This window comes from Episyrphus balteatus, chromosome 4 (genome assembly GCF_945859705.1).
Source record: "Episyrphus balteatus chromosome 4, idEpiBalt1.1, whole genome shotgun sequence".
Lineage (NCBI taxonomy): Eukaryota > Metazoa > Arthropoda > Insecta > Diptera > Syrphidae > Episyrphus > Episyrphus balteatus.
Window position 1 is genome coordinate 49809035 of NC_079137.1, and position 576716 is coordinate 50385750.

Sequence of the window (576716 nt, forward strand, 5' to 3'; positions counted from 1 at the left end):
TGTTGCATTGATTTTTTTTGAAGTGAAAACTTCTTTAGTATCGTAGTGATTTGAAACAAAATGAAACGAAAACGCGACACGACTTCAACTTGTTATAACTTTTTTGTTTTAATAGATTGATGAATGAAATTTGTACTGTGGATAGGTAATTAAATAAATTATAATTGTACAAAGTTTCAATTAATTTCATATTCAAAATTCGGAGATAACGGTAAAAAAATGTTCTTTTCCAACACACGTTATATCTTTTGATCTAGTGCACATACAAATTTGGTTTCACTTTAATACGCATGCTGATAACATACCTTTTATTTGATATATCACACATAACGTTACGTGCTCTACAAGTTACACAATCTTAAATTGAAAAAAATTTAAAAATACCTCAAAACACCTGCTGAGATCTGTTGGCGATTACCAGCTACCAGTGTATTAAGTACCGTAATCTCAGTCTGGAAATTCGACATGGTTGACTTTAAAAAATTCTAACTTCTCTTATAAACATCTTTGAAATAAGATTTATACATCATTATACAAGGTGAAACACTAAGCTTTCACATGGTATAACATTTTTCAGATGGTGTAAAAATTTGTATAGGTTGTTAATGAAAAAAAATTTATTTAATAGTGTGAGAAGATAAAAATACGAGCTAAGACAATAAGCTTTCAGATGATATAAAATTTATCTAGGTTGTCATATAAAAAACATGGATTTGAAGGTGATAGAATAAAAATAGGTAGATTTTTTCTATTTTTTTTTTTTTTTTTTTTTTTTTTGAAAGAAAAATGAATTTTTAAGGTTTCACTTCTACCACGTGTGAATTGCACACATGATTTTTTTTTTATCATTTAAGTACTCTATTTGAAAAATGTTGGCAACTTCAGTTTTCTAGTAATGCGTGTCTTTTTCACAAATAGTTTTTCCATGAAAACATGAGATTGGTTGGGGAAATGGAACTACTTTGATTTTCATACTAAGCTTAATTACTTTGAGTTTTTGTTTAAAAGTTCCCTACTTAAATGAGAATTTTTGCAAATTTGATGTTCTGATGTACTTTTTGGCGACTTAATTGCACAAAATAAGTAGGTACTTATGTTTTTTTTTTTTTTTTAATTTGGTTAAAACTGCTAACTGTATAAGTTTAACTGCCAAAACTAGAAAAAATCTTACTAAATGGTCTGAGTGAGAAATGAGAAAATACTTACCTACTTTATTTTGAATCCACACTAAGTCTATATAAATATGGAAATTTTATTTCTTCCTAATGCTATAGTGCCACTTAAAATAGCATTTTTTTTTCTTTTTGAAATAAAGCTAAATAATTACACTGTGCTTGAAAATGCAACTTTTTTTTACCGACATAAGGCGCTCCTATCTACTAAAGATAACACTGGTCGACCTTAACTTTTTTTGTCCAAAAGAACCAAAATATAATTTTTCTAGTAGTTTTTGGGGTCCTGAATCTGAATCTGAAGTCAGAAAAATTTAATTGGCCTCCGTTTTTGAAATATTACCGTTAGAAATTGTCAAAAACGTCATTTTGGCTGTTTTCGAGGTTCTGTTTTTATGTGGGGTACATTAAAAACAAATTTGTAACGGTGATTATAAGAACAGATATTTTTCTTTCAAAAACTGTTTAAATTTTCCCGATATCTCTTTTATTGCTCGAGATATCTTAAGTTTCAGTTAATAAGCCAAAGAGAAACTAAACTTAATATAAAGTTTAAGTCACTGGTCACAGAATTTATGCCACATGAACCAAAATATACTTTTCTGAAGGTTTTTGGGTTGCTGAGCTCGAACCCGCAATCAGAAAAATTCTATTAGCCTCCGTTCTTGAATTATTACCGTTATAAAAAAACCTTTTTCTGCATTTTATAACGGTAATATTTCAAGAACGAAGGCTAAAAGAATTTTTCTGATGGCGAATTCGAGTTCAGCAGCCCAAAAACCTTAGGAAAAGTATATTTTGGTTCTTGTGGCAAAAAAAGTTTAATTTGGTCGGCATGTGTTGTTTCTGATTCAAAGACCGCTACTTAAATTTTAAATATCTCTGGCTGTAAAAGAGATATCGGAAATATTTAAACATTTTTTAAAAGAATAAAACCAGTTCTTATAGGCACTGTTACAAATTAATTCATAATGAACTACCCCACATAAAAACATAGCCTCGAAAACAGCCAAAATGACGTTTTTTTGACATTTTCTAACGGTAATATTTCAAAAACGGAGGCCAATAACAATTTTTTGACTTCAGATTCGAGTTCAGCACATCAAAAACTACTAGAAAAGAATATTTTGGTTGTTGTGGCAAAAACCTTGTTGACCAGTGTAATTCGAGTATGCTGAACACGATGGCGTCCTTTTCAAAGTTGGCTCAGTTAAGAAAGATTTTGGCCTTTAAAATTTTCTGTTTTAATGTTATTTCCTACAAAAAATCATTAAAATTTCATATAATCTACATACATAGCTATATCATACTCGAATTATCTTTAGTAGATAGGAGCGCCATCTGTCGTATTTTGAACTAGCACAGTGTTATTATTATAATACTTAGCATGATTTATTTCAATTTCCAAAATATTTAAAATTTTTTATTTCTTTCTTGTATTGAAAAAATATTATGGAATAAAGTTTTAAAAATGTTTTTTTTTTTTTTTTTAATTTTATTTTATTTTCTACATAAATTACGATTTTTTTTAAAATTTGACATAATACTACAAAATATTTGATTGAAACCTAATTAAGTTATGTTTTTTATTCAATTTTATCTTGCATAATTTTATTGAGCTTTGCCAGTAGTTATCCATCTTAAAGATCAAAGTATTGTGTTTAAATTCTTCCAAAATTGAACCTTAAAATAAACAAAAAATTAAACGTAAGAATTATATTATGTGGTTATGATAATATTTTTAAGATTAAAACAAATCAAAAGCTTTGTACCTATAGTTTACTTACCATCAAAAAAATGTTTACGTAATAAAATGTTGGAAGGTATTCTACATGACACTTACCTCAGTTTTGAATTAAATTGCAATTTTTAAATTTAAACATAAAATATAAAAAAAAAATAGTGAACTAATTCTGATTAATTGTTGAGATTTCTATATTGTTAAAGTAACTGAATTTTTTCTGAATATTTTCTTTACCTAATTCAAAAATTTGTAATTTCTTTCAATATTTAACTGTTGCTTACAAGTCCCAAAATACAAGTTGATGCCTAAAAGTTTTTTTTGTTTTCAATTTAGTGGAACAATTTTAGTGAGTTATAAATAAAACACTATTTACGTATGCGACAAATAGAAAAGAGCCCAATTTTTGTTTGTTTCTAAGCAACGTTGTGGTCTGTTAATTTAAATGAATTAAAAACTTTCTCTGAGCTATTGTGGTTAGGAAAAGAACAAATAGATAAAGCTCAGAAAAAGTTTTAGTTCATTTAAATTAACTTTGTTTTTAAAAATTATTTATTTTTTAATTCACTCAGTTTGTTTATTTTTTTTAAATTACTTTCAGTAGCCTTTTTTATGAAATAAAACTTATTTTTTTTTTATGAAAATAAACGGGGCTTTAATAAAAAGCACAAAAAATTAATACTCGTTAACGTGTTTTTTTGACTTATATGATATGAAAGTGTAAAAAACAACTTAAAAAACGAAGAAAATTGTGTTTGATGCAAAATTGTGGAGAAACGGTTGTCCGCAGGAAAAAAAGTTTTGAGACAAACTAAAACTGTAATAAATTCTTGATTGGTCGTAAAAAAAATCTTTCAAATCAAACGTAGTTTGGCAAAGATAAGGCCAGTTAAAGAAAAAGAGAGCAAAAATCACAAAAACCTTGCTAACTCGAAAACGGGACGAAAACGAGAAAATTACCTCTTAAGTTTTTCGACTTAAAATGACCTCAGGAATCCATGGTTTTTATTTGGGGCGGTGACTGTGAGACACCCTGTATTTACTTAATGAAAGTACAAATACTTATGTGTACTTAGTTTCTGATTATACTTCTGCGTTACTTTTTGTCAAGAGTTATTTTTTTAAGTTTTTATAGCGTTTCTGATATTTGAGCTTGTGATTACTTAAAATTGTCTAAGCTTCATACGACTCAATTTATGAACATAAGTTGAAGCTTCTAAGCGTTATCATTCCCTTTTGTTTGGTTGTCTTTTTTTTTCGTAAAATTTTGAAAATTAATGTTGGCTAACGCAGTTATAATTACTGCTAAGAATACTTAATTGACGTTAATGTATCTATAGTTGAAATTTATGGGATTGTCACTTTAGTTAAAAATTACATTATGAGAAAGCTAAGTTATATGATTTTATAAATAAAATTGAAATTTCTAGTAAGATGACGCAGTTGTTTAGTTTTTTTGATTGCTTTGTGTAACATCCATTAATATTGAAATATCATTAAAAATATCACTGCAAATGTTATTATTTTATAGATAATAATTAGTTTCAGATGAAATAATTTTTAAGCTATTGCATAGATTTTAACGCAGGCCTAACATGGGGAGCGAAACAAGAAATTTCGTAACGAAAAATTATTACACCACATACTTAGGTAATTCGCTAAACGTGTATGGTATGTGTGTATATGTATATGATACGATTGTACGAAGCTTGCATGGGAGCAAGCAGCTGTTTCTGTGAATGGTTTTGGTTCAGACAGAGAGGGTTATATAAATTGTAAAAGACAACAAAGAGAGGAGTAAAGAAGAAGACCATAAATGCAGAATAAATCAGGAGCAAAAAAAAAAAATCTGTATTTTCTTTTCTTTTGTTTTCTCTTCCCATTCTTCTGTTTCTTGTTTAACTTTTTGTGATTTGTGAACGATAAAGTGTTGCGTTGCGATTGCGATATTAAATCAGAAGAGAAAAATTATTCTTTTGTTTTCTTATTTTTTGATCTGGAGAAGTTTATGACATGAAATTGTGTGTATGCATGTGTTCAAATGTGACCTTGTTGTTGTATATGAATTGATAGGTAGATACAAAACATAATCATTGGTTTTGTGCAGTGTAGGTAAACAAATTATAATTGCATAAGTTGATAAAAAATGCAATGCAATAGCTTTACCGTGGCAGTCCTCGTGTGCCACAAGTCTTTTTTTTCTAAATTACTGCCCTAATTGTTAGTATTTGTTTACTATTTTTGACAAATTAAATATAACACTATGTGAATCTTGGGATTATTAACTATAGTAATATTGATTTGCATTACTGGTTTTTTGTATGGCTTTGAAAATTACGTTACCTGCAAATCATCTTCGCTTTGCATCAGATAAGTGATACATTTGTCGTCAATTACCTACTGGAATCAATAAAAATGTGTTTATTTCCTGGGGGGGATATTCTTTAAAACAAATTTTTTTTGAAATAAAATTGTTTAAATTAATTTTGCTCATTTCAGTTTGGTATTACATTTTTTTTTTAATTTACAACTGTTTGACTTTTATCTCGAGATTCTATTTTTGAGAACTATTTGGAGAATTGGAAAAATGTGAAAATGAGGGTTAAATTAACATAAATGTTTGCAATATGGGTGAACTTACCTTTAAACACTGCTCTCTCTCAGTCAAGTTTCTCATAAGTAGTGCATCTTACAACAATCATCAAAAGTAAAGTGTTCATTATTTATATTTATTCATTTTCAAACGTATTCTTAAATAAATGTATATTTACAAATATTTATTATATTATATTATAATATTTTAAAGAATAACTATTTTTTCTTATTTTGTAAGTGCTTTTTTATCAATGATCTGAGCTTAGTTAATATGTCTTTAAAGCCAATGCATTTTTGTTTTTCTTACACTTGTTTCCTTTCAGTTCATATTCAATTTTTATTGTTGTTGTTGAAAAATAGATTTATTTTGATGTGTATCAATGCTTATCACATCGAGTATCTAAACTCTATTGTCTAGAAGGTAATGTTCGGAAATCATCGGCATTTTTCGATTTGTTCATTACTTGAGGTATATTATAAATAAAAAAAAAGGTTTGAATAATTCAAATTAAACAAAAAATTATCAAGTAATTAAAGACTGCAAGAAAACTGTACAGAAAAACAACTTTTTTGTTGTTGAAATCTGACGTTATTTCTATGTTTTATAGTCATGTTAAAAAAAATTGTTTTTCTGCTTTGGATTTTTGGGCTTTTTATTCAATCTACTCTGATCGTGAAGCTTACTTACAGAATAATGGCTTCCCACGAACCTGAAGACTCACCACCAACCAGCTAAATTTATAAAATGTCACAATATTTCGCTAACATTCACTCAGTTCGTACTAAAATAAAAAAAAAAACTAAAAACAAAAAGAATAGGTGATTGTTAAAACAACATAAGTGAAATTTGAATTTTTTGTAGGAGAGAAAAAAACCGCTATAATTTCCATGACGCGACCGAATTTACAATGTTTTGACAATTTTAATATACCTCAATTGACATTCTTAGACTTCAAATTGACTATTTTAACAAAAAAATTGGCTTTCTTTTCAAAGTTATAGCAGTTTTGGTCTCGCCTTATAAAAAAATTTAAAAAAAATCACTTATGTTGTTTTAACAATCATCGAATCAAAAGTAAAACTAATATAAAGTTCGTTGCTCAGCTCTTTTGTTTAAAGGAATGCAGTTACAGTGGGCTGCAAAAATAAATTTTTTTTGTCCTACAAATTTTTTTCAAATTGTTAAAAATTAAACATTTCTAAATCTAAACCTGGTTTCAGAAAAATCTTATTATGGGGCAGTTTTTTTTATAAATTGACTTGGAAAAAAAAAATATTTTAATAATATTCGGTTTAAGTAGGTAGTAAAATAAATTGCACGACTGGGGTCGCACGTACTTGCTCTTATGCTTAAAGTAACTATAATGTTAAAGCTTTTTATTCAAGAAATTTAAAATTTGATATTTTGAAGAAATTTCATAAGTAGTATAAAAAAATTAAATCTGTTTTTATAATTAATTAAACTCCGTTTTAAATTATCTTAAAAAAAAAAAAACAAATATGCCATTTTATTTCTTGTATAAAAAGGTATTTTTAGAAAAAAATTTTCGAAAATTGTAGGAGCCGTTTTTTAAAAAAATAATTTTTTATGTATAAAAATTTTTAACATTTTTCAAAAAAAAAGTTGGTATGCCATTTTGAAGAAATAATTAATTTACACATAAAAACTAAATTTCAAAATTTTTCATTGATCCGTTTTCAAAAAATTGATTTTTCAAAAAAAAATTTTGAAATATTTTTTAAAAATCCAAAATTGCGTTTTTTGAAAATTTTCTAAATTTTTAATATTATCTTTACTTACACACGTTTGTATAAAAATTTGCATTTAAATCGGGTTAAAGTTGTACGAGATATTCAGAAACGAAAAAAACCGTTCTATGACAGGTACCGTTAATAACGGTACAAAAAATATTTTTTTCATTTAAAAAGTTGGCTCTTATGTGTAGTACTACACACAAAAATTTTAATCAAAATCGTTAGAGCCGTTTTTGAAAAAAATTAACTTTTCTATTTCCGTTATATGGCAGGTACCGTTAGTTTTGGTCATAAAAAAAAATTTCAATTTCCCCTCTAGGGAATCACCAAAAACTGCTAACTACCAAGTTTGAAGAAAATCACTTCACTCGTGTAGGCTGCAGCTCCAGATAGAGACAGACACACAGACAGACAGACAGACAGACAGACAGACAGACAGACAGACAGACAGACAGACAGACAGACAGACAGACAGACAGACAGACAGACAGACAGACAGACAGACAGACAGACAGACAGACAGACAGACAGACAGACAGACAGACAGACAGACAGAATTGCCGGACCCACTTTTTTGGCATTCTCCATCATCGTAATGTCATGTAAAATTGTTATCTCGAGTTCGATTTTTTTTACGAATCCTAAACTTGCCCTATAGTACCTATATCGCAAGTAAAAAGAATCTGGCACGCTGAACAGACTCTAATTTGGAAGGCTTATTTCATGATATAATTTTTATTATCAGATATTAGGTAAATGTGTCTTTATTCATTTACTTTCATTAAGATTTTAAGCCTTTGTTTTACAAATAAAAGCAGAAATTTCAAAGTGTCTTAGTTTTCAAGTAAAAAAATATTTTTGTCATAATATAATTTGTATGCTCTCGAGATTTTTAAAGTCAAGAATGTACAGAAATACCCCTTTTGAAAAGAAAACTAGTCATGTAGAAGCCAAATAGCATGCTTAATCAAAACCGAGATTCTCAAAAAATACCATTTTACAAAAAAAAAAAATAACGCAAAAAAAATAAATCGTTATTTCCCCTCAGTCACTTCGCCGTTTTACTGTTTCGTATTTTTGTTCTTCTATATTTCGCAAAATAAATCAATTGTTTTTTTATTTTTTACTTCGTTTTCATATTATTTCGGTCTGGAATTAACTTGTCTTTATTTTAATCGCTTTTGTTCACTTCGATTTAAATTGTTTCACAATCATTTGTTTCGTTCTCTTTTGTGATTATTAATAACCTGAAGGTATTTAAAATTCATGCGAATAAGTGTAGTGTGTGGTGTTATTTGTCCTTCCTAATTTTCAAAGTAATTTGACTCCCCTTCTGAAAAATTTAATTTACAAAAACCAATAAGTGACCTATCATAAACAGAATACATAGAAGCATAAACATCAACTAAAATCACTCCATCACTTGAAATATTACCTTCCGGACCAAACCATCACTCTTTTCGATACATCCCCACTTCACAAAAAAATTTATCAAGAAACTCACTTAATCTTTTCAAATACACGTACGTAAACAATATTGAAAATATATCCGTTACCCTATCACCAGCAGAGAGAAAATATTTGTGAGTGTGTGTGTGTGCATAAATGATGGTATTTTTGAAGATGAATTTGACAAATTGATGCAATTTGACAACAAAAGCATAAGCAAGAAATAGATGCATTCATGCATAAACAAATATTACAATTTCCAAGGACATCTTATCTCTCTCTCAAAACATTTCTTCTTCTTTTAGGATACTATGAAAATAAGAAAATTGGAATAGAGAGTTCCTTAGAAAAAATATATGTATATTTACCGTGCTTTTGAAAATGATGGTAATTTTTATTTTGAGTACAGATTCAAGAATAGTTCTAACTTTGTTTGTTTGTTTTTTTTTTTTCTAAGAAAAGAACTGAACTATAAAAAATAAATTTGTATCTTTGTCAGGATACATACATAAAACGAAATGTTTATTTGACGTTTTAACTTGTTTGCTTGAGGGACATGAAAATGCGCATTTCTTTGTAATTTCGATGCGTTTTTGATTTTTTCTAGGGAAAAATGGTTGAAAATATAATTTTAATTTTGCTTTGATACATTTTGAGAGGGGTAGAGATATATGAAGTAGATTTCAAAATCAGTCCAAACATCATAATGAAATTGTGCCAATACAAAATGTATACCTTTCGAAGAAATGAAAAGCAGATTTATATTTTAATACTTCAAAACAAAAAATTTTCCAAGTGACTTTTGTCGTTCATAAGCTTAAAGGTTTAAATTCGAGATTATTGTTTTTTTTTTTTATTATTAAAAAATGTATTTTCGTATTTATTAAAATAGTTCTTATAATGTCGATACATGAATATTTTAATTTTCTTTAAATGATTTTAATAAAGAAAAAATAACTCTTTACAAAAAAGTCCAGGAATGATAGGAGAAAAGGGAAATAGAAGTATTTGAATATACAGGGTGTCCCAAAAGTAATGGATCAAACGAAATATGCTGATAGGCCAACTTAAGGGCTCTCAGAATTTGGTAACTTGTTCATCCCAAATCTTTACGGTTTTCGATTTAATGCAGTTTTTGTGAAATTTCGAAAAATCCCGACTTTGCATCAGTATTTTGCTTCCTCCGCTCATAATTGATTTTTGTTTTTTACAATTCTTCCACTAAAACATTGCCTAATAATAGGAAATAATTAATTAATCAAAATATTTTTTATTTCATACGCCATTTTGCTGCAAATTAATTAACAGTGTCATGTTTTATAAAAACTCAATTTCTTACTTTTATTTCAGAGCAGCATCCCGAAAAAAATTTGTATGGTGTGATACTGGTTTATTATGTTAAAAACTTGCCGTGTTATTGCAGTTTTCAAAAATGTATAAAAATTTCCAAAGTTGAAATTAGAACGAAAGATATTACAATTTAAATGCAACAAAACAGGGCTTTTCAGAGAAAAATAACAAACAAAAATAAACACATTTTCTCGACTGTTGTTTGTTTATTTCTTTTTGAATAAAAGTCTCGATTTTTGTTTGTTATTTTTCTCTGAAAAGCCCTGTTTTGTTGCATTTAAATTGTAATATCTTTCGTTCTAATTTCAACTTTGGAAATTTTTATACATTTTTGAAAACTGCAATAACACGGCAAGTTTTTAACATAATAAACCAGTATCACACCATACAAATTTTTTTCGGGATGCTGCTCTGAAATAAAAGTAAGAAATTGAGTTTTTATAAAACATGACACTGTTAATTAATTTGCAGCAAAATGGCGTATGAAATAAAAAATATTTTGATTAATTAATTATTTCCTATTATTAGGCAATGTTTTAGTGGAAGAATTGTAAAAAACAAAAATCAATTATGAGCGGAGGAAGCAAAATACTGATGCAAAGTCGGGATTTTTCGAAATTTCACAAAAACTGCATTAAATCGAAAACCGTAAAGATTTGGGATGAACAAGTTACCAAATTCTGAGAGCCCTTAAGTTGGCCTATCAGCATATTTCGTTTGATCCATTACTTTTGGGACACCCTGTATAGTGCCAAAACACCCTGAAAAATTGGAGTTGTAAAATCTAGTTTTTCATTTCCCTCGAAAAAAAAACCTTTTAACGCGTGAACATGGATACAACTAGATCATCCCAGATTTTTCAAATTTGATAGAAAAACTTCAAAAATGGTATACAGGGTGTCCCAAAAGTTAACGTCGAAACGAAAACGGTAGATAGGGTAGGTGGTGACAGTTATCAGAAAAAATAATAAAAAAAAATCGCAGCCATATATTTTGTGAGTTATGGGCATTTGAATAAAAGTCGAAAAAATAGTCACCCTGTGAGGGTTTTTTATGTACCGTGACTACAAATCTTAATTTTTCTCATTTTTTTCTTTTGTTACGGAACCTTGAATAACCCTGCTACCAAATGCATTCAAAAATTTTTTACTCCGCTGCATCAGTTTTAAAGAAAATTTCACTTTTTTGCCCACCTAAGTACTAAAAAATTTTGCATGACTCTAATTCAATGAACCGTAGTGTAAAAAAAATACACTACTATGTTTCGGCAAGTTACCTTAAAAGCTGGTGTGTTCAATTCTCTTTTCAAAATGGTATAACATTGTTGAGAATAATCCATAAATAACCGAGATAAAATTTATTTTCTTAAGAAAACCGACTTTTTTATTTGGTATTTTTTCCATATCTTGAAAAGAGAATTGAACACACCAGCTTTTAAGGTAACTTGCCGAAACATCGTAGTGTATTTTTTTTACACTAAGGTTCATTGAATTAGAGTCATGTAAAAATTTTTAGTACTTAGGTGGGCAAAAAAGTGAAATTTTCTTTAAAACTGATGCAGCTGAGTAAAAATTTTTGAATGCATTTGGTAGCAGGGTTATTCAAGGTTCCGTAACAAAAGAAAAAAATGAGAAAAATTAAGATTTGTAGTCACGGCACATAAAAAACCCTCACAGGGTGACTATTTGTTCGACTTTTATTCAAATGCCCATAACTCACAAAATATATGGCTGCGATTTTTTTTATTATTTTTCTGATAACTGTCACCACCTACCCTATCTAAAGTTTTCGTTTCGACGTTAACTTTTGGGACACATAAAAAAATAACACTGGTTTACAAGGGTTTTGTGGCCGAAACAAAAATATACTTTTCTGAAGGTTTTTGGTGTGCTGAACTCGAATCCGAAGTCAGAAACAAGTTATCAACTCCCGTTTATAAGATATTACAGTTAGAAAACGCAAAAAATACCGATACCTGTTTAAATCTTTTCAATATTGTTTGTATTGTCCGAGATATCTTAAAATGAAGTAAGTGGGTTTGGCTTTATATATCATAAAGGAGATAATGACGCTATAAAATTTATAAAATATGCCAAACAACTGAGGATATCTCGGGCAGTAAAAAAGATATCGGAAAGATTTAAACAGATTTAAAAAGGTGGAAAACAGTTCTTACTAAAACCGTTACTAAATACGCTCTAACAATTTTCCTTATATAAAAGAATAAGGCCAGAAGTACCGCATATTTCAAAAACGGGAGCTGATTAATTTTTTCTGATTTCAGATTCGGGTTCAGCACACCGAAAACCTTCAGAAAAGTATATTTTTGTTTCGACAACAAAAAAAGAAGTTTAATTTTGTTAACCAGTGTAATTTTTATCATGTCCTTATAGAACTGAAGTTCAAGCCAGTTTTAATTTGTTTCTAACATTTTTTATAGTTTTTAAAAATTTTTAAGTAAAATATATATGTAATTTAAAAGTTATTTGTAGTTATCGATATTTTGTATGGAAACATTGAAAATTAATTCGCCAAGGGTAAATATATCGAGAATTGGGAGAATTTTTTCAGCCCCTTTGCGTATCATGTCGATAAAAATTACAAATTGCTAACACTGGTTTACAACCAAAATGGACACTCATTACGAATCGAGACTTGGAAATCACATTAAAAATAATTAGTATGAATACGTGGTAATTTTTTAAGAGGTACCACCAGACGGTTATACATTTTGCAAAAAATTATATTCTGACTTTTGTATGAAAACCGCTATTTCGGGACTCTTCAAGGACGTCTGGTGGGGGTAATGCCGTGATTTAAAAGTCTGGCACTAATTTTTTTTTATCAATGGGTAGTGGTAATTTTTTAAGATGTACCACCAGACGGTTATATATCTTGCAAAAAATAATATTCTGACTTTTGAATGAAAATTGCTATTTCGCGAATCTTCAAGGCGAATCTGGCAAGGGTAATGCCGAGAATAAAACATCTGGGACCGAACTTTTTGCAGTCAAGGTATCGCCCTTTATCGGCTCTATATGAAATTAAGTGGTTATATCCTCGAGACAATAATCGGAATAAATGCATTTTTCAACTCCCCATAGAATGCCGTGAAATAAACCTGCCAGACTTTCGAATTCTTCATCAGGACGCTATTACCTACATATACATATGACCCATTTTCGGTTATCCAAAAACTCCCAAAATCTGCTCTGGGCTCTTAGACTATATGATTTAGAAAAGTTTTTTTTTGTCGATGTTTTTCCAATCATACTCATGAAGAGGTAGGAACTGTAACCTTAAAACTGAATAAATAAGCATGAAAAATTAGATTAACTTTTCTGGATCAGCTCGGATGTTAAAGTCTAACAAATCAAAAAATTTATGAAAAATTGATTTTTTAAAGAAAATTTTCGACAACAAAAATTTCTTACAGCTTTAACACCACGGAAAAAATGACCAACTAAAAACAAGGGAACTTCGCATTAAATAAAGCGGATTTCTTCATGGTTTTTTGCCAAGATGATTTCTGTCTTAAATTAAGAGAATAAATCTTCTTAATTTCTTGATACGCAAATTTAAAAGAATTCGACTTAATTTAAGCGGGAAAATATTTTAATGTGGAAATATTTTATTAAAAAAAAAAAAAATAAAAACTGACAACCACTGGGGGTCACTAGGTCTTACTATCATCCTATCTCGCTGTTAATTTTTCAATTTTTATTTTTTGTCGGTTTTTTAAGATGAAAATTCACAGTAAGATGAAATGAAGTTCACCTTAAATTGAACAGAATTTAAGCTTAACAAAACAGACATCTTATTGTTTCAAGGTGGCGGGATTTAAGGTGGACATCATTTTATTTTAAGGTGCCCTTTTTTTCTCTATTTATTTTATCACCATAAGCAACATTTCGAAATCTGGTAACCCTGTTTAGTAAACAAAAATCCAAAAGAAGGTAAAATTTTGCCTGAAATTTTAGATAAAATTCTCGTTTTTAACACCCATATTCTAACGCTACGAGATTATATACATATCGCTCATTTACTTGAAAATTATCATAACTCAAAAAAACTGTTTGTTTTTAGAAAACGAGTTTTAAATTTATTATCGATCTATTTTTTTATGTAAAAAGTTACTTTCTAAAACAAAACTAGTGGTTCTTCTCCGTCAGTTTTTAAAGTTCAAAAATAACTTACTGCAGGATTAAATATTACTTCATTCCAATAACTCCTGCATTAAAAACTCAAAAGTGAGCGATATGTATAAACTGACAATAGCCTCATACCTATTTTTTTTAGTTAAGTTAAAAACTGTGACTATTGAGTTAAAATTGATCTGATGGAAAAATTGATCTGTAGGAAAAGAAAATTCAAAAAATATATATTACAACATTATTGTGCCGATGTAATTTTTACGGTAGTTTTTTTTTTGCTATTTTATTTTAAGATACAATAAATTCGCTATACAATCTAAAAGTGCTCCACAATACCTTTTTTTTTTTTAAAGTATACAATTACATATTTACATTTTACACAGACAAATTACTAAAATATTTTATACACAATTTCTTAAGCTTTAATAATATCACTTAAATATTTTTGTTTTTTTTTTAAATATAATTTAATAATAATTTCTTAAGGTATTTTTTTTTATTAATATTTACAATTTTAAATTTCAATTAAATTAGTTTTCTAAACATCAACCTTCTTGGTGCCATAACAATTCAAAGCTTTTTCCATTTTGGGGGGGTATTATAGATATTTATTATTATTATTATTATTATTATTTTTTTTTTCTTAAAGGAAATCACTTTGAAGCATCATGGCAACTGTTCCTCACCTTTTGTCACTTAAAATAATGCTTTGCGTTGGTGACGAGCCACCATTGCTATTTATGACGCTATGTTGCATTTGCAACGACTGCTGCCGCTGGAAATTATTGTGGTTGTGATAGTTGAGATGTCCTCCGGAATTATTGTTCATGTGCAACGAGGAGCGAGTATAGTTGGTTGAACGACGTGTTGACATGATACTGGTATCTAGGGCACCAGTTGTGGAATGCTGTCGGTTACGTGGAGCTGGCTTACAGCACCAGCAACATAGATAACGATTGAAATGCTGACGGAATACCCCTGAGACGCAATACAATGCTACCGGATTGGCACAGGAGTTCAGGAAACTGTAATGCAAAATAAGGAGAAATGATTAAATTGAAATGTGATTGTGTTGAATTGGTTTGTGATGGTTGAATTGGTATTTGAATGAGAGAGTCAATAAGGGATTTGTATTATTTTTTTTTTTTCATTTTAATTTAACAAAAAGTCAGATATTTTTTTGTTGTTTGTGGATTATTTAGAGCTTACTTAGCTGGTTTCTTTTGTTTATTTAAATTGGATTGATGGATTTTTAACCCTTTTCATATTTTTTTTCTGTATTTGCATTGAAAGGATTTATGATTTTTCTCTCACCTGATGTTCAAATCATGAATAAAAGTCTGTCCCCCCCTTTTTTTTGACCCAAGTCTTGTGTAAGACCCTTTTTCTCTCTTTTAGTTTACGTAAATACTTATTCGTAAATCCAAGGATTTTCTGGTTTTATTGAAAATTATGTAATTGTATTTTAACAAGGATGCCAAAAATAAAAGGTTCCGTCCGTCCGTTCGTAACTTAGACGATTGGTATATGATGGGTGTACCTACCAATTCAATTAGAATTTCAAGTGTGCCTTTGTGTAGGTATAAATATAAAGTGGTCCTACAATGAGGTAGATATTTCTCAGTTTTTGTCGGTTTTTAAGGTTGTAGCTAAGCTACCTCTAGGATACACTGATGTTTTATAGAGAGAAAAAGTAATTTTTTTCACAAAGAATTCATGAGATTTTCTATTTTCATTTTAACTTTGAGTTCAAAGAGAAAATTTAATTAAGTACCAATGGGTCTCTTGATGGTTTTTAAAATAAAGAATTTACAGTCATTTTTTGTTTTTTTTTTGGTTTTGTTTACTGTGGTCAAATATTATGTGGATTTTCTTTGGGATTTTGGAAGAATTTAGGAGGAATAACTTTGATTGAGTCAAAGGTAATTTATCATTTATTTTTTTTTTTGTATATTTGTTTTCTATGGAAACCAAAAAAGGTTTCTGGTACTATTTGTAATGAATAAGTTGGATGACATGTATTTACTTATTTGTATGTCTGAATTTATTTGATTGCTAGTTTTCAAATCTATAAGCTAAGCCAATATTAGAAAAGAAGAAGATAGATATTACTTAGATTGTAAATTAAAAAAAAAACTGTACACATAGAATTTGAACAAATGTGGTTAATATATGGGAAGGAGCTGAACTTGAGAACAGTTTTTTTATTTTGTTAGGTATTTGCATTTTTATTGCGATTGCTTTGAATAGCAGTTTTCCAAAAATTGCAATAACTTGAAAATTTTGTATGGGAGTTAGGTACACATAAGTGAGATATAAAAACACAAAAAAAGAAACAAGTTTTAAAATTTTATAAAAATCATCTCGAAAAAAAAATTTGAATTTCAATCCCTTTTTCGGCAAAGAAAATTAAAAGTATGATATTTGACTAACTTTTTGTACTAATCTAGTAACTAGACATTATTATCTTTCAATTAAGCCATCGAAACCTAAAAAAATATTAAATTTAATATTTTTTATGAATTTTTAAATACACCGAAAAAAAAATTGATAATAACAGCTATCAAAATAACATTTTTGAGTGTTCTTCAACAATTAAAATATCAATTTTGATATTTTATCATATCATTTTGACATTTTTTAATTTAATTGAAATATCATTTTGACATTTTTTTAATTTTAAGTGGATAGTGAAAATTTCCCTTTGACAATTAAAATATCAATGTTTACTAGTTTTTACGTTTTAGTTTATTATAATGAAACCTATTTCTTTCTTTTTCTTTTTTATTATTTTTACTATTTTTATTATTTTAAGTATTTTTTTTTTCTTTTTTCAAAACATTACTGAAAGTGAATATTCTTTACAAAATAGTGGTGATATTATTTTTTCTATTATAGGTGATATAATTGTTTTGTTATTTTCTCCCCAACTATGTGAAGTAAAATCTTATTGCCGATCAAATTTTCTCAGTAAATCATACATTTAACTTCAAAAAAACACAAATCGCCTTTAAATTAGTACAAATTAAGAATTTGTTATTTAATATTTTTCAATAATTTGGAATGAGAAATTGATATGACAAAATGATAATGAAAAATAAAAAAAAAAAAAATCCAAAATGTGACATTTAAATATCATCCTCATAATAAAAAAATATTGTTTTAACATTTTAAATATCATAAAACACATTTTATTGAGCATTTTTGGCTGATATTTAAAAAATGTTAATTTGATAGTTAAAAAATGTTTAATTGATATTTTTCCATTTTGACAACATTTCATATTATTTGAGATTTAATTCCAACAAAAAAAAAAAATATTAGCTTTCAAGATGTATTGTAGGTACTTATGTCATTGTATTTTACTGTAGCACTTGTATGAATTTTAAATTTGTTATACCTAAGCAGCGCTGCCACCCCAAAGATAATTGAGCGCAGTATATTTCAAGAAAAAGCGCAGTAGATTGCAATATACCGCAGTAGATTTTTAAATATACAAACAACATTCAAATCACAGAAATATATTTTACTTCAACACAAATTAAACAATTAGCTCAACAGTAAAAAAAAAAAACACAAAACAGCTCTATTTTCGGTTCCACGTCTTTTCACATAATTTTGTTCCCCCGAAATCTTAACAGGTATTGCGAGTTTCACTTTTAACCAGTAGCCAAAATAAAACTGAGCTAAAAGATGTCGGTAACTTCTCGAATTACCTGAAAAAGAGTTAAAAATACGGCTAGTTTCCCGAACATGAACAACTTTTCGTCCGCAACTCAGAAGTAACAAGTGAAATTGAATTTTTCGTTTGCAATTTTGTTCACGTAAAAGTCACGATAGGGCTGCATTTCAATTTTTCAGTGAATACATTTAGAGTGAGTTAACGTGGCTCAGTATTTAAAATTTTGAAATGGACAATAGGTACTATTAAAATGTTTAAAAGGGGAGTAGATTCGTTTTGCTGCGCAGTACATTTTCATTTGGGCTAAAACGCAGTAGATCTACTACTAAAGGAGTAAGGTGGCAGCCCTGACCTAAGATATAACCATAATGAAATACAACATTTGAATAATTGATTTAAGATGATTTAGATGAGATTTATTTTAAATATAAAACAAAAAATTGTATGACAAATTTAATGTTTTAGAAAAGACTATAAGCGTCAGTTACTTTATATTTATTATTAAAATAAGTAAAATAATATAAGTAAAAAAAGTATTAAAAAAAAGTTTTTCTCAAGTTCATCATTTCCGTCAAAATCGATTAAACGATTCTATGTCAGAGACCGTTTAATTTTTATCCAAAAAAACATTAAATAAATTACGACACCGAAACATAAGTATAAAAACAAGTTTATAATATTAAAGATTTTTAACAATTTGTAGTAAAATATTGTACATATGTGATATGTACATTTTTTTTTAAATAAATACACCACAAATCCTTAAAAATATAAGCTTTTAATAATTTATTCCATGTTATTTATTCTTTTCGATTGAAATTCAACCTTTTTAATAAATAAGATTATAAAACTTTCTTGAGAGACTCGCTTAAAATACAAACTTGTAGTTCAATTGAAAGTTTTATAATCTGACTGTTGCTACCCTCATATTTTAAAGTATTGTATGTATTTCAATGCATATTTAATATTTCTATTATTTTTTCTTATTTCATAGTTTGACTTAATAAAAAATTGAAATTCTTAATCGAGAAATTTATATTCTACGTGATGTTGTAAAATAGAAAACTACCCACACATTAATAAATACGTGCTACCAGAATGTTCAATTATTTTCTTATCGTGACACTTATCAAAACCATAATATATCCTCTATGGAAATTTCTTCATTAAATATTAACCATCATCTTTATTTGTGTGTGGAGAATAATTTCCTGCTTTGATATGTTATTTAACACGTAAAACGATTAAAGATACCTGGCTTTCTGAATACATATCATTCAATCTTCCAACCACAGTGAAAGTAAAATAAAATTGAAAAAAAAAAAATAAATACATGTCCACTGGTTGCTATTTTTATATCCTTTTTACAGTCCGCATAGTGTTCAATCATTTTCAGGCATTTTACGACATTTTCATAAAATTGTGAATAATCGAATTCAAGAGACACTTCCATAAGATTACGTTGACAGGCAATCGACTATGAGGATGGATCACTCAACTGATCCATCCTTATGGTATATCCTGAATTTTTTATTTTCATAAAGGAAAAGTTTTCGCTGTATTTTCTTTTTGTAGAACATGACCAAGTATAATTAACTTTACACAGGAAATTATTCGTCATTGCCATGAGACACACGTATTTTTCTCTTAAGCAAGAAAATTTGCCAGAATTTCTTTCGGTACATGCTGATGGTTTTTAAAGTATCCCTTTCAAAAGGATATCGGTTGAAATCGAGTCAAGGCAACGTTGAAGCTTCCTTAAATGTGGACGAAAATAGCTCACTTAGTTATATTTATTTTACCCGTTAATTATGTAAACACTGTGTTGCTCCTTAAAAGTGTTTGTTTGTATTTTTTTTTTTTTTTCAATTAATTTCAAGCCATTAAATGTCATCAAGTCCTCTTACTTTTCAACTATACAAAATCTTTGAAATCCCTTTCCTGCATTAAAACAAAAAAAAAAGTTCAAAAGATTTTATTTGAAATGAAATTTAAACTTCTAGTCATATAGCACCATCAAAAAGTTTTAAGTTTAAAACATTTTGTCATATCACTTTGCCACAACTTTTCCATTAGACGACACCATTAGATATATAAAAGTTAAAAGTGACAGTCTATGTGACATGAGTCCTTGTTGTAAAAATTGAACGATTAGCCATTAGTTTTTGTTCTAAGATAAATTAATTTCTGTTGGCATACATTTTTAAAATAAAATGCTACGTGACATAAAGACAGTTTGATGGTTTACTTTTTAACATGGTTTATTGCTTTGAAGAAGGAAAGCTATATAAGAAAAAAACAAAAGGATATTCTTGTTGACACTAGACTGATGGTCACCAATTCAACCTTTGATCTTTGTCATTGTTAATGTATGTTTGAGAGCTTTAATAGAATTAGTTCATTTAACATTTTATATTGTTACTTTAAGTATCATGATAATGGAACATGTATTTAAAATAAAATCTTTTCGTCATTATAGCATCTCATATCGACTCATTCCCAGCAATTTATTATTTAACTGCCAAGAAAAGGCTGATCAAAATTTAATTAAAAAATATTGTCAGCCGATGTGATATGTACAACATGATTTTTTAATTAAAAAAAAAAATAATGAACAAAAAAAAAAAAAAAATAGTACGCATACGCCATAGTGACCCACATTTAAATATAAGAGTATATAATAACGTCGTGATTTTACTTCTCCGGCGTTTAATTATTTTTTTTTTCAGTTTTAAGTAAATTTTTGCGAATGAAAAATAGCTTAATTTTTCAAAAAAACTTTAATTATTATTTTGACTAAAATTTGTTTGTGCGATAGTAAAATATACAGCAGGGTGGGTCAAAAAAATCGAATTCTTTTTTTTATTTGGTACTCCGAAAAATCGATTGCTAGACACCTCTAGAATATACACACCAAATATGAGCTCTTTATATTAATGGGAAGGTCCTCCGCTTTTAAATTTTCCATTTTTGCATCAAGCTTCTACAAAAAAAAATTATTTTTTTTATAAATCGACTTTTTTGCAAATTTCTTTGCTTATTCTTGTAGGAAATTGAACGCTCTACAAAAAAGACATTGTACTCTTTTTTCGTTTATCTAACCGTTTAATAGATATTTGAGGTCCAAAAATCGAGAAAATCTTTAAAAATTCGTTTTTTGTTCTTAATTTTGTAACAAATTGAAAAATTATAATAAACAAACGCGCAAGACTTATTCTTGTAGGAAACAGATTGGTCCACAAAAAAGGTCTTAATAATTTTTTTCAATATTCTAACCATTCTAAAGATATTCGAGGTCAAAGTTAAAAAAAAATATGAAAACATTTTTTACTTTTCAAAATTTTCTAATTCACCGAAAATTCAATATTTTCAAATTAGCAAGATGTTTTCTTGTAGGGGCTTAGACGTTCTATAAAAATTTCCTTAGCAGCAAATTAATTGCTTTAACCGTTTAGAAGATAATCGTATTCAAATCGCAATGCATACTTGTATCAAGAAAACTATTGAAATCAGTAGGCATTAGTTTGGATACGAATATCTTCTCAACTGTTAAAGCAATTAATTTGCTGCAAAGGAACTTTTTATAGAACGTTTAAGCCCCTACAAGAAAACATCTTGCTAATTTATAGTATTTTTTTTTTGTAATTTGGGTGCTCAAAAATTTCACCTTGAATTTTTCTATACTTTGATTTTTTTTTCGATAAAAAAAAGAATTTAAAAAAAGCACAAAATCCAAAAATTAAACAAGCTTTATAGTCCAGACAAAATAAACATAAAAAAGAGCAAAAACCCAGAAATAATTCGCACAGGGCTGAAAATTGGTACAGAGCATTTAAGTGCAGATTAAAGAAAAATGTCAAAAGTCCCCCAAAGGTCCCATGGGTGCATAAAAAGTTATTCATGTTTTAATGTCAAAAATGTAGGTTTTTCATATATAACTTTGAAACGGGAGAAGCTATCAAAAAAAAGTATATGGATTATTGTAGGTTTTTAAATTCCCTAAAAATATAATGCAACGCTTTTTTTCTACGAGATATCGTTTAGAAGATATCGTGGTTTTAAAACGTGTCAAATGTCGAAAATATCGGTTTTTTGCCTACTATTACTCTTCTAAAACGATGAGTTCTATCGAAAAGTTGTCTTTGAAAACTTGTAGATAATGTTCTACTAAATTTTTTGTTTTTTTGTTTTGTTGTAGTCTTTCAAAAAGAAAAAAAAAAATGTTTGATTTCTTCAAAATTCAAAAATTGCTAATTTGTCTACATAGCTTCTAAAATATGAGTTTTTGACATATATTTTTAACTCGTATCATATACTATAACGCTTTCCCCAAAAAAGCTGAAGATATGCTTTAGTAACAGTTATCGTTTTAAATGTAGTGCGTTCAAAAGAGTGGTATATATAGAAATATCGTTTTTTTTGTCTATTTTCGTCAAATGGTCAGTTTATCTAAACAAATTTTCAAATCATGTGTATACAGGGTGTCCCAAAAGTTAACGTCGAAACGAAAACGGTAGATAGGGTAGGTGGTGACAGTTATCAGAAAAATAATAAAAAAAATCGCAGCCATATATTTTGTGAGTTATGGGCACTTGAAAAAAAGTCGAAAAAATGGTCACCCTGTGACGGTTTTTCATGTGCCGTGACTACAAATCTTAATTTTTCTCATTTTTTTCTTTTGTTACGGAACCTTGAATAACCCTGCTACCAAATGCATTCAAAAATTTTAACTCAGCTGCATCAGTTTTAAAGCAAATATTACTTTTTTGCCCAACTAAGTAATACAAAATTTTACATGACTCTAATTCAATGAACTGTAGTGTAAAAGAAATGCACTACGATGTTTCGGCAAGTTACCTTAAAAGTTGATGTGTTCAATTCTCTTTTCAAAATGGTATAACATTGTTGAGAATATTCCATAAATAACCAAAATAAAATTTTTTTCTTAAGAAATCCGATTTTTTATTAGGTAATTTTTCCATATTATTTAAGTTTTTGTATTCTGAAAGGTTCTGAAAGAGTTCAAAACTTAAAAAATATGGAAAAACTACCTAATAATAATACCTAATAATAATACCTAATATATATGGCTGCGATTTTTTTTACTATTTTTCTGATATCTGTCACCACCTACCCTATCTACCGTTTTCGTTTCGTCGTTAACTTTTGGGACACCCTGTACTATGTGTTTTTTTTTTATATATTTCAATTAAGTTTTTAGCTCTCCAGAGCTGTAATTAAAATTTTTTTTTTTTATTTGAACAAAAATCAAAAATATCAATTTTTTATACTTAACTCTTGTAAAATGCAGTTTTTGAAAAATATTTTAAATTTTTAATAGTCCATGATGTTGTCCATAAAAAAGATTAAGATGTGCTTTTTAATAGCTACCATCGCACTGTGGGCTAGAACGCTTTTTTAGCTGGAATTAATTAATTAATTCTCGAAATAATCTAAATTTGCAGTTAAAGCCATTAAGATGATGTCGAATGATATAATAATGATAATTTTATGGTACAACAGACACTAAAGATAAGACCAACAACAAAAATAAACGAAATATTATGTTAAATAAGGTTTTCCAATTTACAACAGATATTATTGGTATAAAAAACAAAAAAATGAGTTTTTTGAAGTTTGAACGCATCAAACTCGAAAATGGTGTCATTGAACGCTTACAAAAGTTGTTTTTACTAAATAGGGAAGGTAAAATGTTAACGCAAATAAAAAAAAACCGTTATTTGAAAACATTCAACACGTTTAAGTGGTTTTTTTGAACATTTTTCTCACAATACTTTCAGAGTTACAGCGAAAAAAGTTTGTGCTTGTAGGACATAGTTTTATAAAAAGCATAATGCCATATAGGCTAGCTACTTTTTAAAATTATTTCTAGAGTGTGCCTACGCGTGCCTTTTTTTTAAAGCTTAGGAACATTCGTTTTATATGAAATCGGTGCTAGTAACATACTTTACCTTAAAATTTATAAACAAAAGTTCAATAAAATTACAATTTAATAGCAAATACTATATTAGGATATATCACTAATTGTTAAAACTAGCAAAATTTTCACAATCGATCCGTTAAAACAAACTCAGTAAACGAATATCTGGATAGAGGAAAAAGTGGACTTTTTTGCTTTTTTTTCGAAAACTTGCTTTTCGATTGTGTTTTTATGTATCCAATGAATGCTTTGACCTCAATTTTGAATGAACAATTATAGCTAGTCCATTTATCTATCGAATAAGACTAAAATGAGCAATATTTGAAGAAGTTGACTTTTTAATTAATTTCTGCTAAAATAGCGTTCTAGCCCACAGTGCATCGTTTAGAAGATATTATCTTTCAGAGAGGACTATACGAAAAAATCACGTATTTTATATTATATTCTTTAACACTTAAATCTATCGTAAAACCTGGAAGAAATTCGCATAGAGCTAAAAACTCTAAATTAAAATGTCAAAAATCCCAAAAAATCCCATATGTGCATAAAAAGTTATTCTCGGTTAAATGTCGAAAATAAAAGACAAAACGCATACGATTTTTTCGATTTCGACGCTTTTTGATCGAACCATTTCCTAAGTCAATTAAATTATATTAAAGTTTTTAGTGCGTGATAAAAGCGTATTTTTTGTATTTTAAACTATGTATTTTTTTGAATATTTTTTTTTTTATGAGAAGGCACATTAATTTTTTCTTTTTATTTCGTATTTATTAAAAACAATTTTTTCGTAAACGGTTTCAATTTTTCAAATTATATTTTAATTCCTTGCATATTTCGTTTTAGGTCAATGAGTTTGAAAGAATTGTTTTTATATTTTTTATGTTTTTATGAACGAGAGGGATAATGTTTTATGCCAATTAATTTAATGTGAAAACCGAGACCCTTTGACTTTGTTTAGGTACATATATTTTCCATAGTTTCTCCTTAAATTTGAAACTATAGAAACTCTTCAATATTTTTATACTCCAACAACATTTTTAAACTGATTCTGATTTCTATATAATTTAACCAGAAAAGCCATATAAAGAATTTCTAATAAAAAACAAATAGAAAAAATGTTTATATAAAATTAGAAATTCTTTATACTCGGAGCTAATGGAAATTTATTTTCACACGAAATCCTTCCCCATTTTCAACCAATTTCAATTTATTTTGAATACATAGGGGTAGTTATTACTCAAAAAAAGAGGGAAAAAAATTCAACTTACCTTGTGCAAAATCCAATTATTCTCGTAACATGCCAAAAGTCATTAAATTCTTCTTGCGATTGTGGATTCAATTGAAACCACAATGAAAATAAATGTGATGGAAAAAAGCACGCGAAAAACACTGAAGAGAGAAAGATAATTATATATAAAATTGTAGAACAAAAAAAAAAAAAAAATCAACCATAAATCAAAAGATATTAAATCAAGTGTTAAACGGATAACCTATTATAGATTAATTTTTTTTTTGTTTTATATATTTATTTATGTATGTAACTTACCAACCACAAATGCAACCACCATGCGTGCAACATGACGCCTAGCACGAGCTTGTGCCCTACTTTGCATACCTAATGCCTCGCCAGGCATCTCTCTGGCGCTAATGTGCAATCGGTTTGCCATCAGTATGTAAAGGGCTCCAATTATGGAAAGTGGAAGCAAATAATAGACGAACGCTTTTGCCACAACCGTGTATCTGATAAAAAAAAAGGGATAGATTGGAAGGGAGATTATGTTAAACAACAAAACTGGATCATTTGTGTCATTGTTTTATAAATCAAAAATCAATTTAAAGGGACAACAATTTATTTATATAAATCCTAAAGCATTTTTTTTTGTACAGATTAAAACTATCGGTAGAAAAATGTGTAGATATGATGTTTTTTAAAATTCTTTTGGGTAATTTGCATACAATACCACAAAAAAGTTTATGACAGGATAAGAAAAAAAAAAATATCTAAAAAACAATGCAATCGTTGTGACTGTGACCAAAAAAACACTCCTATTGGATTTTTTTAAACCGTTTTTAAAATTGGGAAATGATGATTTATCAAGCTGTTAAACTCAAAATAGCCCTGTTTTATTTTCGCCGTTTTATTTGCGATGCAACAAAAATAGTATTTCCCTTTGTTAAACACGGCTAATGATACAATCGGGCCCTTTGACACGCACATGCTTTAAGGATATTTTTATTTTTACCTTTATAAAATGTATATTTTTATAGGGAACCAAAAAAGGATTAACTTTTAATCTCAATGGAATATGTGGAATGTTTTTATTTAGTCCAATTCAATGATTGAATTCAGTTTAAGCTGGAGAAATAATCTGTCTGGTTATTTTTTATTTATTGGAAAACAAACAAATGTAGGTATGGAACATCTATTAGTTAATACGCTCTTTGAGCGTATTAAGGGGTACTTTTTGGCAATTTAATTTTATAATTTAAATTTTTTAATTAAAAAAAAATGTCAAGCATTTCTTATATGAAAAATATGAACAAAATTTATATCGTAGGTACATGATTTAAGGATATAATTTCTTAGGTAAGTACCTATCATATGCCAATTTTAAAATCCAGATAATTTTCTCTAAAATGGTTCCAATGATTTTGTTAATAGTTCAGTTAGCGTTAGTTTTTAGACAAGGTTTAAAGAAAAATGTTTTTTTTTTGCGAAAATCATTATTAACAGTATGAAATTCAATAAAATTCATACAAAAGCATTTATACAGTTTTAATACAAATCAAAAATAAAATTTTAAAAAAATCATTTTTTGAATTCCTGCAAAATAAATGTGAAATTTTTTATTTAAAAAATTGATTTCAAAAAATTATACTGTAATTTGCACCTATGAAAAAATTGACTTTAGTGACCTCTCCTGTCTCACCAATGCAAGTTACTTTACGTCGCACAAGACAATTTTTATAGATTGTTGAATCCTGAGTAATTTGGTTTTTGTTTATTGATAAAGCATAAAATGCAGCTGAGTTATACAAATTTTCACGTGTACTTTATGGAAATATTCACAAATGTATTTTAGGGTATAATATTTTGAGGGAATTTTTTTTTTGAAATTTTATAATTTTGAGAATATTCTTACACTATTTAAAATGTTGGCGTAGTTTCTACTAAAATTTGGGTTAAAACACCAAAATTATATTTAAATTCAATACATTTCTAAGTCTAATGCAATACCTATTTGTCGAAATTTGGGCTAATTAAATACTTTTGTATTTAAAAATAAACGACGATTTCCCAAATTTAAAGTTTCAGTTTATTATAAAGATATAAAATTGAATCGTTATATTTGAAAGTGGTATAAGTCCATGTAAAAAAATAAACGGCTAAATTGATTATCAAACAATTTTCTTAATAAAAAATTGCATCCATTAGATTTGTGATTTACTCCAATTTATATTTTCACAAAAAATCCGTTAAATTTTTGTGTTTGATTAAAAAAAAAAAATGACATTTTTGAAAAGCATGGAAAATGTGATTTACCTAAACAATTTTCAAGTATAACGACTCAATTATTTCTCTTTCTTTTTTATTATTTTAAGTATTTTCGTTCTTTTTTCTTAAAACTGTGTAATAAAATCGAAATATTAAGAACTTTTTTTTAGTTGTCTTAAAAACTACGACAGAATTTTTAACCTTGTAATAGTTATACAAGAGTATAAGTAAGGCTTATATCATGTAAGGCTTATATTAAAAACTTTTAAAGGTTTAATGATTTTCGAAAATATTTATCCTTTTCTTAATATTTTTAAAATTAAAAAATTGCTAAAAAGCTCGCATTTTTGAAGATTTTCCAAAGCCTTTTTTATTTTTTTGCAGAATCTTGCTAAACAGAATTATAAAAAGCAGAATTGTGTTCGTACAGTGATGAAATTTGACATGAATATTTATTGGTCGTATGTAAAATACAGAAAAATAGGATGACAGCGAGAGCTGCCCCACACCAAGAATGCAGGTTTTCCACATTTATTTATTCTAAGGAAAGTCATAAGTCTACCTCCATTGTTCATGTTCATGTTCATGTTCATGTTCATGTTCATGTTCATGTTCATGTTCATGTTCATGTTCATGTTCATGTTCATGTTCATGTTCATGTTCATGTTCATGTTCATGTTCATGTTCATGTTCATGTTCATGTTCATGTTCATGTTCATGTTCATGTTCATGTTCATGTTCATGTTCATGTTCATGTTCATGTTCATGTTCATGTTCATGTTCATGTTCATGTTCATGTTCATGTTCATGTTCATGTTCATGTTCATGTTCATGTTCATGTTCATGTTCATGTTCATGTTCATGTTCATGTTCATGTTCATGTTCATGTTCATGTTCATGTTCATGTTCATGTTCATGTTCATGTTCATGTTCATGTTCATGTTCATGTTCATGTTCATGTTCATGTTCATGTTCATGTTCATGTTCATGTTCATGTTCATGTCACTTCTCTTGCAATCAAATTCTTACGAAGAAAAGTTCTTTTCATGTCCCTTTTGGCTCATATTTTCATTATATGAAATACCCAATAGATTTATTTATTTCGAAATTTTTGTCATAGAATTTGCATTTAAAATATTTTTGATTACAAAAATAAAACACCTTACAAAATCTTACCAACTTAAATTTCTTATAAGAGTTAGACAATGTTGTTCACTTTACTTACGATTGCAAAAGTTATTTTATTGTAAATCAGAATAGAAATTTTTAAGGTTGAAACTTTCTTAACATTTCGAAAACAAAACACGTGAATACTCAGGAGAGACAAGTTTATTTGTCAGGAGAAATTTCTTATTGACAGTACAAAATCTAACAAACTTTATCTTCTTCTTATTATAAAGTTTTTTTTTTAAATAAACTTTAAATAACTCTGTATTCCCTTTTGTTCATTTTTGGAAACCTAATCCTTTTTTGATTAATATCAAAGCATAATGTGGGAAAATAAAGATATTATTGTTTAAATAAGAACCCACAGCAAAGTTTTGGTAGTACGCAGTATTATAATACCTAATTGTATGCATCCTGAAATATTATATCAAAAGTCTGACAACTTATTCCTCTACTCTACCAAAATGACTGTAGGCTCTTGGTTTATTAGAAAAAGCAAAAAGCACTAATTCCAAGATTGTAAAAGGATGTTTTTTAGTGCATATCCCAAAATTTCCCCTTTTCTCAAAAAATACCAATTTTTCATAGATACGAATGTTTTTTTCATTGCATTGTTTTGATTCTTAATGATAATAATTATGAAAACCTTCAATCGCGACTTGCGGACATGATATTTTTCTAGACTTTTGAGGTATATTATCTATAGAATGTCAAAACGAAGATATTGAGCAAAAAAAATTTCTATTAGCATTCATTCCTTTTTTCACCTTATTTGACTGTATTAACAATAAAATTCCTAAAACTTCATTAATCAATTTCCAAAAAAAATATTTATTTTTAGCATAAACGTTTAAAGAGAAAATTAATCAACTCGGTGATTAAAAAAAAAATTAAAGTTTTACTTCAAATGAAATTTACAGTGTGCCTTCACATAAATTCGACACTCGATGTAATTTAAATTAAAAATCAAAATGTTTCAATCTCTCTCTCTCTCTTTTGTAATTTGATGGCGTAACGCTGTGATAGCGTAACGTTGCAATGGCTTGCTGATGCTCATTCAACAATAGTCTATAATTTGAAGTCGAAGTTTCTGTCCTTTAGAAAGTATTCAGTTTCACACTAAAAATTAAATGAAAAATTCTCGCTATTACATTTTTGCGATGCGACGACGTGAAGAATAAAATTTATAGGAATTGAGAATTAAAAATAAATGAACTTTAACGAACACACTGCAGCTGGTGCAGGACATTGTCGTTTTAGTGTGTATGAAAGTGTGACATTTTATATAAAAGCGAAAGATATTAACATTTTAATTTTTCAAACACTTCAGTTTTCTTTTTTTTTTATTGAACTTTCATTAAATTGGATTTTTCTTCATTTTTTTTTGTCTAATATTTTGAACTTATACCTAAAGCTTTAAACTTTATTCGGAGAACCAATCTCTTGATTTTTTGCTGAGGAGGTTTCAATTTCGTAGAAATAGTTAATAGTTAAAAAATTGTAGAGGCAAGAGAAAATACATAAGCTTCTGTGTCTTAATAGCTCTTAAAAGGAATTATTTTTCTTAAGAACGGCTTTTATATTTAAATCTTAAAAACATGTTTTCGTTTCAAGTTTTTACACTGAGGGAAAAGCCACCATAAAACAACGTAAAATCAATGAAAACCACATTGACTTAACTATTATTTGGAAAGATTTTGCGTTGAAGATGAACATTTTAAAATCAACGTGGAAAAAAGGTTCATTTTTGATGGTTTCGTAAAAAGAAAAACAAACTTTGAAATTACGTAAAATACATGCAAAATAGAAAAATGTTTTTTTTTTTGTTTTTATTTGGCTTGAAAGATACTTTTATATCTTTGGAACATATGTAAAAAATTTGTTATTTTTAACGTTTCTGCAACGACTATTTTATTGTATTGTAATCTTTGCATTTATTTTACAGGGTGATTTAGGCCATTCGTTTAGCGGAGAAGGGCAATTAAAAAAAAATTGATTTAATTTGAAGAAAAATTATGAAATATCAACGGTTACACCCGCAATAACGTGCTGTACCTTTTTGTAAAGCCAAAAACATTGTCTTTTACAAAAAGCCATTTTATGGCATACACCGAAAAAAAAAACAATATCAATTTAACATTTTTTAAATATCAGCCAAAAATGCTCTATAAAATGTGTTTTATAATATTTAAAATGTTAAAACAACATTTTTATTATCAGGATGATATTTAAATGTCACATTTTGTAAATTTTTTTTTGATATTTTATTATCATTTTTTCATATCAATTTCTCATTCCAAATTATTGAAAAATATTGAATACAAAATTCTTAATGTGTACTAATTTAAAAGCGCTTTATGTTTTTTCGAAGTAAAATGTATGATTTACTGAGAAAATTTGATTGGCACTAAGATTTTACTTCACATAATTTGGGAGAAAATAACAAAACAATTATATCACCTATAATAGAAAAAATAATATCACCACTATTTTGTAAAGAATATTCACTTTCAGTAATGTTTTGAAAAAAGAAAGAAAATACTTAAAATAATAAAAATAATAAAAATAATAAAAAAGAAAAAGAATGAAATAGGTTTCATTATAATAAACTAAAACGTAAAATCTAGTCAACATTGATATTTCAATTGTCAAAGTGAAATTTTCACTATCCCATCTGAAATATAAAAATGTCAAAATGATATGATAAAATATCAAAATTGATATTTTAATTGTTGGACGACTTTTGTCACTGAAAAATGTTAATTTGATAGCTGTTATTATCAAATTTTTTTTTTCGTTGTAGTTTTTAAAAAGTTTATTTAAAAAAATTTTCAAACTAAGTTTTTTCAAAATTTTATATAATTAAGTACTAATTTAGTTTTTAAAACTCTTTGCTCTTATTTGTTTTTAAAATTAAACAGAAAATCGGATCCAAAAATATCTTATCGTTTTTGAGAAATTAACAAAAACCCAAAACTTATTTAATTCGTAAAAAAAAATTGATAAAATTCGTAAGGGTACCATTTATATAATAGATTTTTTGGGACTTATCACCTTAAATATTAGTATAGACAATAGACAGCTTGATTTCTTGTTTTCTGTCGTAATTGAAACATTTTTACCAATTTTCAATGGGGCATAATTTTTGTCATATTTTTTTTTCTGTAGGTACTAATTCTGAATTTAATCTTTTCTTTTAGATAAAACACCATTTTACTCAAGATAATTTTGCAAAGTCCTTAAATTCTTAGTTCTTATGATAATGAAACTTTTTCACAAAGTTAAAAAAAAAATAAACAAAATATCTGTTCGTTTGTTATGAAACCATTTAAAAAAAAACACCCTTTGACAAAAAATACTTTTAAAGACTTTATGAATTCTTTGTCACTAAATCTTTGTCGTGATTCTCCATTCCGAATTTTAATGAGGGTAATAATTTTGTTTAATGCCTATTTTACTATTTGGAGTAAATTCATTCCAAATAATGTGTGATGAATTTTCTTGCTCTTGGTTTAATGTTAAGTTAATCGTTGATTGAATCATTCCAACACTGAATTCGATCAAAATAAACTAAGAGACTGCTTTAAGTTTAATATTATGCAAAGGGTTTGACCTTTTAAAAATATTAGAAGGTTATAAAAATTGGTTTGAAATAGGCCTGTAAACTTGTAAAAGACCTTCAATTGATGAGAAGCTAGAATATGTGTAAATTGTTAACACATTTTCCCATTTTAAACTTTCGTTACATTACCATAACAACTTACGTGGGCTTTCCTGTTCAATTTCCTCCAATATTTTAAACATGGTAGGTATGAGTGTTGCCTCACGCCAGACACTATGAAGAGTTTTTTTTCACATACATTCATCATATCACGCCAATTATTCTAATCTCATATTCATGGAACCTAAAAAAAAAAACCAGACGAGACTAAGGTACGTAATCATAAGCTTGCTTTGCAAAAAAATTATAATTGGGTTAAATTTTACTTCGAAATATTTAGGAATTTTATTTGAAAAGAAACTTGAAAATTTAAAAGATGGAATTTCTTGACTAAATTTTCTAAGAAATATCCTCTTTATATAAGATAGCATCAAGCATTCCTTAAAAAATTCTTTCCTAGGTCAAAAACACGAAATTCCCAACTTAAGCTAGTTAGATACAAAAAAGAGATACCTACTTTCTTTCAAATGAAATTCTAAAATCCCAAATATGTTTGTATTGTTCTTTTTTTAAAAAAAACGTTATCTTCAATATCAAAGTGTAAGTTACATCATTTGGCCCACCTTAAGGAGAAACAAAACAATTTTCTACTTCAATAAATCCTTGTTTAGAGGTGTCCTGGGAAAGGGGTTATTCCTTAAACAATGTTCATCGATTGATTTTGAATCCTTTTTCCAGGATGTATAAAACAGGTTTTACTTTTCCTTTTTTTGTTTTTGTTTGTTCTTTATTTAACGATGCGATGGTGTTTAGATGTAGATAAATGTCATGTACTTTTATTTGATGTGAAAATCAGTGTGTTTCCATCAGAAGGTAGCAGATGTTTAAAAGCTGCATACTGTTCATGTTCTCAATATATTTATTAGAATTAGGTATAAGGGAGGCATATTTGACAACGATGTCTAATAAAAAAAAAAATATGAATAACTGTCATTCATAAAATTATAACCACAGTTGGGTTGCATGAACTTGTTTTTATTTTTCTACTACATTTAGTGACAGGACCTTTGAAATACCAGGAAGCTTATTTTTCGCAGTTTTATAATATATGCTTTTTCTATTTCCTCAAAAAAAAAAAAAAATTCTTTGTACGTGTCTTGTATGAATGTGAGTTTTTTTCCCCATGCAATTAACGACAAATCATTCAGCTTTTTGGAGATTTTCTCTATGGAGTTTGGACTATGATGGACTATAATTTGAGTTCCAGAAAAAAAATCATTACTCTAATATTGAATGTATATTTTTTAATTTATAATTTTTTTCGCACTCTTATTGAATTAATTTTCGCCACATAATCATTTAATTGGAACCAATAACACGGTGTTACAAAAATGAGGTTTCAAAATATACGCGGGCGGAGACCTATCAGGTTTTGTAGAGCTAGTCGCACTGATTACGAAACGGTATTTGAAAATCCCCTAACACCCCCAAAATCTGGAGTAACGGGCAAAAAACGGTTTTTTGGACGTTCACCCATTGAAAAAATTCTAGCTTCGTCAATAATTTTTATAATCTTTCCCTAAAAATATTGGAAAAGGAATAAATTGTTTATTAAAACTATTCATCGAAAAAAGTTCACATTTTAACTCTTGCTAGTTTTTTTTTAGTTCAGTTTGATTTTTGAATAAGGTTACATAATTGTAATGCCAACAACGACCAACAAAGAATCAGTACCAGGACAGTGCCTTAAAAACCTGAGTTTTATTAATTTATTTTTTCAACGTTGAAAAATACTAGCTAATTCTGAAAAAAAGATGAATTGAAAAATGTATCCTTAATCCCAGCAAAGTTATCAAAAATAGTTGTTAATAAATTCGAAACTTTGAGTTTGCATGAATAAAAAAAAATAAATTAAAAAATAGTGAGTATACGCCACAGTGAACCAATTTTAAAAATATTAACACACAGATTGACTTCAATCAATCTAATTTAACGGTTGTTTTTTTTCGTCATTCAAAATAGCTATCCCTTGCATTCAATGAATTTTAGTGACAGGATAAATATTAATTGAAATAAATTTGAAGCATGAATAAACAAAAATATTCCCTTTAAAAATTGAAACATGTACAACAAAAAAAATCTTTTAAAAAAGATTGTGTAGGTAGTGTATTATATTATTGAAACTTGAAATTTATATCATTTCTAATTGATTAACATTTTTCCATTTAAATCAGGTTCTTCATAAAAATTTAAATTGTCAAATTGATTCGTATTAATTTACTGATTTTTTAAATACATAACATCAAAAGGTCATTTCAGTAAAATAAAATATTGAATAATATACGTAATTTATATATTATTGAAATGAAAAAAAAAGTCATGTGTGCAATTCACACGTGGTAGAAGTGAAACCTTAAAAAAAAATTTTTCTTGCAAAAAAAAGAAAAAATCTACCAATTTTTTGTTCTATCTCCTTTAAATACACTAGCCCAAAAAATTAAGGGAACAAAAAAAAATCGTGATTTTTTTTTAGTGATATTCGATACGCTGTATCTCAGTAAAAAATGATCGCATCATGACAAAATAAAAAGCGTGTAAAAGCTCTATTCTTCTAGTTTTAGGATTAAATGTTAAAATATTTTCTTTCTCACGGTAAAATACCTAAATCGTTGAAATTGTTAAAAAACAAAAATTTTCCAATTTTTGTTTGTTTTTACTTTTCTCTTAAGAAAGTGGGAAAATTTTTTCTGAAAAAATGATTATTATTTTTAGAAAGGCTATTTATTTGGCTTTAAGATTCATTTTGTTTCAAACTTCTACGATTTTTTTTAGACTGCAATATAAGTCATCAAACCAAAAACCATACTTTTGACTTTGACTATCAATATCTCAACAACGGATCACTGTACAGAATATTCAAGGACACATTTAAAAACTTCATTCAATTTTCTACAAAGAAATTAAGTTTGCTTTGTTAAACAAATTGTTTTCTTATTTTTTTAGATTAATTTAGAAAAGCTATCAAAATAGGCATTTTTACGGTTTTTTAGAAAAAAATTTACCGCTATTTAATTTCTATGGGTGATAAGATTGAACTTAATATACCTGAAATTAATATGCAAAGTTTCAGACTTATTCATCAAGCAGTTTTTCTTTTGTGAGGGTTTGAATTTTTGAGATGAAGTAAAAAACCATATTTCTGCAGGTCTAAATGACTTACTTCTTTGAACTTTTTTATGAGCAAAATCAAATTCTTTTGAGTTTATTTGAACATTTTATTGATAAATATCGTTTAAATTTCTACCATGCCTAGAAAAAAAATTAGGATTTTTTAAAGCCAACTACTATGTCGAAATTTCAAGCTGAGATTACGCTACTTCCTACACTGGTCATCGTCAACAAATATCCACATGTGTTTTGAGGTATTTTTCAAGGTTTTCAATTTAAGATTGTGTAACTGCGTATTAAAGTTAAATCAAATTTTTATGTGCACTAGATCAAAAGATATAACGTGTGTAGAAAAAGAACATTTTTTTACCGTTATCTCAGAATTTTGAATATGAAATTAATTGAAATTTTGTACATTTATAGTTTATTTAATTACCTATCTACAGTACAAATTTCATTCATCTTTCTATTAAAACAAAAAAGTTATAACAAGTTGAATGTTCGTGTCGCGTTTTCGTTTCATTTTGTTTCAAATCACTACTATACTAAAGAAGTTTTCACTTAAAAAAAATAGTTTTTCTGGGTTATCGATTGTTTTTATCGAAACCAATACCTGGCTTTATAAAATGCTCCCAAAAAATATTAAAGAAACATTTTTGCTTAGCAATCATAAATTTCTTTTATATCCTTGAAAGGGTTTTATTGTGACTCTTATTGAGTACTAATAAATATTATGGATTATCCTTAATGGGAAATAAATTGGCGTAAGCAATTAAGCCGCAAAAGAAGAGAGTAAAAAATAATCCCTAATAAAGTGGGATAAAAATTTATTTTTTTTCGAAAAAGGATTCTTTTTTGTACCTAAGATTAATGTTAGTATTTACCAAGAAGAAGAAAATTGGTTTTAAAATAAAAATTCTATATACTACTGAAATCAGTAAAGTTAGTTAGTATTTACCTTCATGAGGACAAAAAGAATACTAATTTAAAACTTTATTAAAATTTCAAATAAAGTAGGTATTTTTTTCTAATCAAAAATGGAGAGTGGACTTATTTTAAAAAAAATTATTTTATTCATTTGCGAAACATTTTTAGGCACGACGACAAAGAAAACATAAAGGAAGAAATCGAAAAAATGCAAGCTTGTGAAAAATGTATCACTCCAAATTTTAAATCTTCCAAAAAAAGGCATCTTGTTTTGAGTACAATTTCCAAATTTAGAGTCGATTGCCCCAATTTTTCTTTGTTAATTATTCTGTTCTACTTTATTGCAAAGAAGGTAGGCAGAAGCTACCTACCATTTTAATGAAATTACTTTGGTTAACCTTTTTGTATACACAAATATACCTTATACCTATGAGTATGTACCTATCTTTGAAAAATTTAATATAATTTGATTACTTTATACTTTCTTCTTCCTCAAGAATACACCTAACCATAATTTTTAAAGTTAAATCATTTATATACACAAGCATATTGCTTGCTTGAAATACTCCAGAAAAGAAACAGCTGGCTTGTGTTAAGCAATCACTTTGTAACCTCAAGTCTAAGTACTTCTGCCACACAACAAATTCCATTCAAGTCCTCGAGGGATTAAATAAAGGTTCACATTGCCACAGCTGGAGGCTTATCCACTTGTGTCTCTCTTAACTGAATTGAATGACAATTTACTTTTTTAAGCATCTGCGCGACACTGGATGTATATTTTAAAACGTAATTAATAGTCCTTTCAAATAAATCGATTTCGTTAAACCATAAGAACAAAAGGACTCTTTTTGGGTTTTAAATTAAAAACTGAAATTTAAAGTTTTTAAAAGTATTCAAAGTCGAATCTGTTTAGCGGCGGCGCCGTCATGCCATTGGAATACAAATAAGACTTGTTTAACTTGTTTATTTTGTGAATGAAATTCAAAGAATTATATTGTGTTTATAAATTAAATAAAAAAAAGTTAGACGTATTATTTTGCTTTCAAAACAAAATGTTCATTGTTAGTATAGAATAAAGGATTTAACTTGTTTATTTTTTTTTTCTATTTACCTTTGATGGTAGAAGGGCTTTCTCTGCCATAAACAGATTAAAATTAAATGCAAGATTGGGTAGCACGTGAGATGTATAAAATATTAAAGCTTTTTGTCAACAAAAGAAACTGGACAGGTAGATGATATTTTGCTTCTGCATTTTCTAGCAGGGTTTAGGAAATGTGTGAAGCATTTAAATCGATAGTTATTTATGTAATTTACGAGAAAAACTAATAACAGGTGTATTTAAATTGTGGAAAAATGAAATCCAATTTCGGCTAACGTTTTTAGTTGCGATATAGGTAAAGTTATGCATCCGTAAAGTTGAGATAACAATCAAACATGACTTTACGATGATAGAGAATGCGAAAAAAGTGGGGCTGATCCACTTCAAACTTGGTATGTAGCAGAATCTTGAATATTATACAGAGGGGTTTTTGGAATCATTTTTTTTTTACCAAAAATAACGGTATCTGTCATGTATGGTCTAATTTTGGAAAAGTTTAATTTTCTCAAAAACAGCTTCTACGTTTTTGATCAAAAAATTCAAGTATTAGGTATGTACATTAGAGTGGAGTGAAAAAACATGTTTTTCGACTTTCGTGTGTCCTGTTTTATATATTGTTGATCCTTGATCCACTAGACTTGACTTGAAAAAGAGGCTTATTTCAAAAAACGTAAAAACAACACTGATTTTAGTTTTTATTTAAATACATAAATAGACATAGAAGCATTAAATCAAATTAGCTAAAATTATAAATGCTTCTATAAGCAGTCTTTGGGTCCTATTTTTGGCTAAAAAATTCAGATTCGGTTTCAAAAGCAGAATTTTGAAAAACAGAATAGAAAAAAAGCAGAATTTTGAAAAACAGAATTTTGCCTGAAAAAGCAGAATTTTGAAGCCAGAATTTTGACCCGATCCCTATATTGCCTTCTGAAGATTTATATTTTTTTTCATTCAAGTCTAGTGCGCCACCTCAAGATGTTGACATAATTGACTAAAATTTTGGTTTTGTACATTTTAGATCATGGACTAACGATTGATAATACAGGACACGCAAAAATCGAAAAAAGGTTTTTTCACTCCACCCTAATGTACTTGTATCTTTTAATGAAAAATTTTGTTTATGTGCCATAGAACCGTTTTTTTAAATCTGATTTTCTCCCAAACGATTTGCTTAATTTCACTTATGTACATATATTATAAAGGAAATGTCAATATGTATTACGGTTTATGAAAAAAAAAAAAAAAACTAAAAAGTATTTCATTTTCGAAGAACTTTTTTTAATAGAAGTTTTGAAAAAAATTTAACTCATTTTTTTTTAAAGATCAACATTTAAATATAAAGTTATTTTTAAATTTAAAATTTAAAATTTTTTAATAACGTTTTTTTTTTCAAAAATTTTGAGTTGAGGACTATTCTTTCAAAAACTCTTGATTAAATTTAGTGGATTTAAATTTTATAGATAGAAATGAGATTCTGGATTTTTAAAAACGTATGTGTAAATATTGTAGGTGTTGCTGTTGTGTTCAAAATTTTTTTTTTGTGTTTGAAGTCAGTTTGTGAGAAAATTGCATTTATCGCTTAAACGATGAAAGATTGTCTTTAACTCCCATATATTTTTTTCTTGAATTACCTAGAGAATCTTTTGCTATCATTTGTTTTATGAATTTTAAGCAACAAAAATGGTTTTGTTCAAAAAAAAAAATTTTAATTTTAAAAAACAATACGGCAACATCGACAATTTTTTATCTATAGACTTTAAAGTATTTTTAATTACCTACGTTTCAAAAAAAAAAATTGAAAATCACAGCTGTTCGGCCGGATTCCCTTATAATTTGCTTTAGTTACTCCACTATATAACTTTTATATAAATGAAAAATAAAATTTTGATCCTAAATAATTTTTGAATTCTGTAAACAAAATTTGAAATTTTTGTTTTGAAAAATCGTATTTTAAAAAACGGGACATTCAAATTTTTGAAAGTTTTATTTTAGAAGTTGATTAATAAAATTTTTACATGATGGCATACCAATCTTTTTTCAAACTTTTTTTTCCAAAAAATTAATTATAAAAAAATAGTTTTTTAAAACAAGGTTCTAATGATTTTGAATTTTTTTTTTCAAAAAAATTCATGCAATCTTATGGGAACTCGTTCTACGGAAATTGATATTTTAGGCTTTAAGGCAACAGATGGATGATTGGGGTCGAAGCAGTGGATAGATGAACCGATAACAAGTTAAATGACGCATTAAAGTGAAAATGTCCAAAAATGCCTATTCGCGGTTTTGGCTTTGTGCCGACGATATTGTTATAATATTTTTTTCAGTTAAATGGGGTTGGTTTAAGTGCAAAACCCGATTAAGTGAAAAAGGGACTGTGCCGTTTCTCTTAAGCAGTTTACTGTTATTTGAATTCGTGCGACCCAGTGTTGCATTTTTTTTTTGTGAAATTGGTAGCAAAAGTCAAAGAATAATTATTTAATACCAATAAAAACTATAATTTAATGCATTTAGGAAGTGTATTGGTGTTTTGAACTTGGTTTTAGAACTTGCACCCTTGAGCAAGATTTTACGCAACGCCCTATTCAAAATAATTATTATTTTCGACCTTCTACCCTTTTCTAGCAAGGTGATATAAGAAGCATTCTTTTTTATTATATTTTATAAAGTTTTCATAAACGTGTCCTCCCTTTCCGTAATTTTGACTCTCCTGTTTATCAATTTTTTTATAAATGTAAAATATCCATCATTGTGCTGCCCACTGGCGGAACAAGCAACGTTAACTAAAGAAGACTGTAGGTTGCACAGCAAGCACATATCATACAACACCTACATCTTATTTGTTATCCTTAGAAAAAGGACATACAACTCAATCAATTTGCTATTTCAAGCATCAGAACTAACCAACTATACGTGCTCTTGTATCAATAATTTCCAAAGATAAATAAATTCTATAAAAATCATCACACAATAAATGTCTAGTTCTTATGTTAGAAATGTTGATGCATTTTCAGTTTATTTTTCAGTGAAATTAGAAATTTTTATTTAACATTTCGTGCATTTTGACGCTGCTATATCGTTCCGTGACAAATGACTGATGAACATCTCTAAAGGGTGTTTTGAAATTGATTTTCGGAATTTTGAAGTTTTAAACAAATCATTAAATAAAGAACAGCTGTGAGTAAATTAAAATATTTCGTTCAAAATATTATTCAGGAAATGAACACATCCATTTAATTACATAGTAAAAAATATTTTCTGAGAAGCTATATCAATAGGTATTAGATAAAGGTTTTATTGCAATAAAAAATGTACCAAAAACAATACATTTTTAGATAAAATTGAATTTAAAGAAACCTTAAAGAAGTAACAAAATACTAAGTTTCTAAATATTAACAATACAGCATCGAAAAATGGTGAATTCAATCATATTAAAAAAAAAAAAACACCCTATGAAAATCCAATATATTTTGAATGAATGCACATTCCATAATAGTGCACATGGTGCAATGCTATTCTCTTGAATAAAATCATTAATCATTTTGTCGTGGTCATGAAAAATATTCTTCAATTCAAAGAATATAACATTTTAATTTTTTATTTTTTTTGTATCAAAAAAATGCAAAATTGATTTCTGAAATTGGTTCGAGCATTTGGTTTGGAATTTTTAAACAAAAATATGCAAATCAGCAATGAAATTTGTCAAGAAAAAAAAAAAAAAACAATTTTTATGTTTTTTTCTGATGCATGGGAATCATAAAAATGAATGAATGACTGAATGATTTATTTTTTCCCAACGCTATTTTCCTGTAAATGTGAATTTATTGTTCGGAATTTTCATGGAAAAGGATTTTTCTAGCTAGACTGTCGCACGAATGATTAATTAAGTTACAGGTGAATTCATTGCAATTTACTTATAACTAGATTCAATGAAAAAGAATTTGTATGCATGGAAATGTTAATAGATAAATTTAGTGCATTTTTTAAGTATCAAATAGTCAAGTTTTCATATTTAAACTACTGTGTAGTAGATTCTAATAATTAATAATAAAAAACACTGGTCGTGTTCTACCAAATTCTTTGAAGTTGTTTTTTTTTTTTTTTTTTTTTGACGTGATAACGTCTTATAAATCGTTGAACCATGGCAGCAACCACAAAAAAGTGACACCATTTTTCCCGTTCCACTCTCGCACTTTTGCAGTGCGGCGAAAATTCAAATAAAAATTAAAAATAAAAAATTAGAGATACAAAAATCTTCTTTAGCTTATTTTAAAGACAATAACCTAAAGCTTAATTCAAATAAAGGATTTTTAAAAATTCCTGCGTTTCGAAATATGAATTTAAAAAAAACACCTTGTTTTTTAGCTGTATTTTTGGGTAGTTTTTGATTTTTAGCTTTTTTTGCAGCGTTCAAAAAATCTCAAACTTATAGGACATGTAGGTTTTGCCTTATGCATACATGTGCATACAAGTTAAAAAAAAAACACGTTTTTTTACCGTTTTTAACCGATTTTCATCGTTTTTTATTTGTATCCTTTTTTTCTTTAATAGATGCAGGAATAAAGTATATGGAGTAATGATAGACCATGACTACGACTAATTGTGTGCGAAGTTTCAATCATTTTCGTAAACACAATTTTGAGATAACGGTAAAATAAAATTTTAGAATTCAACAGGTTATAACATTTGACCAAGAGCAGATAGAAATTTTATTAAACTTTTATGAGCATTCTGATACATTTACCTTTCATTTGGTATATCACACATAGCGGTAGACTAACTACAAGCTACACAATGTTAAATCAAGAAACTTGCGAAAAACCTCAAAACACCAGTGGAGATCTGTAACCCCCCGAAGCCCGAACAGCCACCAGTTTGGGAAGTATAATCTCAGTCTGGAAATTCGACATGGTTGACTTTAAAAAATTCTAACTTCTCTTGTAGGCATCTTTGAAATGAGATTGATAAGTCATATGAATGGTGAAATAATAAGCTTTCACATGGTGCATATTTTTTATAGGTTGTCAAACAAAAAAAATTGATTCCATAGCTTGATTACATTAATGTTTTTTTGCTTTTTTTAATGAAATTTGATCGAGTTCAAAAAATTCTATCTCTTTTTGTAGATGTCTCATAGACCTGATCGATATAAAAATGAGCTAAGACAATAAGCTTTCAGATGGTATACATTTTTTTATAGGTTGTTAGGGGAAAAAATGGAATTAATGACGTGATAAGATAAAAATTTATGTTTTTTTTTCTTTTTTTGATGAAAATGATTGTTTTCAATAAATTATTTTTATACTTTTTGCGCATTGTAAAAATTTAAAAATGGTTTTATTCTTAAGAAGAAATACTTGGCTTTTAAACTGCATAATTTTTTTTGTAAGCTTTTAAAATAAAAAATTAATATAATGAGAAAATAAAAAAAATATTTTTATTAGCTTTTTCTTGTAAATTAACAAAAGCACACAACCTGTTTTCTGACGACGTTATCACGTAAAATCATCGTCTGTTAACCGGCTTTACAGACAACCTCTTTTTTTCGAAAACAAAAATTGAATAACGTCTTAAAAATATTTATTTATAAAGTGAACCTTTATTGGTCGAATAGAAAGAAATCAAACGCAAAAAAAATTTTTGTTTTATGCAAAATAATTTTATTTCCAATTAATATATTTTTAATGCAAATTAGTGTCAGTCAGTTGCAATACAATTATTTTTTAATGCAAATTTTTTCCAGTTGCAATAAATATTTTTTTTTAATGCAATTTTTGTTTAGCAATAAATATTTTGTTATTGTTGTTATTATTTCTATAAAATTCTGAATTTTCAATGTTATTTTATTAACATATTTGAAATATCTATTTCTTTTTTGTAAACAAAAAATTTAGTCATTTTTAAGAGAATAAAAATCCATGACTCGATCGCAAGTGCTTAAAACATTTAAGCTTTTTAAAAATATACAAAAGACTTTTTTAAATTTAATTTTACAAGAAGTTTTATAAAATATTGATAAATAAGAGTAAAGGAGACTGGGTATTTTTGCCCATTAGTGTAACACATTTAAACATACATGGGCACAAGCCGTGCATGGAAAGGGCAGTGATTTATTTTATGTTTAAAAATTTATGTAATAAAATTCAGAAAAGTATACATTTTGACTAGATGCTCGATTAAATTGTTTCAAAAAAATTACATAACTGCGTGTTGGAAGTTCAATTGGGCTATACAATCAACCAGTTTTCACCCATAACGCAATGCATTTTTGAGTTTTTAGAACACTTTTTTATGGGACGTGGCCCATTGGTGTAACACATTGAGACATACATCAAATAAAAGTTCTCGATGAGAGTATAATTTTTTTTAATAAGGGTTAAAATACGGGTTCTTAAAAAATAAATTACAAACTGATGTCATTCTCAGACCACACTCACCAACTCAATTTAAAATTTCAATTTTATGCTTGAATTAGGATTACCTACCTAAAATTAATTTCAATTTTGAATTATGTATTCATAAAAAGCATTGTATCAGAAGAATTTACTCTATTATCCTGTTATGCATTTCTTCCATATGGCTCATTGAATTCAAATAATGTTCACACTATGATTGAGTAGAATTTATTCTAAGGTAATTTTGACAAAACATTTTCATAGGGATCAAAATTGCCATTCAATTTTAATGCAATTTTCAAATTTTGCAAAATTCAAAATGCATTCATAAATATGTCAGATAAAGCCGAAAAAGGAACAAATCCAAAAAACTCTCGAACATAAGGTCCTTAAATACAAGTACTAGGTACTTGTTTCTATTGTTTTACCTTTCCAAAAACACTCTGTCGTTCAACTCAAAATCCAATATTTATTCGACAACACATCTTTACTCTGCAATCGGTTCTTTACAAGAATGTGCTGCCATTGTGTAGGCATTCCTTATGCATTTTCCATCAATAAAGTGCATTCAAAATACCTAATACCAATGCAACAACATGCATTTGGCTTTGTCTATAAACTCTGTGTGTTTTACATCGAACCAGGATAATCTATGAGTACATAGTACATAACAAACTATACACGAGTAGGTAGGTCCTTCTATCGTGGTGGAACATTTTCTTGTGCAATATTATGTATATATTTATGAAGAGGAATCTCTTCTATGCCTTATCGGATTTACTTTCTTGGAATTGAAAAACATTCTGAAGGCAGAATAAGACAGAAATCAAGATGTCAATATATTTTCAATTTGTCATCAAGTGGAAAACAATGGATTTAGTGATTCAATTCTAACAATAATTGTGACAATCTGTTCAAATTAAATTAGATATTTTGATGAGCAAATTGATTCTGTGTTTTATTGATTTGGTAGAGATCTTAGTTACGGCCCTTAATTGCATTTTGCCTATAAGGAAAGAGATTGTTTAATATTTCAACAATGTAACTGTACCATGGTGATTTGGTAACTATTTCTATTTGATTTGATATACATTCTTTATAAGCTTATGGCTAATATAATAATCAAAAATTGAAGTTAGAAATAAATTAAGCATAAATTGTTGTATACATGTCTAATTGTTAGATACACTATGAATAGATTTCAATATATAACATTTTATCACTTTTTTCGAAAAATTCCTTTCCTAGAGATTGAAAGAGAAATAAATTTTGAGATCGGGTAGATAAACTCAACTTCACTGTTGAAATTCCGGGACTTAGCATACTGTACCACAAACTCATTAAATATTTTAGACTTAAATTTTGAGTCTATCTAAAAAGAAGTACATAAAGGCCATATAGGCCCTTCTTTTGCCCTAAAGACAAAGAGCACTGATGAACTTGGCCATCGATTTTTTTTTTTAATTTAACTGGAAACATTCCAAAATAATTTCAGGTTCTTTCATTTTTCAGATTCATCTTTTATTTTACGTTTTTCATTTTACCTATATTTTTTCGTTTTTCATTTTTCACTTTTTATTTTTCTTTTTCATTTTTATTTTCCATTTTTTCACTGCGCATTATTCATTTTTTATTTTGAATTTTTCATTTTTCATTTTCATATTTCATTTTTCGTTTTACATTTTTCATTTTTTATTTTACATTTTTCATTTTGCATTTTTATTTTCAATTTTTATCATCTTTCATTTAAAACACTGGCCAACAATTTTCAACATTTTAAAATTTTCCAGAGAGATTTATGTATATCAAATTTTATAGATTTAGGTTCAGTAAGTTCAAAAATAATATTGGTTTCTTTCTAGCAGCTCTAGTTTTTGAAATATTTAATTTTTTACATTTGGGGAAATATTCATACTAATTTTTAAGTTTTTCTTATTTTGAGGAAAATTTTCCAGAAAGAATTATATTAAACTCAATGTATTTATTTGGGGTCAGTAAACCTAAAAATCATATACATTTTTTTCTAGGAGCTCTATTTTTTGAAATATTTTAGTTTTCCTCATTTTGGGGGTATATTCGTACTTATTTTAAAGTTATGCTTATTTTAACTGTGTGTTAACATTTTCCAGAAATTTTCTTATCGAACCTAATGCATTTGGGTTCACTAAGCCTAAAAATCACACTGGTTGCTTTCTAGGAGCTCTATTTTTTTTTTTTAGATATTATAATTTTTCACATTTTTGGGGTAATTTCATATAATACTATTTTTTTCAGATTTCATTATTACAAGCGTTTTAAAAGTTTTGTTGGAAAAATTTGTTTCGAATGTAATGTATTTCGGTTCAGTAAGTAAAATAAAAATTGTATAAATTTGTATGTATGAATAATTTCAAAACTAAAGCTGCTAGAAAAAAAACTAATATCATTTTTTGGAATCAGCACCCTAAACTTTGTAAGAAATTATAAACAACGGTCTGGAAAATTTTTGTGTGTTTAGCAGTGTAATTTATAATCTTCATTTCATCATTCACTTTTCATTTTTCACTTTTTATTTTTCATCTTTCGTCATTCATCTTTCATTTTTTATCTTTCCTCTTCATTTTTCATCATTCATTTTTCTTTTTTCATACTTCAATTTTCATCTTTAATTTTTCGGTCCTCCGCATTTTTAACCTATCATCCTTTCATCCTTAAATGATCTTATCTTTTATTTCTCAAGGTTTTTTTTGCATCGTTTTTGAATTTTTATTATAATTCATCATTTCATTATTTCATTACATATTTCATTATTTCATCATTTCATCAATTTATTAATTCATCAATTCATCAATTCAACAATTCACCATTTCATTATTTCACCATTTCATCCCTATCTAATCTTTCATTTTTCATTTTTCAATATTCATTTTTCATCCTTCATCTTTAGTCGTTATCTTTCATGTTTCAATATCATCTTTCATCCTTTCGTTCTTTAGTTTTTTCATCTATCATCCTTTGCGATTTCATCACTTATCACATCGGTCATTTTTAATTCTCATTTTTTGATCTTTCATCCTTACATCCTTTAATTTTGTCAAACTTTCATCGTTTTATCTTTTCATCCATAGAGCTTGTTCATTCAGTTGTTTGAATGCTTGATAAAAGGTTTCATCTGTTCCATCATAGCTTCGAAACTACTTATTGTAATTCGAAAAACGAGATATTGTTAAAAGCGTCCCGCTTATATGCCGGATATAAGCTATGAGAGGTTAAAAAAAAGTTGAATATGGTGCCCTCTAGAGCTCAAACTCATGTACCTACTATTTTTATCTTTTTTATTTACTTTTTTATTTATTTTTAATGACACATTTAATATTTTTTTAAATCTTCCATTGAAAATTATTAATAAATGGAATAGGGATTCAGCAGATCAAAAATAATTTAAATTTCTTAAAATAATGTAACATTTTTATCCATATAAATTGTAATTTTTTTTTAGTACTTACTTTGCATATGGCGAATGATTTGGATAATCCCCAAATGGTGAGCAATAAGTTATTGTCAAATTCTTTGGCAATTGTACATCCTGTGTATCCGAGATGAGTGCCGCTGGTGTAGCAAATAAAATCGCCAACATCCATATCAATGTGGCAGTTAAAACTGTCAAAGGACGAGTCTGGATGTTTATTTTTCCGATTAAAAAAAAAAAAAAAAAAACAAATAAAATTTCAATTTTTGAAAAAAAAAAAGATCCTTTGAATATGGGCAAATTCCATCATCAACATCAAACAACAAACAATCAACACGAACATAAAGCTCTTACCTGCAATTTTCTCAATGGATTCACAATGGCACAATATCTTTCACCAGAAAGAGCTGTTAACGTAAACACAGAAACTCCAATTGAAATGTCCTTAGCACATTCGGTGACACGGCACAGCGTTGCACCCCATGGCCATGAATCCAGCACATATGGCACAGAGGCCAAAGGTACACAAATAATAATCACCAAAAGGTCCGCTAGTGCCAGTGATAAAATGTATCTGCAATAAGGAAAATCACATATTCAACAACAACAAAAAAATACTACTAAAGGACATAAGCTTTATAGTTCTTAATAGTGACCCTGCCTGCGTATATAATTATTTTTCGTTCTCTACTAATAGCATAATGTAGTTTCTACTGCGTAAGGAATCAAAATAATAAACCTCTGGTATGTAAGGTAGTTAAGTTTTTGAGCTTATTTTTACTTCACGAAAACACGTCTATCTAGTTGTCGTTGACTGCTGTCATCGCATAGTTGTCCTTTATTTTGAAATGTTGCAATAATAAAGCTTTTAATTTCCGTCAACGGACGTTGAGTCGTTAAAAGAGGTTTTGGTTTAAAAAAAAATAATACATTTTCACCTGAGAGACTTTGGTTTCCTGTATGATGAAGTACCCTGATGTCTGCAAATGGGGCAGATATAATCGGTACTTCGTTTGCGGAATAAAGACATTTCTGGCCGGAAGTAACAAAATGTGAACAGGGTTGTTATATTGGAATTTTTTCTTTCTTTTTAATAAAAAAAAGCCTTAAGAATGTTTTTTTCTAATTTTGAATTTTTTTTTGGAAAAAAAAAAGAAAATAAAAATATTAAATAAAATTCCAGGAAATTCTTTCAAATTTAAGAAAAAAGTGTTTTATTATTTTTATTAAAAATAAAACTATTTTTTTAAAGGTTTTAAATAATTAATTATTCAATATATTTTTAAGCATAAAAAAAATTGTCTTCGTTTTTGTTTTTTATTTTGCATTTTCTAAAAACTTGCGTATAACATCCCTGTGCATGAAACACACATACGACATAAAAAGAAAACTTATGAAACTTTCATGACATTTATTTTTAGGCGTTCTTTAGAGTTGTATTGTTTATTTTTTTGTAAAGCTCTTTTCCTGATGATACATTGTTGATGTTATTAAACTGACTTAAGCAGAGATTTTCCGATGAAGGTATAGTTGTTGTTGGTTTATAAAATTCATGCGTAAGGTAGAATTATTAATACAAGCTCTCTTAGCTGGAACTACCTTTATGGTATTTTTTTTATTACTTATGTGTATAAAATAAATCATGTCAGATTTAATGCATATTTCCTTGAATAGTTACACTCTACGAGGGAAAACCATATGTATATTAGGGCGTTCGTTATTTTTGAATCAAGTTCCTAAGTGGAAAAACAGTTTCTAAATAATACAAAAAAAATCCCCTAATTTTTTTCAGATTTTTATTGACTATTTGACTCTAGATGGCGCCACAAAAGGGTTAAAGTTTTTTCTCGTTTGAAATAGGTATATGTTGACTTATAAGGTCATTTTTTTAGATATAGTCTTATGGTACAAATTTTTGATGAGGTTCTTTTCTATATTAAACACCCTTTTCAAAAAGGTATACCTAAACCATTTTTCTAGAACCAGAGGTTTAGTCAGGACATTCATGTCTTTTTTATGTTTATTAAACCAAGCAAAAAAGCATATGAGGTACATGAAAAATTAAATTAAACCCAAAAAAAGACATGCATGTGCTGACTAAACCCCTTATCCTAGAAAAATGGTTTATACATTTTCGAAATATTTTATATTTATTTATTTTTCTGGCAAGGCTTAAATTTGTTTTCTAAAATTAAGGATGCCATCAGATAGAACAGTAAATACTGCTAGACCTCATCATTATTTTATTTTTTTTTTTTACTAAAAGTGGGCATGTGCCGTTTTTCCCCTGGACCCTTCAAATGTATTAAAAGTGAAAAAACTGTCAACACTGCTTTCGGAATCAAGAAAAATGCACCAAACAATAAAAAGTAAGTGACAAATGAATTAAAATTCTCCAACGTAATGTAATTTGTTGGAATAAGCATGGTTAATTGAGAAACAATGTAAAAGGTACAATTTTTTACTCTGAAAAAAAAAAAAACACATATTGATTTTTTAAGAAGTTGGTAATTTGAAAAAAGTTTTTTTTTTGTTATAACTTTTGAACTAAGGGGGGCTAACGAAAAAAAGTGGTATAATTTGTTAGAATTAGCATGGTTAATTGAGAAAAAGTTGAAATAGTATAATTTTTACACTAAAAAATGTTATTTTTAAGAGGTTGGTAATTTGAAAAAAAAAGTTATTTTTGTTATAACTTTTGAAAGAAAGTGATGTAATTTGTAATAATTACCAAAGATAGTTCAGAAAGGTCTTAAAAGTTCTATTCATGTATTGAAAAAGAAATCACTTCACACCATTTTATATTTGTTGTTACTTTTTAAAAATGTTTGGATAGATTTTACTTACTTTGTTTATACGGCAAACCAAACAAATCAACTTTAACTTTTTAACAGGCATGTTAAGTGTACTACATTCAATAAAAATAAAAATTTTAAGTCAAATAAATAACATTTGAGACGGAATGCCCAGACCCACACCAGTGATTTTAATTTTTTTACATTATAAATTTAAAAGGGTCACTGTGGTGTATGCGTACTTTTTTTTTTTTTGGCATTTAGAGGTGCCAACTTTACATAGCCCCCAAAAGTGGTAGCAGACAAAATTTAACTAAACTAAAAACGACAATTTCATGGAACACACAGTGATAAATGAACACAAGAAAATTGTACTTTTCTGTGCCGAAATTGATTCATTAAACAGAAAAAAGAAGATTCAATTTTATTACCATTTCTGGCCGTCATTTTTGTATTAAAAATAAAATTGGCACTATTTTTTGATCCAGGTCATTTAAGCTCTAACGTTCAATAATTTTTGTCAAGAAATTCGCACATAATTATAAAAGGTTTAACTAACTTTAATTTTTTTTATATAAAAAAAAAATTCAATTGACAGTAAAAATTTGCTCACGGTAACCCTGCAAGACTTAAGTTTTTTAACTTTATTAGTCCCATCAAATTTATTGCTCACAAAATTTTTAACTTATAAGTTGAGTTTAAGTGGCTGCTAGCTCTTCTACTTTGGCATTCTAGATAGAAATCTTAACTGTCTTTATTTAGGGTTGCCATTTAATATTTTTTTTTTTTTTTTAGAATTTTGGTATGTACCTATAAACTTTCTTAAAGTTTAACAATACTAAACAATCAATTATTAAATTTTGTAACACTGGGAGTCAGAATGTCACATAAATACGAACCCTGCCAATGTTTGATATCAGTCTATCTGAAATATTCCATAATGAAAAGAATTTCCCTGTCAAAAGTAATTATATGTCACAAGAAAAATGGTATTGTTTTCGGTGAATGAGAATTCAAACTCCTGGTGTCTTTTACTTTACACAAAAGTAACAAATCCAATTTTTATGTCAAATAATATTTATAAAAATACAAATAGCTATTTTTTGTCAGGTCCTTCTTGCTATATTTCATTTATAATTTATTAATCTCAAACAAATAAACACAAGAACCCCAAAAATGATGGTTGGAATATTAATTATACAAAAATTAAATCAATTTGCGGTTTTTGATAAATCTATTTCTGAGTTTATTCTTTGTTTTAATTATAATTGATGTGGTTTTTTTGTGAAGCCACAAGATATACAAGAATAAGAATGTCCATTTTAATAATTCTCTCCTTCATTTTTAGTCCGGTCAAATTAGACTAAAATAAGGGGTTGAGGTTACATTAATTCCCAGCAAGCTGAAAATTGGTAGGATTGTTGAAAACACCATCATAAATTAAATCTAAAAAGTCCTCATCGATCCGAGGTGTGGAAAAAAATTTACGGGGGGTCAAAGGTCACAAAAACTGGTTTTTCACGATTTTCAGCAAAACGGTAAGTCTTATCAAAAAATTTTCAATGCAAGAATTGTAGACCAGGTCATTATATATAAAAAGTGTCATGACACTTTTTTTCCTAAGACCCACCGTTTCTTAGGTATAACGATTCAAAAAGTTGAAGTTGAGTTGTAATCCTCATAATCAGGCCTATTCTGAAAAAAACTCCCAACTGAAAAGATCTTGAAATTTCTTTATGTTTTTTAGCTTAAATTCCGTTCTTCAATGGTTAAGAATATGGGAAAGCAAAAAAAAATGGAGATTTTCACCATTTGTCCGATTGGGGCCCATCTCCCGAAACCAATTTCCGTGGGAATTTTTGTTTAGAATAGGTCTGAACATATACAGGGTGTCCGATAGAGAATGAACAACCCTAAGACGGCTGATAGCCACTCTTATGACTGTTCTAAAAACAGATAGAAAAAAGTTCTATCACAACCAGTTCATAAAATATTGGCTTTTTTTCGTTCAGTGTATTTTAAATTTTATCATTTTATGTTTTCGTTCACTACAACCACGAATGAATGAATTTTATTTATTTCTTTTTTTTATAATTTTCTAAAATAATTGGATGAGTACATAAACGCTTTAAAATCTGCAAAGCTATTGCACATTTTCGTAAAAAAAATTTTGAAATCTGTTTTTTGATGCAAAATGTGAAAAAAGTATTTTATGAAAAATTTTAAACACCTGTGGTATAAAATAAACCTATGGAAACCTAAGTGGCCAACTTTCTTAAAAATATTCTCGTCTAAGGGGAATATTTTTAAGAAAGTTGGCCACTTAGGTTTCCATAGGTTTATTTTATACCACAGGTGTTTAAAATTTTTCATAAAATACTTTTTTCACATTTTCCATCAAAAAACAGATTTCAAAATTTTTTTTACGAAAATGTGCAATAGCTTTGCAGATTTTAAAGCGTTTATGTACTCATCCAATTATTTTAGAAAATTATAAAAAAAAAGAAATAAATAAAATTCATTCATTCGTGGTTGTAGTGAACGAAAACATAAAATGATAAAATTTAAAATACACTGAACGAAAAAAAGCCAATATTTAATGAACTGGTTGTGATAGAACTTTTTTCTATCTGTTTTTAGAACAGTCATAAGAGTGGCTATCAGCCGTCTTAGGGTTGTTCATTCTCTATCGGACACCCTGTATATGTTCAGACCTATTCTAAACAAAAATTCCCACGGAAATTGGTTTCGGGAGATGGGCCCTAATCGGACAAATGGTGAAAATCTCCATTTTTTTTTTGCTTTCCCATATTCTTAACCATTGAAGAACGGAATTTAAGCTAAAAAACATAAAGAAATTTCAAGATCTTTTCAGTTGGGAGTTTTTTTCAGAATAGGCCTGATTATGAGGATTACAACTCAACTTCAACTTTTTGAATCGTTATACCTAAGAAACGGTGGGTCTTAGGAAAAAAAGTGTCATGACACTTTTTATATATAATGACCTGGTCTACAATTCTTGCATTGAAAATTTTTTGATAAGACTTACCGTTTTGCTGAAAATCGTGAAAAACCAGTTTTTGTGACCTTTGACCCCCCGTAAATTTTTTTCCACACCTCGGATCGATGAGGACTTTTTAGATTTAATTTATGATGGTGTTTTCAACAATCCTACCAATTTTCAGCTTGCTGGGAATTAATGTAACCTCGGATGTCTAAATTGACCGGACTATTTATTCTTGTTTATATTGATATAGCCACCTTTAAGATGAGAGGGAAATGAAAATGTGCCAGTTATAAATGACTTAACACCCGTTGGCGTTGTTGGTTGTAGGCAGGCACGATTCTATTAGCTTATTATTTAATTGCCTGGAAATAGAAGCTTATTTATTCGAAGAAGCATCAAACTGAGATTTTTATCTCCAAAAAGAGGAACAGCAGCCGTGTGGCAGATATATGTACAACACTCAGTAAAACGTGTCAAGAATGTATCGTAATACTGTTCTCTTACGATTTACGTTCGCATTTAATCCTCTTGAACAATATTCCCTCAACCTAACCTTAGCTTTTGATAGAATTAATGGCCAACTTTTCCGTTCTGAATTTTCGATAGAATACAATTTCAATGAAAATAAACTGATTAATTGTTGTGATTTCCGGTAAAGGTGCAATCGACCATTTTTTGTTTTTCCATTTGACCTAAATCCAGTCGGTTGCTTACCACCTCCAAAGGTATAGGATTTTTGCTAGAAGCATGGGAGGGACCAAATGTACATTAATTCTACAGAAAGCCAGTTAAAATATTGAAAATTTTATTCAGGCTTTAGGTGAGGGAGGATTGGCCGGAAGCAGTAAGGCTTATTGCAATTTCATTTATTTAGTGTTAAGAGGTTTGAATTCGACCTAATTCAGACCGATATTTGTACTCTTAAATGGAAAATTCTGAAATTTAGTACTTTAAGGACTAACAATATTGATTTGCAGGTGTTTTCAAACTTAAGTTTTCAACTTCCACTAAATCTTTCTTCTGTTTTTATTTTACCTTGAAATAGAAAACAGACAGGTATAAAGAAAGTATTTTAAAGTTCCTCGAATTTTTAACTATAAAAAAATGTTAAACGTCTAAGTTCTTATCTGGAAAAGCAATAAAAAACTTTAATTAATAGTTAAATGACACGGTATGCGATTCAAGATATATTATACATCTGTTTAATTGGTTTCCTATTGTTCTTCTTGTCTTCCGTTGGTAGTGCACCAAGAAGAAGTAGGAATTCTACGTAATTTAAGGAAATTCCTCTTATTTAATCAGTTCCGTTTGAGTGTTTGCGTGATTGAATTCCCTGTGTGCATATGGATGGTGTTTAGTGAAGCGTATATAATATCTTTCGTTTTTCAACAGAATCACGTACTTATTCACCTGGTTATGTTAAGTGAGTGAATGCAAATACGATTACATTAAACCTTTGGAGAAATTGCATCTTTTCAAATGATTTTATTGGAGAAAAAAGAAATTGAGATCAATGAAATGTTTGCAAGTTTGAAGAAAATAACTAAAATACTATACACTCTTTATAATGTCTTTAAACAGAAAATTGCTATTTATAAAATGTATACAACGTTGAATAGAGGATGTATAAGCTACACGCGTTTTTAGGTTGTTTAGAGCCTGAATAAGAATATTTTTTACTCAAATGTCATTTGAACATCACATAAAAAAAAAGAAAACAGCAATCATTTGAAATTTTTTTTTAACTTGAAGAACTCATTTCTGGCATTTGATTTATTTGTAATGAATAATTTGCAATGAACAAAAACAAGAAATTGTGTTTTTTTGAGATTTTTTATTAACTAATTTTTTGCCCGCAGTTAATTTATGTGCATTCTCTATTCTTTTTCTTTTTGAGTCTTTTGTTGTTTTTTTTACATAGAAATTGATTCATGTACCTAATATCTTTTTTATTGGTATAATTTTTTTGGATTATGAATATTTCCATGTGAACAATTTGTTATCAAATGAAGAAATGTGTTGTTTTTTTAAGAGATTTTATTCGAGAACTTTCGCTCACGTTTTTATTTTTTTGTTTTGTTTTAATTTTTTGTTTATTTTCGGAGCAATTGGAGTTATTTTATAGTCAGATGGAATTGTTTGTCGTGATTAAAAGTACTAATTTTCCAGTTTTACTTATTTGGACACAAACCTAGCATAACTATAATGGATAGGAAAATGTTTCATAAATGAAAATTTATGTGTTGTTGCATAAAGGCTACATAAAACTTTATGCATTACATAACTATGAAGCCGTTTAGAGCTGTTTAGTGAAATCTAATAAATAATACTGTAAATATTTATGCAACGTCATTTCCTGAACGGAAATTTGATTAAATTGACTAAATTAGTTTAGATACGCCATTATTCTCAAATTTCGAAATTTTCTTGAAAATTTTACAAATCGCATTTTACAAATTTCACTTTACTTTAATAAGTAAATATTATTAATTCTAATCGATAATGCACTTTTTATTTGTTTTTCACACAAATAGATTTAATTCTGTTGACAAAAAAAAACTTTCCTAAATTTTTAGAGAAAATTTTCTTGCCTATCTTTCCAGTCAACGTTCCAATAAAATTACCTAAATTGGAAGGATTTTTTTTTGACAGTTGACCAATCAGAGGCCGAGAAATTACCTAAATATTTAGTCCCTAACGTTTCTGAACCTGCCTATTATTACCCAGGGAGAGTATTGGAAATTAAAATTTAATTTGTAATGAAAAATGTTAAGTATCTAAAGAATTCATTCATTCATTCATTATTTAATTGTTGTTTACCAACGTAGTTTTAATCTGAAAATATTTATTTTAATTTCTAAAAAATTTCACACAATTTTTTTCGTGAAACGGACTCATACCAAGTTATTTGATGCACCTTTATAATCCAAGTATTGTTTCGAGTTGTTTTTGTCAAAAATTTCAGAGCTCAAAGAGAGACTGAATAATTCAAGCAATATTTAATTTTTTTTTAATTTTTGACCACAAACTATACATAACTGTGCCAATAATTAGAAATACTCGATTTAATTCACGGTTTACCTCCACAGAATCAAAAAAGTTACTAGGTCCGGTTTTCGGTCAGTTTATTTAGGTATGTACCAATTTTTGGAACAACTTAATTTTATCAAGAACGAGTCCTATGATTCTTATAAAAATATTCAAGGGTTATTTCTTAAATAGGGAAACATTTTTTATATAAGCCTAAAAATAATCGGAAATAGAATTTCAAAAAAAAATAATTTTTTTTTGGTAAAAAATGAATTTTTCGAAAATATATATTGTAGTTTTTATCATAATTTCTCTTGCAAACTTAATTATTGATTTCAACAAATTTTTATACAAACACCTTTTTGCTTGAGTTAAAAAAAAAAAAAACAAATTTGTAGATTTTTCAAAATGTTTAGAATATTGCGGTTTATTTTTCTTAAGTCAGAAATCTAATATTTAATTTGAACTTTAAACAACGTTGTTTTAGCAACTAGTTTTTGAAAATTAAGTTTTCAAACGCAGAATTTTGAATATATTGATGTCACTCAGAAAAAGATTCAGATATAACCGGCAGATGGCTCCAGCCATGCCTGTCAGTGGCGTAGTTAGGGGGGGGATCAGGGGGATATATCCCCCCATTGGGATCTCTAATTGTACAACATAACCAGCCATGAACAAATAAGTTAAATAAACGCACTCTGAAAAAAAAACGCTACGGATTTCGAGTTCTTAAAATTAGCTTAAAGGTTATAAATATGGTTTACCAGCTCTTGTTGCCATTAAGTCCGAGTTTCAAAGAGTGAATTTAGACTTGGTCGTGTTACTGTTTTCAATCTTTTTCTCAATTTCTATGTAATGGGCCTTGGAGAAAAATATATACAAACCATGAAAACATACTAGAAGGGTTTTCGGTTCTTTCCAAGGATTGCCTGTAAATCTTTTAATTAATTTTAAGTTTTTATCTTTTATGAGGAAGAAAAAAAAAACAGAATAATAATACAGAAATTAGGAATTATATAAAAACTAACATTTTATTAAAAGAATTACTCTAACCAGAAGTGTACTCTTAAAGATACGATTAGAAGTTTAATCTTATATTCACTGGACTAAGAATTATTCTTTTAAACCTTTGATGTACTTTGTAGTTTCTTTTGTAAGAAGGTATAAAAGTACCAGAGTTTCTATAGGCGAATTACAAAGTAAGAATTTGAAAAGAATTATATAAATTCTTCAGAAAATAAAATGGCAGATGAACTGAGTAAGATATGTTTCATTAGTTGAATGAAATAATAGGTACTCACATTACTAACAACAAAATTATATACAAAATCTCACAAAAATTTGAATACTAAATGGCTAGCAAACCATTTTTTATGTTTTTAAAGGATTTTTGTTTATATATGTTAAAAAAAGAATCCTTAGCAAGGAATGTGAAGAAAATTTGTTCTACTGTTTCGGCTATGATTTATTGTGCCCTAATCGACAGACCGAATTTTGATATCTAAAAATAACGTACCTACTTGGTCTTGACTGAACTTCAAAGATAACAAAAAAAATCTAATAAATCACTGAAATTCAATAAAAGTTATTATCAACAAATTTTGTGCTCTGATTTTGAATTCATCTAAGGACCTGTTAGGTATTATTATTTTTTATTTTACGATGAAATGAACAAATTATAAAGCCTCATTGAAACCAACAACAACAACAACAACAAAAACACAACAAAGATAAATGGAAAAATTATTCAAATTTTCCACTTTTCATTTGCGTTTCACTAATTTTTTCCAAACAAATTTTTATTTTGCATCAAATTCAATTTAAATTTCCTTAAAAATGAAAAAATACTCAAGGCAATTTATTTTATGAGTGCTTCTTCGTTTTTATAAAGCTTTGATGAAATAAAAAAAAAAAAAAAGAAAACAAAGAAGATGAGTATTTCCCTTAGATTTTCATAAGTAACTCAATTTGTCTCCTTCAGATGTATACAATTCTCTTCAAAAACACACATAAAACACATTCAATTTATTCTAAGGTAGAAATAGCCTCAAGAAATTATTCATATTTACCCACATTAACACTAACTATTCCCGGTGAGAGAATATAATTAATGGGTTTTTGAGGTTGATTCATTACAAAAGATTCAGTTCAACTTTAACATGTTTGGAGGGCTTGGTAATGTGAGAGTAGATTGCAAGGAGCGTCTTCTCTTGCCTGTTGTTGATAAATAGACGCATGTATTTTAGGGATCTTCGTCAATTCGTCTTAATGAAATCCTTTTGTCTTTGGTCAAAATGCGAAACTTAATTACACATGTCTTCGGTATTCGTCATTGGAATTAGAAGGATGTACTGAGGCATTATAGTTGAATGAATGAAAAGACTTTATATCGCCTCTGTCTGTCTCAAGAGTGTGTAACTTAGTTTCAATGAATATGAAACACATACGAATGATGCTTAAAGGAGAAAACGAATCCAATTAATCAGTAACTAGATGAGTTGCTAAAATGCCAATGTTCTTGAACTGAAAACTGATTCGGTGGAAACAAAAGACCTATACAGAATTTCAGTATGAATAATTGGATGCTCAATAAAGCTTCAATGTAAAGAAAAAAAAAAAAAAAGTAAAATCGTTTCGATGAAAAAAATATAAAATCCAAAAAATCTCTTCTTTAAATTAAGAACCATACATAAGAGATTAAAAGTCAATACATTGCAAACAACAACAACGACTTGAACTGATTTTTGGATTATATTTGCAGAGTGTGTAGGTTTATAAGCCTTTGCCAAATGCTTCTGGCATTTTACCTGCAGTCGGAAATAAAGTGTTTGCATCAGATTACATCGTCTCTTGTTGGCATTTTCCTTATATATGAAATTGAAGTTCTTTTTGAGTGCACTCTTTTTCTCGCACTTATCCCAATTCCCAACCAGCACACACATACACACAATTTCAATCGAAAAGTCATCCTTTGATTAAGTTTTTATTGTATTTTTATTGGAGAATATTTGCAAAGATAAAAAAAAGTTTTCAATTTTTTATTGTTTTAAAATTATTATTTTCAAGATAACCTTAACGATTAACTCTTAAACCTTATTGATGCAGTTATAAGGATCAATTAAATTCAATAGTGGATTTATGCAATAATACCCTATATTGAACAACAAAAAATTATTAATACAGAAAATAAATTTTATATTAATACAAACATGAAATGTTTTAAATTTTTAAGCTGATAATGCTTTAACATTGACACCATAATTCTCTGACCAATAAAAATTATAATAATTTCAAATAGTGTTAAATGAGTTAAAATAGGTAAACAACATTGAATTTAAGGTTTTAGTCTCTCACTTTTTCCCAATCATTCAAAGGAATTGAATAACTATGAGACCAAACGATGTAAATCATCTCAAAATTCCATAACTTTTTTGTTTCTCAATATTTTTTTTTGAAATTTGGCACAAATATACTACAATGTATATGCTTCAACATGCAATTAAAATCAGAACTAAAAAAAATTATGTATGTATTTATTATAATATTTTCAAAAACAGAAATTATGAAAAATAGCTCAAATTCGTCAATTAATGGCTTAATTCATATACAAAATTATATTTTAAGTCGTTGTTATTTGTGTTAAATATAAGTGAAGTTATCATATGTATAATATATTGATAAGAAAGCAAAAATTAAAAGATTATAAATTTAAAAAAAGCATACGAATGAAAGATAATATAAATTTCATTGTAGGTAGAATTTATTTTATAAGTAAGAAAAGGAAGAACAAATGTGAAAGGGATAAGTATCCAAAAACGTAGAGACTAAATTAACCACTTTCGTAATAAATTCAAAATTATTGTGTATTTTATAAAACTCAAACAACAAAAAAGGGTTAAAGAGGAAAATGTATTAAAACGAAATGGAATATGAAAATAATTTATATTTTATAGAGAAGACTTTTTAAATAAAACAAAAGCTTGAGATAAGAATTAAAACAGCGTAAAAAAATAAAAGTTTGAAAAAATGGGATGAAATAAAATAAAATCAAATCTGCAGATTTTGATTTGCGGCATAAAATGGGACTTGAAATCCGTTCAGAATGTCAAGCTTGTTGGGAATTCCCTTTATAGGGGATCCCAAAAGTAATAATTTAAAAAAAATACATATCTCAAATTCTTACCATTTTCGATTAAATGCACTTCTTGTGAAATTTCGAAAAATTCCTACTTTGAAACAGTATTTTGTAGGGAACTATTTTTTTTCACCAAACAAAAATCTAAAGTTTGTTTCTTTTCGAATAAGTTAAAAGAAATAAACATCTCTCTTTACCATAAAAAAAAAACCCACATCCCTTAACACTGGGACTGACCTATAACTCGTTAGAAAAACATAGATTTTTTTTTGATATGCATGTTTGTATTGCAAAGAATAAAACAAATTATAAAAACGACGATACCGCAGTGGAATGGAAAGAAATGGACCTCTGCAGTGCAGTGATCTGTCTTACCGTACATACATATAGTACATAGGGGATTAACTTTTTTTTTGCTATTTTAAGAGTTTAAGTAAGCTAATGACAAAAACTTTCGCTCGATAAGAATTAGTTGACGCAGATCTCGTAAGCGAAAAGGACTTAAACTTAACCGTCCAACAAAAATATTAAGTTAAAACCGTGGTTTTGTAGTGAAGCAAAAAAAAGTACAGTCTACCTTCTTATTAGATTACTATAGTTTTTTTTTATAACTTTCCTTTTTTTTAGAAATTAAAGAAAAAAAAGTTTACTCGCCTCTTACTTAACTTAAATAAAAAGAAAAGCGATTAGCCAAAAGTTACAAAAGCCGCTCCATCGAGTTTCATAAAATTCTAACTAATTATAAATTATTAGAAGCTAAAACGTGTATAAATACATAGTTATACTATTCTCCTAATATCTGTGGGATAATATAAATCAACCCTTAAAAAAAAGGGGAAACAACTAAACCAAATAACAAGACAAGTTGAAAAACTTTAATAAAGAAAAAAAAAACAATAAATACAAAAAAGAGAGTCTCTTCGAATCATAAAAAAGGGTGAAATTCCACTTAAGGTAAGAATCTGATTCTTTATTTTTTTATCTTGTTTTTTTTTATTCATCTCGATGTATTCGCTCTGCTTATCGTTATCAGATAATAGCGAGAGAAAGAGCGAGAGATTCGGACACACAAAGCGTCAACGTCCAAGGCCACGCAGGTGGAGTCGGCTTACTTTAAGCTAAATTCAAGGCTAACCTCAATCACAAAAAATCTTCAAACGACAAGTACACACGAAACACACTTGAGAAAAAAACCACAGACAAATTAAATCAACAACAAGTAGAAAAAAAAAGATCAATCTAGACATACACGATCGGTCAAACCAATCGACAACATCACCCAACAATTCCGAAGAAAACTCTCCTCTCCACAACCAATTTTGTCCTCTCCTGAAATTTGCTCCCATCCAACCTTTCCTCACTCAGACATCCAATTTTGCGATAAATCAAAAAGAAAGAAATTAACAAACAAAAGCTAAGTAAATTTCCTAAATATAATACTATGATGTACAAATATATAAAAATATAATTTTTAAAAACCCTACAGACTAATTAAAAGGCCAGCGAATCCAGTCAAAACAGTGCACCGTTTTCACCAGGAGTCGCAGTAAGCTCAATGAAGTAGTAAGTACCTACCTTGATAATTTTGAAGAGATTATATTCTTATATTGAACATCAGTGAATTATATATGGTTATAAAAAGTTGTAACCATACAAAACAACAAAACCAAAGAAAAGAAACAAAATTTAAAATTTTTAGACGAAAGAGTTCATACCAAAGAGGTGTAAAAGCGAAATTAATTTCTTTTTTTTTCTAAAACTGATTCTACTCTAATCCTTATCCATATCCAGTCCTTTAAAATTATCTTTTTTGTTAATAATAAGTGGATTAAAAAAATTTGAATTGTTGTACGCTACTATCTACGAATAATTAAAAATATAAATTATCAACACAAAAAAAAATTAATTTTTTTTTATGGAAATCGTCGTAAACCTAAACTTGAGTGTAAACGTTCTCGAATTGATGAAATTCAAGCCATTGTTTGTGTTTGATATAGTAGGTTTCAAATGAATTTATTTTACTAAGTTAAAGATGAACATTTCTTTTTATAAAGCGGCATTCAACTTTATATGCAATTAAAATGATGAGTTATTAAGAAATTTAAATTGGGATGTGAGATAAGAAGCTTGGTTGAGTAAGACCTTCAACAGGATGTTTTAAAACTATAAAATATTTGTTTCGTCATAGGGGTCATGGCGGTATAATGAGCGTTCGCAATGACCAAGGTGCATCGAGATAAGAAATTTCCTTTTCTTTAGATGCAAGGGGAGGGTATAGCTAAGAGAACACGATCACCTATGTTCTCCACAAGTATGACAAGCTATTCTCAGGGCAAATTAACATTCGGGTTCCACATCTCTATAATATTTAATTTTTTTCGAATTCCATCTTCGAATTTTACAGGCCTGAAATAAAAACGTAACACCGTCCATTTTTCAGTAACAAGATCCCACCCCTCCGGCGAGCTAGGATGTGCGTGGACTAGCAGGCCTACCCGTTACTAAGAAAGTGGACAACTCTTTTATAGCTCAACTTTAATGGTCTAAACGACCTGTAGCCGTTCGATTCAAAGAAGATTGAGATTGAAAGAGATTTTATGCTAGGGTAGAATTGTCGATTAAACTATGCGTGTGGTGATCCCATTATTATTTATTTCATTTTCTTTTAAGATTTTGCGATTTAAATTTATATGAGGGTTTGAATAAGGGATTTTACAGGCAGTTCACTCTGGTGTATACTTGTTATTCAAACAAAAACTATAGCATGAATTATTGATTTAATTTAAATAAGAAATTTCGTTACAATTTTACTTCCCCTGTTCATAAGTGTTTTTTGTTTTTACAAACGTTCACTAAAACATTGGTAAATAAAAATCAATTATTTAATCAAAACATTATTTATTTTGTTCGCCATATCGCTACAAATTAGTTAGCAGTTTTAATGAAACTCAATTTCTTACATTTATTTTAGAGCAACACCCTAAAAAATAAATTGTACATTTTGTAACTGGTTTATCATTTTTATAACTTGCCTAGTTATCACAGTTTTCAAAAAAAGTATAAAAAATTCGGAAATTGAAGTTAAGATGAAAGATACTATAATTTGAATTCAACAAAACAAGGTTTTTCAGAGTAAAACAAAAAAAAACAATAAAAAACATAGGCTTTTGTTTAAACTAATTTGTAGCGAAATAATTTTTTTTTTTTATTTGTCAATTGTTCCTAATTGTCAATTATTGTTTTAGGGACAGATTTGTAAAAAAACAAAAATAAATTATGAACAGGGGAGTCAAAATACTGTTTTAAAGTAGGAATTTTTCGAAATTTCACAAGAAGTGCATTTAATCGAAAACCGTAAATATTTGGGATAGACAAGTTACCAAATTTTAAGAGCCCTTTAAATAGCCTATCAGAATATTTCATTTGAATCATTAATTTTGAGACACCCTGTAGATGACAGAAAAAAAAAAGATTTTCAAACATTTTTGGAAAATTTTTATTTTATACATTTTTGACCGTAAATTAAAATGGCGCAAATATGCGCAAAATTTTATATTTATTCCTTAATTTTGAGTTAAATGAGATTCTAAATTCATTCATAACTCGACATCGGCAGTCGTCGGCAAAGGAGAAATCTACTATTGAAAATTAAAATTGGCCAAATTACTTCCCATTAATTGTTATTTTTTTTACACAATCAATTTAAAGTACATTCAAAAACAAATAACGGATTTATAAAGTAGAGATTCTGACCTTTTTATTGATATATGTATAACACTTATAAGGTTTCTTCACAAACTTCTGAGAAAACTAAGTTTAAACTGTTAAATAAAATAGGACGAAAAACAATAAAAATTGAAATGTAAGGTTCGAGACTCATTTTAAGTACTTTTATCCAAAATATATTAAAAACAATGTATGCTATCATAATTGCTCACATTTCTATTATGCTAAACAATCATTACTTTTCTGAAATGATCACATTTGTTAAAACCAATTTTGAGATGGTTTTGGTCGTTTGGTCCCATTGTGGGGCGGGACAAGCCGGGCGGTGCACAATGGGCCCAAAGGACCATTTGCGTCTCAAAAATGTTTTTTATGAAATTTTAATTTTTGGTAATTTCTTTACGGAAATGAATCAAGGGAAAGTCAATCTATATGTTTTCATTGAAATTTGATTTTTAAAATGAGTTTCTCTATTATATTACAAAATTGTATCTGAAGTCTCCACTTGAAAATACTTTGTTTGAGTAACAAAATAAAGCAAATCTTCACGATACGTTTTCAAAACTATATTTGAATAAATTATATAAGTGTTGTATGTCGTTGGAAAGCTTATTTTAACTGCTATTTATATTGCTGAAAATAAAATTTTTTAAAAATATATTTTTAATTAATATTATTTTTTTCACACAATAAGCTTTTATTTGCAGTTTTTTAATTTCGAATTGAGTTTTAAATGTTTCCGCTGTCTACTTTTTTCACAATGTTGTTCTTTGGTTTATTTACTAAAAGATACAAAAAGAATTGGCTGCTTTTATCTGCTTTTCTTTGATATAGAACGATATATCTGTCGAAAGACATAGTACAAAAAAAACGTATTTTGGTGAATTTTGACCTGTTTCAATACATATCTTGAGTTCTATTGATCGCACTGTCAAGATTGATGTCTTCAGGCTTTGGGGGAATGACAGAGCATCAGTCCTTATATTCAGAATGTGATTTTTTGTTAATTTAGCCTACTCACATTAATTGGAAAACTCGCGATTTTTAACCCCTCGGAAACCATATAAAGCCGCGATTTAAAGCTGCTAGAATTTTGTATTCGTTATTAAAACGCATAAGGCTATAAAACTGCATACTCACATTTTGGTTATACCTCCACTCCCAAAATTTGCTGTGGGCTCTTAGACTTAGTATATGCACCCGAAATTGAAGATATTTGTAGGGTAGAAGGGGGAGGATTTGCCAGGATTTAGGAAAATTGACTTAACGCAAAGTTTTGACGTTTGTTTTAATTTTTTTATATCTGATATTATTATTGACCTTATTATCTTCACTTAAATATTTTTTTCATTCTGATATATTAATTGTTTCTATTTTTAATAATTTATTCAAAAAAACAAAAAGTGATGTGGCAAAGCCTCCCCAGGCGGGAGGCTTTGCCACGGGGGTGGGGAGGGATTGCCAGTTACCTAAATATAAAAGTTAATACAAATAAAACCAATAATCATAAACAAAACTTCTTTTTAGCTGAAAATACGAAGAACTGATTGATTTTGTAGGATCCTGCCATCCTCTTTTGAAAAAGCTCCTTTCTGGCAAATGTACCCCATGGGGTGCATTTGCCAGAGCAAAACCTACCCAAAAACAAATGGCAAATGTACCCCACAAGCTAATCTTTCGAAAATTTACTTATAACTTTTTTATAAGTTAAGCAGTAAAAAAATCACTTCTACACAGCATAGTACACATAATTTTCAAAAGATATTTGTATGACAAAGTAATTTAACAAGACAAATATTAAAAATTTACGACGCTTATGTACCCTCATATTTTGGTTCTCAACATTAAAAAACTAACACAAGCGTCTAATTTATTTCGTGTCCAGCCAATAGCTGTCAAACTTTGTGGAAAGTTTGCAATCATAAATGTGCAACAGAAAATTATTTTTCGGTATTTAATATTCTTTTGGTTTGGAAAAAAACCTGGGCTGGCAAAGGCACCCCATTGGCAAATGCTCCCCCTTCTACCCTACTATTAGAAAAAGTCTAAGGTAGCAGAAAAACGTTAGAATTTAATATTGTAATTGTTGAAAAAAATTTCATCTATGGAAAAAGTTACATAGAGATTTAATTTACTGATTTTGATTTTACTCCAAGATTTTCAAAAGAGCCGTTTAAAGTATTTAATTAAGAAGGATTTTCGTGAAAATTGACAACAAGTTTTTTTTTTTGTGATTTCTTTTTTTGCTCTTTTCTCAAAAGCGTAGTTTTTCGACAATTTCACTTTGCCCTACAAACGACTTTATTTAAAATGAGTATAATCAATATTTTTCTTATAATTTTTCAATAAAATAGCTTTATTTTCAAATAACGTAACACAAACAAACTACATTGAAATGTATTTTTTCTTTATTTTATACTCATAAAAATAATTAAGTAATTTTAAGACACGAAAGGAAGGCCTTTATAAAATTAAGAAACCAGTTTTATCTTATTTTGCAAAATTTGAGAAAATAATCTTTTAAGGTACAAAAGATACAGATTTTTGAGGCGTTCTAGCCTAGTCAAAATCTTATTTTTTTAGCTTTGAATAATAGACCAGTGCCAATAATTTTTGAAAATAAAAAAATTATTAGCAGCATATGGGTGGTGGCAAAATTTAGGATAAATGGTATATGAAAGGGGAAAAATAAATTGCCCACAAAAAAATTGGGGGAAAGGGGGTGGGTGGGCGAAAAAGTGGGGTGGGTGTCAAAAATCATGGTTTTTTACGATTTCTGTCAAAACTAGACGTCTAATCGAAAAAAGTCAAATGCAAAAGTTGTAGGTAGTATAAATGTCTACAACTTTTACTCAAACAATTTTTTTCTATAACCTCCAAAATATTGGAAAAAATGCAAAAATACGATTTTTTGATTTTTTATTTTTATCTTTTACAAAAATGGTTGGATTTTAACAAAACTTGGTTAAAAACTACTTTGTTATGTTTTCTATCTATTAAAAATGTTTTTTGAGCAAAAAGTGAATTTTTGGATTTTTAACGAATTTAATTTGAAAAAATAGCCTTTTTTTCAATCAAAAAAGTTACCGAAAAAATTTTTGATTTTTGAAAAGTTTGAACTGAAATTATTTAGATTAAAACCTATTATTTAAGTTTGTGTGGAAAAACTATACTTTTGTTTTAGAAAATATTGAGAAAAATTGAAAAAAAAACAAAAAACGATTTTTAAGATCGATTTTTCCGTAAATGACAGTAATATTGGCGAGAAATTATTTTCCATAGAAACTAAATTATACTTTTCTAATGGCCTTTGACCTTCTTAATTTGAATCTAGCATTAGAATAGCTCTAACGTGAAAAGTTTTTGAGATATTGAATTTTGAACTTCCAAAACACTATTTTTGAAATGTTTTGCATGGTAATATCTCAAAAACGTGATGTGATAGAATTTTTCTGACTTCGGATTCGAGCTCAGCGCACAAAAAACCATTAGAAAAATATACTTTGATTTCTATAAAAAAAACTTTTTGACTAATGAATTCGAACAAGGCATTCGATTTTTTCTTCCCTGTTCGAATTCACTAGTCAAAAAGTTTTTTTTATAGAAATCAAAGTATATTTTTCTAATGGTTTTTTGTGCGCTGAGATCGAATCCGAAGTCAGAAAAATTCTATCACATCACGTTTTTGAGATATTACCATGCAAAACATTTCAAAAATAGTGTTTTGGACGTTCAAAATTCAATATCTCAAAAACTTTTCACGTTAAAGCTATTCTAATGCTAGATTCAAATTAAGAAGGTCAAAGGCCATTAGAAAAGTATAATTTAGTTTCTATGGAAAATTATTTCTCGCCAATATTACTGTCATTTACGAAAAAATCGATCTTAAAAATCGTTTTTTTGTTTTTTTCAATTTTTCTCAATATTTTCTAAAACAAAAGTATAGTTTTTCCACACAAGCTTAAATAATAGGTTTTAATCTAAATAATTTCAGTTCAAACTTTTCAAAAATCAAAAATTTTTTCGGTAACTTTTTTGATTGAAAAAAAGGCTATTTTTTCAAATTAAATTCGTTAAAAATCCAAAAATTCACTTTTTGCTCAAAAAACATTTTTAATAGATAGAAAACATAACAAAGTAGTTTTTAACCAAGTTTTGTTAAAATCCAACCATTTTTGTAAAAGATAAAAATAAAAAATCAAAAAATCGTATTTTTGCATTTTTTCCAATATTTTGGAGGTTATAGAAAAAAATTGTTTGAGTAAAAGTTGTAGACATTTATACTACCTACAACTTTTGCATTTGACTTTTTTCGATTAGACGTCTAGTTTTGACAGAAATCGTAAAAAACCATGATTTTTGACACCCACCCCACTTTTTCGCCCACCCACCCCCTTTCCCCCAATTTTTTGGTGGGCAATTTATTTTTCCCCTTTCATATACCATTTATCCTAAATTTTTCCACCACCCTAATGCTGCTAATAATTTGTTCAACTTTTGCCCTCTGAAAACCGGATTGGCACTGGTCTATAAACGTTTAATACTTAAATAAAAATATTAGCTAAAAAAACAGTGTGTCAAATAATTTATTAAACATTTCAGGTAATATGTTCCTAATTTGAGTTAATTATTTTCAGACTCAAAGAAATGACAGATTTTTGGAACGCCATAGTCGAGCAAAAATTGTACTTTTTGAACTTTGTCTAACTTTTCAAAGCATAAAAATAATTTGCATTTAAAAAAAACTACGCTCAATGATTTCTGATACATTAAAGATTATATGTTCCAAATTTGGTTTAATTATTTCAGGAGACAAAAAAGATACAGATATTTTTAAATATCCAAATCAAGCGAAAATCGTACACGGGTCGTTTGAACGCGACACTACTCGAAGTGTCTTGCACTCCATATGTTTTGATGCAGAAATGTTCCTTGGGATCTAAATAGTAAGAAAAAAGCTCTTTTAAAATTTTCTATTGAGCTATTCGTTTTTTATGAGCTAAATAAGTTATGAAAAAACGTACTTTTACGTACTTTTTCACACGTTTTTGTTAATAATTCTGTTAATAATAATGGTAGGAACTCAAATAATGGCTCTATTTTTAGAAGAAATATGAATCTTTTTAACGGCATTTCAATCAAATTAGTGGCATTTTTAGATCTTCAGATATTCGAATCTAAGTCCGTTCATTTTTTCTGCCCAATTCGATTTCACTAATCAAAAACTTTTTTTTTATAGAAGTCAGGGTATATTTTTCTAATGGTTTTTCGTATGTTGAACTCGAATCCGAAGTCAAAAAAATTCCATCACATCAAGTTTTTGAGATATTACCGTTAGAAAATCAAAAATACCCTTTTTCAACAGTTTTTGAGGCTATGTCATCTTGCGAGATAATTTTTTATAATTACATTTGTAGCGGTTTCTTAAAGAACTAAGTTTCTTCTTTTAAAATCCGTTTAAATCATTTCGATATCGCTTTTCTTCTCCGAGAAATCCTAAAATCAATTCAACATGTTTGGTGAATATTCTCTATGAAAAAAATCTTATGTTCGTTTGGTTTTCATGGCAAAACGCAAAAAATTTTTGCATTCCTTTAAGTTTTTTGGTAAGTTTATGGGTAAGAAAATTTTTGAATAACCAAAAAACTTAAAGATATGTAAACATTTTTTGCAATTTGCCATGAAACCCAAACGAACATAAGATTTTTTTTCATAGAGAATATTCACCAAACATGTTGAATTGATTTTAGGATTTCTCGGAGAAGAAAAGCGATATCGAAATGATTTAAACGGATTTTAAAAGAAGAAACTTAGTTCTTTAAGAAACCGCTATAAATGTAATTATAAAAAATTATCTCGCAAGATGACATAACCTCAAAAACTGTTAAAAAAGGGTATTTTTGATTTTCTAACGGTAATATCTTAAAAACTTGATGTGATGGAATTTTTTTGACTTCGGATTCGAGTTCAACATACGAAAAATCATTAGAAAAATATACCCTGACTTCTATAAAAAAAAAGTTTTTGATTAGTGAAATCGAATTGGGCAGAAAAAATGAACGGACTTAGATTCGAATATCTGAAGATCTAAAAATGCCACTAATTTGATTGAAATGCCGTTAAAAAGAGTCATATTTCTTCTAAAAATAGAGCCATTATTTGAGTTTCTACCATTATTATTAACAGAATTATTAACAAAAACGTGTGAAAAAGTACGTAAAAGTACGTTTTTTCATAACTTATTAAGCTCATAAAAAACGAATAGCTCGATAGAAAATTTTAAAAGAGCTTTTTTCTTACTAGTTAGATCCCAAGGAACATTTCTGCATCAAAACATATGGAGTGCAAGACACTTCGAGTAGTGTCGCGTTCAAACGACCCGTGCGTACTTTTTGAACTTTGACTAATTTTTAAAAGCTTAAAATCAATTTTAATTTCAAAAAAAAAAAAGTAAGTTGAATGATTCGTTATATATCAAAGGCATTATATTCCAAATTTGAAGCAATTATCACAAAAGACAACAAAGTTACAGATTTTTGAGACGCCTAAGTCCATATGGGCCCACTGTGCGGTGCCCCCGACACATCAGGGGCACGACTGGATACAATGCAAAAAATTCAACTTATAAAAGTTACGAAGCAAAAAGATAAGATATTTGACATGAATCACTTTGGTCACAAGAGAGAAAAATTATATTCTTTAGTGTATAATGCATAATGAATTGTTAGACAGCTACATAATATTTCATCTTAAAACAAAAAATATTACCTCAGAGGCCTCAAAAATAAAAATAAATCGGTTTTTCGAAAGAAAAATAATATATTTACTTAGGGTCTCAAAAAATGTTACTTGAATAATCTTAGCGACCAAATAATACCTCAGGGGCCCCAATATAAAAAAAAGGTAGGGCGTATACGTAGTCTTTTATTTGTTCTTATTTTCTATATCAAAAGGGCCCCAAATATCAAAGGAGTCCCAAAATTTAGTTTTTACCCGGGGCCCCGGCAACTCATCGTACGCCTCTGCCTCGGATACCTATATAATTATTTACTGAATACTTTTTAAGCTCGATTACATATGAATACGAAAGCCAAATAATTTGTGTTTTAAAGACAATTTAAATGCAAATTTCAAAAAAGAGAAAAAACAAAGCCTGTGAAAATTCTAATCATACTTTTTATATCAAAATAGAAGCCTCATCAATTTGAATTTCACACTGAACATAGGCAAACACAAATAGGAAAGAATAATTTCTAAATAATGTTCTGGTTCAATAACAGTACACTTAGTTACTTTTTTGAAGAAAATTACATAAACTAAAAATAAGATATAAGACTCACAGAAACAAGACTTGAATAAGTGATTTTTAAAACAAAAAACAAAATAAAATTCTTAAACCTTTTAGAGGACTCAATAATTTCTTTACTTTTAGTAGCTTTGCTTAATTTAATGTTAAAATTGTCTATTTTAATTCTTAAAATGTAAATTGACATTAATGACCAAATTACCAAATTACATATACTCCAGTCAAAGCGTAATTTGACCTTGCGCACAGAGGCACTGTCAGTTTTTATTCCATGTATCGATAGGGGTATATTTAAAAGGCTTAAACCCAATTTCTCACCACCTTATCATTCTTTTTAGAGGAGTTATTCACAAAAATGCATTTTTTGGGATATTTTACTTTTAAGCTAATATCTTTGCTCCAGTTTGTCATAGACCAAAAAATAAACATACATTCTTTTCCTTATAATATTTTCTATCGTTGTATGTAATTTCGTTGTATTAAAGTGAGTTACTACAAAATGGCAGCCAGTTAAAGTTCATTCAAAATTTTAAAAACTTTGTACGAAAAACAAGATAAACAGTGGTTGCAAATTAAAAGTTTTTCTAATTTTTTCGTATAAAAGCGTCAAGCCTAGTTTGCTGCCAAAGCAAAACGAAAATTTTTCTGAGTCTTCCAAAGTCAAAAAACTCTTTTGGAGCAAGAAAAATTAGCTGCACCGTTAAGTATGAGTGACAGCTAAATTTGAAAAATTTTAAGGACATGTTAGAAGGTTATTAAAAGATTATACAATTTTAAAATCATTTTAAATAAAACTGAAATGTTAAAAAAAGCTCTCACGATTTTGATTGAAAAAATATTTTTTAGAAGTGATTAACAGTGCTTATTAAGTATAAAAACGCTTTCTTTATTTTGTATACGGCTCAAATGATTTCAGCGAAAATGCTTCCATAAAATCGTTTAAAAAATCTTTATATCAAAATGAAGAAAAATTATGAAAACCCATTTTGAAAAATTTCAATTTTTATTTTTTGAAGAATCAATATTTTCAAAACGAAAAATTTTGTATGTGTCCCGTGTTTTGCTTCTGGAAATATGGTCACCGTATCTATAGTATATCCATGTCTGATTTTGAACCATGCCGTTTCTACATAAAGTCTTAAAACTTCATGTTCATTTGTGACTTTTTAAAAGGGAACGGGTCGTTATTCTGTATTCCAAAATTCTGTATGACCAAAATTCTGTATCTGAAGAAAAAATTCTGTATGAACATAATTCTGTATTCCATTATTCTGCTTTTCTATTATTTTGTATTTCAAAATTCTGTAAATCCAAAATTCTGTTTTTCAAAATTTTGCAAATCCATTATTCTGCTTTTAAGAATTCTGTAATTCTAAATCTCTAAAATCTCCAAAATTATATCAAGTGCTCCCCTACTTTTGGAAAAACTTAATGTTCTTCTAACTCGATTTAAAGTTAGCAGAGCAATTACCAGAAAATGCCTTAAACTGTTAGTAAAAAATTCGGGTTTGGATTAATATTTAGGTACCAAACAAAAATTCAAAAAAAAATTTTTTTACAAAAATTATTTTTTTTCTGTGATTTTGGAAAAAAAATTTTTTTTAATTATCTTGAATAATTAAGTGCTTTGAGTTAAATACCCAATTTTCGAAAAAAAATTCCGAGATTTTTCATTAAAAAAATATTTCATTTTCCGTGTTTTTTTTTTTTTTGTAAGTTGTTCTTTCTTCGTTATTAAACATAAAACCATCGACACACAATTTATCCTTTCCTTTATTAGGTTTTAATAATTTAATATTTTCCATTTTTCTGAATTCATTTTATATCACGATTAACTCATAACACTTAACTTAAACTGTCGAACGCAAACTGCTTCAAGGTTCTGCATAGAAAATATCAAAAATCTGTACTCCAAAATTCTGTAAATGATAAAAGAAAAATTGTTTTGATAATGAAAAAAGTGCGCAATTTTTTCATTATCAAAAAAAATTTTCTTTTATCATTTACAGAATTTTGGAGTACAGAATCTTGGAATACAGAATATTGAAATCCAGAATTTTGTGCTTACAGAATTTTAGAAAACAAAATTTTGAATTTACAGACTTTTAAAATACAGAATTTTGAATTTACAGAATTTTGGAATACAGAATTTTGGAATCCGAATTTTGGCCCATACAGAATTTCGACCCCAACCCATTTGTGATGGACTTTTTATGACGATTAAAACAATTCAGTTGTAACCAATATCAAATTTTTACAACATTTTGACGACATATTTTTTGAACAATGTACCTATTAACATTTTAGTGTGCTAATTTAAAGCAGTTTTGTAGGAATTCTTTTTTCAAATTTTGTATGACCAAAAATTACCATAAATCGATTTTATTGAAATATTACGATTTTTTCCTAACAAAGGTATCGATAAAACATTAAAGTACAATTTTTAAGACATTCCCAGTGTTTTAAAGTAGATACATTTTCATTTTTGTGAAATGTGCTCGTTTTGAACTTAAAATCTCTATTAAACTAGTCTCAGTATACGTCACTATGAAAATAAATATATGAATTTTTGATTTATTATGCATCACAAGAAATCAATCAAAAAATATTTTTTTTTTTGTAATCAAGTAGAAACTTACGTATTCGGAATGTTACGCATTGCCCGATGTCGAAAAAATATCACAACCAAAGTTCCATTTCCAATCACACCGACAATAAATATTATCGCAAAAACAGCTGGCACCAAATAAGTTTCCACCCTTTCGCTATACGGCACATATTCACTTTCTGGATCAATAACTGGGGGATGCATGAATGTCTTGTTGACATTTGCAGAATTATTCCATTTCATTGATAATAAATCCTCCATGATGATTGATGTAATTTTAGTTCCCGAGATGAACAAACCAAATGAAAAAAAAACTACTTAATATTTGAATTTAATTAAAAGAAGCTATTTCATGTGTCTTTTAAGTTCATTTATCTTTTTGTTAATTTTAGAAAAATCATTTTGCTGCTGCTTTCGACTTTGTTGATAAATCTTAATGACTTTGGAATGTATTAAGTTGATATCTGAAAAAAAAAAGAAAAACAATATATTGAAATGGAAACTGTATTTTTTTTTGATTAAAAATTATATCGATTGAAATCTAAATACACTTTAACTAAATTAAATTTCATTTACCTTGAAAATCTTTTGTCGTGTCTTTTTTCAAAAAGCAATGAAATCAAAATTGTCAAATATACCAACTTAACAAACAAGTAAATAGCAAAAGTACCTATTTACAAACTTTTTCTGTAAACTTTTAAAAATAAATCCAATACAATAACAACAAGTTGGTGTACGGAAAAATCTTTAAATTAATTTTTATTTTTGATTTTTTTCCTGAGGCAAGCACAGGTCCACCTCCACAACATGTGTAGGTTAAACGACAAACTCATTGAGGTAAGTGTGCTTCTTTGAGTTTAAAATTTCTATCTACAAAATTCAATTTTTGAGTGAAATCAAATAATATGAGAATTTTCAAAAAAAAAAAAAAAATATCTAATTATTGTTTTTTTGTCTTTATTTTTTTTTTCATGTATTTTTCAAGTTATTAATGATCCCATCTAAATGAATGTGATGGATGGCGGGAAAAATATTTATGATAGTTTTTAAGTATTTTTGTCTGTCAAAATATGAAAATATGTTCCACTTAACAAGTAATTTTAATAATCGTGGAAAATATTGTCTTACATTTATGTCCATTGACAGAATTGAGCTCATTATTTTCATTTGTAATTTTCAAATGAGTTTTAAACGGAAGTGACATAAATAAATGTTAAATTATAAATTAGTGAATTAAAGGGTGTTTTTTTGTATCCTAACCTAGTAAAATATGATAAAAAGATCTCATTCAACACATTAATTACAAGACATTAGTTGTTGAAATACCTCCCCGTATTCCCATATTCTATGAAATTATTGCAAAAATTAGATACAAATATGGTACCCTAATGAAATTTAGGGGAATGTTATTCTTTTGAACAGAACCCGGGCTCAGAAAAGATACAAAAATTAATAAAGGTTTTTCTAAGATTCGTATTGACGCTGGTTTTTATGCTTTTTGGCAGATCCCCAATTCATAAAAATCCGTCTATTAACTTGGAGATATATGAATGATAAAAATAGCTCTCAAATTTAAGCAACTTATAGTTTTATTTTTAAAAGTATTAAATAAGAAATGTAAACAAAAAATATTTTTTATTACTTAAACATCGAATTAAAGAACGAATAATACTATTGATTTCATTTATAAAAGGGATTTTTAGGAAAAAAATCGAAAATCATTAAAGCCATTTTTTTTCAAATATTTTTTGCAGTGGGGCACTTTTGAACACGGGGCACATTTGATTACTGTATAGAAAATTTTAGTTTATCAATCTTTTTTAGAAGTATTTCGATATTTGAACCCGTGAACACCATATCCATAAAAGTTAATGACTTTCCTTGGTTATCTCAGCTGGCTTTCAGATTTATAGGTGGAAGGTGATTTTTATAGTGCTTTTTCATTATTTCAGTTTTTTAGTTGTAAGAGTTAAAAAAAAAAATTGGTGAGTGATTTCAAAACGCAATACAATTTTTGTTAATAGTTAATAAGTTTAAAACTAAATCACGGTGAATTTTTGAATGAATATATTAATGTTAAATATTTATTCAACATTTTATGTTGTTGACACAGTTGGGGCAGTTTTGAAAAAGTATGTTGGGTCACTTTTGAACATGTTCGACTAGCTAACCAAATGTTATTTGAAATCGAAGTTCAATGTTACTGTTCAATGTTAGTAAACTTTACAGATCAAGAAAACGAACATATTTCGTTCAAGCAGATGCGAAAGCAAAAAGTGTTCAAATGTGCCCCACTCTCCCCTATGCCATTTTTAAGAAAATATTCATCAACATTCAAGAAAAGTTAAAAGAAAAAATCATCTACCCGTTTAAAAAAAAAAAAGAAAATATTTTGGAAAAGTTTTTCGAAAACGGCTCCAACTATGTATAAGCATTGAATAATTACAAATAGAAGTGGACACCCAGGGAAACTTCCGCTGTAAAATATTCGGCGCTAGTATCGTGCGTTGAATTAAAAAAGCAAATCCAGCAACCCAAAATCAAATCCTAAACCGCTTATACATACATATATGTAGATAAAAGTTTACCTATTTCTAAAAGTGGAGATAGCCTAGAGGATAAGGTGAATGTCTGGTAAGTTTACTTGCCTAGGTTTGAATCTGACTTGAAATTGAGATTGTTTTTTTTTTTACATTACTAGAATAAAAATTAATCAATTTTTACCGGTATTTGAACCTAGACCAGTAGGAGTAAAAGGCGTCGTCCTTGTTCTCTAGACTAATATGACTTTTCAGTATATGAAAACTTATATCAATATAAGCTCTTTGAAATGTATAATAATAATTATTAATTTTTGTATGAAGGTTTAAAAAAAATTATTAGTTAAGACCAGTGGTACCACTTTACTTCAATTGAAGTAGATCTACTTCTTTTTTTCAAAAAAAAAAAAAAATAAATCTACTTCCTACTTCGCACCATTAGGAAAATAACGAATTCTACTTCCTTTTAAAATCTCTGTTACTATCTACTTCAAATTATCAAAATATAAGCCAATTCTACTTGTTTTTGCAGAAAACCAAATATTTGACTAAAAATTGTTATAAAATAATGTATTGAAATAATATTTATACCGAAAATATAGAGTTTGAAGGAAATCTATTTTTCGGTTTTAGTTGTTTTTACTAATTAAATTATTTAACTTAAATAAATTTAAGAAAATAATTTTTTTTTAAGATGGATTTTTATTAAAAAATGATATTTTGAAATCTACTTCGATTTTTCTCAATCTACTTCCATTTTTTCTTCAAATCTACTTCGACTTTTTTTCTGCAAGTGGTAACGCTGGTTAAGACTCAACTCGAAAATACATGATAGTTGAGGCGCAAACATGTAGTTCATCTATCTTCCGGTACGTTGCACAGTGGGGAAAAGGCGGAAAAAACCCAACTTTCGGAAGTACGATTTATTTTGATACTGCACGTGTTTCTAACAGTAAATTAGTTGAAGAATCAGAAAATGAAAACTGTTTTTCAAAAAAAAAATTGTGGTCCTGGAGATTATCGCTCAAAGTTGAAAAACAGTGAAAACTGATAAAAATACAAGTAGTTTCAAAATGATCTATTTTCCTTAAAATTTAAAGGTTTGAACCAATTTTTTTTGTAAATAGGCTTAAAATAAATTGACAAACAATATGGTACATTAGTTTAGCGAAAAAGAATTGAATAAAATTTTTTTGACAAAAAAACATTCAATTTTAGTGACTTTTTAGGTTCAAATTAGGTTTTAACTACTGCCTCCGTCTGCCTCTGTTGGCGAATAGGTTTCGTTAGATAGTGTTAAATCTCAGCAATAGTTTTCAAAAAAAATCTCACCCGAAGACGTCCGTATTCGGTTTTTATAACAATTTCAATCTGAAAAAGTCATTAAAAAAAAAAAAAAAAAACAAAAAATAATGCAAAATAAATAAGCAGCTATTTTCGCCAGACAAATCTTTCTAAATGTATTTTGGTATGCTGAATCTGAATGTGAAGTCCGTTTTGCGAAACAACCCAAAATTTTTGATAAGATTGCAAAAAAAATTTTAAACTCACATTTTTAAAGTTTTTCCCAATTTAGTCGCTGTTGGGATCAGGAGTTTGTGTTAATGAAACCTGCATTGCACATTTACCTATTAAAACAAATGTTTTTTCACTAAGCCACTTTTTTGACTTTATTTATAACTATCGGAATCGGAATACAGTAAAACTGGTTATTTGAAGCCTCTCTTATCTTTAGTTCCACTTGTCTCCAAAAAAAGATAGAATGATTTGATAGAATGTTCCGCTAATTGAAGGAAAAGTTTAGGCTTGGTAGCCGTTTAAATTTTAGAACTAACCAAAGAAAAAAAAGTTTCCAAAAAAGTTAAATTTTGAAAAAAATGTCATACCTACCTACCGTTTTTGGATGTTTTTCCTTTTTTGAAAATTTTTGATTTTTTTTTTTGATTTATGTAAAATTTAAACGGTATTTATTAATAAAATGTTCAAATAAACTCAAAAAAATTTGATTTTTTCTAAAAAAGCGATTGGAAGTAAGTCATTTAGAGCTGCAAAAACTTGATTTCTGATTTTTTAATATAATTTTTTTCTGAGTGGGCGTGGCAATGGGCGGTCATTGGTGTAGATTTGTCTTGCTATTAGCTACCTTTCCTGCAAATTTCATGAAAATTGGTTCAGTAGTTTAGTTTTAATTGAGTTTTTTCCGGTCTCCCATACAAGTTGCCCCACAGTGCGTTGTGGTCGCATGAGTAATCTGCGGTGTCACTTCTATTTGGAATTATTCAATGCTATAAGTCAATCTTTCGTGTATTTTTTTTTTTTTTTTGTGATGAAACAATACATAGGTATTATTAGTTTTTCAAAAAATCTTAATTTCTCCCAAACGATTGATCCAATTTCAACCAAAACCAAAATTTGGAAAAAAATTTTAATTTAATTTTTTTAGTTGTGAACAATTAAATATTTGAAAACGGGATTAGTTTGCTACGAAATGGCATAACTTCTTCAACTGTTTTTTTTTTATAATTAATTATTATTTAAATTAGTTGTAAGATCATGGCTCTAACAATCCGAACTTTTTTCTTAAAATGCATCATAACAAAAGAAATTAAATTCCATACTTGTTTTAGATCTTAATTTCATTCAAGATATTGTTTTTCCTTTGAAGATCTAATTTACCAAATTTGTATCATAAAAAGTCTTAAAAATTTTAGCAACTTCAATTCCAAAAGCAAGTACGTAAAACTACGAATGTTTAAATGGCCTAGGCCTAGTTTTTTTTTATGATTTTTATTAGTTTTGTTTCTGATTCCTATTTTTATTGTTTGAAAATGACTTTACTTGGTACCTGTAAATCAGAGTGTAGTTCCAAAACTGCTTGAGTAATTTGAGCGGGCACTATCGCGCGTCTAAATATTTAAAATAAACTGATATTCTCGAAGAAACTTTTGACAACTTTTTAGAACATCTTTTCTTTTAAAATAAATTTTCTCATATAAAAGCCATAATATGGGTTTTGTGTTTTTAAAAACATAATTTTAAGAAAAGCAATTTTTAAAACAACTTCTCGTTCATAGAAAAACACAATTTAATGATCCAACTTGTGTAAATGAAGTCCATTAAATTATAATTTTTTAAACATCAATAATGTACAGAAAATTATTGATTTTATTTGAAACTGAATTGATTTTATTACCAAAAATGTTCTTTAATGTATAACAAAACAAAAAATATTTAAATGTTAATGCGCAATTTATAACACAGTCTAAAGAACTGAGTCAAAACAAATCTCTTTTGGGAATTCCTCAAGAAATAAATTAATATTTATTATAAGAAAGAGTAAATGTGTCATAAAATTATATAAAAATTATTTAAAAAATAACCCTTGAGACCTTTTTTTATTGGAATTTGTTAACTTTCCAACTTAAACACAGTAAATTGAACCTTTTCTTTTCTTTTATTTTTTTCAGTAGGGATTACATCGTATTTGCCTTTTTATTTGCCGTGCAATAAGTTTAATTCAAAAGATTTGCTAAAGAATGTTTGAACAAGAAAACATAGAAATATTTGTATGAAGAAGGAGAAGAAAATGAAGAAGGATTCTTTCCCTTGGCAAAGAAAAAGGTTACTTGACTTAACATTCTGATGGTTATGGGAAATAATTGATTTGATTGGTTTATGGATGATAAAAGTAACCCATAAGGACAGTTAAGGATAGCTGGGGATAGGGTTTGGTTTTGAGACTTTGACCTTTTTTTTTACTCCATATTAAATGGGTTATATTCTACATGTTTTGAAATTATAACTTAAAAGGGAGTCAGATTTTTTTTTATTGATGATTTAAATACATTTTATGGTGTTGGTAAGGATGTCCAAACCAGACTATAGGAAGTGCTTTGTTTTTATTGATAACAGGTTATTATGTTTTACTGCTTCTTCATTATGTTAAGGTAGGTGATGTTTGGTCATTCACAAGTCTATAAAAAAATCGAATGAATATGATTTATAGTAACTGTCTTAAGATCTTTAGTAATCCACTTTGAGTGGTATGCTTTAAATACTTTAAAAACTTATTTTTTAATATAATGTATGTAATTAAATTGTGATAATGTTAAAAATAAATTAGCTATTTATATAAATTTAAGATTGCTTGCTAGTAGTATCAATTATACAACCTGAGAATAATAACCTGGTGTTACAAAAATGAGGTTTTAAAATATACGCGGGCGGAGACCTATCACGTTTTGTAGAGCTAGTCGCACTGATTACGAAACGGTATTTAAAAAGTCCCTAACACCCCCAAAATCTGGAGTTAGGGGCAAAAAACCCATTTTCAACAATGTATAAAACATGTACCTCCTAGAATTTATAAGCTGTCAAAGTTCAAAAATTCCATTTTTTTCGTCATTTACCCAACTTCGACATCAAATTAAAGTATATATTTTCATAACAAAATGCTGTTTTAAAAATATATTCTAAAATAATATTTATTTCCAAATCAAACAAGGTATTTTTTATGAAAATCAGTTTAAAATTGGCTTAGAAAAAAAATTTTAACATTTGTAACTTTTAGGTATAAAACAAAAATGTTGTTTTGGCACGTAGTAGGATAACTTGGGCGCCAGGATTTGATAACGGGTTTTTGTAGAGGAGTTCAATGCAAACATTTTTTTTTGAGAGGGGGGTCTATCTCCCCCCGTTTAGGTGGGAGGGGCAGTTTTCTAAAACAAAATTATCAAAATAAAAAAAAATATTAAAAAACAACGGCAACACTAACAGTAATAAATGATACCATTGTACATTTAATTCTTATTTTTAAATCAATATATTATAACTAATAGTTTTTGAAATAATCGATTTCAAAGTTAAAAATAGGCGACAAAAATTTTTTTTTAAAAACTCATTTTATACTATTTTTGTCCAGACTGTTAATTTTAATAAAAAAAATTACACACACACAAAACTGCCTCAATTGATTCCTTATCGAACAGTGAAAACTATATGTTTCTATGTCTTCTAGTTTCTGAGAGAATTGAAAAATTAGTTTATCAGATTTTTCTTTTTTCAAAGTATTTTTTGTTTTTATTTTTCAATTTTCTCAAAAACTAGAAGACATAGAAACATAATATACATAATTATTATTAATAAAGATCCAAATATAATAAAAGTATAAATTCTTAAAAGCCTTAAATTTAGATACTTAAATCCAAACTTACCCATAAGAAAAAAAAACCTGGTACACAAGAAAAATCCTTACATTTCGTATGAAAAAATATAAGAGTTAATTTTTGACACCCATCATTTCCTGGTTATACATAGCCTCTCAGAATAAATTAAACAAAAAATACGGTTATCAAATGACCTTTAATCTAATATAATCCAGTATCGATGTCAATTTAATGGACATTACCATAACATTGTATTTACAAACATTTTCTTCTTTTTTTTTACACCATCAAAAATACTCAATCAATACTTCAATGTGATAAGAAGTAGGTACCCATGGACATTAGTCGCCTCTAGCAACACAAAATTCAATCATCCCCCTAAAAGCCTCCCAACCATAAACCATCCTTTATGCTTAAGAATAGATTTATCTTCGATATTACTTAGTAATAAGACCAAAAAATATTCTCTTCAATGGGCCATAATACCCCTATATTATAGCTGAAATCCAAGCCATCTATTTTTATAGGTACCTACTTACAATGCCAGCGAGTACAAAAGAAGTAAAAATATGGGGAGGTAGGAGATATTCCCAGCCTAAGGATATTTTTCTCTGACGAAGTAAATAATTTAAATAAATTTTTACGCCTAGTGGTACCTTAAAGAACAAAAAAAAAAACATCTAAAGTAGCTACCCTTTTGTGATAATTTATGACAATTTATTTATCCGTTTTTTTTTTTTGTCTGCTGTTATTTTTATTCATCGTTTTTCCTTTCTTATGTTGAATCTTTAATTTACAAAAACTTCCAGGAAATGAAATGCAAATTTTATGTCCTGAAGCATATTTCATTTTTTTGGCACGAAGCAAGAACGAAAACAGGTCAAAATTGACTTCTCAAATAGAAATAAGAAGAAATATGAAATGTTTCTTTTTTTGTTTTGTGTACAAAAAAACAAAGTTTGAAATTTTTTATATAAACGAAAATCCCCAAAAGACTATTTAAGTCGATTGGATTAACATGAAAAAGAAACAGCTTTGATGGAGATGCTTCTGAATGTTTAACTTGTACTTCTCAAAGAACTATCAATTTGGTCCTTTTAATAGTCCAAGGATACTTGAGGCATTTTTGCAAACGGTATAATTTTAGCTTTGAGCCAATCCAAAAACAATTCATCAAACTGTACAAAAGTTAAGATAACAGTCACGTACCGGAAATAGAAAGCCCATTTCTATTATTGAAATTGATGTTTATTTCTGTGTTTTTGTTACGTCATGTAAACTCCATGATTCAATTTTTCAAACTTTTATACTTTATTGAAAAAACACAAAGATATAATAATAATAATCATATCTCTTGCGATTTCCACACCTAACTGTTCAAACCCTTTAAGCATCAGTAAGCCATAAAAAGTTCTATAATTCTTTGCTGATTTATGGGTTTAATAAAAAAATATGTGTCTGTCAGTTACAAAAAAAAAAGAAAAAAAAAGGGAGGGCACGTTTTTACAAAATCCCTTTCCGATGTGTGTCTAAATGAAATCCTTAAAAGCAAATAAATGAATGAGTTTTCGTGCCTGATGGCGGATTGTTTAAATTATGGTTTGTGTTTGGTTTATTTATATGTTTGATCAATGTGTGTTGTTTGACTAAAGTGCTGCTTTTCATTTTAAGGTGTTGTTCTATGTGATATCTGATAGCTTTGTTCCACGCATTTTATATATTGTGGTTTACAGATTTTAAGCAACATGCGAACGGAAATAAGTAACGGAAAAAGTTATAATGGTCGGAAATAGAAGTATTTTAAGCATACAAATAAACACGTGTTTCCTTTTAGCTATAAGAGAATAGGGAGGAAGGATGAAATGAACCCACAGATAGAATATCCTCGTACACCATAATTTCTCTTTGATGTAATTCCAACGGGTAAACGAGAAAAATCATCAATCATAATGAAAATAAGTTGATACTTAACAATTCGTTTTGGCATGTGGCTTTCATTTCTAATTGTTCAACATTCATTCGGAGAAATTTGTTTGCCTCATTTCAAAATGTAATTTGAACAGTAATAATGTTTTTTTTGCAATTTAAAGTTAGATTCGTTGATAGTTTTGAATTGTGTCGTCCGAAAACTTATCTGAAGACTGTTTAGAGTGAAACGTTTGTAAAAAAAGGTACGAACCTAGAAGATTGCCTTATAGTATCGCAGCCACTCTTTTTTTTTGACGTGATAACGTCTTATAAATCGATGAAGCATGGCAGCCACCACAAAAAAGTGACGCCATTTTCTCCCGTTCCACTCTCGCACTTTCGCAGTGCGGCAAAAATTTAAATTAAAAATTAAAAAAAAACTATTAGAGATACAAACATCTTCTATAGCTTATTTGAAAGATAATTACATAAAGCTTAATCCAAATGAAAGATTTTTAAAAATTCCGTCATTTAATAGGGTAAACAGGGGTAAAACGGAAAGATGAAATTTGGGCTAAAATCTAAACGCGAAGTCGTAGAGAATTGATTTTTTTTTGCTATAGATAGATGAGATTAATTTAAAAATAACTGCTTTAAGAAAAAATTCTAAAAAAATTTGAAACTTTACTATAACGTTTGTTTGAACGTCGTACACGTGTTGGGGCTATGACAAAATGATGATTCTTTTTTGACAATTCTAAAGATGCCAGGTGAAAGATGAGGGAAAAAAATTAGGCGTCTGATACGGATTTTTTTCCAACACTCTGCGTTTCGAATATGAATTTTAAAAAAACACCTTGTTTTTTAGGGGTATTTTTGGGTAATTTTTGATTTTTAGCTTTTTTTGGAGCGTTCAAAAAGTCTCAAACTTATAGGACATGTAGGTTTTGGCGTTATGCATACATGTGCAAAAACTTGGAATCGTTTAGGGAGTTTCTGAATAACGGAAGAAACAAGTTTTAAAAAAACACGTTTATTGACCGTTTTTAACCGATTTTCATCGTTTTTTATTTTTATCTTTTTTTCTTTAATACATACAGGAATAAAGTATATGGAGTAATGATAAACCATGACTACAACTATATGTGTGCTAAGTTTCAATCATTTTAGAATTCAACAGGTTTGACCAAGAGCAGATAGAAATTTTATTAAACTCTTATGAGCATCCTGATACAATTATCTTTCATTTGGTATATCACACATAACGGTAGACTAACTACATGCTACACAATGTTAAATCAAGAAACTTGCGAAAAACCCTCAAAACACCAGTGGAGATCTGTTGCCCCCCGAACAGCCACCAGTGTGGGAAGTACCGTAATCTCAGTCTGGAAATTCGACATGGTTGACTTTAAAAAATTCTAACTTCTCTTGTAGGTATCTTTGAAATGAGATTGATACGTCATATGAAAGGTGAAATAATAAGCTTTCACATGGTATAAAATTTTAATAATAGGTTGTCAAACAAAAAAATTAATTATATAGCGTGAGAACATAAAAATAAATGCTTTTTTTGCTTTTTTTAATGAAATTTGATCGAGTTCAAAAAATTCTAGCTCTTTTTGTAGATGTCTCATAGACCTGATCGATATACATATTTTGAGCTAAGACAATAAGCTTTCAGATAGTATAAAATTTTTTATAGGTTGTTATTGAAAAATGGAATTACTGACGTGAGAAGATAAAAATTCATGTTTTTTTTTTTTGCTTTTTTTGATGAAAATGATTGTTTTCAGTAAATTATTTTTATACTTTTTGCGCATTGCAAAAATTTAATTTTTTTTGTAAGCTTTTAAAATAAAAAAATTAATATAATGAGAAAATAAAAAAAGGTATTTTTTTAGCTTTTTCTTGTAAATTATGATTGTTTGAAATAAGTAAACGCTTCAATTGACTCATTTTAAACAAAATACCACAACCTATTTTCTGACGACGTAAAATCATCGTCCGTAAAATCATCGTCCGTAAACCGGCTTTACAGACAACCTCTTTTTTTGTATCTGAAAATTAGTTTCTTTGTTTCACGCGCAAACTTTTCTTCTCTAGTTATTCTCTTTGGTAACCAATAATCAAATTAAAAGCTCACTCAAATATTTAACTGATCTCTACAAATTTGACTATATCAAAAACCTAATTTAGTATTAGGCTAACTGAATAATAAATTAACTGAATATAATACATTTTTGACCGTTTTCAACATTTTTTATTAAAAAGTTCTTTATTTTGATAGATAGACGAATGAAATATATACAGTAGATAAATTAATAGGCAGGACAATATTTGTACCAAATTTCAATCATTTTCATATTCTGAATTCGGAGATAAAGGTAAAGAGATGATGTGTTTTTGACACTTCATATCTTTTAATTTAATTAAACTTTATTTCGTATTCTTATAATTTAAATTAGGTATTTTTTTGTTTTGTTTTTAATCAATTCAAATTCAAATAGTCCAAAATTTGCCACGACCAACCACCAGTGAAGCAAGAACCGTAATTTCAATTTTAATTTCGACATGGTTGGCTTTAAAAAAATGTAACTGTTTTTGTAGGCGTTGTACATATATGTTTGAGGCATATAATTAAAGCTCAAATGATATGGTTTCCGATGATATAAAAAATGTTACAAGTTTCTTATATAAAAACGGACGGAAGTTGTTTTTTTTTTGCATTCAAAAAATGTCAACTCATTTTGTAGATATCGATGGACATGATTAAGGTAAGTATTTTTAGTGAAACATTAAGCTTTCAGATAATATAAAGTTTGTAGTGGGTTGTCAACTAAAAATATAAACCAAATGATGTGCGAAGAAAACATTTTTTTATTTCTTTGCTTTATCCATGAAAAATTAGTGATTAAAAAAAAATCTTTATTTTACTTTTTACAAAACTTAAAAATGTTTTATTCTTTAGAAAAAATATTAGGCTTTAAGATGAAACAATTTTGCAATCTTTTCTACCTATAAAAAAATTCACACAATAATGGTAATTTTTTTAGTATGACTGGAATGATAACAGTCTTTTAAAGGGATATCATATTTGTTTGAAGCTGAGTTTTGTTGGTCAATTAAACTCCCAAACCAAAGTATCCTCGGTTTGATAACAGCGTTGTTTTCTGTTTATAGCGCAGCATAGGTAAACAAAGTCTTTTCTTATCTCAAAGTTATGACTGTCCATAGTGAGGGCTTTCCTAATTCATCGATGCCTAACGGTCCTATTTTAAGAACAGGAACAGCGATAACTTGTTTTTTCTAATCTAATTGACGCTTCAGTAATCACAGTGGCGGAGTTTCGTCATCGTAAAGATTGCAGAAGTGATTTCTCTAAATTTCTCCAAAGCATCTTTTGCGACTCTAATACCATGCTTCATTGTTCGTCTAAGCAGGTTTCAGTACCAGGTTTATATCCTTGAGATGTTCTTTATACTTTCTGACAAAAAGGTTGTTCCTTACAATATTTTCTTGTATTGGCGATGGTACGTTGGCTACTGCCAGGTCAGAATCAGAGATCAGAAATAAATCTCAACCTTTTGAAAGGTTCCTTAATAACTCTTATTTGTCGCCATTTTCAATAAAGGTCATTAAATAACCTTTATTTAAAAAAAAAGAAAAATTTCGGTCAAGGTCTGCGAGAAACCTTTATTTGTATTTTTTTAAGTTTCGGTCAACCAGTGCGATTTATCGCTGAGAGAAAAAAATAAACCTCATCTGCAAATGTATCAATTCCTAGAGACATGGGAGTGGTGCCATATGAAAGCTTAGATTCTCAGCTACCCGATAGTGGTATAATCCGGTTTCTCGTTTTTTTTTCAAAATTCCGAGAAAATCGCGTTTGAAAGTTGGGGTAACATTTTTTTTCGAAAAATCCCCGAATCTTTGAACGCTCCTGGAAGCTAAACCGATTCAGACCAATTTTTGGGAGTGATGCCAAATGAAAGCTTGTGTCATGGGCCTACGCTTTGCACATTGTCGGATTTTTAAAAAATCATCTTCCATGTTAAACCGCCACATCATGCCTATTTTTTTCAGAATCGGGCTTAATTTTTTTTTGACCTTAAAGTTCTACAGGGATGGGAGTTGTACCCAAATGTAGGTTAGAGTCCCCGCTACCTTTTGGCATCAAACTTTTTTTTCATTTTTTCAAAATTCCGAGATATAGCCCTTTGAAGTTGGGCGGGCGAAAACGAAAAGAGATATAATCTTGGGTCTAAAGAACTTTGAGAGTCTATTTATTTCATACATTATTTAAAACATAACGTAGAAAAAACATCCTTTTCATATTTATTTTTGCAATATAAAGACATTCTTGACATATTCGACATTTTCCTTTGAATTGCCAATTTTTTATTAATGTTCAGCGAAAATGGTTAAAGGTTGACCTTTTTCATTTATTTTTTGGTAAAAATCTCAACTATTGAGAGATATTTTAAATCTCAACCGATAACCTTTATTTTTGATTTTTAAAAATAAATCTCAAACCTTAACCGAAACTATTTAAAGTAATGAGGTAACTCTCAGAGAGAAACCGATTGAAAATAAAGGTTGACTGTTATTTCTGGTCTCTGGTCAGAATCAATATTGGCTCCCCGAAACATTTGGACGTCCATAATACAGCAGGAATATCTAAAAATTTTTGGAAAGTTTTTTAGAAATAATTTATATAAATCTTGTTTACCTATAACATTGAGTGCTCAGTAATGAAACATTTATTCAACGTTAAAGTTGACTTTAAAACAAAAACATCAAAAAATCTATATAATGCAACCATAATTCTTGATTTTCACCTACGTCCAAAACCCACTTTTTTCTTTTAGAAAAATATTAATTTACTAATTGACAAAATACAGAATCTTCACTGAAAAAAAAAAACATTTAAAATGCGAACTCCTTTCATTTCCTCAAGTTTGAAATTTACGAAATTATGTCGATTCATCCTTCACAATGTATACCCATTAGTTGACTCTAATGGACCAACAAGATCTTATAGTTTCCAAGCCATTTCAATTTATAATCTATAACCACCTTATGTTTCAGTTATTAACTTTAATCTCCCATAAAACCACATCCACCGAAAACTTCCACGCCAAAACATCAACAAACTAGCATTACAACTTTTTGTTTTTTAAGAATCAACAAAGTTTTACTGAAATCCTCTCTGCCAACCGACATATTTTTGATTCATGTATACTTACTACGTTGAATATAAATACAAATTAAAACTTTGACCTTTATAACCATGACTCGCACTGGTTCTCTGCATGAATTCGAAAATTTTAGTTTTTGAATAACATTTGCCATCATGGAAAACTTTCTAAAATCCAAACAAATGCCAGAGCATATTTACTATAAATTTTCAAGATGTTGATTTCATTAATACAAATTGCTCCAAGCTTCAAGTATTTTCCCTCAAAAAACCACATTGGCAAAAAATAGAAAGTACTTGTATACTTGTTGTAAAGCCGGAAATCCACTAATAAATTGGTGTTTTGTCCTTGTTTTTTAGAGAATCGTTGCAACGTTGTGAAAATCAACTCATTTCTCAACTGATTCCAAGAAAGCAAAGGACAAAAGGAAGAAGGAACGAAAAAAAAACTTTGTCAACTAAAAGTATTTTATGTCTGCATATCTTAAAAATTGAATAATTTTAAAACCCATGGCTCCAATTTTTAAAACAAAGCCAAGAAAAAAGGAATCCTTAAATGACTTAAGAAAAAGTGCTAATGCGACTTGAGCAAATGGCATTTGTTTTAAATTTCGATTAAATCGATTCAATCTCTGACGATGATTAATTCTCATCTCGTACCTGTTAAAATAAAGGAGTCCTATTTTCAACCAATGACAAATAATTAAATATTTTTCTTTAACACAGATAAAAGATAAAAATGTGGAATGAAGTTTATTTTTCAATCCCACGGTTACTTAATATTTTTCATTTTAATGAATTCTCTTATCTACCTTTCGTTTTGTTTTTTTTCCGATTACACTTTAAGCCCTGTTTCAAAAGAAGGATCAAACTGTTTGAATGGTTACTGATAAAATATATTTTTCCTTGTTTTTTTTTTTTGGGTTTAATGGAATGAATCCTTTGAGTTCGAATTCGTAGCAATGGCAGCAAAAGCTTTCAAGTATATCAAATTGCTAAGCTTTAGTAAAAACATATTGAAATTCTTTTTTTGACAGATGGCCATCGGATATGAGTGAAGAATTCTTCTAGCGAAACAAAAGAGAAAGAAAAAAGATCAATATTAAGGATAAGAAAAATAAATTACTGCTGACTGCTGTAATAAGTTGGGAATATGGGTGAAAACTATTCATCATTTTGTTGGAATGATTTTTCCTTTGAGTTCATTTTATTTTATTCACAGATTTTATGATCGTCTCATAACCGCTTTCGTAGAAAGCCATTACTTATGACTTTAATAAAATTGTAAAGCTTCAACCATTAAAATGGCTTTGTTGGATGGGGTTGGTAATAATATAAACAGTTAAGGTTATGGTAAAATATTTATGACTATTACTTAAAAACTCTACAAGGATACGAGATGATATTATGACGAATTGAGTCAATGGAAGGCTATAACCATTCATCATGGTTCTTGGAATAGCTCATTAAAGAGATTAAGATAATTAGTCAATCATAGAGATGTTAAAAATGTTTTTTTTTATGGGTAATGGGAATAAATTTGTAAGCATCATTTGGTAATTTATTGTTGTTGCTTTTAAAGTTCAAGACTATGGCGCATTTATTTATCTTAGATTTTCAATTTGCCTTATTAAGAAGAGTTTAAAAGTAAAAACTAAGAACTCAAAAAGGGAAAAAAGGCCAAATAATTTCCATAGTTAGCCAACGATAAGAAATATTCTACTGATAAAAAAAAAAAAAAAAAACAATAGAAAAAAAATATTACACATACGCCACAGTGACCCAATTTAATAATAGTTGATGTAATAATCTCTATCAAAAATAATTCTACAACAGTCGGAAAAAGTATTTTGACAAAATGAACATTTTTCTAACTGATGAGAATAATCTGTAACGGTTAAACATAAAATAAGGAAGTTGACGGTTATTTATTTAGTATATTATGGTGAATCTCACGATGGTCAATGTCAGTCATATAGTTGGTATTATGCTTCGAGGCTGCATTTTTTGTATAAAAAGTATTAATTTTTGAGGGAAAAAAGTATTTTGACAAACGTTCTTTTTCAACGTTGGTAAGGTAAGGTAATGCATTTTACGTGTTTCAAGCACGTATACAACTGACAGACTTGTTAAGGCCCCTATTTGTAAAAAATTGGGCAAAACGGCGGAACCTAACATTGAAAATAGTGCATCTTCTGTTGCAAGTCATAACTTCTATGTGTCTGTTAAAAAATCTGTGGAGAACTGAATTTATCGCGGGAAACTAAAAATTATCAAATATACAAACACAAAAATATAATTATACTATTCAAAATTTACCACAAATGGACAAAAAATGAAAAAAATGCACTAAAAAAAATTGAAGCATTTTGAAGAATTTACTTTATCGCGGATTGACTCCAAAAAGTCTGAATTTGGAAATGCCATTCTTTCATCAAAAACTTTGTTAGCAAAAGTACCCTTTGCATTTAGCTCAAAGAAGACAATTTTACCATGTTTATGGGAAGATAATACAGTATTTATCTCATAAAACAAAAATCGAAAAATAATTTAATTCTCAAAGGGACATGTTGTTGTGCTTTTCGCTGCTGGAATAAACTTGACCAAATTTTTACGGAGCTTCAACAGTTCCTTTTCGTTTCCCGGATCATTGAGATAGAAATTTGTGAGATTGTGGTCTTTAAAACTTTGTTTTTGGATGAAAGAAGCATACCAATATGTTCCTTTGAGAATTCAGTTTTTTTCAATTTTTGTTTTATGAGATAAATACTGTATTATCTTCCCATAAACATGGTAAAATTGTCTTCTTCGAGCTCAATGCAAAGGGTACTTTTGCCAACAAGGTTTTTGATGAAAGAATGGCATTTCCAAATTCAGACTTTTTGGAGTCAATCCGCGATAAAGTGAATTCTTCAAAATGCTTCAATTTTTTTAAGTGCATTTTTTTCATTTTTTGTCCATTTGTGGTAAATTTTGAATAGTATAATTATATTTTTGTGTTTGTATATTTGATAATTTTTAGTTTCCCGCGATAAATTCAGTTCTCGACAGATTTTTTAACAGACACACAGAAGTTATGACTTGCAACAGAAGATGCACTAATTTCAATGTTAGGTTCCGCCGTTTTGCCCAATTTTTTACAAATAGGGGCCTTAACAAGTCTGTCAGTTGTATACGTGCTTGAAACACGTAAAATGCATTACCTTACCTTACCAACGTTGAAAAAGAACGTTTGTCAAAATACTTTTTTCCCTCAAAAATTAATACTTTTTATACAAAAAATGCAGCCTCGAAGCATAATACCAACTATATGACTGACATTGACCATCGTGAGATTCACCATAATATACTTAATAAATAACCGTCAACTTCCTTATTTTATGTTTAACCGTTACAGATTATTCTCATCAGTTAGAAAAATGTTCATTTTGTCAAAATACTTTTTCCGACCATTGTATATTTTTCGAGGACACAGAATATAATTTCAAAATGCATGCATTTCTTGATTCATTGAGTGTGTATAATTCAATGATCCTGAACTTTGCAGACATTTTGTCTGGTGAGGTTTGGACAGCCACCAAAGTCGCAAAACTCGTCTGATTTTATAAAAATTAAACGACAATCGCTTCGTTAAATCAAAATCTTTGAGCGATATTTTTTGATTTTTTTCTATTTATCTATTATACAAAATTAATTTTACTGAATGAAAACCTTTTCTGAACTTTATCTATTTGTTCTTTTCTTAATCACGATAGCTCAGAAAAAGTTTTTAATTCATTTAAATTATTTTTTTATTTAAAAATTATCAAAGTGGCCATAACTTTTTTTAAAGACAAATAAAAAAAACTCAAGAATATCGCCCCCAGATTTTAATAAAACGAAGTGATTGCCATTTATTTTTTAAAAATCGATCCATTATTACAATTTGACGAAAGTAAAAATTTTTTTTAAATTATTTTTTTTTTTAATGTTTTTTGCCTTTCTGGGCCATAACTTTTTTGTTAAGACAAATAAAAAAAAAAATAAAAAAATATCACCCGTAGATTTTGATAAAACAAAGCGATTGCTGTTTATTTTATGAAAATCAGTAAATTATTACAGTTGTGACGAAAGTCCAAAATTTTTTTAATACATTTTTGGTGTTTTTTTTTTGCTTTTTTTGGCCATAACTTTTTTGTTAAGACAAATAAAAAAAAAAAACTAAAAAATATCGCCCTTAGATTTTGATTAATCGAAGCAATTACCATTTATTTTTTGAAAATGGGCCCATTATTACAGTTTTGACAAAAGTCCAAAAAATTTCAAATAAATAAAATTCATCAACCCGTTTAAAAAAAATGATTTTGCAGAAAAAATTTTGAAGTATTTTTTAAAAATCCAAAAAATGTGTTGTTTTCAAAATCTTGTAAAATTTTTATGCAACCATTATTACGAAAAATTAATAAAGCAAAAACCTGTTATGGCAGATATTTTTTTGTTTATTTCAAATGTGGGCTCATATAAATGTTAAAAAAAAAGTAAAAATAGAAATTCAAAAGCGTTTTTGCTATGAAATTGATGTGTATAAATCAAAGCAAGGATTTGAAAATACTTATGATGAAAAAAAAATCAAGGAAATTTTTTGAAAAATTAGATGCAACCGCTCTATAACTGGTGTCAATGGAGAAGTTGAGGCTCAAAATAATACTGAAGGTTTTGAATTGCAGGGAAGTAGTGAATGCACTTTAATTTGGATTGAATGCGAAGAAAACAGCAGAGCTTTTAAAAAAATTTATCCTAACAAACTACTCAGACTCCCTCTTCTCATAGTCAAAATATCATCGAATATCAAAAGAAGCCCAGGAGTAAAAAACTAAATACAACAAGAAATTAAGAGTAGGCCATATAAGATGATAACTGGAACTGTAGACGCCATAGTTGGCCTCATCCCACTTTAAGCCTACTCTGTTAATTTATTATTTAAAGTTTTTCTTGTAGCTACCTTCTAATACAATCGTCTTAGTTTTTCATTTAACACCATTTGTTATTTAATACCTTCTTAACATACGTATAATGTTGTTATTTTCAAAATATCGTAAAAACCTTTTAACAAGTTTAAGGTCACAAGTTATGCTATCCAGTACCCTCTTCAAGAAATCAACCAGTATTAAGAATTTTAAATTTAGGTAGTTTAAAGTTTTGAAACAAAATATTCTGCAACGAAAAACCTTTTGAGGGTATTAAAAATAGTCTTTTATCTACATCACCCTTTAAATTTATTGCTAAAAGTTATGACACAAGTTATTTGAAGCAAAATAATTGGAAACATGTCTTATGGGCAATGTTTCAATTTAACCCTTTTTCTTACGAAGTCATGTTGTTTAAAAGTCCTTTGTATTTTTTTTTTTTGTGTTTTTATTTCTTTATAAACGTTAATGGTGGTCTAATGGAAAATGTGGTAGCTGGTAAGTGTTGCGACGATGATTCTTCTTAAATTTTTAAAAGAAAAGTTTAATGTTCCTCGGGACATTTAGACAAAAAAAAAATACAAATTTATTTATAGATAATGGACAAGGAAGTAGTTGCCGTAGAACTTCCTTTTTTGGAAAGTTAATATAATGGCCATTAAAGCATTAAAGATTTAATCTTTTAAGAATTCTAAAAATACATAAAGGTAATTAAAATTTATAGAAGGTCTGTGGTCTTTAAATGAAAACTTAAAATTTTAAATTACGGTTCATTGGCTATGAACTCCTTGAACAAAACGAAAACTTAAATTTCAATTAACCTTGAAAAAACTCTTGCGTTTAAATTTCCCTTTGGGTAGGTTATAAACTACGAATCTATAAAAAAAAAGAAAATCATAAAATAAGTCACATTACTAACTATACCTTCTTTCCAATATCTTGAGAAAATTCCTTATCTCTTTCGCAGCCGAAACGGATGTAAAACGATTTTGTAATTTTTTTTTTGTGTGTGTCAAATTTAGTGTTTGTCTCTTGATTCTAATCAAAATGTCTTTTGAATTCGATTTCTCAAGGTTGTTTTTTTTTGTCTATGAAAGTATTACAACCAGAACAAATTGCGTGGGCATCTACTGAGGTTTATTTTATATAGCAAAGGAAGTTGTAAAAAGTGCACAAGGATGATAAAAGATTGAAAACAATTTTTACGAGTAACTGAAATTCAATAGCGATGGGATGAAGGTGGAGATAAAAAGTATTTGTTCACTTTTTTAAGATTTTTCTTCATTTATAGGTTAGTTTTTTTTATAGGTGCTAATCTGGGTAAAAGTTTTGAAAGTTTTAAAGGTTATTGCAAAGTGAATTACAATTTTTTTTTCAAACAGAGAAATGTTGTAAATGATGGGGAAGATAGGTATTCAATCCATGCAACTTAAAGAAAAATATTATATTATATCCCCACTAAATACAGAATTCCAAGCAAACTACAGATAAAAATGCAATCCTGAAATAAATCCAGATAAAGATAAGAAATTTGTCATTTTTCATCCGTTTCGAGGCATTTTTTTTATTATGTCAATAGATGATCGATTAATTCAAAATAATGATGCAATTTCGGGCAGATACAAACTAAAAGAATACCTAACACGATATAGAAATTGCATTTCGTTTGAGCTCTGAACAAAACTAGCTATTAGGCATTTCTTTTTAGTATGTCACGTACAGACAAAATCCAGTCAAAAGAAACATTGGATGTAAATGTATCAATTTTCAAAGGCCACTGTGGCGTATGCGTAACTGTAATTTTAATTCATCGAGAAAGAAGGAAAAAATTGTTTGAATACAAATTACATTTCAGTTATGAAGAGAGCTTTAAGAGACCTTTCTTTTGATGTCTCATTGGAAGAGGTTGGAGGATACTTTTTAAAATGCATTTTTTTTACAACTAGGGTTTAGTTAACCTTAATTTTTTCGAAAATCAAAGAAAAAAAAATGCACTGGCCTGTACTATTTGAACTCATATTTAAGATTTGGTTTGCAGATATCTGCCTTTGAATGCAAGAAAAAAATATATTTGGATGCAAATAACTCATGAGTCAGAGCACCAAGAAACTTTTTCAGTTATGAATGGAGCTTAAAAAGACTTATTTTTTAGGAACACAGTTTTGTTCATTTATGATGAGGACAACTGTCTATCAAAGTCCGTTAAAAAACCGTTAAAAAAAAAATACTTTTTTTTGCTTAAAAATCTACATAAATTTTTCAAAAAATAAAAATTGGTAAGCTGTTGTGAAGAAAATTACTAACCCATATATTAAAACAAAGCATCAAGAAAATTCAGTAGGTACCTAATCCATTTAAAAACAATATTTAAAAAAAAAATTAAAAAGCCAGAAATTAAGCAAACAGTTCTATGGCAGGTACCGTTAATAACCGTTCAAAAATAATATTTTTTTTTTCATTTCAAAAATAGGTTGCGCGTATTTTTTTCAAATCAAAATCGTTAAAAAAAAAATTTCATTTTGGTCAATACCTATTATCAATTTCAATTTATTTTCACTTAAATACCATGTTTTTCAATATTGAAAAACTTTCATGAGAAGTCGCGTGATATTTGCTCACAATGAACATCAATAAGATTGGTTTATCTGCGCATTAGGGTGTGTCAAAATGCAAAAGTATGGAATTTTTAAATGTATAATAGCTTTTAAAAGTTGCATTGCTTATCAAAATTAAATCATGCGTTAACAATTTTCATTTTAATTAATATCTTTGGCTTGCTCAAAATATAGGAAGAAATCGAAGAAATTTGGATTTTTAGAGGTTTTTGAAACATGTTTTTTTTTTTTAAATTGCGGCGTTTGGATACAAAAAAAATATATTAAAAATTTTTAGGCTTTCACGTGAAAGAATATTCCAAGAAAAAACAACCTTTTTTTCTTAACAACTTCAACCGATTTGAGCGAGCCAAAGACGAACGATATTATAATTTTTTTTTTACATATTATTAAATCTCAGACCCTAATACAACTTTTGACAACTATTACATTTGAAAATTAGAGTACTTTTTTCCCATACAAAAGTGACACACCCTACTGTGCATGACGGTTGAATGCCCCTATAAAAAAATGCTTTAAGTATTTAATAGGAAACATTAAAAAACTAAATGCCTGCTGGTAACTACAGACTTTCATTCTATTTTTACTTGCGATATAGGTACTATAGGGCAAGTTTAGGATTCGTAAAAAAAATCGAACTCGAGATAACAATTTTACATGACATTACGATGATGGAGAATGCCAAAAAAGTGGGTCCGGCAATTCTGTCTGTCTGTCTGTCTGTCTGTCTCTATCTGGAGCTGCAGCCTAAACGAGTGAAGTGATTTTCTTCAAACTTGGTAGTTAGCAGTTTTTGGTGATTCCCTAGAGGGGAAATTGAAAATTTTTTTTTATGACCAAAACTAACGGTACCTGCCATATAACGGAAATAGAAAAGTTAATTTTTTTCAAAAACGGCTCTAACGATTTTGATTAAAATTTTTTTGTGTAGTACTACACATAAGAGCCAACTTTTTAAATAAAAAAAATATTTTTTGTACCGTTATTAACGGTACCTGTCATAGAACGGTTTTTTTCGTTTCTGAATATCTCGTACAAAATTAACCCGATTTAAATGAAAATTTTTATACAAACGTATGTAAGTAAAGATAATATTAAAAATTTAGAAAATTTTCAAAAAACGCATTTTTGGATTTTTAAAAAATATTTCAAAATTTTTTTTTGAAAAATCAATTTTTTGAAAACGGATCAATGAACAATTTTGAAATTTAGTTTTTATGTGTAAATTAATTATTTCTTCAAAATGGCATACCAACTTTTTTTTTGAAAAATGTTACAAAAATTTTATATATAAAAAATTATTTTTTTAAAAAACGGCTCCTACAATTTTCAAAATTTTTTTTTCTAAAAATACCTTTTTATACGAGAAATAAAATGGCATATTTATTTTTTTTTTTAAGATATTTTAAAACGGAGTTTAATTAATTATAAAAACAGATTCAATTTTTACTTGCTCTATATAGGGCAAGTATTGGTTTCGTGTCGAAAAAAAAAATTGAGGTTTTAATCAAAACCAACATTACGATGATGGAGAATTCCAAAAAAGTGGGTCTCGCAATTCCGTCCGTGCGTCTGTACGTCTGTGCGTCTGTGCGTCTGTGCGTCTGAGCGGTTGTGCGTCCATCTGTACACATTTCCACAGCCTAAACGGGTGGATGGATTTTCTTCAAATTTGGTATAGATGATTTTTATGGAATTCTAAAAGTTGGTTTTTTTTTGTTTTTTTATATCTCGTTTAGAACGTATACCTCCCATACAAAAAAATACGATATTACGAATTTCTCGAAAATGGCTCTAACGATTTTGATTAAACTTTGTATACGGAATATTTAAAGCAGTGGCAATAAAACTGCATTTTTATTTTTTCTCAAAAAAGTCAAATAACAAAAAAAAAATTTTTTCATTCAACATAATTTTGCCCTAAATGTCGGCTCTTCCCCAATATCAATTTTTTTTTTAAATTTAGATCCAGCTTTTAAAATCTACAAGTAGACTAACATAAAAGTGCTTTGAGCTGCAAGAGCAAGTACGTGCGACCCCAGTCGTGCAATTTATTTTTTAAATCTCCTCCTGCCTTTTTTAACACAAAATATAAGAGATTTTCATCAAATAGCCCCAGACAAAAAACACCTACTACATTTTTTTGTCTATAATGTTCTATTCCGAGTCTCACACCTGTTTAATGTTTATTTTCGTACTTTTTTCTGAGGAAATAAACATCGTGTGCGATCTCAATTGACTTATTTGTAAGTAAAAACTTATACAAATATAATCTTTTTTAGAGAATGAGATGCGTTTAAGAATTATTTTTTTTCCTGAGGACATTCTTGTCTTGACATATAATTTCCCATTTTCTACAAGTGTTTTCTCTACGCAAAAAAAAATTATCAATTCATGAACAAAATAAAAGAAAATAATTTCTCACACCTCAAACAATCTAATTCTGTTTATTTTTTTTTTTCATCACCCGAAAACATTTATTTTCCCATTTTCCTTTTTCAGTGCCCTCCGGATATGGTAAATAAACATTTATGCAATATGTGCGCTACCAAAAGTCTGTTCATTGTGAATTGAGTTTTAGCTTGTAGATACTTCTTCTTGTTAACAAACAAAAAAAAATCAGCTTTTTTCCTAACGATGATGAAATAATTTCATCTTCATTCATGAACCAAAAAAAAAAAAAAGTAAAAAAATAAAATCACGTGTATGAAAATTTTTGAACCAGAAAATGTGAATCAACACACAACTTCAACCTCAACGATTTTCAAAAAAATAAAATAAAATAATTTCATTTTATTTCGCCGGGGGAATTCTTCTTTTGGTTCCGCCGCCAAACAAAGGAACTCAACCATTATCGTTACCTGCAAAAAAATCAACCAACAAAAAGTATCTTTTTTCCCATAGGTTCAAAATTTAAACTCATTGTAGCTTGTAACACACACGAAGGCCCATGGTTCAAAAACACACATCACGTCAGTTTTGAATGGATAATCTTTTAAACTTTGAGGCTTGATTTTTGCATAAAAAGAAGAAAGATATTGAAATTGTTTATAATTTTTTAATAAAAAAATGTAAAGAATTTAAAATGGCTCTCACAAGTTGCCATAAAAAAAAAAAAACGTTTAATCCAAAAAGATATTACTTTTAACTGCAAAATTTTATTTAAATCAAAATATTTCCAAAAGAACAAACACATAGTGGGTTGGAAAACTTTCAATAGATTTTCGAGAGGGTGGCTGCGCCGGGCGGGCGCCAACCTTATTCAGTGTGATTAATTCAATTTTAATTTATTCGTAAACACATCTTAGCGTTTGTTTTTGAATTGATCACACGCGAAGCAAAAGGGTATAAGAAATTTAATCGATTTAGATAAATGCGAGTGCGTTAAAGTACACACAAAAACATACAATATGGTTTGTATCTCGAGTTCATAGCTTAAACAATAAATAAACTTAAAGTGTTTTCAGCAACAATGCGGGAAGCTTAATGGGGTGTTTTAGTTTTTTTTTTGTTGCGTTGTTTTATGTTTGGAAGAGAAAAAAAAATATATATTAAAACAGCAGTCACTTAGAGAAAAAATCAAATAAATAAAACGAATTAAGTTGCCATCATCGGATGCTGGTCAATTTATTGGGTTGAAATGTGAGATTTATTAGTTTTTTGGATTTGAGAATTAGATCAAGTGGTTTTAGAATTGGAGGGTGATGATGAAAAAAAATCGATGAAAAAAAAATAACCTACATAGGAAATAATAAAAAGCGTTAAAGCTTTTAACGTAAAATATATTTTAATTTAATGTTATGAGAATTGTTTATAAAAATATACATAAAATTTGTTTTTTAAAAATAAAAAAAAAAAATACTCTTACATGGTTTTAATCTGTTTGCCAATTAATTTCTTGTACAACAAAGGATTAAAAATTGTTGGAGTCGTTTCCTTAACATATTTTTGTATATAAGTTAAGTTCTTATACATTTTTCAACAAAAGAACTCATATGCTATTGAAAAGTAATAATTAATTAATACTAAAACAAAGATTAAAAAAAATTCATCTACCCGTTTTCCAAAAAAAAGTTTATTTTAAAATAACCAAAAATGTGATTTTTAGACAATTTTATCTTTATTTAACCTTACGCTTACTTAAAAAAAATTGCTGTGACTGTGATTAAAGTTGGCAAAACAAGTGTGAGTTTTAAGGTTTTCGCGGTTGTTAAGACAAGTGGTTCTATCGCAAGTCATAAGTGTCATTAATAACTGTTCAAAAATATTTTTACTTATACATATTTCAGAAGTTAACAGCGTTAAAAAAATGTATTATTTTTCAAAAGTTCAAGTTCTTAACGATTTCTGGAAAAAACTACCCCTCTTTTCGAAAAAAGTTAATTGTAAGAAATTTACTGATCTACAACTTATATTTAGTCTAAAAAATAGGTAAAGGTATACTTTGGTAAAATATTACACAAATGTTTCATGTAAAAAAAAAAAATAAATTGCAATTAACTTAATTTTTTTTTGGCAGTAGGTAATAACCAGATTTTTGATTATTAAAAAAAAAATTATCTGTGCAATTTAACACGTGGTAGAAGTGAAACCATATAAAATCAATTTTCTTGAAAAAAAAAGAAAAAAATCTACCTTTTCTTTATTCTATCACCTTTAAATCCATGTTTTTTATATGTGTTGAATTATCTCGTTAAGATTATTCATATGCGCAGGTATCTTTCATTGAGTAGGGATAAATAGACTATGTGTGCCGTGCTGATCCTTTGTATACCACAATAAAAGAATGCTAGATTGGGTTTATGACTCACATCTGGAAGCAGTATGTTGGGTCTACAAGGGATGCGGCGCGTCATACATTAGATATCCCTATTCAAATAGAGATAAGATAGGTTAAGAAATATTTGTATTAGATATAAGAAATAGCTGTAATGTAGTTTAGTTTTACTTAAATAAAAGAGTTCAGTTTTAGACACGACACAGAGCAGTCGTTTTCATTGTATTGAATTGGTGTTGGTTTCTTCATGGTGACCCCAAAGTGATTAATTTGAATACGTGTATCGTGCTAAAGTAAATTCTTTTTAGTTGCTGTACTGTGGAATTTATATGGGAGGATATTCATAAGGAATATTCAATTGGTAAGTTCCAGACAGTTAAAAATTTAAAATTATTTACTTACCCTTCATTTGAAATCCAACTGAGGCAGAGATGGATGAAATTAGAAGTTTACAATCAAGACTTCAGTCATTCAAAGCTGCCTTAGAGGACTTCAAAGCTGGAGTCAAGACACCCGACTCACTCAAGGTGTCTAAAACCTTGGCCCAACAATCGTTTGTAGCTTACTACAAAAATTTTGGCGATGAGGGCGAACTCACAAAAGTCTATGTATCTTTATGTATAGAACATAGCAATTTAATGAACAACACTTCAAATGGAGACTGTTCATTTAAAAATTTTAGAATTGGAAGAATTGATGAGAAATTTTCATTATTTGAAAAACCTTCCGTCACTTCTCCGCCTAAATTTTGTTTTGGTACACCAGAGGTGAACCTTTCGAATGTTCGAGAGGAAGGCTCCTCTTGGAACCGGACTGAAAAACGTTTCACTCAAAGTTCATATGCTTCTGACTATGACTTTGGGAATCGTAAATTTAAATTTGAAAAGGAAAAGACTCCTTTAATAAAAAACTCTTCCATTGACATTAGTTCTACTAAAGATTCGTGGTATGTAAACTTTACGTTTGGTAATCCAAAAGTAAGCCTATCGGAAGAAGTTCGAGAGGAATCTACCATAACGAATTCTATTAGTGATAATGACTTTAACCTGAGAAGATGTAATAAGCTTCAAAATGAAGCAGAAAACAGGAGAGTTTCATTCGAAACTCCATGTGCTAATAATCTACATATTGTAGAAGAGCACACAAAACGGATTCCCTTAGAGGAAACTCCAATTAAAAGGCCAGTTATAACAGGTCATAATTTCAAGAAGCCTATTATAAAGGCATCTGTAAATTCAATTTTGAATTGCGTAATGGAATGTGATTCCTTTCATTTCACTCATCAATGTGCCAAATTTATTAAATTGAGCTACAAGAAAAGGTTGAAGAAATTAATAGCAAATAAGCATTGTTTTAAATGTTTGAAAGGCAAACACTTTAGCAAAAGTTGTGGCGAGCGTTGTTGTGATATTTGCAATGGCAATCACCATACTCTGCTTCATGTAGGAAAAAAAGTTCCTAGTACCGAAACTGAGATGATCCTTAGTGATCAGTCGGTCAAAGCAGAGCACTTATTTTCGAGTGAAGCATGTTCTTACGAAGAACAATTTGACGTGAATCTTTCAACTAACGAAAAACTTGTATCTTCCAAAGTGGAGGAACATGATGTGACCCTTGATGGTCCCTTGGTGGATGAAAATCCAATTCTCAGCAATGAAGTAAACAAGATACTTAGTGATCCAATGAAAATTAATGTTCTACCAGTTTCAAACTATGAAGATTCTGATAAAGAAGTTGAAAAAATCGAAAAGCTAGATTTTCCGTTGATTTGGTCTAAAATAGAACAAATTATGATCTGTAGCAATCCAAGTGAGATTCAAGATCTAAAAATTTCAGAGTTAAATCCGAGTTATTATGAAAAGGAACTTGATGTGATTCCTCATCCATCAGCAGTAGAAATAGGTTTTAACTGCTTAAGTTTCCATGAACAGGATCTTATATTCGATGTTCAAAAATTAATGGCAACATTTCTTAATCCCCTTTATTATTCGAAAATTAATGAAGATTTTTCTGAGTATTTTGTCAAGATTTTTAAACAATATTTTGGTATGTCCAAGGAAATCATAATGGAATGGAAATTATTGCTGTACGATAGTCCTTATTTGCTTGTTGTGATTTTAAAAAAGAAATCTTTCCTATCTAAAATTATAAAATGGCTTATTATAAATGGAAAATATTATACTTATAAATCGAACAACACAGTAGGATTACGAATATGTCCTCAAAATAATTTTAATAATTTTCTTAAAGGTGCTTTTCTAATTTTCAAAATATGTATTGTGATTTCAGGCTTCCGTAAAATGCTTATTGGTTATTGCAAATCATGTATTAATAGAATTTTCTACTTTTCAGGATCCCAAGCGCAGTGTAGAAGCATTGAATTTGAAACAGGAACGTTCATAGTTACCTTGCATCCCCAAGGCAATTATTTGAATATGAACCATAACAAATCAGTATGGTTAGATCCGATTCCAAAATTTTTAAAAGGAATCTTCAATTTTTATAAAATTAATGACACTTTGTCGTTTTATTTAAATGAAACAAATTCATTTCAAAAAATTATTTATACCTATGCCCTGGGAAAGTGGCAGGATATCAAAGAAAATCTTTGGCAAAATTGGCCTTTATCGCGCACTAGACGCAAGGACAAGCAATGGGATTACGACAAATTCGTTATGTACATTGTTCGTCCTTTTCCTAGTTTCTTGTTTTATTAGATACAAATAGAGTATAAGTTTGAACAAAAAATGTAGGTTCTAATTTTATAGTTGTATACCTATCAATAACTAAGGTTAATTATAATCTATACAGTAAGATAAACCTCTTGTTTAAATAATATTTTATCTCTTTGTAGTGGTTACTTAAGTTCATTATAAAATGCCTTTTATAAAATCTATGTATTTTGTCTATATAAATTGACTTATCTATATTAATTCTTATAAAAAAATTGTTATTATTATCTACACTGACCAAGTAATACCTACAATTGATTCAGTTTTTTTTGGTTTAAAAATCAAAATTGTACAACATGAAATTTGTTCTCATGTTTAAATAACACAAAATGTATTATTAAAAATAAAAACATATTAATTGTACAGTTCTATAAATACTAAATATTTAATATAAATAATTTTAAGCCACTGCTGATCAAATCTGGAATTAACTGGAAGGAGAAAAGAGTTGGTAGATTTCACAAAATATGTTTGCTTATGGTAACGGCAAACTTTATAAATGAACAATATTGACACATGTTATGACGATGACGATCTCTGTACGGAACCTGTGCTCTGATGGAAGTAATTCACATATAAAGATGATGTTTCAATGAAGATTAAAATTGGAACCAATACAAGATTAAGTTGATGAGCTGTATACTTAACGACAAAATTGTCCTGAAGCCTACAATAATACAACTTACTCTAGTACTACATATCTTGTGAGTAGAAACCAATGCATTCAACATGAACCGATCGCAAATACGTGGAAATCATACGATCATATTACGACGTTGACTGCAAAATTTCCTGCAACCTGAACTTGATGCTGCTCTATGATTTTTGGGCTGCTGACTCAATGATAAATTATGAACGTTAGAAAAGGCAAGGCTAAGATGTTGGTTATGGTGCCTAGTTGTCATGTTGAATTTACAAATTGCAAATCCAGATATTAAATATGAAGCATAGACAGGGATATTGATGTCGCTTTTAAAATGGTTTTAATGATTCCACAACATTATTGCAGCACCTTAATAAATTGATCTATCTACGTTCGTTCACAAAAACCCAATCAACTTATTGATGAAACAAATAAGGAATCTGCTAACTCTTCGTCATAAAAGCGAATCCTACCAAAACACCACTGCCGAGTTCCCACAACGATATTGCTACAGGCCTGCACTCATCACTTAAATCGACACATTTGCAATGATGTCAATGGCGGGAGTATGTTGAATTATCTCGTTAAGATTATTCATATGCGCAGGTATCTTTCATTGAGTAGGGATAAATAGACTATGTGTGCCGTGCTGATCCTTTGTATACCACAATAAAAGAATGCTAGATTGGGTTTATGACTCACATCTGGAAGCAGTATGTTGGGTCTACAAGGGATGCGGCGCGTCATACATTAGATATCCCTATTCAAATAGAGATAAGATAGGTTAAGAAATATTTGTATTAGATATAAGAAATAGCTGTAATGTAGTTTAGTTTTACTTAAATAAAAGAGTTCAGTTTTAGACACGACACAGAGCAGTCGTTTTCATTGTATTGAATTGGTGTTGGTTTCTTCAATATGACAACCCATATAAATTTTATATCATCTGAAAGCTTATTGTTTCAGCTTAAAATATTTATATCGACCATGTCTATACCTACAACATCTACAAAAAGAGCTAGATTTTTTTGAACCAAATCACTTTTCATCAAAAAAGCAAAAAAATGAAAAATGAAAACGAAAAATTAGAATTTTGCTTTAGTTAAAATCTAAGTTTACTTAAAAAATAATAACGTTAATTTTCACAAAATTTTACCAAAACCCACCTATTTTGGATTTAAGATAAAAATTTAGAAAAAAAAAAAATAGTTTTTGACATTTTTTTTATATTTTTTGTTATGTACAAAAATAATCCAAATAAAAGTTTCAGATCCTTTAACTCTTAAACATTTTTTTTTTTTAGTAAAAGGGGATAAAAAGGATTAAAAACCAAATTTTTTTCCAATATTTGGATTCCTTATTTTTTATATTGAATGAAGAAAAATTAGTGTTTAAAATGAAAAAAAAAAAAATTTTTTTTTGTATTAACATTAATTTAGATAAGGCCAATTGATAAAAGCAAACTTTTTTCTTAAGGGCCTGAGATATTTAAAATTTACTCCTATCCTGTTTGTTTTTTGTTTTTTATTTCAAAACAGGCAGATTTTTTGCAAAAAGAAATTTCTTAAAAAATGTTTGCACTTGCTTGAATATTTAATTACTTTTCAACAATGGCAATAAGAAGGTCTCTACTTTCTAGGCAGTTGAAATCATTATTAAGGTAACAACAATGCTGACATCATAACAATATAAAACATTTACTTTAATTTTATTTTAAATTTTCATCCCTTTAGTGTATTAAGAGATTTGAAACCAAATCTTTTTTGATGAACTTTGTTGCGACTTTGACAAAATGCTTTTGGTTTTTCTTTTATAATTTTTTTTTTTTATAATATTTTAGATTGAATTTCAAAAATTGTTTGTATAAAACAAAAAGTTAAATCTTTCAGATAAAGGAATATGTGTAACTTCGTTTGGATGAAGATTTAACAATTTGTATTATTAATGCAGTGTTAAACGTATCAAAGACTTTTTCCATCTTTTTCCATAATTCACACTTGATTTTAAGCACCCTAATCTTGTTTATAATTCATAGCCATCAGTCACACCCGAAACACCGCGAATATCTGACAAACAGAATTTTTTCTTTATTTAAGTTCTCACGTTTAAAAGAAAAATAATAAAACTACTCAAATCCACGCTAGATTAATTTATTCTGTTAATGAATATGGTTTGATTATTCTCAAGTATAAGTTTGCCACTAACAGGAAAATCTGTTCTCTATAGCTTTAGTAATCAGAATAAATAAATAAAGTCCTTAATTTTTTTTTCCCAAACTCACATAATTTTGCACCCAAAAAAAAGTACTTCCGCCTTAGAAAACTATCTGCTCTGCCTCTAAGGTAGATCCGCTGATGGTTTCACTTAGTTTTAAGTAGTTTTTCAAACTTATTTTTTGTGCAGAGATTTTGCAGCAAAAAAAAAGAAAAACAGATATACTTTGTGAAGTGGAAACCTGAAACTGCAAGTCGTTGTCGTTGTCCTGCGTCGTCGTCGTCCTCATTGCCAAATTATATCTCTAACATAGAAAAAAGAATTTTAAATATGTCTGTTTGTATTTCAACCTGAAAAACGCAGCAATTTCCGTACTTTATTAGACTTGGTATTCTTGGTACTCGAATGAAATTAGAGAAGACAATTAAATAAATTTCATCGCTTATACCAAAAACAACAGCAACAACGACGATAAGGATGCGACGGACGTGAAGATGTCCTTGAATCAGTGTGAAAACAATGCTGATAGAAGAGAACGTAAAATTCTGCAGTTTTCAATATTCTATGTATATTTTCTTTTCAAAAAAAAAAAAAAAAAAAAAAACACAAATATAACGAAAAAAAAAATATTGTGTGAAAATTTTCAAAGGAATGTTTACCGTAAGAACGTAAGATGAGTTTGGAAATTTGAGGAATTCACTTTTGCGTCACATCATCGAAAAAAGGTAAAGTTTCTTTGAAGTTTTAGTCAAACGATTGCAAAACTTCAAACCAAGCGTCTGGATAATTTTTTGAAGGATGCACGTTTTTTTTTTGTTGTTCTCAATTTGAAAAGTTTTTGAAAATTGATCTTGAGTATTAAGTGATGCTTGTGATATTTTCTCAAAAGTTTAAACTTTGAGAGTTAAACATTGATGTTAAGTGTGAGAGCGTTGAAGAGACCTTTCGTTAAAAAAAAATAAAAAAACTTTAATACTCGTACTAGCACCTGAAGAAGCGAGGTTAAAAAATGTGGAGAAAATGTTTGAACTTCTGTAAAAAAAAATCATGCATTGTCACAGTTCCTTTAGAAACACTATAATAAATTCGATAGATAAAGAAACGAAGGAAATACGATATTATGTAGCAAATTGATATCAAAACAAAATAAAATGAAACCACATTAAAAGCTTGCTATAATATGTATACAAATTGTCATTAAAAATCCCCCCAACTTAAGTCAATTATGTGAATGTATGTAATTTAAAGCTTTCAAATGATATCTTTTTGGTGTAATTAAATATTGTGTATTCCCAATTTTTGTTAGGGAATCGTTTCCTGAAAAAAAAAACAAAAACCATTAATCGTTAAGTTTTACCCTAAAAAAAAAACAATATACACATTATTGAAATAAAATTCAGTCGTTTTGTTTTAGTATGTTTCGTTTAAATTGATTACTATGGCATATAATAAAATATTACGGTCGTTAATTTTATCGTTGAATCACTAAAGTTTAGTTTTTATATTTTTTTTCTGACAATAAACAATTAACATTTCATTAATTATAATGTTGTTTTTACTTCACGCTCAACTAAGTACAAACTTTCCTTCTTTTAAGAAATTCATATATATTTTTTCCCATAAGAATGTATCTATTGTTTATTTTAAAGGCATGGAAATTTCCGAAAATGCCCTTTATCGCTGAGTCAATTTCAAAGAGTTTTTTTTTCTAATTCTTATCAAACTGCGCTAAGAACCATTTAAAACAAATTTTTTAAGGAATGAAATTATTTAAAGTTCTTTAAATTTAAAGAGATTAAAGTTTTCTTTTTGTCTTTTTAATACCTAATAATTTAAACAAACACAAACATGTCACTTATTTCCTTAAACCAATCCATAACAGATAAAAAACTGCGGCAATGTTAATAACACAATTTATTGTTTAAAAAACTCATCCAAAAGTAGAGGGCATTATTTTCTTTTTCTTTAGCATTAAAGGCTATTGGATTAACGTAATTTGAATGCTGAGGAAAAGATTAAGAAGTGTGTTTCGGTGGTGGTTAAAAATCAAAAACGATGTTAGAGAAGGAAAGGGCCATCTTTACCATCATTGGGGTAGTTTGGTAAATGCTTTTTATTTGTTTTCCATTTTTTTTGGCTGACATCGTTTTGAATTTTGACAAAATACACTAGCCCAAAAAATTAAGGGAACACAATAAATCGTTTTTTTTTTTAAGTTTAAAAAAAAAAATTAAATTTTGAAAAAAAGCTTACATTACATTACATATTAATCTAATCCGAAGATAAATCTACGGACTAGACACACACTACAGCTTCGGAAACTTAGTCCATTTTGCTGATACAGCACAAGACATTAATACAACAGAGAGAAAGACAAAGAAAGAAAGAACAACAGAAACACATATAACACATAACTACGTGGCACAGAGGGGGAGACATCGTTGACAATTGTCTCATGTTATCGCACAGGTGGCTTCAGTTAAGCTGGCGATTTAGAAAAAACTTCTGAGCCGACTGTTGGGTTCGAACCCACGATGTCTGACTCTGAAGTCATCTACTCAATCCTCTGTGCCATGGCCACCTGCAGAAAAAAAAAAAAAAAAAAAAAAAAAAAAAAAAAAAAAAAAAAAGCTTTTTATACCGTTTTTGGTTACTTTTTCTAATTTTGAAAATTTTTTGTTTTTCCTTGGCTTATCTTAAATTAAGACGATATTTTTTAATAAAATTATCAAATAAACTCAAAAGAATTTGATTTTGCCCATAAAAAAGTTACAAGAAGTAAGTCATTTAGACCTGCAGAAATATGGTGTTTTATTTCATCTCAAAAGTTCAAACCCTCACAACAGAAAAACTGCTTAATGAATAAGTCTGAAACTTTGCATACTAATTATCACCCATAGAAATAAAATAGCGGTAAATTTTCTAAAAAAAAACCATAAAAATGCCTATTTTGATAGCTTTTCTAAATAAATCTCAAGAATAAGAAAACATTTTGTTTAACAAAGAAAACTTAATTCCTTTGTAGAGAATTGAATGAAGTTTTTAAATGTGTCCTTGAATATTCTGTACAGTGATCCGTTGTTGAGATATTGATAGTCAAAGTCAAAAGTATGGTTTTTGGTTTGATGACTTATATTGCAGTTTAAAAAAAATCGTAGAAGTTTGAAACAAAATGAATCTTAAAGCCAAATAAATAGCCTTTCTAAAAATAATAATCATTTTATCAGAAAAAATTTTCCCACTTTCTTAGGGGAACAGTAAAAACGAAAAAAAATTGGAAAATTTTAGTTTTTGAACAGTTCCAACAATTTAGCTATTTTACCGTTAGAAAGAAAATATTTTAACATTTAATCCTGAAACTAGAAGAATAGAGCTTTCACATGCTTTTTATTTTGTCATGGTGCGATCATTTTTTACTGAGATACAGCCTATCAAAAATCACTAAAAAAATCACGATTTTTTTTTGTTCCCTTAATTTTTTGGGCTAGTGTAGTTGAAGATCGCACCCTATCAAGGCATGCTGCAAAAGTTAAAAAAAGAGGCTATCAATTAAAAAAAATAAAAAGTCCTACAGCACCACACGTTTTTACTGTTCTGTTAAGACTTGCTTGGAATATTAAGAGTTTTTAGAAATTCATATAAGAATTATTTTAAGAAATAAAAACAAATTTTAAGTAATATAAAATTTAAAAATGTTAATTTAAAAAAAATAAAAGGAATAAAAAAAAGGAAATCGATAAACGAAAATAAAGTTTCAATAAAATTCATTGCTCCATTAAAAAATTTTTTTTTTTAATTTCAATACGACCTTATTTGGCAAAATAGTTAGAGCCATTTTTGAAACAAACAAATGAGAAACTGAAAAATAACTTCTGCCTATTTTTCTACGGTTTTAATAGACTTTTTGGCCAACGCCAATGAAGACAGTTAAATTTCCTCCTCCCTTCTGTCTTCCGAGAACTTTTGAAGTTTTACTTCTTTTCCGGCGGTGGACTGTGAAAATTTACTTTTTGACAAGAACTGTCAAAAGGATTAGCAAGTAGCGCCACCTAGCTCTATTACAAGTACCAATCTTAAATAACTTAGCAGCTACATGGGCATAATTATTGCGCACATTATAATAATTAATGTTCACACGGTAGAAAGTGAATTTCTGGCCAAAAGTCCAGTATACAAATCGCGCTTTACTAAATTTTATCTCTACAATTGTAAATCGGAAATGCAAACAATTTAAAGATGATAATTTCGTTCAATTTTCTCAATTATATTTAACAATTAGATATTTCTTTATTTTTTAAATGAATTCAAAATTTGTTTAAGTTTGTGCTATTTGATGTGCTTTTTTGTTTTTCTATATAGAGTTTTGCTCAAAAAAACGAAATCGAGACATTTGAAATCAAGACAATTTACGCATTAAAAACAACAACAACAACAACAACTTTAATTGTATAAATATTTGAAAAATCCAGATCATTATCCAGATTTTACTATTATCTCGATGAAAACAGTAGTGCCAAGATACTTTATTTTTTGTTACACAATACCCAACTAAAATTTCAGCTTCGGTTAAGATATTACAAAAGCTACATTTCAGCTTCTTTTAAACTTTAGTAAGGTTGTTGGGCATGGAAAAAGGAGAACGTTATACAAGTTTGAAACTCTTTAAGAAGTTTAAATGAAGCTTTACCGAAGCTGTGAGATTTGACAGATAGCTTCGGAAGAACTTGTATAGCTCTTTAATACATGTCTTATCGAAATTAAAAAAAAAAAAAACAACTACAAAAACAAAAAAGAATTCTTTTTTACTTTCGGCCATCCTAGTATATTCATTAATGAAATCAAAAACTTAATCAGTTCAAATATCAGAAATGTCAAAAAAAATATCTGAGCTAAGTTATTCAATGTCAAAACCAAAAAGTGTCCGAGCTAGATTATTCAATATCAAAACCAAAAATCAATTACTAAACTTGGTAATTTCTGTAAAGCTTGTATAAATTCATTAAGCAGGCTTTTCCGACAACAATTTTTTTTTTCGTTTAAGTTTCTTTAACAGTATTTAAACAACTTATTAGAAGTTGTTAAACAAGTTCGAACTTCTATAAGAAATTAAATTCTGAAGCAAGCTCAATACAAGCTGTATAAAAAGTAGTATTAGTAGTAGAGATCTCAATTTATAGAAGCTGTTGTGCTAGTTGGGCCTAGCTCCTCAGATAAACTTTATAAAAATAAATTAATACTTAAATAAAAATCAACATAAATGCAACACAATTTAATTTCTTTTTATTTCTCCTCGTCTTATTTCCACTCCTTTTATATCCTCACTCACCTTTTATTTCTCCTCCACTTGCGTTTGTTGATGACAAACTTTACAGAGGTCTTACAGTGTACTTCTTCCCACACTTATAGGATCGAATACCACTTTCGGCTACTGATGAGAAACTTTACAGGAGTATTTCATTACACTTCTCATAAGTTTAATAGGAGTGAAAAAGGGGGCCTTTTTGATGATAAACAGGGTTATATGAGTCTTTTAGGTGTCAAATTAGTCATGACGAAAAGCTTCTCACCATCGTTATAACATCGAAATAGTTAGTTGGGTGGCCGTCGGATGTGTGTTCCCATTATCAAAATACTATCCGATCAGACCAAATGGCAGCTAGTCTGTCCGGTAAGTTGGTCGATGTGAACCCCCCTATTATGACATTTTTTTCATAAGTTGTCAAAAAAGAAAATGAGTGCGTTCAGCACATCAAAATCTGTGTGTTTGGGTATGTTTGATTTTCTCATTTTCGATTTCGATTATAAGGCCGTGTGTGAATTGGGTTAAATATTTAACCTCTGTTAAATTTTTGACACTATTGAGGTGAATAAAAAAATTTTCAGTTGTATAGCTTATTGTTTAATATTTTTCTCTGCCTCTTTCTACCATGATACTACTCCTTTTCAATAAAAAAAAAAAACATCTGCCAACAAAATTTAACCTGGTCCCAGAGCCCATTAAATTTTTAACAACTTAACATTTTTATTCACCACAATAGTGTCAAAAATTTAACAGAGGTTAAGTATTTAACCCAATTCAAAAACGGCCTAAATCTTGTTTTGGGGAGATTTAAAGGCTTGGCCACACCGGAGGGTATGCGGTATAGCGGTAACGATATTTGTACTAAAAAAATTCCACACCTGAACGTTGATGTGTCAGTTTGGAAATTTTTTCATACAAGTACCCTCACCGCTACCCGTACCGCTACCGCATACCCTCCAGTGTGGCCAACGTTGATGTGTCAGTTTGGAATTTTGTTCATACAAATACCCGTACCGCTACCGCATGTACCCTCCGGTGTGGCCAAGCCTTTATATTTGTATGGTAAATCAAGTGATTTACCCCCCTATTCTGGCAAACCTCACAAGTCACAAAAACCTCACAAGGTGATCATAACTCGATTTTGTAAGAATTTATTTCTCACAAACTTCTTACTAGCAAAAATCCAACTTGTGAGTTGTGACCTCCTTCAGAGCAGATCACAAATTCGAAAGTTTTTGTGACGCGAAAACCTCACAAAATCAAAATCAGCTCACCTTGTGAGGTCCTCATAACTTGTGAGGTTTGCCAGAATAGGGCCATTAGAGGCCGTAGGCAAATTACCCAATTTTTTAAGATTTTTTCGGAAAAATAAATTTTTTAACTCACCACAGCTGTAAACCAAAATCGAAAAAGTGAATACGGTGGCACTACGGTAGGGAAAAATTCCAAGCCGGAACAGTTCCACACGGGAAATTGTATGAAAAAAAATTCCAAACCGGTGATTTACGTCAACGTTCACGTGTGGAAAAATTCCAAGCTGGAACGGCGACGACCGACGTTTACATGAGAAACTTTTCCACACGTGAACTTTGACTTTCTGGTTTGGAATTTTTTCATACAACTACCCGTTCCCGTAGGTACGCATCTCTTTCTGGTGTCGTCATTCCATTACTACTATTTGCCAAAATAGAAAAGTGCAAATTTACAAAGTCATTTTGTGACAAAATTTTAAACAAAGATGCAAAAAACATAAATTTGGTTTCAAAACCATTTTTATATTTTTCTTTAAACATAAAATGAAAAACAAAATACGCAGAAGTAATTCTTCACGTATGATAACCCTAGACGTTCTTCACGTGTGAACAGGCACAATAATGCACACAAAAATAATGCACATGTAGCTGCTGAGTTATCTACGCTATAGGAAAATGTCATTTTGACTTTTCCAGTAGTGTTTTTTTTTTATTTGAATTTTGACATAAGATTCTTGTTTCTTGTAGTTTATTTGAAAGTACACACAAGTTGTTGTTGTTCACTCAAAACCTTCAATATAAATTGATTACATAGGCAGCTTCCCTGCAAGAATGAAAAGCCATACGGGTAATTCCATGAAAAAGTGGACACGAATTTTGAACAAATTATGCAGTCATTTTTACTTTTTTTATTAGAAAATTACTATTTATAAATAGCAACATAAAAATTCAGGGAGTTTAATAATCTTAAAGCATTTTTATAGCATAAGCTTGCCAGCAACAGAAGAATTTCACATGAAAATGACGAAAAACAAGCAAACTGAAAATATGATGAGTCTAATAGTGACGATGACAATATCCCCTGGTGAGTGCTAAAATAAGTTAACATTTAAGCAAGCTTCGTTACACACTATTCGATTAAAACAAAACTTGAGTGAAAATGCATCTTTTTTTTTACTTTTGGAACCACAAATCGCAGGTAACATGAGTTACCAAAATAATGTAACGTGAGTTACCTAAATATTTAAAAATTTTTCCTTGAAATATTGAAAAAATGTTTGGTTTTGTCACTCATATTAAAAGCTTGTAATTTTGTATGTATGGAATCTTCATTGAAAACAAATTAAGATACTTAATTTCACATAAAAACTTCATACTGTCGGACCCTTAAAATTCGTGTCCGATTTTTGTAACGTGAGTTACCATCAAACTTTTATTTTTCCCAAGTAAATGTTAAAAATAAAGACAATTTTTTTAGTGAATTATGAAAGTAATAGTTATGCTCCATTCATGGATAGTAATTTCGTATCAATTTACATTAAAATTGAAAAAAAATTATTTATGTGTTGGAAATTTTTGTGAATGTAACGTGAGTTACCATGGAATTGCCCATACACAAACTTCTTCTAAAATCGAATTAAAATCGATCTCATTGCGTTTTACTTGTCGTAAATAATTCGCGAAGTCTGTTGTACTGAACAAAAAATCGATTCTTTTTTAATCTACATAATTATGTGAAATAAGATGTGAAATTTTTGAAGAGCCTAGTCGGCTTTCTTTAATCAGAATGGTATTGTTTTCTATTGCAATATCATTAGTCCTGAACTTATTAGGTAGGGTAGAGTTGCCTATTTTCGGCCGTCTCCAGTTTCCGGCCACCTTTTGGAAAATCGTTATAGCTAGGGATTTCATAGGGTTTATTCCAAAATTTTGTTCTTATGCTGTTTTCTTATTTGTTAGAACAGCATACGAGGGAAAATTTGGAATAAACGCCTTCGAAATCACTAGTTATAACGATTTTTCGAAAGGTGGCCGGAAACTGGAGACGGCAGAAAATAGGCAACTCTACCCTATGTTATTAGAAATTAATGAATGTTATTAGAAATAAAATTTGTAGTTTTGCAAAAAAAAAAGTGAGAAGTAAAACTTCAGTCGCGTGTACATGTGTACACACACGTTTTTTTTTAACCTCCTTTGGAATTTTTTTTTGCAATCTCGAGTCATCATAATGTCAAGTTTGATATTTATTGTTTATTTAATGGTAATGTGATTGAATAAACCTTTTAAAACTTTTACTCTCAAACTTTTGTGTGTCCTGATATTTCAGATTGAATTTTTCTGAAAAATGGTCCACAAGATAGCCATAGGCTTGAAATATATTTTCTTTTTCTAAAGAATCAACGTTGAATTTCCTATCATTTTAGCTGGAGTTTTCTGTTGCAATGTCACTTTCCTTTTTATTAAATTTTTCAAATTATTTCACAAAAAATTCAATGTAAAACAATAAACTTTGTCAAAATCCAAAAATTGGATTTCACAGAAGTAAGTCCACTCCTGCGATTCTCTGGAGTCTAGAGTTTTTTTTTCAAACTATCTAATGCACTCTACTGGATTTAATACAAAAATAAAATGAAAACAAAAAAAAGAAAAACAAAAAAACAAAACAGATTAAGTTTAAAGTTTTTGCGAATTTCAAACACAAATGCACCACCATTTGGGGACTATACCAGATTGCACAATCCAATCCCGCACAACAATGTGATGTGGCAACACAAACAAAAAATAAAAGGAAAAAAAGAGTAGAAACAAAATAATAAAAATAAAATAAATAAAATTCTTCTTCAATGTTAGAAATTGTAAACAAAAACATCGAAAGAAGAGAGAATATTTTTAGGCGCATTCATGTGTGTACAAAGCAATTAATTTCAATTGACATTCTCCTTAAGGGATTCGGGTAGCTATATCGGGTAGATAAACTGAAACCATCAATGTGGTTCAATCTATATACATAAATATCCTTCCTATTCTATCTTAATCTATCTCCATTTTTTTCGTACCATTACCGACAATATTCTGTGTGTTTTTCCTGTGGTAAAACAAATACCATCAACCTCGAATAAAGTAAAAAAAAAATAAAACAAAATTAAGGAAAGGTGCGTAAAGCTTGTTGTGAATACTTCAATTGGGATTATCAAAGTGACAGTTAAGCTATATTTTATGCCATAAAGCTTAATTCATGGCTTACATTTATTCAAGTCTATTTTTAAAAGAATCGCCAAATAGACGGTGAAAGGTGTTTTGTAGGCGTGGCAGACAGTCTGTTATATCTTTAGACGCGCAAAAATTTGTTATTTTAATTTTTTTGAGAATTTTATTTAGATTCTCATTATATTCAGCAGGCTAACCACCCCAAACCCCAGGCTAAAATTAGAACCAAGACATAGTAATTTTTATTGTTTGTTGTTTACAACGTCAATTTACAATCAAAAAATTTTGTGAATTGAAGCAGAAGTTGCAAACAAAAATTAGTGAAAAATAACATAGAAAATAAAAATACACCCACTTGCATATTTGTATTTTGATGATGTGTTAAGCTTTACTATGTATTAGTAATGGTTTCATTTTAAGAAAGGAGTAGCCAGAAGTCCTTTTGTTAATCCACAATATTTATTTTTTTACAAACTTGATTTATGACATTTCTTAGGAAGTTTTTTTTTTTTTTATTTGAAAAAGGCAAAAAAACTTTTTTGAAGGTTCAAAAGTTATGTTGTCATCGAAACATCTATTTGATAAGTGCTTCCTTTTCATATTTATGAAACTAGGATATCCTTTTTTTAATCTTATTTCAATTTTTTTTTTTTTTGTTTCTTTTAGAACCCAAAATAAATTATGCATAAATAAGAACCCAAATAACAAACATTCTTGTTAAGAGATTCAATAAATTCTTTGACTTTTTGTATAGGTAGTTGTGGTTGAATAAACATTAGTTTGTTAAAACCTACTTTAAATTCTATGATATCCTAACCACAAAGGGGTTAAAAAGCTTTTATCTATTTATTTTGTGTGAAAAAGGTTTTGTTTAGGGATCAACAACAATATTTTTTTGTGGGTTAAAAAAGGATGATTGTTTTTTTTTTTTTTTTTTTTTTTGTTTATGATTGATGAAAGTTAAGAACTATCCTTTATTTGAAAACTGGCAATACTAACGCAATTGGTTTTGGTTTTGCTTTTCTATTGTGTGGAAAATAAGTTTTAGTCATCACAGTTGTCATTTGGTGTTGATTGTATAATATGAGTGATGAATGGAAATAGAAATTTTTGTTCAGATGTAGGATGTACTATCTATAGAAAATTATGTATGAATATAACAAATACAAAGCAATAAGTCTTTTTGTTTACTTTAATAGTTATAGTAAAAATATTTTTTTTTTAATGAAAAAAAAAAATCTTTTATTCACATTTTGATTAATAGAAAAGGGTCGATAATTTTTGAAACCAAAAAAAATCATAGTAGGATGAAACCCATTGGAAAAATAGGTGAATATGATAAAAATGAAAGGAAAAATAAATTACGGGCGAACCAAGTTAGGGAAGAGGGTATGTTGAGTTTTTAATGGTAAAAAATGGTATATCTCGATTTCCGGCAAAACTACAAATCCTATAGAAAAAAGTTGTATGGCACAGTTGTAGGTAATAAAAAGATCTACAACTTTTGTATCAACAATTTTTTCACATAACCTCAAAATTTATGTGAAAAATTCAAAAAATCGAGTTTTTGGTTTTTTATTTTTATCTTTTTCAAAAACAAAAAATTTTCTACGAAATTTGGTGGAAACCTACCTTATTATATCTTAAATACACTGTAATTTATTTGATTTAAAATAATAATTTGTTCACCTTATTTTGACTTAATACCAAAAAAACACCCTAATTTTCAATCGAAAATTCACGTGTCAAAATATCAGCTTTTTTCAAAAAGTCGGTGGGCATTTCGTTCGTTAAAATGTCTTTTTTCTGATGGTGTAAAAAAAATTCACATTGGTATACTATAGAACATGTTCTAGTAAAATTCAAAAAATGAAAAAAGCTTGAATTCGAAAAAAAATTTTTATCATTGTTTACAATTTTGGCCTATTTATTCAAATTTACACTATAATTATTCAAAAAACGTAAGATTAATTAATGTTACATGAAATCTTACGTTTTTTGAGTAATTAAAGTGTAAATTTGAATAAATAGGCCAAAATTGTAAACAATGATAAAAATTTTTTTTCGAGTTCAAGTTTTTTTCATTTTTTGAATTTTACGAGAACATGTTCTATAGTATACTAATGTAAATTTTTTTACACCATCAGAAAATAGACATTTTAACGAACGAAATGCCAACCGACTTTTTAAAAAAAGCTGATATTTTGACACGTGAATTTCCGATTGAAAATTAGGGTGTTTTTTTGGTATTAAGTCAAAATAAGGTGAACAAATTAATATTTTAAATCAAATAAATTACAGTGTATTTGGGACATAATAAGGTAAGTTTTCACCAAATTTCGTAGAAAAATTTTTGTTTTTGAAAAAGATAAAAATAAAAAACCAAAAACTCGGTTTTTTGAATTTTTCACATAAATTTTGAGGTTATGTGAAAAAATTGTTGATACAAAAGTTGTAGATCTTTTTATTACCTAGAACTTTGCCATACAACTTTTTTCTATAGGATTTGTAGTTTTGCCGGAAATCGAGATATACAATTTTTTACCATAAAAAACTCAACCCTCCCACTTCCCGAACTCGGCTCGCCCGTAATTTATTTTTCCTTTCATTCTTATCATATTCCCCTCCTTTTCCAATGGGTTTCATCCTGCTATGATTTTTTTTGTACTTTTTAATGTTTTTGAAGGCATCGGCACTGGTCTATAATGAATTCAGTATGACAAAAAAAATCATATAGAAAAATTAGATTATGAAGTGCTCAAACCCAAACTTGAAGCGGGTAAAGATAATATTAAGGAAAGACCTTTTTTTCCATCACATCTGTTTTTTTTTTTTTTTTTTTTAATATTTCTTCAATTATTTTTAAAGCCATATAAAGAAGAAAAAAGTCGGAAATAAAAAAATAAGATATTGTACTATCTTTAAGATTTAAAATGCCCCTAAATTGCTGTACTCAACTTTGTTCAGTAAAAAAATAGTTACGCATACACCCCAGTGACCCGCTGAGATTAATATTAAAATTAATAAAAGTATCACTGGAACAGGTTGACTATTTTAACAATTCACTATTTGTCAAGTATTATACATTTGTGTTCCCATTTTAAAGGACAATAATGGCTTAACAGTGACATCAAATTTAAAAGTATAAATTGTACCCAAATTAATTAAATTTATATATTTTAATGGAGACATCTTATCCAAAAATTGTTTTGATTTGTGATCATTAGGCCTTTGGAAGGCCCACCAAAAAGGCAATGTTTCCGAAGTAAAACTTGGCTGTAATTGTATCACAGAAATGGTTCCATTTCATGGCAAGAAATGTGACTAGATTTTCATAAATTATTGACAGATAACTGAAATGTAATAGATCCACATATAGTCAATCCACAAATAAATGTAAATTTAATGTAAATTTAATATATGTACTTACCGCACGGATACAAATACATATATATCGAAAAATTCTTAGTAACAAATTTTGATATTCACAAGGATGCTATAAAACTTTTTTGATAATTGAATGATTATTCAGCTTACTCTAATGTAATAAGTTGTAAAAAAAATGTAAAAAAAACATTTTTTTTTTAATAAATCATACAAAATTATATAAAATTTTATTTTAAAATTAGAAAAACATTTTAAAGTGAAAACTTCTTTAGTATCGTAGTGATTTGAAACAAGGTGAAACGAAAACGCGACACGAACATTCAACTTGTTATAACTTTTTTGTTTTAATAGATAGATGAATAAAATTTTTACTGTAGATAGGTAATTAAATAAACTATTATTGTTCAAAACTTCATTTAATTTAATATTCAAAATCCTGAGATAACGGTAGGTAAGATGTTCTTTTTTTAAACACGTTATATCTTTTGATCTAAGGCACATGACAATTTTATTTATTACGCATGCTAATAATATTATCTTTCATTTGGTATATCACTCATAACGGTACGTGATCTACAAGTTACAAAATCTTTAATTTAAATACGTGAAAATACATCAAAACACGTGTGGAGATCTATTGCCATTAGTCAGTGCAGGAAGTACCGCAATCTCAATTTTAAATTTCGAGATAGTTGGCTTTAAAAAATTCTTACTTTTTTTGTAGGCATGGTAGAAACATGATAAAAGGTGAAATAAAAAGCTTTCAGATGATATAAAATTTATTTTAATTTAAGTTATTAGGTTGTCATATAAAAGATATAGATTTAAAGATGATGGACAAAAAATAAGGTAAATTTTTTCGATTTTTATTTTTTGCAAGAAAAATAATTTTTAAGGTTTCACTTCTACCACGTGTAGACCTCAAAACAAAGTATAAATAATTTTATAACAAATAATTTCCAGAAAAAGGAAATTAAAAATCTATATGGTGGTTTTTTTAAATATTTTTTTGTCAAAATTGTTAAAAAAATATGCCTTAAAATGGATATACATATGTATTAACAAACAAATAAAACAAAGTTTCAATACAAATTTGTTTTGTTTTTAATTTTTAAATTCTATTTTTGTTTTGTTTTAATCCTTGGTCAAAAAGGCAGAATCTGTATTCCATTATTTTATTCATTATTCTGTACTTCCAAATTTTGAAAGACCTGTATTTTCATTCCATAAATCTGCCTTTTTATTATTCTGCATTTCAAAATTATATAAATTTAAACTTCTGAACTTCAAATTTCTGTTAAGACTAGGTACTGGATTTCAAAAATCAGTATTTCTAATCTATGTTAAAGAAGAAGTTGACAGCACTGGTTCATTTATTGTAGCTGTGTGTTATAATAGTCCCGTGATTTTTGTCGTTTTAATTTGTAAATTTTTAAAATTAATTTCAAATTTTTGTTTTAGTGCACTGAAAAAAGTGTACTATTTTGTGTTTACCTATAATAATTCCCTAAATTGTGTTAAAAGTGTTTAAAATTAAATGTTTTAATTTATAGATAATAGTCTCCGGTAATTATTAAAATAAAAAAAAAGTTTCCCTCAGTTTGAGTGTTTTTTTTTTTTCTTTATTTACATGTGTCAGTGTATTTTCCTTATACATTAGCACTTCCCCTTATTTATTAATTCCGTTTATTAGTTTATAGCTCACTTTTTTTTTGTTTGTTTTAATATTTTAAACCCATTTTTTTAGTTTCTTATTAGAATTTGTTTTTAAAATATTTAAAGCGTCCGCGGTTCAAGTGGTAAAAGCGCGCTTCTTTTTGTTTAACTTTTTTTAATCTTAGGGGTCCAGGTTCAATTCCCACTGTCTGACGAAAAATCAATTTCTTTTTTTTTAATTGATTTTCATACAATTTTATTTTTTTTATTTTTTTTATCTATTTTTTTTTTCTTATTTAATTTGTTTTTCAATATTATTATTTTTTATTATTTTTTTTATTTTTTATATTTTTAATTATCATTTTTACATATTTATTTTTTAATTGTATTTCAAATAAATACCATGGTTTGCTCGACTAAAAATTGTTCTGATGGGTCGATTTCTACTCCCTTATATGCTTGTTTCGGACCGTGTGGTAATCTCTACCATGCAAAATGCATTGGTTCCACTAATGGTTTTATTGAAAAGATTTCTAACTCTAAGTTTGCCTATTGGTATTGCCCTGATTGCCGCGAATTATCTATATCTACATTAGCTTTCAAAATGTCTTCTTTTAAAGCAGACATTTTAAAACTCTCAAAAGGTTTCGAAGAACTTCTCAATGTTTTTAATACTGCGGTCTCAAATTTAAATTCTTTTTCCATAACTAACAGTATGGTAAATAACTCCACTTCAACTGATGATTTAGTTCCTGACCTTCCTCAAAATTTAATTTCTTCTCACGATGATGATATTCTTGCTCAGTCTGGTTCCGGTATAAACAAAGCTCATGTACGTACCCAAAAAATTAACAAAAAAAGAAGGAGAGACAATTCATCGAATGTGAAAAATTCTGGTCCATCTCCAAAACGCACAAATCTCAACACAAATCCTCATCCTATTGCCGTATTACCTAATCCTACTCAACCAGTAGCCTCGACAACCACCGTTGCTAGTACTAATATAATTAAGGCTGTTTCGAAACCAAGATCGATTTTCGTTTCACGGTTAGACCCTAATACATCTCCTGATGATATAATTTCCCATTTAGTTTCTTGTAAAACCATTCCTTCAACAACATCTATTAAGTGCACAAAAATAAGTAAGCCCAATAGTTTTATTTCATCATTTAAAATTGTAACAAACCCAACTTATTTTGATTCCATTTGCAACACTCATAATTGGCCCCTAGAAACCTTAGTTAAAGAGTTCTCTATCACAAAAAAACACCCTGTATCTAAAATACCTTCGACAAAAAACTCAGCAGGATTGCCCTCTTTTACCAAAACGTAAGGGGGTTACGAAGCAAAGCCGCTGACATTTTCATGAATTCACAAACATTTCCACATGATATATTTATTTTAACAGAAACTTGGTTAAATGCTAGCTTTTTAGACACGGAACTATTTTGTCAAGAGTTCTTAGTTTACAGAAAAGATCGCCACGCCGGAAATGCAAAGGAACTCGGAGGTGGTGTCTTAGTAGCGGTTCGAAATAAATTTGTTTCTTCTTCCATATCATTCCCGTTTAAGCTCTCAATTGACTTAATCTGCGTTAAAATTTCTTCAATGACTAAATCAATTTATATTCTAAATGTATATATTCCTCCAAAAAGTACATCATGCTCTTATACAGAGCTTTCGATGGCTTTAGATTACGTACTTGACTTGTCTTGCTCCAATAGCAACATATTACTTTTAGGAGACTTCAATTTACCTCACATTGATTGGGTCCCTTCCGATGATGAAACATATCAAGAAGCTTCACTAACATCTTCACAAAATGAGCTTGCTTTATTAGACAAAATTTTGTATACTGACTTACAGCAGATAAGCTGTATTAAAAACTATAAAAATCGAATTCTCGATTTAGTATTTTCCTCTGACGCTATTAGTACTCTTGTTCTAGAGTCTAGAACTGGTATCACTAATATAGACGGTTACCATCCACCTTTGGATATCTTCTTTGAATGGAGCAATCATATTACTGAAAACAGTAACGATTTTGATTGCTCTTATACTCTTGATTTTAAAAAAGCAAATTTTGAGTTGCTTTCTGAAAACATATCTAGTTCAGGGATAGAAAATATACTTACATTATCTAATATTGATGAAGCAATTACAAATTTTTATAATATCCTTAACAGCTGCCTTGTAAATTCCATTTCCATGAAAAAATCAAATAATAATAATAATAATTTTAGTCACCCTTGGTACACAAAAGACCTAAAAATACTAAGAAATAAACGAAATAAAGCATGGAAACTTTTTTTAAGAACCCTTTCCCCAGTTGATCACGCTTCTTACGTTGAACTATTTGAAGAATTCAAAACTCATTCAAAAAATTTGTACACCGACTACATGATTGAGAAAGGAAATTCCCTAAGAAAAGATCCAAAGTCATTTTGGAACCTTGTTAACTCAAAGAAAAACTCAGATGGATATCCGGCAAACTTCATTCATGACGATATTACATTACATCAAACATTTGACATTTGCAATGCTTTCGCCAATAACTTTCGTAATTCATTTGTTAATGAGACTGTTGATGTTGACGAAATCTATTTCAAAAATTTACTTTCATATTCCGAAACGAGTTGTACGAACATCCCTGTACTGCAAAGTACTGTGTTAGACCTTCTTTCATCCTTAAATGATGATTGTTCTGCTGGCCCAGATGGTGTGCCACCAATAGTATTAAAAAACTGTAGAAACTCCCTAGTTCAGCCTCTAACATTTTTATTCAAACTTTCCATCAAGTCAGGAAAATTTCCCTCCATCTGGAAAAAGTCATTCCTCACTCCTGTTTTCAAGAAGGGTGATAAGACAGATATAAAGAATTATAGGCCTATCTCGAAACTATCCTGCATTCCAAAGGTTTTTGAGCAAGTTGTTTGTGATAGTCTAGCATTTTATAGTAAAAATCTGATAAGTGAAAAGCAGCATGGCTTTGTAAGAAAAAGATCTACTACAACTAATCTTCTTAGCTTCTTAAATAAATGTTCAAATGCATTAGAAAAAGGTAATGAAGTTGACTGCGTTTACACTGACTTTTCAAAGGCATTTGATCAACTTAGTCATAAAATAATAATCTTCAAATTAAAAGCTTTTGGTTTTCCACGTATTTTTATTGCCTGGGTAGAATCCTATCTTAACCAAAGATCCTATCAGGTCAAATTTAGAAACTGTCTTTCAGATCTTTTTATAGCCAACTCTGGCGTCCCTCAGGGAAGTCACCTAGGCCCATTTTTATTCATTTTAGCTATAAACGACGTAATCTCGTGCATAACTTCAAGTGATATTCTCATATTTGCTGATGATATGAAGATTTTTAAAGAAATTAAGTCTGACAATGACCGTATCCTTCTACAAAGCGATATTAACAGTTTTAATGTTTGGTGTGGTAAAAATGGCCTTTCACTTAACCCAGCTAAATGCCAAACAATTACATTCTCGAGAAAACGAGTCATTAATATTTTTGATTACTACATCTTGCAACATAAGCTATGTAGAGTATTTAGCTTCAAAGACTTGGGTGTCCAATTTAGTTCAAATTTAGGATTTACTGAACACATCAATTTTATAGTAAATAAAGCGAGCTCAATGCTTGGTTTTATTAAACGTTGGGCAAAGGAATTTGATGATCCATTTGTTACTCTATCTTTGTACAACTGCTACGTTCGACCCCATCTTGAGTACGCTTCTCAAGTATGGAGTCCTTTTTATGAAGTTCATAAAAACCGAATCGAATCTATTCAACACAATTTTGTACGCTTCGCTCTAAAAGGTCTTCCTTGGACCGACCCTTTCAACTTGCCACCTTATGAACATCGCATTCAACTTCTTCAGATACAAACTTTAGCACAGAGACGTGTAAATAATGATTTAATCTTTCTTCATCAGCTTATTAATTCCCAAATTGACGCCCCTGATCTATTAGCTTGTATTGGTATAAATTATCCGGGTGGATCTCACCTCCTACGAAGATTTGAACCTTTGCATATCGACTTTCATAGAACAAACTATGGTATTAATGAGCCTCTTAGTCGCATGAGTAAACTTTTTAACTTGAACCATTCATCCTTAGACTTTAATTTGACGAAAATGGGTTTAAAAACATTGTTTCGAACCAGTGCTCCACAATCGTGACTGTTAATCAATGTTTTAAATAAATGTTGGATTTTTTGTACTTATAATTTTATAACTTGTAAATTTGTTTGTAATTATTTTGTTTTTATATTGTGCATGTGGGAGGTTGTATTTTTTGTCTACTAACCACTAACATGCACTTATGATGAGCCTCTGATTGTAGTTAAAAGCTTGTTCTAAGCTTACTACATCAAAGAATCTGAAGTGAAAAAAAAAAAAAAAAAAAAGAAGACTAATTATTTTGTTATTGCACTGTCAAAACAATTTTCTTTTTCCACTTGCAGGAATTTTAACTCCAGTGTTTTTAAATACAGAATCATGTAAAATACATAATTTGGGATGATTTACAAAATCTAGATATAATACCTATTCAGAATTTTGGAAACCGTATTTTTGCACTTAAAAGTAGGGCTTAATTCATGAAAGGATATTTTTCTTAACATCTTGGACATGAACTTTGACAAAAGTGGATTAATAAATTTAAGGCAGTAATAATTTAAGGATATATCCACTTTTTTTCATTCTATATTATATTATTAAAAAAGTAAAAAATGTGTAATCCATAGGGCGTTTTTTTTTTAAACTATCTTAAATTAAAATACAATAAAAAAAATATTTTAATAAACTTTTTGAAGCATTTTAAAAGTCGTAAAATGGTGGTTCAAATTTAACTTTTTTTTTTAAATTTTTTTTTTTTGCGTTGAAGCTCAACTTCTGTTATGAGCTTATATTGACAAAATACGCTGATATTCTGACTTTCCTGCTATATATGTATTAAAAAAAAATTGTCATAATAAACTTATCTTCATGTATACTTAATACATTTGTCTGTGTTATTTTTCAGTTTGCAATTTTCTGTCTCTAAAAAAAAAACACCCTTTATGCATAAAACATGTCATATCAGGCAATACTAGTTCCACGTATTTTTTAACTAACGAAATACACAATTTTGTAAGCGTGTCTCCGTCTAGTCTATATAATGTTTCCATTATGCATCGTATGTAATGTCAAATATTGAATTAAATTTCTGCAAAACAGATAATAATTATCATAAAATTAATTTCTCGAATCAGGTATTGTAAATGAAGAATTAACTTTTGGCTACATATTGAGTTTTTTTTTCAAAAATTTCCTTTAAACACATTTTCAACATTTTCCAATGAATAATTCAAAAAAAAAAAAAAAAACAGATTCTATATTAAAATTCGTTGAAACATTAAACAGATTTTAAATTGTGATTAAAATCTGTCTGTCATATCTGTGATATTTAAAAAAAAAAAATTTAATTTTAAACAAAAATTACATAGAAATTGTATTCAAAGTTTAAAAAAGGTGGGCACGCTATTTTAATGACAAAAGCAACGAGTAACAGTGAACGAGGACAGTGAATTTTTTTTTTCAAATATTTGGTTTTTTGATTTCACAGAAAATCAAGACAAGAGCCAGGTTTTTTTTTTTTTTCTCAGAAAATCCTTGTTTTTTATATTTGAAAAATTGAAAACAGTTGACCTTATTTTTCGAGATTCAAAAATAGTAAGTACGAGTACTATTTTTAGTGTACTTCGAATCCTAGAAAAATTGAAATCAAGTCGACATTTCGGCGAAATGGATTAACGAGTCATAGTGGAAATGCGTTAACAAGAATCTATTAGCCCAGCGTAAAAATTGAAGTTTACAAAATATAAAAGGTTTCGAGGAAAATGTAGCAAATTTATACTCAAAATGTCCAAAAATACTTTTATTATTTAAAATTATTTCAACCTTAAATTACTCAAAAGCCATAAATCTACTGAAAAGTGTGAAAGAACAGACTAACCCTTAAATGTTGTTCACTATTTTGCAGCAAGGAATAATAAGGTTTTATTTCTTAAAATAGTACCGAACATTGATTTAAATTTAATATTATTAAAATTAACCCCCAGTTAAAAAAAAAACCCTTGATTGCATATTTTCCACAAAAAAATAAAATAAAAATAAAACCAACAATTTTTGCTGTCCTTGACAGCAAATGCGATAATGACTGTCACTTAATTATGTCTCATCTAGTTAACATTATCCTTTTGTTATGCAATTGACACATTCTTTCTATTGGTAAGGAAAGGTAATTAAATTTTTTTTTCGCCACAAAAAGTTTGCCTTCGCTCTTTGAATATCAAAACCAAAGACCGATTTATGTAGATGAATGATGATGTTGCAGAAAAAAATAAAATAAACCTAAAAGAAAAATGTAGGTGCTAGGTTGAGATAAAGAAAAAATAAAATGCACGACTGGGTCGCACGAACTTGCTCTTAGAGTTAAAGTTGCTTAAATTTTTAAGACTTTTTATATAGAAATTTGGAAAAAAAAATAAAATTCGTTTAAAAAAAAAATTAAAATAAAATCTGAAATTGAATTGCCTGCCAAAACAAGTATGCAGTTTTGATTGATATATTAACATGCATTTTTAGAAAAAAAATTTTCAAAATCGTTAGAGCCGTTTTTTAAAAAACTAATTTTTTATAAATATTTTTTTGGAAAAAAAGTTTTAAAATAAAATTGGTATGCCATTTTGTAGAAATCACTAATCAACATCTAAAAACAAAATTTCAAAAAAATTCAATGTCCCGTTTTCGAAAATTTGATTTTTCAAAAAAAAATTTTCAAAATTTTTTTAAAAATCCAAAAATTATTTTTTTGAAAATTTTATTTTTGGTTTATATTTAAATTGTATAAATGATTCTTCACAAAAAGTTTCGTTGAAATCGAATATGCAGTTTCGGAGATAAGAGGATTTGAAAAAAACGGTTCTATGGCAGGTACCGTTAATAATGATTTTCAAAAAACAAAATTTCCATAAAACGATAGACCTTAGCTTAAAACTAACATTTAAATTTTTTAAACAAAATCGTTGAAGCCGTTTTCAAGATATTTCAATTTTACTAAAATCGGTATATGACAAGTACCGTTATTTTTGGTCCAAAAAAATTAATTCCAAAAATCCCTCTGGAGAGTCGCCAAAAAACGCTACATACCAAGTTTGGCATCAATCGGCCCATCCGTTTAGGCTGTAGCTTCGTTTACAGACAGACAGACTGACAGACTGACAGACAGACAGACAGACAGACGGACTTCCGGGACCCACTTTTTTGGCATTGTCTACCATCGTAATGTCATGGAAAAATGTTATCTCAACTTTTTTTTTTTGTACGAATGCATAACTTGATATATAGTACCTATATCGCAAGTAAAAATACTGATTATAGTTCTGAAAGATATATCCCTGAGAGTAGCGACAATGACAATTTAATGACAACAAAGAATCTATTTTTTCTCGAGACGCACAAAAAAAAGTAATGACATTTCTATTCAATTTTCCGCCGTCAAATTATTATGGAAAGAGAGAGAGACTTTAATATTATGCCAGATAACACTGAGATATGAGTACCATTGGGAAAGCACGTAGACGTCGACACTCTGACGATGACATAGTTAGACAGACACCACGAGTCTTCTTCGTTCATTTCATTAGAAATTCCTTCAGTTGATTTCCAAAGCCAAATAGGATTCTCATATCTACCCCGCCATCCAAACAAAACAGCTTCTATGATGGAAGGGTATAATTAATGTCGTATGCGTTTATCTCTTTTAGTTTTTTTTTTTTTTAACTTTTTTGTAAATGAGTTTGTGATGACAGATGAATCTCGCTCAAGATTCTGGGAGATATGCAATAAATTTTGTAAATAAGCAAAAATGTTTGTCAAAATTTTTTGACAGTGTGATATAACATCACATCATAATAATAATTTCAATGTTAATTGTTTTCAATTTATGCAAAAATAATTGAAAATAATAATTATTTTGGGGCATGAAGGCTAATAGTTTGCTTTGTTAAATATTTAAAGAGAATTTTATTAAGGAAATGTTTGGAGTTTTATGAAAAGGACATTTGCAATATGAAACGAAATTAGTTAGCTTTAGAAATATTTTAACATCTTTGTCAACATTAAGGATGAGAGGATAGGAGATGATATCCAGTTGGTATTACAAAAAGAAAGATTTATATATGGGCATAATAAGCCCTACAAAACGTTTTTAACCCAGAAAAGTAGTTAATTGTATTGTATGTTTTTGTTTTATTTTTTGCTACGTTGTGTTTTTTTTTTTATATGTATTTGGTTGAGATACTAAAATTGAACCACTATATTTTGAAAATAAGTGAATTGTTTAAAATAGTCAACTTGTTTCATTATTAAGGGGGGAAATCCCTCTGGAATACAGATTTTTCAATAATTTTTTTTTTTTTGAAAACCAAAAGCATTTATTGAAATTTGGAAAAGTATATGACATTATTGAAATTATGAAGTATTGATACAATTTTTTTGAAGTAAAATAAAAACAAAATGGCGGCTCTACAGCTTTTTAAAGTATGACGTCTACAGTTTGCGCCGTGCAATGCCCAAGTCCACAAAATTATTTATAATCAAAAAAGAAATTTTTTTCTAATAAAATATATTTATACGCATTGAATGAACCTAAAATTTAGTAAAAAAAAAAGTGTAAAATAAAAATTAGAGACGAAAAAAACGAAAAAACACAAAGTTTTTTTTATAAATAAATTGCTAAAAAAAATATTTATTATAAAAATTATATTAAACTTTTAGGTTCATGCAATGGCCAATAATTTGCATTTTATTTCAAGTCGATAGCTTCATTAGTTTTTTTCGTACTGTGGAAGGTTCGGAACGCGTAGGTTTTGGAACTACAGTGGTGGAAAAATAATTAGAAACACGCTCTTTCTTTTCAAAATGTTTGTATGTTCTTAATATGAATAAAAAATATTAGAAATATTTTTTAACAGAGGTATTTGAAGAGCTTGATGTTTTACTAAGGATCTCCTCTTTATTGCACCTTCTTTTTCTAAAAAAATAAGGGGTTGGTGTGTCAGGAATATTATTAAGGACGTTTTATTATTTTTTTGGAACATGTGGCATTTTTCGAGGACTGCAACCACATTAACCAACTAATAGAAATTAGTTGGTGATAGTCCTTCTTATTATTTGTACGTTTAATTAATTGACCAAGTTTGGCAAGTGTAAATGCTAAAAATCAAAAACAGGATATTTCTTAGTAATTTTTCCTCAGTGTTTCTAATTATATTTCCACACAAAATTGGACTATATTTTAGATTTTTTGCAATATTTTTCTTTTGTTGGATAAATTCTAAAATTTTTTTCTTAAAATGTTACAAGCATTATATCATCACTTGTGTTTGCTAAAAATTTGTTAAATATTTTGTATTTATAGTAAGAAAAAAATAACATTTTGTAAACAAAGCAGGATGTTTCTAATTATTTTGCCACCACTGTATCTAGGGACTTTTGAGGCTTCATTTAAGGCTAACACCACTGACAATAGTTTCTTCGGTTGATAAATAAATTTACTATGCAAAAAAAAATTATGCAAACATAAAAAATTAAACAGGGATTTCCCTCCTTAAGTGGGCATTACACTAACATTTTAATATTTACCTCAGGGAGTCACTGAGACGTATGCGTTACTTTTTTATTGAACAAAAATAATATTGGTCATGCAAAGTTATACAATTAGGATACAATACTTAAGAGCCAGTTTGCTTTAAATTTTCGTTTCACTTACTTTTTATGGCTAAATGGATGCTCACTTGTTCTGTGTTTTAAGAATGTTTTCCATGTCTTAGAAATAATCGTATATTGAAGAATTTTTATATTTCAAAGATGTGATTTGAGTCTATATTTTTGAGCTTAAATTTTTTTTTAAGCTATTTAGAATCCAATTTTTTTAAGATCTTTCTTTTTAATAGCGGAATGTAGGCTTCCAAGTGTTTAGCTTTTCTTTTAACATTTAACATACTATATTCTATTAAGGTTCAATTGCACGAACGAAGTGGTTAGTTTATTCCATGAAATTAATCCTTCGTCAAATGTTCTTCACAGAAAATTAATCCCAATTAGAACCGTACAAGTCAGCAACATCAAGTAAAGCATTCCAATTAAGAGGATATATGCGTTATCATCCCCGCCATTATAGTGACAGTTGACTTGAACAACTTGACTACTCATAAATTTTTAAGAAAATCTTTTGGAAATATTTTCTCTAGTTGAGGAAAATATTTTTAACATTTCGAAAAATATAGAGAAAAGGAGCTTTTTAAATGTATAAATAGATTAATTTCAAATTTTCTATCTAAGTAGCATTTTATGGAGATTCTCCTGATATCTCTAAAGAATTTATTTACAAGACAGAAAATGAAAAAAAAAAAAAATACGTACTTTATTTGTTAAAGTTAAAAAATAACGTCTTATTATACTCGCGATATATGTAGGGAAGAGGTCTTGTTTAAGATTCGTTAAATAAATTGAACCTAAATTTTAAATGTTAAATTACACCAAATAAATACCTCTCAAATTATGCTGCTTTTTTTTTGTAATTATTTAAGAAAATAAAATAATCCGTTTAAAATTCATTCCTTTTCTTTAATTAAGATAATTATCCAAAAGAAAATCAACAATAAAATGAACCTAATGAGGACGGGTAAATATGCTTTAGGTAAGTATTTATAATAGAGTGATTTTGAATTTGGTTTCAAAGAAAATAATGAAATGGAAAAAATGCTTCGAAAAACAATTTGGGAATCACATATAAACTGGGATTACACTACATTTTGGGAGTGCACTGTACATAGCAAGTTTTGAGATTAAATTTTAGGATGAAAATTTTTTTTTAAATATTTTTTCAGAACCTGAAATGTAATTCTTTACAGTTTTTATATTTTTTCAAAATAGACCCTTCGAAATAGACCCTTAATATTTGAAAAGTGACCGTAGAGCTACTTGCATCAAGTTAATATCTACAATTCTACACGATTAAAAATTTTGTCGTAGTTTTAAAGATAACCTTTGGAATAAGGCATTTTCAATACAAAAGAAATATTTTAGCCACAGTTTTTACATAAATTTTGAATTCGTATCAAATATTTTTGTATTAAAGGCATTGTCTCATATACAGGTTGTCCCACAGTCACCACCCCAAATGAAAACTATGGACTCCTGAGGTCATTTTAAGTCGAAAAACTTAAGAGGTAATTTTCTCGTTTTGGTCCCGTTTTCGAGTTACCACGGTTTTTATGATTTTTTCTCTTTTGTCCTTTAGCTGGCCTTATCTTTGCCAAACTACGTTTGATTTGAAAGATTTTTTTTACAACCAATCAAGAATTTATTACAGTTTAAGTTTTTCTCAAAACTTTTTATTTCTGCGGACAACCGTTTCTCCACAATTTTGAATCAAACACAATTTTCTTTGTTTTTTAAGTTGTTTTTTTTACACTTTCATATCATTTTAGTCAAAAAAAACACGTTAATGAGTATTAATTTTTTGTGCTTTTTATTAAAGCCCAGTTTATTTTCATAAAAAAAATAAGTTTTATTTCATAAAAAAGGCTACTGAAAGTAATTAGAAAAAATAAACAAACTGAGTAAATTAAAAAAAAAGAATTTTTTAAATACAAAATTAATTTAAATGAATTAAAACTTTTTCTGAGCTTTATCTATTTGTTCTTTTCTTAACCACAATAGCTCAGAAAAAGTTTTTAATTCATTTCAATTAATTTTTTATTTAAAAATTATTTTTTGCTCAAACTACAAAAAACATACAGAAAATCTTCACCATATTTAATATTTTCTACTAAAATTATTCTACTCTTTTTTTAAGTTAGAAATGAGTGTCACCTTAAACCCTAATATTATTGAAACCTTGAACTATATCAAGCTTAAGATTTTTGGGCTTAAAAAAGTGTTGTTTTTGTTTTATTTTTTTCACTTGATAGTGGAGTAACTAAAGCTCAAAAATTGGCAATATTAGGGAACCCGGCCGAACAGCTTAGATTTTGAAGATCTTTTTTTTCAAACGTCGGTAATTAAAAATACTTTAAAGTCTATAGATTAAAAATTGCCGGTGTTGCCGTTTTGATTTTTTAAATTTAATTGAAAATTTTTGTGAACAAAAACAAATTTTTTTCAAAAATTTTTCTTAAATTTCATAAATTAATTGATGCCAAAAGATTGTCTAGGAAATTCAAGGAAAAAAAATATATGGGAGTGAGGGACAATCTTCCATCGTTCAATCGTTCAAAGATGTAATTTTCTTATTAATTGACTTCAAATACAAAAAATAATATTTGAACACAACGGCAACACCTACAATATTCAAATATACATTTTTTAAAAGCTAAAAGCTTAGTCATACATGTAAAATTAAAATTAAGTTAATTGAATGAACGGCTTTTGAAAGAATTACCATTCTTTCAAAAGCCGTTCATTGAACTCAGATTTTTGAAAAAAAAAATTATTGAAAAAATTTTAACATTTCTTTTTTTAAACTTGGTCGTAATATAAAATGCATTTATTTTTAAATTTTTTTGGCCGCATTTATTATGATTTCAAATTATAAAAGGAAATGTCAATATGTATTACGGTTTATGAAAAAAATTAAAAAGTATTTCATTTTCGAAGAACTTTTTTTAATAAAAGTTTTGAAAAAAAATGTAACTTATTTTTTTTTTTTTAAGTTCAACATCTAAACATAAAATTATTTTTTATTCATTTAATAACCCTTACTGTTGAAAGTTAAATAGCAAAAATTTAAAGTTCCTATTTACCACAGTCTTTGAGAAAATTAATTATTTCAATGCAAAAATTCAGTTTTAATAAAAAAAAACCATTGAAATTGAAGTAATTTTTCATTTTTTTTTCAAAAGTGTGATATATTTTACCTTTATTGCTTCGAAATTCAACTGATAATATTTATGGCCAAAAATTTTTTTTAAATAAATTCATATTTTATTAGAAAAAGTTTGGAAAAAAGTCATTTTAAATTTTTCTAATAACATTTTTTTTTTTAATTCTGAGTTTGTTGAGGACCATTTTTTCAAAAAGTCTTGATTAAATTTAGTGGATTTAAATTTAAGAGATGAGAATGAGCTTCTGGCTTTTTAAAAATGTATTTTAAAATATTGTAGGTGTTGCCGTTGTTTTCTAAATATATTTTTTGTGTTTGAGGTCAGAATGTTAGAAAATTGCATTTATCGCTTAAACGATGGAAGATTGTCCCTTACTGCCTTTTATATATTTTCCTTAAATTACCTAGAGAATCTATTGCTATCATTTGTTTTATGAAATTAAAGCAAAAAAATGGTTTTGTTAAAAAAAAATTAATTTTAATTTAAAAAAAACAATACGGCAACACCGGCTATTTTTAATCTATAGACTTTAAAGTATTTTTAATTACCTACGTTTAAAAAAAAAATCGTCAAAATCAGAGCTGTTCGGCCGGGTTCCCTAATAATTTGCTTTAGTTACTCTACTATGAGTAAGGTTGCCGAGTTTAGAGTAGATCTTAGCTTTTTAGTATTTAAAAAAATATTTTTTTTTTTTTTAAAGTTGTTTTTTTTATTTAAATACTTAAATTCATATTTTACTTACATTATTTTATTAATTGTTGTCACAGTGTATGGCCTAAACTTTAGGCCTCTTTGACTTTGTTAACATTTTTTGAATTAACAAAAAATTGATAAAAGATATGAAAAATTTACTCCTGTAACAATGTTTCCCTTAAAATAAGGGTTGCCAAAAATATTCATATTTTAAAAGTTTCAACCCTATTTTTTGTTTTTTTCATTTTCAGTATCAACTTATTTTTCATTTAATTTTAAGTTAAAACACTCACAACAAACCATAAAATAAGTTAATGTATTTATCAAAAAAATAAAAATCCACACCAAAAATCATCGGTCTGGCTATACAAAATCCATTATTAATTTCTCAATTAATCACAATTAACATCAAGGATACGGACGTGGTGGGAAAAATTAATGAAAATCACAGGAAACCAGAATCCATCAGTCAACAAACAACATTATAAAGAATTAAATCAAACATTATACGTATATAACAGCCGTTTTCAGTTTCATCCTGTTAAAAGAGGAAGCTCATCTCACTCTCAAGCATACAATTAATTCCTCATGAACACGAAGAGGCATAGAGTCTGTATAAGGTGTTATTTGCCATGCCACAGACAACGAAAAGAGAACGAACGAAGAAACTTAATTTTTGAACTATCATGTGGCCTATTAATTTATCTTCATCATGTTTCTATGGATGCTATAACACAAGAAACCAACACACACGTCTCATCGAGCAGGGTATGCCTTCGCCTTGTGTCGAGCGGACGTGTTTTATGCAGATTAGAGACCATTTACCTACCCAAGTGATGTCAGATGAATTTCAATACAAAATCCTTGTTGTCCTTTTACTGTAGGTCTATGTTTATGATGGTGGAGAATCAAAGTGGAATAGTCATTTAAGCTGGCCATTTAAGTTCACTTTATGGGTGTTTTTTTTTTTCAGAAATTTAAACGGCAAAAAAAAACCTTTAAGCATCACCTGCTTTATTAAAAAAAAAAAATAAATAAATCAAGACAAACATCATCATGCGGAATGGAATTTTTAATCAGAATAGATACCTGTGCAGAACTGTTATAGAAAGGATCATTAGTTTTGTAACCGCATCCGTGATGGAGTTTTGTGTCGTTCTATGTTTTTTAGTCATTAAGGCCTACTCTAAAGACAGGAAATTTTCTAAAAATAACGACGTAGCTATTGGCTAGCATCATTGCGTCAATCAATATATTTGCTGTGGTCATCATCGTCATCATAATTATAAATTTTGCAAAAGCCTTTAGTACCTATCGCATGTTTGCATGTTGGGCAAAATATTGACAACGACTCTAAAACTAATAATTACATTGGCGATGTAATTTAACTATCAAACAGTAGTGTTGCGCAATTTTTGGGGTTTAACCTTTTCGAATTTCGAATTTTTGGAAATCAATAAACTAATTTTTTTACATATATTTAAACACATAGTAATTAAAAAATTTTCTAGGTTATAAATAATGATCGATTTTTAATTCAAAATTCGTTGCATATTTTTTGGCTCAATTTGAAACCTATGATAGATATTGTTTCTTTAAAGGTTCCTTTTGTAGCATTTTTTTTAAACGTTTAGAAAACAAACATCCTTTCTTCTTTTGAATATATTTTTTTTTTTATTCCTTAAAATGTGTTTATATTTCAAAGAAATGTATCGAAGCATTGAAAAGGCTTCAATGGGAGTGACCCTGAAAAATTGAATTAAAATACCTTTATCCAGCATAAATGCTATCGTGAAACAAATAAATAAAAATATATATTTGTGGTACGACGACAACAGTCTCAAGGAGAACCATGTCCTAGACATTTAATTATACTGTCTTACATTTCTGTTGGCTTTAAATTAGTACCACAAATTTGCTGTTTAATCCAAACGTTTAAAAGAAGATGAACCTATGTATGTTCTTTTTGCAATTGAGAGTCTAGGATTTTTCACAATTTTTTTGCAAGAAGCAGTTGTACCCTTGAGGAAAAAAAATGAAAACAATTTAAACTCAGACATCTGGGTGTATTCAATTGCCAATCGTGCCTATCGCATTAACAATTATACCCTGGGATACGTAAAGTACTTTTAATTCAATGAACTGCGTTCATGGGGGTATCTACTTGACGACTGTTAAAAATAAAAATGATTGAGAAAAATGAGGGTGATGGCACAAAATATATATACTGGGATGGGTACCTAATTTTTCTTACCTCCTTTTTTTATGTGGGACTCAGGATTATTTTTGTGTGATTTTTTTCGTAGTCTCCAAGAGTAATGCCTACAACATATCACTCATTTAATAGAAAACGTGAGCTTATTATCTCACTTGCCTTCTTCTACGGTTTAATTATGACCTTAAATGAGTTTTTTTTTCAGTCTGGTAACTGAAAAAAAAACTCATTTAAGGTCATAATTAAATAATTTTTGGAATAGTTTTAATCTCAAAAACGTAAGATTTATAGAGTAGCTCGAACTTTTTTTCGGATTGTATTTATTTTGAGGAATCATTGAATTTCTTAGAACCAAAATTAACGGTACTTTCCATACGACTAAAATGGATAAGGTCATTTTAAAAACGGTTCTAACGATTTTGATTAACAAAAACTATATTTTGATAAAAAAAAAGAATAACAATTTTTGGACCGCTATAAATGGTACCTGCCATAGAACCGTTTTACTGCAGTCTGACTTTCTCGTAACGATAAATTAAAAAAAAAATTATTTTTTTAATTAAAAAAATTATATTTGTTTTTAATCAATTTTTTCTTTTGAAAAACAAAACTATTTAAAATAAATTGCACGACTGGGGTCGCACGTACTTGCTCTTAAAGTAACTATAATGTTAAAGCTATTTATTCAAGAAATTTAAAATTTGATATTTTGAAGAAATTTCATAAGTAGTATAAAAAAATTATATCTGTTTTTATAATTAATTAAACTCCGTTTTAAATTATCTTAAAAAAAAAAAAAATATACCATTTTATTTCTTGTATAAAAAGGTATTTTTAAAAAAAAATTTCGAAAATTGTAGGAGACGTTTTTTAAAAAAATAAATTTTTATATATAAAAATTTTTTAACATTTTTCAAAAAAAAAGTTGGTATGCCATTTTGAAGAAATAATTAATTTACACATAAAAACTAAATTTCAAAATTTTTTATTAATCCGTTTTCAAAAAATTGATTTTTCAAAAAAAACTTTGAAATATTTTTTAAAAATCCAAAAATGCGTTTTTTGAAAATTTTCTAAAATTTTAATATTATTTTTACTTACACACTTTTGTATAAAAATTTTCATTTAAATCGGGTTAATGTTGTACGAGATATTCAGAAACGAAAAAAACCGTTCTATGACAGGTACCGTTAATAACGGTACAAAAAATATTTTTTTTATTTAAAAAGTTGGCTCTTATGTGTAGTACTAAACACAAAAATTTTAATCAAAATCGTTAGAGCCGTTTTTGAAAAAAATTAACTTTTCTATTTCCGTTATATGGCAGGTACCGTTAGTTTTGGTCATAAAAAAAAAATTTCAATTTTCCCTCTAGGGAATCACCAAAAACTGCTAACTACCAAGTTTGAAGAAAATCACTTCACTCGTTTAGGGTGCAGCTCCAGATAGAGACAGACACACAGACAGACAGACAGACAGACAGACAGAATTGCCGGACCCACTTTTTTGGCATTCTCCATCATCGTAATGTCATGTAAAATTGTTATCTCAAGTTCGATTTTTTTTACGAATCCTAAACTTGCCCTATAGTACCTATATCGCAAGTAAAAAGGGGCTTTAGCGATCTTCAATTTGTTTTTAATATCCTTTGTTATACAAGAAATTAAATGACATACGTACTGCCGTGCTAAGCAAAAAGGGCGCATATTAGAGCTGTAGGAAACCGTATGTATTCGTTACTTAAATGCGGGTATTCACTTCAGTAACGAGTAACGAAACGTTACTGTCCAATTAGTATCGTTACTCGTATGTTTCGTTACTGGTACGGAACAAGTAACGAAACATACGAAACATGCGAAACATACGAAACATAAGAAAAATACTAAACGTACTAGTAACTACATTCCAATTCCAATACCAATTTGGATATACGAAATGCGAAACAAAAACAAAATGGTACACTGCCTCTGTTGGGGCGTAGCCGTACTTGTATTCTGTTTTCTCCTTTTTTCTTTTTGTAATTAATAAAAAGAATTTTTCTTTTCCTTTGTTTGATTTGTTTAATTTATTTTATTCTTTATATGATTCAAAAAAATAATTACAATTTTGGTTTTATTCGTAGTTTTAAGTTTTTGTTTTTTTTTTGTTTTTCTTTTGATTTCAGGTAGGTACTACTTTCATGCTTGTGTGTGGTGCGGTGGTGTCTGACATGAGTGACAACTTTGAATGAGAATATGGAATGAATGTGACTGAATGAAATGATTGAATGGTTTTTTATTTTAGGTTGGCTGCAATGACCATTTTTAAGTTTGGACCGGGAGGAAACGAAACATGGGCGTGTTCGCGAATAGGGATAATTTGCGTTCCGCAATTTTCCCTAAAACTGAGTACGCTTTTTACGTAGTCGTTTGTGGTTACCCCCGGCAGAACATTCTGAATTGAACAGCATCTATCGCATCTCCTATCGGTTCGATGTCGGTATCATCACTTCATCAGTAATGTAGGTATTATTCAACGACATTTGCTCAAAGAAATGTATGTATATCTTAATAGTTTCATTTTTGCTCTGTTTTTGTGTATGTATATGAAAAGGGGTAAATAATTACCTATTCTGTTTTTTTCTCTTTCGTACCGGTTTTTATGGGCGTGTGTGTGTGGGGTGAGATATGTGAAAGCGTGTGTTTAATCGTTGAACAATGGACATAAATTAAGAAATATTTTTGTATTTACCTATCTATATACATATGCACATATGTATGTTAAACTAAGAGAAGAAGAGAAAAATTACTTCGATTTTTTGTGTTTCAATTTGGACTTTTTATTTTTATTTACGATCGCCATTTTTAATTTCACAGAATTATCTTCCTGTATTCTTATTTGAATCTTGAATTGTTTGGTTTCTCAATTATGTCAGTTATGATTCTATTTAACTATTTCTGGTAAAAACTATATTCAGCATCGGCACATTCATATCTTAAAAAAAAAAAAACTTGTAGGTACATCGAAAATCTGATATTGAAATCAGATTCTTGAAAACTTAACTCTTTGCCAAGCTACTTGAGCTAGAGAATATTTGTATACCATTTTGAAAACGATATCTTGTCATTAAAAATCTTGCATTTGTATGTCGTTTTTACTTTTAATATACCTATATTTAAAAAATCGGAATGCCTTTTCTGTTTCCGTTCTCATTCCAATTCCAGGGAAAACTAACCAAAACAACCAAAATAAAAAGTTCTTAACGTAAATCGTGAGAAATAACAAATATACCAAATGTAGGAAATATACGAAACATACGAAATATACGAAATATACGAAACATACGAAGCATACGAAACATACGAAACATACGAAACATACAAAACATGCGAAACATGCGAAACATACGAAATATACCTAAAGTAACGAAAGTAACGAGTAACGATATCGTTGATGCGGGTACTAGCACCAAAAGTAACGTATACATGCGGGTACTCATTTTGTCGTTACTTTTAGAGCCCTAGCGCATATCCATTTTTGTAGTTTTGAGATAAATGCATTTTACTGACAAGGGAAAAGGTTTAGAATGGTAAATGTGCTCAATTTCAAAAATGATTTTAAGAAACTTGTAGTAGGAAAATTTTAATTTTTAGTTTACACAATAATTCAAGGTTCCCAAATTTTTTTTTTAATTTTTAGAGTTAGTAGGTAATAAATGCATTTTTCTTTTGAGGAATACAGCGGAGTAATTTCGTTGTGCTCATTTTTATTGACTATTTTAAGCCACTTGGAATTGAAAATGTGCTGTTTTTAGTTAACATATAAATGAGGTATTGTTTCAGGATGTCAAATATGCCTTTAACTCAATTTTGGATTTTTGGCTCATGCGCCCTTTTTGATTAGTACGGCAGCATAGTTTGGAGATCAAAACAATTTAAAAAGATGTTTTTGATAAAACCAAATCTTATATTATTTTTAACGTCTTAAAGGAGAATGCCCAAAAATACATACATATCTATAGAAAAACCCAGCATGATTGATATTTTTGCTTTTTTTGGCATTTGGCATTTTCCTCAAAAAAAAACATCCTTATAAATTTGTAAGAAACTTTAATCAACTTTTAACGTAAGAGCAAGGACGTGCTAACCAGTCATGTGATTTATTTCATGGTGCTTGGCAGTTTTTATTCTGATTCTAAACTAATAGTTTTCAAAATTTGTATTATTATTTTAATTTAATTTGACTAAAAATTGATGAGAGTTTTGAATATTATAATATAATAAAACATAATATTTTGAACAAAATTCAGTTAGAAAAAATTTGTTTTTCAAAAATTTTTCTCAAAATTTTAAATTTAAGTAAATAAATACAATTATTCACTCTCAATTATATTAATTTAAAGCCCCCATTAAAAATGAGAAATTTGTCAAATCGCTGACAAAATTTTAATATTCCTTTTTAAAAGGCGACTTAAAATTTAATGGAGCATTGGATTATAAGAGTTATTGTAGAAGTTTTAATTTAATTGCCCTTGAATTAATATGAAATTTTATAATTGAATTTCGGGCTTTTTGAAAAAGATATAGCATCATATTATTATCGATTCGGTGAGACTTTGAAGCCTTGTCACAAAGTCATTTAACAAAAACTTACTGCTAATTACTTTACTTTTCTTCTTTCAGTAAAAATGAGTTGGGAAAACTGAGTTGAAACAATTTGATATTATGAGATTGGGACATACACACAATACACAAGATTAGATTTGGAGCATTTCCATGAAAAAAATTGCTATACCTACTTTGCAAAATTGCCAAAAAAAAAAACACGGGTGTTATAAAGGTTGCCGTTGATTTTGAGCAACGTTTGTTCTTGTTTCAAGTCCAATAACGTGATTTGATTTTTGTAGCATCATATGAAAACAGAATGTTTAAGAGATTGAGCATGGCAGTAGGTGGTTTTTTTAGGGCCACTTCCAAAATATCTATATTTTTAAATGCTTTTATTTAAAAAATTTATTGATACAAATACGATTTTGAATATAAAAATAAGTTTTGGTTAAAAAACTAAAAAAAAATTAACAATGTATTAACAATGCATTAAATTTAAAGTCGTCATTTAAAATAGAAAATTTTTAAAATTTGTATGAAATTTGATAGATAACTCTGCATTGGGTAAAATGTACGTTGTATTGATACGTCATTCATATGAAATTGAGTTTTTAGCCACAGGAAATAATAACAAAATGAATTTTAATGTTGAGGAAATCTTTTTCACAGTATAGTGTATCCTGTTAATTAAGTGTATTGTAACCTATAAAACTATTATCAAAGAGGTTACGGTCTCACTGAACGACTCTTTTCAATAGCTATAATAACATTTTATTCACCTCGTTATGAAAATTTTCTATTGTCATTATGTACATAATGATATTGGCTATTACCATTGATCTATCTATATAGTAGTTAAAATATACTCAATAGTTTAGTAAATGTAATTTGAATCGAACAAAAACTATTAATGATTTCCCTTGTCAACGGTTTTTGATGTTTTCTATGCTTCATTATTGTATTATGGCTATTTATCTGATTTTATCTAAATTGATTTTGGTTATGATATTTTTTGTGACATGGGATGTTATAGAAATCAATGGTCAATTTGTTGGATTAAATGATACACATACATAAATACCATTGTTGTGATATTATCTGAAGTTGACAATATAATTATTTTAATTGTAGTTCTAACATTATCTAAAAACATGAATTTTTGGAACTAATTAAAGATATTTGTTTGTCCCTGGGGAAAGCAGTTTCGGTTCTAATAAATTTGAAAAAAAAAATCCTTAAATGATTTATCATTTGAATATATAGAAGACAAAAAGTTACGTATACACCTCAGTGACCGAACATCTGTTCTGTTTGTCACATGAATATGAATTATAACCCTGAACAATGGTTTTAAGATACATCGATTCTCGATACATCACTGAGTGCTGTTTTGAACCATCAGACCAATAGCGTGCTTTAAGAAAAAATTTAATTGAATTAAATATACCTAATTGGATTTGAAGCATCTTTAAAGCATTTTATGTTTAAGTAATTGAACTGATAAAACACACAGTTAGTAAAATTAAGTACCTATGAAATTAGGTAAAAGTGTTGTAGTTAATATAGTTACCAATAACTAAAAGAATTTATTCAAATATATAGGGCAATAAGGTGAATTTTTGAGAGAAATGAAAAGTATGATAGAATAATTCATTTTTACTTCGCAGGAAAATATTTATTTTATATTACCAAAATTCAGATTTCTTTCGTTCATTTTGTGAAACTTGATTAAACATTACGTACAATAATAATTCCATTTCTCTGAAATAAAATTTAAGCTTTAAAACCTAACATTTTATTGTTCTTGAAAAAAAAACCTTTCGCCTTGTATATTTGAATTCACTCTTTCGATTATTGGTTAACACACCAACTGCAGCACTTGCTTCATCAAGCTTCTTCATAAGCTCCCTACTCTTGAACGTTAAATGACGTTAAAAAAAAACACCTTTATAGGAACGTAGGTGACCAACTTTTTTTAAAAATATGAGCGTTCAAAGTTGATTGCAGAATGGTAATAGTTTTTATAAAATCTAGAGTAACTTGGAAGTTATTGGTACCAAAGTGCAAAAAAAACCTATTAATTTAATAACTGTATAGAATCTTAAGTTTTTTCTCATTGCCGCCACAAATGCATGGATTCCATCAGTTTTTTTGGGGTTGGGGTCGAAATTCTGTATGTTGCAAAATTCTGTATTCAAAATAGGTACTGCATGCCAAAATACTGTATGTCAAAATTTTGTATGTGCAAAATGCTGTAGGAACAAAATTCTGAAAGTCAAAATTCTGTATAGCAAAATTCTGGTTGGTCAAAATACTGTATTTCAAAATTCTGTAAAAATGCTGTAAAAAAAATAGCGTTTTGATAATGTAAAAAAGTGCGCGCGCACTTTTTTACATTATCAAAACGATATTTTTTTACAGAATTTTGATATACAGTATTTTGCCGTACAGAATTTTACAAAACAGAATTTTGCATGTCAGTATTTTGTTCATACAGTATTTTGACGTACAGAATTTTGTATTTACAGTATAATGACGTACAGAATCATGGTATTACAGTATTTTGACCCCACAGAATTTTGTCGTACAGAATTTTGACAAGCAGAATTATGACCCGCTCCCGTTTTTTTGATCAGTCATATTTTGCAATAATTTTTCTGATACATTACCATTAAAAAAATGTTATAACCGTTGAATAGTGGCTATAAAAAAGTAATTTAACTTTTTTTTTTAAATGCAAAGTAAAAAAAAAAAAAACAATTGTTTCCTAAGTTTAAGCATGGGCATACAATAATATTGTGCCCTTAATTATGAAAGTGTACTAAGTCACTCCTAAAAATGCCATCAAATCTAGCCTAAAAATAATTATTATTTAAGGGGTAAAGTTTATTTGAATGCGAAATTGTAGCTTATAAACTTCTTTACTGCTATTCTAGTGATTTCATAAAAGAAATATAATTAAATCGTTATAAGAAAATTATTATGTAAGTTTTTCTTTAAACAATGCAAAAAGTGACTTAGTCCACTTTCATAATCATGTGCAAAATTGTTCCGATGCACAATTTGTTCTGAATTTTGACTTATTAATGATATCGTTTTAAAGAAATATTGAGATTTTCGGTCCCGTTGGCCCAATGCAACCTTATCAAAAATGTTGGTACGTTTTCGAATTTATGTTGAGTTCCCAATCTTATGGGGCTACGAAAAATTTGCAATATATGTTAAATGCAATTTTATTAAGAGTTAAAATGTAATCCCATCTTTATCTTATCTTTTAAAACTGATATTTGGCAAATTTGAAAACAAATATTTTTTTTTCTATTTTGCAGTAAAAAAAAAAGTTACACTACTTTCTTATAGCCACTATTCAACGGTTATAACATTTTTTTTAATGGTAATGTGTTTGAAAAATTATTGCAAAATATTTATTTAAAATCTATTTTTTTTTTGTGGATGCATCAGTTTTTTTTTTTATTTTTGACTCCCGAAAAATTTTAACTTAAGTGGTTTTCGAAATTGCCGAATCAATTGTTATTTCCAATTCGATTCTTTTAATATCCTGAATATTAGGGTGGGTCAAAAAAATCGAAATTTATTTTTTTGGTTTGGTACTCCAAAAATTCGATTGCTAGACACCTCTAGAATATACACACCAAATATGAACTCTTTATATTAATGGAAAGGTCCTCCGCTTCGCAATTTTCCATTTTTACATCAAGCTTCTACTAAAAAAAAAATCATTTTTTTATTAATTGACTTTTTAGCAAATTTCTTTGCATATTCTTGCAGGAAATTGAACGCTCTACAAAAAAGGCCTCATACACTTTTTTCGTTTATCTTACCGTTTAATAGATATTTGAGGTCCAAAAATCGAAAAAATCTTTAAAAATTCGTTTTTTGTTCTTAATTTCGTAACAAATTGAAAAATTAAAATCATCAAACGCGCAAGACATATTCTTGTAGGAAATTGATTACTTCACAAAAAAGGTCTTAATAATTTTTTTCATTAATCTTACCATTCTAAAGATATTCGAGGTCAAAGTTAAAAAAAATTATAAAAACATTTTTTACTTTTAAAAATTTTCCAGTTCACTGAAAAATTATTATTTTCAAATTAGCATGATATATTCTTGTAGAGGTTTAAACGTTCTACAAATAATTCCTTGACATCAAATTGATTGCTTTAACCGTTTAGAAGATATTCGTATCCAAATCACAATGCATGCGGGTCATAAGAAAACTATTGAAATCAATGGGCATTGGTTTGGATTCCTACAAGAATTTGCAAAGAAATTTGCTAAAAAGTCAATTAATAAAAAATTGATTTTTTTTTAGTAGAAGCTTGATGTAAAAATGGAAAATTTCGAAGCGGAGGACCTTCCCATTAATATAAAGAGTTCATATTTGGTGTGTATATTCTAGAGGTGTCTAGAAATCGATTTTTCGGAGTACCAAATCAAAAAAATGAATTTCGATTTTTTTGACCCACCCTACTGAATATAGTATATACAAATACATACAGTATGAAAACCAAATAATCTGAATAAATGAGACATTTTTTTTTTAAATTTTATTACTATTATTATTTTTTTTTTTTTCAAAAAGTGGTAAGATAAGTTTAGCCTTAAGCTAATGCAAAACAGTGATCAAGATATATTAAATTTTCAAAAGATTTTTTAAAGTTTTTTTTTGTAATGTATGCAAGTCTACAAATTTTAAGCCATTTTCTTTTAGTTCAGGAAAAATAAGGTCAGAAAAATTTTAGCTGGAAAATTTATGTTGATGTAATCTGGTATATGACACATTATTTCAAAGTATTTTCTTAGTGCTGAATTGAATGACACTAAATGCTCTAAAAAAAAACATTCTAGCTACATCTCTCCCCAAAAAAAAAAAAAAACTATGTCATGAGATAATTGAACTACCTGCCTCTTTTGGATAATAGTTATCACACCAACTGCATTGGGGGATTTTGGGGAACTTATGATTTGCCATTTAGTGTCATTATCAATCATAAAAAATCATGAATTAGTTCTTTTGACACTATAGATACTAAATTTCCTGGTCTATTTGAAGAAATAATTTTCTTCTGCAAAAACGATGGAAACAATTTTTACACGGAAAAAAGACCACCTAAAAGTATACCATCTGGTATGATTGGTATGATAGCTGGAATTTCATAAAAATTTAAAACTTTGCTTTAGTTGTTTCAGCTGTCAAAAATTAAGACGATTTCTATCGTCTGAAATGATTTCATTATTTTTTTTTAATCTTTTAACATTAATATAAGACGTATCCACATGGAATCTTTTCATTTTTAGTCGTTTTTTTTAAGTTGAAAATTCTTAATAAAATGAAATGAGGTTTGCCTCAATTTAAACAGAATTTAAGCGGATTCCATTTATTTTAAATAGAAATCACATTGTTAGAGGGTAGAATTTAAAGAAAACCACTTAAGTCCCACCGTTAAAGTTTTTCAGGATTCAATAAAAACTGTTTCATTCACAAATAAAATGAGATTTAAGTTTTTTTTCTTAAAATGAATACTATAATCAAGATTATAATGCATAATTCAGTTCAAAAAAAATTATATAAATCCATTTTGTTTGTGCCTTTTGTATATAGTATGTATAGGTACCTCAAGCTAGACCCAAGCCGCTGAAGCAATTTCCTTCAAATTCGGTAGTAGTTAACAGTTTTGGGTATTTGACGTTTAATAGTAAAGCTTATTTTTTTTTTTCAAAAACGACTCTTGCGATTTTGATTGAAAAAAATGTATGTAGCAATTTTGAAATAGAAAAAATATTTTCGGAACAAAAATATTTTTTGGAACAAAAATATTTTTGGTGAAAAATCTTTGAAATGTTTTATTAAAAAAAAACGGAGCCAACAGATTTTAATTATTTTTTACAAAAATTCGTTAATATAAAAAATATTAAGTGATATTCTTTGTTTTAAAAGATGTTTTTGTTATTTTGAATTATTTTTTTTAATTAATTTGAAAAGTATAGATAAATATTTTTAAAAAAATCATTAGTATTTTTTTTTAGAACCAGTTTAAAAAAAAAATCTTCTAATATTTTTGCTCTTTAAAAACTTTCTACGACATTTCTTGTGTATTTTTTCAAAAATTAAAGAACAAACAACTTTTTGTGAAAAGTGGAAAAAAAAACTCTCCCCAAAAACCTGGACTAAATATCAAATTTGTTCATAATAGTCGTTATTTGGCTTAATTTCTATGAGTTTCTAAATAAATTTCAAAAGGAATTGAAGCCAAACAAAAATTTACAGTATAAAGTGTACTCTATATGTACTAGTACATAAATGCATACTAACATTTGAACACGATTTCAGCTTCCATAAACCCCCTATACGTGTTAAAAGTTTTTGCTCCATTTTAAAATATTCATATGATTTTTCAAATAAAATTACAACACGTTCCTTCACTTACCGAAAAAAAGAACCTGGCAAATGCAAGCTTATCCAAAGATTTTTAAATGATGTTCTTTTTAAATTGTTCACTCTTTCTAATTGTTTTGATATCTTTTTTATTTTAAAAATACTTAAACCAATTTAAACTAACTAAACTTTTTTAACATTTATTCAATATTTTTTTTTTATATTTTATATATATATAAAACCACTTTAACTCCTACAACAAATTTTCTTTAACATTCGCACACGGCTAATTTTTATTTTTATGTACAATTTAATCAAATTAACAAGAGTATTAAAAATTTACACCTCCAACACAAAATTTTACTATTAAATTTTTAGTATGATTTTTTTTTTTTTTTTGTATTTTACCTGACCGTTTTAATGGAAAATGAATAATTAGATAAATATTTATCCTCATTTATAAGAATTTCCCATAAAATATTGATAATTTACGATCTCGTAAATTTCACAAAACACTTAACTTTTTGTGTAAAATTTACACAAAAACACAGATGTGTTGAATGTGAAACAAAAGAAAATTTTTAAAATTAAAAATAAAATCACATTTTACTGTGCCACTGCTGGGGGGTGAATTCAATTAAATTTCATAATAAATGAAGTTTATATTCGAAAAAAAAAACTTCAACGATAACCACGACGAAAAGACTATTTCGACCACGGTTTAACGGAATATTGAGTATTGAGAGAAATTTTCATAAAGTAGTTAGGACGGCAGGAACACGACTAGATTGGTCACATCCTTTGAACTAACTAAATTTAAAAATCATAAACCCTGTTCTGATACTTGTGCCATTTCGACTGGCAACACACAATTTTCATTCATAAAATTCTGCGGGTATTGACGAGCAAAAACCGGCGCCAAAAAAATAAGAATTGAGATGAATTTTTGTTACAAAATGAATTGTGGAAAAGGAAATTTTTAGCAAAGGAGAAAAAACACATTATTGCGCATGATTTTTGAAAAAGCTCGTATTTTGTTTGCTGGGGAATTCATCTGGTGTTCATTTTGGGTGCAGGACACTTGTTGATTTTAAATGGGCGAATTTTTGGGGGAGTGGGAGATTTTAATTGAAAAGTTTATCATCGTGATGAGAAGATAGAACTTTAAACAAAATTTTTAGGCATGTGTGTTAATTAAAAAAATATGTTTATTTAATTAACAATAAATTTTTTAACGGATCTATATTTGTATATTTAAATAGGAGATGTTTATACAAAAAAAAAAGCAGGATTACTGAAAATCTTTTTCAAACAAATATCTTAATTGCGGTTAAATTGGTCTTTAAAAATGTGATCAAACTCTTTTTAAGGAGGCCAATAGAGAGAGAAAGTTCAGCCTCATAGACTTTTGTCTATCTGGTTAAGTAATTATTTTTTTACTTGAGACTAATTTATTTTTAAATTAATTGATGACATGTGTAGACGAAGCCATAATAGAAAGATGTCTAGATTTTTATAAGCAGAATAAATTTCGTTATTTTGTGTATGTTTTTTACTTTGTTTCTTCTTTGCTCTCGATTGATCAGGAATTTATTTGGTTTTTGGGTAAAAATTTATTCGATTCCTCTTAAGTTAAGATGCTTGTTTGTATAAATTTTTTTTTTGCATTCATGGTAGACGATTAAATTGTTTTCAAAGATTTATTTTAAGATACTCGCATTAATCGTTTTGAAGTATTTGAAATCCAAAATAAAAGAGCAGCTAGATTCGTGCTGTTTTTTTTTTTTTTTTTTAATATTTCTTGATAATATGTGAATTTCAACTTTGTACTTATTCTGGTCTTATTAACAATTTTTTTTTTTTAAATATCTGTTATCTGACATGGGTTATTTAAAATTCAAAATTATACTTGAATACTTAATACTTTAAAAAATAAAACCAAAAAAAAAAAAAAAAAAAAAAGAGGTTGTCTGTAAAGCCGGTTTACGGACGATGATTTTACGTGATAACGTCGTATGAAAACAGTTTGTGCGCTTTTAAAATGAGTCAAATGAAGCGTTTATTTATTTCAAACAATCATAATATACAAGAAAAAGCTAAAAAAAAAAATTACCTTTTTTTCTTTTCTCATTATATTAATTTTTTTATTTGAAAAGCTTACTTGTTTTTCCCGTTATTCGGTCAAAAATCATTTTAAAGTACGAATTTTTTGCACATGTATGCACACGGTCATAGACTACATGTTCTATAAATATTTTTTTTTTCGAACGCTACGAAAAATTAAAAAAAATAAAAACTCACCCAAAAATACCCCAAAATAAGTAGGTTTTTTTCCAAAATTCATATTTCGAAACGCAGAGACTTAAAAAAATCCGTATTAGACCCCTAACTTTTTTTTATTATCTTTCGAATGACGTTTTTTAAATTGTTCAAAAAAAATTCCCGTACCTATAATCACTACTTCGTCAAAGGTCTACTTCATGTTTTAGTTTTAGAAAACCATTTCTTACTTGGTTTTGAAATTTTTTATAATTTTTTTCAATACCGTTGTCAGTTTTGTAATAAATTTATCTATCGATTAAAAAAAAATCAACTTTCTACAACGTTGCGTTTAGAAAATAGCCAATTTTGTTTTACCCCTATTTACCCTATTAAAAGATGGAATTTTTTAAAATCCTTTAAATTAACTTTAGGTTATTATCTTTCAAATGAGCTATAGAAGATTTTTGTATCTCTAACAGTTTATTTTTAATTTTTAATTGAAATTTTTGCTCCACTGCGAAAGTGCGAGAGTTGAACGGGAGAAAATGGCGTCACTTTTTTGTGGTGGTTGCCATGGTTCATCGATTTATAAGTCAAAAAATAAAAAAACATACATATTATATAAATATATATAATTAATGAATAGGTTCATAAAACCAAATTTTCAAAAAATTCAATGCTCTGTTAGTGAAAAAAGTAGGTAATAATCTGAAAATAAGGATAAACAAAAATTAAATGCACAAATGAGTCGCACGCTCTTCCTTTTTTGGTTAAGATTGGAATAGTTCAAATAATTAAGAATAATTTAAAGTTTTGTATGTAAAATTTCATAAAAGAATATCTTTAGTTTAATTTTATAAGAATTATAATAAAAACTGAAAAAATAATATATATTTTTTTTAAATATAAAAACATTGTTTATTAGGGTCATTGAATTTTTTGTAAAACATAGAATTTTTACAAAAAAATAATTTATTTTAAAATCTTACGAGCCGTTTTTAAAAAATATATATTTTTGTCTTGTTGTATGTGTTTGACCAATTCTTTGTAAACTCTTATTGATTTGATTTTGATTTTTATTAGGTTCTTTTGGTCTTTTTGGTTTTTGAAAAAAAAATCATATTTTTTAATACGAGAGAATGAATTTTTAAAAATTATTTTTCGTTTAAGCATTGGAGTCACTCAATCATTTTCTGGCAAAAAAAAGGCATGAAACCGGATAAGCCGTTTAAGTGAAAATTAGAAATGAAGACAACGGTTCTATGGCAGGAATCGTTAATAAAATAGTCGTTTTTGAGAAAAACAATCTTTTCAATTTTGGTAAGTAAGTACAGTTGATATTGGTCTTAAAAAAAATTTAAATTTTCCTCTTAGAATACTCGAGATATAAAGGCAAACAGACACAAAATCTCGAGATACACTTTTTTCGGAATGATTATATTATTATTGGAGAAAAGAATTTTAAGATCAAAGAATTATAACTTTAATAATAAAGTGATCGTTTAGTTAAAGTTTTTTTTTTAACTTTGAAAAATCACAAAAAAAACATGGATTCTACTGGGAAACGACCGTACCTACTACATAATAAATATCGGTCTGTAAATTTTTAGTAAAATTTATGCTGCATTTTTTTGCTACAAAAATTTAAAACACACAGTTTAGTTAGAATAGTATGAAAGAGCATTGAAAGTAACAAAATAATTATCTGTACAAAATTCGAACCGTTTTGGTTATTGAAACTTCGATTTTTTATACGCACACGAAATCAATATTTACCCTATAGGTTAGGCATAATTAATATAAGATATGTAAACCGATAAGAAAGTGCTGAACATAAACTATTACAAAAAAAAAAATGTTACTCATACACCACAGTAGCCCATAATATTAATATGTTACAGCTTTAAAAGATCTCTTTTGTCGTTACTATTTTAAGTTTCAAATAAAATGGCAGATAACAGAAGGAATTGAAAAGTTTAGAAGAAAGACTTTGCTCAGTTAAAAAAAAAAATCAAAATTAAAAAAAAGAGGGTATCAACAACTTTTTTCCTCCAACTGCTTCAATTCTACAAATTTTATTCTCTTGATTCATTTGTATTTAATTTTACATATAAATTATTAATAAAATTTTATATATTTCATCCTAATTATACATACATACGTTTATATTGTTAATTCACAGCAAACATGAACTTTGACTGCAATTTTAATTATAATGCGCCCTTGACCTGAATGAAAACCCCTAAATTTCATCATAACTCAATTTGAATGTATAAAAGTTTTCTAGTTAGAAACTAATTTCGTGTGAAATGTACTTCTGCAGCTCAAATTTTGCATGTCTGAATAAGTTAAATTTATTCATAGAAAATTCCATACTCATTAAATGGCACATAATAAACTCATTTCATAAACTTTTAATAATTTCTTCACTCGTATTTTTCAGAAAACTTTTTTTGAAATTGCAATAATATATTTTTTAATTATATTTACTAAAATTGGTTAAATTTATCAACTTTTATGTCAAGCTCATGCAAGCTTAAATAAAACAAGAGCCAATAACATATGTTTTTTACTTCCTTTAAGAGGTTGTACCAACATTGTTTTCCTTTTTATCGCAATATCCTTTTTTTTTTAATTCTTCTGTGAACTTCATTTAATTTTACGCATAGGTAATATGAGACCCCTCTCTCTTCCATCATTCTTAAGAACTGCATAATGCCCAATCATTATTATTTATTCTTAATTTTAACCTTAAAATCTCACGATGATGCCAGGATGCAGGATGCAGATAAATAAATTTTAACAAACACCCTGAATGCATATTTTTATATAAAATTACACAACAATACTGCGTCATACACTCAAGGCTGGGATGCAATAAATTTGTATATCTGATCCACAATCGTTAAAAAGGGTTCGTTTGTGCGAGTTGGCAATAAATTTTAAGTAATGAAAGGTACTTTAGTTAAAAGGCAACAAAGGGAATAATATTTAAAATAAATATGCATTATAAGAAAAAATAAAAACAACTTCAGGAACACTAGTGGAAATTTATACATGCAAGAAGAAAAAATCCTACAGATTGGACCAGATACAGGACAATAGTTTTCCAAACTTCGACTTCATCTATGCAAATTTTATGATGTAGAATCGCAGTGCGTATGGGAACAATTAAAGAAAATATTTTTGTATTTCCAACTTATGCAAGAGGTCACCTTTATTATATGACCTGACCAAGTCCAGATTACAAAACCAAAATATAATATTTGTCATAATAAATCGGCTCTCAATAACGTACCCTGAGTTTATGTATTCATAACATATTGCAAACAAACTAACTATGTGCAATAATTAATGAGGTTGATAAATCTACTCGTATGCAAATGCAAATGCCAAACAAAAGTATCTCAAATTGTGAGCATTCAGCAAATTTGAATAAATATTTGCTATAGTCCTTGTTACAATACATATATGTATATCTACTAATCATATTCACACATCACACAAAAGCGTCCTTCAAAACCATGACCATTAAAACCATGTAAAGCACTTGAGTTAATACTTGCCTTTGTGTTTGACATTAATTTTTTAAATTGAAGGATATTTGGCTCAATATAGATAGTCCTTTCTTGTGATGTCTCATTCGATGGATTTGGAGAAAATTTTTGAAAAGTCCGAATTTTTAGACAAGGGGTACCCCTTGGATAATTTTCGAAAATCTTAAAAAAATAAATTGTTGATATTTTTAGCTGAATGCATAGGCCTCTGGACTGCAATCTCATATCTCTAAACCAAAACTTGTTTCGTAACTTTGGTTCGAAAATATCTGCTTCCGAATGAAAAAAATATTTCGATTGGAAGTAATTCAACAACTCGAACTCCTAAAAACTTTTGGTTTTCAGTTATGAATAGAGTCTAACTACTCCTTTCTTGTGATGACTCATTCGATGGATTTGGAGAAAATTTTTGAAAAGTCCGAATTTTTAGACTTGGATTTTTAGACCTTGGATAATTTTCGAAAATCTTTAAAAAATAAATTTGTGAGTTTTTTAGCTGAATGCATAGGCCTCCTCACTGTGATATCATATCTGTAAACCAAAACTTGTTTCGGGACTTTGATCCGGAAATATCTGCTTCCGAATGAAAAAAATATTTCGATTGCAAGTAATTCAACAACCCCAACTCCTAGAAACTTTTGTCTCATTCGATGGATTTTGAGAAAATTTTTGAAAAGTCAGAATTTTTAGACAAGGGGTACCCATTGGATAATTTTCGAAAATCTTTAAAAAATAAATTTGTGAGTTTTTTAGCTGAATGCATAGGCCTCCTCACTGTGATATTATATCTGTAAACCAAAACTTGTTTCGGGACTTTGATCCGAAAATATCTGCTTCCGAATGAAAAAAATATTTCGATTGCAAGTAATTCAACAACCCGAACTCCTAAAAACTTTTGGTTTTCAGTTATGAATAGAGTCTAACTACTATTTTCTTTTGATGTCTCATTCGATGGATTTTGAGAAAATTTTTGAAAAGTCAGAATTTTTAGACAAGGGGTACCCATTGGATAATTTTCGAAAATCTTTAAAAAATAAATTTGTGAGTTTTTTAGCTGAATGCATAGGCCTCCTCACTGTGATATTATATCTGTAAACCAAAACTTGTTTCGGGACTTTGATCCGAAAATATCTGCTTCCGAATGAAAAAAATATTTCGATTGCAAGTAATTCAACAACCCGAACTCCTAAAAACTTTTGGTTTTCAGTTATGAATAGAGTCTAACTACTATTTTCTTTTGATGTCTCATTCGATGGATTTGGAGAAAATTTTCGAAAATCTTTAAAAAATAAATTTGTGAGTTTTTTGGCTGAATGCCTAGGCCTCTTCACTGTGATATCAGATCTGTAAACCAAAACTTGTTTCGGGACTTTGATCCGAAAATATCTGCTTCCGAATGAAAAAAATATTTCGATTGCAAGTAATTCAACAACCCGAACTCCTAAAAACTTTTGGTTTTCAGTTATGAATAGAGTCTAACTATTACTTTCTGTTGATGTCTCATTCGATGGATTTTGAGAAAATTTTTGAAAAGTCCGAATTTTTAGACAAGGGATAATTTTCGAAAATCTTTAAAAAATAAATTTGTGAGTTTTTTAGCTGAATGCATAGGCCTCCTCACTGTGATATCATATCTGTAAACCAAAACTTGTTTCGGGACTTTGATCCGAAAATATCTGCTTCCGAATGAAAAAAATATTTCGATTGCAAGTAATTCAACAACCCGAACTCCTAAAAACTTTTGGTTTTCAGTTATGAATAGAGTCTAAGGACTCCTTTCTTTTGATGTCTCATTCGATGGATTCGGAGAAAATTTTTGAAAAGTCCCAATTTTTACCCCTTAGATAATTTTCGAAAATCTTTAAAAAATAAATTGTTGACTTTTTTAGCTGAATGCATAGGCCTCTTGACTGTGATATCATATCTGTAAACCAAAACTTGTTTCGGGACTTTGATCCGAAAATATCTGCCTCCGAGTACTAGAAAAAAAGGCATTATTTCCCCTTATTATAAACAAAATATTCCCAATCTTTCTTGGGCCAAATTGCCATTTCAGTCCCAAAAACCACACCTTTCATATCGATGTCTTTCTGCAGTGCTTAATAAATGTTTCTTACAGTGTAAAAAACTTCGATCCAAAACCTTCATGATTCCTCAAAATAAAACTCAATTGTTTTTATTTTTATTTTTGAAAATTTATTTACCTCTATATTTATATATTTATATAAACGTTATTATATTCACTTATTGGCCATAATAACTAAGAAACTATTAAAAATAATAAAAAATAAAATATTTTTTTAAAAATACAATATAATCTAAAAAAATATTTTATATAATCACATGGAAAAGATAGAGAGATTGAAAAATATAAATGAAAAATTAAAAACACACACTTAAGAAAGTGATAATTATTATAAAAAAAAATAAAATAATAAAACAGAAAAATAAAAACACAATATATAAATCAATATAATAATTTTATAATCATTTAAGCAACTAATTTTTGTAATATGTTGCTTTTTTTCAAAAACAAAATAAAAATAAACTTAAAAGAAAATAACTAAAAACAAAAACATTGCATTCTAAGAAAATATTTGTCGTTTCCTATTCTTCATTTTTATTGATAGTCTACATTTTTTTTTTTTTTTTTTTTATGAAGGAAAACAGTGTTTTTTTTATGTGTGTATTCAAACGGAGACTTAAAAAAGAAACATAAAAAGTTTTTATTTTAGTTTTCTTCTGTTATTATTTTTTTTATCTTGTTTTCGACATTGAATTATTACAATAGAATAATAATTATAATTATTGTTTCGCATCTTAACAATAATTATCTTTCAATTTCATTTTCAGAGATGATTAGTTTTGTTTTATGTTTATTTCATAAAAATGTTTAAATATACGAAGGGAGTACAATAATATATCAATAATTATAAATTGCAACCAATTAAAACAAAATTAAATTAATTTATTTTCATTTTTATATTCATTTTAAAATTGAAATACAAAAGTGAATTATAATTTTGCAGCAACCACTTTAATTTTTTTTAAGTTGGTTAATTGTGCAGGTTAATTATACATAATTTGTTTAAGATATTTTCGAAATAAGAAACATATCTACTAATTTAATAGCAATTCTTAAAATCATTACCGAATTTATTAATTAATTATTATTTTTTTTTTTCATTTATATTTTGTAGTTAAATTTTATTGTGTTTTTAATTCATCAATTGTAAAAAAATTTTATAAGATTGCTTGTTTTTTTTTCTTTAATTTTATTATTAATTTAATTATTATTACGTTTCTTTTTGTTTTAATTTTTATTAAATGCCTAGCAAGAGATAAAAACTAAAGTAATTTAACTAAAATAAAAAAGTTTTTGAAACAAAATTAATTAATTAATTAATTATTGTGTGTGGTCTGGGATTCTACAGCTAGAAAATTGTCCGAATTTCATTTTTATTTATTTTTTAAATTTTTCAATATTAAAGTGTTTTGTTTTTTTTTTTTGTTTTATTTTCGGGTTATAATTAATGTGTATCTAAAAACTTTCGTATATTAATTATCCATATACGTTGTATCAATATTAATTAATTTTTTCTTGTTTAGTTTTTAATGAAATTTTTTTTTGAGGCTTTTTTTAATTATTGTAATTGGTTTCTTTCTTTCATTTTTTTTCGAATCTTTTCTTTTTCTCAATTTTTTTTTTCTTAGCTTTGAATTTTTTTGTCCGTTTGAATTTTTTTTAATTTTTTTTTTGGGATTATCAAAAAATACATATTTACGTATATGTATATATGTGTGTGTGTTATATGTAATAGATTTGTTTTTTTATCTTTAATAATTAATTATTATTATTTGACAAATTATTTATGCGAAAAAGTTTTTTTTTTGTTAAGACGAATGGAAAATTTTGACGATTCCATTTCAATATTTGTTATCTTTTTTGTTGTTGTTGTGGTTTGACATTTTTTTCTTCCTTTGTTTTTTGTTTATATTTACATATTATATGCAACATAAATGGGATCCAATTGATCTGCTAGGAAACCATCTCGTAAGTGCATACGTTGTTTTTCACCACGACTATTGATTGGGACCACACCTGTAAGAGATGAAGAAAATTTAGAAAAAAATAGAAAATAATTCGGTGTATTAAATTGTTATTAATTTTTTTTTTTGTATTTTTTAAAGAAATATGCACACTTTTTTTTTTATTTTTATAATGATGATTTGAATGTTTATTAAAACCATAAAACGTTTTAAGAAATTTCAGACAAAATTATCATGCCATTATATTTTAGAGGCAATGAGGGAATTTGAATAGTCTTGGTTCATACAAAAATTTTGTCGTTTCTGATTTTCTATAAATGCATTTTTAAATTTTTACATAAATTAAGTTTAAACTTAAAAACGAAACCAATTTTGTATGGTTTGTTATAGCTACTTTCCTTCAAGATTTTTCAAAATCTGCAATAAACATAACTATTATGTACCTATTACATAATAAATAAATTATAAATAATAAATAATATTAATAAATTATGTACCTATTACATAATTTTGTTTAAGATTTTATATTCTAAAATTTTTATTCGCCAAACAAATGAATGTAACCCATTTAATTTTTTTTTAAGTTCGAATTTTACAAGTAATATTTTTATAAATTTTTCTTACAAATGTTTTAAACGTTACCGTATCATATTGGAATCAAATACTACATAATAATAATTGTAATTGGTACAGTAACATTTGCTGTGCACCGTGCACCAACACTTCAACAGTCTGTTACAAGTCCTTGCAGAATGTTTGTCACCAAGAAATACCAAGCAGAGTGGCGCAGTGGAAGCGTGCTGGGCCCATAACCCAGAGGTCCGTGGATCGAAACCATGTTCTGCTAAGGAGTTTTTTTTTATTCGCTAACCGACATCGATTTGCATCAGGGATGTCGAAAATTGAATAAGTTATTACTTGATGTTTAAGATATTTTGAAATTGTGTGGTTATGTCTTTCACTTTATTTTTAAAAATTAAATAAGAAAACCAACTTAAAGTTGCAGTTCAATATTGACTTGATTAAGGTTTCAAATCTTAATAATAAATTAATTAAATTTCACTTTATTTTTAAAAATAAATGAGAAATACAACGAACAAAATTCAAGTTACATTTTTTCACTAATTTCAAAAAACGGTAAAATTCACTTTTCTGATTTCATTTGAATAATTTTGCCTTTTTTGCTATGGATTTCGAGCATAAGCTTACAAATTTCATAATTTGTATGGTGAAATCGACTTGAATTTGTAAACTTTTTGCTTGAAGTAGAATTTTTAATTAGAAAAACATATGCATACACATAACTATTCATTTTGGAGGTTTGCGAAAAATACAAATAGGTACAAAAAACATAGGTTCATTTATTTTTGGTTCCGTTTATTTTTGCTTTTTACCCCAAATATAGAGTTATAACCAAATTCCAAAATGTAAAATCAACATGCTTTTTTGTACCTAGACATAAAATTCGTCAGTTCAAACTTTCGCTTAGGCTTTCGCTCTAATTAAACAAGTTTTCTTTTTTTTCAATTACGACAATTTTATTGAAAAGTTGGTTTTTCTAAACGGTTTAAAACCTGACGTTGACAAAAAATTAAGTCATACATTTTTCCTGATTAGATTATTTTATTTTAACGGCTAATTTCTTCACATGAGTACTAAACGAGCCTAGTGCCGGGTCTAGCTAGAACAGGTTCTAGCATTTACGATATCACCTAAAAAGAATGGAATTCATTACTCTTATACAAATTAAAATGCCGCTAGACTATCGATTTTTAGGTCCTAACTAATTCCGAGTATTAACTAATACTCGGTACTAATTTGACAATACTACGGCTTAGTAGTTGTCTGAAGAAATCACTTGGTATCGACTTGAGTACTAACGATTGGCATAACAACCAGGTCCTATCTGATTTTGAGGAGTTAGCTAGCTAGTACCGAATCTTAACTAGTACTCGTTCTAGGGCTTAGTACTTGAGTGAAAAAATGAGTTGATACTGATTTGAGTAATAACTTTTGGACTAGGATCGGTATTAGAGCTAGGACTCTGTGAAGAAATCGGCCGTAAGTTTTTTTTTAAAGAGTTATGAGAAATTCTTCATATCTGAGTCGCAATCCTGATTTCTTCACTTAAATTTCATCAATACAAAGAAAAACTGATTTTATACCACTACACTGCTCGGTTTTTACCAAAAAATTGTTATAATGAGTGGAGATAAGAAACTTTGTATAAATACAATACCCTGCTTTTCTATTCAAAAAATTCAGTTAACCAAGATAATTTAGAAGTGCCAAGAATTCACAAAAATCGGTTTTGATTTATTACGTTGAGAATATTAAAAAAATAGCTACATCTAAAAGTGTACTAAGAATTCCTCTTCCACAATAAATAACGGTGTTATAAAAACATATTCAAAAACTAACCTGGATCCACAACAACAACCACACCAACAATCAATTGATGTTCTTCCAAAACTGTGTTCGTAACCAATGGTACCAAGTCCAGAGCTTCTGATTCGTTGCCATCTAATTCAACAACTACGACTAGTAGATTTGTCCATGTAAATACAGCACTGTAAAAAAAAATCAAAATTTTATCAAAATTCCCAACTCCAAACAAATTCAATTACCATTCGGCAATCTTCTTATGACACCGTAACACAGAATTTTCAATATCAATCGGATGATAATTCATGCCTCGCAATGTTATAACTTCATCTAATGCTCCAACCACATAAACAGCATCGTGTAGCTCTTGATCTTGATTATTTGTCCCACTACCCGATTGGTTACCAATCGAAATCGATGATAAATTATGTTGTAATTGGCTCATCGAGTGTAACGATTCTGTGTCACTATCTCGACTGGCAATACTGGGAGTTGTTTCGTCCAAAATCGATACGGCTTGAGAGCATTCGGTGCGTCTCAAGAATCCTAAATAACCAGTGCGGGCGTATACTTCAGTCGTTGCACCGGTAACTAATTTGGCATTGAAATGATCATTGTAGTCGGTTTCGTCACCATAAATGGTGAAGTATCCATTAGCGCTATGAGGTGATTGCACCTAAAAACACACAAAAACAAGTTTAAAATTGAAATCTTGAAAGGAGTTGAATATGACCTACCCATATTTCACCCAAATGTGAATCTCCACAGTGACCTTTTGTCTCTGGGTTAGCAATTATAACCTTCACACCTGGTAACAGTTTGCCCGATTCAATTAGACACAATGAATTGGGCGCACCTCGTTCCACCAGAGCCACCCGATTGTTGCGCAACGCTCTAAGGTCCACATAAACTTGCGCACTCTCCGCTGAACTGGCACCTTGAACGCAAATCGCTGGATTAACTCGACAACCAAACGATGTCGAAACACATCGTGTATTCAGTCCAAGAGCTTGGAATAGCTTGCAGAACTGTTGGGTTAGCTGGACACGAGGACGTTCCTCAGCCACTACCACACATGTTCGTACGCAGCGCAGATCAACGTTTCTCTGTTTAAGTGCTGGTATTGAATTGCTAAGTGCCTTCGTGCAGAGCTCGATGACTCCATACGAGCAGAAGGTATCACGAACTCTGTACTGAGATAGGGTAGACAACCAGAGACTAGGATTTGCTTCGACTTCATAGGGTGCGATTAGAATCGAATGATGACCACTGTAGACACTGATCAGAGTCCACATCGCGAAACCAAGACCGCAGTAAGGGTCTAGGCAGAGTGCCACATGGCGTGATGGATATAATTCACAGGCGAGCTTCAAACTGGCACACACACTCGAAAGGGATCTAAAATTTGAAAGAAGTGTGAGTTTATATATAATGGAACATGGAATCTATATTCAAACCTATTGGTAATAATGACTCCACTCAATCGACCACATGTTGATACACTAAAGTCCAAATACGCCGTCGAGTCGAGAGTTGAATTGGCTACAGCAGCTAATTTACGTTTTGGATTATCATCAATGTCCAAGATGGGCGGCCAACTTTTGGGATCTATTGAAGCGGCAGCTTCACGAGACTTCAGCAATTTGATGATGGATTGAATCGACAGGACAATACCGCTCTTTGATACATCGACAATCATTCGCACCGTTGGCAATGTTGTAATGAGATTTTGTGGGTGTGGTGGGCGTATAGTGATTGGCACAGCACCCAAATATAAACAGCCATAGAATGCACAAATTAAATCCAAACCAGGTGGAAAGATTAGAGCTAAAAAAAAAGAAGGCAGATTGTTTTAGTAAAACGGTAAAAAAAGGGAAGCATGATTTACTTACCAACATGATCACCAGGTTCAATCTTTCCTCTTTCTTGTAGAAGAGCAGCAATTTTTTCAGCACGTTTATGCAGCTCAGAGCAGGTAAGTGTTTTAGCAACAGCACCTTTATAAAAATAAGAAAACAGTGTTTAAATAACATAATAAGCAAAATCAAGATAATAAATAAAAGTAAAGTTAATGAATTTCGAGTCTTATCAAATTCAAAGTCAGCAGAAAAAATATCAGAAGTTTTATAAGTGAGATAGGAAAAGAGGATTTTTTAAACAAGTTTTACTGAAGAACTCGTAGGTTTGTTGTTTGTGACTGGCATAGCTATCTGTATCCACAGTATGAGTTTAAAAGTATTACAAACAAAAAAAGCAGCTGTTGAATAAAAGTTAAATCCAACTTCGGAAGGAATTTTGAAAAAAAAATTTTAGTTTCTTGATCTTGTTGTGCTGATTTATTTATTGAATGCTGATGATTGAAAAATCCTGCTGCAGATGATAATAAATAATATTTTGTTACACGAAATCAAATTATGGAGCAAAGCCTAGTGATTAACAACTCTCAATCTCAGTTCTTGTGTGCGTGTTATTAGCTTGCAAGAATGGAAGGGAACCTCAATTTTAAACCAAGTTCGAACAGCGATTTAATTTTTCACGACAAAGATACTCTTGGGGTATTACTGCGTATAGCTTTATTTAAAAAACACACCCGTTGTGTGTTTAAAGATTGTTTATATATTTAAGCTGTTTCTGTGCTTTATAAAAGTAGACAAATTAAGGTTGGTTTTCGAACTAAACACAAATAAAAATCAGTTTCATACAAAACAAAGATGTCGCAGGAAATATTCTTTTTTCAGAAAGCCAATAGGTGTTTTAAAGTTACTGGCGTAGGGCACCAATATTTTTTCTGGATCGGTTTAAGTACATTTTTCATATTTAAGGTGTGACGGGTATATTTGTTCAAAATTTGGTTCAAAATAGGCACTTGGAACAAGATGACTGCTCTGAGGAATACCTGAAGTGGCAAAAATGGGATCAGATTTTCTAATTCTGAAGTTCACTCTGTAATGGTGGTTTTCCAAGAAGAATCTAACTCAAGAGATAGAAAAAGCAAAGTCTTTAATTCATAGTTGGAGATTTGGTAGATTTATCAATTGGTGTACTGTAATCAGGAGCGCTACTATCAACTGTCAAGGAACTAAACTCCAATTTATTCCATCTCCATTATATATAAAGTCACCATTAAAAATGAGAAATCTTTCAAATGGCATACAAATTTAATAAATTCTCCTTTTATTTAAGTTCACCCACAAAATACACTAGGTAGCAGAACTTATTGATTTACAATAAATACTTATACAGAAACGTAGGCATTGCTTTCGAAAATGTTTCGAGAAAAAAAGGAAGGTCTACAAATACAAAGTTTTTCTGATATTTCATTTTTTTTACTTCATGGATAGAAAAGATAAAAGATTCTTTCCAAATAAAAAGAAAAGTGGGCTCAGAAATGTTATCAGAAATGGTTTGAAACAATTCTTAAGAGAAGTGAGTGGAGTTTCGAGAAGAGAAATCAACTCTAAGGAGATACGTATATCATTTCTTTTTAAGTTGAAGACACTCTAAAACCAAGGAAACAAAGGAAATTTTGTGGAAAATTTTAACATTACATATATCTGTCAGTCAGGGTCAGATTCTAGTTGCCAATAGGTCTGTTTAATGAATCTGATCCGCACAGAAAAGATTCGAAAAGTACAGGTTTGTGTGTTTCATGAAGAAAAACCTTGCCCTAAACTGTTCTACAAACTGTCATTTTGTGTTCCATGAAGTTTTCCAGAACAGATTAGTTCAAGTTTTTCTGCTCCTACTTTTGAGGTAGAGCAAACGAGTGAGAAGTGTCAAACAGCAACTGATTTGTTTTATTCTTACAAAAATATATTTAAATAAATTCAAAATAATGAAAATTTGTTAAGAATCTTCTTAATATGAAGAAAAATTCAAAATGTGAACAAATATTCTGATTAATTATAATTTATTTGAATGAAAAGTCATAACAAAAAAAATTTGTTTTAATTTTAAGTTTCAAAACTGATAGGCACAAGTCAACCCTATTAAATAGGAAGGTGTACTTTTCTGATCTTTTTTGTTCTGACAGTTTTCAAGAACTTGTGCTGTTCTGATATTTTCTGTTCCAGTTTTTCTTCATTAAACAGACCTCATAATTGATCAAAGTCTAAAAATTATAATTTTTTTTGACATTTCATGAATTTTTGGCAATTTTGCCAAATTAACGCACGGTTTTCAGTGAAGTGTAAAAAAACTACCAAAAAGTTGTTTTTTATAAGTGGTATTTTGCATTTTAATCAAAACCAGGGGCCCAATTCCGTAAGAGTGTAAATTTGTAAATTGCATTGGGAACAAGGCGCAGAAAACTCATACAGAAAAATACAATCTTGCGTATTTGGGGTTCAGGACCTTTCGGACCTTAAATTCGGATTCAGCACATCAAAATACATAACTGTAGTTGAGTCTATTTCGTTACGTGCAAGTATTATCAAATGGGTTATCAAAAAATGGGCTTAATGTTTTTTTTTTTACAAAAAACATATACGAATTGTAAAGGGAATAATTGAATAGTTGTTATAAACGTTTTCGGGTCAAAAAATTTATTAAATTAATGAATTAAATTAAATTCTGATGACGATAATTTTTCATCAGTAGTACAAAGGAAAAAAAAATAGTTTCAGCGAGGGCAAAAATATCAAAGGTTAGATGTTAAAAAGTGAATAGAATTTGATAGAAGAAGTGCATATTTCTATATTTTATGTTAACATATACATATTTAAATAAAATTACGATGGTACATAATAAAATTAAACTTTTTAGGTGCCCTACGAATTTTAAGACCTTTAAGTATGATAGTTATAATAAAGTAAGGATATCGATATAAGTTACAAGGATAAATGTTTACATGCTCCTTTCTAAGTTTCTAATTTTCTAATTTACCTTTTGAATTAAGCAGGGTGTACAATACATGATCAGGTGCAGAGTTTGCACGCCATCTTAAAACTCCTGTTATAAGTTGATGCTGCAATACAAAAAAAAAGAAGAATTTACAAAAATGAATTTAATGAGTACATCAAGTATACATACCTTCCTCTCGCTATCCTCTGACAAACCAATATCACGTCCTTGAGCCATTGCCAATCGATTGCCTTGCACCAGATTGCCAACCATTACTGAGGCCGGTCCAACTGATGTGTCTGTAATACCACATCCAGATAAGCTACTACTAGTTGTTGTTGGTTGCACTGCTGTTTATTTTTTGTTTTAAATATTTTCACAATTTTTTTTTTTGCGTATGTAATGTTTTTTTTTTTATGATTCGATTGATTGGTATTTTTTTGTTTTTAGAAATAAAAAAATATTTACAAATTTGAAAGTTTTGTTTGAATCGAATTGTAATTTTGGCAATGCAACCGTGTTTAATTGTTTTTTTTTTTTTTTTTTTAATTAAATTTTAATTATTTTATGTTCGAATATATTTTGAAAAATTTTAATGCAAAATATTTAAGAAAAAAATATATATAAATTTAACAATAACAGATACAAATATTTAATTTTTTTATATATAAATTTATGTATATTATATATAAAAGAAAATAGAGAGACAGTATATGGGAGGGTGTGGGAGTTTATTATTATAGTAGCAAGTGACCAATGTCCCAAGAAACAAAACGCGTTATTGTTATTTTTGATTGTTAACCATAATATCACAATTTTGTTAGTAATAGCGCAAATTAAATTAGACAATAACGGTGAGATATTAATTTATTGTTATACAAAAAAAAAAAATTAAATAAATTTTGGTTGATGGTGAAATCCAGTGCCAATATGCCAATTAAAATAGATGTAGTAGTAGTTGTTATTGTTGTTTTTTGTATTTTACACAAAAATTGAGTGTTATTTTTAATTTTATAAACATTAAAACGCGATGAATAAAATTATGAATTTTGTTGGTCATAAACAATTTTGTAACAAAATGCGGATGTGTAACATAAATTAATTAAATTTACAAAATTATTTGTAAAGGAAAAAAAAAAACAATTATGTTTTTATTGAGTGTGTATTATTTTTTGTTGTGTTTTTGGATGAAGTATGAATTGTGTATTGTTGTAGTTGTTTTTATGTATTTTTTTTTAAATTAATTAAAAATGATTATAAGTTTGATATATTTTTTTTTCGTATTTTTTTTTTTTGATTAATTATTCGTATTTATTTGTCAGTTAAGAACAACAAGAGCAGCATTCGAATGGAAAAAAGAAAAAAAGAAAAAAACATCGAAATAAAATAGTGTGTGGTTTAAAACATAGATTAAATTTGTTTTTTTTTTTTTTTTATGAATAAAATCATTATTTTTTTTTTTTGTTAAGTACATTAATTGATAAAACTGGATAAATGGGTTCCATATTGATTTAGTAAGAGTTTTTTTTTGTAGTTGTTTTTTTGTTTTTGAATGAGATTGATTTGGATGATTTTTTTAGTGCAAAATGTTGATTGAATAAAAATTTTTAAAATTTTTGCTGAATAGTGTTAATATACGCACGTCTTACTAAAGCAATTGTGGAGAGATAATAGAGAGCTCTTATATTCTACTTATAAATTTTTATTATTATTTTGCATGCCATATATACCAAGCAAATTCTATAAAGCAAATGCTGTTGATTTTATAATCTTCTTAAAAAGCAGTTCCTACATATTATTCTATTGCAGAGTGGTGAATTTTAACACTTTGCATCCCTTAATTATTCCTGTCAAAACTTATAACTCATACTTTTCCGAAAATGACATACAATTAAAAAAAAAACGTACACAAACTTGAGTTATGAAAAGCTCAAGGTACGAATGCTTCAAGAATAAACTGTTTTCAAAAAATACATTTTGAAAAAAAAATTACAATTTGCTGAAGTAATTTAAAACTTTCTGTTAAAAGACTTAGTAAAAGTCGGTTAAATCGTTCAATAGAAAAAAAAAACATTGTTACTGAAAATTACTAAACCATTTATTTTTTTAAATATTTTTAAACTGCAATTGAAGTAAACAACATGTTTGTCTTTTTCAATAAACATAAAATATAGAAAAATTAAACTGGTCAACAAAATTTTTACAACAGAAATAAAATTTTAGTTCTCTAATGATGGCACCAAATGCCATCAGAATTTTTCCTACGGCCCAAGTTTTTTTTTGTAAATTTTGCTTCAAGGAATGCAATTCTAGTTGTTAAGCTTTTCAATAATGTGTTGAATTTCAGCAAAAGTGAGGTGAGATTTGAGTTCAACGTAAAGGGAAACTTACCAAGAGTATATTTTAATTTACAAAAACAGGACTTTATTACACAAAAATTGACAAAAAAAAAAAAAAACAGTTTTCGAAATTTCAAAACTGTATAGATCATATTTCAAAACATCAAAACCCTTTCCGAACGTAAATTTTCTGGCAAAACAAATTTATGACAAAAATTTAAGTGCTCTTCAAGTTCTTATTAATTAAGGTATTTTGAGTAAAGTATTATTTGTCGCATGAACATGACAATTTTTGTCGACAGCTCAGTGTTTAATAAGTTTGATGCAAAATTATTAATATTGTTTATTTTTGTTTGAGTTTCGATTAATAAAATTGCGATGTGGAGGATGTTCCTCTTTGTATGCAGGGTTGTAAAAATATCCATAAAAACAAAAAATGCATTCGAAATTATAAAAAAAACTAGAAACAAATATTTAATACTCATATTTTGCTTTGATTTTTGTTTGTTAATAAAAATTTTTGTTTGCAATAACATTTGTTTTTAAAGCAAAATATTTATGTGTTCAGGAATTTTTTTAAAAATTTGCTATGGAAGGCAAACAAAAAAATAATTTTATACAACCCTGACTGGCTTTTGACTGTTGTTTGTTTTTTTTAATAAACTGTAAAAAGTAAAAAGTGCGAAAATTTTATATATGTACCTACAAATGATGAAAATTTGTATGACTTATTTCAAACTGTTGGAAACTTAAAAATTTGCTACTGATTCAAAATATTTTGCAAACTTTATCTAGCAGATTTTTTTTCGTTATTATTCGATTGCGAAAAAACTTTCCTAGTTTGTTTTAATTTGTTTTTAAGTTCATTTAATTTTATCTTCTACCATTTGAACTAGTAATCTATCACTGATGCAGGAAAATTACATAATTATTTTAAAAATTGCTCATATTTTCGTTCAAATATAATCTTTGAAACATTCTAAAAGAGTAATTTTGAAATTGGGGTAATTCCACGCAAATTGCCCATTAATAGAAAAAAAAAACTATAGTGAAAGTTTGATAAATTAAATACTTCAACTTTTTTACATTAATAAATAATTTCATATGAGTTTATTTTTTTATATACACCTCAATGTAAAAAATTTAAAAAGTTTTTAAATAAACATAGCGAAATTAAAATCGAAATATTTTTGTATTAAAATAAGTTGCAGTTGAGTGAAAAAATAAATATGTGGTAAAAGTTGTGGATCTTTTAATTATACAGAACTTTTTGATATTTTATTTTTTAATACTTCTTTTACCAGAAATCTTTAATAACTCTCTTTTTTTTGTTGCGATTTAATGGATCTCTTTATTATGATATCTAATATTTAGAAATTTGGCCCGTGCATTTCTAGAAACTATGATGTTTTCAAAATATTGATAAAAAATATAAACTTTTGCTCTAAAATTAATATGATTTGTATTGAAATTGTATTGAAAGACGCAATAATGCGTTGCTATTGAGGTTCTAGTCCGATATACGCGTATATATTCAGACAAATTTTTGTTTCGATTTTTTTAGTTTGTAAACTTTTGTTTCAGACACCAAAGTGGCTCTCAAAAGGAAAGTGTCCTAAGAAAAAGTTTATAATCCTTACATTGTCACACCTATTATTACAATCAAAATTTGTCACAAGTTGGCGAAAATGGCCCAGGAAAAAAATTGGCCGATCGTCTTGAAGAAAAATTATATGTGGTCATATAAATTACATGATGTACCAAAAAGATTGCTGCAGGAATATTTTTTTTTTTTTACTTGTTAATTCTCTAGAACAAGTATATGCTACTTTTTAATCACATTAATGGCTGTTGATAATAATAAAAGAACACGTTTATTTTTCATTTCATTAAAGATGTAGCTTTGCGAGGTTCTGTTTTAGAAATTAGAGTTGTTAAAAAAAATACTGCTCAAATTATAAAAACTTAGTCAAATCAAAGTATCGAATTAGACATACATGGACTTGATCAATTATTATTTTCAACCCCTTATACTTATATGTACATTATGTACATCCATATCCATATTTTTTAAATATTCCTTCTTAAACTAAACCAAATTCACCACTCCTTAATTTTATATATATTAAATTAGCTCCAGCATCAAAAACTACTCTAAAACAATGATTAGCAAATTCCGGCAAACACACAACTGATTATTATTTTTTTTTTTGTTTTCTTTTCTGCAAAAGCATCTAACACCATTTTCTAATATTATTGAACTCATTATTTTATATATAACTCAACAAACTATATAAAAATGCATTTTAAATATAAAATTATATAAAAAATTAAATCAAAAATCATAAGTCTCTGCCACGTACCTTGATGTATTTCCCTTGGTTTAGGCAAATTTGTTACACAAGTATGTGGGCACATCAAAACATTAGCCGGATGCAAAGAACCCTCAAGGAAACGACGTCTAGCCTCACACAAATGTATACCACCGAGTGGTGTTTTGGGCAAATGATTTGGTGGCACCAAAGCCAAACAATAAATTCCAACTTGATGAATTGAATCGACAGCTTGCAATACTCTCGACATCCATTGGAAGCTCTCCTCTTCCGAACAATCAGGACGTTGTTCAGCAATCACACAAACACGTTCATCTCGTAAAACTTTGATACTAAAAACTGCAATACGACCACGATAGATAAATCGCATAGGTTCAACAGCCAATACAGTGGCAATGATATCATCGGCATTGTGCTTGCGTCCGGTTACAGTCATCAGTCCATCTCGAGAACCACATACAAATACCAAACCTCCAGGCCCTAGGAAACCAAGAAGACCCGATCGTACAAAGAATTCATCGCATATAGGTTTGCCAGTGTTGGGATCTTTTGGATCTGGATCGTCTACAAGCGGTTGGACCTTAAACGTAGTATTTGTCAGTCCTTCGAGACCATAATAGGCTGTACCAGTGGCACCACTAGTCACACAAATCTCTCCAACTTGATCTGTCTTGCATAAAACTGGAGTGCCTTCAGAACGCACAACAACCATTTGGGCTGCAGGCATCACTTGACCACAGTCTTGTAGGGTTAGCGATGTAAGTGAATCTTCGCTATCAACACGAACCACTCCATGAGACAGAGCAGCCATCGAGAGAACACCTCGCCCGGTAGCCGATTGAGTAAATCCACTCGAGGAACGTCCGGGACGTCGTAGAGATACCGTAAATACCTCAGAGCTACTAGCGCACGGGCAAATTGCATCAGATCGTAGACCTTTCGACTGGAAAACGCTAAGAAATTGATCACACGATGAGAGTGACCAAGGATTTGCACCATCTGCCACCAGAAGCATACGAAGTGATGACAATGAGATGTCTTTGTGATCTTTAGTGGCCAATAGACCCCAATGCAAATCACGACTTTTCACCAAACAGCACGAAGCTCGGTGTTTTGTGATCAATTGCATCCAAGAGGATGGTCTTTGCTTCATAAGAGCATACGGAATGAATAGCACATGCATGCCATTCAGTACTGAAGTCAGAACTGCATGCCACAAGCCAACTTCTCGCTTGAAATCGAGCACACAGACACTTGTCTCTCCTTCGGTATAGTGGCATGCCATGGTTAAAGCACGGCAGTGATTCATCATAGCTTGACGAGTCACTGTTACTCCTGAAAAAAAGAAGATACAAACGATATCAATCTGTTTGGGAACTGATAAGTACAAAGCTTACCCATGACACTGCCTTCCTTGTCACTGGTATATTCCACATAAGCACTGGCATTCTCTTCTATCCGAACATTGCCAACATTAAAGTCTTTCGGAGGTTTTGGCAAATGTTCAGTCACAAACCAGTGAAGTCTAGGCCAACCTTTGAGTTTGGCTATTTCACCGGTCGACGATTTGGGAAGACCTTTCAAACAAGCTTCCGATGTTAGGGCGACACTAATGCCGCATGAACTCAACAGGAATCCGACTTGTTGTGGTGGTGTATCTGAACTGGACAGAGGCAGTTCAATTGGCAGTGGTACCAAGCCACGGAACATGCAACCATACCAAGCTGTTATAAAACTGCAAAGAAAAGACATTGTATTAGAGTACTATGAGATTGAATCATTATGAGTTTACCTCAGCGGATCACTATTTGGATAAACCAATGCAACACGATCACCTGGTTTAAGTGTTATCTGCTCAGGTCCCTTACTAAAGACCTTTGTCGTCAAAGCGTAGGCAATTTTTTGTGCACGCGACAGCAGCTTGCCATATGTTAGAGTTGTTGTCATTTTGCCATTCGGATCCAAGACCGTTGCCATTGGTGATTTAAATGAATTTGTACCGAAACGTTGTAGTGCTGCTTCTAATGAACGTGGCAGCTGAGCTGCAACAGCTAGCTGTTCACCCTGAACCGATGACATTGTGCTACCTTCGGGTTTAGGTGCATTTGGGTCTTTTGGATTTGCTGCAATTTCCAGCTCGATGTCATTGTCTTCGTAGAATTCGGGTAAGGGGCGACGTTTGGGTCGTTTCAGGGTATTCAGCAGCTGTTGAATTTTAGCTGATACTTTCCATCTGCCTGCTGTGCCGGTATCGCCAGCATCGGTTTGCGATATATTGACATAGCGGGTGACGCGATCAGCACCACGGCGAGTATTATTAAATTGGGTTATATCGGGAGCCACATCTATAATATAAAGAGTATGATTAGGGTTAAGAGTAAAAATAAGAGTAAGAGTAAGAGTAAGAGTAAGAGTAAGAGTAAGAGTAAGAGTAAGAGTAAGAGTAAGAGTAAGAGTAAGAGTAAGAGTAAGAGTAAGAGTAAGAGTAAGAGTAAGAGTAAGAGTAAGAGTAAGAGTAAGAGTAAGAGTAAGAGTAAGAGTAAGAGTAAGAGTAAGAGTAAGAGTAAGAGTAAGAGTAAGAGTAAGAGTAAGAGTAAGAGTAAGAGTAAGAGTAAGAGTAAGAGTAAGAGTAAGAGTAAGAGTAAGAGTAAGAGTAAGAGTAAGAGTAAGAGTAAGAGTAAGAGTAAGAGTAAGAGTAAGAGTAAGAGTAAGAGTAAGAGTAAGAGTAAGAGTAAGAGTAAGAGTAAGAGTAAGAGTAAGAGTAAGAGTAAGAGTAAGAGTAAGAGTAAGAGTAAGAGTAAGAGTAAGAGTAAGAGTAAGAGTAAGAGTAAGAGTAAGAGTAAGAGTAAGAGTAAGAGTAAGAGTAAGAGTAAGAGTAAGAGTAAGAGTAAGAGTAAGAGTAAGAGTAAGAGTAAGAGTAAGAGTAAGAGTAAGAGTAAGAGTAAGAGTAAGAGTAAGAGTAAGAGTAAGAGTAAGAGTAAGAGTAAGAGTAAGAGTAAGAGTAAGAGTAAGAGTAAGAGTAAGAGTAAGAGTAAGAGTAAGAGTAAGAGTAAGAGTAAGAGTAAGAGTAAGAGTAAGAGTAAGAGTAAGAGTAAGAGTAAGAGTAAGAGTAAGAGTAAGAGTAAGAGTAAGAGTAAGAGTAAGAGTAAGAGTAAGAGTAAGAGTAAGAGTAAGAGTAAGAGTAAGAGTAAGAGTAAGAGTAAGAGTAAGAGTAAGAGTAAGAGTAAGAGTAAGAGTAAGAGTAAGAGTAAGAGTAAGAGTAAGAGTAAGAGTAAGAGTAAGAGTAAGAGTAAGAGTAAGAGTAAGAGTAAGAGTAAGAGTAAGAGTAAGAGTAAGAGTAAGAGTAAGAGTAAGAGTAAGAGTAAGAGTAAGAGTAAGAGTAAGAGTAAGAGTAAGAGTAAGAGTAAGAGTAAGAGTAAGAGTAAGAGTAAGAGTAAGAGTAAGAGTAAGAGTAAGAGTAAGAGTAAGAGTAAGAGTAAGAGTAAGAGTAAGAGTAAGAGTAAGAGTAAGAGTAAGAGTAAGAGTAAGAGTAAGAGTAAGAGTAAGAGTAAGAGTAAGAGTAAGAGTAAGAGTAAGAGTAAGAGTAAGAGTAAGAGTAAGAGTAAGAGTAAGAGTAAGAGTAAGAGTAAGAGTAAGAGTAAGAGTAAGAGTAAGAGTAAGAGTAAGAGTAAGAGTAAGAGTAAGAGTAAGAGTAATTTCATACAATAATAAACTCACATGGTCTTTGGAAGTCAGATATATCAGTAAAATCATAATTGTTTTTTCTATGAACAGCTGGCGGTGATCCTGCACTCGATGTGTCGGAATGTGGCTGCAAATACAAAAAGAAAAATTATTTAAAATTTAAATGAAAATTAGCAAAAATTAAAACCCATACCGGTGGAGGTAAATTTTGTTGTGGTCTTCGATCTGAAAAATTCTTATGACCGCCACCAACTGAAGAATCACGTATTGGTGGTTTTATAATTTGTTCTCTGGAATTATTTATATGATCACGTGGATAATTGTATTCCCTGTCTGGCGTTGAAATTCTTTCTTCTGGTATTGATTCGTCATCGGTTGTTGTATCTTTATATTTTTAATAAAAAAAAAAACGAAAAATTAATTTAAAAAAAAAAAACCTATGAACCTATATAGATAAAAATTTTAAAAAAGATTTTTTTTTTAATATTTCGTTTTTTTTTTTTTTAGTTTTGTTTCTTAAAAAAAAATTAAATAAATTCAAAATATTACAAAATCAATTAAACAGCAAGACATTAATTTAAAAAATAATATAAACAAATCATAAAAAAAAAACGTCACAAGGACATAGCAGCCATTTTGATAGTTATTATTATTTTGTTATTTGTTATAATACTTATTGAGTTTACATTTATTAAAAATATTTAAAGAAAAAATAAACAAAATAATGTAAAATTAATTAAAAAAAAAAAAAATTAATAAAAAAATATTTTTTAAATAAAAAGTACATAGTTGCACACTCTCTATTTTATTTATTATGCTGTTGCTGCTGTTTTGTTCTTTTTTTTTTTGGTGAAAGTGGTGAATTAATATTATTTTTTTATTTTGTTTTCAATCATTAATCACGGCATTCTCCAGCTTTGTGTTAACAAAAAAATATTATTTAAAACAAAAAATTTATATAAAAAAATTAAAATAAAACAAACGTTAATTTTGATTTTAATATTTTTTTTTTTTAGTTTAATGTTTGATATTATGTAATCAATCAACAATTTTTTTCAAAAGGCAAACAATTTTAATACCTACTATAAAACGCTTAATATGAAGAATGACTTGGCTGAAATGAATGTGCGATCTATTTTTTTGTTGTCACTAAATGCAACACATACCTGAGTTTCTAGGTTGGGTTTTTTTCGAGCTTAGGGTGCAGAGTGTTACAAGAGTTGTATTTGTGGATGCTTTATGTTGTAGGGGCTTTAAAACGCCGAAACGATTTGTTAAAAAAAAAACTCATATGTGAGTTTTTAGGCAAAGTCCATCTTTTGTTGAATTTTTTTTTTCAAAAATCATTACCTGCCGTTTTTTAATCTCTAAATTTGTCCCAAACGAATAATTTAATTTAGGGCCAATTTTTCAAAAGTCAGATAAACCTCAGATAGAGCTTATTCCTAGGAATAAAAGTTTTTTTATATTGACATTTATTCTTCTGATAGTCTAACTGACGATTGAAAAATCAGGGCTTAAACGAATTTTGTATACAATAATATTTTGAAAAAATAATTTTCGAATTTTCTCAAAAAATTGAATTTTTTGTTTTGAAAAATAAAATTTTTGAACAACTACATAATTGGTACAAAATGACATACCTACCATTTAATTTAATTTTTTTTTTTTTTCAAAACTTATTTATAAATAAAAAACGGCTTCAACGATTTTGAAAATTTGTTTGTAAAAATGCATTATAAAAGAAATCTAATTGCAGACTGTTATGGAGATCAATATCATTTGAGATGTTGTTTTTTTTTTTTTGCTTTTTTGAATTTTTTGTTTTTTGGTAATTTGGTATGCCAAAAAGCTTTTCCTGCAATTTTATAGTCAGGGGTTTGGCATTGGAATTAAAAGATATGTATGAACGATATGCAGTGTCTCAAACAATCACTCTTCATGGGACAGAAGTGTACCTAATGCATATAAAGTGCTTCGTTTTTAAAGAGTGACTTTTAGATTTGGAGTGTTCAAACATAAACATAGCAACAATTTTGAGAAAGAAATCTTAATCTTAATTTTAAGAAATCTTAATACAAAATTGGTCCTTTTTTTATTGAAGGGTTTTCCAGTCGTTTGGAAACAAAAACTATCATGGGCTTAAGGCGTTTTAAACGAGCTTTAATTGACGATTGGAGAATCAGACTGAGATTTAAAATCTTAGAATTTTTATTTCTATTTCCATACCTGCACAGTTTCGATATACTATATTATTTAAGAACTTGTACTATTCACAGAGTATTATAGCTTTTAGAAGTATACTTTTTGTAAAGGACAAATTTGGCATCGAGTGCTAGTAAGTATTTGTATAAAGAACATGAAGGGAAATAATAAGGTACCCTTGTAACACTTTGCTCTCTTAAACATATATTTATATAAAAAAAACTGTTTTTTTTTTTCTTTACACAAATTATAGTCCTTCAAAATAATTTTGAATTTTAAATTTTTTCATTGTTGTAGTTTTTGGTTTCTTATTTTTGTTTTGTTTTATTTCCTCACCTGTATCATCATGATCCCGATCAGGACTACGATTTAAAACCGAACTACGTTTCGATGGCATCGGTAAACTTGGCTTTGGCCGATTCTTAAGAGCGGCCAGAGCTTGTTGCACCGCTTCCTGTCTAACTTCTGTCGGATTTTTACAAAAAAAAAGTTTTTTTTTTTGTTTTCGTTTTTAATTTTGATAATTTCATTTGTTTTGTGTTCAAATTAATTTCAATAGATTTTTTTTTTGTTGTGATGTGGATAAGAGATGACATTTTAGCGAGATGCACGAATAATGTTGCGTAAAAGAGGAGATTAAAAATGAGAAAAAAAAACGAAAAAAAAAATTCATTATAAAACAAATTTTAATGAATTGAGTTTAGTTTTTTTGTAAATACGAATTTTTAAATATGTTTTGCAATTTGAAAGGTTTATGAATTAATTTATGATGGAGGAAATCAAAGAAGAAAAATGGCGTATAAGAGTGATTGAAAATGAACAAATGCAATGATGTGAAACAGAAAATATATTTTGATGAAGAAAATAAAAAGTTAAAGGAATTAAAAATATAAAAAAATTAATAGATTAAATAAAAAAAAAAAAAAACTAAAAATAATTAATATGAGGTTATGATGAAGACATGCAGCAATATGCAACCAAATTTTAATATATAGAATTAGCAACAACTACGTGTGGAAAATGTGCAAACTATTTTATGCAAGTAAAAGAAAAATGTGGTTACTTTATTAACATATAACTAAATAGTATTAAAAAGAAAGTGCGCATTACAAAAATATAACTTTTACATAATAATTATTAATAAATATAATAATAACATTATAAAAGATTTTTAAAAATTTTAAAGTTCTTACAGTAACTTATTTAATTTTAATTATTGTTTTGTTGAAAAATTTACAATTGAAAAATATAAAAAAAAAAATTTAAAAAAATTGTCTATGTAAGTAAATAAATTTGTTACTTATATTATTTAATGATGCACTATTTGTTCAAATTTTTTTTTGGAGTTTGTCATTTGCACAAAATTCTATGGCAAGTTTTATGTAAGAGAGTTTTTATTTTTATTTTATCACCTCAAAATATTATTTTGCATTTTTTATCTCATTGAAATTATCTTCCATTATGTCCATTATTTTTACTTCAGCTTTTGGTTGAGTTTTGTTTTTTTTTTTTTCTAGCAAAATATTAAAATTCAAGAACAAAATTTTTGTTTTCAATTTATTGCTTCTTCATTTAAATTGAAAACTCTAAAAAAAAATATCTTGAGTTATATCCATCAAATCGCTAAAATATTGGGGTTAAAAAGCTTAGGGGAAGGGACTAATCAATTATTTGGAAAACTTGCAATTATTTGGAAAACTTGTCAGACTTTCGAACTTGATATCAGGACATGTAATGTCGTGAAAAAAACTCAAAAATTTGTTGTGAGACTCTCGGTATATGTTTTTCGTAACTTATTTTCAAGAGCTATTGTTAGGCTTAAATAACAATTAAAAATTATTTTGTTTACCTATCAGAAAGTTTTAGTGCTTAATATTGCTAAGGAGCGACCATTTTAATGGTATAAAACTTGTGTCTGTTTTTTTAGTTCTGCCTTGGGTTGGCGAGTTACAACGTCAGAAGAAGCAAAGAAAATACGCCCCACGTGAAAATAAAAAAGTAAAATGCGAACCATTTTAAAAGGTATAAACATTCAAAGTTATGATACAAATGGGCACATATTCTGTATCTAAAAAACGATTTTTATTTTGCAAGAAGAGAATAAACGCTTTTTTGAGTGTTTTTTTTTTTTTTTTTTTTGAAAATCACATCGAAAGTTTTATGAGCTCGTTTGTTAAGTTAATTTTGTCTATGAAAAAATATTATAAAGCAAATTTTAAGAATTTATTCAATCTTATACGGTCGAAAAATTCCTCTCATATTTTTAAGACAATAAATAAGCCAGAAAGAATTATTCTTGATTCTCTGGAAAAGTTAAGAGGTCTGAGTATATTGAATCAAAAACTCAAATATATACTCAATTACTTTTAGAAAAAAAAAAAAATTTTAAACAAAATTGGTTAAAATTGCTGTTAAATAAAATATAAGCTATACAGGGTGTCCCAAAAGTAATGGATCAAAAGAAATATGCTGATAGGCCAACTTGAGGGCTCTCAGAATTTGGTAACTTGTTTATCCCAAATCCTTACGGTTTTCGATTTAATGCAGTTTTTGTGAAATTTCGAAAAATCCCGACTTCGCAACAGTATTTTGCTTCCTCCGCTCATAATTGATTTTTGTTTTTTACAATTCTTTCACTAAAACATTGCCAAATAATAAGAAATAGTAAATTAATCAAAATATTTTTTATTCCATACGCCATTTTGCTGCAAATTAATTAACAGTTAATTATTTTATAAAAACTCAATTTCTTACTTTTATTTCAGAGCAACACCCTGAAAAAAATTTGTATAGTGTGACTCTGGTTTATTATTTTGAAAACTTGCCGTGTTATTGCAGTTTTCAAAAATGTACAAAACTTTCCAAAGTTAAAGTTAGAACTAAAGATATTACAATTTAAAAGCACCAAAACAGGGCTTTTCAGAGAAAAATAACAAAGAAAAATAAACACATTTTCTGGACTGTTGTTTGCTTATTTCTTTTTGAATAAAAGCCTCGATTTTTGTTTGTTATTTTGCTCTGAAAATCTCTGTTTTTTTGCATTCAAATTGTAATATCTTTCGTTCTAATTTCAACTTTGGAAAGTTTTGTACATTTTTGAAAACTGCAATAACACGGCAAGTTTTCAAAATAATAAACCAGAGTCACACTATACAAATTTTTTTCAGGGTGTTGCTCTGAAATAAAAGTAAGAAATTGAGTTTTTATAAAATAATTAACTGTTAATTAATTTGCAGCAAAATGGCGTATGGAATAAAAAATATTTTGATTAATTTACTATTTCTTATTATTTGGCAATGTTTTAGTGAAAGAATTGTAAAAAACAAAAATCAATTATGAGCGGAGGAAGCAAAATACTGTTGCGAAGTCGGGATTTTTCGAAATTTCACAAAAACTGCATTAAATCGAAAACCGTAAGGATTTGGGATAAACAAGTTACCAAATTCTGAGAGCCCTCAAGTTGGCCTATCAGCATATTTCTTTTGATCCATTACTTTTGGGACACCCTGTAGTTAGTAGAAATTAAAAAAAATTGGATTATCATTTTTAGTATAGAAATTTGTGCGACTCAAAACTATTTCAGACAAAAAAAAAAAAAAAATACTTTCATAGTCACAATATTTCTCATAATCGGACCAATCCAACATATTACAGCTTATCTCACGAAAGTACATCTCATCATGAGAAAAGTATTCCCAATTGCAACAAAATTATTTTGAGTTAAAAAGCGACATTTTTAGGAGGTTGTTGTCTTTTCATGATGACTTGCTCTATGATTAGCTGTGCAGGGATTATATGAGCTGTGCATTTATACATGGTTTCCGAGTACTTATGGCGGAACAGTAATGGAAGAAAATAACTATTGTCATACACCGTGGCGCGATGTTTAGTGCAAGTGACTATGAAGCCAGAGGTCTGAGTTCGTTTCCCAGCCTCCACCACCAAAAAAGAGTTTTTCTTAGCCTCTAAGAGTATTATTATTATTATTAAAAAGGACAGACAGAAAATTTAAGTTTAAGTATGCGATTAATTTGTCCTACAAGACATATTGATTCGTTTCCCAACTTTTGAAATATCTTGAAGGAAAATTTCGTAGAGTAAAAAAAAAAACAACAATATTTTCTTTTTTTACTTAGCTTTCTTAAAAAAATTTAAATTAAATTACATTAGTATTATAAAAAATATTCAATTAAATTATTCGGGAGGTATTTCTTTTTTTCATTTAGCGTAACTTTTATTTAAAAAATACTAAATTGTTGTTTTGTCGAAAATTATACCTATATGAAATTTAGCACAGCTTCGAAAAATCTTTAACATATTAGCATACCAGCGGAGGCTTAGAATATAATGTATTATTGTTTTATAATGAAAGAATGACACAACAGTGCGATGTTAGGATTAAATGTAGTTATTATTATTAGTTTTTTGAAGGTTAGGTTAAGCATTAATACAATTATTTATGTAGGTAATTGCTTTTATAATAATTAGCATAATACCTTTTATGCCTATGTAATGTTAAGATTTCAACAACATTTTTAGGTTGTTGATTATAATTGGGATTCTCAAGCGAGACCATCATACCAAGCGATACACGCAAGTTAATAAATTTGTACTATTTTGGAAAATGGTTTAAACACATTGACATATAGGTATTTTTTTTATATGAACTGCTAGACATTATTTTAAACGAATTAACATCAGTGCGGAAACTTATATATTAACAATGAAAAAAAAAGCTCAGTAAAATTCAAAGCTAAATACCAGAAACAAGTGAAATAGACATCCACCTAAAATAACAGCTTCTGTAAATGGAAATTTCGTAGGTACTAGCTTTTATAAAGCTTGTATAAAGCTGGCTTCAGAATTTAATTGCTTATAGAAGTTCGAACTTGTTCAATAACTTCTAATAAGTAGGTAGTTTAAATACTACAAAATAAACTTAGCCGAAGAAAGCTTGATTTTCGATAAAGCTTCGGTTATTGAATTTATAGAAGCTTTACAGAAATTACCATGTTTTGAATTTGTTTTTTTTTGTTGTTTTTTTTTTTTTTTTGGTTTTGATGTTTAGTAATCTATTCGTTTTTAACTGACGTTTTAGCTTCTATAAGGTCTTAAATAAACTAAAGTAGTTCCTTTAAAACTTCAAAGAAGCAAAAATAATAATTTGGTTGTAAATTTGTTTAAAATCATATGAACTTAATCCCCGAACCAAGTTGAAGACTAATCTTTAGACTTTTAAACCTTAGCTTGTGAGTTACAGCCAAGTCCAAGGTCAAAAATTCAAACAACCATGATAAAAAGTGTCAGATTTAGTCCGACTGGCGCTCTTTTAATATTTTTTCTATCATATCAGAATGACAGGGAAATTTGAAAAGCAGTCCTTCGTAGAACATGTCAATGTGTTATTTGGGGTTAATACACAAAATAATAAAGAGACAATATGGCTTACAGATTATAAGAGCGGAGGAATAGGAATGAAAGGAAAGACATAGTTTTGCATAAAAAACTTTGAATATTATAAAAAAAAAAAAAATATATATAAAATAAATGAGTGAGGACAAAAAAGGACGCAAGAAAAAGGATGAAGGTGTTGTAGATTATTAATTTGGTGTTGACGGGAAGACAAAATTATATCAAATTGCGTTTACCACTTGTGTAGCGACTTTCGTGCCTTCCCAAGCGTCGACTGGGTCGATTATTTTGTGCGCACTGTGCATTGGCATTGGCATTGACATTTTGGGCATTCTTACTTTGATCAGATTTGACAGTTATTCTTTCAGCGCTATTACCTACTACACATCCGGTTGTTCGTCCACCACCAGGTGGACCTCCTCCTGTATGTCCACCAACTCCTCCTAGAACTGTACCACTTGGTGATTCTGACTTGCTACGGCTATTACCATTATTATTGATGTTGTTATTGTTGCTGGTAGTCGTCGTTGTTTTTATATTGCCACTTGCTGATTTTGATACTTTATTTCCTTGCATCGATTTGACAGCTGCCAAAATTGCACTTGGTGCCAGCAAATTGGCAGATGTTTGTAAAATCGAATGTGAAGGAGATGTTACACCTGTCGTTGCAGTCGCCGCCGCTGAAGATGTTCTCGAATTTAATGGCACTTGTTGTTGTTTTTGTTTTTCCATACTGGATGAAGCACTGCTATTGCCAGCACTACCACCGCTACCTGAATATTTGCGCGTTTGCAATAATGGCGATTGTGGTAGTATTGAGCTTTGCTCATTTTTATTATAAGGACGACATCCTTTGAAATTTGATTTGGCGGCTATTTCAGCTGACAGGGCTGCCAACTGACTGCTTAGGTCAACACCTGAACGTTTTACATTTGATGCAAGTGGTCCAGCTGGATTTTTTTGTTTTTTTTTTTTATTTTTTTTTTGTATTTAAATATTTTTGTTGAATTATTATATTTTTGTGTGTGTTTTTTTTTTAAGTAAGAATCATCAGTACAACAGAAAATATGAAACAAAAGAAGAAACAAAAAGAAAATAATAAAAATAAATAAGAATAAATTAAAAAAGTGTAAAATTTGTGTAAAAATAAAATTCGAAGTGCAACATTCGTGACATAAAATATTTTTGTGTGAGTTTTGATATAATGATTATAATACCATGCATCCTTTTTGTATAGAAATTGTCAAAAGATTGAAAAAAAAATAACTTTATACTTACATTTATTTTTAGAAAATAAATAAATATTTAAAAGAACTTTTTTTTCGAAAAGTTTCGTTTTTCTTTTCAAAATTAAGAAATATGCTAAAAAAATAACGAAAAAAAATAAGAAAAATAATAAAAAATTATTAAAATTATTTTTATTTTAAGTGGGCGAAACGCTTTATAAATTTTTGGAGTTGAGACCTTTTGTTATTAATTTAATTCAGAGTACCAATATTTTTTAATAAAACTTTTATTAATTTTTTAATTGATTATTTAAAATTCAACACATTTCAAAGGCTTTTTGTAGAGTGTTTCGTCTCTTTTTTTAGTAATTTTGTTTTTTTTTTTATTTTGAAAAAAAAAAAAATTCGGTTATAAAGCGTAGAAACTAGAAAATGTAACTGGTCACTGTGGCGTATGTGTAACCTTTTTTTATTGACAGATTTTAATTAATACACAATAAATCAGAAAGGAAATGCTAACCTCTTCGCAAATCACCGTGAGATTTTTTCATTTCTAAAAAAGAAATTGAAGGCAACGGAACGGGCATTTCATCGTCACGGGTGGGACTTAATTTCAAATCTCATCTCTTATATTGTTTTTAAATAAAGATGTTTTATGAAACAGTTTTTAAAAAAAATAGTTTTCAATATCAAAATTTTGGAAAAAAAAATCAAACTAATTTTAAAACTTTATGTATTTAAGTACTTAATTAGTTTTAAAAATAAAAAAAGGTGTGTCTTTTTCGTTTTCGAGTAATAAAAAAAAAAAAACTCTTTTCTAAGAAATCCTTTATTTTTTGTGTTTATGCGGCTAGACTTGTTGATAATTTATTTGTAAAAATAATTAAATTATAAATTAGAATTGCAAATTTGTTTGAGCCAATGAAATTTAACTATTCGCACTTCTAAGTTTTTAAGAAAATTTTAATAGTTTTTTACAATCCAATTTTAATGTAAATTATCTAAGGTTTTTAACTTTTATAACCAAGAATGGAATCTGATTCTATTTGAGAAGCACCAATAATGTGAAATTTTGTAAAGACCATGTTTTTCTTTTTGCATTTTGACATTATTAGTAAAGAACAATTTCAATAACCAGTTTTTTTTCGAAATTTTGAATAGTTCAAATTGGCAAAGAAGTTTTGATAAAATTAAAAAATTACAATCCGGTCTAGGTATTTAAAACATCAAAATAAAAAAAAAAGAATACAAAATTTAAAATCTCAACATCATTAATAAAATCGATTTTATGCTAAAAATAAAACACAACCCAAGAGAGAAAAAAAGAAAAATTCGTACTCTATGAAACTACATTTTTTTAAATCCACAAACAAAGTGTATAGTAAATATCTTTTCTGCATAAAACTACTACTGTGCCAGCAAAAAGAAATTGTATTGTTCATATTTTTTTCATTCTTTATTTTTTTTTTTGTTTTACTCATTTATCAACCGCCCTAAGGATATTGTGAGATAAACAAGTGCATTGACATCAAAAAAAAAAAAAAACATAAAACAATGCAAAATAGTGCAAGGCATTATATATCTACTAAATACCATAAAGGCTCACTCACTGAAATAGATTTAATGTTTACAAAAAAAAAAAAAAAAACTAAAACAATAAGAAATTTTTATGTAAAGTAAGTAAAGTTCTTTCTTTGTAGGGTTTTGTGTCATATTGTTTTTTTTGGTTTCGGAAGTACCTACTCTTTGTTTGAATTTAAATCAATTGAATAAAATTTTGTGTTTTAATTGAAAATTTAGAAAAATGTCATTCAGCTCCAAAAATTATAGAGGAAGGATTTATGTTTTTAATTTAAATTGACGCTGATATAAAAGGAAGCTTTCATTTGTTGACCTTTGTTTATGTCAAAAAGATTAACAAGGATAACATATTATCTAATAATGAGAATGAAATGTTAAGAACAAGGATTTTCAATTAGGAACTTTATAGATAAACCTACAATAATTGTTTTAGAAATGATAACAATACCTTCATTATAATGGCATAAAAAAGTACATTAATATAATCTTCAATGAAATTATGTTCAGCACTTGAGAACAAGAGAACAAAAGGGAAATATAACCCCTAAAAAGGGATGCTTGCTTTTATGTTAACAAAAAAAAATACATATTTGTTGGAAAACATTTGATATTGGTTTTGAATGTTTTAACTGATATTGTAATTGAAAAAGAAAAAAAAATATTATTAACACGTGAATAAATTATAATTAGAATTTTCGTTGATTTAGGTTTATGGTTTATAAAGAAATCAAGGCTTTTAAAATTAAAACTTTTTTTGAATAAAATTGAATTATTTTAATCAAACACACCTCAATATAATTTAGATACTTTACAAATTTATTTGCAGGAATTCACAACAAAATTAAACAATCAAGTGACTGTAATGTAATGTAATGTAATGTAATGTAATGTAATGTAATGTAATGTAATGTAATGTAATGTAATGTAATGTAATGTAATGTAATGTAATGTAATGTAATGTAATGTAATGTAATGTAATGTAATGTAATGTAATGTAATGTAATGTAATGTAATGTAATGTAATGTAATGTAATGTAATGTAATGTAATGTAATGTAATGTAATGTAATGTAATGTAATGTAATGTAATGTAATGTAATGTAATGTAATGTAATGTAATGTAATGTAATGTAATGTAATGTAATGTAATGTAATGTAATGTAATGTAATGTAATGTAATGTAATGTAATGTAATGTAATGTAATGTAATGTAATGTAATGTAATGTAATGTAATGTAATGTAATGTAATGTAATGTAATGTAATGTAATGTAATGTAATGTAATGTAATGTAATGTAATGTAATGTAATGTAATGTAATGTAATGTAATGTAATGTAATGTAATGTAATGTAATGTAATGTAATGTAATGTAATGTAATGTAATGTAATGTAATGTAATGTAATGTAATGTAATGTAATGTAATGTAATGTAATGTAATGTAATGTAATGTAATGTAATGTAATGTAATGTAATGTAATGTAATGTAATGTAATGTAATGTAATGTAATGTAATGTAATGTAATGTAATGTAATGTAATGTAATGTAATGTAATGTAATGTAATGTAATGTAATGTAATGTAATGTAATGTAATGTAATGTAATGTAATGTAATGTAATGTAATGTAATGTAATGTAATGTAATGTAATGTAATGTAATGTAATGTAATGTAATGTAATGTAATGTAATGTAATGTAATGTAATGTAATGTAATGTAATGTAATGTAATGTAATGTAATGTAATGTAATGTAATGTAATGTAATGTAATGTAATGTAATGTAATGTAATGTAATGTAATGTAATGTAATGTAATGTAATGTAATGTAATGTAATGTAATGTAATGTAATGTAATGTAATGTAATGTAATGTAATGTTATGTAATGTTATGTAATGTAATGTACTGCAATTTGATGTAATATAATGAAGTGTGCTGCAATGTACTGGAGAAATGTCCTACAAACGGTTTATACAGCCTTATTGTGATTTACAACTATCAATAGTTGATAAATATTGATATTTGGGATTTTTAAACCTAATTTATAGGAAAACTGGTCAACCTTTTAAAGGAATTTTGTAATTAGATTTCATTTAATAACGGTGAATACCATTACCGCTTTCAAAACTTTTCTTAATTAAGTAAGTTATAAGATATCGAAATTTAATTTTTATCAACTATCGATTGATAGTTGCAAATCGCAATAAGATTGAGAGTCAGGTTTGACAACAGCCAATAAATATTTCAATAGAAAGATGGGATCTCTATTTTTTTCATTTGAATTAAAAAAAAATTCTATATAGCTTTAACTTTTACAATCTTTTTTAAGTCAAATTGCTGTAATGTGTGTCCAATAAAATATAAAAGAACAAAAAATAATCTTATTTAAGCAACAGCAACTTTTGAAATATAATCTCCTTTTTCACATAGAATGCAGAGCAAGAAGTCCTTAAAGTCACATGTATCTATTACACAAGAAAAAGGAGCAAAAAAAATTTTTAAAATGAACCCTTAAGGCGATACTGTCATTAAAGCAGTCGGATTAAAAATTTACAAAAAAAAAAAAAATAGAAAAAAAAAAACACAGAAAAAAAGAACTAGAGAACACCACCTTGCAACTTGCAACATAATCATCTTTCTAAAGTAACGACCTAGAAAAATTGCTCCACAAGAAAAAGTGTATATACAAAGGACTCTCATGGAAAGACAATCTCACACGTAATACATAAACAAGAGTAAAAATGTTAGAAAAAAAAAATTAAAAACGACAAAAAAAAAACACAAATTTTTTCTAAAGAGTTGAAATGCAAAATAAGAAAAAGTAGAAAAAAAAAAACATACAACCAAAAGCTGTCATCATTCAGTTTGCATTTCAGAATAAGGACGAGAACGCTGCTGACTACGATGATGATGACGACGAGGATGTGAATGAGCTGAAACACTATATATCTACTATATGCAAGTTCATTCACACTGTAAAAGAAAAGACAAAACGAAAAAAAAAAAACAATAGTAGGATCTAGGATATAAAGCACGAGGCTCTGTGTATTATCCCTTCTCTCTGCTCTGTATCCCACCAAAAAGAAGGTTGGTTTTGCTGTGCGGTGCGCTGCTGTTTCTTCTGCTTCTGTTTTTTTTCCTGATGATGGTGATGATGGTTGAAGTGTCCAAAAGTATTCATATTTTACATTTAAATGAGGCTTTAAGAGCATCAACAAATTCACATTAAATTACTGAATATCTCAGTAGCTTGGTCCTTCTTCCAAAAGAAATAAGCTCTCCAAGAAAAAAATATAATAGAAATTACAACAAAAAAAAAAAGGAATTAAAACAGGAACACGCAACTAATGAGTGTTGAAAGTGTATCCTTGATGTAAAAAGATATTCATATATTTTACTTGCAACCTCTGAATGATTGGCTTTTGTTTACTTTGTATCCTGAGAGTAACACTCTGAAACTATATACAAATTTTTATATTATTCTTTTAAAGGGTGTTAACGGGGTTAACCTTAAAACTTTTGAAGGGCCTGATCCATGAGCACACAGTTGGATATTGTTTGGCAAGTTCTTCAAGGTTTAATTTTTCAAGAATTCGGACTAGGAGAAAGTTGAGATGAAAAAATTTTGGAAGGAATGTAAATGTTTTGACAAAAAAATGTAGTTTTTTGTCATTCGATCGAATTTAAGATTTTTCTTATTTCTTATAATTCGTGGACGTTTTTAAGTCTTAATAGCTCCAGCATTTTATAAAACTCAAAGGGTTTAAAGTTCTTTGTTTTTTTTTTAAACATAAATCCCTTTTGTAAAAGAGATATTTTCAAGTCATGAACGTGACGAACAATAACCTCCAAAAAAGCAGATTTGAGGTAAAGTCAACAACACTCTGTGTATTTTCTTGGACATTCTCCATATAAATTACATGGCAAGGGATTACAATTGTGATGTCTCAGGATCAAAATAATTAAAATGAAAAGAATATACACACAAAATAGATGTGTCTGAGTTGTGTAAACAAAATAAAGAAAAAAAAATTAAAAACAAACGAGACAGAAAAATTCGTATAAAAACATGTCTGCCACTAAGACTTGAAGAAGATTTTTTTGGGGAAAATTAATGTTTAATTTTGTTTGAGAAAAAAAAAAAAAATAAAAAAATCATAGAATAAAGAAGAACATGATTTCGTGCCAAGTTAGCAGGTGCTTAGGAAATTTGATATTCGTTGAAAAGATTTATTGTTCTGGAAAGCATAATGCGTTATAATTTGTATAGGAAGTAATTTCTTTAGAAATTATGTAGGAATAAAAAAAACTCGTCTAAAAATGACTTTGCGGAGAAGATAAAGGAATTAAAAAAAAAAATATTAGGTGCCATAAATTTTGCCTTCGATTGGTATCTTTAACTAAATTGTATTTTTTTTTATTTTTACGACTAAGTTAAAAACTGAAAAAAAAAACATGAAATTAAAATAAAATTGCATACTTTTGGGATACTGGAGATTTTGAAGCGTTATAATTTATAAACGGTAAGTGATATAAAAAAATATCTTTATAGAGCGTTTTTTTAGTAAATTCTAAAACCTGCTGTTTTTCTGATATAGGTTTTTTAGACGTTTGACTCCTTTAAAGGGGCCAGTGGACAAAAGATACTTCATTTGTGGCACCATAAAAATGAGATATCGTTGGAAGTGTTTAGCTTATTTACTGTTTATGAAAATATGGACATATTACGGCGTCTAGAATGAAAAGTCAGAAACTACAGAACGTTTTTTTTCCTCCAGTGGCTCCTTTATCACGAAATTATAACTTAAAAAATAAGTTCAAAAACTAAAACCCAACCACTATAAAATAACCAAAAGTTGCTTTTTGACACTCCTCATTAGGTTTTTAAGTACTTGACACGGAGAAAAAAAGGAACCTTAAAATAAGATGATGGCCACTTTAAAACAATACAAAGTCCGCTTAAAATAATTGGATTACCCACAAACTCTCTTAAATTTAAGGTTAATTAATTTAAAAAAAAACCGACAAAAAATTAAAATTTTCGAAATTATAGTCAGACTTTAGATTTACTTTCAGTTTATCATAGGTACTTATTTAAAAAAGTGAGATAGCACGATATTAAGGCCTTCGCCTAACAACACTCAAAAGTTGTAGGTTCGATCCCCAGTGGCTGCCAGTTCTTTGTTTTAATTAAAATATTTCCACATAAAAATAAGCTGATCTCCTGGTTAAATTAAGTGGTTTTCATTTAAATTTGCGCATTAAAAAAATTAAGGCTTAATTTAAGACGGAAGTTATTTTAACAAAAACCATGCAGAAATCCGCTTAATTTAATGTGGAATCCGCTTGTTTGTAGGTGGTCTTTTTTCTCCGTGCAGAAATAAAGTAATCCCTGTTTTGTTTTCTATCTGCGTGCGTACCCAACCTAACAAAACCTAATATCCCTCTTATCTGAATACTTCGAGAAAATTCATATACATATACGTACCAACAAAACTGAAATTAGTGGAATTGATTTGTTGTGAGAGCGACAACCAGTAGTCTTCAGCATCATATCTGCTAAAAAATGTTATTCTAAACCGTTTAAAGCAAATAACTTTTATCCTCAGGCCTTTTTGAGTTGGTCAAATTAATTTCTCTAAAATTTTTCAACCAATCACATTAAAGTCGTTTACTTCAAAAAAATCTTTTCAAAACAAATCCAATATTCAAAATTAATAAATCAAAATTTCTCCCATTTTTGTATTTGAACTTTGTTTCTATAAATTTTTGATTGAATAAAACCGCACCAATTTCTAATTCTATCCATAAATTAAATTTGATTTGAATTTTTGGTAAAACAAACCTTATCCCTTTTCGAAGCAACCACCACATCATTACACAATATTTCAGAAAACACAAAAACAAAACTATGTTACATAATATATCCATCCATTTGGCCTAACCTAACATTGAATTAATTTCCAATCAATATTTCCAAGTGCGGTTTTCAGAGAAAAAAAAAGTTAAACCCTATAAAAGTCTGCTTTTTATATTATAGTTGGCCGACAAATTTTCTTGAGTTAGCAGAAAACTACTACAATTTGTGTGGAAGAAAGAGGAAAGAATATTGCAAAGTTATATAATATTTCTCTTGTAAAACTTTTGATCCTAACTAATATGTGTAAGTGCTTTTATATATCACACAAGTGATTTTCTCTCTTCAGTGATTTTTATGGATTAATTTATGATGAATTCGATGTTAGAAATCAATTTCCTATAGAAACAAAAGCTAAAATCAAATAACGTTAATATTTACATTTTTACTAAATTATCCAGAACAAAACACTCTGGGTCATTTGATTAAGGTCAGAAGGATTTTTTTACCATCATATCTTCTTTTTTAATAAAAAAAAAAAAAATGAATATGTAAAAAGCTCTGATAAAATAATAAATGTCAAGAAAAAAAAACACTACTTCCAAAAATTTTCAATTTCGTCCTTTTTCAAACTTTCAAATTCAAAATAAAAAATCTGTATACTAAATCAATCGACACAGAGTGTATGTCCTTGAAGATATTCTGTAAGTTAGTTTAGCCAATGTGGATATTTATAAGACCTCGTTACACTTGATTCACCCCAGAGAAAATACGAAAAAAAAAAACTAAAAACGGATAGGAAAGATTAACTTTAGGTCTATCGGCAGAAATCTTTAAGATTTGTGCTAACCAAACAAGATTCCCTTAAAATGGGTCAAACCACATCAGATTGAGTAGGGGTCTTTTACCCCTGGAGCGGCCTTAGATGAATATGTCATTTGTGTGCTAACAGCAATATCAGGGCGGAATGGTGTTTTTTTTTTCTTCTATTTTTAAAACCCGAAGGTTAAGTTTTCTTTTCTATATGAAAACTATGTATGAACTGCATTGAAATACTCTCGAAGGATATGATTCTATTCATTTTGTTCCGTTTTCTTTTTTTTTTTTTTTGAAAAAAAAAAAAAAAAAATGTCAAACTTATCATTTTAGTGTGTGAAAAGAAGAAGACAAAAAAAAAAAAAACCAAAGGAAAGTAGGTACTATATTGCTATGAACTGGAGGCAGTTCTTTTGATATCAGATAAGAGACTGGACTTTGTGACACCATTTTTTGTTTTTTGTTTTAAAAATAGCTTATGTATATGGGGACAGAGACATAGTTTTGTAGGGCAATTATTGAAAAGATTTGTATGTGTACTTTAGGAATAATATTTATATGAGTGAATAATGTTTTTTCGAAAACATTTTCCCAGAAGAAATGTAAGTTCAGAAAATGCTCTCAAGCAACGTACAGTGCCGTATTTTGACCTAAAACGTGGACATAAATTAATTTTCTCAACTTAAACTTATGTCCCACAATAGGTAAATAACCAGGCTACTCTTAAGGGAAGTCTATATTGGTTATCCTGGTTCGCGACACTATCAGTCGAAACTAGCACTAGTTGAATAAGCACGAATTTTTTTTGCGATTTTTTTGAAAAAAAAAACTGAATTTTCTTAAAGTTTTTTTTTAACTTAAAAGTGATTTGGGTGACAATTTTGCTATGGATATCGAACATTATGGTTTGTATAGTATTTTAAGCTAAAATTTATTTGTACCTATGTGCGACTTTATTTTTTTATACGGAGGAATTGAATTACACACTTAAAAAAATTTACACTTTTTTCGTTGTAACATTAGTGTTCTTAAATATAATATAGTCTAAGGTATATATTATTAAACAACTGGATATGTAGAACAATATTGCATTTCAAGAGTTTACTCGAGTTTGCGAAGTCCCCCCCCTCCCCCCTTCCAAAAAAACCCTTGAAAAAACTCCTCAAGAACGACCCTTACTAATATATTTTTATATTATTCCGTTGAATGTGTTATATTGTTGACAAAATTTCTCCAGGGATACCTTTAAAAAAATTAACAAAAATAGTGTTCCAAATTTCAAAAGAATCTGTGCAGTAGTTTTGAAGTTATAAGGGTCACCGGCTTTGAAAACTTGTTGTGGAGAGAACGATTTAAAGGTGGAATAAAACGTTCGTAAGCGAAGTATTAAAATACTCATAACTTTGTCAATTTGGATCCAATCGCAAAAATGCAAATACAAAATTTTAATGCGAATAAATAAAAAAAAACAGTGTTTCCCGGGAAAAAAGTATGTTTCAGTTTTTTTCTCACTTCTTAAGAACTTTGATATTTATTAGAATGAAGTCTTTAGTATATGACTAAAAACTATCAGGTCATTGTATAATGATAAAAAAATGTCGATAATATTGCAAAAAAAAAAAACAATATAAAGAATAAATTACTAGCTTTAAAAAAAGTTATATCACATGATTGTACGTGAATTTTTTGATTTTTAATAATTTTTTTTTCCCCGGCTAGTCGGGAGAGGTAAGCGGGTAAGCACTAAAGTGGGCTTCAATGTACCGCGAAAATGAAAATTTTTTATTCCAAATAACTTTTTATACATTTGATACCTATTTGATGTGAAAAATGTGCCCAAATATTTTTGGTCAGGTTTTAGATCAAAATACCACACTGTGCATCGACTAAAAGAACTTTTCCCAAACAAGCACTTCGTACAAATCAATTCTTTACATGAGTTCGAGTTGAAAACAGCTTTAACAAAAATTGGTTATAATTATTCGAAATAGGAGCAGCATAGGTGTGGAGTGTGCACTACATCTATTACTTTTTATATTCTTCTAAAAATGCTGCAACTTAAGTGTAAGCTTAATTATCGACTTTTATGAGCGACAATTAAATACCACCTAACAAATTCCATCTACGCAAATAAGACAAAACAAAAAGAGGCAATAAAAGAAGACTTAAGTTTTTTGCGTTAGAAAAACCAAAGTAGGCAAAAAGAGTGATGTAATAATGGAATTCGCATTTCCACAATATTCAAGACCTACATATATGGTTGAGAGCAAGGTTTCTATCGAGCTGGCTGCCGGACGTCGTCGTCATTGTCGGTTGCGAGCGACGCACCAAAATAAGAGATGAAAAAGTATCTAAAACCAAAGATTGCATTTCCTTCAAGTTTATTTCCAATTTTTACGATTTTTTTTTTTGTTTTTGTTCAGTTCCAACTAATTTTTTAATGTTATTTTCCTAACATCTAGAGAAGTGATTTTTTTTTCGTTACAAGTTTTATCGTAGTAAAATGGTATAAAGTTTGCATTTCAAAGATAGCGCGATGCTATCACTTGCATATTGCATAATGGAATGCATAGCATATACACTTTATATTTCGAGAGAGCTGTTTAAGTGAATTGCAGACTTACTTCAATTCTATTTTTTTTTTTGTTTTGTTACATTTTAGTGTGTTGGCGTAGTGATTGCAGGCGTTAGAGAATACTCTAACTTGCATTTATTCATAATATTTTTTTTTCTTCTTATTTTCGTTTACATTTTGTGAAATGTAAAAAGGGTTGCAAGTTTTTTTTTGGTTTGTAATGTGTTACTTGAGACGTTTCACTTACTGCATGCAAAATAAGCTCCATTATACTTATTGTTTGTTAACCTTATGTTTTTTATGTGGGAAAGAGAGAGAGAGAAAAGTGGATGATGAGTGTTAAAGTTTTTAAAGAAGCCAGCACTGATATACCTACTTTGTAACACATCATGATGATGTGTAAGTTGTAAAGGTTATAAAATAATATGTAACCTAAGTTAAATCCTTTTAACTTGGAGGTTTCCTTTTTTAAGCTTATTTCAAATATGAGAAATTGCTGGCAGGAGTCAAGGTTTTGGTAAACACTTCGTCATGTATATGTACTAGAGTGACCGCAACTCCCATAGAAAAAATTTTTTGTCGAATTTTTTTCGGGGGAACCCCATAAAATGTTCCGCCTTTGCAGATTTTTAGATAGCCAAAATTTCAGCTCGATTGGATAACTCTAAATGGTGCCGACACTCGCTCAAAGTATCAAAAATCTCTGTTTTTTCACTGTTTTTCGAAGAAAATTAGCTCTAGCTCCCAAACAGATCGGGTTATTTTCACTTTTTATATATTTAATTAAAGGTAGTGTTGTTACACATAATTCAGATGCTTAATTTGTTTAGTTTTACTAAAAAAGAAAAATATTGTCATCAATTTAAATTTTCAGTACTTACTACAAAAAGAGCTGAAGTGCAAACTCGATTTAAAATTAAACTTTTTTTTAACTGTTTTATTCTGCGGATTGGGATAGAATGGATGTTTCTCTATCTCTGGGCCCTCGGGTAGCAAAAGTATGAGGTATAGTCGTGGGGTGAAAGAGCTATTCACAATGAAACTTTCTTTGTTATTGGATCGATGTAAGGCATCTGATAGAAATGCTTCTCGCATAATTATAGCTACAATAGAAGCACTAGGGCAAAATCCAATTGACTTTGTAGTTTCAAAATCAAACTTACATTCAACAAGAAAAAACTTTTGCTTGGTTTAATGCCCCAAGAGCTTATCTGTCTCCTAAACAAGATCTTGATCTTTTGCGTAATTGCATTGAATACCGCAATATAGACAAAGATATTTCAGAGAAGGCTCTTGCTAAATTCTCAAACCATTTATGGTATTTGAGTTCAGAGCAGGCAGGTCTGGCGTTCTTTGACCTAACTTTACCAGATGGCGAACAAAATTAGAAACGGCCAACATAATTTTGAAAACCAGTGAAACGGAAACCAACAGAATAGTAAATCCAAAGCTACAGACACATGAAGATGAACAATTTGTCACAGCAGGGTTAAAAAATATTGTGAACAAAGAAACATTGAACTTTTTCAGCCGATTGAAAATAGACACAAGTTTTCTCAAAGAACCTCCAAATCTTTGGCCCGAAAACCCGCATTTTAAAGAAGGCTTTAAAAAAGTGCAATCACTTAAAGTCGTAAATGACATGACAGAAAGAGGAGTCAAATTAATAACGGATTTTAATAACCTTTTAACTAAAGATGAGGAACAAAAACAATATGTACTTCAAGTAGTCAGTGAGTGCCGAAAATTGTATCCTGATGCTTCCAAAACTACTTTGTAAATCTGTTGATTAAATTTTTTTAGTATTAACTTCATTAATTATGTATAAGAAATGTAACACGATGTTATTTTTTTTGTTTTTTAGGCCGTGTGTGAATTGCGTAAAATAGTTCACATAGTGTAAAATATTTGACACTGTTGAGGTGAATAAAAAATTTTCAGCTGTTAAAAATTTATTGGGCTCTGGGACCTGGTTAAATTTGAGTTAAATTTTTTTGCAGATGGTTTTGTTTTGTTTTTTTTTTTTTTGTATTAAAAAGAATTTCATAGCAGAAAAGAGGCAGAGAAAAATATTAAACAATAAGCCATACAGCTGAAATTTTTTTGTTCACCTCAATAGTGTCAAAAATTTTACACAGTGTTAACTATTTAACGCAATTCACACACAGCCTTAGAATTCTGTTAAATGTTTCGTTTTTTTTAAATAAAACAGTTTAAAAAAAAAGTTTCATTTTAAATCGAGTTTGCACTTCAGCTCTTTTTGAGGTAAGTACTGAAAATTTAAATTGATGACAAAATTTTTCTTTTTTAGTAAAACTAAACAAATTAAGCATCTGAATTATGTGTAGCAACACTACCTTTAATTAAATATATAAAAAGTGAAAATAACCCGATCTGTTTGGGAGCTAGAGCTAATTTTCTTCGAAAAACAGTGAAAAAACAGAGATTTTTGATACTTTGAGCGAGTGTCGGCACCATTTAGAGTTATCCAATCGAGCTGAAATTTTGGATATCTAAAAATCTGCAAAGGCGGAACATTTTATGGGGTTCCCCCGACCAAATTTCGAAAATCGATTTCTTGCGGTCACTCTAATATGTACATTGTACATGTTTAAGGATATAATAGACTTAAATATGAAGGCTTATGAGTGTACTGAAAATTATTGTGAATTTGAAAACACACATTTATTTTTAGATGTTTTTTTAGAAAGAGGCCTCAAATTCCAGATTTCTTAAAACTTTCGCAATTTTTGTCTATTTTTCTCAATATTAAATTCTTTTCACTATAAAATTTGATTTTTTTTTCTTCGAAACTGAATCCTTAGAATGGTAAGTATGGTTAATCTATTGTACTGACTGGCAGATCAAAAGTGGATAACATTGGATAAAATTTAATTTATTAGTACCAGAATAGTAAGCAGAGGGTTAATTCTGTCGACACACGGGTGCGAATTTGGCAGGACAAAAATGAAAAGTGGTCACAAAAAAGTGTCTTTATAAGGGTGAAAATACATTTTTTTGGAATTATGAAAACAATATTCGAATTCCTTGGAAAATTCTACATCAATTTCATATATGATTCTCTATAAAATAGTGAGACCGAAAAAAGTTCTAGCGGCATGAAAAAGTATAAACCAAATTCGAGGTGTGCCTACAGAGGGTTAATAAAAGAGCTTATTTTCCGGCCCGTTGGGTTTTTAATGTACTATCTACGAAATCACAATTCTATGAATATACTGCATTAAAATAAAATTAAATTCAAAACACAAAAAAGTAATAAGTATACACCACAGTGAACGTGTTAACAACTCTAAACTGAACATTTTTTGTAAACTAAACTGAACAACATTTATGTTTATCAAAATGGAGAAGTACATACTAGGAGTGGGATACGTCAAATAACTTTTATTTGTATGTTATGAATTTCAAGGAACAAAGAAAATTGCAAGGAAAACCCTTTTAATCATTTTTGTGATGCAGCACTGATTTTTTTGTCTAATTTGATCTAGGGTGGACAGAAAAGGTAAATGAGAACATTCATAAAGGCAATACGACATGTTTTCAATGAGAAGATTTTCTTTTCCTAGCTAAAACAGATTGTTGTTAAATCGCATTTTGTATGTTTGTGTTTTTTTTTTATAATGAAAATGCATTTTTACTATGAAATATCATCTCAAAAATTACTAATAAAATGTAATTATTTATTCTCTTTTGGCGCCGATTCAAGAAATTTTTTTCTACTGACAACTCAATAATAACATTAGTATTTAGATAATGGTATACGAACACCAACTAGTTCAAATATATGCTTAGCAAAAGAAAAAAAATGTTACACATACGCCACAGTGAACGTTCAATTTTAAACTTCGACATTTAAAAATATTTGTTTGTTCTATTGACTTCTCACTATTCTTTGAAAACATAAAATTGATGTGTCGACAAGGTATAACAATAAACTAATAAATGCAATTTAAATTTTATAATAAAAAAGACTCGTAGGTAGAATTTATTTTCAGTACTAATTAATCGTTAAAAAAAGCTTCAGGTACAATTTTTGAAAACTAAACTTTTTTTTTACTTTTTTTGTATCTATTTCATCAAGCAGAGTTGTAGATCTCTTATAAAGTACAGAATATGGTGGCAATTATATATAAATAAATTATAACCACCAGAGAATAAAAAATATATAATATTTTTCTTAAAAAAATCTCTGCTTAAAAACATATTAAAATCGATAACGTTGCAAACTGAGTTAGCCTGTCTTAAACAACGGGTGTGATCATAATTCACGTTGTGAAAAGGGATCTTAAATAGAAGATTAAGCTCTGGAGTACCTATACCAAAAAACTTAAGACAGCAAGAAAAGGCATTCTCAAATATGCCATATTGCAAAGGCATGTAATCGAGGAAAAAATTGTTTCATTTTCACAACAATAGTTTGACATGAATAAAAATAAATAAGTTTTTTTTTTAATAGTTCAAAAATGTTTCATGGCACTTTAAGACAAAATCTATCAAAGCCATGGTTTTCTAGTTTCATAAATAAATTGCAAAAAAGTTTATGCAACATGTTTTGTTTTTTTCAGCTGATACCACAAATTTATTAAAAAAAGTCATTCGTGACAGTTGGCTGGTAAAAAACTGCATCTTTTTTTCATCGGTTAATTCAGTTGACCTAAAAAAATATTTTCTTGTAAGTGTTCCACCCGTGACAAAAGAAGTCCAAATAATAATTTTAAGTCATTTTGTATTGGGAACAGAAATAATTTAAAATTTTAAATAAAATCGCAGAGTTTCTGTAAGACCTTATCATACTGGAAAATCATATATTTTTCATTCCCAACCGTGACAGTACAAAAAATCTTGTCTTTTTCAGAAAAATTGCGTAATAAAATGTATTAAAAAGTATTAAAATTAACAAAGTATATGCTAATTTTATTAAATTTTCTATAAAATTTGAAGTGAAAATAATAAATACACTATACAAATGTCACACCCGTGAAAATAAAATTTGCCGAAGCTAAAAACATAAAATTATATATTTTTTTTTTCTTTGAAGTTATTAATGTTTCTTATATATTTTACTTACCTTAAATGCTTAATTATAATGAAAATAAAATTAAAAAATAAATTTTTCAATCTTTTGACAATTTCTATACGTTTTTGATATTTTTTAAATAAAGTGTTGCTAAAAAAATTTGTTGCAAAAATACGATCATGCACACTACAAAACTTCAGAAACATAAAATTTTTAAAAATTCATGCAATACATTTTTTTATTTTACAAAATATACATGCTTCACACACCTTTCATTCATAAAGCACAAAAAAAAATCAATACCATTTCAATAAACACATTTAGAAAAAAAAATTAGAAGAGAAAAAACAAAATTTAAAACGTGATTTGGAGAAAAAATTAAATTGAAAAAAGGTGGAGGGGGTGTTTTTTTTCATATATATTACAAAAAAAAATCATCAAACCAAAAAAAAAGTGTAATCTCTAAAAAAATAAATTTTAGAGAGGAATTATTGTTAGAAAACAAAGACGGCCCCGACCTGAATGATATCGCTTCTCGTTGTGGGTAACTCTTCGTTGTGTCCTTCGTGTTCGATTCTGATGATGACCACCACCACCGCCTCCACTACTGCCACCTCCTCCGCCGCCGCCACCACTTTCTCGGCTACCACCATTATTACCACCGCCACCACCACCTCCACTTCCGGAATGATGATGGGACGATGAGGATTTGTGGTGTGAACTCGAATGTCGATGGTGGGACGATGGCAGGGATGGAACTTCAGTCACATAACTGTATCCTTCGCTAGAAATTTGCACTCCGCCATTGCCACTGCCACCATTTCCGGTCTGTTGTTGCAGATGTTGATCCTTTAGATTGTAGTAGGGTGGCATGTTAACTACTCCACCACCGCCACCACCACCGCCACCAACGCCGCCATTATTACTGCTTCCATTACCGGCATTATTAGCACCACCACCGCCACCTTTATTATGAGTTTTTTTTTTGTTTTTTGTTGGATACAAAATGTTAGTTTTACAGTTAATGAATAAGGACATATACAAATTTCATGCAAACACACACAGATCCAATCCACCCACACATTTATATGAGTTTTTGTCAATTTGACAGAATTCCCAAAATAGCAACACACACACAGAAAGAGTCGACATCTATTTTTACCTGGGCAAAAGTTGTGTTTTGGGATGTCTCCAAGTATTTCCGGTTCCCGGAACAGAAACACAAAACAAAATGGAGGAGATCATTTTAAGGCTCCAACCTAGCTTATGCTAATGAATAAGGACACACGGCTGAGAGGATGTCCTTTTTTTGTTTTTGTTTTTAGGTGAATGTGTGTTTAGAGTCAAAAGTAATTTCAATCATCCTCAACGAGAGTATATAGCTTAACTTGATGTGTCACTCAAAAATGACGTAACAAGTACAGAGGTATACTTTTTTTTTTTGAAGGGGAAGCCGCTTTAGAGTACACAAATCAGGGCGAGTTATCCTTTTTAGGTAGAAAGATGATGATGATGGAATAGGAAAGAAGATTTTCGTTTTTTTTTTTTATAGCAAGTATAAATGAGGAAAGACAGAAACTTAATGGGTGTGAACAATAATTCTTGAGAGTTTATTTTAAGCAACACATGCGGGTTTAATGACATTTCGTGTGTGTCGTGTACTTAACTTTTGTACAAAAGAAGGACTCTTCAGTTTTGTACTTATTTCCCCATATGATGATGATGGTGTGACCTGTATGTGAATTATACTTTTTTATTTTTTTTTAATATCAATTGACATGTCAGTAAGTTGGAAACCAGAACAAGGACATTTGTGTCCTAGGTAGGTGGTATACCGTACCTACAAGTTGTTTAATTGTATGAAGAAAAAAAAGTGAATGAACGTGTGGGTTTATAATATGGTTTTATGGTCATTTGTATGCTTCTCATAGTGAAAGTGTGTATGGAAAGTTTTTCTGTAATTAAATTTTTGTTTTTGTGTGTGTGTGTATTTTTTTAAAGAACTAAATTAGGTACTTGCTGACACGTTAAAAAAATAAAAAGTCACCTTGAAAATTATTCTTTGACACGAAAAAGTGGTTTTTGCAAATTATAATTACTCAACTTAATTTAGATTAAGGTCGTTGGGTTTTTTTTGTTAAGATGGTTTTAGGGTATACTACGTTAACATAAATGTTGAAATTAGGGAGATTTTTGTAGACTTCAAAATTGTCAAACTAGTTATTTATTTAAGATATAAAACGTTATTGTAGGTTTATTAAAACTCTAGAACAATTGGAAAAAGCGAAACAGATCACTTTTTTAAATACTTTTTTTTACACTGATGGTAGCTTTTTACAAATTTAAAAATTTGTTAAAAATAATAAATAAATAAAATGCACGACTGGGTCGCACGTACTTGCTCTTGTAGTTCACAGTATCTTCATCTTAAATGTCTATAGGAAATTTAAGATTTTATTTAGTGTCTAGAAAAAAAAAAATCAAAAAAAAATCGAAAGTTTAAAAATTAAATTACAAATTTTTTTTTTCAAAAATGTTTTTAAAAATATATTTTTTTTTTTAAATTTTATACTTCAAAATGATGTCTGTAAATATTTAATAAAATTGACTTATGCTCTGATGAAATATATGAACTTAAAAAACATGTCAATTTTTGAAAAACCGCAACGCCATATTTCCGTTCTCCGCATTTTTTGAGAAAAACTAAAAACGCAGTTTTGTTAGAATCAATAAGTCTATTACGTATACCAAATTTAATCAAAATCGTTAGAGCCGTTTTCGAGAAAGTTGCAATACCTCGAAAACGTTATATGGGAGATATGTGTTAAAAACGAGATATTAAAAAAATAAAAAAAACGGTCCTAGGGAATAATCTAAAAAGCATCTGTACCAAGTTTCAAGCAATTCCATCCATCCGTTTAGGCCCTAGCTTGATGTACAGATGGACGCACAGACGCACGGACGCACAGACGCACACACGCACAGACCGACGGACGGCATGACGAAAACCACTTTTTTCGTCTTCTCCATTATCGTAATGTTGGTTTTGATTAAAACCTCGAATTTTTTTTTCTACACGAAACCAATACTTGCCCTATAGAACAAGTAAAAAAAACTGGTGTACTATTTTGAATTAATTTTAAATCAATTACAAACAAATCAACAACTTGTATTCGATATATTGATTAAAAATGAAAATCTGAAAATTTGATCTTGGAATACTTAATTGTTTTTTGGCCGCTAATGGATCTTTCACAATTGGTCAGAACGTGAAGAACCTTGAAGAGCAAATTGTATGTCCCTTTTACCTCTATCTTTTAATCCAATTGTAAAAATATCATTTAAAAAATGATGCATTTGAAATAAAAATAAAATTTATTTATTGCAAATAAAAAAAAATGCATTAACAAAAATGTTATTGCAAGTAAAAATTTGTTGAAATTTTTTCTTCTTAAAGTTTTTGCTATTTGACCATATTTAAGCTAAAATATTGAATCAAATTTAAGACCACTCATTTTGCATTTAATTTTTTTTTCAACGCAGAAAATTTTGCATATCAATAGCATTTTTTTTGAATGCTAAATATTTTCAGTTGCAATAAAATTTTATTTTTTAAATGCAAAATAATTTTAGTTGCAATAAGCATTTTTGTATTAAATTTTAAATAGAATCCAAATGCAAACCTAGGCTCTATGAAAAAAATAAATAAATATAATACAATTAGTTGAATGTGTCCAAATTTTTAAAATTCTTTGAAAATCTGATTTGGCTTTTTGGGTAAGTTAATATTTCAAAATTTAATGATTGAAGAAAGTGATATACATAATCTTGTTGGTAAAGAAGTTTAGGAACAAGGCAAAGGAATAGGTACAGTTATTTTAAAGAAGAAAAATAAATAAATAAAATAAATAAAAATAAAATAATAAAAATAAATAAATAAAAGCCGTTTTTTAGCAATTATTATTAATCAACACCTTAAAGCAAAATTAAAAAAAAAAATAAAATAGAATTTCCCGAATTTCCGGTTTTTGAAAATTAGATTTTTTAATTCAAAAACTTTTTTTCTCAAAATGTTGTTTTTTTTTTTTATTATTAAAACTTTGTATAACAAATTTTGCTGAAACCGAATTAGTCTTTTAAATGACATTTGTATTAGAAAAAAAACTTTTTCTCACTAAGAGATAAGCATTGTCTAAAAAACTAAATTTGAAGTTTTTTTTTAACGAAATCGCTAGAACCGCTTTCTAGAAAGTTAAACAGTAATCAATATTTTGAAATTTATAGTAAAATTGTGTTTTTGGTTTTCGTGGTCAACTTTGAGTTTTTAGGGTGCTGACTGCTGAGCACAAATCTGCAGCTGTCCCACACATTGAGAAAATTTTGAAAAAATGCTTTTTATCATGTTTTTGGCTTTTTGAAAAACAAAAGTATTTTTTTTTTTTTTTCAAAAAGTGCTACTATAAGTTTTTTCGATTTTCCAACAGTTTTTAGAGCGAAGTTGATGATTGTCTCTTCTTTCATTCTACACCAATTGTTTATGTAAAAAAATTAAATTTTCAAAATATGAGCAAACAAAAAAAAAAAGATATATAAGATTTTTTTGGGCTTTGACGGAAATTTTTCATGGTTACCGTGAATTTTTACTTGCTCTATAGGGCAAGTATTGGTTTCGTGTCGAAAAAAAAAATTGAGGTTTTAATCAAAACCAACATTACGATGATGGAGAATTCCAAAAAAGTGGGTCTCGCAATTCCGTCCGTGCGTCTGTGCGTCAATCTGTACACATTTCCACAGCCTAAACGGCTGGACGGATTTTATTCAAATTTGGTACAGATGATTTTTATGGAATTCTGAAAGTTGGTTTTTTTTTGTTTTTTTTTTATATCTCGTTTAGAACGTATACCTCCCATACAAAAAAAATACGATATTACGAATTTCTCGAAAACGGCTCTAACGATTTTGATTAAACTTTGTATACGTAATATTTAAAGCAGTGGCAATAAAACTGCATTTTTATTTTTTCTCAAAAAAGTCAAATAACAAAAAAATTTTTTTTTCATTTAACATAATTTTGGCCTAAATGTCGGCTCTTCCCCAATATCAATTTTTTTTTAAATTTAGATCCAGCTTTTAAAATCTACAAGTAGACTAACATAAAAGTGCTTTGAGCTGCAAGAGCAAGTACGTGCGACCCCAGTTGTGCATTTTATTTTTCGTGTTCAGAAACCCAGAAACCATTAAAACATTATTTTCTTTCGAAAATAAACAAAAAACAATTTATAATATGTGCCTTTTTTGATTAAATCTGTATTTTAACATATTTTAAATTCAACCATTTTTATTCATTTTACGTTTCTGAGTAATACTACCGCGAGCTTGAAACGCAAAGAAAAAATCCTTTCCCGCATAAACTTTACACCAAACTGCAAAGCTTGCTTCCGGCATATATGTTGGAAATTTCTCAGGATCTATTCGAAGATTTTTAAATTCCAAATGGCGATCCTTTAAATATATATAAATATGTACGTATAAGAAAAAAAATATGTAAAGGTATAAACTTAACTTACTTTAGCAATTGGACATTTAGGTAGCTCTCCAGCTTCTGCCAATATATCTCTATAGATATTAACAATATTAATTGCATGTTTCCCTTCAAGAAAGACACATCCATCTCCATTTTTTAAATCAAGTAACGGTATACGTTCATTATTTGATCGAATTATTTCAATTTTTAATGAATAAGTCAATATTTTTGCTTCTTGGATCAATTGTATAGTAAAAAATCCTCGAGCTTGTATAAGAGAACAATTAATATGACTCACAATTTTGGGATTGGATGTGCAATTGAAAGCCTCCAAAACAATATCAAAACTACGCTAGAACACAAAAAATAAGACAGAATTATTTGTACTTAAAAAAAAAATTAACTAAACTTTTTGAATAATGTTCATGTTCTTACTTTTCCATGTACACTTTTAGTCAGGAAACACAAAAACAATAGAAAACTTAACAATGCTTTCATTTCGATTCCATTCGAATGAATAAAGAATTGTATGAAATTTTGCAAATAATATATAACTTTTTGTTTTAATTTATATTTAATTGCTTAATTAAATGAAAAATGTAAACAAATAAATATAATTAAAACGTTTAATTAATATTCTTTTAATTGCATGCCGACGTTTAAGTTGATCATTGATCTGCAAATAATTGGGCTTTTGGATAGCAATTTTGATGGAGGTATAAGATCGACAATGATGGCAAAATGCCATCATATTTATATGGCGACCAGGGAACTCGTATTTCTATTGGCAAAAAAACTGCGCTGAGTCTTCTCGGTTGGAAATTTTTTCAGCGCATGTTTCGTCCCAAATTTGTCATATAGAATATAAAAAAATTGTTTTCATATTTTTTGTTTGTTTTCGGTCTAAAAGGGAAATGGAAAGTCGTGGTTTTTTTTTTGTCCGCAAACATCGTGTTAGGTGAAAATGAAATTGCGAGAAAAGAATTGAATCTGAAAAAAGATGATTGAATTCACTAAACTTTCGAAGTGGCTCATTAACATTGTTTTCAAATTGAAGAACAAGTAAAGAATTTTTTTTTTTTGGTTTATAGTTCGAATTTTTAATAAAACTTATTTCATAAATTTTAATAACAAATTTTACAATTTAAAAAAAAATGTTTTTTCTTCAATTACAGATTATATGAAATTCCTAAATTATTAAGCTTGCCTGGATTTTTACTAAAAATTATGATACGATCAAAGTCGTGCGGCCACTCACCTCTATGAATCGTCCAGACAGGGGTGAGATTAAGATCGGAATTTTTTGTTTATTTTTTTTTTGTCATTGACACACTCGAAAGCGCATAAAATAAATTAAATTGGTTTTCAAAAAGTAATTTTTTTTTATTTATTATTTAAGTAATTAGTTTCGTGTTTTAAAATTATTTATTCTAAAATTTATGGCACGGTAGAGTCGCATACACATGCTTTTAAAATTTAATTTTCTTCGAATGTAAAACATTTATTTAAAAAAAAAAATATTTCAACAAAAAAAAATGTTACGCATACACCACGGTGACCACTTAAGATTATAATGTATGCATTATTAGTAACAGCTGTAAACAATGTTAAAATAATTTGTTTATGTATTGATAAACGAAATTGGTCGATTAGGTAAATACTGTACAAATGATTCCTGTTTAAACTCTGTCAAATACGTGACGAAATTTGTATGCACGTGACAGACTAATACAAAATTCCTTAAACTTCAAGGAAGCTTACGAATTGTTATTATAAATAGATTTGCAGAAAAGGACTGCCAACATCATTGTTAAGAAAATATGAGACCTTAAGTTTTTTTTGTATAAGGTTGCTGAAAACCAGGGATTTATATGATTCCGACAAAAGTAGACCTCTCATCGAAAATAGTTATAAATGAAAGTTGTTCACAAATAGATCAAAGATCTACAGTCTTTAATTAACTTCTTTTTTTACATTTCTCCTAAAATATTTATAAAATGTGAGAAACTTGTTTTTGTTTTCATTTATATCTACCGAAAAGGATAGATTTTGGTTAAATTTTTTTAAAGTTAACATTTTTTGTTTTGAGCAAGCTTCAAATTTAGCTTATAGCTTTTGGATTTTTTTTCTCTTGAAAAACTGCCTCAACTATCAATTTCTTTTAAATTTTATACTAATTATTTACTAATTAATTTTTTTTTCATTTTCAAAAAATGGTTTCGAAGAATTGGTACAGAAAGAAATAAATAGTAAAAAAAAACCTTTAAAAATTGGATTTTTTTTTTAATTCAAAATATGTATTAAAACATTTTTAAAAATTAAAAAATAATTAAAAAAATGAAAAAAATTAAAAAAAAAATGGAAAATTATTTTTATAAATATTTTGAAAATTATTAAAAATGTTTACATAGTTTTAAAAAAATTAAAAAAAAACCTCTTTGATGGTGAAATAATTTAAAAAATATTTTAAGGTAAAGCTTATTTTTTAAAACTTATTTGCCGAAAAATCTCAAAAAAGTTTTTTGTTTTGATTTTTTTTTTCACAGCATGTTTCAGAGTAACACTATGGTTTTTCTGTTGCGTCTTAAAGAAGTGATTTATCATTTTAAAAACTGAAACCAACTATTTAGATTGAAAATTGGACAGGTTAAAAAAAAATCGGAAAGAATACAATAGTCGTATTTAGTTTTAAACAAAGTTATAGCTTTAGATAATATCTTATTATTAAGTTTTAATTTATTACAAAATCGACTTTTTTCGTTAGAGATTATAATCAAAAAACCTATTTCTCAATCCTTATTGTCGTAATGCCATTTTTAATATTTATTATGAATTTCATAATTTTATGGATAACGAATTCCCTTTAATTTTGTCCTTTAACAATAAGTCAGTTTTTTGGGCTATGTACGCGTAGGTATTTTTTTTTTCAGTGTAAGCGTTTGATTGATTTTTTTTTGTTTTATTTCTAAAACATTCACTTAACGAAAAAAACAAACATTTTTTTCTCATTCATTTCATGACCAATGATCCACTTAAAAATTATTTCTGCAATAACATCAACAACATTTCATTGTCCTTCAAACGATGCCATTTCTGATGCACAAACGACATGATACCCCATCGTCATCATCATCATCATCGTTGTCGTCGTCATCCATCCTATTGCCAAGACACAAGACACATTATTAAATGCACTCCCTGCAGATATATAAAAAAAAAGAAAAAACTTAAAACCAAACGATTCATCTATTTTCGTCGATTAAAACTGTTTCACCTTGCACAACAAACGCAAGAAAAGGACTATAATTTCTATAAATAGAATTCAATCCTTCTTATAAAAGAATCCTGTTTTTTTTGTATTCTCTTTTTTTTATTTTTATTCTGTTGTTTTTGTCTTTGATTTGTGTTTTCGTATAAAAGACGTTCTCGTGTTTTTTCCCAGAGTAATTTCTTAACGTCAACAACTTGTCAGTTAAATCGCCGATATTTCATTCTCTCTTTAAAGTACAAGACACACACCATTTCTAGGGACCACATTGTATACCATAATTACAAAATAATACAATTTATAATACCTCTAAGGTACACTCAGAAAAAAATGTATATCCAATTATATAGGAACGTAGATTTAAAGAAAAATTGAGCTTGGTTTAAAAAGGAATACATTTTAAGCCAAAATCAAATTTTGCGTACCACAAAAGTTTGTTTGTTCGCCAATATCTCAGCGAATACATGTCCGATATTATTAAAATATGTTTTGAAATCTTCGTAACAATTGGAAGAATTGAATAGAAAAAAAACATTTTAAATATTTTTTTTTCTTCTAGCTGCTTCAAAACTTGATTCAGTAAAAATTCAGGGAAACTTGGTTTAATACTGACTTTAAAATTTGATATTTACAAATTTTGATATTTTCTCCCAGTGTACAAACATCTTATCCCACAAATGTAACACAACACTTAAGAAAAAGAAAAAAAAATTATCTCAGATAATATCAAAGCAACAATTTTGTTCGAATTTTTTTGTTAACAGCAGCAAACAAGCTGTACACATTTTGTGCTACTGCAATTCCCATCGCCATCATCATTATCATCATCAGCATCATAATAATAATCATCATTGAAAAGAAAATTCATTTTTAATTGAAAATTCCACAACGGTTTCGCAAAGATGGCATCCCAACAAACGATTTTAGCAACCTTGAAGCCATCTTTCGCAAAACGAATGACTCCCGCAAGCCACACAAAAAATTTATAAGATTATGGAAACACACACAAGACACTATAGTGTTTGTCTGGTTGCCTGCAAGAATCGTCCAAGTCTAAGCTATTGACAGATGAATATACTCTTTGAATGGCGAGTTAACGAGTGCGTGGCAAAAAGTATGGATACCTACGTTATTCTTTGTTGTTTTTGTACAACCAAAACCAACCATTATCCTAGAATGTGTTGTAGACGCTTAAAATAACAACACATCCTATAAAAGGAGTCTAAATAGCCCCCAGGAATACGGCGAGTACATTCCAACAACAACAACAACAAAAAAAAAAAAAACAAAGAACAAAGTGTACGCGGATTTTACGATTGTGGAAACTAGCAATAAAAATTAAATAAATTGACAAGATGGTGCGCTTGTTTGAAGCCCGCAAGCATTTTATTTTTTGTAAAGAACAGACTTTAACTTAAAAAGAATAGAGAAGGTCTGTTGGGAGATTTTTACTTTGTCTAGGAGGACTAGTTGAATCTAAGTCGATTAATATTTTAACAGTGACCGAGTTAACTTTGATTTATGAGTAAAAAAAGAAGAAGAAGTTGGAGCCCTAAGTCAGATTGCAAAGTCGCTTAATTTATTAAAATACATCAAGCTCATGCATTTCATGTTAAATTGAACAAAGGATATTAAGTCTTTCAATTAACTTTGGACTGAAGATTGATGTGAAAATTATTTATATGAAGTCGAAAGGGTTTTTTTCTACTCCTTGAGGCTGTAAAGTAAAAAAGAAAAGGAATAACACATTTTGTAGTCAGTAAGAGAGGTTTAACCCAACGAGCATAATTGGTCTTTCATATTCAAAGTGTTTCTTTCTTTGATGATTTAGATATGATACCAAATTTTTAAATTTGTCTTTGAATAAAATTAATTCTTTAGTTTAGACAATATAATAAATTTTTGAAAAAAAAAAATATTTTTTAAACAACAAAATTTCATAACTCATGCATAAAGCGTCAAGGCACCTTTTGAAGAGGTGTTTATGAGAGGTCTTTTTAGAAGTCTTGTATAGAAACGATAAATCTGTGAGATTTAAAATTTTATATTTTAAGCAAAATCGGATTTGCAATGATGAGTTTAGTTTTAGTTGATTGTTGATTCACAGTGGGCATGATTTTTATTTTTGCTAACATAAAACATAATGTATTTATCATGTTTTTTTTGTTTATTTTATAAAGATACAAAATTTCATGAGTTTTGTAAAATGAACATTTCAATATTACTAATAGTGAACAAAAACTAAATAATTTTTTTCCCAGCCATTACAAAAAAGTATTATTTTTCAACTCAAATTTTTAGATTTAGATGCAGTAACTCAAAAATTTCCATAAAAAAAAAAAAACATTTTTCTTTGATTTTATAAATAAGGCAACTGTGGCAGCTTGTATCTGTCAAGCCATTTGTACGATTTTAAAAATTTCTTTCAGTTAATGAAGCTTCCAAAAATGACTGATCGATTAAATAAATAAGTATTCGATTTTGAGCACACTAAAAAATGGCTTTTGTGACGGATTCCGAAGAATTGACATACATTTCGGCATTATTATGTCCCCCATGTTAACAGATTGCATCTTTTAGAGCTAATTAAGTTCTTATTAAGTACCTCAAAATTAAATTAAGAGCTCCAATTCTTTTGAAAAAAAAAAAAAATGTTCTGTTAACTTGATTAAAAGTAAACAGGCCAATAACCAGAAAATTTCGAAGACTAGTATAAAAAAAATCAGGTTTGGTTTAATATTTAGGTGTTAATTAAGTGCTCTACAAAAAAAGTTCAAAAATGTTTTTTTTTTTTCAAAAAAAAAATTTTGTCATCTTCAAAAAAAAAATATTTTTTTTTCGAGATTATCTTGGATAATTTATCCTTGACAAATATAAATTAAGTACCATATTTTCCATAGAATTTTTCAAAAAAAAAAGAATATATGTAACTATTTTTTAAAATTTGTTTTATATTGGGAAAATTTCTAAAAATTCTTGGGAAAATCGAGCACTTAATTCAAATAAGTCGAGCACTTACTAAATAACACTGGTCAGCAAGGTTTTTGCCACAAGAACCAAAATATACTTTTCTATAGGTTTTTGATGTGATGAACTCGAATCCGAAGTCAGAATTAATTAACAAAGAAAATAACATTTCTATCTAGGCAATCACTTTAGGTCAAAGACATGCAATTAATATTTACGGAACCAATATTTTTTCTAATGAAATATGTATTTCTATGTATGTATAGCTATGTAACGATAGCTCATTTAAAAAATCGTGTCTTAAGATTTTCCGGAGAAAACAAACTAAAAACTAATTTGAAAATATTTTACGAAAACTTCATTTTGTGGAGTAAAATTAAAAAAAAACTGGAATTTTTGACTTTTTGATAAATGATACAATACTTTTTTGTAGAAAAATTCTATATTAGCTACTTTCTGATAGCTTCTTTGGAATAATTTATTAAATTATGTCTACCATTTGTGTGGGAATATACTTTATGGTTTTCAAAAATCTACACGCAGTATTTCCATCATTTGAAATCCCCTCACCTTGTTTCGGCATCTCAACTATCAGTCCAAGTTTCTTACTATTTCCTATGCGCCATATTTTTAGCTGGTATGCTAAATGAATAAAGAATTTGAAAAATCTAATCCAAAAAAAAAAAACATCATTAGAATTCAATTTTTTTTTTTTTTTCATTACTGAAACAATATTATAATTTTGAAAAGTAGTTTGTTTAAGCTGAATTGAAATTCAGGAATGTCTTCATTTTATTAAGAAACAGATGTGTTCAATCAAGTTGAACAACAAATGCACCATTACCGCCTTTTGTAATAATCTTCTAATCAATCAAATAATCTTTAATTAAAATTTACATAGAAAAAACAAAACCACTTAATTTATTAATATTCCCAACCCCTTCATCTCCCACCTTGACATTGACCAATCTTCTCTTTCCCTTAATCATAGATCATTGATTATGTTTCTATATCCAAAGAAATCCATTTTCATCTTAACAATTTTCTTCACATCACAGAACTTAATCTCCACCAAACCAAAAAAAAAAAAAAAAATAAACTAAAATTAACCTAAACTAAACCACATCCCTTGAAATGAAAATTGAAAATGTGGTCACGTTTACCTTCAGCGACAGAGTCACATGAACCACAGGCAGGCAGGCACATGAGAGGGACACAAAGTCCAAAAAAATATCTATGTTTTTGATTCTCTTAGAAAGACACACAAAGAAAAATAATTACTCGTGCAACTTTTTTGGGCTAAGTTAATTGGTTTGTTGGTAATGGTAACCATGAAAAAGGCCAGAATATACAACCGAACTTGTTTTAGATAGAAGGTATACCTACGTTAGGTATAATAGGTAAAGGCTTTTTTTAAAGGATAGGTTAACTCTAAAAATACAATTTTCTAAAAATAACCACAAACCCTCATCCTCGTTGAAGGAACTATAGGAGTATGTTTGGCGCTGCTGAGCCCTGTTACGACCACGCACATCAGGATAACCACACCACACACATAATAAAACAACCAAAACCAATGGTCATCGAGCGATAGTGGAACAAGAATCTAAAAAGCAAAAATTCATTAGATTGAAAGAAATCCTATAACGAAAGACCGACCGAACGGCGACACGGTAACGCGAAGGACGTAGCAGCGTATGTTGTCCTATTTTTAGAAAATTTTCTATTTTTTTTTTTGTTATTTTTTGTTGGAAACATGGTGAATGCGCACAGCAGGAAGCGCTGTGACAACACCAAGCTGCTTGTAGGATATTCACTTCTAACTCTTTTTTTTAGGCTTTTATTGTATTTTTATTTATTTTTTTCCTCTTTTTTGCTTAAACCAGCTTTTTCCTCTTAAAGGAGGAAAATGCCAATTAATCACGACCATGTTCCATCGTATAGATCGCATAACTGATCTAAGGTAACATATTTCACCGAAGCTGTAGGATGTCTTGAGAATGAGAGAGGATATGGTATTGAGTTGAGTCGTGTTTTGCTTTAGGCAAAGTTAGATAAGAAAATACGTTAAATAACGAGAAAATGAAAAAAAAACTGCATTTTGTGGATATACCCTATTTGATTTCGTTGTTTATTTAGGACAAATTCAACGTAAAACTTAGATTTTATGGTTTATACCAGTTGTATACTAGTCAGGGCTTTGTAGCGAGGATATAACCACTTCAATTTAAAAAATTGCTCTGTTTTAAATTCAAAACATCTAAACGGTTTAAAATTGAACGTATTGTTATTTTAATTGGATCTTTGCATGCATACATACATGATTGCAATATTATACCAATCGATTGGTATAAAATTTAATTGCATGATTGGTATGGAAAACTCGGACTACATGGAATCTTGAGTACATAATGAATGGTATAAACTGGTATAAAATGTTTTTTGCTTTATAATTTTTTTTTTATTTGTTGTTGTTACTATTTTTAATAACTTTTAGACCATTTGGCCTTCCATTTTTTTTTAATAAGAGTCAGTTTTTTTTATCCGTTGATTGGTATAAACTAGTAAATGTTTTTTCTCAATTTTGTATTAGGTGGAATAATGGTGTATATTTTTTTCAATATTTTTATTTCACTTTTTTTTAAATAAAAATTATACCTTTTGATATAGTTTTACCATTTTGTAGGTTCTTAGTTAATACAGGTACAATTTACCCTATTTTTTCGTTTTTAAGAATTGATTCCATTGGACCTAAAGTAGCATGGCAATCAAATGCATGTTGGTGGTCAAGAAGACTGTCTGTGATAGATTGGACTTGATGTTAAGGTCTAAGTTTTGGTTATATAAACTATCTTCATTTCGAATTCTAAAGTTTAATGATATAAAGTTATGCAGCTCTTTGGGTGTGTGTGCGCTTTGGGATAGTAAATGTTTTGTTAGTTGTTAGTTAAATTATTTATCCTAAAAAAATATTTTTACTAAGCTTTATTATTCAGTTAGTATTATAAATATAAACACACATTAAACATTCACACGAATAGATTCACTTCTTTAAAATTGTTTATTATATAAGAATTTCAATGCATACCTTGGTTGCCTTTTGTCATGTATGGCTGTAACAGTCTTGATCGTTTCTTTTCATATCCTTTTTGTGTGATATCACCTGAAAAGAAAAAGGAAATTGTTAAAAAACATTGTAAGGTCTTTGGCTCTTAAAGTTTTAAATATTTAAATTAAATAATATTTATTGCGAATTATTTTCTAGACTTTAGAGGATCATTTCCATATTTTTAAACTTTTTTGAACTTCAATAAGCTTTAAAGTCTTATATTCTTAAAACTTAAATTCAATTTTCTCTGGGATCATTGATTGCTAACATATAGATGATCAAAGAGAAAACAATTATTTTTCATTTGAAATTCGATTAATCAACAGGAAGTGGTAGGATAAAGTTTTGGAGCTTTATAGCAATCAAATTACAAAATTTGTTTTCAAGTCAAAAAGGAACCAGAAAATTTTTTGTTTGTAACAAGGTTACAGCATAGCAGTTTGAAAAATCCATGAAAATTCTTTTTTAAATGCTTTGATTTCTTTTTTACTTGCTCTATAGGGCAAGTATTGGTTTCGTGTCGAAAAAAAAATTTGAGGTTTTAATCAAAACCAACATTACGATGATGGAGAATTCCAAAAAAGTGGGTCCCGCAATTCCATCCGTGCGTCTGTGCGTCTGTGCGTCTGTGCGGTTGTGCGTCCATCTGTACACATTTCCACTGCCTAAACGGGTGGACGGATTTTCTTCAAATTTGGTATAGATGATTTTTATGAAATTTTGAAAGTTGGTTTTTTTTTTGTTTTTTTATATCTCGCTTAGAAAGTGTACCTCCCATACAAATTTTTCAATTCAAACCAAATAACTCAAAAACGGCTCTAACGATTTTGATTAAACTTTGCAGACGTAATATTCGAAGCAATTGCAACAAAACTGCATTTTTAGTTTTTCTCAAAAAAGTAAAAAAAGTGTACCTCCCATACAAATTTTTCAAATTATACCAAATAACCATAAAATGGCTCTAACGATTTTGATTAAACTTTACAAACGTAATCTTCAAAGCAATTACAATAAAACTGCATTCTTATTTTTTTCAAAAAAAGTCAAATAAAAAAACATTTTTTTCTTTTCATTTAACAAAATTTTGCCCTAAATGTCGGCTCTTCCCCAACATACACAAAATTTCTTTAATTGATTTATACAGAGGCAGCTCTTAAAATCTACAAGTAAACTAACATAAAAGTGTTTTAAACTGCAAGAGCAATGGTATTCGAAAATGGTATCAATCAATTTTTGGAATTTTGTTTTACAAAATGGCATATGCTAACTTAAACTTAAAAAAAAGGCACTTTCATTTTTCTTTCAAAAAAATGTACTTTTTTTTTTTTTGGTTGAACTTATTTTAAGAATTGTTTTTTTCCTTTGAAGATGGATTTTCATGCTTTTTTTAAAATTTAATTACCAAATTTAAATTTTTAACTTTGAATTAAAATCTGAAAAAAAAAAATCATGAATTTATTTCGTTTTTTTAGTTCAAAACAAAATTTTGAAATAATTTTTAAAAAATCCACAAACGATTTCTTCGAACATTTTATACTGAATCAGTAAAATGTTCCAAAACAAAAAAAAAACAAAACACAACAATTTTTTTGAGGCATTATTATTAAAATTCTTAAAGTGACAATGGATTATTGAAAAATTTATAGGAAATACTCATTAAGAACAAATTCCTTTTTAAATTAGCTGGTTTTAGTTGTCGTTTTATGTATTCCCCTTTAAAGTTCCAACATTTATAAAAAAAAATACATGCACATTGCACATACGGCTTTTCCTTCATTTCGGAGTTATATTGGAACTGTGACACTTGCGAGATGTCCAATCAGAAGTCACTTTTTCCCTTGAAAATTGGTTGTTACCTTGCTAAAAAAAATATGTAACGTTTGTTTTTTAGGGTGCATTTGACGCTGGCTTATCAGCGGTGTAAACAAATTCAGATATTTTCAAAAATACCAATCGTTGTATGCTATCACTCACACCCAAAAATTGCTGTAGATCTTATCATTTATTATACGTATTCCGAATAATTTAAAATATATAATTCATGAAGTTTTCTACAATCTGTCTTCATTCAGTATAATAAAATTGCAATTTTTCAATTATGAGTGTAGACCATTGCAGTTGTACTTTTTATAAATTCTAGAGGGGATTCCTTTAGGTGGATAAAGAAAACCTCAATAACGCACATTGTTTCTTTGTTTATCTTCTGCTGATTCATTTCATGTGTGCAAAAATTAAAACGGGGATTTTTTTATAAATTTATCAGCACCGATTCAAAAATTGGTATAAAAAGCACACCAAAGCATATTTCCACATCAGTTAGTTTTTGAATTCTGAAAATTAAAGAACTATATATTCATCACAAATAAAAATGGCAGACGTAAGTTAAAAAACATTTATTTTATAAATTTGGTATTTTTTTTTTCATGTTTCATATTTTTAAAATTCTTTTCTTTTTTTTAGCAAGACAAAAGGCAAGAACCAAAGCGCCAAATTGAAGTTCGCGCCGAACACCAAGGACGTCAGGGGGCAAATGCAAGTGTAACTTATACCCATCCAGTTGGAAAAAATGTTGATGTTTATGCTCAAGCTTCAAGAAACTTCAAACATAACGACAATAGTGGACATGTTGGTGTTCAATATAAATTCTAAGAAACAATAATGTTTACAAAAGAATTTTTTTCAAAAAGTGTACTCAAATGAATGTACTCAAATGAACTAATAAAGTTTTAAAACTTTGTACACCGAAAAAAAAAACCAATATCAATTTAACATTTTTTAAATATCAAATTAACATTTCTTAAATATCAGCCAAAAATGCTCTATAAAATGTGTTTAATGATATTTAAAATGTTAAAACAACATTTTTATTATCAGGATGATATTTAAATGTCACATTTTGGAATTTTTTTTTGATATTTTATTATCATTTTTTCATATCAATTTCTCATTCCAAATTATTGAAAAATATTAAATACAAAATTTTTAATGTGTACTAATTTAAAGGCGCGTTGTGTTTTTTCGAAGTAAAATGTATGATTTACTGATAAAATTTGATCGGCACTAAGATTTTACTTCACATAGTTTGGGAGAAAATAACAAAACAATTATATCACCTATAATAGAAAAAATAATATGATCATTATTTTGTAAAGAATATTCCCTTTCAGTAATGTTTTGAAAAAAGAAAGAAAATTCTTTTAATAATAAAAATAATAAAAAAGAAAAAGAAAGAAATAGGTTTCATTATAATAAACTAAAACGTAAAATCTAGTCAACATTGATATTTTAATTGTCAAAGTGAAATTTTCACTGTCCACTTAAACGTAAAAAAATGTCAAAATGATATTTTAATTGTCAAAGTGAAATTTTCACCATCCCATCTGAAATTAAAAAATGTGAAAATGATATGATAAAATATCAAAATTGATATTTTAATTGTTGGACGACTTTTATCACTGAAAAATGTTAATTTGATAGCTGTTATTATCAATTTTTTTTTTCGGTGTATTTTAAATGTCCTATTGTTTTAAGTTTTTGTTTTAGTTTTGTAACTTTCTGTTTTAACTTAACTTCTTCTCAAAAGCCAAGAAGAATTGTTGGTGTAACATCTTTTCGAATACAGTACACAAAGTACGGTACACGTACGGTACAAAACAAACAAAAAAATCTATCAAGTATGTGTAGTTGTGATAACCTTTTAATGCAAACAAACTATAAATAAGACAAAAAAGTCATTAATTTTCTGAACCATGGGCTTAATTTTAGAACTAACTGACCACAAGTCCCAACTTAACTTCTTTACAACAGCAAACAGAGCAAATTCTCAAAAATACATATGCGATGAATAAAACATATAAACAAAGATCAATGGACCGATATTGAACCATGTCCTTGATCAATAAATTCATACAAAAATAAGTTACGAAATCCAACCCTACCTACAAGTTATTTGTTTTTCATAAAGTAGGTAGGTTTTTCGGCATCAAAATCCAGCTGTAACAAATTTACGTTGAACACGAATTTCTATTGAAAAGTCAGTCAAAACACACACAAACAAACAAACACACACAAACAAACAAACACACACAAACATAGATAAAATATGTCGCTCAGTTTGACAGCTCAAAAACTTTACTGCACTACATTTACTTATATGGGTTATATCTTGGACTTTGTTGGTTTGGCACGAGTAGCAACTAACAGCAGCCAGCAGCACACAAAAGGTTCATATTCCTTACCTATAACCTATCCAACATCAACATCATGGAGATCTAATAAATCTTGACACATACCTCCAATGTGTCTATAAAGCTGTAACAGTAAATTGAATTGAAAACAATAGAGCGACACAAAGGTGGTTCGTTCTTTTTGAAGGAGGACGTATGTATGCATGCTTCCAAGATATGCATGCATATTGTATATTATAAAGTGATGGAGAGAATTAAGGATTGGCGCCAGGTGTCACCGGCATTGCGCAAACAAAAAACCCCCCCTCTTTATATCTGACTGCCCTAGTGTACAGTTATCGTCGTTACCGTTAACGTATATGTATATAAAGTTGAAGTTTTTCGCATTATAGAGCAAAATAGTGCGACACCACCCATTCAAAATTTCCATGTCAAATGTCTCAGGTGTGTTTATTTTACTTGTTTTTGTTTGTGTGTGTTTTTTGTGTGTTTCTGGTGCACTATTCTCGAACATTATAAAGATATACAAAAATATTGTATCAGCAAAAGTTTGCTAAAATGTCTGTTAGCTCTGCAACGGGAACTAGTTTTGAATTTAATTTTTGCGAATTTTGTTTAACTACACTGCATGGCCCAAATGCACTTTGAGTAATTTTTAAATCCATACATACAGTGGGGCAGAATTATTTTGAAATTGACCAAAAATATGTGAAAAGATACATTGGAGTACTCATAATATTTTGATGAGTTTTAAGTACAAAATAAAAAAGGTTTAAAAAGAAAACAAAAATTTGGATATTATAAATTTTGGTCTGTTCGAAATTTTTAATTCACTGAACTACTGTGTAGTTAGTCATTGGTCTCGTTACAGAGATATACAATTCGCAGTGTTATTCGTTCTACAGTAGTTTTGGCACTGCAATAATTTTAGTTATGCAGTATTTTTGATAATGCAGCCCAAAATTAATGGTAGAATATATTTTTTATTGCAGTATGTTCGGTACTGCAGTAGTTTTAGTACTGCAGAGCTTTTGGTCCTATAGTCATTTTTGTAATGAAGTACCTACTTTGGTAGTTGAACAGTTTTAAAACGCCTTATTTTTGGTACTGCAATATTTTTAGTAGTAGTATCTATTTTTGGTACAGCATAATTTTTATAAGAGCATAAGTGATTGTTGCTGGCTGTAGCAGTTTTGGTTTAGTATTAGTACTCCAAAAGATTTAGCTATTCAGGAGTTTTAGTATTGTAGGATTTTTAGTATTCCAAAAGTACCTACTCGTATTTTTAGTACAGAAGCCTTCTTGGTATTCGAGTAAATTTGGTGGTTCTTATTTTTAGTACTGCTGTAGTTTCGTTACCACAGTATTTTTAGCACTGCAATATCTTTGAGTCGAATAATCCTCAAGTCCTTTTTTTTATTTTGGTATTTCAATATTTTGGTATTGAAATATTTTATATAATGCAGTATTTTTGTATAGCAGAATATTTGGTACCTATATCATAAATTTTTTGTTACTGCAGTATATTTTTTTGGTACTACAGTGTTTTTAGTACTGCAGTTTTTTTTTTGGTAAATTCGGTATTTTTGCAGTATTTTTGGTAGTCGATCAAAGTAGTTGGAGATTACTTATTTTAAGTATAGCAGTAGTTTTGGTACTTTGGTATTTTTAGCACTGTAATATTTGTGGTAGTCGAGTATTTTTGAAATTATCTTTTTGGCACTGCAATATTTTAGATAGTGCACTTTCAATTCTGCAAACGTCTCTCAACAGTTTTGGTACTGCAATATTTTGGGTACTAAAGTAGTTAGTTATTTTTGATAATACAATCATTTTAAGAGTTCAAAATTTATGGTCAAACATATTTAGTTTAGTTTTGGTATTGCAGATTATTTGGTCAATTTTGTACTGCATTATTTTTGATCGTCGAGTAATATTGAAATTTCATTTTTTGGTACTGCAATTTTTTTGGGTAATGCAGTATTTTTGTATAGCAGAATTGGTAGAGCTTAAATTTTTGTTATTGCAGTATATTTGGTACTACAGAATTTGGTTATTGTTGAATTTCTAGTACTACGGTACTTATAATCCTCCAGTGTTTTTTTACTGCAGTTTTTTGGAACTGCAACATTTTTGGTATTTTTGCATATTTTTTGGTGCTGCAATAAATTGTTTAGGTATTGCAGTAATTTTTGTTTGCTCTCCCGTACAATAGGACATTAAATGTTATACTGTAGGTAATTGACATTAAGAACTTATATATATGTACATAATCTGACTGAAAAGTAACTGCATGTAAAAATTAAGGTTAATTGACTGCAGTACTTTTAAAATAGTTCTTGTTTCTGAGTGAATTTAAAGTTTTTTGTTTAAGGACTTAAAGCTATCAAAAAGTGCTATAGTAAATTTACTTTGAATCAATTAAAAGCTGACTATTTACTGCGTATTTTAGAACAACTTAAGTGAATGGTTTATTTTACGGCACTGCTCCACTGTCGGTGACATCAAATTGCACCCAAGTGTCACTATGCACGAACTGCAAAAAAAGCTACTATACCTCGACGACTGCTGTCGTCTCTGCCCACGTGATTATTGAATTGTGTGATTGAGTAACTAGTTGCGAGTTGGGATTTTCAGGACAAGGGGAACAACATAAATACTTTTATACCTATAGCGCAGCCAAACCACAAACGCATGTCACACCCTTTCAGGTGTCGAACTCTTGGAGCGAGATGAATAAATTTTTGGCGGCTGAAACTGATGGCAAATTGTGGCTTAAGGGAGGCAGCAGTACAGAAACGCATGTTGATGGAATTTGTCCACATTTTTCTTCAGTTTTTATTGTTTTTGTATTTCATTGGCAAAACCGGGCAAAACCATAACCAACCAACGCAATGCCACGAAAGCCTGTTAATTAGGAATTCGGTTGATTGGAAACGAATTGAAAATATGTGGTCCTTAAGTGAACGTGCCAAGTGGATGTAGTTCGTAATTTTTGTTGAGGGTGGTTGCAATTCGGAGATTGGCAATAGCAAAAGTAAAGCCATCGCATTATAGGAGAGTTTTTTTAGAAAAAGAATTAAAATTGAGATTAACTTGACAAAAAAAAAAATGTGTGTCACCAAAAAGTCGAGGTGTGTTCATTTTGTATTTCCCACAGTCAATTGTTTAATGCTGCTGCATGTTAATTAGAAAACACGCCTTTCATTAGACTAAATTGCAATCTACGGCAGTAGTTGGTAGGTTTTCTGTGTTTTTTTTTTCTATTTTAGTTCAAAGTGGGTGTTTTTTTAGGTGTTGTCGTCAAATAACAGAACGCCTATATACTTTATGCAAGTTGTTTAATTAGAGTTCTACATCAAAGAGTTTAGAAGTGTCTATATACCGTTTCAGTGTAATGCAAATGAACTGGAAATTTGTTTGTGAAGAGACAGATATCTATTATATAGTGGAATGACAAACCCGTCATTATCACCTTCAACTGAATTGGGAGCCTTTAAAAGTTTGAAATTTAATCGTTTTTGGACAACATTTATGGATATAGATAGGTACGTTCAAGGCAATAGTTTTTAATTTTCAGTACGTACCTAAATCAGTTACAAATAATTTTGAGATTGGGGAACATGTTTTAGTTTTCTTGTTAAAATGACTTTAATTTTGTAATAATATACCGTTGTAAGGTACTTATAAAAGAAATTGAGATTTTTTATTACCTAACCCCAATTTTTCGGTGCAGGCAGAGTTAAGTTTTTATAATTTTGAATTCCTTAGTTCTGCGGAAGAAATTGCACTGAATTTACTTTGGGAATATACCTAAGTGATTGAAATTGAAAGACAACAATGATCTCGCACTAAGAAACTAAGATTACGAAATTTGGTATGAAATTGGAAAATGTAGGCAATAGTGTTTCATATTAATCTGAAGAAATTGACTCCAAGCATTGATTAAAAATTGATTTAAAAAAACGCTTTTTATATTTTTTTCAGTCGAAACTGTTTGACAAGAAAGTTTTGTCTCAAAAACGTTGAAGTGGAATGAAAAAAGGGTTTTTCTGTGTTGATGAGTCAGAAGTTACTAAAAATGTCTACACTGCATCAACGGTTTCTGCATCCACTCTATTTTTATAACTTTTTCTGCGGTTTGCAATGATATTTGAACTAGAGAAATATATTGCTCTGATATATCGTGGCACAACGCCAAAACCACGAATCTGCAAAATTGTAGTTTTGAGAAAAACGGCTTCAAAGTTTTGGAAATTCATGCAAGCTTATGGGAACTCGTGCTACGGAAATTGAAATTTTAGGCTTTTAGGCAACAGAAGGATGATTGGGGTCGAAGTAGTGGAAAGAGGGACCGATAACAAGTTAAATGACGCATTAAAGTGAAAATGTCCGAAAATGCAGATTCGCGGTTTTGGCTTTGTACCGACGATATGTAGCTATGTAAGTGTCAGTCAATTTTCCATTTTGTATTATTTGGATATTAGATTTACTTGAACACCCACGTTTTTTTTTTTATGCAGCCACTTAACAAATATAAAATTTATGACTGGGTCGAATGAACTTTCTCTATAATTCATGATATTTAGATTTAAAAAACTAATTTTTAAAAAATTATGTAACTATTACCGGATAAATGATAAAAACTTAAAAAAATTAAAACAACATAACCTCAAGACTATTGCCCGCTCAGAAAAATAGTGTATTACAAAGAAAAAGATAATTAAATTTCCAAGAACCATTATTCTAGGACAAATAGTTTTGGAGATATAGAGCAATTTACGTTTTCCAAAATGGCGGATTTCGCCAGGGGGTGGCATGGCGTCCTGAAAACCAGGACTTAAGCTTTTCTAATACCCCTCTTTCAGATTTGAAAAATTCAGCCGTAATATATTTCGTTCCACGAAAAAGTCTATCTTTCCTGTACAATCAAACAAATTTTAAATTTTTGAATAGCATTTAATGCTCTAAATTGAGCTCGGGTTATTTTTAAAAATCTCAAAAATGTAAAATAAATTCGAATTTAAGCTGTACTTCATTTTTTGTTTTTTGTTTAAAAAAATTGAAATATTAAAGTTTTGAATCGAAGTCAAGAATTGTAAAAAAAAACTGCACCAACCATAACTCAATCATTTTTGTACATTTTCACTTGAAATTTGGTGCTTTAGGTGCTTTTCACATTAGATTTTTCTCAAAGAATCGATGTAATTTAAGCTTAACATAAAACCAAATTTTCGCATTTACATTTAAAATACATAATTTATTTAGAAATGGTGTAAAAATTTTGTTTTTAAACGTGGTAGAAGTGAAACCTTAAAAAAAACATGTCTAAGATTACGGTACTTCCTACACTGGTCATCGTCAACAAGATCTCCACAGGTGTTTTGAGGTATTTTTCAAGTTTTTCAATTTAAGATTGTGTAACTTGTAGAGCTCGTACAGTTAATTGTGATATATCAAATGAAAAGATATGTTATCAGCACGCGTATTAAAGTTAAATCAAATTTGTATGTGCATTAGATCAAAAGATATAATGATGTAGAAAAAGAACATCTTTTTACCGTTATCTCAGAATTTTTAATGTGAAATTAATTGATATTTTGTACATTTATAGTTTATTTAATTACCTATCTACAGTACAAATTTCATTCATCTATCTATTAAAACAAAAAAGTTATAACAAGTTGAATGTTCGTGTGTCGCGTTGAAGTTTTCACTTCAAAAAATATCGATTTTCATCGTATCCTTCGAGTCATTTTTGTAATTATTTCTCTTTAATATGTCGTTCATAATGTTTCTAGAAGTCCTTCTTCATATTATTAGTTTAATTTTAGAATTTAATTTATGTAAACTTTATTTGATTTGATATTGAACTATACGCAAAACACACTGAATCTCAAAACCAGCTATAAAATATTTAGTAAATATCTCGTAAGGAACAAAAAAATAAGTATCTCTAAAAATGCCATAACTAAGTCACGACAAACCACTCTCATCTCCTCTTATTGTCATTAATTTTGCATCAACAAAATTCTTTAAAACTTTCAATTGTATTACAACCCCTTAAATGCACCAATATCGTATTTATGAGTCGTCGTTACTTCCAAAGCACCCACACACTTTCAAACGACGAACGATATTTTTTTTTAAATTTATATTAAAAGTCATTTAAATTTCCTTGAAACTTACCAGTCTACATCTATCTATTCCTATACATACACTTTCGAACTTCAAAGATTTTTCAAAGCACGAAAAAAAAAACAAAAAAAAACTTTCGCGTTCTACTTAAAAATTTTCTTTCATTTAACCACTATCCACGAACTAAAACAAACAAAAAAATAATAAAACAAAAAAAAAATCAACTGTTATTGACTTAAGGAAATGACGAAAGTATCCTCCCCCCCTTCCTACTTTTCTTCTAAACTCTCAATTATTCTTCTTCTCTTAGTCGTCCCTAAGATTGTTACCTCTTCCTTCTTGCTCATTCTTGAAGAAATAAATTTTCAAAAATGTTGTAAGAATTCATAGCAAAAATTTATGAAAAGGACTTCTTCAGCATCCTAGACAAAATAAAAAAAAAAAAAAAATAAAGAGAATAGAAAATGAAGAGACAAAAATAAAAAATAAAGTAATTGTTTGCTACTAGTTTTTCCAACTCCACTCTTGTTCATTGAAAATTCACTTGGAAATGTGCAAAACTTTGTCCACATTCTGCCATCATCGAAGAGAAAAATGAAGAAGAAACTCCTAACAGAAGAGCTCGATGGAGGTGTCACTTTTCTAAGCATTTGCAAGTGCATCCACTTTATCCAGAAATCTATCCAAAAGTTTTACTTCCTAATTCACCACCCTTCCACCCTTTTTCCCTCTTTTTCACCCTTAAAGAATATATAATTAAATTTTTGCGAAACTTACTTCCTGTGCAGCGTCGTCTCAATGTTGAATGATTCTTGCCAACTTTTCGCTTCGATTTTTTCCGTCGAATTTTCTTCCGACCACACGGACTTTCCGAATTCGCCGCCGCCAACAAAGCATGCCGACAGGAACAGTAATCAGTACTCGGAGTCGGTGCACAAATACAATCTGCCAAATGGTTATCACAATTCCAGCAAACATCACAATTCGATAGAAACTCCTGCTCGCTAAACTCATCGCTCGCAATTGACGAACACCGCCGCGATGCATCTCGCATTCTCTTGAAGCAATACGAACACGTTCCATCGGGATTTGTCGGTGGGACTTGCTTTGACTGTCTTCTACTCCGTCCACCATGATGGACAGACGAAGCTATGGCATCTGAATCGTACACAGACGGGAACACACTGGCCAAAGAGATTTCCTTCCTGGATTTATAAGCATCGGATTTCTTATACCGCCGACCAGTATTTCGACCTCGCCCTAAAGTCCGTTTTCGCGGCGAAGTCATTCGCCAATGTTTCGGATAGTGAAACAAATCTTCAGTATCTCGATGATTTCCTATACTAGCATAGGCATCTTCTTCATGATGATGATCTTCATCGTTAAAAGTTCGAACCTCTTGAAACAGACATTTCGACTTTTTCTTATTGTTCGTCACTCTCTTGTCGGGATGAGGGAATTCAAAAGTTTGCTCGGTGGGTGACATATCGGCATAGATTTCACTAAGAGTGGCATCATTGATCTTCTTCCGTTGAAGATAGTATTCTTTAAGACGTTTCAAATGTTCCTCAAAAAATGCCTCGAGATCATTGATTTCCTGATTGAACGTATCATCAGCGTACTCTTTTCGAGCTTTCATCCGTCTTCGACGAGCCATGCAGAATTCTTCAAACTCTTTGACAAAATGATCTTGAGTTGGATTCAGCTCGAGGGGAGAAGCTATTGGAGCTAGATGTCTTCGGGACTTTCGTTTTCTCGATGAATTCCGCTGAAATCGAAAGTCTTTATTCCCCTCGGGAGCATGTCGCCTACGGAAGATATTCTTCGGTTTTGTCAAAGTCAAACTGAAGCCAGAATCTCGTGAAGACATTGACTTGAAAGATTCATTCTTCTTTTTGAAATTTCCCCGCATATCAAGATCATCTCCCTGACCTAGATTCAACTGTTTCCAAATCCGTCCTAAGTTTACCGCATAGAGTTCTTTCTGTCTGGTAAATGGATTGATCTTCACTCTTAACGGATAGGGTATTGAACTGTCCGGAGAGATCATATCAGCATCGTCGTACATTTCGACTTCAGGATCGAAAGAAAACGATTGATATTTGTTGTATTCCGGAGACTGATCAGGATCTTCACAGATCGTACTGATCCCGTAGTGAACTTCAGAAAATGAAGAACTTCTTGAAATAGTTTTTTTAACAGGACTTGTTGGTTCGTTCTTGGACATTTGTAGTTCTTTGAAGATTTCATAAGTACACTTGGCATTTCCTAAAGGTTCTTTCTGATAATGATCAATGATTTCTTCAGCTGCTTCAACTCTTACTGAGGGCTCTTGTTTCGGTGGGTAACCAACTGATCGATCAGAAATGTTAGAATTATCAGTTCCTGAGATGTGAATAACAATACTCTCGCCGGAGAAATTCTTTGTTTGTTTTCGGTGGATATGATCGAAGGGATCTTCATAGATCAGTGTGGTCTTCGAAATGTTCTGCTGACTGGAAAAATCGCTGGATTTTTTCGACGAACTAGCGGTGGGAAAATCATCGAGCAGTTCCTCCTGAGAAGTATCGAAATTTGTTTCGAGATAATTCTTTGCAGGTGTAAATGTCTTGAAAGTGATTCCCTTCGATTCTGATTGATCTAATCGAACTGAATCGGCTTTTTCGTAGATATTCTCTTCAGATATCACAGAACGATCGTCGTCTTGTAAGCTTCCGACGGAAACATTTGATACATTAGCACCAGCACAGCCAGTATAGTCGCCCTCTTCCAAGACATCATTGTAGATTGTTTCGGAACTATTGGAATTTTGAAAATCTACCGAAACCACTTGGATTTCAGTTTCTTGCTTCGACGAAGACGATGAAGATAATGGCTTTCTGCTGGGATCTAGCCAACTTTGTGAATGTGAATTAGCACCATTATAAACATCTTCATCATCGTCTTCTTCGTCATTGTATTCATCTTCATTTTCAGCGACGGAATTTCTTCGTAACGATCCAATGAATATGCCATTCTTCACTTCGGGCACAGTCATCATGGCCGCTGGTAGATTATTGGCTTTAGCTTGTGCTATCGATGATGTAGTTGCTGGCCGATGATTATGATGATGACGATTATGATGATGATGATGATAATAGTCATCATTTTTTCGATCTAATTTGAAAATTGGATTTGCTTCAAGCTCTTCAACAATTGTTCCACTACTTGTTGTTGGCGAACAATGTTGATGATGATGATGATGATTGCTACTACTACTACCACCACTGCCACTTAAACTACTGCCTGTATTAGCGCCAATTGCTTTGGCGCGTAACGCAGCTCTTTTTCGACCCCGATCTAAATAACTCTTTCGGATGCTGATGCGCTTGAATGAATCGCTACGCTTGAAACTTGCATCCATAATTCCGCCACCGATGCCATCTTTATCCTTGCCTTTCTTTTTTGTACGAAGAAAGTTTCGTATTGACTCGAATGTCAGTGGTTTCATTATAATTTTTTTTTTTTATGTGAAAAATAAACTAATCACTGTTATTATTATTAATTTTTGTTTGTTTTGCTTAAACACTTTTTTTTTTTATCTTAAATCACTTTTATGTAAAATTGTTATTTTAATTAAATTTTTTACATTGTATAGTTTAAGTCTTTTTTTGTTCGACATTTTTAATGTTTTTTTCTGTAAATTGATTTATTATTAAATTAGATTTTATATTTTATTTATTTATTTTATTTTTTTTTTGTACTGCAAAAAGGAAAACATAAGAAATATAAAAATGGGGTAATACAAAAAAAGAATCAACAAAATTGTTTGGCCTCTACTATCAATTTTTTTTTTTTAATTTCAAAAATGTAAGTATATTGGGGCTTAATATTTTTGAGGAAGTTAGATCAAAGTTACTCATTTAAAATATATTTGGCTTTAAAATCTCGGAATATAATTTTTTATCTATAGTTTCAATAACCAATTTCAAAACACTGGGTGGATAAAAAAAAAATTAAACTATAAACACGGGTGGAGATCTATTACGTTTTGTAGACTTTGTTGCACTGATTACACAACGGTATGTAAAAATTCGTATCATCCCTAAAATTTGGACTAGCTTAAAAAAATAAGACTTCATCAAATTTAGATAAATTTTTTGAAATGTTTAGTGTTTTGGAAAGATTCTGAATAATTTAAAAAAAATCCATATTTTTCGTCATTTACTCATAGTCCGGTCAATTTAGACATCCGAGGTTACATTAATTCCCAGCAAGCTGAAAATTGGTAGGATTGTTGGAAACACCATCATAAATTAAATTTAAAAAGTCCTCATCGATCCGAGGTGTGGAAAAAAATTTACGGGGGGTCAAAGGTCACAAAAACTGGTTTTTCACGATTTTCAGCAAAACGGTAAGTCTCATCAAAAAATTTGCAATGCAAGAATTGTAGACCAGATTATTATATATAAAAAGTGTCATGACACTTTTTTTCCTAAGACCCACCGTTTCTTAGGTATAACGATTCAAAAAGTTGAAGTTGAGTTATAATCGTCATAATCAGGCCTATTTTGAAAAAAAAACTTTTAACTGAAAAGTACCTGAAATTTCATTATTTTTTAAGCTTGAATTTCGTTCTTCAACGGTTAAGAATATGGGAAAGCAAAAAAAAAATGGAATTTTTCGCCATTTTTCCGATTGGGGCCCTTCTCCCGAAACCATTTCCCTGTGAATTTTTGTTTATAATTTGTCTGAATATATACAGGGTATGCAATAGAGAATGGACAACCCTAAAACGGCTGATAGCTACACTTATGACTGTTCTAAAAACAGATAGAAAAAAGTTCTATCGCAACCAGTTCATAAAATATTGGCTTTTTTTCGTTCAGTGTATTTTAAATTTTATCATCTTATATTTTCGTTCACTACAACCACGAATGAATGAATTTTATTTATTTCTTTTTTTTTATAATTTTCTACAATAATTGTATGAGTACATAAATGCTTAAAAAACTGCATTGCTATTGCACATTTTTGTAAAAAAAATTTTGAAATCTGTTTTTTGATGCAAAATGTAAAAAAAGTATTTTATGAAAAATTTTAAACACCTGTGGTATAAAATAAATATATAGAAACCTGGGTGGCCAACTTTCTTAAAAATATTCCCCTTAAACGAGAATATTTTTAAGAAAGTTGGCCACCCAGGTTTCTATATATTTATTTTATACCACAGGTGTTTAAAATTTTTCATAAAATACTTTTTTTACATTTTGCATCAAAAAACAGATTTCAAAATTTTTTTTACAAAAATGTGCAATAGCAATGCAGTTTTTTAAGCATTTATGTACTCATACAATTATTGTAGAAAATTATAAAAAAAAAGAAATAAATAAAATTCATTCATTCGTGGTTGTAGTGAACGAAAATATAAGATGATAAAATTTAAAATACACTGAACGAAAAAAAGCCAATATTTTATGAACTGGTTGCGATAGAACTTTTTTCTATCTGTTTTTAGAACAGTCATAAGTGTAGCTATCAGCCGTTTTAGGGTTGTCCATTCTCTATTGCATACCCTGTATATATTCAGACAAATTATAAACAAAAATTCACAGGGAAATGGTTTCGGGAGAAGGGCCCCAATCGGAAAAATGGCGAAAAATTCCATTTTTTTTTTGCTTTCCCATATTCTTAACCGTTGAAGAACGAAATTCAAGCTTAAAAAATAATGAAATTTCAGGTACTTTTCAGTTAAAAGTTTTTTTTTTCAAAATAGGCCTGATTATGACGATTATAACTCAACTTCAACTTTTTGAATCGTTATACCTAAGAAACGGTGGGTCTTAGGAAAAAAAGTGTCATGACACTTTTTATATATAATAATCTGGTCTACAATTCTTGCATTGAAAATTTTTTGATGAGACTTACCGTTTTGCTAAAAATCGTGAAAAACCAGTTTTTGTGACCTTTGACCCCCCGTAAATTTTTTTCCACACCTCGGATCGATGAGGACTTTTTAAATTTAATTTATGATGGTGTTTCCAACAATCCTACCAATTTTCAGCTTGCTGGGAATTAATGTAACCTCACCCCCTTATTTTAGTCTAATTTGACCGGACTATCAACTTCGAAATCGATTTAAAGCATATCGATCACTAATAATAATCTAGTTTACAAAAAAAACTTTATTAAATTGAAATCGCTTAGAGCCCCCGCACACTACAAACTTTCTATCGGCCGACAGTTAAGTCGGTCTCTTAATCAGTATCAAAATGTATGAAAGTGCGCACACTACAACGATTAAGTATCGGCCGATCAAAAAGTTTGTTTGATCGAAAAAAAAGTTTGGTTTGCTACACAATTGCCTTCAAACTAAAATGTTTCCTAGCGACCCGACTGTTTAGTCGGTTGCCTGTGCGCACACTAGGAGCCCAACCCGACTAAACTATCGGCCGATAGAAAGTCTGTAGTGTGCGGGGGCTCTTAAAGTTTTTTCGCCATTTTCTTCCATTCCACTTGAAATTTTTCGCAGTGTGGCAAAAATTTCAATTAAAAATAAACTATTTGAGAAAAAATATCTTTTATAGCTTATTTGAAAGATAATAACTTAAAGCTTAATACAATTTTTAAAAATTCCATCATTTAATAGGGTAAATAGGGGTAAAACAAAATTGGAAAAAATTGGCTTTTTTCTAAACTTGACAATGTAAAGAGTTTTTTTAAATCGATAGATAAATTTATTGCAAGACTGAAAATGGTATTGAAAAAAATTCTAAAAAACTTCAAAACCAAGTAATAAATAGTTTTCTAAAAACTAAAACATGAGGTAGACTTTTGACAAAATAGTGATTATAGGTAGGGGAAATTTTTTTTTTGACAAATTTAAAAACGTCATTCAAAAGATAATAAAAAAAAAAGTTAGGGGTCTCATACGGATTTTTTTAAGTCTCTGCGTTTCGAAATATGAATTTTTGTTGTATTTTTATTTTTTTAAATTTTTCGTAACGTTCAAAAAATTTCAAACTTATAGAACAAGTAGGTAGTCTATAATTGTGCGCTTTGTGGTCTTTTAAAATGATTTTTGACCGAATAACGGGAAAAACAAGTTTTTTGTCCCAAGTTTTTTCACCGTTTTTAAGCGTTTTTTATTTGTGGTTATAATATTACCTTTCATTTAATATATTTTACATAACGGTACGTTAACTAGAAGCTACACAATGTTAAATTAAAAAACTTCAGAAATACCTCAAAACACCTGTGGAGATTGTAAAAATTTAAAAATGCTTTAATCTTTTAGAAGAAATACATATTTGGTTTTTTAATGGTATAATATTTTTTATAAGCTTTTTAAATAAAAAATTCATATAGTGAGAAAAGAAAAAAAAGAGGTAATTTTGTTTAGCTTTTTCTTGTAAATTATGATTGTTTGAAATAAATAAACGCTTCAATTGACTCATTTTAAACAAAAGTACACAACCTGTTTTTTTTACGACATTATCACTTAAAATCATCATCCGTAAACCGGCTTTACAGACAACCACTTTTTCCGTTAAGTCTCTTGGTTCAACTTTAAAATCGATTCAATCATTTTACGAAAAATTTTTCATATATTTTTTTTTAAATGAAGTCAAATTTTCAAAAATAACAATTACCATTTTTTTATTTTAATAAATATAAATAAAGAAAAATAAATATTTTTAGAACGGATCAATGAATTTTTTTGAAATTTTGAATTAATGTGTTTTTGCTTTTCACGCCATATTTTTACTTGCGATATAGGTACTATAGGGCAAGTTTAGGATTCGTAAAAAAAATCGAACTCGAGATAACAATTTTACATGACATTACGATGATGGAGAATGCCAAAAAAGTGGGTCCGGCAATTCTGTCTGTCTGTCTGTTTGTCTGTCTGTCTGTCTGTCTGTCTGTGTGTCTGTCTCTATCTGAAGCTGCAGCCTAAACGAGTGAAGTGATTTTCTTCAAACTTGGTAGTTAGCAGTTTTTGGTGATTCCCTAGAGGGGAAATTGAATTTTTTTTTTTATGACCAAAACTAACGGTACCTGCCATATAACGGAAATAGAAAAGTTAATTTTTTTCAAAAACGGCTCTAACGATTTTGATTAAAATGTTTGTGTGTAGTACTACATATAAGAGCCAACTTTTTAAATAAAAAAAATATTTTTTGTACCGTTATTAACGGTACCTGTCATAGAACGGTTTTTTTTCGTTTCTGAATATCTCGTACAACATTAACCCGATTTAAATGAAATTTTTTATACAAAAGTGTGTAAGTAAAGATAATATTAAAGTTTTAGAAAATTTTCAAAAAACTCATTTTTGGTTTTTTAAAAAATATTTCAAAATTTTTTTTTGAAAAATCAATTTTTTGAAAACGGATCCATGAAAAATTTTGAAATCTAGTTTTTGTGTGTAAATTAATTATTTCTTCAAAATGGCATACCAACTTTTTTTTTGAAAAATGCTAAAACATTTTTATATATAAAAAATTATTTTTTTAAAAAACGGCTCCTACAATTTTCGAAATTTTTTTTCTAAAAATACCTTTTTATACAAGAAATAAAATGGCATATTTGTTTTTTTTTTTAAGATAATTTAAAACGGAGTTTAATTAATTATAAAAACAGATTTAATTTTTTTATACTACTTATGAAATTTCTTCAAAATATCAAATTTTAAATTTCTTGGATAAAAAGCTTTAACATTATAGTTACTTTAAGCATAAGGGCAAGTACGTGCGACCCCAGTCGTGCAATTTATTTTTTTTCTTTTGAAGAATTTGAAAGTTTTGAATGAAAACATTTTTTTTTTATAAAAACTGCTCCAACAACTTAAAAAAAATTTAACAAAATTTTGATTTAAAAAATGAAATTGCATTCTTCGTTTGGAAAAAAAAATATTAATATTAAACAAATATTAATACTTTTTGTGCATTAAAAACAAAATTGATGATAAAACAAAATTAAAATTATTCTTTTATGAACGATTAAAAGTTTTAACATTAAACTTTTATCATAATAGCAAGTACGTGCGACTCAATCCTGGATTTTATTTAAGGTAGGTATTGCTTTTGAATTCTAAATGCTAAACAAATATAAAAAGGGACATTCCATCGTAACGGGTGGGACACTTCTGTTCTTTTTTATAATTTCTCATAATTATACAAAATATATTTGTATTTTTAAATAAATTGTGGGAAGAAAAGTATGAAAATTAAATTATTTTTAAATTATACCATTTTTTTTTACTGTCACGGGTGAAATTTTAAAATGAAAATATATTAAGGTAGCAATATTTATTATTCGCATTGAAAACAAAATTTGTATTGCAAATAAAAATATTTTGCATTAAAAAAAAATGTCTGCATTAAATAATTTTATTTTAATATTCGTCGAATTTCTTACAATTATTTTGACTAATTTATTATAGTTCAAATAGCTAATGTATGGTAAAATAGCCATAAATAGTGAGAAACATTTTTGCATTGAATTTTTTATTCAAATGCAGAAAATTTACCTAAAATTTTATTTTAATGCAAATTTTTTTCAGTCGCAATAAATATTTTTTTTAATGCAAAAACTTTGTGTTTGCAGTAAATATTTTTTTTTTTTTAGTTTTTAATGGAAAACAAATGCATTAAAAAAATTTATTTTTAACAACCCTGCTTTGAATATACTTGAAGGATTTTGAATTTTCTAAGGTTAACATTTTTGGAATTATCGTATTTCAAATTTAACAATTGTTATGTATTATGATATCAAAAAGTTGCTTAACAAATTTGAGCGAGATTGAAGATTTAAAGAACTTTAAATAAATTATTACTATGTTGTTCATTTTTCTCATTTTCAACATTACATTCAAGCCTGTAATGTACAAATTTATTTACTTGTGAAAAAATTTCACTTAAACTAAAATATGTTTATCTGTAAATCAATTTCGTCATGGTAAAAGCTTACTTAAAAAAAAATTTATTGTCTTATGGGACAGGCAAAGTCAGATGTTTTTCTTCATTTTTTTCCATCATCATCTATCTATCTTACACGTTTTAAAATAGATTGAGTCGTAAGTTAATTACTATTTGTCGGCTACTGGTATGTTGCTTTGAGATACTTGATGCAGATACTTATGACATGAGCTTGCGAATTTATGAATAAGCTGCCATATGCAGTCAATGTAGGTACTATAAAATTGCATGAAGCATGATACAAATAACGAAAGACATAAAACATAACTCAAACTATTTTATGTGTTGAACCAGATTTTATTAGAGAGAGATGGTAATGAACTCTATTTTCTGATAAATCAAAGTAAAACTGAAAAAAAAAAAAAATATATATAATTAAAGCAATTAATGATTTAGCCTCCGGGTATAACGTTATATTGATTGGTATACACAGACTTACAAGGCCGTAGATAGGAAAATGTTTTTTTTGAGAGAGAATGGGAATGTAGTAGGTAAATGGAATTTTATTCGATCTTTTTTACAATTTTTTTTTGTAATTATGCAAATGTCTAGACAATGATTAAGTTATCATTTAAGAAAAGTGTCTTTAATTTTTGTTTAAATTCTAACAAAATATCATAATTTTATGAAGTGCCTTCACAAATAATTTTTTTTTCAGAAACGGGCCTGAAACCAAGGTTATTCTTCATCACTATAGTTTTATTTATTGATAAAAGGAAGTAGAGTGTATACCAACTTGATGATGCCTAATTAAAATTCTATATGTTTTGAGTAAATTGAACTTTAAATAAAGTGAATGCTCAAAGTTTTGTGGAAAAGTTAATTTTGTACGAACAATTGTTTTAATGAGTTCATAAGAGAAACAAGAGGCCATACAATAAGAGAATATAAGAGAATTGAGATTTAATTAACCAATAAATTTTTGTTAATTGGATTATTTCGCAGAAGTAAAATGTTTTCATTTTCAAGCTCTTGTGTTCATCAGCAAACGTTGTTTTCTTTTTAAAATTTATGTACTTGTATATTTTAATGTAGGATTGAATAGGAATATTTTTTTTTTTTTTTCATTGGAAGCCAATTTTTGTTGAATTTGATTTGTTGATTTGTTCATTTATTTTATAATTTTTCTGTAACGTAGGGTAGACAAACGACGATTTTTTGGTATACCTACGTAAAAAACTTAAGGTGAACAAATGACAGAAATTTGAATTTTTGAAAAATGTGATTTTTAGGGATTTTATGGGACTTTGAATTTTTCGGTATAAATTTTGTTTTTTTCAAAGATCTCCTGTAACGTAGGGTGGACAAACGATGAATTTTTGTTTTTATTCATTACTTGAGGTGGACAAACGATTTTCCTTTGATTTTTTGAAAAAAAAGTAATTTTTTGGGGATTTTAAAATTTACAGTAGGTACACGGTGGTGTATGCTTAACTTTTGTTGCGAGTTTTTTGTTTTTTAACCATTTCTCGAGGTGGACAAACGATGGCCGTTTGAGTTTTTGAAAAAAAAAAGTAATTTTTGGGCATTCTAGAAAAAAAAAATGATTTTTATATGAGAGCTGCTTTAAAAAAAATTCTTTTTTGAATATCTCCTAAACGGAGGGTGGACAAACGATGATTTTTGGTTTACATAAAGAACTCGAGGTGGACAAACGACAGCAATTTGAATTTTAAAACAAATTGATTGTTGGGGATTTAAGGGGAATTTCAATTTTTCAGTGTAAAATTTGTTTTTTTTTTCTGTTTTCAATATCTCTTAAACGGAGCGTGGAAAAACGATAATATTTGGTATGTATATAAAAGTCGATGTGAACAAACGATTGCAGTTAGTTTTATACGTTTATCTCAAAATTTGAGCGTTTTAGACGATTTTCAGACTTCTTATAAAAAAAAAACAATGTGCTCTAAAATTTTTTTGAAGGGTGAACAAAGGAAAATTTTGCTTGGACAAACATGGACAAACGAATTAGACAAGTTTGGTTCAATTTTGAGGTCGCAGTTCTGCCTTCACGAAGCTCTAAAATGGCCTGAGTTGTTTTCTGTGGGTTGGGGTCAAAATTCTGCCGGGGTCAAAATTCTTTTATCAAAATTCTGCTTTCAAAATTCTGCTTTTCAAAATTCTGTTTTTCAAAATTCTGTTTTTCAAAATTCTGCTTTTCATAATTCTGCTTTTCAAAATTCTGCAATAAATTAAAAAAGGGTTTGAAAAATGTTGAAAAGCGCGCATTTTCCAAACCCTTTTTTAATTTATTGCAGAATTCTGTAAAATCATCTTTTTGAAAATTTGTCATTTTTTAAATGCGTATTAGCTAATTTTTGTTTTATGAATGATTAAATTTGAAAATTTTAAGAAAAGGTTTAATATAAAACATTTCCGAAAATAGTAAAAAATTTATTAATTTATCAAATAAAGATGAATGTTCAAAAATTTGAATAAGAAAAGGAATATTTTGTATCAAACAACATCTATTCCAATTAGTTTACATATATATTATTTGAAAGAAAGTCAGTATATGGAATTCAAAAAATATTTGCGACACTTAAATAAAAAAAAAATTAGGAAAGTACCAATGTTGAATTACATTAATGAGGTGTATTTTTCTTTAGCCAGTGCATATGCTATAAAAAAAAAACAGAACTGGTAGAATTTTTTTGTTCAAATATAATGCTGGCAGAATTTTGAAAAGCAGAATTTTAAAAAGCAGAATTTTGATAAACAGAGTAGAAAAAAAGCAGAATTTTGAAAAGGCAGAATTTTGAAAAGCAGAATTGAATCATTTATTTGCAAAACATGATAAGTCCACTTTTTTTCAAAATTCGTTTTTTTGACTAAATTTGTACTCCAGGGTTAACCACGTCTGTCTTTAAAATATGAAGTATCTACTCCATCTATATCCGATTTTACAGCTACGCGAAATATTTTTTTAGTATCAAAAACAGAATAAGTCCCGGACTTATCATCTTTTGAAAATAAACAACAGCTTCTTTTTGTGTAAATGGTATATTAGATTAATGGCTGAAAATCTTAAGTTTAAAGCTACTTTAAAGTTAAATAAGCAGTCCGGACATTGTATTTTATTCTCAAATACAATTGTTTGATAGACTGGGGCTAAAAGCAAAATTGCATATCCATTTAAAAACTAATTTCACATCCGTTTATTTTCAAAGTATGATAAGTCCAAAAGCGTTTTTATTTTTTATCTTTTGAGCTATCGCTCCAAAAATTAAAAACGAAAAGGTATTTTGTAGCTAGGCAAGAGTTCTACAGAATATATTTTGTATAAATTTTTCTACGCATATCAAAAGAAAATAGAACGTTTTTTTCTTCTCCTGAAAAATTTAAAATCATGGACTTATCATGTTTTGCAAATAAATGATTCAATTTTGAAGCCAGAATTTTGACCCGATCCCGTTTTCTGTAAATAAGGGTGTAGTGGAAAAGTAACTAGAGCACTTGGCTGGGTAGGGGTACTACCGTGTCCCTTGATAAAAATTTTACTAACTTAAAAATTAAGAAGTAGATACTAAAATATTATCAAGTATTTTCAAATAAAATAAAATAAAATGCACTTCTAATTAAAGTCTTCAAGAAATAAAAAAAAAGTATAAAATTGGTTTTTAATATCACAAACATCTCGCCGTTCTTTTTACAATACAAAACCGCAATTTAGTTTCCATAAAGTTCAAAGTACATATTTTAATTACCAACTCTACTACTCGGTTCCAAGATAATACCATTTTTTTTAATTTAAGTTACTCTACTATTACTATTGAAAACTGTGACTTCCATATTATGTTTTAAATTGTTTCGTGAGAAAAGAAATACCTTGACAATAGTTTTAACTTTTTTTTTTTTGATCTGATCAAAAAATTGTTGTAAAACAAGTGAATGTCCGGAAAACATTTTTCTGTTCAGAAAAGTTAGTACTATCTTCTTTAATTGCCTTAGGCATTTACTTCCTTTGCATAATTAATATTCATAATTGCCATTTGTCTTACATATTTTATTTTAACAACTCAATTAAAAAAAATTCTTTTTTTTTTTTTGTAAGAAATTTAATATCAATTAATTCAAGGCGCCATAAACAGCTACTATTATAATTAATTTAAATGAAGCAGATGACATTTCAAAAGTCAAAATAAACACAAAAAAAAAAAATAAAAACAAAAATTAACACATTCTCATTCTCACATCAAAATCATTTTGAAACGAAACGCCCGCTTTCATTTAACCTCGAATCAACTTAAACAATAATAAAATCGACAAAAATAAAAAAAATTTATATCTATTTAACCGCACTGATTAATTAAGATTCAATTTAAATTTAAATGGCTGGTTTGCGGATATAAGTGGATAAATATATATCGCCTGTCCCAATTCACAAGCCAACAACAATTAAAGTTCCCAATCATAGTTTATCTGACAGAAAGAAAAACAAACTCTCCTCAAATACCTACAACCACCATCTAGAGACTCATAGAGCCACCAATTTCACACCGTAATTTGCAATTTCCCAGAATTGTGAATCGACAGCACAAGCTATGAGTTTGAGCAGCGGGCATCCCCATCCCAATTCAATTCATGTCATTATCAATGCCAAACTGAATGTTTTTGTGTCTGCGCGAATCCAAATAGATAATCAACATAAATTACAGTCGTCGTTGTAGTTCGTCTGTCTGTCCGTTGCGTCCGTTCAAACATTTGTTCGTTTGTTCATTTGGTCAAAAAGAAAACTCCAAGAGAAAACAACAACAACAAAAATTATATAATTAACCGGTGAATGTCAGCGAAACGCTTCATCGCGTTTCAACTGTATCTATAACTAGGTATTATATTCAACTTCGAGAACAACAACTGACCACCATCACCAACAGATGCACACTTTAAGATACACATTCGACATGCCAAAGCTGAACCATCATCAATCGAGGGGGCAATCTATTCCAAAGTAGGTGAAATTCAAACATACAATGTTTTATCGCATTGTAATTCTCTTTACCTATATGCGGAAAGGATTTTTGTTTTGATGGAATTTTCATAGAATTTTCTTTACTTCTCTGAAAGTCAATAGTAATAAATACACTGAGAAAAACAATTGTGTAAGATCAAAAATTATTTCTTTTGTTTCTATTTGAAGAAATTGACTTCATTTGAAATCATCGAAATCGTTTTCATTGGAACTAATCGAAGCTTTTTGAAGTTAATGGCTTCAATTTGAGTCATTGACTTCAATTGAAGTCATTTTCTTATTTCAAGTGGTTGACTTAAATTGTTTTTTTTTTACCCATTTGAGTCTTTGATTCCAGGGAAATTTTTTACTTAAGTATTAACTTCATTTTAAATCATTGGCATCATTTACCTCAATTGAAATCATAGAATTTGTAGAAGTATTTACTTTGTTTGAAGTCATAGAACATTTTTTGAAGTCATTTTCTTTTTTTGAAGTTGTTGACTTAAATTAATTTTTTTTAATCCATTTAAAGCCATTGTCTCTATCAAATAGCAATTGAATCACTTAGGTATTTAAATTTTCATTTTAAATCATTGGCTTCTATTGAAGTCATTTGAAGTCGTTGACACCAATTGAAATCATCTGACTTCATTTGAAGTCATTGAATTCTTTTAAAAAAATTGAACTATTTAGAAATTTGTTGACTTCATTAGAAGTCATTGCTTCATTTGAAGTCATTGGTCTTTATTAGCAGTCTTCAATTTCTTTGTTTTCTATGAAGCCATCGAATTTTTTGAAGTCATTTTCTTTATTTGAAGTAATTAACTTAATTTAAATTCCTTGAAGTCATTCTTTCATTTGATCTCACCGAAGTCATTTACTTAAGCATTGACTTAATTTGAAGTCATTGGCATGATACGTAGTTAATTGAATTCATTTAACTTTATTTGAAATCATTGCATTTTTGTTGGCTTCATTTGAAGCCCTTAAATCAATTTGATTTAATTTGAAGTCATGGAAATATTTTTTTATGATTTGAGGACTTTGAATTAATTTACTTGTTTCGAAGTCATTAACTTCATTCATCTTCAACTTCAATTTTGTTGGCTACATTTTAAGCTTTTGAATCAATTTGACTTCATTTGAAGTCATTTAAATTCATTTGACTAGATTTGAAGTTTCTTCATTTAAAGCCATTGACTTCATTAAAAGACTTAATTTGAAGTCATTGAATTTAATGGAAATGCTGACTTCTATTAAAATTATTAAGTTAATTAGAATTATTGATTTTAAATCTTTGAAGCTCTTGTGCTTCTTACTTCTTTTGAAGTTTGGAATGTTATTTGAAGTCATTTTCTTTTCTTGACGCCACTGAGTAGAAATATTTTAGCAGAAAATATTTCTCTAAGTGCATCAAGAATACTAGAAATTAAAGATACAAAAAACTTGCCATAACGGCGCGTGTTCGTTATGACCATCAATTCCACTTGAGTTTCGTGTTCGTGAGGTAAAAGTGGTGAGTCAAGTTCGAATATATTCTATCTATCTATCTTGCTATATATACATCACTTCCCAAGCAAAGATGATGGACATAATTATTCTGGTTTCAGCGTCTGATAGAATATCTAACTTTACTTGTCTGTAGTCTGTACCAACTATGTAGCCAATTCGAATATTATCATAACACACAATTCACTTGTTGTGTAGAGCGTGCTTGATTCTTTTAAATTTAATTATATTTTGCAGTTGTATGGAATTGCTTTTGTTTTTAAATATTGATCGAGCTGAAGTTTTTTTTAAAGCTTTTTTTAATGTTGATGAGACTTGAAGTTCTATTTGAATGTTTATAAGGAAAAAAAGGCCAAGTTCTATATCATTGGATTAGTTAAAAAAAAATCTATTTATAATTATTACTATAAGCGACTTTCTGAATGGTATAAAATATGGTATAAATGTACAAACTGTTATAAACATCTTGCGTTAGAAGAGCATTTTGAAGTAATTTTTTGTTTTACTCTGAAAATAATTGGTCGAATTTTTAATATTCAATTTTTTAAGTCTATGAACCTTCTTTTTATGTCAGAAATTGTACACTTTTTATCTATACTTAAACTGAAAAAAAAATCATTTTTAAAGATAAATAGTTACTTGTATCTTTTTTGGTATAAAATTGGTATAAAAAGCAAAACCTTACTTTATGATAGAAAGAAAATCTTTTGCAATTGATACTTTCTTCATTATTGTCAAGCACTTCTTCGAGAATACATTTTCATACAATTTTAATTAGTATAAAACGTAAAAATGTTTTGAATAATTTTTTAAGTATTCCATAGAAGATATTCCATGATAACAGATGACTGATAATGATTTATCTTTTTAAAGATAAAAAATACTTTTTTGCTATAAAAATTGAACAATAGACAAACTAATTTCTATTCTGCTTAACTGGTATAAACTAAAAAGTCTAAGTCTAGGTTTTTAATACCATAAAAAAAGGAAAGAAAAATTTTTCTCTCGATTGGTATAGGCAGATCTTAAGCTTTGAAAAAAAAAATATTGGTATGAAGAATTTTAATTTTGAATATTTTTTTTTGTATTCAATTTTTTTTAGAGAAAATGCAAATATGTAGGTACATTTTAGGAAGGAGTTCTAAAGTACTAAAACAATAGGCATGTATTTAAGTGTAAATAAGTAATCACATTTTTTTAGCACTGTTTAATGTTAATTACATCTTAATTTACTGCTCAATCAAACAAGGAATATGATGCTCAAAAAAGTAGGTACCTAACTATCACCGTCTTCATTAAGAGTCCCTTCATTTGTCACGTCTTAATCCTTGGTGAGAAAATTTTGTGTTGTTAAAGTTGACGTGCAATGGTCAACTTTGTCCAAAACGTGCTTAACAAACTTCTCAAACAAAGAAGAAAAAAAATAAAGTCACTTTTCTTGTAGACAGGCAGACCATTACAATGACATGACTACGATACGAAAAGAATATTCACTTTATTGCCTTCCAAAAAAGAAAAAAAAAAAAAACAGAAAAATAAAGAAAAAAACAAAACATTGTTTGAAAAGCTTCAACTTCACTCATCCGATAAAATAGACAAAAAAAAACCAAGAATTCAGGAAAAAAAATCCTTTAAAATAATGGATCAGAATTTCATCGTCTTAAGAATGTTTTTTTTTTTGTATTCTTATATTTTTTTTGTTGAAAATCGATTAGTTACGTGCTAGGTTAACTCTTTTAAAGATTATATAAGAAATCAATGCAAGGTATGTTATGAAAGTGCATTTACGATATCAATAGGGTAAGATGTTAAAACTGCACTATATGGAAGCTATTGCCTGCTTCCAATTCAAAGGATCTATTATAAAAGTCAGTTGAAAATGAAAAAAAAAAAAAAAAAAAAAATAGAAAAATAGAAAAGTCTGACAGGACAAGGGTTGAAAAAATATCAATTAAAAAAAAAAAAATTAATTTGAAATAAAAAAAAATATTTATTGCAAATGAAAAAAAGTTTTATTGCAACTGAAAAATAATTTGCATGAAAAAAAAAATGTTGTTACAAATAAAAAATTGTCTGCATTGGAAAAAAAAAAACAAATCAATGCTAAATATGTGCGTTATATATCGTGGGTACAAAGCCAAAACCACGAATCTGCAAAATCGTAGTTTTGAGAAAAACGGCTTCAAAGTTTTGGAAACTCATGCATTCTTATGGAAACTCGTGCAACGGAAATTAATATTTAGGCTCTTATGCAACAGATGAAGGATTGGAAACGAGGCAGTGAATAGAGGGACCGATAACAAGTAAAATGACGCATTAAAGTGAAAATGTCCAAAAATGCAGATTCGCGGTTTTGGCGTTTTGCCGACGATATATGTTTTTGAAGTTATACTTCTTATGGGACGGTGGGTATGAAAAATTATTTTTTGACAGGAATGTCAAACGGATTATGACGCGATCGCCATCTCCGAGACAATTAAGCAGCAGGGCTGTCGTTTCACATTTAGAGTTGGTAGTAGGTACAAGTTGCATGCGACAAGTTGCATGCTACAAGTTGCATGTGGCAAGTTGCATGAGGCAAGTTGCATGTTGTAAGTTGCATGTGGCAAGTTGCATGTGGCAAATTGCATGTGGCAAGCTGCATGTGGCAAATTGCATGTGGCAAGTTGCATGTGGCAAGTTGCATGTGGCAATTTGCATGTGGCAAGTTGCCACAAAAAACAAAAACAAAAACGTAAATACTCATAAATAAAAGGAAAAGAAAACAACATAGATTTAAACTAAACTTGTATTGATATAAAGGCAATCGTAGATAAAATTTTTTCTCAAAAATTTAGCCCCGGAAATTGGTATGAAGATTCTTAATTTCCAATTACATATAAAAATTTTTTCATGCATAACTATATTCAGGGAAGTCAGATTGTCTTGGGTTAAGGTATGGAGATAGCATCAAAAAACTTCCTAAGAATACCCTTACCTGAGATTGTTAAAATTTTAATAATAATATAAAACAAAAATAATAAAAATAAAAAAAATGAAATTCATTTAATATATTGAGTGAGAAGTATAACTTCAATCGCATTGTACACACACTATTTTTTTTATATTCGTCGAATTGCTTCCAATTTTGACTATTTGGTCTTAAGGTTCAATATTATAGTTGAAATAGCTAGTTTAGGCCAAACAGTCAAAATTGTAAGAATATTAAAAAAAAAAAAAAATTTAATGCACTTTAGTATTGAATTTCTTTTAATGCAAAAATTTTTTTATTTTTAAGCAAAATATTTTTATTTGCAATAAAAATTTTATTTTCAAAGCAAATAGTTTTTTATTTGCAATAACATTTTTTAATGGAAAATATTTGTACTTGCTATTAATTTTTTATTTTTTTTTTTCAAAGCAAATATTTTTTAGTTGCAATACAAATTATTGGCAACATAATAAAATGATACGTATACGGCACATTGTCTTCATTGGTAGGAAACCATATCCCTATATAGCCAAACAATGATAGCAAAATGACATTTGTTGTATATTCCGTGAATTTAATTTATAAGTTTAAAGTCCAAAAAGAAATGTTGAACAAGAGGAATTGGTAAATCCATCCATTTCAGAAACGATACAGAAACAAAACAAAAAACAAAATAAAATGCATAACAAAAACCTCCAAGTTTCTTAGAAAGCACTACCACAACTGACCTAATTAAACAATTAATTTTGGAATAACAACTTTTACTGCACAAGGAAGTTAAATAAAAACATTTGCAATTTTTCACTTAACATAGGTAAACAAAAAATTAAACATTCTAAAAAAGTGGAAATTGAAAAATACCACTTGTCTGTATTTCAACCGAAAACCATATTAATTTGTTTGTAAATAAATTTGTATGATGCTCATGCGCATTTATCTTTCCGTCTTGAAAATACCTCTTAAACGATTTAGCATTTAGTTTTGTCTATTTTTAATGACTTTGCAACTATTTATCAAAAAAAGTGAACCGAAAAAACCTGAAATCCCGCTCACCGCAATGAAAAAAGATCATCAAACCTCTAACGCATATGTAGCTTAAAGATACTGAGATGCGGTGGTGTTGGAAGCGGCAAAATACTCTAAGGCTTGTGAAACGCAAAAATGCCGCTGCCTTTCTGGTTTCGAACCACTTGGGATTTTTTTTTTATTTTTGTATCTCTTCTTAATGCCAGGTGATGATTTGTTGTGATTGAGCCGCGTCTGGAGAGTCTCGCTAACTCGATTCGACTTGTGTTCGTATAGTTTTTCTTGCGGTTTCCCAGATAATTATCTGTGCGATCCGGGAGAAGAGCAAACCTAACCAACCACCTGTCGATCGGTCGGTTGTATATGTGTCTTCACAGATCGGGTTTCCTCCATTTTTGTATCTATTGACAGTGAGCGAGTGAATCTTGCCTTATATTGGAAAATTAATTGATTAAAGAAGCTGATGTCATCGTTATCACTGTTATGCAATTAAACGGAGTGTTCGATGTTTTGTATGTGAGAGAGTGGACGACACTCTCTTCTTCATACAAGATTCTTTTTTTTTCAATAGCACCGTTAAACGGAAGCTAAATTACAGTTTAGAATTGATCATTCTTTGTATAAGAATTGGTACTTATAAGAAAATTGTACTAGAGGGCAAAAGAAATTGTTCAAGTTTTGAAAAGCTATATGACAAACGGATGCGAGTTATAATAATTATAACTTGTTTAAAGACCTGGAGGCATCAAGTCGGTTTGTAATAGACTATAACAACTGTATACAAGACCACAACATAACTTAATTACTTTCTTTTCTATACTTTTTTTTTTCAGAGTATATCTTTGAAGATGGGCGGTGTTGGTGCCAAGTCAATGTTAATCTTGAGATACATTTGATTATTCTTTCACTTTTTTATTCATTTGTTTACAGTGAGGGGTAGAAATAAGTGAACACAGGAGATCAAAATCTGTGTTTAGTACAATTTTTTTTATAGATTTTATAACAGTTTGCAGTTTTAAGATAAAGAAAGTTTTTTCATCAGGTTACTCAGTTTTTACCTTTTTTTTTAACTTTGTAGTAGTTCAAATAAGAGTGTTCACTTATTTCTGACCACTACTGTTATCAACTGGGAACTATGTAGTGTTGTACTATATGCCACTGCTGTTGTTACTTTGACAGCTGCATTTTATTTCCACAGTTTTTTACTTGCAGTTGTTTTTTTTTTTTTTTGTTATTGTTATGATTGTCAGAGAGCAAGATACAAATGAAAGAGATTAGTGCATTATGTAAGATGCGGGCATTTGCTTTTATAGAGTGTTGTAATTAAAAAGGCATTAAACTGGGAGAAAATCATAAATAACAAAAAAAAAATGTGTGTTTCAAATCCCACCATTTCTAATGTGTACCATACCATCATGAGGTTTAAAAGTTTTAACTTTCAACTTACTTTATTATTTGAAGTGGCTTAGTAAATTCTTTCTTTTGGTATCATAAAGGTGTTGTAATGTCTTAATTAAGAAATAAAGCGGACTATGGATGCTGCAGTGAGTATATTTTGGTACTGTTTTTTTATTTCTAGCTGTACACTTTAATAGAGTATACGTTTATATTTTAATTTAGTTTTATATTAATTTCAGTGATGTGCTTAAAGTGGAGCTTAGTAGACAAAGTCCTTTAGAACCATATATAAATAGCTATCAGTTTGATGTTCCTTGGTTTTTTTTTCAAAATCTACCATAACGTGTACTATTTCATATCCTGATAAGAAAGTGCTTGAAATATTTTATCCTGGGACTCAACAAATAAGAACTTAAAATATGTTCAACTCTAAATAAATTGTATAAGACTACTTTGTGATATGCTATGAGTACATAGAACATAACGAAACAACCTTTTCATTGCCAAGTTGTGTACTCATTTGTTATTAATATACAGCACAGCATTATGTACCAAATGTACAGTTTAATATTAAAGTACAGTGCGAAATTTTTGTGCAAGCTATAGATTTAAATGTACTCAATACTTATTATTATATACTGAGTACACACTTTTAAAGTTACAGAGTAGAGATTTCTATGTATTGCAGAATTTTTTGTACTCTATGTGTATAGCTAACGTGTACTGATTAAATTTTAATTAAGAAAACAAAACAAATGAAGAGTGCTACATGTATAACTAAGTACAGTAAAGTATTAATCACACCAAATAATTCAATAAATACAAGAAATGTACATAATCTATTCAATATATTAGGTACTGAATATTTGTTCTTAGTACATTAAAACCTGAAGTTACTACATAAAAAAGCCTACCTATACCCTTCTAAGAACAGAGGGCGTATATCAATTTTTGAAGATAAATGCATTTTACTGACAAGGGAAAGAGTTGATATTTGTATATGGATTCAATTTCAAAAGTAATTTTAAGCAACTTGAAACAGGAAACTTATAGTTTAAAAAAAAAAAAAAATATTTTTTTAAAATATTTGTCGAATTTCTTACAATTGTGGCATATGAATTTTTTTTAATGCAGAAAATTTTTTATTTGCAATAATTCTTTTTTAATGCAATAAATTTTACAGTCAAAAAAAAAAAATTTTTGAATGCAAAATATTTTAATTTGAAGTATTGGGGACAAAATCCCGAAAACCGAAATCCCGAAAACCCAAAATCCCGAAAACCCAAAATCCCGAAAACCCAAAATCCCGAAAACCCAAAATTACGAAAACCCAGAATCCCGAAAACCCAAAATCCCGAAAACCCAAAATCCCGAAAACCCAGAATCCTGAAAACCCAAAATCCCGAATGGGATCCCGAAATCCCGAAAAATTATATAAAATGAAAAATTTGCGCAAATTTTTCATTTTATATAATTTTTCGGGATTTCGGTTTCGAAAACAATCCTAAATGTGAAATTGAGTTGTTAATACGTAAAAAACAATATAAGTGTATGATTCCGTTAGTATGTATCTCTTTTTTACATGATTTCATATTCTTATTGTTCTCTCAGCAGTGTTTTGTTATGATTGAGTAAAGTTGGAAAAATCGTTGAACTAAAATCAAAAGAATTATGAGTTTTAATATTTAACTTATAATAATTGTATGGTTAAAATGCTTTATAATTGGTTTTCATTTTATGTTTCAGTTAAAATTTCAGTGAAACACAAGTTTTTTTATTTTTACTGTTTCGGGATTTTGGCCTTTCTGGATTTTGGGTTTTCGGGATTTTGGTTTTTCGGGATTCTGGGTTTTCGAGATTTTGGGTTTTCGGGATTCTAGGTTTTCGGGATTTTGGATTTTCGGGATTTTGGGTTTTCGGGATTCTGGGTTTTCGGGATTTTAGGTTTTCGGGATTGAGGGTTTTCTAAATTTTGGTCTTTCTGGATTTTGGATTTCGGGATTCTGTCCGTCTCCATAATTTGAAATTAATATTTTTTTCAGTTTCAATAAATACGTTTTTTTTTTAAATACAATAGTTTTATTTTTGCAAAAAAAGGTTTTATTTTTTTAATTTATTAATGGAAAACAAATGCATTTTTACAACATTGGTTCTGACTAGAGCAAATGAGTTAATTTTTCGTATAAATTTTCAATTTGAAATGTAATAATTTTTACCACATTTGCACTTTTGCACTGGTTTATTTTTGAAAACATAAATAAAACAAAATCAAGAATGTTAATCATAAAATACAGTTTCAGTTGCAAAAATATAAGCAACTCTATTATCATAATAATAAAACCGCGAAAAATTAATATAAGTACATGTGCACCAATCATCACATTTTTCTAAAATCCCACACTCGCAAGTTAATTTTTTACAACAACTTTTCTTGTTTGACATAATTCATCTACAAAGTGTTTTAATTAATTCCAAAATAATGATACTAATAAAATATGTAATTTGTATTTTTTTTTTTTCTAATATCGACTGATGTGACGATTGGCTGCTGCTGCAAAAAATCAAAACAGCTTAAAGTAGGCGTCGAAAGGGCATTAAATTCATATTTATAAGTTTAATTTACGTATCTATTCCGGTTTGAATCATCAGTCTTTCCAATGGCGTTTTGAGTCTTATTTATCTTTTTTTTTTTAAATAAATTCAATATGATAATTAAATCTTTTTTTTTTTTTTTTTTGCTCTCACTCTTTAAATATTAATGAAGGTTAAGTTAAGAAAAAAAAAAATAATAAAACTCGAACAGTTTATCTTTAGAAATGTCATTCAATATGTTTGAGACTTTGTTGTGATCTTTATTTTCAAAGTTGATGATAGATTTACTTTTTTTTTTTTATTTTTTTGCAAATAGAAATTTGATCTGATTTTAGTTTTATATTTTCATTTAAATAAAATACATATCTACCAAAATTTATTTAAAGCCAAATATTTGTTTAATAAGCCTCAAAACGGACCTTGCTCTGTTTTTGTTTCAAAGCAAAAAAAAATAATGTTTAAAATTTCCTCAAATTAATTCGAAACTTAAAGACAATTCCCGCTAAGCCAAAAAAAAAAAAAAAAACTAATATCCTGTAAAAAAAGACAAATGAAATAAAAAATCACTATTAAATACATTATAACAGTCTGTTGCTCAAATTACAATTTTCTTTTTTTCGTTTATAAAGACAAACTTTTTTCCAACAAAACATGAAGGATAAACAGACACCTTGTTAGGTTTATGGTTTTAAGGTTTTACACTCGTTTGATATGATCCAATACACCAACAAAAAAAAAATCATTCTCATGTCAGAAGTAGCATGACAGACACATATGGTGGCAGCATATAACTGAAGATATAAACTTGGAGCTGAGAAATTCAATTTCCCGCATCCTTACCATGCAACTTTAGAAAATATGGTTTTATGGTGTTAAGGATGCTTCTGCTGCTACTGCTTCTGCTGCACACCTTCAGATTTAATCTTTTTCATTCTTTTTTACTTTTTTGTTTCAACCTGAGACAAGGTGAAATGGATGAATCGTATTAAGATGATGTCTGTCTATGTCTACGACTTTTTTTTTTAAGGATTTTTGAGTTAGATTGAGAGACTTTGTGGCAGCGTATATTTGTAAAAATGTATCTTGTTTTTCATTTAAATTGTATTTTTAGAGATATTTATGATTTTGTTCGACATACAAATTTATTGTAAATTAATTTTGAACATGCATGAGTTCAAAAAAGTTCACACACAAAGCTAGACATCCTCAAACGACGAAAAAAAAAAATTATAATTGATTCAAAACTTTTCTTACGTAAAAAAGTTTATTGGCTAGACACGAAACCAAAATAACGATAGAAAAAAAAGTAGAAAAAAAAACCATCTCAACAAATTTAAAACATCTTTTAAGAAAATACCATCAACTTATTCCAGTAAACTTAACAAAAAAAAAATAAAAATATATTCATGAAAAGAAGAAGAAGCTATAGCTGATGGCTATACATAGTAAGTTGGAAAAAAAAATATATATATAATAAACCGCATCGACTAACATGAATAGCTAAATGCCACATTTGAAAGTAAAAACCTACTGCAAAGACCGGTTAAGGTTAGTTGAAGTTTTATGTTTTGTACATCTATTTTTTTTTTTTTTATTTTTGGTTTTGTTGCAAGTCTCTCTCTCTAAAAAGTTATCTTCTGTACCATTATCCACTAATCCAATTGGAACGTAACCGAAAAATATTCACTCGTACATGCAGCAAAGAAGCATGCAAATAGTTTTATATTCTTCTCTGGGTATTGCGCTTAAATGTTTACAGTGGGGTAGTTTTAACAAAAAAAAAAAATTATAAAATTCTGACAGACAACAAAAATTAAGTTAGTTCTCAACAACATAGAAATAATGATATACCAGACTTGTGTATCATTTTCCATGAAGTCACTTAGTGACTTAGAAAATGGGATAATCTTTACCAAGCGATAACAGCCTTTCATTTAAACATAATTGGCAAATGAATTTGGTAAAAATATGATGACTTGTCAAGTTTGAGCTTCGTTAAAGTTTCAGATGGATAATTTTATAGCAGTTGTCACTTATTTTAAAGAAGTTGTCAGTTAATTTTTAAAAACATTTTTTTAACGAAATTTAGTTTTTGAGAAAAATTTCTGGAATATTACACCAGAAATGTAAATGTAAATGTTTTTCAACATTGAATCAATGTTGAATGCATTCAATTTTACTATGCGTTTTCTAGATATGGTAGAAAAATTGTAAAAAATGAGTTATCAAAGTAGAAAATTTAGGCTTCGGAGCGGTAATCCAGTTACCGAAACATTTTCTACGCACGTCAATTATGCTTATTTTACTTCCTGTCCGCGCACTGGGTTCATCAAATCGAACTGAGATTCCTGAACTTATAAGTGGCAGTTTTGAAAGAAGCAAAAGAAGAACACTACAATCATTTTCCGCCAGATTGAAGTTTGCACCGGACGTCGAGTTGGTGCGAGCAACTTCGAAAAAAGCATCTGGATTCACCCGACTTGCAACTGAATTCAGAAATAAGACTTCTGGACTTCCATCTCAAGAAGATTGAAAAGCCACTGGTTAATTGTTTGGGTGTTCAAAGGAATTTCTCTCAACAAATCATTCTACAGCTAATCATAGGATAAGTCATCATGGACAACCCATCACAAAGAACATTTCAACAAGAGAAACAAAATTTTTTCCCGAAAGGAATCAATAATGATTATATGTGCTGTGATATGTTGGTGAATTTATTAAATAAGTATTCAAGGCGAACTTCTATAAGCAGCTTGAAATTATTTGGAGAAGGAGATAGGGCTAGAAAAGAAACCAACTTCGAAGAGGTTAAGGAGGCTAAAGTAAAGCTGAAGGTTGAAAAAAAGCCACCGCTTCCAATGATCAAGCACCTGTGTGATAGTCTTGTAGAGTAAATTCACCAAATAATAAACAAACTATGAATGAATGTTATCATATTCGGTGAACCAAAAATTTCCTAAACACAGAAAGCACTATTTTCACCAAATCAATATAAAACTTTTTGGCTTTCGGATAAAATTCACAATTGAATTATTTTACGAAACAGCTATAAAGACTTCTAACATATCAACTGAAATGTCAGTATAGTAACATGTTCAAATTCTATTTTTTTGTACTTAATTTTTGTCCGGAAAATGCCAATAATTTTTCAATTTGGAATATTGCTAGCTATATTTATTTAGCCTCATCATGGTAAACGCTAGAAAACTTAAAAAATAAGAACAGACAGAGGGACAAGTTGAAAAAAAAATACAAAAATGGAAAATTAACTGATTCAAAAGAATGGAAAAAAAATCAGTTTTAGTACAGTGACTTAAACTTTCAACTTGATGATTTTGTTAAACATTAAATATATTTTTTTAAATGACAACCTATAGTAAATTTTATATCATCTGAAAGGTTATTTCACCTTTTATATGACGTATGAATACGGTGACCATATTTCTAGGAGCGAAACCCGGGACCATTAAAAATTCGTTGGATTGTTTTGAAAATCTCGATTTTTCAACAAAAAAAAATTTTTTTAAAATGACTTTTCATAATTTTTCCTTTTTTGAGGTCTAGATTTCTTTAACGATTTTTTATAAAAAAATTTCGTTGAAATCATTTAAACTTTTACAAGGAAGTCAGAAATGAAGAAAACGGTTTTATAATAGGTTCTGTTAATAACTTCTAAAAAATATTTTTAATGCTTTTATAATAAGAAAAACATTTATTTTCCAACCACTGTTTTCTTGTACAAAGTAATTAAAATTTTTGAATAAAAAAATCAGGCAATTTGCAAATACGAATCAATCACAGGACAAATTTCAAAATACGGGACACTTATACGTCCCGGGTTTCTTAAATACAAAACCCGGGACAAGCTATAGAAATACGGGACAGTCCCGGGTAAACCGGGACGGATAGTCACCGTACGTATGAATCATATTTCTACCATGCCTTGAAAAAACATAAGAGTTTTTTAAAGCCAACTATGTCGAAATTTCAAACTGAGATTACGGTACTTCCTACACTGGTCATCGTCAACAGATATCCACAGCTGGTTTTAGGTATTTTTCAAGTTTTTCAATTTAAGATTGTGTAACTTGTAGAGCTCGCACTGTTGATTGTGGTATATCAAATGAAAGGTTATGTTATCAGCATGCGTATTAAAGTTAAATCAAATTTGTATGTGCACTAGATCAAAAGATATAACGTGTGTAGAAAAAGAACATCTTTTTACCGTTATCTCAGAATTTTGAATATGAAATTAATTGAAATTTATCATTTATCTATCTATTAAAACAAAAAAGTTATAACAAGTTGAATGTTCGTGTCGCGTTTTCATTTCATCTTGTTTCAAATCACTACGATACTAAAGATGTTTTCACTTCAAAAATAGACATGGTAATGTAATTTTATTTTTGTTTTTTTTTCTATGACTCCTGTTTTCAATATTAAAAATTTTAATAATACATTCAAGATTTCAGTAAAGTTTTCTGCCCAACTATTATCCTACTGTATGTTGATTGCATCCGTAAAAGATATTCGAACTTAAACATTTAGATAAAATTCTTCTGCTGTTGTTGTTTTTGTTTTTTTTTTTTTTCTTCTCATTTTTTTGTGTAAAATGTAAAAATGCTTTATTAGGCGAAAATACCATCGGTTTCAACAGCACAACTTCAAACCATAACTAACTATGTCTTCTCTCTCTCTCTCTGGTCTCTATGAGACGATACGATAAATATAATACCAAGTCGGCAATAAGCTTCAAGCTTCTTTTGCTCGAAAAAAGTAGGAATTTTTTCTTGTTCATGCGAAAAGCAAAAAAAAAAAAATAAAGTGACCGAGAAGTAGTCGTTTACACGGATACTATGCTGGGGAACTAATACTTTGCTGGAGCACCTCCGAGCTATATGAAATAAATTCTGCATATTCATTGAGCTGATAGGTTATTGTTTTAAACATTTTTTTTTTTTTTTTCGTTTTTGTTGTTGTAACTGTTTTAGAGTTACCTACTTCCTCATTTCTGATTTGATGATGATTATGGCAATAAGAGAGATGGTTGCTGCTTGTGCTCGCAGGTTGAATGTAGTTTAGTTTATTATAACATTTTTTTTTTCGTTTGGTCTTATTGTTGCATTTCTTTGCAACTAATCGGGTAATGGTCGAGTGGAGATGATGCTTTGTCGGTTTTTTTTTTAGAATTATTATTGGCAATGATTTCAACAAGACGAGACTTTTTTTATTTTTTTTTTTGTGCGGAAAGAAGGAAAAAGATTAGAATCTAGAATGATGAAGAAGTTATATTTCTTTAGAGCGTGATAGTTCCTTGTTTCCTTATTAACTTCCGGATAAGAAGATCTAAATGTTTGGAAAAAAAAAATAAGAAACCGTTAACTCTGATTATATTGTTCAAACATTTCTTTCGTTTTGTTTAAGACAGAATAAGTCTAAAGCTGTTTTGCATGGCTTATAACTTAGTTTTCAAACTTGTGTTTAGTAAAAGTGTGCTAAGCCTAAATTGAAATATGGTTTCATATTTGTTTAATCTGTTTTTAATTGTTTCTAAAACTATTCCTCCACACAAACGAATTATTCAATATAATTGAAAACAGTTGTCGAATTTCAATGCCTATCTCAAAAACATCCTCAATCATATTGGCTACGCTAATTTGTTGCAGCACACACTGTTTTCAATTGATTAAATGAAAACCACAGCCCCGTCTTTACCACACCTTAATTCTAATTTTATTCAATATAAGTACCTTTATAAATGTGTTTTCATGTTCATGCTTCATAATACACATTCATATGCACACAATATTCAAAGGCATGGCAAAATGAGTCAGTCAGTAAATTAAATTCTCTCCTTTATAAGCACATTTGAATTTGATTCATTTTACTTAAACCAATCGATCAATATGCGAGACTGCTTGCTGGTTGCTGCAGAAAGAGAGAAGATTTGATTAGGAGAACACTCTTGTATAGAAGATAATTATTGTTAGCCAATTTATTGTGTATATTGCGGATTTGAATTGCAGATTTCGAAGATATTCAATGATGATGATGATTGTATATCAGTAAAAAGAGAGAAGCTGTTTTTGTTGTGCTTGAACAATTTTAGTGCTTTAAATAAAATTTTTTAGCACACATCAAAATTATTTAAATAGAGTTTTTTTCATTAGAGTTTTTGTATTCACAATTTAATTGCAATTGTAATTTTTACTTGCGATATAGGTACTATAGGGCACGTTTAGGATTCGTAAAAAAAATCGAACTCGAGATAATAATTTTACATGATATTACGATGATGGAAAATGCCAAAAAAGTGGGTCCGGTAAAGTGGGTAAATTTTTTCAAAAACGACTCTAACGATTTTGTTTAAAATTTTTGTGTATAGTATTACACATAAGAGCCAACTTCTGAATGGAAAAAAATATTGTTTGTACCGTTATAAACGGTACCTGCCATAGAACGGTTTTTTTGATTTTTAAATATCTCGTATAAGACTAACCCAATTTCAACGAAAAGTTTTATACAAGTAAAAGTAATATTAAAATTTTAGAAAATTTTCAAAAAACACATTTTTGGATTTTTAAAAAATATTTCAAATTTTTTTTTTTTTAAATCAATTCTTTGAAAACGGGTTTATGAAAAATTTTTAAATTTCGTATTTATGTGTAAATTAATTATTCCTTCAAAATGGCATACCAAAATTTAAAAAAAAAAAATAAAAGAAAATTTGTATATATAAAAAATTATTTTTTTAAAAAACGGCTGTAACGATTTCGGAATTTTTTTTTCTAAATATTCCTTGTAATACAAGAAATAAAATGGCATACTTGGTTTTTTGTAAAAGATCATTTAAAACGGTGTTTATTTAATTATAAAAACAGATTTTATTTTTTTTTTTAATTTTCCCTAATTTTCTTGAATGAAAAGCTGTAACATTGAAGTGACTTTAAGCATAAGAGCAAGTACGTGCGACCCCAGTCGTGCATTTTATTTAATTAAGCTTTTTTATTGGGGGAGTTATATCGGTTTAGAGGTTAATCTATAGTTAACTCTTACATTTTGTTTTATCGGTGACTTTTGATCCCGGTGTTAATGCGGATTCAAAATTAACTGCAGATTAGAAGTTTTGCTTGTAAGGAATTTTAACCAAAAAAATTGAAAAAGTGTAGGTACTTGAGCTAAATCTCAAAAAGTGCTTAGAAGATACAGCTCCTAAAAGAATGCAAATGTTTTTTTGTTTTTAATAATGTAAATATGTTATCATAAAACGTGTTGAAAACTGGGATGATATCAACTCTTGCTTTTCTGTAGCAGCGATAAGAATCAAAACATTTACGAAAGTTAGTTAAAATTTTAATAATTTTTTTTTTGGGGGGCGGGTGAACTAATGGCCGTTTTTATTGCAAATGATTAATTAAATTCCATGTCCTTTAGTCTCTTAAATTGAAATAAACAGTCAAAGAATCAAAGGTGACCATCATAAATTTTGTAAGTACCTACTCGTTCCAATTCCAATAAGCGTGGAATATTATAGCATTCTTATATCTTATATGATAATGGTAATAAAGTAGCATTTTTTTTAATTGCATACTTTTGGGATACTTTTAAAATTGAGTTTAAATTCACAACATCCACTAAAAAATATAAACGGAAAATAATGTAAATTATTCTTTGCTTTATTTAAATTGTAAAAATGGTGAAAAATATTCGTAAATCGTCAAGGCCTATGAAATAAAAAATGGTTTACAGAAAACTTTTTGGTCCAAAATTCTTGGTTTTTAGTTTGAAATTAAATTTTAACCATAAAGCGGACCTAGTGGGAAATAAAAAAATGGGGACTTTGTTCAGATTATAAATCACCTTAAATTCAAGGGACAGGCAAACTCTCTAGTAACTTTGCTACTACATCATTTTTTTACACGATTCATTTTCTTGAAATTTTGTTAAATGGTTAAACTGGTTTGAACATTTTAAATTTAAGATTTTTGCAAGTTGCAAAAAAGAACTGAAATCTCAAGAAAAAAAATTGTTAAAAAAGTAGCCTCGTTCTCCGATGTTAGAATTAGGTGTAGCTACAATTTAGTATATATCTCGGAATTTTTTTTTAAGCGAGCCTTAATTCCAACAAAGAAGTACTTGGTTCCTTTTTTTTACAAACATTTCAAAATTTCAGTAGTATCTCAGATTTTGAACATTTTTTATTGCTAAAAACTGCTCAACCAATAAAGAGAATGTATAAAAAGTAAAAAAAAAATTAAAAATAGGTTGCGTATACACCACAGTGAACTTTTTTTAACACGAATTAAGAAACTTAATTAACAATCGAATATGACACTTCTATTTTTCAAAACTTTTAAACTTTTGCTAGTTGATAAAAATTAAAAATCACAAATCAATTAGTTTAAAAACGTTGGACTAAAGTGAACAAATTATTTTGAACAGTTTAAAAACTATTTTTTTTTTCTAAAAATTTAACATTTATTCAATTCAATTTGTGGTTTTATTGAAAACCACAAGTGTCATATAAAAAAAAAAACTCGAAGCCTGGACCAAAATTCTAAATCTCCGACTCAAAAAACCTTCAAATATTTTTTTTATGCAAGTGATAGTTTGTCATAAATTTGTAGGTGTATAAAGAAAAAGATTGTGATCACAAGCAGCTTGTTCCTTGAGTTTTATTATACAACTGTAATCCAAATTTTAATTTGTTAAACAAAAAAAGATACATTTTGTTTTATCTTAATTCAATCAGTTGATAAACAATAAATTTTATTTTGGTCTCACGAAGTTGTAAATGTTTATCTAACCAAGGTAGCACATTTGTTTAATCAAAAGTTTTTGTAACACTTACAGCTTACTTCTTGAAGGTTATCTTAGCAAGATCACACACCCAATTTTGTTTAGTTAATGTCAATATAATCACGAAATACGTTAATAAATTTAATTGACACAATGTCAAATCGTTGATTTATCTGATTTTAAATAGAATTGTATACCTATACGCAAACAAAAAAATGGTAAGCAAATGAGCTGCTATTGACAAACAAAAGAGTTCAAAAGTCAGACAATTTTATTTTAAGACAGTTTGACTTGTTATTGCTGATGCTTGTCTATGATTACAATGTACTTGTAGAAGATCATTACCTTAAAGCAGTAACAGACCTTCACTCGTATTACATACAATTGCAGTCAAATTTTGTTTCTTCCATAATCTTAATGGGCACCTTACAGTTTTACTTTTTTTTTTGTTTAAAATTATCTAACCACTATGAGGAGATGTACTTAATGCATAATTTGGGTATAAATTTTCAAATTAGTTAAAGTTATATATTACAACAATTTTTGTTGCACAATATGGAAATTGTTGTTAAAGAAGAAAAGGTTAATGTGAATGTAACAGCTTTGGAATGAGTTAAGTGAATTTTCCAACAAAGCATAAATGATTGATGAGTGAAATTTGGTAAGCTACCTAATGTGTTGCAACTTTTATTTGACGTATTGACAGTGTGAGTTGTTATATTTATATTCTAGAAAATGGTGAATGAATATTGGAATTGTTTTTAGTCAAAATAGCGTTAAAGGGTTGTCTAGAATTATTTTATTTGTTTTTATGGCCTTGCAAGGCCTTGGTTAAAAAACTTCTGAAAAATTAATTAAACCCTAAATTCGAAATTTGAAGTAATTTTTTTTTGCAGATTTGCCAAATCTTCCTACTAAATCTTCCTTAAACTCTTGAAAAAAAAATCCTTTCACATACCAAGTCTCCTAATTTTTGTTTTCGTTTATTTGTGTTATAATTTTAAAAAACACAACTTCCCTGACTATCATATTTATTTTTACATTTTTAAGAAGTTGTTTTTTTTTTCAGGTCAACAGTTTTTTATTGGATCGCATTTTGTTATGAAATTGATGCTAATTTTTTCTAGAGGGTGTTATTTTATTTGTCAGATTATCATGGTCCATCAATTCAATATTTTTTTTTTTTCTGACTAATAAATGGAACTTTTTTTAAACAGGTTAGGGACTATGAATTCTTAATGAAGACACAAAAAAAAAAAAAATAAGAAAATTAGTAAACATAAATACAACAAGAATATGTTTGGACTTCTGTATCATGGGGGCTTTTTAATGGTCCATGAAGAGACAGATTTCTCAGAATATAATTCATTCTTTTGCCATTATGGTGATGAACTTGATTTGTATTTCAATTTTTAAGACCAGAGAATGAGGTGAAGATCGATCAAAATAAACTTGTAATTTTACTTTTGATTGTTTTTAAATAAATCATTCACAGTTTGTATCTTGTAACAAAAATATTATTTAAATGGTTTCGGAGATGTATCTCAGAACCAAGTAAAAGTGTGATTTGCAAAATATGAGACCTAAGTTTTTACTACACTCAGAGGAAAAATAAATAGTTAATATCGGGATAACTGTTTTAAATAGTCAAAAATCGTTATTTGTGACTATTTCAATAATCAAGTAAAATATTCTCAAAATAAGCTATTTTAACAAAAATAACTATTTTAATAGTTAAAATTGACTACTACATAGTCAATTTAACTATTAAATAGTCAATTTTAACAAAATAATAATTAAAATTTACTATTTAATAGTTAACTTTGACAATAATTACAAATAATCTTTTAACTATTTAAAATAGGTACCTAGTTATCCTGATTTTAATTATTTTTTTCTCTGAGTGAATAACGCAAATCAATAAATTCTCAAACGATTAAGCTTCTTAAAGATCTCTTTAAAGATTTCCTCAAAATAAATTTTGTTATTAGACTAATAACTTCTTTATAAAATTTGCTTACACTTTTGTAAGACTTCAGTTAGCTACCTTATAAAAGAGCTTCGAAAAGACCTTAAGAAGCTTCGTAGCTGCTTTATAGTATATGGCCTGATAGTATATTTCATAGAAGCTTTACCAATATCAATTTTTTAATGTTGTAATATTGAAATAGTTTATGAGTGATTTTAAAAAGGATTTAGAGCTGAGTTTTTACTAAAACAACAGACAGTTATCGCATGCTTCTATAAAGTTTCTCTTAAGGTTTCCCTCAGAAGCATATTTCTTATAAAAGTTATAACTTCGTTTACAACTTCTTTAAAAGTACCTACTCTACATCAAAATTAAGTGCCCTTTTGCAAGTGAGTTTATAAAACCTAGATAGAACTACGAAAATACTTTTGAAGATGCTCCGTAGAAGCTTTATACAGGAAATTGGTATAGTTTGATAGTAATTGTTAACGAAACTTTATAGATTTTCAATTTTTCTATGTATGAACAAAATGAGCAGGTCAGGTCATGTGCTAAAAGTCATAGCTTCCGTTAAGCTTCTTTTAAGTTGCTTTACACCATATAACGTGATTTTATAAAGAACTTTTAGATACTTGTAAAACGTTCTCATTTTTTACTGCCAAAAACGCTAACAAAATTAAAGCTTCTATAATGCTTTACAGAAACTAAAAAAATTATTAAGAAGTTATAAACTTCTCAAGCATAATTGTCCACTGAGGTTCCCTTTTACTTTCAATACAAATCTTATTCTATAAAGTATTTAAATAATATAATTGTAATTGTTTAAATAATTTTATGTTTTTAACACAGGTCACTAGGTCATAAAATTCGTTGAATATAATTTTGTCCTATTACCTGATTCAATGACCGCAAAACTTATTGATTCAAATTTATATTTCCCCAGAGCTTTTGCAAAATTGCACACTGCATTTCCCCCAAGAGAGAGAAATTTAAAACCACTTGATATCGGAGCAATTTCTCAATTTCGCTTTCCATTTCAATGCCAATTCAAAAAATCAGTGAACAATAAAGGAACAAAAAATAAAAAAAAAAAATAAATAAGAAAAACAAGTTGACATCGATATTGAAATTTGTGAAATCCCTCAGCTCTCAATGACATACTTTTCTTTCCCATTGGCATTGTCGTCATTACTGGCAAGAATAACTTTAGTACAAAAAAAAAAAATACAATAAAAACATCTGTAAATAGAGCGATAACAATTGAGATATAAATAAAAAAAAAAATGATTGTTGGTTAAGAATAAATCGCATCAATCTTCAAACCCAACCATCATCATCATCATCATAATTATCATCATCAACGTCATCATCAATCTCTTCTTCGTTTAACCTACTTGAACTTTTTTTCTTTAAGCGTGTCATTTGAGAGCGAATTCACATTCCTCAATTACCAATAACTCGATAAAAAATTGTTCGCCTCATTTTAATGTTTAAACAATTACATAAAATAAATAAATACAAAAAAAAAACTAAATACAAACAAACGAGTTCTTACGAAAAACAACTCAAATGGCCATTGAACCAATCTTTAAGAGATACCAGTTTGAATTCAACGACGATGCTGGGGGTTTGAGAGTCTGTCTTGACTTGGCTTTAACTGCTTCTGATTATGCTGCTGCTGCGGCTGCTATTTCTTTGGACCGATTCAACGACGACAATGACGACGGACAAACGGACAGATCGCCGAACAAAACCAAACCACCACCAACGGTGCCGGCTGCGACTTCTCATAGAAGGCGTATAGGTAACCGCATTCATTGATTTGATTTTCCGGTTTTATAGATCCACAAGATATACAACAAACCGCAATAACCGCGCGCACACCAAAAAAACCGCATCTCATAGAATTATTGTAATAATTTTTATTAATCCAAAAATATGTTCATACATAATAATGTAATGTTTTTTATATTTTTTATTTATTTTTTTTTTTTTTGTCGGTTTATTTTAAATCAATTCCTCTCCATTTTATATGGACTTGTAATAATTTTTATTCAGCAAAAAAAAAAAAAAAAATCAAAGAAAATTCAAATATGACGATGAAACGTTGCAATGCATATGAATGAGAAGAATTCATGTCTGTAGGCGATCCATGTCCAACGATGTGCGTGGCATCGCGTTCCGTTTCAGCCGCATAGATTGAAAATTTGAAATATAAATTTTATGTAGGTTTTTCTTAGTAGTCTGAGATTTTGAGTTGACTTGTTTTAAATTTTTGTTCTACGTAGCTTAAAACCAATTTGAAACTAATTTGCAACTGATATAAAACTCAAATAAATCTAAAAAAAAAATGTAACTATTCACAAACATAATTTATTTTCCATCATTAATTCCTTTGTAATCTTAATTTGTTTCCAAGAAACTATAAAATAACTTGCAACTGATTTGAAACCAATTTGCAATCGTTTAAAAACTTTTTGCTACCGATTTTAAACGCGAAATTAAGCAATTTTTTTGACATAATTTTTAGTTATAAGGATTTTTAATAACTAAGTTGTTAATTTTTTATCATTTATCAACTGATGATTGATAATCGTGATAATTGACCTTCTTGTTAAAAAAGAAAGCTCGTTTGTCTATTAATTTTACATTATTTCTAATTTGAGTTAATGATTTTATCACGTACAACATCACCTCTCGAACCATTGTAAAGGTATTGTATATAGCGCAAGAGGTCTTACATTTGTCGAAATCCGATATGACAAACGCCCCCGGAAAACTTTATGTTATGTTAACGTTAAGAGTTTTGTCTACAAACATACAAATAAAATCCACTCTGAAGGACGTTTGATATCACGAAGGAGGAAAAAAAAACAAGTTCGAATGTACCAAAACAAAAAATACAACAAAATTGAAGATTAATAAAAATAATTGTTTCGAAATGGTCATTTTTGAGTTTGACATAATCCTGTAATAATTGGCAGATTATTATCAAAAACTTAACAAAATTCGAATTCAAAAATAAAAAAAAAAGCAAATAAAATGTCACATTTTTTATAAACGAAAACGAATAAAGAAAAATTATGTAGGTAATGGAGGTCTCTTTGAAAAGGTGGGTTTTAAGAGGCAAGTCAAAATGGACAGACACTTGTTTAAGTTAGCAATAAATACGATTACGATAGCTTTAGGCTATTAAAATGGTTTGCCAGCAGCACTGTCGACGACGACGTTCGATTTAGTTTGTTTACGGAAATCAAGTTTGGTGACTTTTTTTCTCTTGTTGTTATTGTTAAGAAAAAAAATATTTATATTGAAAGTTTAAACAGTTTTATTGGGGTTGGGCTTTGCATCAAATTGTAGTTAAATCTGTTAAATTTAATGTAATTGATATTTGATTGCTTAATTTTAAGTGGGTTTAACTATGAGATAGAGTGGAATGGAACGTGTTACCAACTTTTTTTGATGCATTTGCTTTTTTCATTTTTTAAAAAAGTTTATAGTTTTATTGTTTTTGATTTTAGTTTGAATTTTTGACATTTTTACAGATTTTTTCGATGAATAGAAATTTAAAACAAGTTGGGGTCATACCTAATTATAAAAATAAAATTGTTTTATCTCCGAACTGAGCGTGTCATTAATTTATTGTACAACAAAGAATTTTTGGATTTGTTTTTTTCGAAAATTGTGGGAACCGTATCTTTAACCTAAATAAGAAATTTCAAAAACAAATTTATAAGATAGATTTTCGAAAGAAATTATTGTTCGATATATAAAAACAAAATTTGAAAAGTTTTTTAACCCTCGGTCGGCACACGGTTGCGAATTTGGCGGGACAAAAATTAAAAGTGGTCAAGTGAATTGTGAATATTTGAATTCTTCGGAATATTCTACATCAAATTCATATATGATTCTCTATAAAATACTGAGACCGAAAAAAGTTAAAATAAAAATAATTTTAATAATTTTTTATTATTTTTGTTATTTTTTTCTTCGTTATTATGAAAAAGTATAAACCAAATTCGCAAAAAAGAGGGTTAAAAATCCAAAACTGAGGATTATGAAATTTCTTGGACAATATTTAGACTACTCAGACACTTATGTTTCGTTGTAATCGGCTGTGTGGTTTATGAGAATGTCAGAAATCAAGAAAACGGTTCCATGGCTGGTGCCGTTAATTACGGTAAGTTTTGGACCAAATTCTTCATAAATTAAGCAAATGTTCATTCATTCACTAAATTTGTTCTTGAAGTTCTTTTAACTCTTCAATAAAGCATGAAAAATTCTAAAAAGTATATAATTCATAGTCTATCGGGAGACACCAGAAAAAAACATCGCTTGTTCGCTTTGACAAAATGAAGTTGAGAAATTAAGTAACTCCATCCTGAAAAACCTTACACAATGCATGAAGGAATTTTTCTAAATTTATACCATAACGATGATAAAAAATCAAAACATATTTTACAAAATTTATCTTATTAACATGTCCAGACATATCATTTAATAGCTGTCTCTTCTAGTCACCGACTTTCTGACACATCAAATCAAAATTTCTATGCTATGATTCATCAGTGCATAGACCACTCACTGTTAATAGTAATAACTCCGAAGTACACCAAACAACATCCAACAAATCAATTCGATTTCTCACATGATTCCCCTTCAAAAACCTATTAGCTCTTTTAGACAATGAAAGAACAACAAACAAAAAACCCAAACACATTTTGAACCTCCTATTTTGTACGCACAACCCTCCAAGGCATTTACCCTTACCACAAATCTTTATATTCAATCTTCTCTTTCAGCATATTTTAGTACCAGAACGTTCAACAGCACCAAAACAAAGAACATCAAAACAATAACAAAAAACGACTACAAGATAAAAAATAAAATAACAACCAACAAGGTGAAATTCTTAAAATCCATTGACCCTCAGATGCGTGTATCTTTTCATCTCTTTACTCTTCGTCGACACAGTATATAATAGAAAATTATTATTATTAGCTATCGATTGCTTAAAATCTTTTTGAGTACCAATTTTTTTTACCAGGTGACTAAACGTGTGTATAAATAAACAAAAAAAAAAAACAAAAAATAAAGAAAGAACACAAAATTGTTTTTTTTTTTTATTTTCTGAAAACATTTCTATCTCTACTCGACAAAAGAGATTCCATTTTTGGAGAAGAAAGAAACCTTGAATTGAATGAAATGACATTTACACATTGAATGCATAATTGATTTTTCAATTTTGTATTTGGATCTTAGAGCAAAGGTTTCTAGATACAGTAGATACTCTGTATTAATTAGTTTTCCAGGACCAAATCAACAAAATGAAAAAAGTGGAAATAAGGCTTTTAAGGATTAATTCAACTTCTCTTTGAAGTTCTGTCATGTTCTGCTGACAAATATTTTGACGTAAAAATAAAACAAAGACTCCTTTATGTCACGATAAAACCTAAGTAATTCATGATTCATTTGGGATAGAAAGCAAAAATAAAGAGTTTTCTTAAAATTATTTTGATTAAAAGGGTGTTTTTTTTCGAAGAGATAGTAAATTCTGCAATTGGTCCAAAAAACCTAACGACTCTTGTATAACGTCTAAGTACTTAAGTACAAACGTTTAATTTGTTATCGGACACAAACGAATGAATAGCTTCATAGGACCAATTGCAGAATTTACAGTCTCTTTGGAAAAAACACCCCTTCACACAAAATTATTTCATGAAAACTCTTCATTCTTGCTTTCTTTTTCAAATGCAAAGTTTTAACCAAATTTCATTAAGGTGACACATAATTTTTTTTTTTTTTTTTTTCAATAAAAAAAAAAACACCCTTTTAACCATTATATTTTCAGAGATATTTAAGATTCTTGATTTCACTCTCAAAAGTAACGTAATTGCTGAATTTCAACAGGGTAATATTATATTAACTTAGTTTTTTTTAAATAGTCCAATATTTTCAATGCACCTAAAAAAACACCCTTTTGCATGAAATTATGTATTTACTTATTTTATTCGTATTTCTCATGGCAAAGACTACATTTTTAATAAAGTTCGTAAGGGTACCATATACCTATACCACTGAATTTATTGGACTTGTCGGTAAGTTTCCTTTCTTCCAATAAAAAAAAACACCCTTTCACCTAAAATATTTGTATAGACTGCTTAGATTCTTGGTTTCTGTTATAAATGAATAGTTTCTAACAATTTTCTTATGGGTACCATTTCTGTCTAAGTTTTTGTGGTGCTTATTTTGAATTTTAACATTTCTAAAGAAACACCCTTTTATTCCAGATAATTTTTAAGACTCTTTAAATTCTTAGTTTTTATAGCAAACGAAACTTTTTCACCAATTTTAGAAAATAAACAAATTTTATTTCAGCTGTTGTTATCTTTCTCACACATAACTTAACCCCTCAAAAAAACACCCTTTCACTATTTTGATCCTTGGTTCTTCTCCCAAAAGCAATTCAGTTTTAGGAGAGTACTGATTTTTTTTTTTTTTTAATTTTTTGTACTATTTTATCAATACTATAAATTGAGGAATGAGGTTATCGAAATACCGAGATTGTACTGTGGTCTTAAATAATTTTATGACTTGTCAACAGGAAATGATCTCAGCACTCAACACACTTCTCAGCCTATATAGTACTTAAAGTTCAATTTGAATACAAAATTGGCATACAAAAAAAACTATATCTACAAAAGGAATGTAAGAGTATCTTTAAGTATAAAATACTTCAATTTTAGCCCAAATTTGGTTCGATGAATTGGGAAATTATTTACCTTTTTACAACACTAATCAGCATATTTTATTGATAAAATTATATTAAGACTGTTGGTTATTATATCAAGGTTTAAAAGTTTGTTTTCATGTCCATGTGTGGGAATAGGTTGTTATACTCATCACACTTATCAATCTTGAACTATAAATATTGGTTTAGATTTGTTTTTTTTTTTTTATTGGAGTGAATGAAAGTGAATTTTTATTTACTTTTTTGTCTGTTTGTTACACATACTCTAACTTAAAAGGCCAAAAGTCAACAATTATTGAACTTCTATTGAGACTGATCTAGTAAAAAAAGTTGAAGTTCTTAAGAGACGGTCTTGTTCAGGCGCTAAAGCGTAGGTACAATAAAAACACTCTAGTAAAAAGTTTTTCTTTTTTTTTAATTTTTCCAGTTGTAACAATTGTTTTTTTTTTAATATTCACATGGAAAGTACTCTCAATGCCATAAAACTCATTAATTTTATCTCACGAATTTCAATAAAAACAACGATAATATTTAACAATAATTACTCATTGTCTCGATGCTGTGATCACCTTGTTCAGTTCAGGTTGTTGCTATTATTATTCGATATTATTATTATTATTTTTTTGCACTTTCAAACACGAAAGCAATTTTTTGTTTTTTGAAATTGATACTATTATTTGTTATTATTTCAATATTCATAAAGCACTGATATTATATTCAATTATGTATTTGCAAATAGTACTAACATTCATTAAAAAGAGATGGGTTATTATTATTAGCCATATACAAAAATTGCAAAGAATACGAAGAATTATTTAGATTGCTTTCTTTAGATATAGCATTTCCCACACTAAAATACCTTTTTTTATGAAGAAGAAAAAAGAAAAATAAAGAAAGTGTGACACTTAATCTAATTTGTTTCTTGCAAATTGTCACAAATTAAAGTAAAATTTAAGGAAAAAAAAAAAAAAGATGAATAATAAATGATAGCGGCACACAAAATTGTTGTGCAACTAAAAAAGGTAGGTTTAATAACAAGGCCGAAACATTTAATGGTACATTTAATGTAAATTTAAATAGCTGCTAGATGGTAAAAAAAAAAACAACAACAAAAAATGTGCAAAACTGTTTTGGCATAATGAGCTCTCTATTATATTATGAGGCATCAAATTTCGACTTTTTTATTTTTGCAAAGAAAAAAAAAAGTATGTAAAGAAATCATTTGGGGAAATTTGGCTTAAAAGTTGTGGAGCAGGAACTGTATTTTTTAATTTTTAAGGGCGTGAAAAGGAATGAAAGTGCATATTGCACTTGAAGTTTATTTAACTGAGACTATGTGGATTTTTTTAAATTTTAAAATACATGAAGTTTTTTCTATTTTCACATTTTGAGCTTTCATGGTTTACACATAATAACACTGGTCTGCAAGGAAATCCTCCTTCTAAATAGAAAAATAGTATGTACCTATATAAAATTACAAAACATGTAAAAATTTTGTTTAATGTATTTTATTTTGGTTTTCTTTACATATTTGGCTTTTTAAATATAATGGGCATTGATATTTTACATTTTCCTTAATAAAGGTGTTTTTGTTCATGAAGGATTTACTAAAAAGTGAAGGATTTCGATATTTCTGCTTTTTTTGTAAATCAGTATTTTAAAATATGAGAAAAAATTAATGTAAAAGGACATATTTGGTGTCAATCGATAGGCCATATTATGAGAAATAAGTCCTCCAAATTTGAGCTTAATGCTACAAATAGTTTTAATTTTGCAAGAGTTCAAATGAATCTTAAAGGTTGATTTTTTAGAAACTACAAACATTTTTCAAAAATCATTTTTACAAAAATGGTACCTGATAGAATTTTTCTGAAACCAGATTTAGATTCAGGAAAGTCTAATCTTTCATAATATCAAAAAATTGTTTTAAGGAGAAAAAAAAAGTTAAATTTTGCAGACCAGTGTAATCAGACTTTTATGAATTTTTTTTTTGCAAGGAAATCATTTAAAAAACTATTTGCTTTAAGATTATATTATAATAAAATGTACACAAAACTGCTTCTAAGTTTTGTTAGTCAATTCAAATTACTGGAGACCGCGTTCACAATTCTTTAAAAAAAATTGATTTTAAAAATGCTGATTTTGAAAATTCTGTTTCCGCAATTTTATTTCACAAATATTAATTGGTCGCAAAAAGCTAAATATTCAAAAAATTGCAAAAAAAAAAGAACAGAAAAGTAATATGAAGACTTAAGGGAAATAATGGGTGGGCCACAAAAAGTAGTCTTCTAGGTCCAATTTTATACCCTTTGTTTACATGCAATAGGTACACCTCAAGCCAGAAAACACGATTGTAGCTACTTTTACTGACGAACCAGCAGTAGACAAAACGATTAACGAATCGAAGAGAAATTTGTAAAATGCTCTTAATACCTAATATCAATAAAAAAAATAAAAACATGGTGAATAGCGCTTAACTAATTTAAGTCAGTTAAAAATAAATACGACCAATTAAATATTAAGTAAATTAAAAGAAATTTACTGGTTACTCGGACAACATTCTTAGCTTGGTGTCGAAAACTAATAAATTAGTTTACAAGCAGGTACTTAACCCGGTCTGGACACATAGTATTCAACTCTCGAGTTATACACGCCATAGAAATTTAAATATTTTACAAGCTTTTGAAAATAAATTATTAAGAAAATTTTAACATCGTTACATACATATTAATGACTTCTCGGTGAAATAGAAAATTTTGAAAAAGTAGAAAATAATCTTATAATTTTTTTTTTACTTTGACTTCGGATATCTTTCAAACGGTTGGATTAATGAAAAAAGTTTTCTTCGTTTTTTTTTGTGGGGCAATTTGTTTCAAAGAAGATTATGTCTTGCCCGTTTAATAACTATAATTTTTTTCAATTTTTTTAGAAAATTAAAAATTAAAAACGAATTTTTAATGATTTTCTCAAACTTTAGATATCGAATATCTTTTAAACGATTAGATACACGAAAAAGGCCTACAACAAGAATATGTAAAGAAATTTGCTAAAAAGTCGATTGATAAAAAAAATGGTTACTTTTTAATGAGATTGATGTAAAAATGGAAAACTGCGAATCGGAGGATCTTCCCATTGATATTAAAACTCATGTTTGGTGATTGATAAATGATAATGTTCTAGGTGTCTAGCAATCGATTTTTCGGAGTATAAAATCGAAAAAAAAAAATATATTCGATTTTTTGACCCACCCTATTATAAATATTTTTATTTGTCACTAAAAGTGCCAATTTATTAATATTCAAAGCAGTTAAAAAAAAAACTCTGATTTGATAAAAAATATATCAGGAACATAGTTTAAAGTACATATGTTGTTTTGAAACAAAAATATTAAATTTTGTATAATAATAATACATAATATGTATCATATTATGATAAATAATTTTGGCTTCCACTCAAAAAACCGTTGAAAAATTCATACTTTTTCATGCTTTTTGAAGAACAAAAGAAAATATTTTTTTCCAGTTTTTTTTTTTCATTCAAAAACTATGAACTTAACTCCAATACTTTTAAAAGCCCTAATTGACAATGACCGGATTCTAGGTCAGAACAAACATTTTTTAGATTCCACTGTCCCTAAAATCGGATCCAAAAATTGTTGTTAAATAACAATAAAAGTCCTAACGGTCTTGAAATAGTTTTTTTTTTATAGATATTTTAATAGTTTACCAATTTCTATATTTTTTGTCTCCTACTTGTTTACCTCTTTTGCAGTACAAAAAAAATTAATAATACAAAATAAATAAATAAAAAAAAATAATTTTAGTTACGCTATCTGGCAATGAATAATATTAATAAATCCAATAAAATGTGCCGCCAATTAAAAGAAGCATACATAATCCGAGTGTGTATACTTCTTCTTCGTCTTCAAGTCCTCTCCTCGTTCTTAATGTTGATTCGTGGCTTTGTCATAGTTTTCAATCAAAATTATTTCTATTTTTTCTTTCGATTCTTTCTAATTTCCATCTCTTCGACGGATTAAAGACACATAGATATTTTATTAGCACTCAAGATACAAGACAAAAAAAAATAAATAAACCCAAACAACACACGATAGATGTAAACGGATTTCTTGGCTTTAACCAAAGTGGTAGAACCACTTTGTCAGTTATATCAAAAAAATGAAGAAAAAATATACACCATTTGGTCCAGAATAGACCAAACAAACTAAACGAACAACTATTCAACTAGCCGCACTTTTTTTTCTTATTTATAAACTATGCACACTGGCAAACTAACTTCAAGTTAACACCAACGCATTAATTTAAACTTCAAAGATACTTTTTTATTGTAATTAGAATTACAGGTTTCTTTGTATCTTTTTTTTTCAAAGATTCAACACATATTTTGCATCTTCAATAAGTTTCTAAAACCTTTTTAAAGATCTGGCAAACTTTAAAGAAGAAGAAAAAAGTAGTAAAAAATCTTCATCCAAATCGCCCGACTAACCGTAACCGAAATGTTTTCAAAACGGCCTTGCGCACGAATGCGTATTTGGGAAGCAAGTTGTTGTATGAGCATCCGTCGAGTCGAGTCGAAGGCTTGCACATCGAGAGTATAACTTTTGCAAAAGCAACAAACTAGCGCAATAAGATTGAACCACGCACAACCCAACACCGGGGAATTATCTCATCGTCAAGAAGTATCTTTTTTTCAAGAAAAATACTTTTTTCTTTGCTTTCGTCTATGTTTTGTTGAAGAAGAAAGATACTTCTACGAGCTATTAGTTTGGATGCACCCAAGTCAACAACAACAACAACAACAACTTTTGTTGTTGTGATAAAAATTCATGATAGAAAAACGAGTTATTTGCCGATTTGATGCGACGTTGTTGGTGCGGTAAGAAAGGCAGCATCAACAAACAAACGACGACGATCGACGAGGCAACTGGACGCGGTTTTATGTGCGCACGGCTTGAAAGATTCAATTCAACTGAAAAGTCATGAGATACTATTGGCAATGTGGAGCCATCGAGCTCTAAGCTTTGAATTTGAGGTTGTTGTAGGTATATTATAAACAACATATAAAACAACTTAAATAAATCGCATGAGAGTTGTATATTTTATTTCTTTTTGTTTTGTTTCAACTTCGGATTGGAATCACTGTTTGAGACTGGCGAGAGAGACTCTTTTGGAGTGGTGAAAAACTATAAGATCAATCCTGGGATGGAAAGATATTGAAAGAATGTTTAAGTTCAAAAGAGGTGAATTTGAGAGAGGTTTTTTTTTTTTTTTAAGGGGTTTTATATTAACTTTGGTTAAGTGGAGCTATTTTTGGACTCATTGAAGTGCATTTTAAATGATTTTTTTTTATGATGTTTTGGTGTTTTATTTTTGGAAGAATTTTATTGGTTATCGAATGAGAATGAAAAAAAAAACTTATTGGTAATAGAGAGCATCAGATTTCTTGATTAAAAAAAAAAAAAAAACAAGTTTGAAGGGAAATATATTAGATTTATTCGTGCAGACTTAAAGATTTAAGAGCTTATAGACGATGGTAATTTAAATTGATCACGATATTTCTAACGGTGAACCGGTCTTGTTTCAAATATCGGGAATTGAAGTTTTCAAGTGGCCTTGAAGAAAGGTTCTATTTTTTTTTATTTAGAAAAAATAATTGAGATATACCAGAATGGAGCCAAAACGATAGCAAAGGGCGATATTTTACGATTTTTTTTTTTTGTTTGAAGACAGTTGCTAACATGAACAAATGTCATCAAAATCATAATAAGCAAAATTATGAATGTTGATTGGTGAAAGGTAAGAAAAATCGGCCATTAGTTGTGGTCCAAACTTCCTTTATTGATAAATTGTTTCTTCTAGGTTAACTCGTAGAATTGCCTTACTTAGAGTTAACAAAGCGATGTACTTGCGAATTTAAATATATTTCGGCTTAGATTTAACAAATTCCAATTAATTTTGGCTGAATTCTATGACAGTTATTCTAAAAAAAATCGGAGAAGATTTACCAGTTCCGGCTGAAATTCTTCGATACTTAGGTCTGACAATTCTGCTTAGAAATCAACAGAACTTTAAAAGTTTCTACCAAAATTTGATTAAAATAAAACAGTTCTGACTAAAAATTGATCAGTTTCAGTTGAAATTTAAAAGTTTTAGCAAACATTTCGCAAAGTTTCGACTGAAGTTCGTCCGAAATTTTCCAATTCTGACTAAAATCTGAATGGGATGTACCAGTAAATACTATAATTTGGGTGAAATTAAACATTTCTGACTAAAAAACCGGCGGAGATTGAACTGGTCAACTGGAATTCGACTTAAATTTACCATTTCTTACTTAAATCTGTGTTAGATTAAAAAAATATCAGCAAAAATCTAAAAGTTTTGACTAAAATTTGATTAAAATAATGACATTTCTGACTTATAATTGGTAGTTTCTACAGAAATTAAACAGTTCTGACTAAAAAACCGGCGAAGATTTACCATTTCAACTAGAATTCGACTTAAATTTATTATTTCTTACTTAAATAAATATCAGCAAAAATCTAAAAGTTTCGACTAAAATTTGATTAAAATAATGACATTTCTGAATTATATTTGGTAGTTTCTACAGAAATTAAACATTTCTGACTAAAAAACCGGCGGAGATTTACCAGTTCAACTGGAATTCGATTTTAATTTACCATCTCTTACTTAAATCTGTGTTAGATTTGATTAAATATCAGCAAAAATCTAAAAAATTCGACTAAAATTCGATTTAAATAATGACATTTCTGACTTATAATTGGTAGTTTCTACACAGATTAAGCAAAGAATAGGTCCCTTACAGTTGAAATGTACTAGTTTCAATTTGCCAAATATTTACCAGTCTCGACTAAAATTCATCCGAAATCTACCAGTTCTGACTAAAATCTGTCTAAGAAAATTCAGCTGATACTAACCAGTTAACCTGACAATTAGAAGAAATTTATCACTTTTGATTAAATTTTTGGCTGAGATTTGCCAGTAGCCAAAATTTCACAATTCTGACCGAAAATTGAAGGAAATTTATAAATTTGGACTTAAATTTGGCTAAAATGTATAAGGTTTCATTGAAATTAAACTCTAAGGGAAGCTTGATGCTAAACTATAGTAAAAAATCATCGGAATGATAAATACATGGAAATTAAATTTAAGGAAAAAAACATGAAAATTGTTTAAATGGAAGAAGTTATTAAGCAAGGAGAAAAATTTAGACTACGCAAAAAAAAAATGGATACAAAAAAAAACTAGCAGTTAACCACAGAATTTAGCTCACTAACAAGCATCAACTCTGCAACGAAACTATCCAGCAATTAAACAGCCACTAACCAGCTAACGCCAACGACTCATCGACACAAATCCTGGAAGTAGTTTAGCCCAAACGTGAGCAGGAGCATCCCATAAGAATAAGTCAAAATTTTCGGCTACTCCAAGCTAAAGAAATCGTATGTACCGAAAGGTACCTAGGTACTATGAACTTGATCTCTAACATTTTCTTCAAATTTCTCTTCTCAAAAAGCCAAGTAAGTTTGTGGAACATCTAATGCATCAGGAAGCTCAGGAAGTTTAGCAGCATAAAATAACATCACTCGAACCACGCAGCTCGGATTTCGTAAAAAAATCATTCCATACCTACTTTCAACAAGTATCAAAGTCACCGTGCCCCAAGCTTGCCGAGAAACCATTCGGCAAGTCAATGAAAAGCTGTTGTAAAGGCAAATCTTGAGGATTCACACAGATCGACCCGAACCTCAATTTCAATCTAAATTAAGACCATAAATAAAAATTGCTTTGGCAGTATTTTGACATTGTTTCAGTTTAAAATTTTAAAGAAAATATATCTGCATTATTTCTTCTTTCTATCACATCATCAAGAGAAATGGTTGAAGAAAATATATATATGTAATTCCTCCGAAAACCATAACTCATATATTGTTGTCGAACATAATAGTAGCAACAATTCTTTAACCTCCTTCGCCAAAAAAAAAAATCAAAACCAACTATTAATTCGGTTTACCCTCTCATACGAATAAAATATCTTCATATTCATATGTTCATTAATTTAATTTATTCTTTCACGACAACGACAACAACAACGAATGAGAGACATAATTTCAAAACCAAACAAACGAACAAACTAAAACAGTAGCAACATATGCATATTGTTAATTTACTGCAGTTTTCACTTTCTTGTCGTAGTTATTAACTTTCCTCATTTATAACTTGCATGTGACATGTAGCACATGAATCAGAATTCATAATCTGTCACAAACACAATGTTCTCTCATTTGTTACCCAGTACACCAGCACAGTACAAACGCTTCCAAGAACTAGAAAAAGTCTGCTAACTCAAATTTCACGAATTATACTTCTATTTCGTTTCAAGGAATAAAGTTAATTTTTTTAACGATGACTCCTTCAAAATTGTGTATGTAAATATAAATAATAATAATAACAACGCAACAAGATTCTAATCCTGTCGAAGGGAAATTCCACTCAAATTGTATCCCGAATTAAGGTTTTATGCCACTTAAAGGAATCTCCCTTGAGGCTTAGAGTAGAGGCCATTTGGTGTTTTCCTTGGGTTTTTTTCTTCTCATTTCTTCACTTACTTCTAAGTGCATATTGTTCGCGCAAAAAAAAAAAACAGATACTAAAAAAACCACGGCATACCTTAGGTACATACAAAAGCACACGAATAGTTCGTTCCATGATGATGATGGCCATAACATTTGCCTCCTTCGACTTTTCTGCACCCATTCTTGGAGATCGTTCTTTTGGTATTAACCAAAAAAGAATAACAACGAAAAAAAAAATGGAAGAATCAAATACAAAAATCCTCTAACCTGACCGCCTAACTTGAGTGTGTCTACAGCAAAGGTACCTACCATAGAACCTGTTCCTTTACCACTTCGATATACATAGATATAAAGTATAGCTCTCAAGTCCGCACCACAAGGGATCCACTCTATACCTACCTACCAAAATAAAAATCTTTAAAAAAATATAAAAAGAATAACCAGGCCTAACACAACGAACGTGCATTCAAGCATCCGTACAATGTGAACCAATGAACCTAGACTAATAGTAGAGTTTCCAGGTTAGGTTTTTTTTTTTTCTTCATTTATTATGTGTTTAAAAAACCGTTTTGAAGGAAAAATTTTATGAGATAAGAAATAAGTCAGGAATAATGTTGATGTCGAACTTTTTATTTAGCTACTAGAATTGGAAACTGGGGATCAAGAATATCCGTTGGCGATTGACTAGGCATTTATTTGACCGAGTTCATCATTAATGGAAATAAAGAGAGTTCCTGCCTTTACAGATAATGTTATAGACCGTTAGCATATAAATTTAAAAGAGTATTGGTTCGAGAATGGATCCCTGTGGGACTCCTAGCAGGTTTTGAAACTCTATTCTCACCTAAAGATTTAGACTTTATATCCATCACATTTTTATGGCATTATTTTCATTGACTACTTCAATGTTACGGAACTTGATGAATATTAATATCTTCAAAATGACCAACAGATATAGAGTCAACACGAAAAAAATAAATATTAACCCCATCAAAAAAACCGTTGAGAAAGGTTGGATTTGAAAATTTCTTAGAAATTTAATTTAAAATACTTCCAAAAACTTTTATATTGTTAAAAGGTAATGAACCCTGAATGAACTTAGCGAAGCACTTTTCGCAAATCAAATTGGGAGTTTATTTTTTTTTTTTTTTTGATAAATTAATTACAACCATATTGACTTTCTTGCTCCGGTTTTGGTTTTTTGGGTGTTTCGCTCAGTTTACATGAACTTAGCGAATCCAAAATGTGTTTTTATTTTGCTGCTGGATAGTAAAATCAATTTTGATTTGGTTGCTGTAGTAAATTTTTGAATTTTTGGGTTTTTCGCTAAGTCCATATGAACTTAGCGAAGCACTGCCCACAAATCGAATTCAAACTAGGTTTATATTTTGTTGCTTTAAAGATACGGTAGTTTTGATTCTGTTGCTCAGGCTTTGTTTTTTGGAGGTTTTCGCTAAGTTTATATGAACTAAGCGAATCAAAAATATGTTTATATTTTGTTGCAATTTTATTGCTAATTAGGTGCCGCAACATTGATTTTGTTGCTCGTCTTTTTTTCGATTTGGCTGGTTTCGCTAAGTTGTTATGAACTTAGCGAATCGAAAATATTTTCAAAAATTAAATGAAACAAATCTTCAGTGCCTCTTTCAAATATAAATTATCTTTAAAAAAATGTTTCTGTTTCGTTATAGTCTGTGAGATTATTTAGAGTTATTTTATGCTGTATGCATGTTTTGCCGATTTCTGAAATTTTACTTTTTTTCTTATAATATTCTTCGTATAAAGTCATAATAACGGTGTCTTGCATATAAATAAATTTGCGTTTTCTCAAGAAACTCAATGGACAATTTTTTTAACAATTTTCGAAGTGGTTTTGATTAAAAAAAAAAAAACTACGCCTTGGGTTTTTATTTGAAAATTCATCAACTCTTTTTTTTTTTATTTGTGCAAAGTAAAATAAGGTCAAGGTCGATATTTAAGGAAAAATAATTTCACGAATATATGTATACGTTCACTCATTTTTAACGACGATTTCGCATTCGAGAGATTTCAAAACATGTATTAGTTCGAAACTTTCTATTCCATCGGATGTTAATTAACAAATTTTTTGTTTCACATCTTCATTTTAACACAGTTCAAAATTCTATTGTAGTTTTTAAAGACGAATTTTGAAATTAAAACCTTTTCAATACAAAAAAAAATTGCTTTTAATATTGCGATCTACATAAATACAAAGTTTTTAAAAATTTTAAATATTTATGAAATATTTTTTTTTATTTTAAAATATAAATAAATAAAATTTAATTTGTATGGTTCCGGGAATATCGTTATTTAAAAAGTAAAGCACGATATTTTAATTCGTTTTCCATTGCGACCAATGAAAAGTAGGGACTTTTCTAAGAAATAGAAAGTATTTTTGAAAAGGAAATGTTAGTTTTTTTTAAGAAAATAAGCCTTTGGTAACATTTTTTTGTGATAACAAAAATTTTAAAAAATAATCTTATCTAAAAATGTGGACACTCCAAAACAACAAATGGAGAAAATAGCTCATTTTTGGTGGATTTAAAAAATGGTTTAAAAAAATTGATTGAATTTTCATTTTTCACAAAGTTGTGAAGAATAAAAATACCCAACGAAATTCTACATAAGTAGGTAATGAACTTAAAATTACCAAGCTTTTGATTTTTACATTTGGGTAATTTTTACACATCTGGCAATCTTGCTAGACTATGAGTATCGCATAGCCAGCAGCAGACACAAAATACCAAAGCAAAAATCGCACACAAAAATCGGAGAAAAACGAAAAAAGAAGAAGGCGAAGAAGATGCTAGGATGGTGATGCAGTAGTTGGTAGTTAAACGGCAGACAATCTTGCAGAGGATGAGAATGAGGATGATGATGGAGAGATGAAGCTAAAACCTGGATATCTTTGAGGTTTGGTTGTAAGGTTTTTATTTTTGTTTTTTGTTAATGCGCCCAATATGCCCCCACGAAAAAAACTGGTATTTTGATTTTGGTCGCAAAGGGGCAGTAGATATCATTTTTCTTATTTCTTAGTTTTTTTTTTGGTAATATTTTTTTGTTGTTGTAAGAATATTTTTTTAGATAAAAATGTATCTTCAGTTTGTGTTTTGGTGTATTTTATGGATAGTATAAAGAATTTGATGTGCATTTACGTAGGTAATAAAGTGAGGTGAATTTTAAGTATAGAGTTATACGAACTCTATAAAAATTTTGTATTTCAGAAAAAAACGATTTTATGTTTAGTAAAATGAATTGGTTTGTTTTTCAAACAGAGTGTTTTACTTGAATGTTAACTGGAAGAACAACCTGTGTTCTTTTTTATGTTTCTCACAGAATTATGGATTTTTTGCATTTTAATTATTATTTTTTTTATTAAAATTCTGGAATTTTCTTACGACTGCGAACAAATGTTTTAAATACAAAATACCTAATGGGTTTTTAATGACTAATATTGTTTTGTTTTACAAACATATTTCAATATTTAAATTTTTTTAAGAGAGCATTTACCTTTTATTTTTCTGTTAATTAATTAATTTCATACAAAAAACACAAACATGGAAAACATTTATGGAAAAATTATAATTAATGATAAAATTAACCCTGAAAAGCTTTACATTGCTTTAGGTTTTCTTTCACTTACAGATTAAAATAAATGAAATAGGAGTCGTTAGTTTTTTTCTTTGTTGTATTTTTTGTTTTTGTTTTTTTTTTTTTTATTTTTAAGACTCTAACACGATATGTGTACTATTTTTCAAAGTCACGCAACTAGTAACCAATTATAATAGGTAAACTTGTGTGCTTAACTCATTTAACATCATGAAATACATTTTTGTTTGTGAATTGATAACACACGCAAGATTATAAACGATATGAATAAAAAGATAAAGAACTTTTTTCGTTATATTTATGAGCATCTTTTTTTTATACAAAACAATCACTAGGTAAGATTCTATTACCATACATTTTCTTCAATTTGAACGAATTCCTTTTTTTAAATCTTACCTTCCTTAAAAGTTTTGAAATGCAAATAATAGGATACATACCTGAAATATAAGAAAAAAAAAATAATAAATTAATAATCAATTCATTAAATTAAATAAATTTATTTTTAAAAAATGCAGAAATGTAATTTTCGAAACAGAATGTAAAAATATTTTTTTGTTTCAACAGGTAGGTAATATTAAACAAGAAGAGATTTTTTTTTTGGATGAACAAAATGAAGAAAAGTGTTCTAGCGTAAAATCATCACAAATAGAGCCTAAAAGTTTGAATATCCTACATTTTGTTTGCTTACAAAAAGCTTATTAAAATGAAACCAATGTGACTTAGTTTATCCAGATTATTATTAACGTTAATATAAAGTTTTAAGCAACTTTTTGTGAATTAGGGTATTTATATTTCTTTTAAAATTTTGGGCAAAAAGGGAATTACTGAAAATTGAAAACAATATTGGACCGAATACAGAACCTTGTGGAACTCCTACATTTGTACGTGTCACATCCACAATGACCATTTAAGTATTTATTCTTCAATTTTAAATTGCAATTTCCGGACAAAAACAGACTCATGCGGTCTTTTCTATTATAATTTTAAAGCTTTTTTCTTAAACTTTTAACCTTTTTTGGTTTATAATAAAAGTCTTTAAGAAACACTTGCTTTTAGACTGAGGGAAAAGCCACCATGAAAACGACATTGACTTATCTATTATTCGGAATGGTTTTGCGTTGAAGATGAACATTTTTAAATCAACGTGGGAAAAGGGTTAATTTTTGATGGTTTCGTATCTTTCTTTTAAACAAAGACGTTTCAACTTCAATTTATTTTTTCCCTCAGTGTACCTACTGGTAAGACCAACAATGTTCTAAAAGGAATTGAACTTTTTTTTAGTCTCGTTAAATTGTTTAGTAAGAAAAATCATTTCTAATAATTTTTTTTTTAATTTTTCTAATTCAATATGGTGTTTCTTATTGTTGCTGAACAATTTTTTGAGTAACTTTATACATTTTTTTTTTTTTTGAAATTTTATATAATAATGGAAAACCACAATTTTATGTTATTACAAATAAATTTAGGTTAACTTCATCTGCCTGAAGTATCTAATTCGCATTTATACTAAATTATATAGAACCGGACCTTAAACACTCCTTTGTGGTACCCCAGCCAATCAATTTACTCTTATTTCGTGTCTTCAAAACTTATGTATGTCTTTGAGACAAGACTTGTTTCAATTTGGATTTTAGGCCTTTTTTATTCAAAAACTTGCAACACATCCAAAATGACAACTAAACAAAATTTTCTTTACTTTTGAGGTTGAATATACCTAATAAAGCTATGATTACACGGTCAACGAAATCGGTCAACGCGTTGACTCTCTGACGTAAAAATGACGTCACAATCTGTCCCAATAGTGTCACGTCGTGTGATCGTCAACGAATCTCCTGTCATTGCGTTGACGGGTACGATGACTCTCGCGTTGACACACATTTTTGGGTCATCGCATTGACTATTTTCGATGACCGTGTAATCTCTCTGTCAATGCTATTGGGACGCGTTGACAGGATTTTAGGACTGGGTGTCATCGCAATGACCCTGTCCGAGCGTTGACGGGGCAGAATTTAATACCGTGTCATCGTTTCAGAATGACATTGTTTTTTTTTGTATAGAAATGTGATGAAAGTTGGATTGGGAACATTTTTTGAATGATGTACCGTTTTAGAGGGAGGGGGTTCTCATGTCATCATTTCATCATTTCACCTTTTTGTTTTTTTTTTTTTTACAAGAAAACTTTTCGGTATGGCCATGGCATCCATGCATCCATGTTGGATGCAAAAAATTTTTTTTTTACAAAAAACCAAAAACCATTTGTATATTCTAAGCTACATTTTAAGACCATTAACATTGGGTGCCGCGTTCCTTGCTATAAGCGTTTGAAGGTGGCCATATTGATTTTTTTTCGATTTTTTTAAAATCAAATGTCGAAACTTTTTTATTTTTTTTTCTAATTTTTAGACAAAACTTTAATAATTTTACATTTATATTTGTTCAACAATCTTATTAGAACTCATTTAAGACTTTTATCTTAAAAATGCATTGCGTATATCACGAAATATTTCAATTTCAATGCGACCATGTCAAACAAATTTTCGTTTAATTTTTCTATGAGAGCTTTTTTCAAATCTCATTTTCTCCGCTTTTTTTGTTTACAAAATATTTTTAGAAAATTTAAATTTTTGCTTTGTGTCAAACCGTGTGATCAAACACCATATTTCTGCAGGTCTAAATGACTTACTTCTTGTAACTTTTTTATGAGCAAAATCAAATTCTTTTGAGTTTATTTGATAATTTTATTGAAAAATATCGTTTAAATTTAAGATAAGCCAAGGAAAAACAAAAAAATTTTCAAAATTAGGAAAAGTATCCACAAATGGTATAAAAAGCTTTTTTTTTCAAAATTTAAATTTTTTTTAACATTTAATTTTTTCTTGGTTTTTGAACATTTCCAACAGTTTAGCTATTTTACCGTTGGAAAGAAAATATTTTAACATTTAATCCTAAAACTAGAAGAATAGAGCTTTCACATGCTTTTTATTGTGTCATGATGCGATCATTTTTTACTGAGATACAGCCTATCGAAAATCACTAAAAAAATGACGATTTTTTTTTTGTTCCCTTAATTTTTTGGGCTAGTGTATTTGGAAATTCTTAAATAAAGCCTTTAACTTTAGCCTTAATTCACTATGTTAGCATCCATTATATCATGCCAAAGACGACTGCTCTACATACTGCCCTTATTAAACTTGCCGATATACATACTTGTCAATAAAGCCAGCTGTCTCCATAAAACTTAATGTTTATGTTTACATTATATCAATCTGCATATTATTGACCGCAACTTCGAGTGAACAATGAACTATCTCGACCTATTTATTTTTTTTTTTTATTTTGCAAGTGCAGAGACGCAAGCTTACAAAAACTAAAAAAACCTAGAAAGACCATCATCATCATCATCATCATAAGAATCTCGTGAGTGGACCATGAAAAAAGAAATGGATTTCAATTCTTCATTCTGTCTGCTTTTTTTACATTTTCATGTGCAAATTCCTCTTTAAACTCTTTAAAGATTTTTATATTCAACGACCTTTTGCTAGATTTGTTAATTCTGCAACGCGACCTTAGAACGAAAAATGTTTTTAGTGTTTCGGTATGGTGTATAGCTGATGGGCTTCTTAAAAAACCTATTGGTATTTATTTTTTTGTGCCCAACAGCAGCTCAGCAGCAGCGTGTCTGTATATAAAGTTCTTACACGAAAAGCTATAAATCAAAATTCCAATTGAAATTAAAATGGAAGCGAACGGTTATACAGCTGCAGCAGCAGTCAGTAGCAGCCAGCGGCAACCATCAACATTGCGCTGTTGCATATAGGCTGTTTTTGCAAAAATAAAAAAATAAAAAGCAGAAAATTACTGGTAGTAGCCATAGCCGCCGCCACGATTTGAACCAGTTAAAGAACTAAGACTTCTTGGAGGTACCTTACCTACCACCATACAGCAGTGAGACGTGTTGGCTTGATGGCGCAGTTAGCCATGATTTTATGCAACAAATGGAAATATGAAAATCTTTTGTACTCGCTGCTCGTTCGCGTTGGAAAGTGTGTTGAGTTCTTTTGACCGTATTGTCAGTCTTTTTTTGCATATAAAATTCCCTCTTTCCTCTACCAACAAACCTATTTGCAATTGGTTCTCCTAATGAGAGTTGACACGAACCAGCAGCTTACCGTTTTTATATGTTCCCGCTGGATGATTAGCGCTCTACAAAAAAGTTAACCAGTCCACAGTCCTTGGCTTTCATATCGAATAATAACGATCTATGAGGAATTTATGTTTATTTAAATTTTTGGATTTAGTTTTTTTTTTTTTTTTTTAATTCAGATTGACACGTGTGGGTACATTATGGTTCTGGAATCTGACGACGAACGGTATTGAATTGAATTTAACGGTGCTTTGCATTGATTGTGGTAGGTATTAGGTAAATTAGAAAGTACACAAGTCGACAAAAATTAAAACCAGGTCATATTAGTTGTGGTTTAGCCTGTAGCATTGCTGGACAAACAGGAATTTTCAGGTGAATAGTTTTGGAATTTAGCAAGTTTTAAACCTTGTGCGAGCTTATTTGCACCTACAACTTGCCTTAATCAGGTTTTCTACTTCTCAAAGTTAAATTTTCAAATCTGATATTTTCTTTAAAGTTCATTTTTGGCAGCATTAAAAGTCAATTATTATGTATTTTATTAGTTTTTAGGCATATGTGCATGTATATTCCCTCATAACTTCTAAATAAATGATCACAATTTGACAAATGAGATATCGTTGAAAGCTTTTTGCTCATTCACTGGTTATAGGCTATGTAACGTTTTCTAATATAGCGGCCTATAGATGCAAAAGCCATGAACTCACAGGGCAATATTTTTTAACTTTTTTACTTGTATTCAAATGAAACTATGATATATTAAACTTTATGCAAAGCCACAACAAAAAAAAAACTTTAAGCTCATAACTTTTGCCTCTAGGGGGCGCTATATTAGTGAACTTTTTATATCCTATAATCAGAGGACAAGCAAGACTCTTTCAATGATAGCTCTTTTTTCAAATTATTACAAGTATTTCTTAAGTTATGAGAGAACATACAAACAAATTTACATGCTTACATGCCTGCAAACTGGCTAAAGCTAGTTTTTTTTCTTCTATATATACGCGATTGATGATGATTGTATTGGAAAAGTCCAACAGCTGTTAGCAAGAAATTTGATATAGAAAAAAATTGAAAAAGGGTTAACTAAGGGAAATCAATAGTAATAAATCTCGTATCTTTTTCCCCAAACTCAACTCAGTCATACATAATAAAATGTTATCAGATACAAGTTTTGCCACTTGTCTTACAACAACTTTACAATAGGTCAAACAAAGTTCTTCCTAATTTGATGTTCGTCTTGGTGGAGAAATGTATGTAGGTATCGTTCAACTTAAAAACATTGCATGTCCTTATTCAACACTCACTTGACTCTTGCAGAGAATAAATTATCTGTCGTAATAAATCTTAGAAAAAAAAGTTCTATGCAACAGTTCCAGATACACCATCTCAGAGGAACACACACAAGTTTTCTTCGCAGCAAAACACACACGCACACACAAACTCGTAGAAGAAAAAAGTGTTAGTTCTGAATTTATCAAGTTAAATTCTATCTGTGAATAAAATTTTTCGTCTGGTATTTTCTATAAGATTTATTGCCAACGGAAGAAAGAAAAATGATTAAAATAAAAAAAAATAACAAGGAAGTAAAGAAGTTCATTCGTATTTTTATATTCGTATCGTATATTTATTTCTTAGCACTTTGCGCAAATGCGCGCATTGGAATCACTACTCCTTTCAGTATTAGAAGAAAATGTTAAAGCTCTTGGAGATACATTTGTATAGCGAAAGCAGAAAACCTAAGTTTAATTAATTGAATCGTAAAATGTTAATAAATCAGCAAGTAATTTGTTCTCTGGCTAGCTTTGCTATAGTAATATATATTGACAGAGGGCAGATGTGTATTTAGTTAAAAGTTTAATAAATATTCAGGGAAAATATTGCAGCAAAGTCGAAATTTATCGGTCAATTTGTTAGATGCTAAATTTAAGCATTGAATTTTATTATGTAAAACTTCATGTACCTACTCTGCTGTATTTGGATTGATGGATTACTTTTTAATTGATTGTTTTGGTGATCTCAAATAACTTATAATTTAAAGGTCAGAAATATATTAAATAAGTAAGTTTTAGGGTTAAAACTGAATTGGTTTTATTTTAAGAAAAATGACTTAAACGATTTTATCAAGTCTTATTAAGATAAAACGATTTTGAATTTGATTTGGCCAAGTACTGAAAATAGATTCCAGTTTTATAATCTTTTTGTTTTTATTTTATTTTTTTGGTGATAACGTCTTATAAATCAATGAACTCCGGTTGCATCCACGAAAAAAGGTGACCATTTTCTCCCGATCCGCAACTTAATGTTAAAATTAATCTATTGGAAATAAAAAAAATTTCAAAAGCTTCTTTGAAAGGTTATACTCTAAACGTGAGCACGAAGGAGTTTTAAAAATTCCAACATTAAATAGGGTAAATAGGGGTAAAATGAGATGGTAAGAAAAATTTGTTTTCTAAACGAAAAGTCATTGAGAGTTGATTTTTTTTTATACATAGATAAATTTGTTTCATAAATGGCATAGGTGTTGAAAAAATTCTTAAAAATTTAAAAACTGAGTTATGAACGGTTTAAAAGGAATGCATGAGGTAGGTACATAATGTAGGTACCTAAGCTTTCGAAAAAGTGGTTACTATGCATAGAGGATATTGTTTACAACAATTTCAGTTACACCAATGGAAAGTTAATAAAAACAAATATTAGACGTCTAATACGCATTTTTTTTTAAGGCACGAGATTTCGAAATATGAATTTTTGAGTATTTTTTAGAGTATTTTGGAGCGGTTTATAGTTTTTAAGAATTTTTGAAAGACTTACAGGTCTTTAAATGCATACGTTGCGTGTGCAAAAAATTGATATTTGAGCGAATAAATGTAAAAATAATTTTGTTTGTTCCAAATGTTTTTACCGTTCGCAACTGGTTTTTATTAAAATCCTTTTAGCTCCGTGAAGCCAGAACTGCGACCTCAAAATTTTTGAACCAAATTTGTCTAATTCGTTTGTCCACCGTTTGTCCATGTTTGTCCACCCAACATTTTCGTTTGTCCACCCTTCAAAAAAATTTTAGAGCAAATTCTTTTTTTTATAGGAAGTCTGAAAAATGAAAAATTGTCTAAAACGCTCAAATTTTGAGATAGAAAAATAAAACCAACTGCTGTCGTTTGTCCACCTTGAGTTCTTTACGTATACCAAAAATCATCGTTTGCCCACCCTCTGTTTAGGAGATATTTTAAAAAGAATTTTTTTATAGCAACTCTCAAAAAAGTACGCATACACCACAGTGTACCTCTATTGAAAATTAAAAAATCCTCAAAAATTATTATTTTTCAAAAATTCAAACGGCAATCGTTTGTCCACCTCGAGAAATTTTTGGAGATTTTATGGGAGTTTGAAATTTTCAGTAAAAGTTTTGTTTTTTGAATATCTCTTAAACGTATGGTAGACAAACGACGATTTTTGGCATACGTGAAAAACTCGAGTTGGACAAACGACAGCAGTTTGAATTTTTGATAAAAATTGATTTTTGGGGATTTTAGGGGAATTTCAATTTTTTAGTGCAAAATTTGTTTTTGGAATTGCTCCTAAACGGGGGGTGGAAAAACGATAATATTTGGTATGTATATAGAACTCGAGGTGGACAAACGATTGCAGTTGTTTTCATTCTTCTATCTCAAAATTTGACAACATTTTAGACAATTTTTCATTTTCAGACTTCCTATAAAAAAAAAGAATTTGCTCTAAAATTTTTTTGAAGGGTGGACAAACGAAAATTTTGGGTGGACAAACATGGACAAACGGTGGACAAACGAATTAGACAAATTTGGTTCAAAAATTTTGAGGTCGCAGTTCTGGCTTCACGGAGCTCTTTTTAATTTGATAAATAGATAAAATAATTTAAAGTTTTTGCTTTTTTTTATGAAAAATTAGTGATTTTCAGTATACAGAACATTTATTTCGATTTTAAGATGGTATAATTTTTTGTAAACTTTTCATATAACATACCTATTTGGCAAAATAATAAAGAAAAAAAAGTAATTTTTTTTTACTTTTTTTGTAAATTATGATTCGCTTCAAAAAATAATCCTTTTTTTTTACAAAACATAAAGATATAAATAATATCTTAATATTTAGCACAAATATTATATTCTTATACCTAATTTTTTTTAACAGCGAATTGGCAAAAAAAAATAGTTTTTAAATCATTTTTTTTTTATTTATGATGTTACATTATATAATATATAATGCGAATATCTTCTAAACGGTAAAAGCAACCGATTTGATGCCAAGGACTTTTTTGTAAAACATTTAAGCCCTTACAATAATCCATCTAACTAATTTAATAATAATGACTTTTCAGTGAAGTAGAAAATTTTGAAAAGTAAAAAAAGTTTTTATATTTTTGTTTAACTTTGACCTCGAATATCTTTCAAATGGTTAGATTAATAAAAAAAGTTAATAAAACCTTTTTCGTGGAGCAATCTGTTTCCTACAAGAATATGTCATGCGCGTTTGATTATTATAATTTTTCAATTTGTTACAAAATTAAGAACAAAAAACGAATTTTTAAAGATTTTCTCGATTTTTGGACCTCAAATATCTACTAAACGGTTAGATAATTCAAAAAAGTGTATTTAACCTTTTTTGTAGAGCGTTCAATTTTCTACAAGAATATGTAAAAAAATTGGCTAAAAATTCAATTAATAAAAAAATTTTTTTTTTAGTAGAAGCTTGGTGTAAAAATGGAAAATTGAAAAGCGGAGGACCTTATCATTAAGATAAAGAGCTCATATTTGGTGAGTATATTCTAGAGGTGTCTAGCAATCGAGTTTTCGAGGTACCAAATCAAAAAAACGAATTTCGATTTTTTTTACCCACCCTAATACATATACCTACATATTATATTAACTTATTATTTCAAAAAGATAAATTTAAAAAGAGCATTATCCTATCTTATTTTTCTCAATGCATTTTATTATATTTCAGAACACAAACAAATAACAATTTAAAAAAAATTAAATTCAACGGTCACTGTGGCGTATGAGGTACAAATTTTTGTTGAGATATTTTCTTTTGCTCTGTAAATAATTAAATCAAATAACCATTTCCAACCCTTTTCTGACTATTCAAATTTTTAATTTTATTTTTCTTAAGAATCTAAGAATTTAACAGAAATGCTTCAATTAAAGATGAGAAAACTGGAATGAAAAAAAAAATATTTTCAGATATGCTCTAATTTAGAAAGCATTAACATAAATGATATGACATTAAATCTTAATTTTACAGTAAGTTAAGCTGGCACTGGTAATCAAGTCAAAGTCATAATCAATAAAAAATACATTGACACCGATTAAAATATCATAACCAATTCCCGTTCATCTCATTTGAATCACCTGCATCAGTGGTAATACAAAAGCCAGTTTATTTTTTCCATTTTTTTTTGTGAAGTTGAAGATCTTTAGTGGGTAAACTTGAACTTGATCATCTCTCATCATCAACCTGATGGCCGTTGCGTTACCGACTGTAGTATGCGTCGCGTGTATTTAAGAAGAAGAAGATGTTTTAACTGCAACTGTTTATGCAACATATTAATATGACCGTGATGATGAGATGGGCAACTTGAATATTGTAAGGCCGGTTCTTGAGAATACGTATATTTAAAAAAAAAAATAATTACGTGACGTTTCATTTATGCACCGTGCACCGTGCAAACGAAAAACACATTCATTCATTTATGATGCGCTCACATCACATTATACAGTGACGACTATGACGACGATGAAGACAGTGTACTCCACCCATTAACATGCGCCGGGTGAACAACAACAACAAACAATACCAATAACATCAACATTGTGAAGCTAAATTTAAACTTACGACCAACGATTAAGTAGGCACGTCAGGTGCGGTATTTTAATTCCGTCTTCGTGTGTTAAAAGTGCAATTGAAAATGAAACTATTTGCTATTAGAAGTGATTATCAGGTATCTATAAGACTTAGAAGTGAAAAAAAAGTATTGAAAAAACACACTTAGACAACAATAAAATAATTGCAATTGCAACTGTTACCGGTGTCTCTGCAATTATTTGTGGCTAAGTGGCTGGGTCGATGACAAGCTGGATATAACTTGACTTTGTTTTTTATTTTGTATTTGTTATTTGTTTGTTTATTTCTGTTTTATTTAGATGCAATTACATGGAATTATAATCAAGTAGACGCCTATAAATATTTGTGAGAAAGTAATGATATAATGACGAACAAAACGTTTCACATTAACAAGCTTTACGTTCCTTTTTGATAATTTGATAATTTTATTTACCTTTTACTACGGGAAGTTATTTTACAAAATTTCTTTCAAATTGGTTCTTTTTTTTTACTGAGGAAGCATTTTATAATATGAAGGGTGTTTATTATTTGTGTTTGCGCCTAAAAGTATGCTGTTTAAAATAAGAAAACAAAAGTATTTTTTTACTCTCATTGGGCTGATTGAAAAAAATATTAGAATTTATTTGTTTTCGGTTGAATTTGGTTGGGGTTTACAAAATATTCTTGTTTTGAAGTATTTGAATTTCTAAATGGCGCCCAATGCATGTCTATTTTTAAAGACGCTGAATTCCAAGGCTTAAAAAAAAGACTTGAACTAAAAAAAAAACAAAATAGGAATAATGAAGTGAGTAATGTCAACATGTTTATAAAATAACAACAATTAGCTAACCGGAATAATGAAAAACTGATTAACAACAACAAAAAAACACTTCGTTGGACGCCATTTAAAAATCTTGAGTACAAAAATAAGTAATTTTAATTTGAAAACTTGAAGATTACATGGCCAATATTTTTTGATACTAAGCTTTTATCCGACTACCTGCATCAAGAAACAGAAAAAATAGGAAATTGACATTGGAAAGACATATAAAAAGATAATATCTTGCATTGGGCGCCAAATAAATGTATTATTAAAAAACGACATTTAATGAATCAACATTAAAACCAAAAAGGCATATCAACTTATTCACATGTTTATACATTTAAACAAAAACAAAAAAAAAAAAAAAACTTGCATTGAGCGCCAGTCAAAAATTTTTTGGAAATTTACCTTATGTACAGAGATTTTATGCCTAAAGTTTATTACATATTAAAGGTCAAGAAAACGTTTTCTTGAAGATAAAATGAGTTTTTTTTTTTCAAAAAGTACCTAATCTTTTAACTGCGTTTTCCAGAATTGAGATAAGTCGCCTCGTGCTTTTTTTTATTTTTTATAAGTTTGTCTACACTTACTTTTTAGTATGATGTCTGTCTGAGTTTTATAAAAAAAAAAAATCTTTTAATTACGTTTTTGAGAATTGGGATGAGTTGTCTAATTTTTTTTTCCTTTTTTCATGTAAGTTTTTCCACGATTACTTTTTGGTAGGGTCTCTGTTTGTTTACATGTTGTAAAAGAAAACATCAGCAATATTTTTGTCTATACAAAAGGAGTTTTGTAAAGTAAATAATAAAATAAGCTCACGTTGGGCGCCAGTTAAAAATAGTACTTAACCAAAAATATTCTTTGAAGTTATTAAAGTTAAGGAACAAATTAAAAAAAATAAAAAGCTAAACATTTTTTATCTTTAAGATATAGGTAAATAAATGTTCAAAAGACAGTTGTAGTGATGTATTAAGCCAACACAAATTGCCTTATACCTTCAGAAAACACAAGACAAAATAGTAAAGATTGAAGTCTTAATGTGTGTTTTGCCCTAAGTAATAAATTAACTTCAAAGATAAAAATTACTCTGCATTATTTAATTTACCCAACTTCTACAGCATCTCATCGAGAGTTACATACACACAACCGACATCAAAAATAGACTTTTGCTTTTTTTATACCATTAACCTTTTAATTGACCTCGTAAATCGAATATTTTTCTGCACACGCATTTGCACGGTTCATAGATCTACTTATGTTGCCGCTGGCATACTCTTCTTCTGTGCCACACTAACAAACTATACAAGTTTATCTTGTAGATGAGGACCAAAGAGACCTATCCCTTAAAAAAAAAAAAAGAAACTCACAAACACACACACATCGCTTGACTTCATTACTTTTATAGAAGTCCTGTAATACCAAATCGCAAAATATAATATACAATCGAATTAATTTATTACCACCATTGGATTTTATTTATATATTTTGAAGCTATAGCAGAGAGAGATACTTTATGGTGAATAACTTTCCACTATGTGTCGTCGAAATTGTATAATCGTAGTTCAGATGTCGTGATGATATTTCAAAAAAAAAAGTACCACAGAGGAGTGCTCTTCTCCAATATAGAAAGAGATATGAAGAGATAGATAGATACGAGAGTAGAAACACTGTTGTACGGGTCTGTCATGTTGTCTGTCGTCCGTCCTCTTCCCAGTGTAAATGAATTTCGTAGTAATAATGCTAGATGAAGGTATTAGTTGTGGTGCAAAAGTTAAGTAAAGGGTGTTTTTTTTTGGAACTGCAAACCACCATTTTTTGTCCTCAAAGCTCTTTAGAAAATTTTGTAAGGTGTAAGTCTTTAACCTTGATATAAATCATTTCAAAAAGAGACAAAAATAGTAATCATGTTTGTGTGATAAAAAACACCCTGTTGTAGTAACATTTTGCAGTTTTGCTAAAGTTATATCTGTAAGCTACAAAATATCACCTAAGAGAGAGATACCAAGCAAAAGGTTTATATTTTTGATTTTTTTTTTTTTTTTTTGTATTTTGTCTCAGAAACTATTAATATTGGTTTGACTTGCCCTCAAGGAGGATATAAACTATCTGGTGGGTGTCTGTCAGACGATGTTTTCATAGCGTAAGGTAATGACAGTCAAAAGCTTCTTGCATTTTTGGTTACATCGGTCTGCACAGCACATCATAGTCATTTTCTGGTAGATTTGTGCAAGAGAATTTACAGTCGAATAATGCAAACATTTTAAGATTAATGTGACGTATAAAATTGGGTAATTATTTGATATTAATTTCAATAAAATGACTTGGTGTTGCTATTATGTGTGGAGGAAAACTGTATTTCATTTAGATTGGGTACTTTATTTCAAAAGAAACTAATTAAAACCAATATGATTTAGTTTGTACAGCAGCCACAATGTTACACAATGTACAATTATTATGTCAACTTGATTAAGTTTTTGTTTGGGGGTTTACAAGAAACCTCATATTTGAGGATACAATTTTCTTTTTTAATCTGCTCAAGGGACTCTTAACTAAAAAACATGTTTTGGAACATATTTTGTGTGTTTTTTCAGTAGTCTAAGTCGGCTGGCACTGCTCGATAAATCCTCGATATTGTTCGATAAACGACTGTGATAGTGTGATGATCATCGAGCGACAGATTAGCCATAACTAACGATAGTTCAGCGATAATCGTCAAATAAACGCAATTTAAATAGAGCTATACACAAATGATAAAAATTCGATAATCGAGGAATAAACTAATTAATTTATTTTCGATAGTTGAGCGATAATCGAATAGTAAAAGCGTTGTTATAGCTCAAGTATCGCCATGTAATAGAGCGATACACTGGTTGTGGAGAATCGAGCGATAAGCAAAGCATGCGATAATCAATCGATAACCGAGCGATAAATTTTCGATTAACTAGCGATAAAACCACATTAAAAGCGCGATTATATTTTATGAAACGTGCTGAAATAGAGCAACACACTGGTTGTACAGACGCGATAATCGATAAATACACAGACGATAATCAATAATCGAGTGATAAAATGTCGACATCACTAAGGATAGTTGGCCGATAGTCGCGCAACTGTCAATTAACAAGTGATAGCTTAGCGATAATCAAACATTAAAAACAAATATTAAAATTAACGCTCTTAAATAGAGTAAAACATTGGTTTAACAAGGACGATAATCGAGAGGTAAATTTACGAAAATCAATCGAAACGATTTTTCATAAATCGCTTTGCAATAAAGCAGTTTTTTCGTCATAGTCTTTTGTCCCACATGGTTATGACATAACATTATGTAACTGTCTAACTGAAACTTGAGATAACAAAAATGAATTGTTGATTTATGTCCCACTTGATGAGTGATCCAATGGCGATAATAAGTAATAGTTCATCGATAATCGGGCAATAAATACGTGGTAAGCGTTCAATAAACGCGCAATAAATAAACGAGCGGTTTATTTAAAGAAGCAATAATTAATCGATAATCGAGTGATAAAAAAGCGATAAACTATCGATAATCGAGCTATAATAGTACAACAACACAAAACATAAACATGGAATAATCAATCGATAATCGAGCTATAAAATGTGGATTAACTCTGTCGATAGTTGAGCGATAATCTTACAATTAATGCGCGCTTATAGATTAATTATCGCGCTGTAATAGACCTATACACTGTTGTGCATTATCGTAAACTGAAAGATCGATGGATCAATCGATGTTCGAGCGATAAACTGATAACTAGCAACAGTTAAACGATTAAAGCGTTATGCAATAAGCATATAGTACTTTAAACAAAATATGCGTAAAATTATGATGATCATAGCAACACGGAACATAACATCAAAGTGACATAACTCCACATTTCAATTATGGGCGTATAACTCCTTAACTGAAAACACAATTCAAAGCCTTGAAGTACTAAAAAAAATCGAAGTCTGTCGTAAGAAACAATATCGTACATTAATTGTAGAATAATTTCCACCATAGATGGTCAAAAGTTCATTGTGGACTTATGTTCTGCTTTTTTCAATGAAATTTAGCTTTTTCTTTTCTTTTTTACAGACTTCAATCGGAAAAGTTGAACGTTTTAATTAATCAAGGCTTTTGATACAGTTTCTGATGTAAATTTAATTTTGTTAGAGTCAAGGTCACGACCTTTAAGTAACTCACAGTTCAGCAGAAAGTAAGACAAGGAAGGAGTAAAATACTAAAAGGAAGTTAAAGCCTTTAAATCAATCTTCTCATATAATCCTAAGGAAGCTTTAAAGAAGCTGAGACTTTTGGCAAATGATTTTACTTTTCAATTCTGTTTAAATGCTTTCATTTCATTTAACCAGCTGAAATCATATAAGCAGTTTCGAGTAAATGTGTTTTTAAACATTTTATTACCCCTCTAAGATTCGAAATCAGTATTTTGCTGAGAAAGTAAGAAGGTCGTAAGAAGGTCGATTTATATATTTTTTAGTATATTGCCTGTTAACAAACATAGTAGTGCAGATCCAGTTTACCGAATTTCTTTATAAAAACGTTATGAAGATTTTATAGAAGTCTTTCCGAAGTCCTTGCTTCATCTAACTTTCATAAGCTCACCTACCGAAGTGTTGCTGAAGTTCGTTTAGATTTTTTGAAAAACTTCTCAAGGATTATAAAGAAGTTATTCATGAAGTTATAACTTCTATAAGAAAACTGCTTCTGAGGAATGTTTTATCGGAGCTTTATAGAAGTCGTTTTAATTTTTTGATTATTGCAATATCTTTACAAATCAATTGCAATAAGAGAATTTAAACAGTGATTTATCGAACCTAAGACTCCACATTCATAACCCAATTTTGACTGTCACGTTTACTTCAATCAAAGCTCAAATTATTTTCTATGTTTGTAGGTCTTCGATTAATACAAATAAATATTTTTTCCCATATTCCAATTTAAAAATCAGTAAAATATTTGTCACGTATCGGCCCATATCTGTATGTTTTTCAGCATATCAGAGGCCTACCACAGCATCTCACTCGTACTCCAAAAAATATTTCAAACATGTTTTTTTTTTTCTCTCTGATAGTCCAGAGTTGCAACCAAACAACGATGCATTTCCTATCTTTTATGTAATCGTGTATTTTTTTTTTCATTCACTTTTTTTTTATATGCCGATAGGTATGTACTATATCGTTGAGAATATGTGTAGCAGAATCACACACAATGTGAACGAGCTAAATCACGTATTTTAATAATCAAACTGCGGATACAAATGATGCTTCGGCAGCAGCCAGCAACAGCGGTAGCTGCATATCGGTAGCGCGACAGCGACAAGAACATTTTGGAATAGAATCGATATCGATAGACAACAGCGGAAAAACTTTGCAATATACTGATATATACGTTCAATACAATTCCCATTCATATCGATACAAAAACATAGCCAGGAGCAGCAAGCAGAGCATATTCTATATCTGTGCGCTTTGGATTCAGTTGAATACACTTCTTCTTGGTTTTTTTTTTTTATTTTTTTTATTTTTTATCAAAATGTCATTCGTTGCCCGTCAGAGTTTGTTTACAGTGGGCAACTTCTATTAAAACTGTGAAGAAATTATAATTTTTTACAAAATTATTTTTAAATTTTGAACCAAAAATATAGACTTAATAAAATTAAAACAATCTTCTTTTTTTTAAGTAGGTACCTACAAATTTTTTATTATTTTAATTGAGTTGTCATATAACACCTTTTCTAAAGAGATATTTTTTTAAGTAAACATTTTTATCCAATTTAAAAGGTTTCCTGCTCCACTGTTTGGTTTCTGTGGAATAGCAATATCTGCAGTATCATCGATGATGGCATATGAATCGATATATACAATTTTTTTCTTCTTCTATTTTTCGAAAAAAAAAATAAACATTGTTATAATCGAAGAGGGAAAAAAAGTTAAGCCTGCATTACTGGCAAAGTATCTAAACGATTAAAGTTTTGTTGCACCAAATCGATGGTGTGTTTTTTTTTTCTATTTGATAATACTACCAACTATTTAGTTGGTTGAACTTTTTTTTTTTTTTTGTAAAGCTTGGTTGGCCGATAATGTCATGATTGTATTGAGAGAGTTTTTATAATTTTATTTCATTTCATATTTCAATAAGGAAAATTAAATTGAAATAGAAAAATTGAAATATCATTTCAATAAAAAAAAAGAGATTAATTTAAAATTCTATTTGGAGAGTTTTATTCTGTCAGAGTTTGCTACAAAAAAAAGAAAACAAAATATGTTTATTTAAATTTAATCCTATCAGTAATTTCAGTAATTAATTTTTATTTAAATATTCATAAACTAAATAATGCGTTAAAAATAAAAATAAAATAAATAATTAATTAGTAGGAATTGTTTTTTTTTTTTCTATTATTATGCCTATTACAAAAAAAAAAAAAATCAAAACAAAAATAATTTGGAAAATAAATCTAAATTTAGTTGTCCCTAAGCCTGAAATCTTCAATATTAAATACTTGAATATTTAATGTTAAATGCCTAAAAGCTGCAATTAAGTCTTTTTTACTTTCAGTTACCAACAAAAAATACATGCGAATTGCATACATATCTTCTATTGCACACACATAACATATTCTTAAGGTTAATCCTAAAATGCATCCAAATAATTGATTTGAAATCCCCCATAAAGTGCATTATAATAAAATATTCATACACACCCGGTATAACTAATGAGTTGTGAGGAAGGAAAATGAAATGTATATCTGATGGTAGTTTATTTTTAAACTAACACACATCTTAAGTGAGAGTTGCAATTAATTTTGAGAGAATCTTCTTTTTTATATGTTTGATGTTTTTTCGTATTTTACTTTCGTTTCTCACTTCAATTCAACTTAATTTCTAAGTTAAAAGGGTTTAATTGGACATTTATCAAGAGATTATCCATGTAATTTGTTGATATTTGTAAGTAACAGCTATAAGAGCTATAAAAAGCAATTAGACATCGCAACTACTTAGATATTTAATTAACTACTCTTTTGCTACTATAATATCGTATTGGTCAATACGCGATACAAATAGTACACTCAAAAAAAGTCACATGCCACACATGCATATTTTGCCTGCATAGATTTTTTTGAGACAGGAATATAGAAGTTTTTTAAAAATATTTTTGGTGAATTGATTGTTTTTTTTTTTTTTTTCAAGGAAGAAGTCAAATCTGAGAATGATCCAACAAAGCTAATAATAAGAAAAACTTTAGTATTAAAGTTCTATTTTGTATGGGAACCAAGGACTAAATGAGTTAATAATTTTATTTTGGGTTAAAGGGTGTTTTATTTATAGGTAATCCAAGATATGTACGAACAAGGGTCATAAACGACCCTAGAACTTCACTCTCTATAACAGGTTCAAAAAACTAAAATTAAAGTGCTAGGTGAGGAGGGGATAATTCATCAAACTAGAAATGTTAATGATGTTCCACTGATTACAAAAAGGTATGAAAGAATTCTATAACACAGCCAAAATCTTGATTTGGGGCCAAATAAAACTGTGTTTTTTTGAAGAAAACAAAAAAAAACGGTAATTTGATTTTTTTCGATGCTTTTTTCATTTGAAGCAGGGTATTTTCATGGCAAAGTGTAAATAAGAATATGATATAACGAATTTGCATTTTTTAATTTTTTTTCCAATGGTGGTATTTTAATTTTTGTTGAAGAAAAAATCATTCATTAATTAAACACATTTTGTAAACTTTTTTCACAGCATAGATGTTAATAAAGTGCTCTATGAATAAAACAATTTTTTTTTTATTGTTTCCAAAAAACTTTTTTGGCATTTTCAAAAAAAAAGAAAAAAAAAATTAAATTATCTTGAATAAAATTAAGTTCTCGGCTAATGCAAGGTACGACCTCATTTTCAGAAGATTTTTCCGAGATTTTCAATAAAAAAAAATATAAAACACATACCTACTCATTAGGGTGCTTCTTATATGGTCGAAATAATCTTTTTTTCGATTTTTTAATGGGACACCCCTGCATTATGTTCTACCATATAAGCATAGTATATGGTATTTTTTTCCGATTTTAATATTAAAATTTAGGGGTCGCTACCATTCACTAAAGATTTAAGTAAAAAAAAAAAGATCAATTTCAACTAATTTTTTTTGTTACAATACAAAGTACGCTTAAGACAGTCAGTTAACTGTCCGTCGAATAAAGATATTAGGCTCATAAACAATCAGATAAAATCATTGAATTTTTCAATTAAGAAAGATCACTCAGTTAGCTATTCTACAGAAAAAACAATGTCAAAATCTAAAATAATCAAAATTAAACTTCATTTTTATTCCGCTGTATTTTTATCAAAATTTCTTTCAAAACAGTTAAAGATTTAATTTAAAGTACTTAGGCCCAATTTATTCACTCTCCATTATTTTTAAAGGCTCCATTAAAAATTATAAAACTGTCAAATCGCATACAAATTTTAAAATTTCCCTTTTTTAATGGCGACTTTAAATTAAATGGAGTGTGAATAAATTGGACCTTAATTCTGATTACAAATTTAAAAAGTTTCTGAGAAAAAAAAACAACATTTGGTGTATTTTTCAAAACGTTGAATTGTGGTAGCGATCCCTAGAACGTGTTTAAACTGGACCAAATTTTACCCAATTTATATTTAAGGCAGGAAGAACAAAATGAATGGGTGTCCCATTAAAATTTCGAAAATTGATTTTTAAGAAGCACCCTACTACTCATTTTCCATACAAATCCATTTTCTGAACTTAAATTTAATTTTTCTTAAAAACTAATTCGAACTTATAGCAGATATCTCATTTTCCGAGATTTTTTGGAAAATGGGGCACTTAACTCAAAATAGTTGAGTACTTAATTATTAAAAAAAAAAATATTTTTTTTCGACGATGATAAAACAAAAAATCTTTAAAAAATTTTTTTTTGAAGTGAAAACTTCTTTAGTATCGTAGTGATTTGAAACAAGATGAAACGAAAACGCGACACGACTTCAACTTGTTATAACTTTTTTGTTTTAATAGATAGATAAATGAAATTTGTACTATAGATAGGTAATTAAATAAATTATAATTGTACAAAATTTCAATAAATTTCATATTCAAAATTCGGAGATAACGGTAAAAAGATGTTCTTTTCCAACACACGTTATATCTTTTGATCTAGTGCACATACAAATTTGATTTAACTTTAATACGCATGCTGATAACCTAACCTTTTATTTGATATATCACACATAACGATACGTGCTCTACAAGTTACACAATCTTAAATTGAAAAAAATTTGAATATACCTCAAAACACCTGTGGAGACCTGTTGACCAGCTACCAGTGTAGGAAGTACCGTAAACTCAGTCTGGAAATTCGACATGGTTAAAAAAATTTTAACTTCTCTTGTAGACATCTTTGAAATAAGATTTATGCATTATTATACAAGGTGAAACAATAAGCTTTCACATGGTATACAATTTTTTATAGGTTGTCAAACAAAAAATTGATTTAATAGCATGGGAACATAAAAATAAATGTTTTTTTTTTGCTTTTTGGATGCAATTTCATCGAGTTTAAAAAATTCTAGCTCTTTTTGTAGATGTCTCATAGACTTGATCGATATATATATTTTTACCTAAGACAATAAGCTTACAGATGGTGTAAAAATTTTTATAGGTTGTTAGGTAAAAAATGCATTTAATAGCGTGAGAAGATAAAAATACATGTTTTTTCGCTTTTTTTTTATGGAAATTGATCGAGTTCAAAAAATTCTAAATCTTTTTGTAGATGTCTCATAGACCTGATCGATATATATATTTTGAGCTAAGACAACAAGCTTTCAGATGATATAAAATTTATATAGGTTGTCATATAAAAAACATGGATTTGAAGGTGATAGAATAAAAATAGGTAGATTTTTTCTATTTTATTTTTTTTTTGCAAGAAAAATGATTTTTAAGGTTTCACTTCTACCACGTGTTAATTGCACACATGATTTTTTTTTTTTTTGTTTTTTGATTTTTTAGAATCCTAATATTAAAGGCTTGGCCACACCGGAGGGTATGAGGTATAGCGGTAACGATATTTGTACTAAAAAAATTCCACACCTGAACGTTGATGTGTCAGTTTGGAATTTTTTTCATACAAGTACCCTCACCGCTACCCGTACCGCTACCGCATACCCTCCAGTGTGGCCAAGCCTTAAAGCGATGAAAATTTACGTTTCGATGTAGGATTTTCAATAACGAAAAGGTACGTAGCTTAAATTTTCAGCAATTTTCTTCTAAAATACTTTACAGAAGTAAGTGTAGCAGGCTTACTGTAAATGTTTATAGAAGTAAAACTGTTAGTCAAACAACTCTTGTACATATGTTATCAAATTCAGCTAATTTTTGAAATTTTGTAAACATAATTTTTTTATTTTCCAAATAGTATTTCCTTCAGTTTAACGCTTAAATTCATGGGTAAGAATTTTAAATCTATTATTTAAAATTGACAAGATTTTGAATTAATCAAGTCAAATTGATAAAAAGTCCGTATGCATTTTTTTTATAATAATTCAGCATCTTGTTCGTAAGCTCTAATAGAATTCTTTTATTTAATTCACCGCAAAAAATATATTTTTTTGCAATCGTTGACAAATTTCTCTCAGTGTACTGAGAAAGAACGTTATAGAAGAAGTTATATCCCACAAATGAAACCTGATAATTGCACACAATGATTAATGTTATTTTCAGACCGCAGCTTAAGCATTTAATTCATGCTTACACGATTGTTGTTGTTTAAATTTTTTTTTGTTTAGTTCTGACGGAAAAGTGTAAGGGATTTTATTTTTACTTTTCTTCTAAAAAACATGGAATTTGTAAGTTTTTTTATCGTTAAAGAGACAAGGTAAACAAAAATGTCGACTGTGCCAGGTAACAAGACAATGCAAAAAAAAAGTGTTAAATGTAATTAAGTTTTAAAGTGTGCTCTGATCTCTTTTGTTGGATATATTTGTAATTAAATAATTCCACATATTTTGTTGGTTAAGTTTGTACCTTTTTATGACGTGAAGCAATGCAAAAATATTTTTTTAGAAGTTCAGAAAAAAATATGATTGCGTACTTCCTGAAGAAATTAGAACAATAAAAGCTTTAAATATCTATATACTTTGGTTTTCTATAAAACTCATTAGTTAATACACTATCCTTTCAAATAATCACACACAAAATATTTATCCTTATTATAGTTTGGCCCAAAAATGTCATGTCATGTTCAACAAAAAAAAGACAAAAAGAAATGAAAAAAAAAGCTTGTTAACAAAACTTTTGTGTTTTATGAGCCTGATTATCGAATCGAATACAACAAAACTCCACCCGAAATAGCTCTCCAACCAATATGGAATGAATGAAGAATGCTTCCTATTGTCTTGCAGAGAAACAATGCAGCTAGACACGCAATCATTGTGATTTTCATAGAAATATCCCAAAAACTTCTCTCCATCACACATATACAAATCTTTATCTAACTGTTACTACTGCATAACCGTTTTCAGACTCTAGACTAGACCAAACCAAACCCATCTCAGGTAGCCTCAAACTTCTCCTAACCCTCTTCCCATTTAACACTATATAAATTCCCAAAATGACGTTGAATTTTGTGTCCCTGGTTCATCTTTGTTGTTGTTGTTTGTATCTTTTTGTGCCAAAATCTATTTGGCATTTCCAAATCCCCAAAGCACAAACACACGAAGAGGCCAAAGTTTGTGAATATTCCTAAACTGCAAAATGTTTCCTGTTAGATACAACTATTCATCGGAATTTATCTCGCCCCATACAATCTGACTATCTGACCTTTGGGGCACACTGATCCCTGCCGTTGGACGTGCCGGTCGCGCCGTATCGTGCCGTAAGTCGTCGTCGGTCGTCGACAAAAAAAACCCGAAAGTGTTTTAAGAGTTCTGAACTGAAGAGCAGTTTGATGAATGTATTTTGTATATACAACTTGTCTATAGGTTGTATATACGAGAGTATTAGTTTTGTATTTGTTTTTGTATTTGTTACTGATGCTTGCTTGCAAAAGTTGTTAGCTGTTGCAACTGTGACTGCAACTTTGGGGAATTCTATTGAAAACATATAAAATCTACTTCGCAGAAATGCCGGATATTGAAAAGTCCTCCGCACACAAGTCGCAAAGATGAATAGATTTATAGTTGGCCTACTCTGATGCAATCCAAGCAGACGATACGTTAGAAATACAGCCAATGACCATTCTATATTGAGAATGTTTAGCAAAAGTAATTGGCAATAGAAAAAAAAATCTAAAACTAAAAATAGAAGAATATTCGGCCTAATTTTTGTATGGTATCAAAAGAGGGGGAGGTAGAAGGATTTTTGATTTGCAGATAGGAACGATTGTTTGATAAAGACAATTTCATGTGGTTTGTGTGATGCATGAAAACGGATTTTGAAGGCCTAATCAGTGATTTAAGATATTTTACGCCTTCTGACAAAACATAAAATTTTTGAAGTGAAAACTTCTTCAGTTTGAAACAAGATGAAACGAAAAAGTGACAGGAAAAATCAATTGATTACAAGTAACACAATCTTAAATTGAAAAAAATTGAAAAATACCTCAAAACACCTGTGGAGATCTGTTACCGATGACCATGCCACCAGTGTAGGAAATACCGTAATCTCGGTTTGAAATTTCGACATGGTTGACTTTAAAAGATTCTTACTTTTTTTGTAGGCATGGTAAAAATATGATTGAAGCATCAAATAAAAGGTGAAACAATAAGCTTTCAGATGATATAAAATTTGTTATAGATTGTCATATAAAAAATATGGATTTAAAGGTGATGGAATAAAAAACTGTAGATTTTTCCGATTTTTTTTTTTTGCAAGAAAAATTATTTTTTATGGTTTCACTTCTATTAAGTGTAAGTTGCACACATGATTTTTTTTTGGCAGTTTTGATATTTAATGCATTATATCGATTCTAAAGTTTTAGAAGAATGATGAATGTTAAAAATGTGCCTAAATTCGGGTTTCTTGAAATTTTGTATAAAAACTGTTCTTTAACATAGTTCTTAATAATAGATTTACAGTAAAAAGGAATTGCTTATAATACTTTTTCAAGCTATTTAGAACGATCGATTTGTAAACAATATACTAAATTTTATTAATGGGTGAAAAATTGTACAGTACTCCAGTTGTCACTTAACAAATTTACACCTTTTCTACCTACTTGTTAGCCTTTAAAAAATGCTGCAGAAACATGCAGTCTAATTTTTTTAAAGTATGTATTTAATTTATTTAAAATGAAATGCATAAACTCTACAAGTCAAATAGTATTTCCATTCATTTATGCAAGTTAAGTTGTAATTATTTCAACAAATTCAATTTAGTACAAGATTAAAACACATAAATCTTTATAATAAAATGCAGAAAAGTTAAAAATATTTGCAATTTTAATTTTTACTTTACAAAAAAAAAAAGGAATTAACGTTGCATGTTTAAATAAAATAAACATGAAAAATGGAAAGCATTCAGTAATTAGCAAATAAATAAACTAACCTATTTATATGCACACTGATTAGCCGCATAAGATACAAAAAAAGAGTGTGTGTACACATGTACACGCGACTGAAGTTATACTTCTCATTCAGTATATGTAAATGAATTTCATTTGATATTTTTAATTTCTATTATTAAATTAATTAATCCACACATCGTTTTTTTACATTTTTATCAAGTGAACAATAAATTAATTCTTTCATCCTCCTTGCGTCCATGTAGTTTTCAATTTATTCTGTGAAATTTACACATGTTGTGCGGTTCAGAACGTACGGTATACGCTTAACGAAACTAAATGAATTGAGCATAAAATGTGCGATATGGTTATTTTATGAGAATTGTGTGTGCTTCAGCACTAGTAGTAGCAATATGGAACTTGCAGAGTTGCTACAAAGCTCAAAAGTGAGCTGAGCTCAGCTCACAGCTCAGCTCAAATTTTGAGCTAGCTGACTTTTGAGCTATGTACCATAGCTCAGCTCATTTGAGCTGAGCTGAAAGTCAGCTGAGCTGATGGTTGAGCTGAGCTGTTGGGTGAGCTAAAGTAAAGTGAGCTGAGCTGAGCTGTGATGGGTGAGAGGATACATTGATTTTTATTTGGAAAGTATAATGAAATATGAAGATATTTTAAACTTTTATAAAACACCATAGCTCAAGATGTTTGGTTCTAGTTATTAATGGAATTATTTTAACACATGGATATTTTTATAAATAAAACAGATAATTTTTCGTGATCTTTCTCTTGGTTTTTTTAACCCTAGAAAGATAATCATAATATACGTCTCAGAGACGTATGATTCTAAAAAAGATTTTTGGTCTTATGTTAACACTTTTTGTCATATTTATTTAACTCATTACTTAGATTATTTTAAAGAAGTGATATAATAAATGAAATCAATTTAACAAAAACCCAGAAATTTGAATTGAATTAGATAAAACAGTTCTTTACACGCCATACGTCTTACAGACGTAGATTATCTTTCTAGGGTTAATAGTAAATATATTTCTATTTTTTTAGTAAAATATTTCTTTTTTAGTCATAAAAAAAATCAGGTACAATCCGGTTTTACGACTTTTTTCAAAATTCCGAGAAAATCGCGTTTGAAAGTTGGGGTAAATTTTTTTTTCGAAAAATCCCCGAATCTTTGAACGCTCCTGGAAGCTAAACCGCTTGAGAGCAATTTTTGGGAGTGGTGCCAAATGATAGCTTGTGTCATGGGCCTACGCTTTGCACATTATCAGATTTTTAAAAAATCGCCTTCCATGTTAAACCGCCACATCATGCCTTTTTTTTCAGAATCGGGCTTAACTTTTTTTTTACCTTTAAGTTCTCCTGGTTTGAGAACGCGTGTACCTACAGGGATGGAAGTTGTACCCAAATGTAGGTTAGAGTCCCCGCTACCTTTTGGCATCAAAAAAATTTTTTTCATTTTTTTCAAAATTCCGAGATATAGGCGTTGGAAGGCTTTGATCTAGAGACAGGGGAGTGGTGCCATATGAAAGCTTATATTCTCAGCTACCCGAAAGTGGTATAATCCGGTTTTTCGATTTTTTTCAAAATTCCGAGAAAATCGTGTTTGAAAGTTGGGGTAAATTTTTTTTTTCGAAAAATCCCCGAATCTTTGAACGCTCCTGGAAGCTAAGCCGCTTGAGAGCAATTTTTGGGAGTGATGCCAAATGATAGCTTGTGTCATGGGCCTACGCTTTGCACATTGTCAGATTTTTAAAAAATCGCTTTGCATGTTAAACCGCCACATCATGCCTATTTTTTCAGAATCGGGCTTAACTTTTTTTTTACCTTTAAGTTCTCCTGGTTTGAGAACGCGTGTACCTACAGGGATGGAAGTTGTACCCAAATGTAGGTTAGAGTCCCCGCTACCTTTTGGCATCAAAAATTTTTTTTTAATTTTTTTTCAAAATTCCGAGATATAGGCGTTGGAAGTTGGGGCGCTCACTTTCAGCTCAGCTCACTTTCAGCTCAGCTCAAATGAGCTAAGCTATGGTACCTAGCTCAAATTTGAGCTGAGCTGTGAGCTGAGCTGAAATGTTAGCTTTTTGCAACCCTGGCAACTTGCCACACGCAACTTGCCACATGCAACTTGCCACATACAACTTGCCACATGCAACTTGCCACATGAAACATGTAACTTGCTACGTGTTGTGTGTTTTATGTTTGCCGTACTGTGGCGTACTGCATTTTTAAATACTAAAGTACTGCGTACTCTAAAGGTGAAACGACAGCCCTGCTACCCAGGGTGATCGCGTCATAATCCCTTTGACATTCTTGTCAAAAAGTAAATTTTCATACCCACCCTCCCATAAGAAGTATAACTTCAAAAAAAGCATGCAGGTGCTGGGATGACTGGAAAATATAAAAATCAGGTGGAAGCTTTGCTCTAGTGTTTTTGAAAACACCTCCAAAATTGTAAAATATTAGGCAAGAAATAAGAAAATTAAGACCATATCGTATAAGCACAAGACCCCGAGGTCAAACTGATTAAGAATCTGTTGAAAATTTTTAACAATTGCTAGTGCATGATGAAAACCACAAAATTGACAGTGACGAACTTTGGGATTATATTAAGTTGTAATACGACCGAAATTACAAATTATTCTTTCACAATTTAATAAATAGATTTGAAAAAAAAAAATGAATTTTAGTGAATTCAATTAAAGAAGAAAACAAAAGCTATGTTCCGAAACGGCCAGAATTGGTCAAGTACAAACACCAATTTGACACTGTTTATTTTTTTAATATAGTCCCAAAGTCAGAATTTAGCGACGAAAAATTATTTTTTAAATGTCCGTCAGTCATTTCAAATATTTTAGTTTTATCAGTTTTCCATGTTTTAATTTTTTTTTTGAACCTGTTTTTAAAAGAAAATATTTGCCATGTTATATAAAATATGTAGTTTATTGAACACTTTCTCCACTTGAACATCGATTTTAAGCATGCTTTTGAACTAGAAGATGTTTGTTTATTAACTTTACTCAAACTATGTTTATTTATAATAGAACAATTTTTATTACAATTACTCGGAAATTGACGACGCATCGTTAGGTATTAATAATCATTTTGTTTTTACTTATATTGTAGATAAATTTCAACGCACATAGCCTGTTTAAAATTTTGGAAAAAACTATAACTAATTTAAAGATCAAAAAAGTTAAAAAAAAAAAAAATACTCTACTATGTATTATGGAAAAAAAATTTCAATACAACACAATTCATTCTACTGTTTATCTATATTTCTGCTAGAACACACATTGCAATATTTTGTTCCAAATACATCGTAAAGAACGCGCTGTTTAACAGAATTGTAGCCGAATTCTTTAAGGAACACCTGCTTAATCCTTTCTTACTAAAGAGAGCAGACAAAAATGAGTCGAATTCTCTTCTAATGTGCTCGCCTTCTTCATTTCTTTCATTAAATTTCTTCTTTTTCTTCAGGGTGCAGTTGTTGTTGTCGTCCATCATTATCGCAGTTACGTTCTCCTTCCTTTTCTCTTTCATTATTGTTTCCTCCATTGTTTTTGTGTTCGTAATCTGATGATGGAGCAGATGCTCGGAATCGCTGCCGGATCCTGCCGATTCGGAAACTTGGATTGACAATCTTCTTCGTTTTCCGATGATATTACCTATGTGAAGTAACAAATATAAGATACCGGTAAAATTTACTACACATTTTTTATACCTGCAGTCTGCAGAGAATTCTCGTTTGTATTCTCCAATGGAACTGGATCACGATGTTACTATCTTCGTTATCGGTGCCATTATTACTATTATTACTGTTATTTGAATAATTAAAACAAACACTAGAACTTGAATCTGTGTCACTGTTTGAAAACATTTGAACATTACATTCAAATAAATTACTCCTTATATACTAATTGTAAATTAAAAATAGTACAACATTTTGCCAAATTTAATTACGGCACGGTAAAAATAGTAAAACATTTTGCCAACAACGCACGACGACCGACGACCAGAGTCGCACAGTGCGGTATTTTGGTCTAAAACCTGGCCAAAAATATTTGGCACATTTTTCACATCAAATAAGTACCAAATGACTAAAAAGTTATTTGGAAGGAGAATTTTTCATTTTCTTGGTACAGTGAAACCCACTTAAGTGCTTACCTCTCGATTAGCAGTGAAAAAAATGATTAAAAATCAAAAAATGCATGATTTTTTTGAAATTTGAATCACTTTCTTTGTACATACATACTTTTAAAGATATCCCTTTAGTAATTTTTTCAATAACCCCTCCGTATGAGCTGCATATACAATTATATTATTTTTTTTTAATTCCATAAATACCTTGATTGTCAATATACATACCAAATTTTTTCACCAAAATCACTTTTAAGTTAAAAAAAAAACACTTAAAAAGTTAACTTTTTTACAAAAATCGCAAAACAATCGTGTTTAACCAAATAGTGCAAGTTGCAACTTATAGTGTGGCGAACTGGGTTGACAAATTTATAGATAGACTTCACTTAAAAGTAGCCTGTTTATCTACCTGCTATGGGACATAAGCTTAATCCTGGGGGCAAAATTGAGAAATTTGATTTATGACCACGTTTTTGGTCAAAATACCGCACTGTGCGTCGCCAACAATGGAGCCAAGAAGTTCCGGTCATGGCATAGCTAATCCTCGGGTTATTTTTACAATGTAAAGAAAAAAAAAATATATATCTAAGAATAAGCAGTTAGAATCAAATACATATTTTAAATGTTTAGTTTTTCAAACACCAAAATGGTTTGTGTCTCGACTAGAAATAAGTTTATTTGCAGTGACATCTACTCTCAACTAGACAATATTTTTTCTCTTCCAAGCAAAGACAACAATCTTATGTTAAAGTAACGAATAAATTTTCACGATCATTCGTTACTTTCTCGGTAGCTTTTCAATTATTTACTTTTCTTCCACTCAAAAGCTCAACTTGAGTTAAAATCTCACTCTTCATCTTCATAAGTCATACTCACTCTTCATCACTCACTCATTCACTCTTAAAATTAATCGACTCACTTTAAGTCGTCAGCGTCACAAGTGCATTTCACTTTGATATACAAAAAAAAAAAACAAAAAAAAACATAGCAGCTTCAGCAGCAGCTGGCTGACATCACTGAGTTAGAGCTGGGCAAATCGTTCATTTCAAAAGATCGAATCGTTCAAAGATTGATTTCACCAAAGATTCGGTCTTTTCTATCAATCGTTCTTTCGTTCCTTTATTCGAAACCATTTCTTTTTCACTCATTTCGTTCTGAAAAATGAGAGAAGAAACAAGAAATGGCATATAACCTTACATATTAACATTTCAATGCAACCATATAAAACAATTTTTCGTTTATATTTTCTATGAGAGTTTTTTAAAAATTTAATTATCTCCGCTTTTTTTTGAAAATATATTTTTGGAAAATTTTAATGGTAACTTTGATTATCAGTAAGGCATTATGTCTCCGCCAAGTTCAAAACGTCGAAATAGATACATCAAAAATAAAAAGAAGTCAAGGTCAGATATTCGATAGAAATTCCCAATCGAATCCGATTCAATTCAAACTCTGAACCTGCTTATATAAACTTGTATCAGTTGTATGCATGGAATCGAAATGATGATTGAGAATGAATGGAAAATGGAATGAACGAAATCCGAGTTCTGAGAGATTTTTTAGATGATTTTTGATTGTGAACGATTTGGATGAGCAAAACGTTCTTTTCCACTTCGTGGTTTTTGATTGTAAACGATTTGGATGAACGAAACGTTCTTTTCCACTTCGTGGTTTTTGATTGTGAACGATTTGGATGAACGAAACGTTCTTTTCCACTTCGTGGTTTTTGATTGTAAACGATTTGGATGAACGAAACGCACTTTTCTACTTCGTACTTTCTTATTTTATGAACGAGATTGATATAACGATTGATTGATTTGGTTTATAGTGATTGCAATCACTCAGAATTTTCGGTGAACGGGTCAAAAAGACCGAATCAATCACGATTGACACAGCTCTACACTGAGTATCTCAGAGAGACGTCAAGACAGCAACAGCACTCAGTTTAGTATTCTAAAGAAAAATAGCTTAAGACAGGCACACAACAAAAAAAAAAACAAAAAAGAATAAGAAAAGAAAGCACATCAACAAGACAAACGAAAAATAAATATGCGAAATCGTGCAGGTAATTGCTTTGAGTGCCCTCTTGCGGTGTTCTTAACGAATTTATTATAATTAAACACCGCAATCTAATTGCACACTAAAACCATCAGAAAAAATAAAAAAAAAAAGAACTTCGAGAACCACAACTTTTCTTCCATATGTTTGTAATTGTTTGTGTTTGTATCTGTGTAATGTTTGTTTCAAAGTTTGTTTGAGGAAGTATGTCCAATATCGTCCGCAATTTTGTATCTTTTTTTTTTATTTTCTAGTGCATTACAAAATGATTCACGGACTTTTTTTTGCACGGTGCTGGTCAGTTGGGCCGACCACAGACTCATTTGATTACATTTATTTATAATTTTACTACTTAATCATTTATGTTTAGATCTTTAAGAGGGACTTTTAAAGTGAGATAAGGTGGAACTTTGTCGAATGAATTGTTGCTGCACACCAGGGCATCATTATCTCGAGAAGTTTAATGCGCACGAGATCATTGGCATTGTCTGTCTTTATAGTCTTGGTAAAAAGAAGTTAAACTATATAATATTGTAACGATGAATTACCGAACTACTTTTAAGATAAAAGTCTGAACACACTACCTGCTACAGTAAAGGTAGAAATGTGAACGGACCTTTAGTAATTAAGAAACTACCCTCTGAACGCATCCAAAGAAATTCCCTCGACTGCTGAATATCCCAAAATATCCCACTGGACTGGAAGTATGAAGCGCCCCCTCTTGGAAAGGAAGCTTCGAGAAGCAAAGACGAGAACCTTCGAAGACATTCTCGAATTCCGAATTTCAGGTATAAAAGGGCAGCGTGGACACCGACCGGATACAGTTTAATCTTGAATGTGAAAGAGTACAGTACAAAGTGAAATAAAGTGTTGGAAATTGTTAGTAGTAAATAAAGTGATTGAAAAGTGTGTTTGTTTGAGCGAATAATAAAAGTAAATTGATTTGAAATAAAGTGTGTTCTTATTTGAACGGAAAGATAAGTGGAAGTTAAAATAAACGAAATAAGTTTTATTGTGAACCCGGAATAAAACGTTACAATATAGAGAATGACATCAGTAGTGTGTGTCCTATGGGAATATTTTATGGCCTGCATTTTTTTATTTTTTAAAAATATAAAACTGGTTTTAACATACATATTACCATATTGTATAAAGATGGAACTGATGCGAAGTGAATCATCATCAGAAGCATGACGAAGGAGAAAAAGAAGTCAAAGTTATAAATATTTTGCAACATTCTGGATTGGCTGGACAACATTTTTTATTACTTTTGGAGTAAGGCTTATCGTGAAGGAAATATGCTCTAATTTAAATTTCTTTTGAAAATTGACTTATTGTTAGATTTTATAGGTATACTCAAGTGGCAAGTATATTACACGAACTCATGTGTCATCATATTTTTCTTTTTGACGTAAAACTAGCAAAGTGTCATTATAATTCTAATAACAAATGAGTAATTCTGGATGGAAAAATATTATGACTTTATAAAATAGATACATAATTTTTGTTGTTCTGCAATAGCGAGTCAATTTAAGAAAGGGAAAAAAATTGCTAGAATTTTTTTAGTGTTCCAAAAATGTCAAATGTTGAATATTTCTTATTGCAAAGAATTGACGATGATATTTTAGCATTAAACTGATTTTTTTATGATATGGATTGAAAACAATAAAAAATAAAGTAAGCTACATATTTCTTGTTTTGGGATTACCCTGGTTCGAGATAAACCTTATAATTTTTGGACTTTTTTCAGCTAAAAACTTCTTAGAAATTAAATGTAGGCAAAAGTTACCAGTCAAATTCGATGTTATTTTCATTGTTTATTGTTATGCGGGGATTTGTCACTTGTTATTCTTTATTCATTTGGAAGTTTCGTTAAAAAAATAATTACTCAACATCGTAGAGAGATAATTTTTTCAATTGTTGGAAATTTAAAAGATTACAATGTTTGCTTGACAAAAAAAAAAAAACTAACATTGACTAAATATTGAGGAAAATATCACAAGAAATTATTAATGTTTTTGTTTTTGAGAAATATGCAAAATAAGATTTTTTCGCTCGCACCGATCCTGGTGTTTATAAATTTGCTTCTTTTGGTCATACTGGTGGTAAGGAGTTCTTTAAAATTCAGGAAATTAAGATAGTTAGAATCAGACTTAACTGACTGCCATTTCGTGATGAAAGCGTATTTTTAGTTTGTATTACTATTTATTTTTTAAGCATAACTCTGCTAAAAAGAATGGACAGGTTGTAAAAACATGATTTTAAGTTTTTTGAATAAAAATATTTTCGAGTCATGAAATAAAAAAATAGACAGTGATGGCTTTGCTCGCAAGGTTAAATGACGCTTTGACTGGAGTATTTTCAAACCCGTTTGAACGGTTTTATTTTAAATAATTTTATACAGGGTGTCTCAAAAATAATGGTCTAAGTTGATTATGTGAAATAGCGGCTTATTGCCTCGTAGAATTTGATAACTTATTCATTCCGAATATTCATGAATTTCAATGAAATACAGTTCTTGTGAATTTTGAAAATACCTTATTTAACAACTTGTTGATCCTCCTGAAACTGAGGTTTGTTTATTTTTGTTTTTTACTTGCTCTATAGTGCAAGTATTGGTTTCGTGTAGAAAAAAAATTGAGGTTTTAATCAAAATCAACATTACGATGATGGAGAAGATCAAAAAAGTAGTTTTCGTTTTGCCGTCCGTCGGTCTGTGTGTATGTGCGTCTGTGCGTCCATCTGTGCATCGAGCTAGGGCCTAAACGGATGGATGAATTTTGGTACAGCCGATTTTTACGTAATTCCCTAGACCCGATTTTTTAAAAATTTTTTTAATATCTCTTAACGCATATCTCTCATATACCGTTTTAAATTTGGTGTACTAGTCTTATTGATTCTAAAAAAACTGCATTTTTAGTTTTTCTCAAAAAATTCAAAGAATGTAAATATAGCGTTGCCGATTTTGCAAAAATTGACATCGTATATTTCATCAGAGCATAAGCCAATTTTAATAAAATTTTACAGACAGGTATTTCTTATCATTTTGAATTGTAAAATGTAAAACAAAACTCAATTCAATATAAGTTCAAGTGACCTCAACTCCAAAAATTTATAAAGCGTTTCGCCCAGGTACGACAGTGGGCTCAACAGTGTCTGAATTTAAACAAATTCCCTTAGAATATTAAAATTCACAGTATATTCATGCTGTGAGTTTTATATAGTGTCGGTAAACATCGACCAAAATAAAGCGTCTTAGTAAGGGTACGGCAGATCTAACTGATGAGCCCACTGTCGTACCTGGGCGAAACGCTTTATAAATTTTTGGAGTTGAGGTCACTTGAACTTATTATTGAATTATATTCAAACACTCCACTCAAAATAAAAATAATTTTAATAATTTTTTATTATTTTGTTATTTTTTCTTCGTTATTGTAAAACAAAACTTTAAAAAAAGTTTTTGAAAAAAAAATTAAAAATTTAATTTTTTAACTTTATACTTTTTTTTTTATTTTTTTTTTCACGGAACTTAACAAAATCTTAAATTTCCAATAAATATTTAAGATAAAAATACTTTGAACTACAAGAGCAAGTTTGTGCGACCGACCCAGTCGTGCATTTTATTTTTAATTCTTTCGCTTTATTTTTTTTTTTTTAATGGTTGAAAAATATTCAAGCATCAAAACTTTTCTTATTCTTTTCCACTATTTTGCAACAAAATAATTAACAATTTCAAAATCAATTTCATACTTTAATTTTGGATCAGCATTTTGAAAAGTAATTTTTTTTAATAATTCAACACTGATTTATTGTTTTAAAAACTTGTCCTTTTATATTAGTTTCTAAAAATGTTTCCTCTAGGGATTCGATGAAAACTTAAAACTACAAAGTTTTATTAAAATCGTTTCAGTAGTTTAGTGTCATTTTTTTAAATTATTGTTTGAAATGGTTTTATTATGCACCAAAAATGAATGCAAATAAAATTAGACTTCAGATTCTTCGCTTCTTTCCTTTTGTAGCATTATTACAATATCAACATTGTACCATTTTTGAAACTGATTTTTGACACAATAACTACCCTTTCACCTAAAGACTCATATTATTTTTGATGACAAATAGAACCTTTATAGTTAAGTTTTAAACATACTACACGAATCATTGGCGTTTTTTGATTTATTTTAGAAATTAATCTATCTAAAAACACACACTTTCAGCCAAAATAATTTTATGAATTCTCTAAATTCTTTGGTTGCTATCCCAAATGTTAAATCATTGCTAAATATTACAATAGAGTAGGTACAAATAGTTTTTGCACTAGGTTAAACCATTTTCTTCTTCTTAAAAAAAAACATTTTGTATACAATAAATGGCAAACAAAATTTTTAATAAGGTTTGTATTTGTAAAAGTACCATTTATACCATTAATTTTGTATCTTTTTTACCTAAAATATTTTTAAGTCTGTTTAATTTTTTGGTTTATGTGGTAAATGAAACATTTCTACCAACTTTCATATTCGTCATATTGTTGATGCCACTTAATCTGAATTCCATTTTTTTTTGCATTGCGTGATTTAAATGAAGATGTCTTCATTTACAAAAATCTATTAAAAACTAAAAAAAAAATAATTACCTGAAATTATTCAATAAAAACTTATCGTCTGGAAAAGTTCACACAATTACCTATTTTTAAATGGGGACAACTTTATTAATTCATTTAAAAAAAGTTTAAATGACCAAGCATAGAACAAAAGACATAGATAAATGCAAAATTCTAATTAAAACACAACTCAGTGAGAACTTATAGAAGCTTCTATCCCTTTGTCTCTCTGAGACAAGACGATACGACGCGACGTGTGGTCTAAATAAAGAAATTTAATTAGAAATTTACAACACGACTTAATAATTCCTATAGGTAGGCCTAACTACAGCTAGACAACACTTCATCAGTACCTACACCTTTAAGTTAAAGTATCCATGTGAGACAGCTTTCCCCCTTTTGAACGAACATTCAAGACTTTAAACTCACATCTCAATTACAAACCTACGCACATCGTATTCGTCGTACATCTTTTAAGTTTCCACCCATCGCATCGCATCAGTGCGAGGCGATAAGTCGGCTCGACGAAGCTACGGCTGACTTGAGTGACAAAGTGACATCATAACAGCACTCACGTATAACTAACTAACAACCGCTCGGTGTAACAATAACATTATTTCCAAATGACCTTCGCGTTTCAAATGAAAATAATTTCTATTTAACATGAATCTTCTCGCTTAAGAGGAGGCAACGAAACGAACACTGCGAGTGCAAACACATCAGAGCCATCCAGAGTTTGTGTTATCTTTTGTGGGTCTTTATAGAGGTCTCTAACACTTAATATTCATATAAGCGTGCTAAATGCGTCGTCGCTTGTGCGCACACACGTAAACTGTTCGCCGCTGCAATGCGCTGTTGCTTTAGCTGTTGTTCATGTCAATGTTGTATAGCTTTCCAGGAACAAAAAGGTACAAAAAGTTTTTTTTTTTTTAATGTTTTATAATGCCTATTCATTTGCATATGGTAAAGTAGTTGTTGTTGTTGTTGTTCTTTGTAAAGAATTGACAAAACAACTGTCAAGCGTTCTTCTTCTAAATAAAAAAGCAAATAAAAAAAGTTGAATCCCCTAACTCGAAATGGTAAAGAGACTCTCATGAACAAAGAGTCACCATAAGGTTACCGATGATGGACATTTAACTTAACGAAATGGCACGGGTGTAATTTTTTTTTTTTTTTTAATTAATTCATAAGAAGTCAAACAAGACGTGTAGATCCGCACAAAAGAGGCCACAAAGGTCGCCACCTATGAAGACTTTATTACTTATACGCAGTGTCTTTTTGTCTTGCGTTTTCTTTTAACAAAAAAAAAAAAAATACTTATACACCATGGGTGTAGAAACTCAAAACTGATTGCACTTTTTAGCTAGATTCTGATAACAGGCTGACAAAGTCTGAATTCTCGTTGTATTGCTTTCTTAAAGCTTGGATTCTTGCGATTGGAGAGCTTTTGCGTAGAAGTGTCCTCAATTTTCGATAGGTTTGAGCGGGGTAGAGTATCGCTTCTAATAACCCTTTAAAAAAAATTAGTGTTTCTATCAAGACACACGCAGAAGGTACTGATATGCACATACATTTTTGAGTTGAAAATCGGGAGGAACCCTAATTTTTGAACACAAAATCGGGAAATCGGAATAGCTCCAAAAATCGAGAGAAATACAAAAAATCGGGGAATCTGGCAAAAATTAATTTTGAAAACAAAAATGTTTATTGGGGCATAACTCCATAAAATTTTTTGTATGGACTTATGTCCCAGTCAGTTAAGTTCAAAATCAAATTATGTAGATAATTTAATAATTTTATTATTTTTAGTTTCATTGTTAGTGGGACATAACGCCTACTATTTATTTGTGGACTTGTGTCTCACTTGAGAGAGACCTAAGGCCCACATTCAATTTGAATTTTTTTCTCCTACTCAAATGGAAAAAAAAACTTACAAATAAAAAGTGGGCTTTATGTCCCTGCATCTATTTCATCAGTCTATGAAAATATCAAAGACGAAATGAACTTCGCTAAAAACCCTAGAAACTTAAACCATTTCGTTGCAGCTATTAAGGAGGTAAATATTGAATAGCGGATAAGAAACTTCACAATTGCTTTGAAAATATGATTTTTCTGTTTAGTGTGCGTCGGAAGAGAGCATTATGAGCATTACAGTGATAGCACTCTAGTCAGCAAGTTGAAAATATAGCTACGAAGTCGAGTCTTAATATCAAGCAATGTGACAAAAGAAGACTTCATCTATGTAAAAGCCGGGCTAGCTGCTTAGACAAAAATTGTTCATTCAAAACCTTCAAAAATCACTTTATTTTAAAAATATGAATGTTTTAAAAATATTTTAACGCTTTGATGAATAAAATCTTCTTTTTTTTTTAATTAAAAAAACCAAGTTATTGGAAATTGGTGTACAACTTTTACTATTTGAAAAATTATGTTACTAAAACCGGAAATGATAAAATCTTTAAAAAACATAACCTCAAAACTATTGCCCGCTCATAAAAATAATGTATTACAAAAAAAAAAAAGATAATTAGAATTCCAAGAACTTTGGTCTGATAACTAATAAGGACCCATAGTTTTGGAGATATAGAGCTATTCGCGTTTTCCAAAATGGCTGATTTCGCCAGGGGGATGGCGCACAGTGCGGCGATTGTATGGAGATGGTGGACAAAAATCAATTTTCCAAAAAGGAATTGATTTTGCAAAGAAAAACTGTTGTAGATGTAATAAAGAGAAATTCTAAAAAAATTGACGAAATTTTCACGCGCCCTGCCACGCCCACTTTTGTAAATGATTATTTATATCTAAAAAACGGCGTGCACCATTTGATTAAAATTTAGGAAATTTGATTATCTAGATGAGTGTAAAAATAAAAAAATAGTTTCGACCCTTTCCGCCCCTTGCCACGCCTACTTTTGTATATGATTGTTTATACCTTAAAAACGGTTTGCACCATTTGCACCAAATTTAGAAAATTTGATTACCTAGATGAGTTAAAAAAATATAAAATAGTTTTGACCCTCTCCGCCATCTGCCACGCCCACTTTAGTGGCTAAACGCTTGCAAATTTTCCTTTTTCGTCTTTGACAACGCTTCTAAATGTAGTGTTTGTGTCTTCCACGACTAGTTAACCTTCATCAAGAGGGGATACATTTTGCAGATATGTTTGTTCCCATCCTCGAAATTTGAGTCAAAAAAATTAATTTGTATTTTAGATCATTTTTAAATTGTATGGAGCATTTTTTATCTTCAATTGATACAGAATAATTATTTACATATTCAATTCGTGATTTTTTTATAAAAAAATCCATTTTTATAAATTTTTAAATTTTTTAAGGATTTGACCTTGTCCTAGAAATGTTGAAAATTTTTCAGGTTAGCAAAAATTAGCATGAAAACTTTACATTTCCGCAAAGTAAAATATTAATACAGTGTAACGACACTAAAAATGTTACTATACTTTGCTAAAATTAATTTATTAACATAACCAAAATGGAAAAGAGCGTTAAAAAGCTGTTTTTTATGCATTGCTTCTCCCTCGGATCAAGATTTATGTCGAAATTTATCAATTTTTTTCTTAAAACACTTTATGTGGCAGTTGCTAGTACTCAACTAATTCAAAATAAACTCAATATCTTCATCTTCTCCCCTGTTTTTGGCAAAACAAATCCACCTTTCAAAAAGTCGTTCATTTTGTCTGGTCCGACTTTGGCCTACAAAAAGTCAATGAAACTAAACGTGTTCTCAAAGAACAATAACAACACAAGATAATTCCATAAATCATTGTGCTACAATTTGCTACTACAACTTTGTAGGCTTAATTTAGATGAAATTTTATGCCTTAAAAAAGAACTTTTTTCGATAATTCACCAAAATTCTAATTTAATTAAAAAAATTAAATATAACTACTCATACAAGTTCTCAATGTATCCATGATTATTATTCACAAATAAAAAAAAATAAAACTTTGGTACTTTTCTTACACGAACCAAATGAAAATGCACAAAAATAAAATCTCGAGCTATCACAATGACTAAAATTTTTTTTAGTGCTTTTGAAAGTCCCGCTAATCCCCCAAAATGAGCAAAACAAAATTAAAAACAGTAATTTAACATAATGCTTGACCAGCTCCATAGTTTAGAAGATCAATATTGCATTTTTGTTTTTTTTATTTTTGTCCACTAGTCAACGCTCTGTGTGGCGTCCCGAAAACCAGGACTTAAGCTTTTCTAATACCCTTCTTTCAGATTTGAAAAATTCATCCGTCCTGTATTTCGGTCCACAAAAAAGCCTGTTTTTTTTTACTAACTTTCCTGTACTATCAGTCCTAAATCACGCAATTCCAATAATAAATACACAATACACAATAATTAATATACTCGTACATTCAAAAGATTCAAGGTTTCGTGCTTAATAATGCATAACGTAGTACTTTTAGATCTGATGATTTTAATGAGTTGTTTTGTTGATATTTTGATGGAATTGTGAAGTCATCAAAATATAATCATAAAACTTATATCAATTCGTCAAACTACTTATAAAGTTATGAATGGCTCTCCTGTAAACAAAAATTCTATTCTTTTAAATTAAAAAAAAAAATAAATAATGATAGAAAATAACTGTTTCTTCGTCTAGTTTTTATTTTAAAAGTTATGAAATTAGTGCTTTTGAGTCTATCAAATTATATCCGCTCAATTTCAAGTCAGTGGCACGAAAGTTAATGGCCTTTCGAAGATGCTGATGTAGATGATTCAGAAGTCATAAAAGTTGATAAAATGAATGTGTTTGTTACAAAGATAGTTAACACTTATATTCTGATGTGTTTATAAAAAAATAAAAAAAAAAATTGCTAAAAAACCAACAAAATATAGTGGTTAAAAAAAAAACCAGCATTTTATATATCAATTAGATAGGGTATATACCTACTTAAATTAGCTATGTTTCGCTTATTTTTTGTTCCTTCAGGTAAGTCACGTTAAACTTACGGAAGCTTATAGGGTAATAATTTTCTTTGGCATAACCATCATTTATAGCAAAAACAAGTCTCTCTCTCCGTAAGATACCTTTATTTTACTTACATTCCAACTTAACTTTACCGCCGTCGTTTATAATTATTTTTTTTTTAATATTTAATTTTTTTTTATTCATCGCACGCGACTGAGACAACGACGATGGCGGTAACCAAAATGGCAGGTGAACGCTCGTGTTGAATAATTACAGCCCGCAAGATCGTTGTCGTAGACTTTAATTTTTTTTTTATTTTCATTTTTTTTGGTTTTCAGAAGAAGAGGTCGTGTCAGACGATGTTACTATGTACAATGTGTGCAGATGAAAACCACAAGATCAACAAATAACTCACTGTGTAGGTACATGAAGATGAGACAAGAATGTAATGCATTTTTTGTTAAGGCGGAGCTGCACCTTTTTAATGGGCATGCATAATAAAAATTCAATGACGTCATACCAAAAACATAAACACAGTCTGCATTCAACTAAACCACAGCCGCGAGTATTAAAATGAAAGTTTTACAGTTTGTTCTTAATTTATTTTTATTTTATATATTTTAAATCCCACGTTCGATTTAATTTTAATTTATTGCAGATGAAAGGAATTTAAAGCAATAAAACTTGTGGTTTTATCAAAAATGTTTATCGAAGGTCAAGAAAAAGACAACTATAAGTTTTTTTTATTTTGGTTGATAGGTTGTGGTTTTAATTTTTTTGTTTTTTGGTAAAAAAGTGATTTTTAAAAGTTCTTGCATTTTAAACAAAAGAAATACATGTGTGTTCTGTATTGAATACTAGAAAAATAAATTTTAAAACTTTCAAGCAAATACTAAGCTCGATGAAAAAATAAAGGATTTACTGGTAATGTTTTTTTTCAAAAGTAAAAGGTTTTGTTAAATTCTTAGAATAAGGTTAAAAAAATATTTTTGTAAAGGAGACTGGGCACTTTGTATGGGACGTGGCCCATCGGTGTAACACATTGTGACATACATCAAATAAAAGGTACTGATGAGCGCATTATTCCTTTGAATGGACACAAAACTCTTTCTCGTGGAAGGTGGAGTGTTGCATTTTATGTTCAAAAATGTATTACAGCTTATTTTACATGTTTGTGTTTTTAGAACAAAAAAAGGTATGGTTTGGAGTTTAAATTCACTCCAACATTTTATTAGTAATATAACTTAAAGTTTGATTTGCATTTTTGAAAAATTAGTCACAACCATCGTATATTTAAATTAGTTTTAAACCAAGAAGGTAGTTTCGCACACGACTTCAAAGTATAGAAAATCATATACTAACTCAAACATTTTTTGGTATTGCATTTCATAAATCCATATAAACCGATAAATGCATTTTTTTTTTGAAAATTAGAGCAGTTGATGGATTAGTCCAACAAAACAAAGTTATTATAATGTTTTTGAATCAAGTCAATCGAGCATCTAGTCAAAATGTATGCTTTTCTTAGTTTTATTACATACATTTTTAAACATAAAATGCATCACTGCACTTTCCCTGCACGAGACACAGACTTTTGGCCATATAAAAAAAATAACAAACTAATCGAGACCTTTCATTTGAAGTATGTATCAATGTTTTACACAAATGAGCCACGTCCCATACAAAAGTGTTTTAAAAACCGAAAAATGCATTGCGTCATGGGTGAAAACTGGTGATGGAATAGCCCAATTGATCTCCCAACACAGTTATGTAATTTTTTTTGAACCAAGTTAATCGAGCGTCTAGTCAAAATGTATACTTTTCTGAATTTTATTACATAAATTTTTAGACATAAAATGCATCACTGCACTTTCCCTGCACGAGATACAGACTTGTGCCCATACAAAAAAATAGTACACTCATCGAGACCTTTCATTTGATGTATGTCTCAATGTGTTACACCAAAGAGCCAAAATGCCCACTCTCCTTTCTCCCTGATTTTTCAATCGTCAGTTAGACTATCAGAAGAATAAATTGCAATTAAATTGCCTTAACTGGGTTTTATCTGGCTAAAATTGGTTCTAAATTTAAAATATTTTTTTTTTTGTAGTATTATTATTAATTTCTTATAGTATTTATACTAATTTTTTCTTTTGCATAAATACTAACAAAACATAATTTTGTTTTTTGAAAACCCTCTTAATATAAACAGTGAATAAAGATTTAAAAAAATAAAATCGTTTAAAAAAAAAATCACTATGGCGTATACGTACTTTTTTTTATTTTTTATTAAAATTCATTTCATCTATGAAAAGTTACTTTCAAATGCATTTGGACACCAAGTGTCATGAAGTCAAACTCTTTCCTAATTTCCAGTGCAAAACAGAGCTAACACAAAATGCTCACCTTTTTTCTTCAGTAATTTCAATGAAAGAAAGAGATAATCCAAAATAGTACCATAAATCACACTGATTTTCTCATTTTGAAAAAAAAAAAATGTGTGCAAAACAGAGACATTTCAAAATAATCCAGTTCAAACAAAAATATTTCATTATTCTGAGTGCTAAAGAGCGATAAACTAAAATAGTTCTTCTTTTCTATCTGAATGTTTCAATTCAAAAGAGCGACAATAGAAAAAAAATTTTGATTTTCTAATTATATTTATACATTATGTATTATTTAAACAAATTTAAAAAATAAATTAATTAAAAATACAAAATAAACAAAACAAACAATGGTTCTTGTAATAGAGCCTTGACATTATGGAAATTGCTGTCGCATGGAAAGTTATAGGAGAAAGTTTAGAGTCAGTATTTTGTAGAAGCGTTTTCTCGAAATTAACTTTTTTGACTTCTCGCTCTTTTGCACTGAGAATGCAATATAAACAGAAGAATTGGCACCTGAATGCTCAATAAATAAGAAAGATAAATTAGAAAAAAAAAACGGAACCTTAAAATAAGATGATGTCCATTATAAACATCACCTTCTCAAAACCATAAGATTTCCGCTTAAAATAAGTGGAAATAATCGTCAGACTTCAAATTAAGTTGCAGTTTATCCTACTTATTTCCAATAGTGAGATAGGCTGATAGTAAAGCAGTAGTGACAAAATAGTTGCAGGATCCATCCCAAGTGGCTGCCAGTTTTTTGTTATTATTAAAATGTTTCCGCACAAAAATAAGATGATTTCCCGCTTGTCCACTTAATTTAAGACGGAAATCATCTTGGCAAAAAACCATGCAGAAATACGCTAAAATCAATATGGAATCTGCTTGTTCTTTTTTCACAGTGTAAAGTGTTTTTTTTTTTTTTGTCAATTTTCGTAAGACAAGTCAGCCAAGTTTTTAAGCCAAACTGAAGAGTATGACATTTTACCCGAGGCGTCATTTTAGTTTTATCAGTCTTCAACAGTCCTCTCTTTTTTTTTTATTTTCTTATATTTAATGAAATTAGGCCAAAACTTCATATTCGATTTAGAAGACACGAAAAATATTTTTTTTCAATTTTAAATTAAATATGTGCAATGAATTTTTTTAGAATTCAATTTGAGCATTTTACATTGCGTTATCCTAGAATGATTCAGCAGATTTTATATTATTTGCAAAATTTCCATCCTAAAGAAAGCCATGTCGTTCTCAAAACATGAAACTCGGTTTTTAAAAAACATAATAACATAGATACTATAAATCATACAATTAAATTTCTTTCTTTAAGCTCCTTATCCAACCATTAAATAAATAGGGGAAGGTGGCGGACAGTGAGACACCTTTTTTTCAAATAGGTCTATCTCTGAATTCTCTCGGGCCATCGTAACGAAACTTTGAATATATGTTAGGGCATATTTTATCTTAATCTTGTAGAAGAAATTTTGATGAAATAATTCATGAGTGCATCACACCAAACTGAAATGTAAAAAAAGTCAAACTGTCTCACTGTTTGCGAGGGGTGCGATCAGTGAGACAGTGTAAGGCGAACAGTGAGACGAAGAAAAAAAACCCAAAAGAAACAGATTAAAATTGGTTAATAAGTAGTTATTTGTATTTTATTAAATAAATAAATAAACATAAATATATTTCTTCAAAAAAATAACACAAAATAACGAAACAAAAAAGAGTAAAAACTAAATATAAGATCACATTTGAGATCAATTTTAAATTCATAGATTTGTTATCGAATAAAATAAAAATCACTTAAGGCTGCTTTCCTTAGATCTGGAAGTCAACATCAAAGGCTACGGATCCCTTTTGGCAGCTTGTGTGGCCACATGGAGTCGGCGTTGGCAGCACCAGCTCTATATTCTCATGTGCTACCGTTGCTATGTCTCACTGTTTACTTTTTGTGTTTTCATAAAAAAAAAATTAAAAATAAAAAAACCACTAAGAATTCTTACAGTTTTTTGTTTTATTATGGAAGCACATGTATAAAAGGCTAATATAAAAAAAATCTGAGTACTTACCTTATTTATTTAATGTTGCTTTTCAAAATTGAAAATCACTCCGAAAACTACTTCGCGGTATTTTTTTGGTGTTTATCCCCGACGGAGGTCAAAGCGCAACTGAAATTTGTGCGCAACAGAATAAGAATACGTGCGAGGATAAATATACGTTATAACAAGAAGCGACATGTCTGTGCAAGCTTTGAGAAAAGAGAAAAATGATTTGTCTCACTGTTTGCACCGTCTCACTGTCCGCCACCTTCCCCTACATTGTAAGTATAAATAAAGCTTTGGCTTTAAAAGATAACAATCTTTCATTTCCAACATGCAACATTTATTAAATCAACCATCATCAGCTCTCTATCTTTGTCTGTTTCTCATATTTAATACAAAATTTTTTCATGTCAGAAAGTATTATACAGATAAGTTTAAACAAGTCTGTCATGTCGAATTAGTAAATGCAATCCACTTAATACTACGTCACCTATTTTTAAATAATCATAAAGTGTGTTTAAATTATGCACAGCAACACAGCGTGTGTGTCGGTTTTGTTTTCATTAAACCATGAATAATTTACAATGTTAGTTTGAAACTTTGAATAATCTCTGTTGAGTCTGATAGGTACTTTGAATTTTTTGAAATTGTTGTTGAACATGGCCATAGACGCTCTTATAACACTAAATAAAAAAACGGAAACTTTAAAAATAAATAACACTGATTTTTTTTGACAGATGATAAACTTCTTTAAGGATTTTTAAATACTGTGGAACATATTTTACAAATGTGGATCGTATTCAATCAATTTTTTCTATTACTTAAATAATAAAGGACTTAGCGTTCTATGTTTTTTTTTTTAAGTCAAGCTATTTAACATTTTCTTTGTGGAACGTATTCAAATGCATTCCACATCAATTCCAATCAACAAGTAGTACTCGAGTCTTCGTATATTAATCAACACCCACAAGTATTTCTAATTCTTGCCTCTTTTTGCTTTTATCTTACATATTTCTCAACTCAATTAATTCACCCAGGTAATAAAGTGGAAGGGGGAATTATTTCAAACACCGGTCAAGAATAAACCAGCACCAAAAATGAATTTTTGTGAACACAAAATAACAAAAACATTTTTCAAATGCCTTAATTTTGTTATCTGTCTAATTTGACTTATAATAAAACAAAACCTAAACAAGTCATTCTCTATAAAATAAATAGCTTGTCAGAGGTTACGAATATTGCGCATACGACGACGACTGGCGGCGGCGGTGGTGGCGGCGGCATACGCCCCATTGTGCCGGGTAGGGCACCACCACACAGTGCACACTGTTAATGGTTTCCTCAATTTGTTATGGCATCCAAATAGATAGAAGAATAAAGTAGTAGAAGTAGGTGAGAGTACCACACTAACTTAGCAATTCCAAAAGGCGACCAAACTACTATTAGGTCAGATAGTTTTATACTGCCACTGCAACAACAGACACAAGGAGCATCAGCATCACAGCAATATGTTGGTACTTTTTTTTTGTTGTTGCATTGTTTGTAATTGAAAGTGAAATCTGGCACAGATTTCCTCATTTTCTTTATATTTATAGTTCTTTCGATTGTTAATTAGACATTTTTTATTAGACGGACACTCTTACTTTATTTATTACTTGTTTTGATAAGGCTAATTATAGATTGGATGCATTAAATTTTTTTTTGTATTTGTGTTATTATTGTATTGCTGCATTGGCACTCTACTGTTTATGTTCCATTTTAAGTCCATTGAATTTTGTTTTGTATATGGTTAATGAATTTATACATACATATATGGTGGATTGGAATTGGGATGCTTACCTAGAATGAAAAAGAAAAGAAAAAAAGTTTATTAGATTTAAAATAGAATTTATTACTTTTTAATGAATTATTATTTATTAATTAATAATTTCAAGACGAAAAAACCTTAGAATTGAAAAAAATTTGCATTAATAAAATTTTTATTGCAAATAAAAATATTTTGCATTAAAAATAAAATTTTATTGCAAATAAAAAATTTGGTGCATTGAAAAAAAAAATTCAATGCAGTGTGTATACTATTTTTTTTTTTTTATATTCGTCGAATTCCTTACAATTTTGACAATTTGGCCTTACATAAGCTATTTCAACCGAATGTAAGGCCAAATTGTCGAAATTGCAAGAAATTCGAGGAATATTAAAAAAAAATTAATGCACACATTTTGCATTGAATTTTTTTTTTTTTTTTTTGAATTCACAAATTTTTTATTTGCAATACATTTTTTTTTTTGTATGCAAAATATTTTTATTTGCACTAAAAATTATATGTTCAATGCAAATATTTGTTAGTAACAATAACTTTTTTTTAAATAAATTTTTTTTATTTGCAATACATAATTTTTTTTTAATGCAAATATTTTTCAAATTTTTTTATTAATGAAAATTTTTTTCAGTTGCAATCAATACTTTTTTAATTTCAAATGCATTGTTTTTCAATTGATATTTTTACAACACTGATTTGAATGTATCAACTATATAATTAAGTTATGCATTCTTAAAGTTGAGGTAACAATAAAACATGACTAAGATATAGAATGTGAAAAAAGTGGGTCTGGAAAGTCCGATTTTAATTTTTAATAAAATGCATCTTGAAAAAAAAAATCAGAATTTTTGTTTTAATATAAAAAATTTAGTATAAAAAGTTAATGTTAAATTTTAAGCAACTTGATAGCAAAATATAAATTTCTTGAAAATGAACTAATTAATAACGTTTCAAGTAATGAACAACTTTGGAAATGTTTAATTTTCTAAAAATAATTTAAAAAAAAAATCAATTGAAAAATTTGAAAATTTTTTTTTAAAGCCTCGTAAGATTTTTATTTTTTTTTCTGAGAATTAATTAAATACATACATATTTATACTTTTAAATAGAAAAACTTTCAATATACAATTTAAAGAAAAATTGCCTTTGTGTTGCCGCCAGCAGCAACAAATTGAGCTATATTTTTACTTGTTTCATTGTTTTTAGTGAAATGTTATTATTTAGATTTTATATTGGTGTAAATAATTTATTATTAAATAATCCTTGGAATAAGAAACATTATTTTAATATGTTATTTAAAAAGTAAAAATACAGTCCACAATATTAATTCTATTTACGCACAAATTTGATCAATGGAAACATGATTCGTTGATAAAATCCGGCTCGAAGGACCTTACAAATGAATTTATAATTTCTGGCGTTTTACGTTAGAAGTAAGAAGGAGGTTCAAAATGGCCTAAGTTAGATCGTGTAAATAGTGGTAGAGAACTTGATTATTGATTTTTCTCTATTTATTTGGAATTTTTAAATTGTCTCATATGAAAAATAACATTCTTGCATGTTTTTTATACTATTTAAAAAAAGTAAAACTATGAATTTTATAACGTATTCTCAAGTAGCACACTTGTGCATAAACTGGTGTAAATTCATTAATTTTGGTGTATAATTGAAAAAAACTTAAGATTTTGGTGTATTTGTCAAAAATATCGGTATAAAAAATACACCATTGTATTTTCTGTGCATTTTTTCAACATTTATTTTGAAATTTGGTGCAAAAAATTAACCGGTGCTCAGTTGTTTTTAAAATATACCATTAATGGTATATAAAATAAATCGTTTCTGCAACCAAAAAATATAGCATATTTTTTTCACTGTATATTGTAGATAAAATACACCATTTTTATTTGCCAAATATGTTTTGGTGAAGCTTTAACACCATATGGAAATAAAATGCTCTTAAATACATAAAAATAAATAACAAAATGTAATTGAAATTATTCAGTCGCGAATAAATTCTTAAAGAGCACACAGCATTTTTTAATTAACAAAAATGAGTTCTTCGAATTTAAATTAATATAATGTTGTGTTGATATGTTGTACAAAATGTAATGTTGTTGCAAAATTTGATCGATCAGGAAATCATATGAGCTTTCCTAGATTTGATTCCAAGCTAAGCAATGTTATATCCCTATTTATCAGTGGTGTAAACGCAAACGTTGACCACAAATATTTTAGAGATTTATTGAAGACGAAGGAGGAAGTTGAGCCGAAAGTACCAAAAAGATAAAGTTAGATGCAAATTTGGACAAAAAGGATGGAGAAGAGGATCCGGAGGCACAAAAAGTCGATAAATATGAAGAAGATGTTGTTGCCGAGCCACAAGAACAGAATTAAAAAATGTAAAAAATGTATGAGTTTATAATAAATTTGTTTTTATTGTTTATAAAACTTTTTTTTTTTGTCAAGGGTTTGCACATTTCTCATACCATAACAGCAAATAAAATATACCGAAAAAAATATTTTTTGACATATTTTTAACAATTGTGCATTTTTCTCATTGCTCCTTTAGTTTCCGTGCGTTTTTTGTATAATTTATCAATATAATATAAATCAGTGAATATTTTATACAGTTGTCAGCATAATAAATGCACTGAAAAGAGCATATTGCATATAACTTTTACAATTGTGTATTTTGTTTCTTTTTCTTTCAAATTGGCTCATTTTTTATTCCAAATTCAGGAATTGGTGTATATTTTGGACAACGGCCATATTTTTACTTGCTCTATAGGGCAAGTATTGGTTTCGTGTCAAAAAAAAAATTCGAGGTTTTAATTGAAACTAACATTACGATGATGGAGAGGTACGAAAAAGTGGTTTTCGTCATGACGTCCGTCGGTCTGTGCGTCGGTGCGTCTGTGCGTCTGTGCGTCTGTGCGTCGTCAAAAAAAGGTGTACATGAAGCTGCAGCCTAAACGGGTGAACGGTTTTTCTTGAAATTTGGTACAGTTGATTTTTTCGTAATTTCCAAGGTTGGTTTTTTTTGTTTTGTAATATCTTGCTTAGAACATATACCTCCCATACAAAATGTTCGAGGTATTGCAATTTTCTCGAAAACGGCTCTAACGATTTTGATTAAATTTGACCCACGTAATACTGTACGTAAATCTAACAAAACTGCGTTTTTAGTTTTTCTCAAAAAATACGTATAGTGAAAATATGATATTAAAATTTTTTTTAAATCACCGATGTCGGCTCTTCCCGTGCATCGTTAATGAGTTATTCCAATTTTCTCGAAAACGACTCAAACGATTTTGATTAAATTTAACACACGTAATGTAGTACGTAAATCTAACATAATTGCGTTTTTAGTGTTTCTCAAAAAATACGGATAACGGAAATATGGCTTAAGAAATTATAAAAAAAATTACATATTTTTGCATTTCTTATGAAATTCCTTAAAAAATCAAATTATAACCAATTCAAAATATTTTTACAAAAAAGCTTTGACATAAAAGGTATGATAACATAAGAGCAAGTACGTGCGGCCCCAGTCGTGCATTTTATTTAAGGAATAATAGGAAAAATTGAAATTCATGTGGCCGCCATATTTAAATAAAAACAATGATTAGTTATTATAATATATATACTGTCTTAATTATGCCACGTTTTTTGTGTCTTTGACTTGTTTTTAACAAAAAGTCTTTGAAAAAGTCTTAAAACAACCAAAAACTATAATTAAAAAAAAAAAAATTTTACGAATCGAATAAAAAATCTTTGAATTATTAAAATTTTCGAGGCGCTCGAATTTTAGACGGGGTAGGGCCAAAAATCTATCGACAGAATGTGCTTTGTTTTAAAATAAGGCACTCAGAATCATATTTATTCATGATTTTATTACGTCTATAATTATTATGTAGGTGAATACTTGGATTCATATAATGAGTTAAAAATTCTTCTTCTAACCCGAGTTAAGAAGCTGCCAACAGAATTAATATTTAAAACAAACACAATGACAATTAACTGTAAATTTAGCTTAAAAAAAAAACAATGTAAAAACGTTAGGCCCCTTTTGTGCCAACATATTACTAATATAATCAATGTACATTTTTAGATTACTAGCTTTAAGCAAATTGTATATATAATAACTGTTCAATAAAAATATCGTTAAATCGTTAAGTTAAAAATTCTTAGAGACACTTTCTTTCATATAATAAGTAACGGTGTAAATTATAATTCATTAATTTATTTCGAATTGAAAAAATAAACTTCGGTTTAAATTTTAAATAGAAAAAATTTAAGTTTCGGATTTTAATACACCTATGGAGATATAATCCCAGTAACCAGAACAATTTGTATACCACTGGCACAACTTATATACCGAAAACCGGGTACAAGTTTTATGCAAGCGGTGTTTATTATATACGAGAACATGGGTATTATTTACACTGAAACAGAATTAAATGTCTAAAAACTGCACTAAAAAGTAGTGTATTTTTTATATTCAAAATGCATATCACGAAAGTGTAAAATATACACTAAATATTTTGGTGTATTTTTGACTTTTGTGCTACTTGAGTTTTTATCTTGTTAAGGCATCCGAGCCGAGAGAACAGAAAAAGTGATTTCCGTCAGATTTTAAGCTGATTTAAAAGAAATCAGGAAAATGAATGGTCGTGTAAAACGCTCGATCTACTTGATACACACCAAAAATATCATTTCAATGTTCAAGCTCAAATAATATAAACATAACGTTCCACTAAGTATTTCAATCTATTTATTAAGATTATATGGTTTGAAATATTTTATTTAAGAATATTCAAGGTTTCTGCACAAAAAGTTCACTACCTGGGTTGAAAAAAACTTAACAAAAGGGAACGAAAATACAACATAAATAAAGATAAAACCACAGAAGAGCCCACAGTACAAAAAGAAAAATTCTATGAAATATTTGAAAAACCTCATAGGGCTAAGCTACCTTTGCAGCTTGAGGTTTTCTATCTCGAAGTTCGATTTCTAGTTTCCTTCAATACAGGCATACGATGGTATAAATGTTGCTATAGAATGAAAACCTTTTGGTCAGTTCGGTCACATTGTCATCATCATCATCATCATCAACAGCAGCAGCAACACAACATTCGAACTGGACCCACTATAAACAATGAACAGGAACTCAAAGATCATCGGAACGTTCCAAATTGTAGGTAAACCTAAAACCAAAACGGGTGTGTTGTTTTGTTTGCATGGGTGCTATGATGGGGATGTCTGTGTGCATATTGCCCACTACTATCAGCACCCAGACAAGCGGGGGACAGCATAAAGTGTATATTCACCTATGTATAATAAAACCAACGGCAAAAGATTGTTGCGGTCTTGAGCACAAAAAATACCGCAAACTCAGTCGAACGTTACATGAATGTAATTGAGTATGAATGCAAACGGGCCAGCAGAGGCAAGCCAAAGAGGAGGCAACCTACCTACCTACAAAGTTTTCCAAAGCAGATGCAAAAATATTTAAATCGCTATCGTTTTGAATCAGCTTGCATTCAATTAAGAAAAATGATTTGAGTTGGAAAGCTCAGAGATTATCCAATTTAATTGAAGATATTTCAAACAAAACACAAAGAAAAAAACGAAAAAAACGAAAAAAATGAGAAAAATGTATTTGCGTTGGTTTTGTTTTATTACAAATTTAATGCGCTTTTGTGGGTCTTTTGTGTTACAAAAGCCAGACCAGACATCAGGTAACAAATAAAGAAAAATGTTAAACATGAGAAAAACTTAATCAACAATAGTCAGGTGGTGTTTTTTTTTTTTTTGTTTTTGTTTAGTTTTTCTACCTGACCACTTTTATTTTTTTGTTTTTATTCTCATCTACAACCGGTGAACTTATGAGTGTGATGTTAAGTTTATTCCAAGAAGATTAAATTTCAACCCGTTTACAAGGTCGTTTAGTGGAAGATCAGAATGAAAACACAGAAATTTATGCAGGAAAGAGTAGGTAGAAATTTGAAGCTCTGGAATTAATATTTTATTTGTTTGTTTATCTTCACTGTGAATTAGTCAAAGAGGTTTTTTAAAACAAAAAAAATCAAACTCATTAAAATACGCCTAACAAAGACTTTACATATTTCTAATTGGGGGTTATTAAGCCGCAAAATTAATGGCCAAATTAATTCGTTGTGGCATAAGTCGATTTTTTGAATAGGGTGTCGAATTGATGTTAATTAAGAATGTACCTATAGTTTTGGGCTCTATCAAAACAAATTATGAAAATGCCAAACTTTATTATTGTTTTTTTTTTTCTTTTTATTGTTCGAAAGTTTAATTAAAGGTTTTTTTTTAGTTAATAGTTATAGAGACTTTTTGCACTAGTTTTTGGTTATTTTTCTTGTGGAATTATTCTTAAAACTTTTCAAAAAATATTTTTGAAATCCGTTTGAGAAAAACTAGATTTGATTTTGGCATATAAAAATGAAACTCGACCTTGTTTCCCCTTAATTCTCTGTTCGAAATAAATTCAAAACTTTCAATTTCCACAAAAAATTGATTGCAGAAGCGTATTTTTTTCACCTGCTATACAGATATCAGTTCAGGAAAAACTTACTTATGTATTTCAAAAATTAAAAATTAAGGATTATATTTTTAAAATTCTACCTTTTATGAAAGCTATTTTTTTAATGTTTCGGTTACCCTTTTGAAAAACGTTTATAAAGTTTCTTGCAAATGACTGAATCAATTTCAATAATTTTGTTTATAAAAGAAAACTTACATTTCTTAAAAATGAAAATTTTGAAAAAAAAATTAAATTTTTAAATTTAAACAAAGATTTTGCGACTAAATGTTTTTCCAAAAAAAATGTAATGCAAATTTCGTAAATTAAATGAAACCTAAAGAAGAACTGGGATTTTTTAACAAAAAAAAATTGTGCAACACTATTGTACAATTAGGTGGCAATTTTCTCAAAAAATTACTTTGAAGGGAAAATAAAAGCATTTGAACACAACTGCAATAAAACCAAGATATGTACCTACTTTTTATATACAAATTTGAGTAAATGAAAAAAAAAAATAATTTAAAGAACATAAAATTCGTTCCACAAAGGAAAACAAAAACAACTTAGATGAAATTGATCTCCAAAACAAATAGGCAGTTTGATTTTCTTATTAAGATGCATTTTTTTACAAAAAAAAAATACAAGATCGTAAGAGCCATTTGAAGAAAATAATTTTTTGAAAAAATTAATTAAATAAGATTGGCAGGTTAACCATTTTGTAGCAATTAATAAACACCTTAATAAAAAATTTTAAATTATCCAATATTCCGTTTTTTAAAATTTGATTTTTCAAAAATAAAAAAAAACTTTTTTAAGAATCCAAAAATTAATTTTTTTTTTCAAAATTTTATTCTTGAACTATATTAATATTATATAAATGCTTTGGTAAAATTGAATAAGCCGTTTGGAAGAAAATCGTATTTAAAAAAAAAACTACTATGACAGGCACTGTTAATAATGATATTTTCAAACAAATATTTCTTTAGATTAGAAAATAGATACACTGCGGTTCACTTGAATAAAGGCACTAATATTACAAAAGATAAAAGCGATTGGTGATGTGGTTTGGTAACTTAACAGATTTTCAGTTTTGGGTTTTCAAAGAGTAACTTATTACAAACAATATTGTAAAAACAAAAAACCAAAAACAGAAACCGTTTGGCTACTAGTTGCGTTTTTTCGCATTTCCTGACAAAACACTGTGTTTTGTTTGGTTCACTAGAATAAAGGCAGGCTCTTAAATCTTGTAAAAACGATGGAAAAGAGTGGATAAAATTAGTTTTAGTATAGAAAAGTGCAACTTTGTAATAATTTGTGTATTTTAACAAAATCTGGGCTAAAAGCTACCATTAGGTACCACAGAATATGCAAAAATAGAAGCTAACATTAAAAATGCACTTCTATTATGCACAGTCGTGAATGTTGTTGGTAAATACGCTAAATTTGTATGAGAATATTTTGAAATTAACGTAAACTAGTGATTTAATGTAAAAGTAAATCATGAGGCACCTAGACAAAGAGCCAAGAGAATTATAATTCAAAAACTAGCTGCACGTTCCGTAAACGTTGGCTCTAAAATCAAACGAAAAGTGGTGTTTATTTGATGTTAGTGTGATGGTTTGTACCTTCACTGAAGTTAAATATTTACAATACAATATTTAAAAGCCTCAAAATGCAGAATTAGACCACTATTATGGTCAAATAAGGCAAAATAAAAAGTTCAATATTTACGGTTGCATTTGAAGAAAACAAAAATGTGGTGGTGAGTGGTTTTTGGATGGAAAAGAAAGCATCTAAAATGTTCCAGAACGATATTAGTCCTATTTCTTAGATTTAGAAAGGAGGTACATTTTTTGCATCACCAACAAAGGTCGCTAAAAAGTGTAATAGGAAACAATACTTTTTTATAATATGCAACAATTAACTTTTAGTTACATGGTTCGAAAATAATTGCAAATTTTGACAAACAGATAACAGTGGAAGCTTTCGTTGTGGTTAACACTATCGGTAAACAAACGTCATGAGCATTCCATAAGGTAAATGCCCGAAATCACATCGCAATAAAAATAAAACTGATGCATATTCGATCAAGATGAAGGTTCCCTGGACTAGCCTTCATATTAATCGAATGTAAATGTTATGGAAAACTATAATTTCTTACTTTTTAAGATGTTACCAAGCATTTTTTGTAATTTCTCCACTTTAGTTCGTGATTGTGCACTGTGAAAATGCATTTCCAGTGCAAACTTCGATTTTCTTCTTTTTCGTGGTTAATAATAAAAGCTCTTGGTCCATATTTGGTTAAAATGCACAAATAATATCAACGCTTCACTTTTCTATACTAAAACCAGTTTGATCCACCGTTTTTCATTACTTTACTCGATTTTATAGCCTGCCTTTATTCTAGTGAACCACTGTGTTTTGTGAAAAGTTGCGAAAAAACGCAACTTGTTTGTTATAAATTGCTTTTTAAAATACCAAAACCTAGAATTTGGTAAGTTACCTTTTTTCTTTTCTTAAATAAGTGCCTTTATTCAAGTGAATCGCAGTGTATATTCTAAATATTAATTAAATTAAACTTCTCTTAAAATTTTTTAACAAAATCGTTAAATTAAACTTCTCTTAAATTGTTCTATGACAGTTCCCGTTATTCTTGGATCTTCTTATGCTACGTTTTATAGATGTTTTAATATACTATCGACATTTATTCAAAACTAAATTAATAAATACTTAGGTTTTTTGAAATTTGGTTAATATTTCAAACTCATAAATATTGTGCCCTTGCATCGTTTAATTGAAAATATTGCGTCCTCTTGAGTTACTTTTCTTAAAAGACAAGAAAGTATGTATCCTCTTGCGCTCATCAAAGGTACTTTTTATTATGTTAAACACCATTTCTTTCTTGTGCTTTTTCAACTAATTTATCATTTTTGCATTTGCCAATGCATGCATCATCATTCACAACATTTAATGAAACATTACATTCTTATGTTATGTTTAAAATTACACTCTAGGGTTTTCAACAAATTTGGCAAACTTTTCGATTTTTTTTTTTATTCTATGTTGTTTTTTGGTTTCACGAATCTGTTTATTTAACTGTCAAACTCCTAATATACTATCGTATTAGATTCAATATAAGTTCAAGTGACCTGAACTCCAAAAATTTTATAAAGCGTTTCGCCCAGGAGTTGAGGTCACTTGAACTTATATTGAATTATATTCAATCACTCCACTTAAAATAAAAATTATTTTAATAATTTTTTATTATTTTGTTATTTTTTTCTTCGCTATCGTATTAGAATTCGAGTTATTTATTTTTTCAACTTTATAAAAGTAACTTTTCTTTATTAATTTTATGAAAGCTTTTTTGTTCCATTTTATTTTATCAAGAAAACGATTAAATCTAGCATTTTTGATAAGACATTCAATAGTTATAAAAGTCCAAACTCAAAACCGCAATCCTTCCCATGTAAATCATATAAGGACTGTAACTTTTACAGTACTTTTTTTTGTCAATTCCAACAATATTTTCGGTATGACTATGAACAAAAAAAATAAATTTTTTTTTAAATCAGTCTAATGTATTTGAAACTTAAACTTATGTTTGGCTTATGTGGCTTATCTTGCCACAGTTATGAAGCTGTTACAAATAAATAAATTCAACATCAAAAAATCAAAAGATTTACAATGCAGACATTTTTAATAATTTTATCTTTAAAATCAGAACAAAAAATAACCTCAATATCTGTGTCCACTATCAATTGAAAAAAAAGTAATCATATTTCAACAAGAAAACAATCAGTATACCTGATTTTTAACCCAAACGATTGTAATTCAATGGAATTCAGTGTAAGATAAAGTTAGTACATTTGCACACGAACATCATCTATGAAAAATAGAGATGAATTCTTTTGATTGCGAATAGTATGGGGAAAAAAGTTGAACTTGATGAGTCAAATTTACCATTTGTATAGACTGTTTCTTTACTTAAACCATTTATATTTTTAAATGAAAACAGGAAAGGTTTTATTTTAATATAATGACAATACATACTTTTGTAAGAAATGGAAATTGCGCAGATATAAATTTAAAAGGAATCGTTTTTTTTTATGAAAAAAGTTTCCCAAACAAATTCAAACTGTAACTCTACCTCTTCAACTATTACAATGAAAGGTTGTGCTAATGATAGAGCCTCTCTAAGTGGACTGACTTGTGGATTGAAGAACAACAACAACAAGAAGTATATCAAGTGCGTTTGTTTTGGTACACATTGTCATCTGGTTTTATTGTGTAATCCTCTGTCATTGTTTTGTGCAGAATCCAGATTCCAGAGTTTGAATTGGTAAAGAAAATCAAAGCAACAATCCAAAAGAATATAGAAGAGGGTTTGGTTTGATGTAAGTTAAAGTTTATCTTTATTCTTTTTTTTTTTTTTTTGTTCTGGGCGGAGAGAAAAAGAAGAAGAGCAATCAACAGGAGGATATTTGTTTCGGAACTGGTTTTTGGATTTATCGCATCTAGTTTCGATTGGGAAGATTAATTACTAAGGAAAGGGGTAATTGGCTTAGAATGTTGTTTTTCGTTTTTTTTTATTTTTTTAGCCGGAGGAAACATTTATAACGCACAATGACCTGAAGTTGTTCTTATCTTTAAATTCTTTTTATTGTTTTGCCTTTCTTTAACGAGTTTTTTTTTTCGTTTTGAAGGTTAATTTGATTTTATTTGTTTTGTTTATCGTTCTAAATCATAAAGAAATTTTAGATAACATTTTGATGTAATTTTGTGTGACAATTAAAATTCATCAGCCTTTTAAAAGTTTCAATTCAAAAGTCTTTCCTTTTCGCAAAATTCATTTTAATATTGAAATTAAGTAGGTATCTCTGCATAACAAAATTGAATTTATTCCTTCATTAATGTACTTTACTTTTGACCTGTTAAAACCTATTAAAAGCAACTTTAATGTCAAAGTTCTCAAGCATTTTATATACCCTTTATATTATTCCATTTAATATAAATCAAGTGAAAAATAGCCAACACTAATTTAATGAACATCCCCGATGCCGTTGCAAAGGCTTTTATGACAAAATAATCCAAATAAACGTGTCCTAGTTATGCATAACATGCATCGTTCGTTCGTTCGTTCCATATAAATTGTATCTACCAAAACGGAGATAACCCGTTGTTGAATGGAAACGTTATTAGGACGTATTTTTGCGATCGGATTATGGATGAAATTTACGTTTATCGTTTTTCGCTTTCTGTTTTCATTTTACTTGGCAATCTATGGAAATAAAGAGAATAAAAGAGAACAGTCACGTAGGCAGCGGGAGGTGTGAAAAATTATTTAAAAGGCTTGATGCTAAAGTTGTGTCAGTCAAATCTAGTGCAAAATGTTTAATTAATCTTAATTAGTAAATGTTTATAAATTCAGAACTTGCACGTACTCACTGAACTTAAAACGTAGCAAAAACTCTATTAAAACCTTGCATGAAATTAGTGAAATAAATGACTGTGGCGTACCTACAAACTTTTATTGTTAAGGAGGCTTTAAAACTTTTTTATATTTATTTTTATGCGATGTAGTGTACTCAAAATCTAATGGCTGACCACTATGCAGTTATCCAATAAATTTTATCACGCCAATAATAAGAAATTACCGAAAAAGTCCGAAATAATGTTTTCTTCGCATTGTTAGTAGCGTATTACTTACTTACTTGAAAAATATTTTTTCTTAAAAAAAGGATTTGCGGTAAAAGAAGAAAAAATTGTAAGCTATGTAATTTAATTTACAACAATTATTGATTTTGGTGTCCAAAAACAATTTCAACAGAACATTCCATTTTTAAAATGCATACAATGCTATGGGGGTTCTGAGCAAGAATTTGAAGACAAGCATTTGAAGAAAAACATATGAAAATGCTAAAATAAGCGAAGGAAATGTAATAAAAGCCAAACAACGATTTAGCTACAATCTAAGGTAATGATACCTACCTACTATATAGGCACAATATATTGTTTCAAGTCACCTATGCATTATTTTTTGAAAACTCAAATTTTCAAAAATTAGAGATAGATTTTTTTTGAAATTTTTGTTTTAGGTTCATAAATAATTACAATACAATATGACACACCAAATTTATTTTATTTTATTTTTATAATTTATTTACAAAAACTTATTTTTTATTTTAAAAAATCCTCTAAAAATGTTCATTCTTTTAAGCTAAAGTTCACTCAAGATTAGGGTGGGTCAAAAAAATCGAAATTCGTTTTTTTCGATTTTGTACTCCGAAAAATTGATTGCTAGACACCTCTAGAATATACACACCAAATATGAGCTTTTTATATTAATGAGAAGGTCCTCCGCTTCGCAATTTTCCATTTTTACATCAAGCTTCTACAAAAAAAATAATTTTTTTTTTAATAATTGACTTTTAAGCAAATTTTTTTTACATATTCTTGTAGAAAATTGAACGCTCTACAAAAAAGGCCTTATACACTTTTTTCAATTATCCGTTTAGTAGATATTTGAGGTACAAAAATCGATAAAATCTTTAAAAACTCGTTTTTTGTTCTTAATTTTGCAACAAATTGAAAAATTATAATAATCAAACGCGCATGACATATTCTTGTAGGAAACAGATTGCTCCACAAAAAAAGTCTTGTTAACTTTTTTCATTAATCTAACCATTCTAAAGATATGCGAGGTCAAAGTTAAAAAAAATTATATAAACTATTTTTACTTTTAAAAAATTTCCAATTCATTGAAACTTCATTATTTTCAAATTAATTGACCCACCCTACTCAAGATGTTGTTGTTTTTTTTGTATTTTTTTTTTCATCAACATTTACCAAATTTGTATATAAATACATTTATAAAAAGTTGTAAAAATTTAATTTTCTTGAACTCTAAGAGTATGTTATTTTGAAAAATAAAGATATATTTTTTTTTTTTTTTGAAAAATCAAAATTTTTATAACGGGACTTAAAATTAAGTTTTACACATTGACTAATAAGTGCTATAAAAATCATAATTTTGTATTCTTGAAAAAAAAAGTCATTTTTGCAAAAAAAAATATTTTATTTTTTACAACAATCATTCTTTTTTTTGTTGTCATTCAAAAATTAAAATTAAATTTAAATTTAAATTTAAATTAATAAAAAGATTAAAATGGGTACCTTAATGCAGTGGAATGATTTTTTTTTTTAACATTTTCTTCTTCAGATTTATAATTTTTATAATTTTTTCGTTTGAAAAAAAAAAATAATATCAATATTTGACATTTGAAATTTCACAAACACAAAATAAAAAAAACAGGATTGAGTGGAAGCGACTTGACTTGTTCCATTCGATTTCAGAATGAGTGAATTCTTGAGTGAAACCAATCGAAAACGACATAAGTCTATTTAGAGTTTTCGGAATGACCCCAAATTTTCTGGGTTGCTCCGCTGACATATTTTCTAAAGAATGGCATTCAAAAGTAATTTTTGAAAAAAAGTGGAGTTACGAGGTTTTCTTATGAGACCGACGAAATTTAAAAAAAAATATTTTTTACAAAATGTAACAGAGAAAAATTATTTAATAATACAGAATTTTGAAATCTTTAAATTTTAAATGGTTAAAGGATAACATTAAGTCCATTTTGCATACTTTAATTAAACTGTGCCTGAAGCCTTATAACACATTTGTGCTAAAAAAAAACTTTTTATTGATTAAATTGAAGAAGTGAAAACTGAAATCCTAACTACGGCCCTGAGGCAGGTATGCATAAATCGTATCGTAACTTCATTGCACTTTGCGTCCAATCAGTGTCGGTGGCAGTGGCAGTTGCAACAACAACAACAACAGTTTGCAGTGCTCTGCACCATACCACTCACCGAAATTTCCAAAAAGTAGGTCATTCCGGATTCCGGACTTTTGTTGTTTTTTTTTTTTTTTTTTATTTTAATTGCTTCGTTTCCTTGTTTCCTGCGTTCGTCTCAATCTCCTTTTCTGTTTGTTAGCTTTGGACTGGTGTTTTGTTGTTTTATACTTTTTTTTGTTGTTGTTTTATTTTGTTGTTGTTTATTTTAAGTACCTTCCAAATCCAAACTTTTATTTGCTGCATCGCAGAAATGGAAATTCAGAAGGAAGAGTGAGCGGGAACCAAAGATGACTGCAACAACGTTGAACTAGCAATACGACATTGCTTCTTCTTAGCCGGCCGACCGACAGTCGACCTTATAAAGCTGGGTATAGTGCCGGCCAGGCACAACGTCCATTAGCTCAATTTTTCACTATTAACTGGAAAATGCCATTAAAATGAGTTTGTATCATTTTGACTGGAAACTTTTTTTTTTTTCGTTGTTCTGTTTTTTTTTTCTGTAGGATATTTACTTGCTCCAGCTGTTTTCTTCAGCTTTGTGTATAAATTCTTCGTGACAGGGGGATGGAGTAGTAGGAGTTGGGTTTGGAGGAGTGAGTATTGTTGATGTGAAAGAGAAAAGTGGTTTCAGTTTGATGGAAGTTAATTGAAAATACGCTGCTGTGTCTTTTGGCTGCAGGTAACAAAAAAACAACTGCAGAGAAGTTAACAAAAAAAAAGAAGTTAATTTGAAAATTGCAGGTATTTATTAAGTAAAACTATTTAATTCAGGTTCAATTGGTCTGAAAAGTTTGTTTTTCTCTGTTGTTACTTTTTATTTTTCTATTTTTTGTTCTTCAAGTTATTCTTTTGTCGACTTGTTTTTTAATGGATAGCTATGTTTATAACCGCCACTCATTTTGAGTGATTTAACACCTTTGTTGTTATTTTTAGTTTGTTGTATATATATTTTTTTTTTATAAACTTGTCCTTTGATATAGAAGAAAACTTGAATGCATCTACATATAATTTTGTGCATTGAAAAGCAGTTCAGGTGATGTGGCTTCTCCCCTTTTTATTATTATAAGTTTGTAAGGTACGTAGTACCTTTATTGAAAAGTTATAATATTCATGACGTTGTTGTGTGGAGTGTTGAGCTGAGGTGAATATATAAACAAGTTGCTCTGTGGTGTGGCTGATGATAATAAATAAATTGATATTCACAATGAATTTAAATTTTTTTTTTTTAGGTTGACGTTTCAAAAGAGAGCATCGATACCTATAGCTTCGAAAGTAGGCAGTCTGTCTGTCTGCAGTTAGATTTAGAGTTATAATGGCATAAATTTAAAATATTTATTTATTTTATTCAATTTGCTTTGGAAGAAATTTTGAAATTTCTTTTCAAAATTATTTATCGGTCAAGGTTTTGCATTAAAAGTGAACGAACTTAACAAGGTGCTAAATTGAGTTTGATTGAGATTAAACAATGAAAAGTTTAAAACACGGCGTAGAACATACAATGTTTAAACTATAGGAATTTTAAGGACAGATAATAAAACCTCTGTTTAATAAGAATTCAAATACAGTAACCACCAACCTAAGAAATATTAAAATAAATAAGGCTCTTTTATATGATACAGAATTGGAAATAAATCGTCGCGTTATTTTACATATGTACTTAATAAAGAAACATAAAATCAAGAATTTCAAAAAAAATAATTTCTCACCTTTTTTCACTTTGACGTCGATTTGAGGCACATACCTAGATACTTGTACTAGAACATTTTATGCTTGTTAATTTATTTACGGTCTTATTCTGGTGTTCGATTCACGTGAATGTCAAAAATAAGAAGCCTTTGAGTGTGGGTAAAAAATAAATTTAAACAAATTTTTTTTTCTTTAGAATTGCTAAGACAGACGGACACAACGCTTTGATTTCGTAAGTTACATATTTTTCAAAGCCAGTTTGACGTAATAAAGCAATGAAATCTTTCGATTCACGTGAATCGGGCTGTTAAACAATATTTATTTCTAAATCCAAAGATGTAGGTATTTTTTATCAAAATCGGTCAAAAGTTGGTTTTCTAATTTCTCAAATTTTTGAACACCCTGATGAAAATCACTAAATATTGAAAGCCCATTAATGAATTTAATGTCAACTTCTATGTTCAAAATGAGTTTTTCTTCATACATAATTGGAAATTTGAACTTTCGGACTTTCTGTCTGATGTACATTACAAAAATATTTCCAAAATGTTATACAACAGCAACTTCAATAGCAACAAAGCAAAGCAACAGCGACAACAAAAAACCTGTAAATATTTTAAATTAGCTTGAACAAGGACAAAAACCCACACGCTCCTGTATATTTCAATTTTATGGAAAAAAAATCCCATCAGTCGTTGTCGGCTCCGTCTTTAATTACGAAAATACTCTGGTATGCACAAGTACCTACCGACGACATGAGTTTAGAATTTTTTTTTCTTTACTTCTCCGGGTAATAATTAAGGATTTGTATGGAATCATGCAAAATTTGATACGTTAAAAATTATTACTATAAAATGCTGAGACGTTTTAGCTATAAATTGTTCAAAGTAAGTGGGTGGAACAATGTGGACCGTATTCATTTTGTTTTTTGTAAATTTCGAAAGGCTTATGTTTCATAGCCAGTAATGAGTTTTACTTCACTTTTATTGAGATATAAGTAATGTGGAACGTTGTGGATCGTATTATTTGGTTTTTCTACAAACAGAAAATTAATGTATCTCTAACGTTGTTTTGATATGTTGCTTTTTCTTCAACGAAATGTAGTTTGGAAGGATGTGGATCGTATTCCATTTTGTATTTTTTTTTTTTGTATATAACTTCCTTTAAACTATTCTGTGCTCATAAAAACTTCGTCTTGTTAAGTATCAGTTAATTTCTTATTATTGACTAAAAACCAACAAGAACCTGCGACTCAGCTTTAAGTTTTAAGCTCAAATTAAGCAAAAATTTAAGGACCAAAAAGACACACAAAAAAAAATGTCACATTCATAGAAGGGTGGTTCCGACAACACTGCTGCTACCGCTGGTGTTGATGCCATCACCGCACCACACACATATGCTGTCCCCAACTATATCCGCAGGGTTGCCATACGATTCGTTTAATCGCATTTTTTGTTTTAGTTTTTAACGAATATAAAATTTCAAAAAATTCAAAAAAGAAGATCGTGAAAAATGTTTGCCTTAAGTTTCTTAATTCTTTTGAAAATGATTTTAAATTTTAGAAACTAAATGAGCGTCAAATAATATTCATATTCATATAAAGATTACACAAAATGAGACACAAAGGAAGGAAAGGATACAAATATGTGGCAACACCGAAAACACGAATGGCTTGCGTCGCCATCATCGCCTATGGTATTGGACACAGGACAGGAATATGGCACAGGAAATTGTTCTACTGTTTAAGGGATATTAGGTTGCACTCAATTTCAAGTACTCTTGGTCTGTTTTGTTTCTATTTTTTTTCCTTTCATTCCTTTTTTTTTGCTTTTTTGATTTTATGTGGAGATTTAAGCCAGGAATTTCGGCTTATTAGACAAAATAAGCTCAGGAAAAAAAAAAGAAACAGGAGAGATGAAAGCAGAAAGCACAATGTCCCAGGACTAACAAAAGGGTAGTCACGAGGCTATGTATATAATACCAAACAATATACGTATACTGTTGTACATGCACAGCATAAATATATATATTTTTAACAAAAGACGACAAAAACCCACACACGAATTTAAAAAAAAGTACCTACACACAAGAAAGCAAAGGATACGAATACGAATATATACAGAGATTTACATATGTCATTGTGTTTGCGGGACACAGTCTATAGCGGTAATGGACGGTTCATTGGCTTAAGTCGGTTGGTTTCACTTTCAACGACATGTTTGTTCATTTATGATGGAGTGATTATTATTTGTGTACATTTTTTTTTCAACTGCCTCTGCGCATTCACAATAATATTTTGAGTCGACAAAAATAAATTTCAACTGAATAAATTTTGACAAAAGCTTAAAAGTTCAAGTACATTTAAGTATAATAACGTTTTTGTATGTAAATACTAGAGTTTTTCCATATTGCACATGTTTTGATGGATTTTAAAATACAAGTAGGTACATACCTATACCTACCTTACTAATAAACGTCCGTACTCATTTGAAACATGATTTTAAACTTTTTCGATCATCGATTTTATGTAAAAAGATTTTTAATTGTGTTTAAAACATAATGACTTAAATAAAATTGTCAAAGTTGGGCAAATGACGAAAAAATTGTTTTAGGCCTCCTAGATTTGGGCTTTAAGTTTAGATTTTGGATGTGCTACGGAATTCTTATATATCGTTTCGTAACACTGGTCGGCAAAAAAGCAAAAAAAGTCGAGACCAAGAACTTTGTTAGGTGATTTTCATTGACTTTAGTGTGCTAAATTCAAAACTGTTCAAAGATTTATTCTATCACGTCTAGTTTTTGAGCTTTACCTACTCATCACAAAAACAATGAGGATTTTTAGATACTTACCTACATTATGTGCCTATCATATTTGAGAAAAAAATTAATTTTGAAAATTTAAGTAGTTTTACATAAAAAAAAAATTAGCGGTGATGTAATTTGACGTCAAATTTACACAAAAAATGCGTTTTTGACCTGTTTATATTCAAGTTTTTCAAAAACGTGACGTGAAAGGGAAATTTTGGTTTGGTTTCGTTCAAAATCTATTCTTGTTGCCGATTAGTGTAAACACTACACGAAGTTCTAGAAAACTTGATAGATCTCCAACAGCGTGTAATTTTTTTTATTTTTTGGTTTGCCAAAAAACTGTTTTTTTTTTTTGTATTTTAATTTTTTCGTTTTCTTTTTTTGGTATACAAATTTGTAGAAATGTTTTTTTTTTAACTTTGTTTAAAATATTTTTTAATTTTTTTTTAAATTTTCTTAATTTTTTTTTAATTTTATTAAAATTTGTTTTAAATTTAATTAATTCTCTTAATTTTTGTTGTTAGTTTTTTATTTTTTTTTTTTATTTTTTTTTTAAATCTAAAAAACATAAACGGTTCTTTAAGATGAACGTTGAAGTAGGAATACTCAAGAAGATGAAATCTTATATCCAATTCCATTTTAAATGTGTGTTTATGTTTCAATCTTGGTGTTACAATTAACTTTCCATCATATTTTTAACACTTAACATAAATTCCTCACGGTAGGGCATTGTAAAAAAAAAAAATACGAATTTACTATATAAAAAAGTCTTAAATCATTCAATAAAGCAATAATTCTGGTTTTAGATGGTTTAGAAGTAACTAGGAAATTAACTATAAGCATCAATTTATAATTGCGTACACTTTAAATTTTGAGCATTCTGATATTATAAAGCAACTTTCTTCTGGGCAACTTCTTTGTTTGTTTTTATACCTTTCCATTTATTTCGATCATATTGTTTTTTTTTTTTTAATAAAATCTTTTAAACATTTTTTAATACTTGTTAAGATGAACAAATTAAAAAGATGAACGAGTCCTGTTTTATATCTTTTCATTTTGCCTTAGATTTTACTCTATTTTACTCTCTTTTTGCTTTTTGCTTTTTTTATTTAATTTTTTTATATTTAAATTTTTTTTATTTAATTTTTTTTTATTTATTTTTGTTTTCTTTTATTTTTTAAATTTTTTGTATTTTTCAAATTTTGTATTGTTTTTTTTTTTTTATTTTTTTGTATCTTTCTTCGAATCTATGTATATTTTCTCTGATAAAGACATTAAATTTCTATCAATTATTTCACAACTTAATAAGTTTTCCAGACAAACGAGTAAGTTATGTAGATATTCCAAGGTCGTTGGCAAAAATTACACTATTTTTTCTCCACATCTCAGTTTTCATCATCTGGTTCTTCAGAACAATAGCAATTGTATTTTTATAATCAATTTTATTGCAAAATAATCATCAAAACCCCAATCAGACTAAGCAGAAGCACGCATGTAAAGAAAAGATCAAGGAATACTGGTCGTATTGTAAAATAATATTGCAAAAGAAAAAAAATCTATTATTCAACATCAGTTTTTGTTTTATGTTTCTTATTTACATGAGTTTGAAGTTCGAATCATATAGTCTGGTCGATTCTGTTACTGCTTTTTAGTAAGCCACATATGTACAAGTACATTTCTGGATTAAAAAAGTTCTTGAAAAGCAAATCTTGTGCCAACTGGAAGTAGATTTTGAACACTTCTATACAAACATTTTCAGAACACAAATTCATTTTTGTGTCTTCTAGGTTGTTTTGTATTATTTGGCTATTTTAAGTAGGGTTCGGATTTACCTACTAAAATAAAAGTCTCAAAATGTAACACTATCTTCTTGACTATAATTTTCCAGACATGTTGTTCATCACGCTCTTCTCGCATATACGCAGATTAATGGCAGACATTCTGATCAAAATTAAAGAAAAACTAGTTCACCGCATAGTTTTTGTTTTATATGCAAAAAGGCAAAATAAAAAGTTCTTTTTTCTCTGTAGTCAAAGTTAGTCAAATTTTGATTTTAATTTACAAAAGTTTTGTTTTCTGTTTTTTGTTTGTCAACAAACAAACAAACAAACACCGTCATAGTCATCGTTCGTTAAGTATAAATTTTTAGTTCTACCTACGACGAGAATACGGAAATTTTTGTTGAAACAAAAATCAATATGACTCATCCTTTTATTCGATGGAAATATAAAACAAAGTGAGTGTGTGAGTTTTTTTTTCTGTGTGCAAGGAAATTTGTATGTTTTTGCTTTTAACTTTGTTCAGAAAAAAAAAAAAGTATTCTCTTGATTTAATTTAATTTTTATTCAGTTTTACCTTCGAGTTGAGTATACATGCAGATGATCAACAACATCATCATCATCAAAAGTATCAACATCCGAGCTGTATGTTTAGTGAACTGAAATCAATTCGTTAGAGTGTCCGTTCGTTTACTTTTAGGTTCTAAGGGAAACTTCAATTTTCATATCAAAAACAAGGCAAAACTTTGAGTATCTACAAAAACACATTTTGGGGTACAACATTCTCGTCTATCGGAACTGAGATCAATTTGAAGTTTGATGACTCCATCATATTAACCTTTTCTCTCTATGAAGTACGGGGAACAAAAAAAAAATATTTTGCCTGATAGATACTCGTGAACTTTAATGATGACAGAGGGTATTTGTGTTGTTGACGTAGGAAGCAGGAACCGACACTACCATTTTGCGCGATTGATGTTTTCTTGTTTTCCTTTTTTTTTCGTCTTTTTTGTGAATTTATGTATGTTATTTGGAGGAAGTATGTTTTTACTGCTGAGATTGATTGCAAAGTAAAAACTTTTTATTTGATGTTTTTTTATTTTTAGTTTCTAGTTATAAACGAAGAGAGGTTAGTGTAATTTTTTTTTTTTGTTGATAAAAATCGAATGAAAAATATAAGGGAAACTTGTCAGCGTCACTTATCTTTCCAAATCTCAAACTATGGTGCTTTAAAAAAAAAAACTTTTATTTACATTAATAAACTTTTTTTTTATTGGTATCAAGCACTTGGAGATTTAATTTTAGTTTTTTTTTTTTTTAACTTTAGTTGTAAAATATTTGGAAGACTTTCGCGCTTGTAATAATTGTTGAAAAATATTTTTATACACATTTTAATTAAGTATTTTTTAGGACTTATCGCGGTAAGTCCGAAAAATACTGAATTAAAATGTTAAAAAATATGTTTGTGCTAAAATTTTTGTTTTTGAAACAGTTTTTTTTGCTGTTTTTTATGCATGGATAAGTTTTTGAGTTTATTTGGCAGAGTTTTTAACCAACAAAAACCATCATAAATATTTTACAAGGACCGAAAAATTTTAGCAAATGACAGTATTTTTTCTATACGAAATCAAAAAGATCATTTTCAACACCTCCGGAATAATCTGAATAGAGTTCTTTTAACTCAAAAACGTGACGTCATAGATTTTTTTTTTCACTTTGGTTTCGAATGAAGAAAATTAAAATCTATTAGAAAAGTATATTTTCGTTTAACGAAAAATTAAAATATTCAGTTTTGTTAAGCATTGTATTTTTTTATTATTATTAACCCTCTGTCGGCACACGGGTGCGAATTTGGCAGGACAAAAATAAAAAAAATTACGATTTTTCAAAAAAGTGGTCACAAAAAAGTCTCTTTATAAAGGTGAAAATATTTTTTTTCGGAATTGTGAATACAATATTCGAATTCCTCGGAATATTCTACATCAATTTCATACGTGATTGTCTATAAAATATTGTGACCGAAAAAAGTTCCAGCGACATGAAAATGTGTAAACCAAATTCGCACCCGTGTGCCTATAACGTCACAAAAAAGAGGTGTGCCTACAGAGGGTTAAATGTCTTTTAATCTTTACTTTTTAATAAATAGAAAATGATTCAAAACTGTTGCTAACTGGTTGAAATAGCAAAGCAAAAATGGTTAAATGTATTATTTACTAATTTGGTAATTTTTGGACTTTTCAGACCCACATTTTCAATTTTTTGTATTCGCCATGCTAAAATCCTTCAGTGTATCTACCAATTTTCATGAGTTCGTCCGAAAATGGCAGTGCAAAAGATTTTTGACGCCAAAGAAAAAGGGACTGTTCTGGGTTTGTTCCTAATAGCACTAAGTTCAGGCTTGAAACATAAGCTTGAAGTGTAAAAAAGGTATATTTTATGACGTTTATAAAATTGGTACTTAACATAGAACTTGTTTCATATGAAAACAGTTTGACCTTAACTGAAAAAACTATAAAACGTAATTAAGATTTTAATCAAACAACAATGTTTATTTTTACTTGTTCATTGAACTTCAACACGCTGAAAATTTTTTTTTTTTTTGTTTAAATTATTTAATAAGGTTTAATTGACTTGACTCCTTAGACACGAAAACCATTTATATCAATTAAAAACTGTGCTCATGCTCACACAAAAGCTATGAAAACAATGTCTCGTTAAAATTGTCTTTAAACATAAATCGATGTTTTGGAACTCATAAACATGGGATTTCAAAAACAAATGCCAATTTGAATAAAAGGTTGAAATTGTTTGTCTTTCATGAGGGCAAGAAAAACTAAGTTGTAAAACATTTCATTCGGAATAAAAAAAAAATAAATTAAAACCACATGTTGCATTGCAAAAATACCTTAGGTATTCTTCTGCCAAAGACACGCATATTTGTTGTTTTTGCTTTGTAAGATTGTCTTTATTTCATTTTAAATATAACAAAGTAATTCGTGCGAATAAAAATGAAGTATGTTTGTAATGTATCTTGTACCTATAAAGCACTTTGTGTACCCGACTCTCGCAAGCACAAACACACTTTGTATCATCTCTATGTACTCTATAGCTTCTGGCAATTTCTGGCGCATTTCTCATTGCGCTCAATTAATCAGTTTCACAAAGGAATGCTCCCAAGTAATGCACAGCACAGACTTCCTGTGCGAGAGATGATGATGGTCTTGTCGCACGACTTGGTTTGGTTCAGTGAACTTGTACTTGAAGAAAGCAGATGGGTAACGTTCATAGTTAGTCTCTATCTCTCTCTCAGAGATTTATATGAAAATTTTACGAAATTAAGATAAAAAAGAAAAAAATGTTATTATTACTCACTAATATGCTTTAAACCTCGATGATTATGTGTATAAATTAAATCTTAACATAAATCATAAAAGTTGTAAATTGCGATGACAGGTGTGCAACGGAGTTTATATGTTCGTGTATAATATTTTAAAGTTTACAATTTAGTAGGTAATATGCAACTTATCACTTATGCATGGTTTAACAAGAAGTGTTATTTTTTTGGCTTCAGGTTAGATTGAAAAAATAAAAATAGTTTTCAGAAATTGTTGAAATCCAAATTAGGGGAAAAATCTTTTTTAAAGGATGCTCATAAACTTTTATTGTTTAAAAAAGCCAAAGCCATTTAGCGTATTTTGAAGATTAAAGATGGAATAAGATTTGTATATAAGGGCGTTCGATATTTAACGGTTTTTCGAGAAACAAGTTCCTAAGTGAAGAAACTATTTTAATATAATATGTAATAAAAAAAATGTCCTTAATGTTTGCAGATTTTTATTTTGGCACTTCTAGATGGCTGCCCACGAGGTTTAAGTTTTTTCTCATTTGAAATAGGTATATATTTACGTATGAGGCCATTGAACATTAAACACCGTTTTCGAAAAGGTATAAATCATTTTTCTAGGACCAGCGTTTTAGTCAGTACATGCATGTTTTTTTTTTGGGGGTTTTTTTTATATCAAGCATGTTTTACTAAAATAGCATGAAAAATAAAATAAATCCCAAAAACATTTTTTCTATGAAACACCATAAGAAATATTGCACATATTGTGACATTTATGTTACAAACCAACAGAGTTCCCACAAAAGCTTTAGAAACTATTTTTTTTTTTCTTTTGAAGCTTATAACATAATTTTTAAATACTGATTTATGGAAATAATACACCATATTTCCAATAATTTACAATATTGAAAATAAGCAAAATTGTGTAAAAACTACGAAATTCAGCAAAAATAGTTTTTCTGGATTAAATAACGGGGTAATTTTTAGATTTTTGGAAAGTGCCTAAAATAAAATATATGATAGTTTTTTGTTTGAATTTTCGTATTTATACACAAAAAAATATTACATAAAATTTGTTTAACTCCGTAAATTTCAATACATAAGTTAATAATGAAAATATTAGATTTTTATTATAGTTAAAGGCAAGTCGTTTAACATTATTAATTTTAAAATTTACGATCTTGGGTTACAAGGGGTTTAGGATTATCAAATATAACGGTTTAACATTTTATTTTTCAAAGGAGATATTGGCCAACATTAAGTTTCTCGAAACAAAAGTGTAGGACATTGTTGTACTAATTTTCAATAGCAAAACTTTTTGATTGCAAAAATTTACTGACATTTTTTTTACGTGTAGTTTAACTAAAATAAATAGCACACACATAATATCAATTCAAAAAAATACAAAGGATTTATTGGAAACAAAACAAATTTTCATTAAAATAATTTGATTTTAAATTTTCTATTTAAAAAAAATATTATTGCAAATAAAAAAAAAATTTTTTTAACAAAATTTTATTTTATTTAAAATAAAAAAATTTTCGCATTGAAAGACAAAATAAATGCAGAATGCAAATTGATTTTTTGTTTTTTGTTTTATTCGTTCAATTTCAATTTTTTTTTATTTTTTGGCCTAACATTAGCTTCACTATTATAGTTGAAATAGCTATTAAGAGCCCCCGCACACATACAAACTTTCTATCGGCCGACAGTTTAGTCGGTCTCTTAATCAGTATGAAAATGTATGAAAGTGCGCACACTACAACGACTAAGTATCGGCCGATCAAAAAGTTTGTTTGATCGAAAAAATAGTTTATTTTGCTACACAGTTGCCTTCAAACTAAAATATTTCTTACCCAGCCGACTTATATTTATTTATTATTTAGTCGCCTCGCCTGCCTGTGCGCACACTATGAGCCCAACCCGACTAAACTATCGGCCAATAAATTGTAAGAAATTTGACGAATATTTAAAACAAAATTTGATGCACACATTTTTTAATCTAATTGATTTTCTTTTTTTATTCAAAGCAGAAAATTTTGTATTTGCAATACAACATTTTTAAATGCAAATATATTTTTTTTTTTTTGCGATAAAAAAATTTAATGGAATTTTGTTTTTATTTGCTTTTAATATTTTGTTTTAATTTGTATTGGAAACCCGGGTTCAATTTAGAAAAAGTCGTACCGATTACTAATCGGCGATAATTTTTCCAAACTTTTAGGCAGTAGGTACCAACAATTTTTTTTCAGCTGCAGCTAATTATTATAATTTTTTTTTTGTACGATCTTTTAACAGGGAGCGATATTTTATTTTATGTGTCTTAACTCCATGCCCCTTTCAACTTCCATACACATTGACATTTGAGATTTTATGAGATTCGAGTTTTATGTATTTAAAAAAAAAGATTGGTCAACCTTAAGAAATTTCTCAGTAATTCAAAATCTTTAACACAAATTTGACAAAATATGCACTTCATCATGCCTTAAAAATCTCCTATTCTCCTATCAAGATCTTAAAAATACAACGATAATTTAATAATTAATTCAAATACGTACCTCATAAAAAATCCACCTACTTGAAAAATAAAAACGTAACATTCCGACCTATTTTGATTATAATCATCAAGAGATGAAATATAATTAATTTATCATATTCTCGCTTAACTCAACCTAGTGCACTCTATTTATAAGAGAAGAAAAAGAAATAGCGAAAAAAACACTATTATTTTTGTTATTAATAAAAAGAAATACGCGAGAATGAAAAAGTTCAAACGAGGTTAATAAGACTAATTGCCAATTTGCCTCGTTCCATAGAAATGAACATGAAAACACCTCTCTGTCAGTAAATAATAATAATAAAATTAAAACGAAAAGAATGAGAGAAAAAGAAGATTTTAAAATTTTTAAAAAAATAAAAAATGTCAATATTTTTTTTAACTAGACTAAAAAGAAATTGAAAAGAAGTGTCTTTTGCTAACTCTTACGCAATAGCAACTCCTTAGCATCATGATGCAGCAGCGGCATCCAAGCAACATTATCAACACTTAATAATAAATATCGACAGCAACGAGCGCTATTAACTCTCTGAACAAATAGAGAGAACAGCAAAAAATTTATTTTTTTAAATTGCAACAACTCCAAGGACTCTTCAATTCAGCAAGTTGTCAATTGACAAACAAACAAAATAAAAGTTATGACCAAATGCGCGCGGGTTCTGTGATATTGTGAACGGCCTCGATAATACTTCACACCCATTCTCTCCATATCATTTCACTTTATAGCCAGCACAAAGGAGAAGCATCATCTTCATCATCATCATTTCATATTCATCATCATCATCCTCGCCAGAAAGAGTTCCATCATCGACGCGTCAGGCGTGTGTAATTGAGATCGCTTTTGGTGCGATCAAGACCAAGAAGAATGTCTCTCCAGATGCGATTCTTTTTTTCCAGAATTGCCGAGTGTGCAGAGATTCGCTACAACAAAACAACATAAAAACCAACTGCGACAATAACAACGAAGAAAAAACGTCGATGAAGACGCTACAAAGACGCGACGTAACGTCGTCATCGTTATCGTTGTATCGTCGTCGTCGACACATAAATAACAATAAACGCATAAATGTGTAACAAATATGGATCTTCGCCGCCTCTTCCTCGCCCGCCGATACCGCTATTGTAATGCAAAATGGCTGTGCATTATTAACTGTTGTTATTATTTTAAAGTGGATGTTGCACTGTAAGTTTAAGTACACTCTTCATGTGCCCCCTCGTTTGCTCAACTCACGGGGGGGGGGGGGGGGGTTAATGGCTGGAAGAATATATATTTTTCGAATTGAAATGGATGGCAGCGATGCTTGATGATCACCACGATGATGATGATGATGATTAAATTGAATTTTTAAATTCTGATTATGATACATAGGGTAAATGATGCAATGTTCGGTGCTGTTACAATGATGTGGTTTTTGTTTGTTCACTATTGGTTGAAAGATGACTTCACATGAGTAGAAAAATGCCAACATTATCACTATTTACCCTATTATTTTTGTAATTCGTTTGTTTTATAGCATTTTCCGTTTGTTAATCTCTAGTTTATTCATAATAGAGAAGGCTGAAGCTTTTATTTATTTTTTTTTGTATGCGATAGATTGCGTGTTGGAGGGAGCAATACTTATAGTTGTGATTTAACTATGAGTGCGTTTTGGTGACATGGTTTTTTAGAGGCTCGCAAATTGTTGAAATATGTTAATTTTTTTCATCCCACATGAATCCATTTAGTTATACGAGTAAGGTACGACGGTAATGACAATATAATTATTGCAATCGTTGCAGTTGCTGATATAGCAAACAAATAATTTAGCTTTTACAGAAAAGACGTTTAATGGTTGTTTGTACATCATTACATCGAAAAAACAAAAAACATTGAAAACGAAAAAAAAAAAAACAAAAACAAAATTGCTTTATTGTTAAAGACGTTTTTCCCACATAATTGAATGCAATGGAAGGGTATATTAGATATCAATGGTATAAATGGAACCCTTACGAACTTTATTTAAAATGTTGTCTTTGCCATGAGAATTACGAATAAAATAAATCTATATAATTTTTTCAATGTGGTTTTATTGCTAAAACTAATTATAATAATTGTACCCTATTGTAATTCAACAAGTTAGGTACATTTAAATTGGAGCCAAGAATCTAAAGTGTCTACTAGAATATTTAAGTTGAAAGGGTGTTTTTTTTTTTGTTTGGAAAAAAAAGTGACTTTAACGAAATTTCCGTATAACATTACATTTGGGCTAGAAACCAAGAAGAAAGAGTTAAAAAAAAAAAAACAATTTTGAATAACTTTTGGGTGAAAAGGTGTTTTGTTCAAACATGGAATAAATTCTGTAATAAATCTCAAACATATTAACTATTTTTTGTTATATCCGAAAAATCGCAAAGTTTTTCAAAATTACTATACGAGTTTGAATATCCTTCGTTTTGAGGAAAAGATGAAACTTTTTTTGTATTCTAATGAGGTTCACCCAGAATTGTTTTGGAAACTTGTTTTTGTTATTTTCTTAATAAGATTCTAAAAGCTTACACGTTGTAAAAATTTTATATAAATCAATTCTTTGGGAATGGATAGAGCAAAAAATAAATCATCAATTTCAGCAGAATCTTTTCACTTCACACAGTCAAAGCTGCTCAATTTTGAAATTATGTATAAAAATAATAAGAAATTATTTAAAAAAAAACGTAGTCAGTTTTTTTTCTCAAAATAACATTTTTTATCATTTCAACTTTTTAATTATGTATACTTTAAAATAAAATAATTTAATTATTTTTTTTTTTTTTTTTTTTGAAGTTTTAACTTTTTTCAATTTAGTTTATTTTATTTTTAATTGTGTAAAAGAAGTATTACTTAAAAAAAAAAAATGCACACTGTCTTACCAACTGAATTCGAAGTTAAACAAATAAAGCAACATGGATCATACCTGAAAGAAGAAAAAAATAAAAAAAAAAAAAAAAATAGTTAGATAAAAATGTTTAAATGTTAAAATGTTTAAGACCCAATTTATTTACTCTCCATTAGATTTAAAGTCTTCATTAAAAATGAAAAATCTATCAAATCAAATACGAATTTTAAAATTTCCTTTTTTAAATTTCCGACTTTAAATTTAATGAAGTGTAAATAAATGTTAGCACTAAAAATTTCAGTTTTTATCAAAACTTTATGAAGAATAAATATTCTATAAAAAAAATTTCTTAGGCACAATTTATTCAATTTCCATTATATTCAAAGTACCAATTAAAAATTAAAAATCTGTTAAAATGCATAAACAAATTTGAATTTCCCTTTTTAAATGGCGACTTTAAGGTTCAATTTATTCACTCTCCATTATATTTAAAATCTCCATTAAAAATTATAAATCTGTCAAATCGCATACAAATTTTAAAATTTCCCTTTTTTAATGGCGATTTTAAATTTAATGTAGTGTGAATAAATTGAGCCTAAATCAATCAATTTATTCGCTCTCCATTATAGTTAAAGTCGTTATAAAAATAAAAAATCAAATTACATAAACATTTCAAAATTTCCTTTTTTAAACGCAGACTGTAAATTTAACGGAGAGTTACCGTAAAATTTTATAAAATATTCAAAATACACATTTTCGGGTTTTTTAAAAATGTTCCCTTTTTATAAAATCAATATTTAAAAAACGGGTTGATGAATTTTCCTACATAACATTTTTAAGTGTTGATTAATAATCTTAAGTCCAATATAGTTAATTAGAGATTGTTTCAGAAAGTGACTAGTTCATTACACGGCACCTTCGCACCACATTTCTTAGGATCAACAACACTTAACTATTGCAGAAAAAAGTTGCATGTTAAAATTTAAACTACCTACTTAAATGATCAAATTTAAAATCCACCGTTTTAAAAATACTGATTTACATATTCAAGTACTCAATGTACTTCAACTTAGATCCTGACATAAGCATAAAATATTTAAATTTATTAATGGCCGCTTCAAAGTCGCCAGCTCTATTACCATTTTCTACTGTCAATAGTTTTATTCAACTTTCATAGTTTTTTTTTTATGTCTTCAAAGTTTTCTTCGAAATGACTTTTCACATTGACAAAAAATATAAAACCTCCTCTATATAAAGTTATTTTCACACCACATTAACCGTTTATTTAGAATACCTACATATTTCTCCTCTCGTAAAAGTGTAATAATGACGTCCATCTATATACTTCAATAAAACAAATAAACACAATTTTCAAAAAATTGCTTTTCGATCTTAGAAAGAATAGTGAAAAAAATTGAATTTCGCCACCTTACAGTCAGACATTAAATGCAAAAAAAAGTATCTTCATGCTGACGTCTACAGACAACGGCAATATAAAGAGCAAGGACGAAATGCAAATAAGGGATACTTTTTTCATGGCTAAAATAGAAAAATAAAAATAAGAAAAAATAAAATACGAACAAAAAAAATCAACCCTCTCCTCCCTCGCAAGTTTAGTGAACCGTGCGAATAATACTTCTACATTTTATCCTTTTTTTTTTTCTTCAGAAAAATTCTACAAGTATATACAAAATACAAAGCAAAAATAAAAGCAACAAGAACATACAAGTGTCCAAAAATATATGCAACATAAAAAGGGAGCGCCCGACCCCCTTTTTTGTGTGGAAGGCAACAAGGACTTATTTTTTCACTTCACCCGATTCTATTACAACACAGCCCCACAAATATGTCATAGAAATCATGAATTCGGCTCACAATGGCAAATGGTATAGGTGGATACAGGGTACACACCCGTGTCGTATCGTCGTCATAGTCGTAGTCGTCGTTGTTGCCCCGAGAAACTTACTTATACTTATTTGAAGTTCCTTGCACTATAACACAGTTGTTGTGATTTTTTCGTACTGCAAAAAATAGGGTGGTGGTGGATGGGATACACAGCCCACCCAAATGGGTGTAGAGTGTAGACAAAGCATCTTTTCTGGCATTTCTTTGGAGAGTCCTGTTTTTTTATTTTTTTTTTTTCCCTGATTTTGTATTATGTTATCCTTTTTTTTTGCATTTGTTGATGGTATTTTTTTTTCTGCTGTCGACTAAAGAAATTGAAGTCGTCTCGGTTATTCACCGAGATTTATGTCTATAACTACGAGTATATAATAATACTCCACTCCACCTACTAAATAACCCAGACGAAAAAGAAAATACGTTTTGTTTTTTTTTCTTCGTCTTGTTGTATTTGAATTGCTGGATTAGCGGTAATCCAAAAAAAATAAAGGGGGTTCGCCATCCTTTTTTTTTTATTTTTTCGAGCGATAAACTTTAAAGAAGGATTTTCTCTATAATATAGTTAATCTACTTATTAAATTTTATTTTTATTTTTTAAGACTTTTGATTTGATTTTGAAGTGTGTCAGAAACAAAAGATGTCAGCATGTTAAACAGACATGGGATTGAAACGAACAAAGCCGCTTCTCAAATCGATTTTAGTTTCACAAAAAAAAAAAAAACACATCAAATCCATGAGCTAGATGATTTTTTTTTTTCTTTTTTTTTTTTGTAACTGATTGAATAATAAATCGATTTGGTATAAAATTTACATTTCGCTCTACTATGTTAGGTATAGTAGGTCCCTCGTCAAATAAAGCCAAAACGATGTCTTCAAATCAAATATACACAAAACTTTCGACTTGAACTTCAAAAATTGAAAAAGACGACCTTGTAGAGTCATTGTAGTACAAAACAAGGTGGTTGGTCTTGAATATGTAATTTGTTTTAGAGATTTGCATATTTGGAGACGGATAGCGAAATCAACACAATTTGTAGGTGTGTTCACACGAATGTTATGATTGTAAGGTGACTGTTTAAAAAATTGGATTTTGCAATTGGATTTTTAGAAACTCTAAGGGCCAGTTTTTTTCAATCTTAAACTAACTCAACTTTAGTTAAAAATAGTTGAACTATCTCGAATCTAAATTTAATTTTAAAAGTAAAAGCATACAAAAAATACATACAGGATGTCCCAAAAGTCAACGTCGAAACGAAAACGGTAGATAGGGTAGGTGGTGACAGTTATCTGAACGGTTCTGAAAGGGTACAAAACTTAAATAATATGGAAAAATTACCTAATAAAAAAGTCGGATTTCTTAAGAAAAAAAATTTTATCTCGGTTATTTATGCAATATTCTCAACAATGTTATACCATTTTGAAAAAAGAATTGAACACACCAACTTTTAAGGTTACTTGCCGAAACATCGTAGTGCATTTTTTTTACACTACGGTTCATTGAATTAGAGTTATGTAAAAATTTTTAGTACTTAGTTGGTCAAAAAGGTAATATTTTCTTTAAAACTGATGCAGCTGAGTTAAAAATTTGAATGCATTTGGTAGCAGGGTTATTCAAGGTTCCGTAACAAAAGAAAAAATGAGAAAAATTAAGATTTGTAGTCACGGCACATGATAAACCGTCACAGGGTTTTTCGATCTTTTTTCGAATGCATATAACTCACAAAATATAGGGCTCCGATTTTGTTTTTATTATTTTTCTGATAACTTTGACCACCTACCCTCTCTACCGTTTTCGTTTCGACGTTGACTTTTGGGACACCCTGTATATGGAAAAATACATATTATTGTGTTTTCGAGTCCTTTAGTCCTTTTAATGTAAGCTAAGCCTGCCTAAATTTGCAAATTAAATTGGGTGCTTTCATAATTGCATGGTTGCTTTGTTTGTTTGGTTTGCCTCATTTGTCAAAATTTTTAAGTTGCAATTCAGGCTCTTCTCCAAAATAAACAATATATTATCTTAAGTCCATCCTTTAAGAAAAAAAAACTTTTTTTAAACATTTCTGTCAATATTAATTTACAAATTTATTTTTGTTATTTTGACTTGAACTTTGAATTTCCAATTAATATTTTGACAGAATTGAGAAACAAAGAAAAGCTGTATCATCTTTTACGTCATGTTCCTTCTTTCTTTAAGTTTAAATTCATTGCGCATGAGAATTTTTTCATTTGCACATTTGCGTTTTACATTTATGAACACCTGACATTTGTCATTTGCATTAATGAAAGCTTTGCATTCGTCAGACTTGCACAACCATGCATTTATGAAAGCGCCCATAGTTTGATTCTTATCATAATTTTTTTGGTACTAATCTTTGGTGCTATTTTGCATGGAAAATCATTTGCATTAGAAGAAGATGAAGATATACACAGAGAAAAAATAACGCAGGGATAATTTTACATCTGGTATATTCAACCATATTTCTGGTATATTTAACTAGTTTCTGGTAAATTTAACTACATATATTATGGTTTAAAATACCAGAAGTTAAGTTATTCCTGACGATTTTTTTTCGTGTATATTAGAAAAAATAGATGGGTATTTCATTTTTTTTTTATATATATGTTTATACATGTAGATGGCAACAATATACAAAATTGTCAATTTTTTTGAGAAAATAGACAGCAAAACTGTTCAAATTATTGCTAAATAAAAGATCTAATGCAAAATAAGAAGTCTAAAAGTATGCTTTACTAATTTGGTAACTACTTTTTGTTTTGTTTTTCATTAAATGTGCACAGTTTATTCTTAAATTTAAGATTGAACACCTTACCCTACTCAAATTGTATTCAATTACGAAAAAAATTTATTAAATTTTAGTGCCGAAATTATTTCGAGTTCATTGAACTAAAATATTAACATGTCACAACACTTCGTCAAATCTCATCAAATCATCTATTAATTACATGTAACTAAGTTCTTGTTACCTGCAGTTAATTTATCAAAAAATTCACCTGTCAAACCAAAAAAAGAAAACTTTTTCAACAATTTGTTTACCCATCAATTAGTTAACAATACCCAACTAATATTATATTCTTCTTCCAACAGGAACAAAATATCTATTAAATCATCAATCATTTGTCAAAACAAAACCAAAAAAAGCCCAAGTTTTTCTTTTCATTTTCTACAAGTATTTAGTAGCTAATGGTAAAATAATTAATCAATTTTCCTTTTCTCCTTGGAAATGAAAACAGAAGTCCTAAACATATCATCATCTTGTTTCCCAAAAAAAAAAATATATATATCAAAAAGACTTGTTTCGATATAATTGAGAAGAAAAATCTTCATCAATATTTGTCTAATTTTCATCGTCTAGCCGCACCCAGATGTTTGTCTACTGACCTAGTTGCATTCCTCAAAAAAAAATATATAAAATAAAAACTAAAATAAGGAAAATCAAGATTGCTTTGGTTATTTTTTGCTCCAATAATAATAATTGCATAAACATTTTGATGGCTGGGTGGGCAATGTATATACAAGGGACGAAAGAAACACCAACGACGACGACACGATGCCAAAAGGCCTAAAAGCCAATTCAATTTCACAGAATTTACACTGAGAAAAAAATTCAATTTGTGTTGCATTTTGTCGGTCATTTGTTACGGCAACTAAAATACATAGTGACAAATAATTAGCGACTAATTAACTACTTATAATACAAGAGTTGAACAATTACAGTTATAAATATTTCAAAACAATTTTTCGTTTGGTTTTTTTCCTTCATTACAAAAATGTAATCAATTTTAAATGGATTCAATAAAACTTTTGTTAAGAAGGAATAAAAACTCTTCTAAAGTAACATCTCTAAGATTTGTTTCCTTTCACATTCTTCTTCGATCGATTTTGTGACTTTGCTTCGTGTTTTATTAAACAAACAACTTTTTTTTAAGATGAATCTAATTTTTTCTCTCAGTGTAGCATTTTCTTTATTGAAAAAAATGATATAAAGATGACTTGAGGATAGTGGATATTATTTGAACATCGCCCACCTAACCCTACCACATGTTGCTAATTCATTTTATTTTAGGAGAATTTTTTTTTTTTTGTTCAGTGGGAAGATGATGCAATAAATTAGAACCACAAGTTCAAAACACCATTTAAATTTTGTTAATTTAGAAATTGTTTTGTTTTTTTTTTTTTATTATTATAATTGGCATTTTATTGAGAAATCGCAACGAGTGGGAACTAAATGGTGAGAATTTGTTGTGGTAAACAAAAATGGTCACTTGGTCACCTTTCATTATGCTAACTTAATATGTCTAATTTGCATGAATATGTGATCAAAATATTCACAGATCTCGGTCATTGACTTTCAAAAAATAATACACGATTTGCAAGTTTATTATTAAATTAATACAGAGTTGATAGATATTTATATGTTCAGGTTCACTTAAGGAAACATATGTTTCGCAAAATTACTGTGCGGTTTTGTTTTGGTTGAACTAAATTTTCATTGAGGATTTGGAAAATGAGCAAGTTACCAAATTCTGAGAGCATATTTCGTTTATTTTTTCTGAATTTCGATTTCGGAACAATAACACTGGTTTACAAGGGTTTTGTTGCCGAAACAAAAATATACTTTTCTGAAGGTTTTTGGTGTGCTGAGCTCGAATCCGAAGTCAGAAACAACTAATCAGCTCCCGTTTTTGAGATATTACCATTAGAAAATGCAAAAATACGTTTTTTTTAAATCTTCGGACCTTATTCTTTTGTATAAAGAAAATTGTTTGAGCATATTTAGTAACGGTTTCTATAAGAACTGTTTTCCATCTTTCGACACCTGTTTAAATCTTTTTAATATCTTTTATATTGCCCGAGATATCTCAAACTGAAGTAAGTGGGTTTGGCTTCATATATCATAAAGAAGATAATGACGTTATAAAATTTATAAAAATATCAAACAACTTAGGATATCTCGGGCAGTAAAAAAGATATCGGAAAGATTTAAACAGATTTAAAAAGGTGGTAAATAGTACTTATGAAAACCGTTACTAAATATGCTCACAAATTTTCCTTATATAAAAGAATAAGGTCCGAAGTACTGCATTTTCTAACGGTAATATTTCAAAAACGGGAGCTGATTAATTTTTTTTTTTTGACTTCAGATTCGAGTTCAGCACACCGAAAACCTTCAGAAAAGTATATTTTTGTTTCGGCAACAAAAAAAAAGTTTAATTTTGTTAACCAGTGTAATACTATGTTTAAAATTTTTGAATTAATTTTGAATTACTGTTGAATTTTGTGTGTTTGACTATGTACATATGTTTTGTTTCAAAAAAAAATTCAGAGCGTAGACATTTTAAAAGAGCGCTTTTTTTTAACTTTTTACTTGCTCTATAGGGCAAGTATTGGTTTCGTGTCGAAAAAAAAATGAGGTTTTAATCAAAACCAACATTACGATGATGGAGAATTCCGAAAAAGTGGGTCCCGCAATTCCGTCCGTGCGTCTGTGCGTTCATCTGTACACATTTCCACAGCCTAAACGGGTGGATGGATTTTCTTCAAATTTGGTACAGATGATTTTTATGGAATTCTGAAAGTTGGTTTTTTTTTGTTTTTTTTATATCTCGTTTAGAACGTATACCTCCCATACAAAAGAAATACGATATTACGAATTTCTCGAAAACGGCTCCAACGATTTTGTTTAAACTTTGTATACGTAATATTTAAAGCAGTGGCAATAAAACTGCATTTTTATTTTTTCTCAAAAAAGTCAAATGACAAAAAAAAAATTTGTTCATTTAACAAAATTTTGCCCTAAATGTCGGCTCTTCCCCAATATCAATTTTTTTTTTAATTTAGATCCAGCTTTTAAAATCTACAAGTAGACTAACATAAAAGTGCTTTGAACTGCAAGAGCAAGTACGTGCGACCCCAGTCGTGCATTTTATTTTGTTTTATATTCGTTATTTGACTTTTATGGATTTTGAGTTGAGAATTTTGAATTTTCATGATTTTTGTTTTTTGGGGATTTTGTATTTTCCGTTCCTTGGGGTTTTCTTGATTCAAAATTTCGGGAATCACAATATAGCAATATACAAACTCTACCTGTAGCATTTTGGTTAATTCAGTACAGATAAAAATTTCATTACAAACTTATTCTTTCTGCAGAAAGTTATAAGCAATTAAGTAAAAAAAAAAGTGATTTTTATTAAGAAATTTTTTTTTGTTAGCATTTTGGCTTTATTTATGTTTTTTTTTAGTAACAGTCCACATTACTTTTCCACAAAACTTTACTAAATTAAGGTTAATTTTCAAATTACAACTGGTGGTTGGTAATTTCTTGATTTTCTTGGTTATGTATTTCATGATTTCTTGATTTTATATTTCTTGAATTTATGTTCTGCTTTTTTATATTGAAAGACCTGAAAAGGGAAAGAAACTGATTTAACAAAGAATATTTGCATCAGGAAGAAAAGTTTGAAGATTTTTTTTTTTTTATTAAATTAGGTAATTAATGGCTTTAGTTTTAAGAGAATATAAGAATAATTAGCTAATCTCAAACTTTGGTCAAAGAATATAGTGTTTCTGACAGAATAGCATATCTTTAAAACAATAATAAGATCGTGTTTAATAATAATATATATAAATTTGCAGCTCTAAAGAAATAAACTACAAATTCATTAGATTAAAATAATTTAATTTTTAAAATCCCACACTTAGGTAATTAAAACAAAACAAAAGAGCAATTTTTAAAAATATGTTTTTTAAGAAATGGATGCAAAATTGCCTCATTTCAACATTGACAAATAATTTTAACTCTTTCAAATAATTTTCGAAAACTACTTATACAACCTACAGTATTTTATCTATAAATTGATATATTCCCACATTTAGTTTAAAGAGCTCTATTTACAAGGATAGACCGAGACTAATGTTGGGTATCATTCTCTGAAACCTTCAATCTTCTTATTGAATTCCTTAAAATCAATCACTTCTTCGTTCTTCAAAACTAAAAATAATGATCTTTTATTTCAAAATGTTTAAAGAATTTTTTTTCCATTATCCACCCTCTATTACAGACTCCATCTCTCTAAATGATTCTGTCATCATTTTTAATAAATTGAATCAATTTGAATAATACTCACTTTTTAACTAAATAAAAAAAAGCAATTCTATACTATATGGCATAGTTCCAACAAATTTAACGTCGATCGACGAATGACGCCACGGAAAAAACGTGACTTCAGTTTTAGTTCGTTGTCATTAGTTTATTTGTTTAGAAAGACAGTATAGTGGTGTTAATAACTCGCTACTTATTATTACATTTCTCACTTATGTAACAAAATTTCACAAACATATACAGCATATAGACAAAGGCTATCAGCTTTCATTTGACATTGTCTATTTGCCTAATCAGATATATTACATTTTCATTACATTTATATGTATTTTACCTCTAATTTTCAATTGGAGAGAATTGTTGTTATTCATCATGGCAATGCCTCTGTTCAGTAATAATTTTTAGTGCTTCAAGTAGATATTAAAGTAGGTATAGAACTAGCTTTATACTGTGCGTGCGTATTGTGCACTTATTAAGGTTAATAACAAACAAAAAAAAAATGGCTTACTTCATGTCCATCTCTGGGTTTCGGAACTACTCCCTTCTCGATGTGGGCAGCTGTCTTCAAGACCTCAACTCGGAGAGTGCATAATTGGAAGCTTCCATTAACAGATCAAGTGCACGACGACACAACAAACGTTCGTTTTGTCCGATTGTCTGTCTTTCTGTCTGTCTTTCTTTATCTATCTGTATGTCCATTTAGAGTCTTTGTCGTCCGGGTTGTTGTTTATGGCCCATTAAAGGCATATACGTGGTAGCCTGGGGACCGTTTATTTGACATATAATTTTTTTTTCTTCATCGTCTTTTATATCAAAGAAGAACGAAAAGAAAAAATGATTATCTATTATGGTGATGGAAACATTACCAATACTTGATAGTGAGGCTTTGCTAACATTATCAACACTTCACAGCTAGATTCAGATCGTCCGTCGTCGTGTCGCAGTAGCAGCACGCATGAACTTTTTGACTTTTGTAGGCACGAAAAAAAAAACTTTACGATCTTTTTTTTTCGTTGATTCTAATAGTTTATTCACAATTCGTTGGTTTTTGTTTTTTTTTTTTCAGTCAGAAATTTATTTATTCTGACACAAATGAGGAAAAAAATAAAAAAACCAAACAAAAAATAAGGCAAAAAGAAACGTGAATTATATTGAAGTGTGTATGAGTAGAGTATTTGTGGCTGACAACGTGACCTCAATAATCATTTCTGATGTTTTTCAAAATAGAGCAGGAAAGTTTTATTTTCTTTCGTTAATTTTTTTCTGCGGCATAGTTTTTGAAGAGAGTTATATGGCGATAAGAAATTAATAAATAGAAAAAAAAATGCTTATTTTTACTTTTTATCAGGAGAAAAAAAAAATATAATAATAAATAATTTATATCATTTATTTATTGCGCGTTTTGGTTGTTTGTGTAGTGAGTTGCATGGTTAAAAAGAGAGAACTTTATCGGTAAATAAATATACATAAGTGCGCCTTGAAAAATTTGTGTTTCTTTAAAAAAACAAAAAAAATGCATAAATGAAGTTTTATCAGCATAATAAACAAGACTTGGGGTTGACGATAATTTTAACAATGTCGGCGACGATGATGCGACATTTCATTCAAATTTTTTTTTTTTGTGATAAACAATGTGAAATTGAGTATGTGACAGAAATGTAAACATTGATGACATTACAAAAAAAAAAAAAAATAGAAAAAGGGTAGGTTTTTGGGATATTTACACGTGTGTCGCGCATAGATATTCAAATTAACTTTTTGGGGTGATAAGCCCTTTTTGAAGATTTATTAGATAGGGGTTTGTAATGTTATAGATCCGAAAGTACTTATGTACGTAAGTAGGCACTGAATGAAACTTGATAAATAGAGTTTCCCTCAGAATATAGTTAATTAACACTTGAATTGTAGGTCATGCAAACGAAAAATACAGTGGAGAAGTTTTATTAAATAAACAAACGTGGTGATACTTTTTTCCTAAGAAAGTCACCCGAGTGAAGGGTGCCCCAAGATCAGTGAACTATGAGTGCAGTTGTAAAATTGAGTAAAATTGAGCACTTTGTAACATTTCTTGTATAACAAGGTTATTTTAGAAATTTTTTATTTGAACATTCTTAAGAAAACTAGCTTTTTTTATAAATAAAAAAAATCATACATTTTTCAAAAAAAAAAAAAAAAAAAAATGGTAGGTATGCCAAGACAAAAACAAATGTTTTTCCTTAAAAAATGGATTTTGTGTTAGTCCAGAAACTCAACGATTTTCGTTGAAATTGTTTTATTTGTTATCGAGAAATTTTGAAATAAAATGCACGACTGGATAGCACGAACTTATTCTTGGAGTTCAAGTTGCTTAAATTTTTAAGACTTTTTATATAGAAATTTGGGAAATGTATATATACCTACCTATATAAAAAAAAAACATTAAACATAAAATTCGCTTTTCGAAGCAATAAAACAACATCTGAGATCATACAGTATACAGTTTTATTTGATTTAGGGCCAATTTTTCAATAGTCAGTTAAACAGTCAGTTAGGACTTATACCCCAAATAGAGAAAAAATCAGTTTTTCAATAGGCAGATATAGCTTATTCCTAGGAATAAAACTATCTGGTTCTTTCAGAGACGAATAAAAATTATTCTAAGGAATAATCTCAAAAAAATATTGTGTCAATTGTCAAAGCTGTTTTGAAAGAATTTTTATAAAAAACACAGTGGATCACAAAAAAACAAAAACAATTATGAATAAATATGACGTTTAATTTTGAATATCTTTGAATTTGACAATTTTTTTTTGTTATTCTGTAGAATAAATTATTCTTGATTGAAAAATTCAATGTTGTTATCTGATTGTTTAGGAGCCAAATAACTTTATTTGTCGAACAGTTAACTGACTGTTTATTAGAAGATTGAAAAATCGGCTCTTAATATATCATTTTTAGAAAAAAAATTTTCAAAATCGTTAGAGCCGTTTTTTAAAAAACTAATTTTGTTATACCTAAATAATTTTTTGGAAAAACAGTATTCAAATTAAATTGGTATGCCATTTTGAAGAAATCCTTTATACATACATATGTAGTGGAGTCAAATTAGCTTTATACCTCGGAATCCAGGGAAAGTCGATGCATCTGAAAAACGAGTATAGGACTGCATTATAAAAGGGTCAAATAAGAAAGTTAAAAAAAAAAATTTCACCGCTCTCGATTACAACAGTTTTTATGGACCGTTAACTGTCATTCCGTATGCAAGCGTTAATCGGAATTGCTGTCTCATTTTAGATTTTGATCAAACTTTGTAGGGATGTTCTCTAGGACTGTAAGGAAGCAAATCCATGATGATTTAATTTTAAGTTTCGTGGTTTCCCCGCTACCCGCATGCGAACTTTTTCAGAAGGTCATTTTTATGTTATTATAACTTTGCGTCTACTAAAGATATCTTTTTGTTTGAAACGCCATTTTAAAGCTTAAGAATAGTAATTTTTGAATATATATTAAAAAATTACGTAATAATTATCCCTGAATTAAAAATAATTTTTGAAAAACTGGTAATTTTGCTGATTTCTCATGGTTTTTGACTGGCTCCAGAACCTTGGCTATTATATGTAGGAAGCTTATACTTACCAAATATTAAATGTAGATATTTTTCAACAAATTACATCTAAAATGAACTCGATGGCTGTACTCCTTATGCAAAAATTTTAAGTTCAAAGTTTTGAGTTTTTTGAAAAAATATTTTTTTTTATACTATGATTTTTTACTAAAGATAGAAACATGAAACTAACAGTGTGTTAAGTTGAAACTTTTAACTTTAAGTCCTCTAAATAAAATTGTGTTATTTTCATATCTTCTTAGTGTACCGCTTGTTTAAAAATTCGCAAAAATGCTAGAAAGCCAAAAAAACCCTACTTAAGGCTATGATTGCACTATGTTTGACATAAGATAGAAGCATGAAATTAATAGTATATTTAGTTCGTACTCTTAGCTTAACACACTGTAAGTTTCACATTTCTTCGTTTAGTCAAATCGTAGAAAATAACAGTATAAAAATTAGCTTTTTTAAAATACTCTATACATTGAACTTAAAATTTTTACATAAGGAGTACAGCCATCGAGTTCATTTTAGATGTAATTTGTTGAAAAATATCTACATTTAATATTTGGTAAGTATAAGCTTCCTACATATAATAGCCAAGGTTCTGGAGCCAGTCAAAAACCATGAGAAATCAGCAAAATTACCAGTTTTTCAAAAATTATTTTTAATTCAGGGATAATTATTACGTAATTTTTTAATATATATTCAAAAATTACTATTCTTAAGCTTTAAAATGGCGTTTCAAACAAAAAGATATCTTTAGTAGACGCAAAGTTATAATAACATAAAAATGACCTTCTGAAAAAGTTCGCATGCGGGTAGCGGGGAAACCACGAAACTTAAAATTAAATCATCATGGATTTGCTTCCTTACAGTCCTAGAGAACATCCCTACAAAGTTTGATCAAAATCTAAAATGAGACAGCAATTCCGATTAACGCTTGCATACGGAATGACAGTTAACGGTCCATAAAAACTGTTGTAATCGAGAGCGGTGAAATTTTTTTTTTTTAACTTTCTTATTTGACCCTTTATAATGCAGTCCTATACTCGTTTTTCAGATGCATCGACTTTCCCTGGATTCCGAGGTATAAAGCTAATTTGACTCCACTACATATGTATGTATAAAGATTATATAAATGCTTCTGTATAAAAAATTTCACAGTTTGGCAGAAAATCAGATTTGAAAAAACGGTTCTATGGCAAATACCGTTAATAATGATTTTGCGAAAAAAAAATTTTGATCAAGAGATAGACCTTGTTTAAAATCTAACATTTGAATTTTTTAAACAAAATCGTTGCAGCCGATTTTGAGATTAAACATTTCCCAAATTAGTACATGGCAGGTACCTTCAAAAAATGCTACATACCTACCAAGTTTGAAGTCAATCGGTCCATCCGTTTAGACTGTACCTTCAGACAGACAGACGGACTTCCGGGACCCACTTTTTTTCAAAAACTTGACACATAAAATGACCATAGCAAAAGTAAAAATGAATTTTGTCACAATACCGTCCCTAAGATAAGATTATTTTGTCAAAAACGTTATCGCAATTTGACAATTCGGTTTTACTGCAATCGCAAATAAATTTTTCGAAAATTTTGGTGAAGAAGGAAGGAACACTGAAGTTACTGTTTTGTTGCTGTTATGTTACTGTTACGTTACTGTTACGTTGCTGTTACGTTACTTAACTCAGAAATACAAAATTTTTCACGGTGGTCGTAATATTTTACTACCCACTGGCCACTGTATATTAAAGGGTCCGATTTTTATATGACAAAACTATTTTAGTGAAATGTTTATTTAACTTAGATAACAATGTTCTTCAAAATAACAGACAAAACAAAAAAAAATGTGCCTGGGTCACGAATGTTAACGTACATGACAAAAGCTTTCTGAAATGTGAATGACCCAACTCTAAGTTCCATGCATTTAATATTAGTTCTCTTAGCAGTGATTGAAAAGATTGAAACTTGCTTGAATTTGAATTAAAAAAAAAAAAACAAGCAGTTTAAAAAAGTAAGAATTAATTTCGTATTATTTATAAATCAAATAATCGGATGAAATAGTTTGAACATTTTATTAACTAATTTTACCGCTTAAGAGTAGTTTTCATTCTTCCAAGAAAATTCATTTGTTGAAATATTTAATACGAATTCTTGATACATAATTGAAAATCACAAAACAAACACAGCTGAAATTCTACAAAAAAAAAATTGTTTACACTCAAATTTTAAAATTGCGTGTGAAATTAATAGCCATTTCCTCGAAGAGAAAAATCTAATCACCTCCATGAAATACAAATAAATGTGAAAAATATATTTGTTTTCAAGGTGTTAATTGTCTATTTTCAAGAGAATCTATTCCGAATCGGTAATATTGTTTGTGTATGAAGTGAACTTGATTCAAAAAATATAAATCAGAAATTTTAGTTGATTTTTTTTGCGAACTAAATTTTCATTTTTTTAAGCACCTGCGCATGTAAGGTATCAATTTACAAAAAAACTTGTTCAATTCATAAATCATTTTCCGACACAAAAAGGAAATATCGAAAGCAACCCTTAATAAATCAAAACCACATAACCTCACAAAACATGTAGTAAGTATCCAACCCTTCCACAAACTCATAAACTAAAAGCCACACAAATTTTTATGTTATTTTCATTTTAAAATGAAACCAAAAAACAAATTGTAAGTTTTTCTTTTTGTTGTTTCCTTTGATAACACACTGCAGATGATGGGTTTACATTTTTCCATTTATTTACTTGTTTCCATATATCATGTGGTTAAATTTTATTGATTTTAAAGAGGAAGTTTTTTGTTTTTTTTTTTTTTTTCTGAGCTGTCAGTAAACGAGAAGCTTGTAACATTTCCTCTATTGGCACTCCTATTATGGGCAAACCGTAATGATTGTATATTTTGTTTTACCAATTTAAATGAACAAAAAAAAATGAAATACAAATAAAATCATAAACACTGAGCTTTGAATTTTAATTTAAAAATTTTCTTATAAAATTGAGTTATTGTCTTCAATTGACTTTTGTTTGACATACATGGACTTTTGGATTCAGAAAGAAATAAAACAAATTGGAAAGAAAAATATTGTTAACGGATTTTTAAGTTTATTGACTAGCTTCCGTTTTTGGAGGAGGGTGACGAGACGATGTGAATTTTGATGAAGTGTTTTATGATAGACGGTAGTTTTTTTTTATTGAGGAAAAAATATTTTTTATTATTTGTAGATAGAAAAATAAACATGCATGACATTGTAACCAATTTGAGAAAAAAGTGGAGACTTTATTGTCAAATGATTTTGCAATTGTATGTTTAGGCTTAAAATGAAAGACCAAATAACTTTATTTTTATTTCAATAAAAAAAATGTAAAAATGTTTTGTTTATAACAAATTATTCTTTTTTTTTATTTATTGAGATAGGAAACAAAATTGTATGGCAAAGTTGTAAGAAGCTTTAGCCTGGTGCAAACATAAGTCTTTTAATGCGCGTATCCGCAGCAATTCTATTCTTACATTACTCACAGTAAAAAAAACAGTATGCATACACTGTACGGCGACACACGCTTCGATGACGCTGCGGGAAAAGACTCGTAGATTCCCAAAACACCGCATCGTCACCGCATGCATCACCGCATTTGTCTATGATTCTTAAAGACCCAAAAGGGGTAGAAAAAATGCAGTAAGTGTTAACCGGGCCTTAAACTTAGCAAAAGTTGTATACATACATTAATTTTAAATTTCGATTAATAAATTTAAAAAAAATTAATAATTTCCAACTTTTTTGATCTATAATTTTCTTAATATCGATAATATCGAAGAATTTGTCATAACATAAAATATAGGAAATTTTATTTACTGCACTTATTGGCTTAAAATTTTTGTTTACTAAGAATAGAAACAGTGGTCTAATCAAGGTCTTCAAAAAAAAGATATTGAAGCAGCATAAACATATCCTCGTCAACAAAACAAAAAATATATAAAAACAAAATTGAAAATGTTTTTTTTTTTTTAAGTTTTTTATTAGGATTGCCATGCCTAAAGCACATTATTTTGAAAAATGTTTTGTTTTTAGGTCCTTGTTGCCAATCCCGACTATTTATCGCCAAATAGATTCCTTTAATATTTCACTCGCTCTACAGAGTCCAATATCAAAAACTTAACTTCACTTTTATTTTTCCAATAAAAATGAGTTCGGAATAGTTTGAAACTATGGAACATTCTTTCATATCAGTTTGGCTTTGGAGCGTTTTCGTTAACAAATTTTGCTTTGACTTAAATCATTCCGAAAAATAACTGAAGCAACTTTTTTTCTTATTTTTTGCAGAAGTAGGTACCGCTCATTTGAATGGTACACCTTTTTACTTGCGATATAGGTACTATAGGGCAAGTTTAGGATTCGTAAAAAAAATCGAACTCGAGATAACAATTTTACATGACATTACGATGATGGAGAATGCCAAAAAAGTGGGTCCGACAATTCTGTCTGTCTGTCTGTCTGTCTGTCTGTCTGTCTGTCCGTCTGTCTCTATCTGGAGCTGCAGCCTAAACGAGTGAAGTGATTTTCTTCAAACTTGGTAGTTAGCAGTTTTTGGTGATTCCCTAGAGGGGAAATTGAAATTTTTTTTTTATGACCAAAACTAACGGTACCTGCCATATAACGGAAATAGAAAAGTTAATTTTTTTCAAAAACGGCTCTAACGATTTTGATTAAAATTTTTGTGTGTAGTACTACACATAAGAGCCAACTTTTTAAATAAAAAAAATATTTTTTGTACCGTTATTAACGGTACCTGTCATAGAAAGGATTTTTTCGTTTCTGAATATCTCGTACAAAATTAACCCTATTTAAATGAAAATTTTTATACAAAAGTGTGTAAGTAAAGATAATATTAAGATTTTAGAAAATTTTCAAAAAACGCATTTTTGGTTTTTTAAAAAATATTTCAAAATTTTTTTTTGAAAAATCAATTTTTTGAAAACGGATCAATGAAAAATTTTAAAATTTAGTTTTTATGTGTAAATTAATTATTTCTTCAAAATGGCATACCAACTTTTTTTTTGGAAAATGTTAAAAAATTTTTATATATAAAAAATTATTTTTTTAAAAAACGGCTCCTACAATTTTCAAAATTTTTTTTCTAAAAATACCATTTTATACAAGAAATAAAATGGCATATTTGTTTTTTTTTTTTAAGATAATTTAAAACGGAGTTTAATTAATTATAAAAACAGATTTCATTTTTTTATACTACTTATGAAATTTCTTCAAAATATCAAATTTTAAATTTCTTGAATAAAAAGCTTTAACATTATAGTAACTTTAAGCATAAGAGCAAGTACGTGCGACCCCAGTCGTGCAATTTATTTTTTTAATATAAGTGGACATATTTCCAGTCTCTTGATAGGTAACTGTTCAATATTTTATTATTTTGTATGTCCTTTTATGCACTCTCTCTGTGAGGAAGATCTCATTTTTAATGTCCCGATAGGAAATCAATCGCTTAACTAGGGAAACACTTGCTTTTACACCACTTTTTTCCTTTGTTTAAGCGGCAGTCATGTGAATTTGACTCCAATTGTAGAAACGCTCTTCTGTCAGCTGCACTAACAGCACTAACTGTTCACCCTTTTATATTTTTTTCACAGTTGAACTCGTTCCGTAAAAATATTGCAAACATTTTCCGGGTTTGTTGCGTTTTTTAACCTTTTAGGTGAAAACGTTTAAAATGAAAGTAGGTAAAAAGTACTAAAAGACATCGGATAACATTTTTGCATTTAAACGGCTAAACACTTGAAGCCAATAAAGCTTAAGAAAAAACAATCGGTCAACCCCTCCCGTAAAGAGCAACGCCTTAGTTTCTGTCGATCTTATGACATTAAATAAAAAGCATCTTTTGTCCAATGAGAACAAAATTAGTTAACAGGGTCCCGTTTTTTGAAATTCGCATCCTTGTTTTTAAAATATTTTGAAAAAAATGTTTTAGATCAAAAAATAAAAGGTTTAAGATTTCCAATTAATTTTTCAAACATTTAGATACAACCATTCAAGATACGGGTTATTTGAAAAATTCAGATTTATAACATTTGTTTTTTTCCTTTAATTTTTTCTTCAAGAGTATTTATTTTACTTAAGTTATAAGGAAACGATGCAATACAAATACTTTTAATCAAAAATGCATTGAGAACATACATTTTTGGCAGAATGATTGAAGCAAATCATGTTTTTTTGACTCAATCAATTGATGTAAAACACTTTTGTACTTAATTCTGTATTACTTTTCAACAATCCTAAAATTTGCGAGATGACCATTCTCGTAATTAAACTACGCTTCTTAAATCTTTTAATTTTTTTTTTTTTTTTTTGTCTTCATTGTTTTCTTTTGTTTTTAGTTTTTCTACGAGTTGAAATACAAAAGATCTCCACAAGAACAACAAAATAATATCTTTATTTATTTTTATTCAGAACTAAAGTATGTATGCATACATTTTATTTTTCCAAAATAACCACAAACAAAACAAATTTCAGGTGCAAATAATTTATTATAACACACAACATAACGCCTCCGCACAAAACAAGTTCCACACTTGTTTCAATATGAAATAAAACTCAAATTATTCAATTTTATTTATAGCAACAAAAAAAATAAAACAAACATTTATCAGATACACAAAAAAAAGTGGGTATCTTTTGCTTTTACATATAAATTATACATACATTTCTAAACAACACGCAGAACAGCAGAAAATTAAATACAAATCTGCGATATTATGGTTCGATGACCAACCAAACTATATCGATAACAACCATAAAGTTGAAATCTATTGATTCAAAAGATATATTGCTATAGAAGTGAGTGCCTACACGTATTCGTTGCTAATCACTCATGACCTAGTTTTACTTTTTTTTCTCTGACAAGTGTAAATGAATGTGAAGAATATAAGAACTCGCTAAAATAATATTTTCACCAATCACACTTGGTTCAATTAGCAATTGGATGTGAAAAAAGTTTTGTTTTTACAAAACTGAATCAGGTTTTGTTTTATGAAGAATAAAAAGATATTTAAACTTCGGAGAATTCATAAGTTTTAAAAGTCTGCATTGTTTCACTAAATTCGCACCAACTCTTTTATGAGTAACGCATAGGTAACGCTTTTATTTAGTGTGACTGTTATTGATTTTTTGCTTTAAAATATTTTAGTTCTGCTGAACTGATCCACTATTCTGCCTGTCACCAACAAATCGTGCACTCTCTTGAAACCAAATAATGTATAGTTAATGTTTTAGAAGATTTCAATCTCTGTCCAAATGCTTCAATGCATCTGTGCTCATGAATAAAGTTAAGCATTTTCATAGAAATCAATGTTAACACCGCATCAATTCATTCATGCATCTTCTTTAAAATGTCTCCGCCATCCACACAAAATCTCAAGAGAAAGTGATGGATGGTTTGCAGACATATGTATATAGAAAATATTCAATACCCAAAGTGCAACTACAGCAACATTCACTTAACTTGAAATGATGATGATTTCTATAAAGTGCACACCCTCTTGACCAACGACGACACGTACAATCGACGAAGCCGAAGGCGTCAAGTATGTCTTCTTTCCTCGCACGATATCATTGGGATATGGTATGGAAATATGGGGAAGACATCAGCTTCAGCAAAACCATTTTCATTGACAAGAAAAAAATACAAAAATGATGCAGGTACATCAGGTTAACATGCCCATACGAATAAGTGCATATGCATCAACGAGCTGTTCCAATATCAACTCGCAACTCAATTCAACTCAACATATGTAATCTTCTTATTTTTGATTCTCGTTTGCGCTCAATTGCCGGCCAAGTCAGTCAGTCAACTGTTCCCATTTAGACTCTCACCTTTGTCGTGGTTTGGTCGGAGGTATTAAAGCTCCAACACCGACCGACACCGGCCGCGGACAACGATTCTCTTTCTCGCTGAAAAGACACCAAAGACCGGCCACAACAACAAAATCTAAGAGCATTTCACTTGCAATAAAAATGAACCGAATTAAGTGACTAATGCACTTATCGGCTTAGTAAGAGGAGGCATACTTTCTTGTCGGTCGGTCGGTCGGCTTCCCGAGATTCAATTCAAGTTGTGTGTTTGTTATACATATTTGTGAGGAATCACTTGTTGTTGGTGTTTGCATATAGCACGAACCAAACTTGGACAGGAAAATGACTCATCACACCTTCAAAGCTTCAATCCAACCACATACGACATCCAGAATAGAAAGGTGATGGTAATGATGTGTGGGAGAGTGATGGGGGGATGTTATAAATATTCATTGAAAACGGGAAATGGTTTTGGAATAGTGTCATTCACTGAGAAGGTTACTCGTTTACAACACGATGTCATGTTTTGTGTCCATCATTCGAAAAGGTTACGAGATGTTGACATGAAACTTTTCATGTAATCATAATCTCTCTTTTAGAGTTATGTCATATCTACATTTTATGTTTTGAGAAGGGTTCTTAAACATTTGAACTTGAACAAAAAAAAAAAAAAAAAAACTTCAATAAGCAAATAATTATGTAGGAAGAAGGTTCAACACCACGGGAAAAAAACCAACAGAAATCCCGATTAACATTCAAACGAGAAAACTTTCTGTCCAAAACGTATCGAATTACAGTTTCCGCATTCATTAGTTTTTTTTTTTAAGTATTTTGGGTGAAATACGACCAAATCGAGCTGTCAAATTCCAAAGAAATAATTTCCTGACCCTAATTCAGATGTGTCACAATTTTTAGATTGCATCATAAGATTGTGAACTCGTGGTTAATCAGAATGAATGAAGAAAGAATTTAAAGGAAACAAACATAGAATTATTTTTATCTTCCACAACATAAAGGTGAGCCATACTTACTTTGATCTTCATTTCGCTCTTTTGCTAAATGGAACATGTTCTATCTGACTAAGCATCATTTTTAACATTCACGAAAACGGTAATTATCAATTGGATGTAGCAGAAGTGTACCAAATTAAAAATAAATTCAAATATCGTGCCTTACTGTGCTTAAGACTAAACTTTATTGATAGCCCAGTCGAATTAAACATTTCAAATGGAAAAAATTAGATCGTACAATTTTTTTTTCATAGGACGGTAGAGGGGTTCACTGAGAGCTTCGGGAAAATGGACCTTGAGCCAAAGCTGCCATCTTGGATTAAAGATAAAACACGTTATAGTGAATAACTCGGCCATTTTTGATTTTTGACAAAAATTATTTGGGTAAAACTTGTAGAAAATTTAATTTTCTATAACTTTTATCTTAATAAATTTTTCTATATGACTCATATTTTTCGAGTTAATTTGAAAAAAAAACTATACCCCTACTCAGCTTAAACCTTATACCCGCTTTGAGTATAGATTTTAAGATCAACGCAATATGGGAGTGTTTTTATATGTTTTTGGGGATGAGAAATCTAGCTGCAATGTTAGTTTTGAAAATGAGTAAATATTATAATTGATGTCTAGCGAGACAATTAAATCTTTGAATTTTTCAAATCGGTTCATTAGGTAATGCCTGAGATATGACCAATTGTTTATAATAAAAGATTAAAAGAGAGAGTGAATTATAAACAATTGGTCATATCTCAGGCATTCACTATAACGTGTTTTACCTTTAATCCAAGATGGCGGCTTTGGCTCAAGGTCCATTTTCTAAAAAACTGGTTTTAAGCTCTCAGTGATCCCCTCTACCGTCCTATTAAAAAAATTTTTTGTACATCCCGACTGGGCTATAAGGTCTACGAAGAACTGTGTCAAAAACATGGACATATACACAAGCTTATAACAGATCAAAATTTTAGAATCGGTTTAGTCTCATTCCTCTGTTAATTTTTGTTTACCAAAAATAATCGTTTGTCCACCCGCCATTAAAAAAATTTTCATAAATAAAATTGTTGTATTTTGAAAAATTTAGAAAAAATTTAACAAATAAAACGCTTTTGCTTAGGTTTCACACGGGATACCTATTTTAAAACAGTTTCAGTTATAAAAATTTTTTTTTTGTAAATTGATGTACTTTTTCTTCGTAAACTATTCAAATACCATATTTGCAGGAAAAATATTTTTTGTTTTTGTCAATTTTAATAAAATGGCGGATTTTCTAATCACTTTTAAAATCGCACAGCTTTAGTCACAACATTAAGTCACCATGAATGAGTACCTGAACTTTTAATTTAATCTGAATTCTTAAGAAAGTCATTTCGGGAACGCGTTTCCTCGAATAGGTAACAATTCTGTGCCGTTTGTCGAAAAGGTTTAAAATCACAAAATTGAATTTTGGGGTTTTGATTGGCAATTCCTATTGTGATTTTCTTTCACGAAAGCACTACTTTCGTTTTTAAGAAAGAAGTATTCCACATTTTAATTCTTTTTTTAATTCTTGCGAATTGTGGTGTTCTAAAAATCTATAACTTTATTTTTTTACGTCTTAATTTTTTTTTTTCGATTTTGGTACACCATTTTTTAATCTGCATGAAAATCAATTTCGGTAACGAATTCAATTCGGATCGAAAATCAGAACAGGGGTGATTAATTTTATTTAGTATAAGAAACATCATTATTTTAGGCAATTGTTTCATAAGGAATTAAGCTGGTCAATATTCGAAAAGTTATCGATTTGCATTTCATGACTCAAGCTTCAATCTTACTACAATTTCTGACTCAATATCTTTTTTGAAAGGTAACTTGTCGAAAATAATTCATTTAAAAACAATTATACATGAATTTGATGGGACGAGAATTTATTTATTTTTTTTTTAATGAAATAATGACTCTTCTATTAAAAAAAAATCTTCTGCCAGCAATAACAGTTCTTTGGTCAGATTTTCACTACACGAATTGTTTTCGAAGAATTGTCTTTCGAATTTTTATTCGAGGAACTTTTATTCGAAAATTGTTTTCCACAAATCCAAAACCAACATAGTTTCTAAAAGCCAAATAAACTCAACTAGATTCTATGGAGCTGTATTTTATGTTAGTTGTTTCTCTTGCTTGGTCTAAATGCATATGTATTTTCTTTTTGTGAATGATTCATGGAAAAAGCCGACATGTAACGCATTCATTACACTACTGTGACAGATTTTCAAATAAGAATAATGAATAGCGACCTCTAAAAAGTAATATTTAAAAAAAAAAAGGAAGAACTTGACCTACAGACACACAAATTAAATATTTATCTTTCTAAAAAACTTTTATAAATGTCAGTGTCAAACAAATTGATATTTCTACCAGAATGTGTTGCTATTGTCTTTTACAAATTTTCCCCTCAAAATTTTTACTTTCCTAAATGATAAATCGTTATCATTTTACTTTCGGTTTTTCTTGGGTTACATTTTTTTATCGTTTTAACTAGCTAGATCAAATATGTATTCTATCTGTTTTTTCATCAAATAACAAACATAAATATTGTATGTGGCTTAAGAGAAAAACAAAAAAACAAAAACAAGACCAAGAACAAGAATCTCTTCTATATCGCATGATGCCACCTGTTTTGTCTTTACAAAAAAAAAATCTTTAATCCCAACTCGCAGGTAAAATAAAGTAAACATTGAATGCAAAGTGTGTAAATAATGAAAAATACCCAAAGAGAGACCTCCTCAGATTACGGAATGCCGCTGAATTTTTATTTTTTATTTATTTCTTGTTGGTTTTTTTTTTTTTTTCTGTATTTTCATTTAAAATACTTAACTTGGTGATGAAGTCCCAAGATGACATCTCTCATGTTGGCAGAAGGTATTTTTCTTTTTTGTTTGTCTTGTTTTGGTTAAAGAAGATATAGTGACATTCTAATTGGGTTTGTCATCTCTTCGTCTATTTTTAATTGATCAGCTGCTAGTGTTACTTACTGCAGAAGTTGGTAGATAGTTTTTGATGAAAAATCGAAAATGCTTTTTTGTTGGTTTTGATGGGATTTGATTTAGGTACAGCTGTTTTCAGGATTTTAAAAATATTTTAACATTATATTTTACAAAAACATTTCCAAAAATTTCTTCGATTTTTAAGTCAATTTATCTCCATGCAAAGAAAAAAGACCACCTAAATATAATCAGATTTCACATTAAATTAAGCGGATTTCGGTATGGTTTTTTGAGAAAATGATTTTCGTCTTAAATTAAGTAGACAAATCTTCTTAATTTTTTGAATGCGCAAATTTAAAAGAAATATACTCAATTTTAGTCGGAAAACCATCTTATTTTTATGTAGAAGCATTTAAACAAAAAAAAATACCTAGTGAAGTTCGGCTTAAAATTAACAAAATTTAAGCGGTTTCCGCTTAATTTAAGCGGTTTCCGCTTAATTTAAGCGGAAATCGAATTGTTTTAAAAAGGAGAGATTTAAGGTAGGCCATCATCTTATTTTAATGTGCCTTTTTTCTCCGTGTGGTTCATTGAATTGACGTCTTTTTAAGATGTCTGCCGGCTCAATTGCAATAAAAAGAAATAACCGATTACAACCTTTTCTATCCTTTGTTATTCAAAACAATACGAATGACCTTGAAAATAAATGCTAAAAATTTCTAAAAAGAAAAAAGTAACAACTACAACCTTATTTGGTATTATTTTCTAATTACTGAAATAGAATCCCTATATTCTGAATAAATAAAAGAATGAAAAACAAATCAAAAACATTCAATGGAACTGTTCATATTTATAGTACCTATACAAAATAAATAATTCTCAGTTATTGCTATCAATCACAAAAAGCTGTTTGTCTCCAAAAATAACAAAACATTATTCCCAGAACTATTTATCGATGCCTAATTATAGAGCAATGCACTTGATTACAATATAAATTCACATATATTTGTATGTGGCATCTACATTTTCCACAATTTGTCTGTTGTTGGGACGCTTTGCTGTCATTATATTTGTAAGTAGACTGAACAATTTCATGGAAAAATGGAAGAAGAAGAAAAAAAAAAAAACTAAAAAATTATTCCTAGCACGCTCATTTATAATTTGAGTTGACAGCAGCAGATGCAATGACCAAACATGAATGTCACAAATAATAATATGTGTGATGTGTACCTATAAGTACACATATAGGAGGTACTATAGATATAATGTGTCTAGATAGCATATTGTTGAACTTGCACTTGACATTTTATTATAATAATACAACCAGAATGGGTGTTTTACTCTGGAGCACCATCACACTCTCTCGAAAGAGGCTGCCAATGGCTTCAAGTGTACCTATAATTTTCTATCTATTTTTGGAATTTAAATTTTCTTTGTGCTTATAAGTTGTAAACTGCTAATTAATAATAATATAGGAAAAAGAAAACAAAAATTAACAAAACTTATTATTAATTAATTTCTATGACAAGGTATAATCGGTTTTACAAGTTTTATATTTGGAAGCTGCTTTTTGTAGAAGCTTTGTTTCAAATAAAATTTCAATGGAAAACTTGTACCAGACCAAAAATAACCAATAATGGCGAAGTTAACTTAATAAAAGAAAGTATCAATAGTCAAATTTCAATACTCAAAAAAAAATATATAAAGGTCACTTTATAGAGGTTTTATTATGTATTAATGTAAAATGGTACTATAGAGTGAAATATAGTACACTGCATAAATTTTAAGATTAAAAAAAAAAACAGTATTGTATATTCAACCTACTCTGATTTTTTGACAGCTCATCACGACTTTCTCTATTAATATGCCACTGTCCCAATGCATCGTTCGGGCATTCAAAGTGTTCAAATCAATTAGAAACAAAAATAACCCAGTTTCACAAAAATGCATTACGAACCTATACTTTTCTACAAATTTGACGTTTTGTAGGTCTTGTTGAACATAGTAGAATTTGGATTTAGCCCAAATTAATTTAATTTTAATTTAAGCCATGGCAAATATTATATGTATATATAAATAAATAGCTTCGTCAATTTCCAAACATTTTTGAATTAAAATTGTAGCAACTCTGATATCAGACTCAAGCTTCAGTTGCACTTTGTCAAAGTTATTTTCAACATTGAGTTGGCTTAAAAGAAAAGCATAAGGCTATTAATCCAAAGAAAGCAGGATAAATCCCAGCGCTAAATCTGAAAAATAAATAATTAGATCCGAGTGATCTTCGTTGATTTGAAGTTCATTTTTTCCTCAGTGTACTTTTAGTTTAAAATTGTTTTAAAGCGACATTTTTTATTGCTCCACCATCATTATAAAGGTTATTCTTTTCTGTTTTGTTTTTGACCTTTAGTCCAAAATAATGCGTTTCGCCCAGGCACAACAGTTGGGCTCATCAGTAAGATGCTGTTGTACCCTTCTTATACGCAAAATTTTTTTTCACTGTAAACTTTATTATTTTAGGGGAATTTGATTAAATTTGATTAAATGTTGGTAATCATCAACTAAAAATTTTGCGTATAAGAAGGGTACAACAGCATCTTACTGATGAGCCCAACTGTTGAATTTATTTCAAAGTCCATAAAACAAAAACAAATTCTTGTTTACGTTTTCTTCTTCTTCTGGTTATTCTTTTCTTTTGAATAAACCATACAAATTTGTCTCATTATCATTAGTACCTAAATACATACTATTTTTTAGTATTTTTAAAAGCTAAAAACTCAAAATTCTACAAAGAATAATTACTATACAAAAAAGCACTTTCCTAATATAACAAGTGAACTTAGAACAAAATATGGGAATTAGAACAATCAAGAGTACTGGGTCTCATTTTGAGAAAGCTACTATACTAAGGAAATTGTTTTTATTTTAAACTTAAATATACCTAATTTTTTATTTTCAACAAAAACAAAAAAGAATATACATAGGTACATATCGCACCCTCAGTGCAAAAGAGCGAAAACTCTAAAAAGTTCATTTCGAGAAAACGCTTCTGCAAAATACATAATTACTCTAAACTTTCACCTATATCTTTCCATGGGACAGCAATTTCCATAATGTCAAAGCTCTATTACAAGAACCATTATGTTTATTTTGTAGTTTTAATAAATTTATTTTTTAAAATTGTTTAAATTAGGAAAGAGTTTGACTTTTAATATAGTAGGAATTGGATAAAAACAGTCATAATCTTTCGAATTTTTCGTTTACGTTAACAACAAGCCCTTCAAAAAAAAGGTAATTTAAAAAGCAACATTTCCTCATCATTATCTCAAAAATGTAATTTTTTGAGTTATCGCTCTTTTCCACTGAGGGTGCGATATGTACATAGGTACCTATTGTTCGTTATTTCATCGGATCATTTAATATTCCCATGATTAAAGGAGAGACCATGAGAACCCTGTCAAAAAAGCAATCTCATACAACGTTCCAATACGAAGTTAGAAAAAAGGTTAAGTTTTTAAATTTTTTCTAGAATGTAATTCTTAAGGCTCTCGCTGTTTCTTAAAGACATAATTTAAACATATTTTAAGGAATCCGAAAAATATCTTAAAATTATGTCGTTTTCTAGAAGTTTTATTGTTATTCCAATTTTTTTTTTTTTTTTTTTTTTTTTCTGAACAAGAAACTTCAGCTTTTTCGTATTCAGGAACTAACCTTTTACATTATTGAAATAAATTGCACATGTAGTTATGTATAATAAATGGAATCCATTCGCCAACAAAAAAAATGACAGTCCAATAATTTCGCAACAAAGATTGCATAAAAAACCCCTCAATAGTAGGTATCATCTTTCCCTAAGTCTACAGGATGTCAAGAGTCGAATTCTGTACAAATTTAGAAGTAATTTTTCAATTTTCAATTTTTCTAAGGCGTTAGTTGCAAATTGCAAATATTTGATAAATAGATTGACATAGTAAGTTAAATAACCTTTCAACTATTTAAGTGAGTTAAATTAACTAAATTGAACATGGGAAAATATTCAAATCGAAGATTTATAACGCTTTGATAAGCTAGATCAATAAATTTTAACTTAAAAATTGTGCAGTAAACTCCTATCCTAAAGTTATCTCTTCAACACATTTTCAACTTTACTCAAACATCAATCTACCCTCTTATCAATAAAAAGTAAATGTAACATTATAACACATCCAACAAAGAATTTATATTGTTAAATAATAAAAGTAAATAAATACATTTTGTTTAACCCCTAAATGCTAATCTCTCTATCATCTCCATTTATTACTATCAAATCAGCTAAAGAAAGAGAAAAACAGAACAAAAGAATGAAAAAAAAAATCCAATCCAACAACGAAACAAAAAAAAAATCGTCTGCGGTTCTATCCGGCAATGACAACAACAACAACAACCATCATCACAAAAAAAAAACATCTGTGTATATATTTATCCGCAAAATGGACACACCGTTCTCTCACTCAACTAAAATTTCCATTTATAAAAACAACAACAATAAAAAAAACTGACATTTCGAAAAGAATGAAACAACTATATATATAATAGAAAAACACTACCCGGCTGAGATGAGAAATCCCATGTAAACAAAAGAGACAACATGATGTTGCTTTTATTCGCAAACTGACACAACGAAAGCAAAAATCGAATAAAATTTTATCGACCCGTTCGTGGTCTTCTCTTTTCGAGATGGATGGATGATGATAAATTCGAATTCGAACAAGAATTTCGATAAAATTTATTAAAAATAAGTAAAAAAAAATCCAATTTTATAATAAATTCTTCATTTTTATTTTAATTAAAGAACAATTTTATTCATTTTTATTATAAAATCCAACCCATCCTAAAACTCACCTTCAGAAAGTTCCAAATCCAATTCGGCCAATTTCTCCCGGATGTCATCGGGCAGGGCCGATACATCCAAATTCATGTCGGCAGTGGAAGACATTTTCTAGTTAGTTGTTGGGTCTTCCTACTCCTCTCGTTCTCGTCGTCCTCTTCTATTTCGTTGGGGATCTAATCGTTTCTCTTTGGGGTCGTTGGTTGTTTGATGATGGAAATTGAGATGAGATGTTGCCCCTAGCGGCGGTACTAGGTACTAACTTAACTACACCCCCCAAATTCGGTTCCACAACAACAACAAAATAACAACTAAACAAATTACTACTTGAAGAAGATCAAATAAATCAAAGAGAAATTAAGAAAAAACAAAAGGAAAAAAAAAAACAGGGCTTTTGTTTGGGTTGGAACACCGGAAAAAAGCTCCGCTCCAGAAAAATTTGAAAATTCCACACCGAGACTGAGTGTGATTGATTTTTGAACTCACTCCACCGAAAATAAAAAAAACTCACTGCACACAGCAGAAAACAGAGATTTGGGATGTTTCACTTGAAAATTTTGCACATTTTCAATTTCGAATTGGAAAAAAGATTCTTATCTTTTTTTTTTTGGATTGAAAAAAGATTGATTTGTGTTTTCAATCAGAGATTTTTTGTGTTGGGTTGATTTTTATTTGTGCCTAGGCGGCACACGGCACAGCAGACAGACACTTGCACTTTTTTTGTGTGTGCTTCTCTTCGAATTTTTCCTTTTTTTTTGGTTACAGGATTCACTCAATTTTTTTCTTCACCACAAAAAAAAATGATAGAGGTTTTGATGTATTTTTGTGAATAAAATACACTGGTTCTAGGGGAGCATTTTAAAATTCCATTGAATTTTAAGAATATTAAAAAAAGATTATGTTTAAATTTTCTTTTTTTTTTCTATATTTATTTGACGCGGCGACGAAACGTTGTTTCTACGGACGCAGAAACAACGAATTTATCTCGACGATTTCAACTCAACTAAAATAATGCTGTTCGAAGTTGGACACGATGAGATTTTTTTTTCCTTCTGATATTCTTGTTGGGTGTTTCAAGTGGATCTTTTCTAATTTTGTATGGTGTATATGGGAAATAGTAAGGGTAGAGAGAGAAGAATATATTTTTGTGTGGTGAGTAGGATAAAAGAAAAAAAAAAAACAAAAAATTCGAATATGCGATGTTATGTGGGGAGTATATTTCGCAGTCGATGTTTTGACATTTCGAATTTTGTAGACATCTATTGGGTAATAGGAGAAATAAGATTAGAATTGAAACTACGGTTATTTTTTGAATTTTACAAAATTCCTTTTGGTTTTGCTGGAAAAGTCATTTGCCTTTTCCGGTTTTTTTATAAGATTTTTCAAAAGTTATGGAAATATAAACTTTCCATTATATTTAAAGGCTCCATTAGAAATTACAAAACTGTCAAATCGCATACAAATTTTAAAATTTCCCTTTTTTAATGGCAACTTTAAATTAAATGGAGTGTGAATAAATTGGGCTAATGGAGTACAGAAAAACAAAAAAATACCTACTCTATTTTTGATTTTTTAGTTTTTTAGATATTTCCTGGATAAATAGTTTTTATTTTTTTTTTTTTGTCAAAGGAGAATGGGACATTCGATGGCCATTAATGAAATTGGTATTAAATGAAAGAACTATAACTTAGGAATAACTTTTACTATGGACGTTTTGCTGCAAGGCATTAAAAATGTAAGATATTGCAATATTTCGTAGTATAAATGTATTGTGCAATGTGAAAAGGACAAAGTGAATAATATATTGATTTTGAATGTAAAATATGATGCTCTGTCATTTTCCTTGAGCCTGCGAAGACACTAATCTTGAATATCCGATCAATAGAACTCTTACGGCCATATTATTCACTAATTTAAAAAATACATCTGGATGTAAAATTGTCAAATGTCAAAAATAAATCCAAATCCAAAATAGTTTAAAAAAAATAGTTAAAAGTTACTATTTTTTTCTCTGTGTGATAGTGAATATCAAAGATTTGGATTTATTTTTGACATTTCAATTTCTTTACATCCCGATGTATTTTTTAAACTAGTGAATAATATGGCCGTTAATATAAGCTTTCTAAACCAATACTAACTATCGAGACTTTTTTTTTTGAGAGTTTTTATGTGATTCAAGCTAACAAAATATTAAACAAAAAACTCTAAAAATAATTATGTGTGCAATTCACACGTGGTAGAAGTGAAACCTTAAAAAATCATTTTTCTTGCAAACAAAAAATCGACAAAGAACTACTTTTTTTTATTCAATCACCTTTAAATCCATTTTTTTATATGACAACCTACAATAAATTTTATATCATCTGAAAGCTTATTATTTCACCTTTTATATGACGTTTCAATCATATTTCTACCATGCCTACAAAAAAGTAAGACATTTTTAAAGCCCACCATGTTGAAATTTCAGACTGAGATTAATGTAGTTCCTAAACTCGGTGGGTAGGCTTCAGCAACAGATCTCCACAGGTGTTTTCAGGTATTTTTCAAGTTTTTCAATTTAAGATCGCGTAACTTATAGAGAACTAACCATTATGTAACGTGTTTAGAAGACAATACATATTTTCACCTTTATCTCAGGATTTTGGATATGAAATAAATTGAAATTTTGCACAATTATAGTTTATTTGATTACCTATCAATGCTATCTACAGTATAAATTTCATTCATCTATCTATAAAAACAAAAAAGTTATAATCAATTGATTTTACCTGTCGCTTTTTCGTTTCATCTTGTCACAGGGAAAAAAGTTTTTGCAAAATGCTTTTATGACTTAACTACATCAATAAAATGACAAAATCATTTTTGGCCATATAAATTTGCCCATTCTCCTTTTAAGTTTAATTTGCATTTTAATTAACATAGGTATTTCTTTTTTGTTTTTCAATTTAATGAACTGAACAATCAAACTAGAGTTCAAACGACAATAGATTGTAGGTAATTTCAAATTCATCTACACAAAATGTGAAAGAAATTTCTACGAACACACCCAATTTGTTATTGTGAATAGATGTTGTTGTTTCCGTTTTATTTTTTAAATAAAGTCTTGTACGCTACTGATGCCAAACAAATCCAAAACTATAATTTATTTTAAAACATATTGGTTATCATATAACACCAAAATATTAAATTTTGTAACCAAACAAAAATAGAAGAAAAATGTCAAAATTGTGTACCAAATTTTATGAAATTTCGTCAAGTAAATGGCCGTGTAAATGGATTTTGACGCCAAAAAGCACCAAAGGCACCAGTCAGGTTTCGAATCTTGCTCTTCGAGATTTACTCCACACACACACAGAAAAATTGTTTACCTAAACCAAACTAACTATAACCAGATTGGAATGTTTGAAATTGAAATTGTATTTATTTTAGAATTGCAAACAAATTTTTGAACCACCACTTGCATTAATGAGGTAAATTGGTACAAGGTGAATTTATCAAAAAATATAGTTCGTTTCTATGAATTGAATTTACTTTAATTTAAGACTTAGTTATTTTTTGTTATAAAAAGTAACGATTTTTTTTCTACTCCTGAAATTTTGCGTTTGCTTCACTTTTTTTCACATTTCCTCAAAAATGTAGTGAAAACCCTGGACACCACTGCTCGGTGATGTTAGTAGTTGATCATAAAAACCGTTTAGAAATTTTTAAATTTTTCAATAATAGTCTATTGAATAGACCCTTTTGGATGGAACAAATTCGTTCAAGAGTTTTTATTGGCGATTATGATTCTTTGGCATACAAGAATACTTTAGCCAAAAGTGCTACTAAATCCATTGGTGCATTTCTGAGAAAACGGCAACACTGGTCGGTTTTCAGTTTTTTTGATTTAACTCGAAAATCAAGCCTGACTTTGAAATGGTTCAAAGACACTTTTTATAGCAAATTAAATTTTCTGTCAAGTTAAGATGGTTAAAAAATTTTAAAAATTATTTTTGACTAATATTCTAACCTAAAATCAAAGAAAAAAAAGTTAAAAAATTGACAATTTTATTTTTTTTTACTAAATCAAGGGGCATTTTGTGTATGTAGCCGGGACGTCCAAACTTTGTACTAATGAAATAAAGTAGAGGTAAAATCCTTTGATAATATGCAATTTTTAATTTTTTTTGTCAAGAAACAACTTAAATGTACCTATTCAAAAATTAGCACTTTTTCTAAATTTTTGACTTTTTTAATTAAAAGCAAGTTTTTAAAACTCGATAAAATCGTATTAATTGGTAACTTTTAGACTTTTAAAGTAAACATACTTCGAGGGAGTGATTTAATATAAACTAAATATGACAAACAAAAAAATTTATTTGCATCCTTATGGCTTTTTGTGCAATTTTGTGTATGTGCATTTTTATAAATTCGGGTCGAATGGATGGACGGAGAGCCATTAGCTTTGGTCTATTGCATAGAAGAACATTTAATACCAACTCTTTTACTGTTTTCAATGGCCTGAAAAACAATTCTTGTAAAATCCGCGACCAACGAAAAGTTTCTCTTGAAAAACAAAAAAAAATACTCCAATGAGTTTGAAACAAAATAGCTCAGGCAAATTAGCAAATCAAATTGCACTTTTCGCGGGACAAATTTTTTTCATGGAACGTGTTTAGGTGAATGTCCTTATCGTAAAAGTGAATTTTTTGGGATGATAAGATATCGGGAACAGCCGCCATCTTGGAAAAGAGGTCGGTGCCGTTTTTATTTTATAACTCCATTTTTACTCATTTAAACCAAAAATGTCCGAGGATAGACTTATATCAATTAAATTATCTAAAAAATGATATACAAATGAATTCCGTGAGTTAGTTAAATTCAATTTTATAGTCGGTCAAAGTCCGGGTTCTTCTCTCAAGGTTAAGATAATATGACATTTTTTAAAATATCTGAAGAACTTTTGATTTGTTTGGGATTTTCTAAAAGAATGAAATATAGCACTTTTAATTATCTATGAAATGAGCCCTTTATCGTTACTGTAACCAACATAATGTATACTTATCTAACGTCGAAGTTCACATTCTACCAGTCAAAAGTGAGAAAATATCAAGTTTTCTTCTATTAGACCGAGCAAATTTTTGAAGTGGAGGTATAACCAAAATATAAGTAAACAGTTTTTTAACTATATTCGTCTAAATATTGAATTCAAAGTTTGAAATCTTTAATGTTAACCTTTATATGGTTTTCGAGGTTTTAAATGAAGTGAATTTTCCAATTAATGTGAATAAGCTAAAGTGACACTATTTAAAATTCTAAATATAAGAACTGATGCCCTGTCATTTTTCCTAAACATGAACACCTCAATCTCAGCATTACGATAAGTATAACTCAAGATATGAGGTGTGTAAGCCGTTATGTTTTCGAGACTATTGTGTTTAATTTTTGATTGTTTATTTGAACTATTGAAATCCCAAATATGTTCAGTTTAAAAATCGTATATCATGACTTCGACGTTTGTTGCTTCTACAATGTGATGGTTACAAAAACAATAAAGGGTTCATATTTCATAGATAATTAAAAATGCTATAATTCATTCTTTAAGAAAATCCCAAACAAATCGAAAATTCTTCAGATATTTGAAAAAATGTCATATTGTCTTAACCTTGCGAGAAGAACCCGGACTTTGACCGACTATAAAATTGAATTTAACTAACTCACGGAATTCATTTGTATACCATTTTTTAGATAATTTAATTGATAATAAGTTTATCCCCGGACATTTTTGGTTTAAATGAGTAAAAATGGAGTTATAAAATAAAAACGGCACCGACCTCTTTTCCAAGATGGCGGCTGTTCCCGATATCTTATCATCCCAAAAAATTCACTTTTACGATAAGGACATTCACCTAAACACGTTCCATGAAAAAAATTTGTCCCGCGAAAAGTGCAATTTGATTTACTAATTTGCCTGAGCTATTTTGTTTCAAACTCATTAGAGTATTTTTTTCGTTTTTCAAGAGAAACTTTTCGTTGGTCGCGGATTTTACAAGAATTGTTTTTCAGGCCATTGAAAATAGTAAAAGAGTTGGTATTAAATGTTCTTCTATGCAATAGACCAAAGCTAATGGCTCTCCGTCCATCCATTCGACCCGAATTTATAAAAATGCACATACACAAAATTGCACAAAAGGCCATAAGGATGCAAATAAATTTTTTTGTTTGTCATATTTAGTTTATATTAAATCAATCCCTCGAAGTATGTTTACTTTAAAAGTCTAAAAGTTACCAATTAATACGATTTTATCGAGTTTTAAAAACTTGCTTTTAATTAAAAAAGTCAAAAATTTAGAAAAAGTGCTAATTTTTGAATAGGTACATTTAAGTTGTTTCTTGACAAAAAAAATTAAAAATTGCATATTATCAAAGGATTTTACCTCTACTTTATTTCATTAGTACAAAGTTTGGACGTCCCGGCTACATACACAAAATGCCCCTTGATTTAGTAAAAAAAAATAAAATTGTCAATTTTTTAACTTTTTTTTCTTTGATTTTAGGTTAGAATATTAGTCAAAAATAATTTTTAAAATTTTTTAACCATCTTAACTTGACAGAAAATTTAATTTGCTATAAAAAGTGTCTTTGAACCATTTCAAAGTCAGGCTTGATTTTCGAGTTAAATCAAAAAAACTGAAAACCGACCAGTGTTGCCGTTTTCTCAGAAATGCACCAATGGATTTAGTAGCACTTTTGGCTGGAGTATTCTTGTATGCCAAGGAATCATAATCGCTAATAAAAAGTCTTGAACGAATTTGTTCTATTTTTGTTCTGGAGCTCGGGTCTATTAAATAGACTATAAAAGACTTTGGGGATTAAAAAAAAATAAATTTTTTGTTTTTAGTCAATTTATATTTTTATGTGTCGATTAATACCTTGTTATTTTTTAAATGTTATTATTTATGTACATATAATTTTTTTCGCAGGTATATCTAATAAGCGCGCATATGATATTCAAAAATCAAATAGCCGTGTTGTGTTGTTTTTTGTAACTTTAAACCAAATTTTATATTAGGTATTTTTTAATTTTTTGCTATTTTTCAAAAAAAAAAATTTTTTTTGAATCTTTTAATAGCTTTAATATTCCAAGAAACTTTTGTTTTAACATAAGAGCGTGCCACCCAGCCCGGCAGTATATTTTTGTCTTTTTTTTTCTATCCGTATGGTAAATTGCGACGGAGCACAGTGTGGCCAATCACGAATCTAGCTGGACAAAATATTAATAACTCGCGTTAAATCGACTTTTTTTCTAAACAGTTTTAAACAAATGAATGTGAATAGATAAAATTCTATAAAAAAGAAATATTTTTTAAAAAGAAATCTATAATTTCTGCAAAAAGTGGGTCAAAATAGTGATGAAGAAAATGCATTTTTATAGTATTTGAATTTATGTTTCCGTAAACGTATTCTATGATTGGATATACTTAATTATTTTAAAAAACGCTTGAAAAATCTCAATAAATAAAAGCTCTATTGCTATTCACGAAAAAAGAGAGGCGGAATAATTAGTTTTTATTAAGAAATAGAACTTTTACACACGTTTTTGACAGGTGACATATATGATTTATTTTCTCATTATCATGCTTTAAATTAAAATTTTAGCAATGATTTTAATTAAATATGCTTCACAATCATAAAAAAAAAAAATCATGTGTGCAATTCACACGTGGTAGAAGTGAAACCTTAAAAAATCATTTTTCTTGCAAAAAAAAAATAGAAAAAATCTACCTATTTTTATTCTATCACCTTCAAATCCATGTTTTTTATATGACAACCTATATAAATTTTATATCATCTGAAAGCTTATTGTCCAAGCTCAAAATATATATATCGATCAGGTCTATGAGACATCTACAAAAAGAGCTAGAATTTTTTAAACTCGATGAAATTTCATCAAAAAAAGCAAAAAAAAACATTTATTTTTTTGTTCTCATGCTATTAATTCAATTTTTTTGTTTGACAACCTATACAAAATTTTATTCCATGTGAAAGCTTATTGTTTCACCTTGTTTAATGGTGCATAAATCTTATTTCAAAGATGTCTACAAGAGAAGTTAGAATTTTTTAAAGTCAACCATGTCGAATTTCCAGACTGAGATTACGGTACTTCCTACACTGGAAGCTGGTCATCGCCAAAAGATCTACACATGTGTTTTGTGGTATGTTTCAAATTTTTCAATTTATGATTGTGTAACTTGTAGAGCACGTACCGTTATGTGTGATATATCAAATAAAAGGTTATGTTATCAGCATGCGTATTAAAGTTAAATCAAATTTGTATGTGCACTAGATCAAAAGATATAACGTGTGTTGGAAAAGAACATCTTTTTACCGTTATCTCCGAATTTTGAATATGAAATTTATTGAAATTTTGTACAATTATAAGTTATTTAATTACCTATCTACAGTACAAATTTCATTCATCTATCTATTAAAACAAAAAAGTTATAACAAGTTGAAGTCGTGTCGCGTTTTCGTTTCATCTTGTTTCAAATCACTACGATACTAAAGAAGTTTTCACTTCAAAAATGGCATCACCTTTAAAAATATCTGCAGATAATTTAAAAAAGTAACTCCTTTTTGTGCGATGCAAACTTGAAACAGAAGGGCCTATTAAAAACAGCTGTGTTTATATTACCTTCGATGTTTTTCAAGCTAATAATTCTCTAAATTTCTTCGTGACCCTATTTCTGGACTTTTACACTTGCTTGCTTTTTGCATTGAACTTGTTTAAGATGTTCCGACAGAAAAGCATCATTCATCAATGATAATGCCTCATTAGTTGAAAATTCCAGTAGTTTAGTGGTTCCAGAGGATCAGAATTTAATTTTTTATACATTTTGATCCTTCACTCAAAGAAAATTTCAATAAATCCTTTTCGGTATTATTGGAATATGCTTTTTCAATTTTGCGGAGAGCGATTCTGCTGATTTTAACTATTTTCTAATGGATAGGTGCACTTAGGAGACTTTTAACCTTCCGTTTGTTATATTTTTCCCGTTTTTTTAGTTTTTAAAAATTCTTTTCTACTTTTGTTTCACTATCTACTGTTTTTGTTTATTTAGTTATCACATAATATTGGTCAAGCAAAATGAAATTCATGTTTAAAGAGCGGTCCAATGTGTCTTCCACCTTTTTTGTCTTTTTTTTTCGCTTAACTTGAAGCACAAAACTTTTATATATGTTTTTAATTTTTCTTTATTGTCAAAAATGTTCCAAAGATGATACCTGCTCATTAAAAGATCAAAAAAACTGTCTTTTCGATCTTATTTGGCAGTTTTGACACATTTTTCGAAAATTTGTTTTTTTTTTGAAAATCTTGACTTCATTTTGAAAAGTGAAAAAAGTTGTATGGCGGTCGAGAAAACGCGAGACATGTAAATAGCTAATCTTAATGACAACACTCCACAATACATTAATTAATTAATTTCAGACCGGAAAAATGCGGAAAAATTAACTTTACCTCTAATTGAAAAACAAAGATATTTTTTTTTGCACTTCCTAGCCTTCTTATAGAATTTATTTTTTTTTAAATAGTTGCAATGGTTATTAATAAATAAAAATTAAAATACTTTCCTCCAAATGTAGATTAACAATTAAAAAAAAACAATTAGAACCAAAAAACTACCACAGCGTTTTTAATCGTCAACCAAACTCAAGCGAAAAATAGAATACTTTGTATTATCTCCATCCAACTGTTAACAAGAACCAACTTTCAAGCTTAGCTTACGCTAATCCGAGATGAAAACAAAATTACAGTTACCCATTTTATTGAGAAGCTCAACTCATGATTTAAAATCATGTGGCTAAACTTTTTTTTTTCTATTTTGTCCAGTCAGATTGGCGAATTACCACACTGTGCGGAGGTGTGAAATGTACAGTAAGAAACGAAAAGCTGGAGCTCCAAAATCTTTTCGCAATCCTGAAGTGCGAGCTAAAGTCGACTTTTTCCGTACAGAACTAGAACTTTTTATGCATTCTCTAACTCCTCACAGTGAGCCTGAACAAGTTTAAGGTTGACCTAAAATGACGACAAAAACTAAAGATGAGGCTTTGTTCCTGAAGGCCTCAGCAATAATAATCCGTTTTTACCAAAATCGGATTAGCTTCCTTTTTCGAGATACCCCCCTTACGTGTTTTTTTCGAGAAAAATTTATATCAACGCAAGGCTCGAGTACGATAACTTAGGCGCCGAGAATTGAAAACGGTTTTTAGTTGAGGTATTCAATACAATCATTTTTGGTCTTGGGAGGGAGGGTCTATGCCCCCCCTTTAGGCGGGAGGGGCAGTTTTCTAAAAACTCAAACAAAAAATTATTAAAAAACAATGGCAACACTTACAGTTAGGAATGATACCTTTTTCAAAAGCTAGAATTGTACACTTAATTATAGTTTTTAAAACAAGTTATTTTAAACAGTTGTTTTCGAAATAATCGATTCCAAAGTCAACAATTGTGAAAAAGAAGTTTAAAAAAAATACATTGAATACTATTTTGTCAAGACTTTGGGTTTCATTACGGGATAAATTGATAAAGTAAACTACCTCAATAAATTCTTTATCAAATACTGAAAACCATATGTTTCTATGCCTTCTAGTTTTTGAGAAAATTGAAAAATACGAAAACTACTTTCTTTATCTTATTTTTATTTTCTTGGCTATTTTGCTTTGCCATTATCAAAAATTAAAAAGTACTGTGCTTAATCTACTTCGATTCCATGAATTTGTTTTATTTCCATTTAAAATTGGACCTTAAAAATAAAATTTCTTAGTACCAGTGTGGTACCAGAACGGTCATTAGTGAGCCTGATAAAGAAAGTAGTTTTCCTATTTTTCAATTTTCTCAAAAACTAGAAGGCATAGAAACATATGGTTTTCAGTATTTGATAAAGAATTTATTGAGGTAGTTTACTTTATCAATTTATCCCGTAATGAAACCCAAAGTCTTGAGAAAATAGTATTCAATGTATTTTTTTTTAAACTTCTTTTTCACAATTGTTAACTTTGGAATCGATTATTTCGAAAACAATTGTTTAAAATAACTTGGTTTAAAAACTTTAATTAAGTGTACAATTCTAGCTTTTAAAAAAGGTATCATTCATAACTGTTAATGTTGCCATTGTTTTTTAATAATTTTTTGCTTGATTTTTTAGAAAACTGCCCCTCCCGCCTAGAGGGGGGGACATAGACCCTCCCTCCCAAGACCAAAAATGATTGTATTGAATACCTCTACTAAAAACCGTTTTCAATTCTCGGCGCCTAAGTTATCGTAGTCGAGCCTTGCGTTGATATAAATTTTTCTCGAAAAAAAACACGTTTAAGGGGGGTATCTCGAAAGAGGAAGCTAATCCGATTTTGGTAAAAACGGATTATTATTGCTGAGGCCTTCAGGAACAAAGCCTCATCTTTAGTTTTTGTCGTCATTTTAGGTCAACCTTAAACTTGTTCAGGCTCACTGTGTCCTGTTTCCAAATACTTCTCGACCACTTTTCTCGATGTTAGAATAATTGTTGAATGTAGATATTGTCATATTCAAAAAATAAAAATTAATTTCATATTCCGCTTTATATTTTTATACTTCATACATAATACAAAAAAAAATCTTATAAAATATTTAATTTCATTTCCTATTCATATTCGAATTTTAAGTCAGTTCCTTTCAATTCTTCCTCAGTCCATCGATCAAATCTTTCAGACATTTGTGATGAAAATAAATTTTTCCAATCACCAATTTTTCCCTTACGAATGAATTTAGCATTTGAATTATTTTCCTTATCCAAACCTTCAATATTCATGTATTCCAAGTTTACAGCTGGATTTGATTGCATTTTATCAAATTTCAAATGTTCACAGATCTTTTCCAAATCCTCATCGGACATCTTGAAATCAACTTCTAAGAACTCTGCACAATTCTTTATAATGGCATTGATATCGTGATTCATATCTTCGTATTTGAGGAATAAAACATTTGACTCGTTACGTCTTTGCCAAAATGGAATAACATGACTCAAATACGGTCCAATGGGAGTAGAACCTCTGAGGAAAAGTTCACAAAAATCATCAAAAGTTCCTTTCAAACCATGAACTAGCTTGCAGTAGTAAAAGAAGGAAACACAAAGATCCTTTGGATTCCGAGCTGTGTAAATTATCTAGGATTTAAAAAAATATTTATGAAATTTTTGAAAAAGTAAAGAAAAACCTATTTACTTTTGGGCAGACTTTTTCTAGATCTTTGGGAAGCAGATCCCATGGTAAATGTGATCGTACCAATCTTGGACGAGGCATTTTTTCAACCAATTCTACTGTATTTCCAATTGCGGAGCTTTAAGAAAGGAATTATTAAAATTTTGAACCAAAGTTTGAACAATCTTTTGAACTCACTTAACCCAAACATTGTGATCTTCGTCATATAAGGCTGTAAGTTCAATTAACGGACATCTTGTTTGCAGCATCTCTTTAGCTCCTTTGAAATCAAGTTTATTAGCCAATAGCCATATCATTTCCTGAGCCCATGTTGAACCTGAAAATAGATGTTTCTTTTAACAAAATGTTTAGGTCCATTTAGAAAAATAAAACCATTACCAGTTCTTGGATAAGACACCAACCAAATATCATCCTCATAGACTGTTAAATTTCTTATAGATTCAGCAATTTTTTCATATTTCCTTGGCAGCATCACATTTCCCGGACTAACTTTGATAAAACAATCGGATATTGGAAAGAGGCTATTAATTCTCTTGGAGATCTCTTCATCAGGCTTGGTGAATGTTATTTTCATTTCTTTAAATTTACTTGCAAAAAAATCTTTGAGAAGAAAATGAAACTGATCACTTCGACGTCAGACAACGAATTAAAGTTGAAACTGTGGATGCAATTGTATCTTTGGTGGAGGAAATAAGATGCAAACTTAAGTGAAAGTTTGATATTTTTGTTGTTAGGAAAAACTGGATAGAGTACATATTATTTTTGCACTTAAATTTAATACCCCTTCCATGGTTTGATAAGAGGTTCATTGGCGATGTTGATGCAATAATTTTCATAGACTATAGGAAATTGTTTTTCTTAGTGGCGATACTATATATATATATATATTTTTTTTTCATTTTGTGGAAGAAAAACTGGGCATAGGTATTTTTGGATCACCAACCGGATTGCTATTTGATATTCTTGTAAAATTTAATATAAAATAAGAATTTGCGTGATTGTTTTATAATAAAGAAGTCAATAAAAGAATTTTATGGTTGGATTGGACCCTAATAATAAAGTTTTGGTGTAAGAATTTTTGTATTCAAAAATACAATACAATTTCCAATTCTGTATTCGATGTACCAGTGACAAAGCTATTCTTTTGCTACTTCTATTTGTGTGTAAAATTATGAATTCCTAAGAGGATTTAAAATTCAGATAACAATCAAACATTACATTTAGATGATAGAGTGTGCAGTAAAATTTCGAAAATCAAATATTGAAAATTTTTTTAATAAGTTTCGAAAAAAATTTGTAAATTTGATTTTTATAACAATTACATAATAATGTATGTATAAACTTTAAGGAGCAAAAAAATTATGTGTGCAATTAACACGCGAAACCTTAAAAAATCATTTTTCTTGCAAAAAAAAAAAATAAAATAGAAAAAATCTACCTATTTTAATTCTATCACCTTCAAATCCATGTTTTTTATATGACAACCTATATAAATTTTATATCATCTGATCATCTTGTTGTCTTAGCTCAAAATATATATATCGATCAGGTCTATGAGACATCTACAAAAAGAGCTAGAATTTTTTGAACTCGATCAATTTCCATCAAAAAAAAAGCGAAAAAACACGTATTTTATCTTCTAACGCTATTAAATGCATTTTTGCCTAGCAACCTATAAAAATTTTTACACCATCTGAAAGTTTATTGTCTTAGCTCAAATTATCCAAAAAGCAAAAAAAACATTTATTTTTATGTTCTCATGCTATTAAATCAATTTTTTTGTTTGACAACCTATAAAAAAATTTATACCATGTGAAAGCTTATTGTTTCACCTTGTATAATGACGTATAATTCTTATTTCAAAGATGTCTACAAGAGAAGTTAGAATTTTTTAAAGTCAACCATGTCGAATTTCCAGACTGAGATTACGGTACTTCCTACACTGGTAGCTGGTCATCGCCAACAGTTCTCCACAGGTGTTTTGAAGTATTTTTCAATTTTTTCAATTTAAGATTTTGTAACTTATAGAGCACGTAACGTTATGTGTGATATATCAAATAAAAGGTTATGTTATCAACATGCGTATTAAAGTTAAATCAAATTTGTATGTGCACTAGATCAAAAGATATAACGTGTGTTGGAAAAGAACATCTTTTTACCGTTATCTCCGAATTTTGAATATGAAATTAATTGAAATTTTGTACAATTATAATTTATTTAATTACCTATCTACAGTACAAATTTCATTCATCTATCTATCAAAACAAATTTATAACAAGTTGAAGTCGTGTCGCGTTTTCGTTTCATCTTGTTTCAAATCACTACGATACTAAAGAAGTTTTCACTTCAAAAAATGGAATCAAACTTTGCGTTATGTAAAAACGATAATTGACCAGGATGTAACTGACATATGTACAATTATTGAAAAGCTTGAAATCTTTAAGTCAATGCTAAGAAATTAAAAATCCGTTCTCTCTATAAAGATCCAATCAACGTACATGTAAATGAAGTATGTGAAGAAAAAAAGACTGAAATTGAAACAGATAGTAGCAGGAAAATTTAAAGTTTAAAAAAATAGAGGGCAATTTTTTGTAAGATATAACACTAATACTATCTTATGCATTTTTATGTTTTTACCAACAATTGAATGTTAAAAAATTCAAGCTTTAAAATAAGACCATGAGACTTTGAAGAAAAAATATTTTATCAATCGTAAATTTTATTTAAAACAGGGCTATAATGTCAAAATTTATAACTTTAACATTGTGGTATTATTTTTGTCTATCAGCTAAATAAATAAAAAAAAAATACCAATTTCCACAACTTTATAGATCCCAGAACCAACAGTTAATATGGTGAGCTTAAATTCTACTCAATTTATTGTTTTAATGTCATTTTATTGCGATTTAATTGAGAGGGTCCCTTTGGCGTATGAGTAACTTTTTGCAAATTATTCTATTCTTGAGTAATACATCACACAGATTGAAATTTGTTGGACATTGTTGAAACTTTCAAATACTTAAATTCGTCATGAGATTACAGAATAAATTTTGTTCTTAAGGACTTAAGCGAAACGAAAAGTTTTCTTAACCTCGAATAAGTAGGAACTTTATAGCTTTGAAATCATTGCAAGTAAAAATATTTAAGTAATCCAAAGCTTTGATAATTAGTAAACAATATTAAGACTGAGAACAAATTGAGAATATTTTTGTTTTTACTCGACCTTCGAAAAATAATTAATTTAATTTTTCGATATATTAAGAAGTTATTGCCTAATCAATTAAATTAAGTAAAGAATTAACAAAAAAAAAAAAAATATAACGTTCTAATTTAATGAGATAATGAGATCAGTTGAGAAAGAAATAGTAAATTAATTTGTCTCGAACCTGTCGCAGTACAATACCTCTTTATAAAAATTAAAAAAAAATCCAATCTGGTTCTAAATTACGTTCCAATTTTCGTTGAAAATTAAAAAGTTCAATAACATTTATTGAACCCAAAAAAAACAACAACAACAAAACCGATCACCAATCAAAACTTGAAAATATATAAATTTCCTGTCACATCTTCATCAGAATACGATATAATTCTCTTCCTCTTCATACAACTAATTTAATTTCTGTTCTCATAAACCTAATAATATTGCTCTTAATAATACCTTTATAGCTTTGATTCAATTAAACCTGTATTTTCAATGCACAATTCTCTAAAAAAAAATCTAAAAACGCAAAAAAAAAAAAAAAACTTGTCTCTTCAACACAAACAACGTCACAGTAGTACCTAATACAAAATTAAAACTTTCATCAAATATTGTTTAAAACAAAAAAACAATTTTGCATTTTAATTTTAAAATAATTACCAAAAAAAAAAACTGGTTATACAAATATAAAATTTATTTTGCTATCTTTCTTAACTAAAAATGATTAAATTATTTACAAAAAAATGACTTAAAAATACAAATGCTCCAAAAATGACGATGAATATGAATCATCCTTATCTCTCTTACCAAACAGTACACTTTTCTTCAATATTTAATTGACTACCTAATGGGCAACTGAAGGCCTTACTGGCTTCTTCCAAGTTCAACAATATCCTAAAGGGAATATTCTTTCCACTGTCCACTCTGGCACATTCCCTCTGGGCTAGATTCAAAAAGAAAGCTTGGTCATTTGTAAGATGAACCTCCTTGAAAATGTTGTCTAGCTTGTGAGCTGAGTCATACTCCTGATCCCAATAACGCTTGTAGTCCAAATAAGTCTGTTTCATTGCTGCAAAGTCATCCACATACTCAAAGTAATCCAAATCGTTGAACTCAAACAACCTGTATTTATCTTGTTGGGTATCAAGACAATCCCTCAGATCATCATAGGAGTACTTGGGGCGACTTTCACGGAAGAACAATTGCCACAGATAGAGTCCTTGAGATGCAAAATGATAGAATACTGGCTTATTCCGATTAACAGGATTTAGGATATTCATCAAGTATTCCTCAGCTTGATCGTTCTTCGAATTTGATTTTGACAAATACTTTTGGATTTTGTATCTAGCTAGGTGCAAATAGTTTTGGTAGAAGTTATCCTTTTCGATCATGACATCCTTGTACTCAGCGTCAATTTTATTACCATCCAAAATCTGATTCATGCTCTCAAGGATCTTTCGTTTTTCTTGCACTCGCGAGAGACCTCCCCCACTTACATTTTCTAGTTTTGATTTGATAGTACTATGTGACTTTTCAAACTCCTTCAAAACATCCAGATTGAAAGCCTGATCGGTTTGTGTGAAATACATTCTATAGAATTCAGCAAAGAGAGGCATCCTGAAATAGTCCACTACCATATCACACCCAGTGTCAATAACTTCACCCATAAGTTCGAGAGCTGTTACCAAACGCAGGGTCTGAGGATCAGTACCGTGAGCAAGATCAATGATCTTTTGCAAATTAACAACATCTTCAAGGACGAATTCCAAAGAAGCTTGACTTAGCTTGGGAAGTTTCTTAAGCTCTGTCAAGTATTCATCCCAATCAAAGTTCTTCAAAGCTTTTAGATCATTTCCAACGACAGCATTCTCCCGCGAACTGGTCAAAATAGATTTTCCCTTTTGAATGAAAGCAATGATATTTTTCTCGGCTTCAACACGTTCAGCTGGTTTGATTTCCATAAGCTCCAAGTTACGTTTGATGATTCTTTCATTAAAAGCATTTGTCAGGAAGAGATTTTGATCGATAGAGAAGATAATTCTGACTTTTTTCTCATCTAACGGACTAATATTGGCTCTGAGAATTGCATTTATTCCAGATGTCTTGAGAATTCCTAGAGTTTTAGCAAGTCTGAACTGTGATGGATTTTTAAAGACATCGACTTTTTGGAGAATATTCTTTGGACTTTGATACTTCATACAGGATTCTAGGAAATCCTTTGCCTTGTGTGCAGATTGTAGTTTGATGTCCTTTAATCGATTGAGATCGTCAGCAATTTCGGATAAGTAAACTCGATCGTTGGGATAGTTCTCTCCACCGGAAGCATTGTGAAAATTGCCACAGGCATATTTTGGGAAGTTGGCGCATGGATTGTGAGCTTCGTCGGTAATGGCACGAATTTCGGCTAAATGTTTGCGAAGATTTTCGATATCTTTATCGGATGACTTGACTGCTGACGTCAGTCCAATAACTAAGACCAATATGGTGATAAGATGAGTGAATTTTAACAGCGGCATTCTGATGCTGCTGGTTGTGTTGGAAGTCGTAGTCGTTCTTGAATACTATTTAGTTGAACGTCACTGTGGGTTGTATTTATATTGATTGGACCAGGGTAAACAAGAAAGATGCAACAAGCAAAAGTATATCACAATATCGTCAGAGCCAAGGAACTCTGAATTCTTTTCTTGAAGATGTTCCACCAAAAAAAACCTGAATGACAAGTTGGTTTGCAAGCTTTTTTATTCATATTAAATGATATTGAACTTGACTTACAATCAATTCGGAGTTCAGGGGTGAATGTATAGTAATCCAAAATGCAATAATAAAACTAAAAAAAAAAAAATATTGGGCCAGGTAATATAAAAGTTCTGAAGATGCATTCGTAAAGATTACACGTTTTGTATTTTTTTAATTGTTTGATTGTATACATTTTTTAAGTACCTACATTTTGTTTTTTTAAAAAGGTTTTTTGTATTGGGAGCGCATTTAAAATTTTGTGTGTCAAATTAATTCGGTGATGTGGTGCTAATAAATATTTGGAACCACAGGGATTCTCGCTGTCGGATGGTTAATAAATTATGTTTATTTGAAGTTCCGATTTTTTTTAAAGATGCATATTGTTTTTATTACCTACGTCCTCTTTTTAAGAGGGTGTAAATGGATAGCTTTTGTTTCATTGGGTTATTAAACTTTTTATGGTTTTGAGTTTATATATAAATGGATTCCGTAACATAATGCAATACATTTACTATAGGAAATTGAATATATTATTTATTTTAAGGTTTTATATACAAAAACTGTTAGAACACATAATCAATTTTTGATCACATTTTCATGAAGACAAATTATTTTAATTAGTAAAAAAAAAATAATGCACTTTTTTTTGGAAATATGTATGTTAAGATTAATCTTGGAACTTATTGCAATATGCATGCAATTAGTATATTTATAATATATATTATTTTAACCTAGACCGCTTCTTTTCTATTAAAAAGGTTTAAAAAGTTTTTTAGCTAAAAATACAAAATGTACTAATGCGTCTTAAGAAACATCCCAATATTACGTGATGATTCATTTATTATTTAAACTAATTCCATCTGACTAACTTTGTTTATTGTTTTTACTTGGATTCGATTCTCAAAACCTGAATTGAATTGTTAGAACAAATAAAACAAAATTTTGGTTTGAACTATTTAAATGACTAATGTCGTTTTAATCGGATCAGATTATTCAGAAAATACCTGCATCTGAAATTAGCGCTACCTGAGAAATAACTTGTCAGAATTTAAAAAAAAAAAACGAATTTTTTATAAATAATTTTTTGAACAAAAAAAAAAAAAAAAAAAAAATTAATAAAATTGGTAGGCCACTTTATAGTAATTATTATTAATCAACACAATAAACCAAAATTAAAACCACCATTCTTTTTTAAATACCTACAATAAAAAGCTATTTTTTTTTCATCCCTATAAAATATAAAAAATTTAACTAGGCCTAATATTTTCAAAAATCACAAATAGTGAAGTGCCTTAAGATCTATACTTTGAAATCCAGGGACACTCGATGAATCTGTAAAACGAGTATTGGGCTGCATTATTAAAAGGTCAAAGAAGAAAGTTAAAAAAAAATTTACCACTCTCGATTACATAAATTTTTAAGAACCGTTTACTGAAAAATATGTCATTCCGTATGAAATCGTTTATTCGGAATTGCTGCCTAATTTTAGATTTTGCTCAATATTTGTCAGGATGTTCTCTAGGACTGTAAAGAAGCAAATCCATGATGATTTAATTTTAAGTTGCGTGGTTTCCCCGCATTCGAACTTTTTTAAAACGTCATTTTTATGTTAATATAGTTTTGCTTCTAAAAACTTTTCTATTAAAGATATCTTTTTGTTTGAAACCTAATTTGTGATTTTCCACGATTTGACTAAAGATAAAAATATGAAACTTTTAACTTTCTTCATTGACCGTTTAATAATGCAGCCCAATACTCGTTTTACAGATTCATCGACTTTCCTTGGGTTCCGAGATTTGACAAATTTTATGCTTAATTTTACTCGACTAAAAATTAAATTAAAATACTAAAAAACAAAAGTTTTTTTTGTATTATATTTTAAAGATATATTTATATACACATTAAGTAATTTTTTTCTCCACAGTCCAAAGCTCAATTTGAATGAAAACAAAAAATTAAGTCTGAAAACGGATGTCTCATAAAAAGTTACAAAAGTCCCTCCTCATATAATCAGCTGTTCTTTAAACGGTTACATAAAAAGAAAATAGATTTCCTTACCTTTTGTGTTAAACAAGCATTTTGGAAAGAATTTGGGGAACTTCAAAGAGGGAGAGGAGGTTTGGTAAGATCATTGTTAAATCAAAAGGGCCTTAATCAGCCCTATTGTGAGTTTCACGTGAACAAGATTCCATCCGGAAAAATTGAATTTCACTTTTCCCCTATTGTGAGTTATGGGCGAAAAGTTGTTCACGTTCGGACATCTCTTTATATTTTCAACTTTTTTTCAGGTAATTTGTGAGGTATCCGACAGCTCTTCTCTCACTAAAATTTTGGAGCCAAACAAGACACTCGTTTAGCGGAAAATGTAAATTCCCTTCGGGTAAAACTCATGAGAGCATTTTGAATTCCGGGCGGAAAACATTCCACTTAAAACTCACAATAGGGCTGAATAACATTTAATTTGCAACGTTTTTCAAAAATAGTTTTTTTTTTAAGATTTAATAATTTGAATAAACTTTATCTCCAAACCAAATTTCTGGACTCCAGCCATCCAATTTAAGTGTTCATCCTGAAAACACCAATATCTCGATTTTCAAAATAAAACAGTGTGCAAATGTTCTTTTCATTTCATTTAAATTAATATTATTAATTTAATTGAATTTATTTTAACCGCTTTGTGTAGTTATGTATTTGAGAATAAATTTTATCACACAATAACCTAACAACGCCAACGGCACCGATACATTCTTTGATAACTTCTGAAACTGATATTCTGTTTATTATTTAAAGTATGTAAGAAATTATTATTAAAAAAAAATAATATCAAATTTTATTTTTTATGAAGAAATAGTTTACTATTTTTTAATTGGATGGTTATACGAGTATATACGCGTAAGGCATATACAAGGTTTTGTATTCTTTGTTCTTTAAAGCAAAATTTATTTTATTTTGTTCTATTTTTGTTTGTTTAAAACTAAGTTTTCTTGTTTATTTCAGAGGTCTGAAGTGTTGGCTGTATTGAACACAATATTACCATTATATCACGAGCAATAATTATAAGTAAAATATGTTGTTATTTATGTTTTGTTTAACCTGCAAAATTACAATTATTAATTTATATCTTTTTGTTTTCAATTTGTCGTTTATCGAATGATATTATACAAGTTATTTTTGTTTTTAAATAAAAAAATAAATAATAAATTCAAGCTAGAAAATGTGGATCAACCATACAAAATTAAGCAAAATTTCTCTTTCTTTGATGCTCTGAAGCACTTTTGACACATTTTTCATTATACAATTTTTGTTTGAGGGATTTTACAAGTTAAAAAGTGCTCCGAAATAAATTTTTAAATTCTATATTTATTATATTTGGATTAACCTAATTGATAATACAGTTTAATTAGGAAGATTTTCCATTCTTCTTGGAACCATTTGTTCGAGATGTTTGGATTTTCTTTCGACGTTTATCAGATGACCAGTCTGCATCGTCTTCGTCATCGCTAACATTCGATGAGAAATAACTGGAGCTGCCTTCTTTGGCATTGGCAAGCCTTCGGCTTGCTGTGCGAGATGTTTGTCTTCCCATTCCTGAAAATTAAAAAAAAAATACATAAGAATTAATCGTCTAATTAATAGTTATTTTTTTCTGAAAATAAACCAGTGCTAGATGGGTGCAGATTTTAAAATAAAATAATTTGGAGTTGAGCCACATGCCTCTTTTAAGAAAATTGGGAAATCGAAACTAATCTTTTTGAACGTGTCCAATGCCCCTTAAGCGGTTCACAATGTCGGATATTGTAGAGTTTAGAAAGCATGAGAATAAGTTGATGTTTGGTATGAAAGCAGGCGTAACAAAGTTTGATCAAATTAGAAGTATGAAGGTCAACCCAGTAGAGTTAAGAATCGCTTGATATCGAGATCATAACAGGGCAAAACAAGAACAGGGCAAAAATACTACAGAACGAACGACTCTACGAGGATGCAAATATAATGACTAAGGGCAAACATCAACTTCAATAGGCGGAGATACTTGTAGGAAGCATCGCCAACCACCCCATCAATTGATGAGAAGGATGACATCCAAGTTGATATCCAAGTTGAACACATTTTTGTCTTTTAGTCATTGTATAAGGTTCGGCTCTCTATGTGGCATCAAATTTTATATTTAAAAACAGCCCCGTTCCTTTGGATAGTTTACTCATGAGTAGATCTAGTAGGTACTACAATTAACACATTAACTTCTATTAGAGGAGATAGGAACGTGTAGTTGTTGTACTAGATTTCTACTTACGAGAAGATTTCTACTGCGAAAGGAAAGAATGAACGAATCTAAAATATAAACACGTATGTAGGTGCCAGTTGATTGGAAACACATTTTGAAAAGGCAACAATCGCTAACTGAAGAAGTCGAATCAGTCTAAGGACAAGCTCATCAGGTAGAATCTTAGAAGAAGTCAGAGCAACTTGGGAAGAGCCGGATTGAGCTAAATTTCAAACATCTCCGGGAACTGTACAGTGTACACGACTGTGCGCAGTTATAGTTTGCCGACCTATGACTTCCTAGAGATTAATTAATAGGTTCGCAGTCCTAGGTAAGTATGTATCAGAGCGTGAATCGATATAGCCAAAGACAACAACTTAGAACAGGAGAAGAAAATGGACAATATTGTAAAAAAAATCTTTACCAAACAATCAAACGGGATGGTTCTCGTTAAATTGGGTCCCATTCAACATAAACATTAATAGTTCAAATAATTGGTCAAATTATCATTAATTCGAATGGTTTTTGATTTACAAAAATTTAAGTCAGTGAAATCCAAACTTAGGTCGTATAAATTTTATGAGAAAGATACTACACAATATACCAAACGATTTGTACTTTAAGTCTTGTCAATTTTCCCTATATTGTATGATGCCATGAAACTTTTTCCTTAAATTGACTTATTTTGAGGTGTTTGATTTAATGGGAGAACAATTTTGGGAAGAAATACATGAATTTTAAAACGATATATGTACACTATTTGCTTATTAAAAGTAAAGCTTACTTTGTTGGTATTAATACGGGAACTCAAAAGCACTATGGCAAACCATATTTAAAAGCTACATTTCAATTGAAATTTGTTCTACAAAATTACTCGCAACACAGAAGTCAGCACCAGAGCATAATTGTGCCCTTAATTATGAAAGTGGACTAAGTCACTCCTAAAAATGGCCTCAAATCTAGCCTTAAAATAATTATTATTTAAGGGGTAAAGTTTATTTGAAAGCGAAATTGCAGTAAATTAACTTACTTATTGCTCCTCTAGTGATTTCATAAAAGAAACATAATTAAATCGTTATAAGAAAATTATTATGAAAGTTTTTCTTTAAACAATGCAAAAAGTGACTTAGTCCACTTTCATAATCATGGGCACAATTTTTCAAAACCATGTCCAACTTCTTTCATATTCTTATCCTATTGATTTTGTTGAGATCACATAGCAAGAGATGTTTCAGGTATATAAGAGGAGTCGGCAGGGGGGTCATTCCGTAATTTTGAAAATGATAATCGAATAGAGACGATAATCGTTTCACAGTTTGAGAATCTTCAAAGCAATTTTAAATCATGTCTAATTCAATATTTCCAAAACAGTTTATATAAAAAAAAGTTTTCATATTCCTAGAAGTCGTATTAGTCTAGGAGACCTAGTAGTTGCCTCTTAATCAGGTGACCGAGGTTCGCCTCCCGAAAATGAAATTGTTTTTTTTTTTGCAAGTCAATAATCGTCAATAAATAAACGATAGCTAAATAGGTCTCGTTTTAGGGAGAATTTATTCGTTTTTAAATGGAGAGGCGAACATTTTGAACAAATCTGTGATAATTATAAAATAATTTATAATAGGTTTGTTCCAGACTTTTTGTGCACTAAATTCGGCAGTCTGTCAAATTAATGAGAGTTGGGAGAGAATTCTCTCAGAAGGAAATAAAACTACGAAAGACTGCCAAAAAGTCTGGAACAAGTTGAACACCATTATACAACACAATTTCATATTTTATGCTTAATTCGATAAACATTAACACTTTTTTAATGCAAAAAACACGTAAACGCGATTCAATTTAAAAATCACTACAATTTGATTTGTTTTCTTTTTATTTATTTGTTTGACATACGTCAACTTTTCATTTGACAGAACTCATATTTCTGCCGGAAGAAATTCTTTGGGCTAAATTTGTCAGGGTGGGGAAATTTTTTACTCTCTCGTGAGCGCTCTCTTCTGCACAATTTTTGAAGTTGGGAACAGACTCTGACCAAAAATAACCAAATATTACTAAATTCGGCAGTTGCAAACTGAGTGTGGAACGGACCTAATAATATTCATAAAAGATAATATGAGATCAAAATGTGCACTTATGTACATATGCGTTGGAAGAGACAAAGAATTTGATTTGTCTCTAAGTTGCCTTCTTATTAGGGCTGTAAAAGTAACGACAAAATGAGTACCCGCATGTATACGTTACTTTTGATACTAGTACCCGCATCAATAATGTCGTTACTCGTTACTTTCGTATGTTTCGCATTTTTCGCATATTTCGTATGTTTCGTGTGTTTCGCATGTTTCGCACGTTTCGTTACTTTCGTTACTTTCGCATGCTTCGTGGGTTTCGTACATTTCGTATATTTCATGTATTTGATACGTTTCGTATGTTTGGTATTTTAAGTATGTTTCTTACATTGGTATAAGGGTGTACAAATTTTTTTTTTGAAAAAAAAAAAAAAACAAAAACAATTTCTATAATCTAAGCTACATTTTAAGGTCATAAACATTAAAATTAGTTGTGGCATTCTCATGTAATAAGAGTTTAAAGGTAGCTATATTGAATTTTGTTCGTTTTTTTTTTTAATCAAACGTGGAAACTTTTTTGATTTTGTTCCAAATTTTTCGACAAAACTTTGGTAATTTTTTGTTTATATTCGTTCAGTTATCTTATCACAATTCTTTAGAGACCTTTATTTCAAAAGTACAACGCGCAGATCTCGAAATATTAATACTTCAATACAACCATGTCGAACAATTTTTCATTTATTTTTTCTATAGAGAGTGATTTTCAAACCTCGTTTTCTCTGCTTTTTTTGTGTTGAAAATTTTGCATCGAAAATAAACTAATTTTTTGAAAAACCAAAAAACTTTTGTACATTCTTAAGCTAAATATCAATAGCATTAACACCATGGCCATAAACAGATTGGTTGCGTCGTGGATATACATATTTCGGCCAAATAGAGAAAATACAAAAACGTCTCTTTTGATATTTCTGTATAAATTATCGACAACACAATGATTATTGAACCTTGGCACTACTGTTTTAATCGAGACAAAAGTAAACCCCAGATAATTATCTACAATTAGCATTCTGACTATGGTTACGACACCGACACGAGATGCGAAATGCGACAAATTGAGTGTATCACTTCATTTCGTATCTCTTACATCGGATTTAGTATTGAAACTAGAATCTCGTCGTTACTCGTATGTTTCGTATCTCGTACGTTTCGTTTGTTTCGTTACTTCATTACCCAGTAACGAAACATACGAGTAACGATACTGTTTAGAAAGTAACGTTTCGTTACTCGTTACTGAAGTGAATACCCGCATTTTAGTAACGAATACATACGATTTGCTACAGCTCTACTTCTTATGCGTATCTTAAGTAATTTTTGAAACTTTTTAATTTTCCAAAATAAGTGCGTTGAAACATTTTCTATAGCTGAATGGATATGAATTTTTTTTAAATACTTAAAAGCCAAAACTTACATTGCATACAATTTTGGAAAATGCGTATAGTGGTAGTTAAACATTTTTAAATAATTTAAAATGGTTTTTTGTAAAAATTAGTTATTACTTTTTTTTTGTTTGCGGAGTTTTGCAATTTGATCGGTGATTGGAATAAATTTCCAACACTTTTATAAAATTAAATATTGCACTCAAAAATGAATAAATTCTACTAAAACGAGACCTTTTTAGCTATCGTTTATTTATTGACGCTTATTGACTAATCCACCCGATTAGGAGGCAACTACTAGCTCTCCTTGACTAAAACGATTTCAAGGGATATGAAAACTTTTATTTATATCAACCATTTTGGAAATATTGAATTAGGCATAATTCTAAATAGCTTTGAACATTCTCAAACTGTGAAACGATTATCGTCTATTCGATTATCATTTTCAAAATAACGGAATGACCCCCCAGGTAATTTTGTAGCTATTTTTGTAGTAAGAAGGCATTTTAACGATAAAGCCTTTTTTCAAGACAGGAAGGAATTGTGTAAACCCTAAATTTTGTTGGTCTTTAAATTTTTCCAATTCTGTTTGAAAATCGGGCAGGTAAAGTCCCATACTCTTAACCACACCCAACCATTATAATTCAACCCGTAACCTTAAAAAAAAAACCCTTTACAAATATCCATGACGCAATTTTTCTTAAAAAAAAAATTAATAAAAACTTTAAACATTTTATCACGTCTTAACTCACCCATGCATTTTTGAAGATGCGGTGCAAACCGACTCACCGCAACCAATCGATCACAATTCGGGCAATTGCAATAAATTGGTTTGCGAGCCTTGCTCATTCCAAAAACATCATAATTCGGTGTGTCAACTATTTTAAAAGCTGTATCATCTTCCGACTGTCCTTCAATCGCTTCCAGCGAACCACTCTTAATCGAATGATGCACTTCCAAATAAATGCCCATGACAGCGTCTTCCAGCAACGATTCGTAAAGATAATCGGCAGCTTTGTCCAAACATTCGGGATCTTTCATATAATTGAGAAATGCTTTCCGAATTGCCGACGCTGTTGGATATTGAGTTCGTGGTGGCCGGCTAACGGGTGCCGGCGGTGGCAGATGTTTGAGCGAAGGTGGTGGCAATGGTGGCAGCGGAGGCGGTGGCTTACTTGGAAGTTTTGTTGTCGTGCTGCTGACACTGCTGCTGCCGAAGGATGTTGAACTGCTGCTGGAGCTAGATCTTGGTGTGTGTGAAGAGGAGCTGCTGCTGGTGGTTGAGCTACTGCTGCTACTTACCTTGCTTGTTGTGGCTGTTGTTGAATATGACGAAGACGATGAAGAAGCAGTAGAACTTGTGGTCGTCGTTGTGGTCGTTGATGTGCTTGGCGATTCTTTGGGTTTGGATCTTTCAGTCTCACTCATTGCAAATGTATAAGTTGGATGTTTGTTTTGTACTGAATGGGGAGTGGATTTGATAGAGACGATTTTGGAGAAGGAAATGCGTGGAAAATGATGAGAAAATTATTGACTTTAATTTGTGATTATAGAAAAGTGATACACGTTCGACACACGACGAAAGTGATTTTTTTTTTTTTGCTGGCATTTGACAGCAAAAACCGGTAGAGAGAGAAGTAAAATGTGAAGATTTTTGTTTGTGTTGGTGGAGAATTTGTAAACAAATGTTGTCAAAAAGTGACAAGTGTTGTCAGCTGTTTCGTTCAGTGAGTGTGTTCAGTTGGGTTGGGAAATTTAAAAATGGAAACTTGACGAAACAAGTGGAATTTGTGGAATGCACTCGATTTTTAAAGAAACGGTTAAATTTGAAAATAAAATCAAGAAAAAAATAAAAATAATGAAAAAGAAATAATTTGTATAATTTTATATTTTTTTCAGTTTTTGATTTTTAAACCTACTAGCGCCGTAGTTTCAACTTTTGAACTTATTTTAACAGGACGGATGTCTACATTTTGTATTTCTAAAAATGGCGTTAATGTCAAAAGTCTTAACAAAAAAAAAGTAAAATGTCATATAGCTCCTTCCGTCCTGTTAATTTTAGTTTTTGTTTTGACCACCGCACACTGGGGATTTTGCGGAAAAAAGTCAAAAATTTTAAGTACCTCGGAGAACATTTTCAATACTATTCCTAATTTCTAGAATAAAATCTGAATCAAAATCAGAAAGAATTACTAAAATCGGACTTGTAGTTTACTTTTTAGAGCTTTGTAAAGGGACAAGTTGTTGAAAGTATAAAAAACGAAGTGAAAATACCCTGAAATTAAAGTTGTGTAATTTTTTTTTGCTTGAGCTGACTCATAAACTTTTGTTTTTCCGTAAAGATGCCATAATTTGTCTATTGTAAATCGAATAAATTATTAATTTTAAAGATGTTTATTATTTTATATAATTATTTAAAGAAAAGAGAAAAAAATGGCTTGATTTTTTCATATTTTTGTATGTATAATTTTAACTTGCCTACAGTTAGAGACTATTAAAAACATTTTCCTTATGAAATTACCTTTCGATAGAGGCCAAATTTGGGTGCCACCACGTGCCGCTGCGTTTTTTACTGGCAATTGAAAACTTCATTTGGTCGCAAAAATGATTTTCTTAAAAATTACTTAAAATAAAAAAAAAAGTATTTAAAATCAATAGTAACACTTACAGTTATAAATGATACCTTTTTTAAAAGCCAGAACATTACGCTTAGTTCTAGCTTTTAAATTAAGTTCTTTAAGGGCCAATTTTTCAACAGTCAGATAAACCTCAGTTAGATCTTATTCCTAGGAATAAAAGTTTTTTTTATATCGACATTTGTTCTTCTGATAGTCTAACTGACGATTGAAAAATCAGGGCTAAGTTAATTGTTTTTGAAATAATCGATTTCAATGTCAAAATTTTGAAAAAAAAAAAATAAAAAAAACAGTACTATTTTTGTCAAGACTGGGGATTTGAATACAAAATTGAATGATAAAGAAAACTGCCTTAATTAATTCCTTACCAAACACTGAAAACCATATGTTTCTATGTCTTCTAGTTTTCGAGAAAATTGAAAAGTAGAAAATCACCTTTTTGTCAGATTTTTATTTTTTTGGCAAGACAAATGGAGAAAGTAAAATTAATTCGCAACACTTTTTGAAGTGAAAACTTCTTTAGTATCGTAGTGATTTGAAACACAATGAAACGAAAAAGCGACAGGAAAAATCAATTGATTATAACTTTTTTGTTTTTATAGATATAGAAAATTTGATTTAACTTTAATACGCATGCTAATAATTTTACCTTTCGTGTAATATATATCACACATAACGGTATGTGTTCTACAAGTTACACAATCTAAAATTGAAAAACTTGAAAAATACCTCAAAACACCTGTGGAGATCTGTTGCCGATGACCAGCCACCAGTGTAGGAAGTACCGTAATCTCAGTTTGGAATTTTGACATGGTTGGCTTTGGCTTTAAAAAATTCTTACTTTTTTTTTGTAGGTTTCGTAAAAATATGATTGAAGCGTCAATAATAAGATTTCAGATGATATAAAATTTATTATAAGTTGTCATTTAAAAAAATGGATTTAAAGGTGATGGGAAAAAAAGTTAGACGTTTTCCATTTTGTTTTTCCAAGAAAAATTATTTTTTAAGGTTTCATTTCTACCACGTGTGAATTGCACACATGATTTTTTTTTTTATAAATCTACTTCATAAAAATTACATATGATTTGCTGACCTTGCTTCAGAAAAATGAATTTTCGTTATACAATGATTTTTCCACCGCCATGACAGACAAAAATCAGACTAGAATTTCAATACTTCTGAATGAAAAAAATCCTACTCATTCTGAATTTTCAACTATGTAAACTGTTTTTTTTTTTACTGCCTTAAACCTTTATTAAATTTATTTAATGCAAAAAGTTTCCAATATATCGCGAAAAAATATGACAGCTTTTTATATTCTCACTTTAATAAAATGAGTGTGTCCAGCCCCTAACAAAAAGTAAAAATACTAGCCGTTTAGAAGATTTATGGCCCAACTAAAATAGACGGACGGGAACGGAAAGCTACTGTAAAAACCGAACGAACCGTTTCTTTCCGATATGTCAATGCATCCGTTTACCCATATCTAATTGTTTTAACAGAACGGAAGCATTAACAAGTTGTTTTTTGTGTCGAGAATTCATATACATATTTCAATTTCTTTCAGACTTACAAAATTGTATGTAAAAATAAATACAAAAAACACGTTTTAAATTGATTAAGATTTATTTTGTATAATATATTTTGGTGTACCAGATAATTCAGCAATGATAAACAATATCATAATCCTATTTATGGGGACTTTTCACGAGTCGATTTTTGAGGTGCGGTAAAGCTTTTTGATTCGTGTGAACATAAGTCGCAGGGGACTAAAGTGACATCCCCATAGAAAAATCCTAGTCGACCGACATATCGTGCTAAAATCGACTCGTGAAAAGTGGGCATTTAGGGGCTTTGTTTCCAGCCATTTCATCCCGACAAACAATTGTGGCTCTATAAAGCTTTACAGATGCAATTGTTGCTTCTGTTAAGCATTATAGAAGCAAAATTATTAGTAGGGATATTCTGGGCGGTGTTGGGCAGAAATTTATCAAACTTAATCATTTTCATAATATTTTAAATAAGTTTATTTGATAAAATAACAAAACTTATAAATGTTTTGTGAAACACAAAAATTAATTCACTTATCTTTAGGTGTGTTTTTTTTTGTTTATCTATATAGATTTTGTGCAAAATAGTGACATCGAGATTTTTGAAATCGAAACAATTTACGTGTTAAAAACAACAAAAACTTTATCTGCATAGATTTTTGAAAAATCCAGATAATTATCCAGATTTTACTTTCTCTCGATATAAACAGTAGTGCCAAGGTAGTTTAATTGTTGTGTTCATACAGAAATATCTGAAAATATTAGCAAAAAAAAAAAAAGAGGAGAAAATAAGGTTTGAAAAAAGCTCTCATAGAAAAAAAATAATCAAAAATTTGTTTAGTTGCATTGAAATGTTAATATTTCGGTATATACGCAATGCACTTTTCAGATAAAAGTCTTAAATGGATCGTGATAAGATTGTTGAACAAATATATACATAAAATTACCAAAGTTTTTTCGAAAAGTTAGAAATAAAAATAAAAAAGTTTCCAGGTTTGATTTTTACCAAATCGAAAAAAAATTCAATATAGCTACCTTCAAACGCTTATAACACAAGAACGACACAACTAATTTTAATACTTATGGTCTTAAAATGAAGATAAGAATATACCAATGATTATTGGTTTTTTGTGAAAAAAAATTTTGTTTGAATCTAACATGGATGCCATGGCCATACAAATGGTTTTTGTTTTTTTGTGAAAAATTTTTTTTGCTTGAAATATGGATGTAATGGCCTTCCCACTTCGGAGTTAAAATAAAAAAAAAACAAAATCAACATTTTTGACAGCCAGCTGCCAAAGTGTATGTACAGTGATGTGAAATGTTTGCATGGATTTCAAAAATCCCGATGTCGTTTTTTTGCACAAAATCTATATAGATAAACAAAAAAACACACCTTTTCATTAAAAGTTTTTTCTTTTTTGAGAAATGTCAAATTTGAGGACTTAAATTGAGAAAGAAAAGTGAGTTTACGTCCGAAAACAAAACTGAACGAAACCGAGCAAATCCGCTTTTATGGCTATGACATCTGATTTGTATGTACTTGTGAATTTTCGTACGTCAACGTACGTTCTCGTCCAACTATTACATATAATTGTGCCTTAAGACCGTTTTCGAATTGGGTGAAATATTTAGCAGAGGCTAAATTTTTGACTTACAAAAATTTACCCTGCTCTGGGACCAGAATATAATTTTTTTGCAGAAGGATTTATGTATTCTTTTAATAAAAATTAAAAAAACTAAAAAATAAAGAAAGAAAATTGGGAGAGTAGTACAACATTTTGAGTGTGTATTAGGGAAAATCTATATTGTATGATTTTATGAAAAAATGCTAATGAATGTAAACTCAATAATAAAATTCACAGGACAATGCTTGGTGAAAGTTTTTAAATTGTAAATATTTATAAATGTTTTAAACACCATTAATTCTTTTGTATTGCAACTAAAAAAACATATTAAGCCCTTTCAAAAATGTATCCCAATTCACACAGCTAAATTTAGCCGAAGATACATTTTTTATTCAACAGACACGGCCTAAGATGATTTTTTTTTGTTTTTTTAAATCTCTATGATTTGTACGAAATTTACGTTCAGATCCGTATGGTAAATTCTATGATTTAGAAAATATTTACGGCTGAGGCATTGGTTCAAGGTCCATAATTGTGTATGTTAAAATAACCCAAGTTCATGCTTGAACCAAAGTTGAACCAGAGCGAATCCGCCGAAATAAAAAACATTGCATACTTACAAGACTAAAAGCATTGTATACTTTCTGTCACCTGAAAATAAAAGGCTTCCTTAAAATGATTCAAACAGGTCTTAAAAGGCCTTCTTTGAGTGATGTTTACAAGGTTTCTTTTAAACACTTCTAGAAATTCTTATAAGGACACCTACTTTCTTTCCAAGATGGTTGGTGTTTTTTCACTCTTTTCTTTAAGTTTTGTATAAAAAAAGATTGATGCAAATACTTTGAAATAAAAATGCAACCACTTTTTTCGTAAGTAACAAATCTTATAATTTGCTGAATCGAAAAAAATGGAAAGAGCTAAATTGTAACTTGGGAGGTAGTAGATACTAGATTTTATACTCATGAGTACTTTATCACTTCCAAAGGAACGTATATGATGAAAAAATCTTATCAATTTTGTACTGGCGTTATACTGTTCTTGCACCGTAAACATTGTTATGTTTCTTTAAAGAAGCAACGTTAGCATTTATAAGGGTTTATAGAAGGAAAATTGTAAGTCGAAAATAAATTGCATTGAGTTCAAAAAGATTTTTGAAAATATTTTGAAAATAATATTTTATTAAAATAACAAATAATTTACAACAAAACTTAATATGTCTCAATATACTACTTAAAATTTTACTATCACAGTTTCTTAATTTAAAGCCAAAATTACTGAGAGCCACACATTCATCGTAGGATCACTTGTTCCATCCAATTGATATATTTACTGACTCTTGTATAAATTCCTGGTAATCCTGGTCTAGCACATCCAATTCCAGTTGACACAACTCCAACTAGTAGATTGTCCTTAGTCACCAAAGGTCCGCCAGAATCAGCCTGGTATAAAAACAAAAAGCCACGTGTAAATTAGTTTTACCAAAAACTTAAAATGTTACTCTTTACCCAACACGAATCGATACCACCATTTACAAAACCAGCGCACATTTGTGTCTCAGCTATGAAATTAGATCTTTTTCCATTTACTTGATAAGACCTCTCACAAATGTCATTATTCCAAATTTGCACTGTAGCCTTGCGTAATACATCGGCTCTATCACCATTTCCTTGATTCTCATTTGTCCAGCCCCAGCCTGATACAGTAGCAAAATCATCTTCAAAATTTCGACCATCTAGATCCATTGATAGACAAGTCGGTCTTATTTGTTCACTGAATATGATTGGTCTTGTTAGTTCAAGAAGAGCTTAAGACAGGAAATAGAAAATGAATGATATAATTCTGAGAGAATAAGTATGTTATCTTGAGTACGATTACCTATGTCATTTTTAACATGATTACAATCATAGCCTGGATGTGTTACAATATTTCTGAATTCAATTTGACTTGGATTCAATCTATAACTTCTTCCTTGTAATCCGTTTAGAAATTCCGAAATACTGTGCAGTCCTATTACACCTCGGATTTGAGACGGTTTTATAAGGTTATTCAATCCGTTGCAAACACAATGTCCAGCTGTCAGAAGCCATCGCTCATTGAGGATTGATGCTCCACAGAAATGTCCACCACGGCGAGTAAGGCTAACTATATAAGGCATCTCATTCTTTTCTGCTTCTGAACCTCCAACAATTCTTGAAGTACGAGAACCCTGGCAAGATAACGAAGAAACTGAAAAAAAGCAAACATTTTATATGAAGATATTGGAATTTAGGATTTTAAGGAAACTAAAAGGCCTATCAACAGATTTAACAATTCAATTCAAAAACCATTCATGTCGGTTTTGGTGAGTTATTTCTCAAATTTCGAAATCTGTGAAATAACTCACCAAAAGCCCGCATGAAAAGTTTTAGACTTTTAAACGCCCATATCTCGAGTTATAGATTATTTAAATTTTTTTGCTTGTATGTGTGACTTTTATATATCAATCATGTTTCTATCACTTTTTGCAAATAAAATAACTTTACAACTTTTTTCTAAATTCGCCTTTTTTCACCTTTTTTTTTCTCTGACATCATATTTTGTATTCTTTTTTTTACACATCTAAGACTTTACATATGAGTTGGCTCGAGTAGTGAAAAAAAAAAAAAACTTTTTAAAAAATAATAATAACGTTAAAGCTTGGCAACCCTATACCTTGATGATTAGTATCAGTTTTTTTTTCACAATGAGTTTTGATTTTAAACTTTTCATATAAAACTTTGGTAAATGCTAGTATGAAAATTTAACTAAGCATTCACAAAAAATACACAAATTGTTTTTTCATTCTACAAAGATGCGTTAGGTAGAAAAATATAATGTTCAACTGGGTAGCAAGTAAAAAAGTAGCATATAACGTTAAAGATTTGTGTGTAAGAATTCATAAAAGAATCATTTTTTGTAATTCATTTTTTAAGTCGCTATAAGCAGTTAAAAAAAAATATAAATACAAAAATATTAATAATAATATTTTAAATGCCATTCTTCATAAATTGTTATTCCTCACATTTAATTAAAATTAAAAAATTCATCAGAAATTGATTTTTCAAAAAAAAAAATTAATATTTTTGAAGATTAAAAGTACCTTTATTTTTTCAAAATGTTTCAAATTTTAATATAACACTTACTCAAACGCTTCTGTATATAAACTTTCGATGAAATTGGTTACATCATTTAGGAGAAAGTCAGAAATCAAGAAAACGATTCTTATGGAAGTATACCGTTCATAATGGTTCAACAAATTTTTTTTCTTTCAAAAGTAGAACGAAGGTTGCCTTAATACACGTAATAAAAAAAAAAAATAAAAACGTTCGCCACCATGGCAGGTACCGTTAATTTTGGCCCTAAAAATTAAAAGACGTTAATTTTTATTCCTTGTTTGATTTTTTTACGAATCCTAAAACTTTTTAATAATAATAATTGTAAAAAATAATCAAGCGATACAAAAAAAAAAAAAAACAAATATGTAAATACATTTTTAAGAAATTAAGTTATTTTAATAATTTGAAAAAAAAAGCATTCAAAACCTTTTCTGAAAAAGTATTATTTTTTATTTATATTAAAACTTTGTAAAACTAACTAACTAATAACTTTTGAAATAAGAAAATGTTTTTTGGTATATTCTTTCTCGCAAACGGCTACGCCGCGCCGATTCCAGTGAAAATTTTTGAAATGTTGTTATAAATAAATTAAACTTTTATTAGGTATTAAGAAAAATTAAAAAATGTTTGGAATTTTTTAAAACACCTTAATTTTTTTTTTTTCAAATAAAGTTTTTGAAAACAGACTAATGATTTTTTTCTTCAAACTTTGTTTGTATGTGTCGATAAATAAAATTATTTTTAAGTTTTAGGCCCAATTTTTGACTCTCCATTAAACTTAAATCTCCATTAAAAATGGAAATTTTAAATTTAAAAATAAAATTCGTTTAATCCAGTCTCTTTTAAGGATTTTTTTGAAGTTTCTCATCATTAATTAATTGAGCATTAAATTTAAAAGCCGTTTTAGTTTAAACCCCAAATTCGACCTTTTAAGAGGGATTTTTAGAGCAAATTGAGGTTTTAAACAGGATTTTTATTTATTCACTCTCCATTAGAGTGAAATGTCATTTCTTTATTGTTTACTTTTATTAATTTACTAGCTGACCCGGCGGACTTCGTTCCGCATTTTTCTTGTATTTATTTTCAATTTTTGGCTTTGTAATGTGTTAACCTTTTCCAATACAAAAAAATCGGGCCACAACTTGATATATGGAACACAAACATAAAATTGTATAAAGTATTAAAAAAAGCAAACCATTTGTCTGATAGCTATCGCTACTAAAATTTGATAATCCAGTCAAATAAGGGTTTCACCTCGGAATGAATGCTAATAGAATTTTTTTTTGCTCAATACCTTCGTTTTGGCATTCTATAACATACCTCAAAAGTCTAGAAAGTCGCGATTTTCAAGCTAAAATCGCGAAATGGAGATTTTCAAAATTAGAATTTCAAGAATTACATAACTTCGAGGCATTTTTTAATGCTGATTACAAATTTTTTTTTTTTTTGATTTTTGACATAAGTTATAGAATATCCGAACAAAGATAAAAACAAAAAAATTAGCCTATCAGCACTAATTATAAGATTGTACCAGGATGTTTTTTAGTGCATATCCCAAAATTGTCCCTTTTCTCAAAAAATACCAATTTTTCATAGGTATGAATGTTTTTTTCATTGTATTGTTTTGATTCTTAATGATAATGAATATGAAAACCTTCATGAAAAATTTTGTCCCTCTACCATAACTTTTAAGGGTTTTTCGGTAGTAAGTTTGCAACTGTTATAATAATATGGGTTGACAATTAAAAAACAGGTATAACTTTTTTTAGAGACGTCAGATTGTCTTGATCTTGTCTAGATTTTTTGGCATCAGCATTAAAAAATACCTCGAAGTATTGTATCATATGTGAATATAATACCATTGTCTTTTATTGCTTATTTTGAAAATCTCCATTTCACGCTTTGACCTTGAAAATCGCGACTTGCGGACATGGGATTTTTCTATACTTTTGAAGTATGTTATATAATGCCAAACCGAAGGTATTGAACAAAAAAAAATTTCTATTAGCATGCATTCCGAGGTTTACTCCTTTTTTTCACCTTATTTGACTATGTATCATGATATTTTTTGGCTATTTAAGAAATTCAAAAAGTAGCAATCTTTTTTTGTAAATTGTAAAGAAACCGACTTAAAATGAAAAGATTCCGTCTTAATTCTATACATACGTCTAAATATTAAAATATTTTCTTAAGAAGATTAAATCATTTTAAATTAATGCGGAAATTGTATTAATAAATTGGTAGCTGAAACAACTTAAACAAATTTTAAGTTTCAGTTTATCATACCAATTTTCAACTGTGAGATATAGCTTAGTGGTAAACAATTTTAATTGAGGAAATAACATTTTAAAGAGTTAAATCGTGTTTTTATTAGCCTTGAATATGAGCTCTTTGAACCCCAAATATTGCATTTGGTCATAACTTGACAGCAGCGCCACGTACCAGGTCCAACAGGGGCGTACACACCATTGGGGCAAGTGGGGTGGTGCCCCGGGGCCCCCAACACGCCAGGGCCCCGTAAGGAGACAATTTAGGGAAGGCAACTGGTTATAAAAGTATCGAAGCAAAAAGATAAGATACTTGACATGAATCACTTCGGACACAAGAGAGACACATTATATTTTTCAGTGAATTGGTAGCCAGTCACATAATATTTTATCTAAAAAAAAAGTATTACCTTATGGGGTCCCAAAAAAATATTGCTTTTTTGAAAGAAAAATTACATATTATCTTGGGGCCCCAAAAAATATTACTTACATAATTTTAGCGCCCAACAAATGATGGGTACATCAGGGGCCCCAAAAAAAATAAGTGGGCGTATACGTCCTTTTTTATTTGTTCTTATTTTCTATATCAAAGGGGCCCCAAAAATGTAGTCTTGCCCCGGGGCCCCGACAACTCAACGTACGCCCCTGGGTCCAACTATAAAACAAAGCCTGTCTCGAATGAACCTTATCAAACGCAAAAAAATTCATAAAAGTCTATACAGCCGTTCGGACTCCAAATATGGAATTTAACTATAACTTGACAACAGCGTCAAGTCTTTCTATATATAATTTGACAACAGCACCACCTACCGAATACAGTTATAATTTACAAAACATGGATGGAACTTATCACACAAACGAACTTTCACAAAAATCTGTCAAGTCTTTCGGACTCCAAATATGAAATTTGTCTATAACTACTTCGGCAAAAGCGCCACCTACCGGGTCCAATTTATGAAACAAAACATGTTTCGATTAAATTATATCAGACACAAAAAGTTTCACAAAAATCAAAATATGCAATTTTCCTAAAACTTGACAACAGTGCCAACTACTGGGTCCAATCATGAAACAAAGCTTGTCTCGAATGAACCTTGTCATAACACAAAATTTCACAAAAATCTGTCCAGTCATTCGACCCCACCTATGGAATTTGCCTATAACTTGAAAACAGCGCCACCTATTGGATCAAATTATAAAACAAAACCTGTAACGGATAGACCTTATCAAATAAACAAAATTTCACAAAAATCTGTTCAGTTATTCGACCCCAAATATGGAATGTGCCTATAACTTGACAGCAGCGTTTCGGATGGACCTTTTCACATATATTTCACACAAAATTTCAGAAAAATCTGTCTAGTCGTTTAGGAGTAGGGTCACAAACAAACGCACAGGAGAAATATTATAGTATGTAGATACAAACCATAACTCTGATTGATGTGCCAATGCTTTACTTATTTGTCCTCAATGAAAATCAGAGATATACATTTTATTTGTGCAGTCCATATGTGGATTTAATATCACAAGACGAATAATTATTTGTTTCACTCAAAATCAGACTTTTTTAATTATTTTGAAAGCTTTACAAATTAAGCTTAGTTAAAATTTTTAAAAAGCGAGAGTGGTTTTTTACTCGTACATATTGACAGCTATGTAAAGATGCAAGAAAAGGTATTATTTTTTTTGATACAAACCATCTACATATTAATACCTTTCAAACAAAAAAAAATTACCAAAATCGGACCAGCCATACGCGAGTTTATCGGCCACACACACTAAACGAACTCATTTTTATATATAAGACTAGCTAACCCCCACCCGCTTCGCTGAGTGTACTTTTTAAAAAAATAGAACCTGTTTGAAAATACATTTAAATTGAAAAAAACTGGTTTATTGTAATGAACATTAACCAATTTATTGTAATTTATGCAGTTATTGGACATTGTTGATGGAATAGCGGCACTTGATTCGGAAGGCCGAATTACACTTCAAAACAATTTTTTCAATGTAAATTCAAAAAATGAATTGATTCAAAATGTATTTCCAAGTATAAAGACAAATTACAAAAATCATACTTGGCTGAGTGAACGTTCAATAATGGCTGGTACAAATAAAAATGTTTCTGAAATCAATGCAACAATTTTAAACTATATAAATGCACAATGTTTTGCCTACAAATCGGTTGACCTTATCACAAATGAAAGCAATGTATTAAATTACCAAACGGAGTTTTTGAATTCATTGGATATACCAGGATACGGATTGCCTTAAAAAAAGTCAAAGAATTCATACTTTTTGATACAAAATAACGTACATAAGGGATAAGCTCCAAAAGACGTTTCCTATGGAATTCATGCCGGGAGAATTATCAGACCGGTCCAATACTTGAATTTGTATATCGAGGAATAACGTGACATTCTTAACTTTATGGTAAGGACCCAGTCTTGCATAGATATAGATGCTTCGAGTCTCGAGCCTATTCTGAAATCGTAGAATCAAAACGTTCCCAAGCTCCTTTTGTTTTGGTCTGGCGTTTTTCACAATATAAAAAGAACCTCATCCTTTTCCTGAAATAGCAGCACAGCCAATAATGATCAGAGGATGTTTTTTTATTTGATTAACGTACTTGCCTGGTCTTATACGAAAAAAAAACAAACATTACGTACTATCCAGCAGGGGCGTACACTCCCTTGGGGCAAGCGGGGCGGTGCCCCGGGGCCCCCGACCGCCCCAGGGCCCCCACTGGAGACAATGCAGAGAAGGAAACTGTTAGCATAAATTGAGTTACGAAGTAACCAGGGAGACAAATTATTTCATTCAGTGTAATGTATAATGCAATGGTAGCCACACAATATATGTATATTGATTTAAAAAAAAAGTTACCCCAAGGGCCCCAAAAAAAAAATAAACTGCTTTTTTAAAAGAAAAATTATAATTTTATCTTAGGGCCCCAAAAAATATTACTTGAAAAATCTTTGCCACCACAAATAATACATTAGGGGCCCCAAAAAAGCAAAAAAATTATTTGAGGATCTTCAAAAGTGGTTCAAAACAATCAAATGGAAAATTAAATATAAATTTAGGGGCCCCAACATATATACATCAGGGCCCAAAATAAAAACATTACGTTATTGGTGGCATTTCGAATATTACTTCAGAACGAAGCCCCAATACCTACGTATTAATTCTTGGCTCCAAAAAAATTATATTATATTTTAGGGGCCTCTAAGCAATTAAATTTGAGGCTCTAAAAATAATTTTTCAGCGGCCTGATGATGGAAAATAAAATATGTATTTATTACTTCTGAACAGAGGCCCCAAGAACTACCAATTCTAAGCTAAAAAAAATTTTATTTTAGGGGTCTCTAAATATTTAATTTTGGGGGCCCCTAGTACAAGTGTTTACTACTTTTATGAGAGACAAAACTTTATTTACATTTTTCTTTTTCAGTAGAGCAAAGTGCATTACGAACATATTAAAACATTAAAATAAACCTAAAAATAAATAAGCCATACAAAAAAAAACGTATGGAGTATAAGTATTTTTTTTTTGTAACTAAGGGGCCCCCAAATATCAAAGGGGCCCCAAAATTTAGTCTAACCCCGGGGCCCCGGCGACTCAACGTACGCCACTGCTATCCAGACGATCAGAGCTTCTATGTTTATGCAAAATGCGATCCTTGCCATTAAAGTTAAGCATGTCACGTTATTCCTCGGTACAAAAAAATTAAGTATTGGACCGGTCTGGTAATTATCCGGGCGTGAATTCCATAGGAAACGTCTTTAAGAGCTTATCCCCTATTGTACGTTATTTTGTATCAAAAAGTATGAATTCTTTGACTTTTTTTAAGTCAATCCGTATCTACATGATAAGTGCAAGTAAATGGGACAAATAAAATTCAAGATATTTCGACAAAAACTTTGAAAATTCAGCAACATGAACCAAAAAATTGTATTTTGTTCGATTGGCCCTAATAATATGGCAAGGTACTGTAGGTGTTTCATTAACCTGCATATTCAAAGGCGATTTAAGAACCTAGTGTGCTGTATGGCCACCATCTAATAACATGGCTGCAATTTCCAGAGCCAATGCTATTTTATTTTCAGATCGTATTTATGCTAAAAGTAATGATATCAAAAGTGTTTTTCCCGTACCATCGGGTGCATCTAAGAAATACAAACCACAACTCTGATTGATGACACCTTGCATAATAGTGTCATACTTCGGGAATTGGTTTGCACAAATATTCTTAATTCAACGCAATTGTATTGCCTTCCGCGTAGTATTTCTTGATCAAGAACATCTTGCTCTTCACGATTTGGAGCAACCAATCCTAATTGTGCCAATGCTTTATTCGCATATACATTTTTTCATTTGTGTAATCCAAATGTGGATTTAATGTCACACGGCGCATTCGGTGTATCTAATCCTAATCACGGAAATTATGCTAAAGTTCGAGTGGATTTGAAGGATTAGATGTGATTATATTACTGAGAACAATATGATGTGGCGAAGACAAAACAAATGCACAAAAGCGTTGAGTCCCAATGAGTGTCTGCTTCAAGCAAATTCAAACGTTGACAGGCATCACAGACAGACTATAAACAATAATAACACTGGTTAACAAAATTAAACTTTTTTTTTGTTGCCGAAACAAAAATATACTTTTCTGAAGGTTTTCGGTGTGCTGAATTCGAATCCGAAGTCAAAATAATTAATCAGCTTCCGTTTTTGAAATATTACTGTTAGAAAATACAGCACTTCGGACCTTATTCTTTTATATATCAAAATTGTTTAAGCATATTTAGTAACGGTTTTTATAAGAACTATTTACCACCTTTTTAAATCTGTTTAAATCTTTCCCATATCTTTTTTCTGCCCGAGATATCCTCAGTTGTTTGGTATTTTTATAAATTTTATAACGTCATTATCTTCTTTATGATATATGAAGCCAAACCCACTGACTTCAGTTTAAGATATCTCGGGCAATACAAAAGATATTGAAAAGATTTAAACAGGTATCGAAAGATGAAAAACAGTTCTTATAGCAACCGTTACTATATATGCTCAAACAATTTTCCTTATACAAAAGAATAATATCAGAAGAACTCAAAAAAACGTTTTTCTGCATTTTCTAACGGTAATATCTCAAAAACGGGAGCTAATTGGTTGTTTTTGACTTCGGATTCTAGCTCAGCACACCGAAAACCTTCAGCAAAGTATATTTTTGTTTCGGCAACAAAACCCTTGTAAACCAGTGTAATTATTTTGAAAGCCTGTCTAAATATATTTTTTTACAAATAAAGCTTAGTTAAACTTTTTAAAAAGCAAGAGTGTTTTTTCACTCGTACAAATTGACAGCTATGTGAAAGTGGGAGAAAAGGTATTATTTTTTTTTGATACAAACCATCTACATATTAATACCTTTCAAACAAACAAAAAATTAACAAAATCGGACCAGCCAAACGCGAGTTTATCGGCCACACACACTTAACTAACTCATTTTTATATATAAGATTTGAAAAACGTCAAATGAGCTAAAGAATTATTAAAACAACAAAACAATTATGAATAAAGTCCAGACGCGAATTTTTTTGTAGGTACATACATATGTACATTAGGGTGTCCGTTATTTCCCAAAGTGATGTTTTCGGGGGAGACACCCCCTAGATCGAAAGCTTAGGGCCTAAATAAGGGGAATTTAGCAAAAAAATTTGTTTGGGGGTCATTAACCCGTGCCCCTAGGGTCATACTTTCCCCATACAAATTTGTATGGGAAATTTTTAACTCATACATTAAATTTTTTTTCTCTCGCGTTAAATCATATTTTTTTTTAATGTTTGATAATTCTGGTTGGAAAACAGTTACTTTAAAAGATCACATTCAAAATTTCCCGTTAAAAATTTTGTTTATATTTTATTTCGGTTTTTGAAATTATTAGCTGTTTTCGTGGTTTTTGCTTTCACCTATCACACAATTTTAAATGCAGTTTTATTGTTTTTTAATTCTTTTCAAATATTGCATTCAAAAATTTGTGAATAAATCAAAAATTTCAATTTTTGAAATTTTTTTTTTTTAGTTTTTGCAGTTTTTATAATAAATAAATATTATTAAATACTTTACCCTTCCTTGTTTGCAACTTTTTTGATGCAATTTTTTAGGTGAATAATTTTTAAATAAAATTCAATAAAGATATTGTAAACATATCTTTTGTAGTTCGAGAAAAATAAATTTAAAGGTATAAAAACGGCAAAAATTTCAAAAAAAAATTTCAAAAATTGAAATTTTTGATTTATTCACAAATTTTTGAATGCAATATTTGAAAAGATATCCTAAAATTTACAGCTTGGTGTTGAAAATTTAATTACGTATTATTTTACATACACGTTTTCAATTTGTAATTTCTGAACAGAATTTAAGTTTTTTACTAGATTTTAAAAAACAGAATAGAAAAGTAATTGTAGATTTTTAAAATTTATTAAATAGCAAAATTAAAGTCTTTGTACACGAAGAAAATAACAGACTTTTAATCTCATATTTAGCACTTGTGTTTGGAGGTTTCACAGCTGAAACGGACCAAGTAAAAAAAAAACCCAAATCTAGTGCCTAAATCTGTGCAAGGTTTGACTCTAATAACGTGTTTGATCCAAAAGTGTTTCGATTTAAATTGTTATTTGTTCGAAAAAAAATATTCACCATAAGATTCAATGGAAACGTATTTACTTTAACTCGTTTTATGTCCGAATTCACTTCTTATGACTTTTTTCACTTCAGCTCTTAGCCACCCATTAGATCTACTTCCCTAAATGTTTGAATTCGTCATGTAACTGATTTAAACACCAGTATGGTTTATTTATATGTAAGTTTTGAAAGACACTTAAGTTTTTTCATAAATAAGAAAATAACAAATATAATACTTCCACTTAAGTTAGTTTAGGTATAAGAAAAAAAAATTTAAAAAAAATGGACTCACAACTTTTCTGAGAGTTAATTGAACCAATTAATCCCCAAACACAAATACAAAAAATCATGTACTTTCCCATTTTCCAGGAGTAAAACATACAAAGTAACTTTAAGAACACAAAATAACGATCACTTCTCGAATCAACCCCTTAACGATTTGAATTGTATTCCGATACAACATGTTAAATATATTTATTCAATTTTTTCAAACCAAAAGAAACCGAGAACAAACAATCATAAACAAAAGCTTTTCGCGTCTAAAGTATATCCATATCTGATAAGAACAAAAAATGTTTGTAAACAAATGTTAATCACAAGTTGCCGTCAAAACACAAACCCAAACAGAAAACCTCTGACAAGTCAAAACAAAAACTTGATGGAAAATATATCCCCACTTTATTGCACCAACTATAAAATTTTCAGGGGCATTGGGTCATCATTATCATAACATCGATATACACAAAACTACTTTACCTGCCCGGCCCATGTTTTTTTAATATTGCGTAATATTTATAACGACTTAATCATCCAACTAAAGCTTTTTTTATTTTAAATAATATTTTAATCTCATGCATATACCGGTCTGCATTGCAACCATATACAAAGAAAATAATGTGTAGCTTTAGTTTCCTATAGGGGCAGCAAGAAGCTTTGACAATGATAAGAGTCGGTGACATTTCAAGTTGATCAAAAAATTTGATAAACAAAATATTGTTGTTTACATTTTGATGACCTTCACATTGAAGCTGTGAGACGTTGTTTGGGTAATAGAGAAAAAAAAATAACAAGATATAGTCTGTTGTGGTGTCAATGCCCTGGCAAATTTGAAACTTATGAAAATTTAGATATTTATTGTTTTAATTTTTTGTTTGATTTGTTGAATCATGGAACAGGGCTGGATTTAGTGAGGAATTAAATAAAGTAAGAATTTTGTAAGATTTTACGAAATTGCAAAATTTAATCAAGTTTTGGCTGTTCCCATTTTTAAGCAACAGGGTGTTTCTTCATGGAGAAAAAGACCACCTAAAATTAAGATTAATTAAGATGTATTCCGTCTTAAATTAAGCGGAATCCCACTATATTTAAAATGAGAATCTTCTTACTGTCATAGAAATGAGACTTTCAACTTAAATTAAGTGGATTTCCGCTTAATTTAAGACGGAATTCATTTTGGCTAAAAGTCAAGCAGAAATCCGCTTTCACTGAATTATGCGGATATCTACTTAATTTAAGATTAAATCTTCTAACTGTAATAAAATTAAAATTTTCATCTTAAATTAAGCGGAAATTTAAGATGGAATTCATCTTGGCTAAAAATGAAGCAGAAATCTGTTTCCGCTGAATTAAGCGGAAATCAATTTAATTAAAAATGAAAATCTTCTTACTGTTATAAAATTAAGATTTTCATCTTAAATTAAGTGGATTTCCGCTTAATTTAAGATGGAATTCATCTTGGTTAAAAATCAAGCAGTTATCCGCTTGCGCTGAACTAAGCGGAAATCCACTTAATTTAAAATGAAAATTACTGTCATAAAAATAAGATTTTCACCTTAAATTAACTGGATTTCCGCTGGCTTAAAATTATGCAGAAATCCGCTGAGTTTAAGATGGTCCTTTTCTCTCTGTTATAATTAAAGATTTGTGAAACAGTCATGGCAGGTCTGAATGAATCAAAAACAAAGTCCGGACCTGTTCTTTTATTGACTATACCTGTATTTTATTAATTGACTTTGTCAACGCGGTTTTGGTTTGCAAAAATTGTTTGTGTATTTTTTGTTCCGCATGATAAGGAAGTGATTTAGAAAAATGACATTCTAGTCTAACCAACTCCATTATGAATATCTCACACTTATTTGTTATCTATGGCGTTGGTGATAGAAGAAATTGTATATACATAACTCCACCTACACTTTTGGGTATTTAGTTTCGTAGATAAATTGATGACCCAAAGGTGTGAATGAACTAAATAATGTTCATGGTTAATTAAATAAAGTCGATATGGGAATGAGAACAAAAAAAGAACTTGATTCCGGAAAACTTCTGAGGAGAGCTGTCACTTTATGCAAAACTCGTTGAACATGACGTTTCAATTCTATACAAAAATGCTAGAGGGCAATCTATGCTGGTTAGACAACGAATTTAATTGACTTCCAGCACGTGCTAAATTTGCATAATTCGGTGTAAGCTTATACAATTAAAAAAATACCTCCCACACATGCCAGCCAAGCGGTTCAAATTTCTCATTCATTGTCAATGTCGAAGACGACTAATTTTTTGTTTGTTTTTGTCATATTTAATTTATTTATTTATCAATATTTAAATATTGAGGAGTCATTTACCTATATTGAAATTTGGACATTAAGTTATTTCATTAACAAATTGATTCATAATAAACAAGCACGTGTATAAGAGAATGACATTCGCGCATTCGTCATGAGTAAAGTGAGTAAAAATATTATGTAATTATTTTTGTTTTTGTTTTATTTGACTTAAGGTAGACGTGTACGATTATACGACCCACACACTTTTATGGTAATTTTAATTAGCGGGTATGACAATTTTTCCGTATTGACGCTTAGTGCACTTTGATGGTAATAAAGAGCATCAAGGTGAGATGCATAATTATTTAATAGTTGGTATATTAGTTGTATTTAGAGAAAGAAGGTGTATTGGTGTTGTGAATTGGATCTTCATAATATTTATTGGAAAAAAAGGCTTAACGTACTTAACGAAGAATAGTTAAAGCATTCAAAATAAAGAGTTGCATTAATATTTAAATGTATAAAAAAAATCTGCGTCTAATGAGGCGTTTTTTTTTTAATTTATTGTCGATTATTACAAAATGCGGGATTTCGTTGTGTATACATCCTTTAAGTGCTTACTTTAAGAACATTTGCAAACGGGGATACATATTGGAAAAATACATCTTAGATTTAGTACAGTTTTAAAGTGAGCGCTACGGAAAAGGGATGGTAAGTATTTGGTCATGCTTAAACAAAAGAGCTGAGCAGCGAACTATTTTTTTTATTTTTTCTTTAACATTTTTTATTTTTATTTTTAGTATCAATTATGTATGCACGAAGTAATGTTATTTGAAAAGAATTGGAAATTAATTAATAATCCAGTCAAATAAGGGTTTAACCTCGGAATGAATGTTAGTAGAAATTTTTTTTGCTCAATATCTTCCTTTTGCCATTCTATAACATATCTCAGAAGTCTAGAAAAATCTCATGTCCGCTTGTCGCGATTTCAAGGTCAAATCGCGAAATGGAGATTTTCAAAATTAGCAAAAATAGGCTATGGTATTATATACACATATGATACATGATTTCAAGGTATTTTTTAATGCTGATTCCAAAAAATCTAAAATCAAGACAATCTGACTTCTCTGGAAAAAGTTATACCTGTTTTTCATCTGTCAACTCATATTATTATTACAGTTGCAAACTTACTGCCGAAAAACCCTTAAAAGTTATGGTAGATGAACCAAATTTTGCATGAAGATTTTAGAATCCATCATTATTAAAAATCAAAACAATCCATTACAAAAAATATATATACCTACGAAACAATGGTATTTTTTGATGGAGGGGCAAATTTTGGGATATGCACTAAAGAAGATTCTTGTTCATCTTAGGAATAAGTGCTAATAGGCTAATTTTTTCATTTTAATATTTGTTTGGATATTTTTTAACTACCCTCAAAAATCTAAAAAAATCTCATGTCCGCAAGTCCTAATTTTCCTGGTTTGAATATAAGGTGCAGATTTGAAAAAATTTAAAAACAACACTTCAGATATTTGTGTCAGATCAACATGAATAAGGTGCATTACTTTTCAGGGATGGTCAGGTTGACTTATTGTGAGTTTTTTTGGAATAAGTGTTTAAAAATACCCTTAAATCATGTCGCTTATGTTGGTATACATATACAAATTTAAACTTTTCTTGCTAATTTTTTTAAGTCTGCACCTAACTTAGTTTAACCTCCAAAATTAGGACTTGCGGACATGAGATTTTTTTTAGATTTTTGACATAAGATATAGAATATCCAAACAAAGATAGAAACAAAAAAATTAGCCTATTAGCACTAATTGCAAGATTGTAACAGGATGTTTTTTAGTGCATATCCCAAAATGTCCCTTTTTTTCAAAAAATACCAATTTTTCATAGATATGAATGTTTTTTTCATTGCATTTTTTTGATTAATAATAATAATGGGTATGAAAACCTTCATGCAAAATTTGGTTCCTCTACCATAACTTTTAAGGGTTTTTCGGTAGTAAGTTTGCAACTGTTATAATAATATGGGTTGACAGATGAGAAACTGGTATAACTTTTTCCAGAGAAGTCAGATTGTAGATTTTTTGGAATCAGCATTAAAAAATACCTTGAAATCATGTATCATATGTGTATATAATACCATAGCCTATTTTTGCTAATTTTGAAAATCTCCATTTCGCGATTTGACCTTGAAATCGCGACAAGCGGACATGAGATTTTTCTAGACTTTTGAGATATGTTATAGAATGGCAAAAGGAAGATATTGAGCAAAAAAAATTTCTACTAACATTCATTCCGAGATTTACCCCTTTTTTCTCCTTATTTGACTGTATTAATAAATTTATATTTTATTATGAAAATAATATAAAAAAGGCAGGTACAACTTTTGTTTTTTTTTTTTAAATCCTCAATATGAGGATTTTCAAAAAAAAAAAAAAAAAAAATCATCATGTTAAATACTAACCTCACATCTTAACCCTCTGCCGGCACACGGGTGCGAATTTGGCAGGACAAAATAAAAAAATTACGATTTTTCAAAAAAGTGGTCACAAAAAAGTCTTTTTATAAGGGTGAAAATATTTTTTTTTCGGAATTGTGAATACAATATTCGAAATCCTCGGAATATTCTACCTCAATTTCATACTTGATTCTCTATAAAATATTTTGACCGAAAAAAGTTCTAGCGACTTGAAAAAGTATAAACCAAATTCGCACCCGTATACTAAAAAAAAACCTTAAAAAACATTAAATACTATGTTACATGTAGGTACATTAAAATTGTGCATTAAAGAAAATTGGTTTGAATTTCTTACTCTTACTCTTAAATTAAATGAAGAAATTATAAAATAGTATCTGTTGAAGACTGAAATCTGTTGATTTAAGGGACTATTTACACCATAATTTGTTCTGCTAAATATTGGACATAAAATTTAAAATTAAAATTACTTCATTTCAAAATTAAAGAAAGGCATACTCATTATTTTTAATTTGTTTTAGTTGAAATTTTCAATGCTTACAACATATTTGAGTAGTCTTTTAGCTGATTTTTGACTATAATGATGATACGCAATTTTTTAAAGTAAAAAAAAACTAATGAATTAATTTTTTATTCATCGCTTTCTTTATTTAAATTTAATATCATAGAAATATTTACTAAATCCTCAATCGTGCACTGAGGTAACGATTTATCATTACATTTACATTCATCGATGAGATTAAAAGCCTTCTGAGGGAATAAGCAATTATATTTTTCCATTTGACACTGACTAGGAAATTGATTGTTACAAATTCCATTGCTGGCACAAACATTTTGGTCAATCTTTGGGCATATGTAGTCACATTTAATAATGGGGGTTGTTGGAATTCCAAGAGCTACAGCAAAAAGACCTGAAAATGTAAAAGAAACAAAAATTAATTTTTCTAATAGATATTTCGTTAAAATATTGAAAATTCATATTTTTCTTATCTATAAATTTACCACTAATAATAACAAATTCCAGTGTATAATTCATTTTTGTTATCAATTAAAAAGCTGTTACAAGAATAGATTGTAAATGTTTAATGTTGATCTTTCTGCATTTTACAACTGCATGTATGCAAATTCTTTGTGTAAGAGAGTTAAGACACACAAAAAAAAAAATTAAGACTTGCGGTGTTGAGTTTCTTATTTTTATTTTGGAATAAAACTATATTTAGCTTGATCAACGGTAAATAATTGGAATTAATTATTTATTTATGATTTCTTAGCACGAATGCTGTATGCATATAAAATAAGCTGCAGTTTGAAGCCTACGGGACATCTTGAATTAATGAAAATGTTTAAAAATAAATTCAAAAATGTTCGTTTATCCTTGTTATTAAACTTATTAGCATTTGTGTTTTAATTTGAGAGTCGAGGCGTTGACCATTAACGTTGACCGTCTAATAGTTGCTCAACACTTTGTCTCTAAAGTACCTACCTCCTAATCCTAATATGTTAAAGGTTTAATTAAACTATGGGCGATTTAGCATTTTCATTTCCATTTGGTCGAAAATGAAAGTGCAAAAAAAATCAATGCAAAATCTGCGCATTAAATAATTTTTTTTTTTAAATATTCGTTAAATTTCTTACAATTTTTAATTCAAAATAAATGTATTTTTATTTGCAACAAATATTTTTTTAATTTGAAATTGCAAACAAATGCATTAAAAAAAAATAATTTTTTACAACCCTGATTTGCCTTTGAATATCCATTTGCATTTTCTTATTATTTACATTTTCATCGTCTCGTTATTTATAATACGGCCGGCGAGGCGTGCTGTGTTCTGCCTTGGAAATATTTGATCATATCAAATAAAAAGTATTAAAGGAGTATATTGATGAAATCAAATGCAGTTTTTGTGAAAATTCCTTGTCTTGTTGTCATTCTAACGAAAAGACGAATGAAAATAAAATTCTTTAATTTCCCCTCAAAAGCTTTGTAATTCCTGTAGCCAAGTCAAAAGAAACACGAATTATTGTTCAAAAGCATGCGCGTTTTTGAAAACTTCTCCTCATAAAATTTCCCATCCACAATTCATTTGAATAAAAAAAAAACAACACGAGTATTGTCTGCCTACAAAATATATCAGCATCACTAGTTTTTGGCGAATTTTGTATTAATGAAGTCCGTATAAATCACAAAAATGTAATGTTTTTTTGGATGGAAATCCACGTAGATAAGGGTTCTTTAAATTGGAATACATATGTTTTGCTTAAGTGTTTTTAAACTCAAACTTTAAATACCAAAGAAATTAAGAGAAAAACAAAAAAAGTTTTTAAACGCAAAAAAGATACCAAGTTTTCTTTAAAATTTAAAAAAAAAACTTCGTTGTAATTTAAAAGTTCTGCTTTTTTCTCTTCAAGCTGCTAATTGCTAACGGCAGGTTAGATAAACTTTATCAATTAAAAAAATATTTTGATGTCATTTTTTTTTTTTTTGCTAAATCATCTATATAAAGGGATTTTCTTCTTAAAATGAATTAACTTACTAGCTACGAGGGAGCAATTCAATTGAGAATTTAAATTTTTTCATTTCTCTTTTGAAAGGAGTATTAAAGTATTGTGTGTAGGTTTTCAGTTTTGCCAATTATTTTGAATTTGTGTTTTGTCCAAGAGGTTAAAACTGCCCTTAAAATGTGCAAGCTTTAGAGGGATATCAGAATTTGGTAGAAGGAGTCAGGGGGGTTATGAATTTCGATATACAATCGTGTGGGAGGGACTAAAGACATTCCTTCAGATAGTATGACCAAGGACGGAATCTCTGTACTTGAAAATATGTGAAGTAGAAATTTAGTTTGTGAGAGATTCCAGGAGAAAATTGCTTTAGGAGAAATATGTAACTATTTGATAGTAGCATTTTTAGTAATGTATTAAAAGAAAAGTTTTAATAAGTGAATTAGCCACGTTAGTGTGGTCGGCATCTTGGTTTTTATCAGGTTCTCATCGAGTAAATTCTTTCAGTGGATTGAAATGTTTTTTTTTTTTTAGATATTGGGGACATGTTTTAGCACGAAGGAAATTTCGGAGAATTATACTATTTCGTAAAATCTATTGTAACTGGGACATTTTTGGTTCCGGTTGAGCCGTTCCTTTTTTCGAATCAATGAATACATGAGGTGGCCAGTGATATTTTCTTTATTCGAAACGTACTCATCCAGCTATTATAAATTTGTGTTTGTGTGAGCTTTGCAAATATAATTCACACTTTGTTCAACATTGACAATTTCATTTTACCTTTAGATAACTCTTGTCTTAACCAGGGTTTTACGTACGTACTTGTTCTTATGGTAAAAGAAGATTTTATATCAAAGCTTTCTATACAAAATAAAATTAGGGTAAATTATAATTTAATTTAATAAAGGAATTTAACCAGTAATGTAAAAAAATATATAAAATCTGTTTTTAAATTAATGAAACATAGTTTTAAATGATTTTGACCACAAAACAAAGTATGCCATCTTATTTCTTGTAAGAAAATTAATTTTTAGCTGTTTTTGTAAAAAAACAAATTTGTATACATACCTAATGCATATAAAGATTTTCTAACATTTTTCAAAAAATAAAGTTGTTTTGGCTTAACGCTAAAAAACGAAAATTCGAAATATATATTTCACTGACCCGTTTTCAAAAAATTGATTTTTCAAAAAAAAAATTTTGAAATATTTTTTAAAAATACAATGTGTTTTTTTGAAAATTTTTGAAACAGTCATATCAGTAAGAAATTCGACGAATATTGAAAAAATTTTTTTATTTGCAATAATTTTTTTTAATGCAAAACATTTATATTTGCAATCAAAATTTTATTTCAGTTGGAATAAATATTTTTTTTTTAAATTCCAGATGCATTATTTTTGCAATTGATATTTTAACAACTCGTCTAGACTACTTGTTGGAATATGTTTGTATGAAAAGAGACTGAAAGTATCCGAACATAAAAAAAGAGCAGGACCACACTTGAATCTAACCAGAACTAGAGAAAATTCTTACCAGAACATCTCACATTCCATTCTGCTTCCGTAATCCGTACCAATCGCCTTTGCGACGCTTCTCGATTCAATTCACCTCTTTCTGTTCTCCTCTTAAACATTAAATTTAATTTTTTTGACTAAAAATTTTTGCAAATACCATTGTCCTTTTAATGAAATTAAGTTTTTAAAATGCAATTTATTTCCTATACCTCTGTTAGAAAAAAAAAAAAAAAAATGACAGAAAATCCTCGAATTTATATTTAAAACAAACTCAAGTTTCAGAGATGTTCTTATTCTTTTTTTATTTAACAGGACCACTCTTCCCAGTAGTTTAAAGCAATATAACTTTTGTACCCTTACATTAAAGGATTTATTACTTTTCAAGAAATACCAACTTGCAACCACACTTTCTAATTTCAAGTCCAATTGCATATAAGAGCACAGTTTTACTTAAATATATTGTGTAGCAAATCCCAGGTACCTATACATATGAAATACAAATATTTCTATGAGAACGACAGACAGAGATAGAGTTTTCATACAACATTTCCACAAAAAGAGTTGAATTTTCCATTTGACTTGTTTGATATAGCGGTGGTGTAGAAGTGGTTTTCACATGTAAATTTTGGAAAAATTTAAAATTCAAGAAATACCACCAGAATTTAAAATCACTTTGTAAACAATTCTCGCAAAACTTGAAACTGCTAGTACTAGTATAGCAGAAGGTGTTTTTAGGAAACTTTAATATAAATTATTGTTTTGTTAAACGTTCATTTAAAACTATGACATTTTTACTCTGAAGCATAAGAATTATAAAACTTCTTTACATGCTATGTTATTATCGATATTAAATTATATGTAAAAATAGCTTCTTAAATCATTGGAAGCTTTTAACATTTTCTTGGACTCCAAAAATTATTTATATGAAAAGTGTTTAATTTATTCAGAACCATAAAAATTATAAAAGTATTTAAAATTTGTAAGTCAACTCCAATTTATACACTCTATCATGTTTGAAGTTGCCATTAAAAATTGAAAGCCTGCAAACTCTCACGGAATCTAAAATTTGCTTTTTGACATGGTTTTTTTTTTAGAAATATAATAGATTGTAATTAAATTGGAGAAATAAATGCTTGTTAACTACTTTTAAATTCAAAAATATAAACATACTATTTCACTTCTCATATTAAGATGAATTTTTGACTCTTTCGAGTATTTTATTTTAATAAATTCGTCATTTTAAATGAATAATAAAACAAAACTTCAAAAAAAAAAAAATATTATTAAAGTTATTAAATTATCATGTTTTCAAAAAACCCTTTCCTTAAAAAACAACACCAAGTTTTTAAAATATCATAAATTTCTATTTTTAATTTCATTGAGAGAAAAATTATTTTTGAAATAAATAAAAATGTATATTTTATACGATCAAAGATCATTCAAAAAATTCAATAAGTAATTAAGCAAAAAAAAAGTTAAGCTTAATCAAAAGTAGAATTTTAAGAATCAGAATCAACACACGAAAGTTCCATTGAAAAGTTTGGGTAAGTTCAAAACCAATTTTCGTTGCAGACCAGTGTTATTTAGCCATTGATAGAAAATTTGTATTAATTTTGTTTGTTTAAGTTTTTCTTTGACAAAAAAATGTTACGCATACACCTCAGTGACCTGATAAATTTTAAATTTAAAAAAATAGTACATGACTTTTACAAGTATAATTGGTTTGACAAAATGCTTGTTTTTTTTTTATGAAATTTCATTTAACTACCTTTAATTGGAAAAACTAGCACATACATATGTATTTATAATCATGTCATAATAAGTATGGTTTGGAATATTAAGTAAAAAAAAAAAACAATTCAATTTTGGGACTAAAATTGGCATAGAATATTAAAGGAATATTTTATAAACTTTCAATTTATGTCTGCATAAAATTTAGCTGGCTGAATTCCAAAAACCAAAAACAAAGAATATAAAATTTATTTTCTTGCTTACGTATCCGTAAACAGAATGTTTGTTTTTAGCCGTTGTGTACATGTACACAATATTATTTAATTTAATATTGAAACTTATTTATTGAAATGCTATACCCGTTGACTGCCAAAACCTCTTCAAATATCACGTTTAAAGAGTGCTGACTGCTCATACTTCTTAATTATAAACATATCCTTGTACACAGACTAGCTATTCATGTGATTTTTCCAGTCTGCTTACAAAGATGCTACATAACACAAGAAAAAAATATCTGACATCTGGATCAACAACATCAAATTCCCACAAATAAATAAAACAAAATTGAGTGTCTCTTTTTTTTGTTCTTACATACGAATGAACAGATAAAATTGTTGTCACTCCATAGCTACTCTTGATAAGGTATTTTTTTTTTTCAAGGATATAATAAATATTTATAAGTTTCCGGACAAGGAATTAATTTTCATTTTTTTTTTTGCCAATAAAACAGGAAAAAAATAACAGGCCTAATGAAACACAAAAATAACCTATTGCCGACAAAAAAGATAGATACCTTCTATTGGAGAAAGTAATCAAATGGAAACAACAATCAACGACGCGACGGACGTTCAGCAAACTTTAAGTCACGCAATTTCCTTCTCAAACCATCACGCCATCACGCTATAGCCATTCAAGCACACTTAACTTCACAGCAAGGATAGCTTCTTTGTGGACAAATAAGTTGTTTGACTTTGGAAAGATAAGACTCAGGTTTTTTTTGTTTAAGGAATCTATAATATTGTAAAAACATTTTATTTTAAAGAGGTTTTTTTTTATCGAGCTGATAAATCATGAAAAATATCCTTGTGGCTTCTGTTGCTTTGAAAAAAAAAATAATTGTTTCCTTTTTTTAATTTTTTTTTGTGAATTTAAAAATTAAAATAAATGCGTTAAATAGAAGAAGGAAGTGTTTCTATCAGTTTAATGTTTCCTTAAAAATTACAAAAAATAATTGGGTCCAAGTCTGCCCTAGATAAATTGATATTTTTAGAAACGTTTAAAAGTAATTAAATCTTTTCAGATTACAACGCAATCTTCAAAGGACATTTTTTATGATGACATTAAACTTCTGAAAGCAGTTTATTTTTCTTTTTCAACACTTCAATATTCTATACTTGCTTCATAAACATAAAAGTTTAAAAGATTAATTGATCTAAAAATGGAAGTAGGTGTTTTTTCTTCAATCTGATGGGAAAGTTACTCTTGGCGAATCAGGGTTCCTGATTTAATAGGTTCTTTTTTATGTGGCTTCTTTAATATTTAACGAAGCTGGAAGGCAAATTTTATCAAAAATAAGCTTTTGTAATTGACTTTTGGTTTTTCTCTGTAATTTTAATGAAGGTGACCACATCCTTATTATCTAAGAGATCAGCTAATTATGTTGAGAATTTAGCTACTCGTAAAGACTTTATCAAATATCTCTCTTCATAAAGAAGATTTAACTTGTTTAAAAAGAAAATGCCGCTTCATTAAGTAAATTTTGTTGTTGTTGGGAGAAACTTTTGTTATCTTGTGTTTTTTCTCAGAATTTGTTTAAAATTCTATATTCACCCGGAAACATTAATAATCTCTTAAATCTAAATAATGTGTAAAGTTTGATAATAATAAATTTAGTGTAGGAGAGATTTGGTACCAAATAAGATTCAATATTAAAATAAAAACAAAAAAAAATATTTAAGGGTTCAAAGTTTGTATACACAAGGAGATTTTCTTAGGTTTTTAATTATTATTTTAATATTCCGAGGTTAAAGGAGTAACAGCTTGTTTGAAACACGAATAAAAAAGTTTAAGAAAATCTGGCAACATTTGGAAGTTGACTTAATTTATATTAATCATATTTTCCAGATCTTAAAGGGTTTAAAGAATGTCATGCTTTGACAAAAAAAAAATTTTAACAGAATGAAAACGATTCTGAGAATACACATGAATGAAAGCAGTTTTTTGAGTTTTCACATGAATGAAAACAGAGGTAAATAAAATCCATGGACTTGCTCTTAGAACTCAAGATCTTTTACATAAAAATTTGGTAAATGCATATGAAATAAAAAATAAAAATAAAATATGTTCTTCAAAATGAAAAAAGAAAAAAAACAACACTTTAAATTAAACTGAGCTCCAAAAAAAGTATGCAGTTTTATTTCTTTTATTAACACTTTCGGACCCAGCGTTACTCTCATGTAACATATTTTTTAAAATTCGTAAAAAATATTCCATTAAATAATTTTTTAGGATTCGATGGCTTAATTGAAAGATAAAAATGCATAGTTACTGGATTATTACAATAAATTAGTCGAATATTATACTTTTATTTTTTTTTTTATCGAAAGGGACTGAAATTCACATACTTTTTTTTTGCAAAAAATTTGAAAAAAAGATATAAAAAATGTTAATCCAGAAAGTGTTTTGTTTTTGGCTTTGAAGAAGTATCATACATTACCTATTGTTCCATAAAAAGTTATTTTCTCAGTTGTGCGACTTTTTTTGGTGGTAATAGGCAGTGCATGTTACTTACATGTAACATGAGAGTAAAACATTAGTTTTTTTGGAAAATAACTTTTTGCTATTCATATTTCTTAGTTGTGATGTTTTTGACACGATATCTAATACTGAAAAAAACCATTTTTTTATATTGATTTTCATAGCTTGGGTTCGAAAGGGTTAAGATGTATTTTTAGAAAAAAAAGTTTTCAAAATCCTTAGAGCGGTTTTTTAAAAAATTAATTTTTTGAAAAAAAAAAAAAAAAAATTAAACACCTTAATCCAACATTTCAAAAAACATCAATATCTCGAACTTTGATTTTTCAAAGAAAAAATTTCAAAATTTGTTTATTTTTCTTCAAAATTTTGGTTTTGATACTAAGGCAATATAAATGCTATTGTATAAAAAATTTAAAAAAAGGTTCAATGTGAGGTACCGTTTACAAAGAAATAGACCTTGTCTAAAAACTATTAGGTACTTGAAATTTGTAATAAAAATCGTAAGACTTGTTTTAAGAAAACTAAAATTTTCTAAAATTCGTATGTATATAAAAATAAAAATAAATTCTAGAAAATTCTTATTTAAATCTAATTCTAGAGGATTTTTAGCATTCAAGTTAAAAAAAAAAAGTTTTTTGAAAAAACGGTTCTGACTTAATTGAAGATATTAAAAACATTTGTATTGAAAACCATTAAGCTTACCACAGATGGTTTAAGGCTGCAATTTATTGTAAATTTAATACACTTCAAGGCCGTCATATTTCGTTAGTCATAAGTTTAGAAAAAAGTGTGAAAGCGAAAAATATTCACATTAAATTTTTTCTGATTGCATTAAATTGCTGATCATCATCGGTAATAAAACTGTGTTTATGTCCACGAAAAAATTTATCAAAAGAAAGTGTTACAAATAGCTGTTATTATTGCTTATATCACAGAAATCACAATTGATTGAGTGAACCTGAACAAATGAACGAATTCTTTCACTAAAATCCTTAAAAATTTAAAAAGAAATAAAATCGTAACAAATTAAGAGGAAGCAACGAAAAGTGCAATTGACTTAGGGTAAATTAGGGCATTATGGCATACCTATGCACAAACTCAAATAACTTTACTACGGACTACAATTTTTACTTCAATCATTTTTTTAAATTAAATTTCATAAAAACGTAACATAAAAAAATTATTTAAGAATACAAATTCAAGCTTTTTAACAAAAAATAAATTAAATTAAAAATAGTCAACAAAAAACCATATTGCCCTATGTACGGGCAATATGGCGAACCCCATTTACTTCGGAACATTTTACTTTTTTAACGTATATTCAGCATTTCTGAAATATATGTAATTGTAAATAAGTTTCATAAAATTAACGTTAAATTGAGGTTATTTTCAAATTTAAAAAAATGCAGAGTTACTTTTGAAACTAGTTTTACGTAAGGGCATTATGGCGCAGTCGGGTATAATATAGCGCCATAATGCCCTTATTGGATCTGCGCCATATTGCAAAATATACACATATTCACAAAACTCCAAAAACTAAACACAATTCTTACTTCAGTTAAAATATAACAAGTGATATAACCAAACCAAAACTGTACTCTGCGTTTCACTCTTTACAACAAACACGTGCACTGTATACTTACCGAGATACACACAAACAAAAACAAAGCAATATTATATTCTTTTTTGTTTGGCACAAAAATAATAGTGCGGTGCGCCATAATGCCCGAAGTTACCCTATACAATCATTGGATGTAGATACGTAGCTTGTCACTGAATATTTTGCCCAAAAAAATTAAATTGGATCGTTTCATAACCATCATCATACCTTGAAATTTCTAGCATTTGAGTAGCATGACAACGTTTACTAGGCCAGATAGCTTCTATGTATTAATACATTTATACATTCCACCACTTCATGGTCGAAAATTCCAAGAATATTTAGACAAAATTACCTACTCCAAATCAATATGCGACTCGTAGTCAAAGCTTACGCCTACGTTAAGTACTATGAATATATGGAATACTTGACAGGTCAATAAGATGATGTTAAGATGGTAACATATTTGATCTTTTTGGCAAACACACAACACACTCGCATGTCTACACCACGAGTTATATATTCAATGAGAAAAGTTATGATTAGTTCTAAGATAAATAAAAGTCTAATTCAGTTTTTTTTTTTTTTTCATAGCGGACAACAAAATATAATACTCTTAAGGAATTCAGATTTGATTTGACTTACATGTATGTAACATAGTTCATGGTCAATTTCTCAATAACCAAAAATACAATAATAAATTAAGTGGACCAATCTGGTAAGAGCTTAAGTTCGATAAAATAATATTCTTCTAGGAATATCTTAATTAACTAGGCCTTGCAAGAAAATAATTATGAAGGTAAATTTTGTCTTATTAAAATTTATTTATAAATATTGACTTAATCTTCACATATAAACTGATTTATTGTTTATGAGAAAAGTTAATAAAATTCCCAAAAACGAACTAACTTAACCACAACAAGAATAATGCTGATGAAATTCATTAAGTAAAACCACAAACAAACAAAATTATTTTCATTAAAAAATATACCTTTGTACCTACGAACATGGTAAATGAAATGAAAGTTCAAGCATAACCACAAATATATTTCACGAGAGTTCAAAAAAATCATTCAAAGTTGTCAAGAATATTGACACAATCAATTTCAAAGAATTTAAAGTAGACTGTAAAGAGCGATACCAATAACCAGAAACGACTCCTTTATATCACATCACATATCATCATAGGACAACTCATCATAATTTTCTTTAAAATCTTCAAGAGATTTTTTTCTTCAAATTTATCTGAATGAATTTCAACAAAAACGTTATCAACCTGTGGATTTTATTTTCGTTGAATTTAAAGAAATGGAAAAATCTTAAATTTACAGTTGAAAAAAAAGATACAATCTGATTTGGAAACCACAAAAATTTCCATAAATAGATTGTATATTAACAAAGGTCCCCGAATCTTGTCCCGGAAGAAAAGCTCAAAAGAAATAAAAAAAAGATGATAAGGAAACGCTCGTAGTCAGCTTTATGAATAATTCACCCTTTCCAGATTCTAATGAGATGTTTTTTTTTTTATCACATTCTTGTAGAATATAAAAGGACAAAAAACAGTAAATTGAATAAGAAGGGAAAGATTTTCACTACCTTTGCTATAGAAAAAACATCACATTTAACAAACAACAAGTAGGAGCACATTGTTCATTAAAAATATATGGACTTAAATAGACGACACGGAGGGAGAGAAATGCTACAAAAAAAAATATAATAAAGGAGAGATTAGAGGATGTAATACGATTATATCAGTAAAGTTTATAGTGATGCTGATGTTAACTGTAATCAGATAAAATTGTCTTATAATTCAAAAAACGAATTTTTTAATGTAGATAGGAAAAGGAATGGTGGTCATGAGTCCCTGACTCCATGATTCAATTAGCGGTATAGGATGCACCATTTTGATACTACAACTCGCGTTATCTGTGGGTGCTCAGGAGGTTTTTTTTTTTTTTTAAATTTAAGGATGTTAAGCTACCGAGTATACTCTATTTTTATTTGCTACACTTCTATTGTCTTATGTTAAGACAGTAATTTCAGTTTAAATTCACTAATGCTTATGGCATCGTTAAAAAGCTTGATTCAGTTACTTTAAACGTGATGAGTTTTTCGTTTTACTCTATCCCTGGGAGATTTTAGATTCCTTTTCATGCGCCTGAAGAGTTTTATTTTTTCTGTGAAGCTTCCTAACTTCATCAAGCCTTTTTAATTAACGAAATTTCATCAAACCTTGAAACCTTTAAACTTCATGAAAAATTTATATTTTAAGAAGTCTAACCCCTCTTTGAAGCCTCATAGATTCATGAAGACTTTTTATTTCAAAAGCTCATCATAATTTAGAGATTCCTTACTAAAATATGGACATAATTGCAAAATTCTGAATCCTAAGAAAACCTAGAATCCCGAAAATCTAGAATCCCGAAAATCCAAAATTACAAAAACAATCTTGAAACCCAAAATCTGGAAAACCAAAAATCCAGAAAGGCCAAAATAAAACACCAATTACTTAAATAAGAATTTAAACATACAACAATTATAACTAAAAAAACAATGAAACACAATTTTATTGTTTTAGTTAAACGAATTTTTTCCCACAAAATAACACTACCATAATAACCCTAGATACCTACATTTTATCATGTTCAAAGAGATATTATTTTTCCGAAAATTTGCCCAAATTTTTCATTTTATATAATTTTTCGGGATTGAATCCTATTCGGAATTTTGTGTTTTTGAGATTCTGATTTTTCAAGATCTTGAGTTTTCTGAGTTTTGAATTTTCGAAATTATGGGCTTTTGGATTTTCTGGATTTCGGGTTTCCCAGATTTTGGATTTTTGGGATTTCGGGTTTTCGGTTTTTGGGATACTGAACCTAATGAAAACTTTTGTATTATTATGTCTCAGTTTTATCTTCTTAATTTCTTATTGCAAGCATATTGCTCATCCGTCAAATATGTGACATCACATCACATTAAATTAAATAAAGTGTCCTCTAGAGGCAAAATTCGGGGACTTAATTGTTTTTTTTTTTTCTTTTAATATATCTAACCTACACCCAAAAAAAAAAATTGATAATAACAGCTATCAAATTAACATTTTTGAGTGACAAAAGCCGTCCAACAATTGAAATATCAATTTTGATATTTTATCATATCATTTTGACATTATTTAATTTTAGGTGAATAGTGAAAATTTCACTTTGACAATTAAAATATCAATGTTGACAAGACTTTACGTTTTAGTTTAAATGAAACCTATTTCTTTCTTTTTCCTTTTTATTATTTTTATTAATAAAAGTATTTTCTTTCTTTTTTCAAAACATTACTGAAAGTGAATATTCTTTACAAAATAGTGGTGATATTATTTTTTCTAGGTGATATATGTAATTGTTTTTTTATTTTCTCCCAAACTATGTGAAGTAAAATCTTATTGCCGGTCAAATTTTCTCAGGAAATCATACATTTTACTTCGAAAAAAGCCAAAGCGCCTTTAAAATAGTACAAAATTAAGAATTTTTTATTTAATATTTTTCAATAATTTGGAATGAAAAAATTGATATGAAAAAATGATAATAACATATCAAAAAAAAATTTCCAAAATGTGACATTTAAATATCATCCTGATAATAAAAATATTGTTTTAACATTTTAAATATCATAAAACACATTTTATAGAGCATTTTTGGCTGATATTTTAAAAATGTTAATTTGATATTTAAAAAATGTTAAATTGATATTGTTTTTTTTTCGGTGTAGAGCTTGCTTTTGAAATATAATTTATCTCAAAATTATAACCCCAAAATAAATAAGAATATCACTATTTCACTATTTCAGACAAATCCATTTGTCTTTATGACATGGATTCAGAAAACCAACTAAATTTATGTTAAAAACTATTGTTGTATGTGGTGTATCGTAAAATCTGTGAAACCGACTCGGTGTCTTTAAAGAATAGGAAAAACATTAACATATAAATTTAAAATTCACTAATTACACCCAAATTTTAGTATATTTCTGTCTATATTGGTTTTACGCTTAATTTTAGATTAAATTCACAAAATAAGCTCATTCAAAACCTCAACACAAATTTGTGTTTGTTCAAAACAAATGTTCTCCATAGAAATGTGGTTTATATGTTTGGTATTATTTACTATCAAATCATTTTGTTAATTAGGTTTTGGAATATTAATTTGTTTCACTATTCAGATATTTAGTTTTGTTTCGTGCGGGTGTATTTTGGGTTTTATTTAATTTACACTATAACAGTTTACAACCCTTAAGCTGTTTATATTGTAATCCATTTGTTTGGTTAGGAATTGAAAAGTTTATTATTTTAGGTAGAAGGATAATAGCAATAGAAATTAATTTTTTTTTAGAAAAATTCTGCTGAAAAGTAAGCAATTAGATAATTTATTAATTGTTTTTATTTCGTAGAAAATAAATTTAACATATGTGGGTGTAAAATCAATGAATTTAAAAAAAGAGATTTAAAATTGATTTACGTATATATATTTTTTAGAAAGTTTTTTTTTTTGAAGTTTGTGTATGTTATTTTGCGTGTGGGATTTGCTGGAATAATTTAATATACATAGTACCTACGATATGTAAATTTTGTAAATATGTAGGTATTCAAAAAAGTTCCAAACATTTTTTTTTGTTTTCCTTTTTTTTTAACAGGATAAGTTTAAATTTTGTAACTATTGAGACAAGTCACAATTACGTTGCAATAGGATTTGAAAATCGTCTAATCTTGAGTAATTTGCTTTTTATTTATTATACAAATTTAAAAATTAAAATCTCATGCTTTCGTATATACTTAACATTTATTTTAGTATACCTCATATTTTGAGGAAATTTATGTTGTATATTTCCAACAAGATTTTGAAACGGGAGTGAAGAAAAAAAGTGGTCGTAAAAAATATAGCACTCTCTTGATATTTAGTACTTACTTAAAATAAAATACACAACTGGATCGCACGAAATTGTTTTTGTCGTTCAAATTATCTTTATATTGAAAAACTTTTTGGAAATTGAAGATTTAAAAAAAAAATTCTAAATAAAAAAATTTTTTTTTTTTTTTAAAGATTACAGTTTACATTTCAAAGTGATAAGAAATATCTGGCAGAAAATTTTGAATAAAATAAAAGTTTATCCTTTGATGAAATTATACGATATTTAGGTACTAAAAAATATGTCAATTTTGAAAAAAAAAAAACAACAACGCCATATTTCTGTTCTCCAATTGTTTTGTGACTATTACGTAGGTACGCCAAATTTAATGGAAATCTTAAGAACCATTTTCGAGAAAATTAGCAATACCTCGAAACAGTTATATACCTACGTTAAAAAGGAGATATTATAAAGATAAAAAAAATGGACCATGCAAATTACGCAAAAATCATATCTACCAGTTAATTGTATTGGAATTGACATTTAGTGAAACATTAAAAGCATTTTTATAGGATAATTAATGTCTTTTTACCGACTTCAAAAAAGGAGGAGGTATTCAATTTGTTTGTTTTTTTTTTTTTTTTTATTTTTGTTATCTCATAACTTTGGACTGAGTGAACCAATTTTGATCCATTTTAATTTTGTTCAGTTCTGGACATAGGAACTATTAGAAAAACCATAAAACCCAGTTTTAGCTATGGAAGTCGGTTTTGTTTTTTGATAAAAATGATTATTAAATCTCTTGTTGATATTCGGCATTCGGCCGAATGTGGTAAACTATTCGACCGAATACAGTATTTCAAAAAATTAGCCAAATAGTGGCTGAATATTCGTGATCTCTTCTTTAAACATAATGGAGAGTGAATCTGAATACATTAAGCCTTAATGCAGTAAGAAAGGAGTTCTATTTTGTGTGTTTGACTAACATATAAAATCTATAGAATTTAGTTCACATTTATGACTAAAGGCTAGTAATGAAAATTTTTGACTTCAAAATTCACGATGAACTTAATCCAGCTTTTACCTGAAGGATTATAATTGTCGACAGTTTCTTGACACAAATATATCTTATTACTTTTTGAATTGTAAATTCAGAATTCCATTACAAATTCTTTAATTTGAACATTTCTCAAAATTTCATTGTAGTCTTGAGTTCCAAAAGAAAAGTATCCGAGTGGTTTTAAAACTGAAGGCAAAATTTTTCTTTTTCCCAAAACAGTTACTTGGAATTCTTCAGATTCAGATTTTTTCTTTGGAAAATGTATTTATTTTTGAGAATTTTCCTTTCGTGTCTAAGAGTGAAAGAAAATCTAAAACTACAATATTATAATCTTTCGTCTTCCTTTAACGACACTAAACGATTTGTTATCTATGTTTGAAATGCTTGTAAATGTGATGATGTTTCCGAAAAAATGTTATTCATGTGCAGCCAGGAATAAGCGAATTATTTCATCTTATATCGTGTGTGCAAAGAATTTCTGTTATTTTTAAGGACAAGAAACATAGGATTTATCTATTCAACACTAGTCCTCTAGATTCTAGAAATACAATTCAAAGACTTATTTTATAGTAAACGAGGATTTACACATGAAAGAAGGAAAAACTCTTAAATGGTATAGAAGAGATAACAAACAATAGTTGGCACGATTCAGTTCAATTTAAGTGAATTGCAGTCGTTTAAGGGTTTAAATGTCAACTGAAAGAAGAGATATATTTTTGTACTGTATGCATCAGGATTTAGGATTGCAATTGCATTGAATGGAAAAAATCTGTCTTGAGTACCTATCTGAATGGAAATATTTTTGAACATTTTTGTGATTTCCTTCAAGTGGTAGAAATATAGCATGTAGAAAAAACGAATGATCTAAAGAAATAAAATATAGCTACACTTTTTTCTGAAAAGGAATCCTTGCAACTTGAATAATGTAAACATTGTTTTTAAGAAAATATTTGCTTGAGATACCTTTTTTTTAACTTTTTCTTTTACACCTCGTATTTTTTCCGTATGTATGTAAGTCAAAAACTCTTTGTTGACAATTTAAAAGTATGTATGAATGCTTTAATATCTTACTTTTTTTTTCTTGGATGCTGACACATTAATATTTTTCATTTCTTGAGGTTGAAATAAAACTACGACTTGACATTGAAATATAAATTTTACCTTCATAAGCATAAAAATATGAACGAAGCAAAAAAAAAATCTGTTTCTTGTCATAAAAAAGAAGGAACCAAGAATTTCAGAGTATTTATCTGCCATGATGTAAGAAGTAAGAACCAAAATATGTTTCTGTACTGTACACCACATCATCATAGACACGCTTCAGTACTTCGCAACTGAAATATTAAAAAAGTAAAACCATATTTGCTTGAGGAGGAGAAAACTAGTGCAACTGAATAAAATATAGTTTTTTTCACGCTTAACTGAATATAAAAGTTTTGCAAAGTTATAAACTTAAATGGATCTGGAGAGAAGTCTGAAATGACGTTCTATAAAGGCTTATATACAAGTACGTGGAGTTTTTGAAGGAAAAAGTTTTATGATAACTAATGAAATGATAGATTTTTTTGAAGAAACATCCATAAAAAATCCTCAAGTTAATTTTAACTTAAGGAAAATAAATCATCTCTTTGAAGTAATTAACTTTCTGCCTGTGACAAGTTATTTTCGAGTCACGGTGGCGTATGCGTAAGATTTTTTTTTAGCAAATTTTGTTCTTTACAAATTTCTTTTGCTAACAAAAAAAGAATGAAATCAATTTACTGTTTACTAACCACTAACATTGTGTTATACTTACAAAAATAAGAAATGACACCTTGCTGCAACTTTTTGTTCTACAGTTTATTCTGATGGACGATAATGCATGAGGTCATAGTGATAGAGTGGTTTCAGAATATCTTCAAAACCTTAATGTACTACCTACCAATTTTTAACTGACCACAGAAATCTCGATTGAAATTCAAAAGAACATGTTTAAGAAATTTAAAAGTGATGTATCTCTAAGTAGTCTTGATGAACTGACCAATGCAGTGAAAGAATAGTCGGAGAATACTCGTAATGTTATAAAAACCTTCAAATATTAATTTGTGGAATGAACAGACCATTAAAAGTTGTCATATGCGCTTCAGGAGGCTACGTCCTAGAACTTTAAAGACATTTAAAATATGATACAGGGGTTTAACTAGAAAAGAAAAAAGTGTGTGTTAATTTTGAGCGTGTAAAAATAAAAATAAAAAAACATCTTTTACATCAATTTGTTGAAAATAATACATTCTGACTTGCAACTGTTTTTAAGGCGCGAACTCAATTAAAATCTTATTTTTCTTTTGCTTCGAAGAAAATATTTTCTTGCATTACATTACTTTATTAATAAAAAAAAGTATTAGTTGCAAATTTAAAATTTTTTGCAATAAAAAATAGGTAGTATTAGGTATGTATTTAGTCCGAAAAAAAAGTTTATTGCAAATCGATAATTTTTTAACATTAAAAAATTATGATTATTGCAAATAACTAAATATTTTAGCCAATCAAAAATGTTTTGCATACAAAATAACATTGTATTAAATTAAAATGGATTAAATATGTCTTCATGATCTTCGGTGGATTTCTTACAAATTTGAATATTTGACATTAACAAAGCTATTTGACATATCATAATATATTAAATTAAATGCAAAATATTTAAAAATAATAATAAATAAAACAAAATACATATTTTATTCACCCATTTTGGATAAACACTTTATTTTTAATGCAAAATATTTTTGGGGTTGGGGTCAAAATTCTGCCGGGGTCAAAATTCTTTTGTCAAAATTCTGCTTTCAAAATTCTGCGTTGCAAAATTCTGCTTTCAAAATTCTGCTTTTCAAAATTCTGTTTTTCAAAATTCTGCTTTTCATAATTCTGTTTTTCAAAATTCTGCAAAAAATTAAAAAAGGGTTTGGAAAATGTTAAAAAGCGCGCGCTTTTTAACATTTTCCAAACCCTTTTTTAATTTTTTGCAAAATTCTGTAAAATCATCTTCTTGAAAAATTATATCTACTTATTTGATTACTTACCTACATAAATAATATCAATTTTTGTTTTATAAATGAATAAATTTGAAAATATTAAGAAAAGGTTTTTAATACTAAAAATTTCCGAAAATAATTCAAAATTTTTTAATTTATCAAATAAAGATGAATATTCAAAAATTTGAATAAGAAAAGGAATATTTTGTATCAAACAACATCGGTTCCAATAAGTTATAGATTTTATTTGAAAGAAAGTCAGTCTATGCATTTTAAAAAATATTTGCGACACTTAAACAAAAAAATTTAGGAAAGTACCAATGTTGAATTACATTTGAGGTATATTTTTCTTTAGTCAGCGCATATGCTATAAAAAAAAAAAAAACAGAATTGGCAGAATTTTTTTGTTCATGTATAATGCTAGCAGAATTTTGAAAAGCAGAATTTTAAAAAGCAGAATTTTGAAAAGCAGAATAGAAAAAAAGCAGAATTTTGAAAAACAGAATTTTCGTTGAAAAAGCAGAATTTTGAAAAGCAGAATTTTGAAACCAGAATTTTGACCCGATCCCATATTTTTGATTTGATTTTTTTAATATTCAAAAAATTTGTATTTTTTTATTTGCAATATAGGTACCATAAATTTTTCTATAACGAAAAATATTCGATTTGTCTTATTTTTTTTATTCCAAAAATTAATTGCAATAGTTTTGTCGTACCTCCCATACAAATTTTTCAATTTAAACTAAATATGTATTCCAATACTTCCTCTATGCCTAAAGAAAGTTTAAAAATAAAAGATGTAATACTTTAAACTATAACCAAGTATTTTTTAAATTTATTTTTCTATAAGGACAATTTATTGAGTGCTCTTTTCCTTGTATAAGACTACAAATCTATAAAAAAAAATAAAAAATATTATATAATTTATTGGTATTATATAAAAAAAATCCGAATAAATATTTGCTTTTTTTTAATGAAATCAAACATCTCAAAAAACCTAGATCTTAAATTTTCTTTTACAACCAATCATCTTATATTTATTTTGGTATATTACATTTCCTTTATAGATAGACGATTTTCAAAAATTTCATGTTCATTTATATATTTTTATCCTTTCAAATTGTGTCTGGAGCATTGACAACAAAAAAAATCTCTGTAACAAGTTAATTCACATATTTAAGCTGTTCAACGAAATCGAATGATTTTCTCATTATAAAGTACTGAAAAAGCAATGAATAATAAAAAAGCTTAGTACTGAAAAAAAAAATTAGATTATACAAAATCTGATGCGAATATGAAAATGATAAATGATTTGATGTTAAGTAGACTATAACCTTCTTATCCGTATCCACCAGGGAATTCATTTTTTTTTTCTTTTCCTCATCTGATGTGCCTACCATCTTTTCCTACCTACATTAAATTCTTATAACAGATGTGAATTCCATGAAATATAAGAGTCTTTTTTAAAGTATTTTTTTTTTCAGAACAAGGTTTAAGCATTTTTAGATAAAAATTGTTCAAGACTATCACTAAATTCTATTTATTATAACAATTTCTTCAGTTATTACATTTTTAAATCCTTAAAAGGAAAATTCCATGAAAAGTGTTATTGAAAGTCTCCATTAGCTTTCAAAACCTTAAAAATATCCACTCTTTTATTATAACACTCTGATGGCCTAATTTGTAATTATACTCTCTATCAGATCTTCTATACCTATTTCATTTAAAGTTTTAGTCACGCTCCAGAGGACGATAATCCCACAATGACAATAACAATTTTTGTCAAGGTCTTATGTAAAATAGGACACACAAAAATGTCAATTCAGCAAAAGCGCATAATTATTTTTATTCAACCAAAAACAAAAAAATCATTTCAATTACTCACACACTTTTACTGTAGAAAAGGTCCTGTGTACAGGACTCTAATCGTAAAAGTTCGTCTTTATAAAAATTACTTCTCGGTGGCGACATTAATAAAACAAAGTTGACCCCTTTTTTGCTTTAACGCTTTAACGTATTATAACCATTTAAACCCACTGCAAAAGAGTCAAAACAGAAAAGGATGCTATGGCAATTATGATGATGGTGGCGACAACAACATTGACTTAAACCATCATTATACATAGTTTGAAAAGTGTTGAGTTGACGCAAATATTATAAAGGTTTATGAGCTCGTTCAATATATAGAGACGGTCGGTCGTCGTCGTCGCATATTGCAAATATTGTTTAGACTTTCTGATTGCGCGCTAGGACTATAGCCAGAACAAATATGTTAATTAGCTGTTTTTGTGTGTGTAAGGACTATGAATTAAGCAATTATGTTTTTACTACCAATACGCCACTGAACTGCTAACATGGATTTAGATCCAGACGGGAGTAATTTATTGGTACTTGTGCTAATTTGTAAGATAAGTATTGGTTTAGAGGAAAAAATTAGCACAATTGTTATAATGGAATCATTTTATGAGGATAAACTTTTCTTTAAAATCATTTTTAATTACTGAGGAGGACACCTTAAAATAAGATAATGTCCAATTTAAATCCAACCACCTGAAAAAAAATGGGATTTCCGCTTGAAAGAAGTGGGATCTGTTTAAATTAAGTGAAATCCGCTTAAAATAAGTGGAATCCGCTTAAATTCTTTAAAATTTAAGGTTAACTTCATTTTATTTTAATGTGAATTTTCATCTTAAAAAAACGACTAAAAATAAAAATTTACACATTTATCGTCGGACGTTGCAGTTTATCATACTTCTTTCCACCTTGGTTTTGGTAAAGCATTCCCCTAGTGACCCAATGGATCGAATGAGTATCGATCCTCAGTGGCTGCCACTTTTTTTTACTTAAAATTAAGATTATTTTCAGCTTAAATTAAGTGTATTTCTTTTTAATTTGCTTATTCAAGAAATTAAGAAGATCTGTCTGCTTAATTTAAAACGTAAGTCGTCTTGGCAAAAAAAACATGCAATCTTCTTAATTTCTTGAATATGCAAATTAAAAACATCCACTTTATTTAAGCGGAAAATCATTTTTTTTAATTAAAATGTTTCCACATAAGAATAAAATGATATTCCGCTTAAAATAAGTGGATTTTTGAAGTTATACTTCTTATGGGAGGGTGAGTATGAAAATTTACTTTTTGACAAGAATGTCAAAGGGATTATGACGCGATCACCCTGGGTAGCAGGGCTGTCGTTTCACCTTTAGAGTAGGCAGTACTTTAGTATTTAAAAATGCAGTACGCCGCAGTACGGCAAACATAAAACACACACAACACGTTGCAAGTTACATGTGTCATGTGGCAAGTTGCATGTGGCAAGTTGTATGTGGCAAGTTGCATGTGGCAAGTTGCATGTGGCAAGTTGCATGTGGCAAGTTGCATGTGGCAAGTTGTATGTGGCAAGTTGCGTGTGGCAAGTTGCATGTGGCAAGCTGCATGTGGCAAATTGCGTGTGGTAAGTTGCATGTGGCAAGTTGCGTGTGGCAAGTTGCATGTGGGAAGTTGCATGTGACAAGTTGCATGTGGTAATTTCCATGTGGCAAGTTGCCAGGGTTGCAAAAAGCTCACATTTCAGCTCAGCTCACAGCTCAGCTCAAATTTGAGCTAGCTCACTTTTGAGCTAGGAACCATAGCTCAGCTCATTTGAGCTGAGCTGAAAGTGAGCACCCCCAACTTCCAACGCCTATATCTCGGAATTTTGAAGAAAATGAAAAAAAATTTTTTGATGCCAAAAGGTAGCGGGGACTCTAACCTACATTTGGGTACAACTCTCATCCCTGTAGGTCCACGCGTTCTCAAACCGGGAGAACTTAAAATTAAAAAAAAAAAAATAGGCACGATTCTGAAAAAATAGGCATGATGTGGCGGTTTAACATGGAAGGCAATTTTTTAAAAATCTGACAATGTGCAAAGCGTAGGCCCATGACACAAGCTATCATTTGGCATCATTCCCAAAAATTGCTCTCAAGCGGTTTAGCTTCTAGGAGCGTTCAAAGATTCGGGGATTCTTCGAAAAAAAATTTTACCCCAACTTTCAAAGGCGATTTTCTCGGAATTTTGAAAAAAATCGAAAAACCGGATTATACCACTATCGGGTAGCTGAAAATATAAGCTTTCATATGGCACCACTCCCCTGTCTCTAGATCAAAGCGTTCGAAGGCCTATATCGCGGAATTTTCAAGAAAATGAAAATACAATTTTTGATGCCAAAAGGTAGCGGGGACTCTAACCTATATTTGGGTACAACTCCAATCCCTGTAGGTCCACGCGTTCTCAAACCGAGAGAACTTAAAAGTAAAAAAAAAAATAGGCACGATTCTGATAAAATAGGCATGATGTGGCGGTTTAACATGGAAGGCGATTTTTTAAAAATCTGATAATGTGCAAAGCGTAGGCCCATGACACAAGCTATCATTTGGCATCACTCCCAAAAATTGCTCTCAAGCGGTTTAGCTTCTAGGAGCGTTCAAAGATTCGGGGATTTTTCGAAAAAAAAATTTACAACAACTTTCAAACGCGATTTTCTCGGAATTTTGAAAAAAGTCAAAAACTGGATTGTACCGGAATTTTTTTTTATGACAAAAAATTGAATAATTTACTAAAAAAATAGAAATATATTAACTATTAAAAGAACCAAGAGAAAAGATCACGAAAAATTATCTGTTTATTTTATAAAAATATCCATGTGTTAAAATAATTCCATTAATAACTAAAACCAAACATCTTTAGGGCCATTTTGTTCACTATTGCTCAACTTGAGGGAAACTCTCAAGTTGACAAACTTGAGAGTTGACTTTAACTTTAGAGTTAAAACAAAAGTTGAGAATCTGTTTTGTTCACTATTTTTTTCTTAACTCTCGAGTTTACAAAACAAAAGTTGGCTAACTTTTAGTTTTTAAAATATCCCTGGGATATTTGTGACAATAAACAAAAATAGTGACAGCTTGCAATCATATTTTGAATGTTTCACGTCATCTGTTAAAATTTTATTAATTCTTGTGTTTTAATTGGTGTTCAGAATGTCAGTTCTTATTTATTATTAGCAACGAATCGATTGTATGTGCATGTGCACTGTTTTTCAAGAATTTAAAATCCAACTAAAATCTGTTTCGGGATACAAATTCGGGAGTGGTACCAGCAGAAATTTTTAACAAAAAAAAAAAAAAAACAGAAGAAGAACCATTTCACTTGAAAAAAATGTATTTTTTTGTTGACATAATGTTTGGGTTTAAAGGTTTTAATAAAATACATATGAAAATATAAAATGCAACTCTCTATTTAATTGTAAATTATTTTTGTTTTCTCTTTTTTTTTGCTTATTAATGCGTTAACGCAAAAACTGCCAACAAAATTTTGACAGAAAAATTAAAAAATAAAAATCTGAAGCAAACTCACAAGTTTGGTCGGCAAACTTCTACTTTTTCGGGAAGTTGAGAAAACTGGAAGTTTATAAACTCTCAAGTTTAAAATCAAAAGTTGAAAACGTCAACTTTGCGTGAACAAATCCAAATTCAGAAGTTGAAGATAAAAATCCCCAAGTTATGTTTAACCTCTAGTGAACAAAATCGCCCTTAGCTATGGTGTTTTATAAAAGTTTAAAATATCTTCATATTTCATTATACTTTCCAAATAAAAATCAATGTATCCCCTCACCCATCTCATCTCAGCTCAGCTCACTTTACCTTAGCTCACCCAACAGCTCAGCTCACCGACAGCTCAGCTCACCCAACAGCTCACCCAACAGCTCACCCAACAGCTCACCCAACAGCTCACCCAACAGCTCAGCTCAACCATCAGCTCAGCTCAAATGAGCTGAGCTATGGTACATAGCTCAAAAGTGAGCTAGCTCAAAATTTGAGCTGAGCTGTGAGCTGAGCTCAGCTAACTTTTGAGCTTTGTAGCAACCCTGCAAGTTCCATATTGCTACTACTAGTGCTGAAGCACACACAATTCTCATAAAATTACCATATCGCACATTTTATGCGCAATTCATTTACTTTCGTTAACCATATACCGTACGTTCTGAACCGCACAACATGAGTAAATTTCACAGAATAAATTGAAAACTACATGGACGCAAGGAGGATGAAAGAATTAATTTATTGTTCACTTGATAAAAATGTAAAAAAACTAAGTGTGGATTAATTACTTCATAATAGAAATTAAAAATATCAAATGAAATTCATTTACATATACTGAATGAGAAGTATAACTTCAGTCGCGTGTACATGTGTATGTGTACACACACTCTTTTTTTTTTTTAAATTTGCTTATTCAAGAAATTAGGAAGATTTGTCCGCTTAATTTAAGACGGAAAATATATTGGCAAAAAACCATGCAGAAATCCGCTTCATTTAATGTGGAATCCTCTTGTGTTTAGGTGGTGTTTTTTCTCCGTGTAGGACTGATCCCCATTAGCTGTCAGTTTGTTTTAGTTAAAATCTTAACAAATAAAAATAAGATGGATTTCTTTTAAATTTACTAATTTCCACATAAAAATAAGATGATTTTCCGCTTAAATTAAGTGGATTCCTTTAAATTTGCTTATAAAAGAAATTAAGAAGATTTGTCCAATTTATTTAAGAAGGAAGTCTTATTACTAAATTTGCTTAGTTTAATGTAGAATCCGCTTGTTTTTAGGTGGTCTTTTTTCACCGTGTATTAAGTTAAAATGTTTACACATAAAAATCAGATGATTTTCCGCTTAAATTAAGTGGATTTATTTTGAATTTGCTTATTTAAACATAAAAGATTTACCGCTTAATTGAGTGGATTTCTTTTAAATTTGCTTATTCGAGAAATAAAGAAGATTTTTTCGTTAATTTAAGACGTAAGTCCATGAAAAAATCCGCTTAATTTAATGGGGAATCCGCTTGTTTTTAGTTGTTTTTTTTTTTGTTTTTTATTAAAACGTTTTCACATGAAAATAAGATGATTTTCGCTTAAATTAAGAGAACTTCATCTATTTGCTTATTCAAGAAGTTTAGAAGATTTTCCCGATTAATTTAAGATGTTAGTCATCCTGGCAAAAACCATGCAGAAATCCGCTTAATTTAATACGGAATCCGCTAGTTAATAGGTTGTCTTTTTTCTTCGTTTTATGATATAATAAGACATTGTGGTTCCTAATCGTAGAAACCTTTTTAATAATTCCCCAAAAAGAAAATCAAAGATGTCTTAAACTTATTTGAGGAAGTATTTGCAACTCCTACCTACTTGGATTCGTAGTTTTTTTTTTTGGTTTCTACCAAAACGGCTAATTCTATTTTTCGCCTTAGTGTTGACATAAAAACAACGCCTACACTCATAGAACAATAAATTAGGGGTTTGAGTTGCGTGACTTTGAGTGAGATTTGCACGGTTCTTTAGGTTTGTTTCCTTTTTTCATCACATTCCTTTTAATGGCGGGTATAACTTAATTTTTCCCACTCATATCTCGATGTTATTTTCTTCAAAATGAATTACATATATAATACATATAAAAAATTTTCTATTTTTTTTTGTGGGAAATCATGAGATTTTTTGTGGAATTTAACGGAAAATTGATGTCCTCTTTATCGACGAGGATATACAAAATTACATAGCTACAAAATGAATGGATTTTTTGTGTGTGATAATGACTTACTTCGTAGAATTGGTTATAAGCTTTTGATTAGGGAATCATTATTGAGAATGGTGTGTAGTTTCTAAAATAGAATATAATGTCCTTAAAAAAAAAGGATTTCATTACCGGAATTTAGTCATGGTTGTTCTCTTGTTTGCTTTAGAGATTTTACAACAATGGCTGTCACTCAAAGAAAAAGGTTTTCAGAAAAACAAAATTATAACCCGGGGGTACATATATTTCACATTTTTGGATATAAAATGCATTCAAAAACGTTAAAAATAGTAAAGGTAAAATCATACGGTCAACGAAATCGTCCAACGCGTTGGCTCTCTGACGTAAAACTGACGTCAACATCTTTCTCAACAATGTCATATTCTGTGACGGCGCATTTACAGAGTGATGACATTGTTTTATGGCGACATCCAAAGTCAACGCATTGACCGATTTTGTTGAAAAATGCATTCTCAATATAAATTTCACACTGTAATATCTCCATATTCCAAAACACGATTTTCGAAGATTTTCACATTGAAACAAAAATTTATACACTTGTTTTATTCGTAATTCCTGTGGGAAAGACAACATTTTTAAGAAATTTCGTTAGGGTACCATTTATACCACTGATTTTATCGAACTAATCGCGGATTTTCCCTATTTCCCAAAAAAAAAAAAATTAAGCCTAAAATATTTGTATAGACTGCGTAGATTCTTGGTTTCTGTTATAAATGAAACATTTTTACCAATTTTTATTGGTGTAACAATTTTTTCCCAGTTTTTGTGGTCATATTTCCGAACTTCATAATTTCTTAAAAAAAACACCCTTTCACTCAAAATAATTTTGTACACTTTATAGATTCTTAATTCTTTTTACAAACAAAACCTTTTCACCAAGTTTTAAAAATTAATAACATTTACATAAGTCAGCTGTTATGATACCTTTCTCACACATAACTCAACCCATCAAAAAGCACCCTTTCACCATAAATATTTTTAAGGACTTTATGAATCCTTTGTCCCTGCTTCATTATTTACCTGTTGAGGTCAAAAAACAAGCACCCTTGTTTTTAATCGGCAATAATTTTTATGTCACTAGATTCAGCATAAAAAAATACCTTAAAAACATGTGTCGTATTATAATATTCGACAAACAATTTTGTTCACTATATTTTTGACCTTCACCCCCTCCCTCTTGTCCGCGAAAAAACACCCTTCCACCCAACTTTTTTTTTATAGACTTTTTTAACCTTGGTTGTTATCCCAAAAGCAAACTTTTTGCCAAGTTTCATGAGTGTAACAATTTTTTCTTTTTTAAATGCTTATTTTACCTGTACTTAAAATAAATTTTTTCCCACTCCATAAAGTTTCTGATTTTGAACAAAAATTTATAAAAAAAACAACAGCATTTAAATCAAAGCTGTTTTTTGAGGACTTCGACGGAAAATAGGAACCACATTGAATTGACTAAAACTGGAAATTATTTATTATTATTTCAATTTCAAAGCTTTAAGCCAATTTAAAAAAAAATAATGTAACCAAAAAAAGAACTTTTTAGAAAAAAAAAAAAAAACGAAAGAGCTGAGCATCAAACATGATTATTGTTGACGCTTGATTTTTTTTTAATAATTTATTTTTAAGAAAAATGGCTCAAAGAGACCAAAAACAGTAGATTTTGAAAGTCCATATTTTATCCAATTTCAGACGTACCTATTCAATTTTTGTGACCATTATGTTAAAAGATAAAGTATTTTATTTTCTCAAGTAACATCTTCAATATCTATAAATGCTTAAAAGATAAAAATAGACTATTTAGTAAAAACACCAAAAATGTCATGTTTTTCTCTTTTTCGAATAGTTTTTCATTTCAATTTTTTGTAAAGGTTACATATCGATAGGAAATTTAATTATCTACATAAAATTACTTAATAAAAATTTTCATATTCGGCTTCCTTTTCAAGTTGAAGACGAAAACACAAAAAATAACAAAAATATTGGTCGTTACAAAAGTTATCATATCTTTATAACTTATCCATAGATTTTTAATAAAATTATATTGTTATCTTTGCCAGAAAGTGTACTGCTTATAAAAAATATAAAACTATGAGGATTCTCAAGATTTAATTTTTTTTTGTCAGTAAGAAACTCTTTCTTTTTGCAAAAATTTCCTTTAAAAATTCGATTTTTTTTAAGTGTTTTGATACAATGCACTTAAACATTTGGAGTGACTTAAAAAAGTTATTCCAGTGTTTGTTGCTTATTTGATCAGCTTTCAGGAACCGGTTTTTCTGTTCAGATTAGTTGTTTATTACTCAAGATATAGCCCGAATACTAAGTATGCTGAAAAAAAACTACAAGAAACTTTGAAAAATTATATCTCGAAAACGTATCCATCGTAATTTTTTTTAAAGTGATTTCCGAGTTTCTGAGGTCAAATAACGTAAGAAAAAAATAGGGGGATTGAGTGTCCATTTGTGCTGTAAACCAGTGTTATTATTAGCCGTGCTTTATTGGTAACTCAGTACTTAGCTCTGTAATGATTACTAATGATAAAGAAAAGTTTTTTATTTGTTGTTTTACAGAGAAAATTTTTTTTCTAAACTTATACATTTTTGATTCTTCAGTAATAAAGGATTATTATTAGTAATAAATAAAAGTAATCGTTTGTTGTTGTTTAAAGCATAAAATGTTTACTCAATAAAACACTCAGTACAGCAAAAACACGGCTATTCTTAACTTACCATTTTTTTGTATTCATTATTATATTTTTTTTGTTTAAAAGACTGCATCAAATTATTTTTGTAAAAAAATACATTTAATCTATTAAACTGCAAACTTAAACTAACTTTTATATTTATTGTCTGAATTATGAACAAAAGCTGTCAAGAAAAAACCACCTTACTTAATTAAAATTATAATAATTATAAATATAAGGTTTCAGCTCGAAGTTATAAAAGTTTCTATCCATAATCATCATGTGTCAGTTTCATGATATTTCGTTGAAGCATGAAATATTTACATATCTCATCTGTCTAACCTCCCATATCATTCAAATGTTATAGAATGAGATGCATTATGCTCTAGGCGTATTAAGAGATGTCTGGATATATTAAATTCAATCCTAAATATACACAAACAAAAATATCGATTAAACCAAATAAAATAATAGATGAGTTAAATGTGTTTTAATTAAAAAAACGTATTTCAATGATTAAATATCAAATTCTTAAACAAATTAAAATGAAAGATTGAAAATCAAGTTTTTTTTTGAAAATAAAAGTGATTTTTGAAAAATTTATTCATTTTTTTCTTCAACTTAAAAAAATATAGATTAAAATAAGTTCAGTATCTTCCAAAAACAGTTCCATTGTTCGATTATTCTAATCGTTAATAAATGGCTGCAATTTTTTATTTTCAATTGGACTCTTGTAAGCTTTTTTATATAGATGAAAATGCAGGAATGTCTTCTCTAGTAATCCAATACCTACAATAACTATCACGTTTGGATAAAATCACATCTATATTAAAATGATACCTACACCAACCTTATTTACCTAATTTGACCCCCAAATAACTTCTTCGTTCGAGATACTCTCTTTTCTTAAAATTAAGTAGCCATCATAACGATTTGACAAGATGTCAACTGAAAGGCGTTTGAGTTTGACAACAAAAAACCCACGTTTACAGAGTTATTCGAGGAATGATAAATAAACAAACATTCATATTCCGAGAACTTTTTCTTTGAATCAAACAAAAATATATATTTTGTTTACTTGTTTCCAATTTTATTTTTAAAATTCGTTTAAGGATCACTTTGACATTTTTGAACTTTCTACTGGCCCTCTTATCTCAAATTCATCAAAAATTAATACTTCCCTTTCCATAAGTTTCAATTTGGAAGAAAACAATTTAATTCAACTAAATTAGCTCAAAAGTAGGTACATATTTTTAACATAAGCACCTGATAACCAGGGCCGTACAATTTTATGTATAAGGGGGTGTGAAGTACATCAAACATAGAAGTTAAAATTTTAAGGTCAATATCGGCTAGTGAGTCCCAACTTGCTAGTCTTTTGTGGTATCACAATGGATCCATAAGGGTCTAAGTGTGTCGGGTAATTAGCCTGATAGCCACTACTACCTAACCTAACCTAAGGTCAATATTTTCTTATGTCATACTTTTTACAGCTTGATTTTATAGTACTCAAGTTTTAATTTTTGAATTTATTTTAAATTTAAAGCAATAATAAAAAAAAAAAAAAAATCATGTGTGCAATTCACACATGGTAGAAGTGAAACCTTAAAAAATCATTTTTCTTGCAAAAAAAAAAAAAAAATAGAAAAAAACTACCTATTTTTATTTTATCACCTTTAAATCCATGTTTTTTATATGACAACCTAGATTAATTTTATATCATCTAAAAGCTTATTGTCTTATATATATATATGTAAAAAATATATATATCGATCAAGTCTATGAGACATTTACAAAAAGAGCTAGAATTTTTTGAACTCGATCAAATTCCATCAAAAAAAGCGAAAAAACACGTATTTTTATCTTCTCACACTATTAAATCCATTTTTTTCCCTAACAACCTATACAAATTTTTTTTTTAATTTCATCCAAAAAGCAAAAAAAACATTTATTTTTATGTTCTCATGCTATTAAATCAATTTTTTTGTTTGACAACCTATACAAAATTTTATACCATTAGTAGGTACAGGAAAGTTAGTAAAAAAACAGGCATTTTGTGGAACGAAATACAGGACGGCTGAATTTTTCAAATCTGAAAAAGGGGTATTAGAAAAGCTTAAGTCCTGGTTTTCGGGACGCCACCCCCCTGGCGAAATAAGCCATTTTGGAAAACGCGAATCACTATATATCTCCAAAACTATGGGTCCTATAGAAATGGTTGTTAGACCAAAGTTCTTGGAAATTTAATTATCTTTTTCTTTGTAGTACATTATTTTTCTCAGCAGGCAATAGTTTTGAGGTTATGTTGTTTTAATTTATTTTTTTTTGGTTTTCTTAAGATTATAACAATCCCGGTATCAGTTACATAATTTTTTAAACAGTAAAAGTTATAGACCATCAAATTTCCAATAATTTGGTATATTTTTGAAAGTCATGCGATGTATAAATCGAAAGTTATTGATCTGAAAACTATAATATTAGTGCAGGAAAGTTAGTAAAAAAAACAGGCATTTTGTGGAACGATGTACAGGACGGCTGATTTTTTCAAATCTGAAAGAAGGATAGTAAAAAAACGAAAGTCCTGGTTTTCGGGTCGCCAACCACCTGGTGAAATCCGCCATTTTGAAAAACGATAATTGGTCTATATCTACTACACTATTGGCTTGACCGAATAAGTTACTGAACCAAAATTGTAGGTAATATAAATATCTTTTCTTGTGCATGCACTGTTTTTCAGCGAGGATATCACTTTTTAGGTTATGTTGTTTAATTTTTTATTTTTTTCTGTGCATGCACAAGAAAAGATATTTATATTACCTACAATTTTGGTTCAGTAACTTATTCGATCAAGCCAATAGTTTGGGAGATATAGACCAATTCGCGTTTTAAAAAATGGCGGATTTTGCCAGGGGGTTGGTGTCCCGAAAACCAGGACTTAAGCTTTTCTAATACCCTTCTTTCAGGTTCGAAAAAATCAGTCTCCCTTTAATTCGTTCCACAAAATGCCTGATTTCTTTACTAACTTTCCTGTACTTAGACTATAGTTTTCAATTCAATAACTTTCGACTCATACATCGCATGACTTTTGAAAATATACCAAATTATTGGAAATTTGATGGTCTATAACTTTTACTGTTTAAAAAATTATGTAACTAGTACTGGGATTGTTATAATCTTAAGAAAACCGAAAAAAAATAAATTAAAACAACATAACCTCAAAACTATTGCCCGCGGAGAAAAATAATGTACTACAAAGAAAAAGATAATTAAATTTCCAAGAACTTTGGTCTGACAACCATTTCTATAGGACCCATAGTTTTGGAGATATAGAGTGATTCGCGTTTTCCAAAATGGCGGATTTCGCCAGGGGGGTGGCGTCCCGAAAACCAGGACTTAAGCTTTTCTAATACCCCTTTTTCAGATTTGAAAAATTCAGCCGTCCTGTATTTCGTTCCACGAAAAAGTCTATCCTTCCTGTACTACATGTGAAAGCTTATTGTTTCACCTTGTATAATGATGTATAAATCTTATTTCAAAGATGTCTACAAGAGAAGTTAGAATTTTTTAAAGTCAACCATGTCCAATTTCCAGACTGAGATTACGGTACTTCCTACACTGGTAGCTGGTCATCGCCAACAGATCTCCACAGGTGTTTTGAGGTATTTTTAAATTTTTTTCAATTTAAGATTGTGTAACTTGTAGAGCACGTATCGTTATGTGTGATATATCAAATAAAAGGTTATGTTATCAGCATGCGTATTAAAGTTAAACCAAATTTGTGTGTGCACTAGATCAAAAGATATAACGTGTGTTAGAAAAGAACATCTTTTTACCGTTATCTCCGAATTTTGAATATGAAATTAATTGAAATTTTGTTCAATTATAATTTATTTAATTACCTATCTACAGTACAAATGTCATTCATCTATCTATTAAAACAAAAAAGTTATAATAAGTTGAAGTCGTGTCGCGTTTTCGTTTCATCTTGTTTCAAATCACTACGATACTAAAGAAGTTTTCACTTCAAAAATTAAAAATTGTTTAGGACTTTAGTCCCTAGAGGGTGTCATATTTGATTTTATGTGACATAATATAGCCAGTGGATAAGCAAGACGCTTATAACCAGGGATAGGATCTTGTGGACCTAAAAACTTAAAAAAAGGCAAAATAAAACTCCCAAAAAGGCATAAAAAGGCATTTATCGAGAAAAGAATTAAATATAAAAATTAATTGCAGTAATTTTGAACAATCATGAGTTTTTTAAAATTTTCAGTTAACAAGCGCCTGCGATTGTCCCTTAAAGCCTGGTACGCTGCTCGCGCTAAATTTTAGCTAAGATAAAATTTCCTTACAAGTTATCGATAATTTGTATGGGACTCATTTTAGCTCTGCTAAAATTTTTCGATAAATTGTATGGGAGCTAAAATTTAGCGCGAGCAGCGTACCAATCTTAAGAGTGCCTGGTAAGAGTAAAGAGCTAAAGAGTAAAGGAGCTAAAATATCTCTCTACATCTGTAGAGACGAAGACGACTGGACCCCAATTAAATAACTCGACATCGCCCACTTTAAAATTTGCCGGGTGCTCTGGGGTCGAACTACGGCATAAGTTCGTTACCGTTTTGACTATTGCTTTCTCTATTTAATTAATTTAATTAGAAGAAAATGATAGAGACATAAAGCGTTAATACGTTAACGTACGTAGTTCGACCCCTGGATTTGTGTTCCAATGTATTACGCAATTTATTTGTTCAACTTTTTCGAGTCCCTCAAAAACATCTTTTGCGACTGCCCCTTTCGCAGCTTCCAAATCTCTCTGGATTATGTCCAAAATCTGGAGAACTTCTTCACTGGAGTATTGTAAATTGAGTAAGTTAGCTTTTGAACTCTGATACGAGTCGGTTGTCGGCCGCGCGATAGAACGTAGAAGACAATAAATGGTAGCAATAGCAGACAAACAAGTTGCATAGGTAGATCTTTTCATTCGAATTTTGTTTGTCTGGGGTAATTAGTGAATTTTTAATATAGAATAGATATATTGAGTAAGTAATATACTGAGCAAGTTAGCTTTTTGTTTGTATATTTGAGTGTTTTGTGTGTAGGCATTACCTTTAAGACGCTAAAAAGATAAAAAAACATAGGAAAAGACAAAAAAAGGCAATAACAAGAGAAAAGGCAAAAAAAGGCAATAACGAAAGAAAAGGCAAAAAAAAGGCAAAATAAAATAATATATTTGGAACGAGGGGGACGTGAAACGTGTTTGTATTTAATCTATAATGTCGTACGATTAAGCAAGAAAAAAAGGCAAATTCCACAACATCCTATCCCTGCTTATAACGATACCTCTTTTACCAAATTGCGACAAGTAGTTTCGGAGCTATGATGTCACAGATGAACAATCCTTTTAGCTTTGCCGTAGTCGAGTAAAAATGATGATTTCACTATAATTTTGTTTATGTACGAGAATGATTGTTACTAAAATTTTTAAATTTGTTTGATTGCCCCTTGAAATTAGACACTGTTGTCTCCTCACTGACTACGTTCCGGCCAAAGTTGAAGAATTTGTACTTTTAGATGTTGTGGAATGTATTTTTTTTTTTTATTTCCTTTTGACAAAACTTTCAAGTGGGTTTATTGTATTGAATTCAATTATTTGTTACAAATTTATAAACCAAAGGAGATGGGAAAAAGGAGAAATGAAACTGTTGTTTAAGATGTCTAGGTAGAATGGACATTTACCTTTATTGTTTTTGAAAATTAGTCAGCTTATGATTTAAATGGATTTGTGTGTATAGAAAACCAATTGGGAAGTTCAAAAGTTTCAAAATATAAAAAAAATGTAAACAAATATTTCCCTAATTCAAAAGAATTACAAAAACCTGAGGAGTGAAGTTTCTTTTTTTAATTCTCTCTCAAAGGAAAACAAAACAGAAAAAAAATTAAAAGAAAAAAAATATTGAAATAAAAACCTTTTGTTAAGATGTCAAAAAAGAATGTGATTTAGGCTAAGGAAAACAAAAAAATAAAAAAAAGTTTCATTTCAAGTGTATGTTTCCATTTTGAGGATTGCTGTTGACTTGATACACGAGTCCTTTTCAAATGTGAATTTGTGTGTGGTTAATTTAAATAAATCCCCAAAATCAGACTTAAATGTCAAACATTAAACAAATGAAATTTAAAACCGTTTTCAAGCATAAACACTTTGAGATTTGTTTTCTTTTAAATTTTAAACTGTGGTATGTAAAAACATCAAAGGCATCTGTTTATTTTAACTTGACATTTTATAAAGTGGCAACTCGGAGGAAAATTTCAATTAACAAAGTTTTATTTTAACTTTGTTGCAGTGGTAATGGTTTTTTGTACAAGTATTTTTTGTGTTAATGTTTGAAAGTAATGAGGAAAGTAATTTTGTTTGTTGAGTGTTGGGTGTTGTTGTGATAACAAGAGGATGAGATTTCAAAAGTGACGTAAACCACTTGTTAATTACTGTGTTTATATAAAATCTCTTGAGGCTATTAAGTAATAGGCTTATTTCGCGGAAGCGTTGATGTAAGTAAAGTGTTTTTAGAAGTAATTTAAATTAAAACAATAAAAAAAAAAAAAATATATTAAAATCTGACGGTTTGTCAATCTTATGTAAACATAGGGCTTAAAGTTTTATAAACATAAGTTTTCAATTTTTTTAAGAAAAAATGAAAATGATTTTTTTTAATTTTAGGTGTTGAATTGATGAATGGCTTTTCAAAGAAGGCATATTAATTTAATTATTCTTAAAATTGTAAGAAATTCAACGAATATTTAAAAAAAAAATATTTAATTTAATTTTTTATTTGAAAAATTTTTTTTTATGCAAAACATTTTTAGCGAGGGTTTTTTGGAATTCATTTCTTTGGGCCAAAAATAACGGTAGGTACTTGTCATATACCGATTTTTGTAAAATTGAAATTGATCAAAAACGTTTCCAACGATTTTATTTAAAAAATTCAAATGTAAGTTTTAAAACAAGGTCTATCTTCTTATAATTTTTTTTTTTTAAATCACAGTACCTGCCATAGAACGGTTTTTTTTTCAAATCCTATTATCTCCGAAAATGCTTATTCGATTTCAACGAAACTTTTTATGAAGAAGCATTTACATAATTTAAATATAAGCCAAAAACAAAATTTCCAAAAAAATAATTTTTGGGATTTTTTAAAAAATTTTGAAATTTTTTTTTTTGAAAAATCAAATTTTCGAAAACGGTAATTTTTGAAATTTTGTTTTTAAATGGTGATTAGTGATTATTACAAAATAGTATACCAATTTTATTTTCCAAAAAATTATTTGTAAAAAATAAGTTTTTTAAAAAACGGCTCTAACGATTTTGAAAATTTTTTCCTAAAAATGGGTGTTAGTATATCAATCAAAACTGCATACATGTTTTGGAGGGCAATTTGATTTCAGATTTTGTTTTATTTTTTTTAACGAATTTTATTTTTTTTATTTTTTTCTTACCTATATTGTAGCTACATTTTCCAAATTTATATATAAAAAGTCTTAAAAATTTAAGCAACTTGAACTCTAAGAGCAAGTTCGTGCGACCCAGTCGGGCATTTTATTTTTACTTGCAAGTGTGGGGAATGTATTGGTTTCGTGTAAAAACAAAAATTCCTAGGCTTTAATCAAAATTCACATTACGTCCGTCGGTCTGTGTGTCACCATCTGTACATGAAGCTGCAGCCTAAACGGGTAGACAGATTTTCTTGAAATTTTTCACATATGATTTTTTCGTTATTTCCAAAATTCTTTTTATTTTTTTGTTTTTAAATACCTCACCTAAAACTTGTACCTCCCATTCAAATGTTTCGATTTATTTCATTGTTCTAAAAAAAGGCTTAAACGATTTCCTTTGAATTTTATGTGAGTAATGGGGTAAGCTATTCTAACAAAACTTTATTTTTAGTTTTTCTCAAAAAATCGGATAGTGTAAATTTAGCGTTGCCATTTTTTGCGAAAACTGACATTTTGGCTATTTACGTATTTTATTTAATATCTACTAACAGAAAGATATTTCTTGTCATTCTTAATGATTTTTTTATTAAAGTTAAAAAAATTTTAACAAAATTATTTTTAAAATTTTTTTAGAACAAAAATAATCAAAATTGGATGTGTAATTTGCTTCAATTACCTCACTTAAACATAATAAAACGATAACAATGCAAAAAAAAACCCAAATTTCTTGAATTAAAAAAAAAATCACTAAATTGTTAAAGAAATTACTCGAAATAGTTTGTATTGCCTTTATGCTGGTAGTAAATAAAGTTTGAATAGAATAAATAGCAATATAAACAAGACAAATAACTTTAAACCGTGCAAAAAAATTATTGAAAACCGATAAATCGAAATAAACAATGATAACAATCGATTTCTCAGGTCCAAAACAGGAGAAAACAGTGGGAAACAATCACTGGTGCAAACGTCGTGCATTTTATTTTATTTTGTAATTGAATGCAAATGCTTTAAAAATAAAATGGATTTTTTAAAACCCTCTTTAAACCACTAATTTTACTATCTCTAATATAACATCTGGGTAGAAACTTAACCACTCTTCCATGCAGAATGTGCTTTGGAATGTTTAAATAAACATAGCCATTAATTGTTTCCTCAATGATGATTGAATTATCCACAGCAGAAGTGAGCATACTCATACACTCCCATGCCATAACCAGTACCGAGTAACAGCTCTATTTTTGGACATTAAGGCCTTATTGGTATATTTTCGATAACTATGATAGTTTGTTAACGAATGGATTTAAAGTAGACTTTATAGTGTAACAAATGTGTTAGGACCAGATACGATTACTAATTTGGAATTTTCCGATGCCACTCCAGTGAATGGCAGTCGTAGTCGTTCAATATAAGCAATGCTTTCCTAACACAGCTGCATTGCCAATGACAGTAATATCTCTGATTGCAGGCATGAGTCAAAACAAAATATTTTTGCAGTGCATAGGAGAGCTTTTGTCTCCTTGATTAGTTTGACAAATGTAGTGGATTTTCCTTTTAAGGGAAACAAAAATTATATAAAAATAATTATAATTTAATTCATAAGACCCATTTTCTGAAAAGAAACTTAAATTAACTAGAACATAAAATCTTATTCCCTACTTTTTCCTCTGCGTAAATTGTCATAAAGCTTTTATGTAGAACTTAAATCTTTAGGTTTCGTTTCAGCAAACAGCTCTAAGAAACTTAAGAAAAATATAAGTTTACATTTAATATCTATAATACATGCCGGCTTTTAAAAATATCAAATAACAAAAAAAATGCATTTGAAATTTAAAAAAAAATTTGCTGCAACTAAAAATATTTTGCATTAAAAAAAAATTAAATTTATTGCAAATACAAAATTTTCTGAGTTAACAAAAAAAAAAAATTCAATGCAAAATGTGTGCAATATTGAAGTTAATATAAAGCCAAACAGCCAAAATTGTAACAAATTCGACGAATATTAAAAAAATTATTTAATGCACATTGATTTTTTTTCAATTAGAATTTTTTTTTTTATTTTTAATTGTAATAAAAATTTTATTTTCAATCCAATTTTTTTCATCTGCAATAAAATTTTTTTTAATACAAAATATTTTTATTTGCTATAAAAATTTTATTTTTCACGCAAAAACTTTTAAATTGCAGTAATTTTTACTTGCGATATTATAGGGCAAGTTTAGGATTCGAAAAAAAAAATCGAATTCGAGATAACAATCAGACATGACATTACGATGATGGAGAATGCCAAAAAAGTGGGTCTGGCAATTCTGTCTGTCTGCCCGTCTGTCTGTCTGACTGTCTGTCTGTCTGTTTGTCCGTCTGTATGCACATCGAGGTAGAGCCTAATAGTCCAGTAAATAAAGGAGTTTTACCCTACAAAAGGTCCGGTAGTTCTAAATTTTTGATATGTTGTTAGGTATGGTTAGTAGATAGAAAAACCAAATTTCCACAACCACGCCCCCTCCGCCCCCTTCAGCATCACCGAAAAACCATAGAAATCTGGCACTTTTTTCACTTTTATGCCCATAACTTTCTTCTGGTGCATTTTATTGAAAAAAAGTTGTTGGTAGACTTGTAGAAAACATAATTTCCTACAAAAATGACTTTGGAAGTATTTTTATACAACCAAAAACAACGAAGTTATGAAGCTTCCAAAAACATGTAAAATTTCGGATTTTGCAATATTTTCAGTTTCTTGTCACTTAACAGTGCTATAACTCTTTAACAATTGACTTTTACGCAAAAGTCTTCATAATCAATCTTATAGACAATTTAATTACCTAAAATAAAATATAAACCCCTTTGATTTTGTGAATCAAATAACCGAGTTAGGGCTAAAATAGTAAAAAAGTATTTTTGATAGTTTTCGAAAATATTTTAACTATCCATTAAATGAAGGATTTGTATCCCACAAAAAGTCGGGTGGTTCTTATTCTATATTTAATCAGGTTTTAATGGTAGATTGAAAAAAAAATTCATAGCCACTTTGTAGAAATCACTAATCAACATCTAAAAACAAAATTTCAAAAAAATTCAATGTCCCATTTTCGAAAACTTGATTTTTCAAATTTTTTTAATTCAAAATTTTTTTAAAAATCCAAAAATTATTTTTTTTTCAAATTTAACTTTTAAATACTTCTTCACAAAAAGTTTCGGTGAAATCGAATAAGCAGTTTCGGAGATAATCGGATTTGAAAAAAAAAAAACGGTTCTATGGCAGGTACCGTTAATAATGATTTTCAAACATTTTTTTATTAGAAGTTAGACCTTGTCTTTAAACTTACATTTGAATTTTTTAAACAAAATCGTTGGAGCCGTTTTTGAGTAATTTCAATTTTTTTAAAATCGGTATATGCCAAGTACCGTTATTTTTGGTCCAACAAAATTAATTCCAAAAACCCCTCTGGAGAGTCGCCAAATAATGCTACATACCAAGTTTGACATCAATTTTGTACGAATGCATAACTTGATACCTATAATAGTACCTATATCGCAAGTAAAAATAGCTTTTTATAATTTTATAACTCATTAAATTATATAATGCTAATTTAGTAATCGCCTTTACTCCACACCCACTTTGTCACAAGTTTAACCACGAGTGGGTGTTTTGTACTGACATATTTACATTTTTAACTAATTGTTTTCTGATTATTTTCTACTTTGCAAAAAATCTATTAAAATTAAAATAAAATTGATCAAAATCAATTTATGATTTTAAGCTAATTAAGCTTAAATGAACATAAAACTTTTTTAACTTGTGTGTAAAATTTATCCTTTAAAATATTTATATTTACTTCGATTATATATTATTAAATCCATGACAATATTGAACAGCTATTAAAATTAGATATGAATAAATTATACATATTAGCATAAATTTGTTTACAAATGCAATTTTAACAAAAATTTAAAATCTCATTATGACGCAAATTTGTTTTTGTTTATTTATTTTTTTTTGTTATCCTCATCATCACAAGCTGGGATTAGAAGGGCTTTATATATTTTTTTAAATGAAAATGAAAAACAAAATCATAATCGCGTTTGCAAGGAAGGCAGCCACGAGAAGCAAAAACAAAAAACAATTTCTGATAAATGCCTTAGAGCGTCTTGATGGAATTTATTCCTAAAAGGAATTTTATCGCGTAGGAGTGATAAAGGATGATTATGAAGAGGTTTTTTTTCGGTTTTTATAAGAAGTCTTAGAAAAATGAACTTAATTAAGCAAGTTTAAATTTAAAAGTATGAGGTCTTAAATAGAGGAAAAACTATCATTTCATCATCATCTGTCTTAATGACAAAGAGGTGACGAATTTTTCCTTTTAACCTTTCAATGGTTAAAGTGCTTCTTTACACTCAAACAAACATAGTTCTAACAAAAAGATAAACAAACAAAAAACGAAGAACACCTTCACACTAAATGTGGAGGACTTTATCGACAAAAAACAAAACAAACTCTTACATTTTTTCCTTCTCTGTTGTCTAAAAAGTGTTCTCCAAAAAAAAAAAAAAAAAAAACAAGATGATATACAACCAAATCCAAGAGTGCTTTTACTTCCTTTCATCTTCCTCAATATAAGGCAATATTTGATTAAAGCCATGAGGAAGTTTGATTGAAAGTTAATGGTGTGTGTTTGTGTGTGAAAAAGTTTTCACAGTGAAATTTGTTTATGTTTATGCTACATTTAAGTCAATTTTGAGAACGATGACAGTGTTTTAGCTTAACGAGTCCACCAAAGTAAACATTTAACCACAAGATGATGATGATGATGATGACGATGAGAGAAGAGATAAGCTTTATTGAAAATTTTTGTGAAAAGTGGTCGATAAATTGAGTTCTTGAAGCTAAATGATGACGAAGGAAATATAATCAAAGGTAGTTCTAAGAATCTATTTTATATGATACTCTAAATTTTGAAATTGATAGCCATAGCCACTCATGATGAATTCCATTATTTTTTTTTGTAATTTAAAATGGGGTTAAGTTGAAATAGTTTGTTTTTATTACTTTTACTACTAGTGCTGTTGATTCTATATTTGAAATATGTGCAATGGAATACATTTGCTGTGAATATTGATGGTGTTTTTTTTTTTTTTTTGAAGTGAAAACTTCTTTATATAGTATCGTAGTGATTTGAAACACGATGAAACGAAAAAGCGACAGTAAAAATCAATTGATTATAACTTTTTTGTTTTAATAGATAGATGAATGATGAGAGATGACTGTAGATATGTAGGTAATAGAATAAACTTTAATTGTACAATATTTAATATTCAAAATTCACACGGATTTCAATGCCGGTGAACACACATGCTTCTTAAAAATAGCCGCGATTTAAAAATTGAAAATTGTCCCATTTTTTTGGCGACGCGATTGTCGCAAATTAAAATGGAACAAATAGACCAGTATAGTTGTGCACACACTTGCGACTAAACCGAAAACGACTAAAAAGTAGCAGTCGCAAAGAGGCCAAATCATGCGCACACTTGCGATTTTCAACCACTCGATTTTTTAGACGCAAAAAATGAAACACATTATTTTAAATGAGAGCGCACAGACTTGCGATTTTAAAATCGCAAAGTTTAAAAAAATGGATCCGGTTCTATTTTTCGCGATTTTTTTTTGCTGTACATAAGGATATATTATACAGAATATAATGCACCTGCCCGCACGTGCGACACTTGGAACAATTATTTTAAGTACAATAATGGATATTACTAGAAAGTGTCGTATAGTGGCTCTTTTTTTATAAACGATAAGAAATTTAAAAGGACAATTCCATAAAATTCATAAAAATTTAAGAGAAGGCCCTCAGAAATTTACCCAGTACTATAGAATGAGTATATAATGCTTTGGTGAAATAATGGTACTCGTGGGGCCTAAAATAAGATATACAAACATACACATTGCAGAAAATTTATTTCTATTTCTAATCTGGTAAACAAGCTGTCAAACCCTTACCAAATTTTGAGACATTTATTACTTTACCACTTTTACCAGATCAAGATGTTCTTTTTCTAAACACGTTATATCCTTTGATCTAAAGCACATACAATTTTAACTTTAATACGCATGCTGATAATAATACATTTTATTTGATATATCACACGCGCTCTACAAGTTACACAATTTTAAATTGAAAAACTTGAAAAATACCTCAAAACACCTGTGAAGATCTGTTTGCCGATGATAAGCCACCAATGCAGGAAGTACCGTAATCTCAGTTAGAAATTTCGACGTGATTGGTTTTAAAAAATTCTTACTTTTTTTGTAGGCATCGTAGAAACATGATTGAAGAGTAATTCAAAAGATAAAATAACTAGCTTTTAGATGATATAAAATTTATTATAAAAAAATGTCATAAAACAAATGGATTTAATGATGTTAGAAGAAAAAAAAAATATTTTTTTTTGCGTTTTTCATGCAAAATGATTGTTTTGAAAAAAATATTTTTAAACTTTTTGCGCATTGTAAAAATTTATCTATGGCTTTATTCTTTAAGAAATTTTTAAGCTTTTGAATGGTGTAATTTTTTTTCAAGAAAAATGATTTCTTAAGGTGAATTGCACACCTGATTTTTTTTTTTAATTTATGCTTTAAAAGCCGAATTAATAATAAAAGACATTTCTTATATAATTGCTTTAAGCTTTAAATAGAACTTATTGAACATGAAATTAAAATGAAATGAAATAAAAATAAAATGCACGACTGGGGTCGCACGTACTTGCTCTTTCAGTTCAAAGCACTTTTATGTTAGTCTACTTGTAGATTTCAAAAGCTGGATCTAAATTTAAATAAAATGCACGACTGGGTCGCACGTACTTGCTCTTGTAGTTCAAAGCATCTTTATCTTAAATATCTATTGGAAATTTAAGATTTTGTGGAGAAAAAAAATAAAAACAAAAAAAAAAATCGAAAGTTAAAAAAAATTCAATTTTTTAAATATTTTTTGAAAAACTTTTTTTTTAAATTTTTTTTTACGTTTTACACTTCAATACCTATGATGTCTGTAAATTTTGAAAAAATTGACTTATGCTTATATGAACTTAAAAAACATGTCAATTTTTGAAAAACGGCAACGCCATATTTCCGCTCTCGGCATTTTTTGAGAAAAACTAAAAACGCAGTTTTGTTAGAATCAATAAGAGTATTCCGCACACCAAATTTTATCGAAATCGTTAGAGCCGTTTTCGAAAAATTTGCAATACCTCGAAAACGTTATATGGGAGATATGCGTTAAAATGGAGATATTAAAAAAATAAAAAAAACGGACCTAGGGAATTACGTAAAAATCATCTGTACCAAGTTTCAAGCAAATCCATCCACCCGTTTAGGCCCTAGCTCGATGTACAGATGGACGCACAGACGCACAGACGCACAGACCGACGGACGGCATGACGAAAACAACTTTTTTGATCTTCTCCATCATCGTAATGTTGGTTTTGATTAAAACCTCGATTTTTTTTTTCTACACGAAACCAATACTTGCCCTATAGAGCAAGTAAAAAAAATTGATATTGGGGAAGAGCCGACATTTAGGGCAAAATTTTTTTTTGTTATTTGACTTTTTTGAGAAAAAATAAAAATGCAGTTTTATTGCCACTGCTTTAAATATTACGTATACAAAGTTTAATCAAAATCGTTAGAGCCGTTTTCGAGAAATTCGTAATATCGTATTTTTTCGTATTTGAGGTATACGTTCTACACGAGATATAAAAAAAAACCAACTTTCAGAATTCCATAAAAATCATCTGTACCAAATTTGAAGAAAATCCATCCACCCGTTTAGGCTGTGGAAATGTGTACAGATGGACGCACAGACGCACGGACGGAATTGCGGGACCAACTTTTTCGGAATTCTCCATCATCGTATTGTTGGTTTTGATTAAAACCTCAATTTTTTTTTCGACACGAAACCAATACTTGCCCTATAGACCAAGTAAAAAGCGTGTGTGTACTATGTACCTTGAAGTTATAGGTACTTCTCACTCAAATGCTTCATACATTTGCCACATGCGAAATGTAACTTGCCACATGCTACTTGACACGTGCAACTTGCGATACGAAACATGCAGCTTGCCACGTGTTGTGTGCTTTTTTTGCCGTTCTGCGGCGTACTGCATTCTTAAATACTAAAGTACTGCCAACTCTAAAGGTGAAACGACAGCCCTGGTGGCCAATTGTCAGTCTAGGAGATAGCGATTGCGTCATAATCCCTTGTCAAAAGTAAATCCCTTGTCAAAAGTAAATTTGTTGTCAAAAAGTAAATTTTCATGGCTCAACGCCACAGTGCGGCCTTTTGAAGAAAATCTTTTTCTTTAATTTATAGGTACACTAGCTGACCCGGCGGACTTCGTTCCGCCATTTCTTGTATTTATTTCTATTTTCGACTTTGTAATTTGTCATAATTCCCAATACAAAAAGGAAATCAAAACTTGAAAAGTTCGTCCAATTAATTTAAAAATATTCACTTTTAAAATTTAAAAAAAAGTGGCCTATGTTAAAAACGTTTTTTAAGTTTTTTAATTTACCATTGTGAAGCTTGTAGTGAATGTAGCGTTATGTGTGATATATCAAATGAAAGGTAATATTATCAGGATGCTCAATAAAGATAAATCAAATTTTTGTAAGCTCCAGATCAAAAGATGTAACGTGTTGAAAAATATATTTTTATTTTACCGTTATTTCAAATTTGTCATTACAAAATAATTTGAAACTATGTACAAATATAGTCTTGCCCATTATCTATCTATCATTCATTAATCTATTGAAGAAAAAGAGATAAAAATAAAAAACTGTTAAAAACGGCCAAGAAACTTGGGACAAAAAAAAAATTGTTTTTCCCGTTATTCGGTCAAAAATCATTTTAAAAATTCAAAAGTTTGTATATGCATGCGCATGATTAAAACCTATATTTCCTATACATTTGAGATTTTTTGCAAACTTTAAAAAATTCCAAAAAAATAAAAGACTACTCAAAAATGTCCCTAAAAATTCGGTTTTTTTTCAAAAATTATTTCAAAATACAGGGCCTATGAAAAAAATCCGTTTTAGACCCCTAATTTTTTTTTAAATATCTTTCTTATGGTGTAACTCAAATTTCTGTGCAAAATTTTGCGTACCTCTAATTAGTCTTTTGTCGAAGGTCTATGACTGCAAAAAAACCCTCATAACTTGGTTTTGAAATTTTTTTGAATTTTTTCAATACCGTTTTTAACTATTGAATAAATTTGTCTATCATTTAAAAAAAAAGTCAACTCTTTACGACTTACCGTTTAGAAAATAGCCTCTTTTTTCAATGTCGTGTTACCCCTATTTACCCTATAAAATTTTTTTTGCCTTAAACCTTCTCCTCTTATGCCTCTTTGATTTCAAAAAAAAATTAAGAAAATGAGTCAGTCTGTGTGGCCGGTTAGCGGACGTACACAAAACCAAACTTTAATATATATAATAGATTTTACTACTTATTTGTACAAAATTAGCTTAACATAGAATTTCTTAGGTCCGTCAAGCGTGCCCAGCTTGACATCAAGCTGGTCATGCCACAGATTTAAGGGGTAAGGGCAGGAGCAACAAATTCGGGATTGGGGTAACACATTAGCAACAAATTAGCAACAAATTCCTGCATACTCAGATTTTGGATTTTCGGTTGTGGCGTACCCAGCTTGACGGACCTGAATTTCTTAAGATAAAACACAAGTTTTGATTTCATAAATATTTTTAAAATACGGAAATTCATCTCTGATGAGGGACAACCTAAGTTATTATTTTAATTTTGTTTGGCTTATATGCAGTTGCAGTTGATTTTTGTTGCCAGTACCGTTTGGTTCATTGCTAAAAAGTTTTTTTTTTTCTTTTTTGGTTTGGTTGCTAGAGCACATAAGCCGCTACTTTTGTCCAAAGGATGTCGCAAAAAAATCGTGTTCCTTGATTTATTAAATATCTTTAAAAATGTACATATATTGACTCAAGTTTTTGCAATATAGAATAACATAATGCTCTACATATACCATAAAATTCGTGTGGTTATATAGTCTATACTTTTACCCTGAAGCAACTTATAAATGCAATGGTTTGATCTAACTTTTACCAAATCAAGGAAGGGACTTTAAATATTTTTTTTAACTGCACTTTAAATAAAAATTATCTTAAACAACAAAAAAAAACATTTTTTTTTCTTAACCTTTTAAGACTTAATAAAAAAAAAAAACAAATCTTTTTAAAATTTTTTCTGGTGCAGGTTTTCCTAAGTATAATAAAATGTAGATATGTATAAGTTTTGTTTGTTTGGTAAACTTGTGTATAACATTTTTGTTTATTATTGCTTCCTTCATAAAAATAAATTAATAAAACACTCGGCCTCAGGCACGCCCTCTCAATTTTTCAAATACCTAGATTTATTACAGTTCATAGAAAAAAAAAATTGTACCTAAGCAAAAAAATTCAAATAAACATTTGAAATACCCATTTTAACCCTTTTACCCTTTCCAATCTCTACAGATCTAAGTGTGAAGGCAACAAATACTAAGCTTTAAATTTTAAACATTTAAAAGACTTGATTTCTGGAATTTTATTGTAATGTTTTAATCTCAAAAGACCAATTTTCGGGAACTTTACCATCCTTTTTTTTCCAACTCGTACATTCCAACTGTTTTCCAACTCGTTGAATATATTTCTCTATACCTACATTTTTATAACAATATTTAATAGCTTAAATGATTAATTTGATGTAACCCTTACATTGTGAAGTATCAAATTTATTATCTTCTAAAAAAAAAAATAAAGATTGATTTTGTATCTGACCGGCTGATTTCACCAATAAATTACAACCACAAAGTCATCCAAAAACAACAACACTCTCGAAAAATTCCTTACCAAAGTACACCCTTTCCATTAATTTTCATGATAAATCTTTTTTTCTTGTAAAAAAAAAACTTAGATACTCTCTCAACTCAATCTTGATATAAAATTCCAAGCAGATCCAAGAAAACCAAAAAGTGATTATTTGTCATCATGACTGAAACAGAAATAATCTAATTAATTGTTCGTTGGTCCTTGAAAAAAGCAGAGCCAAATTCATTGAACCGTATTTCAATTTGACCCCGCTAAATCCACTTGCTTACATAATCATTTCAAAATTAAAATTAGCTTGAAATTAACATTTCATTAAGTAAAGTCCCTACCCCTAAAGCGTTTTTGTGTGATCTTTTGCAAGTTGAATTCAAATGAACAAAAATTTTAAGTTGAAATCCATGAAATATAGATGAAAATTTGTATCGAAATAAATCCAGTCAAATGAAAATTTAGTCTTAAAGTAATGCAGAACGAGAGTTGGTTTTAACTCAAATTACATGTGATTGGAATTTCCAATTGGATTTTTGAACTAAAGTGGAGGCGCTAACATTTAATTAAAGACCCCCCCGAAACTAACTGACGCAATGATGCCCCGGAATGCTTTGTTTGGTTTATAATGAATATTGTATCTCAATTTAATTGAATTCCTTGATGGTTTATCTATAATAAACGAGAAAAGTCTGTGTGTAAACACAGGTTAATATTTGTTTGGAGAAATTTCTTAGAATTAATTTCAAACAAAATTGAGCATTGAGGTGCTTCATTTGGAGTGATTAGTGGAAAGAATTTATGAATCTTAGTCCCACGGGTTTTGTCAAGCTGAAGTTGCAATATATGTAGATTGAATGAAATGAAAAACTCACACTTTTTACGTATCAATCCAATGTTGTCTATTTATTTTTTTTTTATTTTGTTCAAATGATAATGATACTATTGCTGATTTAATGGTTTCGATTAAATTACCAATGTCTGACCTGACTCAAATAGCCAATGGCTCTATATATTTTCCATGGTTGTGACTAAAAGGCGCCCTGTTAATTGGCAACCATGAAATTAATCTGTCCGATTGTGCTAACGAAGTGCTTTGACATTGATGAGTATAGTTTTATTCAGCTATAAATGGGAGTGCATTTGAATTTCCAATTTGGAATGAAACAGATCGCACAGTGAATCAAGTTGTATTATCCTTGCTTGAACTTTTACTGTGCAGAGGTTTTTTTTTTTATTGTATAAAAGAGTGATTCTATCAATTACTTGATACAAATCAATATCTGTAGGAGTATCAACTTGTTTAATATAACAAAAAACATGTGGCAAAATGTTGTGAAATGAAATGTAACAATGTAATAAAAACCTACCTTTGCTGACGTGGTTACAGATGTAAACTCACTCTCTTATGAAACGGTCTATAAAAAGTTCCACAGTACATAAATATTGTTGACCTTTGAACAATTTGTATTAGGTATTTGTATTTATTTGAATGCAATCTTTCAATGTTAGAGTTATACTATATCGTTCAAATAGTGGGAAAATGAGTGATTTTAGTAATTTTTGGGTATGATGTCCCAACATAATTACTTTTTTAATATTTCATTTTAAAAATACAAAACGGCTTTTAAATGGGTTTGACTTCTAAATCAATTATAACACTTGACTTCTTTTATTACAGAGAAATCAAAAACAAATTTTAAATCGTTAATGCCATTTTTTTTTTGTATAATAGATTTTTTATAAATAAATATTTTATAATAGGAATATTAATCGCGACAGTAAATTAATTTACAAAAAAAAAAGTTCAAAAAATACTAGTTTACAAAAAAATAAAAATTTTTTGGACACCAAGTGCCGCTATACTTTTCATATAGATTTGAGTCCCAGAAAACTCGAAAATCTAATCTAAAAATATATTTATGGATAGGTTTTTGAGATATGATTTTTCAAAGTTTTTCTTCATTGTTTTTCCCCAAAACAATAACAAAATACCACTTGTAAAATGTATAAAAGAAAAAAGGCTCAAAAAGACCAAAAACAGTTGATTTTGAAAATCCATACTTTATCCAATTTTAGCCATATTAAAATTTTTGTGACCACTATGTTTTGAGTTTAAGTATCTACTTTTCTCCTTTACCTATAGGTTCAATATCTATAAATGCACAAAGGATCAAAAAAGAGTAGCTTTTTAGTAAAAAAAAATGAAAAATTTCGTTTTTTTTTCTCTTTTTTGAATTGTTTTTCTTAAGTTTTTTTACAATAGGTATTTTAATTAAAAAAAAAACGTGGAAGAAATGCTAAACTTTGAGATTCAACCTAATAAAACTACACGTAATTTGATGTTTGGATATAAAACAAATATATTTAAAAAAAAGAACAAATACTTCTCTGTTCAAAAAAGTAAAAACGTCTCAAATTGTCCGAAGAATGACTTAGTAAAAAATTGTTGAAGCCTGAAAACATTGAAAAACTTTTTTTTTGACGATAACTTGAAATTATGAGGGATTATGAAAAATTTCAAGTGTCATAATAATGATGTACTCATTCATAACTACATGTTAGGTCACTTCAAAATTAATTAACTTTTGTGCGATCACTAAAACTTTTCAAGGTCAGTGATTACCCGATTTCTAAAATATTCACATCCAAAACAACATTCTCACGCAACTATTAACTTTCATGAGACCAAATAATTCTAGAATTATTTATTCTTATTTTTCTATTTTATTACTTTCTACTCCTTCCCTTCTCATCTTTCGATAATAAATATTTGTCAGTTACAAATGACTAAAGTTAACACTCATCCAAAGCAAACTAATAAATTTTGTTATTATGTATTTTATGGTGTGGAAAGCAAATTGATATCTGTCAAAGAAACAAATTTCTCATCCTTCTTAATAAAATTATTCTTATCTATTTTCATTTCAAATGACTGTAGGTGAAAGATGTCTTTTGAAAAGCAATATAAAAGTGTCCTTCTAGGAATCAATTATAACGATTAACTTTCATTTGAATTATGAAATCTGATAAATCGCTATAAATAAAAATTCATTCAAAATAATGTGATGAACCCATAAATTATTGATTTATTAAATTTAATTTCGATTTTATTTTGCTGGATTTTAGATTAAATTTAAAATAGGTTATAAAACAAAGGTATCAGAATAACGCATAAAACCACTAACCATATCATAGAGAAAACATATCAATTCGTGAACTTTTTGTTCAATTAAATTGAGTTCAAATCCAAATGAATGCTGTTAGTAAAGAAAATTTAATCAAAGAGTTTTAAAATTAAAATAATAATACAAGCATTTATTGACTTAATGTTTTTCTTTTACTATTTGTCTTTAAACAAATTGATTGTATACTGTATAGGTTCACTGTGGTGTATACGTCCTTTTTTTTATTTTTATTTAAATTGAATATAAGGATAATAAATTAATATTACTTTAAGTAAAAGGAATGATTGTATTCCGCTTTTTTTTTTTGTTTATAAAGTTGAGAATAGTCCTAAGGACTGGTACACTCAAGGTCAAGGTTCGAATAAAATTCTATTTGATAAGCCTTCTAGATTTAAGGGAGAGTAAAACATATTAAATTATTCTGGTTTTTATCTGAAAAAATGGATTTGGAGGAAATTTTAAGGAAACACATTTTTTTTCGAGAAATGGTTAACCTTGGAATTTTTGTCGAAAATTAAAAATAAAACGATTTTAAGGTTACACTCACGAAAAGAGCTTGAAAAGACCTTTCTTTTGATGTATCACTCGATGGATTTGGAGGAAATTTTTTAAAAACACAATTTTTCGAGAAGGGGTTAACCTTGAATATTTTGTCGAAAATTAAAAATAAAACGATTTTAAGGTTACACTCACGAAAAGAGCTTGAAAAGACCTTTCTTTTGATGTATCACTCGATGGATTTGGAGGAAATTTTTTAAAAACACATTTTTTCGAAAAGTGGTTAATCTTGGATTTTTTTGTAGAATATTAAAATATAAACGATTTTTAGGTTTCATTCGCGAATAAAGCTTGAAAAAACCTTGCTTTTGATGTATCACTCGATGGATTTGGAGGAAATTTTTTAAAAACACAATTTTTCGAGAAGGGGTTAACCTTGGATTTTTTTGTCGAAAATTAAAAATAAAACGTTTTTAAGGTTACACTCACGAAAAGAGCTTGAAAAGACCTTTCTTTTGATGTATCGCTGGATGGATTTGAAGGAAATTTTTTAAAAACACATTTTTTCGAAAAGTGGTTAATCTTGGATTTTTTTGTAGAATATTAAAATATAAACGATTTTTAGGTTTCATTCGCGAATAAAGCTTGAAAAAACCTTGCTTTTGATGTATCACTCGATGGATTTGGGGGAAATTTTTTAAAAACACAATTTTTCGAGAAGGGGTTAACCTTGAATATTTTGTCGAAAATTAAAAATAAAACGATTTTAAGGTTACACTCACGAAAAGAGCTTGAAAAGACCTTTCTTTTGATGTATCACTCGATGGATTTGGAGGAAATTTTTTAAAAACACATTTTTTCGAAAAGTGGTTAATCTTGGATTTTTTTGTAGAATATTAAAATATAAACGATTTTTAGGTTTCATTCGCGAATAAAGCTTGAAAAAACCTTGCTTTTGATGTATCACTCGATGGATTTGGAGGAAATTTTTTAAAAACACAATTTTTCGAGAAGGGGTTAACCTTGAATATTTTGTCGAAAATTAAAAATAAAACGATTTTAAGGTTACACTCACGAAAAGAGCTTGAAAAGACCTTTCTTTTGATGTATCACTCGATGGATTTGGAGGAAATTTTTTAAAAACACATTTTTTCGAAAAGTGGTTAATCTTGGATTTTTTTGTAGAATATTAAAATATAAACGATTTTTAGGTTTCATTCGCGAATAAAGCTTGAAAAAACCTTGCTTTTGATGTATCACTCGATGGATTTGGAGGAAATTTTTTAAAAACACAATTTTTCGAGAAGGGGTTAACCTTGAATATTTTGTCGAAAATTAAAAATAAAACGATTTTAAGGTTACACTCACGAAAAGAGCTTGAAAAGACCTTTCTTTTGATGTATCACTCGATGGATTTGGAGGAAATTTTTTAAAAACACATTTTTTCGAAAAGTGGTTAATCTTGGATTTTTTTGTAGAATATTAAAATATAAACGATTTTTAGGTTTCATTCGCGAATAAAGCTTGAAAAAACCTTGCTTTTGATGTATCACTCGATGGATTTGGAGGAAATTTTTTAAAAACACAATTTTTCGAAAAGTGGTTAATCTTGGATTTTTTTGTAGAATATTAAAATATAAACGATTTTTAGGTTTCATTCGCGAATAAAGCTTGAAAAAACCTTGCTTTTGATGTATCACTCGATGGATTTGGAGGAAATTTTTTAAAAACACAATTTTTCGAGAAGGGGTTAACCTTGGATTTTTTTGTCGAAAATTAAAAATAAAACGTTTTTAAGGTTACACTCACGAAAAGAGCTTGAAAAGACCTTTCTTTTGATGTATCGCTGGATGGATTTGAAGGAAATTTTTTAAAAACACATTTTTTCGAAAAGTGGTTAATCTTGGATTTTTTTGTAGAATATTAAAATATAAACGATTTTTAGGTTTCATTCGCGAATAAAGCTTGAAAAAACCTTGCTTTTGATGTATCACTCGATGGATTTGGAGGAAATTTTTTAAAAACACATTTTTTCGAAAAGTGGTTAATCTTGGATTTTTTTGTAGAATATTAAAATATAAACGATTTTTAGGTTTCATTCGCGAATAAAGCTTGAAAAAACCTTGCTTTTGATGTATCACTCGATGGATTTGGAGGAAATTTTTTAAAAACACAATTTTTCGAGAAGGGGTTAACCTTGGATTTTTTTGTCGAAAATAAAAAATAAAACGTTTTTAAGGTTACACTCACGAAAAGAGCTTGAAAAGACCTTTCTTTTGATGTATCGCTGGATGGATTTGAAGGAAATTTTTTAAAAACACATTTTTTCGAAAAGTGGTTAATCTTGGATTTTTTTGTAGAATATTAAAATATAAACGATTTTTAGGTTTCATTCGCGAATAAAGCTTGAAAAAACCTTGCTTTTGATGTATCACTCGATGGATTTGGAGGAAATTTTTTAAAAACACAATTTTTCGAAAAGTGGTTAATCTTGGATTTTTTTGTAGAATATTAAAATATAAACGATTTTTAGGTTTCATTCGCGAATAAAGCTTGAAAAAACCTTGCTTTTGATGTATCACTCGATGGATTTGGAGGAAATTTTTTAAAAACACAATTTTTCGAGAAGGGGTTAACCTTGGATTTTTTTGTCGAAAATAAAAAATAAAACGTTTTTAAGGTTACACTCACGAAAAGAGCTTGAAAAGACCTTTCTTTTGATGTATCGCTGGATGGATTTGAAGGAAATTTTTTAAAAACACATTTTTTCGAAAAGTGGTTAATCTTGGATTTTTTTGTAGAATATTAAAATATAAACGATTTTTAGGTTTCATTCGCGAATAAAGCTTGAAAAAACCTTGCTTTTGATGTATCACTCGATGGATTTGGAGGAAATTTTTTAAAAACACAATTTTTCGAGAAGGGGTTAACCTTGAATATTTTGTCGAAAATTAAAAATAAAACGATTTTAAGGTTACACTCACGAAAAGAGCTTGAAAAGACCTTTCTTTTGATGTATCACTCGATGGATTTGGAGGAAATTTTTTAAAAACACATTTTTTCGAAAAGTGGTTAATCTTGGATTTTTTTGTAGAATATTAAAATATAAACGATTTTTAGGTTTCATTCGCGAATAAAGCTTGAAAAAACCTTGCTTTTGATGTATCACTCGATGGATTTGGAGGAAATTTTTTAAAAACACAATTTTTCGAGAAGGGGTTAACCTTGGATTTTTTTGTCGAAAATTAAAAATAAAACGATTTTAAGGTTACACTCACGAAAAGAGCTTGAAAAGACCTTTCTTTTGATGTATCACTCGATGGATTTGGAGGAAATTTTTTAAAAACACATTTTTTCGAAAAGTGGTTAATCTTGGATTTTTTTGTAGAATATTAAAATATAAACGATTTTTAGGTTTCATTCGCGAATAAAGCTTGAAAAAACCTTGCTTTTGATGTATCACTCGATGGATTTGGAGGAAATTTTTTAAAAACACAATTTTTCGAGAAGGGGTTAACCTTGGATTTTTTTGTCGAAAATTAAAAATAAAACGTTTTTAAGGTTACACTCACGAAAAGAGCTTGAAAAGACCTTTCTTTTGATGTATCGCTGGATGGATTTGAAGGAAATTTTTTAAAAACACATTTTTTCGAAAAGTGGTTAATCTTGGATTTTTTTGTAGAATATTAAAATATAAACGATTTTTAGGTTTCATTCGCGAATAAAGCTTGAAAAAACCTTGCTTTTGATGTATCACTCGATGGATTTGGGGGAAATTTTTTAAAAACACAATTTTTCGAGAAGGGGTTAACCTTGAATATTTTGTCGAAAATTAAAAATAAAACGATTTTAAGGTTACACTCACGAAAAGAGCTTGAAAAGACCTTTCTTTTGATGTATCACTCGATGGATTTGGAGGAAATTTTTTAAAAACACATTTTTTCGAAAAGTGGTTAATCTTGGATTTTTTTGTAGAATATTAAAATATAAACGATTTTTAGGTTTCATTCGCGAATAAAGCTTGAAAAAACCTTGCTTTTGATGTATCACTCGATGGATTTGGAGGAAATTTTTTAAAAACACAATTTTTCGAGAAGGGGTTAACCTTGAATATTTTGTCGAAAATTAAAAATAAAACGATTTTAAGGTTACACTCACGAAAAGAGCTTGAAAAGACCTTTCTTTTGATGTATCACTCGATGGATTTGGAGGAAATTTTTTAAAAACACATTTTTTCGAAAAGTGGTTAATCTTGGATTTTTTTGTAGAATATTAAAATATAAACGATTTTTAGGTTTCATTCGCGAATAAAGCTTAAAAAAACCTTGCTTTTGATGTATCACTCGATGGATTTGGAGGAAATTTTTTAAAAACACAATTTTTCGAGAAGGGGTTAACCTTGAATATTTTGTCGAAAATTAAAAATAAAACGATTTTAAGGTTACACTCACGAAAAGAGCTTGAAAAGACCTTTCTTTTGATGTATCACTCGATGGATTTGGAGGAAATTTTTTAAAAACACATTTTTTCGAAAAGTGGTTAATCTTGGATTTTTTTGTAGAATATTAAAATATAAACGATTTTTAGGTTTCATTCGCGAATAAAGCTTGAAAAAACCTTGCTTTTGATGTATCACTCGATGGATTTGGAGGAAATTTTTTAAAAACACAATTTTTCGAAAAGTGGTTAATCTTGGATTTTTTTGTAGAATATTAAAATATAAACGATTTTTAGGTTTCATTCGCGAATAAAGCTTGAAAAAACCTTGCTTTTGATGTATCACTCGATGGATTTGGAGGAAATTTTTTAAAAACACAATTTTTCGAGAAGGGGTTAACCTTGGATTTTTTTGTCGAAAATTAAAAATAAAACGTTTTTAAGGTTACACTCACGAAAAGAGCTTGAAAAGACCTTTCTTTTGATGTATCGCTGGATGGATTTGAAGGAAATTTTTTAAAAACACATTTTTTCGAAAAGTGGTTAATCTTGGATTTTTTTGTAGAATATTAAAATATAAACGATTTTTAGGTTTCATTCGCGAATAAAGCTTGAAAAAACCTTGCTTTTGATGTATCACTCGATGGATTTGGAGGAAATTTTTTAAAAACACATTTTTTCGAAAAGTGGTTAATCTTGGATTTTTTTGTAGAATATTAAAATATAAACGATTTTTAGGTTTCATTCGCGAATAAAGCTTGAAAAAACCTTGCTTTTGATGTATCACTCGATGGATTTGGAGGAAATTTTTTAAAAACACAATTTTTCGAGAAGGGGTTAACCTTGGATTTTTTTGTCGAAAATAAAAAATAAAACGTTTTTAAGGTTACACTCACGAAAAGAGCTTGAAAAGACCTTTCTTTTGATGTATCGCTGGATGGATTTGAAGGAAATTTTTTAAAAACACATTTTTTCGAAAAGTGGTTAATCTTGGATTTTTTTTGTAGAATATTAAAATATAAACGATTTTTAGGTTTCATTCGCGAATAAAGCTTGAAAAAACCTTGCTTTTGATGTATCACTCGATGGATTTGGAGGAAATTTTTTAAAAACACAATTTTTCGAAAAGTGGTTAATCTTGGATTTTTTTGTAGAATATTAAAATATAAACGATTTTTAGGTTTCATTCGCGAATAAAGCTTGAAAAAACCTTGCTTTTGATGTATCACTCGATGGATTTGGAGGAAATTTTTTAAAAACACAATTTTTCGAGAAGGGGTTAACCTTGGATTTTTTTGTCGAAAATAAAAAATAAAACGTTTTTAAGGTTACACTCACGAAAAGAGCTTGAAAAGACCTTTCTTTTGATGTATCGCTGGATGGATTTGAAGGAAATTTTTTAAAAACACATTTTTTCGAAAAGTGGTTAATCTTGGATTTTTTTGTAGAATATTAAAATATAAACGATTTTTAGGTTTCATTCGCGAATAAAGCTTGAAAAAACCTTGCTTTTGATGTATCACTCGATGGATTTGGAGGAAATTTTTTAAAAACACAATTTTTCGAAAAGTGGTTAATCTTGGATTTTTTTGTAGAATATTAAAATATAAACGATTTTTAGGTTTCATTCGCGAATAAAGCTTGAAAAAACCTTGCTTTTGATGTATCACTCGATGGATTTGGAGGAAATTTTTTAAAAACACAATTTTTCGAGAAGGGGTTAACCTTGGATTTTTTTGTCGAAAATTAAAAATAAAACGTTTTTAAGGTTACACTCACGAAAAGAGCTTGAAAAGACCTTTCTTTTGATGTATCGCTGGATGGATTTGAAGGAAATTTTTTAAAAACACATTTTTTCGAAAAGTGGTTAATCTTGGATTTTTTTGTAGAATATTAAAATATAAACGATTTTTAGGTTTCATTCGCGAATAAAGCTTGAAAAGACCTTTCTTTTGATGTATCACTCGATGGATTTGGAGGAAATTTTTTAAAAACACAATTTTTCGAGAAGGGGTTAACCTTGGATTTTTTGTCGAAAATTAAAAATAAATCGATTTTTGTTTTACACTTACAAATAGAGCTTAAAAAGACCTTTCTTTTGATGTATCACTCGATGGATTTGGAGGAAATTTTTTAAAAACACAATTTTTCGAGAAGGGGTTAACCTTGGATTTTTTGTCGAAAATTAAAAATAAAACGATTTTTGTTTTACACTTACAAATAGAGCTTGTAAAGACCTTTCTTTTGATGTATCACTCGATGGATTTGGAGGAAATTTTTTAAAAACACAATTTTTCGAGAAGGGGTTAACCTTGGATTTTTTGTCGAAAATTAAAAATAAAACGATTTTTGTTTTACACTTACAAATAGAGCTTGAAAAGACCTTTCTTTTGATGTATCACTCGATGGATTTGGAGGAAATTTTTTAAAAACACAATTTTTCGAGAAGGGGTTAACCTTGGATTTTTTGTCGAAAATTAAAAATAAAACGATTTTTGTTTTACACTTACAAATAGAGCTTGAAAAGACCTTTCTTTTGATGTTTCACTCGATGGATTTGGAGGAAATTTTTTAAAAACACAATTTTTCGAGAAGGGGTTAACCTTGGATTTTTTGTCGAAAATTAAAAATAAAACGATTTTTGTTTTACACTTACAAATAGAGCTTGAAAAGACCTTTCTTTTGATGTTTCACTCGATGGATTTGGAAGAAATTTTTTTAAAAACACAATTTTTCGAGAAGGGGTTAACCTTGGATTTTTTGTCGAAAATTAAAAATAAAACGATTTTTGTTTTACACTTACAAATAGAGCTTGAAAAGACCTTTCTTTTGATGTATCACTCGATGGATTTGGAGGACATTTTTTAAAAACACAATTTTTCGAGAAGGGGTTAACCTTGGATTTTTGGTCGAAAATTAAAAATAAATCGATTTTTGTTTTACACTTACAAATAGAGCTTGAAAAGACCTTTCTTTTGATGTATCACTCGATGGATTTGGAGGAAATTTTTTAAAAACACAATTTTTCGAGAAGGGGTTAATCTTGGATTTTTTGTCGAAAATTAAAAATAAATCGATTTTTGTTTTACACTTACAAATAGAGCTTGAAAAGATCTTTCTTTTGATGTATCACTCGATGGATTTGGAGGAAATTTTTTAAAAACACAATTTTTCGAGAAGGGGTTAACCTTTAATTTTTTGTCGAAAATTAAAAATAAATCGATTTTTGTGTTACACTTACAAATAGAGCTTGAAAAGACCTTTCTTTTGATGTATCACTCGATGGATTTGGAGGAAATTTTTTAAAAACACAATTTTTCGAGAAGAAGTTAATCTTGGATTTTTTTTTGTAGAATATTAAAATATAAACGATTTTTAGGTTACATTCACGAATAAAGCTTGAAAAAACCTTGCTTTTGATGTATCACTCGCTGGATTTGGAGGAATTTTTTTAAAAACACAATTTTTCGAGAAGGGGTTAGCCTTGGATTTTTTGTCGAAAATTAAAAATAAAACGATTTAAAGGTTACACTCACGAAAAGAGAAAAGAGCTTGAAAAGACCTTTCTTTTGATGTATCACTCGATGGATTGGGAGGAAATTTTTTAAAAACACAATTTTTCGAGAAGGGGTTAATCTTGGATTTTTTGTCGAAAATTAAAAATAAATCGATTTTTGTTTTACACTTACAAATAGAGCTTGAAAAGACCTTTCTTTTGATGTATCACTCGATGGATTTGGAGGAAATTTTTTAAAAACACAATTTTTCGAGAAGGGGTTAACCTTTAATTTTTTGTCGAAAATTAAAAATAAATCGATTTTTGTTTTACACTTACAAATAGAGCTTGAAAAGACCTTTCTTGTGATGTATCACTCGATGGATTTGGAGGAAATTTTTTAAAAACACAATTTTTCGAGAAGGGTTTAACCTTTAATTTTTTGTCGAAAATTAAAAATAAATCGATTTTTGTTTTACACTTACAAATAGAGCTTGAAAAGACCTTTCTTTTGATGTATCACTCGATGGATTTGGAGGAAATTTTTTAAAAACACAATTTTTCGAGAAGAAGTTAATCTTGGATTTTTTTTTGTAGAATATTAAAATATAAACGATTTTTAGGTTACATTCACGAATAAAGCTTGAAAAAACCTTGCTTTTGATGTATCACTCGATGGATTTGGAGGAAATTTTTTAAAAACACAATTTTTCGAGAAGGGGTCTTGGATTTTTTGTCGAAAATTAAAAACAAAACGATTTTGTTTTACACTTACAAATAGAGCTTGAAAAGACCTTTTTTTGATGTATCACTCAATGGATTTGGAGGAAATTTTTTAAAAACACAATTTTTCGAGAAGGGGTTAACCTTGGATTTTTTGTCGAAAATTAAAAACAAAACGATTTTTGTTTTACACTTACAAATAGAGCTTGAAAAGACCTTTCTTTTGATGTATCACTCGATGGATTTGGAGGAAATTTTTTAAAAACACAATTTTTCGAGAAGAAGTTAATCTTGGATTTTTTTTTGTAGAATATTAAAATATAAACGATTTTTAGGTTACATTCACGAATAAAGCTTGAAAAAACCTTGCTTTTGATTTATCACTCGATGGATTTGGAGGAAATTTTTTAAAAACACAATTTTTCGAGAAGGGGTTAACCTTGGATTTTTTGTCGAAAATTAAAAACAAAACGATTTTTGTTTTACACTTACAAATAGAGCTTGAAAAGACCTTTCTTTTGATGTATCACTCGATGGATTTGGAGGAAATTTTTTAAAAACACAATTTTTCGAGAAGGGGTTAACCTTTAATTTTTTGTCGAAAATTAAAAATAAATCGATTTTTGTTTTACACTTACAAATAGAGCTTGAAAAGACCTTTCTTGTGATGTATCACTCGATGGATTTGGAGGAAATTTTTTAAAAACACAATTTTTCGAGAAGGGTTTAACCTTTAATTTTTTGTCGAAAATTAAAAATAAATCGATTTTTGTTTTACACTTACAAATAGAGCTTGAAAAGACCTTTCTTTTGATGTATCACTCGATGGATTTGGAGGAAATTTTTTAAAAACACAATTTTTCGAGAAGAAGTTAATCTTGGATTTTTTTTTGTAGAATATTAAAATATAAACGATTTTTAGGTTACATTCACGAATAAAGCTTGAAAAAACCTTGCTTTTGATGTATCACTCGATGGATTTGGAGGAAATTTTTTAAAAACACAATTTTTCGAGAAGGGGTCTTGGATTTTTTGTCGAAAATTAAAAACAAAACGATTTTGTTTTACACTTACAAATAGAGCTTGAAAAGACCTTTTTTTGATGTATCACTCAATGGATTTGGAGGAAATTTTTTAAAAACACAATTTTTCGAGAAGGGTTTAACCTTTAATTTTTTGTCGAAAATTAAAAATAAATCGATTTTTGTTTTACACTTACAAATAGAGCTTGAAAAGACCTTTCTTTTGATGTATCACTCGATGGATTTGGAGGAAATTTTTTAAAAACACAATTTTTCGAGAAGAAGTTAATCTTGGATTTTTTTTTGTAGAATATTAAAATATAAACGATTTTTAGGTTACATTCACGAATAAAGCTTGAAAAAACCTTGCTTTTGATTTATCACTCGATGGATTTGGAGGAAATTTTTTAAAAACACAATTTTTCGAGAAGGGGTTAACCTTGGATTTTTTGTCGAAAATTAAAAACAAAACGATTTTTGTTTTACACTTACAAATAGAGCTTGAAAAGACCTTTCTTTTGATGTATCACTCGATGGAATTGGAGGAAATTTTTTAAAAACACATTTTTTCGAAAAGTGGTTAATCTTGGATTTTTTTGTAGAATATTAAAATATAAACGATTTTTAGGTTACATTCACGAATAAAGCTTGAAAAAACCTTGCTTTTGATGTATCACTCGAAGGATTTGGAGGAAATTTTTTAAAAACACAATTTTTCGAGAAGGGGTTAACCTTGGATTTTTTGTCGAAAATTAAAAATAAAACGATTTTTGCCTTTCAACACCTTTCCTTTTTTTCATTAGTTTTTTTTTTTTTTCAAACATGAGGAAAAGTCTTTGAAGTAAGAAGTCACATAAATTGGAATTCAATCCATTGTGGTCTTTTTCATTTTGACCTTGATTTTTTTTTCTGCAATATGTACGTCAGTTTATTTAATTCAATACACATACACAAAACACATCAAAAAGTATTATTTCATTTCTTGTATTTTATTTCAGGATATAATAAATATTTATTTTATCATTATTTATAACACCTCAACTTATTTGCAAGTCAATAAGGAATCCATAATATTGAACTACCAAATGAAAAACGAAATTTCGAATAACAAATTATTTTACAAACAACTGCAAACAGAGAACAAAGAATAATAATAAATATACATAATCATAATCAATCTTTTCAATCCTTGTTGATCCCATATCTGAATTTCCTTTGATCAATTTTGGTTAAATCAAAATACTTATATAACATTGCCAAGAGCTGTAAAATTTGCATTCTTCATTTTGAATCATAAAATTTAAAATACACAAAAGGACGATGAAATTAAAATAAAGAAATAGAGATTTGTAAGAGAGTAGTTTTTGTTGTATTCACAAACAGATTCATGTTATCATAAACTACATATTATACAATGACTTAATAACCAGTTTATCGACGGCTAAACTTCATAACCTCGTTAGTCGAAAAATTCGAAAAAAATATTAGTAATGCAAACAATTCAGAAAATTCAGAGCTATCTTTTGGTATATTCAGTTCAACAATGTTGTTTTGAAAATTTTTCAGGAATGACGAAATTCAAAAGCTCGTATTGATATATCCCATACAAAAACAAGAAACACAACATATTGTTTTTTGATTTCTGAAAAACTTTGCAAAAACGACTAACGAGGTTATGAAGTTTAACCGTTGTTATATTATTTTTTATTTATTTTAAGTTTTTATAAAACTAATCGTTTTAGTTGTTTTTTTTTGGAGACATGGCGACATAGCAACATGAAAGAAAGCGACATGCCCACAAGACGACATGGCGACATAGCGACATGGCGATATTGTGACATGGCGACATAGCGGCATGGTGACATAGCGACATGGTGACAAGGCGAAAAGGCGACATGGTGACATAGCGACATGGCGACATCGCAACATAGCGTCATAGCGATATTGTGACATGGCGACATGAAGAAATAGCGACATGGAGATATTTTGACATGGTAACATTGTCAACAATTTTCATGGACGTATTCTATCTTGCAATTGATAAACACTAAACTTCAAGCAAAATTGAACTTATTAATATTTTAACGACTTACAGAAATATCAACACTCAAACGATTCCATGTAAGGCCAAGATTTCTTCACCTTCCATTCCTTATAAAAACAAACTTATTTGAAACTTCAAACTTTTCTCACTCTTCCTTGCACCTGGAACAAAAAAAAAAAGAAAATCCAATTCTCTCGAGAATCATTTTCAACTCATTAAATACTTTTTGATATTTGTTACAAGTTTCAACAAAACTCTCAAACTACTAGAACATAAAAATGATAAGAAAAATGTTGTGATGTGCATTTCAAAATCAATATAATGAAATTCGTGTCAAATAAAAAAAAAAAGAAGGAAAAGGACACACAATCTTCTAGGATACTTAGTTACAGTGCGATAACATTTATTTGTAGAATATTTCATCTCGATTTTCTCTCGCTAACATTTTGTCACTTTAAAATTGGATTTCTTTGAAAAAAAAATGATTTTTTTCTTGAAATTTATTTCTCTCCAAAGATACGTATGTATTTCAGTTCTTTGCTATAAAGATAGTGTGAGAGTTGAGTTTTCTTTATGCTACATCAGAGAGTACCACATCGACGTGAGTATCGCTCGCAATCGAAAATAAATCGATTCCGCCGAAAATCATAAAAAAAATCAAGCAAAAGAAAAATCACACAACACTCCTGATAGTAATAAAATTGTCCCTTAAATTCAATTACTTACAATTGTGTTGTATACTATACGTACGGTGACCATCAGTCCCGGTTTACCTGGGACTGTCCCGTATTTCTATAGTTTGTCCCGGGTTTTTATTTAATAAACCCGGGACGTAAAAGTGTCCCGTATTTTGTAATTTGTCCCGTGATTGTCCCGTATTTCAAAATTCTCTTATTTGTGTATTCAAAATTTTAAATACTTTGCACGCAAAAGAAGAAAACAGTGGTTGGAAAACAGAAGTTTTTTTTATTTTTTGAATAAAAGTATTAGTTTTTAAAAATTTTTCGTCAATTATTTAGTTCTAGCTTGTGGTTTGTCAGGTTGAAAAGCTACACCAGAAAAACATATTAAAGAGGAAAGAACCCAGCTAAAAACAAGGACATTTTAAAAGTTGAATTAAATATGACAAAATTTCAAAATCATTTAAAATAAAATAAAAATGGTAAAAAATTATTTTTTTGAATTTATTTAACAGTACCCTTTTCTTAATTTCTGATTTCCTCGTAAACGATTAGGGCCGGTTTGTTCACACTCGATTATTTTTTAATCAAAGATTTTTCTATGGAATAATCCTTGATTAAAAAAAAAACGACTGTGAACAAACGAAAATTTTCCCATAAAATACTTTAAGAAATCTTGATATAAAAATTAGGAAAAATTATGAAAACTCATTTTATTATTTGTTTATTTTTTTTTTTTTTTTCAAAATGATCCACAGAATTTTTATTTGTCCCGGGTTCCGCTCCTAGAAATATGGTCACCGTAACTATACGTAATATCCTTGAGAGATGTTATTGATTAAAAAAAAAAAACAAGAAATTAATGAATGTTCAATACACGTTTTTTGTGCGTATGAGATATTTGATTTATAATAAAAGCTTCTTTTTTTTTGAAATTTTGCATATATTTTTTTTGTTTGTTTGTTGTGTCTGAAATAACCACAAAGCAAGATATATTTTATTGAGGTAGCCAGAGTGTTTTATTTGTTTTAAGTATAAGGATCTTCTCCAAGGCTTTTACGACATACTTGATATAAAATCTTGGCGCCTAAATAAAAAACCAACAATCGCAATTGTAAAAAAAAACTCTTAAAAATGTTAAATAAAGTTTTATGAACTTTTTTTTTGTCTTTTTTATTGAAAGGAAATGGATTTTGGATGTTTTAGTGAAAGAACTATAAATATCAGAAGGAAACAACATTTATAATCTCTTTACAATTATTTACATAAAATATTGGTGTTTGTAATTAAGTGAATACAGCTTACTGAAAGCAAGTTAAGTTGCTCTTGAGCTATAAAATTACACAAATAATATGAAAATTGTATTTTCTGTTACTAATTACAAAATAATGGGGGCATAGAATAAAGTTCATTGCTCCTTTCTTTGATGAGGATTTTGAGAAAATAATTGAAAGTAAGAAAACTGTATTTTGTAATTCAAAATTCATAGAAAAAGGAATAAGAAAAAAAAATCAAGATTCCTATATAACTGAATATTGGAAATAAAAAATTTAACACAATTTGTACTCGAAAGTACTTGTTCTTAGATTTTTTAATTTTTTTTTATGAAATTTTTGTAAAAGTCAATGTATAAAAGAAATTTTAATTCGTTATTCGAAAAGAAAGGACCTGCGCTAGGGATGGTTAGTGTTGCTGAGAAATAAAGGAGTTTATGTACTTTCGTAAAAAAATAGTTTTAATATATTTGTATTTTCAATTTGCTATAGAAGTTAAAAAAAAATGTATACAATAGTTTTAAAATTAGGAAGACACCTATTTTTAATGGAATTGAACTCTAAAAGAAGTGTCATATGTTTTTTTTTAAATAATTTTTTTGTACCTTTAAAAGAAATTTTAAAAAGTTTTACTAAAAAAATTGGTATTCTGTTTCGATGAAAATCAAGAAAATTTGTAAACCCATTTTTCAAATATTGATTTTCTAAAAAAGAGGTTTAAACGTTTTTTGAAAAATACAAACATTTGCTTTTTGAAATTTTTGCAAATTTTAATATGAAGGGTACTGAAAGTACAAAATTCTAAATAAAAGCCTTGAAAAAGACGTTCAAATAAAAAATTTCGAAGATTTAAAACGTCTTTTTCAAGGCTTTGAAAGTAACAAGTAACCTCAAACTCAAAACTAAAAAATAAAACAGAAACATTGTTGGCTTTGAAAATTAAAAGTTAACATGTTTTTTAATCCCTTTTTTAAATTGTTTATAATAATTTTTGTTGCAGGAAAGTTTCAAGAATATAATTTTTTGTTTGCAAATTAACTGAAAATTAAATTATACTTAATTTCTAATATGTTTTGTAAGTTTTGTGTGCTAGTGTCGAGGTAGTTAATCATAAAGTAATTCCAACCATCAAATAGCATAGTTTTATACCATCTTATACAGTTGCAAAAACAAATCTTCCACTCCACAAAGTTTCAATACATGATACTCTATAAAATAGTATCCTAGAAATGGCTGCATTAGAGAAACGATTATTTCTATAAATAGGAAACTTTTCCGCACGTTTTAATTTTACTCTTAAAAAAAAAAAAAAATCAAAACGAAGAAAACAATTTCTTTCATGAAGAAAAGATTTTTTTCACAGATCTTCTTTGGTTTCATTAATTATATTTTCAAATAAAGAAAAAATTATTACGAGAAAACCGTTTGACACATAGCCGTATTTAGGGGGGGGTTTTGGGTGTTTAACCCCCCCCCCCCCCCCCCCCCCCGAAATTTTTTTTTAGAAAATCAAAAGATACCTATTATTATAAACATATACAAGTCTAATATGTGCAGCACTAAATGATTTGTTTTTGTATTTTAGTTAAAATCACTACCAATTTTGCATCGTTGCAGAAGCTGTCGATGAAGTTTGTATAAAGGAAAACAAAAATTGTTTGGTCCATTACAAAGAGTTTTTATCTCTTTGACCATTTCCTAAAGCACTATGTTAACACCTTAAAATGCTCTTTTAAGAACCTTTTAAATACCACAAGTACTTATGCAGGTTTTTGGTGCCGAGGTTTTTGGTGCCGAGACTAAACTATGCTTTTTCAAAGGGTTTCGGTGGCCGAACTCGAATCCAAAGACGGACTTATTCGATCACATCTAGTTTTTGAAATATTACCCTTAAATCTATTTAAATCTTTCAGACATCTTTTCTACTGTCCGAGATATCTTCAGTTGCTTATTACCCACTTTTGTTCTATGTTAACCTTAAATCCAGTATGTAAGCGAAAATAAATGTATCGATTTAGTACCTACCAACGCTAGGAAATAACCTCGAAAACTGGCAAAAAGCGGGATTTTCGATTTTCTAACGGGAATATCTCAAAAACGCGATGTGATAGAATTTTTCTCAGTTCGGATTCGAGCTCAGCATATAAAAAACCTTTAGAAAAGTATATCTTGGTTTCTGTAACAAAAACCTTCTTGGCCATACTCAAAATAAAAAAAAGCGATTATACTTTTGCAATGGAAGAAAAACTTGTTTTTATTTCTAAAAATTATAAGAGAAAGTAACGGGACATTTTGTTCTTCTCAATATTCTTGTTTTTTGATCCCCTTTAATAAAAAAAATAGTAGATTGTCGCTGCAATACTCGGTTTTAAATAAATAGCATTTTTATATGGTGCGATTATACTTTTGCAAAGCACTGTATTTACAACATTTCGTTATTCTTTTGTTTCAAATTATAAAATTAAACAATTTCAGTTTATTGTTAAATTTCAAAGTGAAGTATAACACTGGTCAACAAAATTAAACTTCTTTTTTGTTACAGAAACCAGGGTATACTCTTCTATAGGTTTTTTGTGTGCTGAGCTCGAAACCGAAGTCAGAAAAATTCGGTCACATCACGTTTTTGAGATATTCCCGTTAGAAAATCCAAAATGCCGCTTTTTACCAGTTTTCAGGGTTATTTTTTAGCGTTTACTTATTTTTTTTTTTAAATTGAATTTGTAACAGTTTCTAAAAGAATTAAGTTTTGTCTCTCTAAATCCGTTTAAATCTTTTAAATATCTATTTTCTTCCTCGAGAAATCATAACTTGAAATCAAAGTGTTTGGGGCATCTCATATTTATTTGCTTTTAATAGCAAATATCGAAAAGTTCTGTACCAATCGATTTCAAATTTTGACACAATTCTTTTAGAAACTGTTACAAATTTAATTTAAAAAAAAATAAGTAAACGCTAAAAAATAACTTTGAAAACTGGTAAAAATCGGCATTTTGATTTTCTAACGGGAATATCTCCAAAACGTGATGTGATAGAATTTTTCTGACTTCGGATTCGAGCTCAGCCTATAGAAAAGTATACCCTGGTTTCTGTAACAAAAACCTTGTTGACCAGTGTAATTAGCTCATGTGAAACAACTTGGATTATTTAAAATTTTGGTTTTTAAGTATTGCTAATTTCATTTAGAACTCAATAGATAGAATGTACCTGTCAATTTTCTGCTACAAAATTTCAGTGCAAGAAAAAGTCCATTTTTCAATGTTTTATATATTAAATTGTACGAAATAATTTTTTTTATAAAGCCATAGAATGGTTAAAATTTGTTTCTTAAAAAAAATTTTCTTGCTCGCGAACGCTCGCAATTTATATCAACCAACTTATCACTCTTTGTACCTACAAAACTAGAGATGCCGCTGAATATTCGGCCATTTTTAAATTCGTTTACCGTAAGCAGGGCTTTTTTAAACTTTTAACTACGAATTCCTCTCCTAAAAAATACTTAAAAAGGATATTGGCAAATTTTTCGCTTCTACACAGTTCAAATGACTATTTGATTTAGCGGGATTTAGAATCGACTGCAGTTACATATAGTTGATACAAAGTATTGTGATTTCTAAAAAAAAATTTTGTTTGGTCTGAGCTAACCCCCCCGAAATGAAATCCTAGCTACGGCTATGGTTTGACAATATTATAAAGCCAGCTGAAATGGTTATAAAATAATTTTCTAGCACAAAGGCTCTAAGTTTAACTGGTCAATATGGTAACCTGTTAGCTTCGTTAGCTTCGTTAGCTTCAGTTCAGATATGATAAAGAATTTAAATTTTTCCGGAATGAGACACCGAACTATTTTAATCTTAAAATTTTTATGTTATGTGAAATTGTATTGCTTGAAATAATTTCTTTTTGAAATGAAATACGCATAAAACTGTCTTGATAATGTTAAGATGAAAGAAGGAATAGGGAACAAGGAAAAAGGTTTAGTGAACAAAATGAGAAAACAGAAACTTTACATGTAAATCCTCGTCTAGGTACGTCTTGTAAAACTTTTAACGAATTGTTAACTACTGTAACCTGGAGGGGATATGCATTAGACATACATGTGTTTTGTATAATAAGTGTGATGTGTGATGAGAAAAAAACAAACAGGAAACATGTTGAACCTGTCATCTTTCTATTTATGTTTTTTTTCTGACACGATAAATGACGTGTTACAACCAACTAAGGGTAGAAAATAATATGAATATACCTACGAATAAACGTAATTCGGATATGTGCCTATTCTATTTGAAATGTCTTACAATTTGTATATTTGATGAAGTAGGATTCGTAGTCAAGGTACTTCTGTCAAAAATGTTCACCATCAAAATGATATAGAAATACATTTTAACGATGATATTAATTTATTTTTTCTATCCATTTAGTTTGCCACATAATGTACATAGGTTAGATTATAGAAAATAAATGGCGCATATAAAGATGTTACATAAAGAATAAAATGATTTGTAAATCTGTATTATTGGTTTAGCTAATAGCTCCTCATAGTCATAGTGTCTTGTCCTTAACCCTTGCGAGCCCTGCGTTACTCTCATGTAACAAACATATATTTTAAAATTCGTACAAAATATTCGATTTAATAATAATTTCTTGGGGGTTTTTATTGAAGCTTAATACATATAAAAAAAAACGCCAACAAATTAATGAAAATTAATTAAATTAAAAATTACCATTTCTCATTATCAAGTTATGCATTCGTAAAAAAAAAAATTGAGATAAAATTTTTCCATGACATTAAGATGGTAGAGAATGCCAAAAAAGTGGGTCCCGGAAGTCCGTCTGTCTGTCTGTCTGTCAGTCTGTAAACGAAGCTACAGCCTAAACGGATGGACCGATCGATGTCAAACTTGGTATGTAGCGTTATTTGGCTACTCTCCAGAGGGGTTTTTGGAATTAATTTTTTTGGACCAAAAATAACGGTACTTGTCATATACCAATTTTAGTAAAATTGAAATATCTCAAAAACGGCTCCAACGATTTTGTTTAAAAAATTCAAATAATAGTTTTAAGCTAAGGTCTATCTTTTAATGAAAAAAAATTTTTTGAAAATAATTATTAACAGTACCTGCCATAGAACCGTTTTTTTTTCAAATCCGATTATCTCCGAAAGTGCTTATACGATACAAAATTTTTTGTGAAGAAGAATTTATATAATTTAAATATAAACCAAAAATCAAATTTGAAACAAAATAATTTTTGGATTTTTAAAAAAATTTTGAAAATTTTTTTTTGAAAAATCAAAATTTCGAAAACGGGACATTGAATTTTTTTGAAATTTGGTTTTTAAATGTTGATTAGTGATTTCTACAAAATTGCATACCAATTTTATTTTAAAACTTTTTTCCAAAAAAAATTATTTATAAAAAATTAGTTTTTTAAAAAACGGCTCTAACGATTTTCAAAATTTTTTGTCCAAAAATGCATCTTAATATATCAATCAAAACTGCATACTTGTTTTGGAGGGCAATTTGATTTCAGATTTTATTTTATTTAAAAAAAAAAACGAATTTTATTTTTTTTTCCAAATTTCTATATAAAAAGTCTTAAAAATTTAAGCAACTTTAACTCTAAGAGCAAGTTCGTGCGACCTAGTCGTGCATTTTATTTTATTTGCAAAAGTATACAAAATATTATACCTTTAATAAGCCTTATATTTCTTCTCAGGAATTAAATCATTACTAAAGCCTATATGTTTTGTAAAAAGTATAAATATGATTTCTTGAAATCACACACTTTTCACGAAAAAAAGCGAAAAAAATTTACTTTTTTTTCTTTACACATCATACTGTCAATATTTTTTACATGACAACCTATAATAAATTTTATATCATTGGCAAGCTTATCATTTAACCTTTAAATACATGCATCAACCATATCTGTATAACATACATATAAAAAAAGTTACTACTCCATCTTTAATTTTTTTGACCAACTCAATCAAATTCTAATAAATCCTCAATATTTTCCTTTAGTTTTCTTAAATTGATAGCTTTCCGACTCACTTAAACTTTTATGTCAAATTAAAGTTCTACTTTGTCATTCAAACACTCACACAAAATAACCAAAAATAAAATAAACACAAATTAAAGATTTCAAGGAACTGTAATGACATTTGGTTTATATTTTCTGCCAACAAATTGTGTCAACAAATTGTCACTCTGTAGGTGGCCCATGATAATGCCCATTTATTTTACAAAATATTCCATGCCAACGTATCATATCAAATCCACTTCCATAGTTATGACACCATTCTACGAAATATTCCTGTGTGCAAGGAGTGAAGATTGAAGGGAAAGAATAAATAATATGATGGCTGTGTGACAAATTTAGTCTCGTAGGCATACTCTTAATGTCACACACTCTGCGTGTTGGTATATCTCCTCAAAATGTGTATCGAGATGACAGGAAATTATTTTTGCAGATCATTAGTCGTGATATGAGTTTTCTGCGGCACTATTTGGTGGAAATTTACAAGTATCAACAATAAGTAGAATTTGTCAGCCATTAATCTCATTTTGATTGAGTTGTTAATTGCTCACAATAATAAAACTATCAGGTTTTATAACACCAACAATATTTTTGGCATTATTTAATGTTTATAGAAAAATGTAAATAAAATTGACGAATTTATAAGATTTTGAAGGACAGTTGTCCAATTGAGTACGGATATAAATATTTTGAACTTAAATGTAGCTGCTGAAAGTAATCAGAATTATTACAAAGTTTTTGGTCATATATATTGAGTTTTTGATCATCTATCAAATCAAATGGGTCTCTGAACTTTAGGATAAGTGTGTAAGAGTTTTTATTCTTAACATTTTTTTTTTTTAAATAACCAAATGATTTTCAGATTTAAACAAAATAGCCAAAAATTACAAATTAAAATCCTCCATCCACAATAATTTACATTACTTAAACATTATAAATAGATTATCTTCATTTTTATTTGCATAAATTTAAAACATTCTTTACAAAAGATTAAAATAACAGATTTCATCTCGCGAATTGTAGGTATGTATTTTAAATGCTAAAAAGTAGTTAAAGCTTGAAGGTTTTTTTTTTTTGTGTAATATAATACAAAGCACGTATAGAGATTTCATTCGTATCATTTATCATCAAGTTTTCAAATCATGGTTGGGATTCAAACACCCACAAAACATTGTGCCATGGAAACTGTTTTTAAAATCTTTTATCTTAAAGTTTTACTACGGGATGGAAAATTCAATAGAAACTGACAAAGCATTTTTGTCTCTTTTTTTTTTTTTTTGGGTGATACGTGATGAAAAACTTATATCCTTGTCGATTGCTATACATACAAAAAAAATTTAGTATACTTGAGGGAATCTCTCGACCTATAAAGGGGTTGGTTTTTTCGTTTCATTTTTGTCTTTCTTTAAACAGCGCACAGTAATTTTAAATATTTTTAAGTATCATCTTTATCATGATTGCTTGTACAAATTATGATAAAGATATTCTAGTTTCCCTTAATTTAAATTGACAATTCAGTTTGTTAAAAAAACAGTTGTTTAAAAATTTTGAAAAAAATAATTTTCAAAACCTACTAAATATTGAAAAATAAACAAATGAAACAGATTCAAATTATTTTTTTTCCAAAATTTTCTTTTTAAATTCTCTTCTTAGTTTTTAAATAAAACCAGAAAACCAAATTCAAAAATTTCTTTTAATTTTCGATATAAATTTAAAAAAAAAAGGCTAAAATATTTTTTAGAAAGCCCTTAATTTTAATTTTTCAAAAATAGTAGAGTAACTAAAGCAAATTATTAGGGAACCCGGCCGAACAGCTCTGCTTTTGACGATTTTTTTTTTCAAACGTAGGTAATTAAAAATACTTTAAAGTCTATAGATTAAAAATTGCCAGTGTTGCCGTATTGTTTTTTAAAATTAAAATTAAATTTTTTTTAACAAAACCATTTTTTTTTGCTTAAATTTCATAAAACAAATGATAGCAAAAGATTCTCTAGGTAATTTAAGGAAAATATATAAAAGGCAGTAAGGGACAATCTTCCATCGTTTAAGCGATAAATGCAATTTTCTAACAATCTGACCTCAAACACAAAAAAAAAATATTTTGAAAACAACGGCAACACCTACAATATTTTAAAATACATTTTTAGAAAGCCAGAAGCTCATTCTTATCTCTTTAATTTAAATCCACTAAATTTAATCAAGACTTTTTGAAAAAATGGTCTTCAAACTCAGAATTAAAAAAAAAAAATTTTATTAGAAAAATTTAAAATGACTTTTTTCCAAACTTTTTCTAATAAAATATGAATATATTTAAAAAAAATGTTTGGCCATAAATATTATCAGTTGAATTTCGAAGCAAAAAAGGTAAAATATATCACACTTTTGAAAAAAAAAAAAATGAAAAATTACTTCAATTTCAATGGTTTTTTTTTTTTTATTAAAACTGAATTTTTGCATTGAAATAATTAATTTTCTCAAAGACTGTGCTAAATAGGAACTTTAAATTTTTGCTATTTAACTTTCAACAGTAAGGGTTATTCAATGAATAAAAAATAATTTTATGTTTAGATGTTAAACTTAAAAAAAAAAAAATAAGTTACATTTTTTTTTCAAAACTTTTATTAAAAAAAGTTCTTCGAAAATGAAACACTTTTTAATTTTTTTCATAAACCGTAATACATATTGTCATTTCCTTTTATAATTTGAAATCATAATAAATGCGGCCAAAAAAATTTGAAAATAAATGCATTTCATATTACGACCAAGTTTAAAAAACGACATGTTAAAATTTTTTCAATAATTTTTTTTTTTCAAAAATCTGAGTTCAATTACCATTCTTTCAAAAGCCGTTCATTAAATTAACTTAATTTTAATTTTACTTATATGACTAAGCTTCTTTTAAAAAATGTATATTTGAATATTGTAGGTGTTGCCGTTGTGTTCAAATATTTTTTTTTGTGTTTGAAGTCAATTAATAAGAAAATTGCATCTATCGCTTGAACTATGGAAGATTGTCCCTCACTCCCATATATTTTTTTTCCTTGAATTTCCTAGACAATCTTTTGGCAACACCGGCAATTTTTAATCTATAGACTTTAAAGTATTTTTAATTACTGACGCTTGAAAAAAAAGATCATCAAAATCTAAGCTGTTCGGCCGGGTTCCCTAATATTGCCAATTTTTGATCTTTAGTTACTCCACTAAAAGTAGTCTATGAATAGAAAACAGCTTTATTTTAAAGCTTTACAAAAAAGTGCAACACGATATTGTTGGTTTTACCGTTGACTCTTCATAATTTATTTTTCCAAATGTCAAAAGTCAGTCTTTTAGAAAATTGCACCTCCCGGCTCAACGAGCTGGAATCTCGAACCAACCTTCACGCTCTAGCTTTTTGGTAGGGGGAAGTGGTCACCCTTCGTACAGTTTTTACTTATTTATTTTTAGTTATTTATTTACTCACTCCAGCTTCGAGAAAATGGACTTTATTTGTAATATGTATATTATTACACTTTACAAAAAAATTTGACACTTCTAAGTCAAAGGCTTAAATAGTTATAGCCATTTTACTGGGATTAGATTTTTGTACGAATCCTCCCCACCCGTGGAGTACCTTCGTACAGCACATGGGGTACATTCGTACAGGATATTTAAATCGTTAATTTGACTAACTTTTGATTTGTCAAATGCCAAATTTGAGTTTTAAAACATTTTATTACTTATTAATTTATTAATTAATTGAACTTGACTCAGAAAAAAACAAAAACAAATAAAAAACTCAATTTTTCACGATTCGACGATTCTGAAACAAATTATTATTTACATATATAAAAATACCAACCTTAATTTACTATAGAATGCGAAAAACTTATTATAGAGGTTTAAATTTCATTTCAATAAAACTGTAACTCCGTGTTTTGATTATCTGCTCAAGAAAATTTACTGGCGGGCATACGTATGCGTACGAATGTGCCCCATGTTTGACTGTACGAATGCTCCCCAAGCTGTACATAATGCAGAAAAATCGATTTTTGAAAAAATATACTGAAATTTTGCAATATTTATAATTAAAACACAAATTTAACACTTTAAACAACAATTCTTCATTACTGTTTAGCCAAAAACATACTTAACTTAAACACAACATGACATCAAATGTACATACAAAAATTACTCAGAGCACTAAAAAACACTAAAAGTCTTGTGGCGACCGAATCCGTTGCACTTAGGATTCAAAATTTATCTAGCAGCTCGGCGCCTACTATGTCTATGCACACTAGTAAGCACGTGTTTGAATACCGTTTAGTTTTTGTTTTAAGCTCACTGTACGAAGGGTGACCGTGTACGAAGGGTGACCACTTCCCCCTACATTATTCCTGAATATCCCTGTATTGCCTGTATATCGTTTCTCTCAATTTTATTTTTGCCAACCCAAAAACTAAATTTTATAGCTTTGGTATTCATAGCTCTGGTTTTTTCATAACTTCAGTTTTTCATATCTTTGACGCACATAACTCTGGTTTTCACAACTCCGTTTCTATTTCAGAAATAAGACGGAATCTTTTCTTTCTAGTCAGTTTTTTTTTATTTTTTTAAGATGAAAATTCCTATTAAAATAAAATGAAATTCACTTTAAATTTAACAGAGTTAAGGCGGATTCCACTTATTTTAAACAGAAATCCTATTTTTTTAAGAGGGTGTGATTTAAAGTTAACATCATATTATTTAAATATGTCCTATTTTTATCCCATGTATTGATGTTTTTCAAAAATGTCACAAATAATATAAAAAAATCATCCATATCGCACACAAATATTATTTTACAGAATATTTATTTCAGTTTGGAGTTGGTTCTATGTTTGGGTTTACCATATGGTTTTCCAAACATCAAATTCAAATTCAGTCTAGGTTAACTCAACTCATACTCTAGCCAGCTACTTCACTTTTATTGAAAAACAAAAAGTTGTCTGCTCTGTTGATATTGTTAGTCTGCAAAAATGTAACGATTCAAGCAATTTCTATTATTAAATTATCAGTAGACTTTTCTCATGGTTATTCTTAAGAATATTATATTTTCTTTGCCAAAAAATCTGCATAAATTCAGTCAAGGTTGTCTCATAGAAAAAAAGTGTCATTCACGCAATATTTATTGAGAATTATTTCAATCAATGCACTTCAATCAAATTTTACTTGTACAACACTTATTATCCCATCAAGAATAGAAAAGTGGATTTCTCATTGAAAATATACACAAATCCAAGAACCATAATATCGAAGGACCTTCTCTTCTTATTTTCAATATAACCTACCTACATTATTTCCAAAAAAATAAGAGTCCTTGGCCTCATCAATAAAAGCCCTTCTTCTACATTCGACTGGTATACTTACAGTTTGTATATTCGAAATAGCAAACTTATATGACTGTAATCTGATAAAGAAGGTAAAATGTTTTCTAGAAAAGAGGAGCAGAGAAAACAAATATTGTTAGCTGATTGTGCAATCCATTCGACCAATATCCACTCAAGAATTGAACTCAGTTCAATCCATTTACCAGCATAAAAGTGATTTGAAAGAAACATTTTCTTTTGATATCGATGAATGCAATGAAAAAGGGAAAATTACATCTTTAAATAAATCAATAGAATTGAGTAGGAGAGTATTAATTTATTCAAGCGATTGGCTGATTTTCGTTACTTATACAAGTTGTAATAGAGGTATAGTTAAATTGTATACATTTTCTGTTCTCATGTTAAATAGCAGTTGAAAAACTGGCTTAAAAAGGATAATTGTAACTTGTTTCAATATAGTAAATCACCAATTTGAGAAATAATTTTATTTGACACTCTTTTTAGAATTTTTTTTGTATTTGTATGATATTTTATCAATGACCAAGTTTCTTGTTCCTAGAAATAATGCCTTACATTTGTTCTCATATAAACTTATAATAAGTTGATAATAAGTTGAACTTTTTCAAAATCATTCATTCACAAGGACAAGTGAAAGGAAAATCAAAGAAAATTTATCCATTTTTCCTACCAAACAAAGCACAGTGATTTAATTAAAATTCAAGAATTGATTAATTTCGAAGAAAAATTGTCAGAAATTTCTATTCAAATAATTCTTCTTAGAATATGACAAAGAATAAACAGAGTCTCATTTTGTATCTTATTCACAAAAAACATTTCTATTTCCGAGAAAACAAATCTATTTGACTATTGGACAATGTTGTGGACATTTTTATCCTTGCTCCAAGAAAGATAGAACTTTCTTTGAAGGTCTTTGATTTATAAGGTCGATTGTGCTTGGGGTGAGTATTATTTTCAAATATAAGTCTTTTTTTTAAAGCTAAACGGATACTTTGGTTTCATGGCTATTATAATCCTCTTCGTTATTTTAAACTGACAACAGTATAATCCTTGTCAAATTTAAAATGAGTTTTCGAGTGGACGGTTTGTTAAAAAGAAAAACGTCTACAACCTACGTCAAACGTATACCTCCTAAAATAATTTACAAAACTGCATTGTTATTGTACTTAAACTTTTGAATGCTTCCACTAGGAACTCTAAAATTTGTACATCTTTCACAGAATTTAACGACCTTTCCGAAAATATCATAATTATTTAAAGATATCGCTTACATCCAAAAATTCTTCCGGGTAGAGATGAGCTAAGTCGTGATTTTTAAATCGCAAGACATATGACTGTGATTTTTAATTCACAGTGATTTTAAATTGTGATTTTTAAACGTGATTTAAATTTTGTTTTAATCAAAAAAAAAATACTGTATTAAAAAAATTACACGTGTTATCCAAATGCACTTTCCTTACGATTTTTCTTAGTTACGAAAATTGCGATTTTACACAGCTATCCGTTATTTTACTTGGGAAAACATTTTTTTTTCTAAGCCACTTTAGATTTTTTGGGTTAAATCTGTTATTTGACGGGAAAAGTAGATATTTTTACCGATTAAACTCTTTACTCTTAATCTAATCAGGACAAGTTGCGATTTTGCAGCAAATATTCGGTTGCAAAACGTGATTTTTCTTTCGGATAAACATGATTTTAAAGGGGCACGTTTAAACTAGAACTGTTGCAAAAGTGGTTTCAGGAAAATCACATGTTAAAATTAATATCCAATGCATTTTTGCATGAATGTACCAAAAATTGCATAGGAAATTATTTTTAACCTGTGATTTTCCCCAAATCAGCTTTTTCAATAGTTCTTGTGTAAACGTGAATTGGTTTGATCGGAATTCATGAAAATGCATTGAAAACTTTGGTTTTTCCCTAAAAAAAACTTTTACCTCAATTTCTAGTGCAAACTTGGAGATCTTTTTTATGATTGATCTGTGTCAGAAAAATCAAATCATATCCTAGAACGAACTCGTCCCAATGACATTTAGGGTAGGTAAATGCTTTATTTGTGCAAACTGTAAAGTGAAAATTAAATACTCAAATCATATTTAAGGCAATGATCGTGATTTTTGTTATTCACAGGTTAAAAATCACAAGTTTAAAATCACAGGTATTGATGTTTTGCTCATTTCTACTTGCGGGCTTTTGTCTTCATCAAATCGTCTAATTGAAGATGAGCTTTTGAGTAGATGGTTCGTTAGAAAAAAAGAGGTTGTCTGTAAAGCCGGTTTTAGGACGATGATTTTACGTGATAACGTCGTCAGAAAACAGGTTGTGTGGTTTTGTTTAAAATGAGTCAATTTAAGAGTTTACTTTTTTTTCAAACAATCATAATTTACAAGAAAAAGCTAAAAAAAATACCTTTTTTATTTTCTCATTACCTATATTAATTTTTTGAAGTGAAAACTTCTTTAGTATCGTTGTGATTTGAAACAAGATGAAACGAAAACGCGACACGACTTCAACTTGTTATAACTTTTTTGTTTTAATAGATAGATAAATGAAATTTGTACTGTAGATAGGTAATTAAATAAATTATAATTGTACAAAATTTCAATTAATTTCATATTCAAAATTCGGAGATAACGGTAAAAAGATGTTGTTTTCCAACACACGTTATATCTTTTGATCTAGTGCACATAAAAATTTGATTTAACTTTAATACGCATGCTGATAACATAACCTTTTATTTGATATATCACACATAACGTTACGTGCTCTACAAGTTACACAATCTTAAATTGAAAAAAATTGAAAAAAATTTAAAAATACCTCAAAACACCTCTGGAGATCTGTTGGCGATGACCAGCTACCAGTGTAGGAAGTACCGTAATCTCAGTCTGGAAATTCGATAGGTTGACTTTAAAAAATTCTAACTTCTCTTGTAGACATCTTTGAAATAAGATTTATATATCATTATACAAGGTGAAACCATAAGCTTTCACATGGTATAAAAATTTTTATAGGTTGTCAAACAAAAAAATTGATTTAATAGCATGAGAACATAAAAATAAATGTTTTTTTTTTTGCTTTTTGGATGAAATTTCATTGAGTTTAAAAATGTCTAGCTCTTTTTCTAGATGTCCCATACACCTGATCGATATATATATTTTGAGCTAAGACAGTAAGCTCTCAGGTGGTGTAAAAATTTGTATATGCTGTTAGGGAAAAAATGGATTTAATAGTGTGAGAAGATAAAAATACGTGTTTTTTCGCTTTTTTTGATGGAAATTGGTCGAGTTTAGGGATGGGCCGATATTTCAGTAACAGGTATTGAGTAACAGGTATTGGAAAGTAGCAATAACAACTTGCTACTCATCAGGGAAAATACCTGTTACTGAAATAACAGTTAATATTTTCAGTATCTAAAATAAATTTAAATTAAATCATTTTTTTTGCAATCCAAGAAAATTTTCGGTAATAAGAATGTTAATAAAAGGAAAAATACCTACTAATTATCCAAACAACTTTCTCTTATCCCACACAAAAAATTTATTTTATCGGTAATAATCTGTAATACCTGTTACTCGGATCAAAATTATCTGCTTACTCAAAATTATCAAGGAAAATGTAAGATTAATACCAAAATATCGTGTTTTCCCTAATACCTGTTACTGTAAGAAATATTCCTATACCTGTTATTGTTAGTATCATTTTACATACGAAAAATGAGAAAATGTAAAATTAATACCAAAATATCGTCGTTTTCCCCAATACCTGTTACTGTAAGAAATATTTCTATACCTGTTATTTTTGGTATCCATAGTTAATGGTTTCATTATAATTACAGAAAAAAAAATATCTTCAGGTTTTAGTTATATTTTGCATAAGATACGCATTTTATAACTACTCAAATTGCCACAATTACAGATAATTTTCTGCTCTAGACTAAAATGAATTTAGAACCGCAAAGTAATCACTTATGTTATTAAATATCATTCTCAAAATAATGAGATTGCACTCTCGTTCTTTAGTGAAAATTGTATCACTAACTGTTATTTCAGTAACAGGTATTTATACCTGTTATTGGAAAGTAGCAATAACAGGTAGTAACAGTTATCCAAAAGTAGCAGTTAAGCCCATCCCTAGTCGAGTTCAAAAAATTCTAGCTCTTTTTGTAGATGTCTCATAGACTAAATCGATATATATATTTAGAGCTAAGCCAATAAGCTTTCAGATGATATAAAATTTATCTAGGTTGTCATATAAAAAACATGGATTTGAAGGTGATAGAATAAAAAAAAGGTAGATTTTTTCTATTTTGTTTTTGCAGGAAAATTTATTTTTTAAGGTTTTACTTCTACCACGTGTGAATTGCACACATGTTTTTTTTTTTTTTTATTTTAAAACCTTACAAAAAAAATTATGCAATTTAAAAGCCAAGTATTTCTTCTTAAGAATAAAACCATTTTTAAATTTTTACAATGCGCAAAGAGTATAAAAATAATTTATTGAAAACAATCATATTCATCAAAAAAAGAAAAGAAAACATGAATTTTTATCTTCTCACGTCATTAATTCCATTTTTTTCCCTAACAACCTATACAAAATTTTATACCATCTGAAAGGTTGTTGTCTAAGCTTAAAATATATATATATATCGATCAGGTCTATGAGACATCTGCAAAAGGAGCTAGAATTTTTTGAACTCGATCAAATTTCATTAAAAAAAAACAAAAAAACATTTATTTTTATGTCCTCACGCCATGGAATCAATTTTTTTGTGTGACAACCTATAAAAATTTTTATACCATGTGAAAGCTTATTATTTCACCTTTCACATGACGTATCAATCTAATTTCATAGATGACTACAAGAGAAGTTAGAATTTTTTAAAGTCAACCATGTCGAATTTCCAGACTGAGATTACGGTACTTCCCACACTGGTGGCTGTTCATGATCAACAGATCTCCACTGGTGTTTTGAGGTTTTTCGCAAGTTTCTTGATTTTACATTGTGTGGCTTGTAGTTAGTCTACCGTTATGTGTGATATACCAAATGAAAGGTAATTGTATGAGGATGCTCATAAAACTTTAATAAAATTTCTATCTGCTCTTAATCAAAAGTTATAACCTGTTGAATTCTAAAATTTTATTTTACCGTTATCTCAAAATTGTGTTTACGAAAATGATTGAAATTTCGCACACATTTAGTTGTGGTCATGGTCTATCATTACTCCATATACTTTATTCCTCTATCTATTAAACAAAAAAAATATAAAAATAAAAAATGAAGCAAATCGGTTAAAAACGGTCAAAAACGTGTTTTAAAAAAAATTGTTTCTTCCGTTTTTCAGTCAAAACTCATTAAACGATTCCAATTTGCACATGTATGCATAAGACCAAAACCTACATGTCCTATAAGTTTGAGATTTTTTGAACGCTCCAAATATCAAAAACTACTCAAAAATACCCCTAAAAAACAAGGTGTTTGTCAAAAATTCATATTTTGAAACGCAGAGTGTTGGAAAAAAATCCGTGTCAGACCCCTTCATTTCGATTAAGCTTTAGGTTATTATCTTTCAAATAAGCTATAGGAGATTTTTGTATCTCTAATAGTTTATTTTTAATTTTGAATTGAATTTTTTTGCCGCACTGCGAAAGTGCGAGAGTGTAACGCTAGAAAATGGCGTCACTTTTTTGTGGTGGCTGCCATGGTTCATCGATTTATAAGACGTTATCACGTCAAAAAGAAGCAAAACGTCGAGAACTAAAAAATGTTGTCTTCGTACTTTAATCATTGAAACAACTGCATTGTTATTGTACTCTAACTTTAATTAATGTTTTAATTAAGGACTCCAAAAATTGAACATTTCAATGTTTAAAAACATCAAAAAATTCTCAAAATAAATGTTCAAACATTTTTAAGTCTTTCATGAATGTAAGTTAAGTATTTAAAATTTGACCCAAATAAACATTGTTTCAAAAGAAAAACTCATGATGGTTTTCAAAAATTATTCCCAGTTGATCGTTTCCCATTTTACTAACAAAGTTTCTCCCAAAACTTTAAGTCACCAAACTCAATGAACATGCATATAACCAACTACAACTATTAATGACATTTAATTAAAAATGCACGCCTCAAAAGTTACTCATTTAAGACAAAGTTTCATTAAATAAAAGTAAAGAGTTTATAATTAAAAATTGAATAAATAATGTAAATAAAAAAGTTTTTTAATCTGTCCAAAAAAAAGTATAAAAACAAAATACTCCAGCCAAAAACTAGAAAACAAAATATTCAACAAAAAGTCAGTAAACGCGAGTAACCGAATTATTACCAACCGCAAAAAGAATCCTTTACCAAAGAAATTCTATCACAAAAATGTCTCTAAAATTCCTTACCAAAGACTACCCCATAACAAACTCATATTTCATTATTTCAAAATTTTGCCTCGGCTGGATGGGACAATACCCTCAAGCTCATTCCTCAACTTTACGCAATTTAAATTGTCTCTTTCATGTACTCGTCCTATTTCTCGGTGTTATATCACAATTTTGGTATGGTTTCCATTACTTAAAAGTCGATTTGGTAAGAGGTATTGATGCAATTTGTCCGGCTATTTCGTGTTTGGTATCATTTGTTAAAATGGCCTTGATTATTTGCAATGGCAAGGAGCTCTCTAGAGTCCTTATTCACCTCAAACTTGTTCTTTTTTCTGGTTTGTATTAAAGATGTCCTGGATAACAAAAATTAAATTCCTCTCCACACAGAATTGGATGAAGAAAAAACTAAAATAGTTCAAAAGTTTTCACTGACTGCAACAAAACTGGCATTCATGGTTCTTATTTCTGGAATCCTGGCCAACGTAGTCTACAGCCTGAGACCACTCGTAACAAATGTGTTTCGCATTTCAATGGGAATGGAATATCTCTTCGATGAAACTCCTTTGAAAGTCATGTGAGAGAATTTTTTTTCAACTTTTTCTTGCAACAAAATTTTCAAAAAAAAGAAAAAATGAAAAACCAATCAATTCTTATCTCTGTGTGAAAAAGGGTCCCATCTGTGCTATTGACTCTCCCCTGGTATCCTTTAACATACGCACTTATTTCATACATGGCCCAAGTGTGTATCATTGCGTTCTCGGGTGTTGATGGAGTGTTCATCTCATTCTGCCTTTATTCAGCTGCTCTGTTGAAGATACTCCAAAGGGATATGAGGTTAACGTTTGAAAAATGTATGTGTGGTTCATAAATTTTGAAAAATATTATATTCACATTTTATCCTTGCGAGGGAAAACAAAAAAATTTTTGTGTCTAGATCATACATCAACTTTGACATTACTTGATGATGAGGATAACCGAAAGTGCTTTGATGAAGTTGGCAGGATTGTAAGGCGTCACAATGAAATTATTGACTTGGTAAGAAGGTTTTCTCAACTTTTTATGTGGATTACATTGGCGCATTTTGTGACATCGTCAATTGTTATTGGAGCGAGTATAATTGAAGCTTTGTTGGTAGGTTTTGACTAATTATTATTATTATTTATTAGGAATTTTTGAACTTTTTATTCCTTAAGTATCCTGGATTTAGGGCTCTTGTTTGTATTTCATATACACTAGCAGTTTCTTGTGAGCTGTTTATTTTTTGCTATGGAGGAAGTGCTGTTATAGAAAATGTGTTTATTTTCGTCATGTCCTGTTCTACTTTAAATGCATTTTTTTTTTTTCAGAGTTTTGACTTAGGAATGTCAGCATATTTTACAAATTGGTATCACTGTGACAAACGTGTTCAAAAGGCAATTTTAATTATAATTGCTCGGTCACAAAAGCCACTGACAATGGATGTGCCATTTTTTACACCATCATTGGTAACTTTTACATCGGTAAGTCTGAGAAAAATTAACAACTAAGATTTTATAAAAAAAAAAATTTGTCTTTTTTTTAGATCTTACAAACTGCAGGATCGATCATTGCTGTGGTAAAATCAGTGTTATAAGTTAAATAAATATAGCAAACTTTAAATTAAATAAAAATTAATAAAATATTTTTGAATTTTGCTTGTTTGTTTTTTTTTTTTTTTTTAAAGGCATAACAAATTTTGACTTAGAAAATTCAAAAAAGAAAACTTTTAGTCCAAGCGGCGATTGTCGAGTTACTTAGCTCATAAGGTTAGAGGTTAAAATTGGAGTCAAATGAAAGATAAGTTGATACTGAAAATAAAAAAATAGGGTTGCCACTTCTAAAATGGGAACTTCCATGTGGCAACCCTATTTTAAAGGAAAAAATGTCACATAACTAATACATTCATATCTTTGTTGTTTGGCTGGATAAAAAAATTTTCGAAATGCCAAACGAAAGTCAAAATAGTAGACAAAAATAATATAAAGAACGTAACCCCACAAATTTGGCTACCCCATTTAAATAAAAACAACACTGACAAAAATCGTCTTTGAACAAAACAGTATAACTTTTTATGCACTAGAAAGCTTAACTATACACCATATTTGAGATAATACTCCCTTCTATTAAAAAAATGTCGGGTGCCACCTCGCAAATGCAGACAAGTACTCCGCAACCCTACTTAAATGCTAAAAAACACTAAAATCACTTGTTTTTTGGCCAAAATATATAATATTTGATAAAATATGTCATGGTAACCCTATGGCTTCACATATGCTTTGGGACTGTACACTATAACACGTAGTTAGTTTTGATCTTAATAATTAAATTTAAATTTCATATCCCGAGGTACAGGCTCGAGATAGATAATTATAATGCAACCCAAATGAAAAAAAAGGTTGTTAATTTCAAAAACGATTTTATCAGTTTTGATTACAAAAAAAACAAGGAACATAATTAGTAGAGTAACTAAAGCAAATTATTAGGGAACCCGGCCGAACAGCTCTGATTTTGACGATTTTTTTTTTTTAAACGCAGGTAATTAAAAATACTTTAAAGTCTATAGATTAAAAATTGCCGGTGTTGCCGTATTGTTTTTTTAAATTAAAATTAAATTTTTTTTAACAAAACCATTTTTTTTTGCTTAAATTTCATAAAAGATTTAGCAAAAGATTCTCTAGGTAATTTAAGGAAAATATATAAAAGGCAGTAAGGGACAATCTTCCATCGTTTAAGCGATAAATGCAATTTTCTAACAATCTGACCTCAAACACAAAAAAAAAAATATTTTGAAAACAACGGCAACACCTACAATATTTCAAAATACATTTTAAGAAAGCCAGAAGCTCATTCTTATCTCTTAAATTTAAATCCACTAAATATAATCAAGACTTTTTGAAAAAATGGTCCTCAAACTCAGAATTAAAAAAAAAAAAATGTTATTAGAAAAATTTAAAATGACTTTTTTCCAAACTTTTTCTAATAAAATATGAATTTATTTAAAAAAAATGTTTGGCCATAAATATTATCAGTTGAATTTCGAAGCAAAAAAGGTAAAATATATCACACTTTTGAAAAAAAAAAAAATGAAAAATTACTTCAATTTCAATGGTTTTTTTTTATTAAAACTGAATTTTTGCATTGAAATAATTAATTTTCTCAAAAACTGTGGTAAATAGGAACTTAAAATTTTTGCTATTTAACTTTCAACAGTAAGGGTTATTAAATGAATAAAAAATAATTTTATGTTTAGATGTTAAACTTAAAAAAAAAAAAATAAGTTATATTTTTTTTTCAAAACTTTTATTAAAAAAAGTTCTTCGAAAATGAAACACTTTTTAATTTTTTTCATAAACCGTAATACATATTGACGTTTCCTTTTATAATTTGAAATCATAATAAATGCGGCCAAAAAAATTTGAAAATAAATGCATTTTATATTACGACCAAGTTTAAAAAACGACATGTTAAAATTTTTTCAATAATTTTTTTTTTTTTCAAAAATCTGAGTTCAATTACCATTCTTTCAAAAGCCGTTCATTAAATTAACTTAATTTTAATTTTACTTATATGACTAAGCTTCTAGCTTTTAAAAAAATGTATATTTGAATATTGTAGGTGTTGCCGTTGTGTTCTAATATTTTTTTTTGTGTTTGAAGTCAATTAATAAGAAAATTGCATCTATCGCTTGAATTATGGAAGATTGTCCCTCACTCCCATATATTTTTTTTCCTTGAATTTCCTAGACAATCTTTTGGCATCAATTAATTTATGAAATTTAAGAAAAATTTATGAAAAAAATTGTTTTTGTTCACAAATATCTTCAATTAAATTTAAAAAATCAAAACGGCAACACCGGCAATTTTTAATCTATAGACTTTAAAGTATTTTTAATTACCGACGTTTGAAAAAAAAGATCATCTAAATCTAAGCTGTTCGGCCGGGTTCCCTAATATTCCCAGTTTTTGAGCTTTAGTTACTCCACTAAATGTTTTCTTTTGAATTGAAAATAGTATTTTTTGAGCCGTTATTATCGATACCTATAATAGAGCCGTTTTTTTTTTTGTTTTACTTCTGACTTTGTTGTAAGCGATTTAGCCGATTTTAACCAACATTTTTTATGAAAAAAATTTCTTAATATCAAAAATTATTTTTTTTTTGAAAATCAATATTAAAAACATATTGATGAATTTTCTTGAAATTTTTTTCAAATACATATGTATGTGGAAAAAAAAATTACATAGTTCAAAATGACGTAAGCACAAAAATTTATATACCTAACTACATACAAAATTAATTAAAAAAAAATATATAAAATTAATTTAAAAACTTTTTGCTAAACAAGAAAGCAACCGGCATAATTTTGTACTTTGGAGATTAAAATTACTTAAAAATGTGTTTTCGTAGAATCCCTTAAGTGTGTATTCTATAGATTTTTTGGCAATCGATAAGGTTACAAGTACAAGTTTTTCATCACATACCATAAAAGAAAAAAAAAAAAACGAATCAGAAATGCTTTGTCAGTTCAGTTTCTATTGGATTTTCAATCCCGTAGTAAAACTTAGGATAAAAGATTTTCGAAAGACTTTACATTACACAATGTCTTGTGGGCGCTTGGACCCCGACCATGATTTGAAAACTTGAAGATAAATGATACGAATGAAATCTCTGTACGTGCTTTGTATCATATTCATGATACTCAAAAAAAAAAAGAACTTTCAAGCACTTCTCAGCATTTAAAATACGTACCTACAACTCGAGAGACAATTGGTATCTCTTATTTACATCTTTTGGAAAGAATTTAAATGTATGTAAATAAATGAAGATAATCTATTTATAATGTTTTATTTATGGGAATTATTATTATAGATGGAGAATTTTAATATGTGAGTTAAGCTTTTTTGGTAAAATCAGAAAATCATTTCGCTATTAAACAAAAAGAAATAAATGTCAACATTTTAAAGTACTCACAATTTAAATTTAAATTCAATATGTCGTTAAGCTACGAATTAGTACTTACTAAAAAAGTTTCTTGTATGTACTTTAAGCAGAACCACTATTATAAATTTATTACTAAACGAATTTCCCTATACTAAGCTAAGATTTATACCATTTTGTTGTTTTTCGTTATCCATAGAATTTTAACTTACACCCAAAAGTTGCATAAAGTTATGACTAAACAAAAAGTTTGCTAAAGCTTAATTTTTTCCTTTACAAAAACCATCGAAAAAGTTTTATTTCGAAAGTTCTTCGTTTGTGAATTCTAGGTTATCATCATAACAGGGATGTAAAAAATCAATGTGTTTGACTGGTTTCACTGGAATTGTAGTTTAAATCAGCTGAATATTTAAATAAAATATTGGTTTTACCTTCATTGTGATTCGTTTTTTAGCGTTGATAAACTTTATGGGTTTAACCAACTTTATATGGTGGACGATGTAGGGTTTTAAGCCCATTGAAGATGATTTTAAACACTACTAATTTTATGGAGGTCTCGTAAAAAGGACAACATATACCGCTGAAATATTCAAAAACGGAACAAACAAATGAATAGTAGAAAATTTTTATACAAATCAATTAAAATCCATTGAGGCAAAGAGAAAATTGAGAACAAGAAATTTAAATCTATTGCATTTATAGCGTTTGACGACTTAAACCTTATAATTATTGAAATATCAGAAAATAATAAGAAAGGCCAATTTGTTTCAATAATTGCACATGAACAAAACTACAAGCCCTGATCGTTAAGAGTTATTAATAAAATAAAGAGTAAGTTACGTATACGCCACAGTGACTTTTAAAAATTTAAAAAAATATGCATAAATTGTCATTTTGATTATTTGATCAGCTTTGGGCTTAAGATACCACTATTTACACTGATACAATATGAGTAATATAAGTAAAAATATAATTAAAATCTAAACAACTTGTGACTATTTTTTTTAAATGAAAAAAAAGTTCATTGCTTTAGATTTTCAAAAAGAAAAAATCGGTTTACCATCGATAATTTTACGTTATAGTGGAGTAACTAAAGCTCAAAAATTGGCAATATTAGGGAACCCGGCCGAACAGCTTAGATATTGATGATCTTTTTTTTCAAACGTCGGTAATTAAAAATACTTTAAAGTCTATAGATTAAAAATTGCCGGTGTTGCCGTTTTGATTTTTTAAATTTAATTGAAGATTTTTGTGAACAAAAACATGTCGTTTTTTAAACTTGGTCGTAATATAAAATGCATTTATTTTCAAATTTTTTTTTGCCGCATTTATTATGATTTCAAATTATAAAAGGAAATAATGTATTACGGTTTATGAAAAAAATTAAAAAGTATTTCATTTTCGAAGAACTTTTTTTAATAAAAGTTTTGAAAAAAAAATGTAACTTATTTTTTTTTTAAAGTTCAACATCTAAACATAAAATTATTTTTAATTCATTTAATAACCCTTACTGTTGAAAGTTAAATAGCAAAAATTTAAAGTTCCTATTTACCACAGTCTTTGAGAAAATTAATTATTAATTCAGTTTAAAAAATTAATTATTAATTCAGTTTAAAAAAAAAAAACCATTGAAATTGAAGTAATTTTTCATTTTTTTTTCAAAAGTGTGATATATTTTACCTTTTTTGCTTCGAAATTCAACTGATAATATTTATGGCCAAAAAGTTTTTTCTAATAAATTCATATTTTATTAGAAAAAGTTTGGAAAAAAGTCATTTTAAATTTTTCTAATAACATTTTTTTTTTAAATTCTGAGTTTGAGGACCATTTTTTCAAAAAGTCTTGATTAAATTTAGTGGATTTAAATTTAAGAGATATGAATGAGCTTTTTAAAAATGTATTTTAAAATATTGTAGGTGTTGCCGTTGTTTTCAAAATATTTTTTTTTGTGTTTGAGGTCAGAATGTTAGAAAATTGCATTTATCGCTTAAACGATGGTAGATTGTCCCTTACTGCCTTTTATATATTTTCCTTAAATTACCTAGAGAATCTTTTGCTATCATTTGTTTTATGAAATTTAAGCAAAAAAATGGTTTAGTTAAAAAAAAAATAATTTTAATTTTAAAAAACAATACGGCAACACCGGCAATTTTTAATCTATAGACTTTAAAGTATTTTTAGTTACCTACGTTTGAAAAAAAAAATCGTCAAAATCAGAGCTGTTCGGCCGGGTTCCCTAATAATTTGCTTTAGTTATTCTACTATTAATAACGTTATTAGATAATTAATACAGTCAAATAAGGAGAAAAAAGGGGTAAATCTCGGAATGAATGTTAGTAGAAATTTTTTTTGCTCAATATCTTCCTTTTGCCATTCTATAACATATCTCAAAAGTCTAGAAAAATCTCATGTCCGCTTGTCGCGATTTCAAGGTCAAATCGCGAAATGGAGATTTTCAAAATTAGCAAAAATAGGCTATGGTATTATATACACATATGATACATGATTTCACGGTATTTTTTAATGTTAATTCCAAAAAATCTAAAATCAAGGCAATCTGACGTCTCTGGAAAAAGTTATACCTGTTTTTCATCTGGCAACTCATATTATTATAACAGTTGAAAACTTACTGCCGAAAAACCCTTAAAAGTTATGGTAGATGAACCAAATTTTGCATGAAGATTTTAGAATCCATCATTATTAAAAATCAAAACAATCCATTACAAAAAATATATATACCTGCGAAATAATGGTATTTTTTGATGTATGGGCAAATTTTAGGATATGCACTAAAGAAGATTCTTGTTCATCTTAGGAATAAGTGCTAATAGGCTAATTTTTTCATTTTAATCTTTGTTTGGATATTCTTTAACTACCCTCAAAAATCTAAAAAAATCTCATGTCCGCAAGTCCTAATTTTCTTGGTTTGAAGATAAGGTGCAGATTTGAAAAAATTGAAAAACTACTCTTCAGATATTTGTGTCAGATCAACATGAATAAGGTACATTACTTTTCAGGGATGGTCATATTGATTTGTTTGTGGGTTTTGTTGGAATCAGCGTTAAAAAATACCTTGAAATGATATGGGTTATGTTGGTATACATATAAGAATCTAAAGTTTTCTTATTATTTTTTTTAAATCTGCACCTAAACTTAGTTTAACCTGGAAAATTAGAACTTGCGGACATGAGATTTTTTAGATTTTTGACATAAATTATAGAATATCCAAACAAACATAGAAACCAAAAAATTAGCCTATTAACACTAATTCCAAGATTGTACCTGGATGTTTTTTAGTGCACATCCCAAAATTTCCCCTTTTCTCAAAAAATACCATTTTGTCATAGATGTGAATGTTTTTTGCATTGCATTGTTTTGATTCTGAATGATAGTGTATCTTAAAACCTTCATGCAAAATTTGGTTCCGCTACCATAACTTTTAAGGGTTTTTCGGTAGTAAGTTAGCAACCGTTATAATAATATGGGTTGACAGATGAAAAACAGGTATAACTTTTTTTAGAGACGTCAAATTGCCTTGATTTTAGATTTTTTGGAATCAACATTAAAAAATACCTTGAAATCATGTATCATATGTGTATATAATACCATAGCCTATTTTTGCTAATTTTGAAAATCTCCATTTCGCGATTTGACCTTGAAATCGCGACAAGCGGACATGAGATTTTTCTAGACTTTTGAGATATGTTATAGAATGGCAAAAGGAAGATATTGAGCAAAAAAAATTTCTACTAACATTCATTCCGAGGTTAAACCCTTATTTGACTGGATTAAATCAGTTTTATCAAAAGCAGCCAGTGTTTATTTATTTTTTTTTTACGTTAGGTACCTATAGCATAAAAAAAATCAATATTACATTGGTATCTCCAAACTTTCCGTATGCATAGGATTTGTCATTTTAGGTCGCACCAATGGTTTTGCGGTGTTTTAAGTGCATCTATAGCTCTGTAGGTCGAAAACATCTTGAAAAACATCACTCCTAAATTTAGAAATTTTTCTACAAAGTAGATAATGCAAAGTTATATAAGGGTTGGGTCAAATATTTTCCATGAGACTGGTATTGAATCAAAAATGTTGGTTATAGACATATTCATATTATAAATGCATTTCCCAAACAAAAGATAATTTCATATTTTTTTGAATACTGTTTAGTTAGTTGTAAGCAACACAAATCATCAAAACCACTACCAGAATTTTGAAATTTTGCTAACAACCACTTAACATTCCCAATTCTTTTTAGTTTCTCAATTACCACTTCAAATAATAAATTCCCCCATAAGAAAAAAAAAAAAATGAATTATGTGGTCCTTTAAAAACAATATAACTAAAGCCATTAAATATTTTTTCAATCATTCTTTAATTCCATTAATTCCAAAACTGTCTCGAGGTTAAATATTCAAAAAGCTATCCGTGTTTATCATCAAAAAGAGGGCTCGTTTATAGTTCTAACAGAACATTTCTGCTGCTCCCATTTCCAGTTTTAATGTTCATATATCACTTTGCCAAGGACCAACAAAAACAACAACAACATCCAGAACAACAAAAACAAACCAACCAACCAAACATTAATCAAATCAATTCCCTATTCGAATGATCTCTTCAAAATGTAAATGTGTGTGCTCTTATGCGTACAGTGACTTCTGTTCCCAAATAATACTCTCTTACACACATATATAAAATTTACATTCCACTCTTGACCCTAAAATGTGAAGTGAAATAGCTGCCAGCAAAATACATGTTCACATTTAACCTTGAAAGTCACCCGAGAGGTGACACATTTCTGTGGTGGAACGGTATAAGGGTAGTCATAGCAGTGCTCAAGCATAACGAATGCAAACATTCAAAAGGGAGTTGGGGGGTGTCGACAGTAACTATACCGTTGTTGTTGGTTGGTTGCTGGGAACACGAGAGGACCGCTAGCATCCACCAATCCACTACCACCTTCATCTCCACCACCAGCATCAAACTCATAAATCACTGCCGTTTAATTAAACTGAACTCAGTATGGCATCTTTTTGGGTTCCATGGAAATATACCAAAATCCATTTCTGGAACGCTCCAAAAGATTTTCACATTCAACGGGGAGCTTAAGTTGGGGATGGTTTTGTGTTTCTCGTTTTTTTTTTTTCATTTTTTTTTCCATCATTCGAATCGGAGGGTGATTGTGATTAATTTCACCCTCTGGCCATGAAAATAATATTATTTTTTTTTTATTTTCACTTTGAAAAAAAAAAAAAAATTATGAATTGTTTGATGAATTAATTCTTGGAACCGATTGAAAAGTTGATTTTTTTCTTCTCATTTTTTGTTTGTAAACAATTTAAAAACTTATTTTAAATGTATACCTAATCAAAAATAATGAGAAAATTCCATTTTTTTTCTGCTTTGAGTAAAATTTTCCTCAAACTCAAATTAACAGCTGAAAATATGATGAAAACGATGATGGTCGAGATGGATGTTCATTTAGTTAGAAAAATTAATGATGTAAGACTTTGACAAAGTAAATTATTTTAGATAATAATTTTAACGAAGCTTTGGATCCGCACATCCTGCACACTGCTTTTTCTTGTGACAAATTAAGTTTGAAATAATTTATCAGCTCTTGAATATAGTGGATTATATATTTTAAAAGCGAAAATTGTTTTCAAGTTTTGAATTTTGGGTTGAAGACCTTTTTTGTGGAAACTTTTTGAAAAAAAACCTTTTTTAATGGATGATGAACTCATACAAGTTAAACTGATTTATTTTTTTGTCGTCAAAAATGTATATAAAATTAATTTCATCAAGCTTAGCTGTGGATTATTAATTATTTTTATTTGTACCTAAAAGCGAAAAGGATTTTAAAATTTTCGAAAGATTTTGAATTTGAATCACGTAAATTTGAGAAAAAAACTTGAAACTTAAGAAATCCAAAGAAAAAAAAAAAAAAAAACGGTATGTAACACTTATAAAATTAAATGATAGCTTTTTTGGAAGCTTAAGAATTGTACGAATAGGTGATTTTTTTAAATAAATGTTTATAAAGACTTGTTTTTAAAATGAAATGCCCGACAAAGTCGCACTTTTAAAACTTTTTATATACCGATTCGGTAAATTTATATGATAAAAAATATTTAAAAAAAACATAAATTCGTCTTAGGTCCAAATTTATTCACACTCCATTAAATTTAAAGTCGCCATTAAAAAAGGGAAATTTTAAAATTTGTATGCGATTTGACAGTTTTATAATTTTTAATGGAGCCTTTAAAAATAATGGAGAGTGAATAAATTGGGCCTTAATGAATTTGAGTTCCAGAAGTTTGTAATAGCAAATATGAATTTTAAAAAAAAAGAAAAACAAAAATTGTAAGAGCCGCTTTAAAAAAAACTATTTTTTAATAAATACATTTTTGAAAAAAATTGATTTGCCATTTTGTAGCAATTATAGTTCAATAGCGAAATAATCCAGTCAAATAAGGGTTTAACCTCGGAATGAATGTTAGTAGAAATTTTTTTTGCTCAATATCTTCCTTTTGCCATTCTATAACATATCTCAAAAGTCTAGAAAAATCTCATGTCCGCTTGTCGCGATTTCAAGGTCAAATCGCGAAATGCAGATTTTCAAAATTAGCAAAAATAGGCTATGGTATTATATACACATATGATACATGATTTCAAGCTATTTTTTAATGCTGATTCCAAAAAATCAAAAATCAAGACAATCTGACGTCTCTGGAAAAAGTTATACCTGTTTTTCATCTGTCAACTCATATTATTATAACAGTTGCAAACTTACTGCCGACAAACCCTTAAAAGTTATGGTAGATGAACCAAATTTTGCATGAAGATTTTAGAATCCATCATTATTAAAAATCAAAACAATCCATTACAAAAAATATATATACCTACGAAATAATGGTATTTTTTTATGGAGCGGCAAATTTTAGGATATGCACTAAAGAAGATTCTTGTTCATCTAAGGAATAAGTGCTAATAGGCTAATTTTTTCATTTTTATCTTTGTTTGGATATTCTTTAACTTCCCTCAAAAATCTAAAAAAATCTCATGTCCGCAAGTCCTAATTTTCTTGGTTTGAAAATAAGGTGCATATTTTAAAAAATTAATAAGAAAAGTTTAAATTTGTATATGTATACCAACATAAGCGACATGATTTAAAGATATTTTTTAACACTTATTCCAACAAAACTCACAAACAAGTCAACCTGACCATCCCTGAAAAGTAATGCACCTTATTCATGTTGATCTGACACAAATATCTGAAGTGAAGTTTTTCAATCTTTTAAAATCTGCACCTTATTTTCAAACCAAGAAAATTAGGACTTGCGGACATGAGATTTTTTTTAGATTTTTGAGGGTAGTTAAAGAATATCCAAACAAAGATTAAAATGAAAAAAATAGCCTATTAGCACTTATTCCTAAGATGAACAAGAATCTTCTTTAGTGCATATCCTAAAATTTGCCGCTCCATAAAAAAATACCATTATTTCGTAGGTATATATATTTTTTGTAATGGATTGTTTTGATTTTTAATAATGATGGATTCTAAAATCTTCATGCAAAATTTGGTTCATCTACCATAACTTTTAAGGGTTTGTCGGCAGTAAGTTTGCAACTGTTATAATAATATGAGTTGACAGATGAAAAACAGGTATAACTTTTTCCAGAGACGTCAGATTGTCTTGATTTTTGATTTTTTGGAATCAGCATTAAAAAATAGCTTGAAATCATGTATCATATGTGTATATAATACCATAGCCTATTTTTGCTAATTTTGAAAATCTGCATTTCGCGATTTGACCTTGAAATCGCGACAAGCGGACATGAGATTTTTCTAGACTTTTGAGATATGTTATAGAATGGCAAAAGGAAGATATTGAGCAAAAAAAATTTCTACTAACATTCATTCCGAGATTTACCCCTTTTTTCTCCTTATTTTACTGTATTAAAAATCAAAAATTAAAAAAAAATCAATGTTTGAACCGACGACGATTTGTCCTATAAACAAAAAACTGAGCTATTCATTAGAGCATTTTTAAACTTATGAACCTAATCACAGGGATTTGAATGTTTTTTGAAAGATAAGATATTTTCCCATACATACATAAAGCAATTTATATGTTATGGTTTTTCAATATTGATTAAATTGAGTTTAAAAAAAACGTATTAAAACGGACAAAGGACACCTGTGCATACAGTTACAGACACATGAAAAACCAAAGCTAAAAATTTTTTCTCCAGTGGAATTTGAATTGGATATAGGACACAAAAACAAAAAATTTTGAAAACAAATATTTTTATTGAAATCCAAACTCAATACATTCTTAAAAAAATAAACGAAAATATAAGAATAAGGTAACGTGTTTATAAAGTTAAAAATAAATGAAAGGTACTTTATTCTCGATAAGTTAAGATAATAATCATTTTTATCAAAAAAACAAAAGCGACTTCAATGATTCAAAACGGGGTTTTATGGTTTTTCTAATAGTTCCTATGGCTTAAACTGAACGAAATTGGAATTGGACCACATTGCAGCCACTAGCTTTCCAATACGAAAAGAATTATCAAAATTGATTCACTCTGTCCAAAGTTATGCGGTAACAAACATAAAAAAAAAAAATACAGACGAATTGAATACCTCTTCCTTTTTGTCTAGGCAATTTTTCTTGCTCCAAAAGAGTTTTCCGACTTCGGAGACTTAGAAAAATTTTCGTTTTTCAGCAGCGTATACTAGGCTTAGTGGTTTATCCGAAAAATTAAAAAATTAATTTCCAACTACTCTTTTCTTGTTTTGTCGTACAAAGTATTTAAAATTTTTGAATACAAAAATCAGAGAATGTCAAAATACGGGACAATCACGGGACAAATTACAAAATACGGTTTTCTTAAATAAAATCCGGGCTAGCTGTAGAAATACGGGAAAGTCCTGGGTAATCCGGGACGGTTGGTCACCATATCTATAGGACAAAATATATTTTTATATTTTTTTCTCGAAAACTGAAAGAGATAGGACACGATTCGGATTGCAGCAATCAAAAGAGCGTGGTCAAAAATATAAGATGGCATCTATAACTCATTTTCGCCAAAAATGGTCTGTAGGACAATTAAGAATTCACATGACGAATTATCGAAATAAAAAACTTTTTTCATTTTTTAACAAAATCTTTGGATTGGTTCTATGGAAAAAATAAAAATTTCTGAAATTCGAATACGATAGTTACTGTTAATTTTGGTTCAAAAAAATTTAATTCGAAAAACCACTTTGAAGTGAATCGGTATTCCACTTAGGCTGTAGCTTCTTATACCGACAGACATCCCGACAGAATGATAAACGAGCGTATTTTTTTTTTTTTTTTAAATGACACACGTCAGCTTTGAAAAATGATGAGGGTAACTTTTAAGAAATTATATTATTATAAAAAAACTGTTAAAAACGGCCAACAAACTTGGGACAAAAAAAAATTGTTTTTCCCGTTATTCGGTCAAAAATCGATTTAAAAATTCAAAAGTTTGTACATGCATGCGCATGATTAAAACCTATATTTCCTATAAATTTAAGATTTTTTGCAGACTTTTAAAAATTCCAAAAAAATAAAAGACTACTCAAAAATGTCCCTAAAAATTAGGTTGTTTTTCAAAAATTTTTATTTCAAAATACAGGGCCTATGAAAAAAATCCGTTTTAGACCTCTAATTTTTTTTTTAAATATCTTTCTTATGGTGTAACTCAAATTTCTGTGCAAAATTTTGCGTACCTCTAATTAGTCTTTTGTCGAAGGTCTATGACTGCAAAAAAACCCTCACAACTTGGTTTTGAAATTTTTTTGAATTTTTTCAATACCTTTTTTAACTATTGAATAAATTTGTCTATCTTTTAAAAAAAAAGTCAACTCTTTACGACTTACCGTTTAGAAAATAGCCTCTTTTTTCAATGTCGTGTTACCCCTATTTACCCTATAAAATTTTGATTTTTTTTTGCCTTAAACCTTCCCCTCTTATGCCTCTTTGATTTAAAAAAAAAAATAAGAAAATGAGTCAGTCTGTGTGGCCGGTTAGCGAACGTTTGCCTTAATTTTGAAAAATTAGGCTTGTTACTTTTGAAAAATGACGCACGTTACTTTTGAAAAATTACGATCGTAACTTTTGAAAATGATGCACGTCACTTACAAAAAAAATGACGGACGTCACTTTTGAAAAATGACTCACTTTACTTTTCAAAAATGACTTGCGTTAGTTTTAGAAAATATAGCGCGTCACTTTTGAAAAATTTAGTGTTAAAATACAGTAATAAAAAGTTAATTTTTAGCAAAAGAAATCCTCAGTGGCCCGATCTCTCTTATTAACGGTTTGTGTTCAATTCAAAGTATGTAACTAATTTATGAATAGTAAAAATAGTACTATTTTTGTAAAAAAAGGTGTTTTTTTTTTAAATTTAATGTTTGGAAATTATTTTTTTCAGAAATAATGTATTAAAAAAGATTTATTTAAAAATCAGATTATTATGTAGATCTTGAGACTTGAAAAAATGGTATCGAATAGTCTTTTAAGTGTTAACGTTGTTCTTAATTTTTTTTCGATTTAATCTATATTTCAAATATAATTTTAATGAAGATTTATTGTCTAATAACAATATTTTAGATAATCTAGTGATTGGGAAGGATTTTTTTTACTCCCATTTTTAACCACATAATAATTTTCTCATGTCCTCCATCCAACTTTCTTGCTTTATTTTTGTGTTTTTTTCTTTTTTGTTTTTCTTCATTTTCTCTGTAAAATTTTTTAAACTTCTTAAATACTTCACAGTTTTAAATGAGTTTGAAGAAGTATCTTTTACCAACACCCATTATACACATAAACCATTGTGTGTTTTGTGTGTATATATATCCTTCTCATCACTTGGGCAATATTATTATCCTTCGCATCCTCTCATAAACTTCGATACAATCCAAACATTAACAGAGTGCAAAAATATTTTCTGTTTGATTATCCTAGTTTCTACAGAGTCTGAGTAAGTGGAGTTAAGGAGAGAGAGATGTTCTGTTGTGTTTTGAGGTTATGATGTTATTTACTTCCTTTAGGCAGCTCATTAGCCCATGTTTGTGAACCATCTGTTCCTGTTTATTTTTGATAACTTTTGTGAGATAAGAAAAGCACAACAGTGAAAGAGGCGTCGTCGTCGTCGCTTCCTTTTGTCTGGTGAGAATATTTTCTTAAGTTATAATAAGATTTAATTGTGTACAAGATTAAACTATATTTTTGGAGTAAATGAATTTATCTTTTTGCCAAAATGTAAATTAAGTTGAGGTTTTATCTACTGAAATTAGTTGAAGATGGATGCATGAAAGTTTAACAATGAAAAGGATTTGATATACAAAATAGGTTTCTATCGCAGAGAAACCATACTTTACCACAATCCCTCACATTCAAGTCAATATTTTATCAAATTATCTTGATTACTAGGCAATAAATTGAATAGAAGGATGAAGTTCGGAAATACCTTCCATTCTTCGCATTATTAACGTTTTATTTTCTTATATACTTGATATAAATCGATTCCAATTTCACGCACCAATTACACCAGCTTCCTGATGATGGTAACATTATTCAGGTAACCAAGCAACAAATGAGAAGATTATCGGTCATCTCATTTGGAAGCCACGTTGCTTCGCATCGCATTGTCCGGTTAAACTTCAATCTCTATAGGGGGCTATTCAGAGGAAAGCTCAAATAAACCTTGAAATCCTAATAAAGTCATTGATGTGTAGTTAATAGCGATATTAAGAGAAGAAACCTCTTTCTATTACGAAGGAAAGTCTTTATAATGATGTGATTAACTTGAAGGTGGTTGGGAGTTTCTTGGAACGTGATAGTAATTATTTAGTTCGGGTGCTGATTATATAAAGAAGAAATGAGCATTCTAAACAATAAATTTGGGTTTTTGGTTCTTAGAATCATTAATAATTAAAGTCTAACAAATTCACTCAAGGTAAAAGGGTGTTTTTTTTTTAAAAGAAAAATTGAAATTCAGAATAACTATAACATATGACAAAAATTATACCCCATTGAAAATTGGTAAAAATGTTCCATACATTTTTTTTTAGATAAAATGGTGTTTTCTTGTGAAATAAAGAAAATCCGCTATAAATCCGCTTATAGTATAAAAAGTACCCTTATGAAATTCATTCAAAATTATGTCTTCGCCATGGGAATTACTAAGAAAATAGTTACATTTTTTCATGTTAAAGGGTGTTTTAAAATGTGGATTTATTTAAAAAATTTAGTGATAATAATGATATCCTATTGAAATTCAGAAAATATATTTTTTGTAGATTGGAAGCAAGAATCTAATTTTTTTTAATATCGAAAAAACTGATGGTCCACCCTAATGAAATTTGATAAAAAGTTGCATTTGGGATAGAAACCAAGAAAAAAGTGACTTTATAAAATAATTTTAGATGAAAGGGTGTTTTTTTTTGAGTGAAGGAAAAAAAAAATACTTTCGAATATAATTTTCGTTGAAAATCTCAAATTTTCCTTTGCTGCCATAGATACTTGACTCTAATGTGAATGTTACATTTTTTCTGGATTAAGGTACATCTGAGCGAAAAAGTTCTTAAAACAACTTTAGCACAAGTCTAAATTTTCCACATTAATTTTCTTGTTCACTGGTCAACCAAATTAAACTTTTTTTTTCACAAGAACCCAAAACATATCTTTGAAGGTTTAAAGGGTGCCAAACTTGAATTCAGATTCAGAAAAATTTTTTTTGGCCTCCCTTTTTGAAGTATTGTCTTAAAATGCAAAAAAAAACTTTTTTTTTTAATAACGGTAATATTAAATAAAATGCACGACTGGGGTCGCACGTACTTGCTCTTGTAGTTTAAAGCACTTTTACCTATGTTAGTCTACTTGTAGATTTAAAAAGCTGGATCTAAATTAAAAAAAAAAAATTGATATTGGGGAAGAGCCGACATTTAGGGAAAATTTTGTTAAATGAAAAAAAAAATTTTTTGTTATTTGACTTTTTTGAGAAAAAATAAAAATGCAGTTTTACTGCCACTGCTTTAAATATTACGTATACAAAGTTTAATCAAAATCGTTAGAGCAGTTTTTGAGAAATTCGTAATATCGTATTTTTTCGTATGGGAGGTATACGTTCTAAACGAGATATAAAAAAAACAAAAAAAAAAACCAACTTTCAGAATTCCATAAAAATCATCTGTACCAAATTTGAAGAAAATTTTTCCACCCGTTTAGGCTGTGGAAATGTGTACAGATGGACGCATAGACGCACAGTGGTTCCCTGATGGAAAAAACCCAAAAAAGTGAAACAATTTTCTCAATTTTTTTGATTTCTTTTTTCGATTAACAATATATTTAAATACAGAATGCAATCAATTTTAATTTTTTGCATAGCCTGGGTAACGAGTATACTTAGCTCAAACTAGATTCTTTAAAATTTTCGAAATTTCGTCCTTTTTTTTTGCAACTTTTGACGTATTTTTTTTTTTTTAAATAGAGCTTTAAAAAAAAAAAAATATGTAGTGTTGTTAATGGTATATTTATCATTAAGTATACATTTACCGATTGTTGAATTTGCTTTTGAATTAGAAAAATCAGAATATTATATGAAGACACCTCTAGAGAGAGTAGTTTTTACTCTTTGTCGGCCTATAAAAAAAAGCTCCACGTTCATTTTAGTATTAATTTAAAGCTTATGATAAGTACAATTTATGGTTTTAAAACAAATGACCCATTTTGACCCATTCTCCCGTAAGAGCTTCTTGAGTGTAGCAATTCGTGTCACTCAAACAGCACTTGAAATCGGCTTATGGTATATTACCGTTTCTAATTTAACGGCTTTTTTGATAAAACAAAGTTTTTACATTATAAGAGGTCTATGTAGTCATCACTGATAAGCTAAAAAATAAAGAAAAATCAACAATTTAAAAAAAAGGAAAAATATCCAAAAACGATATGAATTTTTTTTTTTTTAAATTTAACTTTTTTTGAAAAATTTAAATTTTCTTTGGTTTATCTGAAACTTAAACGGTATTTAATAATAAAATGTTCAAATAAACTCAAAAGAATTTGATTTTGCTCATAATCACCCATAGTTATAAAACAGCGGCACTTTTTCTAAAAAACCGTAAAAAGGCCTATTTTCATTGCTTTTCTAAAATGATCTCAAATGCAAGAAAACATTTTTCTAACAAATTAAACTTAATTTATTTGTAGAGAATTAAATGAAATTTTCAAATGTATCCTTAAATTCTCAAAAGTCAAAGGTATGGTTTTTGGTTTGATGACTGATATTGCAATCTAAAAAAATCGTAAAAGTTTGAAACAAAAAGAATCTTAAAGCCAAATATTTCTAAAAATAAAAACTTTTTTTTAGAAAAGTAAAAACAAAAAAAAATTGGAAAATTTTGGCATTTGAATAATTCCAAAGATTTAGCTATGTTACCATTAGAAATAAAATATTTAGTTTAAAAATAGAGGAATGTAGCTTTCACATGCTTTTTGTTTTGTTATGATACGATCATTTTTATACTATCTATCGAAAATCACTAAAAAATCACAATTTTTTTTTGTTCCCTTAATTTTTTGGGTAAGTATAAATTAAAGGTGCTATAATACTTATGAAACTTTTTAATTATTTGCTTTTTCAAAGCCTTCTTCTTCAGTTATAATTAAGCCTTAAAGTATAAGAGAAATTAGCATCAATAAAAACAAGAAAAGGAAAAAAAAGAGTGAATATATTAATCAATGCAATTTTTGAAAAAAATAGTAATTTTAAAGTACGACACACGATTTTTTAATCACGATGAGAACTCATTTTATTTAATGTACATATATACGAAATTTCAATCAAATCGGTTAACCCGTTCAGTTTTTATAGGTTTAAACCACTTCCTCCATATAAGGGAACCACTGTGAGACGCACAGACTCACGGACGGAGTTGGACCCACTTTTTCGGAATTCTCCATCATCGTAATGTTGGTTTTGATTAAAACCTCAATTTTTTTTTCGACACGAAACCAATACTTGCCCTATAGAGCAAGTAAAAAAACCGAGGCTTATAGAATATTATTGTCAGGTTTTTGAGATATTATGTACCTATGTATTTCGAAAATAAGATCTTAGGTCAAAACACTTTAAATACTGCGAAATTCGAATAATTTTTTCTAATTTTTAGTTTAAAAGAAAGGTATTCCAACCAAGATTATTGTGATTCGATTGCTAACGAAACATTTTTAATTAAGTGTTAAAGTACCAAGTGTCACCAGAGCTACTTCTACTGTTTTGTTTAAATGCATTAAACTTAAAATCCTTTGTGGTGTAACAAATTTGTCCTAAAAAATGTTTGATGAATTGAATTAGGGTTTAAATACACTTCTTAAAATAATACTATTTCTGCTTAAAATAAGTGGAATCCGCTTAAATTCTTATTAACATATTGTAAATTTAATTTCAGTTGATATGAAAATTTAAAAATATCGTCAGATATTCAGCTTTAGTTGCAGTTAATCATACCAATATTTAACACTTGCCTTTCACCCAAAAGTTGTAGAATTAATCTCCAGTGGTTGCCACATAAAAAGATTTTCCGCTAAAATTAAGTGGATTTCCTTAAAATTAGCACATTCAAACCTGTCCGCTTACATTAAGATGGAAGTCACCTTCTCAAAAGCCCATGCGGAAATCCGTCTAATTTAATATAGAATTCGCTTGTTTTTAGGTGGTCTTTTTTCTCCTATCATAATTTGACAAATGCGTTATTATTGGAATAATCTTAATTTCCCGTTAAATAAAGGCTATGTGACGTCGTAATTAATTCAAGGGTTAAATATAATCAAAACTCAAAAGCAATGGAAATGCTGTTTTAGCTTATTATTAAATATTCAAGAACGTGTTTAATTCTAAAGCTCGCATACTTGATGTTATTTGGTCAAAAGATAAATAAAGAGGGTCCCCAAAGATTTTTTTTTGAAAACTGAATAATTAAATTTAATTCAGCTTTATTGGACTTTTGTATGGAATTATTCCACTCTTACTTTGAATATAAAAACTCTGTTTATAAATATTAACCTCAATTTAAAGTCAAATATTAAAATCAACACTTGTGCAAAATAATCTGTGTTTATTTAAACTAAAAAAAGTAATAATAATAACCCCTACCTCGGTTTGATTGCGAGCCGCGCACAATACCCCAGGTAAACACAAATAATTTTAGAGGTTTTCCTCGAGTAAGCTTACCCTCTTCACTGGCCATCATTCTGTTGTGAGAGGAAAATGCGAAATACGATTTCATAAGTTTACCATTATTATGAGGAAACCAGTCATTTTGCAGCTGCTCTCGGAATTACCTTATTAAGAGCTAATGCTATAGTGCGGTCCTCACGGAATTGTTCATTTGCATTTTTAAACCATACCCAATGCCAATGATGCCTGCCGTCCAGATGGCAATAAGGATTGCTCTCATGCATTAAGTTGCCTATCATTGTTTAACTTCACAAAAAAAAAAAAAAAAAAACATAGACCGTTTTGGTCTCTTTTTGTTTCATTTTTCATTATAATTTCATACCGACCACATCATCTCAACCCTTAACCATTTCAACTAAGTAGCTATCCGTATGCATTAAAATAAACGTTATTTGTGGTTGAATTTTAATGCCAAAGTAGGATTCGAGAAGAATTCGAAACTCGAAAGGTTTCAGCCAGCCATAAATGTTTCCCGCAAAAGTTTCAACCATAAAATGCAAACAGTTGCTACTTTTTTTTGTTTTATTCTATATCCTTAAAGAATTTATTATTGGACTGAGTTGTATATGAAAGCCTTGGCAAATAAGTTATATACCTAAGTATAAAGACCTTGGAAGCTTTTTTTTTATAATGTTGATACCGGCTCGTGAAATTTCAACTTGAGTTTTAATTGAAAAGATTGCAATTAATTTTATATAATACGTTTTTTGTTGAAGGATACTATAGAGCATCCAGAGAGTTTCAGTAGGAGTACATAGTTGAAAGAACAGAAATGCACTTAACTTTCTTTTAGAGTACATCATTAGTCTTCTTGGATCATAGAATCTAAGCTGATGATGGTGTACCTATGTCTAGAGAATAGGGATACATTTTTTTTTTCTTTGAAACATACGGCAAAAGCCAGGAATGCATCTTCTGCATCGCTGAGAAGTATCATTTCCATTCTCCAGACAAACTAATTGCTACAAGTATGTAGTTTGTAGTACTACGAAAGAGTACAAAAGACATTCAAAGGGTTTTATTCGTTGGGGTGGTTTGTGGGAAATGAATCGAATCAATTGAAAAAAGGGGTGGTAATTAATTTTGGTTTTCCTTCTTGTGGTATTCGTATATACAAATTAAACTTACTGTCGGTTACTGGGGAATCTTAACCCTCTACCGCATACTAACCCATATATGGTTTATCGATTTCATATCGATTTATTCTTGTTATATTGCACCAAATGTCAAAAAGAAAAAACTTTAATAAAACTATGTCTATTTTTTTATAACTAACCGGTTTTTATTATCAGTAAGAGAGTCGTGATTCTGAAATAAACTCAATGTTTCAAGAGCATGTCTAAAGTGCAAATCAGTGAATAAAAGCGTGAACTTTTCAAGTGTTTTTTTATAAGAAATAAGTAAGTTGCATCCAATTAAAAATAAGTTTCGTATGAATTTATTATACTTTTATATGTTTAAGAAGTTTGTTTTTTGTTTTTTTTTTTAATAATTTTTGTCTTTTTTTTGCGTTTTTTCCAAAACACCATATATGGGTTATCATGCGTTGGCGACTTACATTACTGATTTTTGTGGGAATTTTTTTTTTTTTGTAAAATGAATTGGAAGACTTTCTATGGAAAAAATAAGTGTGTTAATGCTAAAACTGGTGATGGCTTTCGAAGTGATGACGATCTAGCTTCAGATTCTGGCCCTTTTTAACATCAAACAAGCCATCTCCGAGCACTTTTGAAAATCTGTAACACCTAAAATGTCACGAAAAAGATGATGCCCTTCAGCTTTGGCATGTGATCAAAGCAGAGATGGAACAAAACAAAGCTGAGGGAGTTATATACAAGTCACGGAAGTCAAGCCCCATCTAATCCCGAAACTCCAATTCACTCACAACAACCAAGGGCAAAAGCCGTTGAATTTAGTACTAACTGAAAACATCGACCATATCCCTGAATGGCAAACAAAAACACCAATATATCAAATTTCGGGACTGAAAACGTATTGTGTACACGTAGAAAATGGAAGGTGTTCTTCTGCAACAATGATAAAAGAAAGAGTTTGAATAAAATACCATGAATAAGGAAAGTCCAATGTAATAAAAACATATTTTACAAAACATACCTTGAATGCATACTAAACCATATATGGGTTATTAATTGTTTGCTGGAAATTGACTTGCTGCATACTAACCCATATATGGTTTATGTTTCTAAAAATTTATATATATGTAAAAAAATAAAAAAATTTATGTAATACCTTTTTTCAACCCCTAATAAAGCTAAAAAATTGTTAAAAAAATTTTTATATCATTTCGTTCATAATTCATGCAGTAGAGGGTTAAGAGTTTAATGTTGAATAGACGATCATTTGTTGAACAGCGCCAGCTAGAAAGATTCAAAGCAGTAATGGCAATGGGTTTCTACTTGAAGCCAAAAAGCGAACTCGTTAGAAAATTTAAGTCCTTACATCATTATAAGGTCCTCTAAATTTCTTATATGACAAACAGACTAGAAGACTGGTTGAGGGCAAAACACCATGCTCCTAATAGTTTTTATAAAAAAACACCTTAAATGAAGCGAACCAGAAACTTAAGGTAAATTTTATGATTAAAAAGGTGTCTTATTTTAGTTCATACTTTTTAATAAGAAAAAATAATCCCCTTTTTAACTTTTTTCGTAGATGTTTATTTTTCTATTCATAAATAATTTTTTCAAGTTTTATAAACTTTCCATAAGTTCTTTGAAATTCTTAAAAAAAATAAAACTTTTTTTTATTTAAACAAAGAAAACGATACGCTTTACCTTGCAAAAAGTGAATCTATAGATTTGCACGGAATAACTAAATTAATGCCAGCAGGTTTATACAGTTCACTGAATCGAAGCGAAGAACACATCACCAAGACTATCAAAAAGAAAAAAAAAAAAAAAAATAGATGGGACAGTGAACAATTTAAAATTCGAAAAGTTTTTTACTTTTTTATATCTTTAAACTTTCTTGAAAGTTTTAGGTTATTTTTTTGAGATTATTCTTATTTTAAAAATAAAGAAAATTAAAATTTCAATAAGGACACGAAAAAAAAAAATGGATAGAGAGAAGGAAATTATTACAAGAAAATGAGAAGAACAACCAACAACTTGGAATGATTTCTTCGAATTTGGATTTTGATTTTTTCTTGTAGATTCTCTGTCACCATATGGCGCAAACTAGTTTAAGTTTTTGGAAAACTCTCATAAACTTATTTAATTATGTAGGTAGGTACCTACTTAGTAAATTTTAAAACGAATTTGGTACTTTTGTTTTTTTTTTTTTTTTAAGATTTTATGAGTTACTAGCTGACCCGGCGGACTTCGTTACGCCTCTTCTGCTATTTACTTCCAATTTTGAAGTGTGTCAATCTTTTCCTAAAGTGTCTGTATTTAGAATATGAAATATTATGAATTTAGGCTATTCGTATGAGTCGGAAAACTAACTTTTTTGAACCCCTTGAAAACAATATAAAGCCAGGACTTGAAAAAAACGTTTAAAAAAATGTTTGAGTCGACCACGCTAACCATTTATGGTACACGGTTAAAAATTCTGTAGTATTTTTTTAAAAACATTTTGGGTTACATATAGGTCTACACCAGAAATGTATTAAAATTTAATACATGACAAATATTAAAATTTTTTGGTAAATACAAAATGTATTAAAATTTAATATAGTTGTATTAAAACATAATACAATTTATATTAGAATTTAATATTAATATATAAGTATTAAATTTCAGGTATTGCATATTAAAATTTAATCTTTTTATATTAGCTGCGTTCCTTTGGGAACATTTATCTACTGCTTAGTACTTAAAGTTGCTTTGAACTACTTTTTCAGTATAGCAAAAGTAGTTCAAAGTAGTTTTAAGTACTAAGCAGTAGATAAAAGTTCTCAAAGGAACGCAGCTATTAATTTCTAATAAGAATTTTATTAAAAGTTAATACAAAAATATTTCAATTCAATACCAAATGTATTTAAAGTTAAGTATTCTTTTCCTAAATTCATTACTGAAAATAAATATTAATCATACATAATAAAATAATGGTGATATTATTTTATCTGTTTCACAAACTGTAAAATCTTACTGCCGTTCAAAATTCATCTGCAATGTATGCATTTTGCTTCGAAAAAACACAAATTAGTACAAATTTACAGTTTTTGATTTAATTTTTTTTTATAAAAGTTCCTCAACTAATGGATTTTTTTCTTTTTTAAAATGACTGCTGACGTCCACAGTACACATAAAAAGGTAATATATTCGGAACTGACATTGGTCGCCAAATTGTCAAAACATGACAATTTGGCGACCAATGTCAGCTAGCGTAATTTTTAATTGTTTAAATTACCGACGAAAAACGCACAAAAACCGAAAAACCACGCACACCACAAATTTTTTAACAATTTTATTCACTATTTTTCGCGAAGAAACACGAAGAAAATTTGTTAATTTTTAATTTATAATTTTTTCAAATGACATTTTATAAATTAAAACAAAAACAAATTTCCTGTTTACTGCGATTAAAATATAAAAATTAAAGGCTGACCTGCCCATTTTTGACAAACAAATTTTGACAACGTTCGGAAGATATTACCTTATTATGATGTGTACTGTGGCTGGCGTCGTTTGATTAAAATTTAATATTCTTGTATTAGGTACAATTTAATACTTTTCATATTAGTTTTTAATAAATTTGTATACAATTATATTAAAATGTAATACAAAAATATTAAAATCTAATACAGTTGTATTAAAATTCAATACAAGATTGGAATTTAACCCACGGAGGTTATTTTCTAATAATTTTTTTTTTTTATTACAAATAATAAACTTAATACTTAAATATTGAAATTTAATACAAAAAATATTAAAAATAATTTTAATATTTTGGAAGTATTAAAATGTAATATTTTTCGTATTGAAAATTGCTTTAATACAAGAGCTGTGTTAATAAATACTCCAGAATTTTTAACCGTGTATGAAAATAGATGTTGGCCTATTCTTAGACTTGCCCGATGTACCCACAAAATTTCATAAAAATCGTTAAAAAATACACAAAAAATGTTTTGGTTGGACCACCCTAACTATTTAGTGGTATAAAAATAGATGTTGGCCGATTTAAGACCTACCCGATATACCTACAAAATTTCATAAGAATCATTTCAATAAAATATAGAAATTTTTTTGGTTGGACCACCCCAACCATTTTATCATATGAAAATTCATGTTGGTCGAATGGCCGATTCTCAGACTTCCCGACATACACAAACAAATTCGAAAAGATCAATTTAGAGGTATGAAAAATAGATGTTGGCCGATTCTCAGACCTACCCGATATGTGTACAAATTTCATAAAAATCAGTCCAGCCGTTTCGGAGGAGTTTTGTAACAAACACTGCGACATGAGATTTTTATATATTAGAGTTATTAACTCTATTAACTATATAAAGTATTTTTTGTGCTTTTTTCTTTTTCTAATGGTGCTTCCGTCACGTTTTGAATTTTACTTTTATAGCTAAGTATCAAAAAAATGCAAGTCCTTGTTATGGGATAACACAGTACATAATTGAAAAATATATATTTAAAAAAAATACATAAGTTTCATACTGGCCTTATTAGGGGAATATATACCATCGATGGTATAAGCGCTTCCCTTTCTCTGCCATGTTTCAAATAGAAGCGCTTTTATTGAATCATAAATACTAAGTTTGACATAGAAATAATATATCTCCTTTTATATAATACACTTGGGTGCAAGCATATTCTTAGTAAAGTTTTCATATACAAAAAAATACGTATACGCCATAGTGAACAACACTAACGTTTCTGTATATTTTTCAATTTCACATATAACTATTTTAATAGTTAAAATTGACTATTTAATAGTTAATTTGGAGAATACGAGTACTTTAATATTCACAAATAACTATTTAATATCTATTTTAATAGTTATCCCGATATTAACTATTTTGTTGTCTAAATGTGCCATATACCGATTTCTATTTTCTCGAAAATTGCTCCAACGATTTTGTGAAAAAAAATTCATTTTTTCGAAAACCATTTATTAATGGTACCTGGCCATTGACCTGTTTTTGTTTTTATTGACTTTTTTTCAAACTACTAATTTGCTTTTAACGAATTTTGTATGTAAAAGCATTTGTATCATAAATATAAAATTTTGAAAAATTATTTTTTGCATTAAAAAAATATTAATTTAATTTCTTAAATGACAAAAATTTTTCTGTGAAAAAAAACCTTCAAATTTTTTATTAGCCGTATTTTTCAAGGCTTCAAATAAGAAAAAAAAATGTGTACAGATACCATTAAAAATTAAATATGAATCGACACAAATCAACAAAATGGAAAGAAAATTCAAAAAAATATCAAAAAAATTAATTAAAAAAAAATTGTTGTTTTTTTTAATGTAAATTTTTCAATTTAAAGCAATTCATTCATTCAACCTCCATTAAGTTTAAAGTTAAAATTTAAAATGTGAAATTTTTTAAATCGTATGCGAATGGAGAGTGCGAATAAATTAGGTTTATGAGCCCGTATGATACTTCTATTTTTTTCTTACTTTTAATACAAAAAATCAGATGATTGTGTAAAAAATACAGGACGTTTTTTTAACGGAAAAGTATGAACAGTGTGCTTACGCTCAAATGTCAATTAATAAAAAAATGATAAACTAATACTTATAAACAAATCTAAATTTTATAAAATGAAAAATAAACAAAATTCAATATATCTGCCAAGTTTCAAGCTAGAAATATCAAAAAAAGCTTAAATAGCTAAAAAAAAAAGGATTTCTATTTTAATTCTTTTTTTGATATTTTTGTTTTATCGTTGTTATGTCTGAATCGTGACTGATTTCTCTGAAGAGTTCTGATTTAATTGAAGATTTCTGATTGCTATAAAAATTCTAAAATATGTAATTCAACACTTTGCAGGAAACCTCACTGATTATTTCAGTCAAAATAGGATCCGTTATTGCTAATGGTAAAGTACATAAAATATTATAATTCATTAATCGCTCTAAGTTCCAAATAGCTTATAATGTTAGCTCAAAACAGATTGAACCATATTTACACAACTAATCCTTGCACTTTGATGTCACTATCTACTTTACTCTACGATGATAATGATGATGATTGCATTCAATATTCCCAAATTTTGATTGACATAGACCAAACAAATTTCTATATGAATGAATGATAAACAAGTTTACCTGTCATTTTGAAGCAAGACAGGCCATTTAGATAATTGCAATCGGAAGTAATTTATGTGATAACCCGAATCCATTATGGCGAATAATATCTCTGGATTAATTATTGGTTCGGTCATCTTAAGCTGTCAAGATTACCACTCTACTTAGTGGCACACGTACACACAGACAGACAGGAATATATGGTATATGGAGGCAGAATGCTCTGGCTGTCAAGCTTTCTAGATGTTACCACTCCTAGAGACAGACAGGCAGACATACAGGCATCAGGAAGAATATTCCATATGGGCCACCCATATTGCATTAAAATGATTAATTTCATGTTGAATTCATAGAATTCAGTGTGAGTGTGCAGCAAACAAGGACAAATACAAAAATATCCAATTAAGTAAAATTGAGGGACAAAAATTGACGACTTTTTCTATTTAATAAATGTTCATCGTATTTTCTGGAATTGTATGTTTCACATTTTGGACTACCCTCACATGAATTACACGTCAACGTTACAAATTTGAGGATTGAAATGGAAGAAAAAATAAAACTGGACATCAGAAATCAAATTCACAAATTTCCCAATGGAAATCTATTTGATGGACATAAATCAAATTTGTTTGACAAAATGGCTCATATAGGAGTGAGAAACACAAACCAAAAACGGAGCAATCATTTTATACTTTTATCCATAAAAAAAATAAAAAGTTGGCAGATATTTTTGAATTTAGTTATTGGAATACAACAATTATACTATGCATGCGATGTATGTTATGTAAGTTGTTTTGGTTTTGTTTTGTTAAAATGGATAAAACACAGAGGTGAGATATTTTTTGACATTTATTTAATAAATAGACAGAGGAATTGATTTATTATTTTGAGCAATATTTGTGCCTTTTTCCATTAAATCGATTGTTGTCAAGTGTTTCTATCTAGAAAATTGACGCTATTCAAATTCAACCCAGTTAACGATGAAATTTGTCAATCTTATTAAATTATTTCACGGTCGGAACACGTTCGGGACACATTTGGGACACGTTCGGGATATGTTTGTGACATGTTCGGGACACGTTCGGGACATATTCGGGACACATTAAAAAAAAACAACTGCATTAAAAAAATCTTAACTCAAGTTTAAAGAAGCACAAAAATTATTCAATTGAAAATATATTTTAAGTTTTTTTTTAAATCACCAATATTTTCTTGTTTTCCTTAAATTCCTTTTCTACTTAACGTCTACTGTTCGTTTGAAAGAAAACTGTGTCAGAATAACTTCTTATTTATGATTTTCGTTTTCTTTCACAAATCGAATAACCATGATTTAACAAATCAAAAATTTCCGCTGGTACAAATAAAATTATAGGATTTTTCATTCCGTTTTTTCTTTCTTCATTTTTTGCTTAACCCTTTTATTTTTCTTGTGGAAATATGTGTCTTTATTTTTTCTATTGATTTCCTGTTGAATTTAAGAATTTATAAAGTGATATAAATCAATTTTCAATAAAGTGTTAAGGAGACTCTTGAAAAGAGTACACAAATATATTTCATTTTGCTTACTTTTACGTGGGACTACGGGGTGTATACGTAATATTTTCATATGATATTATTATTCTTGTTATAACTCGTGCGGATGTTATATGTTATTTTATTTATTTTTTAGATTTCATAGTCATCATTTCACAAATTTTTAAAATAAACATTATTTGAAGGTAAATATAGATATAACCGAAATAAAAAATTGTTTGAAATTTATATTCGTAGGAAAATCTCGTTGCTTTATGATTTTTGTTTGTCATTTTCTTAGAAATTTCATGTTATCGCAATAAAATATAATTTCTTTCATCATTTTAAATGTTGTTTCTGTGTTATTATTGTCGTAAAAAAGGATTAACTTTTTTTTATTTGTTTGGAAAAGATTGGATAAGCACATTCTCCTGCATACAGGTAATTAAGTTTTTGAAATGTGTCTTCGTGTCAATGATAACCTCATTACTTTAAGTCTTATTCATACGCTGTTTTTTTTGTAAAAAAAGAAGTATACGACAGACTGATTTATTTTTAAATAATGCCATTGTCCATGGTAACGGAAATCGTCCTTCAGGCATGTTTTACACAAATTTTTGTTCTGAATTTATTTTGTGTATGCGTACATTGCACACAAGCTAAAACAAAACTCAAATATAGCTTTAAAGTGTTTATTTCATTTTTCGCCACAATAAATTTGTGATTGGATTTATTTTTATTTTTTTATTTTTAAATTGTTTCAACCCAACTTTTATATTATTTCTGTGTGAATTTTGTTTGTCGTACCTACCTATAAAGTTTATTTTAACTTTTTTTATGGATTCAATGTTGAAAAACATGTACCAGCAAAAAAAAAAAATTGCCACAAGCAAATCTGTCGACGTAGTGTCATCGAGAAACAAAATAAAATACTAACAAAAATATTGTCAATTCAATTTTTTTGTGTGCTCAATACAATAACGAGACAATACCAATAACAAAAAAAAAAAAAACAAAAAAACGAACTCTACCATTCTCTCAACAGTCTTTGTAGATATTAATTGCTTATACCGACAATTTATTTTACTCGCAAAAAAAAAAATATTATCTACCAATCCAAATAAAGTATAAGCCAGGATATCGATGAGGAAATTATATTTATTTGATCAAAATTGTTATAGGAAATATATAAAAAAAAAATATTTATTAATTTCGTTTTTTTTTTTGGTTATGACGCTTCTCATTTAATAAAAATGATACCTGAATTCAAATATTGGAAAAGTTGAATGAGGTTCTATAAAAAAAAAAATACTTTATAAAAAGCTCAATCATCAAGTTTATTATAATATTTCGAATTTAACAAACAGAAACTTGTTAAGGGTAATAAATTATTTAATATAGTAAGTCAAATAGGATTTAAATGAATTAAGAAAAATAATTTAAATTAAATTTATTTTAAAAATTGAGTCATTAATAATGCATAACAAAGCAAGTCCAGGTTCATTAATTTTTTAAGTTAAGGACTTTGCTGTAGTGGATCAATTCATATTGTCCACATAACAAAATTTCTGAAAAATTATTTTGTATTCATCATTTTGTTCTTGATTTTACTCATTTTTTTTTTTTTTTTTTTTAATTTACAGTCTCCTATGGTAAACCACTTTCTGTTAAGTTGCATATGATTGCCAGCATTCGTCATAAAAATCATAGAGAAAGGAATACCTTTCTCCTTTATCTATGGCTTAAATAGTGAAGCGATTTGTTTCAATCTTGGTAGTTACGGTTTTTGGGTGATTCCCTTACGGGGAAACTGAAAATTATTTTAAAACCCAAATTAATGGTTTTTTGGATGAAAAAGTTTGCTTTTATCAAAAATGACGCAAAACGAAAAAATATGTTTTGAACCCCTATTAACGGTTCCTGCCGTAGAACTGTTTTCTTGATTAAAAAAACTTTTTTTGTAGCTTAAATATTGAAATTAAGAAAAAGTTTTTAGAAATTATTTTTTTTTTTTGATTCTTAAAAAAGTTTCAAAATTAATTTTTTTTTAAAACGGGCCGAAAAATTTTTTTTAAAATTTTGTTTTTTTTTGTAATTTTGATTAAATAAAAACGGTTCAACAATTTTCAAAGAAGAAACTCTAAAAATTTTTTTGTTATACAAGAAATTGAATGGCATAACTTAGTTTAAGCGATTCAAAAAGGTTATTTTAAAAAATATTTTTAATCTTTTTTTACATTTCTTAAATTAAAATTTTTATTTTTTACCATAAAAGCAAGTACGTGCAACCAAGTCTTGCATTTTACTTTATTTTTAATTGAGTTTATTTCAAAATTTTAGCAGATTTTTGTTTAAATTTGTTTTATTAATAACTTAGTTCAAAGATTTGCGTCTGGGCTGATACCTGTCACAAAAGAAAATATTAAACTACACAAAGGTTTTGATAAAATTAATCATGTGACAATATTTCTTTGAAAATAAGGCTGCCACATAGAAGTTCCCATTTTAAAAGCGGTTTTTTTTTAATATAAGTTATTAAATATAAATAAACAGTTACTTCCTGTATTGTTGAAAGAATCTTTTCTGAATGTCCCTCAAATGAGCAGAGCAAAAGAGCAGAAAATAAGTTTTGTTATTCCATCTTTCAGTCAAAATAACTGGTAGTTATATCCCAAAAATAAATTAAGTGCTCAACCACTTAACAATAACCAGAAAATGTCTTTAATTGTTAGTATAAAAATAGGTTGTACAATAATAGTTTTTTCTCGTCATTTTTTGGAAATTATTTTGAATACTATATTATTGCATTAATTTTAATTAAGTACCCCGTTTTCTGACCAATTTTCTAACAAAAATGATTTTTTCTATTTCCTTGCAAACAAAAAAGTTCTGCTAACTTGAATTTTTTTTTTTTTCAAAAATATCAAAATTAAAAAAAAAAATAGTCTTGAATAAAGTGCTTGAATAATTTAAATAAAGTACACCATTTTCTGAGATATTGTAAAAACAAAAGAAAATCAGCTTCTTTTTATTGGAAAATTCATAGGGAATTGATGTAGTAAAATAAAATGATAAGAAGATTCAACATAATTTTTAAATAATTTTTTCGAAAATAACAAAAACAGTTTTTTTATGTAAAGTTTGGGCATTATCTCTTAATCAATAATTTAGGAAAATTATGGTTGTAAAATTTGAATATGTATTTTATCTTCTGAATCACTTCAATATAATTTTTTGATTTGTTTAACATAAGAAATTTTTGCATATTTTGCATATTTTTTGCATATTTTGCATATGCATTTTATGGAAATATGCAAACAAAAATTAAATATGCATATCGCTATCAACTTTATTTTCGATGAAAGTAATTTTGGTGTCATCAGAATTTACCTATATTAATCCTTTAAAAATATGCACATATGTAAAATCTGAGGTCTACGAAGGATAAACAATGTTTTTTCTTAACTTATACATTTCGACCTATCAACAATAAACGATTATTAATAATAAATAAAAGTAATCGCTTATTGTTGTTTACACCGTAAAATGACACGGCTCATGATTTTGAAAAAAAAAACACTTTTATTTTTATGCCGTAAAATGGATTTTATACATTATACGTATGAGTAGGTATTCATTTAAAAATGTTTGTCGCACTTATACCTACACCATATTTAGTTATTTGCCTTCAATTAGGTATTCCCATTTATCTACAAAACAAATCCAAATTACACTCCAATTCACATGAATGAACAAAAAAAAAGTGTTATTTAAACACCAACGCACGTATTGTAACAACCAACACGTGTATGCTGGCGCATCTTTTCAATGCGTGTGTTATCCCAAAAAAAAAAAAAAACGGAATCCAATTAATTCAAAAACATGATAAAACGAAAACATCAGTGGCTTTCGCAAAATGCTTTTGCCTAAGGCAAAAATTGAATTCAACTTGGAAAATGTGAACAAACAACAACAACTTCTTACCCAAAGTTGGTTGGGTTTTTCTTTCTCAGGAATTTCATTAGTAAAACTGAAAGCAACACAAAGTACACCAGTTGTTGGCTTGGAAGCATGTAAGAAGCTCTGGATCTGGAATCTGTTTAGGTGTTGAATAAATTCAAGTAAAATTCCCGTCTGGCACATAAGAATAAGAAATGTTACACATATACATATAAACAACATACAAAAGGAATCTCTCCATCCAACACGTTAGATTCCACCTTCTTGTTTTACACATTTTAAGCATTCAAGCAGAGTCCTGGTGGTTGACAAAATGGGAACACCAGCAAATAACTGGGTCTACAATTTTTATCCATTTATTCGACTCACGTTTCTGTCAAACAAAAGTGATTTCCAGTTTACGTTTATTTTTTGTTTTTTTTTTTTGTTCTTATTTTTATTTGGTAAGTTTTCATGATGTTTGTTGTGTGTAGAGTAGAGAATGGAGCAGAAGAAAGGAGCTAAAGGCGATGTAGGATAATGTAGGTAGGTATATCAAATCACAGGTGGTATAAGAATACAAGGATACACTTACCTTTTTTTTTGTAGGGAACAAATAAAAGTTTCTTTAAGTAGCCTAAGTATCTTATAGATGGGTCCTTTTTGCAGCTATAACATTGCCTTGTTGTTGAGTTTGGGATTTCATTTTTTTAAATAAAAGCAGCAATTTGATGCGGGCTGTTCTATCTGAATTGGATACATTGGCATAGATAGAAATTTTTCCAAAAGAAAGAAAGTAAGCTTCTGTTTGGAGCAACCTTAAAATCTGAGAATCATTAAGTGTGCGGTTGAATGGGTAGACTGTATATGGGAAATTACATTTAAGCACATATTAACCTGTGCACAAGTAAATTTTGTGTTGTGTTTGCTTACTGTTTAGAAAACTATTCAGCTCACTTATCAATTCAATGGCAGGTTTTTGAAAAAATGCTGAATTAGTCTTGAATACGCCTACGTTTAGTTTAATGGGATTGCTTAGTTAACTATACAAAAGTGACCTTCTAAAATCCAAAAAAATGCGAAATTCAAAAATTTTTTTTTGCACAAATTTGAAGTAACCTAGACTAAGACGAAATCCAAAAACCTCGATTTTGTAGCTCGTTTAGTTTTTTTTAGCTTTATTTTCAAAACAAAATCTTGAATATTTCAAAAACGGTTTGAGCTACAAAATTGGGGTTTGTATCAAAAATAATGTATTCAAAAGCTACAATTAATTGCAAAAGAAAAAATTTAAAAAAGTCTTTTTTTAAATTTCGTGCGTTGGTACAGTGAACAGGAAGTGCACTTTTTAAACTTGAAATTGAAATAGAAAATGACTGAGAAGAGCTACAAAATTAATTTTTGCGCAACAAATTTTGTTTTGCAAAGCTACAATTTCTAGAAAAGAAAAAAATTAAAAAATTCAACTTTTTTGAAAATTTTGACCGTTACATATGAAATTGAGTCTTATTTTAGCGGAATATTGAATAACAAAAAAACTAAACGAGCTACAAAATCGAGGTTTTTGGATTTCGTCTTAGTCTAGGTTACTTCAAATTTGTGCAAAAAAATTTTTTGAATTTCGCATTTTTTTTGCATTTTAGAAGGTCACTTTTGTGCTATGTTTTCAAAACAAAATCTTGAATATTTCAAAAACGCTTTGAGCTACAAAATTGGGGTTTGTATCAAAAATAATGTATTCAAAAGCTCCAATTAATTGCAAAAGAAAAAAATAAAAAAAAGTGATTTTTTAAAAAAGTCTCCACTGACTCGTCAAACCGGAAGTGCACTTCTGAAACTTTAAGTTGCAATAAAAAATGACTGGGTGAAGCTACAAAATTAATTTTTGCGCAACAAATTAGCATTTAATTAGCTACAATTTTGGGCATCAAAAAATATTAATTTTCCTACTTTCGTCCGCTAACTTCAGTCTTATTTTAGCGGAATTTTGAACAACAAAAAAACTGTTCAAGCTACAAAAACCAAGTTAATGTAATTGAAAAGCATTTAAAAAGCTACTAATTTGGAGGTCAACTAAACTCATTAATTTCAATCATTTCAGATTTTGTCCGCTAACTTCAGACTTATTTTAGCGGAAAATTCAATAATTCAAAAACTATGCGAGCTACAAATTTTTGGTTTGCGCAACAAATTAGCATTTAATTAGCTAAAATTAATGAGATACATTTTTTTTGATTCCGCCACAAAGTGTCCGCCAAAGTAAGGGACGTGAAATATTTCGCGATTTCGTTTTTAAGAGTAAAAATGTTTTTATATACAAAAATTATTTTAAGAAATGGGTGAAAGGGTGTTTTTTTTAGCAAAGAAAACACAAGTTATACGCCGAAAAATAGTTTTCGAAACTCTACTCTATTGAAATCTAGTAATAATCTTAATTTAAAAGAAGAAACATGATCTAAATGAGGTAAATAATATTATTTTGTGTGACAGAGTGTTTTTTCGGGACAGTAAAATGTAGTTTTTTTTTTTTAATTTTCTTGGATTTTATTGAAAACTATACCTAATACATTTTATTAACTTATCGTCGCCATAGAATTGCTTTGTTCCATACGTCACTTTTGTCGTTTTTGAGTTAGGAATGCATTCAATGGTAATTTTGTATGCTCTTTCTAAATCTGTAATCAGATTTGCGCTGTCTGTCCAATTCCAATATATAGAACACCGATTTTGTTCCATATCCATCAAATTCAATATTTTTGAAAATTGAAAAATCATTTATACAAAATGTATAAGATGGAACAAAAGTAAAAAAATTGATTTTTGAGTTAATTAAGGTATGTAGCTCGTGGCGGTTTGGCAAAGCACTTTGAAAATTAGTAGGTGAACTCATTATAAGACAAAATATAATTTTAAAATTAAAAAAAATTCTATCGCACAGTTTCGGAGTTCCAAGTACTCAAACCATTATATGCGTTTTTCTCGAAAAATAGTTAATTACGTATGGAACAAAAAAATTCTGGGGCGACGTTATAGTTTCTCCTCCCTAATAGTCAATTATGGATGCATGTGTCGATTGAATTGTATTGAAACTCATATTAGTCTAAGATCCGGCCATAGGACGACCTACCCTCATCGTTATACCAGTTGAGAGTTATATTTTCTGAAAGCTAGTGTCTAAGGAAATAAATTACACATGGGTTGCCAAGCGATATCCTGTCAAGGCATAGGGTTGCCAGGCCTTAAAGTTCATTTTTGCAAATTTTTGAAAATGCGACCCTGCTTATATGGAAAACCTAAGAGTTATAAAAAATATATAATGTCATAGGAAATTTAATTTAAAAATTTTAATTTTCAGGATTTTTTAAAATTTGATGTTTGAGTAGGGTAAATAAAGGCGAATTTAGAAAAAGGGCAAAAATCTATTTTCTAAACAAAACGTGATAGAAATAAAATTGAAATTGGAATCGATAGATATTATAAATATATGAAAGCCACACATACAAATAAAAAATGTAAAAAATCTACAACTCCAGATATAGTCTTTTTAGAGCCATGATACTAGAATTCGATATTTGAGAAATAATTCACCAAAATCAGAATGAAAGATTTTTTAAATAATTGTTATTTGATAAGCTAGAAAAAATAAAATAACTTGACACGTGTCTGTCAAATTTTTAATTTAACTTACCGTTTTTGCGGGGGGATTTTTTGAAAAGGTGCTTATTTTCGTATTTCAGTATATTTAAGGAAAAAATCCCGTCATGGGACGACCTATCCACCTCATTATACCAGTTGAGAGTTATATTTTCTGAAAGCTAGTGTCTAAGGAAATAATTTGCACATGGGTTGCCTGGCGATATCCTGTCAAGGCATAGGGTTGCCAGGCCTTAAAGTTTATTTTTGCAAATTTTTGAAAATGCCACCCTGCTTATACCCAAAACCAAAGAGTTGTAAAAAAAATATTATGTCACAGGAAATTTAATTTGAAAATTTTAACTTTCAGGATTTTTTAAAATTTGAAGTTTGAGTACGGTAAACAAAGGTGAATTTAGAAAATGGGCAAAAATCTATTTTCTAAACAAAACGTGATAGAAATAAAATTGAAATTGGAATCGATAGATATTATAAATATATAAAAGCCACACATACAAATAAAAAATGTAAAAAATCTACAACTCGAGATATAGTCTTTTTAGAGCCATGATACTCCAATTCGATATTTGAGAAATAATTTACCAAAAATCAGTATTCAATTGTTTTTTAATATTTTTTATTTGATAAGTTAGAAAAAATAAAATAACTTGACACGTATCTGCAAATTTTTGATTTGACTTAGTTTTTGGTTCCTGTGTATTTTTGAAGAACAACACCGAAACAGTGAATTGAATTGTAAAAATCTGTAATCATTGAATAATTACAAATAGAAGTGGACACCCAGGGAAACTTCCGCTGTAAAATTGTCGTCGCTAGTAGGTATCGTGCGTTGAATAAAAAAAGCAAATCCAACAATCCAAAAGCAAAGCCAACAATCCAAAAGCAAATCCAGCAACCCAAAATCAAATCCTAAACAGCTTATACATATAGATAAAAGTTTTCATATTTCAAAAAGTGGAGATAGCCTAGAGGATAAGGTGAATGTCTGTTAAGTTTACCTGCCCAGGTTCGAATCTGACGGGAAATTGAGATTTTTTTTTTTTTTACATTACTAGAATAAAAATTAATTAAATTTCTCAAAAAAAATCTCCGAAAAAAAAAAATTCAAATTTTACCGGTATTCGAACCTAAGCCAGTAGGAGTAAAAGGCATCGTCCTTGTTCTCTAGACTAATATGACTTTTCAAAATATGAAAACTTATATCAATATAAGCTCTTTGAAATGTATAATAATAATTATTAATTTTCTTATGAAGGTTTAAAAAAATTATTAGTTAAGACTCAACTCGAAAATACATGATAGTTGAGGCGCAAACTAGTAGTTCATCTATCTTCCGGTACTCTTATAGTCGCATGAGTAATCTGCGGTGTCACTTCTATTTGTAATTATTCAATGTCTGTAATTCTTCTAAAATCCACAGGAGCCAAAAAATAAGTCAAATCAAAAATTTGGCAGATACGTGTCAAGTTATTTTATTTATGCTCACTAATAACATAAACATTATTTCAAATACCTTTCGTGCTGATTTTTGGTGAATTATTTCTCAAACATCGAATTTCACGGTTTTGACTTTTAAACGTCCATATCTCGAGTAGCAGATTTTTTACATTTTTGGTTTGTATGTGTGACTTATATAACTTAACAATATCTATCGATTCCAGTATCAACATTTTTTCTACCACTCTTTGTTAAGAATATAGCTTTTTGACCTTTTTTTAAATTTACCTCAGTTTCCCCTTCTAAAATGTCAAATTTCTAAAAATCCTGAATATTCAAACTTTTAAATTTAATTTTCTCTGACATAAATTTTTTTTACACCTCTAAAACTTACCATATAAGCAGGGTGGCGTTGTCAAACAAACTCAAAATATGAACTTTAAAGCCTGGCAACCCTATGCCTTGACAGGATATCGCTAGGCAACCCATGTGCAATTTATTTCCTTAGACACTAGCTTTCAGAAAATATAACTCTCAACTGGTATAACGATGAGGGTAGGTCGTCCTATGGCGGGATCTCCTACTATATATTTCACTCACCACAAAGTATCTAGAATCAAAATTCAAATAATTTTCAAATGGATTGTTGTAGTCTTTCAATCTCAACTTACTAATATACCAATTGGTCTCTATTAATTATACAAGAGAGAAACAAGCTTCATACCAATGTGAAATTTTAGTTCAACTGAAGGAACACACCTATCGAGATATATGAGCAGGTGTAGTAGATTTCATTTATATATAAATGCTTTAGGGAAAATAATATTTTAGTACATTCTATCCATATCCTGTGATAAAGGCCCCTGTGAAAACAATGTTTTCGATCCAAAAAGGCAAATTGCTTTATTTGAAGAACAAGTAAACAACCTACACTCATGCACAATATCATTAAATAACAAATAAACTATGTTGTTTTTGTTTTTAGTCAATCCTGTTTCCATTTCTAACATTCTACTCTACATCCTTCCTCACACTCCCTTTGTCTAGAGTATAAAGGTAAACTTGTGTATTATACACAAGAGGAACATCTCAACACAGACAATATATTCATATGAAGTAATTGCTATTTTATAAAATTTCCTTAGGGAGAAAGGATTCTGAAAATATAATAATATTAAACTTGAATAAAATTAAATGTACTTTTGGGAATTTTCTGGTTATTTTTGAAAGGAATCAAGGTCAACATAATAAATGACCCTTGAGAGTTTATATTATAAGAAAACGGAAGTAAGTAATCCAGTTTCACCAGTTTTGAAAGCATTTATCGCTGATTAAGTGCAAATCAAATAACACTAAGAAAGTTTATTCAATATTCTTTTTTTTATTTCCAACTTCAGTTAAAGGATCAAGAATCATAAAATAAAAACATTCAGAATCCATCTATGTTTTCCAACTAAATTCCAAAGTTTATAAAATCTCTCTTCAGAATTAACCACTTATACATATGCCCCCTTATCCAATGGGAAACTTTTTCTTTTCCGAAAAGCTGTAAAGTAAAAAAAAAAAATCATTTTAATTGGTTCCACGTATCGAAGGGTTGTTTGAAAACTATGTTCCTATGCCTTTTAACGGTCAATAATCAAATCAATCATACTTCATGCCCCCCGAAAACTCCTCTTGCAATACAATTTTTGCGTATTTGCCATATTGCATATAAATTGCCCCCTCTCGTGAGAGTTCGAAAACAATTCCAAATGCAAAACAAAAGAGATTTTTTGAAAAATCATAAAACTTTCATATCCTTTATAGGAAATTGGTTGCAGCCTTTTTAAAACGCCTCAATTGTTGTTGTTCTTGTTTATGCACTTGATAGCGGATATACATATTCGTTCTGACAAACAAATAGAAAACTCTCACCATAACTCATCGAGAGCTACAAAACTGATGTTGGAAGCATTCAATGGTTCAATGATTTATTCAATTCATGCCAATACCATGGACCAGTTAAGTGAAAGCAAAAAACTATACGAAAATTTTACCTGAACTTTGGGTCAAAAAGATTTCCACTTATTAAAAAAAAAAAAAACATTTTAACTATCCCACCGAAAATATTTAAAACTAGCGCATTTTAGTCCTTGATCCTTTTTTATTTTCTGTATTTAAGGAATATAACACTTCCATTTTTAATGAAATTTTACTTATTTAACATAAAATACACTTTTTCGTTCAAATACAAAATTCCCGACCCAATTTAAAGTTATGAAATCCTTCAAATATCTTTCAAAAATTGTTTCAAAGTCATCATAAAACATTTTCCATAATATAGAACTTTGAGATATGTATGAGAAATTGATTCGATTTTTGATTGACTTTTGGAGAAACTTTTTCAATGTGAACAGAGTGTAAAACGGGAAAATTGAAACAGAAGTGATGATTTTGAAGAAATAAAGAGGAATCAATTTACACACTGAACAATAATCTATTCATAGCTTTAGTGGACTGTATAATATTTTGTAATAATAAATAGTATAAATAAAACACAACACATTGTTTTGTTATTACTTGGACTGCACGTCCTCTTTATTGTGCGATCTTGATGTGACTGAGGAGAAGAGAGGGAGGGAAGAATAAGGAAACACACACGATCGTTGGTTGGTGTTGTTGGTTGGCATGTCATGCGTGTGTGTTGGTAGTCTTCTTCTCCGTGGTAGGCACGGATTATTGAACATCCTGCCCACTTTAAACCTTCGGTTTAATATCTTCTGATTGTTATTTTGCTTGAAGTTAAGTTCTGCTTTGGGGCTCCTTCCGAATAGCATTTGCTCAAGGACATTGGGAAAACATTGGCGCCCCTGCGTGTATGTATATGTCAATGAAAAAACCAAGTCGATTCGGGTAATCTGTAATGTTTTTGGTGGCCATAGTGCTCATATAGACCTTGTGACTTGCTGGCTGAAGGTCTGTTGAATCATTTAGAGATTCCGATGTGGTCCACCAATTCTGTTAGATGTTGTTAAAGCTGTTTATGCAGTCGCATCCTACTGTTATTGTTGGTGAAACGGATGGCTGCAAAATTCTTGGAGTGTTTTCAGTGTGTGCTTAACCTTTTGATGAAATTTTTTTTTTTTAATTTGTGTGAGGAAAAACTTGATCGATTTTTGCAAAACTTGTAGATCCTGCTGCATACTTGTGGTTAAAATTGAAGATCTATTGAAAGTTGTTGGTATATTCAGTATTCTGTTGATAGTTTTGATGAATCACTAGCTTATGTTGGTGCTGTGCTGTGGTTCTTGTAGTTCTTGCTGCTGCTTTGGTTGTTATCCTTGGGGTTACGGATGTATGAAGTTATAGCTGCTGTTCTTGTTGCTTCAACTGACCAGATGTCAGCATTTGACGGAATCATTTGCTGCCATTGATATTCTGCATTGTGTGCCTTGTGTTGTGGGTTTGATCTGCCTATGAACAGATGTCCCTGCCCACTTTGATTCTACAGAATCAAGAGAATTGATAAAGCTGTGTCGTGTCTCATATGGCTTTCTTAGCCATTTCTCTATGTTGGAAATGCTCGGAAGAAAAGAAAATAAAGAAGAAAATATTTAGTCATGCTTCCTACTTTAAGGAATAATATATTTATAAATGTATGTTTGAAAAGTGTATGTTTTGATTTCTTTTTTTTACGTTTTATCTCGTGTGCCTCTTGTGGGCTCATACTTCTAATTTATTGTTAAAAGGTTACCCATTGTAGGTAGGTCCTTTTCTTGAACGTCAAAAGGTTACCCATTGTAGGTAGGTCCTTTTCTGCAATGTCAAAAGGTTACCCATTGTAGGTAGGTCCTTTTCTTGAACGTCAAAAGGTTACCCATTGTAGGTAGGTCCTTTTCTGCAATGTCAAAAGGTTACCCATTGTAGGTAAGTCCTTTTCTTGAATGTCAAAAGGTTACCCATTGTAGGTAGGTCCTTTTCTGCAATGTCAAAAGGCTACCCATTGAAGGTAGATCCTTTTCTGCAAGAATGTGCGCGTTGTAAGGACGCACACTCTTAGTCCAACCCAATGTCAAAAGGTTACCCATTGTAGGTAGATCCTTTTCTGCAAGAATGTGCACCTCGTGTGGATGCACACTCCTAGTCCAACCCAAAGTCAAAAGGTTACCCATTGTAGGTAGATCCTTTTCTGCAAGAATGTGCGCGTTGTAAGGACGCACACTCTTAGTCCAACCCAATGTCAAAAGGTTACCCATTGTAGGTAGATCCTTTTCTGCAAGAATGTGCACCTCGTGTGGATGCACACTCCTAGTCCAACCCAAAGTCAAAAGGCTACCCATTGTAGGTAGATCCTTTTCTGCAAGAATGTACGCGTTGTAAGGACGCACACTCTTAGTCCAACCCAAAGTCAAAAGGTTACCCATTGTAGGTAGATCCTTTTCTGCAAGAATGTGCGCGTTGTAAGGATGCACACTCTTAGTCCAACCCAATGTCAACCCAACGTCAATCAAGAAAAAGGTGGAAATCAAACAATTTCTCTTTGAAGTGAGGAAACAACTTAAGATACGTTATGAGAGACGCTAGTAGCCCCTTTAAGAAAATTGTATTCATTAATTCATATTTACGTCAAACCCCGAACACCAACCTTGTGTGCCTTATTTTGTATAGTATGTGATGTGATGTAAATAAATACTTGAATTTGTTTAATATTTGGCGAATACAAAAATTAAAATGTGTTGTTTTTTTTTTTTTTTTTTTAATGTATTTATTGCTCTTGCGCAATAGACCTATCATATTACATATAGATACATATGTACATAGATGTTAATGTACTAGCATTTTTGTTCTGCATGATAGTCTTTGAATTTTTTTTTTTTTTATGATTTGATTTGCTTGGTTTGCTGAATTTTGTTAATTGAGCTTGCTTTATGACTCTGATTCCAATGATTTAATTCCTATGTTAATTTGTGTTATTTGAAAATAACTAATTAAACAGGTCTCTTGCATAGGTGTGAATGAAGAACTTTTGTTTATTCTTATAAATTTAGTATTTTTCAATTTCTAAACCCTTTTTAATGAATGCGATCGATCTGATGTAGCTGCCTTTTCTTGAGCAGTTTTAATGGATACTGATTTTTTTTTGGTCTGAATTTAGTCTCTTTAACAAGTGCTTTATCTTGTTTTCATGTTAGAATGTACGCCGAGATGAATTTTGTCTCCTGAACAAATGATTCACCCTGCGAACGCACACTCAAAATCGAATTGTAAAAAGGACACCCTATATAGGCGATCTGCTTTTTTGCAGGAATGTACGCTGGGATGAATTTTGTCTCATTGACAAATGATTCACCCTGCGAACGTACACTCCAAGTGAAAATATAAGAAATAAAAGGTTATCCTTTGCAACAACTTGTCTGCAAGAATGTGCGTTTTGTAAGAACGCACAATCAAAATGTTAAATTCACCCTTGTAGGTAACAATTTTTTTTTTTTTTTTTTTTTTTTTTTTTTTTGGAAGAATGTGCATTTTGTAAAAACGCACACTCAATATGAAATATCGAAAGTTTACCCTTTGTGGGCAACAACTTTCCTTCAAGAATGAGTGTTTTCACATTATGTAGGCAAATCCTCTTGTTATTATGTTATTATGTTTCAAATCTTCGTCTTTTTTTACAAAAATGTGAGTTTTTTTCAAATGAAAAATTAATTGAATTGAGTTCAATTGTGTTTAAGTGCATAAGTGTGGAACAAACCTTTAGTTAGGTCAAGAAACGTTTTTAAATGGTGAAATATGGCAGTTGTCATTAACTCTATATGTAGCTTAAAGCTCGACGTACAATTCGATGTACCTAACCTATTATCTGTGTAATATTTGGAGAGACAACTCAAAATATTTGTGAGGTAATTTGTCTCAAATTGTAAATGTGAATAGGTTACCCTTTGTGGGTAACTGCTTACCGGAAGAATGTACGCTGGGATGAATTTTGTCTCAAGAACAAACGATTCATCCTGCGAACGTACACTCAAAATCGACTGAGAAAAGGACAAAAGTGTAAAAGTCAAATAAAATCCCTGGTAGTGAAATTAACGCATGTGATTTATGCCTAAAGAAAACAAATGAAATAAACAAGTGAAATTTGAGTTTGGGTGGGAGTGAACCTTATATGCGTCTGTATTTGTTTTGTTGGTTTTTTAAAATATTTTGTTAATGTTAATTGACTTATATTATTTTGCATTGTTTTATTGTCTCTCATCATGAATTAATATGTTTTTAAAATGCATTCGTTTTTTTTTATGTTAGAAAAAATGCTTAATATTGGTTTGGCGTTTTCATATAAATCAGTTTGCTTTGACTCTTTTTGTTTGTTTGTATGATTTGCTTATGTTTGTATATATAACTGCAAAAGAATGAAATGAAAATATCTTGCATTAAAGCTAAGATCCTTAAATGTGAAACATTTAGTCTGTAAAATGAAAAGCGCTATTATTTTGTTTTCCATTACTCTCAATTTGTTCCTTGAGGATTTTAAAGAACAGTTACTCAAATTGTCTTTGTGATTTGCGATTAATTTGAATAACCAGAATGAAAAGTCTCACTCCGACCCAAACAAGTAGGTTGATAATTATCCTAATTACCAACCACCTCGAGAAAGCAAAACAATTTAATTCAACCCTGGCAGATCTAAACCACAACCTCACTGCGCAAAACGACAACATTTTTGGAAACAAAAGCAGCGAAAATAAAACTAAAAGATCGTAAAATAATTCCTAATTGCCTCGGCGATCTACGATTATGATTCCCTTTATCATAAAAGAATTTCGCACACAATTAATTTCCTACACCATAAAACATGAGTTGTCAATCTGAGCCGACAAAAAAGGGTACAGATCTTACTGTCCTAGTTGAATGAGTGGCGTACAAACAAATGTATGCCTGCCTACCAGACCGGTTACAAAAAATTCTTTTTCTACAAAAGGAGAATAAAAACGACCTAACGGAATTTTCTATATCAACAGACAACAGCTGCAAAGATTTCTCAACAACAAACCCTAAAACGAAGGAAAAGAAATTGTTCGCACAAAAAACGAGTTGGGCTACATTCATATATTTGCAAACAAGATAAATGCGTAGCGCGTAGGTATATTCTCGACTACTAGATACATTCTTACACTAATGGTGTAAAACCGCTATTTCTATTTTCTTGCAAATAGTTTGGCGGGTCATATATACCTCCGCAAAATGGTATTTTAATATGTGAGATAAGTAATTTAAATTAATTGAAATTTACAAAAAATGAATCTTTTTATTCTTCTTAATAGGTATGTAGAATGTAGATATGTTTTTTTTATAATTTTCTGTTTTTTTTTATGTGTGCCAAGCCTGCAAAGACAAAGAGCACTAGTTGTAGCTATATCTTCGATCCTAATTGTTATTCTTGGCGGTGGATATTTTACTAAAAAAACTATTAAAAAACTATTAATTGTTTTTGATTTTGAGATATTGATTCATAGGTAGGTAAGTACTTTATTTACTGTATACACGATCATCTCATCGCATATTTGTGTGTAGAGATGTATGTTCTTACTTAATGCTCATGTAGGTACATACCCAGACTCATCACTAAAAGAAATTTGGATGAACCCAACAGACAGAAAAGAGCTATCAAAATATCTGAGACTCTAACGGTGTGAGAACCAAAATCATTTGGGTTGCGAAAAAAAAATCCCAACGATTCTGTGATTCATATCAAAACAAAATTTACACAAATCTCCCTACCTGCGCCATAAAAACAGTGCGCGATTTCAACGAAAACATCCATAAAAACAAAAAGTTGTAGGTACTCGAGTGACACGCGACACAAGCAATGCATCCCTAAATTACCGACAAAAATTACCTAACGGGGTTTCCATTCCAACAGCTGCACCACTAAGTAAATAGCGAAAGGAGTAGATACCTAGATCTTGAAAGATAGCAGTACAAATAGATAGTTCCTTTGTGTACATAGTGCAAAAATATCACCATCTACCTACCTACATGGAAATCTACACTATGGTGGTTGATGCATAATTTTCACTACACCATAGACAAATTATGTCTCTTGTTTTGCGATTATGAAGTTGAATGGTATTTTGTAGATATGTATCCATGTATGTAGATGCAATATTGGAAATCGAATTTGTTCCTACTGATCTTTTGTTTTGCTTTTGTTTTGTAATTGAATTGAATATTATAAATGAGACAATTTGAAGAACCTACATACCAACAGATTTGGTGATGTTGTACTGTGGTGGTTGTTTTTTTTTTTGTAATAGTTTTTTTTTATTATCTTTTATGGGCGTATTGAATTCGAGATCATTTCATTTCATTACAAATTAGGTGTCTATTTATCATAATTATGCAAATGAATGTATGTACAAATGAAGGCAGGTATATGTAGTATGTAGGTACATAATTATTTAGTATGTATGATGTACTTGTACATACATATGTATTTATAAGGTGTTGAGTAGGTATATGTATTGGTATTATAAAATGTTTGTTTGATTTATAAAATCATGGTAGATATTACCTACTTACGTTTGTTTTTATGTAGCTGCTTGATACTTAAAACACAAAAATGTGTTGGTATGTGAAATGCTTTCACAGGAACTTGCCCAGTAGAATTCGTGTTGACTACGCACACCCAGATCTGCTTCCTGATTTTCACTTTCGATCGATGAATAGGTATAAGTCAGGAAGTCCTTGAAGATCCATACATTGTGTTACCCAATTGAATCACTTACATTATATGAATGTAGGTATCTATTGATATTTTTTTTTTAACTTGTATTTCTTTGTTCACGCGAGGGTTTGTTTTGTTTATATTCTGTTATCCTTTTTTTTTTTTTTGCACTCGCGAGAATTTTTTTTTGTATTTTTGTTTTTCTATTTTTTTTTTTTATTCGAAATGTTTTTTTTTTTTTTTTTTTTTGTTATTAACGGCACTGAACTGATATATACTAATAAATGAGCTTTTAGAGGTGCATAGCTCAATATTGGGCTACGAAGGACCGTGAACAATAATCTATTCATAGCTTTAGTGGACTGTATAATATTTTGTAATAATAAATAGTATAAATAAAACACAACACATTGTTTTGTTATTACTTGGACTGCACGTCCTCTTTATTGTGCGATCTTGATGTGACTGAGGAGAAGAGAGGGAGGGAAGAATAAGGAAACACACACGATCGTTGGTTGGTGTTGTTGGTTGGCATGTCATGCGTGTGTGTTGGTAGTCTTCTTCTCCGTGGTAGGCACGGATTATTGAACACACACACATGACTTCGTCTTCTTCGTCTATGTTATTGTTTCTGTATCGATAGGAGTTCATACAATATAGGCAATATACATTTTTTTTTTTTGGAATTGACATTGATTGACAATTTGAGTTTGGAATAATTTATGTGTAGAGTTTTCTAAAAGTTTTCATACAAATCAATTGAGAGCAAATTGATTTTCTATTACTTTTTTAAGTGCAACAGGACATAATAAATTCGTTTGATAGATTAACAAAACGATCATATTGGAGTCGAAAAGGAGGAAAGTAAAAGTTATTTTTGAAAACAATTGGAAAAATTAAAGCCATTTTCAATTTTGCCGTCTATTTGTGTCAATCATATTTTTGTAATTTCTCCTTTTATCAAATAACAAGCTTAATTTAGCATAGAAAGGCTTTTATTTATATAAATATATTTATATTTATTTATAAAATATAAACTAAAAACAATATTTCAAAAAAAAAAAAAATAATAATTTCTGGATAAAAAAAAGAGGTTGTCCGTAAAGCCGGATTACGGACGATGATTTCACGTGATAACGTCGTAAGAAAACAGGTTGTGTGCTTTTTAAATGAGTCAATTGAAGCGTTGATTTATTTCAAACAATCATAATTTACAAGAAAAAGCTAAAAAAATTACTTTTTTTCTTTTCTCATTATACAGGGTGTCCCACAGTCACCGCCCCAAATGAAAACCATAGATTCCTGAGGTCATTTTAAGTCGAAAAACTTAAGAGGCAATTTTCTCGTTTTCGTCCCGTTTTCGAGTTACCACGGTTTTTATGATTTTTGCTCTCTTGTCCTTTAACTGGCCATATCTTTGCCAAACAACGTTTGATTTGAAAGATTTTTTTTACAACCAATCAAGAATTTATTACAGTTTAAGTTTGTCTCAAAACTTTTTTTTCTGCGGATAACCGTTTCTCCGCCATTTTGCATCAAAAACAATTTTCTTCGTTTTTTAAGTTGTTGTTTACACTTTCATATAAATTAAGTAAAAAAAACACGTTAATAAGTATTAATTTTTTGTGCTTTTTATTAAAGCCCAGTTTATTTCCATAAAAAAAAATAAGTTTCATTTCATAAAAAAGGCTACTGAAAGTAATTAAAAAAAATAAACAAACTGAGTGAATAAAAAAATAAAATAATTTTTAAATAAAAAATTAATTTAAATGAATTAAAAACTTTTTCTGAGCTATTGTGGTTAAGAAAAGAACAAATAGACAAAGCTCAGAAAAAGTTTTAATTCATTTAAATTATTTTTTTATTTAAAAATAATTTTTTTTTATTCACTCAGTTTGTTTATTTTTTTTTTTTAATTTCAGTAGCCTTTTTTATGAAATAAAACTGATTTTTTTTTATGGAAATAAACTGGGCTTTAATAAAAAGCACAAAAAATTAATACTTATTAACGTGTTTTTTTTACTTAATTTATATGAAAGTGTAAACAACAACTTAAAAAACGAAGAAAATTGTGTTTGATGCAAAATGGCGGAGAAACGGTTATCCGCAGAAAAAAAAGTTTTGAGACAAACTTAAACTGTAATAAATTCTTGATTGGTTGTAAAAAAAATCTTTCAAATCAAACATTGTTTGGCAAAGATAAGGCCAGTTAAAGGACAAGAGAGCAAAAATCATAAAAACCCTGGTAACTCGAAAACGGGACGAAAACGAGAAAATTGCCTCTTAAGTTTTTCGACTTAAAATGACCTCAGGAATCTATGGTTTTCATTTGGGGCGGTGACTGTGGGACACCCTGTATACATTTTTGAAGTTATACTTCTTATGGGACGGTGGGTATGAAAATTTGTTTTTTGACAAGAATGTCAAAGGAGTATGACGCGAGCCATCTCCGAGACAATTGGGCAGCAGAGCTGTCGTTTCACCTTTAGAGTTGGTAGTACTTTAGTATTTAAAAATGCAGTACGGTAAAAAAAAACACACACAACACTTGGCAAGTTGCATGTTTCATGTCGCAAGTTGCATGTGGCATGTGGCATGTGGCAAGTACCATGTGTCATGAAACATGGTGCAAGTGCATGTGGCATGTGGAAAGTAGCACGAGGCATGTAGCATTCAGTATGCAAAATGTGGTAAGTTGCGTGTGGCAAGTTGCATGTGGCAAGTTGCATGTGGCAAGTTGCATGTGGCAAGTTGCATGTGGCAAGTTGCATGTGGAGAGTTGCATGTAGCAAGTTGCATGGCAAGTTGCATGTGGCAAGTTGCATGTGGCAAGTTGCATGTGGCAAGTTGCCACAAAAAAAACGAAAATGTAAATACTCATAAATAAAAGGAAAAGAAAACAACATAGACTAAAACTAAACCTGTATTGGTATAACCTGTAGATAAAATTTAATTTTTTTTTTCTCCAAAATTTAGCCCCGGAAATTGGTATGAAGATTCTTAATTTCCAAATATAAAGATATTTTCATGCTTAACTATATTCAGGGAAGTCAGATTGTCTTGGGTTAATGTACGGAGATAGCATCAAAACATTTCCTAAGATCACCACAAGCTGAGATTGTTAAAAAAATACGCTGTTTGATTATTTTTCTTAATAAACTGAGTGAGAAGTATAACTTCAGTCGAGTGTACATATGTGTACACACACGCTTTTTTTTATTTTAAAAGCTTACAAAAAAATTATACCATTAAAAGCCAAATATTTCTTCTAAATAATAAAACCATTTTTAAATTTTTACAATGCGCAAAAAGTATTAAAATAATTTATTAAAAACAATCATTTCTTATGAAAAAAGTGAAAAAATCATTTTCATCACCCAAAAATTCATTTTCTTGATATAACAACCTATACAAAATTTTTTACCACCTGAAAGCTTATTGCTTCAGCTCAAAATATATATATCGATCATGTCTATTAGGCATCTACAAAAAGAGGTAGAATTTTTTGAACTCGGTCAATTTTCATCAAAAAAAAAGCAAAAAAAAATATAATTTTATGTTCTCACGCTATTTAATCAATTTTTTTTAGACAACCTATTAAAAATTTTATATTATGTAAAAGCTTATAATTTCTACTTTCATATAACGTATCCATCCAGAGTATTAAGATCAAGGCCATTATTATTTGAAGTTTCGCACAGAACTAATTATGGTTTTCGTGAACCGATATGTCATCGTATAAATTTATTTAATGAAGCATATTATTGTTTAGACATAAGCTTCAACAGAAATGTCTTTAAAAATTTATTGGTAACATTTTTAACACATAAATGTAATATTTTAAATTAATAAACATTAAGATAAATATTGTACTATAAGTATCTCCAAATCTGTAGATTAATAATCGTAGATAAATAAATAAATAAATAAATTTCAAAGATGCCTACAAGAGAAGTTAGAATTTTTTAAAGTCAACCATGTCGAATTTCCAGACTGAGATTACGGTACTTCCCACACTGGTGGCTGTTCGGGGGGCAACAGATCTCCACTGGTGTTTTGAGGTTTTTCGCAAGTTTCTTGATTTAACATTGTGTAGCTTGTGGTTAGTCTACCGTTATGTGTGATATACCAAATGAAAGGTAATTGTATCAGGATGTTTAATAAAATTTCTATCTGCTCTTGGTCAAAAGTTATAACCTGTTGAATTCTAAAATTTTATTTTACCGTTATCTCAAAGTTGTGTTTACGAAAATGATTGAAAGTTAGCAGACATTTAGTCGTGATCATGGTCTATCATTACTTCATATACTTTATTCCTGTATCTATTAAAGAAAAAAAGATAAAAATAAAAAACGATGAAAATCGGTTAAAAACGATCAAAAACGTGTTTTCAAAAACTTGTTTCTTCCGTTATTCAGTCAAAACTCACCTAGATGTTTTATAAGTTTGAGATTTTTTGAACGCTCCAAAAAAAAATCTAAAAATCAAAACTACTACTATATTTTTTTTTTTTTATTATTAAAAAAAATCTAAATTTTAACTTATAACATAAACGAAATTAAAAAAAAAAATATTTTTCAAAAACAAACATTTTTAAGTTTTTTTTTTTTAATCCAAAAATGTAGGAAGGTACTTTCTAAATATTTTGGTCTTCATTCATAAGACATGATTTACATACAAAAAATTGTTTAAATTAAAGCAACCATTTGGGCAATAGTCATAAATTAAAATAAAAAAACGGTTCTATGCGAGGTAAAAGATCGAACTAAAAAAATTAACCGATCGATGTTAAAAAAAAACCAAATTGTCAATGTTGTCAAAATGTAGAATTGAATTTACTACATATAATAACTATAATGATTCCAAAAATGTATGCTTGCATTAAATCTTAAATACAATTCAATTCAATTTTATAATTTATATTACTCTTAAGCAAGGTAACCCCAAGAAGGTGCAACACAAAAGTAGCTTCAAATGATGTTTAATTGTTGGTATAATAAAACATTGTCTTTCCTATAAATAACTTCTTTAAGGTTGGAAATAAGAAAACAATATACTCTTTTTGCTCGAAGCAGCTTGAAAGTTAAAAATGAAACAACTAAAAGCATTTCCTTAGAATTTTCCAGCAAATTAATTGCCTTTTATTTTTAGAAGTATCAAATAGATGTATAGTTAATTAAACACACAAAACACAAGCCACATACAGAATAAAAGCTTTTTGAGTTCGTTTCAATTCAAACCATAAGGATTGCTTAATGGAGCAAAGTAGACAGCAGTAATGAGTTCTTCCCTTTGATTTCTCAATTTTAATTTATTTTTTCTTACTGAAGAAAATTTTTCAAAACAAATGTGCATTTTACTGATGCACTTAAAAGGTTTGTTTCAATAGCTAATTGAAAAATGGTGAGCAAGAAAACTGTTTGGATCTTGTAGATACCGAGTGAAAAAAATTTACCTTTTTTCCAATATTTCCTAAATCCTAAACTACCCCTATGGTATCTATATCGCAAGTAAAAAATAAGGCAAAAATAATCTTAAAAAATCAACATGGAATGACGGATGATATGATAGTGATGTAAACATGTATGAAGAATATAAGAAGTAAGTTTCATTTTAATAACGTGTCAAAATCATTCAACTTGTTTTTATCATGAATCACTTAGGAATATTATGTTTTGCAACAGAGTCTTATTACAGGAACATGGAAAGCACAAGTTATTATTTTTTCTGATGTTGACACTTTCAATATAATGATTTTATTTAACTCTGCAGGTGATTATTTATTCCTTCGTATAAGGAGATAAAAATAAGTGCCCTTCATTTACACCGTCTAACAATTTTTTTTTTTTTTTTTAAGGAAAATATTTAAATGTTTATCATTGTTGGAGATTAAAATACTATCAAATGACTTATTTTTAACTTATGGTTTTGGTTGTTGGCCAAAACTTTGTTCACTTTGTGCGAATAAAAACTTTTTTAGCAGAAAATTCGGTTGGGTATATTAAATCGCTATTTATTATTATCAACATTATAACACCGACATGAAGTATTAATAAAACGCACGACTGCGTCGCATTGCTCTTAGAGTTAAAGTTTCTTAAGCTTAAAAGTTTTTGCATGTACATTTGATAAATATTAATTAAAAACATTAAAAAAAAATAAAATTCATTTTTAAAAGGAAGAAAGAACATCTTAAATGACTATGAGCTCCAAAATAAATACGCAATTTAAAATCATTTATTAAAATGTATTTCTGGAAAAATTCAAAATTGTCCGAGTCGTTAAAAAAATATGTTACCTATTAATTTTTTATTTTGTGGAAAAGAAAATTTAAAATAAAGTTTCTATGCCTAATTTTAGGTGCTAATTTATTAATCAAACCTAAAAACTAAAAAAAAAATTTATATTTTTTTTATAAATTTTGATAAACATAAATAGTTTAACAAAATAAATGCTTTTGCATTACGAATTTCGGCAAAATTGAACTAGCTACTCATTCAGAAATTAAAAAACAAATCGTTCTATGGGAGGTATTCCTTATAAACGATTTTTGGATGAAAAAAAAAAACACTTTTTTATTAAAAGATAAACTTAAGCTCGAATTTTTATTATTTTTTAAATCATAGTAGCCGTTTTTGAGAAAATTAATATTTTCGAAAATTTAGTAGGTATTATGATTGGTAGCGATATTTTTGGTCGATTCATAGCCTAAGGCAAAGAGATTTTCTTGAAACATTGTAGTTAACAGTTTTGAGTGACTCTCTAAAGAAAAGGCAGGAAAGTTTGAATTTTTTTAGGATCAAAACTAATAGTTTATCTGCTTAATTACATAAAAAGTTGATTTTTTTCAAGAACGGCTCTAACAATTTTGATTAATTTTTTTTTGTTCAAATACATATATGACTCAATTTTTGAATTAAAAAAAATTTGTTTGACCGTTAAAAAAATACTTTTAAGATATATTTCAATTTTGGAAAATTCAATTTTTTGAAAACGGGTTGATGTTCTTTTTCGAAATTTCGTCTAGCAAAGTACAAAAAAACTGTCCCATTTTCAAAAAGTTTAATTTTTTAACAAAGCAATTTCATATAATTTTTTAAATGTAGGTAGTTTATGAAAATTTTAACTATGATGATAATATGCTTTTACATTGAAAAAATTCTGTAAAATTGGACTAGTCATTTGGCCTACGGTTGTGAATATAACCCTTGATTTTTAATATTTTTTTCCAAATTAAGTTAATTGTTCCGAAAAATGGCCCTCCCGGCAAAAATTAGAGAAGGAATTTTTGTGACCAATAAGTTCTGGTTTTTTAGAAAAAAATAATCAAAAAAAAAAAAAAAATAAGAAATAATTTATAAGAAATTGAAACTTAGAATAAATCCCGCTCATATGGTAATAGGTCAAAAACAAGGAACCTTAAAATCAATTCAAAGCATTTCTCATTCACAAATAAAAATAAAAAAAGAAAAAATGTTATTAACTTGTTTATTTCCTCTTTTTGGATCCAATTTAAAGAGCATCCGTAATTTTAATTCTTTTTGAGTACCACCTTTAAATATAATATTTTTCATTCCTTCAAATACAATAATAATTTTCTGGTAAGCAAGAAAAATATCTTCACATTCACATGTATTCTATTTTCGCTCCCTCTTATTCTCTTTGTCAAACTTTCTTTTATGATTTTTCTTTTGAATTTATATAACTTACAAAAAAATTCATCTTTTATTGAATTCCACCAAAAAATGTTCAAACATTAAATGATGATTTAAAACCTCAATTCCCTATAAATCCATTTTAAATTTTTTCTCATTCCTGCTGATACTATACTTCATAACTTTCAATTCGCCACCATAAAAGTGTATTATATTTCACATTCTTTACCGTGTTCCACCAAAAGCCCCGCCGCCGTTATCCACTTGAAATTTGATTGAATTGACAAGAGAGAAAAAAATTTGTTCAATTTATCTTTTCTTTATAATAAATAGGAAAAGTTTGTCAAGTGCGGAAAACTTGATACTCAATCCAAATTTAATACAAATAAAAAAAAAAAATCTTTTGATGGTAAAAAAAATATAACAAAAATTATTTTCTTGGAAAATTTTTAAGAAAGAAATAAGAGGATATATACAAAAGAATACTTTTGAACATCTTTAGAAAATTAAAATAAGATTTTTCGTGTATTGAATGTGGATCATATGTGACATGACATGTGACGACTCAAGTTGATTATTGAAAAATTTTGAATTTATGCGAAAGTCTCAAAAGGATTTCTTATCCCCGTCACAATCTTATAAAAAAATCCTAAAATAAGTTGATAATTTGATAGAAAACACAGATGACTGACAGGTGCTCTTGATTTTGCAATTAAAAGTTGATTTGATTGTTAGTTTTTGTTTAACTAATTTTGTTTAAATGAGAAATAAAAGTAAAATCAGTTTCATTAAAAATAAATTGCACGACTGGGGTCGCACGTACTTACTCTTAGGGTAAAAGTTACTATAATGTTAAAGCTTTTCATTGAACAAAATAAGGGAAAATTTGATATTTTCACGGAATTTCATAATTGGTACAAAAAAAATAAAATCTTTTTTATAAATAATTAAATACCTACCGTTTTAAATGATCTTTTACAAAAAAACTAAGTATGCAATTTTATTTCTTGTATAAAAAGGAATTTTTAGAAAAAAATTTTCGAAATCGTTAGAGCCGTTTTTTAAAAAAATAATTTTTTATATATAAAAAATTTCTAACATTTTTCAAAAAAAAAGTTGGTATGCCATTTTGAAGAAATAATTAATTTACACAGAAAAACGGATTTTCAAAATTTTTTATCAACCCGTTTCCAAAAAATTGATTTTTCAAAAAAAAAATTTGAAATATTTTTTAAAAATTCAAAAATGTTTGTTTTTTTATTTTAAATTTTTTTTTAAATAACTATAGTTTAAACGTTTCTGCACAAAAATTTTGGTCGAAATATGTTTTGTCGTTTACGAGAAATTCATAAATCAAAAAACCGTTCTATGGTAGGTACCGTTAATTACGGTTAAAAAAATATTTTTTTTAATTCCGAAGGAAGCTTTTATGTGCTTTACTACACACAAAAATTTTAATCAAAATCGTTAGAGCCGTTTTTGAAAAAAAATTAACTTTTTTATTTCCGTTATATGACAGGTACCGTTAGTTTTGGTCCTAAAAACAAAATTTCAATTTGTCCTCTAGGGAATCACCCAAAACTGTTAAGGAAATCGCTCCATTAGTTTAGACGGTAGCTCCAGGTACACACAGACAGACAGACGGACAGACAGAATTGTCGGACCCACTTTTTTGGCATTCTCCATCATCGTAATGTCATGTAAAATTGTTATCTCGAGTTCGATTTTTTTTACGAATCCTAAACTTGCCCTATAGTACCTATATCGCAAGTAAAAATTTTTATATATATATATATATAAAAATAACGACGAGTCAGAGAATAGGTGAATGTAAAAGAGTTGCCAGCAGTCTTAGGTACACAAAATTGAAAACCCAAAAATTTTTTTTAAAGTGGATAAGGGAGAAGGCTGAAATTTGGTAAAACAATAGCACTTATTATTTAAAAACTGACAGTAGCATATCCATAGGGTTGTCATCAAACTTGAAATAAAAAAAAAATTATTGTAAATAATCCTGGTAAATTACTAAAATAAGACTTTATACCTTATAAAGCTCTTATCAACATTCTAATGATCAACAAATTAAGAAGCGTAACTAAATATAATGGGGCTGCCATAAGTCTTCAAAAATGTATAGAACATACAAAATTATTTAGATTAGAAACAAGCCTGAACCTCTTATTCACATATTGCAGGAAACAAATTTACAAAAGCCTAGGTTAAAATAAAGGGTTGCCAGAGTCTTTATACATTTAAAACATCGTACTCATCTTTATCAAAATTAAGATACAATCTGGTGGAGTTGCAAATAGTTTATGGCATGGTACGCCCAAAAATAGAAAAAGCTTAAGCCCTATCTCACTTTTCAGTACCTACATTATCTTGAAATCTATCTCAAGAAAGTCAGATAGGTCTCGATCAGAAAATGTACACCGAAAAAAAAAAAACCAATAACAATTTAACATTTTTTAAATATCAAATTAACATTTTTTAAATATCAGCCAAAATTGCTCTATAAAATGTATTTAAAATGTTAAAACAATATTTTTATTATCAGGATGATATTTAAATGTCACATTTTGGAAATTTTTTTTGATATTTTATTATCATTTTTTCATATCAATTTCTCATTCCAAATTATTGAAAAATATTAAATAAAAAACTCTTAATGTGTACTAATTTAAAGGCGCTGTGTGTTTTTTCGAAGTAAAATGTATGATTTACTGAGAATTTACTGAGATTTTACTTCACATAGTTTGGGAGAAAATAAAAAAAAAAACAATTATATCACCTATAATAGGAAAAAAAAACATATCACCACTATTTTGTAAAGAATATTCACTTCCAGTAATGTTTTCAAAAAAGAAAGAAAATACTTAAAATAATAAAAAAGAAAAAGAAAGAAATACATAGGTTTCGTTGTATTGTAATAAACTAAAACGTAAAATCTAGTCAACATTGATATTTTAATTGTCAAAGTGAAATTTTCACTATCCACTTAAACTTTAAAAATTTCAAAATGATATTTTAATTGTCAAAGCGAACTTTTGTCACTCAAAAATGTTAATTTGATAGCTGTTTTTATCAAATTATATTTCGGTGTAGGCACTTAAAAGTGAGCCAAGAGCTTAAGCTCATTTTTATTGCATACGACCCATTATATGTATAAGGGTGGAAGTTATCAGAATTCGAAAGAAAAATTTTAACGTCAAAATCTTTTTTTTTTTTTAATTTGCTCAATAGGGCAAGTATTGGTTTCATGTCGAAAAAAAAATTTGAGGTTTTAATCGGGTTGGGGTCAAAATTCTGCCAGGGTCAAAATTCTTTTATCAAAATTCTGCTTTCAAAATTCTGCTTTACAAAATTCTGCTTTCAAAATTCTGCTTTTCAAAATTCTGTTTTTCAAAATTCTGTTTTTCTAAATTCTGCTTTTCATAATTCTGCTTTTCAAAATTCTGCAAAAAATTAAAAAAAGCGAGCGCTTTTTAACATTTTCCAAACCTCTTTTTTTATTGCATAATTCTGTAAAATCATCTTTTTGAAAATTTGTCATTTTTTAAATGCGTATTAGGTAATTTTTGTTTTATGAATGATTAAATTTGAAAATTTTAAGAAAAGGTTTACTATAAAACATTTCCGAAAATAATTAAAAATTTATTAATTTATCAAATAAAGATGAATGTTCAAAAATTTGAATAAGTAAAGGAATATTTTGTCAAACAACATCGGTTCCAATTAGTTTACATATTTTATTTGAAAGAAAGTCAGTATATGGAATTCAAAAAATATTTGCGACACTTAAATAAAAAAAATTAGGAAAGTACCAATGTTGAATTACATTAATGAGGTGTATTTTTCTTTAGCCAGTGCATATGCTATAAAAAAAAAACAGAATTGGCAGAATTTTTTTGTTCAAATATAATGCTGGCAGAATTTTGAAAAGCAGAATTTTAAAAAGCAGAATTTTAAAAAGCAGAATTTTGAAAAACAAAGTAGAAAAAAGGCAGAATTTTTAAAAACAGAATTTTCGCTTAAAAGGCAGCATTTTGAAAAGCAGAATTTTGAAGCCAGAATTTTGACCCGATCCCGTTTTTTTAATCAAAACCAACATTACGATGATGGAGAATTCCAAAAAAGTGCGTCTCGCAATTCCGTCCGTGCGTCTAAGCGTTTGTTTGTGCGCCTAAACGTCTATATTTACACATCTCCACAGAATAAACGGTTGAACGGATTTTCTTCAAATTTGGTACAGATGATTTTTATGGAATTTTGATGTTTTTTTTTTTTTTGTATCTCCCGTACAAATTTTTCAATTCAAACCAAATAACTCGAAAATGGCACTTACGATTTTGATTAAACTTTGCAGACGTAATATTCAAAACGATTGCAATAAACTGCAAAATCTACAAGTAAACTAACACAAAAGTATTTTGAACTGCAAGACCAATTACGTGCGACCCCAGTCGTGCATTTTATTTCTTCTCTTTTTAATTCTTTTTTCTACTCTCCTCTACGATTTTTATGTTTTTTTTTTGTATTTTACTCAAACTTCAAAAGACTTTTTCTCTAGCCTATTAAATCACTAAGGCCAATCACATGGTTTGCTTACCCGTTAATAGTTCTACTAAGGGTGATGTTCATTTGAGAGTAAAACGATTGAGAATTACTGTCGTCAAATTTCCTGATAGTTGATTTTTTTTTTTTTGCAAGTTTAATCAACGCTCAGAGAGTAAAAAAATTTAACAATTTGTTCACTTTAATGAGTTTATTGGAAATCTATAAATTCTTATAATCCAACTGCAATAAAAGTAGTAAATACATAACAGAAACACTAACCATATCAAATGCTGTCACCCAAGTTAAATCAAGTAATCCACATAAGGTCAATCGTAATTTTTCTCGTTTAAGTTGAAATGTAAGAATCTCAATCTATAAGATAAATAAAAAGAAAATTAGTCTTAAGCTATTCCAAATAATACCAAACTCACCTGATTTTCCAGCGCAATTCCCAAATGTTGTTTCGAAGTAAGAACTTTAACAAGTTCTCCACCCATATTACATTGACAAACAACCAAACCGCTTATATAACATAACAAAAAAAAACTTCCAACACTCAAACAAATTCTAGATCCTTCAACGTAGAAAAATTCCACTGGCAAATCAAGTTGATTCTTTCGAAAATATGAAATAATTCGAAAACAAAGTGATACCTGAGTCACAAATACCGTTACAATTACAGTCAATATTTGAAACTGAAAAAGACTTCTAGCTGTATGAACGAGATCAAAAAGCTCAGTATGCATTTTTCCTATAAGCTCAAGATCTCGTTGAAGATTGAATCCTTTACGTACAATTAGAATTTCACTAACATCTCTTCGATACAGATTGATTTTTAGTGAAAGAATTTTTTTAGTTACTACCTTGATATGGTCATTCAAAAGTTCAAACATATAATTGCAAAACACCAAACTATAATAAAATTGATTTTCAACTAAAAATATTATATTCTCCAGAACTGCAAAGTAAATCGATACAACGGTGTGCTTTAAAGATGGATTTTTATTTTCCAAAATCATTGTGCTAAAACTTTCGATGATAAAAATCACAGAAACTATCGTTTTGATAATAAAGAGGGCGATAGTTTTCTTTGTGATTGAAGGATTTCTTTGCAATTTCGAGCATTGTCCTTCACGAACTCCGCCAAATCGAGCGAAAAGTAGTCGAGTTTTTTCCGCTGATGGTCGTGTCCATTGTCCAATCAAACTGGCACAAACTGCCACAGAATTAGCTAAGGCAATAGTTTTGCGAACTTTTGAAAGAAGGTCGTTTGATTTGAGCATTTCAAAACTTATTCCAAATTGCATGCACAATAGAAATGGCAGTAGAAAAACTATTATTATGTCAACAACAGCGGTATAAATGCACAATGAGTTAGGGAGTGTAAACTTGTTTTTCTTAAAATCATAATTGTAATTACAAAGTCCGACAATTCGCGAGTATACGAGGATAAGTATTAATAAAATTTCAACATACAGATCAGAACGGTTTGACATCTTGATTCTTTGCTATCGGAATTCACTTTGGGTAGATTTTTCTATAACAAAATTAATTTCGTGATTTAGGTAAAACAAATTTAATATTAGAGCATGCATATTGAATCTGTGATTGAAAGTGTATTGATTGATGAATAATTTGATTATGAATGACCTTTATATTTCCTTGAATTTAATTGAAAATATGAAACCCAATACAGGTAGTAACTGAATGATTTGGACTATCGAATAATTCATTCATTCATTTGAATGAAAACTATCGAATAAAACTATCGAATAAAAACTATCGAATAAACTATCGAATAAGAATAATGTTCAAAAGAAAATACTATCAAATAAAAAAAACTATTTTAATGAGAAAACTATAGTATTAAAAACTAGTGGAATGAAAAAACTATCGTATACAAAAAACTATTCGAATGAAAATAGTAACTAAACTATTCGAATGAAAAAAAAACTATCGAATGAAAAAACTATTCGAATGAAAAAAACTATCGAATAAAAAACTATCGAATGAAAAACTATTCGAATGAAAATAGTAACTAAATGAATGAATGAATTATTTAAAACTATCGAATGAATGAATATTTTACAACTATCGATAGTTTGATAGTTTTTATTCGATAGTTCCCATCACTAATTGATAGTACTCAATAAAAGTGTTATTTTGAGATATTGGGACACCTTGTATTCCATTCGGAAGGGTAGATACAAGAGTTTTTGTTGTGTTGCACTCGC

The 576716-nt window shown here is 28.9% G+C and overlaps 6 protein-coding genes and 2 long non-coding RNA genes across 19 annotated transcripts; 2 read left to right on the plus strand and 6 right to left on the minus strand.

Annotated features, from left to right (window-relative positions):
- Positions 1-14522: 14522 nt before the first annotated feature.
- Positions 14523-74228, minus strand: LOC129917913 (neuropeptide CCHamide-2 receptor-like). The gene is made up of 6 exons (XM_055998139.1): positions 73836-74228; positions 47552-47771; positions 47235-47404; positions 25386-25579; positions 25108-25228; positions 14523-15241 (listed from the first exon to the last, which is right to left on the minus strand). The coding sequence occupies exons 1-6, from the start codon at positions 74063-74065 to the stop codon at positions 14899-14901; spliced, it is 1278 nt and encodes a 425-aa protein (XP_055854114.1). The 5' UTR covers positions 74066-74228; the 3' UTR covers positions 14523-14898.
- A 19896-nt stretch (positions 74229-94124) lies between these two features.
- LOC129917923 (uncharacterized) lies at positions 94125-94601 on the minus strand. Its single transcript, XR_008772901.1, has 3 exons — positions 94488-94601; positions 94331-94439; positions 94125-94254 (listed from the first exon to the last, which is right to left on the minus strand). It is a non-coding gene; the product is annotated as an uncharacterized LOC129917923 (long non-coding RNA).
- A 63381-nt stretch (positions 94602-157982) lies between these two features.
- Positions 157983-383855, minus strand: LOC129917909 (disco-interacting protein 2). Of its 12 annotated transcripts, none has more exons than XM_055998124.1 (19): positions 269294-270907; positions 224313-227211; positions 213190-213264; positions 198861-199307; positions 181489-182202; positions 176177-176305; positions 173829-174019; positions 173669-173762; positions 171744-172296; positions 171349-171686; positions 169982-171286; positions 165469-165626; positions 165322-165403; positions 162330-162434; positions 161895-162264; positions 161175-161835; positions 160680-161113; positions 160474-160622; positions 157983-158104 (listed from the first exon to the last, which is right to left on the minus strand). In XM_055998124.1, exons 2-19 carry the CDS (start codon positions 227023-227025, stop codon positions 158001-158003), a joined length of 8622 nt encoding a protein of 2873 aa, XP_055854099.1. In that variant the 5' UTR covers positions 227026-227211; positions 269294-270907; the 3' UTR covers positions 157983-158000. The 12 variants fall into 12 exon arrangements, with proteins under 12 accessions (XP_055854099.1, XP_055854102.1, XP_055854100.1 ...); XM_055998127.1 differs by having other exon boundaries at positions 165469-165629; positions 181630-182202; positions 269294-270906; XM_055998125.1 differs by having other exon boundaries at positions 165469-165578; positions 269294-270906.
- LOC129917924 (uncharacterized) lies at positions 345329-345846 on the plus strand. The gene is made up of 2 exons (XR_008772902.1): positions 345329-345402; positions 345458-345846. It is a non-coding gene; the product is annotated as an uncharacterized LOC129917924 (long non-coding RNA).
- A 10636-nt stretch (positions 383856-394491) lies between the features above and the next one.
- LOC129917921 (sulfotransferase 1E1) lies at positions 394492-395707 on the minus strand. Its single transcript, XM_055998151.1, has 4 exons — positions 395447-395707; positions 395246-395384; positions 395072-395186; positions 394492-395013 (listed from the first exon to the last, which is right to left on the minus strand). Exons 1-4 carry the CDS (start codon positions 395640-395642, stop codon positions 394492-394494), a joined length of 972 nt encoding a protein of 323 aa, XP_055854126.1. The 5' UTR covers positions 395643-395707.
- An 8594-nt stretch (positions 395708-404301) lies between these two features.
- LOC129917917 (SAGA-associated factor 11 homolog) lies at positions 404302-410430 on the minus strand. Its single transcript, XM_055998148.1, has 2 exons — positions 409516-410430; positions 404302-404591 (listed from the first exon to the last, which is right to left on the minus strand). The coding sequence occupies exons 1-2, from the start codon at positions 410189-410191 to the stop codon at positions 404404-404406; spliced, it is 864 nt and encodes a 287-aa protein (XP_055854123.1). The 5' UTR covers positions 410192-410430; the 3' UTR covers positions 404302-404403.
- A 5378-nt stretch (positions 410431-415808) lies between these two features.
- On the minus strand, positions 415809-427145 carry LOC129917916 (transmembrane protease serine 9). Its single transcript, XM_055998147.1, has 4 exons — positions 426956-427145; positions 416453-416803; positions 416083-416381; positions 415809-416016 (listed from the first exon to the last, which is right to left on the minus strand). The coding sequence occupies exons 1-4, from the start codon at positions 427041-427043 to the stop codon at positions 415867-415869; spliced, it is 888 nt and encodes a 295-aa protein (XP_055854122.1). The 5' UTR covers positions 427044-427145; the 3' UTR covers positions 415809-415866.
- An 87345-nt stretch (positions 427146-514490) lies between these two features.
- On the plus strand, positions 514491-516233 carry LOC129917914 (odorant receptor 24a-like). Its single transcript, XM_055998140.1, has 7 exons — positions 514491-514895; positions 514948-515134; positions 515230-515411; positions 515495-515691; positions 515754-515852; positions 515907-516059; positions 516122-516233. Exons 1-7 carry the CDS (start codon positions 514559-514561, stop codon positions 516170-516172), a joined length of 1206 nt encoding a protein of 401 aa, XP_055854115.1. The 5' UTR covers positions 514491-514558; the 3' UTR covers positions 516173-516233.
- Positions 516234-576716: the final 60483 nt, after the last annotated feature.

Excerpts from the sequence above, each read along its gene's own strand:
- LOC129917913 (XM_055998139.1), bottom strand. The coding sequence starts at position 74,065 with ATGGAGGATTTATTATCAATGAAATGGAATAATTCTGCAAATGTCAAC. Across the intron at positions 25,580-47,234 it reads AATCATTCGCCATATGCAAA|ATACACGGTTGTGGCAAAAG; the intron begins GTAAGTACTAAA and ends TTTTTTTATCAG. Across the intron at positions 25,229-25,385 it reads GGTGGTTGCATTTGTGGTTG|TGTTTTTCGCGTGCTTTTTT; the intron begins GTAAGTTACATA and ends TTCTCTCTTCAG.
- LOC129917909 (XM_055998123.1), bottom strand. The coding sequence starts at position 227,025 with ATGAAACCACTGACATTCGAGTCAATACGAAACTTTCTTCGTACAAAA. Across the intron at positions 162,265-162,329 it reads TGAACCTGGTGATCATGTTG|CTCTAATCTTTCCACCTGGT; the intron begins GTAAGTAAATCA and ends CTTTTTTTTTAG. Across the intron at positions 158,105-160,473 it reads GGTTGTTGTTGTGGATCCAG|GTGTGGTCCCAATCAATAGT; the intron begins GTTAGTTTTTGA and ends CATCTCTTACAG.
- LOC129917921 (XM_055998151.1), bottom strand. The coding sequence starts at position 395,642 with ATGAAAATAACATTCACCAAGCCTGATGAAGAGATCTCCAAGAGAATT. Across the intron at positions 395,187-395,245 it reads GATCACAATGTTTGGGTTAA|CTCCGCAATTGGAAATACAG; the intron begins GTGAGTTCAAAA and ends CCTTTCTTAAAG. Across the intron at positions 395,014-395,071 it reads TAGAAAAAGTCTGCCCAAAA|ATAATTTACACAGCTCGGAA; the intron begins GTAAATAGGTTT and ends TTTAAATCCTAG.
- LOC129917917 (XM_055998148.1), bottom strand. The coding sequence starts at position 410,191 with ATGAGTGAGACTGAAAGATCCAAACCCAAAGAATCGCCAAGCACATCA. Across the intron at positions 404,592-409,515 it reads GCATCTTCAAAAATGCATGG|GAATGGGAAGACAAACATCT; the intron begins GTGAGTTAAGAC and ends TTTAATTTTCAG.
- LOC129917916 (XM_055998147.1), bottom strand. The coding sequence starts at position 427,043 with ATGTTTTACTCCTGGAAAATGGGAAAGTACATGATTTTTTGTATTTGT. Across the intron at positions 416,804-426,955 it reads AATTAACTCTCAGAAAAGTT|TTTCTTCGTTATCTTGCCAG; the intron begins GTGAGTCCATTT and ends GCTTTTTTTCAG. Across the intron at positions 416,017-416,082 it reads GTGGTATCGATTCGTGTTGG|GCTGATTCTGGCGGACCTTT; the intron begins GTAAAGAGTAAC and ends TTTTTATACCAG.
- LOC129917914 (XM_055998140.1), top strand. The coding sequence starts at position 514,559 with ATGTCTCTAAAATTCCTTACCAAAGACTACCCCATAACAAACTCATAT. Across the intron at positions 515,853-515,906 it reads GAAGTGCTGTTATAGAAAAT|AGTTTTGACTTAGGAATGTC; the intron begins GTGTTTATTTTC and ends TTTTTTTTTCAG. Across the intron at positions 516,060-516,121 it reads CATTGGTAACTTTTACATCG|ATCTTACAAACTGCAGGATC; the intron begins GTAAGTCTGAGA and ends TCTTTTTTTTAG.